Source organism: Panthera onca, chromosome D4, assembly GCF_046562875.1.
Source record: "Panthera onca isolate mPanOnc1 chromosome D4, mPanOnc1 haplotype 2, whole genome shotgun sequence".
Lineage (NCBI taxonomy): Eukaryota > Metazoa > Chordata > Mammalia > Carnivora > Felidae > Panthera > Panthera onca.
The window spans coordinates 33,143,910-33,720,625 of NC_138351.1; the positions used below are offsets into that span (position 1 = coordinate 33,143,910).

General features: G+C 38.6%; 1 protein-coding gene, 2 long non-coding RNA genes and 3 pseudogenes across 26 annotated transcripts; 2 read left to right on the forward strand and 4 right to left on the reverse strand.

Annotated features, from left to right (window-relative positions):
- The first annotated feature begins 7,539 nt into the window (after positions 1-7,539).
- KDM4C (lysine demethylase 4C) lies at positions 7,540-442,942 on the forward strand. Of its 22 annotated transcripts, XM_078436862.2 has the most exons (27): positions 7,542-8,041; positions 14,415-14,480; positions 32,409-32,508; positions 46,967-47,128; positions 54,720-54,895; positions 62,613-62,727; positions 94,158-94,351; positions 120,462-120,511; positions 135,516-135,619; positions 139,362-139,499; positions 246,405-246,598; positions 249,334-249,572; positions 252,214-252,527; positions 262,348-262,456; positions 288,118-288,299; positions 289,956-290,169; positions 292,013-292,089; positions 293,490-293,538; positions 299,536-299,594; positions 315,787-315,842; positions 318,327-318,435; positions 377,750-377,935; positions 398,495-398,545; positions 400,775-400,945; positions 433,398-433,517; positions 437,414-437,506; positions 441,867-442,942. In XM_078436862.2, the coding sequence occupies exons 4-27, from the start codon at positions 46,985-46,987 to the stop codon at positions 442,041-442,043; spliced, it is 3,321 nt and encodes a 1,106-aa protein (XP_078292988.1). In that variant the 5' UTR covers positions 7,542-8,041; positions 14,415-14,480; positions 32,409-32,508; positions 46,967-46,984; the 3' UTR covers positions 442,044-442,942. The 22 variants fall into 22 exon arrangements, with proteins under 22 accessions (XP_078292987.1, XP_078292985.1, XP_078292986.1 ...); XM_078436848.2 differs by lacking the exons at positions 293,490-293,538; positions 299,536-299,594 and having other exon boundaries at positions 7,544-8,041; positions 32,409-32,523; XM_078436842.2 differs by lacking the exons at positions 293,490-293,538; positions 299,536-299,594 and having other exon boundaries at positions 7,544-8,041.
- Positions 55,683-57,256, reverse strand: LOC132663835 (prolyl hydroxylase EGLN2 pseudogene; annotated as a pseudogene).
- On the reverse strand, positions 66,011-136,740 carry LOC132663491 (uncharacterized). Of its 3 annotated transcripts, none has more exons than XR_013551768.1 (5): positions 136,667-136,740; positions 124,903-125,026; positions 105,381-105,482; positions 91,797-91,914; positions 66,011-66,098 (listed from the first exon to the last, which is right to left on the reverse strand). It is a non-coding gene; the product is annotated as an uncharacterized LOC132663491 (long non-coding RNA). The 3 variants fall into 3 exon arrangements; XR_013551769.1 differs by having other exon boundaries at positions 136,657-136,730; XR_013551770.1 differs by lacking the exons at positions 124,903-125,026; positions 136,667-136,740 and adding an exon at positions 121,560-121,644.
- Positions 173,047-180,389, forward strand: LOC145713023 (uncharacterized). Its single transcript, XR_014135946.1, has 2 exons — positions 173,047-178,173; positions 178,429-180,389. It is a non-coding gene; the product is annotated as an uncharacterized LOC145713023 (long non-coding RNA).
- Positions 227,008-227,619, reverse strand: LOC132663490 (large ribosomal subunit protein eL34 pseudogene; annotated as a pseudogene).
- On the reverse strand, positions 373,408-373,524 carry LOC132663930 (5S ribosomal RNA; annotated as a pseudogene).
- Positions 442,943-576,716: the final 133,774 nt, after the last annotated feature.

The following is a 576,716-nucleotide window of genomic DNA, read 5'->3' on the forward strand; positions in this document are numbered from 1 at the left end:
AAACAGTGAAAAAGTAATTTAAAGCCAGTGGAAAAAAAACACTTGTTAGGGTGTAAACTAAGAAGAAAATATAAAGACATCTGTAGAAAAGCTTTTTAAGTTCATAGAAAAATAATGAGTAAGAATTCAGTAAACCTTTTAAAGGTAAGATAGCTCTTAAGGAAGCTATAAACCATTGAAGAGAAAGTTATATGCAGGCTCTGTCTTGCTACAGGAAGAGGAAGTTGGATGGAGCAAAACATAAAGCTCAGGAAAAACTGAAAATACATCAGAAGTCTCCAATCAGAGTAAAGAATCTCTTGATTATAAAAGTTATGATGCTAGAGTTTTCAATAATTTTCTTGTGCAGTTTGATTCTGAAACTGAGGGAAAAAGTAATAGGGATGAAATTGTATTTTCTGAATTAGACAATGGAGAGCTGGGGAATCACCAAGGTGAGAAAGTGAAAGAGAAGACAGCTCTATCAGTTATCTATTGCTGCATAACAACCCCAAAACTTAGTGGTTTAAAGCATTGGTGATTTATTTACTTATTTATTTCATGATTCTCTGGGTTAGCTGATAGTTTATCTGCTGGTGTTGCCTGTATTCAGCCAGAAGGTGACTGGGCTGAAAGACCAAGGTAGCCTCACTCATGTTTGGTAATTGGTGCTAGCTGTCCATTGGGAACCTTAGTTCTTTTACATGTGACCTCCTATTCTCTAGTAAGCTAAGCTGGCTTCCTTATATGATGGTCTCAGGGTAGCATCATAAGAAGATGAAAACAGAAGCTGCAGTGTCCTTTAAGACCCAGCCTTGGAAGTCACATAACATCACTCCTGCACATTCTGTTGATTAAAGCAAGTCACAAGATCAGCCCAGTTTCAAAGGTTGGGGAAATAGACAACCTTTTGATGGGAGGAAGAGTAAAGTCACATTGTATAGGAACATGGGAGGAATTTGTGGTCATATTTTGTATTTCATCACAACATGGAATGGATATGACAAAGGCCCAAGCTACATTAGCATTAGTTCAAGGAGAGAAACCATTTATGACTTTAGCTGACCGATGTCGATCACTCATGATTGAAAGAAAACGTAAGGAAGGTGGAACAGGATACTCGTTCATTGTAGTCATTTCGAGACCCCTAGAAAATGTATTACAAAGCTGAGAAGTGAACTCATTAATCAGGCAGAATATGTTACTGGAAGAATGTGAGCAGAAAAGAAAGATTAGGAGTAGTCAGGTACAGAGAAAGGGAAATAGAAATAAACTGTAGAATATGAAAATACATAGCAACATTTTATTCTGCACAAGGATGCCCATGATAATTGGATACTTGTTTGTGATACAAAGAGCTGTTACTGGAGAGATGAAGCAAACCACCTTTCTGAGACAGAAATTGATAAAGGAACAAGTGAAAAGAAGTTGGTAATACTCTGAAAATCAAGGATTGTTAAAGCAACTTCAAGAAGACATTTTGAGGTCTCTTTCCAACTAATACATTAATTTCGTTTCTAAAATGTCAAGTGCTTTGTTTCCTATTGTAATCAGAGACTACAAAAATAGCAATACCAGAGCTCATGTCTCCCTCGGTGAAGGGATCTCTTAAGCTCATTGCCCAAGGGCAGAGGGGTATATTGCCCCTTGATGATGAAGGATATCCTGTGAAATTATAGGGGCTCTATGACCATTAATGGAAGAGATGTGCTTAGACTGGAACCCTGATGCAGTATTAATCAGTAGCCAAAACAATTCCTCCCCATCCACCACAATGGATAGCTTAGTTGACTCTGGTACAAATTCCAACCCTTCTCAGATATGCCCATCACAAACCACCAGCTGGGCTTATACCTCCTCCTGGTCAGGTTGGACCACCTTTCCCACTTCAGGAACATTAAAACTTTCCTTCTAGCCCCTATTCATGGAAGGCTGACACCGCAGGCCTAAGATAAAACATACCTGGTCTCTACCTGAAATAATGGCCTTGTTCTATAGTTATTAAATCTGTAAACACTGATCTCCACCTTTTATCTTTAGCAATATGCTTTTGATACTTACAAAGAATACTGCTCTAAATATGTATTTTGATGCATATATACATGTATTTCTGTTGAGTATATACCCAGGAGAGAAATTACTAGGTCACAGAGTATGTATATATTCAATTTTAGCAGGTAATGCCAGTTCTCCAAAGTGGTGTTAAGTACTTAAAAGATATATGACCATATAAACAAAAGCGGCCTGTCTTTCATTTAAGATTAACTTGGAGACCCCAAAGCAATTTTTTATGGGAAATAAGAATTAAACTTTGAAAAAGTGAAACAAGGTATACGTATGCATCAAAAAAAACATTAGAATTTTTTTGATTATGATTGGGATGAAGTCACAATAATTTCTCCACCAAATAAACCCTTTCCTCTCTATAATTCCCATGAGAATACTATTTCCTAGCATATTTCAATAATAGCTGAATGACATAATTAATAGTTCTTCTCTACAGATCGATTTAGTGCACTGGAATCTATTTGTTCAATACAGTGGAAATTATATGGTGTTTAATGGTTAGATATGTAATAAGATACACTTATTACTCCAGATAATTTTGTTCTGGGGCTTTAGTATATCTCCCCAGTAAACTCTCTGGTCTACAGACTAACGCAGTTAGTTAACACACAGTTGGCATTATCATCTGCTGTCATCAATGGACCTGCTGCCTTCTTTACTATCTGAAATGATTTCAGCAAACTGATGTGAGAAAATATTTACAAAATCATCCCCTTTATATTTTAAAAATTTTAATATATTCTTTGCCTGCAACTAAAAAGGGTTAGAAATATTAGTATGTTTATAATATGGCTGGAAAAGCCAAAAAATAACTTATGCTAATAAAATTATTACAATGGATTCTGAGTTATTGACAACCCTGATTTAAAAAAAAAAAAAAAAAAAAAGGAAGGGGCACCTGAATAGCTCAGTCAGTTAAGCATCTGACTCTTAGTTGTGGCTCAGGTCATGATCTTTCAGTTCCTGAGACTGAGCCCCATTCAGGGCTCTGTGCTGTGAAGAGGCAGAGCCTGCTTGGGATTTTCTTCTTCTCTCTGCCCCTCCACCAGTCATGCTCGCATTCTTTCTCTCTCAAAATAAACTTAAAAATAAATAAGTACAAAAAGGAAAATATCCATGTAAAAGAAACAGAGTTAAAGAGAGGGAAAAAAGTCTTTCAGTTACTGAAATTCTTTTTTTTTTCCAGTTGCTTAAAATCATAAGTGTTGATAGAATTAAAAGGAAAAAGGAGCTCAGTTCCCCATCTACTTGTTTTTGCCTTCAAGTTTTCCTCTTTTCTAATACAACAAAAATTGTTACAGGAAAGGAAGGGGAAGGTTGAGAAGTTTTACCTTTTAATTTATCAAGCTAAAACAACCTGGGTGGTCCATTTGTCAAAAGGTAAGAAAGGGGATATAAAACATAAACAAAAATTAACACAGTAAATGTTGAAAAGTCTTTTAAATGTCACACATATAAAAGTGCACACATCATAAGTATATAGCTTGATGAACTACCACAATTATTGTCATCTGGGTCAAAAATTGAGCATAACCAGCATCCTAGAGGATCCCAGTTGCTTTGCCCCCTTTCTCTTTCTCAAATGCAGCCATTATTTTGACTTTTAACACCATAGAATAGTTTTATCTATATTTAAATGTTACATAAATGAAATCATACAGCACATATGATTTTGTGTCTATCTTCTTTCACTTAACACTATATTTGTGAGATTTAGTCATTCTTTTTTAAAATTTTTTATTTATGCTTATTTTTGAAAGAGAGAGAGAGAGAGAGAGTGAGTGTGAGCAGGGAGGGACAGAGAGAGAGGGAGACACAGAATCTGAAGCAAGATCCAGGCTCTGAGCTGTCAGCACAGAGCCCGACATGGGGCTTGAATTCACAGACTGCAAGATGATGACCTGAGCTGAAGTCTGATGCCCAACCGACTGAGCCACCCAGGAGCCCCTTAGCCGTTCTTTAAAAAAAAAAAAAAAATTAATTAATGTTTATTTTTGAAGGAGAGAGAGACAGAGCATGAGCAGGTGAGGGGCAGAGAGAGAGAGGGAGACACAGAATCCGAATCAGGCTCCAGGCTCTAGGCTCTGAGCCGTCAGCACAGAGCCCGATGCGGGCTTGAACCCACGAACTGTGAGATCATGACCTGAGCCAAAGTCAGATGCTTAACCGACTGAGCCACCCAGGAGCCCCTAGCCATTCTTTTTTTTTTTTTTTTTTTTTAATAAATATTTTATTTATTTAAGTAATCTCTACACCCAAAATGAAGCTCGAACTCACAGCCCAAGATCAAGTCACATGCTCCACCGACTGAGCCAGCCAGGCGTCCCTAGATTTAGTCGTTCTATTTTAGATTGTGGTAATTCATTTCTTTTCATTGTTGTTTAGTTTTCCATTGTAAAAATATAGAAACATTTATATCTTTATTCTACCATTGATGGCTATTTGGATTGTTTCCAATTTGGGACTTCGTAAGTATAAATTTTCTCCTACATGTCTCTGGTTTATATGTATCTGTATTTCTATTGGTGTGTATGTCTATCCACATCATCACTGATGTTTGTTGCTGTCTTGTTTTTTTTAGCCATTTTTTTGTGGTGTATTGGTATTTCATTGTGGCTTGACTGTGCGCTCCATGAAAGCAAGGCCACATCTGTCCTGTTCATAGTGGTGTCACTATCCAATATTGTTTATAAAACATAGTAAATACTAAGTGGTAATAATAAATAATAATAAAAATGAGGATTGATCGAAACAATTACACTCAGAGCTTGCAACTTTAGCTTATTATTTATTTTTATTTGTTAAAATGAATAGTTTTTACATTGTGTTATGATTTGGATGTCATAAATCATTTCCAATGTTTTCCTTAATGTGAAAAACAAACTACCTCACTGTTCCCTTGACACCCTGCCCTCCCAAACACACATACATGCAAATTTAAGGCAATAGCCCAGTGAGAAGTAGAAGCCCTAAGGAAAATATGGCATATCTCCCCTTTAATTTTATTCAAATATTTTGATAGGAAAGTTAAATAATTTAACTGCTAAGTAATTTTAAGTATTTTTCTTACATTGAAACAAACACATATATAATGGTATTCAAATTGATTGAATATTGTACTTACATAGGAGTCCTGCATCACCTCAAAGTCTATCCGTATACCCTTAGCCACCATACTCTTCTTAGCCATTGTGACTCCTTTAGTGGAAAAGACTGAAAAGCTTTGATATGATGGGGAATTAACGATGTGTTTCAATTGTATGGGATCATGATTCAATTTTTATTTTAGGATAATTTTGGCTTGCACTACAGAAGATGAGTTGGAGGGGAAAGGGGGATGAAGAAGCACTGGAGGAAGAGATAGCATTAGGAAAATATTGAAACACATTATATTATAATAATTCATTATATTATAATAATCCAGGTAAGAGATAAGTTGACCTAAACTTCAGAGCACTTGACACAGAGAAGAACAGGTACCAAGATTTCTTGTATTAGGTATTCACTTTTATATTCACAATGACCCTTTAAAACATCATTTAAATGTCTAATTATTGGTTAAGGTTTGTACTATGCCTGCATAAATAACATACATATTTGATAGGATAAATAGAAATGTTAATGAGCACTGCTATTATTTAATTCCTTATATTTGCAAAAGTGTAGTGGACTTCAATATATTCAAAATTAGCTATTATTTAGTTGTGTTTCAATTTGCTGCCTTATACCTAAAGAAATTTACAACAGCTGTCTGTGAGGTGATCTATGTAAGTTATAAACATAACAAACAAGCTTCAAGGGAAATCTTTGTATCCATTGTGGAATTCTAGCTTATTGCAGTTGGAAGTTTTAATTGGACCTAAGTAAATTAATCTACTATAGGGCTAAAATGTTAACTATCCTTGTAATTCACAATATACAGGTGTTTGATATACTAGGGACTCAACACTGCCATGAATCCATTTGATTTTTCCTTCAATTTCCCAAACTGTAAAGTCCTTAATAAATTCACAGTGCTTTCCAGCTTTCGAAGTGTTTTGGCATTTTACATTATCTTCCTTGATATTCAAAAATGCTTGGAAAATTCAACAAGGCTGGTATGTCACCCCAATTTTTCAGTTTAAAAAAAGCTCTGAGACTTGATTTAATGTGTTCCACAAATGTTATTTGTGTAACATCATGCACCTGCATACTGTAAAGGGACTGGAATTCAGATTTCTGGACTTTCCTAAGGACTCTGGTTTTTAGTAGCTGTTTGACAAATTTCTTAAGCTCTATACTCCAGTTTTCATATCTAAAATAAGGAGATAATATTACCTAGTCATTGAATTATTATCAGGGTACATTTAGTAAATATTTGTTAAGCACTTAAAAGCAGTGTCAAGTTCACAGTAAGCTCTAAATAAATGTTGGATTATATATTTATTGTTTCAGCATATCCAACTGACTTGTAAGGAGAGTTGGTATCCTCAAAGTACACACATTTGGAAAATTTCCAGTTAAGTGTATAATGTTAGGCAGGTTCAGACGTGTATATGGGTAATAGAGCATAAACTTTGTTTCTAATTTAATAACTAAAGAAATGTGGTGGCCCATTAATCCCATTAGCCTTGTTTAATTAACCACATTTCATCTGACCTCGATATGCTCTTCCCAGAGAGAAAAGACTTCAAGGGTGTAGTGACTTTTTATTTTAAAAAGCAGAAATCAGTAGATTGTAATAGAAACAGTATATTAGCCCAAGTGTGCTCAGTAGTGTAAAGATCCACCCAATCTTTCTTAGCTGAGAGGACGTTACGGGAAATGCTACAAGGGACCCAGCTGGGTACTCTGCAGGAAGTTAAAAAAAAATTGTTGAGTTTTGCAAAACATCTGGTGTCAGCCATCTGTCTTTGGTAGTACAGAGGCTTAAGGTCTGTGTGGTTCCGTCTGACACCTTGGAAGGCGGAGTTACAGCGCAGAAGTAACAAATAGTACCAAGCTAATTTAAGTAGGTTCTCAGGGGTCCGGAGACACTTGCACTTCCTGTTACTACAATTCAGGCCAAACTGCTGTCAACCCCTAGCTTGAGAGATTCCCCCAGACTGGATTCCTACTGTGGCCACCCTCAAGTCTCCTCAGCTCCAGCGCACACCTGGGCGGGGGCGGGCTGTGCTCCACCTAGGTGCTTGGAATATGGGACAGTTTCGCTCTCCGAGGCAAACAACACACTCTCTTGCTGAGAATTACTCGTTAAAGGGTTGGCAGGTGGACCCCCTGGCCCACTCGGGATCTCCCATTATTTTCTGGAGGCTCAGGTGCCCGGGTCCGTAAGACGCTGTCATTGCCACCCAGCCGCGAACCCAGACATCCTAGCCAGGCTCCGCGGGGCATTCTGAGGCCCCACCCATGGCAACGCCACTCTGACGTCCGCGCGCCGGAGGCCGCCATAGGCCCGCGTCGCGGCCCAGGACGACGTGTGGCGCGTGTACTCCATCAGTTCCAGCCCTGAGGGAACCCCGTAGGCACTTCCGGGCAAGGTTCTGTGCACCTGTTCCTTCCTTCTGGTTAAGTGTGTTCCTCTGTGGGAAAAAGTGGACATGCCCCTCCGGAGAGAACACGATGTGTGATAGCTAGCAAGCCTAGATTAAGAACAGCTCGAGACCTAATCCCAAAGCAAGAAGGCGCCGGGCATCTTTAAGCTGTTTGGAAGTTCACGTGACCCAATAAGTGCCGGGCCCCAGTGGTCACGTGACAGCGCGCGCGCCCTCGCGCAGGGAGAGCCGGCAGGCGCCGTGCGCGCGCCTTCGCCGCTGCCTCCCTTCTCCTCGACGGGAGGGTGAGGAGCTGCGGAGCGATCTGGCAACTGGGGTCCGGTGCGCGTGCGCAGCGAACAGCTGTCACCCAGTGCGGAACAAGTCTTCCAAATTTCCCAAATCTCCCTCGGCCGGAGGCCACCTTCTTCCTCCTCATCTTCCTCCTTGGGGTTGTATCTCCGTCCCCACCCGCGCGCCAGGTAACCGCTTTTCCCGAGTCCGGACGATGGGGATGATGGGGGAAGGGGCCAGGGCTGTCTCCTCGGCACTGCCCCTCTCTGCGCCGGGCCGCTGGGGGTGCCGGCGGCCGGGGCAGCGGAGACGCCGGGCAGCAGACGCTCGGTCCCCGGCCGCCGCGGCTGTCATGTCGGGGAGTGGCCAGCCATGGTCGCAGCGGAGGAAGGCGGGAGCCAGTGACAGTCCGCTCCGGCCCTCTCGGGGGTTCGGTCCCTGCGCTCGCCGTTCTCCTGGGGGCTGGAGTGCAGGTCGCGCTCCTTGGGGCAGAGGAGCGCGCGGGTGGTCCAGGGGTGCTGACTCCTTTCCATTCCCCTCCCAGCCTGGTCTGCGGCGGACTCCTGGGAGGCACGGCCTGCTGCACCCTCGGTGCCATCTCTTCTCTGGGACTGTCACGACCCAGGGGGTGAAGGCGGGGGCTCCTCTCCAGAACACCTCACCGCAGGCAGGCAGCCTCTCTCCCGGGTTCGTCCTCAGTCCCCGTGCTGTCCTTTTGATTTTTCCCTCAAGGGGCCATTTCTTCCCGCAGTACCTGAAGCCACGATGTGGTGTAGACAGTGGGTGCTTAATAAATGATTTGGATCATTTCGCGTGGAATGCCAGGCACGCAAGACGTGGCATAGGGTGGGGATGTGGAGGAGGGAGGCAAGCAAGCTGTGGCTCCGGGTTCGAGCTTCGCTTTTTCCTCCAGGCTTAACCCAGTGGAACCTGCAGGGCTCATTTCAGATGCTTTCCGGGTAAACTCGGACCGGGTCTTCCCCTAAGCTGCACGGTGCAGGTCTGCACGGGCTGGCTTTGGTGGTGGGCGATGCCCAGGAGGGGTTTTATTTGGTTTCTGCTCCAGCAGAAGAGAGGGCAAACTTTTTTTTTAGCACATGGTAAATTACACCACAAGGTGATTTATCAAGCCCTGCTTCGGAAATGTAGGTTAGAAGTTGGCGTTGGTTCACTTTTATTTTGGTGAAAGTTTCTGTTAGGCTCAGTTCCACCTAGTTCGGACCAAATTTTGCTCTATTACACCCACTTGATTTTGCAGTAATTTTCATTTTTAATTTTAGGAAATTCGGCTTCGCTGTTTCTATGGTAACAGTAACTAATACTATAATTTCGAAGTGTTGTGGTTGAAAATTAGTGGCTTTAATTCTTGAAGGTCCATTTTTGCTTTGAAGCACTTGGTTCTTCTTTACGATCATTACTCAAATTCTGCCTTGCTGGTCTCCTCCCAACCCCCCATGCTTTGTTTTGGAATGTATTACACGGCTGTTCCGGTTTTTTAGGCCCCTCTTTCTCCCAATTTAAGACGTTATGAAAAGTTTGCACATAATCTTTACAACACTCCACGAACTTGTAGTAAAATCCAATTTAAATCGGAGACTTGTTTCGTTTAATTAGCAGATTTTAATCGGTTGCTTTTCTAAAGTTAAAAATATATGTTTTAAACCTTTTTGTAGGTGTACAAATGCTTTTAAAAATGCCTAACCTTTCTATAAGAATGAAGATTTTAAGAAACTGAACAGGTACATAATTTTTAAAAAGTCAGTTAGATGTAAACTTCAAATTAAGAATAAAAATCTGGTATTTTGAATTCTCTTCTTGACACCTTCTGAATCATCCAGAGGTAGGTTAGGTGCATAACTAATCTTGGGGTAGTCTGTGAATTCTTCCTTTTCTTTCTTTTTCTCATTATCTTGTCATTCTCTCTTGACTGGCTTTTCCTGTTAGAATGTTAGGGCTTTGAGAACAGGTTCTATGTTTTTTTCCCTTTGCTGTATTTGTGGCAATTTACCGTGATATGTGGGGTGCTAAAAATATCCTTTCTCTTTTTAAATAATTAAGATGTAATTCATATACCATAGAATCCACATATTTAAAGTATACAGTCCAGTGGTACTACTATCACCGCAATTAATGTGAGAACATTTTTAAATTTTTTGTTTGTTTGAGAGAGAGAGAGAGAGAGAGAGAGAGAGAATGCAAATGGAGGGGGGAGAGGAGAGGAGGGAGAGAGAATCTTAAGCAAGCTCCATGCATAGTGGCAGTGCAGAGCCTGATGTGGGGCTCAATCCCACGACCCTGGAATCATGACCTGAGTTGAAATCAAGAGTCAGAGGCTCAACCAACTGAGCCACCCAGGGGCACCAATGTGAGAGCATTTTTTATCACCTCAGAAAGAAACCCTGTTCCTATTAGCAGTTGTCCTTTTCTTTCCAGCTCCCATCCTCTCTAGCCTGAGGCAATGACTAATCTGCTTTCTGTCTCAATAGATTTGCCTATTCTGGACCTTTCATATAAATATAATCATATAATATATGGGTTTTTGTGACTGGATTCTTTGAGTTAGCATAACATTTTCAAGGTTCATCTGTCGTGTAGCATCTGTCAGTACTTTATTCCTTTTTATGGCTGACTTATATTACATTGTATGATATATTACTTTTTGTTTATCAGTTGATGTGTTGTTTCTAGTTTTTGGCTATTATGAACAGTGTGCTATGAACATTCGTGAACTGGTTTTAGTATGGATGTATGTTTTCTTTAATCTTGGATATAGACCTAGTACTGGAATTTCTGGGTTCAACATTTTCTCTTGAGTGAATGGATGAATGAAGGAGTGATAGTGTTGAGAGATACTCTCTCCAGGCCTTTGAGGGGCCTACTCTACTTCACTACCAAGTCCACTTCTAGAGAGGCCAGAAGTCTTTGTGTGGGGCTTTGTCCTGAGGATACTGGTGTGTTTTACTTGTCTGGATGTTTTTAAGATCATCCCTTTATGTTAGCCTGGTTTTCCTTCATACAGCTAATGATTATTCCCTTGATACTAATTTATTTGTTATATACTTGTTAGAGATATGGTGATAAAACAGGTATATTCCATATTGTCATTACACTCAGTTGCTAATGCAGGTCTTTCAGTTTTTTAAGATTTATATTTTTTTGTTAATATGAATATTTAATGCTCCTCTGCCCACCTCCATTTCTAATATGAATTTCTTGGTAGTTGTGCAAGAGTTAAAGTCACTTTTTTCCTTATTTGCTACCAGTGTAGAAGGTTGTGTGGAACCTAAAATACAAATTTAAAATATTGGATCACTGTCTTTTTATTCCCTGCACACCCCCAAAGATTCTCCTGTTTCTCGACCCTCTATACCCTTTGGGGGAGAAGATGCTGATCACAGAAGTCTGCACTTGCAGGGTCTAACCCTTTCCCCACCTAAGCAGTTGCAACAATCCAATCCTCCTTTTCCCAAGGATCAAGTCCTCTCAGCTCTCTCAGTAAGGCTCTGCCCAGCCAGTCTCCTCCTTCCACCCAACTTTCTCCCCAGTGCCCTGCTGACATTCTTTTTTTTTTTTTTTTTTTTTTTTTTAATTTTTAATGTTTATTTAACATATCTCTCTACATCTCTCTACATATTGAGAGATATATAGAGAGAGAGCAGGGGAGGGACAGCGAGAGGGAGGCACAGAATCCAAACCAGGCTCCAGACTCTGAGCTGTCAGCACAGAGGCCAATGTGGGGCTCAAACTCGCAAACCACGAGATCATGACGTGAGCCAAAGTCAGACGCTTAAGGGACTGAGCCGCCCAGGCGTCTTCCTGCTCACATTCTTGTTCCCTCTGCCTGGACTGCTACCCTGACCTGTGCATCTTTATCTGGTTAATTCCATTTCACCCTTCAGGTAGCTCAGCTCAGTTGTTGCTTCTTCAAGTTAGTCTTCCCTCAATACTGTACACTAGCCATAGCAGCATTCTGTAATCTCCTTCATAGTCTTAAACAATTATATCATTAGTTGTGGATCACTATTTACTCTCTACCCCCATGTATGCACAGAAAAAGTTCTGTACAAAATGTTGAAAGTGGTTAGTTACTTCTGGGTGATGGGCTTATGGGTTATTTTTCTCTTTTGTTTCTGTGTGCATTTTCTGAATTTTCTCCCATGTATCGGTATAACTTTTGTTAACAGGGGGAAAAAATCATCAGTAATTGCTTTTTATTTTCATAAATTTTCTTCTAACTTTTGTTTGTTTTAATAACCTAGATGAGATTTTACTATAGCTTTAAACATCAAACTTTTATTACATTTTGATTCTTTTTCATATCTAGGGGTAATAGGGAATGGTGAGCATATTTTACCATTGGTTGTCTAGGGATAGAATTTCTGGTATTGAAATTTAGCTGATTCTTAGCGAACAGAATCTAGTTCTGATACTATTAGGGTATGATAGAATAAATAACTCCTTTCCCTTTTTTCCCCGAGAAATATCCTTGCTATACATTTGTATGTTTCATAGTACAGAGTTTTTCCTTGCACAATTGCTTATTTGGGCTATTTGTCGTATTTTTGCTGGGTAGTTTATTCTGCCTAGTGGTGGGTATATATTTCTTCATTAGATATTTTAACACCTGCTGTGTGTCGTGCTGCTATGTTAGATGTGGAGCATACAACAAGTGAATATAATAGACAAGTGATTCCCTACCATTTCCTGGAAGAGGATTATTTTGCGTCTGAATGTTTAGTTACATTGTTGCTCTATATTTGTAGATACACAGTGGGTTCAGCTACTGTGGCATTTGTGAATTGTTGCTCCTTAGAATCTTTTAAGATTTATTTTAGATTTTTGGAGGGTTTGTATTACACATTATTGTGGGTAAATATTTAAGGAGCAGAATGGTATTATCATCAAAAACCCTTTGGATGATGACTTCTTTTTTTTTTTATATTTCCATTCAGTTCTAGTTTTTAAATTTTTTTAAAAATGTTTTTATTTATTTTTGAGACAGAGAGAGACAGAGCATGAGCAAGGGAGGGGCAGAGAGAGAGGGAGACACAGAATCTGAAGATGGCTCCAGGCTCTGAGCTGTCAGCACAGAGCCCGACACAGAGCTCGCACTCAAGGACTGTGAGATCATGACCTGAGCTGAAGTCGGACGCTAAACTGACTGAGCCCCCCAGGCGTCCCCCAGTTCTAGTTTTTAATTTGACATCTCTACTTGTTAACTGTAACCAGCTGAACCAGGATCTTCCCTCTCAGCTCTGCCTCTCTGGGTTTCTCATGCATCTTATCACTGCTCACTTAGGAAACCTACGAGTTATCCCAGGTATTTCATAGTTTCTCAGCCCTCATCACATCACCAAACCTTGTCACTTCTGCTTCCTAAATAGGTTAGATCAGTCTTCCAGTCTCTACTTGGCAGCATCTCAGTAGCCACTCTAGCCTCCTTCCTATTTCTGCACCACTAATGATCTTTTCAAATGCAAATTGAATCATTCTCATTGCTCTCAGGAGACTTAAAATTCCTGCATTGTCTCCCCCTATCCTAAGCAACCCCCAAACCTTATCTAGATGTTTTTAGTTTTCCTATCTGCCCTTTGGCTTTTCTTTTTCACAAACTGTGCAGGCCTTTGCCAAACTGCTGATTTCTGCCACACTTTCTTCCTACGTTCTTTTTGGTACATCTTTCCAGTCTCTTCTTGAATGTACTTCCTCAGAGAATCCTGACCCGGCTCCCCCACCTCTTCCTCAACCTGAATCAGCTTTCCTAATGATAATCTATCTTAATTCCCTAAATGTTTCCTTCCATAAGACTTAAGCATACAGCAATGGACACAATAGATAAGTGATTCCCTAACATTTCCTGAAAAAGGATTATTTTGAGTGTGAATGTTTAGTTACACTGTTGCTCTATATTTATGTGGTTATTTGATGGTTTCTAAACTGTAAGAATTGTGCAAGGGCAGGGACCCAAATATTTTTATCACTTGTGTCATACCAGCACACCATTGTCTCAGCACCTGTATAATATAGTTACTGAAACATTTGTTGTACAAATTAATTACTTCTGCATATATGAAAAATTTAGGAAATTAAAACTAGGGCACACAGTAGGAAATAATTTTACCCATCCTGACCCAACACACATACACCCCCCCCCCCCACACACACAAAACTGAAACAAAAATTTCACAAAACAATACTTTGCCACCTTTGATATTTTCTGTTTTGTTCTATATCACATATTATGAAAATATTGATATAGCCCTCCAATTGGGTAGGACTGCAGGCTGCTGTCTGAATAATACAGTTCTAAGGCTCTACAAGGAGCCTCATTTACATTAGCCCCTCCCTCTTTTTTGAAACACAATTACTATTTTCTAATTCTTGTCTGATGGCAAGTGCAGGTGCATATAGCTTTACATACCGTTGTCCCATCCTCCATCCTTACTATTAAAAGAAATCACTATTGCTAGTTCTACTTAGAAGTTCTGGCCTGACCTCAAAGGAGTGTTGCTTAAAGCCAGGTTGAGAAAAATCTAAATCTGACTCTACCTTATCCTCTAGGTTTCTCTGGGCCACAAATAGACAGTACTCTTCTCTCTACTTGGCTGAGCTCATTGCAGGTGTGTGGTAAGTCACTGAATTTTAAGGCTCGTCACTTTCATTCTCTCAGTTTGTTAAAAACTAAACAAAACTCTGAAAATGATAACAAGGGGATCAAGGCAAACAAGTATTTGTGAAAATATGAATTAAAGAGCTGGCTTAGTAAGGATGTCGTGTTCAGTGGATCATTAGAGCTGATCACCAGAGCTGTGTTTCTCATTTATTCACTTTACCAGGACCTCTGCAAAGAAGGCTTGGTGCTATATTGCCCCCATCAATGAAATATTGATCTCTCATCTATTTTGCTAACCAAATAATAGAAATAACCTAAGTGTTTATCCCAAGGTTATTTTAACTGCACACTGTGATGTGATACTTGTAACTTGGATGAATATTTTAAGATGTTAGAATTATTCCAAACCTATGTTTATTAATTTTTAATTAAAAATTTTTAAAAATTTATTTTGAGAGAGAGAGAGAGGGAGAGAGACATACAGTATGAGTGGGGGAAGGGAAAAGAGAGGGAGAGGGAGAGAGAGAGGGAGAGAGAGAGAGAGAGAGAGAAAATCCTAAGCAGGCTCTGCCTTATTAGAGCAGAGCCTTACTTGGGGCTCGAATTTACAAACCATGAGATCATGACCTGAGCTGAAATCAAGAGTCAGACACTCAACTGACTGAACTACTTGGGTGCCCCCAAACCTATGTTTAATGAAAAAAGGCATTATTCAAAATTGTATACATTACATGAGCCCAGTTATGTTTAAATGTGTTTATAAATGTGTATATGTTAGAAAAAATATGCTGAAATGCTAATTTGGTGGTGAGATTACTGGTAATTTTGATTTTCCTTCCTAAAATGTTTTTAGAATGAACATTGTTGCATTTATAATCAGAAAGACTCAGTTGAGAGACAGATTTCCTGAACATGAATTTAGGTATTTACAAATAAGAAAAATAAAACCTTTATTAAATGGTGGATAGAGCCCAGGTTTCTAGTGGCTGTGTTTTGGGGACCTTTGTCCAAGTGGGACGTACATTCTACCTTCATGATATGTAGTCTTGCACAGCAATCTGTGTTTCTTCTCCTAGTCTGTGTTTTTTTTCCTTTCTTGCTTACATTATTAAAGCTTACCTTGTTCATCTTTTTTGCTGTAATAGGATTCTGTCTCTTCCGGTCCTACTCATACATGTTGATAATGAATGTTTCACTGATGGTTGCCCATAGCATGATAATATGGAAAGTCCTAATATCCCTTATTAAATCCTGCTGTGTGGCATGACTTAAAGGGATGGAGAGGATTTGGATGAATTATGTATATGCAGGTTATATCTTTTTTCTGTTAAATTTGTCCAGTTATAGTGAGAATTAATAAACAAAATTGAAGGAAACATACAGTGACAGTTTAGTTGTGTAATCAGTACACATCAGTACATTTTTCCAAACCTGTGTCTGAAATTGTTTACTTCTTTAGCACTCAAGCCTTAGTAGTTTATCCATTTGAAAATATATTTGATAACTATACAAAATAGATATACTAAATATTATTGATTTATTGTTTTCTAGAGGAGGAATTGGAAACTTGAATTTAGAGAGAAATACCAAAGTAAGAGCAGTTGGCTAGAAAGATAGTACCTTGTGTGTGTGTGTGTGTGTGAGAGCACTTTTAGGGGATTTCATAATTCTGTTCTCATTTTTAGTGTGGCATGTTCAGAAATCTGAACTTTCCCAGTTCATCTAGAGCATGTCAGGCATTAGTTGCCTAATGTCCTCAGTGTCACCTCCTGATCAGACTCATAAGAAGAACTATAACCTGGATCCAAAACATGCTTGTCTGCTCTTCATGGCTCTTTCTGGGAAGTCTTGCTTTTTGGGAAAGCACATCGTTTGGTGACAGGCAGATCCCAGCAGATGGACATGGGTTGTGTTGAAGAGTAGTTTAAACAATGTATTTTTTTAACTGCTGGGCTTCTCTGACCCTCTAGAGTACTCAACTTTCTCATCAGAGCATTCTTCATGCAGTAACATTTCCTCCTTTTGAATGAGGTTAAAGAAGAAGTCAAATTCTTCACTTTGGCTCTGTCTTTATCTTCATCTTCTAACTAGTTTTTCACCAGACATTTGTTGAAATTCTGGTCCTAAGGATATTTTCTCTGATTCAACATCAGGCTTGTTCCTTCTTTTCTGTTTTGAGAATCTATCAGATACTTAGAAAGATCACTGGTGTCCCTATGTGGGTAAAACTGAAGGTGCAGGTGTTTTGTTTTGCAGTCTGCTTATCTCACTCATTTTGTTTTTATCTGTTTAACTCTCAAAAGGAACTATCACCTGAAATTTGGACACTTTACTGAGAATTCTGAATTTTCAGGGCAGCTTTCATTAGGTGGAATTTGGGCCCGCAATAGGGAAATTCATTCCTTTTTGATAATTTAACTTAGTAAAAATCATTATAATATATTTTATATATATATATACACACACACATATATATACATACATATACATATATGTGTATATATACGTGTATGTATATATACATACACGTATATATGTGTATGTATATATATATGTGTATATATATACACATACGTATATATACACATACATATACATATATGTGTATATATACGTGTATGTATATATATACACATATATGTATATGTATGTATATGTATGTGTATATATATAAAATACATATTATTTTATTTTATTTTTTTTTTTTTAAAATTTTTTTTTTTTTTAACATTTATTTATTTTTGAGACAAAGAGAGACAGAGCATGAACGGGGGAGGGGCAGAGAGAGAGGGAGACAGAATCGGAAGCAGGCTCCAGGCTCCGAGCCATCAGCCCAGAGCCTGACGCGGGGCTCGAACTCACGGACCGCGAGATCGTGACCTGAGCTGAAGTCGGACGCTTAACCGACTGAGCCACCCAGGCGCCCCAATACATATTATTTTAAATAGACAATGCAAAGTATTCAACAAGGTGTAACATTCAGAAGATATAAATGGGTAAAAAGTACATACTCTCACTTTTGCCATCAGACAGCCAGTTTCCTCTTTTTGGTTAAACACTTTTTAAAAAATTTTTTTTAAAGTTTATTTATTTATTTTGATAGAGAAAATGCGAGTGGAAGAGAGGCAGAGAGAAAGGAGAGAGTGAGACTCCCTGGCAGGCTCCACACCGATACGTTGGGGCAGGGGGGCAACTCAGGAACCATGAGATCATGACCTGAGCTGAAGTCAGAAACTTAACCGACTGAGCCACCCAGGTGCCCCAGTTAACCACTGTTAAAGGATTTCTTTTAGGGCTTTCCAGAGATATTCCATACAGCCTATATAAGATATTTTGTAAAGCATATATATGTATATATACACATTTTTTTTACACATTTATGTATCGTAGTATCTGTACTTGCTGTTCTGAATATTTTTTCATTTACCACTATAACTTGAATGTGGTTTTTAAAATATGAGTACATGTAGAAATCCCTCTTTTTAAAATGATTGCACAGTATTACCTAGTATGCATGTACCATAATTTATTTAACCGGTGCAATATTGACAGTGATTTAGGTTGGTTCTATTTCTGTATAGCGATCTATTTATATATCATCATTACTTCAATGTTTTAATTGTTGTAGCTTTATAACATGTTTCCAGAACTTTTCAGGCTATTCTTATTTATTTTCCCTCATTATTTTTAATTTAAAATTAATATGTCAAACTCCAAAAACCTATTGATAGTTTTATTGGGAATGTCTTTAGATGAACTTTAGATGGACTAACAGAGAAATATCTTTCAGATGTTGACTTTTCCTGCCCAGCATATGGTATGCCTTTCCATTTAAGTGTTTAAGTCCTTAGAAAGGACATTTAAAAAAATATCTTTACACAGATCTTGCATATTTTCTTAAATTTTGTTCTCTTTTATTTTATTTTAAAAATAATTTTTTTAGAAAAGTTGCAATTATTGTACAAAGAACTTTTATTTCCTTGAAAAATTTGCCTCATGTCCCATCGCTCCTCAGTACTTCAGTGTATATATTTCCTAAAACAGGCAGATCCACATAAACACAATATTTCCATCAAAATCAAAAAGCTACCATTGACATATTACTTTCAACGAATCTTTAGTCCTTTATATATCACCATTTGTAATAGTAATGTTCTTTGTAGTGAAAGTATCCAGTCCAAAATGATGCATTGCATTTTCTTGTTTTCAGGTCCTTTAAACATCCCTTCACTCTCAAATATAGTCATTAGTCTTTCCTTGATTTTCATAATATTGACACCTTTGAAGATTACAGGCCAGTTATTTTATAGTCTCCTTTAATTTTTGTTTTCTGATGTTTCCTTGTGATTAGATTCTTGAGGCATGTTTGGCAGGAATGTCACAGAGGTGGAACTGTATTCTTTTCATTACATCTTATCAGGTGGCATACAATCTCATTTTGTTCTGTTACTGGTAGTATTCACTCTGATTGCTTAAGATCTATGCTAGAGTCCTTCTATGTTTTGCTAAAGTTTTTTTGTTTTGTTTTAAAAAACTGTACAAATATCTCCTTATTAAGCTTTCAATTTATTTATTTTTATCTATTAGGATTTATGGTTTCCTATGCTATTCAATGAGTTATAATCTGTTAATATTGTTATTTATATTGCTGCTTACATTGTCATAAGTTTCGCCCATGGGAATCCTTTATGTGAGATTCTGTGTCCTTTTGACATGTCCCATCATTCTTTGAGCATCCCCTCCCTTTTGGGCACAGTGAGATATGCAGGCTTATCTTGAACTTTTCCTGCCCCAAATATTTAGAAGCAAAGATCTAGATGGTTATTGATATTGGGTGTTGCTCCTGTGCCCTTTCAGCGAACAGAGCTAGAGAATATGTGTTTGTTTAGACATACATTTATATGTATTTATCCATACACACACATGCACACAAAAATTATATAACAGATGTACTACTATTGAAGCATTCTTCAATAGTAGAATTATTATAATATATATAATAATATATATTATATATTATTATATTTGTAGTCATGATATTATATTTTTAGTCATGATATATTATTATATATAATATGATATATTATAATTATAAATATATTATTTAGTCATGATATATATTATAATAGTCACATATTATTTTAATGTGCTCTTGGATTTTGCTTCCTCAGTTTTTAAAAGAATTTTCATTGATACTCTTACATAGAATTGTTCTGAAGTTTTTTGGGCCGTATGTCAAATTTTTTTTACCCATTTAGGCTTGATTCTTAAAGAATTTTAAAACATTTTCTTTTCTTTCTAGGGCTCAGGAATAGCTTAAATAACATTGGATTACGTTTCTTAAAAATTGAGCATAATTCTGTGAAAACGTCTGGGCTTGGTACTGCAAGTTTATTCTTTTTTTAAATTAAAGTCTTTTTAGACATTTTCTTTAAACGTTCATTTGTTTTTGAGAGACAGAGAGAGACAGAACATGAGTGGAGAAGGGGCAGAGAGAGAAGGAGACACAGGATCTGAAGCAGGCTGTGGGCTGTCAGCACAGAGCCCTACACAGGGCTTGAATTTACGAACCACGAGATCATGACCTGAGCCGAAGTCAGAGGCTTAACTGACTAGCCAGCCAGTTGCCCCACTGCAAGCTTATTCTTAATTTAGTGGGCTTTTGGCTTATTTTTTTTGTGGTAGCTGAGGAGTCTAGCAAAGAGGTCAGTTATACTTGGCAATACTAAACGTGTAGTCAGTTCATTGCACGTATTTGCTGTCTGACTTTAGGAGAGTGATTTCCATTGCTGAGCCTTAGTTTCATCATCTCTCAAATGTAATAATCACAGCTGGCTAGAACACTTTTAAGAATGAAAATGAAGTACTGTATGTTATAGCACAGTAGAGAACCAAGCAAATGCAAGGTTTTTGTTTTTGTTTTTAGATTAATTTTATTTTTTAAAATTTATTTAAATTCAAATTAGTTATCATACAGTATAGTATTGTTTACAGGTATAGAACCCAGTGATTCATCACTTACGTGTAACGCCCGGTGCTCATTCCAACAAGTGCCATGTAGCCTATCTCCCACCCACCACCCCTCCAGCAACCCTCAGTTTTTTCTCTGTATTTAAGACTCTCTTATGGTTTGCCTCCCTCTCTGTTTTTATCTTATTTTTCCTTCCTTCTCTTAAGATTCATTTTAATAAGATTTCACTATTCAAAGAGTTGTCGATGAAGATAGTCCTGGGTGACTTGGTTGGCAGAGCATCCAACTCCTGGTTTTGGCTCAGGTCATAATCCCAGAGTTGTGGGATGGAGCCCCACCTCAGGCTCCATGCTGAGCCTGGAGCCTGCTTGGGATTCTCTCTCTCTCTCTCTCTCTCTCTCTTTCTCTCTCTCTCTCTCTCTCTCTCTCCCTTTGCCCCTTCCCTGCTTACTCTCTCTCTCTCAAAATAAAATAAAATAAAATAAAAATTCAAAAAGAATAAGTCAAGGAGAAGCATTGGGTAACAGATTATGATTTTCCTTTATGCTTTTATGATTATATTTGTGATTATTATAGTTTTGTTAAATATTTGAGATTTTGAGGAAAGTTAAACTCATCTAAATAGACACTGAAAATACTTTCATGTGTTTAGATGTGTTTGCATGTAAAAGAATTCCTGTATTGGTATTAAGATTAAGAGAATATATGATCAGCAAATACCTGTGCTAGGTATAGCATTGCATACAGGATGAGAATATAGTAAACCCTTTTTCTGTAAGCTTGGTTTTTTTGGAGAGGTAGTTGCTGAAAAATGTGCAAATTGTTGTGGTTCTTTAAAATAGTGTTCTTTGTATTCATTAATAATGAAACAAGTAAGAAGTGTCAGATTATTGTGTCTGATGTTTTCCAATCCTTTTTGCTCCCCTGCTCAGTATAGTTGATACCATGTATGGCTTATGTGATTGTGAATCTTTAGAAATAATTTCAGAGTTTGCATATAAAATTGCATTTAGATGTTTTATGTTTGAAACAAATAATGAGTGATTTACCTGGCCTCTCATGAGTTCTTCTGATAGGCCTAAATGGTTTAGGTAATCTCAGATGTATATGCAAAATGGGCTTTACTGTAGAGCCAGTGGTAGTGATATGGGTTCTACCCCAGACATTGATTGGGTCTGCGCCAGGCCAGGAATTGCATAGTTGGTGCAGTTCAGAAATCAGCTGAGGGGCTGGCCAGCAAGCTTGCCTCAGGGTGCTGGGCTGTGCGGTGGGCAACACAAGGCCAGTAGTTGCCCAGGTACTGCTGCAGGTGTCTTGGGTCTGGGCATTGGGACCTGGGAGACTCAGGTAGGTCTTGCCTGTGCCAGGAAGTGTTCCCTCCTTTGCAGGTCTTGGACGGAGACAATCCAAGCCCTCCAAGCCCTGCAAGATTCTTAGAACTCACAATTATGTGCAGTGCAAGTTTTGCAAACTTGAAATTGCTTTATTTCCTTTAGCTGTTTTGTGTGTCCTTATCAACCTTCTGCATAATAATAGGGATTTAGAAAGCCAATCAGATTTCTAAATTCACAGTCATAGGGGAACAGCCCTTTTTTGCTATTCATGCAGAAATGGTAGTTAGCATTGACTGCATAATTTTTTGGTACTGTCTGTACCCATATTTTACTATAATTTTGTGATTTTCCTAAACTTGGAATTAACAGAGAATGAGTTTTTTTTTTTTTTTAACTCAAATTTTAGAAAACTTTAGAATTTCTCTTTTTAAGCCCTTTTCGTAAAGGTCATGAATCTCAATCAGATACAAATTTGAATGTTTTAAAAATGATTTCTACCTTCTTCATAACTTTTAAAGCATTTTTTGTTCCATGCTTAGATGTTTTATTGATATACAGGCTAAAGATTATGTTTGGCTTTAAATTTAAAATAGTAGGTTTAGAAGGAGAGTTCAGTGGTAAAGAAAATATTGGTCATTTTTCCTTAGTATTTTCTATTCTTAAAAAAAAAACTTAATGCCAAGATGATGCTTTCTCTGCCTTTTGATCATTGTCTATCAGGTAATTTACTGTTAAATGTAATATCCATATTACTTTAGAATATCTTTTACTTTCCTCAACAGGATTTAGCATTGTGTCTGCATTTATACTGAGTTTTTTTTCTTTTCTTTGACCGTATTCTCTGTACTTTGACACATTGAATTGTAAGATCTGACATTTTCCTGCATTGCAATATGAGAAATTGCTTTTATGAAACACGATAAGCTACTTTCTAGATAAACAGATTTATTATTTAGAATCACTGCTATTTGTAAACTTTCTTTTCCTCTGCCATTAATGATTCATTTATGTCAAAATTTCCTCTCAGATCAAAAGTATTGGTAGGATACATAGTTCATATAGCTAGGAAAGATTTTTATCCTAGTGTACAAATGATTTTCTACACAAATTATCTTTTTTTTAAAGTTTATTTATTTATTTTCAGAGAGAGAGAGAGAGAGAGAGCGCACACACAAGCAGGAGGGGTACAGAGAGAAGGAGAGACAGAATCCCAAGCAGGCTCCATGCCATCAGTGCCGAACTTTATGTGGGGCTTGAACTCACCAACTGTGAGATCGAGACCTGAGCCAAGATTGAGAGTTGTATGCTTAACTGACTGTGCCACCCAGGTGCTCCTACTCAAATGATCTTTTAGTGTTAAAATCATTGTTGATGTTGTAGTTGATGATTATTTAAAAGTTAGTTATTTTACCAAAAGAGCCACACTTTATTAATCTGTAAATTTAAAGGTATTTATAGTTATATTGTTGGTTGTATAGCAGAGTAGACTAAGAGAAGGAAACCCAAGCAATTTATTGCCACTTTAAGAGCTTGAATACAAACACACAAACACAGAGCCTAATTACAGACTTTTCAATTAAAATAATGTCACAAAATACAGTTAGAAAACAGCTTAAAGCTGTTGAGGTCTTTACTGGCCATGCAGGTCTGTCTTACTTTTGGTACATTTAATGTACAAAAATATGGAATTGCCAAAATTAAAAGCTGGGAGTGATTGTTTGGTATTACAAAAAGATTGTTTATATTAAATAATGATTTTAGCATAGAAGTTTATTAAAAACATTTTTTTTTGGTTTAATTTAAAGTATCTTTTTCAATTTTCTAAGTATTTTCAGAAGTATATCATTTCTGTTGTTTCATAAATGTAAAAAAGGTTTTCTGTAATGCATGAGGCATGCAAAAGACAGGGGACAGTCCTATGAATGTATCCAGATATTATGTGATGCTCTTGTATCCCATCTTTTTTCCTTCAGCAACCTTGTCCTGATTTTTGTGTTTAGTATTCCCTTGCTTTATCAATTTTTTTCAATTAAAAAATATTTTTATTTTATTGTTATTATTATTTTTAAGTAAACTCTATCCCTAATGTGGAGCTCTAACTCTTATGACATGAAGAGCAAGAGTTGCATGCTCTACTGACTGAGCCAGCCAGGTGACCCAGTATTCCCTTGCTTTAAAAAAATGGATTTATTTTGGGGCGCCTGGGTGGCGCAGTCGGTTAAGCGTCCGACTTCAGCCAGGTCACGATCTCGCGGTCTGTGAGTTCGAGCCCCGCGTCGGGCTCTGGGCTGATGGCTCAGAGCCTGGAGCCTGTTTCCGATTCTGTGTCTCCCTCTCTCTCTGCCCCTCCCCCGTTCATGCTCTGTCTCTCTCTGTCCCAAAAATAAATAAAAAACGTTGAAAAAAATTAAAAAAAAAATGGATTTATTTTATATGCATTTAATTAAGAACAGATTAAATTTTATTTTTTAGGTTTGTAAAAATAGACATATGGTTTGAGTAGCCTAAGACTTTCTGTGGTTCATACGTATTGTTGAGAGTAGCTTTGGTTTGTTAATTTTCACTGCTGTATAATATTCCATTGGTTGAATATACTCTTATCTATTGATCTTCTGTAAATGAACATTTTAGTTGCTTTCAATTTTTAGCTATTACAAAAATGCTGTTGTGAACATTATTGTACAATGTCTATCATTGAACATACGCTGTAGTTTCTTTAGGCCCCAGAGCAGGGTTTTGAACCTCTGCACAGTTGACGTTTAGGGTTGGATAATTCTTCGTTGTGGGTGCTTTCTTATGCATTGTATGTTAAGCAGCATCTCTGGCCTATGCCCACTAGACGCCAATAACACTCCTCCAGTTGTGACAAACAAAAATAACCGCAGACATTGTTAGTTTCCCCAAGGGGACAAAAATCACCCCTGGTTGGGAACCATTGTTGCCTTTGACTGATGAACAATTTAAACTTATCTTAAAAGTTTCACACATATGGGGATTTAAAATTTATCTTTTAATTTATAATTTAAGAAACTCCTCGGTTTTGGTAAGTATTTGTGCCACAAAAATAAAAGCTCTTACTATTGGGTCCCTCGGTAAACTTTAGAAGTATATGGGAGCCCTGAGACTAAAAAGTTTGAGAATGTTGATCTAGGCTTCCAATTCCTCACTTACAGAATAGGGTTAATAATAATACTTCTCTTGTTAGGGCTGTTGGGAAGATTAAATGAGTTACTATTTTCTATGTTAGTGTGTTATTGTGTGCTCCCTATCTCCTGTAGAAGGACAGCTCACCTTTTTTTGACCCAGATGCTATTTATTTTAAAGGCCCATCTCAACCCCACCTCTTCACTGTGCCTTTTACCACAGTGCCCATCTGTGGTCTTTTCTTTTCTCTAGGAACTCGTATAGCATTTATGTTTGTACCCTGAATTTGACTCAGAAGTACATACTGTCTTGTATTGTCGACTTTGCTAGGATTCCTTAGCCTTCTGGATTTTCAGTTTCTGACAAAGGGAAGGAATTCTGGTCAATTGTCCAATCTTTTATTACTATTGTTGTTTTCCTTCTGAGTTTGGTTAAGCTAGGTGTCGATTATCCTGGGAGGAATTCTTTTTACTTTTAGATTCTGTACGCAGAGCTAGATGGAAGCATATTTTAAGCACCCCAGACTCCCTTTCTACCTCCCTGTCCATTTAATCCCCTACAGCAAAATCTCAGCAATATCTATAATTATCTTTTCAAAGCTATGTGACCTTGAGTAAGTTTGTTATCTTTTTGATTGATAATTAATTGTAAACTGTTGCTCTGCCATTACGTGATACAAAGATTCTTCCTTCTGCTTTGGCTTGGACATACCTCTTTTGGGATTGTCTCAGAATGACTTTGTGGTCTCTTCTGTTATCTTTTCTGTAGTGAGTGTAGCTCTTTCAGTAGTCAATGCCTGTGTTTTGCACTTTCGAGATGGCTCTCTTATCTTAAGAAAGTTATTTTTTTCTTCCTTCTTATTGCCTCCAGGTCCTTGAAGTTAAATAGTTTTATCAGGCAACTTCTTTGATTAATCTTTGTATTTAGCTGTAGAAACAGAGCTGTAATTTGACGGAATGAATGATTTAGGAGGGATAGGCAGTAAAATCTGAAAATCTATGTGCTTTGGAAGAAAATGATGGGACTAGTTATCTTACATGTCATGCTTTGAAGTTAGAGTGATTTGCAATCGGAAGCCATTTTTACTGAGAGAAAGATTCATTAAGAATGTTACATTTGGAAGATTTATCTATTTAAGTAGAGGATGGGGGTATTGTAGAGTTAAAAGCTTGGAAATCAGGAAGGTGTTGGTTAAATAAGGACTTGAGCTTGAGTAAGTTACTTGATCTTTGTTAATGTAAATAATTAGTTCCTTCCATCCCTCTATCCTTTGTCCCTTCCTGTCTCTTACATACAACATTGTGGCCATGAAAGTGTTAGAGATCATATAGTTTATTGGTTTCCAGACTTCTGGATTTGAAAAAATAAGTTGGATTGACATAGGCTTGCCAACTTTTAATTTCCTTTCCTTTTTTTTTTTTTTTTTTTTTGGGTCAACCTTTTTCTAAAAAAAAAAAAAAAGTATCAAAGAAAACTTACTATCTATTCCTACTGTCCAAAAAATATCAACAAAGTAGAAAGCATTCTTTGAGAATAAAACTGGAACTTTATGAAAAATTAGAGCACTTTCATTCTTATTTTTCAGAGGACTGGTGGAACCACTGCTCACCAGTTGTAGGAACATTGAATTTGTTCAATTTCCCAAGTTTAAGGGTTACTGAGACTTAACATTAACAAAGATGAGGTGCTTAGGTGAGGTCACTGTGCTATTGATGGAGGCACAGTTCAGCAGCTCACTTCTGTGGCTGTGATCAAATCCAGTAACTCTTATTTTTTGGGGTCATGTGTGATATATTTTTGAGAGTGATAGGAGCTGTGGATTCTTACCTTGGATAAAAAACAATGGATAGGAATAGCATGAGGACCGGAAATACTACTTTATTATACATGAGGCCATGAAAAACTTAGGCAAATACATTTGCATGGACAGTTTTCCAGAGAAGTATAAATTCTGAAACAGATTCAAGAAGGAGTAGAAATATTATGGCAGATGGTAGCTACACTTATTGTGGTAAACATTTCATAATGTATATATTATTGTTGAATCAATATTTTGTACATCTGAAGTGAATCTAATATTGGGTATCAACTCTACTTCAATAAAACACACACACACACACACACACACACACACACACACACATTAAAACACACACAAAACAAGAAGTAGTAGAAACATACCATTTAAGAGAATTGATTCTGTAGTTATAAGTCTTACTGCAAAGAAAATGCCAGGTTCAGATGGTTTTTCAGGCTAGTTCCACAAAGTATTCAAATAATACTTAATTCTAACCCTAACAAAGTCAAAGTTTGTCTCTTTTAGGAACACTGCCTGCCTCATTTTTTCAGGCTGATACATCCTAATGTCAGCATTAGGCAAGGATAGTGTGAATAAGGAAAATTATAAGCTAGCCTCACTTAGGAAGACAGAATATGAAACCTTAAATATTATATTAGTACAGATAATTGTAGTGTGATATGGCATCAGGTGTATTCTAGTAATATAGGTTAGTTCAACATTAGAATCATATATATTTTTTAAAGTTTATTTATTTTGAGAGAGAAAGCATGAGTGGGGGAGGGGCGGGGGGCGGGGGGAGAGAATCCCAAGCAGTTTCTACACTGTCAGAATTGAGCCCAGTGTGGAGCTCAAAACCATTGACCATAAGATCATGACCTGAGCTGAAGTCAGACGCTTAGCCAATTGAGCCACCCAGGTGCCCCAACTTTAGAATCATATTTAATTGCAATAATAGATAAAAGAAAATCCATTGTAACAGGTACAGAAAAAGCATTTGATAAAATTTAACATCTATTTGTGATTTGAAAGCAAAACAAGGGGCGCCTGGGTGGCGCAGTCGGTTAAGCGTCCGACTTCAGCCAGGTCACGATCTCGCGGTCCGTGAGTTCGAGCCCCGCGTCGGGCTCTGGGCTGATGGCTCAGAGCCTGGAGCCTGTTTCCGATTCTGTGTCTCCCTCTCTCTGCCCCTCCCCCGTTCATGCTCTGTCTGTCTCTCTCTGTCCCAAAAATAAATAAAAAACGTTGAAAAAAAAATTAAAAAAAAAAAAAAGAAAGCAAAACAAAAACAACAAAAAATCTCCTGGAGAAGGGAATAGAGTAGAACTTTTCTAACCTGTTAAAGGGTACTTATACATAGTAAGAATTTTGAAGACTAAAAGTTAGAAGCATTCCCTGTATATATACATACATATATATACATACATATATATACACACACACACACACATATATATATAACTTTATTTTTTATTTTTTAAAATTTACATCCAAATTAGTTAGCATATAGTGCAACAATGATTTCAGGAGTAGATTCCTTAGTTCTCCTTACCCATTTAGCCCATCCCCCCTCCCACAACCCCTCCAGTAACCCTCAGTTTGTTCTCTGTATTTATGGGTCTCTTCTGTTTTGTCCCCCTCCCTGTTTTTATATTACTTTTGTTTTCCTTCCCTTATGTTCATCTGTTTTGTCTCTTAAAGTCCTCATATGAGTGAAGTCATATGATTTTTGTCATTCTCTGACTGACTAATTTCATTTAGCGTAATACCCTCCAGTTTCATCCATTTAGTTGCAAATGGCAAGATTTCATTCTTTTTGATTGCTGAGTAATACTCCATTGTATATATATACCACATTTTCCTTATCCATTCATCTGTTGGTGGACATTTGGGCTCTTTGAATACTTTGGCTATTGTTGATAGTGCTGCTATAAACATGGGGGTGCATGTGTCCCTTCAAAACAGCACACCTGTATCCTGTGGATAAATGCCTAGTAGTGCAATTGCTGGGTTGTAGGGTAGTTCTATTTTTAATTTTTAAGGAACCTCCATACTGTTTTCCAGAGTGGCTGCACCAGCTTGCATTCCCACCAGCAGTGCAAAAGAGATCCTCTTTCTCCACATCCTTGTCAACATCTGTTGTTGCCTGAGTTGTTAATGTTAGCCATTCTGACAGGTGTAAGGTATCTCATTGTGGTTTTGATTTGTATTTCCCTGATGATGAGTGATGTTGAGCATTTTTTCATGTGTCGGTTGACCATCTGGATATCTTCCTTGGAGAAGTGTCTATTCATGTCTTTTGCCCATTTCTTCACTGGATTATTTGTTTTTGGGTGTTGAGTTTGATAAGTTCTTTATAGATTTTGGATACTAACCCTTTATCTGATATGTCATTTGCAAATATATTCTCTCATTCCTTTGGTTGCCTTTTAGTTTTGCTGATTGTTCCCTTCACTGTGCAGGAGCTTTTTATTTTGATGAGGTCCCAGTAGTTCATTTTTGCTTTTATTTCCCTTGCCTCCAGAGACGTGTTGAGTAAGAAGTTGCTGTGGCCCAGATCAAAGAGGTTTTTGCCTACTTTCTCCTCGAGGATTTTGATGGCTTCCTGTCTTACATTGAGGTCTTTCATCCATTTTGAGTTTATTTTTGTGTATGGCATAAGAAAGTGGTCCAGGTTCATTTTTCTGCATGTTGCTGTCCAGTTTTCCCAGCAACACTTGCTGAAGAGACTGTCTTTATTCCATTGGATATTCTTTCCTGCTTTGTCAAAGATTATTTGGCCATACATTTGTGGGTCCATTTCTGGGTTCTCTATTGTGTTCCGTTGATCTGAGTGTCTGTTCTTGTGCCAGTACCATACTGTCTTAATGATTATAGCTTTGTAGTATAGCTTGAAGTCTGGGATTATGATGCCTCCTGCTTTGGTTTTCTTTTTCAAGATCGCTTTGGCTATTCAGGGTCTCTTCTGGTTCCATGCAAATTTTAGAATTATTTGTTCTAGCTCTGTGAAGAATGCTGTGTTACTTTGATAGGGATTGCATTGAATATGTAGATTGCTTTGGGTAGTGTTGACATTTTAACAATATTTTTCTTCCTATCCAGGAGCATGGAATCTTTTTCCATTTTCTTGTGTCTTCTTCAATGTCTTTCATAAGCTTTCTATAGTCTTCAGTGTATAGATTTCTCACTTCTTTGGTTAGATTTATTCCTAGGTATTTTATGGTTTTTTGTGCAACTGTAAATGGGATCGATTCCTTGATTTCTCTTTCTGTTGCTTCATTGTTGGTGTATAGGAATGCAACTGATTTCTGTGCATTGATTTTATATCCTGCAACTTTGCTGAATTCATGAATCAATTCTAGAAGTTTTTTGGTGGAATCTTTTGGGTTTTCCATATAGAATATCATGTCATCTGGAAAGAGTGAAAGTTTGACATCCTCCTGGCTGATTTGGATGCCTTTTATTTCTTTGTGTTGTCTGATTGCAGAGGCTAGAAGCATTCCCTGTATATTAAGACATTCCCGTCATTACTTCTCTTTAGCACTAGGGTGTCCTAGACAGGTCAGTAAAGGAGAAAGAGAAATAAAAAGAATAAGTTTTATTAAGGAAACAACAAAAACACTATTCTCAGATAATTTTCACATGATAGACAAATTAGTGGAAATGAGATGACTAGGGTAGCTGGATATGAGATCAATTTAAAAATTAATGACATATTATATGCCAGCAACAAAACGAAAAATTCTTAGCTTAAAAAATATACCAAGATGAAAAATGTTCTATTTATTTATTTATTTATTTATTTATTTAACATATATTCATTTTTGAGAGACAGAACGTGAGCAGGGGAGGGGCAGAGACAGAGGGAGACACAGAATCTGAAGCAGGCTCCAGGCTCTGAACTGTTAGCACAGAATCTGACACGGGGCCCGAACTTACAAACTGTGAGATCATGACCTGAGCTGAAGTTGGATGCTTAACTGACTGGGCCACCCAGAAAATGTTCAATTTAAAACAAATACATGTTCTATTTAAATGTTAAAACAAAATGACTGAATGCTTAAAAAATTAAAGACAAAGAAAGGCTCTGGAAATATCCCACATTAAAGAATACTAAAGAGACATGACAGCTACATGCATTTTCTAATCCTAGATGGAATTCCCTACTAGAGGGAAAAAAAGGTGTCAAGTATCTTATTTGGTCACTTCACAAAATTGGAACACAGAAATTGGATTCAAGTATTGTATCTATGTTAAACTTACTGGAGCTGAAAACTTTATCTATGTAAGACCCCTATTCTTAGGAAATGTACTCTAAAGTTTTTAGGGGTAAAGGACCATGATGTATGCAACTTAGTCTTAAATGGTTCAGAAAAAAAAATTGTGTGTGGGTGATATATTAATGGAAGAAGAGAGATGAGAACACACATTGATAAAGCAGCAAATAGGGTAAAATATTATTGGATGAATCTGGCTTCAGATCATCTGGCTGCAGTATATGCAGGCTTTTTCTTTTATTCTATTCCAGCAATTTTTCTGTAAGTTTGAAGTTCTTCTAAGGAAAAAGTTAAAAAAAAAAAGTAATAATAGCAGTAAGTATAAGAATAAACCCACAAAGTTTTGTGTTTTTCTTTAATTCACATTAGACGCCTTCATTGATTTAACTTTCTTCTAAAGCATGAATGGAGGCTTGGCAGTGTGGAAGAAATAAGGGAAATAGCTATCCTTAACCATGTGGAAAGACTTTTGACAATTATTGACCTTCCATTATTATAAGACACAGAATGGTTCTTTCCCAAGGTATTGAGTAGTTTTTGTTTTGGTTAAAGATGCCTATTATATAAAAAAAGATACATACATCAATTATTTTATTTCTACTTAAAACTTGTACAATAATTTGCCTATCTTTTGTTGTAAAGCAAAGCCATTTCTCTGAAAGAAGTTTGAAGTCCTGCATTTCCTCTTTTGCATAAACCACACCCAATACAGCATCTACCGCTTTCAGTTTCTATTTTTTCAAAGCAGAGTGAGTGAAACATTTGAAGTAATATGAGCTGGAATCGTAGATTTTACAAATCCTTCTACCCCCTAACCTTTTACTGTTGCAATTCCCACACTTCATTTGATATCCCCCTTCCCTTTTTAAAAAATCATCTCATCTTTACTGGATCACTCCAAAAGATTCAACTTAAATCTTATAGAAACATAACATTGTTGTATTCACACTTCATCTATTTACATAATATTTAATTATGTCAGATAATTAGCACAAGTGGCATAAACTGGATTGGAAATAAACACTTGATTGCTAAGCATGCAGTTCAACTGGTACTTAGACATAATAAACATACTCAAGTTTGTACTGTGTGGTGTTTTTCAGAGATAATATATAGTGTGTATCCTTTATCTGGTAAATCTGTTAAATAGAAGGTTATTGAGAGCTTCTACTATAGTAGGCCACTAACAGTAAGTACCTGTAGGTGGCTGGTTAGTTTGTTTAGTGGCTCAATTGATAATTTGTACTCAATATTACAGAATGAATTTTGAGTCATTCAAGTTAATTTCATTAAGATATACCAAGGAACTGATTGTTAGAAAGGATTACTAATAAAAGGCAAGTAGATATGAAGAAAACATTTATTTGATTTACATCTGGTATTTTTTCTTTCTTTCTTTCTTTCTTTTTTTTTTAAAGTAGGCTCTATGCCCAGCGTGGAACCCAATGTGGGGCTTGAACGCATGACCCTGAGATCAAGACCTGAGCTGAGATCAAGAGTTGGATGCCCGTACATCTGGTATTTGTATACCAGGTTTCTTTTCCATTCATCATTGTTATCAGCTTGTATTTGATAATTTTATCAGTCATGATTTAGTGACAGATTATGGCTACTGCCCTGGTTAACTTAAGCAGAAATGGATTTGATACTGGAGCTGTTGAAGTTTGGAGAGCAGGCACTGGATGTATCCCAGAACACTACTGGAGGTGCTGCGAACGGATCTGCCATTTCTGCCACAAATAGAAAACTGAAGAATCAGGGTCTGGGATCATAGCACCATGGCTGAAATCTGGGGTGCAGGAGGTTGCTGCTGCATTTGTTTGTTCCATGAACATGCTGTCTTAGTTGTCATCCAGAGATCAGTAATAGTGCCAGGACTGTTCTTAAGAGCTAAATTACCTGTGCTAGTTCTGTTCCAGTAAGAAGAAAACCTTGTGGTCTCCAATTCGTTCCACACTCTGTCCAGTTCTGAATTCAAGCCTCTTCATATTGGAAGAATTTAAAGCATATGTGGAATGCCTTTTGCAATGTAGATTTCAGCTCTTCCGACTACTCAGTCTCTTGCAGATGCAAACTCTTTGAGTGTTTACCCTATGACTTCCATTATGCCTACGATGTCTGAGGCTTGGTTTCTTTCCTTCTCCCCCCCCCCCCCCCCCCCCCCCCCCCCGCAAATCTCTCTCTGGGGCTATGTGGATTCTCTCTATTCTACTTCTTTCTGCTAATGTCCTTCCTTTGGTCATTCTCTGTTTATGCAAAAGGAAGAAAAATGGCTGTCCCAGCCCTTCATGGCTTCCTCTGTTCCCCAATTCTGAGTTCCTAGGGCAGTAATGGAGCTCGTGCAGGTCAATTGCAGTATGCAGTATTTGGCTGCCTGGGCTCACTGCCATGAGTGGGAGAAATTCTTGAGGGAAGGAGGGAAGATGGCTTCCAGGGCTGAGGGGTGGAGGCTTTTTCTGAATGGTCTCATTCAAAGGGCTAAGATATAATTGATTCTCATGATTTTTGGTAGTTATGTTATATAAAGTCACTGAGAATACTGAATTACTGAATACTGAGGGGAAATACGGGGTTAGATTTCTGTGAGGCTTTGATCACACATTTTTGTCAACTGAGCTATTTATCAATCACCTTGTTTTATGTGTATTTCTGGTTTTTTTTTTTAATGTTTATTTTTTTGAGAGAGGAGGGAGAGTATGAGCTGGGGAGGGGCAGAGAGAGAGTGAGAGAGAGAATTCCAAGCAGGCTTCGCACTGCCAGTACAGAGCCCGACACAAGGCTCAAACCCACCAACTGTGAGATCATGACCTGAGGGGAAATCACTTGAGCCACCCAGGCACCCCTGTATATTTCTGTTTTAAAGGCACCTTATTTAATATATAATTGTTGATTCACTAACATTGAACCCATGCCAGCAGCACTATAACTTATGCCTGAAGTTACATAACCTAGTATGTTTGTCATAGGGCACATTATAGCTTTCTTGCACTTAGGAACTTATGCTTGGGGACTGTTTTAAGCAGCTAAATCACCAATAAGAAACAGAAAAAATGCAAATACCACTGGCACTAAAGAGAGTGCAAAAATATATTTGTTTACAGTTTGAGGACTGAAACAAGAGGGAGCATGTCCTTGTTTGACCTCTGCTGAAGGGATGTGCATATTGGCTGATTCAAATATTTCAATACTGCGAATGTTTATGAATGGCCATGCAGGTGCCACAAGTATTGGTTTGGGGGTTACAGATAAATTTTAGCAAGTAGGTGAATTTGCAAATACTGAAACCAGGAATAATGAGGGATGGCTGTGTATATATGGAGTGAGGGTGAGAAGAACATTAAAAATGACCGTTAGTTTGTGGGGAGTGTTGCCAGGAAAGGCTTCATAATGGAGTCTACGTGTGAGATGACCCTGACCTGTAGTATTACAGACACTTGTGTGCATGTTCCCTCATGCACTTGTAAGCTCTGAGGATTGTGCTGGTCAGTGCTGGCTGAAAAAGGCAGAGCAGGACCATGGATGGATTGAATGAACTAGGATTGGGACTGTGGGGTAGAGAAGCAGATTTTAGAGGAAGGATTCCTTTTTATTCCTAGTAACTTTTGGATTAAGTTTTATCTCTGTTGAGTTTGAGAATCATCTAAAAATGGCTCTGCCTACTAGGCATTTAGATTTGCTGGACTTGGATTTAGGGGAGAGAGGTCCTTGTTGCATATTTCTGAGGCATTGGTAAGGACAGTTGGATGACAGTGTCTGTCTGTGACTGATGGAAAGGGAAGACAACCACAGAAAGAACCTTGTGGTATACCAGTTGTGAAAGATTTGGCTCTGGAGGAGTGCAGAAAGGAGTTCAGGGTGGAGGGTGGAGTTAACCATGAGAGAGTGAATGGAGGATGGTATATGTCCTCCCCATCTGCAGTAGCTGTACCAGGGGAGGACTTATTCAGTTTTAAAGGCTACAAAGAGACTGGGAAGAGGACTAAAGACAGCATGTAGCCTATAGCAATTAGAAAGTCATGGGGGCACCTGGGTGGCTCAGTCGGTTAAGTGACCGACTTCGGCTCAGGTCATGATCTCACAGTTCGTGAGTTCAAGCCCTGCATCAGGCTCTGTGCTGGCTGGCAGCTCAGAGCCTGGAGCCTGCTTCTGATTCTGTGTCTCCCTCTTTCTCTGCCCCTCCCCTGCTCATGCTTTGTCTCTCTCTGCCTCAAAAATAAATAAAAACATTAAAAAAATTTATAAATAAAAAAAAAAAAGTCACTGGCAACCTTACCCAGAGTGATTTCAATGCATTGGTGGGTGGAGATGTCAGATTGCAGCAGGACTGATGATTGAATAGATGGAGTGGACAACATGAATGTAGGCTATTCTCTGTTGGGTTTTGTCTGTGAGGGGTTGTAGAGCAAAGGCTATAGCTGGGGTCTTTCTGGGAGGGGGATGGTGTATAGAGAACCTTTAAAAATTATGTGGGAGAGATTTGAGCATGTGTATAGGCATTGGGGAAGAAGGTAATAGAAGGGATTTAATTTGAAAAGGTTTTTTTTTTTGTAAATTTTTTTTTTAACATTTTTATTTATTTTTGAGAGACAGAGAGACAAAGCGTGAGGGGGGGTGGGGCGCAGAGAGAGAGGGAGACACAGAATCAGAAGCAGGCTCCAGGCTCTGAGCTATCAGCACAGAGCCTGACGTGGGGCTTGAACCCACCAACTGTGAGATCATGACCTGAGCTGAAGTTGGACACTTAACTGACTGAGCCACCCAGGCACCCCATTTTTTTTTAAGCCAACATCTGTGTCATTACTGTGTAGCCTGACAATGTGCTAGATTCTTACATTTAACTTCGAACTGAGTACCCATTACAATGCTGTAGGGAGGAGTGGTATTAATGAGGAAATAGAGGTCTAGCTTAAGAAACTTTCCAGAGGTCATGTGGTCATTAAGTGGGGGAGGCAGGAGGGATAAGAATCCAGTTCTGGGGTTGCCTGACTGGCTCAGTCTGTAGAGCATGCAACTCTCAATCTCAGGGTCATGAGTTCAAGCCCCACATTGGGAATGGTGCCTACTTTAAAAAAAAAAAAAAAAAAAAAAAAAAAGAATCCAGTTCTGTCTGGCTCTGTCTGGCTCTGTCTGCCTTCACCTGGCTGCCTCTTAAGTGAAATAGTCACAATTTGAAAGAAATATACAAGGTGATTTACTTCAACATCCATTGTAATAGTAATTAAAAAAAATATCATTCTGTTTGGTTGAGATTACCAGTGTGATGTCAATTTAGTTTAAGTGCTGGAAAGCCGAGTAACTGTCACTGGCTGCTACAGTAATCTTTTGTTTAGTCTAGTGCTTCAACCTAAGGATTTGGGCACAGACTAATTAATCAACATGGTTGTGGCCATTGTACTGTTAGAGATGAATGGAAACTTTATCCCAAGGGAAAAAGATAATGGGATTTCTAACAATTAGGTGGTGGTTGTGTTGTGCAAGCTGTGACTGAATAGAATCTATCTTTCCCCAACCCTCATCTCCCATTTTCTAATAGTTGCCTATTTAGTAGAATCTGACTATTGATAAAGGAACTCTGACATTCTGCCATTGAACTTTACAAGTATAAAATAATAGGTTAGGCAGTTAGAAAAAGTCTGAGTATTGAATCTAAAAGGTTCAATGTTCTAATTTATGCCTTTTAAATGAGGATATTCTCAGGTTTATAAGAATGTAGATATGCATATGCATACATATTAAACATATTAAAGACCCTTTATTCTAGTTGTGTTACTGCTCTTTTGTAATACTATTATTTAAAAAAAATTTTTTTTAATGTTTATTTATTTTTGAGAGAGAGAGAGAGACAGAATGTGAGCAGGGGAGGAGCAGAGAGAGAGGGAATCCTAAACAAGCTCCAGGCTCTGAGCTGTCAGCACAGAGCCCGACGCGGGGCTTGAACTCACAAACCATGAGATCATGACCTGAGCCGAAGCCGGGCGCTCAACTGACTGAGCCACCCAGGCGCCCCTATAATACTATTTTTTTATTTTGAGTAAGCTCTATGCCCAGCATGTGGCTTGAACTCATGAACGTGAGATAAAGAGTTGCATGCTCTACTGACTGAGCTAGCAAGGCATCCATTGTGTTATTGTTCTTTTAATCTAATTTTTTTTCTCCCTTGTTACATTATTGTGCTTTTCTGTGCAAATATCTGGTGGCTGGTTGTTGGTGCATACATATAGTTTTTATCCATATATGTAATGCTCTTTTTATTCTCTAACAGTCTTACTTTTCATTGGAATAGCCATATAAGTGATGGTGTATCCTTCTCAGTGTATCTTATCAGGAGGCACATGATATCTAATTTTCTTAGTAGTGATTTAGTTTTGAAGTGGTAATGTACTCTCATTAGTCTTTGATAGCTTGCTTGCTTTCTGGAACAACATGTTTTAGTCACATATTATACATTTCTTGTCCCAGACCTGGAACTAGCCTTTTCTTCAAATATCCCTGGTTCTTTTTATTGAAATATAATATTTAGAGACCATAATTTGTGTGCAGTAATTTTTATTACTGTTTTGTCATTGTTTTTATGCCTTTTTCAGTGGGCAGTATTAGAAGATAAACATTTTAAGAGAAAAAAATCTTGAGTTCATATTGCTATTTCAAATTCTAATGAAAGACTCACTTTTTATGTAATCAAAGGATTTTATATTGGTATCTCTTGATCCTGAGATCAAAACCTGAGCTGAGATCAAGAGTCAGACACTTAACCACTGAGCTACCCAGGGACCCCTATAATGAAAATCTTGATTCCTAATGACGTTAGCATTATTGCTTACTTGCTGTATCTTATAGTGTACTTGTAATAGTTAAAAAAGACCTAACACTAATATTACTACTAAAAAATCTAACAAAGAAATGTAATTTATATACATTTAAAAAATCATCCTATATCCTAAAATATATCCTGTTAGAATCTACAGCCTAAATACTGTGATTCGAAGTTACGTAAGCAATTCTTTTCCTTGTTTGTTCATGTCACTGACTTATTATACAGTTAATTTGTTTTTCAGGTGTTAGGCCTGGCTTTTTTTTTTCTTTTTAATTTTGTTTTTAATTTTGTATATCATATACGTGATTGCTGAGTTAAAAGGGCTATACTCATAAAAGTTTTGCTTCCTTACCTGTCTCTTCTTTTCACTATAGGTAACCATTTTTGTGGGTTGGATCTTGCTTCCTATACAAAAAGTAGAATATTATAAACTCTGTTCTGCACGTTGCTTTTTTAATTTAACAGTGTAATTTGGAAATCACCCCAGATCTGTACTTAGAGATCCTTCTCATTCTTTTATGTTGCCTATACTCTGTTGTTGGAAGTACCACACTGATCCAACCAGACCCCTATTGGTGGACACTTAGGGAAGTGTAAGAGATACAAGAACGAAAACCAAGAAATGACTTGTGTCATTAATATCTGACTCAGTGCATTTGAAAAATTGATGCAAGACTGAAGTGGACACATAAATTAGATATTATATAAGATTTAGTGCTGGGAAGAAGTTTGGGGTTTGCAACTAGAATCAATTACACTGTGGGCATTTCATGGAAAGAAAATTGCTTCTCCTGACCCACTCACTGAAGTCTAGACCTCGTTGTAGTCTGACCCAGGAAAGGAATGTTATGTGGGGTGGAGCCAAGAGTGAATACTTGGCAATTTTGCTGGTTTCAACACCTCTTCTGTATACTTAATTCTGAGAAGATGACACCCTGAGTGCTCCAGTATCTGTTAATCTTGCCAGATCTTTGGTGAACAGGAGAAGGAGAAGCACTGCTCAGTTCGCCCAGGAGGATGATTTCTGCCTGTTTCCATCCACCAAGAGTATAAAGAGTGGTACAGTCAGAATTGTGAGTTGGCCAGTATAGACTGTTGGAAAGAATCTACATGTTTACTTGGATCACTTCTCTTCAGGAACCTTCTCCTGGGACTCATCCTAGATTCTGTGCAATAAAAGAAACTTTTGCACAGATTTATCTGTTGCCTTGACTCTTCTTTCCCAGAACTGTCTCCCTGAGTCCAACTTCCCATTCTTACTTCTGATCTCTGTAGGCTGGTAGAGCAAGGTGGACTGCTGATTTGAATGGGACCAAGAAGATTAAAGAAGAGCCCCCTGGGTCTCTGGGAGAGGATTGAGGTCTGGCTTAGGCAAAAAATGATTAATAGACTGAGGATTTTCTTTGCTGTCTTGCTCTCTAACTTAGGGCTCCAGGCCTGTGAGGTCCTGGGATGATAGAAAAGGGAAGAATTTAAAGCCCGATGTCCCTGTTGTGTTTCAGTTCCTAGATAGGCAGTGCTAGTGGCTAATGTGGCATTTTCAGGGTGGTCTGCCAGTTTTCTACCCAACTGAGAAAGACGAAGGAGTCAGGTGGAAGGTCAGAGTATTATAGGCTTTACTATTGGTGAAACTGGGTTGCAGAATGTGGTAGGCTACTATGTTCCCATCAATATGACCCCTGATGCCTGCGTTAGTCTGCTAGGGCTGCCATAACAAATTACCACAGACTTGGATGGCTTAAAACAAGAGAAATTTATTCTCTCACAGTTCTGCAGGCTAGAAGGCCAAAATCAAAGTGTCAGTAGGGCCATGCTTTCTGTAAAGGATTTGGGGAAGAATCTGTTCTGTGCCTTTGTCTTAGCATCTTATATTTGCTGGCATTTCTTGGTTTGTAGCTGCATGACTCCAGGCTGCCTCCCTCTTCACATGGTATTCTTCCCTCTTTGTCCAGCCCTTCTCCTCTTATACAGACACCAGTCATATTGGACTAGGGTCCGCCCTCATGAAGCATGACCTCATCTTAACTTGATTACATCTGCAAAACCCCTGTTTTCAAATAAAGTCACATTCACATGTATTAGGGGTTAGGTTTTAACACATCTTTTGTGGGGACATAATTCAACTCATAACAATGCCTGACTGAGGCACTCTGCAAGTAGAAGCTTACTTGGCTCACTGTGAGGCCCAAAGTGGGTGAGCTTCAGTGTTGCAATAGAAATGCCAGACTTCCAGGGTGCCTGGGTGGTTCAATTGATTAAGCATCTCACTCTTGATTTCAGCTCAGGTCATGATCTCAGGGTCATGAGATTGAGCCCTGTGTCGGGGCCACGCCCCAGCGTGGAGCCTGCTTGGGATTCTTTCTCTTCCTCTCTCTCTCTCTCTCTGCCCCTCCCCAGCTTGCATGCTCGCAGGCTCTCTCTCTCTCTCTCTCTCTCTCTCTCTCTCTCAAAATAAATAAATAAACATTTTTTGAAAAAAAAAAAAAAAAAAAAAAAAAAGAGATGCGAGATTTCCAGCTGCCTCTGGTGGACTTAGCACTTGGGAACTGAAGTAGAGTAGAGTAGTCACACCTGTTCCTTCTGGACCTTGACTGCTCAGTTTCTTTTAAAATCTCACTGTAGGGAGGGAGGAATGAGGGCTGGCAAGGATGCCTCCAGTGTTCGGGCGAGTGCACATGAAGAAGCATAGGGGAGTGTTCTCTTCTAATATCACATGACTGATAATTGTGCCTTAGTTCATTTTCTTTTTAGCTTAATAAATTATCTGCTTAAATGGTGAGTGCTTTATCTCTTAGGATTGCAGTAGATCCTTAAGTGTTCTCTTCGGAGGCAGTTAGCAGTGCAGACCAGTTCTGTGGGAAGGCATTGTCTAAGAAAATAATACCCCTAAGATGAGAACCATCCGTTTTTATGTTTTTCATAGAACTTGCTTAAATAAGAGAACAGAAGTTGGAAATACAGGTGTACACAGGAAAGCAATATAGGATATAGATTTACATTTAGCAGGAAAGTATCAGCCCCAGTTTCTTTTTTTTATTGCCAAATAAAGATACATGATTAAAATAAGAAGAATAGATGTTTGTCCTTCATGATAAGGTAAAATTTTTCAGAAAAGAAGCTTGGGAGAATTACAGAAGTATGAATTAGTGTTAGGCTTTTCTTCACTTAATAAAAAAGATCTTTAGCTCATTAAGAAAAAATTCTTAGGGTATTTACCAGAAATATGACTATTTGGTTTTGGTGGTTTATAAAAACATTGAAGGCTAGCTCTGTAGAAGCAAAACAACAAAGTTGTCATCACAGAATTGCTGTTACTCACTTTGGGGATTCAGTCTCTAAAGAGGGGGAACGTTGAAAAAATGATCATTGTATCACCTTCAGCTGAAAATCATAGGTATATTCTTCCCGAAATATAACAGTCTTTTTCTGACTAAGAATCATTATTGCAAGAGCATTTTAAACCTACTTTTCTGCATGATTCAGAGAAGTAAAAGTAAAGGAGAAAGAAGGGTGGCTGGGAATTTGTGCAGCATGATTAAATTTGGTAGTGATAAATGTGGATTAGGAAAAACTCAAGGAACAGAAAACTTATAAGTTACCTTTTAAGGGTAAAGAATGTAAGGAAGCAACCCAAAAATGAAATGAAAATGGTTATTTACGCCCCCAAAATGATCAGTATCACTAGTATTCAAAACAAAAACAAACAAACAAACAAAAAAACCAGGAAACTTGGGGCACCTGTATGTTCATTTGGTTAAGATCTGACTCTTGATCTCTGCTCAGGTCACGATCTCATGGTTTGTGGGATCAAGCCCCACATCGGGCTTTGTGCTGATAGCGTAAAGCCTGCTTGGGATTCTCTCTTTCTCTCTCTCTGCCCCTTCTCTGCTCTCTTGCCTCTCCCCCCCACAAATAAAGAAACTTAAAAATAAAAAAGCTTAACAATAGACTTTTTTGCCTCTCATTTTGGCAAAGATTAGGGTGGTGGGATTAATGTTAAATTTTTAGATACTTTAGTATATTTCAAATTTCATGATGATCATATATTAACTTTATAGATTGAAAAAGGTCTGAAATATAAGCTAACCAGGTCTTTAGTATATGTACCTGATTTGTAGGTATAACTAGTTTTGTGTAGTCAAGGAATAGTGACACCAGGAGGAGGCAAAGTATGTTTCAAAGGCCAGGTAGCAAACTGGGCAGAGATTTAATTCTGATTGCTACTAATTCTCTGCATATATTAATAGTTCTCTGGCTTCAGTTTCTTATCAGAACCATTGTTCTGTATTTTAGGCCAAAAATCTTGACTTGTCTGTTTCTCTCACTTCTATCAGGAAATTCTGTTCCGAATATATCTGTAATCTGATCACTTCTCACTTCTCACTGCTGGTCAAAGTCACCATTTTATTTTGCCTGGATTGGTGTATATTGCCTCTGTGCTTCCAATCTTGTCTTTGCTTGGTACAGCAGCCAGAATGATGAGCCTGCTCACTGCTCTGCTTAAAATCCTCCAGGAGAGTTACCTTAGAAAGCCGTGTCATCTCCTTGAAATACCTGTTAGAGTAGCAAGAATGGGAATGTACAAGAAGGGGAAGAGCCCCAGATTATTTCCCCCAAACTCTCTCTTCTCCTCATCTTCGCTGTCACCATTCTCTTTTTCTTATGAGTTCTAGTCACGCTCACATCCTTGCTATTCCTTGAAGAGCCCAAGAGGCTCCTTGCTCTTACTTAGTTCAAAATGCTTTTCTTTCAGATATCTGCATGATTTATTCCCTCTCTCAGGCACCTGAAATGTCTTCCCTCACCTACCCTGTATAACATAGCTACTCCCTGGTTTTTTCTACAGAGGGCTTATGACTTATTTATTGTCTATTTCACTCCATTCCTTGTTAGGGTTTCTCTTCATCCTTCCTGAATGCCTGCTCAGCAGTTAGGCCTTCAGTAACTGTTGAGTGACTGGCTAGATTTCTCATTTCTTCCCTAGTGGCTTTTTCCTCTGCTGGAGAGCTATGCATGCCACCCTTGTTCTTTGGCGAGGGAAAAAGTAAGGCTCTCTTCCAGGTACCAAATATTTCTACAAAGGTAATCTGGGAGCTTCTTCCCCCTTTTCACTGCTCAGATTTTTGTGTTCTATTATTCTTTACCAGTCAAGCAAATGAGTTTGTTTTCTAAGTAACTTTCCTGTGTGTGAGATCAATGCTTTCCTTTTTCCTGCATTTGGTATCATTTTATGTATATACTTTAGCATTTTGTCATTTATTTCTTCATTCGGTTGGCATGTAGTTATTATAGCAGATGTTACAAACCAGGCTGGATCCCAGACTGGAAGTTAAGGCTTAAAGAGACAGAGAGTCTGATTTTCCTTTGAGGGGTTTAGAGTTTCAGTGTATGGTCAGAAGTGTCAGCCGTTGGGACAGGCAACTGCTATAAGGAATGCAGAGAGGGAGGTCAAAGCAAACAGGATGGTTCACTTAGGCCTACTTGAGAAGGATTGAGAATCTTGCCAGGTAAGGAGGTAGGTAAAGGCTACTGTGATGGTAGGGAATGGTTTGGGCAAAGGCATGGAGAGTTCTGGTTTGTTGAGAGAAGCACAAATCGGTGCAAGTTGTTGGAGCTTAAAGTATAATGCAGGCTGTGGTGAGGGACAAGACCCTGATAGTTATGTAAAGGCTGAATCTAGGCGCTTCTAAAGGATTATGTGTATCCTGTATAGAGGTTAGACTTCCATCCTGCAGCCCATGGATTTGGACATGTGTATCACATATGAAGGGGGATAGGCGAGGAGGTGGCCTGGAAGGTTTTTTCTTTTGCATGCCTCGTCCCTGAGGCAAGGAGAATATTTTCTGTCATGTATTAATATATCTATATCCATGCAGATTATTTTCTCCTTTATATTAAGTTAATAGTGGGTGGCAGGGTTTAATTTTGATTCTCCTCACATGTACTTTTTGAGATAGATGCTTATTTAAACCTTTCCTGAATGATGATCACATCTTTATCTGTAGCCCTGATCTGTTTTAACCTCTTATTATCCCATAGCATGTTTTCATCTTTAATTTTTTTTAAATTTTTTAATGTTTATTTATTTTGATAGAGAGACAGAGAGCGAGCAGGGGAGGGACACAGAGAGGGGAAGACACAGACTCCGAAGCAGGCTCCAGGCTCTGAGCTGTCAGCACAGAGCCCGACACAGGGCTCAAACTCACGAACTGTGAGATCATGACCTGAGCCGAAGTCGGACGCTCAACCGACTGAGCCACCCAAGCGCCCCAGCATGTTTTCATCTTTATCTATTCCATCCTGTCCCAGTTTTTCTTTTTGTCAGGCAAATTAAAATTATTAAAAAAAAAAAAAAAAAGGAAAGCTTTGTTCTGAGAGTATTTGTGGTTTGGATTGTCAGATGCCAGACACTGTTACTGCATCTGGAAGTGGGATGGGGCAGGACTCCTTTCTAGGGCAGGCAGGCCAGTGCTTCTTACTCAGTTTTGCACTCCATGTGTATTAGGTGATTAGTAAATGTTGAGGGAATCATCCTGACTATTGTCAGCATAATTAAGTTCATATTTTTATAGCACAGTCTGCTACCTACTTTTTTACTTTGACATCCTGTAAACTTTCCTCTTTTCTTTTTTCTTTTCTTTTCTTTCCACTTTGCTTTGCTTTGCTTTTCTAATTTACATCCAAGTTAGTTAGCCTATAGTGCAACAATGATTTCAGGGGTAGATTCCTTAATGCCCCTTACCCATTTAGTCCATCCCCCCACCTCTCCAGTAATCCTTTGTTTGTTCTCCATATTTAAGAGTCTCTTATGTTTTGTCCCTTTCCCTGTTTTTATATTATTTTTGCTTCCCTTCCCTTATGTTCATCTGTTTTGTCTCTTAAAGTCCTCATATGAGTGAAGTCATATGATATTTGTCTTTCTCTGACTAATTTCGCTTAGCATAATACCCTCTAGTTCCATCCACGTGGTTGCAAATGGCAAGATTTCATTCTTTTTGATTGCCAAATAATACTCTGTTGTGTGTGTGTGTATATATACACACATATATATACCGCATCTTCTTTATCCATTCATCCATGGATGGGCATTTAGGCTCTTTCCATACATTGGCTATGGTTGATAGTGATGCTATAAACATTGGGGTGCATGTGTCCCTTTGAAACAGCAACCCTGTGTCCCTTGGATAAATACCTAGTAGTGCAAATACTGGGTTGTAGGGTAGTTCTATTTTTTGTTTTTTGGGGAATCTCCATACTGTTTTCTGGAGTGGCTGCACCAGTTTGCATTCCTACCAGCAGTGCTGCACCAGTTTGAATTCCCACCAGCACTGCAAAAGAGAGGATTCTCCGCATCCTCGCCAACATCTGTTGTTGCCTGAGTTGTTAATGTTAAACATTCTGACAGGTGTGAGTAGTATCTCATTGTGATTTTGATTTGTATTTCCCTGATGATGAGTGATGTTGAGCATTTTTTCATGTGTCTGTTTGCCATCTGGGTGTCTTCTTTGGTTAAGTGTCTATTCATGTCTTTTGCCCAGTTCTTCACTGGGTTATTTGTTTTTTGGGTTTTGAGTCTGATAAGTTCTTTATAGATTTTTGATACTAACCCTTTATCTGATATGCCATTTGTGAATATCTTCTCCCATTCTGTCAGTTGCCTTTTAGTTTTACTGATTGTTTCCTTTGCTGTGCAGAAACTTTTTATTCTTTTTTTTAAATTTTTTTAACGTTTATCTATTTTTTGAGACAGAGAGAGACAGAGCATGAACAGGGGAGGGGCAGAGAGAGAGGGAGACACAGAATCTGAAACAGGCTTCAGGCTCTGAGCTGTCAGCACAGAGCCCGACACGGGGCTCGAACTCACAGACTGTGAGATCATGACCTGAGCCGAAGTCGGACGCTTAACCGACCAAGCCACCCAGGCGCCCCAGAAACTTTTTATTCTGATGAGGTCCCAATAGTTCATTTTTGCTTTTATTTCCCTGGCTTCTGGAGACGTGTTGAGTAAGAAGTTGCTGCGGCCAAGATCAAAGAGGTTTTTGCCTGCTTTCTCCTTGATGATTTTGATGGCTTCCTGTCTTACATTGAGGTCTTTCATCCACTTTGAGTTTATTTTTGTGTATGGTGTAAGAAAGTGGTCCAGGTTCATTCTTCTGCATGTCACTGTCCAGTTTTCCCAGCACCACTTGCTGAAGAGACTGTCTTTATTCCATTGGATATTCTTTCCTGCTTTGTCAAAGATTATTTGGCCATACATTTGTGGGTCCATTTCTGGGTTCTATATTGTGTTCTGTTGATCTGAGTGTCTGTTTTTGTGCCAGAACCATACTGTCTTGTGGATTACAGCTTTGTAATACAGCTTGAAGTCCATCCTATAATCTTTTCTAAGCTCCTGACAGACTAAACTCTCTCTGTCCTTACAGTACTTCCAGGTATTTTCACTGCTTGGAATACTCTTTCTCTTGTCTGGCAAACCTTACACCTTCTAATAAGTCTTAACTGTGTTCCTTTCTGGGGAAGTCATCTCTGAGTAATTTAGGTGGAGTTAGTTACTCCTGTCAGCGTACAGTTTTGTGTTGAGGTTTGTTCTGCCTCTAGACAGTGAGTTTGGATGGTGAAGACAAACCTTATCCATTTCTCTGTCTCCAGTACTTTAGTCTGGTGCTTGGTAGTTTTGCTGAATGGGTAGTTTGTAAATTGTTCTAGGAAAGATTATGACAAGTGGAAGTATACCTAAAGTCAAGTCTGTGCTGGGGATGTTGAACATTGTCCATTCACTACTCAACCTAGACTAGGCCTTTATGCAGGTGCATGTATGACAGAGTGTTTCAGAACTGGTATATAGAAACAACACCTTTTGTAAACTTGTGAAGTTAGAAAATTTGTTCTTACTAGGAAGGATTTTGAGTAGGCAAGTAATACAATCAGGTCAGTGACTGAATCACAGAAATAGGAAGTTGGGAGGAGGAAGATTAGAGGCTGGCTTTTCCCCCAGGAGTCCAGGGAGAGATAAGGAAGTCTCCTCAATGATGTGGTAGAGGGAATGGTAAATAAAGGGGAAGAGTTCCTCCTGGGAATGCTTATATGCTTTTTGGGAGAAATGACCGCCAACCTTAAGCACACAATAATTCAGTGCTGATGACTGCATCATCTCCTCTGCAGAGACTGCCCTAAACCATCATGGAGGTGGCTGAGGTAGAGAGTCCTCTGAACCCCAGCTGTAAGATCATGACCTTCAGACCCTCCATGGAGGAGTTCCGGGAGTTCAACAAATACCTCGCGTACATGGAGTCTAAAGGAGCCCATCGAGCGGGTCTTGCAAAGGTGATTATCCTCAGATCCTTTAAGCCAAAAACAATCACTTGGCCTTTCATTTATGCTCTTAGTTTTCATGATATGGGAGACTGTTTATTCCAAAGGAAGATATTTGCAAATTTTTTTCTTGATAACCATGCAGGGCATTTGATTTCTTCACAGAATAATTATCTTATTTTTCAGTTAACTATTTATGCTAGGTTATGTTCTAGGGATTTTTTTAATTTTAATTTAAAATTTTTTTTTATTTAAACAAAACAAAACAAGAATGGCTCCTAGAAACCAAAGATATCCATGTGCGGGGCTCCAGAGGGGTGAGAACTATTCCTTCAACCCTAGGTGACCACTAATCTACTTTCTTTCTCTGTAGATTTGCCTGTTTTCATTTCTTTTCAATTACTTGCTTAGCAAGTGTGGAGAGTGCTTGCTACATACCAGGCCTGATGCCAGGTGCTGGGGGGGGTATGATGGGATAGAACAGACCATGTTTCTGCCCCCGTTGAGCGTATATTGTAGTGGTAGCCTCTTTGGGTGGTGAACTAAGGACATTTAAGCAGAGACCCAGAAGATATAAAGAAACCAAGATGTGGGGACACAAAGAATAGCAGGTCCAGAGGCCTGGAGGCTGACCTGAGCTTCAAGTGTGAGAGGAAGGTGGTCTGTGGAATTGGGGCTCAATGAGCAGGGGAAGAGGTTGGTAAGTAAGGTGAGGGCCCTTGAAGGGACCAGATCATACTGGGCTTGCCTGGCCTTAGTAAGGATTGGGGGTTTATTCTAAGTGCAATGGGAAGCATTGGTGGGCTTAAAGCAGAGGAGTGGAGGACATGGTGGCTATTTGTATGTTTGTTGTTTTTGTGTCATTATTTTGAAAATGTCACAATGGCTCCTGCATGAAGAATGGATGTGAGGAGACAGAGTGGATACAGGGACTCCTGCCAAGGGTAGTTGTGATATACTGAGGGTCACAGAAAGCACTGAGGAATGCATTGCAGGTTTGTACCCATACACCCAAAGTTAGAACTCTGTTTTTCTTAATGTTTATTTTTGAGAGAGACAGAGACAGAACATGAGAATGGTCAGGGCAGAAAGAGATGAAGTCACAGAATCTGAAGCAGGCTTCAGGCTCTGAGCTGTCAGCACAGAGCCTGATGTGGGGTTTGAACTCAAAAGCTGTGAGACCATGACCTGAGCCGAGGTCGGACACTCAACCAACTGAGCTACCCAGGTGCCCCCCCACCAAAGTTAGAATTTTGAAAGAGAGATCGTCTGTATAATTCATCCTTTGATCTCAACCTAAGATGGATTTTCTGTCCTTTCTATAATGGAAATATATTTCAATCAGAAAGCTTCCCTCATAAGAGGCTGGGGGTGAGGGAGGGAAAAATTTTACCTCAGAAGAGTATATTTTATTGCACTTACTTCATTTTATTATTCTAAATGTTAAACTTGTGATCTGGGTTTCTGTAGATTTGTCGGCATCACCTCATAAGTTCCTGAGCCCTGTCAGAGCCTGCTCAACTGTATCTGGGTTATGGGTTCTCCTTGGAATCCCCATCTCTGAGGGGAGGTCCAGTAACATTAAGAGCAGATATCCAAGGAGAGAACTTCCAGAACTGCAGGGGTTGGTGTTCAAGTCCTCCTGCATCTGGATGCTCCTGCTTGTGCTGGCATCTATCCCCTGAGGTCTGTCAGTTTGTTATGTATCGTTCAAGTCCCTCCTGAAAAGGTTTAAAATTTGGTGATATGAAGTAGAATGAAGGTTTATTAGAGGTGGGTGAGAGATAGAAAAGGAAGCTAAAGATAAAACAAAGAAAAGTAAAGAGGTTTATAATGAATTTCTCAGGTGAGGAATCCTTACTTTAACCTATTTATTGAGTTAGCTCTTAAAGAACTCCTTTATGGAACCTCAACACCGGATTATCTTTGAAGAGAAAAATAATTCTTGAGTTGAAGAGAATGTCATTTCAGAATCATTTGACACATATAATTTTGATCATAAACTAGTAGTGGGTTAGCAAGGATTTGGGCTTTATTTAGGTGGAGGGAAATTGGGGGTGACAGGTTGTCCCCTTCTCTGGGCTTTGAATGCAGCCCTTTGTCCTGTTTTTCTTGCTTTTTGTTTCTTGAAAACATAGATCTTACTGTGTTCCACTGAGATTAGTGAGTGTCCTGTGGTAGGGTGGCACATTTAGTAACACTAGGCGGGGAAGTAGCACACACACACCCTCACAAGGGAGTTGCAGGCTCACAGGGTACACTTTTGCTGCTGTTGGCATTATGAATGGCAATTAGTTTCTGAATGTTGAACAAAACACACCTGAGTCTAGACATTTTTTTTTTTTGAGGGAGAGAGAATCCCAGAAGGGGCAGAGAGAGAGAGAAGCACGGCTCACCCAAAGCAGGGCTTGAGCTCACCAGAAGCCAGGCTCGTGCTCACCTAAAGGGGGGCTTGAGCTCACCCAATGTGGAACTTGAAGTCATGAACTGTGACATCATGACCTGAACTGAAGTCAGATGCTTAACTACTGAGGCATCCAGGCGCCCCTAGACACTTTTTTTTTTTTTTTTTTTTAGTGAGATTTATTGACAAAGTTGGAGAAATTCATTTATTCAATCTTGTGATAATTTTCTTTTACTTATACTAGGAATACAATGAACTGGTTTTTTTTTTTTTTTGGATTTTTTTTGTGGATTTTTTGGCCATTTGTGTTATCTTTTACATGAAGTCACATAAAGTCAGTTTCACCTACTTACCATTTTTTTTTTTTTTTCTGGAAGTTGCAGCAATAGCAAACATGTAAAACTTCACCAAATCAAATTGTAAAAATCAAAACTATATTAATGCTGCTAGTTTGCTTTGAGGTCAAGTCCTGGAGACAGAACCACTTATGAGATTCTTTGTTAATGCACAATTTAATGAATTGCTCTTAAAATATGATTTGGAGAAAATGGTTCAGTAGTTCCAATAGTAGTGACTTTGGCCTTAGATTTTTCTTTAATCAACATTTTTTAGATTTATACTTTGGATTTAATTTTTATTTCCATAGTGAGAGATTTGACACCCTGACTTCTATGTAAAAGGTGGTGGTCAAGTTGGGAAAGTAAAGAATGTCAGTCTCTTTAAATTAAATGTAAAACTTACATTGTTTTTGTGGAGAAGGATTATGATGAACCTTTAATTACATATGAAATGGATAAAATTATTCCACAACAGTAATCTGGACATAGACTACCCTGGGCTATAGGTTATGCACATTACATAATTTTGTGTCCTTAAAGTGTGAAGAAAGATTGTAAGATGCACTGTTCTTCCCCTTCCTGCTTCTTCCTCAGTAGGTAAATGGTGATAATAGCAATTTATTTCAACGTAAGTAGTACAAATATAGATTTCAGTTAGAAAATTACTATTGGATATCCAGTCCAGGCTGGGATTGGGGAAATGGTGAAATAAAATAACATGTATGTATTCGTTTTGATAGAATAATCAAGAAGGTAAACTTTAGGAGGAATAGTTTTTTCCTTCAGTTAGACTGATTGTAAAAGTTTAACTTTGAAATGTTTTAAAACCCTAAGTATGTTGTGCTTCCATTTCCTGTGTAAGAGAATCTGATGTGTTGATACTTAAAATTATAGTCCAAAAGTAAGATTTTTGTTATAGACCTGAACTTACAAATTTTTAAAGTTCTGTCTGAACATTTTTATCAAAAGTAAGTGTGAACACATACATGAAATATTTAGAAAGATAATGTTTAATGTTCTAAATTAAAATTCTCTAAATTTAGAAAATTGCTACAAAACTTTTTTTTCACAAGACAGGAAAATACTAAGCTCTAAATATAATATTAATTTTGATTGTAGATGTATTTATTTCTAAACAAGAGCCTGAATCAATCCATGTTTATTTGTTTGAATTACTTGCACTTATTTCTGATGAAAAAGTTAGCATTTATAACCTTTTTCCCTTTCAGTATATTATGAAGACAATTTAATGTATTTATCCATATCCATTTGGTACGATTATCCATATTCTTTTAAAGTATTGAGTATGGGGGTACCTGGGTAACTCAGTCGAATAAGCGTCTGACTCTTGATTTTGGCTCAGGTCATGATCACACGATTCATGAGTTCAAGCCCTACATTGGGTTCTGCGCCGACAGTGTAGCTCCTGCTTGGGATTCTCTCTCTCTCTCCTTCTCTCTCTACTCCTCCCCTGCTGTGTCTCTCTCTCTCAAAAAGAAATAAAAAAAAAAGTGAGAATAGAGACAATCATATTATATGCTATTGAAAACATATACTCAAGGGGCGCCTGGGTGGCTCAGTTGGTTTAGTGTCTGACTTGTGTCAACAGTTCAGAGCCTGGAGCCTCCTTCAGATTCTGTGTCTCTCTCTTTCTCTGCCTCTCCACTCTCTGCCTGCTCCACTCTGTCTCTACCTCTCAAAAAGAAATAAACATTAAAAAAAATAACAACACATACCCAATACTTTATTTTTCAATGTTTATTTATTTTTGAGAGAGAAAGTGCATGTACATGCATGTGTGCAAGGAAGGGGCACAGAGAGAGGGAGACAGAGAATTCCAAGCAGGCTCCGCACGGTCACGGTCAGTGCTGAGCCTGACATGGGACTTGAACTCATGAACTGTAAGATTGTGACCTGAGCTGAAACCAAGAGTCAAATGGTTAACCCACTGAGCCACCTGGGCATCCCTCTATTCTCACTTTAAACTAACATACCTTGGATGCAATAAAATGTGAAATATCTCTGTATTGCTGATGAAAATTAAATTAACTTTAGATTCGACAGTGCCCTGTTGATTTTTTTTTTTTTTTTGGTAGTAAATACTGTGTTTTATCAGCTGTGTAACATTGGACAAATCACTCATTCTTCTGTCCCCGTTTTCTCATTTCATGAAGCTTGACCTAGAGTTTTCACAAAAGCTACTTGCAGGAACACTGTAGATCTGAATATGAAAGACAAAACCTTAAAACACTTATAGTATAACATAGAATGCCTTCATGCTCCAGAGTAGGAAATTTTTTTTTTTAAACCAAAGGTCAAAGCAGCAAAATGAACAAATTGGATTTTGTTAAGATTAAGAACTTAATGTTTATCAAAATATACTCTTAAGGTTGGAGGGCAAGTTATAGAGTAAGAGAAGATACTTGATATATACACACATATACATATAGATATTTGCAAATGTATATATACATGATCCAAGAATAACCAGACTATATAAAGAATTCCTATACATTAAGAAGAAAAAGACCAACAGTGTAGTAGTAAGATGGTTAAGAGTTGAGTAAGCACTTTATAAAAGGGGATATTCATAGGGAATATATAAAGAGATTTCTTTAATAATTAAGAAAATGCAAATAAGGTCCACAATTGACTACCATTATAGAAATTATGAGAAAGACTAAAATTTAAATGATCGGCAATATAAAGTGATGATGAAGATGTGAAGCAACAGGAATGCTCCATACACTGCTGGTGGGAGTTATTGGTAATAACTGTTAAATTTGATCTATACATATCCTATGTCCCAATAATTTCACTGTTAGGAGTGTCTGTGTATACGAGTTTATTTTAGAGAACTGTGTGCTCATATGCAGCAGAAGATGCATGCAATATTATTAATAGCTGTGTTCTTTGCAAAAGCCAATAAACAGAAAAAAACAAGTGACAACTAAATGGTCATCCATTTATGGATAAATATTTGTATGAAGGAATATTGAGTAGGAATGAAAATCAATGAACTTCAGCTATGTAGGTCATAATATGTGTTTTTTTTTTTAATAAAGTTAATTTATTTATTTTTAGAGACAGTGAGTGAGCTTGCACAAGAGCAGGGGAGGGGCAGATAGACAGGATAGAGAGGGAGAGAGAGAATCCCAAGCAGTCTCCATGCTGACAGTGTAGAAGCAGATGCGGGGCTCAAACTCATGAACCATAATCATAGGCCATCATATTTGACCCCTAACAAAAATATTGAGTGAAATAGAAAAGATAAACCTCAAAGAAGATATGTATATATGGATGATTATATTTCCGTACATTTAAAAAAAAAAAAAAAAAAAAACGGTGCTGGGATGCATACCCAGGCATAAAACTATAAACTCCAGCAAGGAAATGAATATCATAAATGCTATGTGAGTGGTTACCTTTTGGGCAAGAAAGGGATGTGTTTGATGGGCAGTTGGAGGTACTCTGGTGTTTGCTTTATAATAATTCACAGTTATATATTTGTGATTGTGCATTTTATTAACGTGTGCTATGTTTTGCGGTTAATTTTTTAAAGTTTATCTTAAAAATTAAAACAATTTCTAAAGGTGAATAAATTCCAGCTATAAATCATGACTTTATAACTTTGTCCCTTCTAATTTTAATCACATGAACATATGTTTTTGGTCTTATTGTTAATGATCTTTTCATTGTTTTTTTAAAAATTTTTTTAAAAGACAATTTTTAAAAAAAATTATTTATTTATTTTAGAGAGAGAGAAAGCGAGAGTGTGAGTGAGGCAGAGGGGCAGAGGGAGAGAGAGGGAGAATCTTAAGCAGGTTCCATGCTCAGCGTGGAGCCTGACGCAGGGCTCAATCCCATAACCCTGAAATCATGACCTGAGCTGAAATCGAGAGATGGATGCTCAACCAACTGATCCACCCAGGTGCCCCTAATCTTTTCATTGTTAATAACCAAGTGTTTAAATAGTGTTGGAAAAGAGTGGTGTGCTGAACAACCTCATACAGGAACATAAAAGTTGATAATGCACGTCTCTTTCTAACTTTGTGTTCAGTTATGTCATGTTGGTAAGCTCAAATTAGCCGTGGTGGGAATAATTACATCATGGAAATAAGCAAGAGCTACAAACCAGGGTTTTCTCTACCTTCCTGGAAACTGATTGTTAAACATTTACTAACACACCAACCACTATGCTGTTTGCTGTATTGTGTGAGAGGTATTTAAAGAGAATAATACTGACTAAACAAATGTTTACTTATTTTTTATCATATTAATATAGGCATTATTTGAACTTCAAGTTATTTTGCTTCTATGTATCTCTTCATTTTACCTTTAAAATTGAGAGGTTAAGGGGCGCCTGGGTGGCGCAGTCGGTTGAGCGTCCGACTTCAGCCAGGTCACGATCTCGCGGTCTGTGAGTTCGAGCCCCGCGTCAGGCTCTGGGCTGATGGCTCAGAGCCTGGAGCCTGTTTCCGATTCTGTGTCTCCCTCTCTCTCTGCCCCTCCCCCGTTCATGCTCTGTCTCTCTCTGTCCCAACAATAAAATAATAAAAAACATTGAAAAAAAAAAATATTTAAAAAAAAAAAATTGAGAGGTTAATAGTATCAACTAAAAAATAAGTTGATAAAAGTATAGTTGATATAAAAGTACTATTTGGTATAGTGCACAATAAGTTTTGCTATTTCTAAAAAATCATATCAGTAAGGTGAATATTTAAGAGAATGCAAGTATTTCCCTTCATCTGCATCCTCATTGTTCTTTTACGCATTTGTTATAGAAATGCTGAGAAATTCTTTGTTTGTATTCCTTTGGAATATTTTCCAGATAATATTTTATTTATTATTTTATTTTTAGGTGATTCCTCCTCGGGAATGGAAGCCAAGGCAGTGCTATGATGACATTGATAATTTGCTTATTCCAGCACCGATTCAGCAGATGGTCACAGGGCAGTCGGGACTGTTCACTCAATACAACATCCAGAAAAAAGCCATGACAGTGAAAGAGTTCAGGCAGCTGGCTAACAGTGGCAAGTGAGTGCATGCAGTTTGCTGTTTTTATTTTTTTCAGAGATATACATGAACATGGGAGGAAACCAAATAGAGGAGCTTGGGATGAAAAGCAGTGGTTTTCTGCATATCTTCTTTCAGTTTTCATTTAACTGTTCCTGTTTTCTCTTCGTCAGGTGGTTGCCTGATTACATTTAGTTTACTCCTGAGGAAGTTGTTTCTCATTTTATCATCTTATTCATAATATCTATAAATGGTTTTTTCTATATTTTAGTTGCCCTGAGATTTTGATTCTACACATTATTCATATTTGTTAGGCAAATTTTCTTCTTTGTGTCAGAGTGCTTAAATCTTTTTTTTTTTCCTTTTTTTTGGCAACTCTGAGGTAAACTTTTATTTCTTTCTTGGCTGACAGGACTTTTCACACCCATGCTCCTCCCAGCACCTTTTTCCTGTCCACACAGTGGCAGCGTATTCCAAAAGGTACCATAGCCATGTGGTTGGGGAGTCACTTCACATTCCAGGCTTTTGGAGTTGGGGGCTTGGGAATACTGTCCACCCCCAACAAATTTTTACCAGCAAGAGGCCATGATATCCCCAGCCCCCAAACCTGTATCCTGGTGGGAGGTGGCAATGCCTCCTTAGCTCTTCACACCTTAGAGAAGCAGGACCATAGAGGGTAAGCCACAGGCCCCCCAGCTCCAGTAGCTCCCAACACTGGCCCCTGCCCAGGTCACAATCCCAGCCCCATTACCAGGCAGCAGAAGTCTTTCCTTCTCCTTTGGCTTCAGTGTCAGATGAGCCCTCCACACTAGGCAAGACAGAGGCAAAGCTGGAAGTAGCAGCAGTGGCAGAAAAGGAAGCAGGCACTGAGATTGGTGGGTTTCTGGGCCAACAGCATGGGGCCAAAGGCTTTCCCAAAGTCAGGGCAAGCTGTCTGTTCATGCAGCTCTGAGGATGGCCAGTATGTGGGTGTAGTTGGCTATGACACAGGTGTTTGGACACAATTCTGCCCAGATGCTAGCCGATGGCATACCAGTGATGGCATACCTGGTATCATAGGCTGGTTTCACCTCATGGGGGTTCCGCTGATCAGACCTTCTGATATTGGTTACCACAGTCCAGCTCTCAGGGAAGAATTGCAGTAGCCTGCCATGCACCTTTATGTCCCAGTTCTGATTCAGGTAATAGATAACAGGTGATGCAGTGCCCACTGCCATGTGGATTGTCAGCATGCTTCATGTTCCCCAGCCTATTGACTGAATAACATACCACCATGGCCTTGATTGTGCCTGTGGATGACATAGCCACCTAGCACCCAACATAGGGACAGATTATAGCATCCATGTGGGCCATGAGGACCCCAGTGCTTTGACAGCTAGGCTCATGGCCTTCTGTTCAGGCAGTCTGGTCCCTGCAGAAGCTGCATGGTGAAATAGCCCATTGGCTCACTAGCTGCCCATCATGCTGGTGCCCACTCTATTTTAGGGCCTCTGCCTCAGCCAGCACATGGCCATCCAGTGCTGCCCCCAGGAAGTTCTCCTTGATACAGATGCTGCAGGATACAGTATAGTCCGGGGCCAGGTACTTGGGCATGATGGGTAGTCCCTCCTCCCACACTGTGAGCCCCACACTGGTCTCCCCATTGCCACTGCTGCAGCCCATGCTGCCCGTCCCTATGGCCTCTGCTTCCTGGTTCTCCTGTCTACCCCAAGGGCTACTTGCTGCTGCCCATTTCCCTTTGGGGACCTCAAGCAGGGCTCCCTGGGCCACCAGTTGCTAGTACTCCTTGGTGATCTGTGCTGCAGTGCCCTTACTCTACAGAGGCTGCAGCTCACCACCATCCTGCCTGCTGAAGCTCTCCCTCAGGGGGCTGACTGTGGTGGAAGTGGCTGTGGCCCTGGGAGTCCCACTCCTCACCAAGGCCTGATCAGATGCTCCTGATTGGTGGTGGGAGGGTAGCAGGGGACAGGGCAGGTAACTCTTCACACCAATCTTGGCCCAGCCAGGATCCAAGGGCTGAGACACAGAACCTGGGAGAGCCTCACTTAGGGACTGTGGCTGGCATGGGTTGGGTTGTCCATGACAGCAGTGTCTTCATCCCCCCGATATGAAGGACACGGCCCAGGCTCATGGTGCCACCCTCCTCTAACTCGGCCTCCTCCACTTGATGCAGCTGGGGACAGGGTGGCTGAGCCTGGTGTGAGGCAGGGTGAGGCAGGGAAGGCAGCAGAGACTCTTCTTGTGCCTTGTGGTCACTTGTAGGTCACCAAGTCCTCTGCTGCCCTTAGGGCCTGGGAAAGGACCCATCAGGGTGGTGAGCATTTTTCTCTGCTCTCTGCACTGTTGGTTGTACCTGCTACCCAGTGCCATACACCACGCCATACCCCTGACAGTGTTTAAGTCTCAGATGATAAATTATATGTTTAGAAGATGAGTAATTTAAAAAGAAAACCCTTGAATGACTTAGAGGGCCACCATTATTGTATTAGCATTATTGTAATTATACCTATTGCTGTGTGGCAAATTACCCCAAATCTTATAGCTTAAATCAATAAACATTTATTTAATATTTTAGTTTCTGAAGGTTAGGAATCTGGGAGTGGCGTGGCTGGGTGACTGTGGCTCAGGGCCTCTCATGAGGTTACAGTCAAGATGTTAGGAGGGTGGGGCTGTTATCATCTGAAAGATTGACTGTGACTGAAAGATCCTATTTTAAGATTGCTCCACTTACATGGCTATTGGCTAGAGTCCTGAGTTCTTTGCCACATGGACTGCTCTTCATGTTGTGGTAGCTGGCTTCTTCCAGAGCCGGTGATCCAAGAGAGTAACCAAGATGGAAGCCACAGTATCTTTTCATGATCTGTTTCTTGACTATCCCTTCTGTGTTATTTTGTTTCTTACAAGCCAGTTGCAAAGTGAATCCAATAGTTAAGGGGAGGAGAATTAAGCTCCACTTCTTGAAAGGAGGAGTATTAAAGAATTTATGAACATATTTAGAAACCACTACAGTTATTAAGTTACCTTTTTAAAATTTTTAAAATATGTTTATTTATTTTTGAGAGACAGAGAGAGACAGCGTGAGTGGGGTGGGGCAGAGAGAGAGGGAGACACAGAATCCGAAGCAGGCTCCAAGCTGTCAGCACAGAGCGTGACCCAAGGCTTGAACCCACGAACTGTGAGATCATGACCTTGCAGAAGTTGGATGCTCAGCTGACTGAGCCACCCAGGTGCCCCTAAATTACCTTTTTAAAAAAAGTTTCTGTTATGGTAGTTAAGACCCTAGATCAAAACATTAATTTGAAAAAAAGAATTAGAACCCCAAACCAACCAACTAATCAGCCAGTCAAAAAACATTGCCTAAATTCTCTGGATAGGTGTGTGTGAAATTATGCTCTTTGGATGAATTTAGTTTATATCCTTTTAAAAGAAATTTATATTTGACATAGTAAGCACTTTATGGTACTTGAAGAATCTTAATTCTATGTATAATTTTTTTTAAATGTTTATTTGTGAGAGAGATACAGACAGAGTGTGAGTGGGGGAGCGGCAGAGAGAGAGGGAGACACAAAATCTGAAGCAGGCTCCAGGCTCTGAGCTGTCAGCACAGAGCCCGATGTGGGGCTCAAACTCATGAACCGTGAGATCATGACCTGAGCCGAAGTCAGACGCTCAACCGACTGAGCCACCCAGGCACCCTTTAATTGTGTGTATAAAGTTTCTATGGAGCATTGTAGTTATTTCAAAGGAATTGAAATTTTTATATTTAATGTGAGTCCCTTCTTTTAAATTAAAAAAAAAAAACCTGTTTATTTATTATCGAGAGACAGAGAGACAGAGCATGAGCAGGGGAGGGGCAGAGAGAGGAGGAGACACAGAATCCGAAGCAGGCTCCAAGCTCCAAGCTGTCAGCACAGAGTCCGACACAGGGCTCAAACTGAAAAACTGTGAGATCATGACCCGAGCCGAAGTTGGACGCTCAACCGACTGAACCACCTAAGTGCCCTGCTTCTTTTAAATTTTTGATAAGCATTAGTAAAGCCTCATTGTTTCAGATCTCATTAATTGAGATGTGAAACTTTTATCACTGACTGGACTAGTTTGTATTCAAACTCTTTTAAGAACTCTTTTAACAACTTACTAGTGCAATGCTATTGAAACAAGATTGTGGAAGAAAATTTACCCAAGTTTTTATAAGTATGAATGTTTTACTGTGTTCTGTTATTTATCTTCTAGCACCCATTTCCAGAGTCATTTTTAAAGTGTTAATTAAATAGGTTCATTTAGTGGAACATCTGCTTGGCTACTTTGATATTTTAGGAGACAATTTTTTTTTTTTTTTTACATATATTTATTTTTGAGAAACAGAGTGAGACAAAGCGTGAGCAGGGAGGGGCAGAGGGAGAAGGAAACACAGAATCTGAAGCAGGCTCCAGGCTCTGAGCAAGTGGTCAGCACAGAGCCTGATGTGGGACTCGAACCCACGAACTGTGAGATCGTGATCTGAGCCAAAGTCGGTCGCTCAGCCGACTGAGCCACCCAGGCACCCCAGGAGACAATTTGTACTTGAAAGTAATCAGACTATACTTACTAGGAAATGTTTGTTAATACCTTTAGTAATCATTTATAATCACCACACGAAAAGCTCAAAGTGCCATGGAGTTTCAAAGGAAAATAAGACTTCTGTGGTTGTTAATCAGGATAGGAATGATTTCATTTTGTAGTGCTGTTGAGATGGATTTTGAAGATGGTCAGAAATGTTTTCATTAGTTACAAAAGTAACACATTCTTATTTGAAAATTCAAACATTTTAGAAACACAGAATTTTAACACCCAGAGACAATAGTTGTTAATAATACATGGTAATTCAAAATATTGATGAGAAAAGAGACTGGAAGACCTTTTTTTCTTGTCATAGAGAAACTTTGATCATCATCTGTAGCCCATGTGATTACCTGAGCATGGTATTAGTTTTCTATTTAGAGGGAATTTAATTTACTGGGCACTTACTTTGTTTATATATCTGTTCAATTTTTGCGCAGATGGCTTGTTTGTAGATTGTTCCTGAAGATAGCCATTCAGGTGATGTTGTTTGTTTTGTGTACCACTTTATACTCAATACCTGGTACAGTATCTGGGATATAGTAGGTCCTATTTCAGTATATGTTGATTGAATGATTAGTGCCATGAAAGCCAAAATATACTTGAGGTGGTGTCAATTATTGGACAGATTGTTGTGATTTTCTTAATAACAGAATGTACATTTCTTGACTTTCTGAAGTTTAAAAATGATTTTTAAAAATAATTGGCTCTTTTTTTAGTTGTGAAATATATTATAAGTTGCATGAAAGGTTATTCGATGTTAAAGTTTATTTTTTAGTTGGATTAATTTTGTTATAATTGCTACAATGTTAAAATACTTTTGAGAATTCTCTTTTTATATTTCATCTGCCAATTCCATGTGGAAATTTATTTCAAATGGCAATGAAATGGGTTTCTAAGCCTCAATCCAAGGCTCTTGCTTGTTCACTTACAGCTGTACTAGTGTCAAATGGTGTTCATTGTGGTTGTAGGATGGTCCTGAGGTGGGGTTAATTTTCATGGGAGGCAGGAGGCATCCTCCTGGTTTTTCTGTTCATCTGGTTTCCTTCATTCAGTACATGTCCTTGTATAATGTGCTTGGTATAAACAGTAGACAGGATAACATGCTCATTTGGTTGACAACACAACTTAATCCAACGAAAATCTAGAAACCTCCAACATAGCACTACTATAATAAAACTTTATGGAGGTAAGTAATATGCTCTCTTGTATCACTTACATTACTGATCTATACTTTCTTCTAGGAGTGGAGCTATGTGCTTTACATAATTATGTGATAGCATGCTCACAGTAATTCAATTGAAATTATCCTGTTTTATAGAGGAATAACTGAGGTCTGGAGAAATTCAGTCCTCTGCCCAGGGTTACATGGCTTATATATGGCAAAGCCTGGATTCAAAGCTCTAGGCAGGCTTGTTCTGGAGACCTATCTCTTAACAATTGTAATATAGTGAATAAAAGGTTCTAGAGAAAAGGAATGGTTGGATTGCTTTTGAGCAAATTGACACTGGATTTGTGGGACAGCTGTGATTGTTTGGCAGTCCATTAGGGATGAAATCTGTAGCCAACTGAGTGAACTGGTCACTTTTTTTCAAGTTTAGAATCATTGTTTGTTTCAGATATTCATAGATCTTAGAATTCAACCTCAGTAGCCAATACTGAACCATATCTTTCCTTTTTAAAGTTATAGGTTGTTAAAAATTGATCATGATTGAGTAGTAAATAGTGTGATAGATTCTTTAGGTCATCTTATAGTGAAAGGTAATTTAGGACTTCTGTATCCAAAGTCCAACAAATTTCTCTGTAAATCGAAATAAACAGTATCTCTGTTACCTTTTTTATCGCTTGAGTCTGAACTCTGGTTAGCTTGCTTAGCTTGTGCCTAGAATTCATGTTACTACTGGAACCTACTAACTGAAGTGGTGAAATACAGTGGAGTTAATGATGCTTTCATGCCCATCCCTTTTATTTTTGGCTGTCCTGTTGAAATTCTAATGATTTGAGTAAATCAGAAAATTATTCTGTATTTCAAATACAGTTGTTAAATTGTTTGGTATTCTTGCTTATTGCTTAGATAACCAGTTTGGGGTCCCAGTATAGTGTATATTGATTTTGCTTGTTCTACAGTTATTCATTCTAAAATGTTCAGTAGGCTTTATTGGGATTGCTCCTGCTGCTAAACACTCTTTTTACTGCTAAACAAACTGTTTCATTACCTTCTTCATTTGATTTCTCTTTTTAGATGTAGAAATAATGGTATTTTGTGTGTGTGTGTTTGTGTGTGTGTATATTAATATAAGATTATTTGTTCACAATCCAAATAGGACAGAGAAGCAAGTGCCTTTCTGTAATTCCAGTGTGAAAGATAAACATTAATATTAATAATATGGTATATATTTTCTTTTTGACCATTTGAGTACAGTTATAGATATTTTTTTACATAAATATTATCATAGTATTCTGTAACCTGCTTATTAATTCACTGTGGAGAAATATTAATGTCAATGCATAGGAAAATCTACCTTATTTTGTATTCTGTATTTTATTTAAGCCCTTTTATTTAACTAATCCTGTAAAATTTAGTATAGTATAATTGGTTAAAGATTTTAGAAAATATTTTGAAAGATAAATTAATGAGTTTTTAACTGTTCTCCTTATATATTTGGTACTTTTATGAGAATATTCTCCTTACTAGTCAAAAATATAAAGATATTATAAAGAGTTATTTAGGAATCTTAAGAGTATTCAGAGATCTATGATAAATACATTGGTATATTTACTTACTAGATTTGACAACATGAGTTGTTGCAGTGTTTTCATTTTGATAAGATTTGTTTAGAAAGTGATTTAAGAAGGGGTGCCTGGGTGGCTTAGTCTGTTGAGTGTCTGACTTCGGCTCAGGTCATGATCTCGTGGTTCACGAGTTTGAGCCCTGCGTCGGGCTCTGTGCTGACAGCTCAGATCCTGGAGCCTGCTTCAGATTCTTTGTTTCCCTGTCTCTCTTCCCCTCCACTGCTCGTGTTCTCTCTTTAAATAAAACATTAAAAAAAATTAAAAAGTAAAATGATTTGAGACATATGGGTGGAGAAAATCTTATAATTGTCATATGGTTTGTGCTCTTTTAATTTACCTTTTGCAGATACTGTACTCCAAGATACTTGGATTATGAAGATTTGGAGCGCAAGTATTGGAAGAACTTAACTTTCGTAGCACCCATCTATGGCGCAGACATTAATGGAAGCATATATGATGAGGTATATTTATAGTGTAATGGATTTTGTAAAGGACACATTTCCTATTTTTGTTACCATTTTAGATACATGAGAAGTAGTCATTTGTTATGCTTTGTGTGATCCATAATTCCTCATAGGACAAGAAGAAATAAAGACACATCAGGATTTCTGCTGCTGGTATTTGTCAGATTGAAACCACCTACTGGTACAAATATCTGAAATTGTTCAACAGTAATATATTATGTGGTTATCTGGCTGATCTTTAAATTACACTAAAATTTTTTTAAGCAAAACACCTTTTAAAAATATTTGGAAAACAGGAAATATAATCCATTCATAATACCACCTTAAGGCTAAAACAGTATTTTAATATGTATTCTTCTAGTAGTTTTCCCCTAGTCATTTAAAAAAGTTATATTTGAATAGGTTTATTCTCCTTTTTTTTCCCACAAATTGTGAGAATTTTTCTCTTTTTTAAAAAGTACATATTATTATAGGCTTTCCAGTATTATTTATGTGGCCATAACATGCTTGAAATAAACCAGTCCTTTTTGCCTCCTGGTAATACATGTAAATGCTGTTTTTTTGTTTTGTTTTGTTTTTTGTTTTCTTTTTATTTTGAGAAATGTCTTAACTACTGAAAGGTTGGAGTAGTGCAATGAACACTTGGATACTCTTCATTTAGATTCACCAGTTGTTAATATTTGCCTCATTTCCTTTGTTTCTCTGTTGCTCTGCCATTGTCTCCCTTTGTCTCTTTCTTTGTCTCTCTGCTATAACATTTGAAAGTAAGTTGCAGACATTTTGATAGTTCAACTTTAATTATTTCAGCATGTGTTTTAATATCATCTAATATACAGATCACATTCATGAGATCCTAATTTTGCCAATAATATTTGTAAACTGGGTTTCCTCCAATCTAAAGGATCCAGTCAAGAATTTCTCTTTATAATTAGTGATTTATAGAGTGATACTTAGAGGCTAGATAACTATCCTGTATCCCAGCAGCCTTTCACCCAGTGAATTTACATCCATTGATAATCTTTGCCCGAATCAGTTATTATAATATTTTTAAACTTTTTGTATTTTGAAACATAAAATAAGGTAGAAAGTGCACAAAACAGAAACTTAAAGCTTCATGAATTATTGCAAGGTGAACATCTGTGTATCATCACTGACATCAAGGAATATATTTACTAGCATACTAGAGTTCCCCTACACATCCCCTTCACTCGTCGTATGTTTTATCCAAAGATAATCACTATTCTGACTTTATGGCAGTCACTTCTTTCTTTTCTTTAAGAATATAGTTCATTATATTCTGTTTCTGAATTTTATATAACCAGAATCATTCAGTGTATATTCTTTTTGTCTAGCTTCTTTCATACCTTATAAACATTTCTAAATTTTTTACATTCATTTTCTTTGCTCTGTAATATTCTATTGTATGAATATGCCTCAGTGTATTTATTGTTGTGCCACCAAGGGTCATGTTGGTTGTTTTAGTTTTTGCTTTTATGAACAAAACTTTCATGGATGTTCTGCACATGTTTCCCTGAGCATGGAATGGTGTGTTTATATTGGGTGTATGCCTCGTAGTGGTTATAGGGTATGTACATAGTTAGCTTCAGAAGAAAACTCTTTTCCAGTTTGCACCTTCTTATAGCAGTGTTTTCAGATTCCCCATTGTTCACATCCTATCTAATATTAGGTATTGTTGGTCTTTTAAATTTAGCCATTCTGTTGGGTGTGTGTTGTAGTTGTGGTTTCAAGTTGCATTGTGATTTTTTTCCCTTATGTTCATTGACTGTTTGGATTTTCCCTTTTATTGAGGTACCTTTTTAAGACTCTTGAATATTTTAATTTTGTGTCATGCTTTTCTTACTGCTTTATAGTTCTTTATACATTCTAGATATGAAATAGTGGCACAATTTAAAATTTTCTAGATGGATCTCTAAATTGAAAGGAACATTCTCATTTCCGAATATGGACTAGACATTAGATGATACTGTGGAATTATTGTTGTCCTATTAAATATAATGATGGCATAGTGACTATATTTTTTTATTAATTAAAGATACACATTTAAACATATGCAGTTTAAATGACATGGGGTCTGGGATTTGTTTTTAAAATACTTTAGAAAATAAAATTGTTTGGATATAGTTGAAAGAAGATTGACAAAATATTGGTAATTGATGGCACTAGATGATAATACATGGCATTTTAAATATGTGTATGTTTGAAATACTAAAATAAAGTTAAAAAAAAGAGAAAACATTCCCCATTGCCCTTCTGGGTTTTCATTAATACAAGTAAATTCTGTGTTGAGAATTTGTTTATTAAGGTAGCATATCCTTATGTGGAAAAATGAAAAAATATAGGCAAATATGAAGACAAAAATAAAAATTACCTATAAGCTTACCAAACGGAAACAACCTCTTTATGATTTCCTTTGGCTTTTCATTTTATGTGAGTGTGTATATACATATGCACGTGATTGCACCTTAGTGTGCGTTTCCCCAAAGCACCAAGGAAGTTTTAACAGTTTTTGACTTTAGAAACATTTTCTAATATTGCATTTTAGAAGATCATTCAGTGAATTCTAGTTCCTGCCATGTTTAGATTGCCAAATTGTAATTTGTATTAGATTATTGCTATATATATATATTTATTTCAATTCTAGTTTATTCTTAATGATTTATTCTTCAGTGATAACAGATACATTTTTAAGCTTAACATGTTATGATTACTTATATCTGGGAAAATGAGCACCATTAACAGTTAGGCTTCCTTACAGAACATGGCACCTTGTCTTTTGTTTTTTTAATTTTTTTAATGTTTTTATTTATTTTTGAAGGAGAGAGAGACAGAGCATAAGCAGGGGAGAAGCAGAGAGAGAGGGAGACATAGAATCTGAGACATAGAATCTGTGGGGCTCGAACTCACGAACTGTGAGATCATGACCTGAGCCGAAGTCAGACGCTCAACCGACTGAGTAACCCAGGCGCTCCCATGGCACCTTGTCTTATGAAAGTAGCTTCTGTGGGATTTCCATTGGAATGAGTAAGGCAGAGTAAATACTGTTGACATTTTATATTTGAGACCTAGGGAGATATTTCCAAAGTTCCTAGGCTAGTAGAGGGGCTGCCAGGTGCTCTTACCTCCCCTATCAGTTTTAAGGAAACAATTATGTAGAGTTAATCTCTTAGTTGTAGAAATGTGTAAAACTAGGTTGTTGTCAACCACAAATTCCCCGAGCTTATGGTTTATTTTGTGCCTTCTCTGGTTTCTTCCATGTGGTATGATGGCAAGTTTTCAGGCTTCTGAGAGGAAGATTCAGCTGAGGAATCATCTGGATTCTGGACTGAGAGGTTGCATGTCTGAGTGACCTAAAATGAAATGAAATTTTGTGTAAATTATTATTATTAAAATTTAAAAAAAAATGTCTATTTATTTTTGAGACAGAGAGACACAGAGCATGAGCAGGGGAGAGGCAGAGAGAGAGGGAGACACAGAATCTGAAGCAGGCTCCAGGCTCTGAGCTGTCAGCACAGAGCCTGATGTGGGGCTCACACTTGTCAACTGAGAGATCATGACCTGAGCCAAAGTCAGATGCACAACCGACTGAGCCACCCAGGTGCCCTGTAAATTATTTTTTTCTAACCACCCTGTGGGATCATTGGCCTCTTTGTTCCTTTTTGCATATATAATTAAGAGTTAGAAGCAGTATATCTGGGGCAGTTTTCAGAATAATTAACATAAAAATGCCCTGAATTAGCTTTCCATATTTGATAGTGAAATAACATAATTGTTTATGGCACAGAAGAGGCTGATGGACTTTGGTTTCCTGTGCTTAGCAATGTGCTGCTTGTATTTGAAAACCAGTTACACATTGGCATTGCTTCAACGAACATTGACTTTAGACTTCAGATTTGAGTAACTTTAGTTATTAAAATCCAATGAACAAAATCCACTGGTTTATAAACATGACATTTTAAAGCATCCTTATCATTTCCATGTTCTGAAGTCAGGAATCTGTCATTTTGGTAGGACCTACAAGGCATAGTATTTTATGGAATTTGTGTAGGCTCTGAGGGAACATTTAGTAACTCCAAAGTTGAGTTGATATTTTCAAAGCTTTTGGAGCATACAGAAAGATGAGAGAGATGTTATAGACTGCTACTGGTAAACAAAACCAATCATGTTTATGACACCATAATTCAGACAAATGAAAAACAACTTGTTTTTGCCCCCTTGAGGTAGATGGAGAGTAACAAGAGAAAGAGTGCATTAAAGAGAGTGACAAAGAGTGAGTGTACAAATAACCCACAACTGTTAGCAGTGTTTGAAATCATCACAACGAATGTGCATTGAAAAAGCATTGTTTTGCTTTTTTCTATTGTATCCTTGAATTGTTTAACTGTTTGGCTCAATATTTAAATTATATTGAAAACTGGTTTGATATGGTTCATGGCATTATTTTGGAAGGAATTATGGTCATCAAATTGTAGTTCACTTTTCCCCCTAATGTCTAGTTGTGGCCATTTTAGGAGAATGATTGAAAAACCATAGCTTTTTTTTTTTGGTGAGTCTGGGAGTTCTTGGAGAGGGTGTGGGGAGGTGAGAGAAACAGTTTGTGTAGGGTACAGAGATGAATAAGGAGCCTTGTTTTCAAGTAATTATTCATAGGCTTAGAGGGGCAATAAAGTATAATGAGCTTGGCCATAAAAGCAAGTGTAGGGTTCCAGGGAGCCAGGAGGAGACACACTGAGAGTAAGCTTGGCACTGAAGGAACACTTGCTAGAGGAGAGAGGACATCTGAGCTTGGCCTAGATGAGTAAGTTCAAGTAAGGTAAAGGAAGCAGAAAGGAGGATGGGGCAGGAATTAGGCAAATTTGTGGGTAAGACCACACTGAATTTGGAGGCTTTTCTATGAGCTTCAGCTAGAAGAGGGTGAGACCAATCTGGAATAGTGTGATCTGTGGGGAAGGGATCTGCTCCAGGCTGGAGACAGGGCTGTAGGTATGGTCCCCGACCTGTGGTGCTATAGTGACCCCACCTGCTCAAATGTTTGTCTTGCAGCACAAGGCAAATCTTTTGGGCAAAGAGGTGCCATTTTAGTGATTATCAGTCTTGAATACAACACAGGAATTAGAGATGAGGGTGTTCATGAAGGTCTAGTTGAGAACAATCAGCCTTGATAGTAAAGGGAGAATGGCTTGGAGATCCCAGGGCATGAGTGTTGGTTCCTCTTTCAATTTTTTTTTAAAGTTTATTTTATTTTGAGTGCATGCCTGCTGGAGAGAGGCAGAGAGAGAGAGAGAGAAGGAGAGGAGAGAGAGAGGAGAGAGAGAATCTGAAGCAGGCTCTGTGCTGTCAGTGTGTAGCCTGACATGGGGCTCAATCCCAAACACCGTGACATCATGTCCTGAGCTGAAACCTAGAGTCGGATGCTTAATGACTGAGCCACCCAGGTGCCCTGGTTCCTTTTTCATTCTGCCACTTCTTTCAGAGCTTAATTTCCTTTGATACTAAGGAATCTCATTTGGTACCATGGGCAGTAGACTAGGGCAATAGTAACAGTCACATGATTTAAACAAGTTACTGTTTTTTAAATAGAAATACCAAGGCTGTTAAAGGCATATGGTGACACAGTCCAGAGCATGGCTTGACAGTCAGATTCTCTCTTTGGCTTGTCTTTATAAATAAAGTTTTACTGGAGCATAGCCTAATTCATTCATTTATGTATTATGACTTTTTTCACCATAAGGGCAGAGTTAAGTAGTTGTGACAGAGATTGTATGGCCCACAAAAGCTAAAATATTTATTGTTTGGCCCTTTGCATAAAAAATTTGGCAACCCCTAATACAGAGGCATAATTATTTACTCTTGCTCAAAACCTTTTTGAGATAGATGGGATATAAATCTACATGTTCTCAGGAGAATGTGATTCATTTACATTGACTCCACTGATACCTTGAGACAATTAAATTGAGGTATTTGGTTATGTCAAGAATTTTCTGTAATGAAAGAGGTTTTTGAGCTTAGAGGTAGAGCAACCTGTGTTCTTGGGTGGCCCTAGATGACTCCTTGGTAACAGTAACAGAAGCTTAAGAGTCCTAAGATGTGAATTTTTGTTGTCGTTATGCTTCACTAAGGACTTACTTTCTTTAAAAGTAAGTTTTATTTATTTTTATCTTATTTTTAAAAATTTATTTATTGTTTAATTTGTATCCAAGTTAGTTAGCATAACGTGCAATAATGATTTCAGGAGTAGATTCCTTAATGCCCCTTACCTTACCCATTTAGACCACCCCCTCTCCCACAATCCCTCCAGCAACCCTCAGTTTGTTCTCTATATTTAAGAGTCTTTAATGTTTTGTTCCCCTCTGTGTTTTTATATTATTTTTGCTTCCCTTCCCTTATGTTCATCTGTTTTGTATCTTAAAGTCCTCATATGAGTGAGGTCATATGATATTTGTCTTTCTCCGACTAATTTTGCTTAGCATGATACCCTCCAGTTCTATCCATGTAGTTGCAAATGGCAAGATTTCATTCTTTTTGATTGCTGAGTAATACTCCACTATATATATATATATATATAAACACCACATTTTCTTTATCTATTTATTCATCGATGGACATTTAGGCTCTTTCCATACTTTGGATATTGTCAATAGTGCTGCTATAAACATTGGGGTGCATGTGTAAAAAACAGCACACCTGTGTCCCTTTGATAAATACTTATTAGTAGGGCAATTGCTGGGTCATAGGGTAGTTCTATTTTTAATTTTTTTGAGGAACCTTCATACTGTTTTCCAGAGTGGCTGCACCAGTTTGCATTCCCAGCAGCAGCGCAAAAGAGATCCTCTTTCTCCGCATTCTTACCAACATCTGTTGTCTGAGTTGTTAATGTTAGCCATTCTGACTGGGGTGAGGTGGTATCTCATTGTGGTTTTGATTTGTATTTCCCTGATGATGAGGGATGTTGAGCATTTTTTCATGTGTCTGTTTGCCATCTGGATGTCTTCTTTGGAAAAGTGTCTATTCATGTCTTTTGCCCATTTCTTCACTGGGTTATTTGTTTTTTGGGTGTTGAGTTTGATAAATTCTTTATAGATTTTGGACACTAACCCTTTATCTGATATGTCATTTGCGAATATCTTCTCCCATTCCTTCGGTTGCCTTTTAGTTTTGCTGATTGTTTTCTTTGCTGTGCAAAAGATTTTTATTTTGATGAGGTCCTAGTAGTTCATTTTTGCTTTTGTTTCCCTTGCCTCCGGAGACGTGTTGAGTAAGAAGTTGCTGCAGCCAAGATCAAAGTGGTTTTTGCCTGCTTTCTCCTTGAGGATTTTGATGGCTTCCTGTCTTACATTTAGGTCTTTTATCCATTTTGAGTTTATTTTTTTGTGTATGGCATAAGAAAGTGGTCCAGTTTCATTTTTCTGCATGTTACTGTCCAGTTTTCCAGCACCATTATCTGAAGAAACTGTCTTTATTCCATTGGATATTCTTTCCTGCTTTGTCAAAGATTAGTTGACCATATGTTTGTGGGTCCATTTCTGGGCTCTGTGTTCTGTTCCATTGATCTGAGTGTGTGTTTTTGTGCCAAGCAAAGGAAGTTGCTAATTGTACATTTAAAAAGTTAGCCTTCTGTTAAAAGAAGCATGAGAGTTTCTTTAGGAAACACACACACACAAAAGAAATACAAAGAGGAAAGAGGAACAGGGAGAAAAAAAGTCCTGTAACTATGTGGGAATGATTCAGCTTAGCTAAGAGACATGAAGTAAACAGGTATCTGTAGGAAAGACAAACTAGAACATTTCTGAGGTAGCCAGTAGCTGTGTGTACTTCTACAGACCTTTGGAGATGGAGTACGTCCCTTTGTTCTGTATGTGAGAGCTAAGCACAAGCGTTAACATTATTTATACTAGGACAGTGAGAGTGAAACATTCAGACTTGTGTTCTGTGCTGTTTAGGATGGCATTTCTAGTAATACTTATATAGTATAATGGTGATCCTCTTAATGATGGTAATGGTTCATTAAATCAAGGTTTAAAATGAAATTCAATATGCTTTGTTTAAGCTGGCTATTATCTTTATAACTGGTAACACTAGAAGGATCTCTAAGAGTGTTGTCTGTTTTCAAAAGAGTCCTCTTTGCAAGATTTCCCTTTGTTGATTGTGACTTATAGCTCTACCTTTAAGGCTCATCCATCTCCTCCACTGCCCATGCTTTCTTCTTTGAATATCTCATATCATCACAGGTAGTGCAGTCTGCAATGACCCCTTTGAACCGATGTTGTCAGAGTATTGTACCAGCAAGGAGCTTAGCTTATCCACATCATCGCAGTTCTCACTTAAGAACAAGTTAGCCTTTGGATGCTTTGCATCCAGGTACTTTGTCCTGAAATCAACCTATGAGATGGCATTGCATTAAGATTGGTAGTTTCCTTTGTGTGTCACCATCTTTGATGATAGTTTTCTGCAGTTCACTGGAGGAAGATAGCACATCTCACTGTGAGGGGAAGCTGCTTCACCCGTGACTTACAGCTTGTGCCATCTATCACTGTTTATAAATTTCTCAGACTTGCTTTGAAATTCAGTCCCCCCCCCCCACCCCCAAATCATGTTCTCTCCCACTGCAGCTGCTTCCAGATCTCTGAAGGTGTCCACTACCCTTCCCTGTACCAGCCTGGTACCCTGTGGCCTGGTACTTAGAATGGCTCTCAGTCCACTGTACAAGGAGTTTCTCTAGTTTCTCAAATACTGTGTTGGCTTAAGCACAGTTAAGCTTTCTAGCACTGTTGTATTTACTAGATAGGGACATGTCAAGATCATGCCTTATGTGCCTCCTTCCCTCTGTATGCACCATCACTTCCAACTCTTTCTGATGTGTGGGCTTTTCTAGGTTTCTTATGCTTACTTTTTCATTGGGAATTTTTACTTTCTCAGAAGACATTTTTATTAATAAGATGGGATGATGATAGCATTGATGCTCAGTACATTTAATATGAGCACAAGGCATGATTGCCTCTCCTTTTGGGAGAACAGTTGAGATACAACTTAACTGTTATATACATTCCCTTACCTGGATTTGTATACAACCAAAATGAATCTTTTGGTGGACATTCATAGTCATTACAGAGAGTTTTTGATGTGGATAGTGCATTTTGGGTGAAAAAAATTTATAAATCTAGCAAATTTGGAAAATGAATATAGAAAATTAACGATGCGTACGTTTATGTGAATAGTTCTTCCTCAGTAGACTCTGGGTCCAGGGATGGCAGGTGTGACTTCTCATAGACTGTTCAACCCCAGCCCCCATCATAGTGTCTGCTGCAAAGAATGTACTGAAATAATTGTAGAATTGATGAGTGTATAACATTTAAAAAATAATCTGAGGACAAATCATGGAGTTTCTTTAATGTTTTTGGTTATTGCTTGAAATGTTTGAGGTTATTTTAGTAGGGGAAATGATAGGATCAGAATCATGCTTTAGGAAATGTGATCAGATAATGGTCTGTAAGATGGACTAGTCACAGCCAGAAGCTTGGAAAGTGCTTTGAAGAGCAGGAAGAGGAATAGGGTAGAGTGATCTTCCCTAGTGCATGTTTTTCTGAACAGTGAGGCAGTGGTTCTCAAACTTTTTGGTCTCAGGACCCCTTTATGCTTCTAATAATTTATTGTGGACCTCTAAGAGCTTTTCCTTATGTAGGCTATGTCTATCCTTGTTTATTTTATTAGAAATTAAAACTGAGAATATTTAAAAGCTCCTTAATTCATTAAAAATCATTATATAATAACATACATATTTTTATTAAAAAATGACCATACCTTTCTAGGCAAAAAATTAGTGAGAGGAGTGGCATTTTTTTACATTTTTTCAAATCTCTAATGTCTAGCTTAATAGAAGACCTCTGGATTTATATACTTGCTTCTGCATTTAGTCCGTGGTGATGTCATGTGGCCTGCAGAAACTCGACCTCATGTGAGAATGATAGTGTAAAGGCACATAATGTCTTGGTATAATTAAGACTGTTTTGATGCCACAGACCCTAATGGGACCTGGGTATTTCCCAGTGGTCCCCAGAAAGCACTTGAAAACTGCTCCTGTAAGATATTTTGCAAAAGATTCCTTCACTGATCTCAGTCTGCATAGACGATACAGGGATCTTGAGGCAAGGGAACAATGTTCCATTCTTGATACTGACCTTCCAGTAACTGTGTTCCTGATATATACTTCAAAGCCCTAATTACATTGAGAGACAGTGGTTCTCAAACTGGAAGATCTGGAGTTCTTTGGGGAATACCATGCCATATATTCTGTCATATAACTCAGGCAAAATTTTACAAGCAGAAAATGGACTTAGGATGTGAACTCAAGTCCTTAAGTGTCAAAATATAGAAAATATTTTAAAGAAATTATATTTCTAACTTTATCCTTAAGTATTAATTTGCTAGTCATCCGGGTATTTATTAATAGACAATTGATAGAAAATTAAAAATATTTTGAAAAATACCATGGTAAGCCTTAAGACAAAAATGCAGTGTCTTATTCTGTGTATTTCTCCTTGAGAGCTGGAGAATTTTTTCCCCTGCTATTTATGTACTGGATGGATGGATATGTGTTTGGAGTCCTCTTTCCAGTTTCTTTTGTTCATTTTCTGATGGTCTATGAGTATAAATATATAACTATTTAACATAAAAATTTCTTTTTGTTAATATAAATGTTAAGAAGGAGCTTAGCCTGGGTAGCTCTGTTCGTTAAGTGTCTGACTCATGTTTTTGGCTTAGGTCGTGATCTCACAGTTCCTTGAGTTAGAGCCCTGCATCGGGCTCTGTGCTGACAGTGCAGAGTTTGCTTGGGATTTTCTCTCTCTCCCACTGTCTCTGCCCCTCCCCCACTCATGCTGCCTCTGTCTGTCTCAAAATAAATTTAAAAACATATAAATGTTAAGGATAAAAAATGTGCAAAGCATTATGTAAGAGAAAAAAAAATTTGAAATCACTTATAATCCTGGCATTCAGAGACACTAGCTGTCAAAAATGTTTAATGTATTTCTTTCCAATGTTTTTTCTCTATTTAATTCTCTAGAACTGTATTTTTTTGTTTTTTTTGTTTTTTTTTTACAGATACGGTATCATAGTGAACATACTTGGTCCTTTCTTTTCCTCTCCCATTTTAACACATTATGAACTCTTTCCTGTGTTGATAGATACTCTTCAAAAGGGTGATTTAACATTTATTTTATCTGTCTTACTTTTATTGGTAGGTTGGTTTTCTTGGGTGGAGGAAAACATAAATCTAAGGTGAAGAGGGATGCAAACAGGCTGTGGAGGCAGGGAGGATATAACAACTCCTGGTTGCGGGTCAGTTTAGGGGTAGGCCACAGTCCACAGTGAGGTGGGCAGATTATTGCCAACCCAAGAGAGTGGCACTTTGCCACAGACACTGGCTGCCTCATTTCCTGCCTTTCCTGCACAACCTCTTTATTTATTTATTTATTTTTGGCTTCAGTTTTATTTATTTATGTATTTATTTATTTATTTTTTTAATATATGAAATTTATTGTCAAATTGGTTTCCATACAACACCCAGTGCTCATCCCAAAAGGTGCCCTCCTTAAAACCCATCACCCACCCTTCCCTCCCTCCCACCCCCCATCAACCCTCAGTTTGTTCTCAGTTTTTAACAGTCTCCTATGCTTTGGCTCTCTCCCACTCTAGCCTCTTTTTTTTTTTTTTTTCCTTCCCCTCCTTCATGGGTTTCTGTTAAGTTTCTCAGGATCCACATAAGAGTGAAACCATATGGTATCTGTCTTTCTCTGTATGGCTTATTTCACTTAGCATCACACTCTCCAGTTCCATCCACGTTGCTACAAAAGGCCATATTTCATTCTTTCTCATTGCCACGTAGTATTCCATTGTGTATATAAACCACAATTTCTTTATCCATTCATCAGTTGATGGACATTTAGGCTCTTTCCATAATTTGCTATTGTTGAGAGTGCTGCTATAAACATTGGGGTACAAGTGCCCCTATGCGTCAGTACTCCTGTATCCCTGGGGTAAATTCCTAGCAGTGCTATTGCTGGGTCATAGGGTAGGTCTATTTTTAATTTTCTGAGGAACCTCCACACTGTTTTCCAGAGTGGCTGCACCAGTTTGCATTCCCACCAACAGTGCAAGAGGGTTCCCGTTTCTCCACATCCTCTCCAGCATCTATAGACTCCTGATTTGTTCATTTTGGCCACTCTGACTGGCGTGAGGTGATATCTGAGTGTGGTTTTGATTTGTATTTCCCTGATAAGGAGCGACGTTGAACATCTTTTCATGTGCCTGTTGGCCATCCGGATGTCTTCTTTAGAGAAGTGTCTATTCATGTTTTCTGCCCATTTCTTCACTGGGTTATTTGTTTTTCAGGTGTGGAGTTTGGTGAGCTCTTTATAGATTTTGGATACTAGCCCTTTGTCCGATATGTCATTTGCAAATATCTTTTCCCATTCCGTTGGTTGCCTTTTAGTTTTCTTGGTTGTTTCCTTTGCTGTGCAGAAGCTTTTTATCTTCATAAGGTCCCAGTAGTTCATTTTTGCTTTTAATTCCCTTGCCTTTGGGGATGTGTTGAGTAAGAGATTGCTACGGCTGAGGTCAGAGAGGTCTTTTCCTGCTTTCTCTTCTAGGGTTTTGATGGTTTCCTGTCTCACATTCAGGTCCTTTATCCATTTTGAGTTTATTTTTGTGAATGGTCTAAGAAAGTGGTCTAGTTTCAACCTTCTGCATGTTGCTGTCCAGTTCTCCCAGCACCATTTGTTAAAGAGACTGTCTTTTTTCCATTGGATGTTCTTTCCTGCTTTGTCAAAGATGAGTTGGCCATACGTTTGTGGGTCTAGTTCTGGGGTTTCTATTATATTCCATTGGTCTATGTGTCTGTTTTTGTGCCAATACCATGCTGTCTTGGTGATTACAGCTTTGTAGTAGAGGCTAAAGTCAGGGATTGTGATGCCTCCTGCTTTGGTCTTCTTCTTCAAAATTACTTTGGCTATTCGGGGCCTTTTGTGGTTCCATATGAATTTTAGGATGGCTTGTTCTAGTTTCGAGAAGAATGCTGGTGCAATTTTGATTGGGATTGCATTGAATGTGTAGATAGCTTTGGGTAGTATTGACATTTTGACAATATTTATTCTTCCAATCCATGAGCAGGAATGTCTTTCCATTTCTTTATATCTTCTTCAATTACCTTCATAAGCTTTCTATAGTTTTCAGCATACAGATCTTTTACATCTTTGGGTAGATTTATTCCTAGGTATTTTATGCTTCTTGGTGCAATTGTGAATGGGATCAGTTTCTTTATTTGTCTTTCTGTTGCTTCATTGTTAGTGTATAAGAATGCAACTGATTTCTGTACATTGATTTTCTATCCTGCAACTTTGCTGAATTCATGTATCAGTTCTAGCAGACTTTTGGTGGAGTCTATCGGATTTTCCATGTATAATATCATGTCATCTGCAAAAAGTGAAAGCTTGACTTCATCTTTGCCAATTTTGATGCCTTTGATTTCCTTGTGTTGTCTGATTGCTGATGCTAGAACTTCCAACACTATATTAAACAACAGTGGTGAGAGTGGGCATCCCTATCGTGTTCCTGATCTCAGGGGGAAAGCTCTCAGTTTTTCCCCATTGAGGATGATGTTAGCTGTGGGCTTTTCATAAATGGCATTTATGATCTTTAAGTATGTTCCTTCTATCCCGACTTTCTCAAGGGTTTTTATTAAGAAAGGATGCTGGATTTTGTCAAAGGCCTTTTCTGCATCGATTGACAGGATCATATGGTTCTTCTCTTTTTTTTTTATTAATGTGATGTATCACGTTGATTGATTTGCGAATGTTGAACCAGGCCTGCATCCCAGGAATGAATCCCACTTGATCATGGTGAATAATTCTTTTTATATGCTGTTGAATTCGATTTGCTAGTATCTTATTGAGAATTTTTGCATCCATATTCATCAGGGATATTGGCCTGTAGTTCTCTTTTTTTACTGGGTCTCTGTCTGGTTTAGGAATCAAAGTAATACTGGCTTCATAGAATGAGTCTGGAAGTTTTCCTTCCCTTTCTATTTCTTGGAATAGCTTGAGAAGGATAGGTATTATCTCTGCTTTAAACGTCTGGTAGAACTCCCCTGGGAAGCCATCTGGTCCTGGACTCTTGCACAACCTCTTTAAATAGAAGGCCATGTTAAACAGTTGAGAATATTTGACCTATTTATTTATATAATCAATGCCTGCTATCCCTAGCCGTGACTTTCAGGAGAGCTCTGTCTTTGCCTTAGATTCTTCATCTGTAAAGGGAAGGATTTGAATAAACTGTTGTCTGAAGTTCCTCCCAGATTAAAAATGTTTGCTTCATATGAGCAACATTTCTTCAAGAAAGTGAACTGGATTCTTCGATAGTGAAGTTTATGAACTCTAGATTTTTTTCGTATTATAATCTTGTCAAGAGCCCCTCTATAGAAATCTTTTGTCTAAAGCATGGGAATCTTTACACTAAGATTTTAGTTGCAATGACATTTTGGCCTTATAAATTATATATGTATAATTACATAAATTATATATTATATATATATAATGGGGGAGCTTAAATACCTTTATCCACCAGATGGTGCACTTGGACAACAAATTTATCTAAGGCTGAGCATTTCCAAATGAAGTTAAACAGTTTAAACTGAGTCACGAATGGAGTTCCTTTTCATTTTGTATTTTTATCATGTCAGTATATCATTTATCTTGAAATAAGAAGTTATTTAAAGCCAGAACACTGTGTGTGTAATTTTCACATCCAAGGTAAAATGTCATTATTCCAGACATGTTTTGGTGCAAAGAGAGAACTATTGGTTTATAGGATCATGACTTTCAGATTTTAGTTCTGTCAAATAAGGCTTCTAGTTAATCAAAAGTCATTATCTGCTGGCATATTATGGCTGATCTTCAGTGAATGAAGTCTTAACCTGCATGATCCCATATTATGCCATCCAGACAGGGGAGGTGATAGTATTTCCAATTCACTAGTCATATTGCATCTAGAATGTTCCATCAGTTCTGGAAGCTTTTAGAGGGCTATTGCCAGAGCGGCATACCAGGAATTGTATAGGAACTGCCAATGAAGAGAATTAAAGCCCAGATGCAGGGTGACCTCAGAGTATATCACCACTGCCTTCAAGCGTGTTGCATGTGAGAAGGTTAGGTGAGATCACTGTAGGGAACATCAATTTTGTCTCTGGAAGAACTTTCTGAAGAATACATCTCTGCCCCAGAACAGATTGGGCTGCCACTTGAGATAAGCAGCTGTTGACCTCAGCATGTTTATGGGAAAAACTGTTTGATCTTATGTTGGAAATGATTTTGGGTCCTGAGGAGTCACGTAATCCCTGAGATTATGGTGAGGATTAAAGGTACAGAGGCCCTCAGACATATGAGCCATGGTGAGGGGTAAGGATGCTAAGGGTTGTGTGGGTACTAGATGATCAGTAGGCCCTGAGGGGCAAATATCTGTGGGAAAGTATTAGGGAAGCAGCAGTAGGAATTACTGAAGGGGCAAGAACATGAAGCCAAGAGGTGAAGAACCAGAATTTTATTACTGAATTTGACTGGTGATCATAAAATCATTGATTTTACCTGGAAGGAGTGTTGGAAATCATATGATGTAGTCAACACATTTGTAGATGAAGAACCTCAGACTGAAATGTGAGGATTCATCTAAGATGACACATACTTAGTGGCAGAACTTGGGAGGCCCTCGTTCCCATTCTCTTTCTACTACTCTACAGTGGCACCAGGAAGGAAAATTAGAACTTTGAACTGTGATGTGTACTCTGGACCTCTTCCTGTCTTGGGTTAATATCTGCCAGGGTCTTCACTGGATGTTTAGTATCTTCAGAAGCAAGCTTCTTCTGTTCCCATTGCAGCCCAGGCTTTGCCTGCAGGCTTATAAAAGTACTCTGATTAAGGCATGTCCATTTGAAGCCCCATTCTTACTTTGGCCCCACTCTTCCCCATTAAAAAAAAAAAAAAAAAGGAAGATGAAGATAGTCTAGATTTCATCTTTATTATGGCTTTTAAAGACATGGAAGTGGGTATTTTTTTTAAAGGGATTTTATAGAGTAGAAAGACTCATGTAACTCTGCTGTAAAAAAGGAACTGTTGATCCACACCTTCTGCTTCTAGAATCTGTTTTAGAAATGATCAGATATATGGGTCAATATTTATGCACCAAAATTATTTTCCAGTGTTTCTTAAAACTAGAGCAAAGAATGTAAAACGATGTGTATATTAGAAAGGAAAATAATGATACAAATTCTTATAGACATGAAGTAATATGTACAATAAAATAGATGTTAAGAAAATGTTCATAATTCAATGGTGAGTGAATAAACCAAAGTAACTGTGTATAGCTATATCCCCAAGATCTTGAAATGCCCACATTGCGTTTCCAGTATTGTGTAGAATTCCCATGATAAATCATCCAATTGACCATGGGCAGAGAGTGGCTGGTCTGGCTGAAATGGAGAGGTTGTGGAACTGCTCCCACACACCAGTTTCCTAGCCTGGATTCCTCAAAGTGAGTTACAACCTGTCAGTGGGCTTTTGGGGTCACTGGAATATAATTAGAGCCACAGATTCCAGAAGTCTGATTCTAATTATGTTTTAATTTAAAATATTTCTTTTTAGAGAAAGGTATAACTAAAATTATATAATGGTTTTCTTTTGTTTGCAGGTTTATAAGTAAGTTTGATCTCTTAAAAACTTATATTCCAAATTTTCTACAATGAGAAAATATAGTTTAATATTCAGGGAAATTTTTTTTTTTTTTTTTTTTCCCAGAGGGTTCTGTTTTTATTTTTATTTTTTTATTTTTTTATTTTTTAATATATGAAATTTACTGTCAAATTGGTTTCCATACAACACCCAGTGCTCATCCCAAAAGGTGCCCTCCTCAATACCCATCACCCACCCTGCCCTCCCTCCCACCCTGCCCTCCCTCCCACCCCCCATCAACCCTCAGTTTGTTCTCAGTTTTTAACAGTCTCTTATGCTTTGGCTCTCTCAATATTCAGGGAAATTATTGTTAGTTCCCCCATTTTCACGGAAGGAATAATGTTGAGCCTGTGTATATGATCCAGAATTTTACACTGTGAAGAATGAAAATGAGATCATTGTTCATGCCTTAGATTGTTTTTATTTATGAACAATGAAAGGGAAGCTCAATAGTTGCAGCTCTCTGCCAAGTGTTATGAGAGTGTGTTAAATCTAAAATTGCTTTAAGTGAGAAGTTACACCAAGAGAAAAATGAAGCAAGGTGGAAAAAAACAACTGGGAGAAACAGAAGAAAAAGTAGATAGAAGTCTATAGAAGAATTTGGAGAGACAGATAAAATCTTTTCTAAATTGGGATTTTCCTGGAATTATTAATAAGTATCAAGTAGTAAAGAGGGTGAAAACAGATACTAAGTACTATGTCTCTGTCATAAAAGTGTATTATACAAATGTTTTGAAATACTGTGTTACACTATAGTATAATACACTTAAAACAGTTGGATGAACAAGGGCTTGTTTAATCTAGAAAAGTATGAATACATTAGTAAAGATTGTTGTGTTTTTAATTTCCCATATGAAAAAACTAACTTACCAGGGTGTAAGTATGGGATTTTCTTGTTTTATTAAATATGGAGACAATTGATCCTCTTTAAAGGAGAACAAGGCTTCATTATGGTTCATGTCCCCTTTAGGATACTCTTCAAGGGCCATGTGTCGATGTGTAAAATAAGTTTGACAATTCTGTTTATTACATCTGTGATTTTTTTTAATAGACAGCAGATCTTTGAGTAAATCTACTAGTCCTGCTCTTAGCCTAAGCCAGTATTTACAAATCATCTTCTTGACAAGTAGTCCTTTAAAAAAATAGAAAGTAAAAAGCATACTAACTTTCCTTTCCAGTTATTGAGGGATAGAAGTAAGTTTTTACCTCCTTGATTATATAAAACTAGGTGGTTTAGAGTTGATTTTCTGGCTCATTGCTTGGCTGTGTGGCTTCAGAGTAGTTGAGCCAGAGTTGGTTAAAGTTTTCCATTCTCACTCTTGAATGGCAGCTCCTTGATTATGAGCTGTGAGATCTTAGGCAAGTTATCCAGTTTCTCTTGGCTGCAGTTTCCTCATCTATAAAATGGCACTGATAATAGATGATTTTAGTGTCTGCCTCAGGGTAAAAGATGTTACAAATGAAATACCTTGTGGCCTATTCCATAGTATATGTTGGGTAAATGTTAGCTGCTGGTGGTGGCACTATTAAAGCAAGAAAGGCAAAAATCCTGAGTCTGTAATGAGATATCCAATAGCTGATTCCAGGAGGACTGGGAAGATTCTGTTCTGCAATTGTCATTTATGCGTAAGTCCAGGCCAGCAGTTGAAACTTTCTAATCATCTGTCAAAGCCTGTCAGAACCATAAAGGATGTTTGCTTAGGGATTAATGCTTTAAAAAATACCCCCATTGTTTTTAAGATATAGACCATCATCTTGTCACCGGCCAGACAGAATTTGGTGCCATGGTGTGTGTATCAGGAGAGACCTACTTTATTGTGATTTTTTCTTTATTGTATTTTTGAATGTAACACCTGATTATGTGCAGTGTATTTAAGTTTTAAAGCACCATGATACATTGAATACCTCAAACGTACCATGCAGTCCAACAGTAGAATGTTAACAGTACTTGGCCATGGATTACTCTCTACAGCCCTTCCTTGCTACCCTACCCTATCACCCAGGGGTGGCCTGAATTTTGTGTTTGATTTTTTGCCTTTTAAAAACATAATTTTCTCACAGATGCGTGTGTGTGTGTGTGTGTGTGTGTGTGTGTGTGTAGTATAAAAAATAAATGTTACTATATATGTATATATAATATATTTACAATGTATATACAATATAGTAATGTTTATTTATTTATTTTGAGGGAAAGAGCACAAGCAGAGGAGGGGCAGAGAGAAAGGGAGAGAGAAAATCCCAAGCAGTTGCACTAATAGTGCAGAGCCTGTCATGGGGCTCGATCTCCCAAACTGAGAGATCATGATCTGAGCCAACATGAAGAGTTGGATGCTTAACTGATGCACAGGTGCCCCACAGATGCATATATATATATATATATATATATATATATATATATATATATATTTAGATCAGCACATTTATTTTTTATTTATTTTATTATATGAAATTTATTGTCAAATTAGTTTCCATACCACACCCAGTGCTCATCCCAAAAGATGCCCTCTTCAATGCCCATCACCTCCCCTCCCCTCCCTCCCACCCCCCATCAACCCTCAGTTTGTTCTCAGTTTTAAAGAGTCTCTTATGCTTTGGCTCTCTCTCCCACTCTAACCTCTTTTTTTTCTTTTTTTTCCTTCCCCTCCCCCATGGGTTTCTGTTAAGTTTCTCAGGATCCACATATGAGTGAAAACATATGGTATATGTCTTTCTCTGTATGGCTTATTTCACTTAGCATCACACTCTCCAGTTCCATCCACGTTGCTACAAAGGGCCATATTTCATTCTTTCTCATTGCCACGTAGTACTCCATTGTGTATATAAACCACAATTTCTTTATCCATTCATCAGTTGATGGACATTTAGGCTTTTTCCACAATTTGGCTATTGTTGAGAGTGCTGCTATAAACATTGGGGTACAAGTGCCCCTATGCGTCAGTACTCCTGTATCCCTGGGGTAAATTCCTAGCAGTGCTACTGCTGGGTCATAGCGTAGATCTATTTTTAATTTTTTGAGGAACCTCCACACTGTTTTCCAGAGTGGCTGCACCAGTTTGCATTCCCACCAACAGTGCAAGATGGTTCCCGTTTCTCCACATCCTCTCCAGCATCTATAGTCTCCTGATTTGTTCATTTTGGCCATTCTGACTGGCGTGAGGTGATATCTGAGTGTGGTTTTGATTTGCATTTCCCTGATGAGGAGCGATGTTGAGCATCTTTTCGTGTGCCTGTTGGCCTAGATGCATATATTTTTAAGCAATATATTCATTTGGCTTATTTTGACTTTAATATAAATAGTATCACTTTATGTAGTCTTTTTTTTTTTATTTTTTTTTTTTTATTTTTTTTTTTTAAATTTTTTTTTTAACGTTTTATTTATTTTTGAGACAGAGAGAGACAGAGCATGAGCGGGGGAGGGTCAGAGAGAGAGGGAGACACAGAATCGGAAGCAGGCTCCAGGCTCTGAGCTGTCAGCACAGAGCTCGATGCGGGGCTCGAACTCACGGACCGTGAGATCATGACCTGAGCTGAAGTCGGACGCTTAACCGACCAAGCCACCCAGGCGCCCCTTTATGTAGTCTTTGAGACATTTTTTTACCCAACAATAAGCTTCCCAGGATTATTCGTATTATTTGTGAATAATTTTCAGTGCTGTATAATATTCCATTTGGTGAATATATATTTTATTTTTTATTATCTTGCCAGGGGACATTTTCTGTTTCTTTTTTAAATAATAGATATTTCTGGGTGATACAGGTGAAGGGGATTAGAGTACACTTAACATGATGAACACTGAGTAATGTATGGAATTGTCGAATCACTATATTGTATACCTGTAACTAATATACTGCCTGTTAGCCCTACTGGAATTAAAATTTAAAAATATAAATAAATATTGCTGTTGTGAGCACATTTCTGTGCATGGTTCCTAGTGCATATGTATAAAAGTTTCCCTAAAGCAGTTACCTTGGAATGGAAGTGCTAGCTCGTGGAGTGTTCAACATTATCACATACTGTTGACCTGTTTTTCAAGAAATTTGTACCAATTTACGTTCCTCCAGCAGTGTATCATCATTTTTAAGAAAGCTTTGTTGAGGTATAATTTGTATATTACAAAATTTGCCTATTTTAAGTGTAGAATTCAATGATTTTTGTGTAACCAGCACCTTGAGTCCAGTCTTAGAGCATTTCTGTTGGCTCCAAAAGCATCCTCATGCTGACATAAATTCTCTTCAACATTTAATATTGTTCATCTTACTTATTGTCAATCTTTTTCCGATAAAATATCTCATATGGGAATTTGCATTTCTTTGAATACAAGTGACATACAATAGCTTTTCATGTCTTTGTTGGCATTTATGATTCCTCCATTGTGAAACATCCACTGCCTATTTTTCTGTTAGACTGTTTGACTTTTTCTGATTATTTGAGTTTTTTTTTAATGTATTCTGGAAAACAAAATTATGCCAGTTATATTTGTTGAATTATTTGCTTCATTTGTGACTTACTCCTTTATATTTTTGTTTCTTTTGTTTTCAGTGTCTTTTTTTTTTTTGTGTGTGTGATAATGATGAATTTAAATCCTAGCCCCTGAAGCTATCCAAGGTTATACTTTATCAAGTTCATGGGACTGTTGTACACATTAAATAAAGTGAAGTTAGGGGTGCTTCAATGGCTCAGTTTGTTGGGTGCCTGATTTTGGCTCAGGTCATGATCTTATGGTTTGTGGGTTTAAGCCCCACATCAGGCCCTGTGCTGACAGCTCAGAGCCTGGAGTCTGCTTCAGATTCTGTGTCTCCCTCTCTTCTCTGCCCCTTCCCTGCTTGTGCTCTATCTCCCAAAAATAAATAAACGTTAAAAAAATTTAAAAGAATACTAAAACAGGTCTTGCGATTTATGAATTAAAAAAAATTTATTATTAAAAAAAGTGAAGTTGCACAATACCACTTAGTATGGAACATACTTTTGAATTGTTTACACATAAGCTGAAGAATTAAAAACAAAATTAGAAGCTACTCAGTTACACTAATTGTCATTTAAGTGTTGTGCACTTAATACTTGATATAGCAGTCAGTCTAGTAAGGGATGTTAAAAGTAAGTTCATATCTTCATCCTGTTGTACCCCATGGTGAAGGTTTCTTGAGTAGGTATGTGACTAGCCAAAGGTACAGGACCAGAGGGCAAATAAAGTTCTACCACAGTTTCTGTAATTTTCACTGATTTTTTTCTTCATCAGAGAATGAGCAGCAAGAGTGAAATACTTTTTACATATATACAAGGTATGTTGTGAAAACATATTTGTTTACAAACATAAAAATACTTGGTAACTGTTTTGATAAGAAAATACAATGAATATTTTATATTACACCAAAAAATGTGTTTAGTTTTTTTGAATTCCTTATCCAGAAACACTTGAAAAGGAAGAAGACAAATTATTTATCTTTACTCTCACATGGCTGTGAAGAATTAAAAATGAAGAACATTGAAATAAGTCCAGAATAACCTCAAATATTTGGCCACATAGACTATTATAATCTTCAAAAGTAGGTGTAATAGTGAAGGCTTTATAAGCAGTTTTCAATCCATAAATACAGTAGGCATTTTGGTATTTTGGCCAATTTGGAAAATAAAAGCTGCAGCATCAGTAAAGGTCTGAGATGTCCCAGTTTTGTGGATTCAATTCAGTGTATTTATTTATTTTTTAAAAAGTTTATTTATTTAGAGAGCATGTGTGTGCAAGTTGGGGAGGGGCAGAGAGAGAGACACACACACACACAGAATCCCAAGCACGTTCTGCACTGTCAGCGCAGAGCCTGATGTGGGGCTTGAACTCACCAACCATAAGATCGTGACTTGAGCTGAAGTTGAGCTCTTAACCGACTGAGCCACCCAGGTGCCCCTCAATTCAGTGTATTTAAAGTTAATTGAAGTTGATATCAAAAATTTTAGAGATAGGTTTATTTACAGTGTCTTTTAGTGAACAAAGATTTTAATGTAATTGATTTTACATCAATTTACATGTAATGCACCGTGTGTTTAATGTCTTAAATTTTATCTTCTGGTTAACTACCTCTCTTGTTTAACTCTTTCATTGAGTTTTTAGTTTAGTAATGACGTATTTCATTTCTGGAAGTCTACCCCTTCCTCCCAGATCTGACTCGCCATTCCAAATAGTTTATTTTATGAGCTTATCTTTGTGATTCCATATTTTATTTTTTTAAATATTTCATGTTCTTTAGTGTCTCTCTGGTAATTCTAATGTCAACTACCTTTGGTGGGGGCTGGTTCTAAATGCTTTGTCAGTTGTTTTTGCTAGCTTTTTCCAGTGTTGCCTTGCTTCCCTGTGTGTATAGAGATCTTTGGTTGTATGCTTTGACTTGATCTTAATTTGTGAAAAATTTATAGATCTAAATGGAGGTTGCTTTTCTCCCAAGAGGATTGGGGTTGCTTCTGTGTGGAACCAAAGACACATTAACCTCAAACCCTTAATGGTCCACACTCAATTCAGGAGTCCAAAGCTCTCTGCAATCTTTATTTGACTGGACATTTCTCTCTTTTTCTTCTCTGCCCTCCTTCTCATATTCATAATTACCTTTTTATAAGGTGAACAGCCTGCCTTTTTTTTTATGGTACTTTTGTTGCAGAATTTTAATTTATTTGTTTCTCTTTTAAAAAATTGATTTGTTTAAATTCAAGTAAGTTAACTACAGTGTACTGTTGGTTTCAGGAGTAGATCCCAGTGATTCATCACTTACATATAACGCCCAGCGCTGTACCAACTAGTACCCTCCTTAATGTCCTTCACCCATTTAGCCTATCCACCTACACACTTCCCTTCCAGCAACCTCAGTTTGTTTTCTGTATTTAAGAGTCTCTTATAGTTTTCCTCCCTCTCTGTTTTTATTTTATTTTTCCTTCCCTTCTTCTATGTTCATCTATTCTGTTTCTTAATTTCCATATCTGAGTGAAATCATATGATACTTGTCTTTCTGTGACTGACTTATTTTGCTTAGCATAATACACTCTAGTTCCATCCACGTTGTTGCACATGGCACCAGAAATTCTTTTGGGTCACTGAGTAATATTCCATTGCACATATATGTATATATACCACATCTTCTTTAGCCATTCATCAGTCGATGGACATTTGGGCTCTTTCCATACTTTGGCTATTGTTGAAAGTGTTGCCATAAACACTGGGGTGCATGTGTCCCTTCGAAACAGCATTTTTGTGTCCTTTGGATAAGCATCTAAGTAGTGCAATTGCTGTGTTATGGGGTAGTTCTATTTTTAATTTTTTGAGGAGCCTCCATAGTGTTTTCCAGAGTGACTGCACCAGTTCGCATTCCCACCAACAGTGCCAAAGGGTTCCCCTTACTCTGCATCCTTACCAACATCTGTTGTTTCCTGTTGTTAATACTAACCATTCTGACAGGTGTGAAGTGGTATATCACTGTGGTTTTGGTTTGTGTTTCCTTGATGAGGAGTCATGTTGAGCATCTTTTCCTGTGTGTGTTAGCCATCTGGATGTCTTCTTTGGATAAGTGTATATTCATGTCTTCTGCCCATTTCTTCAGTGGGTTGTGTTTTAGTTGTTGAGTTTGTTTCGAAAGTTGTTCTACATTGGTTATTGTCTAGACTTTTATATTTATTTATTTATTTATTTATTTATTTATTTATTTATTTATTTATGTTTATTTTTGAGAGAGAGAGAGACAGAGCATGAGCAGCGGAGGGGCAGAGGGAGAGGGTGACACAGAATCCGAAGCAGGCTTCAGGCTCTGAATGGTCAGCACAGAGTCCAGTGTGGGGCTCACCTCAGCAAGTGCACTCCTTAATCCCCATCACCTATTTTGCTCATCCCCCACCAGTCTTCCCCCTGGTAACTGTCAATTTGTTCTCTATAGTTAAGGGTCGGTTTCTTGGTTTGCCTCTCTCTCTCCTTTTATTCCCCTTTCCTCGTTTATTTCTTTTTTAAAAAATTTTTAATGTTTATTTAGTTTTGAGAGAGAGAGAGAGAGACAGACAGACAGATTGTGAGCTGGGAAGGGGCAGAGAGAGGGAGACACAGGATCTGAAGCAAATTCCAGGCTCTGAGCTGTCAGCACAGAGCCTGATGTGGGGCTTGAACTCACAAGCTGCGAGATCATGACCTGAGCCAAAGTTGGATGCTCAACTGACTGAGCCACCCAGGCACCCATTTGTTTTATTTCTTAAATTCCATATATGAGTGAAATCATATGGTATTTGTCTTCTCTGCCTGACTTATTTTGCTTAGCATAATACTTTCTAGCTTCTTCCATGTCCTTGCAAATGGCACGATTTCATTCTTTTTCATGGCCAGGTAATATTCCATTATCTATCTATCTATCTATCTATCTATCTATCTATCTATACACACACACACACACACACATACATATTATATATATACATATATACATACCACGTCTTCTTTTTTTAACTTTTTAAAAAATTTTATTTATTTATTTTGAGAGAGAGAGAGAGAAAGAGAGAGAACCAGCAGGGGAGGGCAGAGAGAGAGAGACAGAGGGTCCAAAGCAGGCTCTACACTGACTGATACGGGACTTGGACTCACGAACCGTGAGATCATGACCTGAGCCAAAGTTGGATACTCAACCGACTGAGCCACCCAGTCACCCCATATATCATGTCTTCTTTATACACTCATTATACGATGGGCACTTGGGCTGTTTCCATAATTTAGCTATTATTGATAATGCTGTTATAAACATGGGGGTTCATGTATCCCTTTGAATTAGTATTTTTGTATTCTTTGGGTAAATACCTAGCAGTGTAATTGCTGGATCATAGGGTAGTTCTATTTTAACTTTTTGAGGAAAGGGGGTCTGTTTTAAAACTAGTAAGTTTAGGGGCACCTGGGTGGCTCAGTTGGTAAAGTGTCCAACCCTTGATTTAGGCTCAGGTCATGATCTCATGGTTCGTAAGGAGATTGAGTCCTGCATTGGGCTCTGCTCTGGTAGCACAGAGCCTGCTTGGGATTCTTTCTCTCCTTCTCTCTACTCCTTCCCCACTCTCTCTCCCTCTCTCTCAAACTTAAAAAAATTAAAACGAATAAGTTTAGAGATGTGAGACGTTTTTATGGAAAGGAAGAAACAAAAAGAGCTATAGTGTCACACATTGTAATTAATTTGAAAGCAGAATGAATTTCATTTGGGTGTAATTTATTTTTATTGTGTAAAGATCTGAAGGAAATCCTCAGTCTGTTTTAAAATGTGGACCATGAGCTTTCATTTTAGTTATGGAAAGGTACAATTTTCCCTCATTACTGTGTAAAATGGATTGAAGTTTGAATTCTTTAAAGCACTAACCAAGTTTTATTTTTCTTTCCCCATGTGCATTACCTTTGAAACTTCAAGGGCTTGTTAAAGCCATATAAATTAGTGGCAGTAATTTACATTAGCCTATCTCTAAGTTCCTGGTGAATTAGTGGAGATTGGTGCCTGGTCTTTTGTTAGGTGTTGGCCGGACTGTAATAGGGTCATTAAAAGGGATGGTAAAAGCCTAATGAGGAAGAGCATACTCTTTTAAAAAATGCTTAAAATTTAGTATTTTTATTTAATTAGTTTAAGTAAAAATATCTAAAAAAAAATAAAAAAAAAATTACCTCACTGTAATGTCCTATGAGAAACAGTATGTAATAATACTGAGTTATAAAAATGGGACCAGCTCCGCTATTTCTCAAGGGATTGATTACAAAGAATTATGATTCACTAGACAGACAATACATCTACTACTGAGGAGACTGACTGGACTAATTTTCAAACAAGGAGGCCTGTTAAATTACTGAGTATCTTGCTTCCAACTGTAAAATGAGGGTGTTTTGCCTCTGTTTTGCTAGCATGGGGATTATTCCAGTGCATTTTAGGTCTCTGCATTAATAAAATAATTACCAAGTACCTGTACAGTGTCAAAACTTGGCACTAGTTTTTTGGTAGATGTCAGATATAAAGAAAATGTTATTTTTCCTTTTATCAAAACTTGTTTACTAATTTTTAAAATACATTTTGCATACATTGCTTTGTTTCTTCTTAATAATTTGATGAGGGATGTTATTAGGTGTAAAAGATGTCCCCAGTTCTGCAGTTGGTAGACTTTGAGAGAGGGGATTTAAATAGGTGCTAGCTATGTCAGCTCTTGTAAAGACCAAGAGCACAACATCCAGTTATAACTCAATGACATTTCTGTGTCAGAATACCGTAATTTGATTTCTCTGTATTTTTATTTAAATTTTTTTTTTAATGTTTTTATTTATTTTTGAGAGAGAGAAACAGAGCACGAGTGGGGGAGGGGCAGAGAGAGAGGGAGACACAGAATCTGAAGCAGGCTTCAGGCTCTGAGCTGTCAGCACAGAGCCCGTTGAGGGGCTTCAACTCGTGAACCGCGAGATTATGATCTGAGCTGAAGTTGGATGCTTAACCAACTGAGCCACCCAGGTGCCCCTGTATTTTTTTTTTTTAATAACCTCATTTGAATCAGGGGCAGACCTGAAAACGTTAGAATCTTTAATAATTCTTTCAGTATTTTCTCAGTCTTATAGCTTCTAGGTGGTGATTCTTATTTTTTTAATAGTTGGGTTTTTGAATAGAATGATATTTTCCCCTTATAATTCTTACATTTCAGAAATTTTTGTTGGTCATTGTGAATCCATCTTAGAGTGGGGCATATGCCACTGAAACTCAGGAGAAAGATTGGGGGCTCATAATATTGTTTGGAAAGTAGCCCCATTGGGATAACATTGAAGGTGTTGAGGATAATGGCAGGAGATGGGGGGTAGGGAGAGAAACATGTGGTTGGATATTGACAATTTTGAGGACAGAATATAGAGTGATGGCAATGAAGATGTGGAAAGCCCTAAATGAGAGAGTACCAGGTTAATGATTTAGGACTAATTTTGGAGGACAAGGGCTTTATGGTGAATTATTTCAGAAAACATGACAGACACAGGGTAAGAAGACAAACGGAGCAGGAGAGGGCCCAGGAAGCTGACTGGATGGGGTGATTGGAGTGGAGGGAGTGGGGATCTGACAGGAAATGTCTGCCCCAGTGGAGGTCAAGTGAATGACAAATATTGCTCAAGTACCTGCAGAACATTGTGTGGAGAGCTTTTTTTGAGGGGGATGGAATCTCAGAAGAGGCATTTGTCTATGAACTTGGGCTGGTGTTCAGACTTTCTGCTAAGACTCATTAGCTGTAAGCTTTGAATAGTTGGGCAAACTCTGACCTGTTATTGTTTGTATCTAGGGTCTTTCTGAAGACTGCTTTTATAGTAAATGAGTTCTGTTACCACTCTCACAAGTAAAACAGGCTTGCATTTTAAGCCTTACTAGTGTTTGTGTCGGATGGCTGTACCCGTGGGTGGGAATAATGGGAGCTTTATATGTTTGTCTGTCCTGAATTTTAGCTCCTTGGATATTTGTTGAGGAGGCTGAGAGAAGGGGATGATATATTGTATTTTAAGATGATCAGAACTGGAAGCATAGAGTTTAGAAATGATGGCTCAGGAGTCAAATTTAGGTTTATCTTTGCCACCTACTACTAGCTAGGAGTATTAGTTTTTCCATTTGCTCATTTGGGTATAATGTTACCTATTTTACAGGATTGTTTTGAATGGGTATAGTGTGTATGTATGTGCAGTATAATGGGGTAGAGTATGGCACAACAACTTATGTAAATGACAGACTAGATGTGCTCCTTGTCTAAATCTGGACTCTTAAGTGTTTCAGCAGAGCCTGTCTTTGGTGGTGGTTAGTTCAGTCAATAGTAGAGAACACAAATTGGAGAAGGAATTTTGAAGCAATAAGATTTATTTTTAGTCTCCATTATACCAGTTACTCTTAATATTTTAATAAGCTCTTTAATTGAAATGATATGACTTTTTATTTTAGCAAAATAAATTAGGTTTCAGCATCATGGTAACCTTGGCCTTACCTAGAAGAAAGTGCTGCAAACATGTTATTTGCCCACTAATGGAAAGAACCAGTAGTGAATTTCACAGAACTTTTTTTTTTTTTTAATCACTTATCTCCTTGTTGTTTTGGAGGCTTGCCAGTAAGATATACTACAGAATAGTGGAGGTGTTCATTTCATAGGTTCTAAGAAATAATAAGTGTTATTCCCAAAGGCTTTGTGTCCTTTAGACCATTCAGTACTCTGAGTAACTCTGGGAAGTGCTGCAGCTCTCATGTTTTCTTGAAGAAAGACGGAAGCTCAGGAAATCTCAGTGATTTTTACCTTGGTCAGTGGCAGAGCTGGGGCCATAATCTGGGTCTTCTCTCAGCACGCTTTCTCTACCTTTTTCCTCTCAGACCTGCATGTCGAGGGATGTCAAGGGATTCAGCCTTAGTTATTTCTGAAAGATAATGTCAGAAATAAAGATAAGAATTCCCCAAATGTAGGAATTCCAGAGAAATAGTTTGTTTGTAAATTCGTAAGCTCATTCAGTTTAAAATGATTTCTATAATATGTTGCTCATTTATTACTTCAGATTCATTGCCTCAGTAATGACTTTCAAATAGGAATCTATTATTAGAGTGATTGGGCTGAGGTCTGATTGGACTAGAGTTAAGAGGCTGCATCACTATAAATAGAGTGAGATAAAACATTTTATAGAATTTGATTTAATTTTTATGAAGTCTCATAAATTGGAACCTAGGATTTTCTCTAAAAGGATACTAGTTTTGACCAATTTCCAAATAGCAGACTTCCCACTGTGGAGTTTTAAGCTGTAGATAGAGTGGCTACTTAGGGAAATTTGGGAATTAAATTATTTCCCTTGGGACTTTTAATTATGTTACCTGAGGCAGAGCTTCATTAACTGCTGCATCAATAATTTTGCTAACCCAAAGCTTGAGGAAGTAAGATTAGTACACTGATTAGAGAATCATCTAGAGACCAAATTAAAACAGAACAACCCTGAAAGTTTTTAGTGGATAAGGGAGATCTGTGTGGTCATTGACATAGTTATTGGAGAAGGCCTTACTGTTATACAGAAATGCATTTAATGCCCCTCTTTAATAGCATCATAAGGAGATTGAAATGGATTTACAGGCATTGCAGTTTCCTCATAATTTCATAGGAATGATCCCAATATCTTATGTTTATGTGTGGTTATGAGAAAGGCATATAGGAAAAATACATAGTTTGTAAAGATTTTAAGCAGTTGTGAGTTATAATTGAATAATTGGTAAGTTCTAATAAAACTAGAATCTTTTCCTATCTGGTATCAGTGATTCTATCCTTTTCTCTGTATCATCACCATTATTGCTATAAAACTACATTATTCCAGCAGTTTTACTAAAGTTTGGATAAGGATTTTTTTATTATTCTGTATTTAAAATTTCCCATCGACATAAGAAGTTAATATTTATGCAGCCACTCTGGAAAACAGTGTGGAGGTTCCTCAAAAAATTAAAAATAGATCTACCCTATGACCCAGCAATAGCACTGCTAGGAATTTACCCATGGGATACAGGAGTGTTGATGCATAGGGGTGCTTGTACCCCAAGGTTTATAGCAGCACTTTCTACAATAGCCAAATTATGGAAAGAGCCTAAATGTCCATCAACTGATGAATGGATAAAGAAATTGTGGTTTATATACACAATGGAGTACTACCTGGCCATGAGAAAGAATGAAATATGGCCTTTTGTAACAACGTGGATGGAACTGGAGAGTGTTATGCTAAGTGAAATAAATCATACAGAGAAAAACAGATACCATATGTTTTCACTCTTATGTGGATCCTGAGAAACTTAACAGAAGACCATGGGGGAGGGGAAGGGGAAAAAAAAGTTAGAGAGGGAGGGAGCCAAACCATAAGAGACTCTTAAAACCTGAGAATAAACTGAGGGTTGATGGGGGGTGGGAGGGAAGGGAGGGTGGGTGATGGGCATTGAGGAGGGCAGCTGTTGGGATGAGCACTGGGTGTCGTATGGAAACCAATTTGACAATAAATTTTATATAGAAAGAATAATATTTAGTTGAAGGAGCAGTAAAAGCACAATGATCTGTGGTTTAGAAGTGCTAAGAATTTTTCCCATAATTATAGTGGAATTTTTAGGAAATAATGTATCACATGCTAAAGTTGAAATGCATAGGGATGAGAGTGGGAAGGCAGAAGATATATTTTACTATTAGTATCTTGAGATGATGTCTGATGTTGAATATGACTTCTAAGCTAATGTACAAATAAATAATTTAAAAAGAAAAAACTACTCCCACCCTCAAAGAAAAGGTGTGCCAAAAATGGAAAGCACACTTCAGATCATAGTCTTTGAAGCAATGATTTTTTGCTAACAACAACTGAGGGGTGGAGCCTTAACTTATACTTCTATTTGGAGTCAGGAATTTTATTGGTATACTTTCATACTAATGTTCATATAGAACCATATTATGCTAGTAGTAATCTTGGATCTTTAATAATTGATATATACATACATATATTACCTGAATAATGATTGCTTTATTTTTCATTTCTCAGTGAATTTAAGTGTACAGTATGATAATTTTGGCACATGACAGTTTGATTAATAAATGCTATTTTTATTAGTTTATTAACATTTGATTTTTTTTTCCTCTTTCTCCTGGTTCCAGGGTGTGGATGAATGGAACATAGCTCGCCTAAATACGGTCTTGGATGTGGTTGAGGAAGAGTGCGGTATTTCTATTGAGGGTGTAAACACCCCTTATCTCTATTTTGGCATGTGGAAAACCACATTCGCGTGGCACACCGAGGATATGGACCTCTACAGCATTAATTATCTCCACTTTGGAGAGCCCAAGTCTTGGCAAGTTTCATGTTTAATATTCATTTGCTTAGGAGTTTTGAAATTTGGGTAATATGAACCTACTGAAGAGGATTTTTTCATTTTATCTGGTGAATTCAGATTTATCTGAGGTGAAATTTTTTGAGTGTAATAATTGATTATTTTCCACTCTGCCCATGGTTTTACTCAAAACCATAAAGCTAGTGGTGACTTGTGTATCTAAAGTGGCTTGCATACCATTTTGTGGGCCATGGGTTGATAGATACTGTAGTCTTGAAGAATTTGTTAGGCATTGTTACTTTTTTGAGCATTTGTTAGAAGGTATGCAGGAAATAGTTAAGAGTGAAAGTTGACCTCATGGATGTGGAGTATCTGGTAATCTTAATGATCTTCTGGTCCAGCCTTTTCTAAATAAATGACTAGTTTAGGAGAGGAGGGATGAATTCAGGAAGCCTATCATTGCTCTTTGGGTGATGGGCATGGGGAAAAGAATGTCATTGTTAATACGTGTTCTTAACTAGCAGTTTCCTGTGTTTGTGAGCCTCTTTCCTCATGTTTCTGAGCAACGACTTACAGATGTACTGCATTGTAAAATACATCATGTAGTACACACATATGTAATCGTTAGTTTGTCAGTCACCCTGGCCAATTTCATGTTTTGAACTTGTTTTTGTGGGTTTTAGTCTTAGGGGAGTTTAAGCATCAATTCTATTTTCTGTAATACATGGACATGCAGGAAAACACAGACAGAAGCATACAAAGCGTCACCTTGACCAACCCAGGGAAGATAATGTTTCTGATGGATGTGAACATGATAGGATGCTCTTCAGGTGTTCGTGTCAGCCCAGTAGCTTTCTTGCCTCCAAGTTAAAGATAATGGTCTGTTTTCAAGTTCTCCTGCTGATTAAGTATTGAGATGCAGTTATTTGGGGATAATCTCCACACCCATTTTGCCATTATTACTTGCCTTTGAGGTTTTATCATTTGGTGAGATGTGAAGTTATAAGCTTTCTCCAAAAAACTCAAATATAGCAAAAATTGCTAATGATCAAAAATGGCATTTAGTTGGAAGGCAAATTTTAGGTGGAAGAGGAAAGTTCTTAGGACATACAAGAAAAATTCAGACAGTTCTGATTTGTTGTGTTCTGATTTGTTGTTAAGGAGTCCCTTAACTCCACAACAAAAGTTAGGGGAAAGGCTGTTTAACTTTTTTTTCTTAATATGAAATTTATTATCAAATTGGTTTCCATACAACACCCAGTGCTCATCCCAACAGCTGCCCTCCTCAATGCCCATCACCCACCTTCCCTTTCCTCCCACCCCCCATCAACCCTCAGTTTATTCTCAGGTTTTAAGAGTCTCTTATGTTTTGGCTCCCTCCCTCTCTAACTTTTTGTCCCCCTTCCTCTCCCCCATGGTCTTCTGTTAAGTTTCTCAGGATCCACATAAGAGTGAAAACATATGGTATCTGTCTTTCTCTGTATGACTTACTTTACTTAGCATAACACTCTCCAGTTCCATCCACATTGCTACAAAAGGCCATATTTCATTCTTTCTCAGGGCCACGTAGTATTCCATTGTATATATAAACCAGAACTTCTTTATCCATTCATCAGTTGATGGACATTTAGGCCCTTTCCATAATTTGGCTATTGTAGAAAGTGCTGCTATAAACATTGGGGTACAAGTGCCCCTATGCATCAGTACTCCTGTATCCCTTGGGTAAATTCCTAGCAGTGCTATTGCTGGGTCATAGGGTAGATCTATTTTTAATTTTTTGAGGAACCTCCACACTGTTTTCCAGAGCGGCTGCACCAGTTTGCATTCCGGCCAACAGTGCAAGAGGGTTCCCGTTTCTCCACATCCTCTCCAGCATCTATAGTCTCCTGATTTGTTCATTTTGGCCACTCTGTCTGGCATGAGGTGGTATCTCAGTGTGGTTTTGATTTGTATTTCCCTGATGAGGAGTGACATTGAGCATCTTTTCGTGTGCCTGTTGGCCATCTGGATGTCTTCTTTAGAGAAGTGTCTATTCATGTTTTCTGCCCATTTCTTCACTGGGTTATTTGTTTTTCAGGTGTGGAGTTTGGTGAGTTCTTTATAGATTTTTGATACTAGCCCTTTGTCCGATATGTCATTTGCAAATATCTTTTCCCATTCCGTTGGTTGCCTTTTAGTTTTGTTGATCGTGTCCTTTGCAGTGCAGAAGCTTTTTATCTTCATGAGTTCCCAATAGTCCACTTTTGCTTTTAATCCCCTTGCCTTTGGAGATGTGTCAAGTAAGAAATTGCTGTGGCTGAGGTCAGAGAGATTTTTTCCTGCTTTCTCCTCTAGGGTTTTGATGGTTTCCTGTCTCACATTCAGGTCCTTTATCCATTTTGAGTTTATTTCTGTGAATGGTGTAAGAAAGTGGTCTAGTTTCATCCTTGTGTTAAAGAGATGTTTCATCCATTTGTTAAAGAGACTGTCTTTTTTCCTTTGGATATTCTTTCCTGCTTTGTCAAAGATTAGTTGGCCATACTTTTGTGGGTCCAATTCTGGAGTCTCTATTCTATACCATTGGTCTATGTGTCTGTTTTTGTGCCAATACCATGCTGTCTTGATGATTACAACTTCGTAGTAAAGGCTAAAGTCTGGGATTGTGATGACTCCCGCTTTGGTTTTCTTCTTCAATATTACTTTGGCTATTCAGGGTCTTTTGTGGTTCCATATGGATTTTAGGATTGCTTGTTCTAGCTTCGAGAAGAATGCTGCTGAAATTTTGATTGGGATTGCATTGAATGTGTAGATTGCTTTGGGTAGTATTGACATTTTAACAATATTTATTCCAATCCATGAGCACGGGATGTTTTTCCATTTCTTTGTATCTTCTTCAATTTCCTTCATAAGCTTTCTATAGTTTTCAGCATACAGATCTTTTACATCTTTGGTTAGGTTTATTCCTAGGCATTTTATGCTTCTTGGTGCAATTGTGAATGGGATCAGTTTCTTTATTTGTCTTTCTGTTGCTTCATTATTAGTGTATAAGAATGCAACTGATTTCTGTACATTGATTTTGTATCCTGTGACTTTGCTGAATTCATGTGTAAGTTCTAGCAGACTTTTTGGTGGAGTCTATCAGGTTTCCAAGTATAATATCATGTTATCTGCAAAAGTGAAAGCTTGACTTCATCTTTGCCAATTTTGATGCCTTTGCTTTCCTTTTGTTGTCTGATTGCTGATGCTAGACCTTCCAACACTGTTAAACAACAGCGGTGAGAGTGGACATCCCTGTCGTGTTTCTGATCTCAGGGGGAAAGCTCTCAGTTTTTCCCCATTGAGGATGATATTAGCTGTGGGCTTTTCATAAATGGCTTTTATGATCTTTAAGTATGTTCCTTCTATCCCGATTTTCTCGAGGGTTTTTATTAAGAAAGGATGCTGAATTTTGTCAAATGCTCTTTCTGCATCAGTTGACAAGATCATATGGTTTTTATCTTTTTTTTTATTAATGTGATGTATCACACTGATTGATTTGCAAATATTGAACCAGCCCTGCATCCCAGGAATGAATCCCACTTGATCATGGTGAATAATTCTTTTATATGCTGTTGAATTCGATTTGCTAGTATCTTATTGAGAATTTTTGCATCCATATTCATCAGGGGTATTGGCTTGTAGTTCTCTTTTTTTTTTGCTGGGTCTCTGTCTGGTTTGGGAATCAAAGTAATGCTGGCTTCATAGTATGAGTCTGGAAGTTTTCCTTCCCTTTCTATTTTTTGGAACAGCTTGAGAAGGATAGGTATTATCTCTGCTTTAAATGTCTGGTAGAATTCCCCAGGGAAGCCATCTGGTCCTGGACTCCTATTTGTTGGGAGATTTTTGATAACTGATTCAATTTCTTTGCTGGTTATGGGTCTGTTCAAATTTTCTGTTTCTTCCTGTTTGGGTTTTGAAAGTGTGTGGGTGTTTAGGAATTTGTCCATTTCTTCCAGGTTGTCCAGTTTGTTGGCATATAATTTTTCATAGTATTCCCTGATAATTGTTTGTATTTCTGAGGGATTGGTTGTAATAATTCCATTTTCATTCATGATTTTACCTATTTGGGTCCTCTCCCTTTTCTTTTTGACAAGCCTGGCTAGAGGTTTATCAATTTTGTTTATTTTTTCAAAAAACCAACTCTTGGTTTCATCGATCTGCTCTACCGGTTTTTTTAGATTCTATATTGTTTATTTCTGCTCTGAATGTTATTAATTCTCTTCTTCTGCTGGGCTTGGGGTGTCTTTTCTCTTCTGCTTCTATTTCCTTTAGGTGTGCTGTTAGATTTTGTATTTGGGATTTTTCTTGTTTCTTGAGATAGGCCTGGATTGCAATGCATTTTCCTCTCAGGACTGCCTTCGCTGCATTCCAAAGCATTTGGATTGTTGTATTTTCATTTTCATTTGTTTCCATATATTTTTAAATTTCTTCTCTAATTGTCTGGTTGACCCATTCATTCTTTAGTAGGATGTTCTTTAACCTCCATGCTTTTGGAGATTTTCCAGACTTTGTCCTGTGGTTGATTTCAAGTTTCATAGCATTGTGATCTGAAAGTGTGCATGGTGTGATACTTACGAAGGTCTGTTTTGTGACCCAGTGTGTGATATATCTTGGAGAATGTTCCATGTGCACTCGAGAAGAAAGTATATTCTGTTACTTCAGGATGCAGAGTTATAAATATATCTGTCACATCCATCTGATCCAATGTATCATTCAGGGCCCTTGTTTCTTTATTGATCCTGTGTCTAGATGATCTATCCATTGTTGTAAGTGGGGTATTAAAGTCCCCTGCAATTACCACATTCTTATCAATAAGGTTGCTTATGTTTATGATTGTTTTATATATTTGGGGACTCCGGTATTTGGCGCATAGACATTTATAATTGTTAGCTCTTCCTGATGGATAGACCCTGTAATATATAATGCCGTTCTTCATCTCTTGTTACAGCCTTTAATTTAAAGTCAGTTTGTCTGATATGAGTATGGTTACTCCAGCTTTCTTTTGACTTCCAGTAGCATGATAGATAGTTCTCCATGCCCTCACTTTCAATCTGAAGGTGTCCTCAGATCTAAAATCAGTCTCTTGTAGACAGCAAATAGATGGGTCTTGTTTTTATCCATTCTGATACCCTATGTCTTTTGGTTGGAGCATTTAGTCCATTTAAATTCAGTGTTATTATTGAAGGATATGGGTTTAGAGTCATTGAGATGTCTGTAGGTTTCATGCTTGTAGTGGTGTCTCTGGTACTTTGTGGTCCTTGCAACATTTCACTCACAGAGTCCCCCTTAGGATCTCTTGTACGGCTGGTTTAGTGGTGATGAATTCCTTCAGTTTTTGTTTGTTTGGGAAAACCTTTATCTCTCCTTCTATTCTGAATGACAGACTTGCTGGATAAAGGATTCTTGGCTGCTTATTTTTTCTGTTCCTCACATTGATGATTTGCTGCCATTCCTTTCTGGCCTGTCAAGTTTCAGTAGATAGGTCTGCTACTACTCTTATGTGTCTACCTTTGTAAGTTAGGTCCTGTTTATCCCTAGCTGCTTTCAGGATTCTCTCTTCATCCTTGTATTTTGCCAGTTTCACTATGATATGTCTTGTAGAAGATCAATTCAAGTTACGTCTCAGGGGAGTTCTCTGTGCCTCTTGGATTTCAATGCCTGTTTCCTTCCCCAGATCAGGGAAGTTCTCAGCTATGATTTGTTCAAGTACACCTTCAGCCCCTTTCTCTCTCTCTTCTTCTTCTGGAATTCCTATGATACGGATATTGTTCCGTTTGATTGCATCACTTAGTTCTCTAATTCTCCCGGATTTTTTTTTTTTATCTCTCTTTTTCTCAGCTTCCTCTTTTTCCATAATTTTATCATCTAATTCACCTATTCTCTCCTCTGCCTCTTCAGTCCATGCTATGGCTACCTCCATTTTATTTTGCTCCTCATTTATAGCATTTTTAAGTTCCTCATGACTATTTTTTAGCCCCTTGATATCTGTAGTAATAGATTCTCTGCTGTCCTCTATGCTTTTTTCAAGCCCAGCAGTTAATTTTATGACTATTATTCTAAATTCTTGTTCTGTTATATTGCTTAAATCAGTTTTGATCAATTCGCTAGCTGTTGCTACTTCCTGGAGTTTCTTTTGAGGAGAATTCTTCCGTTTTGACGTTTTGGTTAGTCCCTGCAGTAACTCCAAACTGAAGGGCAGTTCCCCTGTGCTGTCCTGAGAAACTTGTGTTGGTGGGCGGGGCCACAGTCAGACCCCAACCCACCGCTGAGGCCACAGTCAGACTGGTGTGTACCTTATCTTCCCCTCTCCCAGGGGCAGGACTCACTGTGGAGTGGTGTGCCCCCTGTCTGGGCTGCTTGCACACTGCCAGGGTTGTGGTGCTGCTTCAATAGGATCTGGCCAAGGGCGTTTTAGATGGGGTGGATCTGAAAGGTGCACAGGGGCAGGAGGGGGTGGCTTACCTAGCTTTACCATGGGTGGTACCCTGCGGGAGGGGCCCTGCAGCACTGGGAGGGAGGTAGGCCCCTTTGGAGGGATGTATCCACAGAAGTATAGCATTGGGCATTTGCACGGTGCAAGCAAGTTGGGTGACAGGAACTGGTTCCCTTTGGAATTCCGGCTGGGGGATGGGAGAGGGAAATGGCGCTTGCCAGATCCTTTGTTTCCCCGCCAAGCTCTGTGTTTCCGGGGCTCAACAACTCTCTCTCCTGGCGTCGTCTCGCCCTCCCTGCTCTCTGATAGCAGAGCTGTTGACTTTTAACATTCTAGATGTTAAGTCCCACTGGCTGTCAGAACTCACGGAATCTGGCTCCTCCGCTTTTGGAAACCAGACTTCAGGGGCTCTGCCTTGCCCTGTGGACTGCTCCTCCACTGCCCTGGCTCCCTCCCGCCAGTCCATGTAGCACACACCACCTCTCCGCCCTTCCTACACTCTTCCGTGGGACTTTTGTCTACACTTGGCTCTGGAGAGTCTGTTCTGCTAGTCTTCTGGCTGTTTTCTCGGTTATTTAGCCAGATGTGGGTGGAATCTAAGCGATCAGCAGGATGAGGTGAGCCCAGCATCCTTATACGCCACCAACTTCTCCGGTTCGTTTAACTTATTTTGAAGGTGTTTTATTTGCACATTTCATTTGATAAAGTCTTAGCATTCTGCTCTCTTAATGGAATAAATCAAAATCAAACAGTTTTAGCAGGTGGTCTAGGACCCAGAGAGGCTTTTGTGACAGAATGGTATGATGGGACTATTCATGACATAGGTGTTTCCTGAGGGCTGGTTTTGAGCACATGCTTTAGATCCTGTGGGTTTCTGTCATATTCCTTCAACACCACTGTAATGTCTCTTGGAATGTCATCCTTTAGTACTTTGGGGACTTAGCTTTGAGAGACTTGGAGAGATATTTTAAGGAATCCATAGGCATTTGGGCTGTTTCTCAACTGCATAGTTACCTCTGTGCTCTTTGTGACATTCACTTTTAGTGTGAACCAAATTAAATGAAATGGATAAATTCAATATGTTGGTAAAATCTAATGTATTGACAACTATGTACTATATATTTTCCTTAAAAATCTGAAAAGCTAGTAGCAAAACTTTTCTGGAGGTGTTTTAGAAATCAGTTAATGAGAATGCCTGGAAACAATAATTTGAGATTTTCCTATTAGAGGAGTTTAGATGATATCTCTGCTTTCTTATCAAGAAAGATGATCTCCCCACCCTGTCTGGGGAACAGGATTATATTATCTCCTAAAGATCATTTAGGGGAGAGTATTCTGATCAGGGAGAAGACTGATTCTAGAGTCTTGGGTCTTTGTGAAAGAATACCACTGTTCATGAGTGAGAATAATTATGCCCATTTTCAAAGAATTTCTTTCTGCCAGCATCTATATTTTCTGTAGTTAATTACTCTATTAGTTATTATAGACTCCATTATATGCATTAATGGTAGATTTATAATATCACTATTATCTTTAACCTTGACTATTATTTATAATGATAAAATAATAAAACACAACAGTGAGTTATGACTGCTAATCTACATTACATTTTCTAAGATAACTACTGTAGAAAAAGAATTATATAAATGACTGTAAGGCTATTTCCCGACAGATTTATGAAAGATTATATTAGTTCAGCATAAATAATTTTGAGGTAAATTCTATTATTAAAATTCATTTTAGTACTCATCATAATACATGTTAAATGAGTTTTGAATGATGGTAGAAACAGTACAAATTCATGTAAATATTGGGAGGTGGACAGTGTCTGTTGGCAGAACTTAGACTCAAGGGACAAGCAATCTGGGCTCTAGTCCTTATTCTGCTGGTAACATTTGTGGCTTTGGCCAAATAACTGTACTTCTTTGGAGCCCAGTTTACTCACCCACAAAATGACAAGGTTAATCATGATAATCTCTGATGCTCTAATTCTGTGATTTGTGATCAGAACCATGGGAATATTTCTACTTACTCTGTCTATAAAATGAGAAGATGAGGAGGTGACATCAGGTTCTCTTTGTGCATGTGTGTACATGTGCTGGTTCCCTTCAGCTGTCTTCACCTTGTTGAGTTGAATGTGGGATGGTTGCCTTTACTTTTCTCCAGGGAATGCCCACACCTGTGCTTGACATCTCTGACCTGAGCAATGTGTCTTCCTTCTTCTAGCCTTATAGCCTGTTGTTGAAGTTCAACTTCTACTACTACTAACTACTTTTACTACTTCTCCTCCTACCCCTCCTTCTACTGCTGCTTCTCCTCCCCCCTTCTACTTCCGCCCCTCCTCTTCTCCCCCTCCCTGTTTCTACCCACCCCCCTCCCCTGCTCTTCTTCCCACTTCTCTTCTTCCCGTCCCCCTTCCACCCCTCCCCCCCTCTTCCTTCTTCCTTTCTACCTGCAGGCATCAAGTTTTGGAAATGATTATTGTAAAACTGCCTAAGATTCCCTCCTTAATTCCATGTCTACACTGGTCTCTGCTGTCTTCTGCCTGTGTATCCCTTAGTTATTGCCTGAAGGCCTTCTGGACTGTGCGCTGCCCCTACCTTAGACACCTGTTTTTGTACTTTTAATGTGCTTCTGACTACCTCCTTGCCCTTTCCTGTGTCTGTCTTGAAGTTGGGGTCTGTGTCTATTTGTCTTTGAATCATCAGCACTTAACAAAGAGTCTAGCTATAGGACTGAGGCTCTGTAGTTCTTGTTTGGATTAGGAGAGTGTTAAATTGTTTTGGAACAATCTGTTTAGGGACAGATAAGGAAATATATAGAACATTTTATAAAGATTTTTTTTTTTTTTTGTTTAAAATGTAACTGTTAAGAATACGCAGTTTCCTGAGATTTCTGAGTAGCTGCAGATATGCACAGCTCCAGATGGAAGCCCTGAGACATACTTTGCTGGACACTGAATGTGGCCGATTTTGCCCACTAAGTGTTCATGAGCATGGAGCTATACTGAAGAGACTAGAGGAGGTGATGATTTATTTAAACATTTTTGGTGTAAAGGTTTAAGGGAGAAAGAATGTTTTAAATAAGCAGATAGAAAGCTGCTTTAGCAGTTAGTGGTAAAGTATTTATTTTCTTGGAATGAACATTGACTTTGGAGCCAGAAGACCTGTTTTAAAATCTCAGTCTGTCACTTACCAGCTGAATAAGTTAGGGCAAATCATGAGTTTCCTTAACTGCTGATCGGAGGCATGATTTATCCTCTGCCTCTATAGGGTTGCTAGGAGAGTTCAGGGATATACTTTGTAAAAGAGCTTTGTAAACTGTAAAGTACCATACAAATATTTTCACTTACTATTATTTCAATAACGTTATGAAAATAAATCTTTTTTTTGTCATAGTAATGACTCAAAGCCAGAACTTGGCATGATGTGTCTATATATAATACAGTAGGGGTTTCAAGGATAAATACAATATAATTCTTCCTTTCAAGTGTTATGTGTGATAATGTTAATTACTGGAGGATATAGAATTTAGATGGTACCTTGGATCCTTCTTCCGGAGACTGTCCAAACACAGTGAATATGAGACTTTCAGATTTATTCAAGTATTTTTTTAAAAGAACAAAGAAGGTGGTGTTACATTGATCTATGCATGTTTAATATATATCTTCTCCATCAAAATGTGAGCTCCTAGAGAAGGGGACCCTGTTGGTTTTGTTCACTAACACATATCCCTTGCCTGGCACAATATCTGGCATGATTGTGGCACACAGTAGGTGCTCAATATTTGTTAAATAAACAGCTTTATGGATGAATTTCTTACTGAGATTTTTTTCTTTAAACACCTAATGCAGAACATTGCTTTAGGGATTGGATAGCCTGATAATATTCAATGATACATTGAATTAGCAACCCATGGTATTAATTCCTACTTATCCACTTGGTAAGTTGAGACTCATTAATATATTCTATTTTTCAATGTTAAGACTAATTGGATAATGGTGACAGCTGTATCCTTTTTGATGGTTTGTATAAAAAAAATACTCTTGGAATTAGTTTGTTTCTGGTTTTAATTACTATTCCTAGGGAAAATTGCCCTGTAAATAGGAAAAATAGACTTGCATAAATACTTTATCTAGTATTAATGAAATTAACTGCATAAGTTATTATTATTTTTAGGCATATGGATGCATAGTTTTTTTTAAGGTATTATTAAAAAAGGTGTAAGAAATTGGAAATCTGCTTAAAAAGTATGGTGTTTATTTTGTACTTAGCTACTGATTATATTATTAGGAAGAAAAGGGTACAGTGATAAATGGTATCAAAAATTATTTGATCAAATGGCTTATAGTTTACTTAAACCTGAGCCTGACTTCCAAATAAACACTATTGTACAGGCACACATACACATGCTTGTGGTCCAAACATTGAGTCTTGTAGACGCCTGCTCAGCAGAGTTCCCTAAAAGAAGCATCTGTGAAATCTAGTGTTTGCAATTTTCAGAGCAAATCTCACTGTTTTCACTGAAGTAATGTGATGTAATGCCTTTTTACTAACTGATCCGTAAGTGTGCATTCTCATACAGGAACTCTGAACTTACATTAAGTACTCTTGGTATCCCTGGAAGACAGAGCAGGGGCTTGTAAATTCCTCCAGGATGCCTCTTATTGTTGGTACTTTCACTTAAAGTTATCATCGTCACCTATAAGAGCCAGAAAAATCCCTTCAAATGAAAAGAAATTGCTGAATCAAATCCATAACTCTTAGGGAAAAATAAGATTGTTAATGCAAATTTATTTACTTTGGAGTTCACGGAAAACAAACATTAGTGCTGTAAGTTTTGCACATTACCATGGCAAATGTTGTAGTTCAACAGTTACTTTGCCTAGCTTATCTTTTTCCCCATATTTCTTCTCTCCTTTTCAGATGGTTTTAATCTTACTGTTTAGATAGTACTTTGTAGAAAATACATACTACTTCATATTTGTTTTGCAAAAGTTATTCCTTGACTTGAGCATATAGGAAAATTGTGTGTGTGTGTGTGTGTGTGTGTGTGTGTGTGTGTGTGTGATTACATGTCTACAGGGAAGCTTGCAAATAGATTTATGTCTTACTTCTGTGATCTCAAATGTATTTGTTCTTTGTAAGCTTACTTTACAAGGAGTAGGACTTGACTAGGGTGGTGAAGTATGTTTTGTTTTTGGTGACTCCATTCCATTTAATGAAGTCCTTTTATGTGTGCCAAGAACCATGCTAATCACTTCAAGAAAGCACAGAGTTTTTCAGGGGCACCTGGATGGCTCAGTTGGGTGAGTGTACTACTTTTGATTTCAGCTCAGGTCATGATCTCATGGATTTGTGGGATTGATCCTCATGCTGGGCTCTACGCTGACAGTGTGGAGCCTACTTGGGATCCTCTCCCTTCCCCTCTCTCTCTGCCCCTCCCCTACTCGTGTGCACATGTACTCTCTCTCTCAAAATAAAATAAACTTAAAAGCACAGAGGTTTTCAGACTTATGTAAGTGAAGTTTATTTAGAAGGTCAATATATAAAACTGAAAATAAAAGAAGAGCTGACTTGGCTGAAATGTCAGGTGGGACATTTGGTGGGACACTCTCCCTCAGTAACTCCTTCCTTGAGGCACTTTCATCTGGAGACTCTGGGCCCAGGATTGGGGGGTGATGGTGGGCATGGAAAACAGTTTGGAAATCAGTCATTTGATCCTTTAGTAATAGAAAACATTATTGCTGATTGTGTTATCTGTTGAGTGTTTTGGAGAGTATTTACAAAAATTTTTTTAAATGTTTATTTATTTTTGAGGGGGCAGGGAGGGGCAGAGAGAGAGGGTGACACAGCATCCAAAGCAGGCTCCAGGCTCCAAGCTGTCAGCACGGAGCCTGACGTGGGGCTCAAACTCATGAACAGTGAGATATGACCTGAGCCAGTTGGGCGCTTAACCAACCGAGCCACCCAGGTGCCCCAGTATTTTGGAGAGTATTAAGGAGGAAAGACTTCTTTCCACATAAATGGCCTATATTTGATAGCAACTAACAATTAATAGTACCTCTTGGGGAAAAGAAAATGTTAGTAGTGGGTAGAACACACTTAGAAAATATTCAGTGGATTAAGTAATACGAAATACATTCTTTCTTGAAAATCAAGTTTTGTGCAGTTATTGTTTTTACTAAGTTTTATAAAGATTTCAGACAAAAATTAACTTGATTTTTATGATTACTCAGGATATTAACTTACATGTATATGGATACTGAACTGTATTTTGAATCCCAGATGAAAAAGAACTGCTTATATTTTTAATGTTAGTTATTCACTGAAACTTCCTTGTTAGGGCTTTTTTTTTTTTTTTTTTTTTTTTCCCTGCAGTTCCCTCATCTGTGACTATCTGCAGATGTGGCTGGTAGAGTTTCTCTTTTTCATCTAATTGTTCTGTTAGGAAATGGGCCATAAGATAGCATAAGGGTGGGCCTAAGCTCTGGCTCAGTTCCTTTGCTCAGGGGCTTTTTCTTCTGGTAGGGTTTTAACTCAAATACCTCATTCTCTAGGCCATGCTTGGAATGGGCCCATGTTAGGAAATGGGCCATAAAATAGCATAAGTGTGGGCCTAAGCTCTGGCTCAGTTTCTTTGCTCAGGGGCTTTTTTTTCTGTAGGGTCTCAGCTCAAATACCCCATTCTCTACGCCATGCTTTTAGATGCCTCGCTTTGAGTGACACCTCCTTACAAACCCCTTAATTGTAGTGCAGATTGCTCAGGGAGCCCACTCTGAAACTCAGATTTGTGTACCAGAGGTGTCTGTGATAACACCTGTGAGGGGGAGGGAAGGCAGGACCGCACAGAAAGGGAAGTGAAACTGCAGTAGAGCCATGGCAGATCCCACAGGCAGCTGGAACTGTCAGGTCCCTTCTGAATTACCCCAAACTGAAGCAAGAGGATCTGGCTTTTATATTCTTGTATGGATCACTCATTGGATACCGGCTACCACTGCCTCCTGTTCTAGAGGCCATGATGTTGGGAGAGGGAACATGACTTTGAGTGGGTGTAAGTGGAGCCTTCCTTTAGAGAATGGAATGAAGGCCTCATCTGGAAGGGAGTACCTACCACAGCATCCCTTATAGTCCTATGTTCTGTTTCTCACATTCATCTGTTTTTATGAACTGAAAATGAAGTAAGCAATCCTCTCTTTTCCACAGTTAACTAATGAGACTTTATAATTTAAAATATGAATGCTTAAAGTTTAATAAATGCACAAATATTAAAACTTGTTAACATCATCAGTAATGTGAAAATGTAATCACACATATAAAATCCATAGTTGTTCAGTCTTCTTTTTGACACAGGAGTATGCCTTGATTAAAAAGTATAGTGTAAATTAACCACTTAAGAAAGATTGAGTTTTGTGGAATATAAATAGGTATTTTACTTTTTGATTCATGAAGTTTTGTGTAACAAGAACCAAGGAAAACTTTTGTACTTGTTTAATGGTTTTGTTCTTTATATCTGCATTTTATATCTGCATTTTATATCTTTATATCTGCATTTTAAGCAACAAGTGCTGTTGTCTTTTGCTTGGTGAATACTGTAATTTTAGTTTGAGAGGTTAGTGACTTTTTTGTTTCAATTTTGAGTTTTAAGAGAGATAAAGGTATGGGGCACCTGGGTGGCTCAGTCAACTGAGCATCTGACTTCAGCTCAGGTCATGATCTCATGGTTTGTGAGTATGAGCCCCACATCTGCTGTCTGCCTGTCAATGCAAAACCCACTTTGGATCCTCTGTCCCCCTCTCTCTGCCCCTCCTCTGGTTGTGCTCTCCGCAAAATAAATGAATATTTACAAAAATGTAATAAAGGGAGAGAAGATGGCGGCGTAGGAGAATGCTGGGCTCACCGCGCATCCTGCTGATTACTTAGATTCCACCTACACCTGCCTAAATAACCCAGAAAACCACCAGAAGACTAGCAAAACGGAGTCTCCAGAGTCAAGCGCAGACGAAAGGGCCACAGAAGAGGGTAGGAAGGGCAGAGAGGTGGTGCGCGCTGCATGGACTGGCGGGAGGGAGCTGGGGCGGAGGGGCAGCCTGCTGGCCAAGAAGAGCCCCTGAGTCTGGCTGGCAAAAACAGAGGGGCCAGATGGAGTGTGTTCCGACAGCAAGCATGACTTAGCATCTGGGAGGTCATAAGTTAACAGCTCTGCTCAGAAAGTGGGAAGGCTGGAGGACAAAGGGAGGGAGAGTTGCTGAGCCCCGGGACGACAGAGCTCAGTTTGGCGGGGAACAAAGGCGCTTGCCAGTGCCATCTCTCTCGCCCATACCCCAGCCAAAATCCCAAAGGGAACCAGTTCCTGCCAGGGAACTTGCTTGCTCCGCGCAAACACCCAACGCTGTGCTTCTGCGGAGCCACCCCTCCGGCAGCGGATCTGACTCCCTCCCGCTGCCACAGGGCCCCTCCTGAAGTGGATCACCTAAGGAGAAGCGAACTAAGCCTGCCCTTCCTGCCCCCATGCACCTTGCCTACCCACCCCAGCTAATACGCCAGATCCCCAGCACCACAAGCCTGGCAGTGTGCAAGTAGCCCAGATGGGCCATGCCACCCCACAATGAATCCCACCCTTAGGAGTGGGGAAGAGAAGGCACACACCAGTCTGACTGTGGCCCCAGCAGTGGGCTGGGGGCAGACATCAGGTATGACTGCGGCCCCGCCCACCAACTCCAGTTATACACCACAGCACAGGGGAAGTGCCCTGTGGGTCCTCACCACTCCAGGGACTATCCAAAATGACCAAACGGAAGAATTCCCCTCAAAAGAATCTCCAGGAAATAACAACAGCTAATGAACTGATCAAAAAGGATTTAAATAATATAACAGAAAGTGCATTTAGAATAATAGTCATAAAATTAATTGCTGGGCTTGAAAACAGTATAGAGGACAGCAGAGAATCTATTGCTACAGAGATCAAGGGACTAAGGAACAGTCAGGAGGAGCTGAAAAATGCTTTAAACGAGATGCAAAATAAAATGGAAAGGACCACGGCTCGGATTGAAGAGGCAGAGGAGAGAATAGGTGAACTAGAAGATAAAATTATGGAAAAAGAGGAAGCTGAGAAAAAGAGAGATAAAAAAATCCAGGAGTATGAGGGGAAAATTAGAGAACTAAGTGATACACTAAAAAGAAATAATATACGCATAATTGGTATCCCAGAGGAGGGAGAGAGAGGGAAAGTTGCTGAAGGTGTACTTGAGGAAATAATAGCTGAGAACTTCCCTGAACTAGGGAAGGAAAAAGGCATTGAAATCCAAGAGGCACAGAGAACTCCCTTCAGACATAACTTGAATCGATCTTCTTCACGACATATCATAGTGAAACTGGCAAACTACAAGGATAAAGAGAAAATTCTGAAAGCAGCGAGGGATAAACGTGCCCTAACATATAAAGGGAGACTTATAAGACTCGTGACTGATCTCTCTTTTGAAACTTGGCAGGCCAGAGAGGATTGGCAGGAGATCTTCAATGTGTTGAACAGAAAAAAATATGCAGCCAAGAATCCTTTATCCAGCAAGTCTGTCATTCAGAATAGAAGGAGAGATAAAGGTCTTCCCAAACAAACAAAACTGAAGGAATTCATCACCACTGAACCAGCCCTACAAGAGATCCTAAGGGGGATCCTGTGAGACAAAGTACCAGAGACATCGCTACAAGCATAAAACATGCAGACATCACAATGACTCTAAACCTGTATCTTTCCATAATAACACTGAATGTAAATGGATTAAATGCGCCAACCAAAAGACATAGGGTATCAGAATGGATAAAAAACCAAGACCCATCTATTTGCTGTCTACAAGAGACTCATTTTAGACCTGAGGACACCTTTAGATTGAGAGTGAGGGGATGGAGAACTATTTATCATGCTACTGGAAGCCAAAAGAAAGCTGGAGTAACCATACTTATATCAGACAAACTAGACTTTAAATTAAAGGCTGTAACAAGAGATGAAGGGCATTATATAATAATTACAGGGTCTATCCATCAGGAAGAGCTAACAATTATAAATGTCTATGCGCCGAATACCGGAGCCCCCAAATATATAAAACAATTACTCATAAACATAAGCAACCTTATTGATAAGAATGTGGTAATTGCAGGGGACTTTAACACTCCACTTACAGAAATGGATAGATCATCTAGACACAGGATCAATAAAGAAACAAGGGCCCTGGATGATACATTGGATCAGATGGACTTGACAGATATATTTAGAACTCTGCATCCCAAAGCAACAGAATATACTTTCTTCTCGAGTGCACATGGAACATTCTCCAAGATAGATCATATACTGGGTCACAAAACAGCCCTTCATAAGTATTCAAGAATTGAAATTATACCATGCATACTTTCAGACCACAATGCTATGAAGCTTGAAATCAACCCCAGGAAAAAGTCTGGAAAACCTCCAAAAGCATGGAAGTTAACACCCTACTAAAGAATGAGTGGGTCAACCAGGCAATTAGAGAAGAAATTAAAAAATATATGGAAACAAACGAAAATGAAAATACAACAATCCAAACGCTTTGGGACGCAGCGAAGGCAGTCCTGAGAGGAAAATACATTGCAATCCAGGCCTATCTCAAGAAACAAGAAAAATCCCAAATACAAAATCTAACAGCACACCTAAAGGAAATAGAAGCAGAACAGCAAAGGCAGCCTAAACCCAGCAGAAGAAGAGACTTAATAACATTCAGAGCAGAAATAAACAATATAGAATCTAAAAAAACTGTAGAGCAGATCAACGAAACCAAGAGTTGGTTTTTTGAAAAAATAAACAAAATTGACAAACCTCTAGCCAGGCTTCTCAAAAAGAAAAGGGAAATGACCCAAATAGATAAAATCATGAATGAAAATGTAATTATTACAACCAATCCCTCAGAAATACAAACAATTATCAGGGAATACTATGAAAAATTATATGCCAACAAATTGGACAACCTGGACGAAATGGACAAATTCCTAAACACCCACACTCTTCCAAAACTCAATCAGGAGGAAATAGAAAGCTTGAACAGACCCATAACCAGTGAAGAAATTGAATCGGTTATCAAAAATCTCCCAACAAATAAGAGTCCAGGACCAGATGGCTTCCCAGGGGAGTTCTACCAGACGTTTAAAGCAGAGATAATACCTATCCTTCTCAAGCTATTCCAAGAAATAGAAAGGGAAGGAAAACTTCCAGACTCATTCTATGAAGCGAGTATTACTTTGATTCCTAAACCAGACAGAGACCCAGTAAAAAAAGAGAACTACAGGCCAATATCCCTGATGAATATAGATGCAAAAATTCTCAATAAGATACTAGCAAATCGAATTCAACAGCATATAAAAAGAATTATTCACCATGATCAAGTGGGATTCATTCCTGGGATGCAGGCCTGGTTCAACATTCGCAAATCAATCAACGTGATACATCACATTAATAAAAGAAAAGATAAGAACCATATGATCCTGTCAATCGATGCAGAAAAGGCCTTTGACAAAATCCAGCACCCTTTCTTAATAAAAACCCTTGAGAAAGTCAGGATAGAAGGAAAATACTTAAACATCATAAAAGCCATTTATGAAAAGCCCACAGCTAACATCATCCTCAATGGGGAAAAACTGAGAGCTTTCCCCTGAGATCAGGAACACGACAGGGATGCCCACTCTCACCACTGTTGTTTAACATAGTGTTGGAAGTTGTAGCATCAGCAATCAGACAACACAAGGAAATCAAAGGCATCAAAATTGGCAAAGATGAAGTCAAGCTTTTGCTTTTTGCAGATGACATACTATACATGGAAAATCTGATAGACTCCACCAAAAGTCTGCTAGAACTGATACATGAATTCAGCAAAGTTGCAGGATACAAAATCAATGTAGAGAAATCAGTTGCATTCTTATACACTAACAATGAAGCAACAGAAAGACAAATAAAGAAACTGATCCCATTCACAATTGCACCAGGAAGCATAAAATACCTAGGAATAAATCTACCCAAAGATGTAAAAGATCAGTATGCTGAAAACTATAGAAAGGTTATGAAGGTAATTGAAGAAGATATAAAGAAATGGAAAGACATTCCTGCTCATGGATTGGAAGAATAAATACTGTCAAAATGTCAATACTACCCAAAGCTATCTACACATTCAATGCAATCCCAATCAAAATTGCATCAGCATTCTTCTCGAAACTAGAACAAGCAATCCTAAAATCCATATGGAACCACAAAAGGCCCCGAATAGCCAAAGTAATTTTGAAGAAGACCAAAGCAGGAGGCATCACAATCCCTGACTTTAGCCTCTACTACAAAGCTGTCATCATCAAGACAGCATGGTATTGGTACAAAAAACAGACACATAGACCAATGGAATATAATAGAAACCCCAGAACTAGACCCACAAACGTATGGCCAACTCATCTTTGACAAAGCAGGAAAGAACATCCAATGGAAAAAAGACAGTCTCTTTAACAAATGGTGCTGGGAGAACTGGACAGCAACATGCAGAAGGTTGAAACTAGACCACTTTCTCACACCATTCACCAAAATAAACTCAAAATGGATAAAGGACCTGAATGTGAGACAGGAAACCATCAAAACCCTAGAGGAGAAAGCAGGAAAAGACCTCTCTGACCTCAGCCATAGCAATCTCTTACTCGACACATCCCCAAAGGCAAGGGAATTAGAAGCAAAACTGAACTACTGGGACCTTATGAAGATAAAAAGCTTTTGCACAGCAAAGGAAACAACCAACAAAACTAAAAGGCAACCAACGGAATGGGAAAAGATATTTGCAAATGACATATCGGACAAAGGGCTTGTATCCAAAATCTATAAAGAGCTCACCAAACTCCACACCTGAAAAACAAATAACCCAGTGAAGAAATGGGCAGAAAACATGAATAGACACTTGTCTAAAGAAGACATCCGGATGGCCAACAGGCACATGAAAAGATGCTCAACATTGCTCCTCATCAGGGAAATACAAATGAAAACCACACTAGATATCACCTCACGCCAGTCAGAGTGGCCAAAATGAACAAATCAGGAGACTATAGATGCTGGAGAGGATGTGGAGAAACGGGAACCCTCTTGCACTATTGGTGGGAATGCAAACTGGTGCAGCCACTCTGGAAAACAGTGTGGAGGTTCCTCAGAAAATTAAAAATAGACCTACCCTATGACCCAGCAATAGCACTGCTAGGAATTTACCCAAGGGATACAGGAGTACTGATGCACAGGGGCACTTGTACCCCAATGTTTATAACAGCACTCTCAACAATAGCAAATTATGGAAAGAGCCTAAATGTCCATCAACTGATGAATGGATAAAGAAATTGTGGTTTATATACACAATGGAGTACTACATGGCAATGAGAATGAATGAAATATGGCCTTTTGTAGCAACATGGATGGAACTGGAGAGTGTGATGCTAAGTGAAATAAGCCGTACAGAGAAAGACAGATACCATATGTTTTCACTCTTATGTGGATCCTGAAAAACTTAACCGAAACCCATGGGGGAGGGGAAGGAAAAAAAAAAAAAGAGGTTAGAGTAGGAGAGAGCCAAAACATAAGAGACTCTTAAAAACTGAGAACAAACTGAAGGTTGATGGGAGGTGGGAGGGAGGGGAGGGTTGGTGATGGTTATTGAGGAGGGCACCTTTTGGGATGAACACTGGGTGTTGTATGGAAATCAATTTGACAATAAATATCATATATTGAAAAAAAATAATATGAAAAAAATGTAATAAAGGTAGGAAGGGTAGCTGGAGAAGAATTTTGTGTGAATATTGGAACTTTGGTCTGTTAGTTGCAGGCAGAAAAATTTTTCTTCCGAAGTTGGATCACCGTCCAGTGATCGCAGTGATCATTGTGTATTTGCTTGGGGAGGGAGGTGCTCATTAGCCCCTCACACTTCCTTCAGGTGGCATCTTTGTGGTGATTGGTGAAGAAACAGGAATGAAATACAGGGCTGGAAAGCACATCTTGGGCTTTGGCATCCCATCACCCAACCCAATACAGGGGTTGGGTGTCAGCTCTGTTGTCCTTCTTGCTCAAGTAAATCCCTTTAAGCCTTGGTTTCCTCATCAGTAAAATGGAGGTGGTAGTAGTAGAATTTGCACAAGGTCTGGCATAGTATAAATGTTCAATAAACAGTAGCTGTGATGAGCTGTTATAGTATTTATTGGTCAGTTATTCTTTTCACTGAGCTTTCCACCCCTTAATAACTATAGAGAACAAGGCAGGTGCATAAGCTTATGCCAGTAAAAGCGGGGAGAGTCAGTTTAGACTCGTCTATCAGAAAACTGTCCTTGGGGATGTGAGCTTTATTCTTTTTGGGAGATGACTATAAGAGAAATTGCAAGAAGAAAAGGAAACACAAGAAGAGGAAAGGGCTACTTCACATGTAGCCTCAGTTAAGAGAGGGGAGTAAAGAACAGTGCTGTTTTAGGACTGATCTGCTTGAAGATGACACGGACCTAGAAGGGTTCTCCCTCTGCTCAGGGCTTGGTAAGACTGCCCTAGATGTTACAGAGTGGGTTGAAGCTGGGCCATCAGGAGGTGCCAGAAGCACCTGTTGGTGAGACTGGCAGAGGAACTCACACAGCTACCTATGTCAGACAGCACAGTGACAGAGATATGGGCGGGGAGGGGGGCGTAGCTGAGAACATTTCTTTCTAAGCATGTTAGTGACAGTCCCAGGGTTCCACCCCAAATTAGGGAGACTTTCAGGGAGTGATCTGAAAAGTAGGAGTTTCTCTTTGAGAAGTGCTGATAAACACTTCTAATGAACTAATGGACTGAGCATACCTTGAAAAGAAATACAGTAGGCCACTTTGTAGAGAAAACCTGAATCAGAGGAATGGATCTACTACATTGTGAAAAATACACCTTTGCCTACTGACAGTTTGAACTGTCAGCCTGATATTATTCATTCAAGATCGTGTTTATATTACACCCATCAGGATAACACTACTTTAGGTCTCTTTGAGTAAACCACCCAAAGATGTGCTTAGAGGGATTATTCTGTTTTCTTTGGTCTTCAAATTAGATTTTTAAAAAAATTCATAAAAGACTCTGGTTTTAAATAAAATATCACCCTGTAAATATCTAATTAGTGTGTTCATAGTTCATTAGTGATTCATAGTTTCTTAATATTAGCAGAATTGTTGGCAGTATTTATTATATCTGAAACAAAAACACTGTCCTGAAGGTTAGATGAGCAATTAATAATTTCAACAAACCATTATGTACTTGAGGGCATACAATGATAGGCATCTTATTTGGTGGATTTCAAAGAATACAGAGAAGGGCAAGACACATTCATATCCTTGAAGAATTAAGAATTAGCTGCATAACCAGCTAGTGGTGTAGTACATAGTAGAGTGCCTGGCTATGAACTGGGTACTCACTATACAAGGTATGTTAAAAAGGATAATTCATGTGAAAATTTCCAGGTTGTGGTAGTCATTCTGTCCCTCATAGAACTCATTGGTATCCAGTCAAAAGTGACTTACGCACACTGAACAGAAGCTAGCTCTGGAAAGTAGTAGATGATAAATACTACATGAAAAATAGAAGGGCACTGGAAGAAAGAAAAGGGGTGAGATTGCTGAGATTTATAGTGGTCAGTCAAAGCTTCAAGGAGGAGGTGGAATCAGGGCTTGGAAGGCTGGGGTTTGAAGTGGAATGGAGAGGGCTATTTGAGGTGAGGCGTGAGGTTAAAGCCCATGTGAGTGATAGAATAATTCATAGTCTAGCCTACTGAGAGCAGACTGTTGATGTTTAAAGCTAGGGCTAAACTGTGTGTGTGGGAGGTCCTTGGAATAAAGGTAAGGAGGTAAGGAATAAAGGTAATGGAGGTAAGGAATAAAGGGTCTTATGATAGTGTTTCAAAAACTCTAGCTGCCCAGGGAGATTCAGGAAGAGAGTTTAATTATTATAGTAGTCTAGTTGGGGGCAAATCAAACTTGAAATTGATGTGATGCTAAGGGAGATGGATATGAGGTTTTGGGTATAGAGTGGATAGGACTTGTGACTGGCAATGAGGGAAGAGAGATTGAAAAATCAGGAAGAGTTGACTTAGTTTGGAAGGCTAAGGGAAAATGGAGTTATGAATGCTTAGAGAGAGAATCATTTTAAAGGAGGAGGAAGTCATGAATTTGATCTTATGGGTGTTGAAACTTCTGAAGTGATAGCCTAGGAACTTTTCCAGGCCATAGAACTCCTCTCAGCCAGGTCACTCATTGTCTGTGGTAAGTCCCTCTGTGTATGGGCCCTCCAGCTTGTCTCTGTTTAGTTACAAGTTCCTCTTGCTACATAGATTTTAAACAGGGAAGGAAAGTGATATGCTCTGATTGGGCCACCTGGACTACAGAGGGCCAGGCCAGAGGCAAGGTAGCCATTTAAGAGATGAAGCAGTACTGTGTGTGATGGAGAATGATGGCCTGGGTCAAGATGGTGGCAGTGGGGCTAGACAAATAAATGCATGAGATTCATGAGACCTCTCTTGAACAGGTACAAAGTAGAACACATACGACTTGGGGATTGATTAAATAAGGGGCACATAACTATAGACAACTCCAACATTTCTGGAAAGTTGGATGGATGGGGAACTCTGGAGGAGAAGCAGATCTGTCAGGAAGATATTGGAGGATTAAACTTTGGACAAATTGTGTTTGAGGGCTGCCAAATGGATTTGTTGAATAGCTGGTTTGTTTTAGAGGTTCAGAGCCCAAGAGACGCTTGGAATGGAAATGTGTGGTTCAACACCACAAGGAAAGTTGTGAAGCCTTGAGTGAAGGTGGTTCCCTCAGGGAAAAATATAGAAGTGCTAAAACATGGAGTCCTGGAGAATGTCACTGTGAAGTTTGGCAAGAGCAGAAGGAAGAAAATCATTGGAAATGAGTTAGATCATGAAACTCAAGGGAAGTGAGTGTTTCAAGGATCTGGTCAGAAATTCAAGAGAAGACCAAGTAGGTAAGGACTAAAAAATATATCACTCTTTGTCCAAGCAGTTATATCAAGAATGATAAAAATAAGATTCAGGTTGCAATGGATTCCAGGGTTAATGGGAATGAAAAATGTGGGAGTACTTTTCTTTTTCCCATATCCTTCCTCTCCTTCATGCCTTCTATCATGCAGGAGCAGGAATATCATTCATCATTTGAGAGTGACAGAAGTCAGCAAACACTGAGCATCTGCTCAACTGGTGCTTTGTTCTAGGAGAAAGACACTGGCCTTTGCCACTAAGGTGCTTGAGAGGAGAGCAGGGAGGCACAAAGGTGAAAAAAAAAATTAAACTCTGAGTGCCATGGTGGAGGTCTGTATTCCATGTGGGTGATACAGCAAAAGAGGGAAGGGGAGGCTCTCCCTTGGGGTGACTCAGGGTGAGCTTGGAGAAAGGAGTGTTTTTGTTGACTGGACAAAACTGAGGGCTTATAAAGCTAAGAAAGAGGGGATGGAAAATAGTGGAGGTGTGAAATAGCAAGGACACTGGAAAGAGCTTCAAATGATTTGTTAAAACCAAAGAGCAGGTTTGATTGGGACATCTGAAAAGTTGTCAAGATTGCAGCAGGCCTGTGTGCCTTTCAGAGGAGTTTGGCTTCTGTCCTTCAGGTTACAGTCAGCCATTGAAGGTTCAGGGTTTTGTCATCATCAGCTGTAGTTCGCAGAGATGACTTTAGTATACTGTGGAATGTAGTTTGGAAGAATGTGGGGAGCACACCTGTAGTGGTCAGTTACATTTTAGTGGCTCAAAGGGCAAGCTGCATCAAGGAGACACACCTAGTGTCTTACGGTCATGTGTCCGATTTGAAGAATTTTTGTTACATGTGTAGTGTATGGAGAAAATCTTTTTGATGATCAGCTTCTAGAGAAGTTTCATAAATATCCTTTTAGAAGATGACTTTAGAAGAAGTGTTGGGTATGTGATTTTGTCATAGGGTTGTGTGGACCAACTGAAAGACTATGTCAGAGATATTCATTTTCCTTATATGTATGTTTATGTTTGTAATTACATTTGTTTATATGTTTTCTTTGAATAGATGATTGAACCTCAGATTAATGAGCTTTAACTTCGATACCAATTTTTCAGAAAAGGAAATCTGGATGTATATCTCCATCCATGTCTAGCCATTGTGGGCAAGCATATACTTGTTACATGTGTGCAAGCATATGTTCGTACATGCATGGGTGTGTATGATTGTTATGGGGGACATGGCCCTCTTGTCTGGTGTATGTAGATGGGTTTTTTCCCCTTTCTGGGTATATTTGGTGATACAAACTGGGGATTAAAAACTGCTAAGAAGTGGCCTGTTTATAAATAAATTGGATGATTGTCATTTAGTTTTGCTAAAATTTTATCTCCCAATTCAGTTGGAATAATTTCATTAACAACGCCTTAAGGAACAGGATGTATGGTTGAATTTTCTTTCAGAGAATTGCCTAGTTACATTGGATCCAGTTAAATTTTGCATATGTTATCAGTGGCATTAAATGCAACCAAGTGTGGTGTTAGGTAAAATGAGAAAAATTATTTTAGTAAAAAGTAACTTGTACTTCATATATGTCATATATATTGAGCTAGTAAACATAGCATATGTAGGTCTTAAGGATAACATCATTTTTACTTAAAACATGAAATAATCATTTAACTATATTTTTAATATCCTTAAATTTCCTCATTAAACTGTTTATAAGATTATTTGTGTAATAAATTTTGAGATTGTTTAAAATTTTTAGTAAGTTCACCATAGATAAGTTCAAGTATTCCACTTTTGAAAACACCAGGAACTAGAAATGAGCATTTCTATAGCAGGGTGGACATTTTTTTTCTATAATCAAGATTTTAAAAGTCACAAAATCACAAAATCAATAAACAGGTCTTTCTTATCACTGGTAATTTTTTATTTAAAATCTTTTTGAGGGGCACCTGGGTGGCTCAGTTGGTTAAGCATCCGACTTTGGCTCAGGTCATGATTTCACAGTTTGTGACTTCAAGCCCCGCATCAGGCTCTCTGCTGTCAGCTCAGAGCCTGCTTCAGATCCTCTGTCCCCCTGTCTCTCTCTGCCCTTCAAAAATAAATAAACTTAAAAAAAAACTACTTGAAAGGTATAATGTTCTTAGAAATATTTGGTGCAAATATGAATATTGCTACAATAATTTTGTGTTTTATCCTGCTGTCAATAAAAACATTTTAAAAGGTTAAAAAAAGCACAGCATCCTAGGTCTTCTTAAAAACAAAGGCCAAACTAACCAACAACAAAACATAAAACATACAACCAAAAATAGTCCTGGATTTCTGGGGTGCTGTGAGTGTTGGAAAAGAGGTTCTAGTCTTCCTGCTGTGGCTAACTGCCTCCCTTCTCCAAGTAGTTTACTGGCCTTGGGCCTTTGTTCCCTAATTTGTAAAATGTGGTTGGGATGGTGAGCTGCGGTATTGAAATAGGTTAGGTTAAGTTTATTTTTCTTCTGTCTAGTGTTCAAGGGATATGACTCTGTGATTAGTTTTCTGATTTCAGTATGTCTAAATGGAATTTGGCATTGTTGTTTTTGTTTTTGTTTTACATGACATTGTCTTAGGATACTAAGAACAGTTATAAACCTAAAATTTTTATTTATGTTTAAAATTTTAGGTATGCAATACCCCCAGAACATGGAAAACGACTTGAAAGACTAGCTCAAGGTAAACTTGCTTTCTATGTTTCTCGTCTAGACAGATTATTTGTTTTTGAGGTATTTTTACAGTGTTGTATCTAACTTGGTTAGTTTTACTCTTTTTAAGTTAATGACTTTTGAATGTTTTTCTAATAGAACAATTAAATTTTTTTTCACATTACTGTGTGAATATTTTTTCCTGTTGCATAGTCTTCATGATTATTTTAGTTGGCTGCTTAGTAGTTCATCAAGTAATTGCACTTAACTATTTTGATTATTTCCAATTTTTTCTCTTTTATATAATTTTTAATACATATATACATATATATAACTTATTTAACATTGTGCTAATAATATTTTTCCCTTTTTTATTATTAAAATTTTTAAAAAAATGTTTATGTTAGAGAGAGAGTACAAAGTGCGAGCAAAGGAGGGGCAGAGAGACAGAGAGAGGGAGACACAGAATCTGAAGCAGGCTCCAGGCTTTGAGCTATCAGCACAGAACCCAATGTGGGGCTTGAACTCATGAACCGTGAGATCATGACCTGAGCAAAAGTCAGATGCTCAACTGACTGAGCCACCCAGACACCCCTGTTTTTCCTTTTTTAAAGTTACACTCTTGAGATGAATTCCAAAGATGCTGCATATCAGGGTGCAGGTATTTTATGAGTACTTTTCATGTTGTCCTATCATTTCACCAAAGGGTTGTGTTAAATCTCTTTCTGACTCCTGATTTGGCACCCTGGGTTTGGGGTTACTCTTATGGAAGTATGAAGATGACATAAGCAGATAAGCATGAGGGTATATGCCTTCTTAGACTGTCAAGTTTTTTTTTTATGTTTATTTATTGAGAGAGAGACAGAGACAGAGACAGAGTGCAAGCAAAGGAGGGGTAGAGAGAGACACACACACACACACACAGAACCTGAAGCAGGCTCCAGGCTCTGAGCTTTCAATCACAGAAACTGATGCGGGGCTTGAACTCACAAACTGCGACATCATGAATTGAGCTGAAGTCGGACACTCAACCAACTAAGCCACCCAGTCACCCCTTAGACTGGCAAATTTAAACATACCTTAGTGGAACTTGAATTTTTATTTTATGAGGCTTTGTCCAACTTCATATGGGCCAGAATGAAGAACTCTATTAATGGTTTCATTGTGTACCCACTTGTATCACAGAAGGCGCGTTCCTCTTTTCTTTTCTGTGTTTAGGACAGAAAAAAACTTGCCATATCTGTTAATACAAGGGAGGAGAATCATATTCACCCACTGCCAACCTCCTCTGTTTTCCTTGACCAAGGAAGAAGTAGACTGGTAGTGACTTGTTTCTAGGGGAAAGTGGAGTTCCATTTGAGTGACAACTAGTCTAAGACATTCTGCTTTTATCCAGGATCGAATCCTCAGTGACCATTGTCCTTTTAGTCAGGTGCTGATCTGTTTTATTGGTGTTTTAGGTTTGCCTTTTAGTAGGAAAGGATTTTTGTTCTTGCATTATGTATGTTTTCATTTGATAATGAAATGGGGACACTGAAAAATCCCTTTCATTGACTTGACAGTTTTGAACAGAACTTGTTAATGATATCTAAAAGTTACTTTCCCCCCAAATTATAGGAGAGTATTAGAAGGAACAGTTACAGTATCACATTTGTCAGAAGCATTATTATAATTTTGGCAGGCTAATAACTATAAAGTCTTAGTGTTTTTATAATGTAATACATTGTAGTAATAATAGCAATGTAACTGTAATCTTGAACTTTGTTAGGGACTATTTTCATGAATATTAAGGTGGATGAATCCTGGTTCTGGATAATAGATTAGACATAGCTGAGAAAATGATTATCATAATCCTTAAATACACAGGCAGTGAACTTTGTGCTAAATCTGTATGCTGAGCTATCCTCTTCTCTATAATAATTATTCCACCATTTTCTGTTTGCCTCACCACCAGAGAACTTTTAAAATGGAGCCAATGTAAACTTTACAGTATAGAGTCACACACTAAAATTTCTGCTATAAATTGTCTGCGAATGCTTTGACATAAACTGTCTGAAAATGACATTCTAGGAAAGTGGGTGCCATTTGTTTAATCAGTAAGAGGTTAATAAACTTGAAGGATGAACAAGAATTTTAAATCAATCGCATGTTTGTTCAGAACTGTTTTGCAGGATTATTTTGAGAAATGACACAGGGAAAAGACCCAATAGACAGTAGAGGAATCCCATCCACTGACCAGATGCCAGCCAAATTAATTGAATTCTGCTAAATAATTAAAATGATAAAATAATGCAGTAAATGTGATGGAACATTATAGGATGTCTAGGTCAAGGCAGCACTTGATACATAAAATGAAAAGCAGCCTGGGATATTTTCCATTATCTTGTCTGCACATCATAATTATCACACTTGCCTTTTATGCATGAATGCTTTCATCTTTGGTTTCCATTGAAATCTTGATTGACTGTGGCACCTACAAATATTTTATCTGGGAGACATTAAGCCTGCATCTAATAAAGCCAGGATTTGATTTTGCCCTTCAGCTGCTTTCTCGTTTATATAGTTTTTTCCCCAATATTATGTAGATGTAAGTATAATAAAAAAAACTCAAGTGAATTGTTGCAATTCTTATACTTGTTATGTTTGCCTGTAATGCCATTACATTCTTTCTAATTTTTGGTTTGATACAACTGAATGAAAGATATAAAGGAGAATAGAGGTATAATGTTAAATCATGAATGACAGTTTTGAACATTTTCACTTTTTAGATCGTCAAAATCTCATCTATTTTAGAAATAAGACAATATCTTTGCTGTTCTATTGAGTTAAGCAACATATGGATTAAAATAAATTGGGAATGACTAAAAGTTTTTGTGAAGGACTGTAGTCCATTAGTTTTTTGTTGTGAATAAAATGCCAGCGTTAAAAAAATTGAAGATGACTTACTGTGGTCAAAATATTGGTTACTGGGAAAAGAATATGTGAGTTAGGGCTTTGTGCATCTGAGTTTGGAAGTATGAATGATCAGCAGGAATCTTGTTTCAGATGACAGTGTGGTAGAAGTGAATAAATTGATTCTTATACTTGTAGCAAGTATTTTAGTTGTGACTTATTAAAACAACATTTAGCAACAAAGAACAGAAGAGTCATTGTTATGAAGGATTAATTTGCTTTTTTTAATAGTTAGTTTTTAAAAATTTGGGGTTGTGTGTGTTTTAATGACTAGTAGCCTTAAATTTAAGCCTGTGGAGCAGAGAGCCTTAGCCTGATTGCAGAAGGGTCTTGTGGGTGGGATACAGGCAGTCTGTAGACTCTGAAATTATACTCAAAATTGGTCATTTATATGGATTTCTGGGAAGCCATCTTTAAATCCCTTCAGAGGGTTTGGCCTGAAGAGATTGTGAACCTGCTGTCAAGAGACTAGAAGAGCAGCAATAAACAACAAGTCATTTTAGTTTTATGAACAGATTCTAAATTGATCTGTTCTCATGCCTCTGTCTTGGAATTAGGAAAATATACTTTTATCAGATCTCCAAATCATAAATACATTATTCCCTTAAGCATTCATTTAGCTAATGGTCTGAAAATATCATATTAAAATGCCTCATTTTGAAAGACTAATAGATAAAAACACCCCTGTGTGTAAATAGTCAATTTTAAGGGACCCCCTAAGCCATAAAAAATGAAGTTCAGTGATATACTCTCTGCCTTCATGCCTAACTCATGCCTTAGGCATGGAGATCAATGTGTGGTATGTCAGGGTATGTTATTTTCATCTTTCTATCAGCTGAGTTACATTAAGAATGGTGCAACAGGCCCTAAACTTAATTTCCTCATAATTTGATGTCAGATATCACTGTCCATGTTTAAATATATCTGAATATTTTATACCCAGCTATGTTCCTAGAAGGATTTTAGACATTGGGAAATGATACATAACATACACCAAGCTAGCATAATTTGAATGTAGGATGGAAGACAATTTTCTAAAAAGTGACAGCAGAGAATGGGAAGGAAGAATTCAGGAAGGGAATGTCAGCTGTCAGGGAAGAGTTACTATTAACTATAGTATTAAGAGTACTATTAAGAGTACTTTGATTCTGCATGATGGAAGCTGAGCCAGGAAAATTCTGGTTAGCTTGACTATGACCTGTTTGAGCTCAAAGTACTTGGCCTGGGGAGTCCTTGATCTATGCCTGTGTGATCCATGTGTCATGTCAAGGGGACAGAAGTGGGATCTGAAACAATGTGGTCTTAGGAATGCAATAAGAAACCATATGTAATGACCTATATACTTGTTAAATTGGGTAGAAATTTGAACCCTAAATGTTCTGACAGCCAGCTTGAACTGGAAAAAACTTGACTATTACATAGTGTACTGTGTTCAGGAGATAAAATAAGGTGATTGTTTAGGAGACTCACTATCCTTCTCAAGACCATGATCAGTGTGAATATCTCCTTGTGCTCCTCTGGAGTGCTCCATGGAGTTCTGTCTCTACTAGTAGTGATGTTGGTGGGTCATGGGACACTTAAAGCAGAGTGAAGCCTGTTTTGATAGATTATGAGACCCTTAGAGGTGGGTGAACCTTGCAGTGTGATAATTTTCTACCTAATCCAAATTAAATGGTAGCAAGCACAGAGAGGTCAACTGTAGCTTAAACCTCTAAACTTGATATTTTAGGTAGGGATGTGGGTAAAAAGTACCAAGTTTTTCCCCACATACTGTAGCTCATTGGTTCTTTTCATTAATAAAGTTGTTAAGAAATTTCATGTGTAAATTTAATACATCTATCTAAAAGCACTTCTCACAGAAGTCAAATTAATTGAATCCTTCTATATCCTTTTTCTGTATTCTTTTCCTTACCATTTGTTTGTATGGTTGCTATATATTTTCAAGCCTGTTAGTCATATGAATATTGCAAAAACTATTATAAAAACTCTATCAAAGCATACTTGGGTAAATTTCAATTATATTTAAATTAAATTATCTTAAAATCTGTTGCTAATGTGGGCAAAAATTCTACATGTCTGATTTCTTCATCTTTCCTCATTCCTTTCTTCCCTTCATCCTTTCCTTCCTAATAACTAATTTAAACTTCTCCAAAGTAGTGTTCTCAAATCCATAGTAATAGTTACTAAACTTTGATTTTTAATCTTTTTCCAAGGCTCAAACTTTGGTGATTTAATAGCAACATTATGGGTTTAGTTTGTCATATGAGATTGGAATTTAGAAGGAATTCCTTTGTGGGGCGCCTGGGTGGCTCAATCGGTTTAGCGTCTGACTTCGTTTCAGGTCATGATCTCGCGGTCTGTGGGTTCAAGCCCTGCATTGGGCTCTGTGCTGACAGCTCAAAGCCTGGAGCCTGCTTCGGATTCTGTGTCTCCCTCTCTCTCTGCCCCTCCCCCGCTCATGCTCTGTCTCTCTCTCTCTGTCAAAAATAAATACACATTAAAAAAATTAAGAAAGAAAATAAAAGGAATTCCTTTGTAACAGCCAATGTGTTAGAAAATATAAACCAATGGACAGTTTGGAGAAATTTTTATCTGAAGGAAAGAATACATTTTTAGAGTAGATCTGCTCTATCTCTAAAACAATTTAAAAACATTTAATGATTATTTTGGGAGGTCAGATTAATTGAGGTATAATGTGCTTACAGCAAAAGTGACTCCCTTTAAATATACAGTTCAGTGAGTTTTGACAAATATGTACAGTGGTGTAATTACCACCATCATCAAGATACAGATCATATCCAATTCCCTGAAAAGATTCTGTTGTGCCATTTCCCAGTTAATCCTTCCCCACAGCCATTGGCAACCATTAATCTGATTTCTGTCCCTAAAAATAGAATTTTACAGTATGTAGACTCCTTTGTCTTCTTTCACTTAGAATAATGCTTCTCACATATGATCATTTTTCCATTGGATACTGGACATTGTATTCAATGGATGCAACCTGATCCTTGAGAGGACTTACGGGATTCTGCACTACCCATGCTGCACAACTCCTAGCAGTATTTTGTAAGTCTTTTTTTTTTTTAATTTTTTAATGTTCATTTATTTTTGAGAGAGAGACAGAGAACAGGTGGAGGAGTGGCAGAGAGAGAGGAAGACACAGAATCTGAAGCAGGCTCCAGGCTCTAAGCTGTCAGCGCAGAGCCCGATGCAGGTCTCGAACTCACAAACTGCGAGATCATTACCTGAGCCGAAGTCAGATGCTTTACTGACTGAGCCACCCACAGTACTTTATTAGTCTTAGCAAAGGTTATTATGGGATACTTTTTGGGCTTTAGGGCTTTGTTGGGAGCTCTGGAGTACATGCTTTTTATCATACTACATTTTTATCCTCTAACATGTTTGGGCTGAAAGAATGTTCCAAAGACCATCGTTGCTTGCTTACCACTGTAAGGTATCTTAAAAAACAAACAAAAATATTGTCTTTATTTTATTAAGGAGTTGGCAACTGGTAGGGTCCTATCTTTGTAGATAGTATAAATGAGGTATAGATCATATAAATCAAGTTGTTTAAGCAGCCTATTATAAGTTTGTATTATTGCTCTTCCCTTCTCTTGGATGCTATAACCACAAGAGTTGATTCTTCTTGAAATATATATTTAAACTGTTTTGCTCATTGGAAACTTAGTTTGTTTTTCCAAACTATTCTTCCAGTTTTTTTTTCTTTTATACCTCCAAATCAGATACCATTTCATTGGGAGTTCATTGATTTACCTGTCACAGAAACCCTAATGTGTTACTTGTGGACAGGAGTTGGTATGGGGGAAATAAGTTGTAAAATGGTTGTCCTTACCAATATCCATAGCTTGGAGTGTGAAATAAGTGATTGTCTTCTCAGTCTGGTCTTTCTAGTTGTATAGGGTTTTTACATTAGAGCTCAACTGTGAGTATTAATTTGGAATCCAGGCTGAATGTTGATGTTTAATTTTAAAACAATAGAGTTAGAGAACAATTGGAAGAATCTACAGGTGAATACAAAGTTAAAAGTGAATCCATATGGTTTAACTCAGGTTGTGCTTGACTGTTAGAATTCCTTTTTGGGGAAGAAGTTTGTTACTTGTGACTAGAACTGTTAGGTTTAGGTCAGAAGGCCCAAGAGAATGATACAATTTTTTTTAACCTTTTTTTTGACGGTTGCTTATTTGGGGCGGGGGGAGGGGGGATGAGTGGGGGAGGGGCAGAGAGAAGGGGAGATAGAGAATCCAAGCTCCACATTGTCAGTGCACAGCCTGATGCGGGACTCAAATTCACAAATTGTGAGATCATGACCTGAGCCGAAATCAAGAGTCAGATGCCCAACTGACTGAGCCACCCAGGTACCCTGGAAATGAGACAGTTTTTAAAGCTTCGTAACCATTGACTTTTCATGAAAACACCCCCAGTCAGCTCTCTAGATCTCTTGGGACTGTGATTCCCCCTTCTCAGCTAGGAGGCTGCAGAGACAGTGGAAAAGGAAGATTCATTGAACTAACATGGTGACTGGAGTCAGTATTGTTTAAACGAGTAATAGGGATAAAAAGAATGGTTAATATTTACTGAAATTTACTGTGTCAAGTATACTAACAAGTTTTTTTCTCCCTTTTTTCTTTTCTTTTCTTTTTTCTTTTCTTTCTTTCTTTCTTTCTTTCTTTCTTTTTTTACTGTTTGCTGAGTATGTCTTAAATACTTCATTTTTATTTTATTTTTATTTTTAAATTTATATCCAAGTTAGTTAGCATGTAGTGCAATAATGATTTCAGGAGTGGATTCCAGTGATGCATCCCCTATGTATAACATCCAGGGCTCAACCCAACAAGTGTTTTCTTTAATGTCCCTTACCCATTTAGCCCATCCCCCCACCCACAACCCCTGCAGCAACCCTCAGTTTGACCTCTGTATTTAAGAGTCTCTTATGTTTTGTCCCCCTCCTTGTTTTTATATTCTTCTTGCTTCCCTTCCCTTATGTTCATCTGTTTTGTATCTTAAAGACTTCATATGAGTGAAGTCATGATATTTGTCTTTGTATGACTGACTAATTTTGCTTAGTATAATACCCTCCAGTTCCATCCATGTAGTTGCAAATGGCAAGATTCATTCTTTCTGATTGCCGAGTAATATTCCGTTGTATATATATACCACATCTTCTTTATCCATTCATGTGTCTATGGACACTTGGGCTCTTTCCATACTTGGGCTATTGTTGATAGTGATGCTATAAACATTGGGGTGCATGTGCCCCTTCGAAACAGCACACCTGTATCCCTTGGATAAATACCTAGTAGTGCAATTGCTGGGTTGTAGGTTAGTTCTATTTTTAGTTTTTTGAGGAATCTCCATACTGTTTTCCAGAGTGACTGCACCAGTTTGCATTCCCACCAGCAGTGCAAAAAAGATTCTCTTTCTCTGCATCCTTGCCAACATCTGTTATTGCCTGAGTTGTTAATTTTAGCCATTCTGACTGGTGTGAGGTGGTATTTCATTGTGGTTTTTTGATTTGTATTTCCCTGATGATGAATGATGTTGAACATTTTTTTCATGTGTCTTTTAGCCATTTGGATGTCTTCTTTGAAGAAGTGTCTATTCATGTCTTTTGCCCATTTCTTCAGTGGATTATTTGTTTTTAGGTATTGAGTTTGGTAAGTTCTTTATAGATTTTTGATACTAACCCTTTATCTTATATGTCATTTGCAAATATCTTCTCCCATTCCGTCAGTTGCCTTTTAGTTTTGCTTATTGTTTCCTTTGCTGTGCAGAAGCTTTTTATTTTGATGAGGTCCTAGTAGTTCATTTTTGCTTTTGTTTCCCTTGCCTCCAGGGACGTGTTGAGTAAGAAGTTGCTGCGGCCAAGATCAAAGAGGTTTTTGCCTACTTTCTCCTCGAGGATTTTGATGGCTTCCTGTCTTACATTTAGGTCTTTCATCCATTTTGAGTTTATTTTTGTGTATAGCATAAGAAACTGGTCCAGGTTCATTTTTCTTCATGTTACTGTCCAGTTTTCCCAACATCATTAACTGAAGAAACTGTCTTTATTCCATTGGATATTCTTTCCTGCTTTGTCAAAGATTAGTTGACCATATGTTTATGGGTCCATTTCTGGGCTCTGTGTTCTGTTCCATTGATCTGAGTGTTTTTGTGCCAGTACCATACTGTCTTGATGATTACAGCTTTGTAATACATCTTGAAGTCCGGGATTGTGATGCTTCCAGCTTTGGTTTTCTTTTTCAGGATTGCTTTGGCTGTTTGGAATCTTTTCTGGTTCCATACAAATTTTAGGATTGTTTGTTCTAGCTCTGTGAAGAATGCTGCTGCTATTTTGATAGGGATTGCATTGACTATGTAGATTGCTTTGGGTAGTATTAACATTTTAACAATATTTGTTCTTCCAAAACATGAGCATGGACTATTTTTACTTTTTTTGTGTGTTCTTCAAGTTCTTTCATAAGCTTTGTATAGTTTTCATTGTGTAGATTTTTCACCTCTTTGGTTAGGTTTATTCCTAGGTATTTTATGGTTTTTGGTGCCAACAAGTTTTTTTTTTTTTTTAAATTGAAGTAAAATTCACATAACATGAAACAAACTATTAACCAATTTGAAGTGCACAATTCAGTGGCATTTAATATATTCTTTTTTTTTTTTTTTTTTTTAAAGTAGGCTCCATGCCCAATGTGGGACCTGTGCTCGCAACCCTGAGATCAAGAGTCAGATGCTCTGCTGACTGAGCCACCCAGGCACCCCTAGTATATTCTTATTGTGTAATCATCACTTCTATCAAGTTCCAAGAAAATTTCATCACCCTAAATGGAAACCCTGTATCTATTAATCAGTCGTTCTCTGTTCCCTCCCACTTCTCCCTTGCCCCTGACAGCCACTAATGTGCTTTCTCTCTAGGAATTTACATATTCAGAATATTTCAGTATACATGGAATGATACAATATGTGACGTTTTGTGTCTGCCTTCTTTCACTTATCATATTTTCCATTTTATAGTATGTATGGGCATTTAATTCTTTTTTATGGCTGAGTAATATTTCATTGTGTGAATATTAACATTTTTTGTTCATCCATTTATCAGTTGATGGACAGACACTTAGGTTGCTTCTACCTTTTGACTATAGCTAAGTTATTTGTGCATTATCCTTTTGGTTTCCCGTAATGATCCAGTGAGGACAACCATTGTAGGAAACAGTATGGAGTTTCTTCAAAACATTTTAAGATAGGGGGTGCCTGAGTGGCTCAGTCAGTTAAGCATCCGACTCTTGGTTTCGGCTCACATCATGACCTCACATTTTGCGAGTTTGAGCCCTGCATTGGGCTCTGTGCTGACAACCCAGAGTCTGCTTGGTATTTTCTCTCTCCTTCTTCCTCTTTGCTCCTCCCCTGCGCGCGCTCGCTCTCTCTCTCTCTCTCTCTCTCTCTCTCTCAAAATAAAATAAACAAACTTAAAACAATTAAATTTATAACTACTGTATGATCCAACAATTCCTCTTTTGGATATATATGAAAAGGACTCATTGTTTAGAAGAGATCTCTCCACTCTCATGTTCATTGAAACATTATTCACAGTAGCCAAGATATAGAAACAATTTAAGTGTCCATTGACATTTGAATGGATAAAGCAAATGTGTTACATGTGAAGACAATGGAATTTCAGCCGTAAGAAGGAAATTCTACCATTTGTAACAACATGGATGAATCTTGAGTTGTTACACTAAGTGAAATAAGTCAGACAGAGAAAGACAAATACTAGATGATCTCACATGTGGAATCTAAAAAAACTGAACATACAGATACTGAGAACAGATTTTAGTGGAGGTTCACAGACATGGTGGGTAAGGAAAATGAGTTAAGGTGGTCAGAAGGTACAAACTGAAAAGTTCTAAGAAGAATTAAGTTTTGGAGATGTACTGTGCAGTATGGTGGCTATAGTTAATATTGTATATGTGAAGGTTGCTAAGAGAGTAGATTTTAAAAATTTTTATCATATCGAAAAAACTGTATCATTGTCATTTATGATATATCATTTTTGATTATGATATGATAAAATTTATGACATTATAACTGTATCATTAAAATCATTTATCATTACAAAAAACTGTAACTGTATGAAGTGATGGATATTAACTAAACTTATTGTGGTAATCATTTCACAGTATATACACGAATCAAATTCTTACTCTGATACCTTGAACTTATACAATGTTACATGTCAGTTATATCTCAATAAAGCTGGAAAAAAAGAATCCAGTGAGGAAGATAATAATAGCATCCTAATTGTACAGACAGGGAAACTGAGGAGCTGAGAGATTACACGACTGTTCAAAGCTACATGAGTGTTGAAGTTGTGTTTAGAATCCATGTCTCAGTAAGACTCAGCAAGTTCTTAACAACTGCTATTCTCTCTTGTTTTGCTGGCCATGTGGACAAGGTGAGGGTGGCTTTAAATATTTCAAACAATTGGATCTTTGGTCTAAAACTTAGCTTTGCTATTTAATACCAGTGAAAAGGTGTGTGTTCATTCAGAGTGGTAAAGGAGAGAGGAAAGTTGGTGCTCAAGTAAGCTTGTGTGTCAAGCATCTGTAAGAGGGCATTGGATAAGGTTTATACAAAAATCCCATAGCATAGTTCATGTCTTGTAGTCTGTCTCTCAAATATTCTTACCAAAATATCCCTGTAGGAGAAAAGAGTAAAACCTCACTACCCCACAACACTCATGCAGATTTTGTGTCTTGCTCCCCTACCTGATATGTTTGTTTTTATGTAAGAATAAGCCAGGTGACCTAATGTGACAAAAGTAGTTGCTGCAGAAAGATGTGGCAGGTTTATTCTGTGTGTTCTACACCTGGCGTATTAGCTGGTGAAGATGGGTGTGAGGCGTGGCAGTGGGATGCTAGCTGCTGTTTCCACTACTAGATCATTGAAGGGTCAGTGTAGAAGTTTTTTCTTGTTGGAACTTCTTGATTTCCAAGATCATGAAAAGAGTGTGACTGGTAAACTAGAAAATTTTATGGAATGTTATAGTAGTGACATTAAAATATAACTTTTAGAGACCACTTCTTCCAAATAAATTATTCAAAACATCAAGAAAGCAAATACTAGAGTAGAAAAAATGCTTCTGAAAGGCATATTTTAAAGGACTTATTTGCAAAAATTTTAACACTTTTTTCTTTTCTTTGTGACTCTTGAAAAACTCAACTTGTCTTAAGTTGAATTTTTTACCCTAATGTTATCTTTTATATCAGAGGGTTTTTTTTTATGTAGGTGATTCCAAAGCATTTTTTAAACTAATTATGAAAGACAGTAGCATTTCTTCAGCCAGCATTGCTCTGAGTTTTTAAAAATACCATTTTGTATCTATAAGTATTCTGATTATATTGACTTGCTTATATGTTACATAACATACTTTTCATACACTGTGGAATAAGCTATGTACTGCTGTAGATATTTTGAGGTAAAATTCATTTTGAGTTACATGCTTTGAACATAATTTGTGTTGTTTACGAGGTGTTTTTCAGTGATGTAAAATATAATTTTGATAGCCTGTTGTAAATATAAATTCTAAACCAATTCAAGTTTTTTAATATACTGTAAATTACCTTCCTCCAGTGGTTTTCCAATTTAAATTAACTTATGACCAGTCACCACATTGTTCAGGCCCTGATTATAAATCCATATCAAAAGAAAATTAAATAGACTCCTCTTTCTTCATTGATTTTAATTTAAAACTCAATTCATTTAGGATGCACAAAGTTACAGATTCGAAAAGTTTGCTAAATCCACTTGAATTGTAATATTAAAATGTTTCCATGGGTTGTGCATTTGGGGATGACTTTGCTGTGCTTTACTGTCGGTGGTGTAAGACTCAGGACTTCATATTGTGTAGATATGGCCATTACACTAGTGTGGTATTTTCTCTTCATTCACTGAAGTCTGCATTTTTTCATTGGGTTGCTTATTTGGTATAAAGTTTTATTTTCTACTTATGTATAATAAGTATTAACCATAAACAGAGGGCTGCATCAAATGACCATATAGGGCAAAATTATTCTTTTTATTCTCATTGGTATTATAGGGAATAGTAATAGTTCTGTTGTTTCCTTTGGCATATACTTTTTAATATTTCCAACTACTTAAAAAATTCAAGTGCAGACGTTTAAGCAGTACATGCTGCCTTTTTGCAGATGGTTCCTTATAACCTAATGACTATTTCTTGGCTGGCTGATTTATTTCCTTCTGATGAGCACATACTACATGGTAGCATCAATAAAGTCTTATTTACTTTAAAAATATTCTTGTGAGATACTTCCATGAGGTTAAAATGGTTCACGGAGTTAATGAGTACTGGTAATCCTTTTGTCAGATTCGTCACATGCTTGACCTATTTGTGTGTTGAAGCACAGAGTTAGATAACTGGCATTTCCAGTGGCTTTCTCTTCATTTTGGTAGTGGAGGAGTTAAACAGCATCTTTGCTTCTTCCCGCTTTACTCATGAGCATCCCTTGTTTTCCTGGTGAGTTCTGTTTTCTGTCTGGGTTCTCTGTCTCGGATTCTTCTCTGTCTTTCCATGTGTGCCTTTCCCTTCTTGCTTTCCCACTCTCTTTGGCATGGTTGTGTTTCCTTATGACTGAGGAAGGTGAAGAGCCAGGGTCATGCATGCTCATTTTCCTCTCTAGCTTAGCATAGCTGAATTCATGAGAGTCTGCCTCAGCACTGCAGGGATGGAGTCAGTGGTAGAAAAAAACGACTCTGTTTTGGTCTGTAATATACTGTTGAGTGAAAGGGTTGCTGCATGTTAAGCTTCCTCGCGTAAGGGACTCCTCAAAACATTGCTCCCACACAGGCTGGTGGAGCAGGTGTCCAAGCATTTGACTGGTGCTGGCCAGGAAGTTGGTTCAGGAAATTGATAGCAGCTAACCTTTTTTTTTTTTTTTTTTAGTTTTAATTTAAATTCCAGTTAGTTAATATACAGTGTAATATTAGTTTCAGGTGTACAGTATTGTGATCCAACACTTTCATCCAGTGCTCCTCACAACAAGCGCCCTCCTTAATCCCCCTCATCTATTTCATGCATGTCCCCACCCACCTCCCCTCTGGTAGACATCAGTTTGTTCTCCATAGTTAAAAGTCTGTTTCTTGGTTTGCCTCTCTCTCTCTCTCTCTCTCTCTCTCTTTTTTCCCTTTGCTTTTTGTTTTCTTTCTTAGATTCCAGATATGAGTTAAATTTCCCCAAAGAACACAAAAATACCAATTTAAAGGGATCCATGCACCCCAGTGTTTATAGCAGCATTATCTACACCAGCAGTTAACTGTTTTAAATTGATCAAAAAGAAACACAGAAAGGTGGGAAACTGCTGTGTTTCTGTTCTTTGCCAGGCATTGGGACAAGTGTATCTGGAATGATCACTTCTAGGAGCCTTTTTAAAATGAGAGATTTCTTTATGAAAATGCGTATTTACCTTCCTAATCAGCTTTATTACTTTGCACATTCATCAGTTACAAGGCAGATTGAATTAAAATGTGTTCATTTAAATTTGTAAGGCTTGGGGCGCCTGAGTGGCTCAGTCAATTGAGCATCGGACTTCGGCTCAGGTCGTGATCTCCCAGTCTGTGAGTTCGAGCCCTGCGTCGGGGTCTGTGCTGACAGCTCAGAGCCTGGAGCCTGTTTCGGATTCTGTGTCTCCCTCTCGCTCTCTGCCCCTCCCCCGCTCATGCTCTGTCCTCTGTCAAAAAATAAATAAATAAACATTAAAAAAATAAAAAATAAATAAATTTTGTAAGGCTTAGTAATCTTATATGTTATGAAAATAATTTTGGGAGCTCTTTTTGTAAAGAAGGTCTACCTTTAGTGATATACATATGTATTCCTTAGTTTTTAAGAATTCTGACTCTAATTTTTAGTACCGGAGGTTTTTTTTGATGGTGGAGTTGGTCTTTATTTGCATAAAGCTGTCATTTTGTGAGAATACTAGAACGTAAGGTTTACAAAACCTGTCTGAAATTTTATCATAATTGACACGTTACTGCTTGTATTTATTATTTCCATTTAGGTTTTTTCCCAAGCAGTTCTCAAGGGTGTGATGCATTTCTTCGCCACAAGATGACACTGATATCTCCCTCAGTACTGAAGAAGTATGGTATTCCCTTTGACAAGGTATATTAGTATTACTCTTTAACATTTCATTTCGTGTGTGTAGTATTTATATTTAAGGCAAGTGTAACACAAGCTAATATATCCTTGACTTCAAATATGAATTTTAGGATGTGGGTAGGAAAATTCAGATTTATGTTTTATAACCTGGCAATTATTTGTCTAAATACTAATTTGAAGTTACTTTTATTTCAGGATACATTTACTACTGAAAATAAAATGCAGAACATTCAACAAAATGAGATGTAGCACTTATACACTGAAGTCTTTTATAACATAAAACATAACATAATTTGTATATATGTGATCAATATGTGATTATGAATAACTATATATATATGATCAATTTTTTAAAAACAATTATTATTAGAAGTTTGGTTAGAGTCAATGATTATGACACCAGTATGTTGCTTCTAAACACATTCAGACATAGTACAATGAAAATTTCATTATGGATAAAATTGCCTGATGACTTAATCAGATATTGCTTCTTTGGAGTATTTCTAAAGATTAAGTTCTGTAAGACTCAGTACATGCTAGATTCTTCTATTTTTGTGTCCATGGGTAGTTATTGGGTCAGAATTATTACAGAGCATGAGAACTTTTATGTGAAGAAGCTAAAATGAAGAAAAAAAACAAAAACAAAAAACTTTTGACCAGATAAATAAAAGCTCCCTCTCAGAGGAGGATTTAGTAATTAGCTCCTTATAGAAACATTAATAAATAGCTATACCCTCTTCATCTTCTTTTTTTCTTCATTTTTAATTTGACTTTTCTTCCTATAATCTTTGCTGTTTTTCACCTCAGAAGTTTTTCACTTGTGACTAAATCTTTACCTCTTATTAATTTCAGGCCCTTAAAGTGCATTCCACCCCCAATCCCCAGCTTTGTTCAAAGTGGAATTTTTGCAAGGACCAGGAATCATTCTCCAGCTTGAGGGGAATCCATGCTCATGCACAAAGCATCTAGCTATATTCACGCATAAGATGAGACATATTTGTCTTGTGTGACAGAGATGCTGTCACCACTGTTTTACTCACATAGTCTTACCCATGACAAAAAGCATGCTTCTGAGATGTGCACTGTGGCAGGTGTGCACAGATGTGGAGAGAGGCTGGTCTTGAACTGCAGCGCTGTCACAGTGCCCACTGTTACAGAGGGCGGGGGGTGTGTCCCTGAGATGGGCCACTGCTGCTGTGGCGCTCTGTCTCACTTGCAGATACCTCTGGGCACTGGGTTTTTTAGTCTCAGACACATCATCAGTGAGTGTTTCTTTTAGGTGGTTGGCATTAGCTTGATCAGACACTTTTATTTAAGTTGGAGTTTTAGAAGACAGAGGAGAATGAGTGAACTAGGGTCTCCCAAGGATAGAAAATCTTTTATGATTTTAGGGCTGGTGATAGATAATTGATCAAGCTGGTCTTTGGAGAAGGGATTATGTGAAGTAGTAGGATTGTGGGATTGGTTCATTTCCCCAGGATGGAGGCCTTGGAACTCATAGCTCCTTTCCAAGCTTTGGGGAGAAGGAGGCAGGTGCCCTCCACCCCTTTCTGGGCTGTGGCTTCTTAATACTCCTTGGTAAATCACCAGATGGCTCTCCTCTGCTCTCTTGAGGGTGGGACATTTTGTGGCTTCTGAAGACACCAGTGCCTCATCATCTGATTGGCAATTGCAGTTTTTCATATGAAATACTGCCACTTCCCTTTCTACATTGATGAAGGATGTGTGATAACTCTGTGCTCCTCGAGAAACATATTCTCTGATAATGGTAATGTAACGTGGGACAGAGTAGTGTAGGCTTCCAAATTAAACTTCACAAATTTATTCCTGATTCTGTCACCTGGGAAAATTATGTAATTTTTCTAAGCCTCAGTTTCTTTAGCTGGAAAATGATGATAACAATAGTACCTACTTAATAGGGCTGTTATGAGGATGAAAAGAGATGACCTCTAAGAAGGGCTTTGCATAATATATGTTATACAGAACATATTCTTTCTCCTTACTTCGACCCTCTTTTTAGGCAGTTCTTTCACATTTGGAGAAACATTATTTTCCTCCTTCTTTCAATGTATTTGCACATAATCATATATATATGTACATATATATATGAAAAAGTATTTAATAAACATAATGTATGCTTTTAGATCATGTGCACTTTTCAACTTCCTTCATTATATGGAATTGTGGTGATTGTTTAGTTTTATAATAAAAGGGACTTATTCTTTTCTGTTACTCTATTTTCTGACCTGTATATTACACCAAAGGCAGTTAATTAGCCTTATATTTTGGTAAACTGGGACTGACCTGTTTCTAGAAATTATACAGAAGCATAAAATTTAGAGTCCCATTCAATAGGAACAGGTGCTCTTTTTCAACATGGCAAGAGCAAGATTTTCTAGGTAGAGTAGAAAAAGATTGTAGGTGGCATTCAGTGGAGCAGTGAAGATAGTCTCCTTATCCCAAAGGCAGCAGCTGCACCCTCTTCCCCCATCTATGTAGGGTTATAAACAGGTGATCAGGGTGAGTTTTGTTTTATCACAAAGTACAGGGAAGTGCCTAGTTTCCAAGCACAATTATAATTAATGAAATTCAGTGAGACCAGGAAAGGAGAGAACCAGGCTGTGTTCTCATGTGGCTCAAAATGATGGAACCGGAACCATGTTGAACACTGATAGCCATTCTCTGCCTGCCAGGTGGCAACTGAGTTGCTGCTCATTGCAATAGAACACCTGCTGGGCTGTCATGGGGGAGAAGATGATGAGATAAATTTCAGGATTGTTGGGAAAGAAAATACTTTTACAACATTTTAGCATCCCTAAAATGGCAACCGAGTTGCATTGTATACAACTGTTATTTATTTATACAGTATGCCTCCTGAATGTTTACATACATGTACATACCCACATATTAATTTCTCAACATTTTAGGACTGAAAATGAACCATGGATAATAAATTTGATAGTCCATAATAGTATAGGTAAATTAAAAAAAAAACACCAAAAAATTTTGTTTTACTATTTTTCTATAGCTCATGGTGTATTTTGTGTGTTTTGGTAATTATAGAAAGCCATGTCTTTAGCCTAATAAATAGGAGTGGAATAAGTATATTTTTCATGTTGGTCTTTAATCTCTGACTGGTTTATTCAAGTTACTTTAATTATATTTGAAGATGCACTTACACATACATATTTGAATAATTCTTTGATAGAAATTTTACTATTAAATGGAACACAGTTAATTAAATGTTTTCTGAATATTATGGAAGAATAATTTGGTGAATACCACCAACTCTTTAGCAATAGAATTAATAGTAAAGCCTGTTGAGCATGCATTATTGAAGTTTTTTTTTTTAGCTCTAACAAACATCAGTCAAAATATGTCCTGTGAAATAACTCCAGTAACATGATTTTTTAAAGTATTAAAAATATGCACATTGATTGCTAATATGAACAAATTTACTTGGATAACTTAAAGACAGCTTCAAATAAAATAAAATATCTTTGATTATGGATTGAATGAGGGAATTACATTGCCAGAAGGTCACACCCTGTTTAGAAAAGTCTTTAAAGTTTCCTGAAAAACTATTGAAGGATTGGATAAAGATCTGGGGGAACTTCTTTTATACTAGATAGCTCTGATATCATGGCATTTTTTTTCTTTTTTTTAAATAGGAAATATATTTTAATTGTCTTTGCAATTTGGAAAGTCTGATAATTGAAAATATTATATGTTTTGTACCCTGCAGATCACTCAGGAGGCTGGAGAATTTATGATTACTTTTCCATATGGCTACCATGCTGGTTTTAATCATGGTTTCAACTGTGCAGAATCTACAAATTTTGCTACAGTCAGATGGATTGACTATGGGAAGGTTGCTAAATTGGTAAGTTATGCCTCAAAAATAAGGCATAAATTAAATGTGTATTCTGGTTATTGTGGTGGGAAATCTAAGATCATATGCAGCACTTTTTTTCCCTTCATTGATACTGTGTGCCTCGCACCATGGTAATTTATTTTCAGACTAGATATATTTGTTTTACATGGCATGTGTTATCATTTGTAGCTATAGTTTTCTGTTTTGAGATTTTTGTGGAGAAGTTTACTTTGAGAGGTAATTTTATGCAACTGATGTTTGCTTCCTTTCTTAAAGCCACCAATTATTTTTTTGTGAGATTTCCCAGTGGCTCCCTGTGGCTCCATGTTAGGTAAAGAGCCAAGTCTTTACCTAACTAAATATGGAATTTAGTTCCATGGCTTAGAAAACAACTACTTATAGATGAAAATGTCTGTAAAAATTATAGTAAGAGGTTGAGGGAGGGTAGTAAGAAGAAATGATTAAAACTTCCCTTAGTGCAGAAATAAATTTCTTGAAAGTAATGCAGAATATACTTTAATAAGAAATGTGTCTTTATGTTGCATTTGTACAGACTTTTGCATTTCCTGCTCAGTATATTTAATTTAGTTCACATACTGTGTATTTTCATTCACAAGAAACAACTTCCATTAAATTTAATTAATTTCCCCCTGTGGTGTTAAATAGAGGACATCTTCAAAGAGATGGTGGCTTACATTAAGTTGCTTTCTTTCCTATGGCTTTGAAGGCAAGGGTATAGGCTGGCAGAGGGCAGCTATGAATGAAACTGTGTATTTTACGGAGTGTGTAAAATTGACACAGATTTAGTGGAAAATGACATAACAGCTTATGTGGCTGTATCTTGGCCACTGCATGGTATAAGTGAGTGTTTTTCATTCCACATTGATAAAGCTTGTATGTGGAACCATTGTGAACTTAGAAATATATTCAGGGAAAAGAACACCAGGTTTGATTTACATGTGTATTTAGAAAATTACATAATATATTAAAATAAAAGTAGAGCCCTTTGGCAGCCTAGGAACCATTTGTATGGATTTATGAAAAAAGGAAAGCTCCTGCTATTAGACGACTTTTTCTGTTCTGAGTAATTTCTATTTATGAGGGGTAATTTAGAAAGGAACAGAACTGAACTACTTCTTCCCATTATGGATCCTTCATATTATAATAAACCTAATAAAAAAAATAGGAAACTCAGTGTATGTACCTTGGCCAGCTACCTGCAGTGTTTTCACAGAGAGGTAGTGCTTGGATCTACATTGAAACAGAGCCATACACCCATAGTAATAGCAAGGTATACTATTTTATGGTTTGCATTATTTTTTTTATTAACAATTTTTTTTTAACATTTATTCATTTTTGGGAGACAGAGCCGTGAGTGGGGGAGGGGCAGAGAGAGATGGAGACACAGAATCTGGAGCAGGCTTCAGGCTCCGAGCTGTTAGCACAGAGCCCAATGTGGGGCTTAAATCCACAAACCGCGAGATCATGACCTGAGCTGAAGTCGGATGCTTAACCAACTCAGCCACCCAGGTGCCCCTGTGGTTTGCAGTTTTAATCATTGACAGAGTAAGTCAGCTATCACAGCTGTTCGGTTATCAGAAAATTAGCTGGTGCTTGTTTACTCTGAGTTTCAGATCTAGTTCACGGTATTGGCCAGATTAGTTTCTCCTCAAGGCTAAAATGTCCTGGGTGGGTTTCCACATTTCTTTGTTAATGTAGAATGGGACTGGGGTGTGACCAAGTAAGAGAGGTGGGCAGTGGTCCTCTGAAATCCCAGCTGACAGAGCCTAGGATTGTGGGACTGTAAGAAGTAGTGTGCTGTGGTGGAGGAAGCAGGGATCTAAGGCCCAACTTTTCTTCTGGCTAGTCATATATCATTAGGAAAATTGTTTATTTTGTTTGTTCCTTCCTATATAAATTAGAAATACCTCTCCACCCATAGATCTGTTATGAGAGGAAGAAAACCTTGGGTATGTGGATATCCATTCATGCTGCATTGATTTGTATCATTCAATTTAGTTAAGGAATATGACTGTCTTGGTTCTGGAATTTTGCTAGGTACAAAATTGTTCAATGGCTATACTGCAGTTTTGGGTAAATAGTGCACTAGATTGCATGTGTTTGAGATGTTTTTAGGTGTTGTCTCCACCCTTATTTTGGTGAGGTGGTGCTGCTCTGAGAAATGTATTTGTTTTCTATTGCTACTGGAGCAAATTGCCATAAAAGTAGTGATTTAAAACAATACTCACTTACCATCTCTGTAGGTTGTATGTCTGATATTAGTTTCACTAAGCAAAAATCAGGGTGTTTGCAGGGCTACATTTCTAACTGGGATTCTAGTGAAGAATCCATTCCCTTGCTCAGATTGTTGGCTGAATTTGGTTCCTTACAGTTGTAGGACTGAATTCCCATTTTTTTGCTGCCTGTCAGCCAGGTCTTTGCTCCTAGAGATATCTCTCATGTCCTTCCAGGTGGTCTTCTACATTTCAGAGCAGGCAGTCCACAAAATCCCTTTTGTCATATAAGATGACATATTTACAAATTATAGGGAATAGGACATGGATGTCTTTGTTGTTGGGAGTAGGGGTGCGAAGGTGGGGGCAATATTCTGTCTACCACGGAGTTCCAATTAATAATTGACATGGTGATATATTAAGAATCTACTTTGAGTAGATGTAACTAATTTAGTTATTCTGCATAAAAACTGGAAACTAGGGGCACCTTGGGTGGCTCAGTCGGTTGAGTATCTGACCTTGATTTTGGCTCAGGTCATGACCTCATGGTTCATGAGATTGAGCCCCGGGTCTGGCTCTGTGCTAACAAGCATGGAGCCTCCTTGGGATTCTCTCTCTCCATTTCTCTCTGCCTCTCCCTCTCTCAAAATAAATAAATAAAATAAACTTAAAGAATAAATAAAATGAAGTGAAAAACAAGGTTATTTAAACAACAACAAAAAACTGGAAGCTAAATTGTAATGGATACAGTTTTGAATGTTTCACTAAAACATACTTATGCTTTCTTAAATTATACCCCTCAATTTTAATATTATCTTGGCTATTCTCAGAAAAATAAATTATCTTATATTGTAGGATGCTGTGATGGCATTTTTGTGCATATGTTGGTGTCTTTATAATTTATCTGACACATTTTTATTGATCTCCAAAGCTGTTTCTTTACACACTCTTGTATCATGTGTATGTGCATGCTGTCCATGCATGCGTGTGTAGCTTTTAGTCTCGGGAAAATTTGTGCATTAGGCAGTTAGTTTTTATGTTTTTTTTTTTTTAAGGACAAATGTATAATGGATTAATTATAAACTGCACTTAAAAGACTTGTGGCTTTGAGGGTGCCCAAAATTAATTCTTTAACAAATTTTTGCCTTAATTCTTTGCCATATCCAGTTTATTCTAAATGATAGCTATTAAGAAATAGTTATTCACAAGTGATGATGAGTTATGCTTTTTGCGGGGGACAGATAATTAAAAAAAATAATGGCATGCTTTTTCCTAGTGGAAGCACTAGGTGCAATAAGTTCTTCTTTACCTGTCACATTGGGTTCATATGGGTATGTAAAAACTCCCAACAGTGTCCCTTTGTGGGACAGAAGTTAACGTGGTGCAGAATGTGGGGTCTGTTCTGGTTATATTTTACATATTACAAACCAATATTTCTAATTTGACAACTTAGGAAAGAACTTTACAAAATCCTATATTTAATTGAAAAATACACCAAAACACTAGGTTTTGAAAAGATAACCCCAGGCTCACTGATAATTTTGGAGATATTAGTGATTTTATTCAGAAAAATCCTGTATGATACTCCAGAACAGAAGGGCTTTGCCTTTAAGAGAGCTCACCTACCTAAGAAGGGGGTTATGTAATTTTCCCCCATTTCATTGTTCAGAGGTAAGGTTTTCACCGAAGAAGAATTGAGAGGATTGTTCTAGGTTGCTACATGCCCATTTGCCTACTGGCTTAGGCAGAGTTCAGCTTCAGAGAGTGCTTGGTGAGTTCCTCCTTTGCAACAGGATTGTGCTACATGTTTGTACAAAGAAGATGGGCATGTTTTCTTTGTCTTTAGGGAGCTTTCATAAAGAACAGAAGGGCTTTTAATAAACCTCCATTTTCAAAACTGAAGTATGAGTGGAACATACCATCGTTAGTTATTTTAGGCATCTTTATCGGTTTGAACATCAGAGTGATCTAGTGTAAAATGCTACATTTTTTTCTGGTAGAGATTTAAAACTATGAAATGCTTTAGCAATTGAAAGAAAATTTTGGTGCATATTTGAGATGAATGTTTCCCATTTCTGGATCGTTCTCTCCTGTGGTTAAATGGAGTCCATGGTTACTTCTGTGTGGCAGCTGTGGTGGCACTTGTCCGCTTCCTGGCTAGGCTGGATCAAAGAGCTGGCCTGCAGGTTGTATTTCATTTTTCCGTTTGGTAGGATGAAGTGCAGTTGTTTTGATGTTAGGTTTGATGGATTTGTTTGCCACTGCATTCATTAGCTTCACATCAAAAAACTGACAGGCTGTTAAATGAAACTTTGGCTTAGATTTTCAGCTTGACTGTTTGGAGACATTTGTGAAGATATTTTGTTTTTGTGTTGCAGCAGCCTCAAGCACTGTGATTGTCTTGAAGGGAAGAAAAGTTATTTACTGTACTGATTTTCTTGAGTAAAAAAGAATCATTGTCTTGGAGACAGTCATATCTGGCCTACACCGTCAGTAGTGTATTTATGACCATGTGTGCAGTGTGAGAAACTTATCTATGGCATGGTAAATAATGTTATCTTCTTGGGAGGAAAGATAATAGTTGGTGGCTTCAAAATGATACTTCTTATTTTAAATCAATTTTATTTTAAGTGATAATCTACTAACATGATATGCCAGAAATTTGAAAAATTGCACCGCAGATCTGGGAATGTTCTCTCATGAACTTCAGGAACATTACTTCACAATATAATTTTAAAGCATTTTGACATTTGAATCCTCAAATGTTTCAGCAAGTTTAAAAAGATAGAATTTTGAAGTTGATTTCCCTTTAATCTAGAAGGGATTTTGATTATTGTCTTACATACAAGAGCTGTGATATGGCTTCATTCCATTTCATATTTCAGGTTTTTTTTATTAAGATTTTTTAAATGTTTATTTATTTTCAAGAGTCAGAGAGACAGAGCATGAGTTGGGGAGGGGCAGAGAGAGAGGGAAACACAGAACCTGAAGCAGGATCCAGGCTCTGAGCCTTTAGCACAAAGACCCATGTGGGGCTCGAACCCATGAACCGTGAGATCATGACCTGATCTGAAGTCGGATGCTTAACTGACTAAGCCACCAGGTGCCCCTATTTCAGTCCTTTTCTAAAATTAGATTTCACTCTTCTTAAATCAGGTAGAATCCTTCCAAAAAATCTTTAATCTTGGGCAGTCTTTTTTAAAACAATCAGAAATCATTTTAATGGTTAGTCCCTATGTTATATTTTATTATGCTTTAGATCACGAGATTTCTCTATTATTAGAGCACGTGAAAGAAGGAAAATGTAGACTCACAGTCCCTGCATTCTAATTTTGGCTATCTGATGTGGCATATATAATATGAACTTTGTGAGCCCAGAGATTTTCTCCATTTTTTTTTCTTTTTACCTCTATTTTGTTTCCATTTACTGGGTCTTGGTAGTGCAACATAGAGTACAAAATACCATGTAGAGAAACAGAATCATATGAAGGCATGTCCTTTGGAGCTTGTACTCTGACTGGGGAATTAGTACTTATATATCTGGAATAAGTATTAAGAAAGAAAATATTCATATTATATCCCTCATTTTATTCTGATAAAGTGTTGAATTGTGAGATTCAGAAAATCTGAGACTTCAAGTAGTATAGTAGAAAGTCAGTTGATTAGTATATATTGTGTCTGTAGGGGAGATATCTGGGACTTGAGTCCTCAGAACTAGGGAGCCCAGTTTGATTTATTACTAACTTAAATTTGCTGGATTTGGGGAGTTGAGGTATATGGTTTATGACACTGATGTTTAGTTGCTAAACTGAAATCAAGGTATTATCTGGTTTTTTTTTTTGGTTGTTGTTGTTGTTGTTGTTATTAAGTTTTAGTTTATTTTGAGAGGGAGAGAGCGCATGTGTGAGCTGGGGATGGGCAGAGAAAGAGGGAGAGAGAGAATCCCAAGCAGGCTCCATGCATAGCAAGGACCCCTTTGCGGGGCTGGATCTCATGACCAGATCATTACCTGAGCCGAATAGTATGCCTTTTTGTTTACACTGTCGAGTGCAATTTTTATGATGGGTTTATTTGTCTCTTATTATTATTATTATTTGATATTTTGACTTTTATTATACTTGAGTATGAGCAATGAATAAATGGTTAGAGTCAGATGCCTTAACTGACTGAATCACCCAGGCACCCTTGTATTATCTGTTTTTCAGGCCTTAGTTTAAGTCTTTTGATAAAATGTGGTAATTTTAAGAAAAAGCTAGTTAAAGGAGTACTTAGGAATGTTTGTTTCCTGGTGGAAGAGCTAAGTGTGAATTGGGACTTCTTAAATAAGGCATACCAATCCAAGTCATTGTTCCCTTTCCTTTGAGATACGCTTCTCTGCTGATGCAACAAGAGCAGTATGTGCAGATGCCCAATTTGAAGCTTTGGTATGGGAGTACTGCTTACTTGATCATTTGATGTGACCTCTTTGAATCAAAAGAAAGTTTTAATGGGATATCACTTAGGTCAGTGGGTATAATTAGACTTTAATCTGTGGATCCACAATCTATCCTCCCTCTGCTCTGAGCAAGGTGATAGAACACTCTTCTTTCTAACTGCTGGTCATAACTGTAGTGTAGAAATTTCCCACAAGCCCCTGGGAGCACTCTGTGTGGCAGCACCAGGGACCATATTCAGGCAGAAAGCTGAAAGTAATGAAAATATATAGCTGAATAAGTATTGGTATAAATATCAAAGGGAATAAAGAATGGGTGATGAATCCTGTGATTATTTCCTATTATTGTTCTAATAGTTCTACACCTTTGCAATTAGAAGAATCAGAGTATTAGCCAATTCAAAGAGGAAAAGTGTCCCCAGTTAGGCAGACCCTGAAAAAGTCTCATAAAGAAGCCAAGTCTTAATTTTCTCCCTTGGTTAGCCATGACTATTATTTTTAATTTACTATAATTTTATCCCCTACAAGCTATGGCCAGTAATAGTTTTTGCCTCTTTCTAAAACAAGGAAGACAAAACAAGAGTGTCTTCTGGATGATTTCCAACATGTTAGTTTACAGCACTAAATAATTCTTTGTGGCACAATATACAAAGTTTAGTGCTTATAGCTAATTCTTCCAGGCATTATTTTTTGTATTTTATTTATAGTAATCAGTTTGCATTTTTCCATGTGCTGCATTTAAATAGGGCAGTATCAATAGTTGTATGTCTTCTTGCTTATGCTGTTGAGTGCAATTTTTATGATGGCTTTATGTGTCCTTATTGTTTGATATTTTGATTTTTATTATACTTTTGAGTTGAGCAGTGAGTAAATGGTTAAGTAAGGGAAATTTCAACTTAGAGTTATAATGTCATTTAAAAATATGAAGAAATGAAATCTTAATATTGGGGAATTGTCTGTCTTGTAATCATACATATCAGTAGTTTGGGGGACAGCGGATGAAGGTTGCATAGCATGTATACATATATTTCACTATTATTGCTATTATTTTTTAATCTTTAGGAAAGTCTAGAACATCTTAAGGAAGAAAAATTTAGCATGTGTTAAGTTTAGCATGTGATAATATCAAAGTTAGTTTTATAAAATTAATTATATCTTACATCTCCTTTCAAAATACTTAATTAGAAATACAGCTGAAGCAGTTCTTAAGGTTCTGCGATCACATAGGATTGCGCTGTCTGAATCACACTCCAGGGAGGTGACACAGGGTGTGGGGGTGGTAGACCCTCTGGGGAGTAATACAGTTTGTCTTGAATCTCTCAGGCTGTGTGTGTAATTGTGCTGAGCTTCATTTTCTTCCTGTAGAAAGGAAGCATTGATATGTAGTGGTGAAGGGATACAACAAGTTCAGGGGTTAGTTGCACTGATTAGAATTCTGACTTTTCTTTTTACTGGCTGTGTGATTGGAGTCAGTATGTAACTAACTTGTACAAATCTCCCTTTTCTCATATGTGTAATGGAGATTATAGCTTCTTCATAGTTATTATGAGAAATAAATGCAAGTAAATATGTAAGGAGCCTTGAAGAGTTGTGATGAGAACTGGTAGACGTGTGCATCTTTTTTACAACATTCCAGTTTGGGGAATTGACCTTGGCTCAGTGGTGGGCCTGACTGATCTAAGGGAAATCTGTTTCTTTGTCCAGTGATGATGAGTCAGTTTAGTGGGCCAGTTCCTGGTCCAATAGAAAGGAAGATTGGGTTGGTGGAGACAGAGGAAAATGCCAACTTGCCCTCAGAGAGTGTTAGGAGGCTTGTCTCTCCAGATGGGCACAAGTAATCACTGACACCTGCAGCCTGTAGTCATAAGGGGACCAGACCTAAAGTCTATTCTTTGGACACCAGATGAGAGAGCTGAAATGCTTGTGTTGAAAATCAAAGTCTAGAAAGAGCAATCCAGTGTTTCATTTTTCATAACATTGTCAGAGATGCAGGGGTTCATTGCTCCATCTGTGTAGCACTTCCATCCCTAATAAGAGTTTTGATGGCTAATTTGAGTGCGGGTAAACAAAAAGCAACCCAGTCACACAGACCTGTGTTAGAATTCTGGTTCTGTGTAACCTGCCTCTGTGAACCACATTTTCCCTACCCATCAGAAGGGCTTTGACCCTGGCCTCATCAGCCCTGTGATGAGGATGGCGGTGTAGCTGGGATAGTCATCTAGCACTGTGTCTTTCTCACTGAAAACATTTTAAAAAAGCGATCCATAATGGGTCATTTCTAAGTCTGGGAACTCTCTGATACTAATTTGGAGAAGGCTGGTGGAGTTTAGGCCTGAGGCGTTGAGAAGTCATGGCTGTGGAGATAGTATTTGCAGAATAAGTGCTAGCAGCAGGCTGGACAGAAGGATTGCTTTATATACTTCTACTGATTTCTCACACCCATTCACTTTCACTGTCTGCCAACATGAGGGAAGTATGAAAAGAAGTGACATCACCCAGTAGTGCTTGGGGTTCTGTGGGCCAGACTGCTGAGGGGGTGGTCTCTGGAGGGGCTGTTGCTTACGTCTTCAAAACCATACTGTAGCTCTTGGGCTCCATGTGGAATTGGAAAAACCATGTGTTGTAAATCCCTGGAAATAAAACCCATCATGGGTATTAGAGATTCCTGCTAAATTTGACTATAGTCCACACATGGCTTTCATATACTCCAGGTTTTTATTTGAGTTAAGATACAAAAATAGGTAGTTTCCAGCAACTTTCTAAATTTCATAACAGATATTTTTATAAGGCCTAGTAATAATTCTAGTGATTCTTGGTCGAGTATTTCTAGTTCTTGGGAATGTATACTCTGGGTCATCCTTTAAGTATTAATTTTTAAAAAATTGGATGGTTCTGATGATTATTAAAATAGCATGAAACCTGTTTCTTTGCAGGTAAATAAAATTGAAAAATTGCTCAAACCTCTATATTATTCAAAGTAATAGTGAATGATTTCTTTTTCTTATCATATTATTAAAGAGAAAAGGAAAATTCCCATTGCTCATGAGAATGTCATTGCTAGAGTGGGCACTCTGCACTTCTGTTAGGTGGTAGTGTCATCAGTGTAAGCATTCCCAAAAAGCAGGTAGGTAGTATGTATCAATAGCCATCGACATCTCCATGCTGCTGACCCATTCTTATACTCCTAGGAAATAATCAGAAATGTATGCAAAAGTTCATTGACGAAGATGATTGTCATAGTACAATTTTTATTAGCAAAAATTAAATTAAAACTAAAATGTCTAATGACAAATGGGAATCATTGAATAAATTATGGTGTGTCCATGTACTAGAATCCTTTTAATTTTACAGAAAATTATTTGAAAGGAAATCACTATGACTGTTAACATTACTATTTAAATACTCCTTGTTAAAGTGTATAAAAATAAAAAAAATACATGTGCATATATTAAAAAAACAATTAGAGTACAGAAAAATATTTTATGACCCCTTCTAATCCCTTCCTGTGAATAACTTGCATATCCCTTCAAAAATATCAGCATATGTTTATATCTTTTTAAAAATCCACACACATTTGGTTAATATTGTGCACATTGTTTTCTAATGCCTTCCCTTTTAATGTCTTTCCTTTTAATGTATTTTTCATGTATGCCAGTAAAACATTTTTAGAGTGTAGACATTTATTAGAAATATCTTCTAGCTTGTCCCAATAGAGTATGACAGGTGGTTTGCAGTGGATTTTTTTCTGAGGGGCATCATAGAACCACAGCAGTGCATGAAAGTTCATTGCACAGATCTTGTTAACAAATCAGGACTTTGAAAATGAATGCCTTAGTTCACTGCTCTATTTCCATTCCCTCCATGCAGAGCAGACGGCAAGGTGGACCTGGTGCACTCTCACGTTTCTAGCCCTGTCTTTGTTGACGGGCCCCGCCTGCCCCACCATCTCAGTTTATTTCACCACAGTTCATATTGGAAGATAGTTAATGCCATCATTGTTTCTGTTTTTTCAAATAACAGCATTTGCAACTGTGTTCTCATATTTGAAGGATTGGATCGGTCATATAAATTTTAATAAGTTCCTTTAGAATTGCAAGTCTTTGGCCTAATAAAGAATTATCCCAGTGAATTTGGAATACATGGCAGGAAAAAGTAACTAAATGACTTTTGTCAACGATTCTGTGATAATGAAATATTTGAAATAGGAATGGCACAAAGTGGGGATAAAACCCAGCCTGGTTTGTACATATAAACGGGCAAGAATACATAGGCAACAAAGGCTACATAAAATAAGAAAATATCAACTGTAGTAATCATAAAGGATACTCTAGATTTAAAACACACACATGAAGTAAGACAATCAGGAAATTATTGCCCATTGTTGCAAGAGAGCAGATGGTGCTTAAATACCCCTTAATTTTATATCATTCTAAAAAGCAAACAACCAAAGAGCATGTACCATCTATATTTAAAAAGTCAAATGCAAACTTTTCTATTTTGGGGGTTTGCTAGAGTTGAGTTGAAGAACAAGTGCAACATTAATTTGCCACTAACGACACACATTGGAGGCTGTCTTGGAAGGGGATTGAAGGGACAGTGAAGGAAGCAATTTCTAAGAAGACAGTATTCAAACCTTCCTTAGCTCCTGTGTGAAACTCTTCTCTGTTATGTATTTTCCCCCTAAGTGGCTCTGGTAAGATACTTGATGTTGAATGTTAAAAGTTCTTAAATGTCTAGATTATGTCTCTAAAATGACATCCATTTAGATACAAGGTCATAATTTTTAGAAAATGTATTTCATGCTTAAGTATTTCACATTTGATTAGAAAGAATGTTGGAGAGGTTTTCCTGAGTTTTGATGCTTCCTACACCCCTGACCATCATAATTAATGCTGAATCCTGAGCCCTAAAACGTTTAGTTTGAGTAAGTATGACCAAGATATCTTACTAGATAAATTGCTGTTCTTAGATTTGTGCATACGTTTGCTTTATACAGTAAATGTCCATGGAGTACGTCTTAGAAGGTATTTCTGTGGTATAGTCTCTTTATGATCAATTCATTGTGTGTTTTTGCTCAATTACTATACAGATGTGTTTTCTGGTGCTATTGAGGTGAACTGTGTCTGTGACAAAGCTAAATCAGTTTGTGATTTATTCAGCCACTCAGTGCTGGATTGATAAATGTTGGTGCTGAGCACAGATTCTTGTTCAGTTCCTGTTAAACTTTACTTTTTGTTGGTACTGGAGATCTGCCAGTCAGACAGCATATGTGAAAATGAAGAAAAGGAGTTGGAAATTCAGATCTATATTACTGAAAGTATGCACTCTTTGAATTGTGCAGTGGAGAAACTAAAGTCCATACTCAATTACCAAATAACTGATGTGGTTACGTATCAAGCAAATTTGGACTGTGCAATCCACTGTGTTTTCAAAGAAACATTTTGAGGTTGGGAAGTTTATAAACTTAGAGTTTCAATGGCCACATGAAAAGTTTAGTTTTATTATTAGACTTAAATAATGTAGTTTGTGTTGATTTCATTATAAGAGAGCTTTTTCCTCCTCCCAGCCGTCCCCCCCTCCCCCCTTTATTTTCTCCATTTACCTTCTGGAACTTATTGACATACTAACAGATTGAATCCAGTGTATTTTCTTAGACTTTCTAATTACTCAGCTTTGAAGTAAATGAATGGTGTTTCTTATTTATGAAACTCCACAGGAAGAAGCCAAATAGGCACAACAATGGAAAGAATTTTTTTCAGTGGATGTCATGAGTCCAGCTCCCAGCTGCCTGTTGTCTCAGTCACTCAATAGAATCTAGGGACAAAGTGATCCTCAGTGAGTAAATTAGCAGTTCTAGGCCTTCTGCTTCAGTGGATTTCTCTGAAGCAAAGACAGAGAAAATGTTTCTCTGCCTGCCATTCCCAGATATAATAGCTATGAAACCAAACCCATGCCAAGTACAATGGTCTTGACTTGAGTCAAAAGCTGGGAAACCAAAGGGTAAGGAAACTTCAGTCTTGGGGAAATAGAAATTGGACACAGAGGGAAATGGATGTTCAACAGAAAGTCAAAGCACAACTGTAGATTATCCGTTCATGCACTAAGCTACACATTTAACAGAGGGTGATAGACTTTTGGGACTGAGCAGTTTGCAAGGGGGGAAAAGCTTATTAAAAATCAGTTTCAGTCCATAGATCTATGGTTTTACAAAACGTGTGTGGAGATGTGCAGACAGTAGAGTATGTGCTTCAGTAAATTTAACAGGAAGGAACCTGATGATAGCTAGGGTGTTTGTGGTTGTGTTGTTCATTAATAAACATTCAGAATAAATTTATAGCTAAGTGAAAGGAGGAAAAAGTTTGCCTATTTATGCCATTTGTATGTTATGGCTTAAGCCCAAAGCAGAACTAATCATTGGAGTTGTATGGATTACTGAACACAAATGAGGAAGGTTGAACTTCAAGGAAATGTGCTATTTATAGAGTTATTTGTATATTCAGTTGGGGATTCAGTGGTATAAAGGAAGTGTCGTATAAAGAGGAAAGATCACTGGGATGCTGTATGGTTGTAAGTGTGTTATTCTTAGGGTTACATGCTCACAATTTTTGTGAGCTTTCGATGGTTTTTTAATGGAGGGTGAATATTTTTAAATAGTTAAAAATGTGAATACTCAGTGTTTTTCATGAATATATAATGTGCATTTTTCCCTCTGTATAGGTTTAGCTTTCGGTTTTTAATTATTTCTCTTTGAGTCACTGAAAAGTGTTGGCAGTACATATTTTTACAAATACATTACATAATTTGGATTGTTATTGTGTACAGTTGTAGACTCATGTGAGCTTTAAAATCAAGTTGCTTCTAAATGTTAGTTTGCAGAAATAAAAACTATGCGTATGCTGCAGAGTATTTGTTTATTATGTGTGATGTGTATTTTATTTCCTGGAAACAGTATCGGATTTATGACTTAGGTCAAGGATTCTAAAACCGTTCTTGTGGCCAGTTCCACAAGGATATTTATAGTACTGCTCTCATTACACTAGTGTGAAAATATTGTTACTAGGGGTGACTAGATTTTTAGAACATCTCTACTGTATAGCTGTTAAAAACAATGGGGTAAATCTATATGTACTGATGTGACAAAGATCTTCACAATATATTATAAAGTAAAAATCAAAGTGACAAGTATATTCTATAGTGTGAAGCTATCTTTAAAAAAAACATTTTTTAAACTATCCTAAGAATATGTAAATAGAAAAAGAAATGGAAGGATACAAACGGTTAATTATGATGGCCTATAGCCAGTGGAATGAATTTGGGATTTATAATACAGGGACCCTCACCTCTTATGCACTCTACTTCTGTGTTGGTGGAATTTTTTTTTTCAAGGCTGTTTTTATGTCTTACTCTGTGCTTTTTAAAATCCAGTAAAATTATTTTTATAGTTTTCAAGAGTGTTTATATAGAGAGGTCTAAACTAATGTATAAGTATGTTTTATAGGCACAGGATAGAGATGTTCTGAAATTTATGTTCTTTAAGATATTTAGTTTGTAACCAAAATTTCATTATAGGGGAGGAGAGTAATATATGTGTCTATACATGCTCAGAATACTTTTAAAGCATTTAAAAGTTTATCCTGTGGTTACTAAGTGATCTCTGATTGAGGTAATATTCCTTATTGAATCTAAAATGTAAATAAACAGCATTGACATACATTATTCAAAAAATTGCTGAAAGAATTAAAGTGGAAATTTGCTTTGAAACTATTTGCAGATTGAATATAATGTTCTGTATTTGTTGTAGTAAAAGAGCCTGAAATTGCATATTGGCTTTTGCTAAAACATGTACAGTGTGTGTGTTTATCATTCCCATATAATCAAAACTCACTATTAGACTCTGTAAATTGTATCATGGACAGTGGTGCTTAAATATTAATGTATTTCATTACTTTTGTTCTCAAATTTGAGATTCATGGACAGTGTGTTATCATTAGCCAGCAGATGGCAGTGTCTCTGCACAAATTCTTTTCCTGCAAAGTCTTTTGACAGGAGTGGGTTGCCCTCATAGCATTTGACCTAATTTGACAAATGGAGTCATTGAAGATATTCATTGATTATAAATTTGTAACTGATATGTTTTATATGGAATAGAAGGTGGTAAAAATGAATGTAACTTAGGATAGTGAGTGATATTTGTAATATTGTTTATATTCCTCCTAGATTAGTTGTTTCTTGAAATGCTCATTTTATGTATAGGAAGTGTGTGCAGTTAGCCTAAAATATCATCAAATTGAAGTGCTTTTCCTTGTGAAATAAATGTATAATGTACCTAAGTCTATTGCAAGCTGTTCATGGATTTGGTCCCTATATGTTGTTATATAGTGTGGTTGCTGGGCAAAGGAGCAATGTGTGCTCATATACATACATAGTGCAAAAATAAAGTAAAATTTATTGGCAGAAATTTACGAGCTTATAAGTAGCAGTATGTGCAAGATCTCCCAGGTCTCATTCTTCCACAGTGAGGTGGATTTGAATGGGGTATAGCTGGGAAAGGGCTTCCATTGAAGGATCCAACCTAGATCCTGTCATGTCATTATCCTCTTATTTACAAGGAAATGGAGGCAGAACATATCCATGAGCTTCCTGGGTGAGGAGGTAGTCTTTTTAGAAATGGGAGCTTCTACTAAACATTTAGGGAGAGAGTATTCTCCTGAGTGCAGACCTGCTGAACTAGCTCTTTGCTAAGCTTTTTGGAAAGTGAAGGTAAGGAGCTTAACTGGGGACAGTAAGTGGCATTTACTTGTGAAGAAAAAAACACTTAATTTAGATTGCCTGAGCTTGAAACCTTGGTAGGCCACTTACAGGTAGTATCATTTTAGGCAAGAGATATATAAGTTGGTATAATAATACTACATTATAGGCTAGTTGTAAGCACTGAAGGAGGTAATTATTATAAGTTACTGGATTAATGACTGCTACACGGCATGCAATAAGTTTTTCTTCTCTCTCTCATGAGGTGTTGACATTTATAAATTTTAAAAGCAATTTGGGATCCCTATTATGACAAACTGTGCTGTGGCAGTACGTCAGTGCATTCCTGCATTTTGCTTCCCAGACGTGCCCTAGGAACTAGTTGTAAGCCAAGATGCCTTGTTTTGTGATGACACTTTTGGTGGGTGCAGTTCTGATATACTATCATTATTGGACAGGTACCAGTGAAACACATACCAGCCATGCTGTCAACTACTTCAGAATAAACTGTGGAGGTACCCAATGTGGGAATGCATTCTTATCATCTGGGTTCTGAGGGACTTTAAATAGGTCAAAATATTTATTCTTTGGTTTTCATTTGGGCTGAGTCCAGAGCATACTAAAGGATTCTAGTATTGGAATAAATTTTTTATTGAGTTAGTCATTTAAGAGAGATAGAAACTGTACTACTGGGAGAAAAATTCAAATGCTGAGACAGCTGTTCTAAAATATCCCTTGTTTTGTTCTTTTTTTTTTTTTAACTGACCTCCTTTGTAAAATAAAACAAGAACATGAAACATTTTGAAAATGCAAAAAGCTACTTGAAGGTGTTTGTAAGTAAAAAATGTAATTATTTAATTTGCTGTATATGTACATGCAAAGGAAAAGAGTTTGCTCTTGGTCCAACTCTAGCTTTGCATTTGTGGAAGCATGTCCTTGATTTTGTGGCTATGGCTAAAAGAGCAGATATACATATACAGGTGGGGAAGAGAGGATGGAGTGGTGCAAAGATCAACACTTGCTGTCTCTACTGTGGATCAAAAAGGCTTGAGAGTTCAATCAACACATTTCTTTACTCCTGCAGCTCATTAATCTGGCCATGTCATAACTATCTGATCTAGCATAGCACACCGATTGGCATTGGTGTATATTAGGGATAGAATTTTTATTTTACAAATTCAAGATATTCAGTAGTGGCCATGAAAAATCAGATGGATCTTTGCCACCATCACATGTTTCAAAGATTTCTTCTATTAAATGCTGTGTCCAAAATTATAGAATGCTCTTCAATTTTTTTTGCATAAAAATAAAATAATACACCTTAAATATATATAATTTTAAGTAAAAATATAAACATGTAAATAAAAATGAGGTGAAACACCTTGGGAAAATTATATAAGATGAAATAGCAATATAAATTAGAGTAGAATAAAAAGCCTTTGGAATAAAATAAATTATTTTCTGAATTATTTCAGAAAATAATAAATTAAAACACAGGGGTGCTTGGCTGGCTCAGTCAGTAGAGCATGTGACTTTTGATCTTGGGGTTGTAAGTTTGAACCCCATGTTAGGTGTAGAGACTAGTTAAAAAGAAGATCTTAAAAAAATTTAAAACTCAAAAGTATGTTTTCATTTGTATTTTTAATATAGCACTAAGTCATTTAGTGAAGAGTAGCTAAGAATGTGCTCACATTTTAAAAGCGTCAGTAGTTTAGGGTACATTTGACAGAGCGAAAGAGGGTGAAGATGGATGGCAAGAAAGGGGAAATGAGATTTCTGTCACATCAAAACAAAATTTTATATAGCAGAAATAATTCATGTAAAACATAATGAAAGACAATGTAAGATAATATTTATTTGATCCTTGGGTTGAGGAGGGTTTTTCCAAGGGGGATACCATTGGTGGATACCATGAAGGAAAAGACTGTGAGATTTGAACTGCATTTGGAAAAACTGCAAACTAAATAAACAAGTACCACTTGCATACCACTTGAGTTACATGAAAAAACAGTGGATTACTATCCTTATTAGGCTGTAGTTGTAATTAATTCCTAAATGTTACTTAATAGCAAATTAGTTGAAAACATATTTAGTCAAATATTGATATAATTTAGGGCAGAATGTAAAATTTACAAGAATATTTAAAATAAAGCTGGATATTTTAAGGAAATTTGGTACTTCTGAGATGCTGGTTGGCACTTTTCGATGTCATGAGACTATGAGTGTTTCTCTGCCATTAGGTGTGCTTTAGTGGTCAGGTTTGAGAAGCATTGCCACTTGAATATATAAAGAACTGCTGAGTCTTAATTCATTAGTAATTACAATGGCTAATATCCAATGAGTCTTTATTTTGTGTCAGGTATAAAACTTCACTTATGCTAATTCATCTAATTTTTACAACTGTTGTATAAGATAGGTAGTATTACTACCCCCATCTTACAAGGAGAAATGGGTGCAGTTGAGATTCAGTCCACATTTAAAGTAGAAAAACTGGGTAAAAGGCAATTCATCAAAGAAGAAATATAGTAAGCTAATAATCACATAATAATCACATTAAGGTCACATAACCTTAATCTAATCTTGTTAGTCATAGGAGTGCAAAAAGGTGAGTGCTGTTTCTAACCTCTCACTGGCTAAGGAGACAAATGAAAACATCCACTGTTGTTAATGCCTATGCAAATTAATACAATCTACAGGATGCCCACGCCATCATCCTTGGAAATAAATGTGTCCTGTGACCATGCAATCTACATATGGGAATTTGTCCTGTGGAAAACATGAGAAAGTTGCATGAAGGCATATTTATTTGGATAGTCCTTACAGTGTTGATTATGAAACTTGAAAAATTGGTAGTAAGTAAATGTCCAACACTCTGGGATGGTTGAATAAATTACAGGACATCCATCCATGATGTGCTGATCAGCATGAAAAATGACACAGGTGTGTAAGTATCAATATAGGCAGGCATTTATAATATACTGTCAAGGATTAAAAGCTTGTTACAAAATAGGATGTTTCCTTTTTATGTTTGAAAGTACACATGCATTCTGAATTATAGAAAGGTATTCATTAAATTTTAACATCGTCATCTTTGACAGGATTGCAGTTTTCTTTATTATTTCTCCAGCAACTGAGTATTACATGCACAGTTAAAAAATTATGTTTGTTTTTAAAAAGAACTGTCTTATTGTATCTTGCATGTAGTTATGGATTTCAGAGTACTGAATTTACTTAAAATTAAGTGTACATCTGTTGGTGAAGTGCTTTTAAAATGGAGGCAAAAAGGCAAGAGCAGTAGCTTCAGAAAATATCCAAGATGAAGAATTTGATAGATCAGGGTATACATACTTGACTAGATTTGAGGCTTTGGGTAAATTACTTGTTTTCAGCTTCAAAGAGGAGTGTAAATATCAATAATCCCTGAGTGCATATAACTGTATATAATATCTGGAGTGATGACTGTGAGCTGGTAAGTTAATGATTTTGATGTATTGCATATCCTGATTAAGAAAGTAAATAAGTCTATTAGGGAATTTTAGAATTAATAGTGTCAAATAGTTGAAAGTCATGCCCATTCTTCTCATGGTACATTTTACTTCCTACCTGTGCAGGTATGTTTAGTAATGTTAGTAGTTGTATACAGATGTTCATACTTCAAGCAAAAGCAAGGATTTGACAAATGTCCTGGATCTCTAAAATAATTTATTAGATCTTGGGTTCCTAATTAAAAAAAAAAATTGTTGTTGTTGTGGAGGTTTTTTTTTTGAGGTATTTGAAAAATGTTCATAAATATATGAAACTGCTTGACCTAGCTGGCTGCTTCTGGTCATGCATAGGCTCACAGCGGCTGAGGGAGGGAGGTGGCAGGGGCTGGACACTGTCCCTGGAGAGAGGAAACCTCAACCCAACCCAAACCCCTCTCTCCAGCTCTGAGCTTTTAAGTGCTGTGACTCTTCTTCAGTGTCTCTTCCCAGCTTTTGTTGGGGCTCTGGATCAGGTTTCTAGTGTAAAAGTCTGTGAATGAGTAAGGTGGGAACCTGGTCCTGAAATTCCGTGTCAGCTGATCCTTCTTTTTTCCAGGTTTTCCTCAGGAAATTGGGACAGGATGGGCAGGTGAAAGGTGACCTTTGAGAATAGGTTTTCTCAAGGTGCATGCAGCGTGGGGAAGGGACTGCACCGTGCTTTCCTGTGACCTGTCAGCCTTATTCCTCCTCCAACCCCACTCACTCCAACTCTTCCTTTCTTGCCATCTCTCACTTCTTTATAGCCATTTTCCAAGAATTGTGCCACTTCTTCCCCATTTGATGAACACTGTGTACTGTGAGTCTCAGCTGTGGCAGGCAGCATTCTTGACCCCTCACGTGCAGGTTAATAGGCCTCCTGTCTGTCTTCTGGGGTTGTTCTGCAGAGTACATGGGAACATTTAGTGCTTGCACTCCTTGCACTGCCCTGTGAGCTACTGTTCTCTGAGGAAGAGTTATAGGAGCCCTGGCCATCCTAGAATTCACTGCAGAAGGAACACAGATACCATAGCCAAACACAGCAGATCAAAACAGAAAAACTTTAATATATGTGAATGGAGTATGTTGAAGGTACAGAAAACCCATGTACAAGATTGGCCCCTTTTCTAGCTGAAGGGTAATAGGCTTGGGCATAAGCTTATCAGTAGACTGTAAGGAGAGATAGATTGTGTATATGTACAGCTTTGTGTGATAACTAATTTTTGTTTTGCAGTAGTCCAAAGACATTTCTCTTTAGGAGAGGAGGTGTTTCTTTCCTATTAATTTGATTCTAACCAGGATAACATGTAGTAGTACCTTCCAAACTGGTAGTTGCCCTCAGAGGTATATGTGTATATTCCCTGTGAATTATAGTAGTATTCTTACCTTTCTTTTTGTACTAATTTTGATATAGAAATAAGAAGGAAAGAATACATGTTCTCACCAACATTTCTACTATTGATGTTTCAAGAATTATGAATTCTGTTTTTGGACTTTTTTCATATGATAACTTTCTATATTATTGCAAACCAGTGGATATTTTCAGTATGTTGAGAAATTTAACAAAACAAAAATAAAAAACAAAATACTAGCTATTTCAGTCCTTCCTCTGAAAAGAAATGGAATGTGAAGGTTGAAATGCTTGAGATACAACTTTAGTTCAGTAACTGACAGTTTAACTTCTCTGTTTTCAAATAAACAAAACATCAGCACTCATACTGGGAAAAATAAATGTACAGATTTCTTAGTAGGTAATATAGTTTGATTGTATTCTTTTAAAATTAACTGCCCAAGGATATGAATTGAAAAATAAAAATTCTGGCATGAAAATGTTTCCCTAGTATTAAAATTTAAATGCAAGCAAATTGGTTTAAAACTTTAAAAACACACACACAACTGTTTAGGTATTCTTAAAGCATATTGTGAAACACACATTTATTGTAATGTAATGCAACATTTGTGGAATCTAATGAACTGTCTTAGGCTCAAGTTTGCAAAATGGATTTTTATGAAGCATATTCGTTTTTAGTCCATGCTTTGTGCTAACTGGGGAAGAATACATGTCATATTCAAAGTGCTTTCCAGTGGGATTGGTGAGAGGCAGGTAATTATTTGGCACCTCCTCATGAAGGTGTGGGTCAGTGGCCGTAACCTTCCCTTGTGGGTGGGCAGAGCTGTCTCACTTCTGAAGGTGCCCTGACAACCTGCCTGTCTGCCTGTCTGCCTTCCTTCCTGTCTTCTTTTCTTCCTTTCCTTCCTTCTTATCAGTGAAGCTAACACTTGGGGAAAATTGGGCAACTTTTACTTTATTATGATAATGTTTATAAACAGAATTGTTAAATTCCCATATGAAAATTTATACAGTTACTACTAAAAACAAATGACTGTATCTGACATGCCCTGAGGCCAGCTGATGTCCAGTTTGTGCAATATTCAATTTAACATATTACTTGTTGAATGTAGGAAAAAAAGATAGCATAATAGTTGTGTACAGGTAATAAATTAAAGGTCAGGATGCTAAGAACTCTTTTAGGAGCAACCACACTTTCTCCTTTTCTATTTGAATTTTATCCCATTGTCTTTATTTGCAGTTCAGAACCCAGTTCTTATCTTTGTTTATAACATTTCTAATTTTCCTATTCCAAGTAGGTTTGTCTAAGAAAGTGAGAAAAGAGTATATTATTCCCTGGTCCCTTGTAATAATACCCTTATGATGTGCCATATACTTTTGGTAAAATTAATGTTTATAATGAGGAATGAAGAGGTATTGGACTAATTTATGGCTGCTTTTTGACATTAAAAAAACATAAGAATTATTCAGATTTCTTTGGGTATGTTTTTGATTTTGCTAACATATTTTTCTATGTTGTAAGGATTTTTACGTATGAGAATGGGCCACAGATATGAAATTTTGGAGTTAATTTAACTTTGTTTTCAAAATTAACATTCTGAAAGTACCTAGAATGGTAGAATTATGAGGTACTTTTTAGTTTAGGAAAGTTACAAGCTTTTTTACTGCTTTTAGGATATATCGTGTTATTAATTTACTAGAATGCATCATCTTTTATTTTTTCTTGTGGCCCAAAATATGCAAGAGGCACATAATCTGTTCCTGATGTTTAGATTTTGCAAAATAAGTATTCTCTTATCCTTCTATGAGCATGTATCAGGTTATTCACATCTTCATGAGGGGTTAGGGGATTGCATAGTAAAAGGGATAGGAAAAAAAAGAAAGTGACCTTCCTCTGAAGCCATCCTGTTTAGTGTATTCTTTTAGCTACCAGCATGATGAAGGACTGGAGATGCTTGTCACTCTGAGGTTGGGGGTTAAATTCCCTTTCAATTCAAAAGAGATAGAAAATGATTGTGATAGTATAGTCATTAAGAAGTGATTGTCCTCATTGTATTTGGCATTTTTTTATGCTGTTTCATTGCCAAGATTTGATTGTTTTTAACTCTTAGGAAAACAACAGTATTTGGGGAAAAGCCATTTGTCTCTCTCAACAATAAAGAGACTTCTTGATTTTGTTTTTCTTTCTTCGACTGGTGCAGCAACTTATATACCTTCCTTGGACCTCATTGTAGCTTTAAGCATAGTAGGTATACATTGCATCAAAGATTATAGCTCTCGAAGAAAAAGGAAGGAAAGGGCCAGTTAAACATGTCCAGTTTCCATTGTAAGCTGTTGGTTAATAGAGCTAATGTTATCAGCTTGTGTTAGTGACAGGATCTATGCTAGGTGTGAGAAGCTCACAGATACTTTTTTAGCATTTGAATATGCAACAGTCTGGATTGTTTATCGCTGATTAATGCTGTAACAAAGGTACAAGGTAATATGGGAGTACTAGCTGGGGAAAGTTTAATTCCAACATGGCAAAGATCTGAAATGTTTTGTGAAAGAGCTGATATTTGAACTGGTGGAGATTGGATGGGGTTTTTCAAGTACTGGTTCATAATTTGGTGTCTGAAAGAGGGAATCAGCAGCTTGAGTAAAGTCATGGAGGCAAAACATGGTAGGATGTTTTTGACAATTGTCTCTGTGTGGTTTGAGATGTAGTACTTTTATAATGGTAGGTATAGCTAGGCTATGAAATAACTTGAATGCTATATAGAGAAATTGGGACCTTTTAATTCTGTAATGTGGAGCCATTGACTGTTTTTGAGAAGAGGTTCAATAAACCCTTTATAAAACACAGTGGTGAAAATACAACAATAGGTATGTTTACAATTTTAATGTTTTTTTCTAGTTTTTGGCTAGTTCTTTTGACCAAATAAAGTTTTTGACATTTAGTCAGGAAAGTTCCAGTTACATGCAAGGTAATTTATATATGGGAATAAAGTATGAATAAAGCCAGGTCTGGCCCATGAAGAGCCTTTAGCAGGATGTTTCATTTTATTTCTATTTTAAGAATTGAATATTGCATACTTATTAAGAAGACTGTGTCTTCCAAAATAAGAGTGCTTTTAGAAACAGACCCATAAATACAGAGAACAAACTGGTGGTTGCCCGATGAGAGGACCAGTAGGAGGATGGGCAAAATGGGTGAAGGGGAGTGGGAGACACAGGCTTCCAGGTATGGAATGAATAAGTCATGGGTATGAAAGGAACAACATAGGGAATATAGTCAATGGTATTATCATGGCTTGTATGGTGATGGATGGTCGTTACATTTGTGGCTACCATAGCGCAATATATAGAGTTGTCAAATCACCATGTTGTATATCTGAAACTAATGTAATAGCATTTGTCAACTACGCTTCAACTAAAAATAAACAAAATAAGTCTGTATTTTTAAGAAATTTTGATCATCTTTGAATATTTTCCTTTTTGGCCAAATAACTTTAAAGCAGTGTGTTTTCCTATACTTGGTGGATGGCCATATGATTGAAGATTACAGTGGAGACATCCTAGTTCCATTTATTTTTCTCTCTCATTTTTGGGATATATTACAAATGGGATATTCATGTTTCACACATTAGAGATTAGTTAGATCATCAAGCTTTTTGTTTGTTTAGTGCAAGAGGTTTAAATCATTTACTGTAATATGAACTATTTTCATTGGCTGCAGTGACTTGGAGATGTCAGAGATTAGGCATGAAGTGAAGGATTATGAATGTTCAGAGGAAGACTATGAGTATGTTCAGAAAGGCCTGGGCAAATCATTGTTGTGCAGCTCCTGCCTTGACTTCCTCTCTTCCAGTGATCTTGTCCCCGCCTGACCTCAGTCATTCTTGTGGTCTTAATATTTGCACTGTCTTCCTATTCCCAGCTTTAGGCATCTCATCCTGTGACATCCATCCCTTGTCTCTTCAGTTCATTCCTTCTACTACCCCAACTCCAGCATACCCTTGAACCCCAGCAGGCAGTGAAATCCATTGATCCTACTTTTCATGGTTGCTCATCTTCTTCATGCTCTCACTTCCTCCTCAGCAGGTTATATCCTATCATTGTCATCTTTCTCTTGGTTACACGGCATAGGTCTTCTCTCACTTTGTCATATCCCCTTCTGGTTCTGCTCATGTATCTCCCTGCTCTCCATGTTTGTCCCCTATGCAGTCAGCTGTGACTGCGGACAAGCACACAGCCATCCCAACTGCTCTTCCCAGATCCAAGACCTCAGGTTGGCATTTTACAATGCCTGGCAGTCCAGGCATATATCCTAGTTCCCCTCTTGTCTCCATCCTCATTTTCTGCTAAATGCCTTGCTTCGTATTTCAGTGAAAAAGTAGAGAGCTTCCACAGATTTCCACCAGCACTCCTACCTGCCCACTAGCATTAGGGCCAATATCCTCGATCTCCTGCTGTATTACTTTGGATAAATTGTTTATCCTTCTGTTTGAGGCCACTTGTGCACTTGACCCCAGCCCCTCTTATACCTTCAAGAACATTGCTTCAACAGTTCCTCACTCTTGTTCCTGAATTGTCAGTTTTCTCTTCACCACTGAATCATTCTCATCATCATACAAGCTGTTGTCTCTTTATCAGAAAGACTCATAATCCCTCTTCTCATCATACATTTTAACCCCTTTTCTTTGCTCCTCTTTTTAACAGTACTCTTTTTTTAAAAGTTTGTTCAAAGAGAGAGAAAGAGTGAGAGAGCAAGAGGGGGATGGGCAGAGAGAGAGGGAGGGAGAATCCCACCAACTGTGAGATCATGATCTGAGCTGAAATCAAGAGTCAGACGCTCAACTGACTGAGCCACCCAGGCACCCCAACAGGTCTCTTTAAAGGAATTATATATATTTGCTCATTCAATTTCATTTTTTCCCATTATCTCTTTAACTACTGCACTCTTTAATCCTCTCCATGTTCTAAGAACTGTTTTTGTCAAAAGCCCTTGAAGCATCTTCTTCCCTTGGTTTCTGAGGACACTGCATATTTTTGATTTCCCTCCATGTTATCCAGCTTTTTCTTCTCAGTCTCTTTTGTTGGTTTCTTCTGTCTCTGAAACATCATAACATTGGAGAACTCTAGGGCTCAGTACTTAGGTTTTTCTCTTTTGTCTATACTTGCTCCCTTAGGATTGAATTCAGCCTTATAATTAAAAAAATTTTTTTTAACGTTTATTTATTTTTGAGACAGAAAGAGACAGAGCATGAATGGGGGAGGGGCAGAGAGAGAGGGAGACACAGAATCGGAAGCAGAAGCCTTATAATTTTAAATATCATCCCTATGCTGATGATTGCTGACTACTGATTTTATACCTCTAGCCTGGACTTTCCCTCTGAACCCACACACTCCTGCCAAGTAATCAAGCTGATTACTGCACTTAGATGTCTAATAGGCTTTGCAGAATTAAATAAATCCAGTAACTGCTCTTCAGGGTTTCTACATCTCATTTAATCACAACTCTATTCCTCTAGTTGCTCAGACCCAAAACTCTGGAGTCTTTATTGATGTCTCTCTTTCTCTTTAATTTCACATCCATTATCTCCACAATTCTCCACCTTCTAAATCTATCTGAAAGTGACTACTTCTCACTACTCTCACCACTACTACTCTGGTCCAACCACTATTATCACCAATCTGCACTATCCCAGGAACTCTCAAACTCTCCCTGCTTCTGTTGATTCTTTTTTTTTTTTAATTTAATTTAATTTTTTTTTTTAATTTACATCCAAATTAGTTAGCATACAGTGCAACAATGATTTCAGGAGTAGATTCCTTAGTGCCCCTTACCCATTTAGCCCATCCCCCCTCCCACAACCCCTCCAGTAACTCTCAGTTTGTTCTCCATATTTATGAGTCTCTTCTGTTTTGCCCCCCCTCCCTGTTTTTATATTACTTTTGTTTCCCTTCCCTTATGTTCCTCTGTTTTGTCTCCTAAAGTCCTCATATGAGTGAAGTCATATGATTTTTGTCTTTTTCTCACTGACTAATTTCACTTCTGCTCCTGTCGATTCTTAATTTAGAGGCCAGAGGGATGCCTTTAAAATCTTTGTTCATATTACACACTTCTATGCTTAAAATCCCTTTTCAATGACTTCCCATCTTGCTTATATTAATATTTAAAGATATCAGGTACACAAATGCTACATGATCACTCTTCAGCCAGCATACATTGTCTCCAGACACAGACACTCCTTATCTTTCTGACTCCTCTACTACCTCTCTGCTGCTTGACCATTAAGCCCCATGCTTCTTCCCTGATGCCCCTGGATTCTAAGATTCCTTTGCTAGAAATGCCCCCATTCCACATAGCTTGTTCTTTCACTTCCTTGAAGTATTAACTCAAATGTCACATTTTCACTGAAACTTAAATTGGAATCTTCTCCACAATCCCTTTTCTCCCTTACTAGTGTTATTTTTCTCCTTATCACTTTATCATTTGACATGCCCTTTTGCTCATTTATTTATTTTTTGTGTGTCTTCCCCAACTTGAACATAAGCTCTATGGAAGTAGGATTTTTTTATCTGTCTTATTCACACCTGTATCCTCAGTACCTAACACCATAACTTGGACATAGTATGTACTTAGTAAATAGTTACTGAATGAATGATTACAGTGACAAAATAAATGGTGAATATCTTAATCTACCACAAGTTAGCCCAATCTTAGCTGAAGCTGGTAAGTTTTTGTGAATGTCCATCCAATCTCAATTTTTACTTTTTGTTTTATAACTAACATTGAATATTTCTAATTTCTGTTGCCTTCAAAGAGTGCCCTTCACCAATGTCCAGGGCATGTGGTTAGAACTATTATAGTTAGGATCATAAGTAAAATGACCATTTTGCACTATTCCCTACAATAAGTTCTATATTACATTTATCAAAGTATAGCTCTCATTTGCTATGAAAATAAGGGGTAGAATTCCTGGAAATAGTTAGCTAACATCTTCAATCAATAAGCTTTCAACATTTCCAGAAGTGAAATTTAAAAATCTTGGTCAGATCTTTTCACTGGCAGCAATCATTGAACTTCAGCCTGAAATAATAAATGGGATGCTTGGCTCTCCTTCCCAGGTTCTAGCCACTTGAACTGTGCACTAGCTACAGAAATGGATAGTATATTAGATTTATTTCCAAAGTGATATTTCTATATTAACTTAAAAGATGTCATAGGAAGATTTCTCAATAAATCCTCTTATTTCTTGTTTTATCTTATGCTTTAGATTCTCAGGTATGACTTTTCTTCTCTGCAAATCAGTCTATTTTATGGGTATTTATTTGGCAAAGCCTGTGTGATTTAATATTTTTACTCTGTACTAGGTTTGGAAAGTGTTGTCCCCTCCCCTTCTACCTGGTGACCAAGATTATAGTTACATAATAGCTCTTTCATTACCATATACAGAGCATTTGAATCAGATTCTTAAAATCTTTTAGAACTTCTTCAAAAAGTGTTGCACTGATGCTGTATCTGACTCTTCTTTCTGATGAATGTGACCAAGAGTTAGGCTAGCAGTGTGGTTCTACCTGTGGTTTTATTGAAGTGTTTTTTCCTTTGTGATGTTGGATTATTTACACTGATCTTATAGTTTATTGAGTGGTTGGTTATCTTCCAAGTGCAGTTGGAATCTCTATAGTCCCCATATACATTCACACTAATCTCTATGGTTAGAGTTTAGAGTTCAGATGTATATTGTTAGTGAATTGTATTATTGGGTTATGTGAATGAGTGAATGAGTGATTACAGTGGCTGAAGGAAGGATGCAAATTTTAACCTTCTATTGGATTCCGAGAAATGTCTTCTTGAGTTTATGTGCTAGGGAGCCATCAGGTGACTGAGCATAGTCAGAATAGCCAAACATTGTGGGCAAGTTCTGAGTCTTGTGGACTTTGGTATCTCACCCACTTGCTTATAATTAATGACCAAAGAAAAAGATGTTTATATAACCATATTGAATGGTTCTTTATCTTTGTTGTTGGTTTTTTCAAATGCTTTCTGTGTCAATGACTACAGAATCCACAATTGTCTGGTTAGGGGCAGGGAATGAAAAGGGTACCACTTTGTCTTCCCAGGCATGTCAGTTTTTATTCTATTTGTAGGAAAAATAGGAGTCCTAGAAGAAAGGGGTGCTTGTGCCTGCTCTATCCTTGCAGGTGGGGCATGCGACTCTTCCTCTGATATTTGGAAATTTCTTGGGAATTTTGGGGAACATTTCTCAGCATGTCTCCCTCAGGTGCCTTAGGCAAGACCGTGTTTCCTTCTCACCAGTCTCAGATTTGGTAATCTAGAACCCTCTTTCAGATAGCTGCTGACTTTCTCCTTTTTTTTTTTTTTTTTTGAAAAATCAAGCTATGGTTTATATTTAAATGCAAAATCACAACATATAGATGCTTGAGCTTTTGTTTGTTTTAATTCATCCTGACCAAGTGTGGGAACTAGTTTGATACACTGCATAGTGTTGATGTTGGATGGCTTGTATTTGTGCCTCCAGGTCTGTTTTGCACAGGTCTCCACCCTGCTTTCTGCCCAGGGTTGCTGGTGACAATCACCATGGACTCTGTAGCCCTCTGGCTTCTAGTTGGATGAAGGCACTGGGAGCAGGCAGGAGGGTAGGGCTGAGAGTGGGATGGGGAAGGGAGCAGAATGAGGGTGCAATCACAGCAGTTGCTTCAGGCCATCCTCCCAGGTAGTCTCCTTCTGGATTCTGGTTATTACCTTCTCAAGTATTGCATATCTAGCTTCATTGAAAACCCTGCTGTTCTCTGGCCCAGGGTACCACTCTATCTCTTCTGTTTCTTCATGCCCTGTGCAAACCTGTTCCATCCTTAATTAAGTCCTTCTCAAATGATTCTAGTGTTTACTATTTCACCTCTTTTCTCCTGGGGTCAACTTATACCATGTTGACCCAGGAAACTCTTACGGAATTTGTCAGAGGGGTTCGTATTAAACATAAAAACTGAAAATATTTTTCCTAAAAACTATTCTGTTTTTGTATCTCTAGATTCTGCTTTGCTGTTAATATGGATACAAGATAGATTGCCTACTATATCTATTTTTTTAATTAAAAATTATAGGTGGTGGAGAATTTTGTTGATCAGAGTAAGGCCTTCAGCTCACTCTAATGTGTCTGGCGCTAGTTCTTTCTCTTTAAAAACATATTTTAGTACCAAAGCTGGAATGTTGATGTTTTGTTTTAGTGAGTCTTAGGCGTCCTACTTTTGAAATTCTGAAATGAACCAGGTATATGACAATGAATATTCAAGGAAACCTGTATTCTTTTTACTATTTAACTTTCTAAACCTTTTATTGAAGGTTCAGCATTCATTTGAAACTTGCAAAGTATGGGTTATTGATCACAGAGCATTCATTGTTTCTTCTTTAAACTCTTCCATCAATGCCCAAGTTGTGCTTCACTGGGACTTGTTATGATCGTATGTAAACATTCCAGGATTGTTACTGTTGGTGGCACATCTCACATGATAGCTGTGAAAGAGCTTCTGATGGAATAATTGATATATGAACAGTATTGTAGGACTATTCATAGAATAATAAAATCTAAATCTAAATAAAAATAAAAATAAAAATGGATCAAATAAAAGAAATACAAACTTTAATAATATGGGTTTCCTTGCTTTCTTTTGTTCAGGATAAGCTCAATTCCAGAATTCTCCTTACCTGCTATAGTAGAATGATGGTTTATCATGGGCTCCTTTACTGTTTTTGGAAAAATGCTGTTATAAAACATGTTTTTAAAGACATTTTTACTTTTTCTCTCTTTTCTCCCAATTAACATGCAGATTATTTAAGTTTTTTAGTGAGATTCTAATTCAAATCTCAATTGAGAGGCAAGATTTCTCTAGTTGAGGTTCAAGTTCAAAGTCAAGTTTTGGCTTCAGTTTTGATTTTGTGGTAGCTGAAATGATGTAGTACCACATCTTGAGAAATTTAAAGTTTATATCTTATAAAAGAACATTGGGGTTTGGAAAGGCCCTGTTTTAATGTTGAGTTGCAGTCAGTCTTGGGTACTGGGATTACCAGTCTCTGAAGTGGAAGTTTGCAGATGGATCCTTAATGGACCCTGAATTCCCCTTCTCTGGATTACCAGTGTGCAGTTTCAGAGAACAGCCATTATGAAGGATCAGATCTTGTGGTTAGAGACAACTCTATTGGTAGCATGGCTTCATTTTGCTTTTACAAATGACCTTGTGATCAGCTGGCGACAGAAAAATGAAGTCCTTCTCTTTGATGGTGGCTTGCTGATAAGCCAGGTTTCTCCTCTTTGTGAGCAAACTAATCAGTGTGATGGCAAGTGGGTGTTAGGCATTGGGTCTTATAAGGAAACATTTCCCCAAGCTGTAGGCTTCATCTGGGAGAGGCATCTGTGGTGGTAGTGGCAAAATAAAACTGGCCTTGTCAGAATTTGATAGGCCACTCACGTCTTTCAGCTTCAATCTTCTCATTGTTTATATGAGAATGTCTGTAAAATGTGTTGGTATTAAAATTAAATGAGCAAATATAAGGGGGTTCATAAATATAAACAAGTATGAGATGGCATTACAGTAGGAGATGTAGAGAGAAAATCAGCAAAAGAGAGATGAAAATAAAAATGGAAGAGAGGAAAATATTAGTTGAAAGGTGGAATCTTATTTTCTGAGTGTTTGCTTTCATTTTTTGCTTTTATAGGATTTTGTAGCCAGTTTTTGCATAATCAAAATTATTTCATGAGTGGCTCATTGCAGCAGTTACAGTATGAAACTGATTATATACCTCTCAATGAGAAGCCACAGGATCTTTCCACTATTAACGCCAACCCTCCTTTATGTCTCATTTTGCACTCTAGGGTGAATAAGGCCTGGTGCTAAGAACACATGCTGAGAAAAACAAATCAAATGCCTTCAAACATTATTTATCACAGATACAGACTAGGGAAATGGATGTTTAGAATTCTAAAATAGTTGGAATATGTTCAGTAGTTTAAACATTATTAGAAGTCACATGTTGTGACTTTATTATAGGGATTTAGAATTTGTAGCTTAGCGTTATAAACCCTTTTCAGATGATCTGGTCATTCTCAGTTGTATTGGTGCCTTTAATTGTTGCTCAATTTTGTTTTCATAAACATGCCAGTAGTATTGCTACATGTAATTAAGTATATACGTGTTCATTTTCCTTAAGTGTTATTTATATAATTGATGGAAAATATATTGGGTGACTATAGTTTTTTTGGTAAAATTAATGCAGAATTTTCACCATTAGACTAAAGAGCCTAAACTCTTTAGACTTTTATACTTAATAACACTGCCATCTCGCGGTCCGTGAGTTCGAGCCCCGCGTCAGGCTCTGGGCTGATGGCTTGGAGCCTGGAACCTGTTTCCGATTCTGTGTCTCCCTCTCTCTCTGCCCCTCCCCCGTTCATGCTCTGTCTCTCTCTGTCCCAAAAATAAATAAAAAACGTTGAAAAAAAAATTAAAAAAAACCAACAACACTGCTGAACATTTTTTTAAAATTTATTTTTATTTTTACTTATTTGTTTTTTAAGAGAGCATGCATGAGCGACGGAGAGGGACAAAGGGACAGAAAGAGAGAGAGAGAGAGAGAATGAGAGAATGAGAATTCTAAGCAGGCTTCATGCTTAGCATGGAGCCAGATGCAGGGCTCAATCCCATGACCCTGGGACCATGACCCGAGCCAAAATCAAGAGTTAGATGCTCAACTGACTGAGCCACCCAGGCGCCCCACCTCTGATCATTTTTATGTAGACTGTAAGGTGATAGTGATAGAGGAATTGATGACAAATGACATTAATTAGAATATGGGATATATCAGACTTACCTCCCAAAGTAAGAAGTTTCCCTTTGAGGTGGTCATCCATCCTCTCTGTGGAGGCTTCCTGGCCCTCTCAAGGCATTCTGTTATTTTGTCTGACTACGCCACTGAAACTGGTTGAGTTATTGGCCTGTACTTTACCCAAACTCAATTTTAGCCTTTGTTTTCATCTTATTTGACTTTTCCATAGCACGTGACTGCTCTTCCCATCTTGAAAAACTACCTTGTCTTGGCTGCCACACCCTCACACTCTTGGAAGGAGTTGCTATACTTATTGTCTCTATTTCCTCACTTCACATTACTTCTTCAGCACACTTACACCGGACTTTCAGAATAGCTTTTATCAAGATCTTCTCTGGCCAGAGCCATTAGTCAGTTCCCCATCCTCATTTTATTCAACCTCTCCATCCTTGAAACATGATCTTCTTTTCTCCTCATAACACCATACTCACCTCTGTTTTCTTCCAACTCTTTGGCTATTTCTCAGGCCTCCAAATACTAGAAGGTAACAGAACTCTGCCTTTGGCCCTCTTCTTGGTCTTTAAGGTCTTTATTGATTTAGCTATTTGTCTTATCTATACTAGAATGTAAGCCTCTTGTGAGCAGGCACTGTTTTCTGTCTTGTTTGTACTTTTATCTCCGGTGCCCAGAAAAAGCTGAGATAGTAGGTGCTAGCTGATTGGCTACACTTTCCATCACTCTTCACATGATATGGATTTGAGTGTCCTAGGTCCCTATAGTTTTCCCAAGATTGTAGTCAGTAGTTCTGTGATCACTTTGAGCATTACTTTAGTATCCTGGAGTACTGTTCATATCTCACTCACTCATGTTCTGTTTCCCACTAAGGATACTACCTCTTTGTAGCAAATAGAAATTGGAGTCTTTTGCTGTGTTGCTGGTGCCTCCATCATTATCCCCCGTGATTAGTCACTTTGCCTGTTGTGGTGTTGCCTACCCATTTCTTTTCAAACATTCACCTTTTATTTTTTATTTTTATTTTTTTTAAATGTTTATTTATTTTTGACAGACAGAGACATGGCACGGGTGGGGGAGGGGCAGAGAGAGAGGGAGACACAGAATCGGAAACAGGCTCCAGGCTCTGAGCTGTCAGCAGAGCCCGACGTGGGGCTCGAACTCACAAGCTGTGAGTTTTAATTCATCCTGACCAAGTGTGGGAACTAGTTTGATACACTGCATAGTGTTGATGTTGGATGGCTTGTATTTGTGCCTCCAGGTCTGTTTTGCACAGGTCTCCACCCTGCTTTCTGCCCAGGGTTGCTGGTGACAATCACCATGGACTCTGTAGCCCTCTGGCTTCTAGTTGGATGAAGGCACTGGGAGCAGGCAGGAGGGTAGGGCTGAGAGTGGGATGGGGAAGGGAGCAGAATGAGGGTGCAATCACAGCAGTTGCTTCAGGCCATCCTCACAAGCTGTGAGATCATGACTTGAGCCGAAGTCGGACGTTCAGCAGACTGAGCCACCCAGGTGCCCCCAAACATTCACCTTTTAACTACCTTGGGGGGTGATGGTTACCCTTGGCTCTAGTCTCCCTCTTAAAATCTGTCAGATTACTCTGAGAATGCTGAGAATAATCTGAATTCCTTCATGAAAGGATTTTGAGCCAGGAATCCCAGCTGCCAGCATTCTTTAAGTCACTGTTTCCTGCGACACACATTCAGGGCCCTCTCAAGTTTGTCTGTAGCCCATTTTCCAGGCTGTTGGCCCAGCACTACCTATAACCTGTGCTTTAGCAAAAATGAGTTACCTTGTACTCCACACCTGTGCTTCTTCATCTCCCTGCTTTGCCTTGTGCAGTTACTTGAAATATGTTCTGTGTCCAAGCTCTACTTACTTCAAGGCCTTTTCAGCTGCCTCGGTTTGGTGAAGATTTATCTGCTCACCTTAAACTTGAAGTAATCTCTCTCTACTCTGAAATTCCTAGTTATCTTTGCCTTAATTATAGAGCTTAGACTTTTCTTTCTTGTGTTTGCTTATGTCTGATATCTCTTGTAGGTCATTGAAGACAAATGCTTGGCCCTTGCCTTGTGTTCAATAAATATTGAAGGAATGAAAGAGACTTGGACTCATTTAAAGAAACTAATGCCCTTTTACTATTTACTTACCTATCCTGGGTGTCAGATCTCTTTTAATTGTGTTTATTCTTCCATTTCCAAGTTAATAACAGCTAACATTTGAATGTAATGCTTTACTTTTCACAAAGCAGTGTACATGTTATCCTGTTTGACTCCCCCTCACATCCCCTCAACAGTTCAATAAGGAGATATAAGCTATAGAACAGGATAGAAATCAAGGTGCAGAGGCTGTTCCTTTAGTTAAGTGGCTACTTTGGCTATTCTGCCCCAGTCACTGGTCCCGAAACTTATCCCTTCTATTGAGTTGACTCTTCTTAGCAGCTCCATTTTATGGAGTTACCTGTTTGAAGTTACCCAGCTGGTATCTCAGTCAGATTTGCAACCCGAATTTGAGGTATGGAAGAAGGGAGAATAGCATGTGGGTGCCAAAAAAGAATATGTAAGAAATTTATCTTTACTATTTTGAAGACGTTGTAGAGGTTTTCTTTTAAATGTTTTCCTTTAGTTTTTAAGGATTAAAATAGACTTGATTTCTACAACCTCTGTCACTTCTTTCTTTTATGGCTCATAAGAGTCTCTTTTCTGAAATGTCATTAATTTTACTGGCCCCTGAAGGATGTTACTCACTCTTAATGAGTCCTGAGGGTCTTTGGGATATTAGTCTCATTTTAACTCTTCCTGGCATAATTGGATCAATGTGATGTTTTTGGCTTAATTGGTTTCAGTTTGTCAGAGGAGAAAGACATTTTCCTTGGTGCTGTGCTGTGTCTTTATCTCCCAAGACTCCTCACAGAAATAAAATTTTTCAGAGTCAGCAATTCTTGAGCTCTCCTAGAGGTGTTAGATACAGCCACTGGTGGGAAATTGTCCAGGGCAGCCAGAGGTAGGTTATTTGGGATATGTGTGTTGAATTTTCACATCCTCAAAATAACTTCTTCCCCATTCTGTCGGTATTTACAGAATTGTCTACATGAGTTGTTTCTGTAAATTTCTATATAATCTTTTTATATAGATCCTTTCATTTTTTAAAATGTTTTTATTTATTTTTGAGACAGAGAGAGACAGAACATGAGCAGGGGAGGGGCAGAGAGAGAAGGAGACACAGAATCTGAAGCAGGCTTCAGGCTCTGAGCTGTCAGCACAGAGTCCGTTGCGGGGCTTGAACTCACAGACTGTGAGATCATGACTTGAGCTGAAGTTGGATGCTTAACCGACTGAGCCACCCAGGCTCCCCTTCTTTCATTTTTTTTTTTTAAATTGCACACCTAATACAGAGAATGCCTAGAAAGTAAAGCAGCTGTTCAATTTAGTGGCATTTACTTAAAAACATTTTTTGAAGGTTCTACACAGTGCAATTCCTTTGTATGTCTCAAGCAATTAGTATTCTTTTGTTGTAAAAAGATGATATCCAGTAGTACTTTCACTTTTGTGTGCATACGAAACTTGGAGTAACTGTATAAAATGTAGAAGTTGGCTTCCACTCCTCTGCACATGCATTTTGTGGCAAGCATCTTAGAGTATTCTGATGCCTGTAATCCTCTAAATACATATTGAGATATGTACACTACTGCAGTCTTATCCTTTGCCTGTGACTACTGTCATCTTCTGTTAGAATCCTTCAGGATACCACAGGCAATTACAGTTTCCTGACATCCTGGTCTGCAGGTGTTTGATCCCCTGTAATGGGTGCAGCAGACATTGCTGGATACTTACCTTGTTTTACCATCTAGGTCACCCCCACCCTCCTCCCTGCTACCTGCAGTGTGAAACTAACATCACCTCATTATAGTAGGTTTATAGTTGCTCAAAGTGGTATATATTGAACAAAATGATTTTCATGAGAAATATAGTGGTTAACATTTAGTGATACATAACAAATAGAGCTGTGAGATTTAAAGTTAAAAAATGGTCATGGTAATTAATGTTTTACTTAGAAATACTTTTCATTAGTTAATAAATATACTTTTATGCACTCAATAAATGACCGTCAACTAAACATTCATGCTTGATAATAATTTTCTCCATATTAGTAAATATTATTCTTGAATATTAGTTTCTTGGGGCTGTGGATGCCAGTAAGCACTATCATATCTTAATTGAAGTCTTTTCTGGGAAAAATGTTTACTGCAGAGCTAATATAAGAATTATATCAGCCTATAAGAAAATAACCAATTAATTCTCTAAAGGTACTGCCAATTACAAATAAATCTTAAGTAATATTGTGGCCAGGGCCCTGGCTGGACGCTTCAGGGTAGACAGAGTTGCTTGAGAACAGAACAGGTACTTGAGGTTTAGCAGGCAAATGAGTTCCTATATGTGTAGCTATCACTAAATCACTCATGCCCTGAAGAGTACAAATACTGTGAGAGAGATTCCATCATAGTGTTTGGGGATTGAGTAAGAGGGATGAGTTGGATGCCATCAGGAAAATACTTCATGAAAGATGTTGGATTCTAACAGATATGTGGGTACACAATTGGTGGGGTCATGTCCATCAGACAAAAAGCTGCAGTCAAAGTACAGAGAAGGGAAAGTATATGATGTGACCTGTGACCATCCTGGTTCTCTGGTGCATAGACTTTGGGAAATAAGTTTTGGGAACATATTCTTATGGCCTACAATACAGGGCTTTAAGGAGGAATTTTGAAGCAATCCATAAGCCTAGGAATACCCAACTCCCCCCCTCCCCCCTCTCCCCGGCCCCTTTTAATCCCTCAGTTTGGGGCCCTCAGGAAGAAGTTTGTTGAAAAAGTGTACTTTTGGGGGGAGGAGGGGAAGATGGCAGTGGAGTAGGAGGACCCTAGGCTCACCTCATCTCACGAATACAACTAGATTACTATCAATTCATCCTAAATACCCCAGAAATTGACCTGAAGACTGGTAGAAAAAACTCTACAGCTAAAGGGAGAGAAGAGGCCACATCAAAAAGGTAAGAAGTACGTAGGTGCAATTTAGGAGAGAAATGGATTGTGCCCACCAAGGTAGGGAGGGAGCCATCATCGCAGAGAAGAGGGAGAGACGGGAGTGCATGGGGAAAATGAATCCCCATAGCAATTGGATTGGAAAGTAAGAGGAGCTGAATTTTGTGAGTTCTGGCAACCAGCACGGCTTAAATCCTGGAGTTCTAAAGGTTAGTGGGCTTGGCTCAAGTAGTACCTGGAGAGCATTGGGACTGCTTTTGGAAGGAAGGCAGGCAAACAACCTGTGGACATACAACATGGAAACAGAAATCTCAAGAGTGTGTGGGGCATATAGTGGGGAGGTTATTTGCTCTTCTTGGAGTGTGTCCCAGAGAGGCAGCATTCACAGAGACCCCTTTGGAAACAAAGGAATAAGCAGGTACCATTTCCCTTCCCCACCCCTCAGCATAAACTCAGAACTACCTAACAGGAATCAGCCTAGCTCTGACACTTGCTAAGTAACTTGTTTACACCAAGCCCTGCCTACCTAACCCCTGCTTTGGTGGAATGACCCTTCCTAGTCATGCTTGCCTCAGTCCCACTACTGCAGTTCCCTTCCCCCAGAAGTCCAGCCCAAACCCCCATCAAAACCTCGTCTTGCAAACTGGGAGGTTTGTGGAGCCTCAATTCCAGTGGTGGTGGTGATAGGTCTCATTTCACAGGCAGACCAGAGTACACCTAGTTAAAATATGACACATTCAGATTAGGGACCAAACACTGTCCACAACAGGCAGAGAGACAGAGACTCTGCAGATGACTGGCCTGAGGGACAAAATTGCAGAGCACATGCAGCACACATTAAAAACACTCCTGGAAGTGCCAGGCCCTAGGGAACAGAAGATATTACATGGCATGGCACTACAAGACATCTTCAAAAGGCCATTACCCTCAAGAACAAAAGATGTAGCTGACTTTCCTAACACACAGAAATGGGCACAGAGACTTAGACAAAATGAGACGACAGAGAAATTTGTCTCAACTGGACAAGGCCACAACCAAAGATCTAAGTGAAAGATACAAGTAATAGGCCTGATTGGGCTGCCTGGGTGGTTCAGTTGGTTGAGCATTCAACTTTGGCTCAGGTCATAATGTCCTGGTTTGTGAGTGCAAGCCCCACATTGGACTTGCTGCTGTCAGTACAGAAGACCACTTTGGATCCTCTGTACCCTCTCTCTGCCCCTCCCCTGCTGTGCTCTCTCTTTCTCAAAAATAAACATTAAAAATTAAAAATAAGTAAATTAAAAAAGTTTTTAATGTTTATTTGTGTGTGTGTGTGTGTGTGTGAGAGAGAGAGAGAGAGAGAGAGAGAGACAAAGAGACAGAGAGGGAGAGAGAGACAGAGTGTGAGCAGGGGAGGGGCAGAGATAGAGGGAGACACAGAATCTGAAGCAGGCTGCAGGCTCTGAGCTGTCAGCACAGAACCCAACATGGGACTCGAACCTGCCAACCATGAGATCATGACCTGAGCTGAAGTCGGATGCTCAATGGACTGAGCCACCCAGGCACCCGTATTTATTTATTTATTTATTTATTTTTTAAATTTTTTTTCAACGTTTTTTATTTATTTTTGGGACAGAGAGAGACAGAGCATGAACGGGGGAGGGGCAGAGAGAGAGGGAGACACAGAATCGGAAACAGGCTCCAGGCTCCGAGCCATCAGCCCAGAGCCTGACGCGGGGCTCGAACTCACGGACCGCGAGATCGTGACCTGGCTGAAGTCGGACGCTTAACCGACTGCGCCACCCAGGCGCCCCTAGGCACCCGTATTTAAAGTAATGATGGTAAGGATACACACTGGACTTGAGAAAAGAGTGGAAGACATCAGTGAGACCCTTAATACAGAGATTAAAAAAAGAACCAATTAGAGATAGAGAGCGCAAAAAATGAGATTAGAAACACACTTAGTGTAATGAACAGCAGGCGGGAAGAAACAGAGGAACAAATCACCTAGAAGACAGAGTGATGGAAAGTAATCAAGCTGAACTAAAGAGAGAAAAAAGAATTTTGCACAATGAGACTAGACTTAGGGAAATCAGTCACTCCATCAAATGTAATAACATTTGTATTATAGAAGTCCCAGAAGAAAAAAAAAAAAGAGAGAAAAGGGGCAGAAAATATATTTGAAGAAATAATAGCTGAGAACTTTCCTTACCTGGGGAAGGAAACAGATATCCAGATCCAGGAGACACAGGAAACCCACAGGAAAATCAACAAAAGCAGATCCACACTAAGACATATTGTAACTAAATGTGCAATATAGCAGTAAAGAAAATATTTTAAAAGCAGCAAGACAAAAGAAGACAGTAAGATACAAAGGAAATGCCATAAAGCTGTCAGAGGATTTTCCAGTAAAAACTTTCTAAGTCAAAATAGAGAGACATGATATATTCAAAGTGCTGAATGGGAAATATCTGCAGCCAAGAATACTCTATCCAGCAAGGCTATCATTCAGAATAGAAGGAGAGAGAGAGAGTTTCTCAAAAGCTAAAGGAGTTCATGATCACTAAACCATCCCTGCAAGAAATATTAAAGGGGACTCTTTGAGTAGAAAGGGGAGACCAAAGTGACAATATGCAGGTAGGAAACAGAATAGCACTAAAAATGAATATTTCTATGAAAAAATAAGTCAAGGAACTTACATGTAAAATAAAGTATGTAAAGTACAACAATGAATGCCTAAAACATGGGGAGGAGAAGAGAAAAGAATGGGTTCAAACTTAAATAACCATCAACTTAATATAGACTGCTATATGCAGAAGAGGTTATATACAAACCTAATGGTAACCATATATCACAAACCACTAATATGCAAAGAATAAAGAGAAAGAAATCCATATATATCAATAAAAAATCAGCAAACCATGAAAGAAAGATAAGAAAGGATCAGAGAATATCTTAAGAAATAAGCAGAAAACAAATAATAAAATGACAATAAATATATAGCTATCAATAATTACTTTGAATGTAAATGGACTAATGCTTCAGTCAAAAGACATAGGGTGACAGAATGGATAAAAAGACAAGACCCATTTATCTGCTGTCTGCATGAGACTCATTTTAGATCTAAAGACACCTGCCAGTTGAAAGTGAGGGGATGGAGAAACATCTATCACATAGATATCCAAGAAAGCTGGCGTAGCAATACTTAATATCATACAAACTAGATGTTAAAACAGACTGTAACAAGAGACAAAGAGGGACACTGTATCACAGTAAAGGGAACAATCTAACAAGAAGATAAAATAATTGTGAATATTTATGCACCTAACATGAAAATAGCCAAATACATAAAGCAGTTAATAATAAACATAAAGGAACTCATTGATAATAATACAGTAATACTAGGGGAGTTTAATACCTGATTTGAATCAGTGGACAGATCATCTAAACAGAAAGTCAACAAAGAAACAGTGGCTTTTCTGAATGTATCTGTTAAGTCCACCTGGTCCTGTGTATCTTTCAAAACAATGGCTTTGAAGTTCCATCCTAAAACAACAGAGTACACATTCTTTTTAAGTGCACATGGAACATTCTCCAGGGTAGGTCACATATTAGGCCACAAAACAAGCCTCAAAAATTCAAAATGATTGAAGTCGTACCATACATTCTTTTACCACAATGCTATGAAACTTGAAGTCAGCCACAAAAAAAAAAAAAAAAAAAAAAAAAAAAAAAAAAAAAAAAAAAAAAAAAAAAAAAAAGCCAGAAAGACCACAAACACATGGAGGTTAAATAACATGCTACTAAATATGAATGGGTCAACAAGAAAATAGAAAAGAAATTAGAAAGTATATGGAAACAGGCGAAAATGAAAACACAACAGTCCAAAACCTCAGGGATATAGCAAAAGCAGTTTTAAGAGGGAAGTTTAAAGCAATACAGGCCTATCTCAAGAAGCAAGAAAAATCTCAAACCTCACCTTACACTTAAAGGTCCTAGAACAAGAACAACAAACAAAACCCAAACCTTGCAGAAGGAAGGAAATAATAAAGATTAGAGTAGAAATAAATGATGTATATACTAAAAATACAGTAGAACAGATCAATGAAACTGGGGACCTGGTTCTTTGAAAAAATGAATAAAATCGATAAGCCTTTTGCCAGACTTATCAAGAAAAGAGAAAGGGCTCAAATAAATTCACAAATTAGAGAAGACAAATAACAACCACCACCTCAGAAATACAAACAATCATAAGAGATTATTATGAAAAAGTGTATGCCAAAAAATCTGGCAACCTAGAAGCAATCGATAAATTCCTAGAAACATATAAACTACCAAAACTGAATCAGAAAGAAATAGAAAATTTGAACAGATCCATAACCAACAAGGAAATGGAATGAGTAATCAAAAAACTCCCAACAAACAAAAGTCCTGGACCAGATGGCTTCACAGGGGAATTTTACCAAATATTTAAAGATGAGTTAATACCTATTTTACTCAAACTATTCCAAAAAATAGAAGAGGGAGGAAAACTTTCAAATTCTTTCTATGAGGCCAGCATTACCCTGATACCCAAGCCAGATAAAGACACCATGAAAAAAGAGATGTACAGGCTAATAGCTCTGATGAACATAAAATCTCCAACAAAACACTAGCAAACAGGATCCAACAATATGTAAAAAAAAAAAATCATTCACTACCATCAAGTGGGATTTATTCCTTGGTTTTAAGGGTTGCTCTGTATTCACAAATTGATCAACGTGATACATCACATCAATAAGAGAAAGGATGGGGGGGGCCTTAGTTGACCATCTGACTTCAGCTCAGGTCATGATCTCATGGTTTGTGAGTTTGAGCCTTGCATCAGGCTCTACACTGACAGTGTGGAGCCTTCTTGCGCTTCTCTCTCTCTGCCCCTCCCCCTCTCACACTGACTTGTTCTCTCTCTCTCTCTCTCTCTCTCTCTCTCTCTCTCAAAATAAATAAACTTAAGAAAATAAGAGAAAAGATAAAAACCATTTGATCATTTCAGTAGACACAGAAAAAGCAGTTGACAAAGCACAACGTCCATTCATGATAAAACCCCTCAACAAAGTAGGTTTAGAGGAAACATGCCTCAACATAATAAAGGCCATTTATGAAAAACCCACAGCTTTTCATTCTTCTTGTTCTTAATGGGGGAAAAACTGTGAGCCTTTTCTCTAATGTCAGGAACAAGACAAGGATGTCCAGTCCCACCACTTTTTTTCAACATAGTAGTGGAAGTCCTAGCCACAGCAGTCAGAGAAGAAAAATAAATAACAGGCATCCAAACCAGCAAGGAAGAAGTCAAACTTTCACTATTTGTAGATGATGTGATACTATATAGGGAAAGCCTAAAAGACTCTACCAAAAACCTCATAGAACTGATAAATTAATTCTATAGAGTTGGAGGATACAAATCAATGTACAGAAATCTGTTGCATATCCATACACCAATAACGAAGCAGCAGAAAAAGAAATTAAGAAGACAATCCCATTTACAATTACACCAATAATAATAAGATACATAGGAATAAACCTAACCAAAGATGTGAAAGACCTGTACCCTGTAAAGTATAAAGCATTGATGAAAGAAATTGAAAAGGACACAAAGAAATGGAAAGATATTTCATGCTCATGGATTGGAAGAGCAAATATTGTTAAAATGTATACTACCCAAAGCGATCTACACATTTAATACAATCTCTATAAAAATACCAACAGCATTTTTAACAGAACTAGAACAAAGAATCTTAAAATGTGTATGGAACTATGAAAGACCCTGAATAGCCAAAGCAACCTTGAAAAAGAAGAGCAAAGCTGGAGGCATCATGATTCCGACTTCAAGTTATATTACAAAGCTGTAGTAATCAAAACAATATGGTACTGGCACAAAAATAGACACAGAGATCAATGGAACCCAGAAATAAGCCCACAATTATTTGGTCAATTAATATTCAACAAAGCAGGAAAGAATATCCAGTGAGAAAAAGACAAGTCTCTTCAACAAGTGGTGTTGGGCAAACTGGACAGCAACATGCAAGAGAGTGAAACCAGACCACTTTCTTACATTATACACAAAAATAAATTCAAAATGGATTAAAGACCTATGTGTGATGATTGAATCCATTAAAATCCTAGCAGATAACACAGGCAGTAACTTTGACATCAGCTGTAGCAACTTTTTTCTAGATATGTCTCCTGAGGCAAGGGAAGCAAAAGCAAAAATAAACTATTGAGACTACATCAAAATAAAAAGTTTCTGCACAGTGAGGAGACAATCAACAAAAGTAAAAGGCAATGTACAGAGTGGGAGAAGAAATTTGCAAATGATATATCTGACAAAGAGTCAATATCCAAAATATATAAAGTACTTGTAAAACTCAGCACTCAAAAACTAAAGAATCCAGGCATGTCTGAGTGGCTCAGTCAGTTGAACATCCAACTGTTGATTTCGGCTTAGGTCATGATCTTATAGTTTGTGGGATCGAGCTGTCAGCATGGAACCCACTTGGGATTCTCTCTCTCCTTCTCTCTGCCCTTCTTCCATTTGCACTTGCATGCTCTCTCTCAAATAAATAAACAAACAGACAAAACCCACTAAAGAAATCAAGTTAAAAAATGGGCAGAAAACATGGACAGACATTTCTCCAAAGAAGATATACAGACACATGGAAGGATGCTCATCATCATTTCCCATCAGGAAAATGCAGATCATTGTAGAATGGGATGTCATCTCACAAATGTCAGAATGGCTGAAGTCAACTATATAAGAAACAACACATGTTGGGAAAGATGTGGAGAAACAGGAACGCTCATGCACTGTTGGTGGGAATGCAAACTGGTACAGTCATTGTGGAAAACAGTATGGAGGTTCCTCAAAAAGTTAAAAATAGAACTACCATCCAGCAATTGCACTAATTGGTATTTACCAAAAGAACGTAAAAACATGAATTTAAAGTGATACATGCACCCATATGTTGATAGCAGGATTATTTACAATAGCCATATTATCGAAGCAGCCCATGTGTCCGTTGATTGATAAATGGATAAAGAAGAGGGGATCTACACACACACACACACACACACACACACACACACACACACACACACAGCAATATTATTCAGCCCTAAAAAAGAATGAAATCTTGTCATTTTCAATGACATGGATGGAGCTAGAGAGTATTATGTGCAGTGAAATAAACCAGAGAAACACAAATACCATATGATCTCATTCATATGTGGAATTTAAGAACAAAACAAGTGAAGAGAAAGAAAGAGAGACAAACCAAGAAACAAACTCCTAACTCTAGAGAACAAACTGATGGTTACCAGAGGGGAGGTTGGTGTGGGAATGGGTGAACTAGGTGATGGGGATTAAGCAGTGCACCTGTTGTGATGAGCACTGGGTGATGTATGGAATTGTTGGATCAGTATATTGTACACTTGAAACTAATATAACTATATTAACTAATTGAAATTATTATAATAAATACTTAGAAAAAAGTATTCATTTGTAGCATAGAGAGTCTAGAGAGAGAGATGCTACAAAGTATACAATGGAGACAATCATAGCAGTAGTAGTGGACACTGTTCAATCCTCTCATTTAACCCTTATACCACTTACTTGAGGTAGGAGGAAATTGAAGCAAAGAGGTGAAATGTCTCCCCCTGGTTGGTGCACACCCAAAGGAACGGAGCCAAAGTGTAACCTGTTTGTGACTATTTCCATAATTCATGAGATCTGAATCATAGAATGATTTTCGTCTCTAGAAGACATTTAACAATGTTTGGGGACATTTTTGAATGTCATGAATGGGACATGCCACTGGCATTTAGTTAAAAGAGGCCATGGGTGCTGCTAAGCATCATATGATACACAGGACAGTGCTCTACATCAAAGAATTATTTGGCCCCAGAATGTGAATTGTGCATTGATGGTATTAAGTGTACTACCACACTTTGTCACCACCCTTAACCAGAATCTTATTAAGTTTTCCTCTTAGCTGAAGAGCTAATTTAAGTAAAAGACAATTTATCTTATTCTTAATTTTTTTTTTAATGTCCAGGCTGTGTAGTGAGTTCATTTACATATACCTTCAGTAGTAAAATATCAGAGTATTTTAATTCCATAAGAAATGTGTATCTCATGTACTAATGCTGTGTTTAAAAAGCTTCGGATAGACTATCAGCATAAATTGAATCAGCTTTTCTAAAGCACATTCTAGAATTCTCCTGTGGGAACAGTAGGCATTAGGATGTTAACTTTAGAAAGCCTTTAGTAGATGCTGACAGGTAATTACGTGGACATGTTCTAAATCCCTTGGTTTCTTTAATTCTGTGGGTGGTGCCGAAGGGAAAGATAAATACTAGCATTACCTATTTGAAGCCGATCCTAGTTATCTGCTGCATGCACTGCTAGGGAGGAGCATAGCTACCACTGGTTGGAATGAAACAGATTTAGGAAAGGAATGGTGTGGACCACGTTCGGGGCTGACTTTCCTCATGGAAAGAAGTGATGCTGATGAACAGTGTTCTTCTGGGAACCTGGTTCTGTAAATAACATTTAGACTAAAGTTTTATGCACAATTTTTAAAAAGAATGATGTGTTAATAAACTTTAAAAGGGGAAATACATCCCCTTCCAGTATAGTTGAACCTGATGGTAATTTAATATTTACTTAGGTATAGTTTTACTATACATGTAAGACAGTGTATAAATCTCAAGAAAAACATTTTCATCAAGAACATCAAAAAGCTTGGCAGTAAAATAAAGACAGAATGTGATGGCAAGGATTTTGGCATGTTTGTTTTTAGAATGAATGGTTCTTTGAATTATAATTTTTTCAGCTCTTCCCTATGGTAAAGCTCATTGTTAAAACCAGACTTGGATAATTTTTTCTAAAATGAAATTTCAATACTGGTATATATCCTCCTCTAATTTTTAAAGAGAACTATAATTGAATATACTGTGATACTTTTCTAAAATTTAAGATTTTATAACCAAGTTGAGGCTACTTGTTAATATTCAGGATTTTTAAAAATAATATTTTAAGTATTTGAAGTGTGCCTGTATTCCTACTTGTCCAATTTCTTATAACTACTATTTAAAATTTTTTTTTTAACATTTATTTTTTGAGAGACATAGGGAGACACAGCATGAGTGGGGAGGGCAGAGAGGGAGAGACAGAATCTGAATCAGGCTTCAGGCTCTGAGCTGTGAGCACAGAGCCTGACGTGGGGCTCGAACCCATGAACCTGAGATCATGACTTGAGCTGAAGTTGGACACTCAACCGTCTGAGCCACCCAGGCGCCCCATAGCCACTATTTTTTATTCTGAAAATCATCTAGGACTTAATCTTTATTAAAAAGTATGGTATAAAACAAAAGAGATTATAAAAGGGCCTTTAAATATTTTACATTAATAAATCTCTTTGTAGTTTATGTAATTACTTTTGCCACTGAACAGCATAACTTCTTGCAGGTAATTACTTGCTGGATAGGAAAAAAAAAGTCTTGATTCCTTCCAGTAAGGAATGTATATGCCAGACATAATGCTTAAATTTTTTGAAGATACTATGAAAGTGGATGAAAAAATAATAGTTTAAAAATGTCAGCTTCCTGTTTAATAAAACCTATTGAATTACACTAGCAGACAAGTATACTTACGTTTAAGATTTCACATATTTTAGGAACACCTAGGTAGCCCAGTTGGTTGAGCATCCAACCTTTGATTTTGGCTCAGGTCATGATCCCAGGACTGTGGGACCGAGCCCTGTGTTGGGCTCCATGCTGAATGTGGAGCCTTCTTGGGATTCTCTCTGTCTCTCTCTCTCTCTCTGTCTCTCTCTGTCTCTCTCTTTCTCTTCCTCTCTCTCTGTCTCACTTTCTTTCTCTCTCTGTCTCCCCCCCTCTACTCCTCTCCCCTGCTCTCTCTGTGTGTCTCTAAAAAAAAAAAAAGATTTCACATATTTTATTTGGGTTTAAAAATAAATTTTTATTTATTTTGGCTTTGAAATGAAAACTAGAATTACTTAGAGTTAGAAGGTGGCTCCAACACGTGGAGTTTATTCACATCCTTGAGAGAAAAGAAATAAACCTACAACCAGCAACATAAGAAAAAGATATCTTATGATTTCAAGATATCCAGGTATATGTTTGTGGGTTTTCCTTTTAAACTCCATCACTCACTAAAATGGTGTTTTTACTTAAGTTAGAAAGATTTTCCCCCCACAAAATTATGTAACTTTGTATCCATTTTTAAAACTGTATATGCTATAAAAGTTGGAGATCTGTGGGTATGTGTATACATGTGTATATATAAACAATAATACTTCACATGAATTTGATTTGCTAAGCAAATCAGTGCATAGATACATTTATCCATAGATAACAGGGCTTGAGAAAAAGACATTGCCTTTGGATATTTAATATTTTCATTTTTTATTTCAGTAAAGTCATCATCTCTTGTGATAGTCCAGATAATACTATCTAAAGATAAACTGAGGTTTTCCAGGCTGAAATTATTCAGCCTATTCTGTGACGTTTTCTTGCCTTGCTCCTGGTGCTATAGTTGACTGGTTTAGGTTGAACACTCAAACCTTCTGATGAATGAGAATGTCCCTTATCTGGACTGTTTAGAAAATGGCAGGGTCTATTCTTTGGGAGCCAGTTTGTAGACAGTCTCTATAGCGGAATGATAGTTTGGAAGATACAGAGTGAAGGCTTTGAAGTAACACCCGTTTCTGCCACTTAATCACTATGTGCCTTTGATCAGCCACTTATCTGCTCTGTGCTTTAGTTTCCTTGTCTGAGGTAATAATACCCTTTTCAGAGGTATTGTGGGAGGTACCTATGTAAGGATTTTAATACAGCGCCCAGCACAAAGGAATAAGGAAATTTTGATTAAATACCTGTTACTATTGACTTGATCTGAGGTGCAGATTCTAGACCCGGATCTTCACAGTTACTTAAAATTATTTGGCCATTTGAGGAGCCTGGGTGGCTCAGTCAGTTAGGCGTCCAACTCTTGATTTAGGCTCAGGTTGTGACGTCACTGTTGTGGGATTGAGACTCCCACATTGGGAGTGGACATGGCTTAAGATTCTCTTTCTGCCTTTCTGTGTGCTCCTTCCGGCTTGTGCTTTCTCTCTCTCTCAAAACAAACAAACAAACAAACAAACAAACAAACAAACTTCAAATTATTTGGCCATTTTGCCATGTAGACTATATGGAGATCATAGCTGTTTGTATTGGAGAGACAAAAAAAGCAGAATAATTTATTATTGTAGTCAATAGGAAAGAGTCAAATGAAAAGTTTATTGATGTTCATTATATTTACAAGACTTAATGGTGTCTTAACTACCTAGCTTTCAGGGTTTAAAAAAAGAAACTAAATAGATTTCTAGGTTTCAAAAAAGATGCATTCCAGGTTTTAAAAAAGAACCATCATTATCATCATAATCATCAATTAAAGTTACTCCTGCAAAAGCAGTAAAATCTGTAATTTCTTATCAAAAGGCTCTTGCAAACCTCTTGGTTCAAAGTACTTTTTAGGGAGATAATCTTTGTAGCTCTCACTGTAAACTTCATGTGCTTTTAGGGTTTAACATTGATCAGTAAAAGTAAAATTTAAGTGGAAGACTGTAACCCTGGTTTTGTGTTTCTAAATGTATTAAATGTTGAAATGTATTTGTTTGATTTAGAAATTCTACTTCAGCAACTGAATATTGGCTTTTTGGGGGGTGGGTGTTTGTATATGTTTGTTTTTGTTTTGGATCTCAACATGGGAGTTCAAATTCAGATGCTGTAATGAAGGAGGAGTACAAGAGCCTGAGATTTTTATGGGAGGTGAGGAAGAAAGACTCCCTAAACGCAGCAGAAAGAATGGGATCAGGATGTATAGTTTTCTAAGGAAGTTAGAACTGGCAATCTGTACATAGTTTTTCATGTTTAACTGTGTGTTTTTTATTTTTAGCTGAATTTCAGAGTTAAAGTTTGAATCTCTGAAAACAAAAAATGCAAATCAGCTTTTAAAAATAGGTGTCCACTTGGTTGGTGGGAAGGTAAATAGTGGAATGGTGCCTGAGAAATTCTCCTCTATATTGTACATAGCAGTGAAGCCCTGAGGAAGGTATTTACCTTGCCCGGTTACTTAGGGCAGTCAGGTTTTGCTTTGGGGATAATGCAAAATACTTAGTCTTCTTATTTGTAACACGATTGGCTTATTTTTTGTCACAAAAAACAATCTTCACTGTAATACTGTATATCATAGGATATTGTTCTCTCTTGTAGCAGAGCAAACAGTTCTTAACCTACTGTGCCTACATAGCTGTCCCACACTGAGATTCTTCCCCACAGAATAGTAAATTGTCTCCTGAGTCCTGGGAATGGCCCCTCCTCCTTTTTTTTCCTTCTCTGCTGCAGAATAAATGTTTTAAATTTATCATCTTAGTCAATTCTTTCAACATTTTTATAAATTGCTAACATATCTTATCTACATAAAATAGAACGTAATTACGCTAATTACATACACAAGGTATTCTCCAGAGCTTCTCCATCAAACCTCTAGCTAGAGGTTTCCATGTTTGCTTGAGTGATATGTATGTGTGTATGTATATATAATTTAATATACAGTTGGCCCTTGAGCAATATGGGGATTAGGGGTGCTGATCCCCTGAGCAGTTGAAAATCCACCTACAACTTTTGACTCCTCAAAAACTTGACTACTAATAGCCTAATGTTGAAGCATTACTGATAATACAAACTCAATTAACACATACTTTGTATGTTATATGTATACATACTGTAATCTTAAATTAAGCTAGAGAAAATGTTGTTAAGAAAATCATAAGGAAAAAAAGGAGAAAATCATAAGAAAGAGAAAATACCACATTGTATGGTTCTATATTGTATTTATTGAAAAAAATGCACACATATGTGGACCTGTGCAGTTCAAACCCATTGTTCAAGGGTCAACTTTATATTGATATATCACATACACTGAATATATATATCATATTTATATATTTGATATATAATATATATTTAATAAATATATTTATTTTATTTCATTACTTCCATGCCATAACACCCATTTTCAGAGAGTTGCTTGTGATCATCCAGAGAATACTCCAACTGGAAAAGACAGGTGATTTTTCTAAGTGAGTAAAACTCAGGTCTAAAACTTCTTCAGGAGAACAAAATGGAACGTGTCTTTTGTTCTCTTGTAAAGGAAGTTAATATTTTCTTTGCTCCTTCTATCTAAAGGTTGAAAAGATAGCTTAACAGTATCAAAGAAAGGGAAAATTGAAACCAACCATACAAAGCTGTTTTTGGAAGATATTTTAAATGAGAACAGTCTTCCAAAACTCAGCTGGTTTTTTAGTTGGCTAAGCCATCTGTTTGGTTTTTCAGCTGGTGCTGTCTTCCGTCTCCCTGATTTTTATAGCTTCCCCTTGGGAAACCAGGAACCTCCAAATCATCACAGCACTGCAGAGCCATTTGAAGAGCTGTGTGTGACTTAGAAGTTTGTCAGTCTTCTGTCATATAATTTGGAATGGTTTTACTTCTATAAAACTTGTGCATTTATAAATTTTGGGAAGAGGTCTGAGGGAAGATAGTTAAAATTGTTTTTCCTACACAAGCTTTTATTTTCCAGATATACCACTAGTAAAATGGTAGCTATTTCATTGAGGTTAATTTACTCATGTTTCATTTAATGGGAACACATAAACCTGTTACTCAAAGTAAAATTGTGTTCTGTTTTTCAGTTCTGCCATTAGTTTCTTTCATTCTTATGTCAAATTTAGTGATGATACAGTTTTATTATAAACATTCCTTAAATTTATTTATACCTCATTATATTGGGTATAGTTTTCTAGAAATAGAAAAGATATTTTTAAAGTTGATGCATAGGCATCAAAGTGTTTCTGATAAATGAGTGTTCCTTGATGTTTTAAAAGCTAATCATATTTATAAGAGTATATTTGAGTAGTATGTGACAGTCAATAAGTGACTCTTATCATCTCCTGGTGTCTCTCTCTCTCATGCACAAACACACATACAATCTCTGAGGAAGAGATTTAGGTTTTATCCTGTAGTTAGAAACCACATTTCTTGTTCCTGTCACATGTGCTCTAAACCTAGAAATAACAGTTCAACCTGCGTATCATGTGAGCTTCAAAATGTGAATAATAACTACCCATCATTGTCACTACTCTGGAGAACAAGATGAGTATAACTTTTAAAGGTCATTGTGGGAATCATGAGAGTTTGCAGTTCCTCCCCCACAAAAATAGGACCTGAATGTTAGAGGATTAATACTAATGCAAATAAATACTTGAATTTGAAAGATTTAGACTCATCCACAAAGCAGAAATATTCTTTAAAGTCATTTCACCTTTGGGGCACCTGGGTGACTCAGTCAGTTAAGCATCTGGCTTTTGCTCAGATCATGATCTCTCTCTTTGTGAATTCAAGCTCCACGCTGGGCTCTGTGCTGACAGCTCAGAGCCTGGAGTCTGCTTCAGAGTTTGTGTCTCACTCTCTCTCTGCCCCTCTCCCATTCATGCTCTGTCTCTCTCTCGAATAAACATTAAGAAAAATAAAGTTATTTCACCTTTAAGATTTTATAATTAAAATAATGGGGAAATAATAATGGGAAAAAAGTATAGCCAACATTTAAATACTTAAGGTTTCATTTCTATTATATTCAACTAGCATCTTGTTGAAAAGATAGCTTAACAGTATCAAAGAAAGGGAAAATTGAAACCAACCATACAAAGCTGTTTTTGGAAGATACTTTAAATGAGAACAGTCTTCCAAAACTCAGCTGATTTTTGGTTTTTTGATTTTTTTGATTTTTTTGATTTTTGGTTTTTTCATACTCATTTTTTCTAGGCACATAAATATTCATACATCACTAAATGTGAAACTATGCCACTTTTCTTCCCTAGAAATTAATTATTTATTGTCATTTTTGTTTCTCTTTGGCTCTCTTCATTGCATGAGCTTTATGTAATGCTTGGTCTCTTACTTGATTTTGAAACCAAAAAATATTTATCCTCTTCAGACTGATTCCCTCATGTCTCTGAGGAGAGATGTCTATTCCTTTCCAAACTGAGTCATGTATTCTCGTTGTCCTTCCCTACCCCATTTCCTTGATCTTCACCTATGGGGCTTTTTTTCAGAGAGAGAAAGAGAGTGTGAGCAGGAGAGGGGCAGATAGAAAGGGAGACAGAGGATCTGAAGCAGGTAGAGAGCCTGACCCAGGGCTCGAACTCATGAACTGTGAGATCATGACTTGAGCTGAAGTTGAATGCTTAACCCATCAAACAATGAGGTGCTTCTCACCTGTGGGTCTTACTCTTTGTCCACAAGCACATCCAGGTCAGTCTCCAAGTGATCTTTCAGCTCTGAAACCATTCCTGTACATAGCAGTATGTTTCTCTCTTCAGATGGCACATCTTATTTAATTGGATTATTGCTTTGTATATATTTGCTGTTCAGTATCCGATTTAAATTTTTGTATTTTATTTTTTATTTTGGAAAGAGAGAGAGAGAGAGCGTGAGCTGGGGAGAGTGGCAGAGGAAGAGAGAGAATCTTAAGCAGGCTGCACGCTCAGCACGGAGCCCATTGAGCGGCTCAGTCCCATAACCCCGGGATCATGACCTGAGCCAAAACCAAGAGGTAGTGGCTCAACCTACTGAGCCACCCAGGTGCCCCATGATTGAAAATTTTAATACTATATTAAAAGTTTTTTTTTTATGTTGAGTTAGTTTGATTATAGTACAATTAATTATTTTGATGTAGTGAGGATGAAAGTGCTTTTCCTTCTATTTAACAGTGACAGAAATATGTAGGACTTGATAAAAGGAACTAATCTGGTGAAGATGTGAATATAGATTTTATTCTTCCTTCTCTGATGAATGGTGTTAAAGACAGCTAAGAAAATGTGTTCCTATTTTAGACGAGACTGATGAAGAATGAAGTTACTGTATTTCTATGAATTTTATTCTAAAATATAGGTTGGGTACAATTTCCTGTTCTGTGGACAGATCCCTAAAGGAAGGTTCCTTAATCTTTTTGTTTCAAAATTAAGATGTGTAAAATTTTACTGTTTTGGTGCAGCATGGATCCAGTGTAAGATACTGGATACATTTTCTTTATTCCATTTGCAATTTCTGCTTTTTGAAATTGATTTTTTGTTATGTTCTGTCATAGTTAATTTTGCCTCTGCTTGTTTCTGTAAGATTGTCTTTCCTGCTGTCTTCCAGAATAGTTTTCTCTGCTTCCTATGACTTAATATTATATTTAAAGGATTATTTTCAAAAGCATTTATTTTTAGAAGCAAATGTACAATAGCCTAAATTATATAAAACAAATTCATTATGGGATTAATGGAACATATTCATGGAACAGTGGAACACAGAAACTTGAAAAAACTACATATATTTCATGAGACCATAATCTAATTTTGTCCCTTGGGTGTTATCAGGAAAGCAGAACATGCTTGTAGATAAGAGAAGCAAGAGAGAAGTGGAGTAAACTTGCTTTATTATCAGATGTATTACCCTCATATTTATCCTCTGGCAGCAGAGCCAGAGATGGCTCTCCACTCCTTGCCAGGGTCATTCTCAACCTGAAACCACAGCAGATTATCCAGAAGCCCAGGAATCAGTACCTAACAGTCTGCAGGCCATGACTAAGCATTTACATGCAGATAGAGGTTCACAGTGTTCTAGAAATATTTGAATTATGTGAATTGTCAATGTTAAATATCAGGATGTTTCACATAAAACTCTGGAATTACAGGTTCACTTGAACACTGGGGTGATCTGAAAACACTGCTCTCATATCCCACCCCCCCGCCACCCCCCGGCAACATTTGCCTGGAGCCAAGCAGAGGCTGTCTCCTTCAGACCATGCAAATTAGCTTTCTCCAGTTCCCGAATTCTCAGCTTGCCCTTCTCTAGTCAGACACAGAGGTACTTTGGGCACTACTGCCACCTATGCCTGCCCAGTTATTTTCTGTATGCCCTGGCCCAGTGCATTTATTCCTATTACCTGTCCAGTTCTGTGCCTATTTGAGTTTGCTGCCTTCCAATTTTGGTGCTCCTTCAATCAACTAGATAGTTAAATATAGTTAAATATATTTTTTTGACTGTTACTGTCATCTGATTCTTTGAAAGTGGATTTTCTATGTTTTGGGCATGTGATAGTAATCAGTTAGGACTAAACTAAAAAAACCTGAACAACAATTGTTGGTGAGGATATGGAGAAAAAGGAACACTTGTGCACTGTTATTGGGAATTCAGACTGGTGCAGCCACTGTGGAAAACAGTATGGAGATACCTCAAAAAATTAAAAATAGAACTACCATATGATCCAGTAATTTTGCTGCTGGGTATTTACCCAAAGATTATGAAAACGCTAATTTGAAAAGATATATGCACACCTATGTTTATAGCAGCATTATTTACAAAAGCCACATTGTGGAAACAGCCCAAGTGTTCACGGATAGATGAATGGATAATGAAGAGGTGGTATGTGTGTGTATACACACACACACACACACACACACACACACACATACATGATGGGATATTACTCAGCCATAAAAGAATGAAATCTTGCCATTTGCGATAACATGGATGGATCAAGAGAACATAACGCTAATTGAAATAAGTCAGTCAGAATGACAGCATATGATGTCATTCACATGTAGAATTTAAGAAATGAATGGACAAATCAAAAAAAAGAAACAAACCAGGAACAGATTTAACTATAGAGAACAAACTGATGGTTACCAGAGAGGTCATGGGTGGGGAGATTAAGAATATACTTATTACAGTGAGAACTGAGTATCGTTTAGAATTGTTGAATCACTGTATTGTACACCTAAAACTAATATAACACTGTATGTTAATTCTATTGGAATTAAAATATAAACAGACAAATAAATAAGTAAGCCTCTACTGAACACCTGTGTGCATAATAAAGATTTCCAAGTTCCAAGGGAATTAATAAGTGATGACAATTCTCATTATTTTTCCTTAGAATTTCTGGAAGGAGAACTCATTAGAATGAATATTAGCATGTATACATCAGAACTTGCTCTCTTTCTTCGATGCTGCTGGTGGATTTGCCTTCTTGACTTGCACACTGACCTCCTTCCTGAGCCCTCCTTGGTTGTGTTGGAGTGAGCTTGGCCATGTGGCACAATGCTGCTCTGAACCTGCATGACCCCACTTCCTTTACAGCCTAGAGTCCGGGTGACAAGGAGCCCTTTTTGAAGGGATTGTGGATATTAATTGGCAGAATAGTTATTTCAAATTTATATGCTTTCATCTCCTTTAGGATAGGTTTGACCATATTGTGTGAGGGAAAATATAATTACCTAAAAGTTTCAGGGAAATAGTAAAGTAATTGTTAAAGATGAAACTGGTTTCTTGCGATTTATCAAAAATATATCTACATTTGGTTTCCTTTCCCTTTTTTTATTATGTCTCTTTGCTGTATTTATTTTTCTCACTTTTTAGTCTTTAGATCTTTTCATTCCTCCTGTAATTGCCCCTAAAGGTAGTAGCCACAAAAACTTTTATAATCTAGGTTGTTAGGTACAGAATCTTATGGGTACTTCTTTTATATAAGACAGTACCCATTTACATTTTGTGTGTCCTGAACTTCATTGAATGTCACTGTGCCATTAATCTTCTGGTACCAAGAAGGCATAGGCTTAGCGTAAACTGTGCCCCATTGTGCTTTCTCTCAATTATGATATTTCTTTCTTTAGGGTTTGTGAACTGATACTTTTTTCTTTGTTTTAAGTCAGTGGACTTTATTGTTAATATAATTATATACTTTTGTAAATCAAGGCTTCCATCTAGTGACAGTCTACCTTTCTTTTGACAGTTTTACCCTGATATTCTATATAGTGAAATAAAAAGTTCAAGGTGAGGAACATAGAAGCATAGGGAAAAAAAATTCTAAAATACTAAGCAGTGGTTACCTCTGTGATAGAATTTTGGGATTTCTTAATCTTTTGTGGTTATTTCTATCATCCAGGTTTGAAGCAATTGAACATGATTTTCTTTATTCAGAAGAAAAGTCATAGGGGTGTTCGGGTGGCTCACTTGGTGGGGCATCCAGCTCTTGATTTCAGCTCAAGTCATGATCTCATGGTCTTGAGATGGAGCCCCACATCAGTTCTGCACTGGCATGGGGCCTGCTTAAGATTCTCTCTCCCCTTATTTCTCTGCTCCTCCCCTGCTCACACACGCACTCTCTTTCTCTCTCAAAATAAGTTATAGGCATTTTAGAGCATAAATATTGAGAAGTAAATTAGTTTTCTTTAGAAATTTGTAAACATTTTAAAGTCATCCTTATTTGAAAAAAAATAGTTTTAAATTTTATGTTCCTTTTTTAATCAAATAGGACACCATTAAAGAAGTGCACAAATAGTTACCTGCCCCGGTAAAAACACTTTGGTCTGTTACTAAAGGGTATTTTTCAGTGCATAGTGTGAAAGTACAGCATTCTGTATTAGAACCAACTGAAATGCTTATTAAAAGTGCAGATTTCTCGGCCTCATTTCAGGACTCACTCAACCAGAATCTTGAGAATACTTGAGAAATATTTGTGCTTTTTAACACATTTCCCAGATGTTTCTCATACTTGCAAAAGTTTGAGATCCACTTACTTGTGCTTGATGCCAGGAGAGTAGTTTTAAAGCCCAAACTTGATGTTTACCTGGATTCTTGATACTTTTCAGTCATACCTGCTCTAGGTATAAAATGTGATAATGTATTCTTTCAGGTTAGCATAAATTTATACATATCAGATAAAATGGCACAAGTTTTAAAGAGTAATTTTGTTGAATGGTGATGTTTAAGAAATTCTTTAAAATGAAATTAAATTACCTGCAAGCAGAGGGTGCTGTTGAATTGGTTCTGTACTCTGATTTTGCATCTTTACATTTGAATTTATGCCGGATTTAGAAGGCCTAAGAAGCAGTTAATATTGCAGTGATAGTTAAAGCCTTTAAGTGCCCAGAAGCGAGGGTATTAAACTTCCTTCTGCAAATTGATTTTCATTTGCAGGGTGTCATACATATCAGTGATAGAATGACAGCATCTTTTAATTGTTTGAAGTCATGGCTTAATAGATATGGACTTTGTCTTTTGGTGATTCTTTAGAGTTTAGCTCATGTCTTTTTTGCTTTTTTTCACCTAAATTAGGGTGTAATAAAATGTATGAAAGTTATGAAAGCATTTTGGCGCTCATTGTAATTGTGAAAATTCTGTTCATTTTTATGGGTTACTTTTGGATAAGAAGATTAAACTTTAGTATATTTCCTGTAGGTGCCCGCTAAACCAAACCACCAGGAACACACTTCTAGTCAAATAAAGTAGACCCTTTTGCCTGTTTGTAACAGAGGCAACAGCACAGCCTAGGGAATCATGTATGCTTAGTAGAGGCTTACTATTGGATCTAGGCTTGTTTAGTTGATTTGGGGGAGAGTTCAATGGAAGAGTAGTTTTGGTTTGGATTGAATGCTGGAAGAAAGTGGGGGCAATTGTATGATCTGTTATCCTAATAATTTATCTATAGGGCAAGAGGGAACAGAGTAGGCTAAAGCTGTAATTGGTAAAGAAGTAGGAGTTACTCATATTAGCTGGATCTGGGTATATTATGGTTATTGTTATAGTTTGTATAGTGTTCATTTGTCTGTGTTTAAACAACAGTTGTGCAATTATGTTTCATTTTGTCCTACTCCATCTTGATCCCTAAGTAGGTTTTTCTGATCTCTCATTCTCTGTCTGTATACACACACACAGACACACACACACACACACACACACACACACACACGCTCTCTTTTTAGTCAGCTCATTAGGTGAATAATAAAAAATCAATATATTTTTTCTTTTGTTAGAATCAGTACAACCTTCCTTTTAAATAATTAAACAAACCTTTTTTACCTGCCACTCTGGCTGTGAAAAATATATCCATAAATATTATTTTGGGCACCATAAACTCAAAGTGAATTTGGGATTACAAACAATCTAAAAGTAGCATTGGTATATTCTGTGTTGATACTCATTTACCTAAGTGTTTGTTTCTTGAACTCCTTCTGTCTCTCTCTCTCAAAAATAAATAAACATCAAACATAATAAATAAATAAATGAATAATCTAAATGACAGAGCACGAACAGGGGAGGAACAGAGAAAGAGGGAGACACAGAATCCAAAGCAGGCTCCAAGCTCTGAGCTGTTACCACAGAGCCTGATGTGGGCTTGAACTCATGAATCTTGAGATCATGACCTGAGCTGAAGTCGGATGCTTAACCGACTAAGCCACCCAGGCGTCCCTATTTTTTTATTTTTTAATGTTTGTTTATTGCAGAGAGAGAGAGAGAGAGAGAGAGAACAAGTGGGGGAGGGGCAGAGAGAGGGAGGCACAGAATCCAAAGCAGCCTCTGTGGTCTGTCAGCAAAGAGCCTAATGTGGGGCTCGTACTCATGTACCATGAGATCCTGACCTGAGCTGAAGCCAAACGCTTAACCAACTGAGCTCCCACAACCCCTCATAAATATGGAGAACAAACTGAAGGTTACTGGAGGGGTTTTGGGAGGGGGGGATGGGCTAAATGGGTAAGGAGCACTAAGGAACCTACTCCTGAAATCATTGTTGCACTATATGCTAACTAATTTGGATATAAATTAAAAAAATTAAAAAAATAAAAAGAAGAAAAACATATTTTTAGCTCTTAAAAATATTTGAAGTTACAAATATGAAAGATCATCATTACAAATTTAGTATTATAATATTTAAAATGGAAATTTAAGAATACAGTGACTTTATAAGAACATAGTCAATGTATGAAATTAAAATCTTCATAATAACAATGTCTGAGAGATATACCTTAGAAAAATAGTGTGTTAGAATAAAATGTTACTTTTATTGTCCTAAAAAATAAAAATAAAAATAAAGTAAGCATGCAGTGTAGAGACATTCAAATTCATTTACAAATAAAAGAAAAACATTTGTGTGATTTACTTAAATTTAGTACTTTGTGTGTAAACTGGGGATAAAGTTATAAAACAGTAACTAGCAATATTATTTAAATGATTTTTATGTTATACAAATATGAAAATTGACGTTTTGTCATTGTAAACATATTTAGATATTTTGTCCTCTTTATCCTTTTAGTATTAGTAGTAGTGTAGTATGATTTTATGCTATTATTTAGTTCAAATTTTAAGCAATATAAATATTGTTGAAAAAAGATATATAACTATTTTTTATAAAAGTGAACTTCAATTGGCTTAAAACATGTATTGCAAATGACAGTGTAAATTGGTCTAATATTTATGAAAGGAAATTAAAGAAATGTCTGAAAAGCTTTGGAAATGTACATACTCTATGATTGGGCATTTTACTTTAAGAATTTGAGCTAAAGATATGAGGAAATAGTTACAGATACATACAAGATTTCATTTGTAAAGATGTTCAACATAGCATTATTTAAAACAGGAAAACAAAACAATCTGACAGCATCACTGTGTCTAGCAATAGAGGACCAGTTACATAGAAGAATACTGTGCAGTTACATAGAAGAATACTGTGGAACCATTCAACAGTGTTGTTAGGTAAATACTTAGTGTTGTCATGGGATGTTGTTCAGTGTGTTGTAAGACAGACATCATGTGAAGTACTATTCCCATAAGTGCGCTTAGACAGGTGAGTGTAAGAAAAGTACCTTAAGTGTTCTTCCAAGGTGGTTATTATTTTCCTTGTGGTATCCTTTGTTACTTTTTAACATTACTCCAATGAGCCTGTTTTAATTTTGCAGGTGGGGTGGGGACCCAATACTATTTTTAAAAATTTTGCTTCCTGAGATGACTGGTACTTGCATTTTTATGTGATGTCTTTTCATAAATGGTTTGAGGCATCAGGATGAATATGATAATATGTAACAACATGTAACACATTATCTGAGCCATTTTCATGATTAATTGATACTTTTCTATTTTAGATGTTAGAAAATTTCTTGCCAGCTTTTCTCTGTGAAATAGCTGGAATTGGTAATAGATCTTTTTTGTTCATTTCAGCACATTTTATGAATGGATATTTATTATGAAAAGTATCAAGCATCTTCCTTTCACTAAGAGTTGACAGCTAGAGTGTTCTCACTTGATTGAACTGATGGCATATAATAGTCTGTTTATTTAATCACTTTAGCTTACTCAGCCATTTTGAACCACAGTGGAGTAAAGACTCTCTCTGCCTTTACTTTCTAAAGATAAAATTGAGAGATTTAAACATGATTCATTCTGCTTTGACCTATGGTTTGAATTAACTTCGCTGCTTGCATTCATTTTCAAGAGAAGCACTCAATCCTTTCAGAGTAATAATCTAATCAATCCCTTTGTTTTTCAAATTGCTGTAGAGATAGCTCTAAGCTGCCTAGACTATCAAGATTTCTTTTATTAGAGTAAAAAATATAAAATTGATTTTGATAGCTCATTTTGAAAACAATATGTATTTAAGACAGCAACATTTTGTTTCTAAGAAAAGTCTCAGTGCACGATGTTATACAAACATTTCTCCTATTCATGCTGACCTTTACTTGCTGATCAGTAGATATGATTAATAAGCTTTGAGAGCACAGAGAATTTTTAAGTGCTATTATCGAATTAGTTCTGGATGAAAGTAAATACACTGATTTTCTTAATATACCACCATCTCACCTTTCTTCTACCAATTTTCTTAACTGGGTATCGTATCAGGGGTATTTACGGGGGAGTCTGCAGACAGTATTTCTCACAGAGGCCTGCCATGCCCTTTTCTTTCTCAAGCACTACACTTCATTCTATATTTATGTTGAACTGACCAGGCAGCACCCCTTCTAAAGGAATTGTTCTTTTCTGACCTTCAATCCCTTTATTTTCTGTTGGTTATGATCCTATGTATCTTTTCAATGTCTCCTTTAAATAGCAGAAGCACCCTTCCCCATGGAGTATAGCTTTTTTTCTGAGACTCCATTTCAATTTCTTTTTAGTACTTGGTCATGTAAATACCTTTGGAGTATATTTGTTTTTATGTTCCTAGAAGAGTAGGGCTGTGCTTTCATTTATTTCTGTGCTTTCTTAGAACTCTGCAGAATTCCTGCACATCTACTGAATATAATTAAAGACTTTATGTGATAATGAATTATTCTGGTAGCTATGTTTGCCAAGTAAGATAGACAAAACACACAAGACATGATTTTTTTTATCCTTCCTTTTAGGAGTACTTAATTTGGGGTCCAAGGAGAGGCCTTAGTGATCTGTAAGCCCTATAAAATTGTATGAAAAAGTCTTACATGTGTGCACTTTTCTAGAGTTTGGGTCAATAGTTTTTTTATGAGATTGTAAACAGCAATTTTTGCAAGGTTAAGAATGTCTACTTTAAATGATTTACCATTGTAAGTAATTTTTTAAGGGTACCTAAGCCCAAAAGAAGGAGAATCAAAGCCACTAACTATTGTCAGTTCATTAAGAATCTCTTAATTGGTCGGAATTCATGTTTTAGAACCTGGAAAAGTCAGGGTTTTAGAACCTGGAAAAGGTTCATGTACGTTTTAGAACCTGGAAAAATCAAGGGGTCCTGGATGGCATAGTGGGTGAGCGTCTGCCTTCAGCTCAGATCATGACCTCAGGGTTTGTGAGTTCCAGCCCCATGTCAGGCTCTGTGCTGACAGCTTGAAGCCTGGAGCCTGTTTTGGATTCTGTGTTTACCTCTCTCTCTGTCCTTCCCCTACTTGTGTTCTCTCTCTGTCTCTCAAAAAATAAATAATAATAAAAAATACGACCTAGGAAAAATCAGAAAATTCTTTTTGAGTTCAATTTTGGGTTAAGTTGACCAGGGACAGAATATGGCAACTTGAGAATTGAAGGCTGGCTTCTGGTCCTAATTACTTTATTTTTCTTCTTTTCCTTTCTGAGAAAGAGAGAGTGCAAGTGAGCAAGGGGCAGAGAGAGAGAGAGAGAGAGTGGGAGAGAGAGAGAAGCAGGGCTCACCGGAAGCAGGGCTCGTATACACCCCAAGCAGGGCTCCAGCTCACCGGAAGTGGCGCTCGAGCTTACCCCATGTGGGACTCCAACTCATGAACCATGAGTTTGTGACCTGAACTGAAATCCGCTCTGCTTAACTGACCGAGCCACCCAGGTTCCCACTTTGCTTTCATCTCTAGTACTCAGGAGGCATTAGGGAATTTCTGTCAAAGAGTGGGAAATCTTAGTTTGCTAGTGTGAACAATCATATACTTATAGAAATTGAGTGCTAGATCATTGGGCGTCACATTCAGAAACAGGTGAGTGCCCGCAGGTTTAAAAGGCACAGTGCTGGTAACTAGATAGTGGAAGTGTCTGGATTTCTAGTATAGAGCTTATGTCTGGTTGCCTCCCTATGTTTTATCAGAAATTCATCTGTGGGGTGGGAGGAATGAACACAGAGTTTTAAGAGGATAATTTTTTGGTCAGTGATACGAGACAAGAGTAATCATTTAGTTATTTAGGTCGGATAAAGCCCAGAAAGATGAGAGGCTCAGTGACAGCTGTGTATATAAGAACATTTTTATTTTTCATCTCTGAATGGAGGCAAAGCTGTCTGCCATTTTGTTCCTTGCCCTTGGTTTGCCCTTTCTTTTTCATGGAGGGCAATGGACCATGACTCAGGTTCCACAGATTTGAGTGTAGAGGCTCCTTCTCCAAGAGCTGAGCAGGGATATCTTTGATCTGGATCCACTTATTCATTTCACCTCCCCTGTTGTTTTGCTGGAAGATTTGCATGGAATTTGTGCTATAGTCTTATCAAGTATGTCTCCTGGAAAACAAAGTGTGACCAGCTTCTAATTAATGGCACAATGGTTTCTAAAATTTACTTGAAAAAATTTCAGCTTCCTCTTTTTTGTTTTGTAAAATAGTTACAATCTTTTGGCTTCTTTCCACATTTACCTTACCAGCAGTACCAAATCAATTAACTCAATTGTGGGTAAAAATACTTCCTTTATATCAAAGTGTCTCATAATTTGATGTTTTAACTTTAATTTCCATGGCAAGTCATTAACTTCAGATGGGATACAGTGACATCTTTGTGTAATACAAAATTATTCTCAGTCTTTATGATGTGGATAAAAGAGCACATTACAGGGGTGCCTGGGTAGCTCAGTCGGTTGGGCATCCAACCTAGGCTCAGGTCATGATCTCACAGTCTGTGAGTTCAAGCCCCGCGTCGGGCTCTGTGCTGATAGCTCGGAGCCTGGAGCCTGCTTCGGATTCTGTGTCTCCCTTTCTCTGCCCGTCCCCTGTTCATGCTCTGTCTGTGTCTCAAAAATAAATAAACATTAAAAAAAAATAAAAAATAAAAAAAGCACATTATAGCCAGTTGCCTTAAGCTTGGGTTGGAAATATACCAGAGCTGCACCACCTCTGACTGTGCCTCATTTCCAGATCCTCCTCCAGTTCTTTCAAAAATGGCGATGTCGGTGCTGATAACTGCTGTGTTTTAATTTTGTGTTGGCTATCTAGTCAAAGAGTCAAATGCCACCTCACCTGTTTTTCTAAAACTTCATTTTTTCTAACTCAGGGTTTGGCAAGCCATGGTCCCTGCTATTTTTGTAAATAAAGTTGTATTGGGATATAGCTATGTGTATTAATTTATGTGTTATCTGTGGCTGTTTTTATATTACAATGGCAGACTTAAGTAGTTGTGACAAAGATCATATGGTTCACAGAGCCTGGAATATTTACTGTCTGGAATTTTTCAGGAAAAGATTGCTTGTTACTGTCTGTGAGATCTGGCTAGGATCAGGGACCTGGCATTTTCAGATATCTGCATAGCTTTATTTATTTATTTTTTATTTATTTATTTATTTTTATTTATTTATTTTTCAATATATGAAGTTTATTGTCAAATTGGTTTCCATACAACACCCAGTGCTCATCCCAAAAGGTGCCCTCCTCAATACCCATCACCCACCCTCCCCTCCCTCCCACCCCCCATCAACCCTCAGTTTGTTCTCAGTTTAGGTAGAGAACCTGCTGGCCTGCTTTGTGCTTATTGGTAGCAGAGAAATGTTACTTCCTGCCACTACAGCATGTGTAGTTATGTCCCTTCCTTTGGCCCAAGGCCTCATCGGGAGCTCTGTAGTGCTCTGTGGCAGTGGTCCTAGTACCACAGCCTTTTCCAGCATCTTCAGGCATGGCTGTAGTTTTGAGATGGTATCATAAGGGATAGACTGGTCTGAGTTGTGCTCTTCCTCACAGTGAGCCTGTGTTGCACTTTCACACTTGGTTAATATGGACAAGGGACCTACCAGCTTTCCTGACACCCTTTGTAGAAGGGCTGATTAGCATAAAGCATGACCTCTTGTTTGTGATATTTTTTCAGGCTGCAACATCTAGAGTTAGCAAAGAATGACTTTGATATAAGCTCTTTTATCTGTAATGCCCTGCAAACGCATGTGCAAATTTTCTCTGGCACACAGCTGCTTAGAAAGATAATGCTCTGCGAAATGTCACCAGTCATCACTTTTGATATTCATTTCTATCATAAATCCTTTAATATGTTTTATATAAATATTACAAACTAAATCTATCACTCATTTTCTTTACAAAATGAGTAGTTTTAAGACTGAAATCTGTGTCCTAATTTTCATGGAGATTTTTGGCACTTGCCTCTCCATTCTTCATTGAAACCTTTCTTTTGGGACCTTGTTCCTTCCAGGCAAAAAAAGCTACATTTTGGCCAATTTAGAGCTTGTGAAAACCATAATGAAGTTAGGGAAAATTTTTTTTCTCTGCAATCATGCCAGCAAGAGCGGTGGCAGCCACGTCATCAAAGAATGTTTGTGAATCATGATCCCACCACCATCATAAGAGATGAAACACAGAGACTCCTGTTTCTCAGAAGACCATTTCATTCGTCTGTACATGGAACCATGGTTCCTTCTCAGAAGTGTCTTGTATGGCAGATGATCTCTATCCTGCATGCCTCTGTGAATGAGTATTCATTCTCACAAACTTGATGTGTGGTATGATAGATGTTCGCTAATAGAGGCACAGTTTTGCTCTGTGGGAAATGGAACCAGGGTGTCCATGTTCCACCCGAGTTGTGTCAGGTGACGTCGTGGTATGTGCTCAGTTTTAGACTCAGAGAGTTCGGTTTATAAACTGGCTCCGTTCCGTATTAACTAGACAACCTTGTATAAACCACTTATCCCTTCTGAACTTCACATTCGTTTACAGTAAAATGCACACCATTGGAGTACATATGTTTATGGTTGTAATAATAAAAGCATTATCACTAGAAAGCCACAGAATCCTTGTTTGAGGGCCACAGAGGTATTGGGTGGTAAGATGCTGTGACCTCCAAGTATATTACTCATCTAAGGGAAAGAATGGAAAGAACAATTATGGACAGGCAAGCTTTAGTTGTGTTCAACTAGTCCTGATTTTGTAAACATCATCTGGGGCTTTGTTGTAGCAAAGTTACCTTTTTCTTTTTTAATTGCTTGTAGATTCTGTTTTCATTGCAGGGCAAAGAAAAGTTTTCTCCAACTGTTTCCAAAGTTGATTCGTAATTCTATCCTTTCCCTGTCAACTCCACACTTTGCCAAATGATTAACAACAATAACACAATTACAAATGACTACTGAAAGAATGTTTTCAGTAGAAATCACTTAACTATTGTGACAGTAGCTAAGGACAAATAATAACATAGCTCTGAGTAAGGTATCATTTCTTCTCTTAAATAGTTCAGTTGTAAAGTTTATGGTTTCTTTCATATGTTGCCATTATCAGAGAGGAAAAACCAGGGTCTTGTAGAAGGTATAGTAAAGTCCTAGAGGAAAGTCATAAAACCCTTCTTATGCCTCCCTTTCAAAGCATAACACCTGAAATAAATCATTTGTAGTCATTCCCACACTTTTTCTTCCCTTTTCAGAGCTATTCAAGAACTGCAACGACCAAATGACTTGGTCTGAGATAGCTCTACCCCAGATACTTTCTCTAACAGAAACAGGAGAAAAGAGCTGGAAAGCTCCCAAGCTTTCTTCCTTGCTTTACAGTTTTTTAAAAACACCTGAAGAGTCCCACCCTCCAGTCTCGGACTGCTTTTCCTCATGTGGCCACAGACAGAGGAGAGGGTGTCAGCTGCCCCTTCTCTCTTTAAAGTGTTGGCCTGTTTCATTGCATCTTTGTTATTTTCTTTTGAATTTTAGGTGATGATGTCTGTCATGGGCTCTTAAAGAATATGCCCTCTATTATTATTTCTGATTTTTTCTCTGCCTAATGAGTTTTAACATTCTGACTATGTCTTGTTTGTAGTTATTATAGCATAGCGTCACCTGATAGCACAGTCACATATTTACTCTGAACAACTGGAAAAGCCATTTCATGGGTTTTTACACTGGTCAGATTTACTGAAGAAGTGCACAGCTACTGTCATTCTCTAGATTTGTTTCAATTTATGAGTTCCTATTACAGATCATAAGACAACTCTAAGAAGTGTAAGTAACTTGTAATTTATAGCCACAGTATGTTAATTCTGTGAAATTGTAGTCTAGTTAGGCTATATGAATTATGACTACACTTGTAAGTTGTTTACACCAAACAACATGATAGAAATATATGTTTTCCTTTGAATCGTAATAAAAGGAAATGCCCGTCAACCTAATTTATCACCAGGCATGTTCATATTGAAAGCCTTTTATAGTGAAATAAAAGCCTGACCTGAAGATTATGGCTGCTGCAGACTTGACAGCAGCTGTGGCCAAGGTGTAAAATACTTCAGGGCCTCGATTGCCATAAGAAAATCTGGGGGGCTCATATGGAAAGTTGTTACATAAGGTGAATGTTCTTCGATGTAAGAATGATTCAAGTAATCCTTTCAATCGGAGGTCTGAGAGGTCATCTGGTTCAAGTTGCCATGGTCCCTGTCAGGTTAAGAACTTTCCTGTGTCACATGGTGGAACTGAAATTTTGGCCAGTGTGCCTCCCCCCCCCCCCCACCATTTTCTCTGCTTCAGGGTAGAACTACAGTTTTGACATTAATCACAGATACGTGCACTCTTTCTTTCCACAACATCTCTGAGGCAGTAGCAGGAAGAAAAGGAAGCTCTTTAAAGAGTGTCATATAGAGAACAATGGTTTAAAAATTCACACTGGGGGCGCCTGGGTGGCTCAGTTGGTTAAGCGTCCGACTTCAGCTCAGGTCACGATCTCACGGTCCGTGAGTTCGAGCCCCACGTCGGGCTCTGGGCTGATGGCTCAGAGCCTGGAGCCTGCTTCCGATTCTGTGTCTCCCTCTCTCTCTGCCCCTCCCCCGTTCATGCTCTGTCTCTCTCTGTCTCAAAAATAAATAAATGTTAAAAAAAAAAAAACTTTAAAAAAATAAAAATAAAAAAAAAATTCACACTGACATGAATTTTCATGCAGACATGCAACTGTCTGTTGCATATTTGCCCACTGCGTGCCTGGCAGTAGGGTTGAGCAGAGTGTTCCTGCCAGCAGTAGACAGTCCCTGGATGATGCAGTAGCCTGGCCTAGTGCAAGATTTCTTGACTTCAGCACTATTTGTAGTATCTTCCTGGCCTCTACCCACTAGATGCTAGTATCAGCTCCCAGTGTTGACAGCCAGAAATGTCTCCAGGCATTCTTAGGTATCCCCTGGGGGGCAAATGGCCCACAGCTGAGAACCACTGTGCTTGTGGGTGCTACTGGTGTGCGACACAGGCAAGCACACAGGGAAGTAAGTACTAAATACATCCTGTAGGATGAGCTAAGCATGAGCCACCGGGAGCACTGTGAAAGAAAATGGGGAGAGGTGGTTTTCAGAGTGGTCTCAAATTCACTGTCTTTCTCTTAGGCTGACACTGGACCACATTACAGTGTCCCTTACATAGCTCTGAGAGTTTGTAAGAGAGTCAGGTTTGTGACTTTTCAAACATTTGAAACATTTTTGTTTACTAATGGCAGTATGTAAAATTCTTTTTTTTAAAGTTAAATATTGCTAGTGCTGAATAACCACAAATATCAAAGGATGGCTTTATAGTTACTTAGAGGTAACTACATAGTACGGACCTGCCATCATTTTGCCACATATATGCAGCACTGAACAGGGGCTGATGAATTGAACATTCTGAACCAGCAGAGAAGAATCAGGTGGTTTGCTTACAAGTTTAGCACATCAGCTACTGAAGCTAATCTATCTACTTTCTATCAGAGATGGAATTGATTGTACAAACTGTCAAAAAAAGTTTATAAAATTTCTGTATGTATAGAAGGTCACATTTTGACAATTTCTCAGCAGAAAGAACATAGCATAATGCATTGGTAATTCATGAATTGTGTTTTCTTCTTATATCTTTTATAATTAAAAAAAAATATTTATTATTGAGAGACAGAGAGACACAGAGCGTGAGCAGGGGAGGGGCAGTGAGAGGAGGAGACACAGAATCTGAAGCAGGCTCCAGGCTCTGAGCTGTCAGTAGAGAGCCCAATGCAGGGCTCAAACTCACAAACTGTGAGATCATGACTTGAGCCGAAGTCGGACGTTCACCCGACTGAGCCACCCATGGGCCCCGTGTTTTCTTCTTACATCTTAAACTGAGACTTAAGTTCAAAATTATTTATAGAAGTAATCTTTGTTATCAGAATTCAAACTTGTGGGTGTAATGTGCAAAGTAAAGGTCTGTGCCCCTCTCAAAGAAAAACAAAAATAAAAACCAGCTAACCTTTTTAATGGTATTTAACATTGTTTCTTTTCTGTCATCTGTTTATTGTCATGGTTATTTTTCGATGTTATTGCTTCTCCTATGTAGATAGAAACTGCCATCACTTTAAACTTTCCCCCTTGGGAGACTAGTCCATGGTTTTTGAAGGATGTTGTCCGTGCAGTTTCTGTGCACTCCTGGACAAGTGTATGCATTAATCAAGGACCATGAAATGACTGCAGGCACTCCCAAGTTCATTTAGAAATCAGCTATTGGCTGGGTTATGTTTGCTAGCATTCACTTTGTTATGAACTTAGGTTAGAATGGTGGGGAAATGTGCAGTCATGGTGGCACACAGGACAAGCATAGGTGGCTCTATGTGTATGGTATGGGACAGAATGAAAAATTGATGGAAAAAAAGCAAGAAAAGGACTGAAGGTGATTAGGCATATATCTAAATGTCCACTACCCAGTTAACACTTGACTGAGCGTGAATCAACATCCTCAATTAGAAATCTTTACATTGTAGCACAAGGTCCCTTCCTATAGCAGTGTTTATGTAGTTAGCAGTAGCTTAAGAAAAAGTTATATCTAATGCATTTGAAGACAAGATGTAGGTAACTCTTCTAGTTTTCTAGCGTTCAGAAATAAACTGAACTTTGGCACTGAATCCATTAATGTTCAGATAAATTAAGGATAACAGATTTTCAACTTAATATGATAATCACATAATCAGGCCATATGAAGGCAACACTTTATGATTTCTTTTTTAAACAAAAGGTATGCACAATGGTCATTTTAATCAGTTTGATTTTATTAAAGGAAAAAGAGGTGCTATAAATATTTTTAGCATTTATGTTTTTATGTAGTAAATCTTTTGTTGTCAACATGATAGATTCAGTAAATAAGATGTTGATTTCTTTGTTCCACTAAGGCAAAAAAAAAAAAAAAAAAAATCAGGTTTCCCAACTACCTTGGTCTTGACATAGACTTGTTTGTTTCTCCTTCAGCAAATCCTCTGGGCATCAGGATTATAAATATGTAAAAAACAATAAGTATGAAAACTTTATTTCTTCTTAAAATCTCATGTAATATTTCAGTTACTAAAAAAACAAGAGCTCAGCATCAAGAATCAGTTATTGAGATTTTCCTTAATTCACTATTCATATGTGAGAATTCCAGAGCTAAAATGTGAAATCCTAGACCATTAAATATTTTATAGGATACTCTCAGTAGCTTTTTTTGAACATCATTTTGATAATTAATTAGTAATGAATTATAGAACTAGGCTGCCTGGGTTTGAATCTTGGCTCCACCAGGGACCTTGGCAAAGCTACTTAACCTTTCTATACATTGGTTTTCTCAGTTTTTATGTGGGACTGATAATTATACCAGCCATCTATAGTTGAATTCTTAAATGTAATGTGCTTAGAACAGTGCCCAGCATTTAGTAAGTACACCATGCAAGTGACAGAGAAATAAGTTAATAAGTGTAGACATATGCTTTCTTTTTTTTTAATATTTATTTATTTTTGAGAGACAGAGTGTGAGTGTTGGAGGGGCAGAGAGAGAGGAAACAGAATCCAAAGCAGGCTCCAGGCTCTGAGCTGTCAGCACAGAGCCCTACGCGGGACTTGAACCCATGAACTGTGAGATCATGACCTGAGCCGAAGTGGGACGCTCAACCAACTGAGCCACCCAGGTGCCCCAGACAGATTCTTTCTTTAGTGTTAATAATTTATTGTTGAAATACATCGAAGGATGCATTTTTTTGTCATTCAAGTTTTAATTCAAAAATATTTATTGACCACTTTGAGAATTGCAATGATGAGCATGATAAGCATAATCTTTGCCCTTTCACAAATAAGGCTTAGAGACTAACATTTATAAAATAACTACACAGCAAAGTACTTAATTGGAACTGTTATTTGTGCCACATATTCATGGAATTGGATTGCTTGTAGTAGGGGGAGCTAAGCTTGTCTGTATGCATTTAAGGTGAAGTCTGAAAGATGTTAGCTGGATAAAGATGCTTGGTATAGTAAGAACATGAAGATGTTTCCAGGAGGGGTAACGGTACATAGGAAGATACATGATGTCACATAAGAATAACAGTGGAGAGCAATAACAGCTTCTAAGTTGTTAGTGATGTTTTCATTGCTTTTAAATTGGTAAGATCTGTTCTTTTCCTGTAATGTGCCTTCTTGTCTGTCCTCCTACACATTCTTCCAGGGAAGCATCCCTTTTTTCACCTCTCAGTATTCCTGGCCTCCCTAAGAAGCAGTCTGTACATTCTTCTAGTTGATGGTGTTTCCATCATCCTCTTGTTTCCCTGAGATATTTCTATTCCTTTTTTTAATCTTACTTTTTCTCACCATCAGTTTTCAATTATCCCTAGGTCAGCCATTCCTCAGTCCAGAGGAGTATTTGAATGTTTGGGAAATGATTAAAAAGAAGCATCATTAAAAACTGTTGGAACTAAGATTTAGAGTTTTTTGAACACTAGGAGTATGCCTTTGTTGATATTTTATTGACTAAAGCAATCTTGTTTAGTTTTTGCTTATGACTCAAGAAATGTTCTAGTTCAGAGTTTCTTCACGTCATTGAAGACTAGCTTATTTAAGTAAACTTCTGCCTGAATTATTTTCCTAAATAATCTTTTTACAGGGGTGCTTGGGTAGCTTAGTTGGTTAAGCATCCTATTCTTGATTCCAGCTCAGGTCATGATCTTATGGTTTGTGAGATCGAGCCCCACGGGCTCTGCACTGACAGCATGGAGGCTGCTTGGGATTCTCTCTCCTCAAAATAAATAAATGAACATAAAAAATAATCTTCTTACATGTATCCACATTTTCTATCTTTTGATTTCTGTTTCTTAATGCCAAATGTTAGAAAAATGGGAATTTCTAAGAGGTTTCTTTACTGCACTTTGGGAGTTATATAATTTTAATGAGAGAATAATAAATTAGTAGGAAATAAAATAGAAAAGTTGTTCTCGGTGTGTAAGCATAGGAATCTGTGAACTTAAATTAAGGCAACTTGTAGGGAAATGCCTGAAATCACACATCCATTTCATGTACTTTAATCCAGTTATGTGTTATAGCTGAACTACAGTAAAGCGAGCATAATTGATAACTAAGTGGCATTTGTCTCCAGAAGACAAGTGTACCACTCAGGTTCCTCTAGAACCAAAAGGATGTATATACGTAGAGATTTATTATAAGGAATTGGCTCATCAGTATTACAGGCTGAAAAGTTCCAAGACCTGTAGTCAGCAAGCTGGAGACCCAACAATAGCTGATGTTTTAGTACTACTCCAGAGTTAGGAAAAACCTGATGTTCCACCTCAACAGTTAGGCAGGGGGAATCCCTTCTTACTCCTGAGAAGGGTCATCCTTTTTGTTCTATTCAGGCCTTCAGCTGTGATTGGATAGGGCCTGCCTTCCTTACAGATGGCAATCTGCTTTATTCAGTCTACTCATTCAAATGTTATTCTTATCCAGAAACATCCTCAACAGGCACACCCAAAATAATGTTGACCAAATATCTCCATGGTCCAGATGACACATAAAATTAACTGTCACAATAAGTTTGGTTTCACATTTGAAAATGAGTTCAATTCACTGTATTAACAGAATAAAAAATAAAAACCATATGATCATTTTAATAAATGCAGAAGAAACAACAGCCATTTCAGATAAAAACTCTCAGAGAGAACTTTATCAATAAAGCAAGTATAAGAAACCTACAACATAAGAAACTAAAATGGTAAAATATTACACAGTTCCAAAGATTTAGATCAAAGCAATAATTTTCATTCTCATCATTTCTACTCATGATTTTATGATGATTGTAGCCTCTGCAATAAGTCAAGAAAAAAAATAATGGGCCTAAAAAAGAAGAAAACTCTTCCTACTTATAGATGATATGATTGTTTATGAAGAATATATCTACATGTAGGTTTTGTGCTCAATGTAGATCTGGATCTTCTTCAGTAGAAGAGAAGGAAGAACCCTAAATAGACTCACTCTTATATAGCATTTAATTTTTGTCAGTAGCATCAAAGCAATCCCCTGAGGAGAAGAGTCTTCAGTATTTGGGAAAAAATGAAACTTGAACCCCACCATATAGAACTTCTTTAAAAACTTTTTTTTTTTTAACTTTAGGGGCGCCTGGGTGGCTTAGTCGGTTGAGCATCCAAATTCAGTTCAGGTCATGATCTTGTGGTCTGTGAGTTCGAGCCCTGTGTCGGGCTCTGTGCTAACAGCTCAGAGCCTGGAGCCTGTTTCTGATTCTGTGTCTCCCTTTCTTTCTGCCCCTCCCCTGCTCATGCTCTGTTTCTCTCTCTGTCAAAAATAAATAAACGTTAAAATTTTTTTTACTTTATTCATTTTTGAGAGAGAGAGAGAGACAGAGCATGAGAAGGGGAGGCACAGAGAGAGGGAGACCCAGAATCCGAAGCAGGCTCCAGGCTCCAAGCTGTCAGCACAGAGCCCGATGTGGGGCTCAAACTCACAAACCGCGAGATCATGACCGGAGCGAAAGTTAGATGCTCAGTCAACTGAGCTACCCAGGTGCCCCCAGAACTTCTAATTAAAGATGGATCCTAGATGTGAAAGAGAAAACTAAAATATAAAGTTTTTAGAAGAAAATATAGGAAATTATCTTTATAACTTGGGGATAGACAAAGGTTTCTTAAATCATAGAAAGCAATAATCATAAAAGATAAAATTGATGAGTTGTACTTTATTAAAGTTAAAAACTTCTGCTTATTAAAAGATATTAGAAAGTCCTGAATTAGGAGAAAACATTTGCAAAACATATACCTGGTAAAGGATTGGCATCTGGGATATATAAAGAACTCAACTCAACAATAAAATTACAAAAATATCTCAATAAAAAATCGTCTAAAAATTTAACAAGAATCTTCACAAAAGAAGATATATAAAATTAAAACATGTTCACATGAAGACTTGTACATTGACATACTGTTCTTAGTAGTTATGTTCATAATAGGAACTAGGCTGCAAAATTGTTGGAAGGACTAGAGAGGCTGCAAAATTTTTGGAAGGACTAGAGGACTAAAAGGGTTTGTAGGGAAGATAGTGTTACCTAGAGATCAGGGATGCCAGGGAGATCTATTGCTCCTGCATTCCCCAGCCCCTGGCCAGCTTCTGTCTCTTCTCCAGCCTGCTGCTGAAATCTCTTTTGACTTTCTTCTATCTTTGCATATCTGAAATATAAATATCAACATGAAATAGAACTTTTTTTTTGTCTCTGGACAGCTTCATGCAGGGGAGAGTCAGTAGGACTGGCATAATAGTGATTATTGGTACTCTAAATCCTGTCAGTACTCTTGTTGACAATACTGTCAATATTTTGTTAGATTTTAGGAGCACCAGTATTGATGCCAAACAGATAGAGGCTCTAGTCTTTATTCAACCACTTGCTTAAATAATGATCTTTGGCAAATTATTGATCATGTTTCCTATATTAGTAACATAGGGATATTACAATGCCTGTAAGTTAGTACTATCTTTAGATACGTGTTATTCATTTTCAGGCATTTAGTAATGTTATGTCTGTGGTTATAGGTTGCATTATTTCTGACATTTTTAAAAAATTAGTATTATATCTGAATACTAAAGTCAGATATATCTTAGGCTGTAAAGTAATGCTATTTTTTATTGGTTCTGGGACATTGGAATATGCAACTTCTTTTTTTTTTTAAATTTTTTTTTAAACGTTTTTTTTATTTATTTTTGAGACAGAGAGAGCAGAGCATGAACAGGGGAGGGTCAGAGAGAGGGAGACACAGAATCTGAAACAGGCTCCAGGCTCTGAGCTGTCAGCACAGAGCCCGACGCGGGGCTCAAACTCACGGACCGCGAGATCATGACCTGAGCCGAAGTCGGCCGCTTAACCGACTGAGCCACCCAGGCGCCCCTGGAATATGCAACTTCTATTGGCTTAGTAGTTAATTGCAATTTTGATGTTTCCTTCTTGATAATATAGAGACTGAAGTGAATGTATACAATTATAAACTGTTTTTACTGAAAGCTTTTTTGTGTTTTGTGACTGGCATTTAAAATCTTAAGTAGTTTTAACAGCCATATGAAAATCAAGTTTCCAGATTAAAAACATGAAGTTAACACATCTATTTTCCTTTAGGTCTGATATTCTACACGTGTTCATTGACCTCAGTTGTTTAGAACATATATAAAAATGGAAATTTGAAATGGTCTTCTGTTTTGGCAAATTCTTATGTGTAATGTTGTGTCACTGATTGTCTTGTTAATTTAACTTTTATATCTGTGTTTTGTTCACAGATATGTCTGTCTTACCTGATAACTCATACCATCCCATTCTGACTATGAAATCCTTTTTTTGTGAGTCAAATGCAAATGATTGTGCTTTGGTTTCAAGTATAGATATATTTCCAATAACAGACCAGAGAACTGAATTCAAAAATCTTTTTTATGCTCATAGATGATCTTTAACATTTCCTCTTTGGTAAGTTAAGTATGTAGATTCTGTCCTAAGAAGATCTTAATGGGGAAACATTCTCAAAAGTTTTATCCTTTCAACTCTTATGGGTGCAGAAAGAAAATGGGCTACCTTCTTGATATATATAACCTGGATATAGATTATATCTATTAGATATTTAATATCTATGTATATATATATGTATATATATACATATACACACACACACACATTAGTCCCTTTAATCATACTTTGTTGTTTCTGGTTCTTCTATTACAGTTGGCTTTCTTCTTAGGCAGTTGTTACCCATTTTGTAGCAAAGAAGACTTTTGGCTTTTCTAGGTTAATAAAGTGGACCAAGTCCTGAGATTCAATTCTATTCACCTAGTTTGGGTCATGTGCCCATCCCTAAACCAATCACTGTTGCTGCTGGGGTGGAATGTTTAATTGGCCAGTCTAGCATCACCTAAAAAAACATAGCCTAGGGGCGCCTGGGTGGCGCAGTCGGTTGAGCGTCCGACTTCAGCCAGGTCACGATCTCCCGGTCCGTGAGTTCGAGCCCCGCGTCGGGCTCTGGGCTGATGGCTCGGAGCCTGGAGCCTGTCTCCGATTCTGTGTCTCCCTCTCTCTCTGCCCCTCCCCCGTTCATGCTCTGTCTCTCTCTGTCCCAAAAATAAATTAAAAAAAAAAAAAAAAAAAAGTTGAAAAAAAAAAAAAACATAGCCTAATCTTGGGCGAGAATCAAGGTGTTCTTTTTAGTCAAAATATCCTAATGCAGGAAAGTCTTAGGAATGAATAACGCCATAAAACTTAATGATTTAATTCTGCCATACCAATTACAGTAAAATTTTTTGAAAGAAAAAGTAAAAAAATAAAAACCTGTCAAGTTCTGTAAAACTCTACCAATGGTGAAAGTTGAAAACTTTTTTCTCCCCACAGATCTTTGCCTTTTTTCAGTGTAGCTTCTTGTTTATGAAGTTATACCTCTTTGCTTATATTAGGCTCAAAATGTTTGTGGAATGAATTTGGCCATAGGTTGTTATTGTGGATATAATTGCAGCAGCACCGTATTAACTTGAATTGAAAATGGATGTAATTTACTATTTGATTAAAGAACTGGGCCTTCTGTCAGTTTTCTTTTCAATATACATTTCACAGAGAGGAGAAATAAAAGCCTGTGGTGGGATAGGCTTTATGATTACCTCTACTGTGAAAGGAAGGATTGCCATTTATAGTCTTGGGCTAGGGATTATATAGATCAGGTGTGGTCATTTTACAGCAAAATTCATTTCCCAAACAGAATTGGAGTAGTGGGAAGCCATTTTCAACTTATTTCCTATTTTCTTGGACAAAGTAAACCAAACCAGCAATGGGTGGGCAGACCTGGTGTGTGATAATTGTTTATTGCTATAAAAAGAATTCCTTGACCCCTACCTGGCCCTCTCAGCATACTTCAGCAACAGCTCTTGCAACACAAAGTGAGCCAAAATCAAAATGGTGAACTATTGCACTAACCCTGCCATTCCTGGTATTGTACTTTCATCTCCACTTTAATGGGATCACTTTAAGCCTGTGAAGAAACGTTTTTGCATTTTGATTTAATAGATAGCTGCTGCAGCTTGTATTTATTCACTAGTAAAGACAAAACATTCCTTTTTTTTTTTATTTGTTGGCAGTTGATGGATGGTTATAGGCAGCCACATCTGAGGAAATAAGTGAATTTCTCATTACATATATAAGCGAATAATCTTTACTCTGATTATTGTATAAGTTATGCAAATATGGGTTTTTTTTTTTTTTTTTTTGTTTTTTTTTTTTTTTTTTGGCATCAGAAATGCAGTTGAATGGAATTGTTTTAAAGTGGTCTTTACTTTCAAGGCCTGGCAGAACATGAAGCTGATATAGGCTGTATTTATGATTACTTTTTGGACTCAGTCCAATCTGGATTTAAATATATTAAGAGTACATGTGACTATGAGGAAATGTAGATCATTAAAACTGCATTTTTTATGGAGCCTGATTTTACATTTGGACTGATTAATGAGTTTCTGTGGAGTAAAAATAGAGCACATTCCACCAAACCACTTTCTAGATTTTATCAGTGGACCCATTGCCCTTGGGGTAGTGAAAGAATTCTCTTGTCCAGTTTGTTAATGGTTCATTACAGCAATGACAATTCTATATTTTATTTGAATTAATCAATTTCTTAGACAATGGACATAGAGTTGGAAATCTGACTTGTAGTTTGTAGCTACAAGTCATTTTCTGGCCAAAAATGTGCTTTTTAACATTTATGACATGTTTCTCATTAATTAAGGCAGAGTCCCCATATTTACTAATGAAATACTTTGAGGTCTTCTAATCAAAGCTTCTGCATACTGATCAGGTAATTCAATTTTTAAATAAATTTTTAAATACAACTGTGGCAAATCATTAAATAATTCAAATATAGTGAGGTCAACATTATATTTTAGTTTTACTTTTATCTTTTTTCTTATGTTACTCTCAATACTGTAGTGTTTTGGCAATCATTCAACTAATGCTTAATGGAGCATATACTCTGTGTTGGTGATGGATATACAGTGCTAAAACAGACCTGAATCTATCCCTCATAGAACATAGGTTCTAGTGTGGGAAACAGATGTTAATTAAATAAACACATAAACACATGTTGGCAAATTGTTAAGTGATCTGAAGAAGAAGAATGAGGTGCTAGGAAATGAAACCCTTTTGGTTTGAGAGAGATCAAGAGTGAGGGAGAAACTTTATGTCACTTAAGAAAGGGATCCATCTGAAAAGAAAAACACAACAAAACAACAAAACAAGAAAGGGATCCATCTATTTCTGGATATTTCTACTCCACGTGTGGGGCTTTAGTCCAGGCAGCCTCCTCCTGCTGTGCCCACTTCGAGTTGTACCCCCTACGTCTGTCCCCATATTGCTCCTCCTAAATCAGATGTAAGGAAATATATGTTTCTCACATACATATGTTTATTACAGGCAATCATACATATATATTACATATATGATTATATGTATATAAACCTGTTTTCTCCAGTTAATGGTAATGCTTTTCCATGTCATTAAATATTTTCCCATAAGTTATACAAAGACTTTTTAAAGGAATATTCTGTTGTTTTCAGAAAATGTTTTTTTCCTTCCATTTTTTAGATTTTTGATAAACAGTGCTAAGGTGAACAGTCTTAAACATAAGTGGTACATTAGTTGATAATTATTTTGTTATGGTAAGTTCCCAGTTGTTATGATACTGGTGACAGATTATTCATATTTTAAAAATTACTACCCATTTAAAAGTTTTGTTATATGTTAGCAGATTGTTGGCAGGATTTGTTTGTAATATGTCATGGATTGGATTAATGCAGCTTTATTTTTCTATTTGTGAGTCTGAAGTCAAGCAGCTAAGAGTAAGAGTCGTGGAGGTTAGTTCTGCGTGTTGGATCCTTGTTGGCCATAAGCTGATTTAAATCCCATTTTTCCCTTCTCGATTCCACAGAATAATAATAAATGTCTTCTTATAAGAATTATATGTGTTCTGCGTATATTTTCCTATTGAAGGTGTAATTTTGGCCAGGGAGAAATCGAAGAAACACTTAAAATCCATGTGTGTTTTTCTGTCCTCTCTTTGTTTTTCTTCGTGCTCATGTTGAGTATATTTACCCTTTTTCTGCATTAAATAATTTCACAAGTTAATAACAGAGAAAAGATATCAGCAGTGCCAGACACATTCTCACACTTGAGTGGAAATACAGGAATTGCCAGATAAAATGAATCTGAAAAGCTGCCTTATTTACTTATAGTGCTACTATGTGGTTTTCTAAGGAAGTGTACTGAGAAATAAATATGTGTTGTCAGTTAATTTTATAATTTAAAATATCTTATTTCCAACAATATTATTTGTTTTTCTTTTAATATTTAGTGTTAAATTTTTGACCATATTGTTCACATTAGGAAGCCTGAAATAAATTGTGTTTCTTCCAAAGGCATTAATTTTTCTGTCTAATTAGCTTTCATAAAGTTGTTTCCCATTTTAGAAGTAGTATCGGAAATTTCTTAGGTGGCAAGAGACATGTGATCAGAGTGCATTGAGTGTGGGTAGTGTTTGTGGCATGGCTGTTAAATAAATAAGGTTTTATTTTTCCTGAGACTTACATTCAAAATTCAGTATGACATATAGGATTTAAAAATATGGTAACCTAGAATTTATTTGAAAGCTGTTAGCAGGTTATTTTTGTTTCTACTAAGCAAGAGCACCCTTAATATATATTATTCAGAGCTTCTATTGTGGGGACTGTGCATACACGGCTGTTTTATTAATTTTTTTCATTTCCTCCTCCCTTTGCCCCTTTATGAAAAACAATATTTCTTCATTAATATTTTCCTACATTGATATTAGTGTTTGAACTGTGCAAAAAAGATGGAAGAAAGTTAGGGGATGCTGCCTTAATCTCCAGTTCTCTTCTCCAGAAGTGGAGAAGAGGTGAACATCTTTCATATCAGTGAGATGTTTTTGAACATGGCCAGCATTCTCTTGTGAACCCTGGAAAATGGCTGGTTCTCTGTCCAGCCCCTTGCATTACTCAACAAGTTCCTATGTACTCTGTGGTTCCTCAGTGAATGGGAAATTGAAAATCCCAGGGAGGGAGGCTGGTAAGTAGGATGAATCTCACATCAGTTGAACCTTTTTTTTCATTCACTATCCTTGCAACATCCAGTAAGTCACTTAGCATTTTTGTGGCCTAATTTCTTATCCGTGAATTGTGGTGATTGGAGGAGATGATTTACTTTCTGGGGTTCATTCCAGGTGCAGGATTAACTTCAAATTATGTCCATTTAGTCATGTAGAAAGAAATATCTGATAGACTCAAAAGTGGAAGTTAATATATCTAAGCATTATAGAGAAGGATTATATGTTGTATACTTCCATGCCATTTCTCTTGGCTCTGATACATGGTCTTACAGACTCCTATGAGCAAATATTTATAGTCATAAAACACTTAGATCCTAAGAGTCTATAGAGCACTATTTTTAATCTGATCTCGCCCAAATTTATCATCCATAAAAATGTGAAATGCAGTGCATGAATTCAGAACAAAATAACTTCAACTGTCCCTTAATGCTAAAGAGTTCAATTTCATGCTGTGTTTTACATGGCACAGCAGGAGTGGATTGTTTAATATCTGTAACTCTGAACTTCCACAGCCTTTCTATCAGATCCTCAGGTTAGTGTTGAGAAGCAGAAATTCTAAAAATAATTTCTACAGAATCTTTTGGAGACCCCTGGAGCAAGCTATTTGAATCCATTCCCCTTCTTTTGCATAGTTTTTCTTTGTCTGTTTGAACAGCAATCCCATGGGTCAGAAAGATAAAGTTTCTAGTCCCATACCTTAAATTGCTTTATAATTGCCTTACTTTATAAGGGAGACATATCTTGGCATGGTGAAGCCTAAAAATACTCAGAAGAAATTAATCTGAACCTATTAGAAGTAGAGGGAGTGGAGGAAATGTACTTTGGAAAATTGTTAGCTAGACTGGATAAACTCTGTCAACATAGTATGATATCATGCATAAAAAGCAAAAATAATGAGACCCAGACATTTGTTCTCAGCTACAATTTCAGTTTGGTTTTGTGACATAGAAAAATAATTTTGAGATGGAAAAAATATGTCCTACATTTAAATTAAAAACTAAGATGAATTCAAAATGGTTTGATTTTGGAATTTCCATAGTAGAGTGGGTAAAGAGTATGGAAATTATTTTAGGTTTGAATCGGGTAAAGGATGTATAACTTGTTAGCTGTATGACTTTGGCCAAATTAATTTAAATTCTCTGAGCCTCTGTTTCCTTATATGTTAAAAACCAGGTTATTTACTGAAAAAATATCTAATTTTTTAAAAAAGTTTATTTTGAGAGAGACAGAGAGAGAGAGAGAGAGAGAGAGAGAGAGCGCACGCATGCGAGTGGGGGAGGGGCATAGAGAGAGAGGGATAGAGAGAGAATTCTAAGCAGGCTCAGTCTGAAGGGCCTGATGCCAGGCTTGAACTCACAAACTGAGAGATCATGACCTGAGCCAAAATCAAGAATCAGAGGCTTAAGTGACTGAGCCACCCAGGCACCCCAATCTCTAAATATTTTATATATTTGATCCTCTGAGCACCTAGAATGCATTTCTTGGTAACTCAATAAATAGAGCGTATATTTTCATATTTAGAATAGAATGGAAGGGAGGCAGAAGTATCTGAAACAATTCACAATAATGATTCATTAAAATTAGAATAAGAATTTTGGTTCTGGTATCATACTTTTTTACTATGACTGTGAAATATCTTTTTGGTCTTTTTGGTTTTTATTTTTATTTTTTTATTTGAGAGAGAGATCATAAGCGTGTGAGTGGGAGGGGGGCAGAGAGAGAGAGAGAGAGAGAGAGAGAGACTCTTAAGCAGGCTCTACCTTCAGAGCAGAGCCTGACTTGAGGCTCCATATCATGATCCTGGGATCATGACCTGAGCTGACATCAAAAGTTGGATGCTTAACCCACTGAGCCACCCAGGCACCCCAAGGGAACTTTTAAATATGTCTATGAGAACAAAACATGGAGAAATTTTTTTCTGGGGGGGTATTCTGGGACCTCTCCCACCTCCTGGAGCTTTCAAGCATATTGTGCACCTTGACAAAATCATGGTTTTGTGAGTTCTGCAGATAGTCATTGGGAGTGGAGGTGGGGAAGGGGGTAGGTAGAGGAGGGGGAAAAACAAGGGATGGTTAGTTAGGCTTCCTGCAGACCTTCCTTCATTAATGGATATAAGGACAAAGGAAAGGGCCTTTGCACTCTTGTATACTGACTTCGTTGATTAATATTGATCTTAGAAATTATATTTCTTTCCCCCCCTGCTCAGTCAGTGTAAATGTAATTATATTGTTTACTTTTCATACACTACGGTGAAAGACTGTTATTTGTCTTTGACTGGTATTACTATATGAAATACAACCCAGGAAATCAAAGTGATATTCAAATATTATTTTTTACCTTAATTAGATCTAAATATTTTAAAACTCTGTTTCCTGTATTAAAATAATTATTATAAATTGTTCAGGTAATTATAATAATTTTCTCCCAAAATTACTTGTATAAGAGAGTACAGGTACAAATGAGTAATGATTGAATAAGGACACAGATGAAATAAATCAGTGTTATAATTGATATTATATATAACCAATGGGTCCATTGGGGTGTACAGTGATGGGTGTATAGTGTATTCCATATATGAAATGGCAGGAAACAGAGAATTTTTCTGTTCTACTATTAGATCAGTTTCTTGCAAAATTTTTAAGCTTTTTTTAAGCTATTTGAAGAATCGTATGGCTCTACCATCTTGGAAAATCAATTCTGTAAAATACAAGTATTTGAGTACAGACTAAAACGTAAAAAATTTCTTTGATTTATCACAACATTTTGAGTTTACTTCAGCTTTGTTTTGTTTTGTTTTATTTTGTTTTATTTATTTATTTTTTTTGCAGGGGAAAGAGGGAGACCACAATCATGGTCACATTTAAAGAGCTCAGTTGATCAAGTATATTTAAATACTTTTTGATTTTTGAACTCCTATGAGAGAGCTAGGAAAACATTTTTATATGAAGGAGACAACTTGGTTTTTCTCAGCTAATAAGCAGAACTGTAGTCAGTCAAGCTTCAGCAGGCATATACAGCAGTGTGGCTACTGCTTACTAATCATATTAAACATAGTTATATTCATTGCTCTGCCAGAATAACCAGTATGGACTTTTTAATGTCTGACTTCTTTAGCTTAGCATAATGTATGTTATATTCATTTACATTCATTACATTGAGTCTAATTTTACTTTTTTCTAATGTACACTTTCTTTTGAGACCACAAAGAAATGCTGGTCTGTTTGGAGTATGCCAAAGAGGCTGGAATTTGGTTCAGATTTGTGACTGGTAATGAAAACTTTATAAGAGAATGAATGTGTTATAGAAGCAGAATATTCTACTCATCTTTTGGAATTTATTGTGAAGAGTTTCAATATGAATAGATCTCTTTATATTTTTTACAGTTAATTAGCACATTAGATACTTTAAAAAAATGTTTATTTATATATTTTGAGAGACAGAGAGAGTATGAGTAGGGGAGAGGCAGAGAGAGAGAATCCCAAGAAGGCTCCATGCTGCCAGAGTCCGACACTCAACTGACTAAGCCACCCAGGCACCCCAGTGTTAAATACTTTTTTAGAAAAAGTTCTTAGGGACACCTGGGTGGTGCAGTTCATTAAGCATCTGACTTGATTTAGGCTCAGGTCATCGTTTCATGGTTAGCGGAATTGAGCCCCGTGTCAGGCTTCATGCTGACAGTGTGCACCTGCTTGGGATTCTCTCTCCCTCTCTCTTTCTCCCTTTCTCACTTGCATGTGTATGCACGCGCGCGCGCGCACACACACACACACACACACACACACACACACACACGCACTCTCTCTCAAAATAAGTAATAAACTTTAAAGGAAGGAAAAAGGGTTTAAATTCCAGTTCGTTAGCATGCAGTGTAATATTAGTTTCAGGTGTACAATATAGTGATTCAACACTTCCATTAAACACCTGGTGCTCATCACAAATGCACTCCTTAATCAGATTTCACCCATCCCCTCACTCACCTCCCCGCTGTTAACCATCAATTTTTTCTTTATAGTTAAGGGTGTGTGTTTTTTTGGTTTTTCTTTCTCCCCCCACTTTGTTCATTTGTTTTCTTAAATTCCACATATGAATTAAATCATATGATATTTGTCTTTCTCTGACTGACTTATTCACTTAGCATAATACTCTCTAGCTCCATCCATGTCTTTGCAAATGGCATGATTTTGTTCTTTTTGATGGCTTTTTGATATATATATATATATATATATATATATATATATATATATATGATACACACACACACACACACACACACACACACACACACACACACACACTACCTGTTCTTTATCCATTCATCCATGGACTATTGGGGCTGTTTCCATAATTTGGCTATTGTAGATGCTTCTGCTATAAACTCAAAATGGATTAAATACCTAAATGTGAGACCTGAAACCATAAAAATTCTAGAAGGGAGCACAGGTAGAGATTTCTCTGATATCAGCTGTAACATCTTTCTATATATGTCTCCTGAGGCAAGGGAAACAAAAGCAAAAATCAACTATTGGGACCTCATTAAGATAAAAACTTCTGCACAGCAAAAGAAACAATCAGCAATACTAGAAGGAAACATACAGAATGGGAGAAGATATTTGCAAATGACATATCTGATAAAGGGTTAGTATTAAAAATATATAAAGAGCTCAAATTCAATACCTAAAAAACAAATAGTCCAGTTAAGAAATGGGCAGAAGACATGAATAGACACTTTTCCAAAGAAGACATATACATGGCCAATAAACACATGAAAAGATGCTCAACATCACTGATCATCAGGGAAATGCACATTAAAAACTGCAATGAGCTATCACCCCACACTTGTCAGAATGACTAAAATCAACAATACAAGAAACAACAGGTGATGGCATGGATGTGGAGAAGGGGGAACCCTCTTGCATTCTTGGTGGGAATGCAAACTGGGGTGCAGCCACTGTGGGAACAGTATGGAGGTTCCTCAAAAAGTTAGAAATACAACTTCCCTTCAATCCAGCAATGTCAGTACTTGGTATTTACCAAAAGAATACAAAAATACTAATTCAAAGGGAAGTGTGCACCCTGAAGTTTGTAGCATATTAAATACTTCCATGCATTGTTTGTATCTGGTGAACATGTAAAGAGCAAAAGCTCCTTCAGCAATTTTTGTAGAATCTTAATAGGTTCTATACTTCTACAAATAGAACAATAGCCTTTCAATAAATGCTGGCTTCACTAACTGCATAATGCATCTGTTTCCTAAAATTGTCTTTGTTTAACATTTGTTTGTTTAATGTTTCTTAACAACTTTTTAGATGAGGGCACATTTCCGTTAAAATAATTGATTAAATTTCATAAAAATATGTAGCTTCTCCATTGGAATATATTGCTGGAAGTAATTGATCAGAAATTTTAACCTGTAAATCTGAGTTCATTTTGCGAAATATCATTCGTCATTCATAGTCAGCAATAACTAGGTGTAAATGTAGCAGAGAACATATTGGGAATCATATTAACACAGTTAACTGGTAACACAGTTAATGAGTTAACTGATAACACAGTTAATGAGTTAACTGTGTGGTAATTTCCCAAAGAGCTAGGCCTTTTTCTTCTGTAAGTTTGGGATGATGCAGGAAAGTTATTCCATTTATATTGAGTGGGTGGATGTTTAAGTAGATGTGAGCTAAAGATGGAGATTCAGGAGTATTAGTGGATTGCTAATAACGTAACTTGTTTTAATGCTAACAAATTTTCCAGCAGGTTATTATTTACATGTGTAAAGAAAGAAGAGTGTTTAGGGTTTGGTTATAACTGAGTTAAAAATGGATAAAGAATTTAAGAATAGGAAGGGATGAAAGAGTTGCAAACCTGGTAGATTGTAGATCAGCTGGTCAAAAACAGGGTAAAGAAGGACTTATTACAGCCTTGCCAATTTAATACCCACATTCTGTAGTTAAGATTTCTGTTGGTGCTCTACCCCTGGAATTGTCTAAACATATTTTTCAATGAAGTATCTGAATTTACTGAGCATTAAATTATCTGTTACAATAAAAGGTAGTTTGATAATTAGAATAAAATTACATTTCAGGTCTAGTTATTGATTTGGGCCTTAATTACTTATCACTATCAGTCACATTTTTGGTTAAGTAAGAGGTTGCTATGCTTAATGCTGAGCAATGTCTTTGTTGCTTAATGTAGGAATAAAGAATAATTTTGCCTAATTATGTTAATGATACATTCTTCTTAATTCTTACTGTCATAGCTAAAAAACATGGGTTGTTAGAAAACAATGAAATGGAAAATACCTCTGTTCTCTTTGTTCTTTATGAAATACTCTTTCAAGGGATAGCTTGTAACATGCAAACTTTTGGGCTCTCTCAAAGCGAATAACAGTGATTCCATTGAACATGTGGCATTTCTACATTTTATGTACACTCCCGTATTTTCATACCTTATATACTTGGAGATGTAAGACGTTTTTGCTGTCTGTTGGATAGGAAGTGGAGGTTACTGAATTTCTGATCTGAAATGGAAATTTTGTTGTGCCTTGGAGATAATTAACTGATAACCTTCAAGAATAATAATTTATTTTGGGGAGGGCTAGATTTTGGTATAAAAAATAAGGTGTTAAAAACTAGCTTTTCGGGCTAGTATCCAAAATCTATAAAGAGCTCACCAAACTCCACACCCGAAAAACAAATAACCCAGTGAAGAAATGGGCAGAAAACATGAATAGACACTTCTCTAAAGAAGACATCCGGATGGCCAACAGGCACATGAAAAGATGTTCAACGTCGCTCCTTATCAGGGAAATACAAATCAAAACCACACTCAGATATCACCTCACGTCAGTCAGAGTGGCCAAAATGAACAAATCAGGAGACTATAGATGCTGGAGAGGATGTGGAGAAACGGGAACCCTCTTGCACTGTTGGTGGGAATGCAAACTGGTGCAGCCACTCTGGAAAACAGTGTGGAGGTTCCTCAGAAAATTAAAAATAGACCTACCCTATGACCCAGCAATAGCACTGCTAGGAATTTACCCCAGGGATACAGGAGTACTGATGCATAGGGGCACTTATACCCCAATGTTTATAGCAGCACTCTCAACAATAGCCAAATTATGGAAAGAACCTAAATGTCCATCAACTGATGAATGGATAAAGAAATTGTGGTTTATATACACAATGGAGTACTACATGGCAATGAGAAAGAACGAAATATGGCCCTTTGTAGCAACGTGGATGGAACTGGAGAGTGTGATGCTAAGTGAAATAAGCCATACAGAGAAAGACAGATACCATATGGTTTCACTCTTATGTGGATCCTGAGAAACTTAACAGAAATCCATGGGGGAGGGGAAGGGAAAAAAAAAAAAGAGGTTAGAGTGGGAGAGAGCCAAAGCATAAGAGACTCTTAAAAAACAGAACAAACTGAGGGTTGATGGGGGGTGGGAGGGTGGGGAGGGTGGGTGATGGGTATTGAGGAGGGCACCTTTTGGGATGAGCACTGGGTGTTGTATGGAAACCAATTTGACAATAAATTTCATATATTGAAAAAAAAAACTAGCTTTTCCAATTACTGATCTGAATTTCTGAAGGAAATATAAATTAATATATTTGCTTGTGTTTTTAAAATGAATCATTTTTGTTATTTTGATTATTTTAGTCCAAAATGCTTCATTTTTTTATTTAGCTTTCTGACTCTGTGCTTGTGCCTTCAACACTTTCACAACCATTTTATGCTCATCAATAAGGAAAGCATGCTTGATCCTGTCATGAATACACTTAGCACACATGGAACCACCATATGCCCTGCTGATGTGTTTTTTCGTTCTAGACAACCTCGTAAGACTTAGGTCTCACAGCACGAACTCCTCGAAGTCAGCCTGGGTACACGCCACATATGGATTTTGGTACTTTTGCAACCTTCTTGGTATAAAGGTAAATGATTCTATACCAGGGGGTTTGGCACAGCCTAGTTTTGTTAGAGGCTGTAGTGTAGGACAGCCTACAATGGTATGTCAAATTCTGGACCATTTTGAATGCCTGTAGATGCCATCCCTGGAAGAGGAAAAAAGGACTGAGTCATTTTTATTGTGTGCAGTTTTGTTTTGTTTTGTTTTGTTTTTTTAAAGTAGGCTCCATGCTAAGTGCAAAGCCCAACGCAGGGCCTGAACTAACGACCCTGAGGTTAAGACCTGAGCCAAGTTCAAGAGTCAGATACTCAACCAACTGAACCACACAGGCACCCCTATTATTAACTTGAATTTGTAATGGATCTGAGAAAGGACATCATATTACATTTATGTAATATTCTTACTATTTTTTTTTAATTTAAATCCAAGTTAGTTAACATATAGTATAATAGTAATTTCAGGAATAGAATTTAGTGATTCATCACTTACTATAACACACAGTGCTCATCTCAACAAGTGTCCTCCTTAATGCCCTTCACCCCTTTAGCCCTTTCCCCCACCCAACACCCTACCAGCAACCTTCAGTTTGTTCTCTGTATTTACAAGTCATTTATGGTTTGTTTTCCTCTCCATTTTTATCTTAGTTTTTCTTCCCTTCCTTTATGTTCACGTTTTGTATCTTAAATTCCACATGAGTGATCATATTATATATGTCTTCCCCTGATTGACTTACTTCGCTTAGAATAATACACTCTAGTTCCATCCACAATGTGGCAGATGGCCAAGATTTCATTCTTTTTGATTGCTGAGTAATATTCCATTGTACTCCACATCTTTTTCCATTTATCAGTCAATGAACATTTGGGCTCTTTCCATACTTTGGCTATTGTTGATAGTGCTGCTATAAACATTGCGGTGCATGTGCCCTTTTGAATCAGCCCTCCTAAATCCTTTAGATAAATACCTATTAGTGCAGTTACTGGATCACTGGGTAGTTCTATTTTTAATTTTTTGAGGAACCTCCATACTGTTTTCTAGAGTGGTTGCACCAGTTTGCATTCCCACCAACAGTGTAAAAGGGTTCCTCTTAACTCTGCATCCTTGCCAACATCTGTTGTTGCCTGAGTTGTTAATTGTAGCCATTCTGGAAGGTGTGAGTAGTATCTCATTGTGGTTTTGATTTGTTTTTCCCTGATGATGAGTGATGTTGAGCATTTTTTCATGTGTCAGTTGGCCATCTGGATGTCTTCTTTGGAGAAGTGTCTATTCATGTCTTTTGCCCATTTCTTCACTGGATTATTTGTTTTTTGGGTGCTGAGTTTGATAAGTTCTTTATGGATTTTGGATACTAACCCTTTATCTGATATGTCATTTGCAAATATCTTCTCTCATTCTGTCAGTTGCCTTTTAGTTCTGCTGATTGTTTCATTTGCTGTACAGAAGCTTTTTATCTTGATGAGGTCCCAATAGTTTATTTTTGCGTTTTTTCCCTTTACTTCTGGAGACATGTCAAGTAAAAAGTTTCTGTGGCTGAGGTCAAAGAGGTTGTTGCCTGTTTTCTTCTCTAGGATTTTGATGGTTTCCTGTCTTATGTTTATGTCTTTCATCCACTTTGAGTTTATTGTGTATGGTTTAAGAAAGTGGTTTAAGAAAGGTTCATTCTTCTGCATGTCGCTGTCCAGTTTTCCCAACACCATTTTCTGAAGAGACTTTTCCCATTGGATATTATTTCCTGCTTTGTCAAAGATTAGTTGGCCATACGTTTGTGGGTTGATTTCTAGGTTATCTATTCTGTTCCATTGACCTATGTGTCTGTTCTTGTGCCAGTACCATACTGTGTTGATGATTATAGCTTTGTAATACAGCTTGAAATCTGGAATTATGATACCTCCAGCTTTGGTTTTCCTTTTCAGAATTGCTTTGGCTATTTGGGGTCTTTTCAGTTCCATACAAATTTTAGAATTGTTTGTTCTAGCTCTGTGAAGAAGCTGGTGTTATCTTGATAGGTATTGCATTGAATATGTAGATTGCTTTGGGTAGTATCGACATTTTAAGGATATTTGTTCTTCTAATCCATGAGTATGGAATGTTTTTCCACTTTTTGTGTCTTCAATTTCTTTCACAAACTTTGTATAGTTTTCATTGTAAAGCTTTTTCCTCTCTTTGGTTAGGCTTATTCCTAAATATTTTATGGTTTTTTGTACAACTGTGAATGGGATTAATTCCTTGATTTCTCTTTCTGCTGTTACTTTATTGGTGTACAGAAATGCAACAGATTTCTGTACATTGCTTTTATATCCTGTGACTTTGCTGAATTTATGTATTAGTTCTAGCAGTTTTTTGGTGGATTCTTTCGGGTTTTCCACACAGAGTATCATGTCATCTGTGAAGAGTGAAGTTTGACTTACTCCTTGCCAATTTGGATGCTTTTTATTTCTTTTTCTTGTCTGATTGCTGAGGCTAGGACTTCCAACAGTATGTTGAATAGCAGTGGTGAGAGTGGACATCCTTGTTGTGTTTCTGACCTTAGGAGGAAATCTCAGTTTTTCCCCATTGAGAATGGTATTAGTGGTGGGTCTTTCGTATATGGCCTTTGTGATCTTGAGGTGAGTTCCTTCTATCCCTATTTTCTTGAGGGTTTTCTATCAACAAACAATGTTGTATTTTGTCAAATGCTTTCTCTGCATCTATTGAGAGGATCATATGGTTCTTGTCCTTTTTTTATTGATGTGATGAATCACATTGATTGTTTTGTGGATATTGAACCTGCCCTGCATCCCAGGTATAAATCCCACTTAGTCATGGTGAATAATTTTTTAAATATATTGCTGGATCCGGTTGGGAAATGTTGAGGATTTTTGCATCCATGTTCATCATGGAAATTGGTCTATAATTCTCCTTTTTAGTGGGGTCTTTGTCTGGTTTTGGAATCAGGGTAATGCTGGCTTCATAGAAAGAGTTTGGAAGTTTTCCTTCCATTTCTATTTTTTGGAACACCTTCAAGAGAATAGGTATTAACTCTTCCTTAAAGGTTTGATAGAATTCCCCTGGAAAGCCATCTGACCCTGGACTCTTGTTTTTGGGAGATTACTAATTCGATTTCTTTACTGGTTATGGGTCCATTCAAATTTTCTATTTCTTCCTATTTCAGTTTAGGTAGTGTACATGTTTCTAGGAAGTTGTCCATTTCTTCCAGATTGCCCATTTTATTGGCCTATAATTCCTCATAATATTCTCTTATTCTTGTTTTTATTTCTGCTGTGTTGTGATCACTCCTTTTTCATTTGTGATTTTATTTATTTGGGTCCTTTCCTTTTTTTTATATATAAAACTGACTAGTGGTTAATCAATTTTGTTAATTCTTTCAAAGAACCAGCTCCTGGTTTCATTGATCTGTTCTACTGTTTTTTTGGTTTCGATTGCATTGATTTCTGCTCTGATCTTTACTATTTCCTGTCTTCTGATGGTTTGGGGTTTTATTTGCTGTTCTTTTTCCAGCTCTTTAAGGTGCAAGTTTAGGTTGTGTATCTGAGATCTTTCTTCCCTCTTTAGGAAGACCTAGATTGCTATATACTTTCCTCTTATGACTACCTTTGCTGCATCCCAGAGGTTTTTGGCTGTGATGTTATCATTTTCATTGGCTTCCATGTACTTTTTAATTTCCTCTTTAACTTCTTGGTTAGCACATTCATTTTTAGTAGGACTTTCTTTAGTTTCCAATATTTGTTGCCTTTTCAAATTTTTTCTTGTGGTTGATTTCGAGTTTCATAGCGTTGTGCTATGAAAATATGCATGGTATGATCTCGATCATTTTGTACTTGTTAAGGGCTGATTTGGGTCCCAGTATGTGGTCTGTTCTGGAGAATGTTCCATATGCACTGGAGAAGAATGTATATTCCACTGCTTTAGGATGAAATGTTCTGAATATATCTGTTAAGTCCATCTGGTCCAGTGTGTCATTCAAATCCATTGTTTCTTAGTTGATTTTCTGATTAGATGATCTGTCCATTGTTATAAGTGGGGTGTTGAAGTCCCCTACTATTATGGTATTATTATCAATGAGTTTGAGTTTCTTTATGTTTTTGGTTAACTGATGTATATATTTTGGTGCTATCACATTTGGAACATAAATGTTTACAATTGTTAGGTCTTCTTGGTGGATGCACCCCTTAATTGCGATATAATGCCCTTCTTCATCTCTTGTTAGAATCTTTATTTTAAAGTCTAGATTGTCTGATATAAGTATGGACACTCAGGTTTTCTTTTGTAGACAGTTAGTATGATAGATGGTTCTTCATTCCCTTACTTTCAATCTGAAGTTGTCTTTAGGTCTAAAGTGGGTCTCTTGTAAACAGCATATAGATGGATCTTGTTTCCTTATCCATTATGTTACCCTTTGTCTTTTGATTGGAGCATTTAGTCCATTGACATTTAGAGTGAGTACTGAGAGATATTAATTTATTACCATTTTATTGCTTGTAGAGTTGGAGTTTCTGGTGGTGACCTCTGGTCCTTTCTAGTCTTTGTTGCTTCTTGCAGGGTGGTTTAGTGGTCATGAACTCCTTTAATGTTTGTTTGTCTGGGGAACTTTTAATCTCTCTTTCTATTTGAATGACAGCTTTGCTGGATAAACAATTCTTGGCTGCATATTTTTCTGATTCAGCACATTGACTATATCCTGTCACTCCTTTCTGGCCTGCCAAGTTTCTGTGGATAGGTCTGCTGCAACTGATCTTTCCTTGTAAGTTAAGGACTTTTTTCCCTTGCTGGTTTCATGATTCTTTCCTTGCCTGAATATTTTGTGAATTTGACCATGATATGTCTTGTTGATGGTTGGTTTTTGTTGAATCTAATGGGAGTCCTTTGTGCTTCCTGGATTTTGATGTTTGTGTCTTTCCCTAGGTTAGGAAAGTTTTCTGCTATGATTTGCTCACATAACCCTTCTACCCCTTTTTCTCTCTCTTCATCTTCTGGGACTCCTATGATTCTGATGTTGTTCCTTTTTAATGAGTCACCAATTTCTCTAATTCTTAAATCGCGTTCTTTTGCCATAGTCTCCCTCTTTTTTTTTCTGCTTCATTATTCTCCATAAGTTTGTCCTCTATATCGCTGATTCTCTGCTCTGCCTCACCATCCTTGCTGTTGTGTCATCCATTTGAGATTGAAGCTCAGTTATAGCATTTTTTACTTCATCCTGACTAGTTTTTATTTCTTTTATCTGCATAGAAAGGGATCCTAATCTATTTTTGACTCCAGTTAGTATTCTTATTATCGTGATTCTAAATTCTGGTTCAGACAGCTTGCTTGTATCTGTGTTGGTTATGTCCCTGGCTGTCATTTTTTCCTGCTCTTTCTTTTGAGGTGAATTCCTTCATTTCGTCATTTTGAAGGGAGAAAATGAATTAACAAGGTAAAAAAAAAATAAAATTAAAATAATTAAAATAAACAAATTAAAAATTAAAAACAACACAGATACACACAAAAATTAAATAAATGATGCTTGATCCTAGGTGTGTTTTGATCTGGGTGTTGAAAGGGTCTTGATATATTAGAGAAAAAATGGGAAAGAAAAAAAAGGAAATTGTTTGAAAATTTGAAAAAATGAATACACTGAAATAAAATAAAATGAAATAATGTAAATAATAGAGTTTGAAAAAATTTACACAGAAGTAAAAAATATAGTAGAAAAAAATTAAAGAAAAATATTTTTAATAAAAATTGAAAATAAAAATCAATTTTTTGTCTTTCTATATTCACACAAAAAAAAAAGAAATAAAAAAGACAGGAAAAGAAATTGAATAGATGGACCAGCGAATAGACTGAAATATGATTGAAATTAGTTCATTTTCCCCTGGAAGTCAAACTATGAAGCAATTTATAGCACTAACCACTAAGCAGGTAGAGAGATTTGTGTTCCTGAAGAGTAAGGTTGGCCCAGTTGTGTGGGGCTTAGTGTAATGGCTCCATTCTCCACTAGATGGCGCTGTTTACCTTACTGGGGTGGATTGTTGTGGTGCTTTAAGTGTGTATGCACATGCGCAAGAGTGGTGAAAATGACGTCACCCAGCTACCCAGTCTCTAGTTTTGGAACTCTCTTCTCCCCGATCAGCGATTATGTACCTATCCTTTGTCTTCAGCTTCCATCCACTCCCCGGTGTTAACTGCCCGTGACCAAGCCCCAGGCAGCACCTCCTTCCTGAGTTTTATCTCAGATGCAGCTGTTTTTCCTGACCCCTTATTTCTGAGGAACTGTGGGTTTAACCCGTTATGTCCCTCTTCGGGAGGGTCTCACTGAGCAATGGTTGGGTGCAGCTGGCACATTTGTGGGACTGTGCTACTGCTGATGCCCAAAGACTGCGGCTGGGTGCCAGCCCACCCCAGAAAAAGTTCATGCAATCATGTAGCAGCAGTGTTTCAGGAATTATGGAAAATCACAACACACATCTGATTCCAGGTTTCACTCCCCAACAATCTTGTTTTGGCACCAGCGAATGTGGTTGTTCTCTCAGGTCCATGGGGCCCTTTGTCTGGGGAGGGGGCACACAATGTCTACCAGATTTCTCCCAACAGGGGAACCACCTCTTCCCATGTGGCCTGAAGACCCCTGGACTTCACTCTGTTCCTGTGGATTCACTCTTCTCACCAGAGCACTGTCATGTATCAAGCTGCAGAGATTCAGACTCTGTGCCTCCTCTGTTTATAGAATCTTAGTGGAATTTAAACCCTCTCCTTTCTCCCTTCTCCCTTTTTAGTTCAGTCCCTGTGGCTGTCTCCACTTTTCCACTTTCTCTCCAGCCGTTTTTTTTGGGGGGTGCTTTTCCCATATTCTCCCTCCCCCCATCTCTGTCCTCTCTCTGCAAGCAAAAACAGTTCCCTGTCCTCTACAACTCTCTCCCCCAGTTCACCTCTTTGTGCAGTGTACCTGCTGAGTTCTGTGGTTCAGGTTGTGCAGATTGTTGTGTTAATCCTGAAATCAGTTTTCTAGGTGTGCAGGATGGTTTAGTGTTGATCTGGCTGTATTTTATGGATGTGAAACACACACAAAAAAAACTTCCTTGCTGTTCCTCCATCTTGGCTCCTCCCCCTGTGAATAATTCTTTAAATGTATTGTTGGATCTGGTTGGCTAGTATCTTGTTGAGAATTTTTGCATCCATGTTCATCAGGGAAATTGGTCTGTAGTTCTCGTTTTTAGTGGGGTCTTTGTTTGGCTTTGGAATCAAGTAATGCTGGCCTCGTAGAATGAGTTTGGAAGTTTTCTTTCCATTTTTATTTTCTGAAACAGCTTGAAAAGAATAGCTGTTAGCTCTTCTTTAAATGTTTTGTAGTATTCCCCTGGAAAATCATGTGGCCCTGGACTCTTGTTTGTTGGAAGATTTTTCGTTGCTGATTCCATTTCTTTACTGGTTATGGGTCTGTTCAAATTTTCTATTTCTTCCTGTTTCAGTTTTGGTAGTGTATATGTTTCTAGGAATTTTTCCATGTCTTTCAGATTGCCCAGTTTGTTGGTGTATGATTGCTCATAATATTCTCTTATTATTGTTTATATCTCTGTGTTGTTGGTTGTGATGTCTTCTCTTTCATTCATAATTTTATTTATTTGTGTCCTTCCTTTTACTTTTGGATTAGTCTGGCTGGGGGTGTATCAATTTTGTTAATTCTTCCAAAGAACCAGCTCCTGGTTTCATTGATATGGTGTATTTTTTTTGTTTTTGTTTTTTATTTCAATACCATTGATTTTTGCTCTAGTCTTTATCAATTCCCTTCTTCTGCTGATTTTTGGCTTTATTTGCTGTTCTTTTTCTAGCTCTTTTAGGTGTAAGGTTAGTTTGTATATTTGAGACATTTCTTCCTTCTTTAGGAAGGCCTGGATTGCTATATACTTCCTTCTTATTATTATGACCACCTTTGCTGCCTCCCAGAGCTTTTGGGATGCCGTATATTCATTTTCATTGGCTTCCAGGTACTTTTTAATTTCCTCTTTAATTTCTTGTTTAACCCATTCGTTCCTTAGTAGGATGTTCTTTAATCTCCAAGTATTCATTGTCTTTCCAATTTTTTTCGTGTGGTTTATTTTGAGTTTCATAGCGTTGTGGTTTGAAAATATGCAAGGTATGATCTCGATCTTTTTGTTCTTGTTGAGGGCTGATTTGTGATCCAGTATGTGATCTGTTCTGGAGAATGTTCCATGTATACTTGAAAAGAATGTGTATTCTGCTGCTTTTCAATGAAATGTTCTGAATAGATCTGTTAAGTCCATCTGGTCCACTGTGTCATTTGGAGCCATTTTTTTTCTTACTGATTTTCTGCTTAGATAATCTGTCCATTGCTTTTAGTGGATGTTGAAGTCCCCTCCTATTATCGTATTGTTATCAATGAGTTTCTTCATGTTTGTGATTAATCTGTATATGTATTTGGGTGCCTTCATGTTGGGGGCATAAATATTTGCAATTATTGATCTTCCTGGTGGAAAGACCCCTTAGTTATGATATAATGCCCTTCTTCATTTCTTGTTACAGTCTTTATTTTAAAATCTAGATTGTCTGGTATAAGTATGGCTACACCAGCTTTCTTTTGACGACCATTAACATAATAAATTGTTCTCTCTCCCCTTTCTTTTTCTTTCTTTCTTTCTTTCTTTCTTTCTTTCTTTCTTTCTTTCTTTCTTTCTTTCTTTCTTAATGTTTATTTTTGGGAGAGACAGAGCATGAGCACAGAAGGGGCAGAGAGAGAGAGAGAGAGAGAGAGAGAGAGAGAGAGAGAGAATTCAAAGCAGGCTCCAAGCTCTGAGCTGTCAGCTTGTCAGCTCAAAGCCTGATGTGGGGCTTGAACTCACAGTTGTGAGATCATGACCTGGGCTGAAGTCAGATGGCTAACCAACTGAGCCACCCAGGTGTCCCTCTATCCCCTTACTTTCAATCTGCATGTGTCTTTAGGTCTAAAGTGAGTCTTGTAAGCAACATATAGATTGGTTTTGCATTTTTATATATTCTGATACCCTGTGTCTTTTGATTGGAACATTTTGTCTGTTGACATTTAGCGTGAGTACTGAAAGATATGAATTAATGTCATTGTGTTGCCTGTTGAATTGGTGTTTCTGATGTTCTCTGGTCCTTTCTACTCATTGTTGCTTTTGGTGTTTTTTGTTTTGTTTTGTCTTTTCTCCACTCAAAGGGTTCCCCTTCAAATTCCTTGCAGGGCTGGTTAAGTGGTCACAAACTCCATTAGTTTTTATTTGTGAAACTCATTATCTATTCTATTTTAAATGACAGGCTTGTTGGATAAAGAATTCTTGTCTTCATATTTTTCTGATTCAGCAGGTTGAATATATCCTGCCATTCTTTTCTGGCCTGCCAAGTTTCTGTGGATAGGTCTGCTGCGAACCTGATCCATTTTCCCTTACAGGTTAAAGACATTTTTTCCCTTGCTGCTTTCATAATTCTTTCCTTGTCTGTGTATTTTGTGAATTTGACTATGATATGCCTTGCTGATGGTTGGTTTTTGTTGAATCTAATGGGAGTTCTCTGTGCTCCATGAATTTTGATGTCTGTCCTTCCCCAGTTTAGGAAAGTTTTCTGGTATAATTTGCTCACATCAGTCTTTTGCCCCTTTATATCTTCATCTCTTATGATTTGGATGTTACTCCTTTTGAATAAGTCACTGAGTTCTCTAAAAGTATTGTTATCTTTTGCCTTTGTTCCCCCCTCCCCTTTTTTCCTGCTCGTTATTCTCCATAATTTTATCTTTAAATCGCTGATTTACTGTTCTGCTTCATCTTTCTGGCTGTCGTGGCATATATTTCAGATTGCATCTCGATTATAACATTTTTAACTTCATCCTGACTAGACTTTATTTCTTTATCTCCACAGAAAGGGATTCTATGCTCTTTTCCTTTTTAGCTAGTATTCTTATTATTGTGGTTCTAACTTCTAGTTTACACATCTTGCTTATATCTGTATTGATTAATCCCCTGGCTGTTATTTTTCCTGTTGTTTCTTGGGGTGAATTCCTTCATTTTGTCATTTTGGAGGAAGAAAAAAATAATAAAGTAAAAAATAAGAATTAAAAACAAAACAAAAAAGCAAATAAAGGAATCTAACTTCTAGGTGTGTTTTGGTCTGCTTGTTGAAAGAAGCTTGATACACTAGAGAAAAAAGGGAAAGAATAGAAAAAAGGTAAAATTTTTTTAAAAAATTCAAAAAATTTTATGTAATAAAATAGAATAAAACGAAATAAGGAAAATGAAATAGAATAAAAAAATTAAAAAATAAGTAAAAAGTAAAAGTAAATTTTTCTCTTTCTGTATCCAAGAATGAGAAAGAAAAGGAAGAAAGGAAAACAATTTAAGCACAAAAGAAGGAATGAAAAAAATTAGCAAACAGAATGAGTCCCGAATAAAGTTATATCCAGTTTGTCCTAGAACTGAAATTATGAGGCACTCTAAAGTCTTGTACAGTAAGCAGGTGGAGTGACTTGTGCTGGTCTTCAAAGGGGATGTGCTTGGAGAGTGCAGTTGGGGTGGGGCTTGGTGTAATGGCTCTGTTCTCCACTAGGTGGCTCTGCTTATTATCTTGGATCATGCATGGGAGAGGTGGAAATGACTTCATCCAGGTCCCTAGTCTCTGGCACAGGAATTTGACTCTCTCACTGATTGTCAATCAAGCACCCCTCCTTTGTCTTGGGCTTCTGTCTACTCCCCCCTCTACCCTGTCCATGTTCAAGCTGTCCACCTGCAAGGCAGCTCCTCCCTCCAGAGTTTTATCTCAGATGGGGTTGTGTTTCAGAACCCTTCGCCTTGTAGACCCCTGTGGCTTGGACCCACACCGACTCTCTGGGGGCGGGTCTTGCTGAGCAATGGCAGGTGCTGGCTTACTCCAGAAAACATTCGTGGATTGGGTAGTGGGAGAGGTTCAGAGATTATGGCAAACCACAACACACAGTGCCAGGCTTCACTGCACTCTGCTATCTTTGTCCCAGTACCAGCAAACATGGCTGCTCTCCAGGGTCGCCTGGGACCTTTTTCTGTAGGGAGGCCTTAGGGCCTCTACCAAATGTACTCCAAACAGGGGAACCACTTCTCCCCATGTGGCACATGGACCTCTCAGACCCCACTGCCTGGTCCTGGGGATTCACCCTTCTTCCTCACCAGAGCACCTCGAGGCACTGAACTCCAAAACTTCAGACTCTGTGCTACACTGTTTATAGCATACTTGTGATATTGAAACCCTCTCTTTCTTCCCATCAGTGGTTTTGGGGAACAGATTTCTTGTTCATTCCCTGTGTTTTCACTCTTTCTTTATCTTTCTCTCCAGCTACTTTTGGGGGGAGTGCTTTTCTTTCATGATTGTGGTGTGCCACACTCTCTACCTTTACCTTTCTCAGTCCTCTCTCCACAGAAATAGCTCCCTCAAATGTTACTATTCTTATTACAAAGGACAGTGTTCTTAGGTTTAGACACACTAACAACTCTGGTGTCAGCAGAAAATGACAATATGTGCTTTATTTTGACAATTCTAAATCTTTGAGACAAGAGTTGCTATTATTGCCTCCTCCCCACTCTTTGATTGTCCTAAATCAGTAAATCTGTTTCATCCTATGTATTGGGCCCTTTTCATAATTGTTGGGAAAGTAATAATTTCTTTTTTATGCTTATTTAGTTATTTTGAGAGAGAGAGCTCCCACACACAAGTGAGGAAGGAGCAGTGAGAGAGAGAGAGAGAGAGAGAGAGAGAGAGATTGAGAGAGAATATATCCCAATTGGGCTCCTCACTGTTAGCATAGAGCCCGATGCAGGACTTGATCTCATGAACCATGAGATCATGACCTGAGCTGAAATAAAGTCATATGTGTAACCGCCTGAGCCTCAGAGGCAGCCCAAGGAAAATTAATAATTTCTGGGAAAGAGAGTAATTCTCTTTAAATTTAAAATTTTCTATCTGTTCTGTATATTCTTTCTGTTCTGTATATTCTGTAGTTAACATTCATTGGAATATTGTATGTGAGAAAGAAGAGGACATTTACCTTTTTTTATGGGAAGTTACTCTTTATAATCCTGAGATTCAAGTGGATATTATCTTATGTCTCTCAAAACTACATACATGGAGGCAGCTAATAGCAAGCTGTTTTTTTTAAATTAATTAATTAAGTTTTAAATTTACATCCAAGTTAGCATATAGTGCAATAATGATTTCAGGATTAGATTCCTTAATGCCCCTTACCCATTTAGTCCATCTCCCCTACCACAACCTCTCAAGCTACCCTCTGTTTGTTTTCTATCTTTAAGAGTCCCAAGTTTTGTCCTCCTCCCTGTTTTTATATTATTTTTGCTTCCCTTCCTTTATGTTCATCTGTTTTGAATCTTAAATTCCTTATATGAGTGAAGTCATATGATATTTGTCTTTTTCTAATTTCGCTTAGCATAATAACCTCTAGTTCTGTTCATATAGTTGCAAATGCTGAGATCTTATATTGAGAAGAAACTCTCCCCTTCATTTTGGTTATAGGGGAGAAGTCACATGAATTCAACCCCCACCCCCATCTAAATCCCACCTTACAGTTTCCTACTTTTGGCATCTTGCAGGATAAGTTTATGTCATGGCATTTCCCCTCATAAATGCCGGACTTCTGGGCCTTCAGTTTTATTGATTACTTGAAAATGGAAGGCAAGGAGTTTAGATGACTGCAACATGTGTCCCAACCAGGAGCTCTATGTGCACAGCACTGGTTCCACCCATGAGAAGGACTCAGTTTTCTTATAGTATCTCTCAGTAAACCAGAAGTCCATGATTGCTTTTGATTCTTCAAAACCACTACACAGTTCTTATTGACTCCTAGGGCTATTTGTTAGACATGGTAACCTGATTCTTACTTCCTCAATTGATTCAACTTTCCCAGTAAGGCCAAATTTAATAATACTAGGAACCCCTATTTTCTTGTGGTCAGACCAGTATTAGGCTATTTTTGTAAGGTTTATCCTATTAAAATTTTTTTTTGAGAAAGGAGAGTGTGACAGGGTAAAGGCAGAGATAGAGGGAGACAGAGAATCCAAAGCAGGCTCCAGGCTCCAAGCTGTCAACAGAGAGCCCAATGAGGGATTTGAACTCATGAACTGAGAGATCATGACCTGAGCTGAAGTTGGATGCTTAACCGACTGAGCCATCCAGGTGCCCCATCCTATTTTTTTTTTTTTAAAGGCACTGATAGAACATTTATTGCAGTCTGAGTAACTGTTTTACAAGTATGAAAAGTTTAAGCAGGTGGAGTGACCTGTGCTGGTTTTCTAGGGGATATGCTTAGAGGGCACAGTTGGACGGGTTTGGTGTAACGGCTCTGTCCTCCACTAGGCAGCGCTGCTTAGCTTATTGGGGTGGATCATTGTGGTGCACAGGCACGTGTGTGGGAGAGGTGGAAATGGCTTCACACAGCTCCCTAGTCTCTGGCATGGGAACTTCATGATCTCACTGACCTGCGATCAAGCACCCCTTACAAGTACGAAAAGTTTAGTCTTTTTATCAGCCCCTTGGGTTAGTGAAAATTTTTATGCCCAGTTTTTCAGATGAGAAAACTGAGGCACAGAGAGGTTCAATAAGTTGATTAAGGTTACACAGCTACTGGTGGTGGGGTTTGAATCCAGATTTTTAAGTACCATACTATGCTGCATCATAGTGTGATCTTGTAGTTCTTCAACAAGATCATTTTCTTCTTTTTCTCATCTTCCAAGGTACTATAAACCCAAATAGAATTTTAAAGGAATAATTTAACATATTTAAAGGAATAATTTGTATAATATTTTTTATACTGTTGAGTAGATAGCAACTTTTGTTGCATTTTTGTTATTTAGAAAACTTTAATATGCATGTGTTTTCTTGTTGGTTTAATCCCTCAATTAATGTATCTTACATAAAACATGACAGCATCTTTCTGAACCCCCAGTGTATTAGTTTGTTAAGGCTACTATAACAGCCTGAGCAGATCCTATTGGCTCAATCTTCTTTACTCTGACTTTTCCCTTGGAGTGATTCTTCTTTCATTTCATTCTGTCTCTGTTCCTTTCAGTCCAGGGTAGCAACATTTTTGCTGGTATAAAAATCTCAAAAACTGTGTTGGCTCTCTGTGCAGTTCATGGCTGCCCAAGCCATCAGACAGAAAGGTCCTCCACACTTCTTTCCCGGGTAACGACATCTCTAGTCCAGGCTTCTTCTGAGATGGTTGAGTTGATCTGTAATTCACATGCTGAATCTCCTTATCAGATGTTTGTCCTAACAAACCATTGGCCTGGTCTCCAGAGCACACTTAGGTGGATAGGCTGACATGTTTGTTTTTGCTTGGCAGTTCCTTCATCATTTTGTTTCTTCCCTCTTCAATCTTACAATAAACAGCAAAAAAACAAGATCCACCTTTCATGCTTTCCTTGGAAACATCCTCAGCTACATATTCAAGCTCATCACTTACAAGCTTTACCTGCCACCCAACAGAAGAACACATTTCTGCCACTGCATAACAGAGATCAAGAGATCGCCTTTCCTCCAGCGTCCAATACTGTGTTCCTCGTTTCTTTTTCTTTTCTTTTTTTCACATTTATTTATTTTTGAGATACAGAGCACAAGTGGGGGAGGCGCAGAGAGAGGAGACATCAAATCCGAAGCAGGCTCCAGGCTCTGAGCTGTCAGCACAGAGCCCGACCCAGGGCTTGAACCCACAAACCATGAGATCATGACCTGAGTCGAAGTCGGATGCTCAACTGACTGAGCCACCCAGGTGTCCCTGTGTTCTTCGTTTCTATCTGATACCTTGCCAAAAGCAACTTTAACAAAGTTTATATGTCTAGCAACATTCTGTTCATGACTATATATGTATTGTTTATGTTGACAAAGTTTCTTTACCCTTTTCTTCTCCAAAGCCACTTCCACATTTTTTTTCGGCATTTGTTCAGCAGTAATGCTTGCCAGTACCAAAACTTTGTTATTACTTTTCTAAGGCTGTATTGTTTCTGAGGACTGCTGTAACAAAGCACCATAAACTGGATGGCTTAAAACAACAAAAATGGGTTGTCTCACAGTTATGGATGTTGGAAGTCCAAAATCAAGGTGCCAGAAGGTCTGTCCTCCCCCTGAGATCCTTCCTTGCCTCTTCCTTGTGGTGGAAGTTAATCCTTGGTGGTCTTTGCCTTGTAGATATATTACTCCAGTCTGTGCCTTCATCTTCACATGGCCTTCTTGCCTGTGTGCTGTGTCTCTTCTCATAGTGATACCAGTCCTATTGGATTAAAGGCCTATCCTACTCCAGTATGATCTTAAGTCATTACTTCTGCCATAACCCTGTTTCCAAATGGGATCACATTCTGATATACTTGGGGTGAGCACTTCAGCATACTATTTGAGGGGGTCACAATTCAACTTTTAACACCCTCATAATCATAACAACCATATCAAGTTGCTACTAGGCTTTTCTTATTTTAAGGCATTCTTTCCTTAGTTCCTTCCTAATTAGCATTTAATTTTTATAAATAGACTGAAAAGCAGAATCATTTCACACATTTTTTCCTACCTTCAAAGCCTTCCTTGTCAGACATTTGCACATGAAAGTATTTTTTTTCATAATTAATTAGCCATCCTGTGTGTCATGAAGAAAATATGTTAAAGGAATACCTCAGTTTGGGTGTGTTAAGTATTTTATCATTTATTGTGGTTATGTGAAAATTCCAATTTTAAGATTCAAACAACTAAATTAATATTTTCTGTCTTAGAAAGTTGTTGAATTTTAAAGTGTTTTCATCTTTAAGTTAGATTGTTGTTTTTAGTATAAATACTAACATGAATTTGACTTTTTGGGAGATAGGAACAAATAGTCATGACTCTGTAATAAGTCTTAGGGTACTGAAATATGGAAGAATTCAATGCATACAAGCTTCTGACAATTCTCTCTAAATTTGGACTTTGCATTTTTAGCCAGTGTGTGTGTGTGTGTGTGTGTGTGTGTGTGTATTTATATTTATATAATTTATATTTATAAAATATAAATTATATAAATTATATTTATATAATTTATATAATTATAAATATAATATATTAATATATATAATATAATATATTATATTATTATAATATATATAATATAATATAAATATAATATAATCATATAAATTATATTTATATAATTTATATTTTATAAGTATAAATTATATAAATTATATATTTATATATTTATGCTTATATATTTAAACATATGTATTTAAATATTTATTTTTAAGAGAGAGAGAGTGCGAGACATTTCATGAGCAGGGGAGGGGCAGAGAGAGAGGGAGACACAGAATCCAAAGCAGGCTCCAGGCTCCGAGCTGTCAGTACAGAGCCCGATGCGGGGCTTGAACTCACAAACTGTGAGATCATGACCTGAGCCGAAGTCAGATGCTTAACTGACTGAGCCATCCAGGTGCCCCAATATGTGTATATTCTTAAAAGAAGCAACAAGAATAGCTATTCTTATTAGTACTTTGACTTGATATCACAAATAGTTTGTTTGAAAAGTATTATCTATTACTGATTATTGCTCTTTGTACCAATATGTAATGTGCAAGTTTCTTTATTTCTAAATGGGACTGCTAATGTTATTCTTTCCTACTAATAAAGGTATGTATTAAGTTCTCTTAAATAATCTCATTTAATTTTCATTGGGGTTTAGATGAGTGTTACTATTTGTCACTAGTAACAAGAATAGATTTCTCTGTCCTGCTGAATTTTACTATTTTTGACTGTGACATTATTCCTTGCATAATTTTGGGTATTTTTTTTGCCTGTTTATTTCTAAATATTTAAATTTGGAAATAACACTTACCTGTTGTCTTTGGAGTGAGTTGAGCAATCAACTGAGGGGTAGATCTTTTTGCATGTTTGCAAAATCTAGGACTTCTGGGAGAGGGGTATGGGAAATTAAAATGAATTTAAACAGAATTCTCCTTCCCTAACGTAACTGAATAGTGTCTATATTGTTTACTCCCTTATTTTTCTTCATGAAGCAAGTATTAGTAACATTTGAAGAAAATAAGAAAGTTTCTGCTGATGAGTCTGAACTTCTATTTCTACCTTTAGTGAAAATACTGCATTTTAAACCAAAATATCCTAAAATTTCTCAGGATTTCCATTTTCCATATTTCTAACCCAAGATAATTATAGCAAAATGTTGTAGAACTTTCTCTATTCCTAACTAATAATATAAAACAGAGTTGTAGTTAAACATTACTGCATTCAGAGGAATAATTGGTACAACTTACAGTGTTTAGGATGAGTTTTTTTTTTTTTTTTTGTGGGGGGGGAGTGCAGATAGCAGAACAGTGAGCAGGAAGGCATTGTGGTAGGAACAGAGGTACTGAGTGAAGGAAACGTCTGGTGCATTTGGGCTCTCTTCAATTCCTTGTGTTGAAGAGGAGTATTTATGTTGATTTGCAATGGGAGAGAAACTTGGAAATCTCCCTGGCAGAGTCAAATCTTGCATCCCTTGAATGCCAGACTTATGAGTCTAGACTTTATTCTAACGGTAGAGGAAGTTAGATTACAGTTGAACTCAGAAATGAAAGATTACAAGATATGTGAGGGGGATTAAAGTGGTAGCTGTAAGAATGAATTGGTGCTAGGAGCTACTGCAGGCAGAGAAATGAATTAGTTTTGTTTGCTAGGGTGATTGTCTGCAAGTAAAGATGGAAGGAGTCTGGATAAGGACTTTACTCAGGAGACATTTAAAAGGAAGGTCTAATAGCAGATGATGACAGGGTGATGACAGTAGAGGAGAAGGGAGGGATTAGGAAATGCTGACTGTGAATGTAGGAGAATGGAAGAATCATGGTATCATTGATTACAGAATATTTGTTTACAGCTGAAGAAGTTATTTTAGGCAGGTTGACTGTAGGGTGTTTCCTGAACTTTCAAAGCATTGTATCTGTCAAGATTTGGACTCTAGGGGTGGCTAGTACAGGCTGGAAAATTAAGGCTTTGAAGTTAATTTGGATGGAGATGATGATTTTATCACCAAAATATTGAGAGACTTATTGTTTCAAGGCTGTTGAATCAACCAGGCTCTTGCCATGTTTGCCAGGGATTGCCAGGGCCTGTTAGTTACATCTTTGAGACTACTTCTGTACCACCATTTGAATGATATCTGCCATGTTACATGGCATCTTGGCCTAGACACAGTTTAACCTTTTGAAGTCTTTATAAGAAACTTGTTTTATAAGATAGAACTTCTGACTATGTATTCACAATAATCAACGTTCTGGTAATTTTAAAATAATATTTTCTTTGAATTTCTGCCCTTAATACTATTTGTTTTTCTTAGTTATATATTTAAAGTGATGGTGATGAGTGTCTTATGGATAGGACATAGAAGAGAAGTCATTTTTTTTGCTCTAATTATTGGTTAATTTGTGAGAGTATATTTATTAACAAACATAAATGTGATTAAAGTGTATATCAGAGAAAATTTATCTCAGTTCATTGGTTGAATTTTTCTAATCAAACATTAATTGGCTACTTTTATTCATTGGAACCTAGGTTTTCAACTTTATAGACCTTCCAGCATTCAGTATATTGATACATACTTATGATGAGAGGGTAATCGTTCTGTTGCAGGCATGCTTTCAAAAGTGTGCTCATTCCTTTTAGTTGTTCTTGATACACAGTTCCTGATGAATTCTGTACTGCATTCTCTCATCTTATTTTTTCATTTGTAAATGTGAATGTAGAGGTTGTCACCTCCATTCAGAAAAAATTGAATTTATCATTCACTGAATGTTAAAAAATGTAAAACATTACCCTCAAGTATGTAGTGAGTATTCATGTATGGTACAAAGTATGACTCGGTGTGACTTTATGTAGCCAGTAAAATGTTTAAAGCATTCCATCCCTGTTGTGTTTCAGTGCACCTGCAGGAAAGACATGGTGAAAATTTCAATGGATATTTTTGTGAGGAAATTTCAGCCAGACAGATATCAGCTTTGGAAGCAAGGAAAGGATATATACACCATTGACCATACAAGGCCTACTCCAGAATCCACACCTGAAGTAAAAGCATGGCTGCAGAGGAGGAGGAAAGTAAGAAAAGCATCCAGGAGGTAATGATTTCTTCCCACCCCATTCCACTTATACCTACTCAATAAAAATGGGTCATTGAATGTGATGTTCTCAGAAACTATTTGCTTTTTCCTGTTTATTCATCATAAATTTACTTAATATCTTACTGAAAATTTGAGGGAAAGTATAATTCGTAAGCTGTGTAATAAGTAGAATATAGGAAGTGGGGGGTATAATGTGTTTGTGAATATTCCTGACATGCTATACATGGCATATAGAACAGTCCTGGATGGCCAGGGCCATTTCTTTTTGGTGGGCATCTTGCTATTTTAAAATCCATTGAATAGGGTGTGTGTTACGTTGCTCAGGTCCTCAGGCAACTTTTATTTTCAGGCTCTTATATTTTCTTGGTTTATGTTAAACTTTTGTTCTCCAATATTACTCATTGTTTTTCTTTCAGATTGTAAAAGTAATATTTGGGCATTGGGGAATATTTGTAAAATAAGAAAAAGAATAGTGAAGGAATCCCAAATCACCCAATAACATCATAATCCAGAGATAACAAGTTTTAACATTTGGTAGATATCCTTTACATATGTGTTTGTTATATAATATTACATACTTTTCCAATATTGGGGCCATGCTCTGTTAACCCTTTGATTACCAGTTTTGTGTGTTTTTTTTTCATATAATTAAATGATTTGGTACAGCATAATATTTAGTGCCTGCATGTATTTAATCCCTTGTTTTTGGACCTGTAGCTTATTTGTAGCTTTTTTTCCCCATTAACTAAATAACAATGTAATTTTAAATCTTTGCCCACACTTCTGGTATTTATTTTGTTACTCTGACATTTATTTTCTGCTATTTTAGAATTGTAGTGGGTGGAAGAAACTTAAGAACGTGGAGTCACAATTCTGCATTTTATAAGAGATATACCTGAGGTGCAGAATTAGTAGCAAAAGTAAAACTCAGGTGTTCTTATTTTACCCTGCAGTTTACAGCAGTGATTTTCAAACTGTTGGTTTTCAAATTTATTTAGTAGGTTAGGAACAACATTTTTAAATTAGGAAGTAAAGTAGAATAAAAAGTATCATAGTTCTTCCCTGCGGTAAGGGTAAGTATTAATTCATGATGTATGAACATGTGTGTACGTGTGTGTTGTATCACTATCTAAAATATATAACTTATAATTGGCTGGTTGTACTAAAAAATGTTTGGGAAATACTGATATAGAGAGTCATTGCCAAAAAGCCTACCTGTGGGAGGAGGCAATAGTCAATCTGAGTTCAGAAAAAACACCAATAGAACATCTTGAGAATTGTTCTTTAATGGACAGAAAACACAATACTTTAGGTGAATGATCTGGTCTTCTAGTGACTAACTATAGTGGCCTTTTTGGGTTGACAGAGAACATAGATCTATGACATTGGACAGATTTGAAATGCCTTTTCGTAGGTTAAAATAATCAATGGACTTTGCTCACCCAGTTAGAAAGCCTCATGTTTAGAGGGGGTCATTGATTATGCACAGCCTTGTGGCTTGATCCTAGACTTTTCTGCTTTCCAGGAAATTTAAAACAGAGAATGATTTATTGAAATCTCAAAGAGAGATCAACCATGTTATTTTACAAGTACTATGCCATTCGTGATGTGACAATTTCCCACGTTGCCAATGCATGGGTTTTCAACAAAAATGATAGTGATGATGATGATACCAGTACCATTAAGTAGAAGTCAAAGCTAATTTATGTTGGTTATCCTTGGCTACTCCCTCTATCTCAGAACCTTGCCCACTCTGACTTCTATAGTGCATAGTGTTGTGGGGTGTGTGTGTATGTGTGTGTGTGTTTGGACATGGAAATACATGTTGCTTAGATTTTAGTTGTAATTATTCTTAAATGATAGTGTTGGAAATGTGTCTTTTTTATGAGAGAGAGCCCGTGTGTGCATGCCCTGTGAGCAGGGGAAGGGCAGAGGGAGAGAGAGAGAATCTGAAGCAGGCTCCGTGCCCAGCATGGAGTCCAACTTGGGGCTTAATATCCTGGAACTGTGAGATAATGACCTGAGCCAAAATCAAGAGTCAGATGCTTAAATGACTGAGCCACTCAAGTGCCTCAGAAATGTGTCTTATACAAAAGGTATCTACAACAAAGACATCAAGTGACTTTCTGGAAAATAATGAGAATAAGACAATTAAAATGGCATCCGCTCTGAAAACAAGAGTTAGATATAAGATGTTAAATACATATAGTTAGCCTATCTCCTGTCTTAATTCCTTTAGCTAATGATGATTTGGCATTTAATTTTAATGATTTTCATTCATACTTCAGAATTATGCAAAAATCAGGGATGTGTTCACCTTAGAATGTAAATAATCTATTCAGATTTTAACAGCAGGTTATAGAGATCGCCTCTTTTCCTTTTCCTTTCTTCATTGATTTATTTTCCCCATGTCATCATTTTTCACTTTATTTTTATTTTCAGACTTCTTTTAGTATTGTTATAAAATGTTAGCAATGACATTTTCCCAATAATATTTAATAATCAATTATTTACAATTGTTTTAATTTTCACTTTTAGTAAATTGTTATTAAAACTAAGATTTCAATTTCAAATCTAATCTACTAATTGTGAAGATTATTTTTGCATAATGATGAAAAAGCTATTAGTTTTTTCACTTCTTTCAGTAAGTGATAATAACGTTTGTATTGGTATGTGTTTTATCCTGTCCACTGCAAACATTCTGCTCTGACCACAGTGTCTCTTGTTAATAGTTTCCAGTGCACTGGTTCTTACTCTAAGAGGCTTAAGAATGAGGAGGATGAAGAAGTGTCACCTGCAGTCGATAGGGTGGAGGGCCTCACCCCTGACCAAGACCCAGAAGACCTCAAGGTCAGTGAAAAATCAGAAGAAGCAGTGAAGATGGGGAACACAGAATCTCCTTTAGAAGAAGAGGCTTCTGCTAGCAGGAAGCAGCCAGATCAGAATTCATCGGATAATGTCAAACTCTCAGGTGAGAAACGGGCTAATTATGTTCATATGTAAGTGTTGAGGTGGTTGATCTGATGCCTTAAATCTGTGCTCTAGGATTGGTATCTTACTTTTCCACATAGCTTAACCAGTAGAGCATCTAAAGCTATGGAGTAATAATGAGGAGGCCAAATGATGTTGTAAAAGTCAGGAACATCACTGCTATGTGTGATGGAGTTCTGAGGCAGAGTGCCTATTTGGTGTAATAAAAAAAAGATTCTAAAATGAAAATTTTTTTGTGGGGGTGCAACTCAGTTTACAATATAGAATACATTTTTGGAAAGCTTCTCTTAAATCACATGGAATGGTAAAAACCAATTATAGATAATTCTTTGCAGATTCTTAGCTTTCAACTTAATTTTAAGAAGAAAATGAAGATTAAGTTTTTAAAAAATAATAACAAGGGGCGCCTGGGTGGCGCAGTCGGTTAAGCGTCCGACTTCAGCCAGGTCACGATCTCGCGGTCCGTGAGTTCGAGCCCCGCGTCAGGCTCTGGGCTGATGGCTCGGAGCCTGGAGCCTGTTTCTGATTCTGTGTCTCCCTCTCTCTCTGCCCCTCCCCCGTTCATGCTCTGTCTCTCTCTGTCCCAAAAATAAAAAAAAATAAAAAACGTTGAAAAAAAAAAAAAAAAATAATAACAAAAGTCATTTTGTTTTGTGAAAGAGTAGGTATAAGCCCCCTGGCTGTTTCTCTGTACTAAAGTTATCATCTATACCTCTTAACTGCTTTGCTTTTTTCCCCTTTATAGTGTATTTCTCTGAAATTGCTGTAATGTTTTATCTATTTGATATTTGTTTGAGTTTTTATCCTTTTACTAATTGAGCTTATTTTTTTATTACTATTATTTTTTAATGTTTATTTATTTTTGAGAGAGAGAGAGAGGGAGAAGGAGAGAGACAGAGCACAAGTAGGAGAGGGGCAGAGAGAGGGGGAGACACAGAATCTGAAGCAGGCTGTCAGCACAGAGCCCAACACAGTGCTCGAACTCACGAGCTGTGAGATCATGACCTGAGCCAAAGTCAGACACTTAACCGACTGAGCCACCTAGGCACCCCACTAATTGAGCTTATCGGTAATTTCTCATACTTCTCACCCATTCTGTCTTTCAATTGTGAGACTCCCCCAAATCTAGTTACCCACCCCTGCTTCCTCCTTGTTCAAGGTACATTATCTCTTTAAATTTTTAAATTTTTATTTTTGAAAGAGATACAGAGAATCCTAAGCAGGCTCTGTGCTGTCAGTGCAGAGCCTGATGTGTAGCTCAATCCCATGACCCTGGGATCATGACCTGAGCCGAAATCAAGAGTCAGACACTCAACTGACTGAGACGCCCAGGAACCCTGTGGTACTGTTATTCTTAACTGGACTATTGCAGAAATTGCTTCCTAGTTATCCATGCTAGTTACTTCTCCATATGGCACTCATAGTGATCCTTTAAAAAAATGTAGGTGAGGTCTTGTCCCTTCTTTCTTCTTACTCTTCTTCCACTTAGAGTAAAAGAAAAAGTCCTTATCATCGTCCAAATTTGATTTTCTTCTGCTTTGCCATTTTCATTACCTTTGCCCTTTAATATATGTATTTAAACAGGTTAAATCATAGACTTTCTTGTAGTGAGTTCATACTTTATTGGAGAGGTAGACAACCATATAATTACAATCCAGTGTGGTAAGCACCACAAGAAAGAAGTCCTAGAGTGTTGCTGATATACCAAGGAAAGACTCCAAACAGATTAGAGGCTGGCCTGGCAAGGTTTCTTGGACTAGGTTATATCTGAATTAATTTGTGATGAATGGATAGAAGATTGCAAGGTGAAAAAGGTGCGGAAAGGAATAGCAAGCAGTGCAGAGAACACAGTTATGCTATACATATGGATTTTTTTAATAGTCCCTTACCATAGTCTTTAATCACACTGGATTTAATTAAGTACTTGATGGGTCCCTGGGTGGTTTAGGCCAAGGGCACCCAGGTTTATTAGTTCTGTTGCTACATGGTTCCTTGTATTTTGACCTCCAGGTTTTGAGATCTGGCAGAACACTTAAGTACAAAACGTGGCTGGATTAAGCATCAAAGCTAGTATGTGATATGTGAAATGATGCTTATGAATATTTATAAGGGAGAGAGAGGGGTAAGTAGAGATGGCAGTGGAAGAGACTTGCTCATAATGTCCTTTCCCCTTTACATGCCATCAGTGTGTGATACAAGACCTAGTGTAGGACATACTTCTTCTTTGGATCTGCACAGCCTTGCATGTGTTCTTTCCATACATCCTCTGAGCTGGAATGTTTCGTTAGTAGCAAGCAGCTCTTAGCATCATATTTCCTATTTTTAGAAAGATTTCAAGTTGCTATTGCTTTGGATAAGTATCATTATTGCACTTACTTTTGACATTGGCCTGCAGCATAACCCCTTTTTAATCTCTTATTTTGTCTGTAAGTATATTCTTTTGCCAAACTCCAAGATCTCACCTTGAGAACTATGAAGGCTCCATGGTGCTTTAGTGACATTTCCCACTCATATCTGTGAGACTTTAGAGGGGAGTTGAAAGACAGAAATTTAGGTGAGAATTACTATATAGTAATAATGCAATGTAAAATTTACTAATAGTCTTTTGTTTCACTCCTCAGGAAATAGTTGCTTAAGCACATCTATACCAGAAGAAGTACAAATTAAGGATGACCAAGCCTATGGTGTAATTCTACCTTCAAATCCCAGTGAAGCTGATGATTCCATATCTGGTGGCCATGTGACATCCAAGGAATCAGACCCACCCAAGCTTCCATGGCCAAAGTTACCTGAGTCATGCTTCTCAGTGGCAGAGAGTAACAGTGTGTTGATAGAGGGAGAAGAGAGTGATGTGGAGACCCGCAGGAGTGGCCTCGAACCTGGGGAGATCCCAGTGATCCCCAGGGGAGAGAGAAATGGCCTCGATGTCCTTGGTGTATGTGGCAATGTCTTCTTGTTTTTTTTTCTTCTTCTATATTTATTGTGTAGTGGAGTAGTTTCTGAAAGCAGCATGATGTGCATTGAAATCTTGCTTTAGGGTGGAAATAACATTTCACATTTACAGGTCTTAATCATATTTCCTTCAATGACTGGAAGGTAAGCCTTTTGTGAGCTCTGGTTCATATGGTGATAATTTAGAAGCATGGAGCTTTTGGCTATATGCTGTAGCTTAACTTTCTTTCTCTTTAACTTTTTCTAAAATTGAACTTTTTTTGGATAGATTCATATGCAATTATAAGAAATAATACAGAAAGATCTTGTGTCCCCATTTTCCCCCAAGAGTACCTTCTTGGAAAACTATAGTAGGACATCACAATGATACTGACAGGTAATGGTTCCTTTACCTGTAATATTAACCACACTGGAGATGATTCACCTGCAGGGCTATGACCTTCTCTTGCCACCTCTGGGTCCCAGGCTTCCCATAGCCTCTTTTAACTCGCTTGGTTGTGCTTTCCCTTGACTCCTCTTGGGCTCTAATTCTAGGAGCTGGCTGACCTCTCTGGTCCCACCCACTGCCAGAAACAAGCCTTTTGCCTCATGGAAAATTCAAGACCCCTCTGGATTACAAGCCACCCCATGCTACTCTTTGCTAGGGCCTCCCTGTTTTTCATATGTTCTTTTGTGTTTGTATTATATGCTTTTTTTTCCTGCATATATTTTATTTTATTTTATTTTATTTTATTTTATTTTATTTTATTTTATTTTATTTTATTTTATTTTATTTTATTTTTTATATCCATTAAGATATAGGTTCTTTTTTTTTTTCAATATATGAAATTTATTGACAAATTGGTTTCCATACAACACCCAGTGCTCATCCCAAAAGGTGCCCTCCTCAATACCCATCACCCACCCTCCCCTCCCTCCCACCCCCCATCAACCCTCAGTTTGTTCTCCGTTTTTAACAGTCTCTTATGCTTTGGCTCTCTCCTACTCTAACCTCTTTTTTTTTTTTTTTTCTTCCCCTCCCCCATGGGTTTCTGTTAAGTTTCTCAGGATCCACATAAGAGTGAAACCATATGGTATCTGTCTTTCTCTGTATGGCTTATTTCACTTAGCATCACACTCTCCAGTTCCATCCACGTTGCTACAAAAGGCCATATTTCATTCTTTCCCATTGCCACACAGTATTCCATTGTGTATATAAACCACAATTTCTTTATCCATTCATCAGTTGATGGACATTTAGGCTCTTTCCATAATTTGGCTATCGTTGAGATGCTGCTATAAACATTGGGGTACAAGTGCCCCTATGCGTCAGTACTCCTGTATCCCTGGGGTAAATTCCTAGCAGTGCTATTGCTGGGTCATAGGGTAGGTCTATTTTTAATTTTCTGAGGAACCTCCACACTGCTTTCCAGAGTGGCTGCACCAGTTTGCATTCCCACCAACAGTGCAAGAGGGTTCCCGTTTCTCCACATCCTCTCCAGCATCTATAGACTCCTGATTTGTTCATTTTGGCCACTCTGACTGGCGTGAGGTGATACCTGAGTGTGGTTTTGATTTGTATTTCCCTGATAAGGAGCGACGTTGAACATCTTTTCATGTGCCTGTTGGCCATCCGGATGTCTTCTTTAGAGAAGTTTCTATTCATGTTTTCTGCCCATTTCTTCACTGGGTTATTTGTTTTTCGGGTGTGGAGTTTGGTGAGCTCTTCATAGATTTTGGATACTAGCCCTTTGTCCTATATGTCATTTGCAAATATCTTTTCCCATTCCGTTGGTTGCCTTTTAGTTTTATTGGTTGTTTCCTTTGCTGTGCAGAAGCTTTTTATCTTCATAAGGTCCCAGTAATTCACTTTTGCTTTTAATTCCCTTGCCTTTGGGGATGTGTCGAGTAAGAGATTGCTACGGCTGAGGTCAGAGAGGTCTTTTCCTGCTTTCTCCTCTAGGGTTTTGATGGTTTCCTGTCTCACATTCAGGTCCTTTATCCATTTTGAGTTTATTTTGGTGAATGGTGTGAGAAAGTGGTCTAGTTTCAACCTTCTGCATGTTGCTGTCCAGTTCTCCCAGCACCATTTGTTAAAGAGACTGTCTTTTTTCCATTGGATGTTCTTTCCTGCTTTGTCAAAGATGAGTTGGCCATACGTTTGTGGGTCTAGTTCTGGGGTTTCTATTCTATTCCATTGGTCTATGTGTCTGTTTTTGTGCCAATACCATGCTGTCTTGATGATGACAGCTTTGTAGTAGAGGCTAAAGTCTGGGATTGTGATGCCTCCTGCTTTGGTCTTCCTCTTCAAAATTACTTTGGCTATTTGGGGCCTTTTGTGGTTCCATATGAATTTTAGGATGGCTTGTTCTAGTTTCGAGAAGAATGCTGGTGCAATTTTGATTGGGATTGCATTGAATGTGTAGATAGCTTTGGGTAGTATTGACATTTTGACAATATTTATTCTTCCAATCCATGAGCAGGGAATGTCTTTCCATTTCTTTAAATCTTCTTCAATTACCTTCATAAGCTTTCTATAGTTTTCAGCATACAGATCTTTTACATCTTTGGTTAGATTTATCCCTAGGTATTTTATGCTTCTTGGTGCAATTGTGAATGGGATCAGTTTCTTTATTTGTCTTTCTGTTGCTTCATTGTTAGTGTATAAGAATGCAACTGATTTCTGTACATTGATTTTGTATCCTGCAACTTTGCTGAATTCATGTATCAGTTCTAGCAGACTTTTGGTGGAGTCTATCGGATTTTCCATGTATAATATCATGTCATCTGCAAAAAGCGAAAGCTTGACTTCATCTTTGCCAATTTTGATGCCTTTGATTTCCTTTTGTTGTCTGATTGCTGATGCTACAACTTCCAACACTATGTTAAACAACAGTGGTGAGAGTGGGCATCCCTGTCGTGTTCCTGATCTCAGGGAAAAAGCTCTCAGTTTTTCCCCATTGAGGATGATGTTAGCTGTGGGCTTTTCATAAGTGGCTTTTATGATCTTTAAGTATGTTCCTTCTATTCCAGATTTCTCAAGGGTTTTTATTAAGAAAGGGTGCTGGATTTTGTCAAAGGCCTTTTCTGCATCGATTGACAGGATCATATGGTTCTTCTCTTTTTTTTTTATTAATGTGATGTATCTCGTTGATTGATTTGCGAATGTTGAACCAGGCCTGCATCCCAGGAATGAATCCCACTTGATCATGGAGAATAATTCTTTTTATATGCTGTTGAATTCGATTTGCTAGTATCTTATTGAGAATTTTTGCACCCATATTCATCAGGGATATTGGTCTGTAGTTCTCTTTTTTTACTGGGTCTCTGTCTGGTTTAGGAATCAAAGTAATACTGGCTTCATAGAATGAGTCTGGAAGTTTTCCTTCCCTTTCTATTTCTTGGAATAGCTTGAGAAGGGTAGGTATTATCTCTGCTTTAAACGTCTGGTAGAACTCCCCTGGGAAGCCATCTGGTCCTGGACTCTTATTTGTTGGGAGATTTTTGATGACTGATTCAATTTCTTCGCTGGTTATGGGTCTGTTCAAGCTTTCTATTTCCTCCTGATTGAGTTTTGGAAGCGTGTGGGTGTTTAGGAATTTGTCCATTTCGTCCAGGTTGTCCAATTTGTTGGCATATAATTTTTCATAGTATTCCCTGATAATTGTTTGTATCTCTGAGGGATTGGTTGTAATAATTCCATTTTCATTCATGATTTTATCTATTTGGGTCATCTCCCTTTTCTTTTTGAGAAGCCTGGCTAGAGGTTTGTCAATTTTGTTTATTTTTTCAAAAAACCAACTCTTGGTTTCGTTGATCTGCTCTACAGTTTTTTTCGATTCCATATTGTTTATTTCTGCTCTGATCTTTATTATTTATCTTCTTCTGCTGGGTTTAGGCTGCCTTTGCTGTTCTGCTTCTATTTCCTTTAGGTGTGCTGTTAGATTTTGTATTTGGGATTTTTCTTGTTTCTTGAGATAGGCCTGGATTGCAATGTGTTTTCCTCTCAGGACTGCCTTCGCTGCATCCCAAAACGTTTGGATTGTTGTATTTTCATTTTCGTTTGTTTCCATATATTTTTTAATTTCTTCTCTAATTGCCTGGTTGACCCACTCATTCTTTAGTAGGGTGTTCTTTAACTTCCATGCTTTTGGAGGTTTTCCAGACTTTTTCCTGTGGTTGATTTCAAGCTTCATAGCATTGTGGTCTGAAAGTATGCATGGTATAATTTCAATTCTTGTATACTTATGAAGGGCTGTTTTGTGACCCAGTATATGATCTATCTTGGAGAATGTTCCATGTGCACTTGCGAAGAAAGTATATTCTGTTGCTTTGGGATGCAGAGTTCTAAATATATCTGTCAAGTCCATCTGATCCAATGTATCATTCAGGGCCCTTGTTTCTTTATTGACTGTGTGTCTAGATGATCTATCCATTTCTGTAAGTGGGGTGTTAAAGTCCCCTGCAATTACCACATTCATATAAATAAGGTTGCTTATGTTTATGAGTAATTGTTTTATATATTTGGGGGCTCCGGTATTCGGCGCATAGACATTTATAATTGTTAGCTCTTCCTGATGGATAGACCCTGTAATTATTGTATAATGCCCTTCTTCATCTCTTGTTACAGCCTTTAATTTAAAGTCTAGTTTGTCTGATATAAGTATGGCTACTCCAGCTTTCTTTTGGCTTCCAGTAGCATGATAAATAGTTCTCCATCCCCTCACTCTGAATCTAAAGGTGTCCTCAGATCTAAAATGAGTCTCTTGTAGACAGCAAATAGATGGGTCTTGGTTTTTTATCCATTCTGATACCCTATGTCTTTTGGTTGGCGCATTTAATCCATTTACATTCAGTGTTATTATAGAAAGATACGGGTTTAGAGTCATTGTGATGTCTGTATGTTTTATGCTTGTAGTGATGTCTCTGGTACTTTGTCTCACAGGATCCCCCTTAGGATCTCTTGTAGGGCTGGTTTCGTGGTGACAAATTCCTTCAGTTTTTGTTTGTTTGGGAAGACCTTTATCTCTCCTTCTATTCTAAATGACAGACTTGCTGGATAAAGGATTCTCGGCTGCATATTTTTTCTGTTTAGCACACTGAAGATATCGTGCCAATCCTTTCTGGCCTGCCAAGTTTCAAAAGAGAGATCAGTCACGAGTCTTATAGGTCTCCCTTTATATGTGAGGGCACGTTTATCCCTTGCTGCTTTCAGAATTTTCTCTTTATCCTTGTATTTTGCCAGTTTCACTATGATATGTCGTGCAGAAGATCGATTCAAGTTACATCTGAAGGGAGTTCTCTGTGCCTCTTGGATTTCAATGCCTTTTTCCTTCCCCAGTTCAGGGAAGTTCTCAGCTATTATTTCTTCAAGTACCCCTTCAGCACCTTTCCCTCTCTCTTCCTCCTCTGGGATACCAATTATGCATATATTATTTCTTTTTAGTGTATCACTTAGTTCTCTAATTTTCCCCTCATACTCCTGGATTTTTTTTATCTCTCTTTCTCTCAGCTTCCTCTTTTTCCATAATTTTATCTTCTAGTTCACCTATTCTCTCCTCTGCCTCTTCAATCCGAGCCATCGTTGTTTCTATTTTGTTTTGCATTTCGTTTAAAGCGTTTTTCAGCTCCTCGTGACTGTTTCTTAGTCCCTTGATCTCTGTAGCAAGAGATTCTCTGCTGTCCTCTATACTGTTTTCAAGCCCAGCAATTAATTTTATGACTATTATTCTAAATGCACTTTCTGTTATATTATTTAAATCCTTTTTGATCAGTTCATTAGCTGTTGTTATTTCCTGGAGATTCTTCTGAGGGGAATTCTTCCCTTTGGTCATTTTGGGTAGTCCCTGGAGTGGTGAGGACCTGCAGGGCACCTTCCCTGTGCTGTGGTGTATAACTGGAGTTGGTGGGCGGGGCCGCAGTCAGACCTGATGTCTGCCCCCTGCCCACCCCTGGGGCCACAGTCAGACTGGTGTGTGCCTTCTCTTCCCCTCTCCTAGGGGCAGGATTCACTGTGGGGTGGTGTGGCCTGTCTGGGCTACTTGCACACTGCCAGGCTTGTGGTGCTGGGATCTGGTGTATTAGCTGGGGTGGGTAGGCCAGGTGCACAGGGGTAGGAGGGGCAGGCTTAGCTCGCTTCTCCTTAGGTGATCCACTTCAGGAGGGGCCCTGTGGCAGCGGGAGGGAGTCAGATCCGCTGCCGGAGGGGTGGCTCCGCAGAAGCACAGCGTTGGGTGTTTGCGCGGAGCAAGCAAGTTCCCTGGCAGGAACTGGTTCCCTTTGGGATTTTGGCTGGGGGATGGGCGAGGGAGATGGTGCTGGCACGCGCCTTTGTTCCCCACCAAACTGAGCTTTGTTGTCTGGGGTCTCAGCAACTCTCCCTCCCTTCGTCTTCCAGCCTTCCCACTTTCCGAGCAGAGCTGTTAACTTATGAACTCCCAGAGGCTAAGTCGCGCTGGCTGTCAGAACACAGTCCGTCTGGCCCTTCCGCTTTTGCCAGCCAGACTCGGGGGCTCTGCTTGGCCGGCAGGCTGCCCCTCCGCCCCGGCTCCCTCCTGCCAGTCTGTGGAGCGCGCACCGCCTCGCCGCCCTTCCTACTCTCTTCCGTGGGCCTCTCATCTGCGCTTGGCTCTCGAGACTCCGTTCTGCTAATCCTCTGGTGGTTTTCTGGGTTATTTAGGCAGGTGTAGGTGGAATCTAAGTGATCAGCAGGACGCGCCCAGTGTCCTCCTACACCGCCATCTTCCCACCTTTTTCCAGTCCTGCATATATTTTAATGTCTATGGTTTTTGTATAAACTGTTGCTTTAACCAGGAGATTATGAGTAGACCAGGCAGGTTCTGATTGTGTATAGTTATTGTCAGAATTCATTACCCTATTTTGACCTGTACACCTTGATGAGGGAATTCAAGGACACAAGTAAGAAAAGCCTCAATTGTTGGGACTGACAAATTGAACTGGTCACTGAACAGGCCCACTTCTTGATTGCTCTTGCTCATTTAAAATCACCACAGGTCTTTTCACATCTTTGAGTAACAAGGGAGTTTAGATAAGGAAATCAGCTTGGAATACTCTGTTCATAGTAGTTTTAGAATATCAAATAAAATATAGATGATTTGCTAATATGTCCCAATAACTTTACCATTTTATGCATGGTTGTTATCCTACTGAACTATTAACTATTTACCCAAAACATAAGAGGAATAGGAAAATATGGTCTAATTTATTTGAAACAGTTGCTAAGGGAAATTTGAAAATAGTATTCACATAATAATAAACAAAATTTACAACTTAATATCACTTGGGGATTAAGTGCAGCTGAGCAGATGCTGGGATTCTTTGCGGAATGGTGAATGAGTCAAATGCCTGTTTAAATTACATTTACTCACATTCTTTAAGCTGGAATGGAACTGAAAGTACCTTTTCTGTTTCCTTGTTTTCAGTGGAGTGTCACGGCCGGCACGACAAATACTGAGGTCAGGGTCCTGAGGGTAGGGGAATGCAAGAAAAAAAGAGAGAAGAGAAAGTTTGGGAACAGGAGGGTCCCCTGGGCTGATGGCCCAAGTGACGGCTTTATTGTTGCTGTACACAATCTTTTATAATATAAGACTCTTATGGATCAGGTCATTCTAAGAATAAACAGGTTTCACATGATCACTGCCAGCCAAAACATTTAGTTCTGTGTACCTTGTGAACTTTCTGAACAGGTCACAAGACCTTGTTGATAGATTGCTAGCAAAACACAGTTCCCATGTTTGTGTCTATCTGACTCGGGGTAGAAAAAGGGAGGTAGCGTTACTGCCAACACCTGCAGACCACAGGCTTCAGGAATTAACTTTCTCAGCCTTGACAAGGCTTTCGTATGCCCTTGAAAGTGGGGGAATGGGAGGGGGAACCACCGGGTTGGCTTGAGTCAACAGGGAACGTTGCTCGACCCGGTCTCAGCCTGGCGCCGGGGCCCGGCCTCCCACATGAATGGGAGGGGGAACCACTGGGTTGGCTTGAGTCAACGGGGAACATTGCTCGACCCGGTCTCAGCCTGGCACCGGGGCTCGGCCCCCCACAGTGGAGGTAATTCTATCCTTGGTGCCTTTAACCTTCATCCTTATCATTTCACTGAACAAAGACTGCTTGCATGGGAAAGCAAACACTGCTGTTGAGGCCTGGGTGACTTGGTTTGCCCCCTGTCAGCATTAGCTGTGTCGTGTTCTTTTCTCACACCGTGGTGTCAGGCAGACCTTCTAAGCAATATGGTCCCTTTTCGTTCTTGTATGGTTTTTACTGATGCTTCTTAGTATGAAGTGTAATGCTGTGTGCATGCTTGCAGCAGTCATCTTTAGTCAGTCTTCCCAAGAAATACTGAGTTATTTTTTGAACAATGTCTCTGTCCATCTCTCTGTTCATCTATAACTGGGCTTCCTGCTCTTCCTGGAATACATTGACTATGTCCCCATATGCATACTGTTCCTGTTGCCCCAAATACTCCTCCGAGGCCAGAGAACTCCCACAGTGCACTCAAGACTCTACTCAGATGTCTCCTTGTCAGAAAGGCTTTCTCTGATACCCTGTATAAAATAACTCCCTCCCATCTCTTTTCATGCCCTTTTTTTTCCTTTACTGCATATTTCTTAATAGTACCAGATAAATATATACTTTTTACTTTTTTATTGTCTGTGCCTTTCTCCTCTATAATGCACATTTCTTGAAAGCTGGGACATGGTATAATTTTTTCTGCTGTAGTTCAGCTCTTAGAACAATGTGACACATAGTGAGGACTTGATAAATATTTCTTATTAATTTTTAGCTGGTATAAACCACAGATAAATCTCATCCTATATTACTTTGACATCCTTTCTTTACTTCCATCTTTGATTAGAATGTTGCACACATTTTCTTTTAATCCATTTTGATTTCAGATATCAATGTAGTTTCTCTACTTCCAGCCACTGCGTTGTCAGCTTACAGGGACATTTCTGAGACTCATTTCTTTCCTAGTCAACTGTTGATACAAACCCTTTAGTTTCAGAGTCTTTCTCTGAACACCTCCCTCCTTCCCATCCATCCATCCATCCATCCATCCATCCATCCATCCATTTTCCTTCCGTCCTTCTTTCCTTTTGGATTGCATGGACAAGAAAGCTTGTAAGTAGGTTCTATCTGGAAGATGTCAGGGTGCATATGTCTTTTGCACATACCTTTGGGAGGAAAGTATAGTTTAGAGAGACCCAGATGAAAAATTTTACATAAAATTTAAGTGGTTTCAAGATGACAGTAATGTGCTGTATTAAAAAAAAAAAAACCTTAAAGTCTTATTTGATCCTCAGAGAAGTGGTGATTTATTTCCGAATGGAAGGAAGTATCCAGGCTCACTGTAGCATTAATGCTATATGAGTGAGGATAGAAAGCAAAATAACCTGCCATATAGTCATGTGGCTAGCGTAGAGGTAACCAAATGCCACGGTTCTGTATTGTTACAAATATGTAATCCTAAATTTTGATTAGTTTGAAAGAACTTTTGAAAACTTGATAAGTTCTGAGTTAATTGCAAGCTTGATAAGCTTACCCTATACCACAGATAGTGTTTTAATGTGCGGTGGAAGGATAGATCATTGATCTCTTGGTAAAATAACTAATAGAATGGATTCCTATTTCTTTTGACTTAAAGGCTTAAGGTTTTTAAAATAAAGGACTAATTCTCCAGGAGGTAAATAAGTATAATAATTCTTTATAATTAAATGGTCTTAAATTGTTGTGAACCATAGTTTTCCATTTAAAACAAGTCTTTAACTGTGAGTATTTCTTCTCTATTTTTGCTCTGTGACCAGAGAATAGAGGGAGAAACCAAAACTGCTAAAAGTTGGCGCCATCCACTTAGTAAGCCTCCGGCAAGGTCCCCATTGACTCTGGTGAAGCAGCAGGCAACAAGTGATGAAGGTGAGTGTGTGATGTTTCTCAGTGTTTATTCTGTGGATACTGTATGGTATTCAGCAGTCATTCTGTCTGTTTGTTGTAAGAAACTGGTCTAAAAAAATTGCTTGGTAGAGAGAAAATTTGACCAAGTTGCAAATACATACCATAAAGAGATCATAAGTAGTAAACAGTTTATAGACAAAAGGAATTTGGATTTTAAGGGTAAATACTTGCTCCACTAGTCTAGCCATGTTCCTAGTCAAAGTCTTCCCATTTTATATGATGGGATAAAATTAATCTTTTCTGACATTTGCCTTAGGATATTCTAGAGGAAGTTGGGAATCATTTCCCTAAAAGTGTCAAATCTTGGAGTCACCACACTGTTGCTTTTTTACATTGTCTTTATTTTTAACTTGAATCCTCCAAAATTATTAATATCATCTTGAGTAAGAAACTATGTGCAATACCTGTTTATCCAGTTATGCCTGGTGTGTGGTGAAACATCTTTTCTCCTTAATAGATTTTACTGACATGACTTGATGTGAACCAATTTCTATTCCTGGATGTAATATTTACTTGTTTGTTTTACCTAGTTACCCTTTTTACCTCTTTCTCTCTTTTTCTAAAAATGCCTTTTTGTTGTCTTCAGTTAAATATCAGATCACTGACTAGCTATTTCTTACTTGCAAGTGTTTCATAGCATCAGGGGGGACCTTATTTTTTCCATCTTTAAAAAGATCAATTTAAAAAGGTTTTCTATAAAAAGCCCGCCTTCAAGGTATTGTCTTTACTGGAACAAATTGTTGAGGTCATATGCCTGTGAAGATGCTGTCAACATAGTAATGTGAAACTTGGGGTCAGTCTTCTTGTTTAGTTTAAATACAGTCATTAGAGTAGACATCTGTAGCAGATTTATTTTTTTATTTTTACTTACTATCTTCTTTTATACCCCATATTTAGTTAGGAAAAAAAAGATGATCAGTGTAGGGATCAGATCATGATTGTAGCATTTTCTATAACACCAGTCGAAGGTGAAATTCTGTCTCTAGTAACAGAAGTAATGAAACATAGTTGTATTTATTTCCATATATCATCATGTTCATTTCTTCCTTCTCCTACTTTATCATACCCAGCACAATCCATTTTCCTCTTAGTGTCAAGATAAAGGACAATTCTGTATAAGGTAATTACTATGTTACTTACAATACTTGTGAATTTTAATTATCCTTCCCCATCATCGCCTATGTTTAATACAGCTTTTTGGAAGGGAATCAACTATATTAACATACAAGGAAAACTGCTTTTTCCCATGTCCTTATTTTCCCAGGTTGTTTATTTTGATGTGGGCCATCTAAATTGGCTTAGAGTTTCTACATGGAGAGCAGTTCTGATTTCAATCAGGATGGCTTACAAAATTTATAAGTGAATTGGTTTAACAAAGTTGTCTCAAGGGTTTAAGGTTAAAATGTCTTGCTGCAACATTGGTGATTGTGGCTCTTGCAGTAGCATACTCTGTATTTTAATACATTAAGGACATATTAAAAGGATCCTCTGAGGAGTTTTGAGAATTGAAAAGAAAAAAAATTGGAGAATTTTAGTGATGAATAAATACTTTTACAAGCTTCCAAACTAACAATGGGGGGAATATTCTGTGTCCTGGAGTAAATTATATTTGACCCTTGAACATCACATTTGAGTTGCATGGGTCCACCTATGAGTGAACTTTTTCCATAAATACAGTACCATAAATGTAGTAAATATAGTAATATAGTTTTTTCAGTAAATATAGTACCATAAATGTATTTTCTCTTCCCTGTGATTTTCTTAATAAAGTTTTCTTTTCTTTAGCATACTTTATTGTAAGAATATAGTATATAATACATATAATATACAAAATATGGTTGATTGTTTATCTGTGAGGCTTCTGGTCAACAGTAAGCTATTAGTAGTTAAGTTTTGGGGAAGTCCAAAGTTATATGTGGATTTTCAACTGCATGGGGGTTTGACCCCCCCAGCTCCTAAGTTGTTTGAGGGTCAACTATATTTATATCATGGGGCCCTTGAATGTTATCTTTGCCTTTTGCCTCTGTGTCTGGTACTGTTGGAAGTGAATGAGCATCGTTATCATTAGAAAATGATGAACAGTGGGATTAGTGCTCTTTGGGAGCACACAACTCCAAATCCAGCTTCTTTTAGGAATTTCCTACCCTAACTACTGGGCTTCTTTTGCATTCCTCATACACAAGTAAGTGTGTATGTGAGTCAGGAGTATAACAAGGTTAGAGCATCTGAGAAATTGTGTCTCTAAACAGCAGTCAGTATCCTCTGTTGGTAAATGAGCATTTCTCAGTTGAAGCTTGAATTTGACTCCTTAATAGAAAAGCAGCAAAGGGGAAAAATACTGATTCAGCACCTCTGGGAGTTTATGTGCAGGTAAGAGATAAGAGTCATTTCTAAGTTTGCTCTTCTCAAAAGACAGTGAAGTAGCTCTTTGATATTCAAATGACCTAAAACTATAGAGACCACTCTGGTTAGTGGCAGATCCAATAATTATAGAATCAGCAAGGATTTCCTGACTCTCAGCCTGTTCTTTCCTGGAAGATTTTCCATGCTTACCAGCAAAACACCGGTTGTTGGTGGTAGAGCAGAGAGGGGATACATAAGAAAAGAATGCCATTTAGAATATAGCATCTTTACATAAAAACTAGTATCAAATTCTTCCTTTTTTCCTCTTTCTCCTTCTCCCCCTCCTCCTTGTCCTCCTCCTCCTCCTCCTCCTCCTCCTTCTTCTAGTGGAAAAAAATTTTAGGTGTGTACTGAATTTTATTATTTATAATTGAAAAGAAATTACTAATCTCTGGTTTTATTTTAATATATATATGTCTTTACATATATATATGTACATATATACATGTATATATATGTACATATATTATATGTACATATAATATATATATATACATATATATTATATATATGTACATATGTATATATATGATATATATACATATATATATATATATATTTTTTTTTTTTTGAGAGAGATTGAGTGTGCACATGCACACATGAGTGGGAGAGGGAGAGAGAGAATCTTAGCGGGGCTTGATCTTACAACCATGAGATCATGACCTGAGCTAAAATCAAGAGGCAAACACTTAACTGACTGAGCCACCCAGGTACCCCTAATTTTCTTTCAGCTGAAATGTTTTCCATTTACATTTTTCCTTAAGTTAGGCAGCTGCACAAAGTGATCCTGAAACATGGATTAATATTGTATATTTTTTTCTGTATATTAATGTAATTAAACAAATGTTGAATTAAAATATAAACTTGAAAGAAAAGCTCTTGGGTGGGTCTCCTTTTTTTTTTTCTTTTGAAGCATTTCTTATGTGTTCCTCTCCTCCTCTTGTAATTTGTCAATATAATGGCATATTCCTATTCTCCAACTTCAGCACTTTATGGCTGAGTGCCTGTAGGGAAGGTGAGTGTGTGTGCAGCATGGGTGAACAAGGCAGGCTCTAAGAAGAATACTCTTGCTTGACCTCAGGAGTACTGAGAGTGAGGGGATGGACCCACTAGAGTTAAGCTTAGAAATCTGCCACAGTATTTCTTTTTCCTTGATTGGTGATGATGCATGCTCAAAGGCTCTCACATATTTCCCCTAATATTCCAGCTTTGATATAGGATAAGTGACTTTAAGGCCACCATGATCCAGTACTAGCTTTGCTCTCCAACTTTGTTTCTCTCGACTACCCTCCATGAAACCTCCTTCTCTTCCATTTGGACAACTTTTTTTTTCCTCCTGAATATAATCTACTGCTTTTTTATTTCCACATGCTTCCCCCAACTATTGCTTTCCCTGTGATACCCTTTTTCTTCTTGGAATCATTCTCTGCTCACCACTTACTCCTTTCCTACCTCTGCTGTCCTATTATATCTATACTTACTTGGCTTTAGAATGCCACTTGTCACCTTATATTGTGCTTCATTGTCTGTGTGTCTGTCTCCCTGCTCTCATTCCTTTAATCTTGCCTCCCCTGCCTAGTCCAAGGTTAGTTAATCACTGTGGCTTAAATCACCTCTGGATACAAGAGCAGAAAAGCCCTGGTGATCAGTAACTTTGAAATCGGCCATTAGTCAAATACTTTAATATTTAATACGTTGTCATATTAAAGGAAAATGTAAATTCCAATCCAGGAAATATTCTCTGTAAGTATATATGTATGTGAAAACATGCAGTTTTAATTAGCTGGAGAAATATATATGTCAGCTAACCCAATTTTGTATTCTGACTGTATTAGAATTTTCTTTATCACTGTGCCAAATCCTAGGATGTGCTCAAAGTTAAAATGAAGCTGACACATTGTAGACATGGCCAATGCTTTGGAGACCTGAGGGCTCCCAGAGTAATGATATTCCCATTGGGATAGTTGCTTACCTAGCACCTCAATTTGTATATGTATTTGTTGCCTTTCTTCCTAGTTTGAAGTCATTCCAGATGCAAAAATTTTTTAACTTCTCATGCTTTTGCTGATTAGGATTTTTTTTTGACATGTAAAATATTCATGTTTTATTGTTAGTAGAAAGCAAAACTATACCATCTGGGAGGAAAAGACATTTTATATGTGTATATATGTACATATATAAATATATATTTATATATACTATGTTATGTAAGCATTTTGAAAGAGATACACTAAAATGGGGTTTATTTCTTAGTGTCACGTTTTTATTTTTTCTCTGTTTTCTAATTGTTCCCCTTTACAGCATGTGTGACTTATGGCAACAGAGAAAGTACTGAACTTTCCTTTTCTTTTTATTATTATTTTTTGATTTATTCTCAAGTTATCTAACATACAGTGTATTCTTGGTTTCAGGAGTAGATTCCTGTGAATCATCACTTACATACAACACTCAGTGCTCATCCCAACAAGTGCCCTCCTCAATGCCCGTCACCCATTTTCCCCTCTCCCCTATTCCCCCCATCCACCCTCAGTTTGTTCTCTGTATTTAAGAGTCTCTTATGGTTTGCCTCCCTCTCTGTTTTTATCTTATTTTTTATTCCCTTCCCCTATTGTTAGGGTTTTCATCAGCAGACCTTTAACTGTGCTGACCTGGACTCCAGACCTTCTGCTACGCTGATATTCTGAACATGAATTTTGTCAACCCCCTGCTTGACCCCTCATGGTTCATTGTTTGTTCTCTGAAGCTCTCATCCTGCATACATACATGTGTATGTATGCATTTCTTTTACATTTACATTAGTTTCCAATGTAACTTTTCCAGCTCCTCCTACTGTTGACTTTCAAGATGTTTACTGCTTTTGTACCTAGTATGCACATAAGTCCCTTGGTGAATTGATAAGGTTAATGTTTTTAAAGTAAGTACAAACTAAGGGCAGCCCTGTAAACACAGAAGAGATGTCATGAACATGGTAGTGGCTACTGCAGTACTACTTTACACAATGATGTCCACCGTTGTTGGTGGGTATTGGAGTTGATGCACTAATGCTGCCAGTGGAGTTTTCCTGGAGGCTTTGAAAATAAAATTGAAAATTTATAAGAAAATATAAAAGATTCCTGGGGCTCCTGGGTGGCTCAGTCACTTGGGCATTTGACTCTTGATTTCGGCTCAGGTCATGATCCCTCGGTCGTGGGATTGAACCCCACATCAGGCTCTGTGCTGAGCATGGAGTGTGCTTAAGATTCTCTCTCTCTCTCTCTCTCTCTCTCTCTCTCTCTCTCTCTCCCTCCCTCCCTCCCTCCCTCCCTCCCTCTCCCTCTGTGCCTCTCCCCCACTCAGTCTCTCTGTCTCTAAAATGAAATAAAAGAAAATATATACAAGATTGTTATCAGGTGATTTTAATTTTGCCTTCTATGTTGGTTAATTTTGCATATCCAAACACATTTCTTGTAATTTGGGCAAAAAACTATTTTAAAGAGACATAGAGTGTCAAGGTGTGATGGGTTAGATTACCAAATACTCTTACAGTTACAAAAGAACCAGAAACAATTGATACAATAAAACAATGACCTTTATAACATATCAGGGACAAAATCATGGAAAGTATTTCTCCATGTCTACAGTCATGGTCACTTGGCTCCAGTTCTCTGTTAACTGTGAGATCCTCCATGCTTTGGCAGATGTGTTTACAAAGTAGTGATCATAGCAGCATCTGCCACATGGAGTTGTTTTGAGGGTTAAAAGACTACTGTAAAGCACTCAGAATAGTATTTGGCACGTAACAAATGTTTGTCGTTGTGATATGGTTATGAGGAGCAGGTGGAAGGTGATAGCTGAGCTCTCAAGAAATGAGAGAAATCTAGAGAGCATTCAGAGAATAATGACATATAGATTGGTAGGAGAGAGCTAATGCTGTGGCTATTTGGGGGAAATATGCCAGGACAAGAGTGGAAGCTTAGAAATCAGAGTTAAGACCTCATAGGATTCCTCAGACACACAAAGATGGACTCTCAAAATCCTGTACCCTTTATTAAGGGTGTACTAGGGAAAAACAGCCTGAACTGACCATAGGCACAGGCAGAGGACAAGAGGGCTTGCCACCTGGGTCTGGGCTTGAGTGGGGAAAGGTTGATAGCATAATAAGAGAAAGTCACCCTACAAATTTTTAACCATAGGACTGCCATCAAATGTATACCTCTTATTCCAAGTCAGAAATTTAAAGTAAAAGTAGGCTCTGGCTCTTCATGTTTCCAGGGCATTGAGCAGAAGCAATTGCAAAATCTTATGAACCCACTCTGAAGTGGAATCTGGTTTACTACTGGACAAAAAATAGTCTGACTAATCTCCTGGCCTCACTGTCCCTTATCACCTTTTTGACTGAGCTTGGCCTCAGTTTCTTCTTGGGTGAAACATGAGGATTGGTCACAGATGATCAGGATTTCTAACTTAGACGCTCAGGAATGGATTTTTGGCATTTCAGATACCCTGAAATGACACGTAGTGATATGTTAAACTCATCCCCAGTGGACTAAATTTTTATTTCTAACTCTTCACCTATAACTTTTTAATTTCTAGAGTACCATGTTTACCCAAGTGCAGAGGTGACCCCACCTACAAGTTTGAAAATTGACAAGATTCAGATTAAAGCCTTGCTATGGCTCTAATTTTCTCTAATCTGAACTGTCTGTATAACTCTTTATAAATCATCAATTCAGCAAGCAGAGTATGGTAATGAGCTGCTGTGCATCTCTTTGAAATTAATGACAGCTTAGACCCTGATCCCTATCTCTGTGATGTCTGCATGCCCTGAGGGTTAGATTAGGAGTGTATTTCAGGCAATGTTACAGCAATTTATTTTTTTGGACAGTGTGTCTATATTAATATCATAATTCATTTAGTAATGGATTAAATATTTAAATATAGAGATGGAAAAGATGGAAATTGCAGCTTTAATTGTAGATTATTCTTGGTGCTTGACCACTAGTTAACCCATTTAACCTAGGTTTTCAGTTATTTTTTTTTTAATTTTTTTTTTTTAACGTTTTATTTATTTTTAAGACAGAGAGAGACAGAGCATGAACAGGGGAGGGGCAGAGAGAGAGGGAGACACAGAATCGGAAGCAGGCTCTAGGCTCTGAGCCATCAGCCCAGAGCCCGACACGGGGCTCGAACTCAGGGACTGCGAGATCGTGACCCGAGCCAAAGTCGGACGTTTAACCGACTGAGCCACCCAGGCGCCCCGGTTTTCAGTTATTTTAAAGAATAAAATGTATATGTTTAAGTACTCAGGAACACAAGTCTGACAAAATTTGATTTCTTTCCCAAATGGTTTTCTCTGTTTCACACTCCTTTTATTAAAGTGCTCATGTTTATGATGCAATTGCATGCTAAATAGGTCTGAAGCACATTTTCCCATAACTAGAACTACCCACTGATTTCACTTTATTGGTGATTTTTGTTTCCTTTTGGGATTGCCTGATATTTTCTGTGGTATTTTCTGAAATTTAGCCAGTGCCCTTTAGTCATTGTCAGTACTGCTAGGGTATAAGCTGGTTCTTGGGCACTTTGCAATTGTCCCTCAAACAAAAGGATATTATTTAGAATTGGCTGTTTCACTTTACCTTTGGTAGGTCGTTGTTTTGGGGGAGAATTATGCCCTCCAGTCCCTGGTATGCTGCAACTCCCTCCTTTCTAGCAGAATTGGTATAGATTTGCCACTCTTCGTTTTATTTGTTTTATTTCAAGGATTAAGTGGATATCCTGACCAAATTTAATAGTGATGTCTTTTACTGACTCAAACTTCACAAATATTATTTAAGTATTAAGTTAGATAACAATTTTATTTTAAATTTTGAAAGCACCCTTTTGTCTCTTTGTTTTGCCAGGCGGTAATGGGTACATGACTGTTTATGTTGGACAATCTGAAACCCTGTTCTGGTCTCTCCTTGGCTGTTAATAGCCATGTGCCTTGGAGAACAAAGAAAAGTCTAAGGTTCATCATATGTTTCCTCATCTGTTTGATGAAATGGTTGGATTAGTAGTACTAAAGTTTTATTCAAACTCTAAAGTTTCATTCAAACTTGAATTCTATGAAAATATAATAGGAGAGTATCCTCTGTAGTCTCTTGCTCCATGTTAGCCTTTCATCGAAAAGCAAAATGGTGAAATATAAGAATATCCCTCATCCACAGTGTTTCCCCTCTGTAAAAAGTTCTCTGCCCATTTTAAAAAACAAATGCTGTTTTATGACTGTTGCATGTCGTGCTCCAAATGTTATTAATTTTTACATAATGATCTCTTTGTTCCATCAATTCTTATTAGCTTGAGGTAATATGACACTTTCATAATAAGCACGGTTGTATTTTTGTCTGTTTAAGCAATAAAACAGCAACTTCAGCAGATTACTAGGTAGATTGGCTTGGAATGTGTATTGATAGGTCACAGCCAATGTTTTCCTGCATTATGTGGACATAAAACATTAAATGTTGTTGGCACTCAGATTTAATGGATATTTTATCTAGCACTCGGCTGTGTAATAATAGTCGGACATTCTCTGTTTAGCTTGATTTCACTGTCAGTAAATTCCATTGGCAGCCCCAATGGCGTTGACTTTTTACTACAATATGGGGAATAAAAATCAAAAACATCTTCCTCTTGTTATGCTAGTGGCTTCATAAGGGTTTGATTGAATTAGAGGGAAAAATCCTAGTTTTTAACTTATATGGTTGCTTTCTGTATATTTTAGAAAAATCTTGGAACTTTTCTAAGCAACAGTTGGCATCAAGTCTTATGATTGGGTGTCTGTGCTGAAAGTGCTGGGATTGTAAAATGATAGTCAAGACTTTGATTCTTTTGAATTCATGTGGATATTGTTATTCTTAAAGTCTGGTAGAAACATCTGAGGGACAGCTTTTGATACTACAATTGTGTGGTTCATTCCATTCTTTAGAAAAATAAATTATTGTATTGGGTTGAAATGTGTGAAATTGCTAATACTGTATTTGATTTTTTTTAATCTGCAGAAACTGCAATTTTATACAACTTAATATATTGCTTTATATTTCCTTATGCTTGTACACGACCCACTTTCCCTGGAGACAAAGATAGACCATTGAATTATCCCATATGCTATACCATATATTCTGCATTTCTATTTCCACCTTTTGGTTGTGAAACTGACTATGAAGATCAAGAAAAACCATGAAAAGTTTGCAAAATTTACATAGATTTTAAAATTTAATTTTATCATTACTTTACTGTCTTTATTTTCTTTGTTTTGCCTCTGACTACTGAAAACTTAGTGCTGAGCTGGCAGTGTTGTGCAGGCTGATACTTGGGGACCATCGTCCTGGATTTTAAGAGGGGACTTTTCACTGCTGGGGCTCGGGGTGGGGGTTGGTTAAGTGACATGTCAAAGGCTCCTAGGGAGTGAGTAGGAAGTGGCTCACTTTATCATAATTTTAATTCTGTATATTATTGTGTGTTTTTTTTTTTTTTTTCCTTTTCTCTTTTCTGGTTCTTAGTTTCCCAGTTTAAAAAAAAATTATGAGGTAACTTTTTTTAAAAAAAATATGTATCAGAGGGATCTCTAAAGTCTATGCTGATATCCCATTGTTTTATTATTCATGTTTTGTTGGAGAAGCATTTTCAAGATTGAACCATGTAGTGATTTTTTTTGCTGTGCTAGTAAAAAGGAGTAGAAACTTAAGGAAAAAAGGTTTGCTATGATATATGAACATGTTTGAATATTACTCACATATTGCCATAGTTGCTAATGTCTTTTCTTGAGGAAACATCTTTATAATGCTTGTGAGTAAGTTAGCCAAGGATCCGGAGTAAGAATCTTCTTGGGAGAGAACACTGAGTACAACCTCAAGAGGGGCTTAGTGTGGCATGTTTGAAGAACAGCAAGTAGTATAGCTGGCAGGACCACCTGATGACTTTGGATGTGGGACGGCAGAATGAACATTTACCACCTTGTCCTCTTCTTACTTCTGTCCCTTCTCTCAAGTAGCCAGTGCACTTGTTTTCCTAGTAATTGGTGTGCTGGCAGCTCTGAATGAAGTTCTTTCTGTTTCCTTAGCAGCTGTTTGATCTGCTGTGCAATTCCCGTGTCGGTGCTTGGGTCAAAATGTCTCAGGATTCTGCTATCTTTAACACAGATGACCAGGGCTGACCTTTAGCTGAGGGGAGCTTTTTTGGCAGATAAATTGCAACATGCTAGTGGTTCTTTGCTTAGAGATCTTATTTAACCAGTTTTTTTTTTCAATATATGAAATTTATTGTCAAATTGGTTTCCTTATTTAACCAGTTTTTGAGTTTGTATTATAGATGCCATTAATGAAATGGTTTAAGAAACTGGAGATTTCTCCCAAGGGAAATTTTGAACTGTTTGAAGGCAAAAGACTTGTTTGTTTTTATTTCTAATTATCAGCATCTGTCATATTGCCTAGCACATAGTGAGATTCATGTGCTCACTCTTTTACTATCTTTGATTTGATGCTTGGAATAAGCTCCTTTTGGTATCATGTTGCCAGCTAGTTTTTCCAAAGATAGGCCAGCTTTCTTTCAGGAGTTTTCTTTTCCCCATCCCTACCACAATGTGAGAATTGACCTTGCTACTTTCTTCCTATTGAACACATTATTAGCAATTGTTATTTATAATTCTTGAAGATAGATGGTATTATCATCATTATTACTGTTGAGAAAACTGAGCTCAGAGACTTTGATTCACTTGTCCAGGACCACAGACTGGTAATTGGTAGATGACAGGCTTTAAATCCTACCTAGTTTCCAAGTTTATACTTTTTATTTTATCATATTTGCAACCCCTGATAAGAGCCCCAGTCCTGATAAGAGAAGCTGAAGTGAGCACATATAGATGTCTAAGAACCAGCCATCTCTGTTGACAGAGTAGACCATTCATAGTAGCCCTTGTTGTTGTCCATGTGTATTGTAAGAATATATACATATGTGAAATATAAGCTAACTTTCTTAAACAAGTTTAAGCAACATCGGTAATCCCAAAATTCTCTGTGAAACCTACCTCCCCAGAAGCACTATTAAGTATCAGAGTATTTTTGTGTAATAGAAATTTTGAAGGGCCATGCTTTGGAATGTTTCTGTTGTTTAAAACAGTACATTGAATGAGTTGGAAAACATCATTTTGAAATATTTTTGAGATCTCTATTAGTGTAATGTTATGCATAAAGAATAAAACTATGTCTATGCATTTAGTTTAAGAAGTGCTTTGCAACTGAAATAGAATTCTGTTTACCATTATTATGTTCATAGTTTAAGGGATTTCAGTTTTTCTTAATACATAATTTAATTTTTCCTTAATGTCAGTACTTCCCAGGAAAGCCACACCTAAAAGTCCTATAATTTTTTTCTCTTTTCTACTTTTGAACACACTTTTACAAACCTTCAAAATTCAGTGATTTATAAGATCATTGAAATACAGTTTGTATACAGATTGTTAAATAGTTTGGGTAGGAACAATAAAGTTCCCAAGTTTGAATTTCTTTGTTTTTTTTTTGAGTAGTTCACTTGTGGCCTCAACATCCTCTCCCGCACTTTCTTCCAGGACATTGAAACCATATATAATGCTTCCCAGGACTGAAATTTTGTTCAAGTACCTGAAAGATAACAGATGCTGCTGTGCTCCTCATAGCAGAGAATAGTGCTAAACCAGCCAAAACACATCACTGGAACATAACTCCAGCAGCAAAATGGTTGTGGTGATTGGTAAAGGGAAATTGTGCTATAGTAGAGTAGATGACTTTCCCCATCTGTTGGATTCCATCAGCAAGTCCTGGCAACACCCCTTCAACAATGGCCCAAGTGTTCTTCTGTTGAGAAATCCACTTACACTAGGAAGCAAAATCTGTTAAAAAAGACTGTACTGAGGAGTGAATGAATCTGACATGTATCTGTTTTTAAACTGTTTTCCCCAGTTCGTAGGAGCTACCTAATATTATTCTGACTGCAGGTTTTTTTTAACTTTAAAGATTGCATATGTTTATAATTACAAAAACTTACAAATTCCCTTTTTTATTCCAGATTTTTAAATGTATCTTTATAGAATTGACATCATTCTCTCCATATAGTTTTATATCAGTATTTTGTTTATTAATATAATATTTATATTCACTTAATATTATATATGTGTTTATATTTATTATATTTTATTAATGCTCTTTAAAAACATCATTTATAATGCTGGCATAATATGGCCATTCCATAATTTATTTATATATTTTTAAATGAACACTTTTGGGGGGATACTTTTGTAAAGGACATTAATCTTTTTTATTAATCATAAATAATAGTGATGTTTTTAACTGGGAGAATAAAGGCTTTTTTTCCTGAAAGGATAAATCTTTTTTTTTTAAATAAATGCTTATTCATTTTTGAGAGAGAGAGAGAGAGAGGAGAGAGGAGGGGCATAGAGAGAGGGGGACAGAGATGATCTAAAGTGGATTCTGCACTGACAGCAGTGAGTCCGATGCGGGGCTCGAACTCACACACTATGAGATTGTGATCTGAGCTGAAGTTGGACACTGTACTGTCTAACCTACCCAGGTGCCCCCAAAGGATAAATATTTTGATAGAAATGTTTATATAGATATTTTAAAAGTTATTTATTTATTTTGAGAGAGCTCAAGCAAGGGAGGGGTAGAGAGAGAGGGGGAGAGAGAATCCCAAGCAGGCTTTGCACTGTCAGCGTGGAGCCCGATGCAGGGCTCAAACCCATGAACCATGAGATCATGACCTGAGCCAAAACCAAGAGTTGGGTGCTTAACCAGCTGAGCCACTCAGACCCCCCAGAAATGTTTATATAGTAAGAGAGAATTGGGTACCTGTCTAGATGAGCTTTTCCTGTTTCAGTCTGTCATGTCATGTTAAAAGTTTAGTATTTAGGGCATATATTTTAGGTAATTTTCTAGATGAAAATTTTCTGGATAATATTTGCAAAGATTATGCTGCAGATCCCACAGGTTAATGCTGGAGACCTAAAAGGGAAGGAAAACCATCATTTGTTGAAGCCCCAGGCCTTACATATTAATGGCTAGCAGCTTTATGACTGGTATCTCATATAACCTTGTAATTTAGAAAATCTTGTGCTCATTTTGTAGGTGAAGAAGCAGGTTTAGAATTGTAACCAAACTTTAAGACCACATGGATTGCATGAATGAAACATTTTAAGTTATTTTAATAGAGTTGTATTGAAGCTCCACTCTTATAGTCATGTTTACCTCATATTAGTTGCATGACTAATTCTAATTATATAATTCTGATTAGTTGTATAACTAGTTCATAACTAATTGTGGTTCTAGACCACAAAGTCAGGGGTTTATTACATTTCTTACCTAATTTATTATAATGTTTAACTATATGATAATTTGCCATAGACTTAATTTTATGATCACATGAGCTAATATTTTTAAATATTATATTTTAATTTCATTCTTTAAAATAAACTTGTTTTTAGTCACATATACTTTTGTATGAAAAGCAATGTAAATTCTTTTATATAGAAAGTAACCAAAAATAAATACCTAATCAGTAAAATTAAAAGTGTGTATCTAGGGGCGCCTGGGTGGCTCCGTCGGTTAAGCATCTGGCTTTGGCTCAGGTCATGATCTCACAATTCGTGAGTTCAAGCCCCGTGTCGGGCTCTGTGCTGACAGCTCAGAGCCTGGAGCCTGCTTCACATTCTGTGTATCCCTCTCTCTCTGCCCCTTCCCTGCTCATGCTCTGTCTCTCTCTGTCTCAAAAATAAATAAACATTAAAAAAAATTTTAAAAAAGTGTGTATCTACAATAATCTCTAAGATCACTTCTCAGTGTCCCCTGCTACACCTTGGAAAGTTTTATTAATTTGAGAGAGAAGTTGCTCTCTGAATAATGGAACATAACTCCAAGTGAGTATAAAAACTGTTACAAAGATTCTATGAATATTTTAAGATTCTCAAGTGAATTGCAGCAAGCCTAACTATTTTTTTAGAACCAGAAAGTGTTTAGGATTTCCTGGGCTCCCAACTTTGTAATATGTGCTAGGATTGAGTCTCTTCCATGCAATCCCTTTCTGACTGCTGTGTAGTCATTGGGTCAACATCAGATGCACCACTGGCCCTCAACTCTATAGTTACATACTAAAAAGACACATTTCTAGCTATGCCTTTGTGACTGGATTCGATCTTTGAAAAACACCATTGTTTATGGCCCCGAGGAAAGGGCCAGTACTACAAGTATGAATATTTCTGACAGCAAATGTGTGGGTCATATTTCCCAATCCAACCATTTCTTTCACTCCCCAGACACAACTGGGTGTCCTACAATTTAGTTTCTGATGCTAACAGCTCAGAGTTAGTGCAGCCCCCACAGGTTAAGGAGTCATTGCCACAAGATGCCCCTACTTCAGATATCAATTGCAAGTTGTTACTCGTGACCAATGTACTACAAAGGCTGGGGCTTCCTACAGCTCCCTTCTCGGGTTTGATCATTTGCTGGAATGGTTCACAGAACTCAGGAAAGCACGTTATATTTACTGGTTTACAATTCAGGGACAGCCAAAAGGAAGGGATGTACAGGGCAGGGTTGGGGTGAGGAGAGTATGTACAGAACTTTCATCCCTCTCCAGGTACATCACCCTCACAGTATCTTGATGTGTTCAATCCTGAAGCTTTCTGAACCCTGTTGTTTAAGGTTTGTTTGGTTTTTAAAGTTGCAGCATAGTTAATGTACAGTGTTATTTTCATTTCAGGGATACAATATAGTGATTAAGTAATTCTGTACATTTACTCAGGGCTCATCATGATAAGTGTACTCTTAATCCCCTTCACCTATGTCACCCATCCTGCCACCCATCTCACTTCTGGCAACCATAGTTTGTCCTGTATAGTTAAGAGTTTGTTCCTTGGTTTATCTTTATTTTTCTTTGTTTTGTCTTAAATTTCATGTAAGAGTGGAATCATGTATTTATCATTCTCTGATTGACTTATTTTGTATGTGTACACACACACACACACACACACACACACACACATGCACACACACACACACACACCACAACTTCTTTATCCATTTGTCTATCCATGGACCTTTGGGCTCCTTCCCTAATTTGGCTATTGTAAATAATGCCGCAATAAACATAGGTGTGCATATATCTTTTTGAATTGGTGTTTTCATATTCTTTGGGCAAATACCAAGTAGTGGAATTACTGAATCATGTAGTAATTCTATTTTTAATGTTTTGAGAAATCTCTACACTGTTTTCCAGACTGCCTACACTAGTTTGCACCAGCAGTGCATGAGGGTTTCCCTTTCTCCATATCCTCACTAACACATGTTTCTTGTGTTTTTGATTTTAGCCTATCTGACAAGTGAGAGGTGATATCTCATTGTAGTTTTGATTTGCATTTTCCTGATAATAAGTGTAGATTTGATTTGCATTTTCCTGGTAATGAGTAATGTTGAGCATCTTTTCATGTGTCTGTTGGTCATCTGGATGTCTTCTTTGGAGAAATGTCTATTCATGTCTTCTGTCCATTTTTTTTTAGTTATATTATTTGTGTTTTGGGTGTTGAGTTTTATAAATTCTTTATATAGTTTAGATACTAATCCTTTATTGGATGTGTCATTTGCAAATATTTTTTGCATTCAGTAAGTTGTCTTTTAGTCATGTTGATTGTTTCCTTTGCCGTGCAGATGCTTTTTATTTTGATGTAGTTCCAATAGTTTATTTTTGCTTTTATTTCTCTTGCCTGGGGAGACCTATCTAGAAAAATGCTATGGCAATGTCAGAGAAATTACTGCCTGTGCTCTCTCCCAGGATTTTTATGGCTTAAGGTCACATATTTAGGAACTTAGTCCATTTTGCATTTTAGAGCTTTTGTGGAGGCTCATTTGTCCACACAATTGAATAAACCATCGTCTATTGGCAATTTAACTTAATCACCAGCCCCTGTCCCCTCCACTGAGGTAAGAGGTGCAGCTGAAGTGCCAATCCTCTAATCATGCCTTGGTCTTTCTGGTGGCCTGCTTCAATCCTGAAGCTATTTCAGGGCCCCCAGCTACCAGTCAGTCATCGTATTAGCATACAAAAGATGCTTTTATCTATTCTAAGATTCCAGGAGTCTTAGAAGCTCTGTGTCAGGAACGAGACTAAGACCAAATATTTCACCCAATGGTGCTCTTCTCACCCATACCTCTCAGGAAATTCCAAGAGTTTTAGGAACTCTCTGCCAGGAACTGGATCAAAGACCAAATATATTTCATTTTATATTACAGTATCACAGTGAGTATGATTTGAATAGCAAGCAGGGAGGATAATTTTGGAGATGCATTTAAGACACACTGATGAAGCATGAGGTGAGTTGTAAGCAGGCTGCCTATGAGGGGCTGCTTAGTGTGATTTTATGTAAGAGGCAGAAGTGTGATTACCTGTTAGTATTCAGCTATCATATATATAAATAAAGTACTGTTAATTTACCTCTTAATTCTTCTTGAGCACTATTCATGGGTACTTTGTGCATATCTATTCCCATTACCTCTCTCCAAGAGCTCTTATTTCTGCCAGAAATATTTAGAATCAGAGACAAAGTTTGGTTTCTTAAGTATATATCAGAAAAAAATTATTTTTTAAAATTTTTTAGTTTTTTATTTTTATAAGATTTTATTTTTAAGTAATCTCTATACCCAACATGAGGGCTGAACTCACGACCCTAAAATCAAGAATCATATGCTACACTGAGCCAGGCAGGTGCCCCTAATTTTTAATTTTGAGAGTTTTAATTTTAATTCCAGTTAGTTAACATACAGTGTTATGTTAGTTTCAGGTATACAATATAGTGATTCAACACTTCTGTACATTGCTGGGTGCTTGTCACAACAATTGCACTCCTTAATCCCTGTCACCTATTTCACCCATCCCTTCTGGGAACCATCAGTTTCTTCTGTATAGTTAAGAGTCTGTTTCTTGGTTTGCCTCTCCCTTTTTCTCCCCTTTGCTCCTTTGTTTTGTTTCTTAAATTCTGCATATGAGTGAAATCATATGGCACTTGTCTTTCTCTGACTTATTTCACTTAGCATAAATTCTAGCTCCATCCCTGTCATTATAAATGGCAAGATTTCATTCTTTTTTTACGGCTGAGTAGTATTTCATTTTATATATACTTTATATTTTATATACAAAATATAATTTTGTGTATATGTATGTGTGTGTATACACACACATACATATACACAAAATTTTATGAACTTCTTTACCCATTCATCAGTCGATGGACATTTGGGTTCTTTTCATAATTTTTAAAAATTTCTTTAAATCCAAGTTAGTTAACATATAGCGTAATAATGGTTTCAAGAGTAGAATTTAGTGATTCATCACTTACATATAATACCCAATGCTCGTCCCAACAAGTGCCCTCCTTAATGCCCATCACCCATTTAGTCCATCCCCATATCCAACACCCCTCCAGCAACCCTCAGTTTGTTTTCTGTATTTAAGAGTCTCTTATGGTTTGCCTCTCTCTGTTTTTGTCTTATTTTTCCTTCCTGTCCCCTATGTTCAACTGTTTTGTTTCTTAAATTACACATACAAGTGCAATTATATATTTGTCTTTCTCTGACTTATTTTGCTTAGCATAATACATTCAGATTCCGTCCATGTTTTTGCAAATGGCAAGATTTCATTCTTTTTGATTGCCAAGTAATATTCCATTGTGTATATCCAGATAGATAGATAGATAGATAGATAGATAGATAGATATACACAGATATACTACATCTTCTTTATCCATTCATCAGTCAGTGGACATTTGGGCTCTTTTCGTAATTTGGCTATTATTGATAGTGCTGCTACAAACATTGGGATGCATGTGCCCCCTTTGAATCAGCATTTTTGTATCCTTCGGATAAATACCTAGAAGTGCAATTGTTGGGTCGTAGGGTAACTGTATTTTTAATTTTTTGAGGAATCTCCATATTGTTTTCTAGAGCAACTGCACCAGTTTGCATTTCCACTAACAGTGCAAAAATGTTCCCCTTTCTCCTCATCCTTGCCAACATCTTTTGTTTCCTGAGTTGTTAATTTTAGCCATTGTGACAGGTGTGAAGTGGTATCTCATTGTGGTTTAGATTTGTATTTCTCTAATGATGAGTGATGTTGAGTATCTTTTCATGTGTCTTTTAGCCATCTAGATGTCTTCTTTGGAAAAATATAATTCAAAAATAATAAATATATAAAATATAAAAATAAAACAAATATTAAAATATTTAAAAATATAAATATATTTATATAAATATATGTATTTATATAAGTATAAATATAATAATTATCATTGATAATGTTGCCATAAGCATCAGGGTACATGTGTCTTTTGAAATAAGTTATTTTTGTATCTTTTGAGTAAATACCTGGTAGTGCAATTCCTGGATCATAGGGTAGTTCTATTTTTAACTTTTTGAGGAACACTCCTACCATTTTCCAGAGTGGCTGCACCAGTTTGGATTCCCACCAACAGTTCATGAGGGTCCCTTTTTCTATACATCTTCACCAACACCCGATGTTTATGCTGCTTTTGATTTTAGCCATTCTGACAAGTGTGAGGTGATACCTCATTGTAGTTTTGATTTGCATTTCCTTGATGGTAAGTTATGATGAACACTTTTTCATGTGTCTGTTGGCCACCTGGATATCTTTGGAGAAATGTCTGTTCATGTCTTCTGCCAATTTTTTTTTGGTTGGACTATTTATGTTTTGGGTGTTGGGTTTTATAAGTTCTTTATATATTTGGATACTAATCCTTTATCAGATATGTCATTTGCAAATATCTTTCCATACGTTGGCTATTGCACAACTTACTGTTTTTTTAGTGACATGGCAATCAAAAATTTCAGGGCAGCTATTGAAGGTGCTGCTGGTATGGCAGTAACATTTTTAACAGGTTACTTCAGTATATTTATCCAAGATAGTATGTATTTTCCCCATTTTTCCATCATAGTAGTGGTTGTTAGGGAGCTGACCATCCTTCATGGGAGGCCACCTAAGCCATTGCTTACATTTCCTTTCTCAGGACAAAGTTCCGGAGAACATGGTGTCTTGAGCTGTGTTACAACTTGCTTCTATGAATTCTGTATAAGCACTTATACAAATTTAAGGAACTGCTATGTATTTAGGCTCATGGTTTTCTTAACTGTATTTCACTCACTACAGAGTTATGGGAACATTTTTGTAAAGTGCTGTTGGCATAGAATTTGTTTTCTACTATAGCTAACAAACCTTGTAGACCTTGATGAAGGAACTGAGAGGAAAGGATGCCTTCTTCTAGTATTGACTTGTTTTCTTTTTGTTTAAGCATCACACATTGATTGGGGAAAGTGATTTATAAAATTCTTGCCTGGCTGTCAGAACAGAGTCTACACCTGTTTTTTTTGGGCTGTATTGTTGAACAGTAACTCTGTGATACTAATATTTTCAGTGTATATATATATATATATATATGTTTGTGTTTCTCGACCTTTTTGCTCTCAGGACTCCCTATGCACTTAAATTTTTGAGGATCCCAAAGAGGTTTCCTTTCATCTTGTCATGTCCTTTCCTTTTTGCCTTCCCTTCCCATGGGTTTATTCTATGTATATTTACTTGCTGGAAGTTAAAACAGGAAAAGTTTTAAATGTGTTTAACTGTATTTAACTGTATTAATTCATTTGAAAGTAGCAACAATACATTCATAAATAGTTACATTTATTTTCATAAAAAACTAACAATATCCCCAAATCATAAAAAACAAAGAAGGGAATGGTATTGTTTCACATTATTTGCACAAGTGTTTAGTATTAGATTTAATAGAAATAATTGGATTCTTATATCTGCTTCTGCATTCAGTGTGCTGCATTATGTTCTGGTTGAAGTATGTGAAGAAAGTCCAGCTTCACACAGATAGGAGATTGGATGGGGTACCATATTTCAGTAGCCTTTTCAGATAATTACGGATATTCTTCTTTGACACTACACCAAAGCTTGGCATATGTTAGTTTTTTTAAAGGTTAGTTGCATTGTGGAATCTGAAATCACGTCAATGAACTCTTTGTACTCTGTTAAGCTACAGATTCATTGGTGTGTCTTGCACTTTGAGTGATTCTTTTACAGATGCTTCATTTTGTAACAGCATCCATTGGTAAACAGTTACATAGGTCTCTTTATGTAATATTTAAAAATTACATTTGATATTATCTCCATCAATCTCATCACAAACAGCTTTAAGTATTGGGAAGCTATCAAGCTTATAGTAGTGGATACACATTTTCTAGAATTCTAATTTTGACTCATAAACTTGAATTTACCATTGTCAACAAATACTCTGAATAGTTTTTTTTTTATTAAAATGACAGTCTTTTTGTTCCCTTTCATGAAAATTCCTGCCAGACCCAAGTCTGAGTAACCATAGTTTGTCTGTTAATCATTCTTTTAAGTAAAAATGGTGTCCCGTGAAAGACACAGCTTATCCATCTTGCAATTCAATTAATTGCATATGTGCTTTTCCCCAAGACAACTATTGAACTTCATTGTGCAGCAGAAGTACTGTATGAATATATCCTATGTTTATCACAAATTTAATAAAATAGACGCCAGGGTGAGATAGACAAATAACGTCTTTGTGTTATTATGAAAGTAATTCTGACCATCCAGACCCTGTGAAATTGTCCTTTGTGTCTCTGGGAGTCCACAGACCTTACTTTGAGAACTGCTGTTAAACTATTAGCTCTTCTTTTGTTCTCGTTGGGAATACAGTAACTGCTGGTAATGTTTTCACAGATTTACCAAACTTTGATGCCCTTACGCCAAGGGATTTTTCATTTGCCTCACTCGCTCCTGAATCTACAGCAAAGTGTAGCATTCAGGATGAGACTCAGATCTGTGTACAATCTTCTGATTGTTGGTATGCTGTTATAAAAGAGGATATAATTTTTTGGGGCGCCTGGGTGGCTCAGTCGGTTAAGTGTCCGACTTCGGCTCAGGTCATGATCTCGGCTCAGGTCATGAGTTCGAGCCCCGTGTCAGGCTGTGTGCTGACAGCTCAGAGCCTGGAGCCTGCTTCCGATTCTGTGTCTCCCTTTCTCTCTGCCCCTCCCCTGCTCATGCTCTGTCTCAAAAGTAAAAATAAAAACATCAAAAAAATTTTAAAAAAGAGGATATAATTTTAGTAATAAAAACATTGGTAATTCATTAAATGCCTGCAGTGTCTATGTCTTTTTTTGTTTGATAATTTCTACCTTGCCCTTTTATTTTACAAGGATGTTGTGAGAACTAATTTGATATTTAACAACTGTAAGAATCTATTTTTATCACATCACATCTTTTAAAATACATCATGTTGTGAGGTAATTATGTACTAATGAGTACAGTGACTCATTTAGGGGTTCATTAGTCAACTATAGTTGAAGAAAGAGAGGAAGAGAGGAAATTCCTAGGCATAGTGATGCCAAATGATCGAAACGTCTCAAAGCTGCAATAAAAGAAACATTTTTCGTCATCTGTATATTGGAAGTAGAAGTATTTTTTTTAAAAAACTAAGTAGATGAAGGTGTACTAAAATGGAACCAAGAAGTGTGGAGGTTCCTCAAAAAATTAAAAATAGACCTACCCTATGACCCAGCAGTAGCACTGCTAGGAATGTACCCAAGGGATACAAGAGTACTGATGCATAGGGGCACTTGTACCCCAATGTTTATAGCAGCACTCTCAACAATAGCCAAATTATGGAAAGAGCCTAAATGTCCATCAACTGATGAATGGATAAAGAAATTATGGTTTATATATACAATGGGGTACTACATGGCAATGAGAAAGAATGAAATATGGGCCCTTTGTAACAACGTGGATGGAACTGGAGAGAGTGTGATGCTAAGTGAAATAAGCCATACAGAGAAAGACATATACCATATGTGTTCACTCTTATGTGGATCCTGAGAAACTTAACAGGAACCCATGGGGGAGGGGAAGAAAAAAAAAAGAGGTTAGAGTGGGAGAGAGCCAAAGCATAAGAGACTCTTTAAAACTGAGAACAAACTGAGGGTTGATGGGGGGTGGGAGGGAGGGGAGGGTGGGTGATGGGTATTGAGGAGGGCACCTTTTGGGATGAGCACTGGGTGTTGTATGGAAACCAATTTGACAATAAATTTCATATATTTAAAAAAAATAAAATAAAATGGAACCAGGAGCAGGAGTAGAGGCTAAAAGGGAGAGTTTTCATTTGAAGTAATGTGATGAAAGTTTTAGATATCCCAAAGGGATTCCCCACACCCAAAACCTTCTTGGTTCCCTAAGGGATTGAGATTTGTTGTTAAATGAATGTCATTAATCTATGAAAAGCAATAGCCAGCTTAGTCTGTGGTTGACCAATGCATGGGTCAAGAGTAAGCAAGAGTTCTTGGGAGATGGAGGAGAGGATGAAGAAATTTCAGCAGGACAGAATGTTTACCTTCAAAAATGTGCCAGTGATTTTGACTTTTAAAGCTAAAGTAAAATATGAATAATCATCTGATTAAATGCACTATCTTTTCCCCCTCATAAAATATTGTAGCATTTAATTGATGAACAGATCAAATGAAAATAAGATGATTAGATGGATTTTACATAATAATGTATATATTAAGTATGTCACTTTAGACTTTACAAAGAACTCCAGCACTTTAGATTTTATTTTTTTTAAATGTTTATTTATTTTGACAGAGAGAGAATGCATGTGCATTCAATCAGGGGTGGGGCAGAGAGAGAGAAAGAGAGAGAGAGAATCCCAAGCAGGTTCCGCAATGTCGGCTCAAAGCCTAACATGGAGGTCAATCCCATGAACATGAACCCTGGGGTCATGACCTGAGCCAAAATCAGGAGTTGGATGCTTAACCAACTGAGCCACCCAAGCACCCCAGCACTTCAGATTTTAAAGAGAAGTTTTACATTTACTATTTCACTTTAAAATTAAAAAGAAAAAAAAAAGCTCTTAAGTAGGTGAGAAAGGAATTCTCACTATGTGAGAATCTATTTACCCAAAGCCGTAAGCCTTTTGATCAAAGACTTTGAATTAAAAAAAAAAAAAAAATTATGTTTTATTTATTATTTTTGAAAGAGAAACACAGCGCGAGTGGGGAAGGAGCAGAGAGAGAGGGAGATACAGAATCCGAAGCAGGCTCCAGGTTCTGAGCTATCAGCACAGGGCCAGACACGGGGCTTGAACCCATGAGCTGTAAGATCATGACCTGAGCTGAAGCCAGTCACTTAACCGACTGAGCCCCAAAGGGCTTGAATTTAAAACTAGGTCTCTGGAATAACAGTTCCCTGTACTTGGTGCTGCACAGTGTTGCTGCCTTGCCACTTTTAAGTGATGGGATTACATAGTTATGTTCACTGTGTATTCTGGCCTGGAGATTATCCAAACAGAAGATAAATACTCTTTGGGCCAGAGTGCAACATCACCTTTGGGGAAGGACATCTGTAGAGCAAGATTCTCTACCAGGTCACTGTTGAGAAAGTTTGGGAAGTGTTCAATTTGAGTCAGGATGTCCTAGGTCAAGTCTTGCTCTGGGTCTTGCCCACACTATCTGGCTCCATTGTTAGGAATTGTCCTTTTCCACTACTTCTTTCTCTTTGTTAGGCTTTTAGGAGATAATAGTATTTCCTCCATCCCTAAAGATATTTTGAGAACTCTGCACATTTACTTATGACCAATCAAAGGGATAAGGGCATCATCTATCTTGTATGTTTCAACCTTTTATAATAAAGTAAGTGATATGGTAAACTTATAGTGTGTCAGGAAGAGGCAATAGCTATTCAAACCCAAAGGATTTCTTTTAGTTTAGATCCCAGTTTTAGTGTGTATGTGGGAGATATTAGCCTGTAAGTTAAGGACCTAATGGTATTTCAAATTCTTGGTCGACTTTTCACTCCCATCTTTCATTTGTCAAATCTAAGTGTTCACAGAAAGTCTTCTATTCTGTATTATAGGGAGACTGAGGTGGAAGTGATTTCTGTTTAGCATCAGATTACTTCACTGCAAACATTCTTACCTTTTGTTTTGCTTTCAAACACTGCCTGGCTGAATACTAAGCATTTTCTGTAGATGATGATGATGATACCACTACCACCATGGAAGCAGGAACATTCCCTTTCACTTCAGTTGGCATTTGATGTCTTTTGAGTTATTTTCAGCCTCATTTAGCCCATCTTATTTTTCCATCTCAGCAAATCTATTTTGACTTTTTTTTTAGAACAGGTAAGTCAACAAGGCAAGGGCTGGAGCGCACTGATTCACAGGAGCACCTGTGCTTGGGACTTGAGGACAGTGCTCCACAGTTTTGATTTGTAAGACTGTGACAGCTACTGGTGAGGAGTTTTAGAATGTGTCACAGCTGTAGATGTTAAGTACTAGATGTGCTGTGATGGCTGCCACCTGCCCTGGTATACTGTCCCCTGCTATAGACATGAGGAATTTTTTTCTCTTAACCTGTTAGGTCTTTCTGTATTTTTCTGGCCTTCTATAAAATTTGGTAAAATGGTATTTTTTGTGGAGTAGATCTCTGCCTCTTTCACATTAACAGATATATGTGCTTAAGAGACTTAACCCTCGGGGGGCATTATATTGAATAAATAAGATTTGAAAAGGAATTGTCCTTCATATTCATGTGATAGCAGTGTATTGCTTGGCATCTGATAGGTGCTCTATAAATATTGTTATGAATTCTTGAACCCAAAAATTAAATGACATTCAATTAATAAATTTTTGTTTAGCCACATACAATGTTAGGTGAAGAAATGAAAAATATTGGCAAGGCAGTTACTGGGCTAGCAAATTCCTCTGCTAGTTGGAAGGTAATCTCACAGATAAAAGCTGCTTTACCATGTGAGTTGTTAATGGTAGCAGTGGAAACAGAAGTGAAATTGAAGGAGGGGACAGTTTAGTCATTCCTGGCAGGAATGGGGAGGGTGTCAAAAGGAGACTCATTGTCGGGCCATTAGATCTGATCTAGCGCTTGAAGATGAGGAGGATGAAAAGGACATTCCTTTTGTTCTGCTTCTGTCAGAATGTATTTGAAAGATAAAATAGGTTTCCTGTCTGACATTAATATCACAGGTACTTTGGAATGTTTGCTTCTTTTATAACCAGGGTGAATTTTCCCTGGGTCCCATGCTCACAGTGTTTTCATGCCTTGATTTGTAAGAATTGCCCGAGGTTACATCGATTGAGGAGGAAGTGGAAGAAACAGAGTCTTGGGCGAAGCCTTTGGTCCACCTTTGGCAGACGAAGTCCCCAAACTTTGTGGCTGAACAGGAGTATAACGCAGCCATGGCCAGAATGGAGCCACACTGTGCCATCTGTGCTCTTCTTATGCCATACTACAAGGTAATAAGGGTTGAGGGGTCGCTGCCAAGGTGTCCTTTCACTGCTGCACTTTCTGTATGACCATAAAAACACAGATGAATCACTGTAAGGTAAGTATGCACATGAAAAGGAAGGCATTGATATGTATGTACCCACATGGCTGTTAGCAAACAGAATTTCTGAGTGCTACTTGAAAGACATTTTTCTGATAGTGCTTTATTGTTTTAATTAAATGATTGGTTTATTTGTCAGTCTTGGTTTATTTCAGTCAAGGGGAAGTTCCAACCTTTCTTTCTACCCTTTTCATCAAGAAACACAGAACTTAAAGCGCAACCATAGTAGAAGCATTGCAAAGAGAGAACTTAGCCCTACTTTCTGTTTTGTGTTTGAATATATCACTCTCAATAACATGTCACCTCTGGGCCCACATTTAAAGTGTCTCTCTTCTCCTGTGGAACACACATATGATACAGCAGGACTCAATACAAACCGAATTGTTCAGTTCACCCTCACAGCCAGCTATGCACGGTGCTGTTTTCAATGTTATTTCACATATGTAGTACTGATGGCATTTTAGTTTGCTGTGGGCCACATTCTTTAACACTGTCTTGGACAAAGTGATCTTTAGGAATCTAGTAAGGGTGGAACTTCTTGACCTATTTTAAGATATACTATACTATTAAGTGTATCGATGTGAGCATTCTGTTCTGAGTTATATTCTTAATAATTGAATCAGAAGTATTTTGTTTAAGATTGCATCTCTCTTAGAGTCCATGTAAATACTTTCTGTTCAGCCATTTCAAGGCATGAAAATGTGTGATATACCACATTTTCAGACCTTTGTAAATGGAGGAAGTAGTTTTCTCACTTATCTTTGATGTGGCCCTTGTGAGTGACACACATTGTTTTTATTTTCTGTTTAGTCATTGAATGTCTGTGTTTTCTTGGAAAAACTTAACTGTATTGACTCTGATTTCTATATCATAATCTGCCTGTGTATTTTCCCAATAATTAAAAAAATTCTCACACAAATTATAAGATATAGGGAAATTAATTAATTTAAGAACTCTGGAGATAATAGGATAGTTCATTAAGTAGAATTTCAATTAAGAATTAAATGCTTTTCATATATTTTGGTGAGAGATGACAGTTTTGTTTTGCACATATTTTCTTATTTAGTGACATTTGCCAGATCTTTCTGTCTTGATGTTTTAAAACTTTGTGGTGAGGTGAAAACCTTCAAAAATTCTCTAAAAACTGTTGCACAGATTAAAACTGAGGTCTTTGAATACACTCTTTCAAGTGTGAGCAGGTAAAATTCTTCAGTAAATTAAACCAGGTCTGTTAAACTAGTGGAAATAAAGAAGTGAATAAAAATTCATCAGAAAAATTGATGCTTTCCATGAACTACTTATGTAAGAATATAGTTTTAGCAGGTTATCGCTTTTTGTACAAGCAGATGTACAGAATGTCCTCCTGTTTCTACAGCTTTAGCTTCTGGATGGGAGCCTGAAGAGGAACATTGATAAAAAGCTAATAGTTATATCAAGGAAAGCAACAGGAAGAACAGAAGCTGGAAGTTAGTGCATGGAACCTGTTAGTGGATTTGAGTGACCAGAACAAATGATGAACTTTTTTGCATGTTAATCACTCATGTGAGAATATTATGTTTTTCAGCCAGATAGCAGCAATGAAGAAAATGATTCTAGATGGGAGACAAAATTAGACGAAGTTGTTACTCCGGGAGGAAAGACTAAGCCCCTCATTCCAGAGATGTGTTTTATTTATAGTGAAGAAAATATAGAATATTCTCCGCCTAATGCCTTTCTGGAAGAGGATGGAACAAGTCTTCTGATTTCCTGTGCAAAGTGCTGCGTACGGGTTCATGCAAGTAAATGAATCTCTCATTCATCAGTCGTTAGCTTTCAGTACTTCACATAGTCTTTTTCTCTTACCCGTTTGTCCCCTGCCAAATGTATTACATTGAACTTTGGCATTTGTAATGGTTAGATCATTCTTTCTCACATTGCTTCTGATGGAAGTATGAGTAAGTATAATAATCCCTTTTTCTACAGTTTTGTGCAGTGTCAGTGAAGAGCAGTTTTGTTTGTTTGTTGTCCAGATAATGGGGTCATTGTGGGGCTCCTTTCATACACTTGAATTTTACTTATTTTCAGATATAGTTTGTAAAAACTTGACTTTAAGCTCACATGTTGATTCATGATTATTTTTCTTTGTGACTTTTTAAAAAGAAAACAATATTTCTTTGGTGGTTTGGGGAATTATTGTTAAATTTAATAATCATAGAGCTTAATTTTTATTCTTTGTAAGAGTAAGAGATCTCTCTTGCCTTCCAGGGGAGAATAGTCATTACAATTATTTCCCCCCGGACTGAGATGGTAGGGCTCCATACCTGTCTCAGTTTGGTATTTTCACATCATGGATAAATGGAAGATAGTTTTTTTTTTTTTGTTTTTTTTTTTTTAATTAGCCTGCCTTATAAATCCTCTGAAATGTGAAAATATTCTAAATCTATTTTAAAACATTTTAATATTCCAGATCTCACGAAATTATATGTCATATTAACATACTTTTGTAGGGCTTATCTCTGTCAGTGTAGCACACAGACAAGGTAGGCATACCTTCTGTATTTACCCCTGAGAAACACCAGTCTTACATTGACTAAGTTGAAATGGTTTCCCTATCATTTATTGATTAATTGCATATTGTCAGCTTCCCCAAGAGATTTGAACATAATGTACTTAAAATATAGCAATTCTTGTACTTGTGTCAGTTTGTAACACACCCATATATATATACACACGTTCACCCTGTATTATTATAGAATATAACAGCCAATTCATCATTTCACAAAAAACTAGGATTTAGTTTTTATTCCTAAATGTACTAGTTATAGAATTTAGCCATAGTATTTCATAAACATGTGTCTGAACTAAACATTTTATAGCCTTGGTTAACTATGATAGGCTTTTCTTTGGTAATCACATTTCTGTTATTTTCTCTTTTATTTAAATGTTATGGAAATTTGATATTAAAAATTACTTCTTTAAGTCTTTTAAAACCCTTTGAAAGAAAGTCGGAATAACACATGTTTGTTGGTACTGTATAATTGCTGCTTATATTTGCATCATCAGCTATCTCCTTACACAGTTATTTTGAGTCAGACATGTAACTGAATAGACAAGTAAAATTGAAGATACCCCTTCATCACTAACCTTGAATTGTGCATCCTCTGTCCCTATCACTGAAATTAAAACTAATTAAACATTTTTGAAATGTAATTTTAAATTACATTAATTTGCAAAATATGTCAGAGTTTATTTATTGTGTTATTTTAAAACTTCTTCAGATTTTGCTTCATGAATTGCAGCTTATTTTGAAATATGTTTTGTATGAGTAAAGGACTGGACCCAACAATTTAGAAATTTACTTATTGCAAGAATTATCATCAGTATCCTTTGATAACTATTATGAGCATTTAGTAATAATTACGACCCATACTCTCATGTTTCCTGGTGCTGATCCTGTTAGTTATGAGGCATGAGAACCAAAAGTATCTTTGAGACAGCCTGGTTTATGTTTTGTTCTAAGCAGTGAGAATCAAGAATGGTATCATGGCAAGTAATTCCGATTTTATGTATTTAGTGCTAAGATGTATAATATTGCCAAAATATGAAAGACCTAATTCATGGATCCATTCTATTATATTATAGGTTGCTATGGTATCCCTTCTCACGAGATCTGTGATGGATGGCTATGTGCCCGGTGCAAAAGAAATGCATGGACAGCAGTAAGTCGCCTATTTTAATATATTCTAACCCCTCTTCTCACTCTGCCCACTGTGGACACGTTTAAATCTAGCAATAAGGTAAGGCTGTGCACATGCTTTTGTGTGTACTTCTACACTTACCCATCTTTCCAGTCTTTTCTTTTCAAATCATCCTTTCTGGTGGCTCTGTTCATCATTGAAATATTAAATAAATTTCTAGGTGTCACTTCTCTACTCAGGAGCCTACAGAGGTTGCCAGTTCATCAAAGCAAGTCTAAAATATTACTTCATTTTCTGGTGTAGCTCTATTTTGCAATTATTGAAAATGTATTCTAAGTAACAGTCAAGGTGAGGATTCTTGCTGACCCCTAATGAAACCATGCTCATATGTAACTTTTCCACTAACATGAGGTCTTTCCCCCGTTATTCATTCATGCATTCATACTTCAACAAACTTTGGAGTCTGTCCTGTGCTAAGCATTACCATGAACTTGAGACAGAATCTTTCAAAAATAAGATACCCCACTTGGGGGACATAGATTCCTTCTCATTTTAAATTGTTTTTCCTGATGAACCTGTTGAAACTTTAGCTTACATCCAAGCATTGAGTTCTGCTCACCTGTTTTTCACTTAATCTACCCTGTCACCTGTTTTTTCACTTAATTATGTGCTACCTTGATATTTCTTAAAAAATCTCTTTCAAGAACTATCAGGCATTTTTGAAAGTTAGGACCTGTTATATCTCAACATTGTACCCTCACTCTTGATCTCAGAGCAGATTATTTCAATTGTAATAGTAGCATTTGCTTTATTTCTCAGTGATCTCCAATGACAATGAATTAAATTTATTTGCAACTAGAGTTAAAAACCTCATGGACAATATAAGGAAAATGCCTTACGTGATGAAAATTTATGTCATGGTATGTATGTTTAGCTCTCAGGGTTGAAAGAGACATATGGTGACTATAAATTAAACATGTCTGAGAATGTCTTTCTGAGTGATTTTATTGCTGGCATTCACTTTAGATAGTGAGGGGAAAATGGGGGAAAGTATGGACATTCTTTATAGCCCAAATAATCTTATCTATTTGGTGTTAGAGGTACTATCTTCTATTTAAGAAGTCTTTTATTAGTGGGCCCAGAAAACATTTTAATATTTCCTTTGATGCGATCATTATGTTAACAAAAACTATGTAAGTGTAGAGTATCTTAAAATTGGCCAGAAAGTCCTGCTGTAATAAGTGTATTCAATTCTTGTTTACCACGCATGTGCTGTGTTTATTGTATGAGCCAACATAAAGCTTTGTAGCATCAGTCTGGCCAGTGATGTCCTCTCATTTACCCTGAAGTATAGGTTTAGAGATTAGAGATATTCTAACCCAGTTCACCAAGGTGTGAACAATTCTCTGTTTCATCCACAGTTACTGCTTGACTCCTGTGCTTACACACTGAGCAGTTCTGTTACCCAAGGTACTATTGTCTTTGCATGGCAGAGCCAGGGCCAGGCCTAAGCCACCCACCCTGATTTTAAGGCTGCTTCTGATAGTTTGTGCTGTTTTCCTTTAGCATGTCTTAAGAAGGAAATACTACATCAATAACTCTTTAGAACTGATTTAAAGCTTCTATTTATGTTAACCTCTCACTACCTTGGAAAATATGTCTTTTGTGTTTTAATCTTGATACCATGTAAATCTCTTTAAAATTGCAATAGAAATTGAAACTTCTTATTTTAAACAAAGTTTAGTTTTCATTCTTTTTTGAGAGAGAGTGCGCGCAAGAGAGCACTCCTGCAAGCATGCACAGGGGAGAGGCAGAGGGAGGGGGAGAGAGAGAATCTTGACCAGGCTCCATGTTCAGTGTGAAGCCTGACTTGGGCCTCAGTCTCACAATCATAAGATCATGGACCTGAGCTGAAATCAAGAGTTAGACTCTTGACTGAGTCACCTCGGTGGCCCAGAAATGGAAATTCTTGAATACAATTTTACAATGATATTTTTAGACCCACATAATATTTCTAAGTGGAAATGACCCAAATTCACAGTGAGCCAGTTGTTTTTTAAACTTACCTGTTTGAGTGAATTTTGTCTAGGAAGCTCTATTCCTACTTTTTTCTCCTTAGAAATCAGTGAATTGCAGTTTAAGCATTGCAGAGAAGTAACTGGTAATATCAATATTTTGGCTTTAACTCCCTTATTTAGTATGGCTGTGTTACAATATTAATTTTTAGCAGACACGTTAAGTATGATTCTTTGGGTTTTGTGGCTGGAATGATTGCATTTTATTTATTTATTTAGTTTATTTACGTATTTGAGATGGAGACAGCATGAGTGGGGAGGGAGCAGAGAGAGGGAGAGAGAGAGAGGGAGAGAGAGAGAGAATCCTAAGCAGGCTCTGTGCTGCCAGCACAAAGTCTGATGTGGGACTTGAACTCACGAACCCGTGAGATCATGACCTGAGCTAAAACCAAGAGTCAGACGCTTTAAGCTTTAACCGAGTGAACCACCAAGTTGCCCCTGGAATGATTGCATTTTATTTTTATTTTATGTTTTTTTTAATTTTTTTTTTTTAACGTTTATTTATTTTTGAGACAGAGAGAGACAGAGCATGAATGGGGGAGGGTCACAGAGAGAGGGAGACACAGAATCTGAAACAGGCTCCAGGCTCTGAGCTGTCAGCACAGAGCCCGACGCGGGGCTCGAACCCACGGACCGTGAGATCATGACCTGAGCCGAAGTCGGATGCTTGACCGACCGAGCCACCCAGGCGCTGATTGCATTTTTAAGTATCCTTAGACCTGACTTCTTCAGGAATCAATCTCACATTGTCAGTTTTAGGTTCCAGAGGAGACTTACAGCTCCTTTTAATGGAGGCTCCAAAGGAGCTGATGGAGATCTAACAGTGCAGGGGTGGGTCAGATGATATTTCATTGCTGGTTTGTACATCACTAACTCTCATTCCGAACTATTTTGTAGGATTTTCTTTTTAAATATACTTTGTGAATGTAAGACTTATTCATCATGGATACAAAATATTTCAATAGCATATTTTGCTTGGGATATATATTTATGCAACAAATGTGATTATTCCAGCTAATTCTGTTCCCTTTTATGATGAGTACTTTACACATCTGGAGGCTAGAAAGAACGTAGCCTGAAATACCTTATATTTATCTTTATAAGGTATATGTGAAAGTTGACTGTGGTTCTGTTTTTTAAAGATTCATTTTAAAGAGTTCCCATATGACAGATGAATGAATAAAGAAAATGTGGGGTGTGTGTGTATATATATATATATATATATATATATATATATATATATATACTGAAATTTCATATTCAGCCATATAAAAGAAGGAAATCCTGCCATTTGCAACAACATAAATGGACCTTGAGAGCATTATGCTAAGTGCAATAAGTCAGAGAAAGACAAATGCTCTCATTTATATGTGTAATCTTAAAAAAGCACACTGAACTCATAGAAATACAAAGTAGACCGGTGATTGCCAAGGGTGGGGGGCACTGGGGGCAATAGATAAAGGTGGTTAAAGGGAACAGACTTCCAGTTTATTCTGGGAATATAACATACAGTATAGTATTTATAGTTAGAAATACTGTAATGCATAGTACTACACTTGAATATTGCTAAGATCTTTAAAGTTCTTGCCACAAAACAATAAATAAATAAATAAATAAATAAATAAATAAATAAATAAATAAAACTATGTGAGGTGATGATGTGTTACCAAACCTTATTTTGGTGATCATTTCTCAATATGTAAATAAATCATCATGTTATACATTTTAAACTTACAATGTTATATGTCAATTACATTTCAATAAAGCTAGGTGGAAAAGGAGAGTATAACCATAACTGTATCATAGAGTTAAGCATTAGTAATTTAAATTTTGGAAGTAAAGGCATTGTAGGGATTATTTCATCTGTTCTGAATTAATTCACTTATTCATGAGGAAATTCTCTTAGCATTACAAGGTTTTGTCACTGTCCACTTGGGCGAGGTAACTGAGGACTTATGCAAGGCTGGGATCAGTGCTCACAGACCAGCCGTCTTTTTATTTACCAATTCTAAAGAGGAGCATTGCTCTGGCCCCATCTGTTCTGTTAGATTTTAAGTAACCAGAATCCAGAACTTTGTCTCATTTACCTCTGTAGCACCCCTCACACCTGGTGCAGTGTGGGATCATTTCTGAACAGGTGAAGCATAAAGTAAGAAGGTTGTGTTTGCAGCGATAGGGACCAGACATTTATTTGTGGCCTTTAGTGCTCTCACTGTTTCCAGAGTTTTGCTTCAGTACTCTCTGTGTTTCATTTTGCTACCTTTTCTTTATCCATTTATGTCAACTAAAACAAGAAAGAAGAAGCTGTATTGCAGCTTCAACTGAATGTATTGGTGGAAGAGATTAGTTACAAATTTTAGATTGCACCCTAACTTGGATTCTAGGATCCTGGCTCTATATCCAAATTCAAATGAGATGAAATTAGATAAAGAACCACCCCTCCACCCCAGCCCCACAAATACCTGTCTATCCTCAGATTCAGGTTGTACGTCCAATTGTTCTAATAAATAACATTGCTTTGTACCTATTTTCCTATTTCAGTACTGCTCAGGTATATAGATACAACTATCTGAGAGCTACCTTTGAGCTTATGGCTTAAAACCCAACTGTATTGGATTATTTTATTTTCAGTTCTGTTTTCAGCCTTTTTGTGACTATTTATAAAACTCATTTTGGAACAATTTTTACTCTTTTATAGTATCACTTGAGAGTACATGCTGAACATTATCAAGGTCTGTAGACTGTCAGTACTCCAATTCTATCATGTATTTCTTATTACTTGAATTCTTAATGTGAATCTAATCACTTTTGATTTAAAATGCTATAGTTTGTCTCCAATCTGTTTATTGATTTCCACTGAATAATGACTACAAGTTACTACTAATTAAAAATGCTAGTATTCTCACTATAAAAATACAGAATTTGTATTGTTTTCATTCAGGCTTTTCCCCAACCATTTTATTTTTATCCCTATACTGAAAAAAATGTTTTGAGTCTGGGTATTTCTGTGAAATACCTGAATATTCCTTTAGGGCTACACTTCTGATTTATGAAGAAAGATGTTAGTTATTTGTCTGGAATAATAACCTAACTACTATTATTCTAAAATAACCCATGTGCTTAATATTATATAGAGTAAGAACAGGATGTTCTATATTATATTTTGAAGAGTTTATAAGATAGAATTTTAAAGGATACATAAATATAAGCATGTTAAAGAGGTTAAAAAGGAGTATGGATAAGATTTTCTTTTTTTTTCATTTAAGGATAATGTAGCTGTCTGGTGGTTCTTTCTTTCTAGGAAATTTAGGCATTTCTTCAGGGGCCTTTCCGGGGGCAGGGGCTATGAAGTTTTGTTTTAGTGCCATAAATGGTGAAAACTGCATGTGAAGATTGGTAACTTATCATGGAGAATCACATCATACTCAGATTTATGACTCTGACAGATCATGAGTTGCCAGCCTTCTGTGCTTGGCAGCATTATACCTGTACTGTAGTTTTCCATCTTAAGTGTGAAAAATTTTAAATAAAGTATATATCATTTATGCTGTGTCTTATTAGGGAGCTTTTTTATGATCTTATATAATTCTTGGTGGGCAGGGTTGACTCAGTAGCTCATATACTTATAATCTAAACAAAACCTAAATTAAAGAAAGATTTTAAAACAATGTAATGAGAAGCTTCTACTAGAGATTATGTCAAAGGTCTCTTCTGACCCTAAAATCCCTTGAGTCTGTGTTGCTTTGTGTTTCCATTTTGCTTTAATTAGCTTTCCTTTAGAATTGGGAACCTTCAAGAATACTAAATTTATTGTGCACTTCTTAACCTAGTTAGAGATGCTGAGTAACAGAAATAGTATAGGAATGGGTTATTATTGGCTGGATCAGTATAGTTTTTATGAGCTAAAGGAAATTTTAAACCAGTGGCTTCAAGGCCTTCATATAACTTTATCTGCCTACTGTTTGGAATGCATGTCAGTTTGCATTATCTTCTAAGTTCTTTTTTTTTTTTTTTAATTTTAGTATATTTCACTATACTTAATTTAGGAGAATTTGCTTCAATATTTTTATTTGAAATTATAAAAAAAAGTAGCTGTATATTATATTCTTGGGTGAATATTGCCATTTTATCAAAAAAGCAGATTTTGTAATGAAAAATTTAAAAAACCCTTTAGAGGTTGGAATTTTCATTCTGTTTAATGAAATGCACAAACTTGGTAATTGCATGCATTTATTATCTATTGAAAAGCATTTATTGTACTCTGTAGAAGTTGTATATGTGTAACATAACATTCTGGGTTTTTTTCCCCCCAAAATGGTTTCAGGAAATCAAAACCCAAACATGAAAATGTGTTTTCACATTTATTCACTGTGCCCTTTATTTCTCTTATTTGCTTGTTTTTAAAAATGGAGTAACAAATAGATATGAGCAAGTTATACCTTGATGACCATTTGGAATTTGCATTTCCTTTCCTTATAAAGAATGGAATATGCAATTACAATGATTAAAGATAACATTTTGGTGTTTATTATTTTACTGCTTAACTGTAAGTAAGTGATATCAATAGATGGGTAGTGGTTGCTATTCATGCCCTCTGAACATAGCTGTTTTATTTGACTTCTGAAAGAAAATGAAGTCTTTTTTCTGCATAAATCATAGTCACAAAGTTAAAGTATGGAAATTCCTAAGGTAGTGGTATCTACAAAATTCACTCCCATGGTGTTACTTGTAGACTGAAGAATCTAAGTCATTTGTTGAAATGCATTTGTCTGAACTCCTGATCTCTGGAGTGTACCTTAGTCTGCCAACTCTTAGATCTCAGGTAAAAATGATCTACCTCTTAGAAATGGTGGCTCTTCAGACCTTTGGGAATGATGAAGTGCCTACCTGTGTACCTTTCTCTTTACTCTGCTTGATGATTGGTGGGTGGAGGAAGGTGGTTTATTAGGTAGTCTTTGGTTCCTACATTGCATTGAGACTGGGTCCTATAGATGGAGGTGTATCTATTATGAAACAATCCTAATTTAGCTATGTTGAATCTCAAGTAGTGTTTGCCCTCTCTCTAAAGTAGGAGTTCTCTTTGGGTGGATATTAGTAAAGAAAATCTGTGTATAAGGTTTCTTTTACCTTTGCCACATAACACAACCTTATTTCCCCTGTTTAGCTCCCCAGATATATAAATAATGGTATTGATAATAGATGTTAGAAATTACTAATAATTATGCTCTTAGAAGTCTTTCATTTTACAAAAAGTTTTATTTTTCAACTTTTGACCTACAAATTCAGGAAACTCTTGATTTAAATATAAACTAATATAGGCAGCATACAGTTTCCATGTAATACTGGCAGGACTAAAGAATTCTTCATCTGTCTCAAAAATCTCCTTTTACAGATAATGAACCAGGGTTTGAGAAAGTAAGTGTTTTACCCCCAGGATCACCTCACAATATGGTAAGAGAGCCTGGATTCATGGGACTACTCAAGTCTTCAGATTTCCAGGCCCAGACTCTTTTTTTCTCAGTTGTTTGTTTTTAGAGTGGGAAGAAGGCTAAGCAATTGGCCAGTTTTTGAATAATGTTTTTGAATGATTTTTGTTTGTTTACATTGAAAATTAATCCAGCACTAACTTCTAGTGTAATTACACTATAATTAGTTATCTACTTAATGTAGGATAATTAGCATTACTGGGTGGTTGACTAGAGCAGTTTCTTTACTCTTTCATATTTACTTTAGTTTCTGCCCATAGGACCTTCCCCAGAACTGGATAATCTCCTGAATCCAATTTCCCAACTGACAACAGCATTGACATTTTTCTTTTACGAAGAGCTCTGAAGTGGCTTTGTAGATCAGAGACATTGATTTTTAGATCAGATTGGCTTATGGCCTTGAGAGGTCATGGTGGCGCTGCTGCTCCCTGTGATGTGTTTTATGCTGTATTTTTTTATTCCATGAGACACTGTTAAGACCAGGTGATGGGAGGCTGTCAGCCTAAAAGGCTGACTTTGATCCTCATATACAGTAAAACTGGTAAGAAAAAAGAAAGGCTCCATTCTTGTTAAAGGCAGGGCATTTACAAGTGAGCACTGGCTATTTGTAGACAAGTGGTTGCTTCTGTAACTGCTCCTCTCCATTGAGGTGTCCCTTTAAGACACTAGGCAGAACCACACGCTCCCATTTGAGGGAATACATTCGGGTTCACAATGACCTCTTGCCTCCTGAAGAGGCAGATTATTCTAAACAGCTTCGGCCTTAACCCTTGGCTCACAAAGGCCAGGGTGATAATTATTATGTTACTTTAACCAAACAGAACAGCACATTTGAGGATATCAGTTATCCTGACAACATAACTATGATGTGGAGGCCTTCCTGTTAGGGACCTTCTTACAGGCTAAAAAGTCAAAAATCATTTTTTTCTGTACTTTCTTCTTCCTTTCAATAAACATCATTCTTCTCCCTCCCTCCACTTGGTAATGAGAGAAAGAAAGTCTACATAGCTTATTGTAAGTGGAACTATATTCATAAATAGCTTCTTGATTGAGAACAAATGCTTCATTAATCTTAAGTGCTTCAACCAGAGAGCAGAAGTAAAGTCAGGAAGAATAATGACTGACATTATGGGGAGCATAGCATACTGTACTACATACCAGGATGTGCATGCCCAGAGGTCACTGGGCTACAAGGCACATCTCCTTAGCAATGAGGAAAGGGATCCCTAGGAAGAGTGGAGGGGGGAAGAAGTGGAAGGCAGGCATTTCTCATGAATAGCAAAAATTAGTTTGGTGGCAGGATGAAGAAATCAAGTACTTTGCTATTTGTTATTGAAGGTCCTGCTGGGAAGAAAGAATAAACCAGCTGGGTTTTTATTTGAAAGCCAAAGGTTGTACAGTTTTAACAAAGATATACATTCAGCTTGAAGTACTTTGCTCAGGTTCCTGGAAATACGATTATGTAAATGCATTAAGTTTCATGGAGATGACTTCTGACCAATTTTAAATTATAGAGGTGTTTGTTGCCATTGAACATGTATCTGGCCTGCTACCAGATAGGTGTTCTGTCAATCTCAAATTAATTTTTATTTTTGGTGTAAGCAATGCTATTAGAAAGATGAATCCAGGGGGGAAAAGAATTTGAAACAGAGTATGTATGAGTTTCTATTCTTCTGTTATATTCCCTTCATACACATGGTTGTATGAGACAATGTGGTGAATGCACTCCCACTCCCAGGTTTCCTTGTCTAGATCCCTGGAACCTATGGGTGTGTTTGTCATGTTGCATAAAAAATGGAATTATGGTAGCAGATAGAATTAAGGTTGCTAATCAGCTGACCTGATGGTATCCGGGTGCACCTGGTGGAGTCACAGGGGTCCTTAACTGTGGAAGAGGCAGAAGAGGAGGTCAGAGTGAAGTGAAATGAGAGGCACTTGATGTGCTTTGCAGATGGAGGAAGGCCATGAGCCAGGGTATGCAGTCCACCCATAAAAGCTGGACACGGCAAAGAAATGCCGTTTACCCGAGAGCCTCCAGAAATGAATGACCCTGTGGACACCTTGATTCTAGCCCAGTGAGACCCATTTTGGACTTCTGACCTACTGAACTGTATAAATTTGTGTTAGTTGAAGTCATTAAGTTTGAGGTAATTTGTTATTGCAGTAATAAAGAACTAATACAGCATTCAGTAGAATTTCTAAAGAAATTCTTTCTAAAGAAAGAGTCGTTCATTTGTTTTCACTCTTCACCATTTGGCATTCCACAAGACATGTCCATTTCCAGTGTCTTCTCCCAATCTGAGGCATCTTCCTCAGACTGCCTTCTTCTGTGTTACAAGCCCACACTCTCTAGTGCCTGAAATCCAGCAATCCTTTACCTCTCTGTGACATGGGATTTAGTAATGCTCCCCGCTTTTCAGTCTCTCCCTCCCCTCTTGTCCTTAAGTATCTTTTTTGCTACTGTGTGTCCTTGCACACTTTCAGCTCTCCAGCTTGCTAACTTTGTTATTCTCCCAAGATAGAACTCAACCCTGGTAAAACCTGTTATCTATCTGCTCTGCACCTGCACCCCTGCAGCTAAATATGGCTGTGGAGAAACACCCAGCATGCAGAGTGCTTTTGCTTTTAGTTTGTAACTATTGATGTGTCCTCATGGTGCCAGTAATTCATGCTGCAGTCCCATCACACATTCCCTCTACCACTCTCTGGCTTGACTGTTTCATACCTCTGTCACCTGAAACTTCCCATCTTCTCTCCCATCCTTACTCTTACCTTGCAAACACACTTTATATTTTACTGAGCAACAAGAAGCCGTCAGTGGAGATCTCCAAGTTTCCACCTGCATCATATCTACAGTATCTCTGGTCCTACCTACACTACTCGCTCTCTTATACACATGACCATAGTTCCAATAATTCATCCCTTTCTTTCCCATACCAGCAGGGCTCCCTGTCTAGGTAATTCTCATTATCATCCAAACAAGCTGTTATTTCTCCCATTTTCAAATAAACCAAGAACCTTCTCTTGACCCTTCTTCCCCACCAGCTCCCACCCTCTCTCTCCATGTCTCTATGTATAGTAACACTCCTTAAAAGATTTGTCTTTTATTCACTCTCTCCCATTCTTCCCCGCTTCTCTCTTAAACTTATTCCAGTCACAGGCTTTGCCCACGTTTTTGTAGAAACTTCGGGTCTTTTAGTGCTATCAGTTGGCCTGCCTCCCGTTTGAAGCACTGTTTTCCTTTGGCTCCCAGGACAGTGGATACTCCTGCTTTTCTTCTTCCTTTACCAGTCACTTCTTTTCCTTCCGCAGAACTCAAAACATAGGCCTCTTTTCTCCACCAGACCGTTTGGTCATCTCATCCGTGTCATAGCTTTGATGGTTTTAAACAGCAGCTAGTCATTGATGGCCTATGTATGTCTGTGTCCACTCAGCCTCTCCCCTAGATGCAGAGCTGTATGGCCAACTTCATGACCAGTGTCTCCTCTCACATGCCTGATAGATAGCTCAAGTTCACCATGTCCCACACTGAATTCCAGATCTTCTTCTCCCACAGGCTTCTTATTTCTAGGCTTTCCAGCTGCTGAAACCAAAATCTCTAGGGTAAGTTGTGGTGCTTTTCTTCTTCTCATACCCATATTTGTCTAACAGTAAACCCTATCTTGGCTACTTTTAAAATGAATCTGGAATTCTCACCACTTCTTAATTGCCTCTGCTCGCATTACCCAGACTGATCTACTGATTACCTCTTTCCTGGATTATGGCAGTAACCTACTAACTTCTCTTTTTGTTTCTAACCTTTTTTAAAAAAGTTTTTTATTTCAATTCCAGTTAGTTTACATCCAGTATAGTATTAGTTTCATGTGTACAATATAGTGATTCAACATTTCCATACAACACCCAGTGCTCACCACTACAGGTGGCCTCCTTAATACCCACAACCTATTTCACCCATCCCTCTGGTAACCAACAATTTGTTCTTTATAGTTAAAAGTCTTTTTCTTGGTTTGTGTCCCTTTTTTTCCCCACTTTGTTAATTTGTTTCATTTCTTAAATTCCACATAGAGTGAAATCATATGGTATTTATCTTTCTCCAACTGACTTATTTCACTTAACATTTCTTACTTCTGCTCTTGAACCTTTATTGTCTGCTGTCAACACAGCTATTGGGATGACCCAATTAAAATGTAATTCAGATGATGTCCTTGCTGTACTCAAACCTTACAGTGCCTTGCCATCTCAGAATAAAGTTGTTGCCTTTTTTCATGGCCTGTGAAGCCTTGTCAGTTATTCCCGCTTTTAAATTTCTGATCACCTTTCCTATTAGAAAAGGCCAAAATTTTCTGGCATCACCTTCCCTTTGATAATTCCATGGCCTGCTCTCATAGCACTTAACATCCTCTACCATCTAAATAATGTCCTGATTTAGTTTGTCTGCTGTCCCAGCAGAAGGTAAGTTCATTGAGGGTGGGTTCTTTATCATTCACTGCTGTTGCCCAGTGCTTAGAACATGACAATTAACCAATATTTGTTGAATGAATATATGTTTTCACTTATGGTACAAAATCAATGTGGGCATTTAAATTGGAGAATTCACTTACTAGTGTGAAATTCACGAGCCTGTGGAATTTCCATTCAGAAGATACCAGCAGAAAACCAGTCATGTAATTTCCTTAATCACTTAGAATTCATGCCCATCCTGTCCTTTTGTGAGATCCCATCCTCTTCTCAGCTCTGATAAATGAGCCACATCTCCAGAAATGGTTCTTCCATGTTTTGTTGATCAGCACTTTGTAAGCTAGCTTTCTGTTAATGTGATTAATTACTCTTTGTTTTCCCAGCTCAGGCAACCCTATTTTATGGTTTTGCATTTCTGTTATGAACATGTCAGATAAATATGGGTGTAGGGAGGTACTTCAATTTTGTAGTTTTTCTATAGCATTGAAAATTGGCTTTAGTGGCACTTATAGATATGTCAGCTAAAATGAGAGCTTCTTATGAGGCAGCTTGAGAATGTTGGTATTGGCATTTCTTTAACTGATGTTTTATAGAAGAGCCATTGGAACGTGATTTCCCTCTACCACAAATAATGAACAACTGTGATAGCTGTATTATAACAATGTCCTTCTCACCATTATTGTTAATGTTGTGTCAGCACTTTGATTATAAACACTCTTTTTCATAGTTTAATAACTGAGCTATTAAGAAACCATTCCATGTAGTAAATGGGTATACTTGCTGTTCATTGCAGTGGTGATTTTTTATAAAACCAAATTTAAAAAATACTTGGTAATCCTAGAAGGGGATTTTTGTGAATGCTGTTAGGTGAGGGAAAGGGATCCAAGCAAGAGAGGTGCAGTGTTCAGTATATGATCTGAATTTGTACTTTTTCATTCAGGTTTTAGCTGCCCTGGGGTGGGGGGATAAGTATAACAGAATGGCTCTTTTGACGCTGTACTTGAGAGACAGGAATTAGAGCTGTCTTATAGATTAATCATGTTGTGACAGACATTTTAGTATTTGTTTTGTTTTAGGAGACATTGGTTCACTAGCAATATATCTAAATCTTTATAATAGTGAGTCATTTTATATTGGGTGTTGTTGTTCCTGGAAAAGGCATGCTCATTAAACATGAGATAAAACAAGGCTGGCAATGAGCCCTGAATACTGAATTTTATTTATTTATTTTGTACTCTGGGTATTTCCAGAGGTTAGACTGGAAAGAAGTTTCAATATACTGAAAGACGGTAGAAGAAATCATAGTGTTCAGTTAAAATTTTCATTTAAGTAAAAAAAAAAAAATAGGATACACCTCCACAGTTACATTAATTTTAAATTGCACATGTTTAATAGAGGAAAAAGGTTAAATTTCCTTGTCTGTGGGTTTTCTCTTTTTTTAATTATTGTGATTATTTTTTTATTTTATTTAAATCCAGGTTAGTTAACATATAGTGTAATGGTTTCAGGAGTAGAATTTAGTGATTCATCACTTACATTCAACACCCAGTGCTCATCACAACAAATGCCCTCCTTAATGCCCATCACCCACCTAGTCCAACCCCCCAACCACATCCCCTCCAGCAACCCTCAGTTTGTTCTCTGTATTTAAGAGTCTCTAATGGTTTACCTCCCTCTCTGTTTTTATCTCATTTTTCCTTCCCTTCCCATGTGTTCATCTGTTTTGTTTCTTTAATTCCACATATGAATGAAATCATATGGTATTTGTCTTTCTTTGACTAACTTTATTTAGCATAATACATTCCAGTTCTATCCACATTGTTGCAAATGACAAGATTTTATTCTTTTAGATCACTGAGTAATATTCCATTGTATATATTATATCATGTCTTTTTTTTAAATGTTTATTTATTTTTGAGAGAGAGAGAGAGAGACAGCAAGAGAGAGGGAGAGAGCACATGAGGGGTGGGGGGAGGCAGAGAGAGAGAGAGGGAGACAGAACCCAAAGCAGGCTCTGCACTATCAGCCAGAGTTGGACACCCAGGCACCCCTATACCACATCTTCTTTATTCATTCATCAGTCATGGACATTTGTGCTCTTTCCATAATTTGTCTGTTGTTGATTAGTCACGCTATAAACATTGTACCCCTTCAAATTAGCATTTTTGTATCCTTTGTATAAATAGGAGTACAACTGCTGGGTCATAGGGTAGCTCAATTTTTCATTTTTTGAGGAACCTCATTGCTGTTTTCCACAGTGGTTGCACCAGTTTGCACCAGTGCAGAAGTCTTCCCCTTTCTCCTCATCCTTGTCAACATATGTTGTTTCCTGAGTTGTTAATTTTAACCATTCTGACAGGTGTGAGTTGGTATCTCATTGTGTCTTTTGCCCATTTCCTCACTGGATTATTTGTTTTTTGGGTGTTGAGTTTGCTAAATTCTTCATAGATTTTGGATTCTAACCCTTTATCTGATGTCATGTGCAAACATCTTCTCCCATTCTGTCAGTTGTCTTTTAGTTTTGCTGATTATTTCCTTCTCTGTGCAGGAGCTTTTTATCTTGGTGAGGTCCCAATAGTTCATGTTTGCTTTTGTTTCTCTTGCCTCCAGAAACACGTGTAGAAAGAAGTAGCTATGGCTGAGGTCAGAGAAGTTGTTTCCTGTTTTCTCCTCTAGGATTTCGATTCGTTCCTGTCTTATGTTTCAAGGTCTTTCATCCATTTTGAGTTTAGTATTGTGTATGGTGTAGAAAGTGGTTCAGGTTCATTCTTCTGCATGTCGCTGTCCAGTTTTCCCAATATCATTTGCTGAAGATACTGTCCTTTTTCCATTGGATATTCTTTCCTGCTTTGTCAGATATTAGTTTGGCATATATTTGGGGGTCCGTTTCTGGGTTCTCTGTTCTGTTCCACTGATCTATGTGTCTGTTCTTGTGCCAGTACCGTACTATCTTCATGATTATAGCTTTGTAATACAGCTTGAAGTCTAGAATTGTGATGCCTCCAGCTTTGGTATTCTTTATCAAAATTGCTTTGGCTATTCAAGGTCTTTTGTGGTTCCATACAAATTTTAGGATTGTTTGTTCTAGCTCTGTGAAGAATGCTGGTGTTATTTTGATAGGGATTGCATTGAGTGTATAGATTGCTTTGGGTGGCTTTTCTTTTTTTGGTATGAGAGTACTAAACATTGTTAGGAAGGTTTCCCATTCCCAACACTCTCGAATTCTGAACTCTTTTTTAAACAAAACTACTCATACTGTTTTGTCGGTTGAGCTTTTAGATCTTTTCTATACATACATTAATGTAATGGCTTACTTCTCTTGGGGAACCCAAATGGTATCACAGTTTAATGTACCTTTATGTTTTCATTTAGTAATACATTGTGTCATTCTTAGTCACTCAATATTTATGGATTTACCAGATCTTTTTCATTGATACTTTAAATTTCAATCTTGATTCTATTCTTATTTTAAAAATCTAAGCATTACAAGTAAAATCTAAGCAATTGACAAGGCCAGTTCCTCCCAGAGGTAATTGTTTTCTCAGTTATAAACAGAAATAGATGATTGTACATTCTTCCTGCTGCACAGATATAAATGTTTATCTAAGATAGATTCTAAGAAGTTGAATTGCTGATTCATACTTCATGTGCATTTGCTGCTAGGAATTTATCCAAGGGATACAGGAGTACTGATGCATAGGGGCACCTGTACCCCAATGTTTATAGCGGCACTCTCAACAATAGCCAAATTATGGAAAGAGCCTAAATGTCCATCAACTGATGAATGGATAAAGAAATTGTGGTTTATATACACAATGGAATACTACGTGGCAATGAGAAAAAATGAAATATGGCCTTTTGTAGCAACATGGATGGAACTGGAGAGTGTGATGCTAAGTGAAATAAGCCATACAGAGAAAGACAGATACCATATGGTTTCACTCTTATGTGGATCCTGAGAAACATAACAGAAACCCATGGGGGAGGGGAAGGAAAAAAAAAAAAAAAAAGAGGTTAGAGTGGGAGAGAGCCAAAGCATTAGAGACTGTTAAAAACTGAGAACAAACTGAGGGTTGATGGGGGGTGGGAGGGAGGGCAGGGTGGGTGATGGGTATTGAGGAGGGCACCTTTTGGGATGAGCACTGGGTGTTGTATGGAAACCAATTTGACAGTAAATTTCATATATTAAAAAATAAAAAAAAAAAAAAAAAACATACTTCATGTGCATTTAAAATTTTGATTGATAATGCCAAATTCCTCTCCAAATCCACCATAAAATCTTATATACCCCCAACCCATATGTTTTCTGATGTAAAAATCTGAAGTTATATCTCATTATTTCGTTTTTCACCCTTTATTCTCGAAGTTGGGTATCTTTCTGTGTTTATTGTCAGTGAAGAGTCTTTGAATCTTTTGTCTATTTTTCAAAAGTGTGGGTTTTTACAAAATACTTTCTGGATAGCAGTCTTTGTTTTATATTGGAAATATTTTTTGTCTTATCATCCTAGGTTAATTTATTTATTAGTATGTTATTTATCCTTCAGAATGTTAAAATGTTGATATAGTCAGAATTTACTAATCTTTCCAATATGCCTTTTATCTTTTAAATGTTATATTAAGGAGTCATATTTATTCTAAATACATCAATATATTTGCCTACAATTCATTTTAATACTTTTATATGTCTGTTTTGTTTTTGAGTTTAGATTAGTAAATCAATTGTAATTTATTTTTATGATTCAGAGACGGATACTCTCTCTTTGACTCTGTCTCTCTCTCTCTCTCTCTCTCTCTCTCTCTCACACACACACACACACACACACACACACACACACACATTTCAGTATTCAGTTGAATACATTGTTGAATAGTTTGTGGTATTGATTTTTGGTTATTTAGCTCTTTGTTTTTTCTAATTTTCTGTTACTAAGAGTGATCTATTTAACATTCTTCAAGTTTTTTAACTATATTTTTTGGTTATAGAATTTTTATATTGTTTTTAAAAATCTAATTTGTCATTTATTTATAGTCTCTTACTTGCATTTCTAATACCTGCATTAAATTTTAAAACATGCTAAAGTACTTATTTTATATCTTGTGCCTATGATTATTATATATCTATCTATCTAATTCTACATTTTATTTATTCTGCTCATGGAATCATGTTTTCTTGCATGGCTTTTGAGTTTTGATTTTGAGCATATTAACCCTTAGAATTTAATATCTGGGAATTTTTTGTGACCTTTGTTATGGGTGGTGACTGAAAATCATAATTTTCACTTCAAAATTATCACAACCCACCTTCCAGTAATATCACCCTACTTTATGAACAATGTAAGAACTTTACAGTAGTGTGATTTCATTAAGCCTCTTTCCCTTTATGATCTTATCTTACATTTACCATTACATACATTAAACTCTACAACATTGTTATTTTTGTTTGAAACAGTCAAGTCTTCTTATGAAACTTACAGTCTCTGTCTCTCTCTCTTTGTATCTTTGTGTTTTGAAAATACAAAACATTTATTTATATTTACCCATGTATTTATTCTTTTTTGGTGTTCTTCGTTCTTTTGTGCCAATCCATGGTTCAGGCTGGTGTCATTTTCCTTCATTCTTTCAAATTTTTTGTCTCTATTTTTTATTTTTTTATTTTATCTTTATTTTCAAAGGATATTTCCTTGGAAATGAATTCCAGATTGCCAGCTTTTTTTTTTTTTTTTTTTTTTTTTTTTAGTATTTTATAGATATTGTTCCATTGCCACTTTTCTGGTCAGATATCAAATGTAATTCATAGAGTTTACTGAATATGTCTTTTTTCTTGTGCTTCTAAGAATATGGTCTTTATATTTGGTTATCACAATTTTGACTACTGTATATTTAGATGTGTTTTCTTTATATTTATCTCTTGGGATTTGCTGGGCATCTTGAATCTGTGGGTTCACCTTTTTTTTTTTTTTTTTTTTTACCACTTTTGGAAAGTTTTCTACCATTTTCTCTTCCAGTATTTCTTGTCATCTACTCTCTCTTTCCTCTCCTTCTCAGTCTCCACTTATACAGAAATGGAACAGGTTATTTTCCTTTAGATCTCTATTCCTCCTCCTAACTGTTATTATTCCTTCTATTTCCTATTCATGTCTTTAAAGCCATTTAAGTTTTACTCTCACAATTCCAGTCTGTTTGGAAATCTATTGAATTCAACATTATTGATGTCATTTTTTTTTATTTCTACCATTTACACTTTTTAAAAATAGTTTCTATGACTTTGCTAAAATATTTCTCTCTTCACATATGTTGTCTTTTTCATTAGCTCCTTTAGCATTTTGAACATACCAGTATGAAACTCTCCATGTGATCATTCCAGTATCTTGTTCATTTTTTGTGTCTGATTTTATTGATTCTTTCCTTTCTTGATTGTAAATCATCTTCTTGTTTTTTTAGTGTACGATGTGCTCTTCTTGATTATGTGCTGGATATTTTGTCTGTAGCAACTGATGTTAATATTATTTTCATAAAGGACATGGCCTTTTGTCTGTCAGTTTTCTACAGTAGTAGTAAGTCAGTCTGATTTGTAGGTTGAGCTGGGTTTGAGCTTTGTTTCAACTTTAGTTTGATTCAGTCTACTCTATTTTGAGATGTTTTGAGGATAGGATTGGGATTTTCCCTTCAGCATGTCTGTTCTCTCAGCACTGTGGAAACTCTAGCATCTGTTGGCTTTTCATAACTGAGTTGACAGCTTTTAGAACTATAGAAGATCTTCCCTTGCTTTAGAGCCTAGCTGCCTGGATTTGAGGTTCCTGGAGAGTTTTCTTTTCTCTCCAGTTCTACTTCTTGCATTTTGCACCTCACGAGAATTATTGATGACAGATCTATATTTTGTTCCCTGCTAAACCACTGTACCCAGATAATTCACTGGCAATGTTATGTATAAGTTGTCTAGAAGCACAATTAACTTTTCACATATGTAACCACTGTTCTTGTATTTATTGTGTGTTTGTGGAATGCTTTACATTTATTAACTCATTTAGGGAAGTAGCATTTTCCCCACCCTTTTACAGATAAGATATCTGAGGCAGGGTCATACCACTAGTAAGTGACAGAACTGATTTGAACCCTGACTGTCTGCACCTTATTAAACCTCAGGATATGGCCTGGCTCTCTAGTGTTACTGTTGTTCCTCTCAGTTAAGTTGGATTCATATAGCCCAGACTACCTGAAATGTTGTTTTTTCCTAAAATGGTATCATTTTTCAAAGGAAGGAGTGGAGATAAATTTAATGATCTTATACCAGTGAGAAGCTTTATTTTCTAGATTAATGAAACAAGTGGGAATACAAATTGTTAATTGATACATGCTACTGTAGTTCAATTTTTTATGATAGGTGTTCTTTCGAGGGTATTAGTTAAAATATGAATTCTTAGTCATTTGTAGAAATGAGGAAATGGGGACTTGATTATACCCTTTATCATTTTCTTCTTCATAATATGGTTAAGTACACATCTGTCTTCTCCCTTCCTAAACTGTGAGTTTCCTAGGGCAGGCATAGTTCCCTGTTTACTTGGGCACTCTACTTTGAAATCTCGTGCCTTGCCTTGTACTTACAGGCAGAGGATGCTGGAGAAAAAGGTCATGGGCATGTGCTCAGGAAGGCCTGAGTTTGAACCCCAGCTACTCCCTTTGCTGGTTGGAACACTATAGCTTGGGCCAAATCCAGCTCACTGCCAAGTTTTGTAAATAACATTGTTATTGGAATACAACTAGACCCATTTGTTTACATATTGCCCTCCAACGTCAGAGTTTAGTTACAACTCTGTAGTTGTGCAAAGCCTGAATTAGTAAATATCTGGCAATTTACAGAAGAAGTTTGATGGCTCCTGGATTGGATGGTTTTAGGCAAGTTACTTAATCTCTTGAATCTTAGTTTCCTCATAAATGAAGTGGGATATAAATTACCTAATAAGTTCATGTTAAGGAAGGGAGGTAAAGTATATGATGTTTCCGACATGGTATATCTGGAGTGAATTAGGCCTTTGATTACCTTTATTCTTCTAATTGAAAATACTTATTATTGATAACCAGTTTAATAAATCAGGGTCCTGAAGGACTCTATCACTCTGCATTCATTCAATCCTTTTACTGAATTAAAAGATGAGCGATACTAGAACAATTGGTATATTTGGTAGGTGTGAGCCTTTATGTAGCTCAGGTATTGTATGGATTCTTTAGAAAACTTGCACTACTTTTTAGCTAAGGATGTTAATCCTTATTAATCCCTATTAAATTTTAGAATTATCAATTTAGTTTCCTGACAATAAAGTACTATTTAGAAAAGGAAAGAAATGTTAAAAAGTGTCCATTCTGATATTGCCCTTTATTGGGTTATAAACATAGGCATTTAGGGCAAGTTCATTTACAAATGAATGAATTGACAAATTGACATGTTTGTGCTGTGACAAATCAGCTAGTTTGCACCATGTGAGTGATGGTTCACAATGACATAACTGGATACGACTTTTTTCTTTTCCTACTTATTTTTTCAAAATTGAGTGAATTAAATAGAAACCATGATATCATATATATCATGTAAATAATATAAATAACTAACTGGCCAGGAATATTTTTCTCTTTTACTAAGAAAGATGATTTTTCAGGTAAATTGTGACAAAAATAACTCCATGTCAAATCATTGTTTCTTAAGTCCATGTTAAGTTACCAAAGCCTGCAGCTTTCTTTCCTTAGTGCTCCAGTATGTGAAAATGATCTTTGCAGTTTTTTAAACCTTTGGTAATTTTCAAGATTTTCACTCTGCCCTATTTTGCCATTTTCTCATTTATTTAACAAATTCATCTGGAAGATGTACTCTTTATTGGGCATTGTAATAGAGAAAGAGTAACCTGACAGATATTTCCACAGCACTCATTGAGCTTACAGTTTAGTGAGGAGAGCAAAATGAATTCAACAAATAGTTAAAAAGAGTAATGAGTGAGAAGTAACTGGGCCAGGAAACTAGGAGAGCCTTCTTTGAGGAATCAACATTGAGGTTGAGATGTCAAGGATGTGTTCAGTGTAATTAATAAAGACATAGATAGAATAGTACAGAGCAAGGGTGGACAAGGTCTAGGCCTGACGATCCTGGCCCTTTGGAATGATGTTAAGTCCTGGGAAGCATTCAAACCCATTCTGGTTAGTTCTTCACTGACCTGGAGTGGCTGTTGCAGTAAAGTAGGTCTGCTTGAAGGGCACTGGGGGTATCAACTAATGTGGCAGCAGTGATGGTGGAGAGAGGAGGATGTGTTTGGACATGGGATCGACAGAACTCAAGTGATTAGATCTAGGATGAGAGGAAAATTATGGCTTCCAGCATGAGCTAGAAAGGTACATGGTGCCACTGATGGGAAACAGTGGCGAGTTGAGGAGACATGAGTTCATTTTTGCATGTGTGTTTGAGATGCCTGTCGAGTGTTAGCCAGACATTCCAGGAAATTAATGTTTGAGTCACTCACCAGCCTTTTGAGAGTCAAGGTAGTGGATCAGATGCCCAGCAAGTAGATGTGGATAAGAAGTAAACGGGAACTCTTACAAAAATTACAGTGTTTAAGGAGTGTGGAAGAGATGGCTGTTAAAGGAAGCACAGGATCAGCTAGAGATGGAGAAGGACAGTGAGGGGTGTGTAGGGTCATAGAAACCACAGGTAGAAATTGTCAGGTATGCTTCACATACCTGTGTTGAATGCCGCTTAGAGGTCAGGTGAACCAGGGGCTTGGAATTATCCGTTAGATTTTGTGACACAGAGGTCACTGGTAACCCCAGAAAGAACTAGTTCTATATTGTGGCGAGTGGAAGCCTTCTCAGCTTCACTTAAAATCGAGAGTCTATCTGTTCTGTTTGAGAGGACGCTTTCCTCCCAGTGTGGTGGTGTGCTGCAGTGCGTGCCCCTTTCCGGGATCCTCTTCAGGTGCTTTAAAGCACTTGCCACGCTGCTTTGCTGTATTTAACTCTGCTAATGTGTCCCTTTAGGCTTCTTCTCACTACTAGTTTCATTCATCAGAACTCTTACGCTCTTAGTGTCTGAGCTCCGCACCCTCCACAGCCCTCTTTTGCCACATTCCCACTTCAATCCTGGTATTTTTAAATATTCAATGAAAATATTTTACCTCGTGTTTTGTTTTCATTTTCGTTTTCTCTCTCTGTAGAAAGTGTGTTGAAATGCTGGAAAAATAGTAAAATCAGTAATGTTTTATGAAATTGTTTTTGAATATTTTAGATATTGAATAATTTGAACTGGTAATATTCGGACTGAACTATTACTTTTAACGTGTGTTTCATCAAAACCATTATTTCAAAGGCCTCTAGAATCTGGCTTTGTTACGGAGAAAATCCATCAAGTTATCTCCTTGAGCTGGGTTTATACTGGATTCAGATGTATATACACATGGCAGCTTTTGCTGCTCTGAACCTTTTAATAATAACCCAGGAAATTTCAAATAGATGTTTAGAGGCTTTCCAGACCCACAAACCCATTGAACATTTCTGGTTGTTTGCCTTTTTTGCTGCCTGTTAGGAGTTATACAGGTATATTGATTCTCCTGAGTTGTTTTGGTATTTCACTACTCAGAAAAATTAAAGCTATGGAGTTTGACATCCCGGTATTAATAGTAGATGAGTTAAAGGGATTTCCTGTAAATTAGGCAAAACTGTCAACATTAGTTAAAGAAGATCACCTTGGAGAACAGATAAAGAGATTTTATATATATAGTGTGGAGAGGTAAAAAACCCAAAATAACCCATAGTTATTTTTAAAAACTTATTAATTCAGTAAATTGAAAGGACATCTATTAGTGCCTGAGGTTGAAAATTTTAAAAGTTACTTAGGTATTTAATTTAAAAATTATAGGTCAGCAAAAGGCTGACCCTGGCCCTGTTTTCTCATGGACTTTTTCACAGAGTTTTAGTGAGAAATGATAAAGTTTGTATTTGTGGTAAAGGGAGTCCTCTTCAAGTGAAACAGTCTATGCCAATCTAAGATATACAAAAGTGCCCAAAATAGAAACTTAGGTGGGAGGAGACATTTCTTGGCACTTTCTTCTGAAGGGGGTGGATAGCCTGGGTTTATCAGTATGATTTTTGCAATACCGTTTGCCCACAGAAAGACCCAAATGATATTTTTGTGAAAAGAGTACCTTTTAAAAAGAGCTTTGTGCTAATCCTTATATCGAATGGAGCCTGCTAATACTCTATTCTGTAGCTATCCTGTATACACGAACGGATTCCCAGAGCACAAGAGAACTCAGTCATATGTATATTCTCTGTTCTATAATTCTAGTACATACTGTCTAGTCTGTCAAGTGCTGTGTGTCACAGCTTTCCCCCAAGGATGGCAATGAACACGATACCAGGGTAATGATGGTTCCCTCTAGGATATATCTGTTTCTGTCTGTCTGTCTGTCTGCCTGTCTGTCTATTGATCTCTAGAGAGAGAGAACATTTTTGTGTGTACCCTCACTTTTTACCCTCTCTTTTTCCCTTCCTTTCTTGAACTGCTTAGAGATAGCCATTATGAAGTTCCTGATGGCTTTAATTTCAAAATAAAAAGGTGGAATTTATGGGAATATTTACATATATAGTAATGATGTCTGTTAAATGGGTGTGATAATTGTGTGTTTTTTTTTTTTGTTTGTTTGTTTGTTTTTTTGTCCTAGGAGTGCTGTCTCTGCAATTTGAGAGGGGGTGCTCTTAAGGAAACGAAGAACAATAAGTGAGTAATGTGTTAATTGTGTTCAATTTCATTGTTTCCTTCTGCTGTCTAGAATGTTGAACCTCAGTGTGGACTGTTTGCTTTACCTCTCATTATTGGACACATTGTTCCAGAACTTTTGCTGCCCAGATCTGAAGTTGAGATTCTGTGCATGTCTTCGGAGACCATTCATTACTGAAAGCACAGCACATTCCCCTCTGCTGGACAAAGGTGGTCTTGCTTCTCTCCATGTCTCTGACACTGATGAAGGATAACCCCTCTTTTACTGATGGTGTTTTTAAAATGAAGGCAGCCCATGTCATCTAGGTATCATTGGGATCCTAGTGTTTAATATGATGAATCCTATTAGTCTAATAGAACCAATGTGCCTGAAAACAGTGAAATCTGTTGCCTTCAGATAAATAAAATCAATCATAGTCATAACATTTAAACAAAATTATTTGCTTTTAAAACCAAATTAACAAGAAAGTGTGTATACTAAAATAGAAACACAGGGAGAAAACATTAATTTTAAGATACAAAGGGGATTGGAGAACATGAAGAGAATCTTGAAAGAGTAATTAAGTGAACATAAAAGAAAGGCAATCTGGTTTTTAATGTGGTTATTGAAATATATTTTTTGCATGAGTATTATTTTCATGACCCAATTTTAGTATTGAAAGTAGGGACAAAGCATATTAAAGGTTCCTTTGGTAATAGGAATATGTAGAAATGGTAGAGGCAGGGGCACCTGGGTGGCTCAGTCAGTTAAGCGTCCGACTTCAGCTCAGGTCATGATCTCACAGTTTGTGAATTTGAGACCCATGTTGGGCTCTGTGCTGACAGCTCAGAGCCTGGAACCTGCTTTGGATTCTGTGTCTCCATATCTCTCTCTGCCCCTCCTCTGCTCAGGCTCTCTCTGTCTCTCTCTGTCTCTCTGTCTCTCTCTCTCTCTCTCTCTCTCTCTCTCTCTCTCTCTCTCTCCCAAAAATAAACAAACATTTAAAACAGTTAAAAAAAACAAAAACAAAAAGAAAACAAAAAAGTAGAGGCAGAGGTTGTAAGCTGGCATTAAAGGGTCAAATACAACCCCAAGGTATGTTTTAGTTGACTGACACACAATTTTATAAATTTGATCTAAATTTTAGAAGTTGATAGATTTTATATAAAAATCCAGATATTTATCTGTACTTGAAATATAATTGTGCATCTCTAAATGGCAATAACATGTTGGGATGAGAACCTGGCCTCAATAGGACAGATGCTCCCCAGGTTACCATCATTTACCAGTACACATATATTTGCTTACCTCCTGCCTGGCCCTGTAGGCACTAGAGTTGAGACCCCTGGTGTAATGTAATGATTGAATTAGCATTAACTATGTGCATGTGCACTTGTTTCTGATTGCTTCTAAGGAAGAGTAAAGGCATTTATCATTCCTATGTTGATAAATTTCAGTCTATTAGACTTAATATTTGCTTGATTTTAGATCTTCCTCTTTCAGTCTTAGTTAATGTGATTGGTAAGGTACTAAAAAGTGTTGCTTGGTCTAGGGTATTGAACAAATCATGCAGACTGTTAGATGATTTAGGTGGTTCCTATAAAGACAAAGGTGATAAGAACTTCTCTTCCTACCCATGGGCCAGGACAAAAGGGAATAATGTGTACTATAGAATTATAATATTTATTTAGATTTGAAAGAATGCCCTGATGGGGTGGACACTTGTCCTTTCTCCTTTGGTCTTTAAAGGCAGAATAGAGTCTGAGTGACATACTACTCTTTGACTTATAAATGGGCTGATGGATGTGGTAATTCCTTCAAGGTGTCTTTAAACCTCAAGAGTCTTTATTTTTACTTGGGGCATAACATTTATGAGAAACTAAATAGTGTTAATGGGGACATTTTTCTGGAGTAATTCAGAATTTGAGAGGAGATACTAGGATTTAAGTAGGAAGTGAGAGAACCAGCTAATTTCATTCCTCCTTATCTTGGGTTCCTTTGGTTATAGTTCGATTGAAATGAGAAACGATTTAATTAAAGACTTAGTACTAATTCTCTTAGAAAACTTTACTATTCTAATTTTCATGACACTTGTATTATGTAAAAGATTATACGCTGTATCCAATTCATACCTTTTATTAATTGAACTAATCTTTTGCCACATATTGATTTGCTTAAGTATATTAAACACCTGTTATATTTTAGTACCAAATGAAATAGCAGCCCTACATTTCAGTATTTTGCAGATCCAGTGTAGAAAAATACCATATATTGATAGGATCAAGTCTCGGTCTTCACCCCACTCTGCAGGTTGCAATTGTGGGCAGGTGTGGTACTGAATCTATCCGGAGATCACCTGATAGGTTTAAAATTCAGAGTCTGGTTTGTGATTGGTTTAGGCTTTTGGCTTTCCTTCTCTGTGAGAATTGCCACTGCCCAGTTGAAGTATGTGGTGTGCAAGCTTAGAGAACTTTTGTTTATGTTTCATGTCTCCTTTCCCATAGGTGGGCCCATGTCATGTGCGCCGTTGCGGTCCCAGAAGTTCGATTCACTAATGTCCCAGAAAGGACACAGATAGATGTAGGCAGAATACCTTTACAGAGGTTAAAATTGGTGAGTGACAAAGCTTCTTTTTAACTTCATAAATTAGTGTTAATTTCAATTTATGAATATTTCTTTTAATGTATACATTCTCAAGATAATTTTTTTTAGTTTCATTTAATATTCTACCCTTTTCTCCTAAATTTACTTATTTGTATATGTTCTTTCCATGTTATATTATAAATATGCATATAACCTTCCTCAATTCGTTTAAAATGAGGCAAAAGAATACTACTTTTTTTGGATTAGTGTGAATTTTCAAACCATAGGCTGTCTGGTGAAGTTTGTTAGTAATATACCTGAGATATCTATCTTTATTTCAATTGTTTAGTTTTCCTCTCTGGCCTGTCTTTGGTTGGTCCTGACTTAGCAAAATGTACCTAACCTGATTTCATCATTTCTTCACCAAGAGATTTGCAGAGAAATAGAAAAAGTTTTTTTATTACTAAGGAATTTTTTTCGCTTATGAATAGATACAAGTCATTTAATTTGCCAGACTCTCTGGCTGATTATCTTCTGACTGGTTTAGAAACATTCATAGAAATCTTCCTACTGGTTCTCTTTGTTAAGAATGTTTTTCACTGCAAAGATTTAGGCCTTTAATTCCTCAACATTGAAGTAATGTTGGAGTTCTGTTCAAGTGTGAGCCAAGAGAGCATTAGTTTAGGCCCTTAAATTTCATATTTAATGACGATTTTTTCTTATTTTATATTGCATGATTTAGAAAATACTGGAGTGTGTTTTACACATGGATTTAATTCCCTAGAATTTCTTCAGTACTTGTTATTTTTGACTTGAGGTCTTTCCAAGTATTTCCAGGTATTCCAAAATAGAATATTTTGGGTACGGTAGCTGTAACTTTTTACCCAACTATTAACTTGTTACTAGTCTCTTGCCCTTCAGGGAGCTGGGCATATTGTCTCTGGACCTCTGTCATGAGCACTTCGATTTTAGTCTACAGTCTTTCATTCTCAGAGAAGAGAAAGTATATATTGTTATGTTCCATTGAAGCTGCATCAAGAATTTTGCATCACTAGAAAATATGTGGTGACCTGATGATTGTCATTGGCAGGTGTAAGTGGTAGGGCCAGGATGTTCAGGATGTGGTAATGGAAATTTTGTGGATGAAATTGAAATAATGGGTCATTTAAATGGCCCTGTAAAGCTCACAGTGATATAAGAAGAGAGTAAAAAGTTCTTCAGCTCATGGACTTCCCATAGGAAAGTTTGAAATCATATATCTTGGTCAACAGTTGAAACACACACACACACACACACACACACACACACACACCCCAATGAGAAACAGTTTGCCAGAATTAGGACTATGAGGCAGGATATTTAAAGAATGTTGAGTTCATCACATGTTGAAGAATTCAATGTTTATTAGGACAAATATTAACAAAAGTCTTGTATTTTAATTTTTTTCTAATTTACAAGTGTTACATATTTGCGAAAATTCCAACACGGCATTTAACAATCATCTTTGGTTCTCTATCCTGAAAGATGACTTCTGTTACCAGTTACCCCTCATTGTTACCCCTCAGAATGAGTGGTCACTACTCTTGATGTGTTCCCTTAAGGAACTATATCCTGGCGAATCTAGTCCATGAATGCTTCCTTAATGATTTATTGTTCCTCACACCAGTCCCAAAGGGGTTTTAAGGGAACAGCAGGAAAGGACAACATGGGATCACTTCAGTGCTATTCAGGAAGTTATATTTAGAAATTTGAAATCTGAAATGGCAAAGCTTACTGTTTTCTTCTCAGTGGTATGCTTCACCTTGATTGTGTATATCACATATTCCTTATAGAATGTTTTACATCCTTAAACAATTGGTATCTTGAAAAGAGTATGTTTTGACTGAATTTAAGATCACCTAAAGTCTACTTCTGATGTCAAGGTAGAGCTGTTTATTGACATGTTTGGCTAAAAATGGCAGGCTTTTTTTCTATTTTCAATATGCATGGAGAGTTTCTTGGAGTGGTATTTATAAAAGTACTCACAGTGGTTAAGTGGGAAAATACAAGGAAGAACTTCATTTTGGGGAAAAGATCACTCAAAATGAAGTTATAGTTTGAAAGTGGGCAACAGCCAAAAGTCTGGATGACTTTTTTGTAAGAATCCTCAAGAAAGCAGCATCACTGTGGTGAATCTCCCATCACAGTGTCTGTGCACTAGTCTTTCTCACTTGGTGATCAGACTCAGCTAGGCTGGCTTGAAAAGCAAAATTCACAAATGATCACCTGTGTGTGGTATGGGATGCACCTTTCCAGGGAACGAAATGCTGTGCCCTATAGGTACAGTCAAGGGTATGCTTTCCCAATATTAATTAGTATCCTTTTAAAGTTAAGTAATCTATTGGTACATGCCAACATTAGATGTCAGTATTAATTTATTTCACCAAACAATTATTACCTTACCTTGCCAGATACCTAGCGTATATTTTTTAAAATTTTTTTTAACGTTTATTTATTTTTGAGACAGAGAGAGACAGAGCATGAATGGGGAGGGTCAGAGAGAGGGAGACACAGAATCCGAAACAGGCTCCAGGCTCTGAGCCATCAGCACAGAGCCTGATGCAGGGCTTGAACTCACGAACCACGAGATCATGACCTGAGCTGAAGTCGGCCGCTTAACTGACTGAGCCACCCAGGCGCCCCCCTAGTGTATATTTTTAAATGAGGCATCATTCCTGTATTTTGGCATCTTACAGTTCAGATGGGCTTTCTCAACTTTGGCCCTGTTGATGTTTTACACAGGATAATTTTTTGTTCTGGGTGACTGTCATGTGCTTCGTGGATTGCAGCAACCCTGACCAAACAGACCAAACCCTCCCAGATATCTTCTGGGAGGCAGTATCATTCCCATTGAGAACCAACCCACTGGTCTATAGGGAAGATATACACATAAAGATAAAATTTTAATTTTTGTCATTTTCAGGCAGAGAATATCTTGGTTGAAAGAAGTTGGAGACTGAGAGAATAGAAATTCTTAATTGTTTTCTAAAATAATTCTAGAGAACTTTTTTTGGCAAATTGTTTGAATTTATTTGTCAATAATGAAATTTGGCACATATATGTATGTTTACTACTGTATAATTATTACATAATCTAAGTGTTTTAACATTACTTGTTCTTATAAGAACTGAACAACCTTGAATAGTAATCAGGTGATGTGTATGTGTGTGTGCATGTACACACACACACAGTAATTTTGAGTATTTACGGAATAAAGAAAGGCAGGAAATTGTTACTATTTCTGGTTCTGGCTTAAAATTATCATGGCTGGAGACAATACCAAATGTCTTCTGCCTTTTTATGGCCTCTCCTTTAAAAGTTGTGGTGGTAAATTTATGCACAACTTTGTGTAAGCTGCTCCAAAGCAAGCATTGATTTCCTGATTAACATCACAGTCACACAGATGATTAAGTCCAAGTAACTAGGAGTACTTCGGAGAGCCTGTGGAATTGGAACATCCATTCGGCACTTGCCCTGTTGTCTGAGAGTTCTGATGATGGAACTTCTGGTCAGTTGAGGATTGAAAACTGAAGTGACCTATTGTAGGAAGGACAAATTGCTCATCCATGAAGCAGCTGCAGCAAGTGGGGGTTGGGGCGGGGGGGGGCTCTGAGCCTCTCCCCAGTGCCCACTAGGTGGTGCTGCTGTACAAGGTTTTCATCACATTGCCCTTAAATCACCTCCCTTAGCAAGTGCCTAATTGGAGTCCTGCCCACGTTTGTAGAGGTGTGTGTGTGTGTGTGTGTGTGTGTGTGTGAGAGAGAGAGAGAGAGAGAGAGAGAGAGAGCAAGAGACAGAGACAGAGAAAGACACAGAGAGAGGGATGGCAGCAGGTTAGCGAAAGTGCTACTGGCTGTGCATTCAAAATGCTGAATTCCAGAGGGCAGGGTTTTAGTTCAGTTTTCATTTAGCTATAAGAAAAGAGCAGCTTTCCCTTGGGGCAAGTTAGTGTTTTTCTATATAAGTAATAAGCAATGCTATTAACAGCTAGTAACTGCAAGAGGCTTAAGGAGCAGCTGCTGGCAAACAAAAGTTTAAAATGTCTTCTGAAGTGTGAAAGCTGTATATTTAAAAAATGATCATTACTATTAGTTTTTCTAGAACATGGAATAGTGGAATTTTTGCAGAGGTATTTGAATGTTTTGGTAATACTGTTGTTAGTCTTTTATTTATTCATTGGTTCAACTTGCAGCTTTTGAAATAGCTCTCTGTACAATTTTTTGTATAGGAAGTACCCCCCCCCCCACCCCCCGTAGAGGGTATAAGAAAGGATTTGTTTACTTTAGCAGATTTTCCCTCTTATTTACAATGACCATTTTCATAAAAGAGACAGCAAATGGAAAACAACTTTTCCAGTGCTCATCAGTGGATTATGTTGATCCTAAAATGGTGTGTGCTTATACGAAGAACCTTTATCTCATCCAGCCACCTTGTTTGGTAATGTCACAGGTGTGGCCTCTGCTCATCAGATAATTAAATGGACAATAATGATGATGCTAGAGTTATTTTCAAGACAATGTATTTTATTTTATGTGGTTGATAATTTTAAATACTTTAATAAAAGTCATTATTTTTTAAACTAAACAAGATTTTTGTGCAAAAATTTATTTGGCATATAGTGGTCTTTATCTAGATAGTTTTTTCTTTCCTTTCTTTCTTTAATAACATTTAGTTTTTGTGTAGAGTAATTATCTCAAGGGTTATGAAAGTAATTGCTGCCTTATCTAAAAAAAATGCCACAGGTTGCTCTCTAAAAGCACCAGGTTATCAAGCAGAGCCATCCTTTAATAGGAAAGAAATGGCTGAAAGTGACCTGAATAGGCTATAGCAAAGTTATGTCCAAAGAGAGAACCATTTATTCTCTGTCAGCCTGAGCACTCTTCTGATTATTAATGCACATTCTAGATTACTTCGTATTTTTCTAACCTCATTTTGAATGATTTCCTTTGCCTCTGCATGACTTTTCAACATGGGAAAAATTATTCTTTCGGTAAGCCCTGTCACAAACCCCTTCTTGTGTTTTCCAATACCTTCTCCACTCTCCAGTGAACATCAGAGCAAGGCACCTTGTAGGACAAATAATGAGGAAGATCCTGAGTACATTCCTACTCCCTACTTGAATGGCGTGCTCAAGGACAGCCAGTCTAGGGGTTTGTTTGAAGTCACAGATGACAGGTATGCCTGAAGACAAAAAGAAAACAATTGACCTCAGAATCTACTCAATCATTTCCTTTTCTTAATTCCTTCAGCTTTGTTTTATATATTAATATGATTGCTTGGCCATGGTCATAATTGAATCTCTCAGGAACAAAATTGTGCAAAGATGGAAATACAAGAAAAGGAAATAGAGATAAAACACATATGAAGTTAGAATTCCTTTTTTTTTTTTAATTTTTACAATCGAAAAAAATATATAGGTAAAAATTATCAGGAAGAAGAATTAAGGACAGAAATTTAGAGAGGTAAAACAATATATTCTTTATATAGTGTAATCACACAGAAGACAGCAGTATTGTCTGCTGAAATAATCTTCAGTATCATTACTGTCTTTTGGAAGCAGATCACCAAAAAATCTTTAAATCTGATTATAAAATTTAAGGGAAGAACATTTTAAGAACCTAACAAAAGGAGTAAAACAGCATGAAGTTCTGTATTTGTTACATACTTACCATGAATGTCTGTTGCATACATCGATCACTTGAAGATTAAATTAATTAAAGATCTGTGGAATTGGTATAAATAAAACAGCAAGTAGGATTTGTAGATTCTAAGAAATCTTGGAAATTTGCAGAAGACCTTAAATGCAGCCATTAGTTATTTTTTTTTTTCCTATAGGGAGAAAAGTTCTCAAATAGAAATGTAAGAATATTTATGGGACACATGGGTTGACTCAGTCAGTTAAGTGTCTGACTTCAGCTCAGGTCATGATCTCATGGTTTGTGGGTTCCAGCCCCCGCATCAGGCTCTGTGCTGACAGCTCAGAGCCTGGAGCCTACTTCAAATTCTGTGTCTCCCTCTCTCTCTGCCCCTCCCCTGCTCACGCTCTGTCTGTCTCTCTCAACAATAAATAAACATTAAAAAATTTTAATATTAAATGCATGTATCAAAGCAAATGATGTTTATGTTGATTGCCATCATTGCATAAGAACTTTCGCTGTTCTTTCACCACACATCTGTTCTTACAGAGGCATAGCACAGGGCCTTTGGCTTCTGTGTGTGTGTGTGTGTGTGTGTGTGTGTGTGTGTGTACGTTCCTACGGTTTTTACATTTGAAATACTATTTTTGCAACCAAATAGAGGGAGAAATGAATTTTGGAATAGCTAAAGTTGCCCCCAGGCCTTCAGTGACCTCCGATGTGTATTTGACGAGTGAACTGAGCACAGGCACAAGTGTTCTCTGAGTGAAGAACATTATTTTGAAAAGGAATTTACACTGCAATGATGACTGAGCTACAAGCCTTTCAGTATCTGTCTGAGACCAACTATTCTGCTTAGAAGCCTCTATACACTTTAAAATTTGTACCTGAAGGCAAATAATAGTGAACTTGAAAGCCAGAGATTATAGTTTTGAAAGGTACATCAATTCTGAAAATAGAGTGGTTTCACTGTGGTGTTCCATCTGAAGAGTTGAATCAAGGGAAAAAAAAATACATCCAGGCTTCCTATTTCTTAGAATAAAGCACTTGTTCTCTTGCTAACTGACTTGTGTTATCAGATGTATTGCATACTAAAAATAGAATTACTGAGAGAGTTGAGGTCTGCCTCATGGGCTGGAAGATCACCCTAAGTCCTGTTTAGTTAATGTTACAGCAGTGTTAGAGATCAGCTTTGCTTCCTTTCTAAAGGAATCACGGTTGTATTTGACAGAGCCTCTGTTAATGCATTTTGGAAAATGTAAAGACATATTGATTATCTTTCATCACTTTGAAGGAAAAAAAAACAGCATTATAAAGCAATCAAAAAGTGTCATTGTGTTCCACATTAACTTATGTACTGTTTTATTCACATATTCAGTTGTTTTCAAAGACAAAGAGGAATTCTAAGAGAATAATAAACATTGACCGTGACCAGAGACTTTATTGTTTAAATGCTGTTGAGGAAAAATTTGCTTTTAATAAAGTGAACTCCTGAAGGAAGAATAAGTTATACTACTAATGACATAATTGTGGTGTGATGTATAGGATCCTATGATTTAATAAATTCAGTATGAAATTTACAATATCATTAAGACTATTCTTCAGGATTTCAACAAACACTGTATCCTCAACTTTGTAAGATTTTAAAACAAGTTTAGTGTAAAAAAAGGTACATTAGTAGCTGTATAGTACTTAACTGTCACAATGATTTGCTACAGGGACTAGATCCTATTGCAAGCTGTCAAATTTGTATATTGCTGTAATACCAAACCATAAAATCTTTTGAGTAAAATGGAAAATGTCAGATAGGCATGACTACAAATAATATACTTTCTGAAGGCTGTAGACATCTATAGGAGAAGATGTGTAAATGCATGAAATGTTATCTTGTTACTATGGATTTTTCTTTATCTGCTGAAAGAAAACTCCGAGGCAAAAGGAAATTGATTGGAATCTTTAAATTTTTACTTTTGAACTCATTTTTCCTGGGGACTAATTTTTGCAACATTATTAGATAGATAAGTAGAACTTCAGATGATTCACGATTAAAACATATTGTAAGAGAGTAATCTTATTTTTTAGCTTGCATTTCTGAATTATTCAATTTTTTTGTGATCTTATCTGTGTGAATAATGATTACTGATGGATCTTTTAGTTGAGTTAGTGAGCTGGGGTCGAGGTTCCAGAGATGGGGTCCCCCCCTTCACTCCAGCATTGACTGGGCCAATGCCAACAAACACATGCCAAACCAAGGCAGCTGCTAGGTGGCTCTAAACTATCTATAGGGTTTTCCTTGGCTAACAGTGATTGATAGCAGAGAGGTTATAGTTTTGGAAAGGTATAGTCATTATTTTGAAACAGTGGATTCATTATTATTTGTTTTTCTAATATTTTAGCATAAATTAGGTTGTTTATTCTCTCAGAAGGGTGTTTTTAGAATCTACAAAAATAGGTTGTGAGATGTTTTTGTATAGAGGGTGAATTTTTCCATAACTTGTAATTAATTTAACATATCACTGTGGTATATTTTAGACATGTTCTTTTATTTTTTTTATTTTTTTTTGTATGGAACATATTTATTTATTTATTTTTTCAATATATGAAGTTTATTGTCAGATTGGTTTCCATACAACACCCAGTGCTCATCCCAAAAGGTGCCCTCCTCAATACCCATCACCCACCCTCCCCTTCCTCCCACCCCCCATCAACCCTCAGTTTGTTCTCAGTTTTTAAGAGTCTCTTATGCTTTGGCTTTCTTCAACTCTAACCTCTTTTTTTTTCCTTCCCCTCCCCCATGGGTTTCTGTTAAGTTTCTCAGGATCCACATAAGAGTGAAACCATATGGTATCTGTCTTTCTCTATATGGCTTATTTCACTTAGCATAACACTCTCCAGTTCCATCCATGTTGCTACCAAGGGCCATATTTCATTCTTTCTCATTGCCACGTAGTACTCCATTGTGTATATAAACCACAATTTCTTTATCCATTCATCAGTTGATGGACATTTAGGCTCTTTCCATAATTTGGCTATTGTTGAGAGTGCTGCTATAAACATTGGGGTACAAGCGCCCCTATAGGCCCCTATAATTTAGTGATGTCATTTTCTAACATGAGTTCATAAATACAGGTACCAGCACTGTTTTAGCCAGCCACAGTTTGGACTTCCTGATTGAAATATGAAAATGCCTTTACATTCATCTGTGTTACTGTTTGGATCATGTAATTGTACGTCTCTGTTACATTGAGATTAGGCTGTTTGTATCCAGTGTCCTCCACTTAAGCAAGCTTGCCATGCAGATTGATCTCTCTTAAACTCATCTGTAAACTGGGGTGGTTGTGAGGATGAAGTAAGAAAGTGAAGGGCCTGTAATATAGTCTCTGTGAGCTGCCATTTGGCCAATCAGGAACAGAGCAGATAAATGTTTCTAAGGAGGGAGTAGGTTCCTGGCTCTATTTTGTATGTTTGTTTATTTATCTGTTCAATAATTATTTCTTTAAGGCTTGCTTTGTGGTTAGGTGATAGATTTTATTTCATTTCTACAAATATTACAGAATAATGGAAGTTATTGAACATTAGACAAACAAATATTAGACAAGCAAAGCAGTATGAAAAGATCTTTTGTAGTAGAAATCTGGACTGCAGTGAAGGACCTTACTATATTTGGAGTATCAGGGTTGGCAATCCAGAGGTGGAGAAAAGCTTCCTGGAAGAAGCAATGCGTTAATCTGAGACCTGAAAGATGAGGAGAGCTAGCTGGAAGAGGGGTCAGTATGCTTAGTAGCCTGGAAGTGGGGGGAATTGTAAGGTCTAGTGAAATTTCAGTAGAGCTGGAGCATGGAGTATAAAGAGGGAGATTGGAGTCTTGAGGAGAGAAAGCCTCAGATGATCTGGAACTGTGCGGTCCAACATGATAGCCACTTATGGCTGTTGAACACCTAGAATGTGGTTAGTGTTACTAAAGAATTGAACTTTAAAATTTTTGTTTTTTGGGGGCACCTGGGTGGCTCAGTAGGTTGAGCATTCAACTCTTGATTTTGGTTCAGGTCATGATCCCAGGATCATGGGATTGAGCTCCGCATCAGGCTCCGTGCTTGGTATGGAGCCTACTTGGGATTCTCTCTCACCTTCCCTCCTCCTGCCCTTCTCTCTTTCTCTCTCTCTCAAATAAAATTTTTAAAAAAATTGTATTTATTCTCATTCACATGGACACACCTCCCACTGCATTCCACTGACCCTCCACAAGTTTAGGCCCAACCACAGATATGGAGCACCAGCATGCAGGGGCTGGTAATGTCTAGCCCTAAAATATGCCTCTGTTGTACAGTGCCCAACAACAGTTCTGCCTCTCTAAATGAACCCTGACTAAGATACGTCCTGAGACAGTTAATTTCCACTCCTGCTATGTAACCTGAAGCAGGTGGGCAGTGGGCTAATGTTGGCAGGAACTATATTTTCACACTCCCCTTTTATTTTAAATTTTATTTAATTTTAATAAGCTACACTTAAAAACTGATGCAGCATAAACACATGAAAGACAATTGTAGTTTTGGTAGGTATACATTTCAAACACCCTTGAAAATTTAGTATCATAGTTGAGATGTGCTGTAAGTGCAAATAAGTACACAGCATATTTAAAAGACAGTATGAAAAAAAAGAATGTGAAATGTCTCATTAATTTTCATATTGGCTACATGTCAAAATGATAATATTTTACATTTGTTGACTTAAATAAGATATATTAAAATTAATTTCACCTGATTTATTTTTTATTGTAAAATATACTTAACATAAAATTTTCAATTTAATCATTTTTAGGTGTATATTTCTGTAGCATTAAATGTATTTACATCTCATGCCCCTGTATCTTCAGAACTTTTTCATCTTTCTAAATTAAGCTTACTCATTGAACAAATAATTCTCCATTCTCTCTACCCTCACCCATTTTTTAATGTTGCTCCTGAAATATTAAAAATTGTAGTATGGCTTCTATTGTATTTCTGTGGACATTGCTATTCTAGAAGACTTTGTACTTTATTATAAACACACTGGAGAACCTTTAATTACTGTTAAGAAGTGGAGTAGCATGGTCATATTTGTATTTCAACTATTTTTTTTTAAGTTTATTTATTTATTTTGAGAGAGACAGAGTCAGTGCAAGTGGGGGAGGGGGAGAGAGAAAGAGAGAGAATCCCAAGCAGGCTCTGTGCTGGCAGCACAGAGACCAATGTGGGGCTCCAACTCACAAACCGTGAGATCATGACTTGAGCCAAAACCAAGAGTCAGACGCTTAACTGACTGAGCCACCCAAGAACCCCTGAGCACAGGGCTCCACCACTGGAAGGAACATAAGGTTCGGGGGAAGTACATTTTGCACATACTTAATCTGAGGTCCTTATAGTTCATCTCCTGTTGCTCAGGAGAGAGATGTCCCAGAATCCTCCTTGTTGTGGGTATGTAGCTATTTAACAGCTTGCTCCTAGATTGTTAGGGCTAGAGGCATGTGATGGTCAATGACTATTACTGGTCAGTAATTCAGAGGTGGTGAACAACTGGGCTTTCTCTGGATGTGCGTTTGGTTCATGATAGTAGTGTATCTGCCATTCCAAACTCTTATTTGAAGTGTAATAGTAAACACAGTGTCAGCCCTGTAAGTTGCATTTAAGTTTTTCTTAAAGCAAAGTTGAAAATGAAAACGAAATCTATGGAAGTGAAATAGTTTGGTTCATAAGAAGACAAGCAAGAAAGAATGTCTCATGTTCTCCTGAAAGATAAATGTGTCCTTCAACCAATAAAAACACAGTATACTCTGGTATGTTGTTGCCAAGATGGGTGGCCACAGTATGAAAAAGGATTTGTTGTAAGAGTCACACGGGATTCACAAATCCATGAAAAGGTATTCATTTCAGGATTGTTTTTAGTTGTAATTTTAGCCTAATTTTAGTTCAAAATCATCTTTTTACTAACAGTTTTGGAGATAAAACTGACTTTAGGGTAAAATTTTAAATTGTGAATTTTTTCCATTCAGAATATAAAATACATTCCATCTTTCTTTGGTAACAAAATATTTTCCTTTAAATAAATGGAAAAATAGTGAAATAAATTGACCACTTTTCTTTACAGGAATAGTACTTAAAGTTAATTAACACTTAACCATTTTTCCCCTAGAGTCATCTGTTGCTCCTAATTGATTTAAAATTCATTGATTTTAAAACACTTATTCTCTATAGACAAAGCAAAAAAAATATGGTAAAATCTTTTCACTAAACAGATATTTTTCAGTAAAAAGAATTGTGAGATTCTGGCAAAAGTATAATTTTCATAGACTAATGAGCTATCTGACCAGAGCCAACTGAGCTTCAGGTGTTTTTTTTTTACAGTGATAAATTGACCATGTCAAAATATGCAATCTAGTCTGGTGAAATATTTTACTATGAAAGTTTAATTCTCATTTTTTATTTATGAAAGCAGGGGAGTGTCATACTAGCTGATAATATGCTGGCCATTTGGTATGATTTATTTCAATGAGTGTCACTTGTTGATGTGTTTAGTGATTGTTGACCTATATTTAATTCTAAAACTCTAAGTGGTATGAAATGTAATAAATCAGCTGCTGTAGTTAAAAAAAAAAACCAAAACAAATCATGATCCACAGATCTATTCAGTTGTCTTTTCTTAGTTTTAATGATGTCACAGCTTTATATTTGACAGCTGTTGATTTGGGGACAATGGAAGATTAACAGATTTCTTTACAATTGTGGGAATCTGCTTAGAATAATTTCTACAAAGCATATCTTTAAAATGTAATAAAATCATCTTTTATTACATGATTTTGGAATTCCAGCTTGTCATTTTCAAGGTTTTGAGGAAAATTATGGAATAAAGAGCATTTCTTTCATTCATTTATCAATCTTTTATTCAGTAAATACTTATGGAGCTGATCTTAGCATTTGTTGCTTGATGACAAGGTGCACAAGATGGATAGGGTCACTCCTCTTTTTGGGTTTCCATTCTGGAAGAATTTAGATGTAGAACTTCTAAGGATGTGATTTCTTCTTTGGGTCATTTTGGAAGGCAGAAGGAAGGGCTGGAATAGAATGTTCATCTAAGGCATTTATTTACAGAGAGATTGAAATATGTACATCTGTTTCCTAATGTTTCCTAACAGGTATTTTTCTCACGTAGATAATTTCTTACAAATAGATAAAGTTTTAAAAAATGTACTGGGGAGCCTGGGGAGCTCAGTTGGTGAAGTGTCTGACTCTTAATATTGGCGCAGGTCATGATCTCACCATCTTGAGATCGAGCCCCGTGTTGGGCTCCACACTGAGTGTGGAACTTGCTTGGGATCCTCTCTCTCCCTTTCTCTCTGCCCTTCCCTTGCTCATGCTGTCTCTCAAATAAATAAACTTTAAAAATGTACATCTTTCAGATATGAAATTAGTTTGAGATCATTTTAGAAATAATAAACATCTTTGAAAGCATGATTTTAAGGGGCACCTGGGTGGCTCAATTGGTTAAGTGTCTGACTTTTGATTTTGGCTCAGGTCATGATTCCACAGTCGGTGAGATCAAGCCCCGCACTGACAGCATGGAGCCTGCTTGGGATTCTCTGTCACTCCTTCTCTCTCTGCCCTTCACCTGTGCTCACTCTCCCTCTCCCTGTCCTAAAAATAAATAAACATTCTTAAACAATTTAAAAAACCTGGGGCACTTGGGTGGCTCAGTCGGTTAAGCGGCTGACTTCAGGTCAGGTCATGATCTCACAGTTTGTGAGTTCAAGCCCCACATCGGACTCTGTACTGAAAGCTCGGAGCCTAGAGCCAGCTTCTGATTCTGTGTCTCCCCCTCTGTCTCTTCCCCTTCACCACTCATGCTCTCTCTCTCTCTCTCTCTCTCTCTCAAAAATAAATATTAAAAAAAAATTCTTTTTAATTTAAAAAACCATAATTTTGTTTTATTTTTTTAAGGTTTATTCATTTTTCAGAGACAGAGAGACAGAGTGTGAGTGGGGGAGGGGCAGAGAGGAAGGGAGACAAAGAATCTGAAACAGGCTCCAGGTTCTGAGCTCTCAGCACAGAGCCGGATGCGGGGCGAATTCACGGATGGTGAGATCATGACCTGAGCTGAAGTCGGACGCTTAACCGACTGAGCCACCCAGGCACCCCAAAAAACCATAATTTTAAAATAGTGGTATACTGTTACCATAAAATTTTAAATTAGTCATAGCTTACAACAAAATTAAATATGAATAAAAACATTCATAATGATGAAAAGTTATTTATAATATGTACTGTTTCAAATACCACAATGTCTCAGAGTTGTTGTTTAAACAATTGAAGAGCATTGGGTGTTGTATGGAAACCAATTTGACAATAAATTTCATATTTAAAAAAAATAAATAAAGAATTGAAGAGTTACGTTACTTCACTTATACTGCACAGTAAAAGGCATAAACTCAGTACTGCTGTAGGAATTTGCTTTAAAATTTCTCTAGGAAGAGGCCATTCAGAGGTAACTATCCTTTGGTATTACCCCTTTCTTATGTTTCTCAAAGCAATTTGTAAATATTTTTCAAATAATAATTTTAGTTGGCAGATCAACTTAGAACTAAGAAGGAGATTAATAGCCCAAATGTTTTTAGAAACAACAAAAAATTTTTTAAATACTTCTAATTCTTAAGTCCTGTTTCTCTAAAAATCCTTTTTCATAATGTGAAAATAAAGAAGTCAACAACACGAGAATCACTCCTTTTCCTGGCAGGCCCAGCAGTTAATATATGTGCATTTTCAGGCTTCTCAATTTGACAGGGGCAATCACCATTTAATTTCAAAATTCCATTTATCTTAGTGATAGCCTTAGAACTATTGAGTCTTCTTTTCCTGTCTGTGACAGCATTACTGTGTCTCTGCTCTTTGCCACATGCTGATTTGGGGATCCCTGCCCAACACCTATGGCATATAACACCACTGCCATGTACATTCTGCATAGATAAGGCATGACAGCCTTGTAACCTCAGCTTGCTGTGCATGCAGAGGGGGACAGCCCACCTGCACTGGGGAAAGCAAACAAGCAAGTGTGATGTGTTCATCCTTAATCACATTCTGTTTCTCCCAGAGACGTTTCAAGAAAATGATAGGCCACGCTCAGAGTTCAGGTTATCAGCCTGAGACACACGAGGTGCAGGGCATCTCCATAGCCAATAAGGCTAAACTGTACTATTGAACTTTGACCTGTTTATTTAATGTTAGAATTTTAATATACAGATCATGTACAGCTCTTGGTCCTTTAACTTTTAGTTTAAAAGACTTACTGTTTTAGTTATAAAAGTAATGTGTGTTTCTCTTCAAAGATTAAAAAAAACAACTAAGTGTATAAAATACACAAATAAAGTAATCTCCAGCTCCATGGCACTCCACAGAAGTGATCATGTTTCATATTGATTCTTAGCTTCTTTCTATAGAAAAAACAGCTTGGAAGGATACAGCATTTTACCACCTTGTGTTATAATTGAGTATGTGTCAGTAGCCTATTATATATATGATAGTCAAACACATGTATGTAAACCTGTTTTATAAAAATGTCAATCTTAAAGATAGTTGTGTTGTTCCTTTGGTCTGTGAACCCAGCAGTACTCCTAATATTTCACACGCCTTTGCTTATCTCACCCATTTTGAAATCTTTTAGTCTGCAGGTTTGAATTTTGTTTTTTTAATAGAATTCGATTATCTGAATTGCACTAAAGGTAGTGCTGACTGGTTCTTGTGTGACTTGGAACACATTTTTCTCATACATAAAACATTAAAAATGATTAAGTACCAGTACAGTTCACAAATGTTTAACTTTTTAAAAGAAACTTTTGATTTGTAAATGGTTACAGATTCCTAAGAAGTTGTGAAGTTAGTATGCTCTTCTGTGCTCTTCTCCCAGTGCCCTCCTCTGGTTACCACTTACCTACATATAGTACAGTATCAAAACCAGGAAATTGATATGTATGTAGAGCTCTATGTAGTTTTATCATGTTTATTGCTATAATTTTATTATAAGGAAATGTAGTTTCTTGGAAATGGTTAAAAGGAAGTCAAACAAAAATAGTAGCAATGTATTATGGCTTATAGCATATGTAAAAGTAAAAATAACTCGACACTTGGCATAAAGCCCTGTAAAATTGTGCAAAAATTTGATCTTACACTTCACCAGAGGACTAATATGGATAGCACATAAGTGCATGACAAGTTGCTTAATATCTTTATCCATTAGGTAAAGCAAGTAAAACCACAATGGGATGCCACTACCTATCTGTGAAATAGTTAAAATCAATATAACTGACAATACCAACTGGTGATGGAACTCTGTTACATTGGAAATCTCTTATATTCTGATGGGAATGCAAAATGGTACAGCCATGCTGGGAAACAGTCTGGCATATTAAATTAAACATGCAATTTACCATGTTGCCCAGCAATCTCACTCCTAGGAATTTATCTAAAAGAAATTTTATGTTCACACAAAAACCTGTAAGTGACATTTTTTTGTGGCTTTATTCATCATCACCAAAATCTGGAAACAGCCTGATGGTTTCCAACTGGCTAATGAATTAACAAACCGTGGTGTATCCATAGAATGTAATACCATTCAGTACTAAGAAGAAACAAACTGATACCATCAATGTAGATGAATCTTAAATGCAGCATGCTAGATGAAAGAAGCCTGACTGAAAGACTCCATACTATATAATTCCATTTCTATTACATTGTGGCAAAACAAAACAAAACAAAACAAAACTAAGCTAACCCCCCTCCCCAAAACTATAAGGACAGAGACTGCACAGGGGTGGAGTGTTGACTACAGAAGGACCCAAGGGAATTTTTTTGTGCTGGTGGAACTGCTGTATATGTTAATTGTGGTGGGCGTTGCATGACTGAGTTGTTTTACTGAAATTTATAGAAGTGTACACCTGAAAGGGTAAATTTTACTATAGTTAATTACACAGTAATTTTAAAATTATGTGTAAAACTTTGCAAAGGCCCATGGTGGGTGTTGATACAATGTGACTTTTGCCCAGTGTTCTGAATGTCAAAGTGAAGAAATTCAATGAGGCGCAGTAAATGGTGGGAATAACTATTACTTTTTCAAGGTAGCCAAATGCCTTGTTATCTAATTAGTGCCATGCATGAATGGATGAACGAGATACCCGCTGTCCCTACCTACTATCCAGAGAAGCTATAGCCAAGAATAAAAATTATGTGTAAAACTTTATTTTTAATATTGAGCATGTGGCTCTTGATTTTGGGATTGTAAACTCAAGCCTTATGTTGGGTGTAGAGATTACTTAAAAAAATGAAATCTTAAAAAAAATATTACTAGACTGACTATGGAAATGACTAACAAAACTAATGATAACTCAGTGGCATAAGGAGAAAGAAAATGTGAAGGGAAAGAAAAATAGAGGAAATCAAAGAATGGAGATGACAGCAGAAAAGGAAAGGTTTTGGGAAGCTTAAGAGGCAATAAAGACCATGACTGCTCACATCCCACCCCAAACTCAGTGTTTTCTTTCCTTCTTGACAACATTTGACTTTTGTGGCTGGAATCTTCTGCTCATAAGGCTTTTCACGTAGATCTCCTTCCATTCAGAAAGTTCTGATCTCAGGTAGTTATTTCCATAGTTAAAATCCTACTGCCAAAATGATTCCTAAGAAGGGTGTTAATTTTAGCTTCTACTGCTTCATCAACATAATCATTATCTCATTGAAGAGTAAATGAAATATTTGTTATGTTGGCACATTGACTGGCACTGAGTAAGTTCCAATAATTAAATGTCATGAAGTGATGGTGTTGACTCTTATTTAATAGATGAGAAATCAGAGGTTTAATGTGGTTATATAGGTAATAATTGAAGAGCTGTGCTAAACCTGGCCTCTTGACCCAAATCCCATGCTCTATGCTACTAGGCTATATTCATCATTGAGTTAGGTAGCTCCTTGAACTTTTCAAAGGCTGAAAACAAGCACTGATGTGCAGAAGTTAATTGTGTCCAATATCTTCCATGAAAATGATCATCTCAGTCAGGTATACAAACTTTTTGTTTTATTTTGTTTTGTTCTCTATGTCAGAGGACATTAGCTGTGTCCAGTACCATAAAAAGATGTCTATGTTATTTAAGTCCTTGGGAGAAATAAGTTGCAAGAGAATTGGGGAAGTATTCTTAAATTAAGTTACAAAATATTCTCACATAGTGCCATTAGCCTTGCAGGGCCCGTCAAACTCCAGTTTGCTCTTGCCTGGTGTCAGATCTGTTGGAAAGCTTTGACAAACAGTTGGTATGTCAGAGACAGAAGCCTCAGAGAGGCACATAAAGACACGTAAATCTATCATCTAAATAAACTCTACCAGTGGCAGGTGTCTCCGAATTCTAACTCACAGTGATGGGGGCACATGGGTTTTGTTAACCAGAAACAGCATTTTAACATTGACAGCTTTTAAAAAGACAGTTCTAGATAGGGATTTGCTATCTGAAAAACTGCAAACTAACCTTTCCCTCAAATGAAAATATTGTACTGGAGTTCACTTTAGAGAGAAGAGAAGGATGTCATCATTGGGTTTGATTTCCTAACGTCTGAATCTTTTAAGTATATAAGCAATTTTTATATAAGCTGTTCTTAGAACTTAGCCAGAATGAAAACTTTGGTTATAGAAAGTTATGTACAATTAAAATTTACCACTTCGTTTTTACACTTGTGAAGGGCATATTATTTCCTTTATGTTGAAAAAAAAAATGCAGATGGTTTTGAAGCATTCCAGTTACTGTATTAAATTCAACAAAAACATTTCGCCTGTCTACCCTTTGCAATGTTTATTATTTGTGAATAACTCTAAAAGGCTAGATAGATCCTTGTATTTAGTAGTTTTGCCGAGTCTTTTGTGGCTGCTGTAAAAGGTATTAGCCAGTGACCCTAGCTGACCATTCAGCCTTGACATGCAGGCATAACCTTGTTGCTTCTGTACATCAAAATGTGTGTTTTACATGGAAAGGTATGTATTCTACAGGTTTTCATGAATTTGGGGGTTTACAGAGGTCTCTGGACCTCTGACAATATCTTCTACCATATATAGTGAGTGGATGATTTCCATCCTTGAGAATGAAGGTCTCCTTTCTTTGTACTTGTGAGGCAATAAACAGAATCCCCTCTTTCTCAAGCAAAAGAAGGGATATGACACAATTTCCTCCCCAAGTGGACCCCAGTAGAAAATACCTCAGCTGTGATGGTGACATGGTATGCAGTGAGTGGACTGTCAACAAAACAATTCTGTATTCGGATATTTTGCCAGTGCCCCCCAGAACAGATCCCAGAGCTTAGTATCTCTTTGCATGTAGTAAATTAGTTGTGATTCTTTCTGTTTAGCCAGAGTTTTTACATGCTTTTTTTTTTTTTAACTTAACAAGCCTATATAGTCAATCTGATCTTATCAGAAAGGGCAAGCTAGCTGGTGGAGAGAAGAGAGACCCCTTCTCCTGGACATTTTATTTAGTTATTTTGAAAGATTTTTATTTGGAGGATAAATTAGATCTTTGGCACAATGATTTGTCTTGTTCGTATTCTTAAAATGAGTCAATCCTCGCTTATCCCCACTCATGGAAAAGAACACTAGTAGCAGAGCTTGTGGGAAAGAACTGACAGCGTGTGTGTGCCCTGCAGTGAGTGCTTTGCCCAGCCCTACCACGTGCATCACCCTTGTAGTTCTTGACAGTTCTGTATCCTCATTCTTTCTGTTCCCCCTTTGCCAGACCCTGTTGTAGACATGCTGCTGTGATGAAACAATAGTAAAAACAACAGCAAATCCCCCCAGAGCTCTTGCTTTCATGATGTTTTATGGTAGGCATTATTGCCAACTCATTTTTACTAGAAAGAGATAATTTTAAGGAAATTGAGATATATGAAAATACAGTCAAGATATACAATATGGGAAGTGGTTGACCTGGGATTAAATTGATCTGTATTAATGCTAAAGCCTTTGCTATGTACACTACTATTCATTAATGCCTAGCATATTGGGCTTTTGAAACTTATGATACATTGAATTTTTTAAGGTAGATTAGGAATCTGTACACTGAACAACAACAATAATAATGAAGGCTTACCATGAAAATGACAGTTTTAAGTAGGAAGTAGAAGGTTGCATTGGCACACCACCCCTGCCCCTACCCTATCTTATTTAAGATGCTATTTCTCATCCTAGATGGGAATAGCCAGCATAATCTCTAGAATGGGGACACAACAGCCTGAGCTCCTGCTTGAGTCATCCATGGATTTTTCCCAAGATAATATGTCACCTGTCATTCTCCCCTGAAACCTTAGGATTTTGTGCTCAGTTATTTTAAGTTTTGTTTGTTGACCTAATGTGTGGATAAGCTACTTCTTTTGACTAGTGTACTTCTCCTATCCTGGAATCTCTCTTTCCTTTTGTATCCTATTACAGCCTCAAAAATAATAAGTAGAATCAAAATCTTTCCAAGGTATATCAAGTTAATGATTTTGGTACATCCTGGGGTCACTTCCCATGGCATGGAAGCATTTTAATAGGAGTCTCAGAAGTAGAGCTCTTAATCCTGCAGCACATCATGTGCCCAGAGGCTTGTTTCCTGGGGAATACACTTTGTATCGCAGCCTGAATACTGCTTTCCTGCAGCACATCAAAGCAACTGAACATACTTTGGGTTTTGGGGAAACTATCACTCATTCATCAAAGTTCTATCTGGATAATATATGTTTTCATTTTGTTTATTTGATTATAATTGACTCACAATGTTACATTCATTTTGTATATACAATATAGTGAGTCAGCATCTCTACATGTTTTGCTACGCTTACCACAAGTGCGGCTACCATCTGTAACCATACAGTGCTATTACAATATCATTGACTGTATTCACTATGCTGTACCTTTTATCCTGTCACTAATTCATTCCATAACTAGAAGTCATATCTCCCACTCCCCTTCACCCATTTTATTATTTTTTAATTTTTTTTTATCTGCCAAGCTACTTCTTAGTATTTTATTTTTTTCAATAGATGAAGTTTATTGTCAAATTGGTTTCCATACAACACCCAGTGCTCATCCCAAAAGGTGCCCTCCTCAATACCCATCACCCACCCTCCCCTCCCTCCCACCCCCCATCAGCCCTCAGTTTGTTCTCAGTTTTTAACAGTCTCTTATGCTTTGGCTCTCTCCCACTCTAACCTCTTTCTTTTTTTCCTTCTCCTCCCCCATGGGTTTCTGTTAAGTTTCTCAGGATCCACATAAGAGTGAAAACATATGGTATCTGTCTTTCTCTGTATGGCTTATTTCACTTAGCATAACACTCTCCAGTTCCATCCATGTTGCTACAAAGGGCCATATTTCATTCTTTCCCATTGCCATGTAGTATTCCATTGTGTATATAAACCACAATTTCTTTATCCATTCATCAGTTGATGGACATTTAGGCTCTTTCCATAATTTGGCTATCGTTGAGATGCTGCTATAAACATTGGGGTACAAGTGCCCCTGTGCATCAGTACTCCTGTATCCCTTGGGTGAATTTCTAGCAGTGCTATTGCTGGGTCATAGGGTAGGTCTATTTTAAAATTTTTGAGGAACCCCCACACTGTTTTCCAGAGTGGCTGCACCAGTTTGCATTCCCACCAACAGTGCAAGAGGGTTCCCGTTTCCCCACATCCTCTACAGCATCTATAGTCTCTGGATTTGTTCATTTTGGCCACTCTGACTGGCGTGAGGTAATATCTGAGTGTGGTTTTGATTTGTGTTTCCCTGATGAGGAGCGACGTTGAGCATCTTTTCATGTGCCTGTTGGCCATCTGGATATCTTCTTTAGAGAAGTGTTTATTCATGTTTTCTGCCCATTTCTTCACTGGGTTATTTGTTTTTCGGGTGTGGAGTTTGGTGAGCTCTTTATAGATTTTGGATATTAGCCCTTTGTCCAATATGTCATTTGCAAATATCTTTTCCCATTCCGTTGGTTGCCTTTTAGTTTTGTTGGTTGTTTCCTTTGCTGTGCAGAAGCTTTTTATCTTCATAAGGTCCCAGTAATTCACTTTTGCTTTTAATTCCCTTACCTTTGGGGATGTGTCAAGTAAGAAATTGCTACGGCTGAGGTCAGGTCTTTTCCTGCTTTCTCCTCTAGGGTTTTGATGGTTTCCTGTCTCACATTCAGGTCCTTTATCCATTTTGAGTTTATTTTTGTGAATGGTGTGAGAAAGTGGTCTAGTTTCAATCATCTGCATGTTGCTGTCCGGTTCTCCCAGCACCATTTGTTAAAGAGACTGTCTTTTTTCCATTGGATGTTCTTTCCTGCTTTTCAAAGATTAGTTGGCCATACATTTGTGGGTCTAGTTCTGGGGTTTCTATTCTATTCCATTGGTCTATGTGTCTGTTTTTGTGCCAATACCATGCTGTCTTGGTGATTACAGCTTTGTAGTAGAGGCTAAAGTCTGGGATTGTGATACCTCCTGCTTTGGTCTTCTTCTTCAAAATTACTTTTGTTATTCGGGGCCTTTTGTGGTTCCATATGAATTTTAGGATTGCTTGTTCTAGCTTTGAGAAGAATGCTGGTGCAATTTTGATTGGGATTGCATTGAAAGTGTAGATAGCTTTGGGTAGTATTGACATTTTGACAATATTTATTCTTCCAATCCATGAGCACGGAGTGTTTTTCCATTTCTTTATATCTTCTTCAATTTCCTTCATAAGCTTTCTATAGTTTCAGCATACAGATCTTTTACATCTTTGGTTAGATATATCCCTAGGTATTTTATGCTTCTTGGTGCAATTGTGAATGGGATCAGTTTCTTTATTTGTCTTTCTGTTGCTTCATTATTAGTGTATAAGAATGTAACTGATTTCTGTACATTGATTTTGTATCCTGAAACTTTGCTAAATTCATGTATCAGTTCTAGAAGACTTTTGGTGGAGTCTATCGGATTTGCCATGTATAATATCATGTCATCTGCAAAAAGTGAAAGCTTAACTTCATTTTTGCCCATTTTGATGCCTTTGATTTCCTTTTGTTTTCTGATTGCTGATGCTAGAACTTCCAACACTACGTTAAACAACAACGGTGAGAGTGGACATCCCTGTCGTGTTCCTGATCTCAGGGAAAAAGCTGTCAGTTTTTCCCTATGGAGGATGATGTTAGCTGTGGGCTTTTCATAAATGGCTTTTATGATGTTTAAGTATGTTCCTTCTATCCCGACTTTCTCGAGGGTTTTTATTAAAGGATGCTGAATTTTGTCAAATGCCTTTTCTGCATCGATTGACAGGATCATATGGTTCTTATCTTTTCCTTTATTAATGTGATGTATCACGTTGATTGATTTTCGAATGTTGAACCAGCCCTGCATCCCAGGAATGAATCCCACTTGATCATGGTGAATAATTCCTTTTATATGCTGTTTAATTTGATTTGCTAGTATCTTGTTGAGAATTTTTGCATCCATATTCATCAGGGATATTGGCCTGTAGTTCTCTTTTTTTACTGGGTCTCTGTCTGGTTTAGGAATCAAAGTAATACTCGCTTCATAGAATGAGTCTGGAAGTTTTCCTTCCCTTTCTATTTCTTGGAATAGCTTGAGAAGGATAGGTATTATCTCTGCTTTAAACGTCTGGTAGAACTCCCCTGGGAAGCCATCTGGTCCTGGACTCTTATTTGTTGGGAGATTTTTGATAACCGATTCAATTTCTTCGCTGGTTATGGGTCTGTTCAAGCTTTCTATTTTCTCCTGATTGAGTTTTGGAAGTGTGTGGGTGTTTAGGAATTTGTCCATTTCTTCTGGGTTGGCCAGTTTGTTGGCACATAGTTTTTCATAGTATTCCCTGATAATTGTTTGTATCTCTGAGGGATTGGTTGTAATAATTCCATTTTCATTCATGATTTTATCTATTTGGGTCATCTCCCTTTTCTTTTTGAGAAGCCTGGCTAGAGGTTTATCAATTTTGTTTATTTTTTCAAAAAACCAACTCTTGGTTTCATTGATCTGCTCTACAGTTTTTTTCGATTCCATATTGTTTATTTCTGCTCTGATCTTTATTATTTCTCTTCTTCTGGATTTAGGCTGTCTTTGCTGTTCTGCTTCTATTTCCTTTAGGTGTGCTGTTAGATTTTGTATTTGGGATTTTTCTTGTTTCTTGAGATAGGCCTGGATTGCAATGTATTTTCCTCTCAGGACTGCCTTCGCTGCATCCCAAAGCATTTGGATTGTTGTATTTTCATTTTCGTTTGTTTCCATATATTTTTTAATTTCTTCTCTAATTGCCTGGTTGACCCACTCATTCTTTAGTAGGGTGTTCTTTAACCTGCATGCTTTTGGAGGTTTTCCAGACTTTTTCCTGTGGTTTATTTCAAGCTTCATAGCATTGTGGCCTGACAGTATGCATGGTATGATTTCAATTCTTGTATACTTATGAAGGGCTGTTTTGTGACCCAGTATATGATCTAACTTGGAGAATGTTCCATGTGCACTCGAGAAGAAAGTATATTCTGTTGCTTTGGGATGCAGAGTTCTAAACATATCTGTCAAGTCCGTCTGATCCAATGTGTCATTCAGGGCCCTTGTTTCTTTATTGACCGTGTGTCTAGATGATCTATCCATTTCTGTAAGTGGGGTGTTAAAGTCCCCTTGCAATTACCACATTCTTATCAATAAGGTTGCTTATGTTTGTGAGTAATTGTTTTATATATTTGGGGGCTCCTGTATTCGGCGCATAGACATTTATAATTGTTAGCTCTTCCTGATGGATAGACCCTGTGATTATTATATAATGCTGTTCTTCATGTCTTGTTACAGCCTTTAAGTTAAAGTCTAGTTTGCTGATATAAGTATGGCTACTCCAGCTTTCTTTTGACTTCCAGTAGCATGATAGATAGTTCTCCATCCCCTCACTCTCAATCTGAAGGTGTCCTCAGGTCTAAACCAAGTCTCTTGTAGACAGCAAATAGATGGGTCTTGTTTTTTTTATCCATTCTGATACCCTATGTCTTTTGGTTGACGCATTTAGTCCATTGACATTCAGTGTTATTATAGAAAGTTACAGGTTTAGAGTCATTGTGATGTCCATAGGTTTCATGCTTGTAGCGATGTCTCTGGTACTTTGTCTCACAGGATCCCCCTTAGGATCTCTTGTAGGGCTGGTTTAGTGGTTTAGGTTCAGTTTTTGTTTGTTTGGGAAGACCTTTATCTCTCCTTCTATTCTAAATGTCAGACTTGCTGGATAAAAGATTCTCGGCTGCATATTTTTTCTGTTCATCACATGGAAGATTTCCTGCCATTCCTTTCTGGCCTGCCAAGTTTCAGTAGAGAGATTGGTCACGAGTCTTATAGGTCTCCCTTTATATGTTAGAGCACGTTTATCCCTTGCTGCTTTCAGAATTTTCTCTTTATCCTTGTAGTTTGCCAGTTTCACTATGATATGTTGTGCAGAAGATCGATTCAAGTTACGTCTGAAGGGAGTTCTCTGTGCCCCTCGGATTTCTATGCCTTTTTCCTTCCCCAGATCAGGGAAGTTCTCAGCTATGATTTCTCTAAGTACACCTTCAGCACCTTTCCCTCTCTCTTCCTCCTCTGGAATACCAATTATGCGTAGATTATTTCTCTTTAGTGCATCACTTAGTTCCTAATTTTCCTCTCATACTCCTGGATTTTTTTTATCTCTCTTTTTCTCAGCTTCCTCTTTTTCCATAATTTTATCTTCTAGTTCACCTATTCTCTCCTCTGCCTCTTCTATCCAAGCCGTGGTCGTTTCCATTTTATTTTGCAGCTCGTTTATTGCTTTTTTTTTTTTAGCTCCTCCTGACTGTTCCTTAGTCCCTTGATCTCTGTAGCAATAGATTCTCTGCTGTCCTTTTCAAGCCCAGTGATTAATTTTATGACTATTATTCTAAATTCACTTTTTGTTATATTGTTTAAATCGTTTTTGATCAGTTCATTAGCTTTCGTTATTTCCTCGAGGTTTTTCTGAGGGAATTCTTCCATTTTGTCGTTTTGGATGGTCCCTGGAGTGGTGTGGAACTGCAGGGCACTTTCCCTGTGCTGTCTTGAATAACTTGCGTTGGTGGGCGGGGCTGCAGTCATACCTGATGTCTGCCCTCGGCCCACCTCTGGGGCCACAGTCAGACTGGTGTGTACCTTCTCTTCCCCTCTCCTAGGGGTGGGATTCACTGTGGGGTGGCCTGGCCCATCTGGGCTACTTGCACACTGCCAGGCTTGTGGTGCTGCGGATCTGGTGTTTTAGCTGGGGTGGATCGGCAAGGTGCACAGGGGCGGGAGGGGCAGGCTCAGCTCACTTATCCTTCGGTGATGAGCTTCAGGAGGGGCCCTGCAGCACCTGGAGGGAGTCAGACCCGCCCGAGGGATGGATGCTCAGAAGCACAATGTTGGGTGTTTGCGGGGTGCCAGCAAGTTCCCTGGCAGGAACTGGTTCCCTTTGGGATTTTGGCTGGGGGATGGGCGAGGGAGATGGTGCCGGTGAGCGCCTTTGTTCCCCACCACGCTGAGCTCTGTCGTCTGGGTCTCAACAACTCTCCCTCCAGTTGTTCTCCAGCCTTCCCGCTCTCTGAGCAGAGCTGTTAACTTATAACCTTCCAGATATTAAGTCCCGCTTGCTGTCAGAACACACTCTGTCCGGCTCCTCCGCTTTTGCCAGCCAGACTGGGTGTCTCTGCTTGGCCAGCGGGCTGCCCCTCCACCCTGGCTCCCTCCCGCCAGTCCATGTAGTGAGCACCGCCTCTCTGCCCTTCCTACCCTCTTCCTTGGGCCTCTCGTCTGCGCTTGGCTCCAGAGAATCCGTTCTGCTAGTCTTCTGGCGGTTTTCTGGGTTATTTAGGCAGATGTAGGTGGAATCTAAGTGATCAGCAGGACGCGGTGAGCCCAGCGTCCTCCTATGCCGCCGTCTTCTATAGCCCACTCTAGTTCTTTGGTTATTAACCCCTTATATATATCATTTGCAGATATGTTCTCTCATTCCATAGCTTGCCTTTTATTTTTATTGATGGTTTTCTTCACTGTGCAAAAGGTTTTTATTTTGACATAGTCACAATAGTTTTTTGTTTTGTTTTGTTTTTGTTTCCCTTGCCTGAGGAGACATATCTGGAAAAAAGTTGCTGCAGCCAATGTAAAAGAGGTTATTGCCTGTGTTGTCTTCTAGGATTTTTATGGTTTCAAGTCTCACATTTAAGTCTTTCATCCATTTTGAGTTTATTTTTGTGTGTAAACCACATTTTGATGAGAAAAAAGAGTTTAAGAGACATTATATGCGCAGCATTTTCCTAATTGTTGTTGTTGTTTTTAACAAGCAGGGAAAAGATTCTAAATGCCGTATTGTGGTTGCCTCTGGATGGTAGTGTATATTGGGTGATTAAAAACTAATTTTAGACATACTTTGGTGTAATTTGAAGTTTTTCTACAAGAACCCTTGTACTGCTTGTAAAATCAGAGGGAAACAGTAAAGTATAAAATTGGAGAAAATGTTATTTAAACAGTTTGGTCTTTTGTGTGACTTATTGTCTAATGACCCAATAGGAGGGGTATGTGACAAACTATAGTTGAGAGAGTGTCTATGGGTTTCCTCCTTCTTATCCCATCACTTATCATTCCATAACTGGAAGCCATATCTCCCACTCCCCTTCACCCATTTTGCACCCCCCCTCAGCAAAACATCAGTTCGTTCATGACTCTGAGTCATCTTTTTTTCCCCCCCCTTTCAATTATGGACACATTTTTTTTTTCTTAAAAATGTTCACAATTCCATATTCATCTTCTTATTAATGGTTCCTTTCAACATAGAAGTTTCCTTTCTGATATCTTTGGTAGTAATTTTCAGGGAATCCTTGTTTTACTTGTTAGCTAAGACCAAGATCAGTATTTTTAAATGATTTTCATTATCGTCTGTCATTTAAAAAGTATGTAGCTTAATTAAATTGAATATAAATTGCTTTGAGCCTTTTCTAGAGGTCCCATATCCCCCCAAATAACTTGAATTCAAAATGTACTGAAATATCTATCTTTACTTACTATGTTTTAAATATCCTGAAATTAGTCTGTTCTTATTTGTCAGGAGACCCCAGACCACCCCCAAGTTCAGTGATTCACTGGCAGGATTCACAGGACCCTGCACACAGCTGTGCTCACAGCTGTGATTACAGTGCAGGTGCAGAGAGCACAGTTAGCCAAGCAAAAAGGTACTGGGGATAAAGGCTGGAGGAAACCAGGGGCAAGCTTCCAGAGTCCTCTCCCAGCTGAGTCGCATAGCACTCCTTGATTCCCCCTGGAATGAGTTGTGACAACACGTGCAAAATGTTGCCAACCAGACAATCTTGTGAGAGAATCAGTGCCCACAGTTTTTACTGGGTACCCTCTGCCTAGCATGTACCAAAATTCCAGACTCCTGGAAGAGAAGCAAGCACTCACCATATTGTTGGGACTGTACAGTTTCGGCACAGTGAGTCATTCTTAGGGAATTGGCAGAACTCTCCTGAAATTGAGGTTGCCAGCCAACTGCCAGGGGCCAACCTTGTAAGCAGGATTTTCAGTGAATACCAATCTCAGGCCTGCTCTGTTAGCTCCTATCTACACACCATGCAATAAAAGCTAAAAATACCTATTCACACCAAAGGCAAAAATGAGTTTGCTAAAGTAAGGAATGGCCCTACTATGTGCATTAACCTCTGTGAGAGTGACTTTGGACATCTCTTTGGCTAATTTTCCACCTCTGTAAAATGCACTGGTACTTTGTACTTTAGAATTCTGTGATCCTGAATGTGTTCTAATACTTTGTATGTCAGTGATTCAAACTGGGGTCCAGGTGCATAGAGTTATGCAAAGACTGTCTTAGAGATCCAATGCAGTGATAGATCTGAGAGAATTAATTACCAGACCCTCAACTTTTGTATGTACTCTTTTCTCATATTGATCTGTATGAGAATGAATGTTGGAAGGGGCTGCTGGTTCTCTTTTCCCACTACCCATTTTGCTTTATAGAATAATTGCATTACTCTCAGATAGGTAAACAAAGAAATCCTGAATGCAAGTCTTTTTTGTGTGTGTGATTTTTTTAATGTTTATTTATTTTTGAGAGAGACAGAGAGACAGAATGCAAGCAGGGGAGGGGCAGAGACAGAGGGAGACACAGAATCTAAAGTAGGCTCCAGGCTCTGAGCTGTCAGCACAGAACCTGATGCAGAGCTCGAACCCACGAACTGTGAGATCATGACCTGAGCCAAAGTCAGACGCTTAACCGACTGAGCCACCCAGGCGCCCCCTGAATGCAAGTCTTAAGGCAGCAAAACAAAGATAGATTAGGTAATAAGTACTAAAGAGAATAGCACATTGTTTCATGTAGGCCATAAGTTTATTGCAAAAGCTGTGACCTTATCTACTAGCTACCCATTAATATCCACAGTCTTCTCTTCTTTGGTCCACAGCTGGTCCGCGTCATCCAGCCTTCCTTGCAGCTAGAAGCTCAGCCAGAGATAAGGGAGTGGAAATGATGGGTACTACTCCCAAGTCTGGCTTCTAAATCTCCCCACATGCTGTTCTCCTTACTGTCCAGATTGACACCCCAGAACCCAAATGTTGACATGGCGGCACTTTTGTCCCTGAATGACTGGAGGAGTGCTGCTCCAGCCCAGTACTGTTACATGAGCCAGAAATGAATTCCTATTATGTGTAAGTCATTATATACTTGAGGCCTATATTTTATCCTAATACACTTTTGATTAACTCTTCGAAATAGAATTCAGAAATGAGATGCTTGATAAGGGAATATGTATTAATATATGTATTTTGTTTTAAAAATGAATTCAGACTTATTCTGATAGAAACCAAATCAGTTTTGGCAGATTGGTTTGGTAATGAGGATTGCCTTTGTCTGTTGTGTTACACACACACACACACACACACACACACGTATATCAGATACTTCACATAAATTGGGTTTAATCTGTAGTCTCAAAAGTTTGACAAAAATATATTGAAAGCACACATATGATTATAACTTAGAATTCTATACTAGAAAATAATATCCTTTAATATTTTTAATCCTAAAATAAAAAAAAATAAAATTTATAAGGGTTAACTTTAACATATGCAAGGAAAGATGTAGTTTCCAAAAGTCTTTGGGGAAATGTAAGAAAAAACATTTGAAGACGACTACTGTATAAAGAGGACTGTTAGCAAATAGTTTAAATGAGTCTTTGTTGGCCTGATTAATAAATAGGCAGTTAGTTTTTCACTTGTGTAAATGAGTTAAATGTCCAGGGCAAACCTAAAGCAAACGATGGAGACTAATGCTACAGCTTGAACAACTTCTGCTGTTGTAAGTCTTCCAAATTACCCTCTTAAAATATTTGTAGATCTCATCAGGCAGGTGAATGAAAAGGTTGAGTAAGAACCTTCTTACTTCTTCCTGTAAGAAAAGTGTATGCGTAGTGGGATTACTTCACTTAGTGCTGCCAGTAAACCTGAATTTTTATTGTTCTTCTCCTTTCCTGAATCTCTTTTATGTGCCGAAGAGACACGTTGATACGGGATGGACCTCAGGATCTGGGCCAAATGTTTGTAGGGAAGAAATTGAAGAATAACTCAGTGACTAAAGTGCTAAGGGAAGGACTTAGTCTAACAGAATGCAATTTCCTAAATTTATGGTTTGGCAAGCCTGACGCCCGTAGGGTTTTAAATAACTGAAGGGAAACATTCCTACCCATGCCCCACACAATAGGCCAAATTCACTGCAAGCAAGGAGCAACAGAGGGAAACCTGAGCATGTGTTCTCCACACAGGTACGTAAAAGATCAGAGGAGATCATCCGCTTTCATAGGTGTTACTAACCCAGCGACTGATAGTGCCTCCAGGAGTACATCCCTGGCATTCATCCACTTTGAAGATGTTGGCAACCATAAATGCCAGAATCACACCTGACATTTCTGTTGAAAAACATTGAACACACCCATGGGCCCAGAGCCTGTAGGAGTAATGGGGAAATCTAGGAAGTAGAATGGCTGCTTTGCATAAAGAAATATGAAGACAGACCTCTTCATGTTGATGGAAGAAATCCTTTGGGTTTCTGGTGTCTGAAAAATAAGTGTCTAAAGCTCTGGAGATGAGTTCAGAGGGGCAGTCAGTAGAAGGTAGACCAAGGGGCTCATAAGCAATGGCACGTGTTACTTCACAAACTCAAGGGACAGGATGAATATTTTAAATTTCTTGCACTCCTTTAGAGATTGGATGGTGCAGGAACTAAAGAGCTAATTACTGGCCAAAGGACTTTTTAGGAAGGTATTTGGGTAGATTACATTTAGACATGAAGTGCCATTCTCTTGGCTTGGCCTGTCTTCCTGTGAATGGCATCATGGTGGCTCTGAGAATGAAATCACCAAAGAAATATTCCAGAAAGTTCTTTCTCTGGGGATTCTGTTCTTCCTGCAGGACAGAGACTGTAATCTGTTCGTCTTTGCATCACTAGAGCTTCAGGTGGGGCCTGAGCCCATACCCAGAAAAGGCTTAAATGATGAATGAGTGGGGGTGCCTGGGTGGCTCAGTTGGTTAAGTGTCAGTCTTCAGCTCAGGTCATGATCTCACAGTTCATGGGTTTGAGCCCTGCATCGGGCTCTGTGCTGACAACTTGAAGCCTGGAGCCTGCTTCGGATAGTCTGTCTCTGTCTCTGTCTCTCTCTCTTTCTCAAATATAAAATAAATAAATAAATAGAAAATAAATGATGAATGAGTGGACAAGTTACAAGATTTCCCTCCAACCTTGGCTGCTAGAATGGCACAGAGGGACTCAAACCAATACTCCATTAGGAATAGTGTGTGCCCACCTGTGTTTCATATCAGGATTCCTAGCAGGTGAGATTTAGGAGGAGTTAGGAGACCCAGTCAGGCATTGTCACTTATATTGTGATCAAGGTAAGACACGAGGGACAAAGGCATCCCATTTAGAGTGACTCCTCAAATGTTCATTGGATCTTCCAGAGCCTTGTAGTTTGGGTCTTCTCTGAGGTTGATGGTGAAAGGGATAGTCCTTCACATGTAACCATTTGCAGAAGCAGAGCTTTGATTGTGTCCTGCCTGTGAGTCCCAGCATGCTGCCAGAGGGCTGCAGGCAGTCCTTTTCCTGTGAGAGTCTGCTTTGCTTTTGCAGCCAGCTTTGTCTGCTGACTTGACACTTCATCTTGAGACTGCTGGGTTGTCATGCTCCACTCCAGATCTCACACTGCTTCAGAGCCACTTCCTTGAGGGCAGAACGATCTATAGGGAATAAAAAATGAAACGGGCAATTTTGTCAAGCATTTGCAGTAGCAAAACAGAGAGCTGACAATAGGGGCTTATGTCTGTTGTTCAACAGAATGAATGATCAAGTTGTATGCAATAAAAGGAAATTGTCAGATTTAGGAGAAGTGATAAAATATAGCACCAAACATTACAGGCATTTTCCTTATTTAATATTTATGTTCCTTGCCGTTGTTAGGGTTCAGTCTCAAGCAGGAATGAGACCTGCAGTTCCCTATTGTCTATTTTCATGAAGAAGTGAGCACAGTATTTAATTATTTATCAAATAAGTAGAGTTCTGTCAGTTCACCAGTGTGCAAGTATTCAACAGTTCAAGAACATTACCCCCTCCCCCCCACCATTCTGAGTCAGTGTTTTGTGCATATGTTCATATGTGTGTATATATATAAAGCACACACATGCATATAAAAATATATATATTTAGTATGTGTGAATAGATACCTTTGTGTATGTCAGGGGAAAGGAATTGGTGATGTTTACTCCAGCTATGTCTTAACTTTAGCTCAAAGTCATTAGAAATTATAGGTTAACATTTCTGTGCAAGGGGTAGAACACCAGGAGGGGTCTTCTTGTCCTGGTTCTGCTGCTGGCTATGAATCTTAATGCAAGGAACTTAATCACTAGGCATCTAATATTATTTGCTACCTGTAAAATGAGATAATCATATCTAACATCCAAAGACATAACGAATCATGAATTATCACATGTAAAGAGCCCCGGGCAAATAGAAGTTAAGTTCCATATGAGACAAAGTGGTATCATTTAAACAGTAAAATTGTTAGATTATATTCCTTCTTTATCGTCCCTTCTCTCAAAGGAAAGATAGGCGAGGTCTCTCCACTGTACCTCTATGAGAATTTTGGTCCAGGTCATTAAGGGGTTTTTCGGTTGGGATAAGGTTGAATGAGTAAAAGCACTATGTAGAGACAGGACTAAAAAGCCTTAGAGATTTATAGAAAGGATTCAACTGGTAGTCTGTGGTATAGCTGTGGCAAAGAGTTACTCAGATCATCGCCTTTAGGTCCTTGTAATCAAGTGCCTAGAGAAGACAGACTCTAAGTAACCATGAGCATTTTAGTGAAAATAATCTTAATGGAGTTAGTTGGTTGCTTCTAATGCACTGGGGAACTTAAGGAAAGAAAATAATGAGCATGGGAGCTCTTAATTTAATGTCCATGGTAATGACCTGAGTGCTACTAAACTGAAGCTTTAGGAGCCCCTGCATGGTGCCACCATCTGTGACAATGGCTTGGTTCTGATGGGGGATGTGCCCTCAGCCTTGATCCCAGATTAAAGAAGGCCCAGAACAGAGTCATAGCCAGCATTTGACATGAACAAGAAATAAACATTTTGTGTTGTTAGCCACTGAGGTTTTAGAGATTGTTTCTACTAGAGCATGAAAGATAATATAAAGTCTGTTCAATCATATGCTTTTGGAAAATGTTGCCATAGTGCCCAGTGGGCTTGTCCTATAGTAATTGTTCTAAGTGTTGGGGGCTCCTGGGTGCCTCAGTAGGTTAAGCGTCTGACTCTTGGTTTCAACTCAGGTCATGATCTCATGGTTTGTGAGTTCGAGCCCCACATCAGGCTCTGTGCTGGCCATATGGAGCCTGCTTGGGATTTCTGTCTCCCTCTCTCTCTGCCTTTCCCCAACTTGTGCTGTCTCTGTCTCTTTCAAAATAAATAAATAAACTTAAATAATGATAATAATTGTTCCAAGCATTGATTATGTCCTAATGCAGGTCTCTTTGATCATTCATAAAGCTGCTACCATAAACGAGACCCAGTGCACATTGCATGTATTATTTATTTATTTATTTATTTATTTATTTATTTATTTATTTATGACTAGGTTTATTTTGCAAACTAATTATTCTTTTTTTATGAATATAATTTATTGTCAAGTTGGCTTACATACCACACCCAGTGCTCATCCCAACAAGTGCCCTCCTTAATGCCCATCACCCATTTTCCCCTCTCCCCCACCCTGCCATCTACCCTCAGTTTGTTCTCTGTATTTAAGAGTCTCTTGTGGTTTGCCCCCCTCCCTCTATGTAACTATTTTTTTTCCCCATTCCTTTCCTTCATGGCATTCTGTTAAGTTTCTCAAGATCCACATATTAGTGAAAACATGATAATCTGTCCTTCTCTGACTTATTTCACTCAGCATAATACCTTATAGTTCCATCCATGTTGCTGCAAATGGCATGATTTCATTCTTTCTCATTGCTAAGTAGTATTCCATTGTATATATAAACCACATCTTCTTTATCCACTCATCAATTGATGGACATTTAGGCTCTCTCCATAATTTGGCTATTGTAGAAAGTGCTGCTATAAACATTGGGGTACACATGCCGTTTTGCATCAGCATTCCTGTATCCTTTGGATAAATTCCTAGTAGTACTATTGCTGGGTCATAGGGTAGTTCTATTTTTAATTTTTTGAGGAACATTCACACTGCACTGTTTTCCAAAGTGGCCGCACCAGTTTGCATTCCCACCAACAGTGCAAGAGGGTTCCTGTTTCTCCACATCCTCACCAGCATCTATAGTCTCCTAATTTGTTCATTTTAGCCACTCTGACTGGCATGAGGTGGTATCACAGTGTGGCCTTCATTTGTATTTCCCAGATGATGAGTGACATTGAGCGTCGTTTCATGTGTCTGTTGGCCATCTGGATGTCTTCTTTGGAAAAGTGTCCATTCGTGTCTTCCGCCCATTTCTTTACTAGATTATTTGTTTTTCAGGTGTGGAGTTTGGAGGTGGAGGTGTGTTCAGGTTTGGAGTTCTTTATAGATTTTGGATACTAGCCCTTTATCCTGTATGTCATTTGCAAATATCTTTTCCCATTCCGTTGGTTGCCTTTTAGTTTTGTTGATTGTTTCCTTTGCAGTGCAGAAGTGTTTTTTTGCTTTTTTTTTTTAATCTTGATGAGGTCCCAATAGTTCATTTTTCCTTGTAATTCCCTTGCCTTTGGAGATGTGTCGAGTAAGAAATTGCTGTGGCTGAGGTCAAAGAGGTTGCTACCTGCTTTCTCATGTAGGGTTTTGATGGTTTCCTGTCTCCCATTCAGGTCTTCCATACATTTTGAGTTTATTTTTGTGTAGGGTGTAAGAAAATGGTCTAGTTTCATTCTTCTGCATGTTGCTGTCCAGTTCTCCTGGACACCATTTGCTAAAGAGACTTGTCTTTTTTTCCATTGGATGCTCTCTCCTCCTTTGTCAAAGATTAGTTGGCCATACATTTATGGGTCCAATTCTGGGTTCTCTATTCCATTGGTCTATGTGTCTGTTTTTGTGCCAATACCATATTGTCTTGATGATTACAGCTTTGTAGTAGAGGCTAACGTCTGGGATTGTGATGCCTCCCACTTTGGTTTTCTTCTTCAATATTACTTTGCCTATTCAGGGTCTTTTGTGGTTCCATATAAATTTTAGGGTTGTTTGTTCTAGGTTTGGGAAGAATGCTGGTGCAATTTTGATTGGGATTGCATTGACTGTGTAGATTGCTTTGGGTAATATTGACCTTTTAACAATACTTATTCTTCCAGTTCATGAGCATGGAATGTTTTTCCATTTATTTGTGTCTTCTTAAATTTCCTTCATAAACTTTCTATAGTTTTCAGCATATAGATCTTTTACATCTTTGGTTAGGTTTATTCCTAGGTATTTTATGGTTCTTGGTGCAATTGTAAATGGGATCAGTTTCTTTATATCTCTTTCTGTTGCTTCATTATTGGTGTATAAAAATGCAACCAATTTCTGTGCATTGATTTTGTACCCTGTGACTTTGCTGAATTCATGTATCAGTTCTAGCAGTCTTTTGGTAGAGTCTTTTGGGTTTTCCATGTAGAGTATCACACTGTATGTATTTTAAATAACTCTTCCACTTACAAGCTGTGTGATCTTGGTGAAGTTTCTGAACTGCTCTGTACCTCAGTTTCTTCTTCTGTAAAGTGGAAATATTTGTGTTACCTATTTCATGGAGTTTAGAGGATTAAGTGAATAGTTTGTATAACATCCTGAAAGCAATGTCTGACATGTAGTAAATATTTATTAAATTTGTCTGTAAATATGTTCCAGGTCCTGAGAAGTTACTTATAAGGGGTTACACATAAAGGCTTATAAACATGAACAAGGACATATTAGTTCCAGTGTTCTTGAGTTCTTAGAGCTCATAGGTCTAAGTAGAGAGATATGTTAAAAAATGATTATGAAGACGTGTGATGCTGCAAGAATATCTATCAGGCAGACTAAGTTAATTTGTGGGGTCAAGAATGGATTCTCTTGAAGGAATGACATTTCAGAGCTTAAAGGTGGGTAGGTATAGCCAAGATGAAGGTAGTGATGGCAGGGGAAGAGGGGAGGGAGTTATGTAGGTAAAGGGAGTGGTACATTCAAGGACCCTGAAGGGGGTAGCAGCTAGGCACATCAGGGAACTGAAAGAAGCCAGTGGGATGGGAGCCAAGTAGAATGATGCAGGAACCCTGGAGCAGTGTGGCAGAGGAGAGCAGCATGGCCTACACGGGCATCCTGGCCGTGGTTGTGTGACCATGGGCAAATGCTCATCCTCTTCAGGCCTTAGTTTCTTCATTTCTAAGGTAAATTATCCTTTCAGTTCCAAAATTAATATTCTAGGATCTGTCTTCCCTTTTCCTTTCCTAGTTTCAAAGAGCCAATAAGTTGTTTCCAACAAACTCTAATTGTTTAGAGAGAACTAAGGAACAAATGAAAGGAAGGGAGAAATAGATTCTTTCTAGTCTGATGCTTAACCTGACTTTTATGCTGTAAGATATGGAGTCATGATGGCTGACCCTTGGGCAGCTCTGGGTCCTTGGATGACATTTAATCTTGCTTGAGGATGGCATCATGTTGAAAGCTCCTGCTAGATGCAGAAAGGCAGGCGTTAGGGTGATGGTCCCACGCCCCTCCTCTGCTCACAGGAGTGTGGACTTTTAAAAACTTTTTTCCTGTTGTTGTGTTTTTCTTCTCAGACTATATGGTGAGATAATTTTAGCATTTATAGAAAACGTTGCTCCCCACTGAGTTTCTACGTTAACCCCTCCTGAGGTGAATGGAGCATGCAGCGGAAGAATTTCGTGTTTTCCTTTTTCTTTCTTTTATTATTTTTCATTAAAAATATTCATCTCTAGTATATTTGAATACCACATCAAGCAGGAAAGTTTTAAAAATTGGTAGATATTTCTATATTTTGAAACTCCACCAGCCCTAATTGTGGATTTCAGAGTTAGGCCACACAGGATTTTGGTCTTGGGTCCTCTTATGTACAGTGATTCGTGCAACAGCAGTATCAGAACAGAATTACTCTGCTGAGTAAATATGCCTTCTGCCACAGAGGGAAATAATTATCCACATTTTGTGCTGTGTTTCCCAATGGATTCTTTATAGAAGAGTGAGGCTGGGGGAGATCGTGGAGCCAGGAGAGTCCACTTTGGGATAGGCTCCTCTAAGAGGGATATTCACACCCTTCCTTCAGTTCTAGTGCCCCCGCCCCATCTGCCACACTGTCCTTGGGAAGTAAGCACTGTACTGGACACCACCCTGTTTAGTCCTTTCTTCTGTCTGAGCTGCTATCAGTGTGCTCTCTGCCTTGGGTAACTGTAGGTGCCACCAGAAGACCCCTGCAATCATGGGCTGCAGGATCATCTTGCAAGAACCTTCAAACTGGTATACACCCCCTGAGTACCTTCATAAGGACAGGCCCATGGGTAATTCATACTTTTCCCTAAAGTTTGTCTGCCCGAGAGCAGGCCTGAAGTCTATAGGGTCTTCTGGCCTCCTGCCCTTCAGTCAGTCTCCCATTTGACTCTCCCTCATTTCTAATCTTATGGTGGGACACGGTTCCTGCCCCAAGTTGAAAGACCTCTGGCATGCTAAACAGAGGTAGGGTGCAAAATACTGGTCTTAATAAAGTTGCAAACTGAAAGTAATGACAGGGTAACATGTATTTATTTGCCACTCACATGGCTCCTTTACTTTTGACAAAACTGAAGGAGCTCCCAAAGGATATCAGCCATTAGATAGTGCTGGATGGGGGCTGGTATGCATTTGGGCATCTGACTTGGAAGGAGTTCAAAAGAATTGAGAGATATTGCTGCAACAGAACTCTTATATTTCTACCCACTTACTGATGTGAGTGCTTTTTTTTTTTAAAAGAAAAATACAATTTAAGTGACACTTGAAACTTGTCTCACTCCATCAGTGTGCAAAATAAACCCATATTTATATAAGCTAATTTAAAAGAATCTTCATTTGTTTATCTGGTTAATAGATACATTTCTCCCGGGGCTCCTGGGTGACTCAGTCATTTAAGCATCCTACTTTAGCTCAGGTCGTGATCTCACAGTTTGTGAGTTCGAGCCCTGCGTCGGGCTCTGTGCTGACAGCCTGCTTCCAGTTCTGTGTCTCCCTGCCTCTCTGCCCCTCTACTGTTCACGCTCTGTCTCTCTCTGTCTCAAAAATAAATAAACGTTTAAAAAAATTAAAAAAAAATTTAGAGCCTTGTCATAGGAAAATTAAAAACTGAAACTTCAATTAATATGCATGTTTTTGTTATGCAGAGGATTATGATAGTGGTCAATAAAAGGGCTTTGAGCATAAAAGTATCTTCAGATAAAATTCTGTGGAGGAAGTAGAATATAGATAATATAAGTTTAAAAAGAAGAAGGAATGCTATAACATCTGTGAAAGAAGCGCCTGTTCTTTCATGATTTTTTTTTTTTTTAATTTTTTTTTTTTAACGTTTATTTATTTTTGAGACAGAGAGAGACAGAGCATGAACGGGGGAGGGGCAGAGAGAGAGGGAGACACAGAATCGGAAGCAGGCTCCAGGCTCTGAGCCATCAGCCCAGAGCCCGACGCGGGGCTCGAACTCACGGACCGCGAGATCGTGACCTGGCTGAAGTCGGCCGCTTAACTGACTGCGCCACCCAGGCGCCCCTCTTTCATGATTTTTAAATGGATGGGAGGGGTAGAGATGTGTTTTTTTTTTCTAAACATCAATATTTAATACAGAAGAATTATAACTTTAAAAAAAATTAATGTTTATTTATTAAAAATTTTTTAAAATCTTTTATTTATTTTTGAGAGACAGAGAGAGACAGACCATGAATCGGGGAGGGGTAGAGAGAGTGGGAGGCACAGAATCTGAAGCAGGCTCCAGGCTCCGAGCTGTCAGCACAGAGCCTGACATGGGGCTCGAACTCATGAAACATGAGATCATGACCTGAGATGAAGTCGAACCCTTAACTGACTGAGCCACCCAAGTGCCCACACTGCTTATTTATTTTTGAGAGAGACAGAGACAGAGTGTGAGTGGGTTAGGGGCAGAGAGAGAGGGAGACAGAATCCGAAGCAGGCTCCAGGCTCTGAGATGCCAGCACAGAGCCTGACATGGGGCTTGAACTCACGAACTGAGAGATCATTACCTGAGGCAGAGTCAGATGCTTAACCAACTGAGCCACCCAGGTGCCCCAGAGGAATTATAACTTTTATAATTACTTAAAGTTATGAGAAATTTTATATGTCTACTTAAAACTGTGCGAAGGAGCATATAGATTTTCAAAATTCTATCTGTTTTTGGTTTGTGAAGGAGGCTGGTTTGGGATGCTACGGTGGTTTCCAGCTCTGGCTTGGGAGTGTATGAACAATACAGATATCTGAGCCCCTGTTCAGACTATGAATCAGAAATTCTAATTGGGGGCTGGGGTGGGACCTTATGTTTCACACAAGTCCCTGATTCTCAGTGGATCTCAGTACTAGTGTTTGGCTCTCTCGTGTACACTTGCTTGCTTTCCTCCTGGGAGGGACTCCTGAAGCAGGAGGTGACAGACCACTGCACAGGTGGTGCGGTGCCAGACACTCAGGTGGGAAGAAACCAAAAGCCAGAAGTTCCTGGGGTGTCCACCATGGAATGGGGAGCTGCAACAAAGGCCATTTTGTCCATTCACTTTAGGGGAGGTTCATTATCCATAAATGATCGCTGCATAGCTCATCCTAAGTGGCATTTTTGAGCTCCTCTTTGAGAACTTTCAGTTCCTTATTGCAATGTTTTAGCCTTATTAGGATTAATATTGACCCAAGATCTACCCAGGATCAGTCAAAAACCATTGATTTAGAAACTTTTTGAGTTTCAAAATCTGAGTCCATTGAATAATGAAAAGTAGTCAGTGATTCCTAGCCATCCTCCTAGATCTTTTGATCATAAAAAATTCCCTCAAGATATGAAATGTGGCTATTATTAGGCAGTATGAAATAGTCTGAAGGGTTTGACTTAATGGACTAAATTTGCTACACATTGCCATGGGTGCATTGTCTTTCTCTATTTTTTCTTTTATGTGAGAAATTTGTTGCCGTTTCCTGTGTCTCGACAAGATAAATGAACTAATTTAAAATATTTTCCACGCCTCATCTGTCCACTCCACAAGCTGTCGATGGGCTCGGATTGGGTGCCTGCATGCCAGCCATCCTCAGCCGGGAGTATTGTTACTATGAAGAAAGAATGTCGTTTCCATAGCAGCTTGGACCTCCTTTGCAAGTGTGCTTACACATTCTTGCAGGATTGGGTGAGAAAGTCGATATTTGGTCGAGCTTTCTAAAGCACATTTGCTTGACTTAAATGAAGTTATTACATTTCTTTTTTTTTTTTGTTTTTAATTGAAGAGGTGGGAGAAAATTTTCAAGAACCAATGAAGGGGAAAAGTTGAATGAGTTAAAAACCAAAACAGAAAGGAAGAAGAAAAATATTGGAGTTATTAAAATCTAGAATTATAAAAACTACAATTGGAAAAAGTTACTATTTGTCTTCAAAATAACGTTTCTAATTTACATATATTACGGGTTGGGTAATTTAAAAAATATCATGGAATTTCCGCATGTATATTATTTTTTACAGTCACTCGAATTCACCATAGATTCCTTCATTGCACATTTCAAGGAAAGATTATGTTCAGAACATTGCAGTGGCACACAGCTGTCAGGCATTCTCATCCTCTTTTGCATCAGCATTGAGTTCTTCACTGTATTTACTTACTGGTAGGCAGAGCAAAGAAGTGATAAGTTGGAGACCATTTTTACTGTTTCTGAGATAGTACAGACAGATTCCTTTTGGATTTTCTGAACTTTTTTTCCACTTAATAATACATTTTAATGGGTCTTTGGGGGAAGTCATAACTTTACTACACTGCTTATCACACCGGCTGCTCACATGACAATACTCTTGTGAGGTATAATATTAAAATCATCTCTGGCTAAAAGTAGATTTTGGCTTTTAGCCTAACACTGAGCAAATAACCTTTCCAGTCTAAGTTAAATGTTCCCATAAGCTCCTTAAAACCAAATTTTCCTTGTTAAAAAAAAAGTTACTGAATATAATTCCCAAAGGGTAGGGTATGGAAGCTATTTAAATTAGACTTAAAAAAAATCCTTCCTGTATTTTGCTGGCTTGGCCTTTCTTTTGCTAATATTTGGTTGGTACTTCTTTGCTAGGTTTGATGTGAGAGGTCAGAATTCTCCCCAGGAAGGTTGATGGTCCATCAGATGGGTTCACTTCCTTAGTTTGAACCGTGGCTTAAAGCAGGATGCTGAAGTCTGCCACCGAGTGATGGTGCCTTCCCTGGGAGTCGTTGCAGAATCTGTCTCAAGCCTCATCTTGTACTTGACTGTGACCCTGTTACTGCCCAGAGCTCTAAACCTCCAGCTCCCTCATAACAGAAGGCCAGGCTTTCTGTGGTTTCCCCAGTAGGTCAGCTTTAAGGTAGATGAAAATTTGATAAATGCACTTATAACCTCTTTGGAGCTTTCTGTGGGAACTTTGACAAGTACATTCTTTCTCCTAAATATTTTAACACACAGCCTTTAAAATGACATTTACCTCTTCTAGGACCATTTCTGACAGTGGCATGTGGTAGTTTTATTTTTATTTTATTTGAAAACATCATTTGGGGTTTTATAGAAAAAGAATAAAATATTTATCTCCACAGCTTGTTATCAGCAGGGAGGATAGGCATTCTTGGATGGATGGAAGGTTTATTGGTGGAAAGAGTTAAGAAGCTATTTTGTGATAAAGGATTTCTTTGCATTTTTTCCTGTAGTCAAGTAAATTGCTTGTGGGTTCTTGCTAAAAAAAAAAAAATAATAATCCCTCTGGTGCTGCTTTTAATTTGATCAGGCTTAAAATGTTTTCAGAAGGGTTAAGCTTCCTTTGCATTAGTGTCTGGTGTGATCAAATAAAGGGATGGCTTTGGAATGGACTAGATTTTTTTTATGATGCTGTTTAACGTTTTTACAGAAGGTGCAGTGTAGTGGGCCATTCAAAACAACAGCACCATTTTTACATGACTTTGGGGTGTGTGGTGTATCCCCTTTCCACCGATAGATTTGACTCATGTAAGAATTTGTTTCCTGTGATGTATATCTAATGTAACTCCAATGTCATTTAGAGGTAGTAGGCATAGCAACCCACTGACATGATTTCTCATGTATGGCTACTGATAACTAAACTTTACCTGCAAGGGGAAGAATTAATTGTATATCCTGTTCTTCTTCATTAGGTAAAAATTAGCAAGATAATATATAATCCCGTTAGGGCATAGAACCATTTTATGAACAGGTGAGCCAAGTTGTGAAAAGACCATCGAAAAGCCTAAAACTTGGTGGAAAAACCAAAAGCCTCCACTGCTTGGGGGCTCTGTTTTTAATCTGATTCTCTGCTGAGTTCATGAATATTTCAAGTGGACCTGAACAGGTGACTCTTTGTTCCCTGGGAAGAAGATGGTTTTCAGTGGAAACTTATAGTCTGTCATTTTCATGGGAATGGCTTTAACCTAATACAGAGTGGAGGTCTGAATCCACCTGAGAGAAATAGGAAAATACTGTGTGACATTTTGCCAAACTTTTCACAAGTCTAGTAGTAGAATAGACTATTTTCCACCCTAATAATGTAGATGTTGTTTTGTTTTGTTTAACTGAGAAACTTGAAATCGTTGATAGAGTTTTTCCCTTCTAGAAGAAAGTAGAAATAGATGCTGTCTGTACTATAACACAAGTCTGTGAGCCCAAATATCTAGCTTCTTATATTTTGATAAGTGATAGATGCACATAGGTAGATACATGCTTTTAGTGACCCTGCTTTAAAAATTAGTTTACTAAACGTGGCTATAGCAGAAAAAAATGTAAATACTTCAGTGTTCTGGATGCAGACCCTGAATCTGGTAAGGAAATTTCTCCCCACTCCTCCTGGTTCATAAAAATAAATCTGAAAAACGTACACTGGTGATAAAGAGTTAAACTGTAGTCATCACACTTGCCATCAAAATGGGAAGATAGGATTGAAGAATGAACATACCGGCTCACAGCTGGGAAGATTTTGGCAGGAAAAAATCACATGACATTGAGTGAGGCCAGGTCCATCAAGGAGACTTGCTACAGATTAGTTTGAGAAGAGTTGTTGATGCTTGTCTTACCATTGGGCTCTGCACAGGTTCGGCAAATGCTGCTACACTCTTTGTGAAGATTTGTTTAAAAATCACACATTTTTGTCCCTTGGTGGTACACTCCCCTGATAAACAGTGCAACTTGATTTTCTGCCCCATTTGTGTTGTATACCCAAGCACTGGTGCCTTTTGCTTTGGCACCCTGAAGAGAACTGATGTATTATCACATTCTATTTCTTTTTCCCCCCTCATCTTTTAAAGAAAATAGTAACAATGGCCGTGTTTGTAACCTTTTATGTTTAGAGGGCACTTCTGTACCCATTAATTCCTACAGTGATTCTGCCAAGTATAGCTGGAGAAACTGAGGCACAGGCACAGGGGTGCTTGCCCAGGAGTGCTCCTCCTTAGTGGAAAAGCTGGAACTCATACTCTAGGCTCTACCAGTGCCTCTAGTCTGGCAGGTAGGGGTAAGTGGTGTGAATTAGTCTGAAAATTGCTGAAATACCAGTAAGCATTATGAGCCCCAACCCTTACTTTATTACAAAAAAAATCTCGAGGCCTTGAACTCTTCTATTCCCTCAGTTGCATTAATCTTACCAGGGCCAGTGAAGAGGATTCCAAACAAAAAGGTTTTTTCTTTTTAATTTACCATTTAAAAGTACTACTTTGGCCTTGAAGTTGTAGGACTAAAACATATGTGTACATACACTTAGACCAAAGCCGTTTATACTTTACTACCTTGAAGCTTGATGGACTCTTGTTGAATGGAGAGAGCGAAGGGACTCTCTTTCTACACAAGCATACACATGACAGAAATAGAAGTGTGTGCATTCCAGGATAAACTGGATTGTCTTCATCTTTTAAAAAAGTAATGTGAATGATAGAAGACCACACTTCAGTTTTATGATTGCCAACGAGCCATAGTATAAGCAGTAAATGTCTCTTAAAGTATGAACACGTTCTTTCACACATCTGCTTGGGTAATTCACTGTTCTGTTTGGAAGGATCTCACAGAAATGGAATTTTTAAATATTGAGAAATCCATTAAGAAATAGAGGGAGAATGAAAAGCTTATTATAAGAGCCATGCCAAGGATAATTAAGATGTGGCCTAGCATCCAAAAAATACTTACTTTTAATTGAAATGAACTTTTAAAAGAAGTTAATGTTCCCACCCTTTGGCTGAAGAGTTCATTGCTGGGTTGGTCTAACATCAGTTTGAAGTTGATCAGCCAATTTTTCACAAAAGAAAAATGTTGTATACAATGTAGATAAGGCATTATCATTTTCATGAAGAAAATCAGCAATTTTGGAATTGACTTACTCCTCTGTTGCAGCTGTACACCTTTTTGTGACCTGTTCATGGCTAGTTGCAAAGACAGGGAAACAGAGGGTAGTACATGGTGCCTTTGGTTCACTGTGGGAGTAAGTTGGCTACTTCTGATCCTGAAATGATAGGAGAGGAAAAAATAGGTCTAAAGATATCATGGTTTATGCCCTATCCTTTTTTTTTTTTATATTATTGTAAAAACAATAAAGCAACAACCTTAGAGGAGAAAAAGAAAACCCAGAATTCCACTAACCTAAACATGATGTTCTTCATTGAAGTCTCTGTTCATTTGTGTGCATGGTTGTAATCACGGTGTCCGTAGTGACTGTGGACATTTTTAATAGTTCTGTGTCAGGAGTTCTTAACTCTTCTGTTCCATGGACTCCTTTGGCAGTATTTTTAGTAAAGCCTATGGATCTCTTTTCAGAAAAATGTTTTTAAGTTTTTAAAATAAAATATACAGGATTACATAGGAGACAATTATATTTAAATGCACTTATTAAAATAGTTTTAAAATTAGCTTGTGATATGGTAACACATGCTTTACTACCAAAGCATTAAATAACAAGATGTGACAAAGCCATCGTTACCTAATTTCTGAGTAATTGTGAGTATAAATATTTTGAAATTGTGGATCTGAAGGTGGAGGGGAGGGCAGGACAGGTGGGGAATTTCATGCCTGATGATCTCTATTACCTGGGTGAAGGAAGAGGCTCAGGGTTTCTAGAATGTGAGGAGTTGGGCTAGTGTTGGAGAGTGTTAAGGTTTTGGAACAGATGGGGCAGCATTGCTTAGTTCTTATTGTGTCTTAGGTACTGTACAAAACTTTTTATGTATGTCATTTCTTTTAACACTGAGAACACTCTCATGAGGGATAGTTGTTACTGTCATCTTTACTTGACCGATGTGGTAACTAAGCTTGGAGAAATTACCCACGAATAGATCATTCACTGTTCTTCAAAGGAAGTCTACCTAAATAATCCAGAAGTAATATCCCTGATTGGTAATGCAAATTCAGGGCCTCATTGGGGACAGCATTAGGATTCAGTCCTAAACCTTTGACGAGAGCCTGTTTTACTGCCTTTTGTCCACTTCTGAAACTGAGAAAGATAATTTGTCTTATCTAGAAGATAAATCCTCAAGCTCACTGGTGATTTTTCTCCTGAAGCTACTGTTGTAGAAACCTGAACAGGAAAGGCAGTAGGACGGAGGCCGCAGAAGATAGGATAGGCTCTGGATTGTTCACACCTTCAGTCAGCTCTTTGCAGGACCACAGTCGTCTCTACTGGAGAGGTTCTTCCTCTGAAAAGTCACATGGGACATATCTGCACCGCATTAACTTTATAGCTTTTCATCGCTGCTTCCTCAGGGTTGTTTGGGCATACGTTGCCAGGGCATTATAATGTAAGCGTAAATTTTCTCGATGTGGTCTAAGGCTGGCATAATCGAAGGACAAGAGGCAAAGGGTTTGGGGCAGGCCACAGACCAAGTACTTCATAAGTGACAGTCTCTAATAAGGGTCAGATGTATGCAGGGGTCTTGGGACAGCTCTGGTGCTCAAAGCAGGAAGCATGTCCCAGGACAGCAGCTTGTAGAGCCTTCAGCGAAAACTGATGAGGCTTCTGGATGTTTCCTTTTCCCAACCACCTGAATAAGAACCATTCACTGAGATAAACATATGCAGTAGGAGTGTATATAATTGTTCATTTAAACTGCTAAAAAACGCGTGTGGGAAGTTGGATATGAGAGAGGTGCTTAGAACCTGACTCACACAACCTAGTTCCCTCATTGCAGACTGACGAATGGGAAATGTTTTTACTCTTCCAACCCAGATTTCACCAATGAATGCAATAAATTTACAGAAAACAGAGATTTAAGAAACTTCAATAAATCTACAGAAAACAGAGATTTAAGAAACTATACGCGCCTCTCTAAAAAAAAAAAAAAAAACATTGAACAAAACAATACTGCAGTCTTTCATGGGATTGGATGTTTGCACTGTCTCAAAACAAATACTGCTACGGTCTCTGTCTTTGATTTATTTATTTTTTGGTCAAATATCTTTAGAACGTCAGGCTCAAGGCCAGAAATAAATAGAAAATGTTTTATGGTCCTTGATTTGATAATGCCAATAGCAAATCATATCTGATATTCATAATAAATAAAGTTTCTTTGGCCAGGGGCAGAGGGTGGGGGCTGCCCTTGGAGCAGCGGAAAGCTTTGTAAGCCAGCCTTCCAAAGTTGTGTGAAACAGGAAAATTGTTTCTTTTTAAATTTAACACTGAGAATTAAATGATTAAAATATTATCATTTCCAACCTTAATTCAGAGAGATCTAAAGAAAATGAATTTAGAAATCCTCCTAAGTTACAAGTAATTTACAAATCTGGGTTGTTTTTTATTAAATGGGTGGAGAGCACCCTCAGTAACTTTAGCAGGGCTTACTTGTACCAAAAAGAATAGAGGGTTTTAAAAAAAAAATTGAGTAAATAATTCAGTAATTTTGAGTTCAATTAAATGCTTTATTCAAGGGGAGTAAGAATTCCTGTTTGATCTCTTGTAAATAGTAATTTCAAATAATGAAATTTCCTCTAGGAAACAGGTGCTCTTTAATATTAACATAAAAAGAAATAAAAATGCAAATACAAAAGTACTTAGAGAATGTTTATTTTGTGATTTAGGAGGCTTGCTTTTCCCTCCCATCGGCTGAAAGATGTTTAGTGACACTTAATAAGTACTCGGAATAAGATTTGTTCTAAAGCTCTCTGTATGCTGTAATTGTATGCCCCCTTTGCCCTTTAAATTTGAAATAAACTTGAAATGAAGGGTGGAATCCAAACAGGCTGTTAGAGAAGTAGAAATGATAAGTGATTGATTTTTCCCAACATAGATAACATTGCCTATTTTGTGATTCAGCAAATGCTGCTATATACTATCAGTGAAGTGCCTATTTCAGCAAGAGATTGTGATGTTGCCTTTAATTTATTTGCAAATGCTGCTTTTATGTCTGGGTTTTTCTGTGCAGCCCAGGTAGTAAGTGCAGAGGGGAAGCTGTTTTATGTTGAGGGAGGATAGGAAAGAAGGGCAGGAAGCATTCAGAGGCTAGCCTGTTTCCCCCAGGACCTTCTCTTCACTTATGTGTGTTCAGGCCCCTTTCCCCCACCCCTCCCGTGACTTGCCCTTGTGTTGTACCTGTGCAGAACTAGAGTCAAAACCACATCTCTCTGACTTCCCAGTGCGGGCTTCCAAATACTATTGAAATCCTGTCTGTGTAGGGAAGGCAGAAGTGTGGTCTTTGGTCAGCATACTTCCCAGATACTTTGTAAACTGTGCCAGGTGCCTTTGGTAAGAAGATGAGTAGAATTTGTCCAACCCCTGAGAAGCAAAAGACGGACAAGCAAAGAGACATACCTGAGCAACAAGCATTCTTAGTCAAAGGTTGTTCTGATTTTCTGGATGGGCTGGTTTGGGAATTGCTTGGTTGCCTGGGTTTAAACCTAAGTCACTCAGAAAACTAATAAAATAGCAGTTCTGTTTTCCATCTAAAATAAACCAACACTACTAAACCTTCCTCAGTCTCTCATCTTGGCAAGAGAAGGTGAGGTTTGTGTCAGGTACCGTCTAAGACCTTCTGAGATCTTGCCTTTCCAGCCTTTCATCCCTTAGCTTTGCTCACACTTCAGTTAGTTTTGCCTGTTTTTCCATCTCTGAGCTTTGTTACATCTATCTAGAATGTCCTTCCTCTTTGCCATGCTACTGCACATGCACTGGCTAACACCTGCTGGTCCTTCCAAGGTGAGCACCACCTGCTTTTGCTAGCCTCCCTAGTTTTCTAAAACCCTGCTGGCAGCTTCTCTGAACCATGTGGCAAACCCTGTATCCCTGCTGCTGCAGGCTCGGTTGATGTACAGAACGTCCCCAACACTCTCCAAGGCAGTGTCTGACCTGGTAAGAAAGCACTCCACGTTGTCTCTAAACTCCAAGAAATTAGTTATAGGAAACTTCTGGCTTTGGAGAAATCCCATTTTTACTTTATTACAAGTTCTCTAGAGCCAGCCTGATGGAACTGACCTGACAGTGCCTGGACTTGGTGACTTGTGCCCTCAGTTCAGAGAGGTGCACAGGTCACTTGCCTGAGCTCTGCTGCCACATGACCTGAGCCATTCAAGCAGAATCATACCTGCTGTCTTGTCCTGTATGTGGTGTCCCTCAAATGGCTGTCATGAAGGTCATCCTGTCTTTCCCCTCAGTGAGAGAAGGATGGTAGAAGTGCTGGGGGCGGGGGAAGTGACCAACTGAGGCCACATGTTGGCCTCACCTTGGTTCTCCAGCCCTCTCTCCTTCCAAATCCAGTAGCACTTCATCTTGCTTATTGTGATGACCACTGCAAAGCTTTTGTTACAGCTATTTTTGTATGCCAGATTGAGCTCCTTAAATACACAGATTATATCTTTTTCACTTTTATATCTCCTTTCACATTTAGCAAAGTACCTTTTATATGGAAGATATTTAATAAGTATTGAAATGGCCGAAAGAATGGATTAACACATGATCTATAATAAGGAAACAATAATTCATTTAATCAGTGTGTATTTATTATACACCTGCTGTGTGCAGTCAGTGTTCTGGTGCTGGGGTTAAAAGGTGCTTCCAGGGGCGCCTGGGTGGCGTAGTCGGTTAAGCGTCCGACTTCAGCCAGGTCACGATCTCGCGGTCCGTGAGTTCGAGCCCCGCGTCGGGCTCTGGGCTGATGGCTCGGAGCCTGGAGCCTGTTTCGGATTCTGTGTCTCCCTCTCTCTCTGCCCCTCCCCCGTTCATGCTCTGTCTCTCTCTGTCCCAAAAATAAATAAAAAACGTTGAAAAAAAAATTAAAAAAAAAAAAAAAAAAAAGGTGCTTCCAGACGGATTCCTATTTGATGAGCTTCTCTGTGGTGTATCTTCTGATCTAAAATAAAAAGTGTGACTGGGCTGTTGACATAGTACTTTTCAAGAGTCATTTGTTAATTTGTCAGTTTATGTATGAACTACTATGGCCTTTCCAGTTCTAGAATTCTTCTGTGCTTCTTTAAATTTCTCAGGGTCAACAATGACTCTTTAGCCTTGTTTTGAATAAGTGCAGACTTTGATCTGATCCCTACCACCTCTGCCCATTTTTCTAGCTGTGTTTCTTGGCCTGACTGAGCTCATTCCTCTGCCCTTTCCTCTTTATCCTGCTTCTTGACTTTTTCTTAGCTTCTCATTTTTTTGCATGGTGAATCTCACTGAACAAAAAGCAATGAGATAAATGGCTTCTGATACATATCATAAATAAAGATTTAATGAAACACACTTGACATCATGAACCATATATTTTAATGCTCTGAACTTGAAGTGTAGAAATAACTTTTCGTGAGGAGGGTGGGGAGACAAAGGACTTATGAGCTGATGCATGAGTATTCAGAATTGAGTTTTACTGTACCATTTCATAGTGTCTTCTGTTTGTAACATGCTTAGATGGTTGAGGTCAGACAGTTCTGCGTGGTGTGAGTGGTGTGAGTCTGTGTAGTGCTTGGAAAAAGCATCTTTGGAGAGCAAAAGGAAAAGGGAATTAGCTACTATATCATTATCATTAGCTTGTTAGTTGTCTGATAGGGAAACACTAATTAAAAAACATTTGTGCCTGTTTGGAAATTACCTGCCTATATAAGGAAAGGAAAAACAATCACTAAATTGGAAAAACAACAATAAAATCATACTACAAATCATATTAAAAGGGGAAAAAAAGGCAATGGATGTGCTTTGAACTTCCAACTCCTTCACAGCTCATCATTTCTTGTTGCCCTTTGTGCTCAAGGAATCTAATGATACACAAAGCTTCATTGCCAGATACTTCATTAATTCCTCAATCCATTAGGAGCCTTAATGGCCTATGCCATTGGAATAAGTATGGAAATCCAGTCCCCCAAGAAAGTATAGTGCTCTATAAATCATACTCGCCCGAGGATTCTCTAAGCCCTTGACACAGAAGAATAGATGAAAAATCATTGTACTTCCTGAATTGCCTTATCCTAAGAGGCTCAGAATAATCAACATCATTTAACCCTTTAACCCTCAACCCATGGTTCTCAAAGTGTGATCCCTGGATCAGCAACATCAGCACCACTGGGAACTTGTTAGAAATGCAAATTTGGTGGCCCTAGCCAGACACACTGAAGCTCTGGGGGTGGATCCAGCAATCTGTGTTAAGCAGGTCTCCCTGTGACCTGCTCTAATGTCCCTGTGGCATAGTTCTATAATGAAGGCCTTTTTTTTTTTTTTTTTTTTACTGTTAAGGAAAAAGGTGAGCAGGTCCATAGCTTCATCCTAATCTACTTGTTTGGATTCAGTTTAATTGAGCAAACCTTCACTGAGTAGCTGTTACATCCCAAGCGTCCTCTCAAGGAAAAGGACACTTTAAAATCTCTCTAGTGTCATCTGTGCTAGCATTTTCCTGCTGTGGTTGGCCTGCCTGGAGGGCAGCCCCTCCTCAACTTTGTTCTAAAGCACCAAAAACAGTGGTCCTCTGGGCTGCCTTATTTGACTTCTCAAATCTCCTTCATTAATTGTCATCCACCAGTTGCTTCCTCATCCCTTTCCCAGAGGGACACTGACACCTCTGAGACCTGCAGGAAGAATGGCCCTGTCTTTCTGAATCTTTTCTGCTTTCAAATGTCTGATAATCTTGCCTTGCCATTCATAAGCTCCCTTCTATCCCTGTCCCTCTAGAATTACTTTTGCCTCTACCCCATCCACTGCTAGTGAGGATCTTTCCCCCAGGGGACAGACTGTTCAACCCTAATCTTTTTTTTTTAAATATATGGAATTTATTGTCAAATTGGTTTCCATACAACACCCAGTGCTCATCCCAAAAGATGCCCTCTTCAATACCCATCACCCACCCTCCTCTCCCTCCCACCCCCCATCAGCCCTCAGTTTGTTCTCAGTTTTTAAGAGTCTCTTATGCTTTGGCTCTCTCCCACTCTAACCTCTCTCTCTCTTTTGTTTTTTTCCTTCCCCTCCCCCATATGTTCCTGTTAAGTTTCTCAGGATCCACCTAAGAGTGAAAACATATGGTATCTGTCTTTCTCTGTATGGCTTATTTCACTTAGCATAACACTCTCCACTTCCATCCACGTTGCTACAAAGAGCCATATTTCATTCTTTCTCATTGCCACGTAGTACTCCATTGTGTATATAAACCACAATTTCTTTATCTGTTCATCAGTTGACAGACATTTAGGCTCTTTCCATAATTTGGCTATCGTTGAGAGTGCTGCTATAAACATTGGGGTACAAGTGCCCCTATGCATCCGTACTCCTGTATCCCTTGGGTAAATTCCTAGCAGTGCTATTGCTGGGTCATAGGGTAGGTCTATTTTAAAATTTTTGAGGAACCCCCACACTGTTTTCCAGAGTGGCTGCACCAGTTTGCATTCCCACCAACAGTGCAAGAGGGTTCCCGTTTCTCCACATCCTCTCCAGCATCTATAGTCTCCTGATTTGTTCATTTCGGCCACTCTGACTGGTGTGAGGTGATATCTGAGTGTGGTTTTGACTTGTATTTCCCTGATGAGGAGCGACGTTGAGCATCTTTTCATGTGCCTGTTGGCCATCCGGATATCTTCTTTAGACAAGTGTTTATTCATGTTTTCTGCCCATTTCTTCACTGGGTTATTTGTTTTTCGGGTGTGGAGTTTGGTGAGCTCTTTACAGATTTTGGATACTAGCCCTTTGTCCAATATGTCATTTGCAAGTATCTTTTCCCATTCCGTTGGTTGCCTTTTAGTTTTGTTGGTTGTTTCCTTTGCTGTGCAGAAGCTTTTTATCTTCATGAGGTGCCAATAGTTCATTTTTGCTTTTAATTCCCTTGCCTTTGGGGATGTGTCAAGTAAGAAATTGCTACGGCTGAGGTCAGAGAGGTCTTTTCCTGCTTTCTCCTCTAGGGTTTTGATGGTTTCCTGTCTCACATTCAGGTCCTTTATCCATTTTGAGTTTATTTTTGTGAATGGTGTGAGAAAGTGGTCTAGTTTCAACCTTCTGCATGTTGCTGTCTGGTTCTCCCAGCACCATTTGTTAAAGAGACTGTCTTTTTTCCATTGGATATTCTTTTCTGCTTTGTCAAAGATTAGTTGGCCATACGTTTGTGGGTCTAGTCCTGGGGTTTCTATTCTATTCCCTTGGTCTATGTGTCTGTTTTTGTGCCAATACCATGCTGTCTTGATGATAAACAGCTTTGTAGTAGAGACTAAAGTCTGAGATTGTGATGCCTCCTGCTTTGGTCTTCTTCAAAATTACTTTGGCTATTTGGGGCCTTTTGTGGTTCCATGTGAATTTTAGGATTGCTTGTTCTAGCTTCGAGAAGAATGCTGGTGTGTTCAACCCTGGTCTTAAGTGCGGAGCTCTATTTAGAGGAACACCTAGAACCTCTATCAACAAAGGGTAACAAGAGTAAAAAACTCTTAAATTTACCTTTCTCCTAATAGCTGTTTCCCGAGCCCAAGGCCTCATTATCCTGTGCCTCAGTTTTTCTGTGGCTTCCTAACGGTTTTTCCACCTTGATCCCTCTTGCTGCTAGAGTGGCTACTCTTAAATACTAACTCTATCATTTCTCAGCCTACTATCTTCACATATGTGCCTATGGCCAAAGCAGGGGTCAGCAAACTAAGGTGTGTGTTTATTGTTGTATATAAAGTTTTACTGGAACACAATGACACTCATCATTTGCAGATTATCCATGGCTGCTTTTGTGCTACAATGGCAGAATTGAGTGGTTGCAATTGGGACTATATACTACACAAGCCTAAAATATTTATTATCTGGCACTGTAAGAAAAAGTTTGCTACCCATGGTCTATAAAGTTTAGTCTGTTTACACATAACAAACTGGCATATTTGAGTTCAATTCTGCCAGATTACAATATGCTTTCCCTTTACTCCTGTCTGTGCTGCTTGTTTCCTTCCTTTCATGCCTTTGTTTGAATTTATTATTTTTCCTTATTCTGTTTCATTTTTCACACTATAAGTTAATTGGTACTTTCACCCTTGTCCCAAACAACTCAAGAACCTTAGAACATTTTAAATGTCACTTTTACCGTTTCTTATACACTTTAGTTGTCATCTGTTCATGTTCTCTATATTTGAAACCCAGAAGTCATTACTATTATTGTGCATAAAGTCAATATTAATTTAGACTTATCTACATATTTAGCATTTTGGTTGTTCTTCACTTCACACTTACTTCTGATCCTTGTTTATGAAAGAAAAAGGAAAAATTCCTATGTTTGCCCTCACATTTGAATGATAACTAGGCTGAATATAGACCAAATTTAATTTTCTTCCAGAAACCAAAGACATTGCTTCATTGTCTTTTAACATTCACTTTTGCAAATTAGAGATCTGATGGTAATCTTATTTTTCTCTTTTCTTTTCTGGAAGATTTTGGGATTTTCTCTTTTTATTTTGAAGTCTAATATGTGTTTAGGTGATTCTTTTTTCTTTTCTTTTGTTTTTTTTTTTTTTTGTTTTTGTTTTTGTTGTTGTTGTTGTTATTGTTTACTTGATTCTACCTGTTGGGCTTTTTTTTCAGGTCTGGAAAAACTTTCTGTTATTTTGTCTGTTTTTATTCCTCTAAATGCCTTTTGGAAAGATAATAGAATATCTGGATTTTACGAAACTGGTTAGCATTTGTGTTCTATTTTACTTATTTTGATATTTTCTTCTCTCTTCTATAGGCTCCATCTTCCAGTTGCTAATTTGGGATGTAATACAATACATCTTGATTCTTCTTTTTCATTTTCTTCTCTTTTTTTTTTTTTTTTTTTTTATCCACCCACTCAGCCCCCACCCTCCAGCCCCCAGGCGCCAACCCCCGGCCCCGCCCGCACCGCACCCCCCCTCCGTTCGGGTGCCGGAAAGGTGCAAAGCTTGGGTGTGGCTTCCAGCCGCTCAGTGCGATTTGGCTGGGTGCGGGGAGCGGGGAGCGTGCCCCTTGTGAAGTGCGGTGGGGTGTGCCGGCTGGGCGGGGTGGGGCCTGGCCAGGCCGCTTTGCTGGCCCGGGAGGGGCTGAGGGAGCAGTGGCTGGGGTGTGTTTGGCCCCAGGAGCCGCCCTCTCTGGGGAGAGAGGACAGAGGAGGGACGGGGGGCGCCGGCGGGCGCCAAAGGAGAGGTCAAGGAGGCCAAAGGCAAAAGCCTACAGCACCTGGTATTCCCAAGTGGTCTCCCATCCAAGTACTAACCAGGCCTGACCCTGCTTAGCTTCCGAGATCAGACGACATCTGGCGCGTTCAGGGTGGTATGGCCATGCCAGCGGCTGCAGCTGGGCGCCTCAAGAGCCTGCTCCACGAGTCCCAAGCCCAGCGGGTGCCGCGCTTCACCCATGCACTGGCCAGACTGCCTGCCTGTCTGCCTGCCTGCCGCCGCCCTCTGCCACGGGCCTTGATTCTTCTTTTTCTTAATGTTTATTTATTTTGAGAGAGAGAGAGCGTGAGCATGAGTAGGGGAGGGGCAGAGAGAGAGAGGGAGAGAGAATTCCAAGCAGGCTCTGTGCTGTCAGTGTGGAGCCTGACGTGGGGCTTGAACCATAAACCGTGAGATCATGACCTGAACTGAAATCAAGAGTTGGACGCTTAACCTACTGCGTCACCCAGGCACTCCATCTTGATTCTTTTTAACAATGATATTTTGAATGTCTTAGAGCTATGTAGTTGTTCATTTTTTTTTTAATTGATGGGATATATTTTGGAATCTGTATCATAATCTATACTGTACCTCTTTTAAACTCATCTGCTTTCACTTACCTGACTCCTTAGGTCAGATATTCTTCTATTTGGTAATAATCATAGCACCTCTCATTTATTTTTGTTTTCCTTCAAATGTTTCTGGTTTTTAAAATGTCTGATTGTATTTTGGTTGCACATCATGGGTGTACTTTTTCTTTTCTCAGCCCAAATGAAAATCTACTTGTCTTGTTGGTGAATGATGGGTCAGATCACAGGACTCGGATTCAGATCAGATAAGATGACCTCACCTGCTGATGATAATTGGGGCAGGATGGGCCATGGGCTGGTCTGACAGTGGGTAGCTTGTCTTTTAGGTGTTTGCTTCCACTCTTGGCACTGGCCTTACCAGAACTGTCTCCTCAGAGATATCTACTGTTTTCTGGGGATTTGCTCCCTGGGGTTAGTTACACCTTTTCTTGATAGTCAGTACTATTAGGGTTTCACTCTTTTTCCTTTATCTTTACTTAGGGGTTGAAGCTGGGAAGTTTGTAACACAGGCTGACTCTACCATCTTGATCCAATCAGCAATGTGTTTCCTGAAGGCCTTCTTCCCTGTCTTACCTCCAAGCATGACTCATTGCACAGTCATTCTGGTTCCACATAGCACTTTGTCTCTACTTCTTTCATAGTGCTTATTCCATTGTAACATTTCTTAAGAAGTATCTATTTGTCCTTGTCTTTGCCCTGCTGAATTAAATTCTGTAGCTAAGACATTGTATAGGTGTCAGATTGCCATAGACATTTCATCCAGGGTACAGAAAAACTGGTTTAGTAGTCAGCAAGTGAAAATGGGGTTTGGAAATGTAACTTAGGCTATACTGTAAGATACAGAATGGCTCCCCTACTTGGTTTTATGTATTTATCTCAAGAACCTGCTTGATGTTTAAGTCAAACTTTCCAACTCTATGAATAAACATCTTCCAAAGCATCAAATTATACTAGTCTGAAGTTAGATTGATTTTGCAAAGGATAAAGTTGTATCCTTAGAGATGTCTGCCTCTGGGGGAAAAGAGGGCCCTTCCCTTATTGGATTCCAAGGATTGAATCCTCACTGGGATTAAGTGTATTATCTCTGTTTCCTTTGCCTTTAAAAAAAAAAAACAAAAAACTTTTTATTTCTTTTTTTTTTCTTTTTTCTTTTTTTTTTTTTTTTGAGAGAGAGAGAGAGATAGAGAGCAGAGGAGGGGCAGAGAGAGAGGGAGACAGAGGATCCAAAGTAGAATCCAAAGCAGGCTCCATGCTGACAGCAGAGAGCCCAATGAAGGCTCAAAATCATGAACTGTGAGATCATGACCTGAGGTGAAGTTTGATGCTCACCTGACTGAGCCACTTAGGTGCCCCTAAAACACTTTTTGAGAGAGAGAGAAAGATTGTGTGTGCATGTGTGCAAGTGGGGGGAGGAGCAGAGGGAGGGAGAGAGAGAGTCCCAAGCAGGCTCCACATTCAGTACAGAGCCTGACATGGGGCTTGGTCCCATGACCCTGGGATTATGACCTGAACTGAAATCGAGAGTCAGATGCTCGACTGAGCCACCCATGCACTCCTCCTTCACCTTTTCTGGAAGGTCTCTGTTTAATGAGGAAGCTAATGATGGAAGAGGCTGGAGTTACCAATTCATTAATTAGCTAAATCACAATACTCTTTCCTACTCTTAAAAAATCCTATTTAATTAGGAAAATAAGAAACAGTTTCTGCTTTCATATCTGTCATTATCTGAACTTACTCAAACGCTGACATCTAGGTAGTATGATTAGGCTCTTAAAAGATTGATTATGCCTAGGGCTCCTGTTATGAATTTTTCCTGTTATATCTGCCATCACATTTCAAAAGGTTGGAATTGGCAAAAAGATTCCAAAATAACAGGGCATCTGGGTGACTCAGTTGGTTAAGTGTCCGACTTCAGCTTAGGTCATGATCTCACAGTTTGTGATTTTGAGCCCTGCATTGGGCTCTGTGCTGACAGCTCAGAGCCTGGAGCCTGCTTCGGATTCTGTGTCTCCCTGTATCGCTCTGCCTCTCCCCTCCTCTCTCTCTCTCTTTCTCTCTTTCTCTCTTTCACTCTTTCTCTGTCTCCCTCTCCCCCTTACTCTCTCAAAAATAAGTATTAAAAAAAATACTACCAAGAATTACCAAGAATGTATTGAAACTGATAACAAGAATTGCCAAGACATCAAGATATTAAATAATGCTTTTATTCAGATTGTAATGGATCTTGTTTCAGTTCTGTGTGTTTGTATGTAGTTTTTAAATCAGCTAAGCCACATTCTTAACCCCCACTTTAAAAATGCTTCATTGTATATTGAATCTAGATGTATAGGGAGATCAGATAAATGCCTGAAGTGTAGAGCCCCTATGGGGACTAGTGAGAAATAAGACTGCTCATATGGACCATAAGGGCCTTTTCTAAGGTTTCCTCTTCCATCTCATGCTGTTCCTTTTTTTCTGGAATATTTTGGAGATAAGGAGAAGCCATTGAAGGACATTTAAGCAGGGGGCTGACCTTAGATTTATGTTGTAAAGAGATCACTGGCCTCTTCCTAGGGAGGATGATTGAAGTGGAATGAAATCAAAGACTGATTAGGAGGACACTCCTATGCTGGGTACCATGAGCAGAGGCAGTGGCAGTTGATACAGATGGATAGAGAGAGATCAGAGCAAGATTAAGGTACAGAATCTGTAAGACTGAAGTTGCTGATCGGACGTGAAGGCAAAGAAGAGTGAAAAGTTAAGTGCACATTGATTCTTAAGGTCTGTGATAAAATATTACAATCCCCAAAAGACATTGAGTTTAAGTACCATTCCTGTCCCAGGAAGGAAAATGTTCCTATAAAAGAGCACACCAGCATTTGATCAGATTGCAGACCCTTTTTATCCATAGGAATGAAAAGTCAAGCTTTTAGATCATTCTGTTTCTTCTGCTTTCTAAACCTTATTCTACACCCACTGTTTCTAGTCCTTAAGTATTTACTAATTGTACATATAGTGAAGCTGTTTGATTTTTCTCATCTTTCATAACAAATATACTAATAATGTCTAGGGCCAACTGTATGTGATTTAATTTTTAGACTGTGGTAGTTTTTAGATTGCTGTTTTTATTTTCATTCTCTCTTCAGGCATAGTCAGCTATGAATACTCAACAAAATCATGCCCTTTGGGGTGATTTTCAACTTTCTTACTTTGGGAAGCATATTTTTGTGTCAGTCATGTAGGGTTCAGATGTGTATTATTAAGCACTTGAGCCCCGATTTTCCACATTGGACCATTTAACACAGTTCCTTGTAAATAGAAAAATTAGACCATCTGTGTGCTATTTTGGATATTTCTGAAGACTTCATCTAACTTAGGAGAGTAGGTACCTGTATTCCAAACCCATATTCTATCTCTTGATGTACCAAAAGTCCTGCCATGCAGGAGGTAAAAGGGAGGTAACTTAAGCATTCATGGGTGATTTATAGGAGCACCCTGGGGGCTTTTCCTCACTGTGCCTGGAGAAGCATATGTAAAAGGCTTTGGCTTTCTTAACCACAGATGTTTCAACATGTGTTTGGTAGTATGTGACCATAGCAGTGCGTTTCATTAGAAGTACATGACTTATATTTTCACAGTTGCTCTCACCACTAGGGCCCCTGGAGGGCCAGGACTTGTTGATGTAATCAGTTTTCTGCATCTCTAATAGCTATTATTCTCTGAAGTGTGGAAATAAGCTGAGTTACAGAGTTTGAATTGATATTCTTCATTTTCACCCTACAGAAATGCATCTTCTGCAGACACCGGGTCAAGAAGGTCTCTGGAGCCTGCATCCAGTGTTCCTATGGCCGTTGCCCAGCCTCCTTCCATGTCACATGTGCTCATGCTGCTGGGGTGCTGATGGAGCCTGATGATTGGCCATACGTGGTGAACATCACATGCTTTCGACATAAGGTCAACCCAAATGTGGTAAGGCCCTCCTTTCCTTCCCTGATGCCAGGACTGCATAAGAATTCCCTCCTGTCCCATGGCTAGCATGCTCTGCCCTGTAATGTTACTTATTGTTGACATGTCTAGACTGTGAGTTCCTTGAGGGCAGGGATTGTACATTATTATTTACTTGTATTTGTCCAGGACCCATCAGTGTCTGGCACATGCTAGATACAATAATTATTTATTGAGTTGAATAAGTGAATGAACAGATGAATGAATAAAATTCTTTATGCCTGTTCTGATTTTGGATCTGTATGTAGGTCTACTGAGTATGGCTGTATAGATTGTGCAATGCACATATCCAGGATGAAGGTGAGATCACTTCTGAGAAGGGAATGATGTGAAAGTACCACTTGAAAACATGCAGTGTTCAATCCATGTACCTGTACATTCTGGCCTTTGGGTTTTATTTCATCTCTTCTGGAAGAAACAAAGAGCAGTAACACAGTAAAGGGAGAATGGAGATGGTCATAAACATTTGGGTCCTTGTTGTCTGTGATGGGATCAGCTAGGTATAGCATGTGGAGGCCCTAGGAGGAATGAGGACAATTTCAGAAAAGCAGAAATGTAGAAGGGAAGTATAGAGGTCACTTTTTTTCTGTTTTTTTCTATTTCACTCAGGACTGAACCTATTTCTGGGAAAAGAGTGTTTGCAAGTAAATAGCGTGTGAATTTAACTATAAATTAGTTTACCTGTCCTTGGTAAATGGAATCTTTTGTCTGTTTTAAGTGCTTAGAAAAACTAGGACAGTGTGGAGATGGTTGATATGCCTTTGTTACTTTTCCAGTTCACTGTAATTGTTTTTTTCTGCCAACGAGGAGGCTAAAGCTTCAGCTTTGCTAACTTGCTGCCCTTTGTTATCCCTGGGAGGCTTGGCCACTGACTATTTGCAGCCTAACATGCTTGTCCTATGTCTCTAATAACCTTCTGTGAACAGACTGCCAGGGTGTCAGTATGGACTTGGGGAGTCATGACCCATACACAACAAATCTCCTGGATTTTTAATGATTCCAGCAACTTCCATTGGCATCTTGAGAGATACTTGATGTTTGCAGGTAGAGACTTTGTGCGGATGTGTGTGAATGCACAAATGTACGAAATGACACCACCGTCACCTCTATTTTAAACTTATTTTCCATGTTTTAGGTGACAAGTTGCATATTCATTCATGCTTTTTCCTTAATTTCTTGAATTAATGGGCTCTTGCTAACAATAGTATTATATATTCAGAAGAAAATACTTTTTAAAAACTTAAAAAAATGGCAGTAATAACACATTGCATTACTGTGGTGCTTTGCCATTTACAGTGTACCATCAATACCTCATTAGGTGACACATGGGAATGCATTTGAGATGTGAATCAGATCATGACCTCCAGAGTCAGAGTAGTTTGTGTTCACACTTGGATTCTGCCAGCAGCACATATGCAACCTTGTGCAAGTTTTGCCCTCTAAGCCTCAGCGTCCTTGTCTACAAATGATGGCATGCCTATGCTCACCATGTTGTTTTTAGTCCATGGCACAGAATAAACACTCAGAAAATGAAAGCCATATTATTACTTTCTCTTTTACTACTGCTGTGCTGCTGCTGGCTTTGGTGTTACAATTCTATGTGAATGAGGCCACATGAGTAGTATTATCCCTGCTTCAAGGATAAGAAACCTAAGTGCCAAAAGGTATAATTCCTTGTCCAAGTAGATTCAGTTAATGAGCAACAGGTGCTGGAATGTCAGTGCTTTTTCAGCTCATGCTCTATTATTTGTTGAATTCCCAACTCCAAACCCTGAATGGAGCTAGAGGTGTTCATCTAAAGCTTTGCTTGGGATCACACATTCTTATTCTAATATTCCAAAGCTCTGTGGTTACTGATGATTATATTGAAGTTGCTATTAAAGAGATCCAGATGTTTAATCAGGACTTCATTCCTCTTAACTGTGATGTGTGGTTCAGTCATGTTTATATTACTGTTTGTTTCATAAATGATGACCAAAAAGAACATCTACTCTCCTCTATAGATTGACTTTAAGTTTGGTACACTTTGTCAAATGTGAGTAAAATATCATATAATTTACATTAAATGAGTTTTTCCTTATGAAGATAACATTTTAGCATTTCTAAATTGCCTTGAGAAGTTCTCTGGCAGGAAGTACTGTGAATACTACATTTCCAAAATATATTTCTGGTAGCTATTACTTATCCCTTATTCTTCATTTGGACTTCAAGTATGGATTCTTCCCCAAAATGTTTGACAACTAACCAGAAGGAATTCATGGAATCTGGTAATTTGGTTCAGAGCATTGTGAATTGTCCCTGTTTATATTGAATATGCTTTAGTTTTCAAGCATACAAAAGTTCAAATTCATTCCAGTATTTCTCTTTGTGTAAATTGCGTATGCCAGGGGTTGTGCTCTCAAGAGCTGGAACCATAATGTGGCTATATTTTCCACCATACCTTGATTATTTGAGAGTAATGGACAATTGCTGAATCATAGCAGTGAAAACTGTAAATAAAATTCAGGCTAACTTGGCAGCCTAATCCAGTCATTCTACAGAACAGAGGATGCCTATTTAGTTTCAGTGAAATGAAGTATAAAGCTGCAGTTCCTTCAATAGAGTCTACATTTTTACTCATTTTAGGGTTTTTGTTTCCTTTATTTTTTTCTCCCAATTATTTGCTGTTTGAACCAAAAAGGACTGTTTTAAGGCAACTTTACTCTTCCTTTAATGCCAGAAATGTTTTAAATATAATAGTTTTTTCAATGTTATTGAGCTTTTGAGCATAAAATCACTCTAGATAAGAGTGCAAAAATCTCATCTGATTTATTATAATGAATTCTTCCATTAGAAGTAAGCACCCTTTTAATTGAAAAGGTGGTATTTGAAAAAATAGGCAGCTTACAAAGTCTTAAAGCTATGAATACATTATATAAAGTGCATAGCTAATCCCAGTTATTTTAATCTAAAGTTTAGTATATATTTTTCAGTGTTTTTGTCGAGCATACTTTTTGACTGGCACCTGCTGTCTTTCAAATGTAAGATTTCATTCGTGTGTGTGTGTGTGTGTGTGTGTGTGTGTGTGTGTGTGTGTCTGTGTCTGCACATGTGTTTCTGTTGTAGTGTTGTGGTACTTGACCACCCACCTTTGCTATGATTTAGTGTGACCTATTTTCTGGCTATATTTCAGAAGTTTCCATTGGATGTATTCCTAACCTACTTATGTAGATCTTGCACAAATGTTTGATAAGGAAAAGGAAAAACCAAAGAACACAATAAATAGTAAAATGGTTTTGAAACTGGCATCCTTGAACATATTCCTTCTCCAAAGCAAACAATGAACTACTCATAAATTATATACTTCCTGCAAAGTACAACTACCATAGGGTCTGTCTCCTTACACCTGAGTAAACTAGACAGGTGTCCAATGGAAGAGACACCTGAGTAATGGAGAGTAATGGATGTGAGAAAGATGGCATGCACAGATCTTTTTTTTTTTTTTTGAGGCAACTTACTTCAATAAACCTTCATGTTGGATTAGAATATTCCATACATGCAGTGTAGAAACACTAAAATCACTGGCACTTTATATATTAGTTCATTGCAGTGAATAAGGCCTTTTTTGTTTTTGTTTTTTGTTATTTTTCAATTTTGTATTTGGACTTAGGAGTATAATTCAATAATTCATCACTTATATACAACACCCAGTGTTTCTTGTAACAAGTGCCCTTCTTAATACCCATCACTCATTTAACCCAACCCCCACCCACCTCCCTCCATGGTTAGTTTACCTCTCTCTTTTATCCCTCCCATATATTCATCCATTTGTTTCTTAAATTCAACATATGAGTGAAACCATATAGTATTTGTCTTTCTCTGACATCTTTTGCTTAGCATAATACACTCTAGCTCCATCAACATCCTTGCAAATGACAAGATTTCATTCTTTTTGATGTCTGAGTAATATTCAATGGTGTGTGTGTGTGTGTGTGTGTGTGTGTGTGTGTGTGTGTACACATCTTCTTTATCCATTCATCAATTGATGGATAATATTTGGGCTCTCTCCATAGCTTTGGTATTGTTGATAAAGATGCTATAAACATCAGGTGCATGTACTCCTTCAAACCTGTATTTTTATACCCTTTGGGTAAATACCTAGTAGTACAATTGCTGGATCATAGGGTAGTTTATTTTTAACTTTTTAAGGAATCTCCATACTGTTCTCAAGAGTGGCTGCACCAGTTTGTATTCCCACCGTCAATACAAGAGGGTTTCCCTTTCTCTACGCCCTTGTGTAGAGAACAACACCTGTTGTTTCTTGTATTGTTAATTTTAGCTATTCTGGCAGGGGTGAAGTGGTATCTCATCATGGTTTTGATTTGTATTTTCCTGATGATGACTGATGTTGAGCATCTTTCCTGTGTGAGCCATCTGTATGTCTTCTTTGGAAAAGTCTGTTCATTCTTCTGCCCATTTCTTAACTAGATTATTTGTTTTTTGGGTGTTGAGTTTGCTATGTTCTTTATAGATTTTGGATACTAACCTTTTATCAGATATATCATTTGCAAATATCTTCTCTTATTCCATAGGCTGCCTTTTAGTTTTGTTGATTGTTTCCTTCACCGTGCAGAAGCTTTTTATTTTGATGAAGTCCCAATAGTTCATTTTTGCTTTTGTTTCCCTTGCCTCTGGCAACGTTTCTAGTAAGAAGTTCCTGTGGGCAAGGTCAAAGAGGTTGCTGCCTGTGTTCTACCGTAGGATTTTGATCTTTTCCTGTCTCAAATTTGGGTATTACATCCATTTTGAATTTATTTTTGTGTTTGGTGTAAGAAAGCGGTCCAGTTTCATTCTTTTGCATGTTGCCATCCAGTTTTCCCAGCACCATTTTTTTGCCATCCAGTGTTTCCCAACATTGTCTTTTTTCCGTTGGCTATTTCCTGCTTGTCAAAGATTAGTTGACCATATAGTTAGGGGTCAAACAAGGTATTTTTCTTCAAGTTTATTTATTTTGAGAGAGAGATAGAGAGAGTGCATGAGTGGGGCAGAGAGACAGGGAGAGAGAAAATCCCAACTAGGCTCAGCACTGTCAGTGCAGAGCCCAGTGTGGGCTCAAACTCAGGAACCATGAGATCATTACCTGAGTCAAAATCAAGAGTCGGACACTTAACCGACTGAGCCACCCAGATACCTTAGGTATCTTGTATGAGGTACACCATTCTTATCTCAATATCCTCTCCTCCTCTTGGAAAACATGACATTTGAGAAATTTGTTTCTTTCATAGTTTTCTAAGTTGTAACTATTAACATGGAGACAGACACCTATCCAAAGAAGAACTTTTATAGAGAAAACATCTTAGTGGTCAATTTTTCCCTAGTATTTTGTGTATTATTTTATTCAATATTATTTTAACTAAATTATTTTTAACTAGATTATTTAACTAGGTTTAATTAATATTTTGTCTCTTTAACTAGCATTTGGCCATCCATGGAAGCTGCTTGATATAAATTTGTTGAAATAATTCTCTAATGCTAACGACTGGGATTAGAGGAAAGAAAGAGAACTAGTATTTATTGAGCAACTTTATGTCAAGGGTGTGTTAGATATTTTGCATGTGCATCTTATTTCCAGGTTGTGTTATTGGTGTGGATAATGGAAAGTAGTGGTTATGTTGGCTTCTGTATTGGTACTTCCCGCTCTGGGAAGTTGTCTTGTCTTTTGTTATTCTGCCCTTCTAGCCATCCTTCGTGTCCTATTCTGGCATTCATCTTTGTAATAGAACTTGAGACCTTGCTCAGCACTTACGGACTTATTTTTCCCAGGCTTCATGTCTTCAGGCGAGCTCCTCAGGAAGCCTTCAGGACAACTCTTCCCTGCCATCACTATGCTTGGCTCAGGACAGGACCCACATTGCACGGGATCTGGTGATGGGCTCAGGGCAAGATGGCTCTTCTGGTTAATCTCTGCTTATGTAACTAAACTTTGGGTGGTGTCGGGTAAAGATACCTGTCAAAACTAACTTAATAAAGTCTTCTCTTGGTATGCAAAAATAGCTCTTACCTCACCAACTTGTGGAACAATGGATGATCAAAGCTCCTAAATTCTACACCCTAGAATAGTTCTTATCACAGGAGAATATTGTATAGCATATTTTACTTCCAGTATCAGTTATTGAGAAAACACGTAATGGAAAAAAAAAAAAACAAAAACAAAACAACCTTTGGGAAATCAGTTCACACTTTTATATGAATTCATTAATTACAATGAATCTTCAGTGTTTCATGTTAATTATGGATTGATAAAGACCCAACACACACTCCCACTGTAAATTTCCACTTAATTAGCCAGGGATATAGAAATGTAGCAGAAATGGTTTGACCAGAGAGGGTGGAAGTGAATGCAACCTATCATAACAAAACTTCCCTTGGCCATATTTCCCTAATGAGCATATGCAGTTGCCTGTGTGTTAGGTGCTGCCAGATCTGAAGCAAACAATATATTGCTGTACCACAGGTGTTTATATTTGGGACTCATTCAAGAAAACTAATTATCCATGCCTTTCATTTAATAAAATGCTTATAAACATGAAAACACCCTAGTTCTTACACAGAATCAAGGTCAACAAGACCACACACTCTACCAGAGGAAGAAGGTAGCCTCAGTTCCCAGATTGGTACCTAAGCAATATCTCCCCACAGTGTTCTACTGTTCTAGAAACCTATTTTCCCTGAGTCTACTCCTGACTCTGGCTTATGACTGTTAATCCAGTTAGTTCTGATATACATGCGATATACATGAAGACCAGAATTATATTTCATCATATGTTGCATTTTAACATATGGTGCCCCTTGGGCCCATGATGGGTGGTCATAGGCTTATATTTTTGTAATCAGGCAGCATTTATTTAATTCACATCAGTAAGTACTTTGCTTGGCTGTGCTTTATATTATTTGACCCTTTGAACATCATTTTGGTTCATAGCCTTTTATAGACTCAACGAGTACCAATTGACTTGTAATTTTCTTCTTGATACTTCTGTCACACTTTGACTATTTGGGGCCTCTTCAAGGTGATTTTATTTTCCTTATTTAAAACCACTTCAGGTATGTTTGAAACTGTCATTGCTTTATTTCAATAAGCAATGGCAAAATCATCTTGATTTTCATTGTTCTAAACTTGAAATCAGCAACTCATCAAGGAGCCCAGGTTCTGTTTTTTTTTAATATTTATTTCTGAGGGGGGGGAGGAGGGGCAGAGAAAGAGGGAGACACAGAATCTGAAGCAAGCTCCAGGCTCCGAGCTGTCAGCACAGAGACCAACGCAAGGCTCAAACTCAAGAACCATGAGATCATGTCCTGAGCTGAAGTCAGACGCTTAACCAACTGAGCCACCCAGTCTCAGCTTCTTTTTTATAGGTGCTCTATTAGCAACCACATTTGGAATGAAGGGTGTTTTTGTTTTTTGTTTCATGTGAGCACTGGCTACTTGGGCAACGGAGCCACATTAGTGACAGAGCAGAAAAGTAAAAATTTTTCAAATGATCAAAAATGTTTATGTTTATGTGTCCAATTTTCCTATCTTTAATAAATTTATTTTTATATTCTAATTTTAAGGCTTTATTAATACATTTTTTCTTATTACCATTAACTGGTCTTTTGATATGTCACAGCATACGTTGTCATACTACATGTGTTTGTATTATGTTGCTGATAAAAATTTTAGGGGTCTTGGTTTTCTCTTCTTTGAACCATTGGATCAAGTGTCATGGAATTGGCCTCAGTGTTTTTTAGGTGTAGAAAATCCCAACTTCAAGCATCACCTAAGCACCACTTATCTAAAAAGAAACAAACAAAAAATGCTTATCTTCTTTTAAGAAACACTAAAGCAATGAAAATACTACTAACACCATCGATACTGTCATTTTTAGGATTTTCAGAAAAATATAAGATTTTGATGTTTTGTCTAAAATTCTTTTAATTTCTCATGGGCTGTGAATGGTTTTGGGGGTAGGCCCATCTCGTCACCACTCACGTACCCAGCACCAGAGCTCCAGACTGCAACCCATGTTACTCTCTAGAGGGCAGCCTTCTGGTTTTCAGCTCCCTTTCATTATCCTTTCAGGATGGTTCCCCAAACTTGCAAACATGTTAAACTTTTTGAAGAAAGGATGGGAATGAGGTAGAAACCTCATAAATTGTGATCCCGTTCCAAGATTTTTAAATGAACTGAAGCCAAGGAAAATAAAGCCACTTTTTAAAGATTGTCGGTATTGGAGGGAAACTTTGATAACAAATTGGCCAGCCATAATGTCTGCCTCCTCTTTTTTATCTCACCACTTATGTTCTCAGCACCAGGTCATTAAGAAATATATCCAGCACAAAGGTTAGTTATAGAGAACTTCAGTTAGATTGCTCAAACTGTTCAGTTCAATATACTAGGGGCCATGGAGTGTCCTGGGAATAAAAACATATATATTTTTTTAACTTCTCAGCCCAACAGTAAACATTCCTTCTGACATGCCTCCATTCATATACCTGTTTTAAGCAGATCAAAAAATGATGACAAAATTTATTTAATACATAACATCAGTTGTGTTCTAAAGGCTTTACAAGTATTATCTCCTTAATCTTCAAAGCACCACTTGTGGTAGATACTCTTATTAATCCCTTTTTACAGATGAGGAAACTGAGGCAAAAGATGCTTAGGTTTCTGTAATTTGCTATTTATTACATAGGTAGTAAGGGGAAGAACAATCAAAACCAGGCAACCTGACTCAGTGCCCAGGCTCTTAACTACTATATTCTATTACTGTAACAAGATAGGCTAAATAAAAGTAAAGATAAAATGTTTATCTGGGAGCCCAAAGAAGGAAGCCAGTAACTCTACAAAGACAGTCAGGTAGAATTCACAGAGGAGGTTATGACTAAGAGTTTTGTCTGCTCTAAATGTGGCCTTCTAATGCCAGTGAACTTGCCTCAGCTCCAACAGGGTTGACCAATGAAATGCAGCGTTGGAATGAATCCACCTTTTCTTTTTCCTTTCCTTTTTCCCTCCTTTAGTCTGGAGCTCAGTTCTATGGCTCAGCTCGTCCATTTTTAGTTTCTCTTCCATTCTTTTAAGAAAGGGAACCAGGGACGCCTGGGTGGCTCACTCAGTCGAGCATCCGATTTTGGCTCAGGTCATGATCTCGCAGTTGACGAGTTCAAGCTCCACGTCCGGCTGTATGCTGACAGCTCAGAGCCTGGAGCCTGCTTTGGATTCTGTGTGTGTCTCTCTTTCTCTGCCCCTCCCCCACTCATGCTCTGCCTCTCTCTGTCTCAAAAATAAACATTAAAAAAAAAAGGAAGAGAAAAGAAAAGAAAGGGAATCAGAATTTAGCCAAAACTCATCTAACAATGATCTGAATGGTCTCTTCCTGTTTCCCAGACTTGGGTGGGTGTCTTTGTGTTTTGTAGGTAGTAGAATTGTTTTGGTGGATGTTGTTTTTTTCATAACATTTTGCATATTGCCAGCTCCCATTCTGTTCAGTTATGTTTGCTATGGCCAACTTTATTCTTCTCAGACTTGCTCACAATCATCTTGCGTTTATATATGGTTTTTTATTTTACATTCTACATAAGTTATTTTCCAAATGCCCTGCTGACTTTGCACTGATAATGAAAAACAGAATTCTAATCAAAGAAAAGGTCTGGAATAAAAAAACAATTGTCAATAAGGATTAAAAAAAAATACTACAATGATTCAGGCCTGAATCTGATCAATCTTCCTCAATCAAACATACAGTAAACAAAATGAATCCCTTACCCTTTCATCAATAGAAGTATTTTGTTGAGATCTCAATCCACATATCCCAGGTGATAGAAAGTTAACATCAGATTAGCCTCTGAGGAGAGGTCTTTAGCACAGACATTTTAGAATAGTTACATTTGGAATGAATCTTTCCCTTGCTCACTTTATCAGGTAAAACCAGTAAAGACATCATTTTTTCTTAATTTTGTAAACAAAATGAAGTGTATCCTACCTCAAATTTTTCTATTCTCTATTTAATACCCCACATTTAACTTCCTCCTCCTACTTCCATAGCCATTTCCATAGGAAGGGTGGGATCAGCGAGCACAGAGCTTCTCTCCCCCATGCTTTTGGTCAGGATAAAAAGGGCTTGAGCAGCACATCCCTGAGCCCTGGGCTTAATTCCATTTGGGGATCTCACTGTTCTTGGCTTCTTAGTTAGTGAAGGCAGCAAGAGCCAGGGAGTCTCACTGTGGGCCATCCTGCCTTCTACTGGGCCTGCTGTTTAGTCACTGGACCTGGCTGTGGGGAGAGGTTTCCACTGACATGCTCCCTAGAAAGCAACCTACAGTGACCTTATAGACCCCAGACCTGAGGCTCTTTTGCCTTGAATTGAGCCATCTCTAGCTTATTTGTTTTTCCTTCCCCCTTTTCCAGATCTTTCTCAAAGCCTGGCTACTTGGTAAGGGTCTTTGTACCAGTTCTGATTCAGGCACGAGCTGCAGGAATCTTCAACCCACTTCTGATGCTAACTGAAGTGTTTAAAGGGGTTTTGGATTTGTGGGAACAGAGAACAGATGCCTCCATTGCAGATTCTGGTTTTAATTAGCCAAGGATATGGAAAGTGATCAGAATGTGGAGGCCATGCAGGCACAGCAGAGGTTGAATGCCTGGGGGTGGCACTTCTCCTACACATTGCTCCCTGTTGGGGCTCTCCCCAGTTACGGCAGTGTCTGCATGGGGCTGGCTGCTGCTGGAACTGAATAAAAGTCATATTTTGTGACCATACAGTTGCTCTATATTAAGGACTTACATCTCCATTGTGGAAGATTTTACTTTTAAGAGGCTAGGCCTTTCCATTTAAGGAAATTCTTGCAAGGAGTTGGCTCTTGAATCAGATGCAGGGTCAGCAAGGCCACATCTTCATCTGGGGGCAGAAAGCAGAGTCAGGTCCCAGGTGGTTCAGAAAAATATCCCTTCTCTTAGAATAGCTTTTCCCCAGACTTTTATTTCTTTTAATTTTTTTTAATGTTTATTTTTTTTGAGAGAGAGAGACAGAATGTGAATGTGGGAGGAACAGAGAGAGGGAGACACAGAATCTGAAGCAGGCTCCAGTCTCTGAGCTGTCTTCACAGAGCCCAACGCGGGGCTCGAACCCACGAACTGTGAGATCATGACCTGAGCTGAAGTCGGGTGCTTAACTGACTGAGCCACCCAGGTGCCCTTCCAGACTTTTATTTCTGATCCTTTAATCTGGTTGGGTAAAAGAACATTATCTCAGATATATTTCCTGGAAACAACCAAATGCAGTGGAAAAATGTTAGGACATACATTGTGTGGGACACCTTATTTATTTTGCAAATAGGCAATACTTACTCCTGAGGGCCTAAAGAGCCCCTGAAATCACTTTGAAGCCATCTATGGGACTGAGGCCTCATGTGTTTTTAACATGAGTGTTCATAGTTACCCTCTATACAGCTTTGATTATTAGATCTCTTATCTGACAGCCTCGGTTATCTTTATCTCTCTCAAAATGTGTAATATGTGGCTTCACAGAAAAGAATATATTGCTGAACTTTTTATTCTGGCCTTGTAAAACTGCAAATTAATCCTGATTTTAAAAAAAAAATTAAGAAAGATCTGCATCTTGGTTCAGGTGTTTGGTTTTTACCACAAAAGCAGACTCATCAGAATCCCCAGGAGAAACTTGTCCGTGTCGTGTTTCCTCCTTGGCTCTGTTTTCCCCATCACACAGCATGCATGGAACCAGGGAGCCAGTCAGCAAGACCTAGGCTTGCACTGCAGGAAGGAGTATTTACATGACACAGTTGAAATTTGGCGACTTCAAGGACCACACATACTGAGGAAATCAAGTCTTCCTTTCCAAGGACCACTTACCTGGTTTCACTTTTTAGCATAGGTAAGGTATGTTTCCATGTAAAATGCTTGCGCACTTTTTCCACAGAATTAATGTATCTCAGTACCCAGAAAATTTTAAGCTCTTTAGCAATTTATAGTCTTTTTTAAAAAAGAAAATAATTAAGGCACGCTTTATTGTCTGATAGCTTGTGAAGAAAATTAGGTAGTGACACTAATCCCATATTTTAACATTGGTATTAGAATGAAGAACTATGGATACAGTAGAGAAATACAAATGGAATGTGTCAACAGACAGACAATAGGAAAGGGTATTTGACATTCCAACATCTTGTAAAGCACAATAGATAGGGTTTCTCAATTCTTTCATGTAGAGTACCGTAATTAGATGCCATAGTCATAATGCAACCCATAGATACCAACAAAATGCAATGAAAGTGTAGCTTTTTAAGACTATTAGCTGCAAACAATAGAAATGGCAAGTAAATAAGTTCCAACGTTTGTATCTAAGAAGTTACTTTCTAGGTCAACATAATCTGTCCACTTTTAACAAACATGATGTATAAAACCCTGGATTAACTAAAAAGCCCTTATGAGGTCTCTTTGCAGGAAGCCAGTCAGCCTGGGGACACCCCAACTTCTGTGCCCTTCCTTTCCATAAATTGTTGGTAGCCATCTTGGGGTCTGACAGTCTCACACCTGCAAATCAGCTCTTCTTTTTTTTTCCATTCTTTATCTGAAATTGGCTTTTTGTGTGTGTGTGTGTGTGAGATACCATGCATTCTGTTTATCCCACACTGTGTGTAGTGGGTCAGTGAAATTACAGAGTGTAGTATCTGAAGAAACTTAAGAAATTACTGTTTCTACATTTTTAAATAAAGCATTCTTTTAATTTTTCTTTGAGCCATTACTGAGATAACCTGGCACTCAGAAGCTTTTGCTTGTGGCAGGAAGCAATTGGAATTGAAATGCTCTTTTCTGTGGGCATCAGATACCTTAATCATTTACTTTTGGTTTTGTTTGACCCCCCTGGAGTACTAGTTAAGCCTTTTGGTTAAGTTTCCTCATATATTTTTCAGGAATAAGAAGAAAATACAAAATTTCCAACCCTTATATTCAACACCTTTTAATTGTACCTTCAAATCTGTTATTATATATCTTTATCATGTGTTTGGGGTAAAGACTGGTGTCCTTACTAGATACTGAGAAGTAATTTTTGCCAAGGCTATAGGGACCACAGAGATTACCTTCAGGTGATATTTGAGAGAACATGGGGGGGGGGGGAAGAAAGGGTTCCTGCTACAGAACCTCTCAGTTTTTTCCCATCCCTTCTGCCTCCACAGGAACCCCACATATCTTTTTCAAGCACAGTGCTTGGCACAGAGATGCACTTAAGTAAAACTAGATAGGTTGATAGATGGATGTTCATTTTCTTGATTAACAATGGAAAGATTTTAACACTGGTGCGATGGCCAGGCAAATTCTGTGCTTCTGCTGTCATGAGGGGTGGTAGAAAGCTGTTGGCTGGTTCTTCTTCCATTGTTCCTATGGCTATTTCTCCTGAAATTTCAAAGGAAACCTAAGAAGCTTGCATTTTTGAGATCTAGTGCATCCTCTCACTGTGTGTCTCTCTCTTCCCTTCCCTCCTTCCCCTCCCTCTCTCTTCCTTCTCTCTCTTCTCTCTCCTCCTTTCTCTCCCCCTCTCTCACTCATGCTCCTATAACTACTCTGTTTTTATAGAACCACAATTGCTTATGCCACCCTAATTTTATCTTCTGTTCAAGGAGACTACCTTCCTTTGTTGGGAGCAGTGTGTCATTGCAGACTAAGGTGAATAAAAGTAATATAATAATAGCTAATATTTGTATAGTGACTTTTATAGTTTACCGTGTACGTTTATATATAACTATTTATCTCATTTGGTCCTTATAATCACCACCTCCCTGGTATTATGATTGTATACATTTTACAGATGATGAAGTGGCACTTCAGAGAAGTTCACAAATCATTAAAAGATATAGAGCTTTCAAGTCATCAGAGTCACAGCATGTGTGACATTTTATTTAGACTGTGCGGTTTTGGTAGTCACTTTTCCAACTTGAGACTATAGCTTAGGTTAGTTTACATAGTGTCATTATTTACCTGGATTTCCTTCTTAGTGGCATGGAAAAACTGTATAACCATTTAATTAGTCTAATTTATTACTTTGAATTTTCTGGTAACATTTTTTTTGCATCTATTTTAGCTATTTTGAACCCATACACCAGCTGTAATTGAGATTCAAAAATCCTTATTGGCAAGAATGCCATATAGTGATACTTGCTTCTCTCTGTTGAAAATGTCCCATCTGAGGTAATTTTTTAAAGTTGTTATTACCTTATAATTGAGCCAGTGATTTTCCTGCTCCTTTCCCCTGTTATAGTTCCTCTTAAATTGTTTTTTCTTTCAAGATTACTTTGAGTATTTTAGTTTCTTTGCATTTTCATATAAGTTTTAGAATCAACTTGTTAATTTCTACACACACACACACACACACACACACAGCCTGCTGTGAATGATTGAGATTTTGTTGAACCTGTAGTTCTCTCCAGATTTTACTGTTGCTACGCTGAAGGCTGAAGAGCTCCTGAAATGTAAAAGCCCAAGGCAGAGCTTCTGGGGGCAGGCTTCCAGGGACTTGCATGTTCACTAGCAACTAATGAGTTTGGATGTGACTTAGGAGGAGTCCATGTCAAGTTCCATCTTAGCAGTGGGAGGCTTCCACACCCCTCCAGCTCCACCAGTCTAATGGATGTGAACTTTGCTCTCTGCTGTTTTTGAAGTAAGTTGTTTATTATTCAGAATAGAAAGCAGGTGGTGCCTACCTGTTGAGAGTTCCCTACATGGACAGAGTGAGCATCTAAAGATGGTTCTCCTGTCTCAGTCCTCTTCACTTCCCTACCAAACAAGATCTCTGAGGTGAGCTAATGACTCAGATGGAAAAGAATTAGTTTTTCCTCAGTATCTTCTGCAGCCTGTTAGTTATACTTCTACAGGCATTTTAAATGAACAAGACCTTAAATCTGCTGGGAAACTGGTTACCACCATTTCCCACTGTATTATGTTTGTACTTAAAAATGCACAAGAAGTGAAAGTACACGTGAACAAACAGACGTGTAGAAAATTAAATACTTGTGACATTTTTATGGGTCTGCATGTGCATTTCTGCTGTTGGAGCAATTATTTCTTCATGAAGCCCCAGGGATTTGGGTTTTTCCGGGTAGAAGATTTTTACCTAGCTCTTGTAATTTTACAAAGAAAGCTTTCATTACTACAAGGCAAATTTATGTGAGTGACTTCTACTACAGAAATTTGGTAAAAGAAGAATAGTGGGTATTAATTTACTCAGATCCCTCTAGGAATTTTTATAAAATGGTACCTTGAAAAAACACAATAATAATATCTCATGGGTTATTAAATCATAGAAATTAGGGAGAAATAATAAAGTTGAGAAGGTTACTGGAGATAAATGAAATGTGCTTTTTGGCCGGTTTGCTGGATAAGTTACTTCATTTCTTCAACTCTCCAGTGTTGCTGGCTCTATATACACTATTGCGTTTGGATTTACACCCTTTATTAACATCATTATATAGATGGAGAACCCAGTCAGGGATTTTCCCAAGATGACATCTCTGCCCATGACTCACCTTGTCAGACGGTGAGTGACCCTTCTTCCAGGCATAAACACAGCTAAGCCTTTGCCAGGTCTGATCAGAGAAGATATTGCCAAAGCATAGGAATCTTCCTTCCTTCTGCCACACAGGACTCCTTCCCCCTGAGTCCTTGTTTTAGGGGTCTTATGTGAACTAACTGCTCTCTGCTCTCAAAAACCCAATGGGGAGAAAGATATTTGAGAATGCAGTGTACATTCCAGCCTCAGTACTTAAGTTAGATTCCTGTGTCAGTTTAGGTCACACCCGTTTTAGTCTCCATAACTTTACCCTTCACAGAAATGCCTTCATTGATTTTCATTTCGCTATTGTGTTCTTTTATCTCACTATATACAAGCACAATATTATGTAAGTAATATTGTTGTGATTTTTTTATAAGGCTGTTAGAAGGTTGGCTGTTGTGCCTTTAAATATTCCAGGTGATAAACTCTTTTTTATACTTTAGTATCAAGGAAAATTTGTCTATTAAAGGATGAGGAAAGATTTACCACTGTTTTCCACTAACTCTAGCGAGAATTTAACAATTCCCGTCAGTTCTGAGGCCACGGTGGCATTAACAGTTTCTGTGACTCTGTCCACAATAGAAACCATATTACCATTGTAACAGAGATTTAAAATATTGCTTATGTTCATCACAACTTTGAAATTAGAATATCAAGTTATTAGGCCTGCCACTAGATAATAGTATTTAATACATAATTAAAGAAGCAAAGATATTATACCACAAATTTACTTCTCAATATTATTTCAGTATAATTTGTTTCTTTTGTAATCTTTTCTTGTTTTATTTTATACATTTAAAAACATTATTCTGAGTAGGTGCCCACAGGCTGACAAGGTGGTAAAGGCCAGAGGTTTGTGACACCAAACACTCCATTCTCAAATAGCCTTCCTGGCATGTGTGCAAGAGTGCCTCCTGGCTCCTTCGGACTTGGTTCAGATGTTCCCTGTAGTGAAACCTGTGAATGTCCCTTCCTGCCCTCATCTGGGCATTCTCAATACTTTGCATTTTGGTGAGCTATGTCTGTCTTCCCTACTAGCCTGTGAGCTATTTGAGAGAAGGGACTCTCTCTTTCTTGTACTTTAATCTTTAGCACCTAGCAAGGTGCCTTACTTATAACAAGCACTCAGTAACTGCTTATTTAAATGCCACTTTCTTTTTTTTTTTCTACTCCATGTCCATCCTTGCATTGCTTTTCCTCTTTGCATTGCTTGCCAACTGGTTCTTGACTCTTTGGCTCAGGATTTACTACTATAGTGTACTCATCAGGTAGGCAGTGATGATTTCTTTCATTGTGTTTTATCAACACTAGCGTTAAATTTTTTGAGTTAGCCTATTCGATGTTGGAATGCCTTTGATGAACCAGGCCAGGCATTAGAAACATCTTTTTCTCCTTATTTGGGTTGTGATCATTGATAGTTAGCCATCTTTTCTTTCAAGTGTGGCCATTTATTTAAACATCAGTAGAGTCACAGAAAAGTTAGAGAGCTATGTGATAAGGGCCTGTTTCCTTTCTAAGCCCACTCCTGAGGGCAACACAGTATCGGGGGAGAAAACACTTCAACATCCTATTATTTGTGCTGCCCCTTAGAGGTGACTTAGTATGATGGAGAGGACAGGTATAGCAATGAATAGAAAAAGATTTGTTGAGGGGTTTTGTTTTTGTTTTGATGTTGTTTTTTGTTGTTGTTGTTGTTGTTATTGATGTTTTTTAAATAGAACCCCAAACCTGAGAACAAAATCTATTCATTTTACTGAAGCATGTAAGCATGTCTTAGGAATCAGTAGTGGTTAATAAGAACAAAATAAAGGTGCCTTTTTTGTTATGTCACATTTGGCATAAATATAGGGAGATATAAAAAAGTCAGATGAAATTTTATAACTAAATTTGTGTATCATTCTACTTTACAAATCATTTCCTGAGGCCCTTCTTTCATCTTATTTAACTGAAAGATAAATGATGAGGGTAGTCTTTTCTTACTAAATAATTTGGCTTCAGCTTTTTTTGAGCATCTCAGTTAAGTAGACCTGACTATGGATTGGTTGTCATTTAAAGAACTTAGAAACTTACAAAAACTCTTATATTTTATTACATTTAGTGTTTTCAATAATTAAAGAAATATGTAATGGAAAGTACAGGGAAGTACATAAAGAGGCAAATAAACAAAATCCCCCTACCTAGAGTTATATCTGCTAGCAGGTTAGTATATTTTTTCTTACTGTTCTTTTTTCTTAGTTGTGTGTGTGTGAGACAAACCATCACAAAATGTAGTGACTTAAAACAATGATAGTTCTTCAGCTGGAAATTCTGTAGGTCACAAATTTTGGCTGACCTCAGGGGGGTGGTTCTTCTGTTCCAGGCTGATTGCCTCATTCATCTGTGGTCAGCTACAGAACAGCTTGCCTTTTCCTAGCTGGGTTCATGTCTAGCACCTGAGCTCTGGTCCATGTGATCTCTCATCTTCCAGTAGGATAACTTGAGTTTGTTCACATGACAATCTAGAGCCCCTAGAAAGAAACCTCAGAAGTGTGCAAGGCTTTTTGAGCAAAGGCTTTAAATTGGCATTCCATTACTTCAGCTGTATTCTTTTGGCTGAGGCAGGCTAAGCCACAAGGTGAGCCCAGATTTGAAGGGTGGGGAAATAATGTCCAGTCCCTGAAAGGAAGAGCTGCAAGGTCACATTGCAAAGGATGTGAAAACAGGAAGGAATGAAGATGTATGGACATTTTTGCATCTTACCACAGTGTGTCTGTGTCATGTGTACGTGGAGAAAAATGGACAGCATGTCATTATACATTATACATTTTTCATCTCCATATAGGCTTCAAATCCAAGTTACAGATTCAACTCTGTGTATACTGGGGAGTATACTGAATATACTGGGGTGGTTAAATGGTTTCTTAGCTGAGAAGTATCTCAACGGGTGTGTAGAATAGAGGAGGTGCTCAATAAATCAGAAAAGAAAGCAAAAGAAAATGTAACTTCTTTAGGCAACTGTTTGAATTCCATTGGGTCCACCCATGGTAGGTTTTATTTATACTCTGATTTCTGTCTGTGTATCTTCTTCTCCTGGTTGATGATACCAAGGCACTCACTATAGGAGAGCGCCTGCCTCTGAGCCCTCTCACTATCTCTCACTATAGTGAGATAGTAGCCTCTCACTATCTCTGAGATCTTGGAAGAGTCCCTTGACTGTGTACCTCAGTTACTTCATCTATTTAATGAAAATAACAACTACCTCACAGAGTTGTTGGGAGAATTTAATTAACTAAGGTATATGGACATGTATTGGTAACTCCACCTATATAATTGTGTCCCAGGAACTCTCTGATGCTTTCATGGAATGTCTATGACATTTCTTGCTTAACATTTTTTTCACATCCCCAGCATTTCAAACTGGCTCTAGCTTTCTTTAAAAGAAACTGTGCTTCTTTTTTCCTTAAACAACTGTTTGTTCATTTCTGCTTAGTGCATTTTGAAGGAAATTTAACTTTCTCAGCCTTAGCCTGTGTACTAATCTTTAAAATACGATAGCCATTTCTATAATCTGATAGAGCCTCCCTGTTAACATCAATAGATCCTTAGGCTTTTCTGACAGGAAATATTTTTGAGAATGTATAATCAGTTATGGGGAATTCTTGTCAATAAATTTTCTGTACAAAAATAAATCAGAAAAAAAAAAAAAAAAAAAAAGAAAAAAAAAAAAAGGGGCGCCTGGGTGGCGCAGTCGGTTAAGCGTCCGACTTCAGCCAGGTCACGATCTCGCGGTCCGTGAGTTCGAGCCCCGCGTCGGGCTCTGGGCTGATGGCTCGGAGCCTGGAGCCTGTTTCCGATTCTGTGTCTCCCTCTCTCTCTGCCCCTCCCCCGTTCATGCTCTGTCTCTCTCTCTCCCAAAAATAAATAAAAAACGTTGAAAAAAAAAAATAAATCAGAAATCCTATCACAATAGCATTATGGAAAAAATCTGTTTTCCTTACTACTCCCTACAAAATGGTCATGCTTGAAGCTCATGGAAATTTTTACTTGGGTGAAGGCTATGTATTTAATTTGTGTGCTGGCCATCTTTCCAACCAGCCAGTTTGCATAAATTTCAGGTCCTAAGTAGGAAGAAGGTGGTTGTGTGTAGAGTCAACTTTTTCTCTATCAAGTCTGTATCACTTTTATTTTCCCATGACTGGCCACTTCCACTTTCCAGACCCTGTGAATTTCACCATAAACTTTCTTTATTCCCTCCCCCTACTCATATACATGCCTATGCACTCCAAGAAAGAGGAACATCTTCCTGAAATTCCCCTTTGTTTCTCTTTTCCCTTTTCTGGACCATGAATTATTAGAATTAGTCCACTCCTATTATGAAAATGTGTCTGTAACCATCCTTACAGTTCGTTCATTTGTCTTTAAAAACTCATTCATTCACTTGTTCATTCATTCATCATTCATCCAGCAGTAACAGTGTTGTACATACTGCGGTGGGTGCTGTGGAACAAAAGACATGTAGGCCTAGCGCTGATGCATGGATTTTGCCCTGCTGTAGGAGGAACAGTCCAAGAAGGTGTCATTTGGGCAGGACTTGAAGACAGTTGGGAGTAGGGGGTGGAGGCCACCTTACACGCCTTCCCTGCTAAGGACCATATAGCTTTGTGCCCATGTTTGACAAGAGTTAGAATCAGAAGTGGATGAGGTAAAGAGCAGAACAGTGATGGGACTGGATTCAGCCACTTGTGTGAAATAAGGGTGCTGCACAGTCATACATGCCAAGTACTGAGGGACAGCAGAGAAGAGTGGCTGATTAACCTGGGCTAGGGTCTTATGTATGTTCTCCACTTAACAAAAATAAAACCAGTTAACAGTAGCTAAGAACCAATTGCCTGTGAATCTAGGTAGTTTATGTACTTTATCCTGTTTTTGTAGCAAACCTTTAATGTAAATATTATCCCTCCTACAGATGAACAAACTGAGGCTGATAAAGGTTCAAGATCCCAAGATCACACAGCTAGTAAGTAGCAGAGCTTAGAATTCAAATCCAAATCATTGTTTCCTTAGAGGGTTAATTCCAATTTTAATAAGATATGCACACAGGAACTAATATCATAGTAAAATATAGTACTTGCAATCCTGACCATGAGTGTTTTTAAGTCAGTTTGACAGAGAGATCACAACATCTACAAAAATTGTTGCCAGCATGAAGTCACTAAGGGCCACTGTGGATGGCCACACAGGCTGTCATGTCGCCCCCTACACTTAGCTGAAGCCTATATAGTCCTTAGGAGCATTTGTGGGCCCAGTTTTGGAGTTATGTAACTGCAAACTGCTTTCACTCGTGTTCGTTACTATCTACATCTAAGTCGTTCTTCTTACTTTGAGAAGTTAGATATATTTAAAGGGGTTGGGTGGAGAATGAAACAGGAAACTAGGTAATTATTTTGGTGTCTGTCACATACTTTGGCCTAGCTATTAATGATGTCTGCTTCAAGCGTAGTGCACTTAAATCACTCTAGCCTTCTTACTGTTGTCTTTTGTCAAGATGTTTACACATCTACCTAACTACATCAAAAGGCAAAGAAAATTTCCCCATCCAACCCAACAGTCACTGGGGAATGGTATCAAGGAGAAAAATACCCTTTTATTTTGTTAGGCATGTGAGAAACTAGATGGCAGAGCTCACTCTACAAGTAGGAGGCTGTAGGGACACACTTGTTGGGAGGGAGTCACCCCTCCATCCAAATCATGAGCACCTTTGTCCTCAGTGCCTTACTCCAGGCGCTTATCTTCCACCTGGCCTATTGTGATAGGCTCCCCACTCACCTTCTCCACCTATAGCCATACAGACCTAGATCATTTCTCTTCTATTCATTCCACCTCTCAGTAGCTTCCTTAGGCCCACAGGATAATGTCCTGACTCCTTACGATGGCAAAGGAACTTCCCTCCTTCCTTCTTCCCCTCATAGCCCCTGACCTATGCCCTTGACCATTTCTGCAGTCTTCTGCCTTCCCTCCTCCCCTGCCACACAAGAGCAGAATGTGGGGAGAGTGAGAGCCTCTTACTTAACAGGCGCCAAGTGCCAGCAATTAAGTGTGGAGGGAGTGTGAGAGCAGCGGTAATCGGCATATCACTACCATCATAGTAAAGATCGGATCAGGAACAACTCGTCAGTGGTGCTAAACCTGAGCGGATGTGTACAGGAACAGGATGTTTGTATGGCATTCAAGTTTCTCCCACAGATTGCTGATTAGTTGCAAAGGAAAAATAGTGATTGTAACATGGAGGAATTGGACTACAGTTTGTTTAGGATCAAAATTAACATCACCATTGAGAGGCAGACAGGCATCATGTTCTGCCAGATGTGATATCTTGAGAAGAATACAACATTATGTGTGTGGTGTTCTGGCCAGGAATGTATAACTTTAATCCAATCACGAGGAAACATCAGGTAAATGCTCTATTAAAAAAGGGAGAAGGGGAACTGTGTCCTTCAGAAGTATCACTCACGATCATAAAAGACCAAGAATGGCTGTGAAAATGTTCCAGATTAACATAGCAGAACATAGCAGTCAAATGTTCCAGATTAACAGAGGCTAAAGAGAAGCAGCAGTACCTGACTCCCCAGGACCCTGTGCTGGAGAGCAGGGGCAGGGCGGGGGTAGGGGTGGTGTTGAAGATCATTATTGGCTCAGTTGACAAAATCAGAACATAAGTTGCATCCATGTTACATTTACTAAAGTTACTAACTCTGTTGTGGTTATGTGAAGGCAAATCGCTGTGCTTAAAAAATACACAACTGACATATTTAGGAGTAAAAGGCCTGTGATGGTGTGTGTGTGTGTGTGTGTGCGTGTGTGTGTATTGATATATATGTGTGTCAGTTGTGTATTTTCTAAACATAGGAATTACATATGTAAACATTGTGTGTGTAAATACACACATATATAAAATAGAGTCAGAATATGCAAAAAAACAGAAATGGTAAAATGTTAAAAATATCAATAGGTAACAATAGGTGAATCTGGGTAAAAGGGTCAAGAGTATATGGGTGTTTTTGTACTACTCATATGCTTGTAACTTTTAAGTTTGAAATTATTCCCCAATAAAAAGTTTAAAAATTAAAAATATATATCATAACCATGTGAATTATTTTTTTCTAAATAAATATCTTTTCTTTTCTGTTCCTACCTTTTCCCTTTCTCCTGTTTCTTTTCTCTCATCTTTGTGTACCTCTTCTGTTAGAAGTCCAAGGCTGGCGAGAAGGGCATCTCTGTGGGGCAGACGGTCATCACGAAGCATCGGAACACCCGGTATTACAGCTGCAGAGTGATCGCTGTGACATCGCAGACCTTCTATGAGGTTGTGTTTGATGATGGCTCCTTCAGCAGAGACACATTCCCTGAGGATATAGTGGTGAGTAAATTCCTGGGGGATCTGCTCCCCAGTTTACTTTTTGTATAACTAAACTAGCTGAACCTTTTAGCAATCTTTCTTTCGGCTTTTGGAGTAACTCATTTCACTTAATATTCAACTCAGGTGTGCTTTTTGGCACTGACAAGAATTGTTTTCCAGGAGGTTCCTAGTGTTTTTCATTCTAAGTAGTAGCCATGTGTACTTTGACTCATCTTCCCAAATTCCTTTAAGTAAGTGAGAAGTGTATGTGGCTAGGAAACATCAAATGCAAATTCACCTATTCTTTTCTGTTACAGAGCATTAGCATATTTGAATTCCTTTACTACCTCTTTTTCTTTATGCTTAACTGGAAATATGGCTTTTATTAATCTGACCTGACAGTGACATCTGTGATCCAACAGAAACATCTGTGGATGTTTCATATTGGAATAACAAAAGTCACTTAGGAAAAAGACTGAATTTTACTGAGCTTCTTAACTGGTCTGATACAGGATGAGTAGGTGTGTGCATATGCGTGTCTGTCTGTCTTCTCCTTCCTCTGTCTCCTCAGTAAACACCTCGGGATTTAGAGGAACTCGTGAATGTGTCTCATGGGCTTTCTTTTTAATAGCATGTTTCATGAGAAGAATACTTTCCACAAAAGGTTTTTTGAAACTGAGCTCAAATCACATACTTGAGACCAGGGTTAGTCCAGTGGTCATCTTGTTATCCTTTCTATATTTAAGAGAAATGTTATTTTGGGGGAGCCGGGCCTCAATAATGTAGTTGTAACTTCTGCTTGATGCTTTGCTCTTGTTTTTACTTGGAAGGGCATTTTTTTAATGATTCTTTAATGATTATGCATTATATGTGCAATTGATAATTGAACGTTACCATAGGAGATTGCTCATTAATATTTTCAGAATCTTGGTCTCCTGGGGCAAAAGTAACATTGATTCAATTAGCTTTGTTGTGTTTACTTCTCTGTACCATTAAGAGGGGCAAATATGGGGGCGCCTGGGTGGCTCAGTCGGTTGAGCGGCCGGCTTCGGCTCGGGTCACGATCTCGCGGTCTGTGAGTTCGAGCCCCGCGTGGGGCTCTGTGCTGACAGCTCGGAGCCTGGAGCCTGTTTCCAATTCTGTGTCTCCCTCTTTCTGACCCTCCCCCGTTCATGCTCTGTCTCTCTCTGTCTAAAAAATAAATAAACGTTAAAAAAAAATTAAAAAAAAAAAAGAGGGGCAAATATGTAAACAAAGTGACCTTATTTGAAAGATTTTAAAGCAAATGAATTTAGACAAAAAAAATCCCAGGACTTGATTATACACCAAAAGGGTGAATTGTGTTTCTTTGCAGAATTCTACCTAGAGCTTCACTTTACTGCATTGCTGTTGCCATTCATAACCAGTAGCCCTTAGGTAACACATTCTCCTTGTTAGAATTAGTTATGTCTTGAAGCACTCAATCCACAGTTACTGAGTGCCTGCTGTGTGCCAACGCTGGGTGCTGGGAAAGATAATGAGAATGTGTGATTCCTGCTCAGTCTAGAGGAAGGCAGGCTGGTAAATGGGTGCTTTCTATACCATGTGAGAAATGTAATAAATGAACCAAAAGCAACTTACTACCTGTTGAGTCTGGAAGAATGAGTAAGAGACTTGACAGGGTTAGTAAGGAGCTGACACCAACATGTACCACAGGCCAGGATCACTTTAAGAATGTGTTGTGCTTGAACTGATTTCATCCTCACAACTCTACATACTGGGCACTACTATTGTTTACATTTTTCTGCTGAGGGAACTAAGGCACAAAGAGGTAAATAACTTCCCCATGGTCACACATAGCTAATAACAAGGTCACACATAGCTAATAATACCAGAAAAGGTATTCAATCTCAGAGTCTGGCTCCAGAGCCGCTGTTCCTAACCCCTGGGAAGAAAGGAGAGGAAGGGATGTGCAAGGGCAAGAAAGGCACAGAAGATGCAGGAGACGGAGGCCTTGGCCTGTCCAGGTTACATTCTCACTTCAGAATTAGCTTTCTTTTGTGCAGACTGTGACCATTGAGCTGGTAGAGTCCAGGAGACTTTGCAGGGTGGGATGGAAGATTTCTGAGTACCAATCCCCAGCCTGAGCAAGTAGTTAGGTCTTTATCCATGATAGTGTTTAATGAATCCTAAATTCCCTTTCACTTACAAAGTCTCCATATACCCAACGTGTTCTAAGCTTTCCTAAAATGTCTTTAGCTTGTAAAATGTCTGTGATCCTGGAAGTTTTTTGAAATTCTAAAAGTCTCTCCTTTTACACCTTCTGTTTCCTCTCTCTGTGAACAAAGATGATCTTAAGTATATGTGGGTGCCGTGAGAAGAACAGGATTGTTCAGGACCACCTTGGCATTTAAGTCAATGAGAATGAAGAAACAACATTCTTTACAGCTTGATTAGCTGTCACTTAGCATATTTGATAAGAATTGAGGTTGAGCAGCAGTGTGTGTGTGTGTGTGTGTGTGTGTGTGTGTGTGTGTGGTCACAACTATAGCCTTGGAGGGAGGGGCTAGCATCTGCCTCTGCCTCAGTTGGTGTGAAAAGATACTTTCTGCAGGAAGAAATCAGTTATAATCATCTGCTATTATATAATCTTTTGAGTTTTTACAAGATATGAAAAAGTATAGGGGCACCTGGGTGGCCCAGTGGGTTGAACGTCTGACTCCTGATTTTGGCTCAGGTCATGATCTCATGGTTTTTGGGTTCAAGTCCCGCATCAGGCTCTGTGTTGACAGTGCTGAGCCCACTTGGAATTCTCTCTCTCTACTCCTCCTGTGCTCTCTCTCTCTCTCAAAAATAAACTTAAAAAATGTATATTGCCCTTGTAAAAAAAATTCATAGGATTGTTCAAGACCACCTTGGTCTTCTCTCCTTCACCCTCAATACTCTACCCCACCCCATCCCATCTCTTACATTTTTGATTACTTGTTCCAGACTTCTTATATAAGTAGGAATACTTCAGTCATGTTTTATTTTCAAATATCACATACTTTCTAATAGTATCACCATTTGTTGGCTGCTGAGACCTATTTATCTTGGTGAGGAAGAGACATTCTAGCTTGACTTTTTTGGTGGCTCTGTAGGGAAGAATTTTTTTCCATTGTAATGCTGTGTTAGTCAGGGCTCTTCAGAGAAACAGCACCAGTAGGGTTTTTGTGTTTGTATTTAATATAATAAATATATTAAAAGTGTGTAATATACATATTAAAAGTGTATACATGTGTATATATATATATCTTACAAGTGTATATATATTACAAGTGCATATATATTAAAATTGTGTATGTGTGTGTATATATGTATATATATGTCATATATATATGACTTTTTAATGTTTATTTATTTATTTTGAGAGAAAGAGTGTGAAAGGGGGAGGGGCAGAGAGAGAGGGAGACAAAGGATCCGAAGCAGGCCCCTCACTGACAGCAGAGAGCCTTATGCAGGGTTTGAATCCACGAATTGTAAGATCATGACCTGAGCTGAAGTCGGATGCTTAACCAACTGAGCCACCCAGGTGCCCCTATGTGACATTTTTATAAAGAATGGGCTTCCATGATTATGGAGGCTGAGAGGTCCCAAGATCTGCAGTTGGTATGCTGGAGACCCAGGAGGGGCAATGGTTTCATTCCGGGTCCAAATCTAAAGGCCTACGAACCAGGAGAGACGGTGGTGTAGTTTTAGTTTGGAAACTTGCAGGGTTGAGAAGAGCTGATTTTCATTCCAAGTCTGAAGGCAGGAAAAGCCAAGTTCCAGCTCCAAGCCACTCAGGCAGAGGAACTCCCCCTTATTTGGGGGGAGGGTCAGCCTCTTCTGTTCAGCCCTTGATTGATTGGATGAGGCCCACCCGAACTAGGGAGGGTAGTCTGCTTTACTCAGTCTATCAGTTCAGAGATTAAAACAATCCAAAAACACTTTCACAAACTCACCCTGAATAATGTTTGACCAAATATGTGAGTACTTGGTGGCCAAGTCAAGTTGATACATAAAATTAACCAGAACCTATATTTTCCTGTGTCATTTTAGAAGACTCTTTCTTCATCTTGTCACATGAGAAGCTCTGATTCTACCTCAAGGTGTAGTTTTCTTTTCCATAAAGCAGCCACATTGTTTTGGGTGGCTTGTAGCAGTCTATAGATCCACTCCAGGAGCCACATACTTTGTCCTGGTCATCATCTAGGCTTCCAAAAGCCAAGTCATGGATTTTGTAAGGCAAATTTTTAAAATTTAAAGGATTATCAAGGATTGGTTGGGGTCTGAGTTTCTCACTAAAGTTAACGAAAGCTACATGATTAAATGCCTTTGTATGTAGTATGTCAACTAGACCAGTTTGAGATGGGGAACTTGATGTTATGTTTTAAGACATAATGTGTGTGCATAATTAAGTATATTATAAATATATTCACATATAAATTGTATTTATTCCTGTATGTGATGCTGTGTAAACATGCTCACATCGCCATTTTTTAGGCCATTAGTTGCTGCAGCTGCAGTTATCCCACTACCACGTATGATCTCCACCTACACCAGAGGTGTCTTCTGGGATAGTCCTAGGATGCCTGACACCCCAATGGGAAGTCTCATCAGGAGATAAGAAGAAGAGAGTCAGCTGTGTTTCTGTCTCCGTGTCTTATAGATGGTGGTAGAACTATTATTTGGTGGAAATTAGAGAAATTTTGTTTTCATTAGCTGATACACCTGTGGCATCTGACACTAAGGTGGAAAATGATTTTTATTCTCTTTGTACCTCTAATCCACACAATGTGCTTATCAGGGGTGAGTGCCTCTGGGAAGGCTCTTTTCATCAAGTGCAATATGACATCAGTGTCACTGGCTAGTGAAGAAGTAGCTTCTCTGAGCTGTGGGTGCTTACTACCTAGAATGGGCACAGCGCAATTCCAATTTTTTAACTGTGAAAATAGCATTGAGAATATCACATTTAATTATTCTAAGCTGTTTATTTATGTACAAAGTAGATGCAACCCCTTTTGCAGCCTAAGGCTTTAGCAAAAGTTGCATTCCTTAGTTGTAGAATCATTGATTATGAATCATTTTATAAACACAACAGAAGAGAAACTTCTAATGCAGTCTGGTCTATCCATGTTTAAAAATAAACTTACCAGGCATGAAAATGACTATGTTAGGATTATGTAGCTAGAAGGTATTTGGAGGAGTAGGGAGAAATATTCTTTGTACTACCAGGAAATTTCTTTCCATACCTAGGTACTTTATTTCCATGATAGCTGGAAAAATGTCCAAAATTTTTTCTCTCAACAATACACCTGCAGAATGTGTGTATCAGCCCAGTTAAACTCAGCATGCAATCTGTAGCCGTCAAGGAAAGTAATAAAAGATGTATTGCTACATGCCTCCGTCTGTCAGTCTGTGAAATTGCAACACACTTCCTGATGAATTTTTTTGTCTCCTCCTATTTTGATGGGAATGAAAGTTGCCCACCTGAGAGAATGCAACAAGCACAGTGATTCCAGGGCCTCCTTTTAGCTGCTGCTGCAACCTGGGCTCTTCTCGAATGTCTGTGCTGACACCAGAGTGATGGTTGCTTCCTTTCCTCTGAACTTAGAGCTCATTTCCGGAGAGGAGGACAGTGCGGTGAGGCCTGGATGGCTCTAGGACGTGCACTTAACATTCACCACTGGGTGTGAGAAGAGAAACAGGACCATTTAGAAATTTGACAGCAAGAGTCCATCACTGAAATTTCCATGAGGACTTGCTAGATTTTTCAGCCTCTGTTGAAATGTGAAAGAAGCACAGGAACTATAGTCTTCAGGATTCTAGGGACGGATCGTCATGGATTCTAAGGATGGATTGTCATGGCCTTCAGTGTTTCTGGGAGGTGTCATGCAGACTGAAGTTCTTAGGGCTAATTTTTTTCTCAGGACTAGGCAAATTGCTTCAACTTTCACACCTCAGTTTTTTCCCCACTAAGAAGGGAATAATAATTTCTACCTTTCTAGGATTACTGAAAGAACTAAGTGAGCTAATTGCCTGATACAGAGTTGGCACACAATGTAATATTTTATATTAATGTCAGTCTGTGGAACTTTTTTCCTCCCCATCTCATTTATGCTGCCCTTTTCTGGTCTTGATGAAATTTGTCTAGAAAGTATTTTAGAGGAACAGAATTCTGTCCTACTTGTTAGTTAAATGGGCACCTGTACATATGATATTTCACTGAATCAGTTTATCATTTCTACCTGCTGCATATAAAATAGTCCTAGCATCTTCAGACTTTATAATAAAGGACCTAATTCTCTACACTTACGCTTGTATTTTTCTGGGTTTTAAAGTGTTATTTCAGTGGCTTTTCATAACAAACCCTGTTCCAAAGTAAGTTCATGTTCATTTCACAGATGTGATACTTGCCAAGTCACAAAAAAGCTTTGAAAAGCTCTATCCCAGCATTCCGAGCTAGGTGGTGACACAGGTCCAGGATGTGGGTCAGCCCCTACCTTTTAGGGCTATTGCCTCCATGATTTGGGGCACCTTTTTGGAAGTCTGCTCTCCGTGACTTAGTATAGCTGTGGTAGAAGACCTTGTGCCTCCTTTGATGGATACGGTGTGGAAGCTGCTGTTCAGCATCCCCTAGGGCCCCACTTGGCAAGTGTGGGTGTAGGGGTGACTCTGAATGTTCCAGAGGCAAAAGAAAATATTTGAGGGGTGTTGATAAACTTCTTAGTTGTTCCCAGAAACATTATATGCTATGGGATCCTGGAAAGCATCTTCAAATTCTTATTGACTCCTAGATTTTGAGGTTCTCTAGATTTTCAAGTCGGGTGGAGACTTCACCCCATCCCATACCATCTAGGTTATGTTTGCTCTAGATCGATGCCCCTAACCTCCCACTTCCCTTGCCAGTCTTGGTTTTCCTAGAATCAATGGACATTTGCCAGAGAAAGCTCTGGGGACTTTTGTTGGTCTAGGATTCTTCAGGTATGGCCCAAGTGGTATTTAACTGCTTAGTAGTGGTGCCCATGGTTCTCTTTCTTGACTGTGGAGCTGAGAGTCTATGAGGTGAAAGCTTTGACCAATTCCCATTAACCTGTATTCCCTTGGGAAGCCTTTTATACTCGTAAAAGAATAACTGTTATTACTTTGATTTTAATCAACATTTGATTTAAAGTTTAAATTCAAATTCAGTTGACAAAGTTTATTTTATTTATAAATTTAATAATTTTTGCATGAAAAATAAGTGCAAACTCATTAGTTCCTTGATCATCATTTATATAATGCATAAATTTGACAGATCAAATCCTAACCATTTTAAATTTAAGTAACCAAATTTCCTTGGACATCTTTAATGTAATGGTAGATACATTTAATATATATTATTAAATTATATATATATTTAATATATTAAATATATATTATTAATATATATTATTCTTACAAATGTTGTAATTTTTCTAAGCCTCTCGTGTCCATAACGTATAAATCAGGCACTAGTTTAGTAGTTAACATTCTCTGAATTACTTCAGAAATCTTCAAAAAACAACACATAAAGCAGTTCAGTATTTACAAAATACACTACTGCACCTTTATAAACACAATTTACAATGGAGAGACTGTGTTAGAACACAGTTTAATCAATATATAGTAAATAGAATCTACAACTGAGGGGGACTATTACTCTGTTGGCTAGGAGTTTATTTAGAAAAAATGAAGAATTTCAAGGCCATTTAGAGGAATAGAGTCTAGTCGTACCTATGAAGACTAAACCCACAGTTCCTTTCACCTGTTCATAAGCTCGCTAAACTGTGCTCTTCACTGAGGCCCCAATTAGTCTTAGAAGTTTCATGAGCTGCCTCAAGTTAGCGGGGGTGGGTACTTACCAAACCCTGGGATTTTATTCACTTTTGTATAATTCTTGTGTGGCTTCTTGCATGAAAGCCTGGGGCATACTAATGGGATTCAAGCCCTTGCTTGAATTGGACTCCCTTTCTCTTTTATAAATTGTATGTATCTCACTGACTACAATTCTGCAGCCATCATATTGACAGTTTCCATTTAGCACTGGTGATCCTCTGAAGAAAAAAGTGTGTCATCACCCTGATATCTCATGTAGGAGATTGATTAGTTGCCCTGAAGGCACAATGTCAGCTACATTTTTCTTCAAATATATACTTCCCTCACTTGACAGTGTTTCTCTTATTTCCCTTTTAGTAATTATCTCAAGGTGATTGGTCTAGGAACTTATTCCCAGGAGACAGGTTGCTGGTGTTTGCTTCCCATCCTTTTTCCAAGGGAGCTTAGTCCAACAGAATCAGAATAACTACCTTGAACTTGAGAGCAATATTATTAATTTCCAGTATTTCACCATCTCTTCTCAGTGTAGAGCTTAAGCCCAAGAGTGGTGGGCACCATGAACCACATCTGCCCTGTGTTTGGGAATATTCAATTATGTCATTCATTCTTTTTGATGTGCTTGTTCAACACTGTGCTAGGCACCATGGGAGATTCAGAGGTATATAAACATAGGTGTAGGAGTGATCCTGGGTATTCTGGAGGCAAAATAAAATACCCAAGTGGGTCAAAATCAGTTGTTCCCAGGAGCACCTGGGTGGCTCAGTCGGTTAAGTGGCCGACTTCGGCTCAGGCCATGATCTCGCGGTCCGTGAGTTCGAGCCCCGCGTCGGGCTCCGTGCTGACAGCTCAGAGCCTGGAGCCTGTTTCAGATTCTGTGTCTCCCTCTCTGACCCTCCCCTGTTCATGCTCTCTCTCTGTCTCAAAAAATGAATAAACGTTAAAAAAAAAATTTAAAATTAGTTGTTCCCAGAAACATTCATGGGTGGGATTCTGGCAAGCTCCTCAATTTTCAAGTCAGGTGGCCACAAAGACATTACAGTGGCAGAGACCAGGTTGATGACGAGACACCTCTTATCTGAGAGGCCACTTCATCTTTGGGAATTCATGCCCCATCCCATTCTAGCCAATTTGTGTTAATTTTCGTCACTGATGCCCCTTACATCCCCTCACCTCCAACCAGGAGCTGATCTGAAAGATTTTACAAGAAAAATACCCTGTGAAGGTTATTGTAAGTTCAGAGATAGAAGCAATCACAGTGGGCCAGAGTGTTGAAGGAAGTTGCACCAGAAAAGAGAGAGATGAGCTGGGTTACTGACTTGTAAGAGTTCTTTGTGTATTTTAGACACAAGTCCTTTGTTGGATACTTCACATTTTTTTCTCCTAGTTTAAATAGTATTTCATGTGTGAGTAAGATTTATTTTGTTTATCCATTTGCTGGTTGATGGACATTGGATTATTTCTAATTTGGAGTTATTATGAATAATGCTGCTATGATCATTTGCTTTCAAGTCTTTGTGTAGACATGTGTTTTAATTTCTTTGGGATAAATATCTAGGAGTAAGATTATTGAGTTATATGGTAAGTGTATGTTTAGCTTTATAAGAACCTGCCAAACTGTTTTCCAAAGTGGCTGTACCATTTTGTATTCTCACCAGCAATATATGAAGCTATAGTTTCTCTACATTCTCAGCACCACTGGTGTTGTCAGTCTTTTGGATAATAACTATTCTAGAAGGTATGTAGTAGTATCTCAGTGTGATTTTTTTTTTCTTTTTTGAGAGCAAGGGCAGAGAGAGAGAGAGAGAGAGAGAGAACCCACAATCGGCAGAGAGAGAGAAAAAGAGAGAAGCGGGGTTCACCCGAAGCAGGGCTCAAGCTCGCCAGAAGTGAGGCTCGTGCTCACCGAAGGGGCACTCAAACTCACCAGAAACGGAGCTCAAACTTACAAAGCACGAGATTGTGACCTGAGCCGAAGTCAGATGCTTAACTGACTTGAGCCACCCAAGGTGCCCTCTCCGTGTGATTTTAACTTTTATTTCTTTGATGACTAATGATTTTCAGCATCTTTTTAAAAAGTGCTTATTAGGCATTCATACATCATCTTTGTTCTTGAAAGGCCTATTCAAATATTTCACTTATTTTTTTATTGCATTGTAAGAAATTAAAAAAAAATATTCGGTATGTGAATATTTTGTTAGATATGATTTACAAATATTTTCTCCTAGTTTGTGTTTTGTCTTTACATTCTTAATAGTGTCTGCAGAGAAAAAGTTATAAATTTTGGTAAAACCCAATTAATCATCAATTTGTTCTTTATGGATCATGGTTTTGGTGTCATGTCTTAAGAAATCTTTTGTCTAACTCAAGATCACAAAGATTTTCTCTCAGGGTCTATTCTAGAAATTTTTTAGTTTTAGGTTTTACATTTAGAACTGTGATCCATTTTGAGTTCATTTTTGTGCATGGTGTGAGGTCAGAGTTCAAGTTCTGCACAGTGGAAACCATGAAACCTAACTTACTGAATTGCCATAAGGATTAAATGCGAGAGAGTCTATAATCATTATGGTGCAACACCCACACATAGTAGGTGCTCAAAAACTGTGGTTCCTTTTAGCTCCTTGACTTAACTTTCTCAAAATTGTACCACAGAAGGGAAAAATCCATATTAGTTGTTTCTTTTAATATTATGAACTTCTAGAAAGCCGTGTGAACAGCTCATTTGCAGATCTTCTTAATATCAGGAATATTTTGGGAATGTATATTGTATAGGTCTCTAAAAATTTAATTTGAACTTAAGTTTTATATCTTTAAAGAAAAAGAGCAGAAAATACCAGATAAAACAGTGGTTCCTTCTGTGATGAGATCTTAAGTATGATTAAATGCACTTAGACCTGAGCAATAGTTGATATATTTAGATTAGGGTTTTAAGCAAGGGCATATTTTGTTTTTCCAAACAAAGAAAGAAGGAACGGAAGGGGGAAAATTTTTGTTAGCAATGTAATGGAAATTAATGAAGGAGTGCCTACTTAAAGATGAAATTAAACTCCAAAATTTTCCATTTTTTAATCTTTTTTTATCAATTAAAAATATATATATATATATATTTATTTAAATATGAAATTTATTGTCAAGTTGGTTTCCATACAACACTTAGTGCTCATTCCAACAGGTGCCCTTCTCAATACCCATCACCCACCCTACCCTACCCTCTACATGGAAAACCCAATAGACTCCACCAAAAGTCTGCTAGAACTGATACATGAATTCAGCAAAGTCGCAGGGTACAAAATCAATGTACAGAAATCAGTTGCATTCTTATACACTAATAATGAAGCAACAGAAAGACAAATAAAGAAACTGATTCCATTCACAATTGCACCAAGAAGCATAAAATACCTAGGAATAAACCTAACCAAAGATGTAAAAGATCTGTATGCTGAAAACTATAGAAAGCTTATGAAGGAAATTGAAGAAGATATAAAGAAATGGAAAAACATTCCGTGCTCATGGATTGGAAGAACAAATATTGTTAAAATGTCAATACTACCCAAAGCTATCTACACATTCAATGCAGTCCCAATCAAAATTGCACCAGCATTCTTCTTGAAGCTAGAACAAGCAATCCTAATATTTGTATGGAACCACAAAAGATCCCGAATAGCCAAAGTAATTTTGAAGAAGAAGACCAAAGCAGGAGCATCACAATCCCAGACTTTAGCCTCTACTACAAAGCTGTAATCATCAAGACAGCATGGTATTGACACGAAAACAGACACATAGACCAATGGAATAGAATAGAGACTCCAGAATTGGACCCACAAAAGTATGGCCAACTAATCTTTGACAAAGCAGGAAAGAATATCCAATAGAAAAAAGACAGTCTCTTTAACAAATGGTGCTGGGAGAACTGGACAGCAACATGCAGAAGGATGAAACTAGACCACTTTCTTACACCATTCACAAAAATAAACTCAAAATGGTTAAAGGACCTGAATGTGAGACAGGAAACCAAATTTTCCATTTTAATGTGAATTTGTTTGTCATAGTACTTAGCCAAGTTTGATGTTTGACATCCAAGAGGCTTTGAGCTTAAAAACAAGGACCACATCTGTTTGAATTACTATTATGTACTTTGTTCTCAGTACATGGCCTGGATTATAGTAAGATAATAAATACTCATTGAATTAAATATTAAATGATTTAATATTAATAGCCTTTCACACATTCAAGTATTAAATTTGTTATTCTAAGTAATACTTTTGACAATTAGTATGTTATCTTAAAACTCATAGTCAATGTTAAGAATTGTTTTTAAATTTGAGTCAACATTTATATTGTAATTTTTATGCCATTTCCAGGTAATATTTAGTTCTTAGAGCAGGATCCAAGCCTTCAGTGATTGGGATTCCACATATGATTTATTTGAAGAAACAAGCCTCTAGCCCTGAAAAAATTTGAATTAAAAAAAATATTTATTTTGAGAGAGGGAGAGAGTGTGCATGCATGCTTGAGCAAGCAGGAGAGGGGCAGAGGGAGAGAGGGAGAGAATCTTAAGCAGGCTTCTTGCTCTCAGCATGTAGTCCAACTCAGGGTTCCATCCCACAACCCTGGGATCATGACCTGAGCCAAAACCAAGAATCGGACACTTAACCAACACGCCACCCAGGTGCCCCAAACACTGAAAAAATTTGAAACCACTAGTTCAGATGAAGTAAATTTCATGTGCTGTGAAAAGAGGGCTAAGAGACCCATGGTGTCAATGCAGCTGCTGTTACCTGTGTCTACTGGAGAGCCAGGACTATTGGGAAATGTCTCTAGTGGTCTTAACAGGCTCCTCATGAATATTCAGCTCCAAACTGTGAATATCAGTGACATCGTTTCTAAATCTTAGAGGGCTGAATCGACTTCCGTTTAATAGAAAATATAAACATAATGAAAATTCTTCATTTCTTTTAATGAATATGTGGCCAGTTGTCACTGTTGCTTCACGTCACAGTATCAGAATGTCACCATTCATTATTGACCCTCTATTCCTCTTTAAATAAAAATGGCACACTAGCTGTTTATGATGTGAGGTTTCAAACTTTAAAATCTTTCCTTGCTCTAACTTCATTTTGGTGTCAAACCTTTATACTGACCCTGAGTGTGATATGATCATGCATGTTTTATAAATGCCTTAAATTTTCTGGAACTGACCCTTCCTGTAGCACAGTTGTAAGAACGATGTTCTGCATACAATTTCTGAAATATATAGCTAACAGTGAGAGCTTCCTGAGGCAAACAGTCAACAGGGAGATTCCTGTTTACAAGCCCTTTTACATTATCTTTCACCTCTAGCCAACCCCAGGTGCTAACACACTGGGATATAGCACATAAATTGGTGACATATCCCAGAAGATATTGAGCTCATAAATCAACAGAGTTTATGTTCCTATTTGACCATGGGGTTTAAATTATTTTGGTAGTAGAGTGAACTTAGATTATTGTTTGATAAGTATATCCAGAAGTCAGTGCTATCTATTTATTGATGAACTGACACTGCACTCATTTTATTATTTCCTTTTCATACCTTATTTGAAAGAGGTTAGCTGATTTTCATGGGTGAGAGAGAACCAGTAATAAAACTTGCCTTCTGTTTTACTAAGCAAATTTTATTTTGAAGCTAGAGTATGTGAGTAAAGGGAGAGGAGGAATGATGTAAAGAGAGACTACAGTGTGCTTTTCCTTCAGTTTCCATTCTTTCCCTCAGAGAATGTTCTCTGCTGAGAAGTAAGTAGAAAACTTGAAAGCTGTGACCTGCTATAATATTTGTTGGTTGTACGTGTTTCTGTAGATTAGCAGCCTTGCACCATCTGATTTCTTGCTTCTATAAGATAGAGGATATTATGCTTCCAGGTCTTCTATGGTTTAGATATTTTATCCAGTATCATTAAACATAAAAAATGTTTTGCTCCTTTATAATAGTACAATGTGTTAAATAATGTTTTATACCCGGTTTTTCAGATCCAAGCAGGGTTTTCCAACAGTAATTAATGCTGATGTGATCAGTGCCTGAAAAAATGCCTTCTGTAGATTAATGGCTAACAACTCAATAGAAGGGGAGGAGGATTATAACTATGCATATTTCCAGTAGTATAGTTATAACAATATATTTATAGGTGACTGTTTTTACAATATGCCTTATATTTACCCTTTTTAGCCTTTAATTAAGAATATTCTGACCTAATGATTCCTTTGTATGTGCTATCCTCTTTTTGGTGGGGAGTAAAAGATAAAGTTTAATCTTCTAAAGTGGTTTACTTGATTTATACCGTAAAAGCAGTGACTAGCACAAAACAAGTCAGGCTGTAGCTGCTGCATCCTAAGCAGCCAGGATCTGAAGCCCTGTTGAAATAGGAACTGTAAGAGAGCTATTAAGAGAACATAAACATGAGCACCATTGACATTAAGTGAGATTCCCTAATGAGGTAAGACATATCTTTTGGAAATTATCTCATCAAGCAACAAGCCTTATTCCAGGATGCTACTAGTAGGTTTTATAACTTTGCTTCCACTTCTTACTAGGTATTTTATTCCCTTCCTGGCCAAAGAATTTTTAAATGATTTGTGTATTAAATTTAATATCTTATTTAGTTATAAAATTTATTTCAATACTAGTAAAACCATTTTTTTATATTATTTATCCTGAACTCTGCCCCATGTCATTACTATGTTTCTATAGAGTTTTGTTTTGTGTTACATTTTGCTTTGTATGAAGTGGAAAGGACAAATATCTAACTGATATATATTTACAAGTGGGTCTCCTCCAGGGGCAGTCTAATGAGGATGGGGAAACCGTTGTGTTGGTGCTCAAGTCCTTTTTCTTCTCCAGGCATGAGGTGCTTATATGGATGTGGAAGGCTGATGCTCCCCCAGGAGGCCCTTCCTCTTGTAGAGAAGGAACTCCCCCAGGGGCAGGACTTTCATTAACTGCATCTGGATACCTGCATATGGTGATTTATGGATTCCCTAGTCAAGGGATATCTTACTCTTAAGTAAGTGGTAGCTTTACCATAAAAATTTGTTTACAGTGAGCACCTATTACATGCCAAACATTGTACTGGGTGAAACATGATGTATAAAATTGAAATGGTTTTTGCTCTCATCTAATTTACAATCTAGAGGGAAAGAGTGACCTACAACAGTTATGCTAATAAAAATGTACTTAAAACTGAGATGAGCCATGGGATGATAGGCATATAATCCTATAAGAGCATGTAACCAAAAATACCTTATATAGATGAGTAACCAGTATATTAGCTAGACAAAGGACAGAGGGAGAGTATCCCAAACAAAGCACACACAAGAGCTGTTGCAGGAAGGAGCATGGCCTGCTCAGGTTGCTGAAAGAGGTAAATGATGAGGCTAGAGAGGAGGAAAGGGCCAGAGTAGGCTAGGTTTGGAAGAGTATGTTATAGGGTTGGGTCTTTATTCTAAGAGCAGGGAGAAGCCATTGATGGTCTTAAGCAGAATTCAACATGAAGAGATTTGTTATGAAGTATTTTCTTTGGCTAGAGTGAAGAAGACAGATTGGAGAGTAGGCCATGGTAGATGCTGGGAGACCAGTTAGGAGAGCATTTCAGTAGATTAGGGGAGAGGTGATGTAGCTGGGACTAAGTTAGGAGCAGTGGAAGAATCTGAAAAGGACTCAGTGGTGAACTGATACTGGAGCTGAGGAAGAAAAAGAAGTCAAAGGTGATCCCCAGGGTTCTGGCTTGCTTAGCCAAATGGAAGGTCACACCTGTCAATGAGGGAATGTTGGAAGTAGCCCAGGTTTTAGGGCCAAGATTATGAGATCAGACTTGGCTATATTGGAGTTTCTTTCTTGCTTGCTTGCTTTTCCCATCTAGAGTAGTTACTGCTTTTAGGGCCATCCCAAGACCTCTGGTTTACAAAGCATCGGTTTTGGGGTTTTTGTGTTTTTATTTGCCTCAGTGTTGAAGGGATGTTGAGTGAAAAGACCTCATGCTACAGTCTGAGAACAGACATCACACATTTCAGAAATGGCATGGTCAGGCACTCCATTTTCATCTCTGAATGAACATATTGTAACACACACACATACATACACACAATTAACTTCTCTCTCACCCATTTGATAGAACAGTGGATGCTTGCTCAGTAATTCTTCAACATGACAATATAGCCACCAAAATGGATTCATATTTACCCTTTCTGGGGCTTCCATCTTGACCCACAGACATTTATTTTTTTTAACTTTACTTATTTATTTTTTTAATTAAAAAAAAATGTTTAGTTTTGAAAGAGAGCGAGCATGAGTGGGGGAGGGGCAGAGAGAAAGGGAGACAGAATCTGAAGCAGGCTCCAGGCTCTGAGCTGTCAGTACAGAGCCCAGTACAGGCCTCGGTCCCACGAACTGTGAGATCATGAGCTGAGCCAACGTTGGACGCTTAACAGACTGACCTATCCAGGCACCCCTGACACACAAACATTTAAATTTAGCCCAACTGCACATATGTAGACTTTGGCCTCACTGTACAGCTCACCCTACATTCCCTTGATCTATAGCTCTCTTGAGCACTCACCTGCTTTCTGTGCATGTTGTCTGGGAGCTCCCCCCGCTTGGATCTTTTACTTCCCTTTGCCTTTAGTTGCTGTGCCTCATCACCCCAGCGCTGCCGCACCATGAACCAGTGTAAGGATGATGCATCTGCTGTGTGCCCTGGGAAGAGCTCTTATTTTCTGAAGGAGGTGGACTGCATGGCCTTCTAGAATCTTGAACATCCCTTGTTTGGAAGATGCACCTTTCTTTTAAGGGAGAGATTCAGTGATTTACATTGGTAGACAAAATGTGTTTGATTCACAGTGATAAGAATTAGCAGCCAATATTTAACAATCACATATGCACATATAACATACCCATGGTTGTCAAAAGTTCAAGAAATACAGAAAAGTACAAGTCCCTGCAGCACCCCACATCTGAGTACTGCCCCACTTGATGCTTGTATATCTTCCCAAGATTTTTAAGATGCATATGCAAGCTTCATGGGTGTGTATGCGCATGCAGATTTTTGTTTGAGTGCACTTGGCAGAATATTGACTTGCTAAAAGCTCAAAATCGCATCCTGTTTACTATTAATATTATTGCTAATTGGTTGTTAGTGATGGATGTTAAAACCATTTGCTGAAAAGCTGTTTCCTTTTCTCTTCCTCTACTTCCATACTTGCTTTTCCACAGTATTATTTCTGGGATTTTACCTACCCCACCCCCTCTTAGTTTAACCTACAAAACCCAGGCTCAGCTGTTCTGGTGCCTGTATCACATCCACTGACCTCTCTCTTAGATGCCCACATACCTTGTAATCCCCCTCCCTGTGGCATAATTTTGGTTCACAGTTGCCAGTACTTGCAAATCTACATCAATTGAAAACTATGAGTATATGTTTCAAGGAGAGTAAGGAGAATGCTAACAAAACTTCATGTGTTTTGAGGGAGGAGAGTAAAAAAAAGACCATATCATAACTGAAATGTTAATTGACTGACTACTCAGTGTTCTTTAGGCAAGACAGATGTTAGCAAGAATCAGGCTTCAAATAAAGATTAATAACCAGTGTGAAAATAACAAAGAGGTTCCTGTTTCAAAGGTTTGTTAACTATCAGAAAAAGGGCACAACAGAATCCCCAGTGTAATGCTGAACCAGGCATTCTAGGCTTGAGTGTAATCAGTGAAGCTAAATGCCCTGCCCTTTCACTAATGTATTTTTAAGTCTTTGGATTAAAAGCTCTTGTTTGGAGAAATCTGACAATACTGTGTTATCTACATATCAGTTTCATTCTTGTCTGGGAACATAAAAACAGCAAAATTCTCCTTAATTTCACATTAAGATTATTTTGATTTGAGTCTTTTGACAACACAAAAAATCGTTTAGGGAGTTTCTGAAATTTCTGACTTCTTTTTAAGGGTAATAGTGTTGAGTAAATAGATTGGTTCATTATCCTCTCCCCAACTATCTTATTTATGTGTCTGCCATTTATGAACAGACTAGCCTCTGTGGAGATAGGCTGGTAGTAATTATGCATGTCCTGTTCTTTATAAGACAGTCTGTTATGAACATGATTGTTTAAGTTTATGCATTTGCATTAAATCTGAAAAGAAGGACATATGAATTAACAGATAGAAGCAGTGGCTTACATAGGAAATATTTATAAAATGGGGTTGCTCACATTTTATTGTTATCCTCAGGCACATTTGCAACTTTGAGGAAATTCTGGATTACTTCATTTGTACATACATATGCTTCAGGACTTGTCTGCTTCTGAATTTAATATAATACGGGCTGACATTTTTTGACAAATCATATTCTCAGAAATCCTTTCATTTGTCTTCACCCCTTCCTGTTTAAACCCCTCTGTGGAATCCTTTCCAGATGTTACTCATTTACTCCAAATCTTGCACTGCTGGGCTGTGAAATGCAAAATTAAATTAAATGATAGCCATCTCTTAGTGAGCTGTGACTCTATGCAAGTCATTTCACTGTTCAATCCTTCTCCCTTCTCTTTAAAATGGGGACATTGGCCACCGGGGATCTCTTAGGCCTCTTCTGAAAGAAAGCAAATGGATTATCCTTAATCATTTCTGATTATAAGCATTGGAATGTTCCCCTGGCCTAGCTGTCCACTCTTCTGCACACACATCTCCCTTTCGTGATTCCAGGCCTTGATGACCACCTGTATTGTAGGTGTGAAGGACTACATCCGGGACAGCTTGGGCCAGGCTGAGGGCTGGGAAGTGACTGTTGATTTGGGCACACGGCACACACTGCACCATGATGGGCAATTTGTATACTGCAGTATCATTTGGAGCCTGGAGGAAGGACCAAGCTATTCTTAGGTCTTAGCCCAGGAGTAATTAATCCTTGGCATATTTTTACACACCATGATATCTTTATGCAGTTGTTCATGTTACCACAAAAGCTTTGTAAAAAAAGCCTTTTCCACAGCAGTAGGCTGAGGCCACACAGCTGTCTCTTTCATCATTTCTATGTTTTTGCTTCACCCACTTGAGAGTTACCCAGTTGGTTAAGTTAAAACAGACCTTTTTATGTGCCCTCCAGAGAATGAGGTTGTGCTGAGGGAATAGGTTTCCTTGGGGTGTTGATGCAGAAGGATACCCCTTTCTTTGGCCATGGAGGAAGCTGACGTTATAAAGAGCTGAAGGAGCATAGCCACAGAGTGACTGAAATTAGATTAAGGGAGAAGATAACTGTCCATTTGTGCTGGATTCTTCTTTCCATTCGTTGCATATTCCATTCTCAACACTTCAGTGAGAGAGGAACAGCACTTGACAAGAGTGTTAGAAATTTAGGAACCATAGTCCTAATCCACTGTAACATCAGTGAGGCTTGGCCAGGCCCCTCAATGAGAGAATCTTAGCCAGGGAGTCTCTTGTCTAAAAGCTCTGATAACCACTGGCACAGTTCAGGGCTTCTGCATAAATAAGACAGGCTAAGGGGTAAGTGTGCAGCCTCCTCCCACCATAGCCTTTGAACCACTCACAGCCTCCTCTGACCCTCCTCTGTGACTCCCTCAAACTCTCACGCCTTGCAGGAAGTCTCCTGTATCATAGCCCTGGTGAGTGACTTCAGGTCCATTGTTGAACACTACAAGTGACAGGGAGCTCACTACCAATTTGTTGCTGTAATAATTAGAAACCACTGACTTCTTTGCATGGAGCCTAAATAGCACCCCAAGAGCCAGTCTCAGTTGACTCCCGGGGCAAAAATGAACAAGCCCATTCTCTCTTTACTCACAGCTCTTCATGTGTTTGTGGAGGACTCTCAGGTTCCTCCCGAGTCTTCTCAAATCCAAACAAAACAGTCCTCCTGCCTCATCACTTAATACATATTTGTTGGGGGGACCCTGGGTGGCTCAGTTGGTTGAGCGTCCGGCTTCGGCTCAGGTCATGATCTCACCGTTCGTGAGTTCAAGCTCCGCGTCGAGCTCTGTGCTGACAGCTCAGAGCCTGGAGCCTGCTTCGGATTCTGTGTCCCCGTCTCTCTCCATCCCACCCCGGCTTGTGCTCTCTCTCTCTCTCTCTGTCTTTCAAAAATGAATAAACATAAAAAAAATTAAAAAATACATATTTGTTGTGGGGAGCAATGAATGATCTCATAAGAAAGTGGTTTTAAGAGTGCTCTTGCTCCAGGACTCCCCTGAGGATGAAATTTTTTGGACAGTACCCCACTCCAAATGTTGCTCTCAGATGTGAGAACACTGTGCCTAAACCCAGTCTGACCATGTAAACATTACATCTCCTTGTTCTTTAGACCTAGGCATTGAACACTTACCAGTGCACCTGGGAGGAACACTAAGTGAATTATTTATGTAGCTATTAAAAATAATATTTTAAAGGATGTTTAATAAATGGAAAAATCAGTATGTACAGTATGATCCCAATCATATATAAAAATATAAATGTGTGAAGGGAAAATCCTCAAAGGAAATGCGTTGAAATGTTATCTCTAGAGAATGTAATCATAGGTGATTATGATTTCAACTTTATCACCTTCTTATAGTTTCCATATGAGCATGTTTTATTTTTATAATAAAAAAGTTATTTTTTCTTTTTAAATCTGAACCATTCACAGACCTCCTTATTTCATGATTTATTTTCTCTGGGTTTTCTCTGTCTGGACTCTTTCAGATTCTTGGGTCAAAATTTCATTTTAGTTCTTCCATCTCTTGAGGCGTCTTGAAGCTCTCTGGAATATAATAACCACATAGTGTGCTAATAATCTTTCTGGTAAAATACTTTGCACTGTAATTCTATGATGCAGGAGTTCCTACACTTAACGTTTTTATTTTTATTCTTTATTTTAATGTCTGTGTTTTCCACTGAAGAGTTGCATGAAGTAGAAAGCCACATCTGTTTTTCTCACTAGTAACCCCAGTGTTCTGAGAACACGAGAAATGCTTGAAATGTGGGTGTTGAATGAATGACTACCCCACTCATCCACTTTTTGGCCGTGTGACTGGGGCACATGATTGTGCTTCTCTACCTAGGTAGGAGATGACACCTGCTTATCGACCCTGCTGGGTTGTTTTGGATTTCAACCAGGATACCCTTGTCTGATAACCTTTTTAGTAGTTTCTTGGCTTCTCAGTGCATCTTCACAGTTTTAAACCTCAAGGATCATCTGCTCCCAAGGTTTTCTGTCCCCTTGCTATCATCCTCCAGATGTTCCCTGTTGATATGAATTAAATCCAGTCACAGTTCACTTCAAACTCACCAGCTGCCAGTCACTGTGCTGTGCGTTTCTTTCTCTTCTCCTCTCCTTCTAAATATATTTTAGCCCCAATTCACTCACCAATCCTTTAAGGTTGTGTTATTATATGCATTTGACTGATGAGGACACCAGTGTGTAAGGAGATAAAGTAGCTTGTGTCCAGTCACAGCTCTTCTTTGACCCCAGGCGGTGTGACCCCAGACCTTGGAAGCTGCACCCTGTGCCGCTTCAGTGCAGCTGCTCTGGGAAGTGGAATGTACACTGTGGAGCAGATCAAGAATCCACAGAGGCTGGCGTGGGCCTGGCACTCCTCTTCTGATCACAGAGCTCCTGTTGTGGCGCATGAGCACAGGAGAGCCTTCTCTTCTCATAATGCTTACCCTTATCTTTCCTTTCCTCATCTTTTTCCAGCTTTTGGAACTGACAGTTATTTTTAGAAATCATGATAGAGAAATTCACCTCAAGGCTGTCTTTCTCTCTTTTACAACATACATTTTTATTGACATAGTAAAATATTTGTTCCCCTCATGCATTTTAGCCTCTGCCAACAACTATATAAAGGGGGAAAGATCTGTCCTATAGATGGCAATGTTTTTTCCTTATTTGAGTATGAAGAGTTACAGTCCTGGGGTGCTGATGCATTGGTGTCTGCAGGAAAAACAAGAGGAAGATGCAGCTCTGTCTGAGGTGGGAGGAACTTGATGTGTAGCAGACAGCCATGCAAACCTGGGCAAGGAAGTTGACACCAGTTACCTTAACCCTAAACTGGAGATAATAATAAATACTAGGATTATTGTTAGAATTATTGAAATATAATATAAAGCAGTCAGTGTGGTGCCCAGCACATAATAAACACTCAAGTAGTAGTGTGACTATTTCTGGTTATTTTTGGTGGTAGCAGCCAGTTGTTTTCAGTCAGCTCATTGGTCAGAGGTGCCTAAGCATGAGATTCCCAGTAACACTTGGAAATGACACATACTCCAAACCTTTATAAAAGGAGAGGTTATTGAAAAGGAGATCTAAGAAGAAGTACCAGAGAGCTTTAAATATACAAATTCCCTTTTCAAGTGGTTTGCATTTCTGGGGCTTTTAGAAGATTTTCTGTTTGGGTTCCTGGTGTTATGGGGCATTGGCCTTGCAATCATTGGTGACATCATTTTAGAACACTCTTGAGAAGTAGAGAGAGGGGTCAGGGCAACACCTTTGTTCTCCTGACTTGGCCACACCACTCAACATAGTCAGTGGGATAGCCTGGCCAACTATAGGAGCCCCAATAAAATCAAACTGCTAATGCCAGAGCCTCCAACAGTGCATCCCCACAAAGCTCTGCTAGAGCTGCCAGCTCACTTCTCCCTCTAACATCTGTCTTTAAGGACTGCATTGCTGCTCTCACCATAGTTTCGAAAGCATTCACATACACCTAGCCAGGTGAGTGCAGGAGAGTCCTGAATGGGGGTTTTAATTAAGTCAGTTCATGTGGAGGGTGGTTTAACTCTGAGGGGAAGATAGGAAGGAATTTTGGTTAATCTCTAGCTGAAAGTCCTTGACACAGTTGGTGTCATGGGAGGGTGAGTCATGGACACAGTGTTCCCACCTCCTTGCCACTCACTACAATCACATATGGTACCTTGTATTGCAGATACTCATCTAAACATTTAAGTCCCCAACTGGACTTGAATTCCTTGGGGAAATGACTTCAAAAGGACTCTTTCTGTCTCTCTTTTCCCAGTGCTGAGTTCAGGATTAGGCACAGAGGAGACACTTATAATATGCTAGAGGGAGGGAGAAAAGGCTGGGAAGGCAGGTGGTCTCTCTCAAAGATGTGTAGCTAGTGAGTGAATGAGCCTTTCAGTGCCATTAATCCTCTCCAGTCCCAAGAATGCAGAGGACCCATTGTTGGCACTTCATAGCCACCTCCCTTAGCTGTCTCCATATCCCTCTCTCACATGCCCTTGCTATTAGATGAGCTCCCCAGTGTCACCCCTGGTTCTAGTTAATGACTTTTCTTATACTGTCTTCACTTAAAAGAACTGGAAGATAATTTCTAAAGAGACTGCCCAACTTTGTGTTTTCTGTGCCTTTTAAAGCTTTTGCTTGCCAGAATCTCACCTATTTCTAATAACATAAAGATGTGATTTCTTTTAGAAATATATTGTCTGGGGGTACCTGGGTGGATTAGTTGGTTAAGCATCCGACTTTGGCTCAGGTCATGATCTCATGGTTTGTGAGTTTGAGCCCTGCCTCAGGCTCTTTGCTGTCAGTGCAGAGCCCACTTCGGATCCTCTGTCCCCAAGTCTCTCCTGCCCTCCCCCACTGCCTCCCTGTCTCTCCTCTCTCTCTCTCTCTCTCTCTCTCTCTCTCTCTCTCTCTCTCTCCTTCTTTCAAAAATAAACATTTTTTAAAAAAGAAAAATATTTTCTGAGGTTTAATGCTGTGGTAACATTCAGAAAAATAAAACAACCTCCATCTCTGTCACATCAGTATTTTTACCAGGCATGGTATCCACTCTTGGCTTATAGCTAAAGGGAAAGTGTATGCTAAACTTGGCCCTCAGGAATTCAGCAAATAAGTGTCAGTGTTGTGTTCCCTGCAGAGAAGACGCTATGTTTTATAAGATGGGTGTGGTTAAGTGTCAGGGCATTGGCAAAGTGTGACTGCTGGGAAAGAATCTAGCTGGTTGAGGGAATAACGAGGCATTGCCCCAGCTTAACAGAGACAAACAGAACATCTTGGGGGTAGAGAAAGGGTGTTTGTGTGTGTGTTTCCCTTACAAAAGAAAAAAAAAACTATTAAAAAGGAAAGCTGGACATCAAACTTGCAGTTTTCCCTAAATAATGAGTGTCAGTGTGGAAGCAGGTTGGCCTGAAACCATTATCCTACAGGCTGCAATGACAGTGTTACATAACTAGGACAGAGCACAGATAAGTTCCTCAGTGTGAGGACATTCCAAGTTTTCTTTCAAGTATGTTAGATGTCTCTCACTGTAGAAAAGTTACATTCAGAGGAAGCAGCTTGGAATTAGTTTTTTCTTTATACGTAGAAGTGTATTCCGGAGATAATCTTGAACAGTGATTATCAATCTGGCCAACCATCATATTGTTTGGGAGAACATTTAGCTTGGACCCTACCTTAGATTGACTGAATCAGAATTTTCTGTGGTGGTTAAGATTTACTGAATGAGAGAAATGAGTCTGATGTTGAATTTTTCAAAGCTTAATGAAAGCAACTTTATTAATAGTTTATATGACTTTTTACCAACGTATTCCTATTGCAAGACTTTAAGAATATAGTCAGTAATTTGGACAAAGATTCATGAAGACAAATATACAGTGGGAAATATTACAGTGGGAAAGTGGTTAAATTAATTGAGGAATAGCCATAGTGTTGCATGTATTCAGCCAGTAAAATGGAGTTTTTAAAGGATAATTCATAACTAAGAAGATGCTTATAATGTAGTTATAGGGGATAAATAGCAAGGCACAAAATTATATATGTACACAAATGGACAAATATTATATGATTTCCCCTATAATGAGGTGCTTAGAAATAATCAAGTTCATAGAGACAGAAAGTAGAATGGAGGTTACCTGGGGCTGGGAGGAGAGGGGAGTGGGGAGTTAGTGTTTAGTGGATGTAGAGTTTCAGTTTGGGATGATGAAACATTTCTGGAGAGGATGGTGGTGATGGTTGTACTACACTGTGAAGTCCACTGAAATGTGTACTGAAAAATGATTAAAATAGTAATTTTATGTTATGTCTATTTTACCACAGTAAAAAGAAAGACCTCTTCCCTCCAAATGGTGTGGAATGATTGAAAAAACATGGCATGGACTGCAACACTGAGCTCTTCACAAAAGGCGGCTTTGTCTGCCTCTTTAGAGAGCTCAGTTGTGCTCCATGTGAAAGAAAATAAAGTTTGTAGTTATGAAAAATAATTATGTATATATAGGAGGTCCTACTTTGTAAAAATCAGAGAAGCATAGAGATTAATCCAAATGGTAACAGCATTTAATTTTTTTAAAATCTTAATTCCAGTATAGTTAGCATACAGTTATATCCATTTCAGGTATAAAATATAGAGATTAAATCCTATACATTTTTCATTTCATCATGATAAGGGTATTCTTAGTCCCCTTATTTCACCCACTCCCCACCCACCTCCCCTCTGGTAACCCATCAGTTTGTTCTCTGTAGTTAAGAGTCTGTTTTCTGGTTTGTCTTTTTATCCTTTGTTCATTTGTTTTGTTTCTTAAATTCCACATATGAATGAGATCATATGGTATTTGTCTTTCTCTGGCTTATTTTGCTTAGCATTATACTCTCTAGATCCATCCAAGTCATCTCAAATGGCAAGATTCGTTCTTTTGTATTCGTTCTTTTGTACAATATTCCATTGTATGTATATTCCATATCTTTATCCATTCATTAGTTGATGGACACTTGGGCTGGGTCCATAATTTGGCTTTTGTAGATAATGCTGCTATAAACATCAGGGTGCATGTAACCCTTTCAAATTAATGTTTACACTTTCTTTGGGTAGATACTCAGTAGTGCAATTACTAGGTCATATGGTAGTTCTATTTTTAACTTTTTGAGGAAGCGCTATACTGTTTTCCAGAGTGTTGCACTAGTTTACATTCCCACCACAGTGCATGAAGATTCCTTTTTCTCCATTTCCTTGCCAACACTTGTTTCTTGTGTTTTTGATTTTAGCCATCCTAACAGGTGGTAACAGCATTTACTTCTGGGTGATGGAAATCTGGGTTGTTTTTGTTTTTTATATCTTTTTAAAAAAAATCTGTAATTTCCCCTAATGAAATTATAGTAGATACTCAGAACAAAGAATTATTAAGAAAAATAGTATTAAAGTATTTTCTATATTTGTTATCTCTACATGAAGGGTGATATGAAATATGACTTCTATTTAACAAATAGTCCAGAATTTAATCCATCCAAATATGATGCATTCCCTTCAAAAGAGTCCACTTGAGAGCCTACCATTGATTAGGATACTTGGAGACTTACCTTTATGGCCTGGGTTGCATTCTTGTGGATATCCTTAAAGAGAGTACCTCTTCAGATTGTGGTATTTATGAAAAGTCCGGGGACAGTCACAAATGATCTAGGGCCAAGCCTTGTGATTAGGTAAGTGGTGCTGTGAATATGTTCCTTTCTTTTTTGAAAGATGGCTTTCCTCAAATTATTTGAATGAGGATTGGGTGGTCTAGGAAGCTCCCCAGTTTTATATTCCACCATTAAATGAAAGGTGTCTTTTCTAGTTTGTGAGAGGAAGGATCTGCCATCACCTAAACCAGCAGTTACTTACCATTCAGGGTTGTCAGTTGTAAGCAACAAAAAGTGACCGTAACTAATTTAAGCAATAAACGAATATAGTGGGAAGTTATTAGGAAGCCCACAGAATCTCCAGGAATGCAAAAGGACAAGGTCAGAGAATAGGTGAAAACAAAGGAGGCTGCTCAGTTGGAGCATGGACAGGACCGGGCCATGGACCTGGACACAGCCACTTCCACGTGTGTGGTCAGCCTGGCCCCCTGCTGTGCCTTTTTGGTGCGTGGGTGCTGCTGTTATGGCTGCCACTGCTGCCTTCTGAGATTGTTCTCCCCTCTGCTGCTTCCCTGCATCTCTGATCACAGATTCTACATCCTGAGCAGGTACAGCCAATTGGCCAGGCCCCTGTCCATGTCTGCTGCCAGGGAGGCTGGGTAAGGGAGTATCTGGCATTTTCCCGTGTCTATAATGGCAGGCTAGCTCTTTCTCCCACTGAGACCCTGCAAGGGAGATAGGGGTTCAGATGCCAGGCAGCCAACCAAATGATAGATAGCTAGTACAATTAGTACATGGCTATCAGTCAGTCTGTTAATCCCTGCCAGAGTCCATTAATGAGCAGGTGATTATCCCTCAAAATGCCAGCAGCTGCGGGTATCAGTTTGCTCCTGGTGACTTAAGCGTTGTCCTCAAGGGGGACTGCCAGAGGCTCCAGACTATATGGCAATTAACTACTGGGAGTTCAAGTACTCTGTCTTCATGTACTACAGCTGAACTGATAGACGGGGTTGCCTGCTCTGTGGTTTCTACATGTTAGGAGCAGAGGTGGGGTTGGGTCTGGGGGGGAGGATGGCAAAACGGGCATCATTCAAGGACAGCCACTTGCAGAGGTCCCTTCAATAGGCCCCAGTAAAAGTTCCAAGAACACAGTGATTTCAGAATTCAGGTAATCAGACTGGCGGCTCGGCTCGTCTCGTCTCGTCTCTGTAGTTGGTGGAGCAAGTGCAGGAGTCAGCCCCGACTATGGCAGGAGTGTGATATGACACCATGCTCTTGCCTGGGTTGGTGACCCATCCCAGTCCTTTCATCAGAGCCCTTTAATCATAGCCAGAAGCCTGCTCTTGACTGTGATTATGATTTCTGTCTTTAATTCTCACATCATCTATTTAGTGTTCTAGCCACAGGCTTACTGGCAGCTCCAGACACCAGTGTCTCTGTGGACGGGGCCCTGGCAGGCTTTAGGGGGGTTTACACGTCCCTGGAGGCAGTACAGCAAATGGTGAACAGCTATTTATGTCAGGTGAAGCCAGACTGCTTCTGAGGGTCCAGACAGCAACTGAAGAAAATGCATTAGTCAAAGTATTAATGCATATAATTTCCCAGCAAAGGTGTTTACTTGCTCCAGCAACACACTAAGAACTGCATTAGGAAAAGACCTCTTTAGCATTTTACATCCTTTACATCCTTTAATAGATCTCAAATTCTAGAATGCTTTAACAAAATCCCCTAGGTCACACACAGCTATGGGGGTGGGAGGCTGGAATCTTAATTTTTTTTAACGTTTATTTATTTTTGAGAAAGCATAAGCAGGGGAGCGGCAGAGAGAGAGGGAGACACAGAATCTGAAACAGGCTCCAGGCTCCAAGCTGTCAGCACAAGAGTCCGACACAGGGCTTGAACCCATGGACCACAATATCATCACCTGAACCAAAATCGGATGCTCAACCGACTGATCCATCCAGGCACCCCTGGCATCTTGATTTTTAATGTGTGCCTTGATGGTTGGGACCATACTGTAAGGAGCCATACTCCCTGTGCACAGCACAGGGAAGTGTGAGCTAGCTGAAGGTCTTTAAAAGAGGGGTCAGACCATTCACTGGGGCTCTCCACAAACTAAATCCCCTCAGTTTTAGACAGGTGATTTTATTTTTCAGACTTTTGATTTTTGACAGAAACCTTTTAAACCTTTTTTTTTCTTTAAACCTGAAATCCTATTCTGAAACCCAATCTATGAATCAAATAGAAGTTCTTTTCTGGTTGAAGTGATCATGGATTTCCCTTGCAGAGACCCTGAGGTGCTCATGCCCCAGAGCTGACAGGCCTCCAGGTGTGGTCAAGAGGCCCTCTGTCCCTGGGCATTGGTGGCTCCTCTAGTGTCTCACACGGATGGTCAGTAAACAGACACTGGATTAGTGACTCTGACAGTTCTGGAGACACCTGCTTTGGAGAGACCAGGGGAACCTCAGTGTCAAACCTTCCAGCTTCTTTTCATCAGCCTGTGTGCTTCTGCTTCCATTCCTGTTTGGATGCTTTGTACTCCATGTAGTCATAGAAGGTTTCTAGCAAACTCAAAATTTTGAGACAGCTGGTGAGTTGAAACCATTTCTCTATGGAGGAAACTAGATGTTACGGAAATAAACCTTTTTATGTTTTACTATGAGCTGCCTTAAATCCTTTTTGGAAAGTAGCTGGGGTGTAAACAGTGAATAATACTTACTAAATGAAGTTATATGCAAATCAAAATAAAACCACTTCCAGCTAACTGACCTGGCAGAGGATGAGAAGGACGCCTCCTGGTGGTGGAGGAGGGAAGGAGTTCACAGCCAATTTTATGTTGTATATTGTAGTTGGATGGTTATTTTTCTTTCTTCTTCTCCTATGAATAAAGAAAAAAAGAGTCCTGAAAGCAAGAAGATTGAGAAAGATAACTGCAATGTCTTTACTAGATTCTGTCATGGTTTTGGGGGCTGACACAGAGTAAACTTAGTGGAGGCTGAGCTGTACATTGGCTCTTTGAGGTCAGGCACTGGCAATACCAAATTGGGACTTGTGAGTAAAGGGCAAATGGACAGGTAAGACAGATAACACACTGTATCTCAGACATTTTTTTCTCAAACACCTTTTTAAAAAATAATTATTTCTCACATGGTAATGTTGCATACATTTAATTTATCAAGGTATGTTTTTATGATAAATTGCTCAAGTATCTTCATGTTTTGCTTAGACCACATTTCTGTGGCCATTGCCATACCTCAGTGATATGGTACTTAAAATTTCAGGTCAGGATTTGTTGTGAAGATTTATTTTAAAGGTTAGAAAATCTCTGACGAAGGTCAGATCTCTAAAACTAAGGACCTAAGTCTCCTGCTTGGCAGTTGTTTTTGGTAGGTGAGTAAATGGGGAGTGCATGTTCTGTATTCCACAAGGCCTTGAATTCCCTCCATTTGGATTAAATAAGGGCCCAATAAATAGAATTTATCCTGCCTGAGGAAAAGCAAAAGAGACAACGGAGTCAGGATTTGGAGACTGAAAAGATCTTCTTCATTACTAATAAAGCAGATGTTGTAGTGTGTGGTTTTATATCTGTGGGCAAACAAAGTTCCTAATACTGCATCTGAGGATCAGACAGGCCTCCTAGTGACAGGGTTTCAGGACATCACCAGCTCCTCTCTATGGAAGGAACAGAGCAGGACTTGTGTTCTCTGGCCACAGGGTGGTTCCAAAGAGAAAGAGAACGTGAGGGGGTAAAGCCACAATTACCAAGCTTTACTGGTTCACAGCCCCTGGGTATCTCAGCACAAATTTTATATATATATATATACACACACACACACACACACACACACACTATATATATATATATATATATATATATATATATATATATATAGTATATAAATATAATTTATTATCAGGTTAGCCAACATACAGTGTATACAGTGTGCACTCTTGGTTTTGGGGATAGATTCCCATGATTCATCGCTTAGATACAATACCCAGTGCTCATCCCAACAAGAGCCCTCCTCAATGCCCATCACCCATTTCCCCTTCCCCTGCTCCCCCCATCAACCTTTAGTTTATTCTTTGTATTTAAGAGTCTCTTATGACTTGCCTCCCTCTCTGTTTGAAACTATTTCCCCCCTTCCCTTCCCCCATTGTCTTCTGTTAAGTTTCTCGAGTTCCACATATGAGTGAAAACATATGATATTTTTTTCTGACTTATTTCACTTAGCATAATACCCCCCAATTCCATCCACACTGTTGCAAATGTCAAGATTTCATTCTTTCTCATTGCCAAGTAGTATTTCAGCACAATTTTTTTTACAGTGTCCACAGTTCCATGTATTAAGTGAGTTAGGTCTAAACAACTTAAGAGTAGTAGTGGTAAGCTGGGTGTCTGACGAGTGTCACTGGGTTTCCCCTGAAAATATCCCACAGAGCCCCTGTGAGTTTGCTGTGGTGCCCCAGGGCTCTATGGTGCATAGTTTGGAAAATGCCATATCCTTGAGAACTCAACAACAAAGTTCAGTCACTGCTTATTCTCTTGGAAGAGTGGATGAATGAGAGAGTGGAAAAGAAACCAGGAACATTTACCCCAATGGAGCTTCCTCCACATGGAAGAAAACTTGAAGAGAGGGAAGAAATATACTCTTGTGCCCCCTCCCCCATTCCCCACTCTGCTAGGTTTCAGCTCAGTTACCCCTGAGCTGATATCACTTCCCAGGCTAGCAGAGTGGATAGTGTCTATTTAGAAGCTGCACTTTCCAGTGTTCTTAGTACCAGGTTCATCTTTGGAAGGGAAATGGAAAGTAAGAGGATAACCCCAGGGACATAGCTAGAAAACATTTCTATAGCCTTCCCTTTCAATTCCGCATGCCCTAAGGCCAAATATTATGAAGGCCAAGGAGAAACTTATTTTTGTTTAACTAAGTTAGATGCAGACTGTCAATTCTATAGAGCTTCTGAGCACACAAGTTTCTCTTTGCCCGTAGCTTTAAATGGAAGTGAATCTGCAGTGAGGAAAATGAACAGCTGAGCCTCTCATGTGTATTCTGAATCCAACAATAAAATGTCCACTTCTTTATAATGCAAAATTTCTATTAGTAATGGAAAGGAATAGAGGGTGGATTTCTAGTCCTAAACAACTAAGTATTTCCCGTGTGCGCCTCTCATTTAAACCATAGAACCATGCCCAGTCTGCATTTATAGCTTGATTGATCAAGTGTGCATTTCAATCAGTCATATTGGCCTCATCAGTAAAATACTGGTATTAGCAAAACACAAATTGCTAAATGTGCAAAAACTTTACCAAAGAGGTCAAGTATTTAATTCATTTGTATTAAAATTTCACTCTGCCATACCCAATACATACAAATTTAAGAGTTTGCAAACTATGTCTGTGAAAACATTTTATTTGACCTGTTACCTCCCTTCCCTGCCAAAAAGCAAGCACCTTCCAGGATGGACTACTGGGTTTTTCTCTGAACCCCTGCCTTAGGAGGAAGCACTGTTGAGTCCAAGACATGAGTGAGAAGAAGATGGGTTTTGGATGGCCACCATGGATGCCTGTAGAAGAAAGAGGGCTGGTCACTTAATGGACAGCCAACAGAAGCATGACTTTCTGGGGAGGTCCAAGGGTCTTCCGAAGAGGCCTGCTAAACAGCACACAACCCTCCCAGCCTCACCTGCCATGCTGCAGATGCTTCTTGCTTTCCTTTCCCTTGTTGCTTTGTCACAGCCTGACAGCTCGGACCTCACTGTGCTCCTCCCTGGCCCCACTTCCACCTCCTTGGAGGCTCAGTTTCCTTGCCAGTAAAATGGGGATAATTAATAATCTCTGCTTACTTTGTGGACTGATTATGAGGATCGAATGAGTTGTGTGTTAGAGCATTTAGTTGACTGCAAAAATGCTATATAAATGTCAGGTGTTGTAAATCATGAGCTGGTCTATTCTTCAGCTAAAGGACTTTCCATGCATAGTTTAGTTACCCTCTGAACAGTTCTTTGTCAAGTAGCAAATGTAAATGCTGCTGTTTTTTTTCCTGCTTGGCTTATGGTGGCTCCTTTGCAACTTTATGATGTAGGCTGAATCTTTAAGTACTCCTTTGGCTCATATCTCTTCCCCTGAACACCCATGCAAGATCATAATCCATAAAACAGAGGCAATAACTCCTTTTAATTGCCAGGAGTTCATCATTTGCTAAGTTCTAAATGCAGTCACTTAGACACTTGCCTTGAAAAGCCTGTCTGTGTTTCTTCCACAGAGCCGAGACTGTGTGAAACTGGGCCCTCCTGCTGAGGGAGAAGTTGTCCAAGTCAAGTGGCCTGATGGCAAACTCTATGGAGCAAAATATCTGGGATCAAATGTTGCCCACATGTACCAGGTGAGTGCTGTCCTGTGTGAGATGTTCACTGAGAGGAAGCCAGAGGGCACATGTATATCCAGTATGCTGCTGATGAATAGGCCACATGAATTTGGAGCACCTCTTCTTTTTTAAAGGAGGCAAAGATTCAATGTCTGATGGCACAGATATTGGAGTTTTATTACCAAATTCAACACTGGGAAACTCTATTAGCATTTGATGAGTGGTTTAATTGTAAAGAATATAGGTAGGCCCCAAAGATAAGCGACTGGATGGTAGGCTGCTTTCTTGTGTTTACATCATATGGGGAGAGACTAATTGGCTGATTTATCTCACTGTATGCCAAGACAGTGATGGCTGTTCATCAGCTAGCAGCCCCTGAGTTGGTGGCTTTTGCCTGAGAGACTTACCTCCATTGGGTGTCTCAGCAAACCTAAATCAACTGTGTGTTGACACAGTTGTGGCCGTTTGTCCACTTAAACTTAATGGAGTGCTTATTTAATGAAAAGTAGAGCTATTGGTTGGATATTCTGTTAACTAGGGAACTCTGCATATTATTAAAGAGTGCAATTGCAATTAAACTGAAAATATTTTATCTCTGTCAGAAATGAGAATGAGTTAAACTCTAACAAAACAACATGGATGGCAGATGTGCGTTTGTATTCCTTCAGACTTTTTTTTTAAGTTTATTTACTTATTTTGAGAGAGACAAAGAGAGAGAGAATGATCACAGGAGGGGCAGCGAGAGAGAGGGAAGTAGAGGATCCAAAGTAGGCTGTGCATTGACAGCAGAGAGCCCAATGCTGGGCTCAAACTCACGAACCGTGAGATCTTGACCTGAGCCAAAGTCAGATGCTTAACTGAGCCACCCAGGTGGCTCTCCTTCAGACTTTAAAAAGGAACACATTTATTAGAATCCATACATTGTAGTACTTTCAGTAACACGATGGCAGAAATCAACATTCTCAAGCTAAGCAGTAGAGCAAAAACAGGAAGATTGAAGTTAAAAGAAGAAAAGAGTAAGAAGGTTCAGGCCTATTAAATTAAAAACAGCTGGAGAATGATAAGACTGCCAGTTTCAGCTTAGAATTGTTCAAAGACTGATAAGGGGCAGGGGTTTAAGTGGCAGAGTACATTATAAGACACTGAATCAGGAACTAGAGCACAATGTAATTAAAGGGGTTCAAAGAAGCTTAGGAAACCAACATTTTTTTAAGGCCTAGAAAAACCCAAGGTGAGCAGGTAGGAGAGCACATTTATGTGTATGTTGTATGTGTGTGTACTGGTGCACATGTGTGTACATGTCTGTGTCAAGGCTGTTTTCCCCTTTGTATTGGTCCATAGTGTTGAGTTGCAGATTCAGGTCATTTGTGGTAGGGTAGGTGCTGGAGTTTCTTTGCATCAGAACATCCAGAATTAGGCAAAAAACATAAGACAGACTGATAATAGTGGAGACTCCTAGAAAAGAAGCATTACTACATGATTCAAAAGAAAATAATGACATTTAATTAAACAATAAATGTAAAAGTGAAGCATCTTACATGTAGCAAAGCTCTTAGCTACATGAAAAGTATCACAGTGAGGACCCGATGAAATTCAGGCTAATTAGTAATCAGTATGTTAACTTCAGTGGAATTTATGATGGCCTATCAACATAGAATATAAGCATATTTATAGACTCCATGAAAAAGTTAAGACTAATATTAAAATTATCTCTCAAGTACAAGGAATTTAAAATTCCTCATTAAACCAAGTGCCCTTTTGAGATCATTTTGTGTTTTGTGTCTAACTGTTTAGTCTCATCATTGAATAAGCAAAGACGTTCACAAAAAAAGATACAACTAAAATACCTATTGCACAGAGCTAAATATGCTAATTGTGTGCACTTTTTTTGACCCTCACAGTAGCCCTGCAAGATAAATGTTTTTGACTCCTATTTTACAAATGAGGGTAAAAAGGTTACATGAATTTAATAATTTGTTGAAGATCACACAGCTGGTAAAGGGAAGGACCAGAGTTTACTCTAAGCTGTGTCCCAACTAGGGTGAACAACCATCCTAGCTTGTGAGGGACTGTCCCTAATTTTAGCACTAGAAGTCCTGCATCCCGGGAGACCCCTGGGTCCTGGGATGATTGGTCATCACACCATACTCCCTTTTAGTTTTATAATTGCCTTTTTCGCTTTTCAGAATTTTCAAATGATCTAAAACAGAAGAAAGGTAGGCACAAGTACTTGTAGCTGTGCTATCAAAATGTATAAATGAGATGACACCTTGGCCTAATTAAATATTAAAGAAACCACTCTGCTAAAATAAGGCCAGGAAGAAAAGCCTTCCCATCTCAGCCTTCTGGGAAGTAACAGGGAGAGCTCTCCTGTGACCGAGACCTAATTCCAACCGATTGTTTCAGCTTAGTCAAATGTGTGTAGTACATGGATAAAAAGAAAATTATATATATTATCCTAATTTTAGTATTTTTTGAAGTCCAGCAGATTTTTTTTTTATTATTAACCTAGTGCAGCTGCAAAGTTTCACTTACCTTTTAACCAGAAATACAAGCCTATTTTTATTGCTTACACCTAAAGAATTCAGACAGACAACTTAGGAAATTCAAAAATGTCGTAAGTGGTTCAAGGTTAGAACATATTAGATATTGTGCCCTGAGGGCACCTGGGTGGCTCCGTCGGTTAAGTGTCTGACTTTGGCTCAGGTCATGATCTCACGATTCATGAGTTTGAGCTCTACATTGGGCTCTTTGCTGTCAACACTCAGAGCCTGCTTCAGATCCTCTGTCCCCTTCTGTCTCTGCCCCTGCCCCACTTGCGCTCTCTGAAAGTAAATAAATATTAAAGAAAAGAGAGAGAGAGAGAGAGAGAAATGGAATAAAGGAAGGGTGCCTGGGTGGCTCAATCAGTTAAGTGTCTGCCTTGGCTCAGGTCATAATCTCGGGGCTTGTTGAGTTCAAGCCCTGCATCAGGAATTCTGTCTCTTCTCTCTCTCCTCTTTCGGCACCTACCCTGCTTGTGCTCACTCTCTCAAAATAAATAAGTAAACTTAAAAAAAAAAAGATATTGTGCTCTGATTGCTTCCCTTTTGTTGTTTGCTCCTGATAGAGCTCATGTGTGGTTTAAGACTAAACCAAGACCAATTACTTTGAATAGGGAATTTGATGAATTTCCCCCAGATGCCCTTGGTTTCTTTTAACCAGTGTCACTTACTTTTCTCTGACAAAATCTTCTAAAATGTTGAAAATACTGGTTATGCAGTTATTTGCTGCCATTTGATTTACTTGAATAAAAAGTTTTAAATTTCATTTTAGATGAAAGTTTTCACCCATTATTGTAGTTTTACATGTTATGAGGTTGAGAACCTGGGATTTTTTTGGCCAAATGGTTGAATTTTATAGAAGTGAGTTTTGAACGTTCTCTAATAACTTGAGAAATTACTTTATCCTGGAGGATTATTATACAAGAGTAAATATATCATCATTTGTCCCTCTTAGGGTGTCAGAGCCTCTTAAAGAAAAAAATGGTACTGACAGGCCCAGCTCTTAATGCCAAATTGGCCATAATTTCATATTCAAAGAAATCATTGAGAAGCAGCTGTGTTTCTTTGTTTTTGCTTTGGGGGTAGGGGGAAGGGATAAAGTTTTCATATCACATATTCCAAGACACTCATTTTCAAGAATTTTGGCCTGTTTGAAAGCATATGTTGTTAGTTTAATAAAGGGAAAGAGCTTTTCTTTGTTCTTTAGCTGTTGGCTGGTCCTCTTGTTTGTTCTGCTTGATCCTTTTTCCCTTTTTTTAGTTACTTAGAACCTTGAAAAAAAATGGTGAATGCTTCTTTGTGTATGTATGTGTATATGTGATATTGTGTGTATATGTTCTGTTGTATGCATGATACCTTATTTCTCATTAGGTTGAATTTGAAGATGGATCCCAGATAGCAATGAAGAGAGAGGACATCTACACTTTAGACGAAGAGTTACCCAAGAGAGTGAAAGCTCGTTTCGTAAGTGCTGGCAAATACCCCTTGGGGATCCGCCATGTGAATCTCTCATCCTCTCCCTCTGTTTCCCAAGCCCAGCAGGAAGCATACTTAGGCATTTGGATTGATTTCCAGAAAGCCAATGCAACTTTTCCCTTACTTATGCAAGCCTCAAATTTGGCCCCAAATGGGAAACCAGTGTAGGTTTCTTATTTTTCTTTCTAATGAAGTCAAATGATGTTAACATTTATTGGCATCCCAAAATAGTTGTTGAATATGTACTTATAATCATGTCATCAGAAGCAACATTAAAGGAAGTTTTCAATAGTTGTTTAAAAGGGACACAGTATAAGTGAGCATCTGGTTTCCTATAGCCGTATCATATACATTAACTTCTCTCCAAAAACTCATTAATATGTCAGTTCATAATTAAACCAAGCTCTCACTTTTATAACTAAAGGAATTTTAAAAAGCTCCAAAAGTAGTTGTGGGAATACTAAAGCAGTTTCTAAAAATAAAAAAAAAGAAAGAAAGAAAATGTTTTTAGTTTCAAGCTTTACACATTCCATTAAAAGACAAATAAACATGGACAAATAATCAAAACTGAAGTTGTTAAAAAATATAATTCACAATAACTTAGATTTCATTATTGTATCATAAAATATTTAGTGGACCCTGAAATGAAGTCAGTTTTACTCATTTAGAATTGCATCTACTATATCTGAAAAATGATAAATCCTGAACAGGGAAATTTGAAAGAATGGGATTTTTTTGACTAAAATGAATTTTGTTTCCAGAATAAATGACACCCTCAGTTTTCAGCACATGCTTATGATATACTTTTCTGCAGTGATAGTTACCTTAATCTGGAAAATCCTTGGATTCCTTAAGTCTTCAGTTGTATATTTAGTTCCTTTTCCTGTCAGGTGGGATTCTGGGAACAGGGTAACTGCACCACGTGTCAACTGTCTTTCTGAGCTGCATCCTTGAGAGGAAGGTCCTTCACAGCGAAATCGTCAAGAGAAGAGTGACAGTACAGCAGTGGTACCTGCCCAATGAGAAATGTGGCACATAGGGGACCCAAACACCTAAAAGTAGATTAACTGCCAGATAAACTGCAGGGAAAGAGAAAATCAAATATTCCTGTTGTAAAGACATTGGCTAAATCCTAACAAAAATCTAAAAAAGTCTGGATAGCTTGTCCAGCCCTACATCTTTAAATCTCTTAAGAACAACTTTTCCTCTTCAGGATGCTAAAGATGGCTACCTTTCATGTTGTGCTCCTGTCTTTCATCGATTCTCCCTCATCTCCCTGCCCTTCCTTGCCCCCCACTCCTTTATTTATTCATTTATTTATTTACTCACTCACTCACTCACTCACTCATTCACCTAGAGATTAAAAGATGGGGAATGGAGTAGGCAGTCCTCTGTAAGTCACTCAGGTCTTTGGTTTTCTAATGTGTGTATGATTAAGCACCAGCTAGGTCTTGTGGATTTAAAATACTATTTCTTAATCACACTAAAAGAATGCTTTTTTTGCTTTTTGTTCAGATCATAATCTCTTTGTTCCATAATAGATTTGGCTCCAATACCAGGTTGCCTTCCTACATAGCTTTATTCGAACCCAGCTCCTGAATTTCCTAAGATCCATTTCTCTGAACAGTCATACCAACATCCAACTTTTTTTTTATTCTCAGAGAATTTTTTAATTAAAAATAGAAGTCAGTGAAAAGTATATAAATCACGTATATTATCTGAATGTAAACTGTTATATCAAACAGTTGAGCCTAGTAGAAAATATCTTTAGGAGCAAAAGCTCACAGTCATTAAATCCAGTTTGCTACCTCTGTTTTTATTGAATCAAAGACTCCTCTGCTCCTGTTATAGCAAACCAGCTTTTCCTTCAGGTTAGTATATCACCCTCAGGCCCTTGGTTGGTCTATGACTGCTATTTTTTTTTTCCAGTTGGTGAAACAAATCTAATTGGAAAAGTCATTGATGGAAGATATTTTATGATTAGAGAAATCTCTTTTGTTTTTCTAAGGAGGGGGTGGGCTAGCAGCCTCACTGCTGAACAGGAGGCCTCATATTTTAATGACTTCTGCTCACCCAGACACACGCTGACTTGGGAAGAAATTTTTCAAAAGAGTCAGCAGTCCACCTCAGTGATTTTGCGGGGGTTCTTTCCCACTAACTTCAGAAACGGCCCCATTGCCTTTTATTGTCTCACAGAATAACCATGGCAACAGTGCATAATTAAGTAGAGCTGCTGGTAAATCGGTTTTATTATTGTATTTGAAAGGCTGACTTTTGCTGTTCTCGCACAATGGCAACACTTTCATAGATGTTTTATTTTCTCTTTTGATAACTTTAGCACTTACAAAAGGGAAAGATTACTCAGAGGAAGTACTTTGCCAAGAATGAATGAAACAAAAATGTTTTCTCCTAATGGCAGAGGGTGCCCAACCAACCCATAATCTTTTAGTTATTTTCTTCCCAAGTGAAACAAGGGAGTGTCTGGGGGACCCGTGCAGGTAGCCTGTTACCCTGAATAACCATCTCATGAACTGTCAGGGAACATGCCTGCTGTGCACGTAGCTCCATTTTTTAGTTTTCGAGCTTCTTTGTAACTGTTCCATTGTTTATCTCTTCTTCATGATTGACCATGTGTTTCAAGCCCTCAAAGCTGGACTCTGCCTCTGTCACCAACCAGGGGAGGTGGCCTCAGTGATAGTGAGATCCACTGTGCATTGGTATTGTCAGGAGTGATCTACCTCAGTGAAAACCAGTTGGAAATGCATTTTAGAAGGCAAAGCAGTAGGGAATTAGGAAGCAAAAATAGTCTCCTAATGTGGCCTTTACCTGAGCATAACAGAAAAAGCCCACATTCCTTCACCTAGCTAACAATTAAGCAGTGACTGAGTGCTGGGCATGTTGCTTGGTGTGGAGAACACATAAAATTCTGAACTCAGTGCCTAATATCCTCACCCTCAAGGGGTTCAAGGAATCCCCAATGGGGAGAAACTTACCTGCCCCTCATCTCTGCCACTGACCTCATTCTGTGGCATTGACTTATAAAGTCTGACAGGAACCAGAAGAGGAGCCCTTGAGTCTGCCTGTGGCAGAGAAAATAGAAAGAAAGCTTCCATGCAAAGGAAAAAGTACGTCTAATGACAGAAAAGCATGAGCCAGTGAGACATGGTCAGGAACTGCACATAATTCTATTTGACCAGAACGTGACATAGGATTATGCCAGGTTTTGTAGGTCCAGCCTAGGGATCTCAGGTGCCATCTTAAAGGCAGCAAGGCTGTTGAAAGATGATAAGCAGGGATGTCATGGGATCAGACAGTTTGTAAAGCACTTTCTTCCAGTGGTTCTATAGAACAAAGTCGGGGGGTACAGCATTTGCAGTGGTTTAGCAGAGGAAATGTGAAGGCCTGCACCAGGGAGTCAGCCAGAATAAAGAAAGGAGGGAGGGCTACAAGAAATATGTAGAAGGGATCCTGGACTTGGTGGGGGCGGGGGACATTACCAATGACTACAGTGCAGCTAGATGGATAGGATAGGTAGGCCATGTGTGCAGTATGGGAAGGACGGTAATGGGGAGGGAAGACTGAGTTCAATGTAGGGCAGCTTGATGTGAAGTGCCTCTGGGGCCAACACTCTGAGACGCCTCCTGGGCAGTTGGACATGCAGGCCTGTGCACAGGAGGGGGTCTGAACTGGAGTGAGAGGGGTGAACGTCCTTGGAGAAGAAGCAGGAATTAAAGCCATGAGTATGGGTGTGAGGGGTCAGCGAGCATATGTGGAGAGGAGAAGTGCAAAATGCCAGGAGCCTCAGAGTTGAACAGATAGTTAAGAAAGAAGAACCCCTGAGACATCAATAGTCAGAGCCAGAGGAAGAAGAGAGGCAGGAGGAAGGCCTTATCAATGTCAGATAAGTGAGCTGCCAGCAATACTTAAGTAACAGAAATAGTCAAATAAATTTAGGATGGAAAAGTGTCATAGAAAGTGGACTGGAGCAAGGACAGTTTCAGGGAAGGTGTGCAGGCAGAGGCCCAGAGGTAAATCGGAATTGGGGCGAATTAGAGATGACTGTTGACAAATTTGTCAAAAACTTGGTTGGGCATGAGCCAGAGGGGAGGTGGAGAGTGAGGGAGATTTAAATGAGAAGACTTCAATGCTGCTTATGCTGGGGCAAGGTCCCTGGGGGTGAGGCTACATGGAGGCAGGAGCCTGGCTGAAGCAGGTGGGGAGGCTCCAAAATCCTGGACATGTGGCCTGGCCTCTGCACCCCATCCCGAGTTGGCTGTATCAGATCTTTGTCCATTCTTGTCATGGTCAAATGCTGTGCCTTCTGCACTGTGATGCTGGCTCTTTCTAGTCCACAGCCTCTGATATGCGATTTGAAGACACATTTTACGGAGCAGACATAATCCAAGGGGAGAAAAAAAGACAGAGAGTGCTGAGCTCCAGGTTTAAGAACGAATATGTGGATGACCCTGTGTACCGCACATTTTTGAAGAGCTCTTTCCAGAAGAAGTGTCAGAAGAGACAGTAATCTGCATATACTGCTGTAGGCAACCAAGCAAGTTGGGCCGGAAGAAGAAAGATGAAGGGACAGCCTTGGGGCCAGCGATGTGTTTCACTGGGGTAGGTGGCGGGGGTGTTTCTGACAGTGGAAAATTAGGCTTGCCAGAGTTTGTCGCCCAAACCACAGAGTACAAGTGTTACTAATTGGACACAACAATCTGAAGTCATCCCCTAGTCCTGCTTTCACTTGTGAGCAATTGTCTTCGATGATCCCAAAGAACTTTTCTAAGTAAAAGGAAATAATAATGAATCACCCACCAAAAAAAGCCACTGCCTGAGGAGGCGGGTCCCACATGCGACCTAATTAGGCCTTTAGTCAGGAAATACATGGAGACTTTTCTCCGTAAGCCCAGCGGGTGGGAGCCTCCATACCCAGGTAGGAGGGTGATCATTTATATATTTTCCACAGTCAGGGAAGGACTCTCACTTATTTAAATGGCAGTTTTTATAAAACATTTTTAAAATACAAATGGCCTGTATGGTAATGAGATTTACCCGTGTGCTATCTGTAATTTCCCTTGTACAGAACTTTTACAATTTTTTATATCCCTATTACTTTTGATTGTGTCTGATGAGAACTGAGTTGTTGGCCTTTGTGAAATTTTTGGCTCTTGAGAAAGAATTCTTATGAACTGTATGGGAATTTTATATATTTAAAGAGGGAGATCTGGGGCGGTTATTTTTAAACACTTTTTTTTCATAATATTCTGAGTAGATATTTATAAAATATATTTCTTTCATTATGTGTTTGTAAAATTAGAGTTTAAATAAATATGCTTTGATGCATAGTTTTCAACTAATATGATTTTTCCTTTTTAAAACAGCTTGAAAATGTACTAGTGTTTAAAAATAAAGATTTCCATTTTCTCCAATTCTGTCTTCTGACTTGCTTATTTGTTTAGGTTTATTTTTTTTTAATATTTTTATTTTTGAGAGAGAGAGGAGAGAGAGCAAGAACATGTGAACACGAGCTATGGAGGGGCAGGGAGAGAGGGAGACACAGAATCCGAAGCAGGCTTCGGATTAGACACAGGGCTCTAATGTACGAGCTGTGAGATCATGACCTGAGCCAAAGTCGGATGCTTAGCTGACTGAGCTACCCAAGTGCCCCTGTTTAGGTTTAAATCAACAGAAAAACAGGTTTTCTTTAGGAGTTGGCTATGAAGACATATCAAAGTTTGTCAGGCCCTTCTTTGATCACAGACTTTTTACATAACTGGACACGTTGCCACAGATGTTTCAGGCAATGTCACTGGGCATAAAGGCTCTTCAGCCTGCCCATGGTGCCCATTAAAGTGTTTCCCTCAGCTCCTTCTAGGCCTTGAAGAACTCTGATCACCTAGAATCTGGAGTCCCTTTCATCCCAGGTTTCTTGGTCCCCAGTTCCCTTTAGAAAAGGCTGTGTGGACCCTCCAGTCCCTTGCCTCTCTTCGTAGATGAGCTGTAGAGGACAGGCAGGGAAGGGATTGCCAAGGGTCACACAGTCCTTAGTGACTGCTTCAGTTAACTGTGGCTGCAGTCATGCTGCTTAACAAACAACTGAAGCATCCCAGCCGCCTGCAGTGGGAAGCGCTTGTTTTTCTTATGGGCCTGCGGTCTAAGCTGGGTTTGGCTGGGCAGCTGTGCTGACCTCAGCTTGGGTGAGCTCACATGTCTGCTCCACATGTCTCCCATCATCCCACTGGATCCAGTGGACTAGGTCAAGTGTGTTCTTCTCATGTCAATGGCAGAGCCTGGAGAGCAGGTGAGCCCAGCTGAGTAAGCATATTTCAGTCCTCTCTGTGGTGCTGGTTAACACACTATGGGCCAAAACCCAGAGCCAAGGATTGGAGGGCATTTCAAGGTTTCATGGCAAAAATTGTGGATGTATCGTGTTACTGGGTAGAGAGTAAAGAGGTAAAACAGTAATAACAGAACCACAGTTAAATCTCAGTTCTCCAGACTGCCTGCTGGCTGAGTGCTCATTTTCCAGAGTGCTTCATGCCTGAACTCTGAGCTAGGGAAAGACCACCAGTCTTACTTTTACAGGGACTGAGCACTCCACATTCCCTACCAGTATCATCATATATTTTATCAAGTAATCAAGCTTGTGTTTTCTGTCTCCAGGTTTTGAATGAAACTGACCTGCCTTCTCCACAATATGCCAGGAAAGTAGGCCTGTGTAAAGCATTAAAAAGAATTAATCTAAATAGGATCATTCGTTCTGTACAAGTTTGCCTGTCAGCAAGATTTCTGATTGGCTGCCACAGGGAGAAAATGTGCAGAGTTCTATGTGATCTCAAATACAGCTGTTTTTTATAGGCTCACTTAACTAATGTTCCTATAACCAAGTACAGCTGTATATGGCCTTAGCAAAATGATGCCGGCCACATATGCACTCTGGCTCTTGAAAGAGACACCTTCGTTTCACGGCATTCTGCGTAAAGCCATTATTAGCTCTATGACCAGACAGATCATTAAAGCTTTTTCACTTACTGTATGACACTTCAATTGTAATTTTAATTTCTTTGTGTTACACTAACTGCATTTTTAGTGTGTATGTGTAGCATGAAATCAGTTGAAGGCTAGCTTCTGGTATTAAAAAAATTGCTAGCTGTGACAATTCTAATATAAATCTAATTGCAAGCCCTTTCTCTGGAGGTTAGAGGATTAATATAAACTGCCTGGCATATTTCACAACATTTTAGTTCCTTTATTTGTGTTTGAAATAAGAACAATGTGATTCTTGTCAGTTTACTTTTATTAAGGTGCTTTTGTTTAGTTCATCTAGAGAGAAATTGAGAAGAAGCCTCCATTAAAATACAACATGGCTTCTTGGAATACATTATAAATTGCTACTGGCTAATAGTATATGGAAACATGAAGACTCAGAATACAAAATAATTAGGAGGAATGGTTCTGCCACTTCTCCCTGAACCCATCCAGTGTGAAACAAGGCTGACATGCATATGGTACCGTAAATGACTGGGAGGTCTTATGAGTAATCATATTGGAGTGTGTATGCTGCAAAATAACATTGTGCTTTATTTTTGCCTTTAAGTAAAAGGAATCTGAAATGAAACTATCTTTATTTCAGATATTAATCAGCCTCATAAACGTAAAGCTAACTAGAGGCATGAAGTAATTATGACTGATTGGTTTCAAGACTCAATTGTACTACAGACTCTTTCTGAGAATTCAGATGTGCACTCATTGAAAGTGATACGTGGTCTTTTGCCCAGTATGTTGTGGAGACATAAACCACTGACTGGTGGGGAGAAGGACTCCCGGCCTCAGATGAGGTCTGAACTCTACAGCAAGTGGAGTCCTCCACCCTCAGAAGGTGCAGGACCTCTTGAAGAAATTGAACTTTATGAAGAGATTCTGATATTAATGATGTATTGAGTATCTATTGTGAATTCCCAGCCTTGTAGACTCATTAGTGGCATTTATTTACCTTATTTAACTTCCCCAAGAAATCACTAAAGTATCATTCCTCGCTTTCATGGAAGAAAACTAAGGCTTAGGTTAAGTAACCTCTAAATCGCTCAACTTTTGTGATGCATGAAGAAAAAAAGGATTCTAAACCTAACCCAAACAAAAGACATTAGATAAACAACTCTGAAGCTCAAAAGACAGGTTAGTACTGGAGATGTAAATGAGGAAGGCATCATTTTTATTGGTAGATGTTTAAAAATACATGAAGCCTTACCGTCTGGCAAAGGCAAAACTGTAAGGACAGAAAAAAGATCATTGCTTGCCAAGGACTAGAAGTGGGGGAGAGTACTGACAACAAAGCAGTATGAAGGAGCTTTTTTGGGGGGTAGTGGAAATATTCTTTTGCTTGGTTGTGGTGGTGGTAACAGGACTATATGTCAAAATTTATAGAATTGAACACTGAAATAGGTTGATTTTACTATATGTAAATATCACCTCAATAAACCAGTCTTAAATAAAATCTAGGTAAACAGTGGGCAAGCCACCTAGACCACATGTCCTGTGAGTAGAGGACAGGAAGTGAGACGAGATCAGAACCCTGGGATAGCTGAACAGATGGGGAGAAAAAGAGAAGTCTGTGAATGAGCACTAAAAGGGAAAACCAGGATGCTCTAATGTCCAGGACATCAAGAGAAGAAAGTGTTTCAAAAAGGAGGGGTGATCAACAGAGAGAAAATGCTGCAGAGTCCAAGTAAGATCATGTAATTGTTTATTAGGAGGCCAGTAGTGACCTTGGTGAGAGCAGTTCAAGTGATTTCAGATGAGAAATCTGTTAACGTTAAAATTGGTGTTCCCTGTGGACCAGCACCACCTCCTCATCCCCTTCCCTTCCTCCTTCCTATCCTCCCACCACCTCTCCCCCTCCTTTTCTCTCTCCTTTCAAGATTTTATTCTTTGTGTTCAGTTTTCAGAAGTTTGACAATAATGTGTCTTGGCTTTGATTTCTTTGGGTTTATTTCATTTGGGGGTTGTTTAACTTCTTGGCCTTTCACCAAATTTGGGAAATTTTTAGCCATCATTTCTTGGAATATTTTTTTTAATTGTATACCCTTTTCTTCTCACCATCTGAGGCTTCAATGATAGAAGTGTTGGGTCTTTTGTTGTTGTTACACAGGTCCCTGATGATTTTTTTTAAGTCTATTTTCTCTCTGTTCAGATTGGATAAATTCTATTGATCTACCCTCAAGCTTACTGGTTCCATCCTTTGTCATCTCCAAACTCATTGAGCTCACTGAATGAGTTTTTTATTTTGGCTATTGTATTTTTCAGCTCTATAATTCCCATTTTGTTCTCTTTTATATCTTCTATTTCTTTGCTGAAGTCTTCTATTTTTTTTTCATTTGTTTCAAGAGAGTTCATAATTATTTGTTGAAGCATTTTCCTTCCCATTTAAATCTGTGTCAGATAATTCCAATATCTAATTCATCTTGGTATTAGTATGTGCTGTTTTTTCTCATTCAAGTGATTCTCCTGCTTCTTGTTGTAATAAATGATTCAGTTGTAACCTGGACATTTTGACTATTGTGTTAGAAGACTTTGGATTACATTTAAATCTTTTTCTTATGCAGGCAGTCACCCTGTTTGGGTTTAGTGCTTGGGTCCTGGCCTACTTTTGTGGGCTGGGGTTCCAGTGACAATTTAGTTTTCTGAGCTCTCCTGAACTACTCTGTATGTGTGCTACCCAAAGGCCACTCTGCCAACCAGCATGCTATTCCACACTTCAGTTCAATTCTCAAACTTTTTGGTGAGTTAATGTCCATCAGTTTCATGTGTGAGTCAGTCAGCAAATTCTCGTGCATATTTAAAGAATTCCTTTCTTTAGCTCCCTACTGTCTAAGATCACCTCTCCATTCTCTGGTTGAAAAAGTGAGGGACACTGCTGTTGGGAAATCCCACTCAGTCCCCACTGATACATGCTGGCAGGGAGGGAAATGCTACCCAGGACTTCCAGCAGGTGGTAAGTAAGGGGCAGAGGTGAAAGTCCAGACTCCCCACTTGGACTCCACCAGTGCAATACTGAAGGTGAAATGGGAGCACCACCCTGGCTCAGTTGCTGTCACCATGTGAGGGGCAGAAATCCAAACTCCCCATTTGGTCTCTACTGACATTATACAAGCAGGGACGATTCATTATGTTTTATTGGGGTAGAGTATTGCCAAAAAGGATTTTGTCCTGCTTTGCTGCTCCTTAACTGGGTCCTTTGACTACAGGGAGCAGGTTTTAAGTGTTATTTTTTGTGTGCATTTCTTTTTTCTTTATTTCCTCCCTCCCCACCCCCCACTGTACCTGTTGGTGGTTCCAGTTTGCAGACTTCTCTAGTTTCAAGTCCAGAATATATGGGAGATAAAAAGAAAACCTAGAAAACACATTCCTGTGTAGTTCCGAAATTCTGAAGTCGCTAGGTAGTCTTCTTGCCTCTTTCAAGGTTTCATAGTCCTCTTCCTGGTAGCTTAGTGTTTAGGATTCGGCACTCTCAACATGTCACAGTCCTCTTATGATTGTTATATTATGTCCATGACTTTTAATTATACTTAGCCAGGAGGAGCAGGGAGAACTAAGTCTTCTCCACCTTATCCAGGCTGAAAAGTCCTCACTTTTTCTTAAAGATGGGAGAAAATAATTTATTGCTGATGACAAGGTCTAGAAATTGAAGATCAAAAGATAATAAGGAAAAGAGATTGAGAGCAGAGGCAGAATGATTGGCCTTACACACAAAAAGGGAGATTTCATCCATGGAGACCAAATTTTTTATTATAAAAGCAGAAAAGGAAGATTATAGAATTGTTTCAGGAAGGGGCTTTTCCAGTGGGTTTGGTGTATGCAAAAGGATGTGAGAGAATTAAAGATGCTAAAAGATAGTTTCTTCCTACCCATTAGTCTGGGTTGAAAAAGGAAGGTAGTTGATGTTAAGACAGAATTGACTGGGAAAAAATAGAGGGATGTCCCCTGACAAAGATGTCCACAGTCTAATTCCCAAAAACTGTGAATATGTTACCTTCCATGGTAAAGGGGACTTCATAGTTGCTGTTAAATATTTTGAGATGCGGAGATAATCCTGAATTATCTGAATGTTCCCAATATAATTAGAAAGGTCTGCACAAGAGGGACACAAGAGGGTCAGAGACTGAAAATGAGATGCGTGATGAAGGAAGCAGTGGGTGAAGTGATCTGCTTTGAAGACAAAGGCAGGAGCCAGAAGCCAAGGAATGCAGGTGGCTTCTAGAAGGAGGAAAAGGGAATTCCTTCTAAAAGCCTCAGTAAGGAACCAGCCCTGCTAACACCTTGGTATTAGCCCAGTGAGACTGATTTCAGACTTCTGGCCTTCAGAAAGTTAAAAAATATATACACTGTGTTGCTCTAAGCCACTAAATTTGTGTAATGTGTTGTAGGATCAACGTGAAACTAAGATAATTAAACAGCAGGGTAGGGTGGAGGGTGAAAGAAGATTTTCAAGGTCGGAGCAGGGGGCAGAGGAAGAGGAATTAGTTTATGATTTCTACAGTGGAGTGTTGGTAAGGTCCAGGGTCTGGTCATGGGAGTGGAGTGAGGCTGAAAGTCATTTTACTGAATTAACTTTTTCTTTTAACTATTTAGTGTTTTTTTAAAATTGATAATGCATATAGCATAAAATTCACTCTTTTAAAATGTACAATCCAGTGGTTTTCAGTATATTCACAAGGTTGTGCAGCCATCACCAGTACCTAATTCCAGAATTAAATACTTAGTTTTGGTTCAGCAGTATTCATTCTGTTTTCATGTATTACAGCATTTTAATGAATATTTCATAGGAAACTGAGAGGCATAAGAAGAATATTTTCATGAGAGTATATTTTTTGGGCATGAAGAGTTCTTCTGAACATGTTATTTCCCCATTTGAGAAGATGATACACTTGGCCAAATGAAGACTTACCTACTATTGATTTGGCCAGGTGTGTGAGTGTGGTGGTGATAATGGTGGGTCTTCTTAATGGAAGGCAGACTGCAAAGGGGAAAGGCACACCTTGGCCACAGAGCTTCCCTTGAAGGTCAGGCCCAGGAGACTATGGGGGAGTGTGACCCTCAGCTCCAACAGCCACCAGGAATACTGGGACACATCCCCTTTGCAGCAGCTCTTTGGAGAAAGATGAATGTCTGACCTCACACTCAATCATGGGACTCTCACACCCTACCAGTCGCCCCCTGGATCCCCCATAGAAGTCAGTTCTCTCAGTTCACTGCAACTTAGTCCCTTGCAGGATTATTATAGATGAACCAGTCATGCCTTTCCCTCCCAGGGCCCTCTCCTTTACTGGGTGGCTCTTCTTTTGCTTCCAGAAGATTTTTTTAATAACACATAAATCATTAAGTAGCAAACTTGACCCGACCTGAACTGATAGGAGGCTGTTTATGTTCTTTATGTCATTTAATGTGAATATTCAGATAGCATTATAGAATAATCATGTTGGGTATTAGATAATACGTGATATTACATATGAAATTACCTTTCCAAATACTAAAAACTCTGAACTCACACAAAATAAATGTAGCCATATGGATTTTAGATAAAGATGTGGACCTCTCATTTTACACCCGCTACTTACCCCCTGCTATATAGGGCCTTTTTCATCTCCATATTCCCTATGATCCCCTGCACACAACAGACCCTCAATAAGCTTGGTTGAATACCAGCCACTTGGTTGAATGCCACTTAGTCTTATGCTGTCACTGGGGTTGGGGACAGTTTGTTTTAGGTTCGGATACTAAATTAACATTACCAGGCTTGAGAGTCGAAGTTCTGCTGACCAGGGGAAGCTATTCTGTGGACTGAGGTTAACTGTGAACACGGCCAGAGGCTGAGATAGAAAATGGCAACACTGTGCCCTTCTGGAAAGGGACAGGTATCACCAGAGAATGGGAAGGTTCATTTGCCGAGGCTGCCTCATGCTACCTAGACAGGCTGCCCATGGCTTCTCTAACTCTAGAAAGAAGGTTCTTCCCTAGACCACAAAAAGGCAGGACATAGTCTACCTAGGTAGGGAGAAACACTTCTTGTTTGCCCTGAAACAGAGATTTGGACTCTATGGGAGGGATTGAGGCCTGCAAGGCCAAAAATGGAAATGTCTGCTTAGTCCCCAGAATGCCCTGCATCAGGGCTTTGAGACCAACCCTCTCTTGATCCCCTGTGGGTTCTCACTGTGTGACTTCAGTTTGACACAGTTATGAAGCTATTTATTTCATGCCTCTTCCCATCAAAGCCATAATGAGAAAAAAAAGGCCCCACAATAATTTCTGCATATTTTGATAACAAAGGAAATGGTTCTTGATGATGATAATAAAAACTGCTGTTCACAAATTTGCTCCCTTTGTTACCATTTATAAAAGAGACCTTGTATCACGAGCTCATTAGTAGCTGAACTTTATTGTGTCAAAGAAAATGGAGTCAAGAGAGATTATGTTTCATCTTTAATATGGCTGTTCAACAATGCCATTATCCTGAATTTCAGATTAATTTAATTGAACCTTAATGAATAAAATTGGTTGTTTTATGCAATTAGAATCCCATTTAAATGGTTTAGAAAATGAATAGGATGGGAAATGTGGTTGACTTGATTTTCCTCAAGACTGATTCTCTAGGCCTCTTTCTGCCTCTGGGTTTTCTCCCTCCACTGAATGAAAGACTAATATTTTTGTAATTTAAAAAGACTTTTGAGTTGCTAGGTTTTTTCCTCAGGCAAAACAAAATGCCTGGGACCATCAAGGAGGTGGGGGAGGGGGGCAGAGGGAATTGGCTAATGGGAACCAGTTACAGAGAGCTAAGGTAGAAACACTTTCCCAGCCCAGTGTGGCCCAACCCTTTACTCACCTGAGATCCCCTTCTGAGATGACAAAGTGGATATTGGGGAACATCTAACAAAAAAGGAGGGATGGGCTTTACAGTCAGCTCCCCTCTACCACTTAATAACCTTGTGACTTGGTGTTTGTCTCTTGACACTTGAACGTCAGTTTCTCCATCTGTACAATGGGATTTATAATGCCTATTTCCTCACAGTATGTTAAGCATTCAGTGAAAGAATGTATATAAAGTATTTGGCATATTGCCCAGCTTCAAAAGAGGAAGCGGCTGTTATTAATATTACTATTCCTTATCATCATCACCATCACCATCCTCCTCATCTTTATCTTCAATCTTGCAACCTCTCGGGACCTTACTTGATGTGCTGAAGCCAATACAACCCACCTAACTTAGGTTAGTGTGTCTGGTCAACAGTAAGATTTCCCAAGTATTATCTTAACTGGAAGAAGGATGCGAGATGAGAAAGCCAATTTACTTAGGTGGCTGGGAGGATTGGCACATATCTAAGGGAGAGCGGCAGAAGCTGGTAAGATTTGATATGGAGGAAGGGCATGGTCACATGAAATTCCTGCAGAGAGTCACAGAAAACTGCTATCAAACCCCCCAATCTGTGATGTGAGAGAATTAGGCCATCCCAATGGACCTTTTCAGCTCTAAAGAGCTTACGATTCTACAACTCCTATCGCCTTTCCTGCTTAATGGACTACATTCCAATGAGCAGCCCTTGCCAAGAAACTCTTCCGACTTGTATTAGGACTGCTGAAGCTTCCTGCTGAATGTTCCCTACCAGCATGAGTGTTGACTCAGTGCTTTGGAATGTGGCTTCCTGAGACACAGCAGAGGTGAGAAAGGACCAAGGGGATTTGGCACAGCCTTAGTAAACATAACCTTCCCTGTGCAGCAAAGCATTGACAGAGGTGAAGCAACAGAAAATCAAAGGAAAGAATTACTCTGTTCCCCTTGGTCTCATCAACCTGAAGGTTTAAATGGGTTTCAGGTTTAAACATGAAAATTTAAAAAACGGTATTTTGTTTTAAGTACAAGATGCTATTGCAATATTCCAGTCTCCTATCAAATGCTCCCCAATTATTTCTGAACATCCCCAAAGAGCATCTTGTGCTCATAAATAAATCCTTCTGGTTTCCACATGGTGACTGCTATTTTCCTTCAATATAACTTCAAGCATGTCAGCTTCCTCAGCTGTCACTGCCCTCCAGGCCGAGGGACAGGGCCTTTCTTCCGTATCCTGTTGATATTGCTGAAGCTACCCTCATGCTATGTCACCCCGTAATTGTCTGAAAATCCCTTTTTAAAATTTTTGAGCATGACCTCTAAGATCGTAGGCTTACTCTGTTTTGATCCCATTATTAATTTCTTTCTCGTGTTTGGTGTGGCAAAGACAGACAAGGGGAGGATATCCTCTCATATGAGAGGACCAATCAGATACTCCTCTGGTCTCATTCCTGAGGGAGAAACTTTAGGTGAGGTTTGGCTGTAGCGGACTCAGCTTTGTGACTTGCGATCAGAATCTGATCTGATACCACCCTAGGCCTTACATGCTTACCACGACACAGGAGAGCCCATTCAGATTCCATAGACTTTTGGGGACCTTAAGGGTGCCTGTCCGTGGAGCCACAAACTCGAACTCGACTGGCAAGCCTGGCCTAGCCACACATTCACACACACATACATACCAGAGTCTATTACATTCTCTCCCACAAAATTCTCTACCTGTGAGACCTATTAAGGCCTCTGGGGATTGATCAGGTCTCCCTTCCACCCTTTTGGGTGTGCCTGACTTCTTTGGGGCCCCGGCCTTAGCAGTTCCGATGTCTGGTCCAGGTCCTTACCTATCATGTCTCTTTGAGTCCGGTGGGAGCAATGGAGCAGGGCGGCCAGAGACAACCGAGAAGGAGACTGCTGAAATTCAGGCAGGACGTGCCTTCTCCCTTGCTATCCCTCACTCTGTCACTGCCTCGCTGTTCTCCCAAACTGGTGGCAACAATGGGCCAGTGCAGCTGGGTTTCCTGGTTAGGGAACCAAGTATGTTACAGAACCAGGCTGGAACACTGGCAGAAAAACCAAGCGGCACTCGGAGATCTTGGTAGATTGGAGATTTATTTAACACTGGTGGGCTCAGAGGAGACTGTTTCTCCAAATGTCTGAGCCCGGAATACAAGTGGGGAGGGTAATTTATAGTCATCAGCTTCCATATCTGTGGGTTTTCACACACACAGCAAAGGAAGAAGAATCTGGAGGAGGGGTCTCTAAGCTAGAGACCAGAGTCTGTTTTAGCCCCGCCATCCATATTTGGTGTACTTTACTTCTCCAAGATTACTTCAGTTTGGGTGGTTTTATTGTGGGAATAAGAGGATGCAAAACGCAGCGGTGGAGCTGGGCCCTACAAGGCTCTCGGGAGAATCCGGGCCTTATGGATATGAACATGGCTGGAATCAGGAATGTTCTTGGGACCTGTTTCGTCTGTTGGGCCCTCACCCTCTGTTCACTGCTTTTTAATTTTTTCTATCATCTGCATCTGATGATGCATTTTTCATCACTGATCGTTAATTTCTTTCTATCATGGCTTATGCTGCTGGCCTTCACCGGTTCATGTTTTTAAGCTTCTTTTCCCCAAACCACTGACTCTCCAAATGTCCAGGCCCAAATCATCAGTAGAAGTAAGTTTGCTGAGGACATGAATTTTGGTCTCTTTTGTTTATTAATATATTCATAGAACTTAAAAGACTGGCTCTACCACAATAAATGTGTAGCTTGGGGCAAGTTAGTTAGGCTCTCTGCACCTTGGGTTTTTTTTTTTAACCTTCAAAATGGGGATGCTAATAGCAGCTAACTTACAGGGCTGTTACAAGAAATTAATATTATAAAATATTAGTGTCTGGCACAGAGTACATTCAATAGAAACATTTGTTAAATAAAACTTAAAGCAGTTGGGGCACCTGGGTGGCTCAGTCAGTTAAGTATCCAACTTCAGCTCAAGTCATGATCTCATGGTTCAGGAGTTCAAGACCCACATTGGGCTCCAAGCTGATGGTGCAGAGCATGCTTGGATCTTCTGTCTCCCTCTCTGCCCCTTCCCGCTTGTGCTCTCTTTCTCCCAAAATAAATAAATAAACATTAAAAGAAAAAAAAAAAAAACCTTAAAAGCAATAAAACGTCAGGGCTCCTGGCTGGCTCAGTTGGTGAAGCATACCCCTCTTGATCTTGGGGTTATGAATTCGAGACCCACACTGGGTGTAGAGATTACTTAAAAATAAAAATCTTTAGGGGCACCTGGGTGGCTCAGTCAGTTAAGTGTCCAACTTCAGCTCAGGTCATGATCTTGCAGTTCATGAGTTCGAGCTCTGTGTCGGGCTCTCTGCTGACAGCTCAGAGCCTGGAGCCCGATTTGGATTCTGTGTCTTCCCCTCTCTCTGCCCCATCCCTCCACTCATTCTCTGTCTCTCTGTCTCTCAAAAATAAATAAAATATTAGAAAAATTTAATAAAAATCTCAAAAAAACAATAAAATGTCTACACATAGTTGGTGCTAAATAAATATTTGTTGAATTGATTAAATAAATTTCTTGAAGAATTAGATTGGCTTAATTGCCCCTTCCCTATTTGAGAACTCTTATTACAGGCTTCCTCACATTCTGCCTTCACCTCTATTGACTACTCTTGGGTTAGGTTTCCACTCTAGGCCATTTGCTGGGCTGAGAGTTTGAAGTTTTGTGTTGCCAGCAAAATGACTTATATAGAAGAAACTCCTTAAAAGACGGCCTGGAAGTTGTAGGTACTCTGGGGCATGCCTGTCTGATCTGGTGAGGACCTCACGCCATACTCAAAGTAATCCCTCTCATCCACTGGTTGAATTATTGTTTACAAATTCATGTACCAACTCCTTCCTTTGGGCAATTCTTTCCCAGAAGAGTTCTTGTCTCTCATGCTAAAATGCGTGTGCTGGCCTTTCCCATCGGCCTGCCAAATGGCTCAGGCTTCTTTTATTCTCAGTGGTAAACAAAATGCTGAGACTCTTGCTATACCACTATATTCTCTTTCTCCCTGTCCATTCTTTGAACTTCTTCAGCTCAGGGACTTTCAGGTTCTAGAAAAGAAGCCTCCTCCACTGCGCAGTAACTGTGCCTTCACACACACATACCTGCATTATGATGCCAAGATGCTCCTTTATTGACCTAAAGGGTTTTGTGTTTTATATTTTCTGGCTAGGCCACCTGAGAGCCAGGAATAACATTTCTGGGGCCTCCAACCAGATAACGAATACACAGTTTTTATTATTCTTCTCCTCTGGCTCCTAAGAGAGCTGAGTTCCACACGAGGTCCTAAGTTATCAGGCAGGATGTTTTTCAATCTAATTTTTTCAGGAAGTTGAGTTCCTGAAGTCCCACAAGCTGAAATGGAGCAGTCGGGGGAGCTGGCAATGAGTCTCCATTAAGTGAGTGGGCAGCCCAAGTAATGAGGGCAGAAGTGAGCTCTGCTGAGGGCCATGGAGAGGAGTGGAAGGGAAGAAACTATTAGCTTAAACTGTGGCAGGCCAGGATGGCTGCTGTCTAGACACCTGAATTGTTACATTCCAGTAACTGGCATTTGATTATCCCCACCTTGAGCCTGGGGGACCCCTCTAGACCACCTTCAGGACCTTTAGGGCAGTGGTTTTCAATCAAGCTACATGCCAGTGTCATCTAGGGAGCTATTTAAAAAATACAGATTCTCAGGCCACACTCCAGACTTTATAAATCATAATCTCTTGGAGTAAGGGCCCAAAAATCTTATGGTTCTTTAATCCTCCATAGATGGTCCCAACATGGACCATTATGGGCCATTCTGGGCACTATATGGAAAATGGATACAATCCTATTGGGTCATACACTATTCTGGGTGAGTTATAAAAGCAGCAACATTACCACTTGGAGAATCCATAGACTTAAGGAAAAACATTTGGCTTTGACATTTTAAGGCCTGGGTTTGAGTCTCTCTGCCACAAGCTAGACTACTCTGAATAAGTCATTCAGTCTCTGTGTTATTCCTCATTTGTAAAATAGGGATTGTAACATCTGCCTTGTCCACTTAGAGTTGTTTCAGGGACCAAAGAGGATAATTACATGAAAATTATTTAAGTAGAAAACAATAAATTCATGATATAAAATCTATAGAGTAGTGTTATTTGTGTTCTCGTGATGAATTTGTAATGAATCCTATGAAACAAATACCCCTTTGTGAATGCCTCCTCCCATTCTGCCCCATGCACAAAAAGTGCACAAGCAAGAAAAGTTTATTTAAACTCTTTACACTTTGATTATTTGGCCTACCAACAAGAAGCAATTACTAGCCAAGAAATGGAAACAACCTAATTTTCCATCAATTGTTGAATGGATAAAGACGTGCTATGAACCTACAATGGAATATTATTCAGCCATGAGAAAGAAGGAAGGAAAGTCTGTCATTTGCAACAACACGGGTGAAACTGGAGGGCATTACTGTAAGTGAAATAAACCAAACAGAGAAAGACAAATACTGCATGGTATCACGGATATGTGTGATAAATTTAAAAGAGTCAAACTCACAGAGAATAGAAAGTGGTAGCTTGTGGGTGGGGGAAATAGGAGAGGTTGGTAAAAAGGTACAAACTTTCAGCTATAAGATGAATAATGTTTGTGGGTCTAATGTACAACAGGATGACCATAGTTGATAACGTGTTAAGTCATTGAAATTTGCTAAGAGAATAGAACTTAAATGTCCTCACCAAAATAATAATAATAATAAATGAAGTGATGGATGTGTTAATTAATATGGTAAGAATCCACTCACAATATATATGTATATCAAATCACCATGATGGACATCTTAAATATCTTTTTCTTCCCTATTCTTAAGCTCAGTAAAGTCATAGTAAAATGATTTTTAATAGTATAAAAATACAAAGACATAGAAATGGGAGAGAAAAGAATATTTTAAAAAATGAAAGCTAGAAAGCCAAAGGATGGAAAAGGATTTGGTAGACTTAAGGAAGTTGATTCCTAAGCTGGCAGTGGCAGAAAGCCACAGAGTAAACCACTGAAAAACATAGAACCCTCCTGTCCCTGCAAGGCTCAGGAATTAGTGATTCCATATACATCTAAAAGTGGACACGATGATAGGGCTGAAAATAGAAAAATTGTTGAAAGATTAAGTACAAATTAAGGAACAAGGGGCACCTGGGTGGCTCAGTCAGTTTACCATCTGACTTTGGCTAAGGTCATGATCTCATAGTTCATGAATTCAAGCCCCGCGTTGGGCTCTGTGCTGACAGCTCCAAGCCTGGAGCTTGCTTCAGATTCTGCATCTCCCTTTCACTCCCTCTGCCTGTTCACGTTCTTCTCTCTCTGTCTCTCAAAAATGAATAAACATTAAAAAAAATGAAAATAATAAAAAAAGAAAACAATGCAATGAGTACCCCCAAAGACCCAAGAATTTGTGTTTCCTATTGTCTGGAAATGGAGGTGAAAAAAGAACTGGAAATAAGAGTATATTCAAAGATTATTTAAGGAGACACTTTCCAATCTCTTGCATCAGGAGGACTGCCTTTTTCTGTCCCAAGAGAAAGCTGAAGTGTGATTTCTGCAAAGTATAAGACAGAGAACTGTGGGCTGGAGAACAGCAGGTACAACTGAGAGTAAAACCACATTGGGAACAAGATTAAATGAAAGATCACAGACTGACTGGGACTCTGCCTTCTTCCCTCAGTTCTCAATGTTCTGGCAACTAAGCTTATATTCTACAGACAGGAGAGCGGAATCTAGTCTAAGAGAAAAGATTTTAAGATTCTGACAGTAGAGAATTCCCCAACAAAATGTCCCAAACATTTTACCCAACAGAAAAGCCCAGATGTGCCAATCACTTCCCTTGTGCCCTGAGCTTCTATTTGACTTGTGTGTGTGTGAGCAATCACTAAAGCATCTAATATGAAAGTCACAGACAAAACAAACAAGAAAACTCAGTTCGAGAAAATTGACTCTACTTAGAGAAACTTAAAAACAAACCCTTTAAACCCACCTACCATTAATAGCTTCAGAAAAACAACAAAAGATGCTACAGAAAAGAACATTCAAAGAACTACAAGTTCTTGAAAATTGGTATGAAGTTAAGTAAATCTCTAAAAAAAGCAATACAAAAGATAAAAGGAGAGACAGATGAAAAGATAAATAACTAGTGCTGGAATTTAAAGATACAAATAATTGGGTTTCCAGAAAGAGAAAACAGGTGAAGAAATCACTAGGGAAATAATTCAAGAAAATTTACCAAAATTTAGAGACAGAAACCTTATTTTATTTTATTTTATAATATAATTTATTGTCAAATTGGCTTACATGCCACACCCAGTGCTCATCCCAAGTGCCCTCCTCAATGCCAATCACCCACTTTCCGCTCTCCTCCACCCCCATCAGCCCTCAGTTTGTTCTCTATATTTAAAAGTCTCTTACGGTTGCCTCCCTCCCTTTCTGTAACTTTTTTTTCTCTTCCCCTCCCCCATTGTCTTCTGTTAAGTTTCTTAAGATCCACATAGGGGCGCCTGGGTGGCTCAGTCGGTTAAGTGTCCGACTTCAGCTCAGGTCACGATCTCGCGGTCCGTGAGTTCGAGCCCCGCATCGGGCTCTGGGCTGATGGCTCAGAGCCTGGAGCCTGCTTCCGATTCTGTGTCTCCCTCTCTCTCTGCCCCTCCCCCGTTCATGCTCTGCGTCTCTCTGTCTCAAAAATAAATAAACTTAAAAAAAAAATCCACATATGAGTGAAAACATATGGTATCTCTCTCTGACTGACTTATTTCACATAGCATAATACCCTCCAGTTCCATCCATGTTGCTGCAAAATGGCCATATTTCATTCTTTCTCATTGCCAAGTAGTATTCCATTGTATATATAAACCACATCTTCATTATCCATTCATCAGTTGATGGACATTTAGGCTCTTTCCATAATTTGGCTATTGTAGAAAGTGCTGCTATAAACATTGGGGTACATGTGCCCCTATGTATCAGCATTCCTGTATCCCTTGGGTAAATTCCTAGCAGTGCTATTGCTGGGTGATAGGGTAGTCCTTTTTTAAATTTTTTGAGGCATCTTTACACCACACTGTTTTCCAGAGCAGCTGCACCAGTTTGCATTCCCACCAATAGTGCAAGAGTGTTGTAGACTCTAAATCTAAAGTTCTCTTTTGGCCAGCCAAAGAGTGGGATGCAGGATTAAAGCGAGAGATGGCTAATGTCCAGGAAAAAAGAGCCCTGAATAAGGGTCCCCCTTGCCCCGTTTTTATTAGGATCAAAAGGCTTACAAACATGGCAGTGGACGTGCACATAGAGACAATGAATCTGTGAACATTAATTTGTGCAAGTGAAGGAAAGGGGGTCTTGAAGATATTCGGGGTTAGGGGTTTGGGTTGATACAAAACAAAATCCGGGTTCTGGGCAGTTGGGAGGAAGGTTGTTTACAGCAGACATGAGGTATCACTTCTGTTTATTTTAGCTAGCCTAGGGGATAAGACAGGGGAAATAACCTCAGAGTTAACAAGGCACCTTTCCTTTTGTTAATCATCTTCACTCTGAGCTGCTATACCTGCAGTGCAGCAGTCTCTAGCCCAATTTACCCGTTTACCTAATTTGGCCCTTTCTTCCTGTGAAAGGAGATTTCTGCCAGAGCACTAAATTGGGGGTGCTTCCACCCTGAATATTTAACCTTGTTTATTTCATATACCTATGTATTGGGCATCTGTGTGCCCTTATTTTTGGACCTTTGCCCCTCCCTCTCTATTCTGGGGGCTCTGTACCTCCTCTCTATTCTGGGGTGCCTTTGCACCTCCCTATTCTTGGTTGCTTTGTCTTGTTTACCCAAACTCGGGTGTGAGCATCTTATGGCTTTGTATTTCTTTATGCCTTGTTAACCCATTGGTGTAAGCCTGGGGGATTCCTAAGCTTATTCCTTACACAAGAGGGTTCCCGTCTCTCCACATCCTTGCCAGCATCTATGGTCTCTTGATTTGTTCATTTTAGCCACTCTGACCAGCATGAAGTGGTATCTCAGTGTAGCTTTCATTTGTATTTCCCAGGTAATGAGTGACATTGAACATTGTTTCATGTGTCTGTTGGCCATCTGGATGTCTTCTTTGGAAAAGTGTCTATTCATGTCTTCCGCCCATTTCTTTACTGGATTATTTGTTTTTCAGGTGTGGAGTTTGGAGGTGGAGGTGTGTTCAGGTTTGGAGTTCTTTATAGATTTTGGATACTAGCCCTTTATCCGATATGTCATTTGCAAATATCTTTTCCCATTCTGTTGGTTGCCTTTTAGTTTTGTTGATTGTTTCCTTTGCAGTGCACAAGTTTTTGTTTGTTTGTTTATCTTGATGAGGTCCCAATAGTTCATTTTTGCTTGTAATTCCCTTGCCCTTGGAGATGTGTCGAGTAAGAAATTGCTGTGGCTGAGGTCAAAGAGGTTGTTACCTGCTTTCTCATGTAGGGTTTTGATGGTTTCCTATCTCTCATTCAGGTCTTTCATACATTTTGAGTTTATTTTTGTGTAGGGTTTAAGAAAATGGTCTAGTTTCATTCTTCTGTATGTTGCTGTTCAGTTCTCCCGGCACCATCTGTTAAAGAGACTGTCTTTTTTCCATTGGATACTCTTTCTTGTTTTGTCAAAGATTGGTTGGCCATATATTTGTGGGTCCAATTCTGGGTTCTCTATTCTATTCCATTGGTCTATGTGTCTGTTTTTGTGCCAATACCATACTGTCTTGATGATTACAGCTTTGTAGTAGAGGCTAACATCTGGGATTGTGATGCCTCCCGCTTTGGTTTTCTTCTTCAATATTACTTTGCCTATTCAGGGTCTTTTGTGGTTTCATACAAATTTTAGGGTTGTTTGTTCTAGGTTTGAGAAGAATGCTGGTGCAATTTTGATTGCTATTGCATTGAATGTGTAGATTGCTTTGGGTGGTATTGACATTTTAACGTTATTTATTCTTCTAATCCATGAGCATGGAATGTTTTTCCATTTCTTTGTATCTTCTTCAATTTCCTTTATAAGCTTTCTATAGTTTTCAGCATACAGATCTTTTACATCTTTGATTAGGTTTATTCCTAGGTATTTTATGCTTCTTGGTGCAATTGTAAATGGGATCAGTTTCTTTATTTGTCTTTCCGTTGCTTCATTATTGGTGTACAAAAATGCAACCGATTTGTGTACATTGATTTTGTATCCTGCAATTTTGCTGAACTCATATATGAGTTCTAGTAGACTTTTGGCAGAATCTAATGGGTTTTCCATGTAGAGTATCATAGAGACAAATTTTAAATGGTAAAGACCAGTTGAGCTCAGTATTCAATAATGAAAAAGAGCCATACAAAAGTCCTCATTTTGGAATTTCAGAATTATAGATAAAAAAATACTAAGAGCCCTAAACAAAACAAAACAAAACAAAACTAAACTAAACAAAACTAAGAGCTCGTGTAAGCTTCCAGATTTTATATGAAGAACCGACTATTAGAATAGCATGAAGCTTCTCAGCAGCAATAATGAAATCTAGAAGACCAGAGAGTAAAGAGTCAAAATTATTTCCAACCTTGAATTCTTTATCCAGCCAAACTACCAATTTAGCTTGAAACAGTAGACATTTTCCAGATTTACAAATACCTATGTCTCATGTGCCCTTTCTCATAAAGTTACTGGAGAATGGGGCCTTCCAAAATAACAGAGTATACAAAAACAGAAAGACATGGCTTGCTAGTTATTCTTAGTTTGCTTCTTCAGTTCTATTCTTGATTCTTTTCAGTGCCCAGATTACTGATCTCTATGTACTACATTACTTGGCTTCCATTGCTAGCTTATTTTCAAGTGGGTTTACCACTAGAGATTCTGGCAGATCAGCAGGAAGAAACTGAGGTGGTAATATTTATTCCTCATGCTTCCTCTCTGCTGGTCTCAAGTTGGTCAGATGCTGTCTTCTAAGACCACGAACCCCAGTGGATGACCTCTCTACCACAGCTGCAGCTCTACCCAGGTTCAGATAAGTTTATTCACTTTGCTATTATGGATTTCTACTGCTTTTGTGTAGGAGATCTTGAGATAAACCAGTCCAGATTTGAACAGGTCAAAAGGCTCTGGGAGAAGTTTCATGAACATGAAAAGACTCTTTAATGTGCTTGAAGGTATTGAGGGGAGAGATACACAACTGGAGGTCAGATTTGGGTTGAATTAGTGTCAAGAGCATAAAAAGGAAGCAAATGTAAAACTATACAAATATTAAATTCAGGAAAGACAGAAAGCTGTGCTGGAAAGGAAAAGTAATTGTATACTATGTGGCTCAGCTACACGCTTATAAAGGCAATAACATAAATGAAATTTATACAATTAAAATCATGATAGGACTTAGAATAGAGGGAATAGAGGGGGGCAAGAAATGGTATGTTGGTTGCTGAGAGCTGATGGTAGTGGTGGTAGCCAATGAAATTTATATTCTCATCTTCCTCAGTGGCAAGTCAGTAACACCTAGAAATAAAAACTAAAGAACTAATATAATATAAATGGCAGAAATCATCTCTAAGCAGATTATCTAAACAAATACCTAAACTATTTATTAAAAGAGGTGAAAATAATTGCCTTTGGGGAAAGAGAATAGTGAGGTGGGGAATTGCTGGCTTTATTTTTATTTCTTTATTTTTAAACAAGACATTCAGACTTATTGCCTCTAAACTATGGCCAGGTGTATATTTGATAAAAATAAAACTGATTTTTCTTTAAAAAGGAAAAGCAACTAAGTTTTCAATTCTCTCTTTTTATTTCCACCTGAAATACTAGAACTCCCTAAACTCCAAAGGTGCCTTCCAGAACTCAAGACAAAAAAGGTCCCAGAGTAAGGAGTAAGGAGGTAGAGAGGATTGGAACATTTTGTGTGGGATACCATTTAACTGGGATGGCTAATGATCTGCCAGTGACAGAGAGAGGGAACAGATGGACCAGTACCCAAGGAAGCTCAAAGTTAAAATAATCAAAGAACCCAAGCAGAACAGGCTGAACCATTCTAGACATCAAGAGGTAACCCTAGAGGAAGGATCCCCGGAATTGTACAGAGGGTCAAGTTTCTTTAGCAGGGTCTCAAATCTGCTGCCAAGTTCTTGGTAGCTAAAAACCAGAACTGGGGCATGAACTGTTACATAATCTTTATGATCAGAGAGAATTATGGAAAGTTCCTCAGGGAAGACGGAAGAGCTTTTCTTAGTAAATTCTAAAGAAGTATCCTATGTGGGGCTCTTACAGGAGACATTCAGTGATGTAGGTGATGAGGCCCTCAATAGTGCTTCCACCAGAACTGTAGGGATGAGTTGCCTGTGCCTCCTTTGACAAATGCCCAGGGGAGAGAGCTTTGCAGGGGTTAATGTAGACTGGATGTGGGGCTTGATCAGAGAAGTGCCCAAAGATGTCTGGCTTTGGGGTTGACTATCAAAGACAGAAGAATACGTTTAAAAAAATATGAGAAACATGGAGACTGGTGTGAACAGCAAATGAAGAAGATATTGGGAGCAGTTTTAAAGCCAGGAAAGTAAAGCAGGAAAGTGAGAGGAGCATCCTGTGGGTGTGAGGATAGCCAAGATGTATCAAGGCTTCCAGCAGTGGAATTGATAAAAGGTTCAGATAGAAACATCTCTACTTCCCCAAGGGCTGAAATGGGAGAAGAAAAGCCATAGGTACCTTGGAACTAGTCACTGAAGGCTTTAGCCTGCTGTTGGGAATAAAGCACGTGGCCCAGGGTCTGATGACTAAGTAGGGGAGGCTTGTGTCCTATGTTCCTCCTCAGTGTATTATACTCAGAGTATTCTAAACTTGGTAGAAAATTTGTTAGACCTTTGATGTGCTTATACTCTCAAAAGGAGACTTGAGAAAATAGGGATGCCTCTGGATTCACTAACCTTACATGTGCTGTAGAAGCTAAGAGGAAGACAAGTTATGTTCCAGTTAGATTGGAGAGACATCCTGGAGGAAGTGGCTTTAGAATTTAGGGCTTGAATGATGTGGAGGATGTTGACGTTGGTGATGACATTGACAGCCAAGGACTCAGGGGCAGAATAGATAACAGTGTGGGAGTGGTCAGACTTGGCCAGGGTGTTAGTTGTTTGAAGAAAGTTGAGAGATGAAGATTGAAAGCAAGGTAAGGACTTGCCTTGGACGGTCTTGAATTCCAGGACAGAAGAGCAGAAGGCATCAGTGGCTGGTATCAGCTCTCATAGACTACGGTAGGGGTACAGATCCAAAAGCGGGGTGGTAGTGGTGGTATATGAGTGTTAGGAATGTTACTTCTCTCTCCTGTGTCCATTGCCCAAATACCATTCCTAACTTCCAGGGCAGCTGACTATAATCTCCTTAACAACTGCCAACATTACTCGAATTCATACTAGGAATCCAGGCACAATACTGGGTGCCTTACATTTCTTATCTTCAGTCAATGAAGTAGGTACTATTTTAGTATAATTTTATAACAAGTGAAGGCTGTTAAAAGTTGGGCACTTTTGTTCAAAGTCACATAGCTAGTAATGATGGAACTGGGTTCAGAACCCAGCCCCATGTGTTTTGTTCTTTAGCACTTAATGCCTTTATTTAAGTGAAGAAGCCCTTCTTTTATAGTCTTACTTAACCCAAAGATGAGGGAGGAGCAGCTGCTCAGAAGATGCTTCTTGACCCTGACTGCCAGAGTAAGATGCTAGGAAGACCAGGCTGGCTCAGGCAAGGGGGACTCCTTCCCTGGAAACAAGGTGGGGCTCAGTTGCTAAGGGCAACAGCAATCCATGTCTCCCAGCCTGTTTTTCCTGTCCTCTCCCAAGCTCAGGAGACTCAACCAGGATCCTCTGAAGTCCTACTTCTGGGGACAGGGCCCAGAAGGGCAGATGGGTGTCTGCCTGCCACTGCTAAGTCTCTGGGAAGTGCCCCTCATTCTGCTCTTGGCTTCTAGGTATCTAGTTAGAACAGGGGCTAGGCCATACTAGTGTTCTTTAACTTTGAGGGGACTGCTCTTGGAAGCTGTGACTTCTGCAAGTCTAAGTTGATGCTGGCTGAAGTTTCTGGCATGGACAAGGGTGTCTATCTGCAAAGACATTAGCTCTGAGATGTTCTGCTCTCATTTCATGGGTCAGGGTGGTCAGGAGGGGGGGATGTGGACTCCTTGTGCTAATTCCTACTCCCTCACATGGAGCCTGGCCACAGGGCCATCTTTGTCAGCCAGAGAGCAGGCAATTACACAGGCTTTCTTCCCACCTCCATCATTGTGTCTAAAATTTCATTACCAGAAACCTATATACTTTCTGCCTTTGGAGTGTCCTATTAAAATTCAGATCCCCCTGGCAAAGACTATATTTTAAGTACTTATTACCTGACTTCTCAGCTAGGAATGTTTGAGTGAGATAATTATGGGAAACCTAGAGTCAGAACTTTAGGAGGATAGGATGGAGACGGGCTGGAGGAAGTGGGTTACTAGCAAAAGTGGAAGACAGGCATTGAATGAAGGATGTCAAGATACTTAGGAATGGCTCTATATGACCATGACAGTAAGAACATGTTCTACAGTAAGGGCAGGTTCGAAATACATTCATCAAAAACATTGTTAAGCCAGGAATACATAGGGAATTCATTTACCCACCCATTCCCCCATTCATCCATTTGTCTATCCTTAAAACCTATAACAAGGGCTTACTTTGTGTCCATTATTGGGCCAGGTGTTCTAAGAGTTACTTAGGTGATTTACATACAATACCTTGCCTCTAGGATTTTCTAGTCTGGTGGGAGATGAGATAAGATATATGTAGAAATGACCTCCAAACAAAATAGTAAGTGTTAAGGCTCAGCAAAACCTCCAAGTGCTCCAGGAATTCTGAGGTGGGGCAAGCCCAGTGACACTGGGCAAAGCTTCCTGGAGGAGGACTCCTGGAGGAGTCAGGCCTTAAAGAGTATATAGGATCCCAGCACATGGAACCAAGAATGACATAAAGAAAGGAAAGGAGATAGAAAATTGCAGGGTATATTGAGGAGCTAGGAAGTAGCCTCTGTACCTTCACAGAGCTTGTGAAAGAAAGATTGGAGATAAAGCTAGAAGAGCCCTGGACTTGACTCAAAGGAGCCCTGAGGCTTTGACTCAGAGTGGACTTGGTTCCCAGGAAGGGGGTTGCTTTGCTGTTATGCCTGGGGATGCTTGGGAAGGGCTAGTGAGACTGGAAGGGACGGGGAGGGGAGGGAGGGAGAGACAGAGTCAGACAGGCCTGAGAACTCACAGCTTGTCTTGTTGCTTTGCTGAGAAATTTAGAGCAATTAGAAAAATTTAGAGCTATTTGGTTTTCTCTGCCTTCACTTTTCCATCTCTAAAACTCAGTTTCTTAAGGGAAAATATTTAACATAACTAGGCCTAAAAACAGTTTCAAAACTTCCCGGGCTAGAGGCTATGGCCTTCATGGCACTTTGCAAAATTTTTTTAGCACTTGTGAGTTCCAGAGGGACAGAAGCAGTGCCTGTTTCATGTTTCCTGTGTCCTGCCTGGCACATAATGGGCACATCCCACCGGCTGGTGGAGGCTGAGGGTGGTAGAAGTGACAAGATTAGCAGGAGACCAAGTGATTCTTTCTATCCATGTGCTACATCTTGAATATAGAGCAGATTCCCAGTCCCAGAGGAGGGACTGAACTTGGGCAGGGGCAGCTGCCTGTTGAGAACTGGCTCAGGATGACCTGTAATAAGCCTACAGTCAGGGTACTGGGGTTAAGAGCTTGGTTTGTCATCATTTCTAACAGTGAAATTAATGTCCAAAAAGAGGGGATTGATAAAATAAATTATGGAAGAGGCATGCTCTGAAATATAGTGAGTCCATGGTATTGGCCTAAGTTTATTTATGAAGTAATATCATTATAATATAGCCAATTCATCAATAGATTTTAACATAGCATGTATAGTATAAGACTATTACAAATTTCTAAACGCCTCCTCTATTACAATTAGTAAATGTCCAGTGTCTTAGCAAAGACCCCTCACTCTGTGCACAAAATTCTGTTCATTCCCCCTCTAGGGCATAAGTGCAGTCATTATATCCTCTTTCTGTCATTATCCTTCCTTCCCCTCCTCTGGATTATAACCATCACCTCAAAAATGTGCCATACTATGACTCATCCAAAATCTAAAATAAAATATGCAACCTTTTTTGACTTCCCCATCTCCTACCCATTACCTTGTCATCTCTCTGCTTCCTTTCATCACAAAACTTTTTCAAACAGTTATATTTGCCTCTACTTCCTCTCCACTCTTTCTTAAATTTACTTGGATCATGTTTTTGTTCCTACTGTTCCATCCAAACTATTCTCGTGATGTCATCAATACCAAATTTGGTTCTACTTTGTCAATCAAATGGTCAGTTTCCTCTCCTCATCTTATTTAACCTCTTAGCATACTTTGTTACTTTTCTTATTTGCCTCTGGGGATGTGAGATCCTCCTTGTTTCCCCTTAGTTCTCTGGCTATTCTTTCTTAGATGTTTTTGCTGATTCCCTTAATTATCCTTTTTTTAAAAATGTTGATTTACTTCTTTTGAGAGAGAACATGAGCTGGGGAGGGGCAAACAGAGAGGGAGAGAGAGAATCCCAAGCAGGCTCCATGTTCAGCATGGAGCCTGAATTGGGGCTTAATCTCAGGAACTGTGAGATCATTACCTGAACCGAAATCAAGAGTCCCATGCTCAACACACTGAACCACCCAGGCACCCCTTTCTTTACTTCTTAAGGTAAGTTCCCAGCTCTCTTTGTTTTTCTGTGCTCTCTGTAGGGAATCTCATTCAGGTGCATGATTTTAAACACCATCTATACACTGAAAATTCCAGAATGATATCTCCAGTTTCAATACATCTCTGCTTGCATGCTTAATAAGCATCTGAAACTTAATTCCCCAAGTGGAACTTGTGGCTTTCACCACATCATGTGCCCCTTAGTGCCAATAACTCCTAAAGCCCCTCACTTCCCATTCAGATCATCTTGACTCCTCACATTCCACAGCAATGCATCATCAAATCTTGATGGTACTATCTGGAATTTGCTCTGCCAGCAACACCTTAAAACATTTCCTGAATCTGACTCCTTCTCATCAGTACACATCTCTCATCTAGCCTATGTGACCAATATCACTGTCTTTCTAAGCCAACCTGGTTTCGCTGTTTCTGTTTTTGCTACACAGCAGCCAGACTTGTTCTTTTAAGATATCCATCCCTGCTTACAACTCTCCACGGCCTCCACTGTACAGAATAAAACCCAAAGTACTTACAATGTCCACAACGCCCTGGGATCTGGCCGCCATCACCTCTCTGACCTCTTTTCCCATCCTTGTCCCCTTATCACTACAACCTACCTGTGACAGCTTCTTTCCTATTCCTTGATCATGCCCAGAACATTCCTACTTTAGGTTTTTGGTATTTGCTATTTCCCCTGCCTGGGAAGTCCTCTTCTCTCAGATTCCTGAGATCTCTCAGATCCTGCTAAGCCTGTTCTCTCACTATCTTTTTGTGATTCTTAAATATTCCTTAATCAATGAAGTATTTTCTGACTTTTCATCCAATAAAATAATATTCCTCCTTTATGTTGCTTTATGTCTCCTGTTATAATCCATCGTGTATGATATAAGAGTTGTGCCCAGCTTCTTTGAAGATCATTCACATTAACTGCAGTGTGATTAGTTCCCCCTGGAAGTCTGCGGTGCACAACCTGCACCGTTGTATATGACATACATCTAGCACACATTATAGCATAAATTTATTTATTTATTTATTTATTTACTTATTTTAAAATTTTATTTATTTATTTTGAGAGAAAGAGAGAGCATAAGCAGGTGAAGGGCAGAGAGGAGAGACAGAATCCCAAGCAGGCTCTGCACCATCATTGCAGAGCCTGATGTGGGGCTCAGACTCATGACCGTGAGATCATGACCTGAGCCGAGACCAAGAGTCAGGCACTTAACTGAACCACCCAGGACCCCCTATTTATTTAGTTTCTGATTCCCCTTCTAGAATATAAGCTCCTCCAAAACTGGGACTTGGAGTACCCTAGCCTGTAGAACAAGACCCACAACATAGTAGATGCTCAAAAATTATTTGACTTATGAACTAATATCTGTCTATGTAGATGCAAAGGGGGAAAAAAGAAATAAAGAAATATACTAAATATTGATGGTGATTATATCTGACCAATGAAATTACATGTGATTTTTCACTGTTTTCTTTATCCTTTCCTTGGGACATATATATTTTAATAAGAATATATTATTTTTACAAAGATGCACATATTTTAGAGTCAGATAAACCTGAAGTTTAATTCTGACTCTACTCTTTACTTGTTGTGTAACCTTGGGCAAACTTATTACCATCTCTGTGTCTCTTTAAAATGGAGATACTATCTAGTTCATTGGGCTGTTGTGAGGATTAGATAAAATGTGTACATCAAAGCTTGGCACAGCAGTGTCTTAGTAAGTTGTGTTCTCTCTCCTGTTAATTATTCTTATTTTTATTATTATTCTTGAGGGGAGATCATTGAGATGTAGATAAAGGTCTCTAAGTCCTTGAGGAACAAAGTGGTCTACATTCAACTGCAGTTGTTCTTCCTGATGGTGGGTGGGTGAAAGGGAATCATTGGGCGGAACCAACACCCAAGACCTTGCAGAGTGGTGAGTGAATAAAGGAGAAGCCAGGTCAGTGCCATTCAGATGTCAGTGAAGACTCATCAATAGGGTTTTAACTTTTTTAAGGCTTCTATACCCCTATCTGTTTTCTTGTGCATTATAGCAGGAAAATGGGCTGGCAAGTGGGCAGGGAAGAGACAGAAGGGACCTTCTCCTTTATTCTTTACTGGCTTGGGAATGGAGGAAATCTGTGTGAAAGAACAATGATGCACTGGGAGCAATGGGAGCACTAGGGTCTGCTGGTGGGAAGAAACACTGCAGGGAGCTTGCAAGAAGACTAGTGTGCCTACCCTGAGACACAGGCCAGCACCAGCAAAACTCCTTGGCTTTGGTCCAGAGCCTTGGGCGGGTGGGGGGTGGGGGACACAAATTCCAATCTCATCATGCTATCTTTCAACTCAAACAGGGGAGATGACTTAGTCATAGATTTATGGTGATATTTATCTCGGTCAAAACTCATGTTCATGTCCATCACAATGATGTACTTTATTGCTCACATGCTGGCTTTCCAGAGAGACTACCCAAGACTACCCAAGAGCCAGTGGTTAAGTTGTTAACTCTGGCAACTCTTCTGGCCTGAATCCTGCTACATCCCACCGTGGAAAGCTCAGTTAAATTAATTTAGAGTGAAACATGGAGGTATTCTCCTTTTTTCTCCTTTAAAATTGGAACTGCCTGGGTAGATCAGTTGGTTCAGTGTCTGACTCTCCTTCTTGGCTCAGGTCATGATCTCATAGTTCATTGAATTTGAGTCCCCTATTGGACTCTGTGCTGATGTTGAGGAGCCCGTTGGAATTCTCTCATTCTCTCTTCCCTTCACCCACTGATATGCACACTCTCTTTTTCTCTTTCAAAATAAATAAACTTTAAAAAAATTGGAACAAGCCTTAAGCAGGAAGATCCCTCTCCCTGAGCTCTGGCCCATCCTCATTCCTGAAGGATTTCCAGAGTCATTATAACTAGAAAATATCCTAAACTCTTAAACATGAGAGAAGAAACAAGAAGGACAAAGAAGGTCATTGGACCAAACCTCTAACTAATCAAGCTACCTTAAAATCCAAAAGATATCTCTTTCCAAGCCTTGAGTCCAAAATCTCTCTCTCTAGGCTTAAGTAAAAAGTAAAAGCAGATTTGGTTCTGGTTTAACTAGAGGCACTCATAGGGATCCTGTCTTGCAGTCTTCTGAATGCTTTTCTTGATGAAAAGGAGACAGGGCAAACTTTTTCCTTCCTAGGCCTCCAAGTCAGGTTTGAGAGAAATATCTATCATGGTGTATATCACATCCTTCCATTTTTCTGGAAGAAACAGCCCTATTTGGCACCATGCCTTAACCTGGCAGTAATGCTCCATGCCAGCTACATCTGATTGGACCAGGAGTGGGGGCCTGACCCAAGGGCAGATAAAACCTTGGCTAACCAGTGGCCCATGACTTGGTGTAGTACTAGAGACTCTGACGGGAAAAAGCAAGGGCAATGAGATTTTTGCCCTCTGGAATTTGAAATGGAGAAGATCTGAGGCTGAAAGTATGCATCTCACAAGACACAAGGGGTCATTAAGCAGCTGAAAATTGTATAAACCAAAATTATGAGAAAGCAAAATGTGCAATATGGAGAAGATATATATTAAAGGTGCTGAGGCAGTTGCTGGGTCATTAGAAGAGGAGTGGACATAAGTAAATACAAACACTGTTACTCAGAATCACTTGCCCTTTGTGGAATTGTTTGTGGGTTTGATAGTTACAGTCATAACTTTGACCAACTCAATAATTGTCTTGTAGTAGAGAGACTAAAGCTAGTTTTGCCAGATCTTTCTTTTTTCTGCAGTACATATGAAAGGTGGTGTCAGTGTCCTGCCAGGGCCTCAATCTTCCAACAAACATAACTAGCACTTTCTTAGTGTTCAAAATCAATCTTGACAGTCTTGCTCTTCTCCAATCACCTCTGACCACTCATAAAGCTATGTTCCATCGAGCTCCTGTGAAGCTCACATGAAGGTGACAAGAGGGGTAGTTCCTGTTTTCCCTTTTTTGGCTCCATTAGCAGTGCATTTGGTCTACACTGAGTCAAAGCCTTACAATTAGAGAGGCACATTTTTCTCCCTTCCTGTGTTCCCATGGTCCTCCACGGGGAAGCCCTGGTGGATTCACATCCCATCAAGCACTTTTTACATTTGGTAATAGAACTCCCAGGGGTTACATGGGAAAGAATGCAATAGAGTTCACATATTCTCAGTTTTATATTGAATCTTGGTTTTTGCCTTAGCTCCTCTAGTTTTTGCCTTTAATTAGATCCACAGAATAACCCCGGAAGTTGCAACCATGTGGAGATCAAAAGGGTCATTGGAGGTCGTTTTGCTTTCCAGAAGAGTCTTAGCCCTAATTGGGAGAAAATTAAAAGATTATGGGATTCCTTCTAGTACAGAAGTATTCGGGGATACACACAAAAACAATTTAAATCTTTTAAAGGCCAAAGAAACGCGAAATTAAAAAAAAAAAAAAAAGATATTGCAGCTTGGTAGACATGGCAAATTTTGCCTGAGATGAAAGAATCAAGAAATGATCCCTGCCATAGACACATGGGAATCTGTGTAACTCATCAATGTTATGGCAAAAATTTAGTCATCATCCCATGAGGAACCTCTTCTTGTAGTTAATAAATTACAGCAAAAAAAGAATGGCAACTCCAAAAGTGCTTGGGAAGATAATCCCCAAATCATTTGGGATTATAAAACGAGCATCTTTTAGGGGCACCTGGGTGGCTCTGTTGGGCATCTGACTTCAGCTCAGGTCATGATCTCACAGCTTGTGAGTTTGAGCCCTGTGCCAGGCTCTGTGATGAAAGCTAGGAGCCTGGAGCCTGCTTCAGATTCTGTGTCTCCCTCTCTCTCTGCATCACCCCCGCTCACACTCTGTCTCTCTCTCTCCTTCAAAAATAAACATTAAAAGAAAATTTTTAAAAAATGAACATCTTTTAACTTCAGATATATAATTAAGAGTAGCATTTTTAAAGAAAACTAAATATACATTATTAATATTTTTGCATTAAGGGATCTGTGAATATTTTATCATATAAAACTTAAAGATAATTTAGCCTGTTAGAATAAAAATATGTCTGATAATTCTAATTTAATACATATACTTCAGTTAATTTATTTTCGTTTATGATTTTAAATTGAAGTTACTTTATAAATAGTATTGGAACATCTAAAAATTAAGATTTAATTTGATAGCTTTACAGGGGTTAATTACTTAGTTTTATAAGCTAAATTAGACAATTGGTGTACTTAAAAAGGCTAGAGGATATTAATGATGGTGGATCTAACACCCACATAACTTCCTCTTTCCTGAAGTCCTACTAAAACTATAGCAAACGGATTTTTTTTTTTAAACAGAAGCCCATAAGGATAGGGAGAAAAGGCAAGGAACAATGGCAATAAATTTTGGAAGCTGAAAACAGACAGATAACTGTTAATTTACTTAGCAGAAACAAGAAACCTGAATTTTGAACCTGAAATGGAGAAAGCCAAGAATATCCTGATCTAAACCACAGAACCCTCAAAAGTCTTAGAGCAGAAACCAGGGAGGAAGGTGGGGGGTAGTGGTCAAAAAAGCACTGGTTGAAAGTATTCAGAGCCCTAGCTCATCCCCCATCATAAGCCTGTTGGTGATTGCCTCTCCCCTTCCCTAGCACAATGAACATGGAGTTTCTTCTCTGAGCAGAATCAAAGAGAGGGGCTCCACACTGGAGAATAAGCCATAAGTGACAGCATGTGTGTGCCGAAGAAAGAGTAAATGAATATATGCATATGATGTGATGAGTGCTGAGACCCCCAAATCAACCCTTACCCCCAACCACCACTCTAGTCTTCCTTTCTCGTTCAGCTCCAAGAACAATTGGGAGCTAAGCCTCTCCCTAAGGCAGGAGATTGGAAGAGTATAACTCTGGGAAATCTGACCAAAGAGGAAGGATCTAGGGATTGTGGCATCAGGGATTCCTCATCAGGACCCCAACCAGATTCATCTAAGTGAAGCCCAAAGTCAACAAGCCTCCATCTAGATGCTCAGGACTTCCAATCTGCTCTTTACTTACTGTTAGACATGAGCAGACAGACAAGGTTTGCCAAACATCTGAGAAATGGCTCAAATATGAAAAACAGAGACCAAGACAAACAAGCCAGCAAGTGGGAGGGAGCAGAGACTACACAGGGATTAAAAAAAAAAAAACAAAAAAACAAAAAAAAACTTGCAAAAACATGATTGTTACAATACTCAGAAATAAGCACAGGTATTGCATCCATGAAAAAAGAACAAGGTGAGATAAAAGGAACATTCAGGGAATAAAAAAAGAGCTTTTGAAAATGAAAAACATGATAGGAATTATGAAAGAATTTAAAAGGGTTAGGAAATGAAGGTGATAATAAGCAAAATAATGGAGATAGAAAAAAAAGAGGATACAAGAAAATCAATAGGTGACCAATTTAGGACAACCAACATCCAAACAATAAAAGTTCTAGAAAGAAAGAAACAGAAAGGGGAAAAAATAGCTGAATTAATAATCAAAGAAATAACTAGGAAAATTTCCCAGATCTGTAGGATAGGAGTTTCTGGGTTAAAAGGGCTCATCAGGTTCCCAGCACGATAAATGAAAATAATGTGCATGGAGTAATGGTATTGTAGACTATCAGAATTGTAGGGATTCATAGATGCTAGAAATAAATAAATAAATTCCACAAATTAATAATTGAAATGGAATGAAGCTTTGCAACAACTATAGTAGAAACTAGAAGACAACTAAACAATGACTCAAAATTTGGAGGGAAAATAATTTCCAACTTAGATTTTTCTACTAGATTAGCCAAAATTAAATGTGAAAGAATAAAGGAGATATTTTCAGACACAAAAATATCAAAACACTTAGCTCCCAAGCACACATTCTCAGGAAGCTAGAGGAGGATGTGAGCAATCATCAGAATAAGGGAATTAGTTCACCCTATCAGAAAACAAGTGGAAATGTTGAGTTCCCATATCTGATTCTTGTTTAGGGTGAGAAAGTGGGTCACTCAGCTCTGTGTTAAAATGTTGGACATTTGAGAATGATCAGGATTTAAATAGGAAGAGAGAGGGGCACCTGGGTGTTTCAGTCGGTTAAGCATCTGACTTCAGCTCAGATCATGATCTCACAATTCGTGGGTTCGAGGCCCGCGTTGGGCTCTGTGCTGACAGCTTGCTCAGAGCCTTCAGGCCTGCTTCAGATTCTGTGTTTCATTCTCTGCCCCTCTCCCACTCACACTCTGTCTCACTCTGTCTCCCAAAAATAAATAAAAATGTCAAAAAAAAATTAAATAGGAAGAAAGAATTCTGAAGTGTTCCATTATACAAACTACAGGGATAAGAAAATTGGGGCGTATCATAGGACACAGTGGAGGGAACCTTCAGGATGGCAGTGAAGGGAGATGCTGGGAACCCCATGCAGGGAGGACGACCACTGAGACCCAAGCAGTGAGACTCTAGAGGTCGACAACTTGACACCAGCACTTCACTGGCCAGCATACCCTCTTTCTTAATCAGCTAAGCTACTGGAGGATGTGCTTCAGCAAAACAGGGATGGAGGGAGACAAGAGATCCTGTTTCTTCCAGGAAAGAAGAAGACTTGAGATTTAGGAAATGGACCTTACTCATGAGAAGACAAAGGGAATTCCTGGGATGATGGTAAAGAGAAGTCATGGGTGATAGTATATGGCAGACCTAGACTAGCCCAGGTTGAAGGAGAACAAAATTCTCTGGGAGGGAGATCCCCAAGGAGGAAAAAGGCAGTGTTATATCCTGGCATGATAAAATTTATGAAATATTATACTGAGATATTTGGGGAAATTATGAATTAGCAACAAAAACTAAGAAAATTTTATTTTTTTTAAAGTTTATTTATTCATTTGGGGGTGGGGAGGGGCAAAGAGGGAGAGGAAGAAAGAGAATCCCAAACAGGCTCCATGATTAGTGTGGAGCTTGACTTGGGGCTCTATCTCATGACTGCGAGGTCATGACCTGAGCTGATATCAAGAGTAGGACGCTTAACCAACTGAACCACCCAGGTGCTCTAAAGCAACTTTTTAAAAGGCAAGCAATTGTTAACCCCAGGAAAGCAAAAAATAAGAAATAAAACAATCATAGTGCCCTACAAAGCTCAGCTTAGAATAATGTTTACATAGACAAATAATGTAAGAGAATTGCTTCAACCAAAGATCTTGATATCGCTGTAATGAGACAGTGGTCTAGACAAGCAAAGGGGTAGGTGACATGAGAAAGTAAAATCCTCATCTGTTACTATAGGTCAGGAGAAGTGGGTCAAATTGAGCTACCCAAAATTAGCATTATGTGCATATCACTTAGAAATATGTTGAAGGGTGTATACTAAAAGAAATGGCTGAAGGGGTCAAAAGTAGCTGATCTCTGGGGGATAGGAGAGTAGGGAGACAAGGGAACCATTTTGTTGTTGTTACAAGGTTTTTTGTACTATTTCACTGTGAATTATATGCATAAGTTACTTTAACAAAAATAAAGAATAATTTAATGAAATAAAATAGAGTATATTAAATTTATAAATATTATTTAACATGATGCTTAATTAAGTTTGTAAATGGGGTCAGGTTTAACCAAGGACCCCTAAAAGTAATTGTCAGATTTTCTGGAATTATATATAAAATAATACAGTTTGTAAGTTGAACATAAAAGCCTAAGGAAGGATTAGGTTCAATTAACTTGGCTAAATTTAATATTATTTTGAAAAAGCTCAAGTAACTTCTGAATATCCTTTTCTCTGCATAAAAGTCCTTCTTGAGAACATGAAATTATCTGGTATTGTCAGATTTAAAAGCCTGTGCTGAATGGTAAAAGAGGGAGTGATGGCTGGCTCTGCTCTGGAAAAAGGAAGGAGTCATGAGCTGTGGGCTTTTCCTTAGCATCCACCATTTAGACACTGGGCAGATGGACCAATGCAGGCACCCCAGTATCTCAACTACCCAGGAAGCTGGCTTCCTCCAAGCAGTTCTGCATCAGTTGATCAGAATGGGCTATTTGATCTTGAAGCTCTGTCTGGTCATTCCTGAATCACACAATGTACTAAGCAGCCTCCTCCACAGCTCTGGGCAATTCGCAGTGGGATAGACAGTAAGGCTGACAAATTGCTTTCTCAATCCTGTTAGTGACCTTCACTGCCTCACAGTCATTAGACTCTGGGGAGATGAGCAGTAGCTGCTAATTAGGAATAGTGTGGTGGGGGTGAGCACAGCAGAGGATAAGTGAGGATCCAGAGACACGGTTCAGAGACTTTTGTCTAAAGAAGTCCAACCTGAAAGGAAGGACAAATGTTGAATTAGTCCACACTAATGGACACTCATTTGAAAAGATTACAAGAGATGTTACCACAATCAACCGCAGGAACCATTTCCCCCCCATGATTTATAGCCCTCTAGCTCTTCAGCATGTGGGACTGGGAAGACAAAATTAAATAGGCAGGATGGAGGTGCCTGGGTGGTTCAGTCAGTTGAGCATTTGACTTCGGCTCAGGTCATGATCTCACGGATCATTAGTTTGAGTCCCATGTTGGGCTTTGCACTGAAAGCACGGAGCCTGCTTCAGATTCTCTGCCTCCCTCCCTCTCTACCCTTGCCCTCCTCTTTCTCTCTCTCTCTTTAAAAAAAAATAAACATAAAAAAATTAAATAGGTAGGATGATTCAAAAATATTGTACTGAGCAGAACTTAAGAAGGACAAGATAGTAAAGATTATGGACTTTGTGGGCTGTATCAATTCTGTTGCAACTGCTCAACTCTGCCATTTTAGCACAAAAGCAGCGTTAACAGTATGTAAATGAGTGAGCATGGCTGTGTTCCAATACAACTTTATTTACAAAAATAGACTATGGGCCAGATTTGGCCCATAGACAGTACTTTGCTGGTTCCTGCATTAGATGATACTGTGAAGAGGTAGAAATGCTAAGGAATGAGTCTTCAATGATGGAATTTCAGGTTGTTTGATAATTAGAGAAGTGGGTGAGAATATCAGTCAGAATGATACCTGTTGCAACTGCTGGAGAACAATCCAAATTTGTTTTAGCCAAAAGGAATTTTTCATTTATATAATGAAAATCTAGAGATAGAACTGTTAGGAGCAGTTCTAAATGACTTTTCTATGTTCTCATCTTGGGGCTCACATTCTCCTCTGTTGAGGGCATTCTTGATCAGCTTCCCAGAGTTATAAAATGGCTGCCACCAAGCCTAGGTCCTTCTAGATTCACATCCTGTAGACAGAGCATAGAATTCCTGGCAGAAGACTTGAGATGCACTCAAATTATACTGGCTTTAAGCCAGCTACCTATTCAGTCTCGATAAATGCTAGGATGAGGCTCTTTCTTTGCTTTTCTTCTTTAAAAAGTTTCTGATTACTCTTGAGCCTTATTCTTCCATATAAACATTATAATCATCTTATCCAGCTCCATGATAAAAGTTGCTGGACTTAACTGAAACTGTATTAAATCTATAGACAAATTTGAAAAAACTCAACATCCTGACAGTATTGTCTTCATATTTATGAATGTGATATAGTTCTCTACATTCATTTAGATTTTCTTTAATATCTCTTAATAATGATTTCTAATTTTCCCTGTAGAGTTATTAGATTGGTTTTGTTAGATTTATTTCTAGATTCTTGATAGTTTTTGATATGACTATAAATGTATCTTTATTAGCTCTCTATTTCTGCATGCTCCTCCAAAATTTAGTGACTTAAAACCGCAATAAACATTTGTTATCCTCACCGTTGCATGGGTCGGGAATTTGGGGTATCTTACTGCAAACTTGGATCTCTCATGAGGTTGCAGTCAAGCTGTCAGCAAGGGCTGCTGTCACCTGAAGGTTTGACTGGAGCCAGAAGATCGCTTCCAAGGTGGCCACTCACATGGTTCGCAAGTTGGAGATGGTTGTTAATGGGAGGGCCTCAGTTTCTCTCCTATGGGGTCTTCCTACAGGCTGCATGGTACCCTCACAACATGACAGCTGGCTTCCATCAGACTGATTCAAGAGAAAGAGAAACCCAGGAGGAAGCTATGATCTTTATGATCTAACCTCAAAAATGACATAGCATTACTTTCTATTTGTTAGAAGACATTAGTCTGACCCATTTTAAGAGCGAGGGCAATTTGGTGCCACATTTTGAACCTCAGGAAGGAAACAAGCACAGTCCCTGAAGTCTGAAATCTTTTTGTTTGCTTTTTGTTGTTGTTTTTGTTGTTTGTTTGTTTGTTGGCAAAGAAACCTCTGTGCTTATACAAAAAGGGACATTTGCTTTTCCTACTCTTACGACGTGCTTCTGCGAGACACTTGGGTAAATCCTATTAGAAGAAGATACTGTTCTCACCATTGCCCCTGATGGGCTCTGAATTATAGCCACATTGAATTGACATTAAACCCATAGATGCTCCAGTCTTGCTGTTATTCCTTTGCATGTGTTTTTCTCTCTGCGTGGAACACATTTCACCTAGCGTATGCTCACTTAAGCTTTCCCTGACAGAGCCTGAATGGATCCTTCTTTATACATGCCCATCACACCCTATACTTTTACCTGCATAACACTAATTACACTAAAATGCAATGCTTCTCAAAGTCTAGTCTTTGGATAACATTAACACAACCTGGGCATTTGTTAGAAATATAGATTCTTGGGGCGCCTGGGTGGCTCAGTTGGTTAGGAGTCTGACTTAGGCTCAGGTCATGATCTCATGGTTCATGGGTTTGAGCCCTACATCGGCTCTGTGCTGACAGCTCACAGCCTGGAGCCTGCTTTGGATTCTGTGTCTCCCTCTCTCTCTGCCCTTCCCCCACTCATGCTCTGTCTCTCTAGCTCTCTCAAAAATAAATAAACAATAATAAAAAAAAGAAATGAAGATTCTCAGGCCCCACTCACACCTCCTGAATCACTCTGAGGTTGGGCCTGGAAATCTGTGCTGTAACAAGCCCTCCAGATGATTCTGGTGCTTACTCAGTTTGAGAACCACTGTTCTTTCTGATGCACTGCCTGTTTACTCTTTAGATCCCACACTGGAGGTAAGGTCCACTGGGCAGGGATGCACCTTTCCCTATTTCCTATTCACCTCTGTGTTTGGGAAGCCCACAGTAGGTCTTCCTTCAATTCTACTGGGTAGAATCTGAGAGACAAAGGTAAGAGAGAGTGAGAGAATGTGGTAAGAGAGAACTACCAAGTGTCTAACCTCCACCTTGCTGCTTTCACCTCCCACTCACCTCTAAAGTCAACCCCACTAGGGCCCCAACTTTTTGTTTGCTTCTTTGCATTGCCTGGGGATTCATTACCTTACAAAAAAAATGCCTCTCAAGAAGCCAGAGGGCCTGGCACCATGAGCTTTAGGTGGATCTTGAGAAACATAACAGAAGACCATGGGGGAGGGGAAGGAGGGAAAAAAAGTTACAGAGAGGGAGGGAGGCAAACCATAAGAGACTCTTAAGTACTGAGAACAGAGGGTTGATAGGAGGTGGGGGAGAGGGGAAAGTGGGTGATGGGCATTGAGGCGGGAACTTGTTGGGATGAGCACTGGGCATTGTATGGAAACCAATTTGACAACAAATTATATTAAAAAAAAAGTGAAGCACTCTGAGACAGACAGCTGGACTGGGGGCGGGTGGTGACTCTGTGTTAACCACAGGATTTGGCTGAACTCCAGCAAGTCTGTGTCCCTCTCTAGGGGCTTCTGACATCCTGTGGCTGGGTAGGTGCATTGTCTTCTCCATAGGAACCCATAACACAGCATAGGAAGTGTAATGAGACAGAACAGAAGCCTGATGATTGTGAACACCAAGGGTACCAGCAGGGGGATGTGAGGGTAACAACACAGTGACCACGTTGCAGCACAAAGGAATTTTAATTGTATTCAGTTTGGATTCTTCTTTCCCTTCTTCCCATCTCTACCCATCTCCACAGTTTCTCTTACTCTCCATTTCTTCTTGATGTGGTACCTATCTTATGTGGTCATTTCCAGATAGGACAATGGACCCAAGTAGAAACTTAATTTTTTTCTTTAAATAAAGCAAAACATGCATTGTACAGTTTTAGATTGTGATTGTCAGGTTTCTCCTTGTGTGTGTATGGAGGCACAACTTTTCCCCCTTCATTTTCACACTGGCATCTGTAATGATATTCCTTTCTGTCTCCCACATGAATGTAGAGATTATCACTTGTGTTTTCTAGGCTGACCTGGGTAGCCTGCAGAGAAGAAGACTTCCCTCTGTGTTTTCTTCTGAAGGAAGTGGAGATTACTGATGTCAATCACTGTGAACAGACAGTGGTGAGGTGCTTCAGAGTGGCAGAGGTTAAGGATGAAGTCTGTCGCAGGGAGCTAGACAGGAACATTTCTCTCCAGGGGACCCCAACTGAATGAGAAAAAGCCAGATCCCCATATGCCCAATTATCTAGTTCAGGGGTAAGCAAACTCTGGCCCTTGGACCGAATCCAACCCATTGTCTGTTTTTATAGATAAAGATTTATTAGAACACAGTTATACGCAATCACTTACATATTGTCTGTGGATGCTTCACCGCTACAATGACAGAGTTAAGAAGCTGTGACAGACCTTCTTTTGGCTCCTCTTGGGCCCAAAAAGGCTAAAATATTTATTATCTGGCCCCCTTTGAAGCTTGCAGTTCCCTGCTCTGGTGGAAAGTTTATTTCCCCTGTATGATCCTCAGCCCCTGGCCCTAACCTGGACCATATTTAAAGGGTCCATCCTTATTTCACCTATGCTAGTGGGCTTAAAATATTTACTTTAAACTTTAAACTTAGAAATTATTTCAAACCTACAGAAAAGTTTCAAGAATAAGAATAATACAAAGAATATCATATACCCTTTACCAGATTCACCTCTTGTTGACATTTTACACTACTTGTTTTATTATTTATACTCAATATCTCTATATACAATATATTTATATTTTATACATCACATTTATTATATATAATATTTTAAACCAACTCAGGCTAAGGTATATACATCAAAGGTACATTAGAGTAGTATACATAAGGTACATTAGAATAGTTCATATACATGTACAGACTTTCTAAGAAATTAGGATTTTCTCTTCATAACCAATTTTCAACTTTAGTTCATATCAGAACATCAGTGGATTTCCTTTGTAGCATTCTTTTTCCTCTCCAGTATAGCATTCAGGGTCAGGAATTGCATTTACTTGTTATGAACCTCAGGCTTTTGAAGTTTTATTCTGTTAAGGAATAAAGTATTTCTTTCATAGTTCATCTCCTGGAAAACTGTAGGGAAAAGGCAACATTTTCTTGGGTCCTCTAGAGCTTATATTGGGGACCACCTACAACAGCCTGGGGAAATTTTCTAAAAACAGGGGAAATGACCATGGAACAAGGTTTCTAGAAAGGCATGTTCCTACAGACACCTGCCCATCCTCTGAATGTGGCAGCAATGTCACACATTTGGAGACCATGAGAGTGTCCAAAGGACCCCCAGGGAGATGGTTTTCCAGCCAACACTCTACTCTCTGGCTGCAATGAGCTTGAGATATCCCTTTTCGTGGGGGACCCCAGCCCTAAAGAGGAAATGCATTAAACCCTTCCATCAGCTTGCAAATTTGCAACTGGGATGAATAGGACCCTAGAACCAAATGCACAGATTTGGAAGCTGCAGATCTGGGGAGGAACTGAGCCTAGTAAGCTCTTAAGGATCAGTTGATGACAAATTAAAATTAATTATATCAATTAAAGCTACTATTTAAAGCATAATTAGTGATTCTTTTAAAATAGAGATTCTTTTGTTAGCATAAATGGATCAAATAAAAATTAACTTGTACTACATGCAATGAAGTTTGATTTGGTATCTATGTAATCTCACAGAAGTGTGTGTGTGTGTGTGTGTGTGTGTGTGTGTGTGTGTATAAAACGTACCATTCATTTAATTGTTTATTCATTTTTTAAATCAATGATTTATTAAGGGTCTATTGTGTGCTAAGTGCTGGGTGGAGAAATGAATCACACGTTCCTGGGTACACTGCGAGGGGCCATTTTGCTGAATTAAAGAATTTGTATTTATCTTTCATAAAGTATTATTCTCACTGTCCCTGGCCTGGGCCGAGAGAATGCAGGCTTGAAATTTTGAGCTTTTTGCGGGTGGTTAGCGCTCTTTTGGAAACCATGATGCCTGGCAACCGTCTGCAGCAGGACTGAAAATACTGGTAGAGGGTTTAAGACTTTAACGATTCTTTCAGAACAACCAGCTTGACAATGAGTAATATGCAGTTTGATGTGAAAATTAGAAAACTGGCAGATGAACCTGCAAGAGGGAATTGGATTTCCAGAGAGACAAACGGGAGGCCATGCGGCTGAATAGAGTTCATAAGATGCAAACGCATGCAGGGGAGTCGCGATCCTTTCTCATTCCCGGCAGGCGCAGAGCAAGGCCCTATTATTTATTTATTTGCGGGTGAAAAGCGAGAGTTCCGTGGTCCTGGTATTTATTATCAGAATGGATGGATTCAATATCGAGCAATGATGTGTTCAAAATGAAAGCCACATCATTAAACGTTACAGACATTTATTAATTTCCTCCTTATTCAAATAAAACAGGCATTATCCCACCAGATGCCACGTGACTCCAGCCTTTTCTCCTCTGGCTTTAACAAAGGCTCAGTTTCTGGGAGGCAGTGTGGTCGAGAGCATATCTGGGGACAGCAGAGATATCCAGGGGAATATGATGAGGAAAGGAAAGCATCTAGATGGAGGCTTTAACAGGGAGGACTCCATCTTCTGAAAGCACGATGGGGCCTGCCAAATGACTGCTCTCTTTAGCTCCCTCATCATCTGCCCCATCAGCTTACCCATTTGCTTCCCTCTCCTTTCTCCTCTCTCTTGTTCTTCTCTCTCGCTGCACGTTACTGATCAAGGAGCAGCTTCCATTCTTGTGAACTGTGACTTCTAACCTGGGCACAGAAGTTAGTGGGATAGGTGGCAGCCTTCAGCTTGGAGTCTGTTCAGCTCCATGCCCAGAGCAACTCCATGCTAAAAAGACTGCACAGTTTTGAATGGTTATGCTCCAATCGAAAGAAACCAACTTGGGAGAAACGACATAAATTCATTATTGCTGAACTGAAACCTCTTTCTGCTCCAGGCAGAGAAGATAAATTACCACTCAAGTGATATGAAGTTATTTGAATGTTTCATTGGATCAAATGCATCATGATGTCTGGAAATCTCTTTTAAGTTGGAATTAAAGAATGGTTATCAGACCAATAATAGACACTATCATTTGCATACATTTCATCTCAAGAGACTTTTGAAGTTATGCAATACTCAAGTGGCTAATTGTTCTTCACACTCCTGGCATATCAAGTTACAGCTTAGATTAAGGAGGACACATTGGTGACTGAGATGATTGGTGGGAGCCCAGAAAGAGGCTTTTGCAAGGGGCTGGCAGGGGCACTGAGGGGCCTTTTAAAATGCTCCCAGGAGGGAGGTGAACTTGGCAAGTTTATTTAAAGCAGGTTTTCTCCATGTTTTATTTCCAAATAACTGGGTATTCAGTGATGACAAAAATGCCAGTGTTTTTTTCTCTTTGTCCCTTTTCATCAAAGACTTAAATTCCTTGAAATAGCCTCTAAAGTTGCCATTAATCCCACTCACCACTACCATTCCCCTGAATTCTTACAGGTCTCTAGTCTGAGGTTGGGTTTTGAATGGAATTAATTTTCAGTGTTTGCTTAGAATGTGTAACATCATCAGGCTGATTTTTGAAAGTCCTTCCTTCTTTCTTCATAATTCCATAAGACTTTCACGGAAGAGTACATTTTATGTACTCTGAGCCTCCAGAGCCTAGCACAGAGCCAGGCATGAAATGATGTTCCTTTCTTATTGAGTAAAAAAATGACTACCCCATTTCCCATGGTGCCACTCTTGTTATGATTCCCAATATTAGCTGCACAGTTGTAAGGTACTCTGTCCACATACAGGTGCTGGGCTGACATGAATGCTAGCCTGGTTAGGCACTTTAGCTTCAAATGAGACACGTTCCAGATTACCATCTGTAAGGTAGGCTTCCTACAAGGATACAGGCTTGTAGGTAGCAAGAGAGATCATCTTTGTCATGAGATCACCTCTGTGGCACAGTGTCACTCAACATTCTACATGTAACCCAGCACTTTTCAAGACTCTGTTAGATGACTGTGATATAACTATGTGTGGCCAGTGGATTGTGAGAGAAAGTGACATGTGTCATTTCCCAGCATAGGTAGTTGAGACCCAGTATCCTCAAATCCAACCTTTTCTGTCTCTTTCATGGGAACTTTAGAGACCTCAGTTTTAGATTATTTCATTCTAATGTGCTGAAGACTTCCTCAGCCTGGGCTTCTTTGTGAATGTCAGTTCCCACTGACTGTGTTGCAATTATAAATTTTTGTTGTGTTAAGTTGCTGAGATGGGGTTATTTGTTACTGTAGCATACATAGCAAATTCTGACAAATACAACCCCAGCAGATTTCCCCTTCCATCTCCTTAGCCAAACCTAAGTCATATGGTCACTTACAGCTGCAAGGAAACTGGGGAAAGTGGGAAGCTTAAATCAATCACAGCCTGCCCCTTGGTGGCTGTTTCACCCCAGAAAAACTTGGGGTTCAGTTACAAGGAGGAAGTGAGTTGACACTTGGTGGACACTCTGGGTGTCTGCCAAATCACCAGACACTGTTCAGGCTAAACAAAGAAGATACGAAAGCCAAATAGGCAGAGGTAGGTATCCAGGTATTTCTGTAATTCCATGCCTCAGACTTAGTGTCCCAGAAATGTCTGATGGCAAGTGGCTCCTTCTCCTGTGAGCTGTCAAGATGCCTGGTTAAGTGACTGCTAAATTGCATCCGCCTCCTACCTCCTGTCTCCCACTGCCCCAAACGCTGCCCTTGAAGTAGGGAGGGAAGTGATCCCCTCTATCCCTTTGCCAAATCTCTCAGACAGGTTATGAGGCTGAACAGATTTGTGTTTGAAAAGGGCTTTGAAGCTCTGGCCTGAAAGGTACCACAGAAGTGCAAATGCCTGCAATTCATTGCCTGCTGAATGGAACAGGAGCTGAATGGCTTTAAACTGGAATTTCAGGGCCTGTGGCTGGTGTCTGGGATTTGCACAATGGCTTTCTGAAAGCCTTTCTTCTGTATAGTCTGCTATTTGTTCTCTCAGTTCCTCACCCAAGTTAACCCTCAGTCTCTCCTCACCCTTCTCCTCCTCAGGAAGGCATTGGGCTAGAGGAGGCAAACTGCAAATTGCTCAGCTTGGCTCTGAGGTTTGTCCCTTCTTTCCCTTACCTTCTCTAGTATTCACCCTTCAGCCACTCAGGCATCTTCCCCACCTCAGGCCCCTTCCTGTTGGGAAAACTTGAACCCCTATCAGTTAGACCCTGGGATTGACCCAGTGGTGGGTGGGGGGATGCATTCTGAGGAGAGTGGCCTGACCCATCTCAACAAAAAACTGGGATGGTTGTTAAAGGTGTGCATTCCAGGCCCAGCCCAGACCTACTGATGAGGGATTTTCAGGGGTGAGTTTCATGGGTCTGCATTTTCCCAAGCACATGACTGTTTGCCAGAGAGGAGGCTCAATAAATTCTTCACGTGATGGATGACTTGTGCAACACTCACATTGTCCCAGGTCCTGTGCTGAGTATCCTCCTTATAACTTCTTATCCAATCTTTCCTAGAGCCTGGGACAGAGCTATAATTCTCAGCAGCCCTCCACTGTCTGGATGAGGAAACTTGGCCAAAGAATTTAGCCAGGATCGGGACCCAGGCTCTACACAGGCACCTTAGCATGATTAAGTTGTCTGTTTCCTCTCCCTGAGGATTAACATTTTTAAAAGGATTTCAGGACAACAACCCAGTGGAATGGATCTCCAGTGGTGATGTTTCTGGCAGCAGAACTGGTAAGAGGCTATTATCCAATGCTTCAGTGTCAGGAAGAGTTAAATCTTTTTGACAGTTCAATGGCCCCCTTTGGGTTTGCCCAAATGGCACCTGTTGTTGAAGTCAATAGAGCTTACAATTTAATTTCATCTGCCTGCAAACAATCTCTCTCATTAGGGGGTGGAATGATGATGGGATGCTCCCAGCCATGCAGTTTCACTTTCTACAGGGGCAACACATAAGTACAGTGGAATGTACTGTTTTCTGCAAGGAGCAAGGGAGAGCCCCCCTCCATCCAGACTGCTTGTAATGAGAAAGCGAGTCCCTGGGTAAGGAGGAGGAGAAAGGCAATGAGTAGGGTTAAGAAGGGGTGAGAAGGGGTCAAGCTTGCACACAGGGCTCCTAAGAGCGCTTGTCATTTCCCTTTGTGAGCTGTCACCTGTCCATGCACAGGCTAGTCATTATGCTCAACAGAATTTGAATGCTTCCATTACCCAAATGACAAGGAAGTAACTTTTCTATTAGAGATGAACCCACCACATGGGCATGAGGGATTCTTTCTGTTTTCAACTCTGAGCTAATAGGCCCCTTTAGTTCAACAATAACAATGAGGGTGATAAAGATGCCAGCAATAGCAAGGACAGTACTAGGGGCCATTTGCTTGCTACTCCATGAGGGGCACTGCATACATCTCTTTAGTTTCACAACAACTCTGAGCTAAGAATCCTGTGCCCATTTCACAGAGGAGGAAACTGAGACTGAGCTGGACGAGGTGACTGACCAATGTCACAGCCAGCAACAGACAGAAACAGGATGGGAACTCAAGTTGGTCTGACTTCAAATGTGTACTTTTTCTACCACTCTCATCACCTATCCTTCAACTATATTTCAGTGATGAGACAAAGATTGTGTGTCTCAGTTACTCTCTGGGGATCAGGGTTATATCGATGACATTGCACATTGCACCCAGAGTGTTGAGGGTGTTTAAACATCCCTTTCCCTCTCCCCAGGGAATTCCTTGGAGAAACTGGTGGGGGGGATACTGTTGGAAATTTCATTTTCTTTTATGAGTTTTCAGTGACAGAGTGTACGTGTGTGTTTGCATGTTCTGGCAATACTGGTGTCTGATGTGTGACCTGTTTTTTATTAAAGTTATAGCTTTTTCAGGGAGTTGGGGTTATTACTGGTGCTTTGGGAGAGGAGTTGTCAAAGTTGGACTCACTCTGGCATGTAGAAGGTGATTTCAAGTTCTTTGCCCGGGAGATGTATATGCTAATAAGAAAAATGCTCTTTCTTCTCTTCAAGCCAAGTTCAGAAAGATTATACTAGCTCTGTGGATTGCAAAAAGAAAATGAAAGAACAGACATGGCCTGGGAGGCAGACTTGGGAGGGAAGAAGAAAGGAAGAGAAGGTAATGAACCCAAAGAAGGCTGACAAAGGGAGGGGAGTGTCCCTCCTTACAGCTCTGTGGAGCACAGGTGGTACAGGGCAAACCAAAACAGTGAATGTTCCTTATTAAATGAATGAATTGTGGCATTGAATTCAACAGGTTATTATAGACTAAAAATAAGAGCTATGGAAAAATTCAAGTCATATATATAACTTCTCTTTCTCTAACTTTGTGTTAAACAAGAACTTTGGGATGGTACGACAGGATAAGCCCATCTCCAGAGCATGCTGTGCAGTGGATATTCATCATAATAAAGCCACTCTACATCTTTTGGACTCTCCTTTAATATTTTTATGATTTTTATCATGTAGATTTTCACCTTCCAGTAGAGGCAAGAAAAGTTGCATATCAAACCACACGTACAGTCCAAACCACATTGAATCAGGTTCCACCAGAGCAATGGACCACATAAAAGGAAGGTCATATTCAGAATCTACTTTTACAGAGAGAATGGCAGGAACTGATCCATCTTTTCAGGAGTAGTAGCAGCAGCAAAGCTCCTAACAGTAAAATCCTGTGGTCAGCACGCCACACTCAGTGCCTCCTGCTCCGTCTACTGGGTGAGCTGTGCTGCTTTGTCTACAACGCCAATGGGACTTACCTACGAGCGGCTCAGCAGTAGCATTTGGGTTCTTGTCTTGGCTCTACAGTCTCTGAGCTTGATACACTCTCTCTGAGTTTCTGGAATCTCTATGAATTTCCCAGTAGCTGTAACAATTTTCCTTTTTGTTTCAACTAGTTAGAATTGGTTCTGTTGTTTGCACTTGAATATCCTGATCTACTTGGGTAGACATTTCTGTTTCTTACTGTGTGTTAACAAATGGCACTTCTGATTTTCCTGATTCTAGCTCACTCTGATACACTGATGAGTTCCAAGTTTCTGAGTATGCAAGGCAGAGAGTGTCATGCCCTGGACCCTGGACCGTGGCTTTTACAGTGCTCTTATACTCCATCACCCTATTTAGGAAACCTTGATGGCTCACTGTCTATGGGAAAAATTCCAGACCTCAGACTCTGGTATTGAAGGCTTTTCACATTCTGGTTCTACTTTCCCACTGTGTTCCCAATACTCTTAACACCACTACCAAATTGCAATGTTTGCTTTTCCCTTTGAATTTTTTTAAAACTCTGGCCACTGATTACACTATTCTCTCTGCTTACAGGGATCTGACCTACATCTCTGTCTACCAGAATCTTACCCATCATTCAGGACTCTGTTCAGATTTAATTTCTTAAATGAAGACTTTACTAATGATTCCCTGCAGAAATACTGCCTCATCATCTAAATCTTCTCTGCACTGAGAGCATTTATTCTATCCTGACTTGTCTAAGAATTAGTTTGTCTACTTAGACATCTTCCCAACTATATTGTAGACTTGAGGAGCAGACCATGTCTTATGATTTATTTTGTTTCTTCTTGTATCACTGACATTGAATCTTGGATGTGGTAGATGCCAACATAGTCTATGCAAAAATTAATTAGTGAAATGCTCACAATAGACACACTATCTGTAAAAACAGAAAAAAAAATGTATAGTTTATTTTAGAGATATGTGGGAATTTTTCTAGAGCTTCAAGATTGGGGTGTCCTTATGGACCATCCATGGAATCACAACTCTTCAGCAGTGTGACTTATAACCTAGATACACATGCACTTACAGTGTTGGAAGAATATCATGTTCAAGACATGCTCAAGCCATGTTCAGTGCTAAATTGTGGGTGAGAGAAAAGGTTTGTCCTTCCTTTAACATGTACTCTCACATACAGACTCATTAGTAGGCAGCGTCCTTTCAGGAGGGTTGAAAGAACAGAAGTCTTAGGAGTCCAGTGTCCTGGTTTCTCTAGTCTTGTTTCTGATGCAAATTAGAGACGTGACCTTGGGCAAGTCATCTATCTTTTTTGGGACTTAGTTTCTTTGTCTAAGAATTGGGCCCTGATAATGTTTTTACCTCATTTGATAGCTGAGAGGCCAAATAAAATATGAACACCTTGGAGGCAGAAGGGAAGATGGAGATAGAGGTCAGTGGTAAGAGAGAGAGAGAGAGAGAGAGAGTAATAACAAGGAGGAGTAAATATGGGGGGATAGAGAATGGAACCAGGCACTGGCCTAGAGGCAATACAGGTGGAGGATGCCCCCTTCTATCTGAAAAACATGAGGGAGTCTTTCTGAAAGTGTTTCTCAGGGCTATTGCAGACTGCTATTTCCTTACCACACTTTCATTCTCCCCTCTTCTTTGCCTATGTTATTAGGAGGAGGCACCTTGGAAAGAGCAAGTGTTTTTTTCATGTGTTGCTTTTTTCTCAAGCCTAGGTCTGAGAGGCTAGGAAAGCACTTACATATTTCAGACATTCTGCATGCCTTGGAGAATTAGTGCTGTCCAAAGAGCAATTGTGAGCTTTCTCATAAAAAGTTACAGTTTAGAACAGAGTTTAAATAAATAACATTAGACTGGGGCATTTTTATGGCCTGTTATCACCTGTTATCTCCTAGGGGAAAGGCTTTTCCTTCTATTTTCTTTCCTTCCTCCCTTCCTTCCTCCCTTCCTTCCTCCCTTCCTTCCTTCCTTCCTTCCTTTTTAATACAGTCATGTAGTCAGTGTTGTCAAGCAGCAGAGACATTGCTAGGACTTTCTAAAGGACCTATTACAACAAGAATTTGAGTTTATCTCATGAGCCCAGGCCAGCACACCTAAGCTCACTGCTGCTGCAGCCTCCTCTTCTTCATTGTGAAGATGAATTTCATCACGCTGCTTCCCAAATGAAGAAACCTCTTAACACAGCCAGGTACAGTCTCATCCCTGTGGTCCTGCTTTAAACTAGCCAGATCCAGAACAGGGTAGGACATTTTCTCCTCATTATCACCTCATCACTCAGTTCCCCTTGTCTGAGTAGTAGGGTCAGAGAGGTGGGGCTCAAAGCTGAGTGCAGGAATGGAAGTGCTAATGAAGAGAAAGTGTTCAAACATGGACCCTGCCCTCTCATTCAGGCCCCATTGAAAATGGTAACACCATGAGATCATCTTTCTTCTTACTGCTAAGTTTGAATGAATTTTAATGTTGCTGTTTTCTGAAGTAAGTAGCATGCAGATGGCTTCAGTTCTAAGCAATAAACTGTCCCATGAAGAGGGAAGTGAATCAAATATTATGTTGGTGCAGAAGATTTTTATCTCTTTATTAATAGAAAGACATAATTTTTGTTGGAGAAATGTTTTAGAGAATGAGGAGTAGCTATCAATTTGACATTCAAACCAAGTTTCTGTTGAACAAACATCATTGGAACACCTGCTATGTGTTGAGTTTTGGGCTAGGTGTTAAGAATATGAATAAATATTTAACATTTATTAAGTGCTTTCTTTGAGATAGGACCCATGAGCTAAGAGCCTCTGTGGTGCTTTTATGCTTTGTTGACTTAGCTGAGCTGGAACTGTGGTTCTCAGGTTTCCTTCCTGGTGCAGTTTTAGTTTGTGGGTTGTGGGTTAAGGCTGAGGACAAGAGAAATTTGCATGAGGTTTGGAAGGCAGAACCGAACAGCAGCAGGTATGCTCTGGAGGTCACGCATGCCACCATGATCTGCCGCTCACTTTGCTGGCGTGGGGCGGCAGCTTGGCCTGCAGATCTTCTGGCACCTGAAGAGTCTTGTCTTTTAGTCTCCTGAGCCAGATGTTCATGCATCTTTGTGGTGAGGGAGCCATATCTTTGAGATAGAGGTGATGAAAGACACATGTGGGTTTAGTGTGTCCTGTGGGTTCATGTTTGTCCTTATGGGTTACAAGTTTTTCCCCTCTCTCCTCATTTCAAGTACAGCTATTCAGCCTGCTGGCCCTGCTGACCTATAGCAAATCTAGCCCCCTAAATATAGAGCCCACAACCCTCCACAGGCTTCTCCACCAGCTTCTTGCAGTCCCTGTGAGTGATTTTCTCTGATTCTCCACCTCTCCCCTTCTGGACTTGTACTTCACTAGCTTCTCCCACAGTTGCATAAGGTCTAATCTGTAATGTTGATCCTTTATTCCACATCATTTGTGTGACATTGATTTGGGGACTGGCAGAGGCTTTGGAGGGTCTCAAGGGGGAGGTATGAAGGACAGTCTGGAAGTTGATGTTGGGGGATAGAGGAAAGGCAACCCATAGTGTGTAGTGGTGAAAAGTTTGGCAACACTGTTGTCTGCAGTAATTTGAAAACACAAAATATACCCAATGAACTAGTGGATTTGTTTAATGAGATCCAGGAAGGATACTGAATTTGCCAACTGGGTTCTTTTAGCAGTGTACAATAAGGTAGACAAGGAACCAATAGGTTTTTCAGCAGAATTTAGAAGAAATATAGAGGACCCAAACAAAAGCTTGCAGAAGGACCTCAAAGTAAGAAATGGTCTGTCTCAGGGAAGGGAACAAACTCAGGGTAATAAAACATTTGTTTAGGGTAACAATAGAGTCAAGAGTATGACTCTAAAATCTGGTGCTAAGAACCTAGAAGTACTTAAGGGTGTGTCTTGTAGATGTTAACTGTGTGCCTCTTAAGTGTTCTTGGCTGGACAACAGAGCTTCTAAGACTCTTACAAACTTTGTCCCATAGCAGCCTGGCACAAAGTAGAAAAGATTTACCCTGGAAAAACATTTGGATGTGGCATTTGTCCAACAGAGTGGAATATAATTTGATGCATAAGAAACATATTTTTAAAAGAATCGTATTAACTTGAAATGAACAGAGATAATTCAAAATGAAAAGACACCTCTGTAAACTGGAAGCAGGAAGGAAGTAGGCTAGAAGCAGGCTGTGAAAGCTACTCAGCTGGAAATTCAAGCCATTTCTGGTGGAACAGGATGCCTCAAAGCATGGGGCTGAGAGCCCTGAGGACACAGCCAAGAGCCACCTCAGATGCCCCAATCTCTACCTGATGACTTTTTCCAAGTAACATGAAACTTGCTCAGCTCATTTAGGAGAGCCAAGGCGTGTCAGAGACTTACTGCACTCAAAGACACGTTGTAAGCAATAAGGAGCAGGGGTCAGTGGGCAAAGACTCCTACTTCCATGTTCTTTGCTAAGCATGGCTCCTCCAAGATTCCCCAGTGGGAATGAGCCACAGTTGTCAACTGTAGTAACTTATTAACCCATGTTACTAGCTTTCCTTATTTTTACTTTCCTCACTCTCACCATTATTTATGCTTCCTGCGATCATTCTCCAGATAAACCACCTGCACCTAATCCTTGTCTCAGGGCTTGCTTTTGGAGGAATCCAAATTAAGACCAGGAGGAAATGATTACCTCTGACAAATATCTGAAGTTCTATCAGAAGGGTGGTCAAGGAGTAAGAATATAGCAGACCAGCAGGATGGGTGGGGTGGGGTGGGCATTGCTGGCAGAATGGTAGTATGTGTCAATGCTACATACGTTGTGTGGAAGAGAACAACTTGCTCCTCTGGGCAAATGTAGTTGGTTAACATATAGTACATTTGTCTGAATTAGAAAAATGTGCACAGGGAGAAATGGATACGTTTTCCTCTAAGCAGATGCAGCCTATCACCAGAGATTGAGGTTGGGCTGGATTTCATCCCACTCTTGACCTTGAGTGGTGTGAGGAAATGAGCCTGAACAGGTAGGCAGAGCAGTTGTGAGATGGGCATGTGGGTTGTGCTAATTGGGGTATCATGTAAGTAAAGGAGCATGTTAAAATGTTTTAAGTAAAGGGTTGCCATCATTAGATTTGTGTGTGGGTGTGTTTTTAATTTTAATTCCAGTATAGTTAACATACAGTGTTATATTAGTTTCAGGTGGACAATATAGTGAGTTAATAATTCTACACATTATTCAGTCCTCATCAAGATAAGTGTCTTCCTTCTTGATCTCAGGATCAAGAGTTCAAGCCCTGCATTGGTCTCCATGCTGGGTGTGGAGCCTGATTAAAAACAAAACAAAAAAACAAAAATCATAAGTGTCCTCTTAATCCCTTTCACCTATTTCACCCATCCCCCACCCACCTCCCCTCTGGTAACCATCTGTTTGTTTTGTAGAGTTAAGAGTCTGTTTCTTCGTTTGTCTCTTTTTAGATTTGTGTTTTAAGAATCTTGTGTCTGCTGGGGTGCCTGGGTGGTTCAGATGGTTGAGTGTCTGACTTCGGCTCAGGTCATTATCTCATGGTTCATGAGTTCGAGCCCAGCATTGGTCTCGCTGCTGTCAGCCTGTCAGCAAGGAGCCTGGAGCCCTGTTCCCCTCTCTCTGCCCCTCTCTCTGCCCCTCCTCCACTTGCAGTCTCTCTCAAAAAAAAAAAATTAAAAGCATTTATAAATAATTTTATGTCTGCTGTGAGCAGAGGTGCTTAGGATTGGGGTCAACACTGAAGGCAATGATGATATATTGAAATAAGCATTATCTTTAGGGATGGGAAGGAATGAACATATTTTCTAGAAATGGGGAAGGTAGGGTGAATAGGCATTGATGACAGCCTGGTCAGAGGTGGGGACCTTGGGGGCAGAGGGAAATATGGAAGACATTTTGAACAAATGGCGATTACTCAAAATTCTATTTTGTTTCTATATTCTCCATTCTCCTTGAAGTTAGGTGGGGCCTGTGACTGATACTGTCTCATAGGCTATAATTAGAAGTGATATATGAAATACATATCAACCCTCTGATGATCCATGATGGACATGTAGTATAAATGAAAAATAAATATTCTGGTTAGGCCATTTTGGTTTGTCATCATGGCATAACCCAGGCTATTCTGAGTCATCAAGAGACCTCAAGGGTGATGCCTAGTTTCTCAATGGGATGCCTGGGTGGACAGGTGGGTCACAAAGGTATATGGGAATTGAGGAGTACTGTGTCAAGACAGGAGAGAAACATTTTCAGGTCCCTAATGGAGAGAATTGTCAGTAACTTTTCCAAAAATAAAAGCATCAAGACAAGAGCAACAGAAACTGGTCATTGCACTGAATTCACTGAGTACCTTCTCAGTGTCCTGTTCTGGGCTCATGTTGGAAGGGAAACGAGTGACTGAGGACACAGCCTTTGCCTCCTGGGAACTCAATCTGACTGGTGAGATGAGGCATGTACAGAAGAAAGAGTTATATATGCCAGGCAAGGAAGTGGCCCCCCACAAGAGGGAGAAACAGCCATGGCCACAGCATTCAGGAGAAAAGAACTGAGCAGAAAGCTAGGTCTAAAGATTCTCTAGTCAGAACAAAGAGGAGGGACCTACAGGGACACATTATTCCCCATAGGAACTCCAAGTCAAATATATGTGTGACTAAAGGACTCTAGAAAAGTCACAGAGAAATATAAAAGAGAGCCTAAGCCTGATCCATATTTGCCCCAGTGCAGACAATTGGAGTAAAAATGAATCCACATCACTGGCAGGACAGATTTTTCATAGAGCAATCACTTTAAAGTTCCTGTACATCATCTGTCCTATATCCCCAAAGATAGGGTCCTGGATATTCATGTGATAAATATCTTCCTGGGCTGCTGAAAGGGGTACTGCTGGGGATGCTTAGAAGGGAGAGTTACTATTTTTAATGAAACTTTTATTAGTACTTCCCATCATTAATCCTCCCCCCAACAGGATCATGTGTGTGTGCACGTGCGTGTGCACACACAAACGTACACACACACACACACATACACTCATCCCCACACCCTCCAAATCTCAGTCAGGAACACAGAGCTCTGGCCACCCAGGCACAGAGAGCAACGTCTTAAATTCTCTCACTAATGTTATGGATCACTTCATAGGAAGGCATGGAGAAGCAGATATTCCCTACAGGGACATGTTTGCTAATCGGATGTTAACGGAAGAATCTCTAGGGTTTGCAATCTATGTGCTTATTTTATTTAACGCCTGGATGTATGGCTGTATCAGTGCTAACTTTCCTCACTTGGGTTGTCTCGGAGCATCCTCCCCACTCCTGTGAACATCTGAACATCCGGCTCCCCAGTGCTATGGAGGCTATTAAATTAGCTTAGGCAGCAGGTGGGCAACTGAAGAAATTGGAAAACAACAGCTGATCTAAGTGACAGTGCACTGTGGACCTCTGTGAGGGGGATGTGAGATATAGACCCTATCATGAGAGCCCATTCAGCAAGGGACCAGCTCCCCCTCCACAGCCCCAGAAATGCCAGCTACAAACAGCCACTTACAACCAGAAAATAGTGGGGGTGCTGGGCTTCCTTAGCACCTCCTTCAGCATTGTCTCTGCTTGGAGTCATCCAGTTTCTAAAGGCTGTCTTGGGCAGCGTGTATGTGTGTTGGAGTGGGTATGGAATGATGATCCTGCCTCATATTCGTGTCAGAATCAAGGAGCCCCCATGTTACAAGAATGTGGCTGGGACAGAGTGAGGGTGGGAGAAAGGCAATCATAGAAAGAGCCAACATTTGTTGAGTATCCACCTATGTGCCTGGCACTGAGATTTACCTGCAATGTTTACATGGAATGTTTCATTTAGTTCTCTAACAACCCTATGATGGGGGTAATAGTGTACATATGCATTTTTCAGAGGCAGAGACTGAGGCACAGAGAAAAGGCAACACAGTGTTTGAACCTCAGCAATCTCGCTCCTGAGCGAGGTAGCAGGTAGCAGATGAAGAAGGGGTAGCCGCAAATAGGGAAGTGCCTTAGTGGGTAACTACAAGTAGGCAGAGATAAGCCATGCCCAAGTCCCTGGGAGAACACCAAAACAGGACCTAGACATTTCAGTGGAAGTGAGTGAAGAAAAATGTCACTGCCTTTGGGTTTTTGACTCAGAAGCATGATGTGGAGAAGAGCTAGCTGGAATCATTCCACATTCTGCAAAAATGATTCCACCCCTAAGCTCTCTGCTTACTGAAGATAGATTCCTTGCATCAGGTAGGTGGGGAAAGGAGATAATTTCCTTAGAGTCTTCAGAATGGCTGGCCTGGAATAAGATGAACCAGAACAGCAGCTGCAGCAGCACAGGAAGCAGTGGCTGGGGCCACAGAGAGCCTGGTCCAGTTACTTTCTTGTCATCATTGGCCCTTCCTGTGGGTGCCAAATTCTTGGTAATAAATACTGTAATAATAGTAAAGCTACTGTGTGTATAGCGTTTTATTAGATGCTGGGCACTGTTATAAGTGCTTTGCCATTTTAAACTACTTAATCCTGACAGTAACTTTATGAGGTAGACCTCATTTCTGCTTTACAGATGAGGAGACTGAGGCACAGGGAGGTTAAGCTATTTGCCCAGTCACCTAGTTAGAGACAGGCAGATCTGAATTGTGATTCAGATAGTCTAGCACCAGAGTCCAAGGCTTTAAGCCATCTTCAGGGGCTTGCCATTTGAGAGGTGTTGATGCTGCTGCTGAATGTGACGTCCTTGTACCCAGGAAAGAGCTATCCACAGGAGCAGAAGAGAGGAAATGTTTATTCTGCATTTAAGTCAAGGACTATAATTTTGCTGGAGCAAGGAATGACACATGAATGTGGGCTGTGGCTAGAACTTCCTTTGGTGCCAGGGGCTCCACATGTGTGAGTAATCTCTGCTTTCTGGAACAGTCTGTTTCCCTTCCTTCAAGATTCTACTTTGGTCACTGTGAGAGGAAGTAGCTCCCTTTGGGCCAAAGGGACAGCAGATATTTGGAGGAATGGCATGATTAAGTTGTAAATACACTAAATTTCTACCTAACCCAGAGCCCACAACCTCTTTTCTCTGTCCTGCTGAAGAATTTATTAGCAGAAGTCCAAGAAGCCAAATTGCCAAAAGTCCCTCTTGATCTGTGCTAGGGGAGGTACGGAGTGCAATGCTAAGGGAGAAGAGGGTCCAGTGTTGTATTGCAAGGACCGTGGTTTACCTGTACAAAGGAGTATGTGAAGCAAAGGTTCTCCTTGTGGGGAGAGAAGCAGAGGGTCAGGTTAACCCACCCAGAGTTTAGAACACTCTTATTCAAGTGGAAAGATACCATTAAAACGATATGCACAGAAACTAAGCGGAGCTAATGCTTATTGAGTGTCCCATTTATGCCAGGAACTGTGCATGTATTGTCTCATCCAATCTTCTCAATTTTCTGTGTGAGGATGGTGGTATTATATTGTTTTCATTTTACACAAAAGGAAACTGGTGCTCAGAGAGGTTAAGAAATAAACCCAAGGATGCCCAGCTAGTTAAGGGCAAAACTGGGATTTGACCTTTAGAGCCCACTAGTTGACTGTGGATGCCGAGTCATTGCACCCCACAGCTCTGTGCAGGTAAACCAGTACACCCCACTAACCTCTGCAGGGAAACCAGTGCACCCCTTGCTCTGGGCAGGTAAACCAGTATACTTCATTGATATCTATCAGAATAAGCCAGCATACTCCTATGATATTTGCAGGTAACCTGAGAGTTATTTGACATGTTTTTCTAACTGGTGGGTGGGGTTTTATAGCATAGGATATAGTCGAGAGAAACCAATGTTCACTTTGCAAAGTGAACATTACGGGGAAAGTTGGAAGCACCTGCAGGGATTTGGTTCCAGAGACTGAAGCCTAGAGAGCTGCTTCCATACCAGTCTTAAGGACTTGAAACTGTCCTTGGTGGCACTTTAAAGATGTGTTTGTCCTGAGAATAGGAGATGAGGGACATCCTGAATGTATTTAGGTCAGAGTCTAAAGGGAAAATTCCTTTTTCACTGAAAAGGGAATTACACTCTAGAGGTTGTATAATCTCCTTCCCTGAGTCCTTTAAGTAAAAGGAAAATGTCTATTAGAGAAGGATTGTGAATACTGAAGTTTGCCAAATCCAACTGAACCTCCCAGCCCTAGCCTGCAAACTGGAGGAAATACAGACTTCTGGGCTCCATGTCAGTCAGATGTGGAGGTGGGCCCAAGTATCTGGGTCATGAGTAACAGCATTATTTTGATTCACAGGAGACTGATGTCCAGTGGTGGAAGTTTTAAACCTGCCCTAAAGCTCTAATTTCCAAGTGAAGGTGGAGTTCTTCAGAGATACTTTCAGTCAACCACTCAGGAATTGTGCTAGATTAGGTTGTCTTAACCTGGATTTCACTGTTGGCTTCAATGACCCCAGGAATCCCATAAAATTGGAGGTAAAATTCTGTATGTATGTTTTTCTGGAGAGAGGGTCTTTTATATTGATCAGGTTCAGAGAGATCCATGATTAGAACAGTTTGAGAACCTCAGCACTATGTTTTGGCAAACTGCTCTGAACCCATTTGAGATCCTTACAAGAAAAGGAGGCTCATTGATTTATAGGTACATTTTCAGTTGTGTGTGTGTGAGTTTGTATGTGTATATGTATATTTGTGTGTTTGGTGCAGCACAAAAATACTACCCAGAGATACCACTCAAGGTATTCATAACACTTAGCTCAAATTACTTAATAAAAAATTATATGCAATAAAACCCCCAAACAATCCATTTAGATAATGAGCAAAAGACATGAACAGACATTTCACTGAAGAAGATATACAGATGGCAATAAGCATATGAAGAGATGCTCAAGATCATTAGCCATCAGGGAAATGCAAATTAAAACCACAGTGAGATATCACTATATGCCTATCATAATGGCTGAAATAAAAAGTAGTGACTGGTGGGGATGCATGGAAACTGGAATGTAAAACAATAGTCATTCTGGAAAACTGCTTGGAAGTTTTTAATGCAACTAAACATATAACTACCATACCACCTAGCATTTGTACTCTTGTGCATTGAACCCAGAGAAATCATAACTTACGTTCACACAAAAATCTGCACATGAATGTTAGCTGTAGCTTTATTCATGATAGCCAATAACTAGAAATTACCCAGATGTCCTTCAATAGCTGAATGGTTAAAGAAAAGGTGGTATAACTTTTCAATGGAATATTACCCAGCAATAAAGAGTGAACTATTGATACATGCAACAACTTGCACAAATTTCCAGGGAATTTTGCAATGAAAAAAGCCATTCTTAAAGATTACATACTGTATTGCTTCCATAAATATAATATTCTTGAAATGAGAAAATTATAGAAATGGATAACCAATTGGTGGCTGTCAGGGGTTAAGGAGAGTGTGAGTGCAGGAGGGAGGTAGTTTTGGCTATAAAAGGGCCCCGTGAGGCATCCTTATGCTGATGGAAATGTTTTTTATCCTGAACGTATCAAAGTCAATACCCTGGGTGTGATATTGTACTGTGATTTTGTAAGATGTTGCTGTTGAGGGGAAACTGTGTGAAGTGTAGACAGAATATCTCTGCATCATTTCTTGTAACTGTATGTGAATCAACAATTATCTCACAATAAAAACTTTTAAAGATTCTACCCACCCAGCAAGAATAAAGATTTTTCACCCCAGGAGAATTTCAAAGGATGAGCTCAGTGGTACAAAAGCAGTTCTGAAAAGAGTTGTGGCAGTGCCTGGTGCAGGGGTGACAAGACTAGGACCATGTGCAGCCTCCCAGGGACTCTTGGGAATGGCCACTCCTTGCCCAGGTCAGCTCTGTGCTGGCTAAATGGCCGGTCCCATCACCTTGGCATGGCTTTGTGTAAAAGGGAAGAATATGGTGCTGGAGGATCCCACCCACACTTTCACCTGTCTTTCAGCATCTTGGGAGTCTGGGACACTATCCCAGGATGGGCACGATTAGCTCTGAATGGACCCGTTTGAGTCACATGATCAAGTGAAATGGAAGGAACTTAGTGAGTATGAGTGTTGCATACATTCATGTTGTGTGTGCATAAAAACAACATTTCCATTGGGCCAGCAAGGTGTTGTCCAGGTGCCTTCACATGCATGATTCCATTGAACTTTCATGACAATCCCATGATTCAGGCCTTATCATTACTATTTTACAGATGAGGATATGGAGGCTTGGTAAGGTAAAGTGACTTACCTTAGGTTGCATAATGAGGGAGTAACATAGTTAGTATTGAAACCAGGTTTTTCTGGCCTTAAAGCTATGGTGCTTCCAGCTCATCATGTGCAATCTCCATGAGGAAGCAAGATAGGGAAGAAACCTAAGGACTTTTTTTTTCCTTTCTGAACCCAAGTTTTAAGCTGGTAATTTGAATGACAGTGGAATTGAAGAAAAGCTGTGTCAGGGAATCTTTCTGAACAAAAATAAAAAAGAATTGTTTTGAAGCCAAAGTCATACTGATTTCTTTGGCCTTTATCAGGACCTTTCTCTGGTTCCCCTTCATGCTGACATCTGTCTGGCACTTGGTTCCAAGTCCTAAGGACAGAGTGTATGGGATGTGCTGCGCATATGCTCTGCTGGCCTGTTACCTCTGTGCTCTCCCTGCTCCCTCTCCTGGGCTTGCCTCTGGGGCCCAAAGCCGGAGACCATTAGGTATCTAGATGCTTCTCAGCAGTGTGGGGGCAGATGGGACAGGGGTGGCTCCCTTGGAGCAGTGGCCTTCAGAGCTCCTCTACCTCACCTTTTCTCTTCTTAGTGGAGAGGGAACTTGGTAGAACAAATGAGAAAGACTAAGATGTAACAACATAGTGAGTATTTAAAAACAGAATGGCAACAATGCAGTGATTACACAACAGTAGCATGAAAAAAGTCATACCTAATAGTAAAATTACTAAAATAATGACTGGCATAAGAATAGCAGCAACTGAAAAAGTCATGTATTTACAATTTCATTTATCAAGTGTTATCACTACTCACTGTGCTAAGCATTTTGCATGGGTTATGTCTTTTAGTTCACCGAAACCCACAAGGTGGGTACTATTATTATTTACACTTTAAACAGAAAGAAATGAAGATACAGAGAGAAATTAAGTCACTTCTCAAGGTCCCACAGTACAGGAGAGCCCAGATTTCAAATCCAGGTAAGCTGACTCCAGAACCTTCTCTTAATCACACTCTGCTACAACTAAAAACGATATTGATGATGCCTGATACTGTTAAAAGCAGTTAGTTAGGTTCTAACAGAGTATAGCTGGAGGCCAGCAAAGAGGAAGTCACGGCCAGCCATCTGGAAAGTCAGAGGCCTGTCCTGCCACATTCTATAAGAATTTGGATTAAACCTGACAGGCCCAAGATGGCAGGTGCCATGACAGGAAACCCTGACCAAAAAAGAAGAAAAGGCATGAAACCCTGCATCCAAGAAATCCCTGTTCCAAGTGATGAATATACTACCCCCTAGTTAACAACTGTCAATAAAATATAGAAAACCCAAACCCCAGGGCAGGATGCTCTCTCTCAAGCTCGCCTGCTCTCACATCTAGAGGGTGTACTTTCATACTTTCGCTTCAGTAATCTTTCCTGCTTGTTGCGCTTGTAAGCTCTGTGTGTTGTGACTGTCCTTGAATTCTTTCTCCTGATGAGATTTAAGAATCTTTGGCAACATCTTTGGGAGGAGCTGAGTCGAGGCCTCAGGCCCTGGGGTCTCCCTAGATCACTTGGTAACAGTACGAGAGTATCCTCATCACTGATTGAGCAGTAGAAGCTTTGTGACCTTTCCAAGTGTTGCACGGCAGTCAGGCTTCTCAGAATTCTGACTTAGAGTGTTTTATAAACTATAGTGAACTGCTAATTTAAATTTTGAATACCAAACTCCACTCACTCAGTAGATTATGTTAAGAAGCCTTTTGATGTAGGTAAATATTGGAAGTTTCTTGAATTGAGCAGAATTCTGATATCTAAACAAATGGTTTGTATTTTTATGTGTGTGGAGCCATTAAGGAAGTCCTAGGAGCCCCAGACTGTACAGTGAGAAACATTGATATATGAGACTGAGTCAGGATTTCTGGAAAGACCATTTTCCTAGTGCCCTTTCTGAGGAAATTCCTAGGGACTGCGTAGAAGCAATCCTCCAGAAATTTTACTCCCAGCCAGAAGACTGGGAATTTTCTCAGCTTATTGAAAAAAGGCAGAGCAATTGTGTTGCTAACTGCAATGGTCAGAGGGTCCAGCCTAGACCCTAACTTAGGACTAGGTCTTATGGAATAGGTTGAGTTATACTTTGAAGCCCAAGAACCCACAAATATGCATGCCTGGACAAGGAGTGGGGGCAATGCCTCACCATTAAGTTAATCATATTTTCCCTGATACCTGGAGAGACCCCTACAGTGTATAATACTTAAATATAGATGGTCTCAGGATCTTTTAGAAGGGGTTTCAGTAATTAAACAAAATAGAAATTTCATTCAGTTTCAACATTTCCCATTTGTAATTATCCTCTTGAAGTCCCTTTGTAATTATTCTTTTTAAAAAAATACTTCTACATTAGCATATTCAATCAAAATTTTTTAATTAGATGGTTTGCTCAAATTAAAGATGAATAAGTTTCCTATGTAACCCTCCAAAAAGATTGTTTTGTGCTTCGATACACCGATGGAAAGAACACCAAAAAGCAAGGGAGGAAGATAGGATTATGCAGACACTGCCAGATAATGATGTAAATTTCATATCCATGCTTTAAGACCTTCTAGCTTTATGTCACAGGCAAACATCAAACTGGGCAGTTTATATTTTGCCAGTTGCCCCTAGCTAGGCTATTCATTGATTTGTTGAGTTCCTACAGTGTGCCAGACACTTACTAGGAGCATTGTGGAACAAAAGTAGCAAGTGTCAACAACTTTTGCGAGCTTGTGGTTTTGTGGAGAGACAGATATTCATCAAAAAAATCACTGCAAGTTTGAGTTTCAAACTGAAATTAGCATCAAAGGAAGCAAAGTAATATGGTTTCATAAGAGAGTGTGCAAAAGAGTATTGGGAGATCATTCTTAATGGCTACTTCATGTTTCTGCATGTCTTGCAACAGCCTTTGTTCTGGACTTTCTCTCTAAGAACATTTGTATAGCAAACAGTCTGAGAAGGTAGAGATAGCATCCTCGTCTGGAGCAGAGAGCAGCATTGTTTCCCGACCAATGCAGGAAAAATGTCTCCCTCTGGGCAAAGATTGGGCAGGTGTGCTAGTAGTCCCCCTTATTCTTATAAGAATCCCCCAGTCTTTTGGGGGTTCCTGTGGTGCCTGGGTGGCTGCAGTTAAGCATCTGACTTTGGCTTAGGTCATCATCTCGTGGTTTGTGAGTTCAAGGACCGTGTTGGGCTCTGAGCCCGGAGCCAGGAGCCGGGAGCCTGCTTGGAGTTCTGTGTCTCCGGCTCTCTCTGCCCCTCCCCCACTCGCATTCTGTCTCTGTCTCTCTCAAAAATAAATAAATATTTAAAAAATTTAACAAAGAGTCTCTTATGGTTTGGCTCCCTCCCTCTCTAACTTTTTTTTTCCCTTCCCCTCCCCCATGGTCTACTGTTAAGTTTCTCGGGATCCACATAAACTGAGGGTTGATGGGGGGTGGGAGAGAGGGGAAAGTGGGTGATGGGCATTGAGGAGGACACCTGTTGGGATGACCACTGGGTGTTATATGGAAACCAATTTGACAATAAAGTTCATATTAAAAAAATAATAAAAAAATAAAATAAATTTAATAAAAAGATTGGGGGATTCCTAAGATTGGGGTTCTTTACATGTGATGCAAACCCACCACATGCACAGTATCCATTGGGGCTACTCTGCATCCCCTTGCACGGGACTGTGGTTTAGGGATTAAGGGGAGCTGATTCAAATATGGGGCTCACGCTGCTTGCTGTGCATTGGGTAAAGAAGTCCTTTGTCTCTGATCTATGAATCTTGTGTCTTCTGTCAGCGTCCATGAAATGGTGGCAACCTAACTGGTTAGCATGCAAGTAGGGTCAATTCCCAGGTCTTCTACAACTCTTGGCATAAGTGGGAGTAGGACTTTTCCTTTGTCTTCCTCCTCCTCTTCTTTTCCCTCTCCTATTTTCACTTCTTCTACCTTCCCCTTATCCTTCCCCTCCTCCTTTTTAACACATACATGTCCAACATTTTTTGTGCATGTGCGTGTGAAAGGAATGAATTTTGGGGAGAGGAAAACATGGGATCGGGGAGAAGTATGGGATAGAAAAAAATACAAATGTAATTTGCTTTGATAATTGTTTTATAATCATAACAAACAAGTAGAGAGAATGCCTGTACAAAACAACATAATAAAGGTTTGAAGATGGAGGTCTTCCCTTAGCAAGACCTGAAGATTTCAGTGTCTAGCGTTTGGACCTTAGGCTGTAGTCCTTGTTTTTGGATGGATCATTGGGAGTATGGTATTCAATTTGTTGCTGCTGTGGCTTTTTCTAAGAACAAGTGAAAGTCCCCCAGGGTCTGTCAGTGGGACAGTTACATACTCTAGTGATGACATCTCTTCTTTCTCCTTCTGAGGAGACTGCTCAAACTTCCCATTTTTCTGATATGGATGGAGAAGGTCTGTCCTGGTTTCAGAAGCTTAGCCACAGAACTTTATGTCCATAACACTGGCTCACAACTTCTCACCTCTTGGTGGTTCCTTTCTCACAGGGTAGAACAGACATTTCATGTTTTCTGGGAAGCACCTGAGTATGGTGGTAAGACTCCTCTAGAGGGAACTCAGGATCATGGTGAGAGATGAAAACTAAACCAAAGCTGATCCATGGTGTTCTGCTGCTGATGGATACCTCTAGGACTTTTCTGTCAAGTCCTTCTGATGTAGAAGTATTGAACAGTCAGGGACTGGATTCAAGTCACTGATAGGATAGGCAAATCTCTTAAACCTCTCTGAGACTCAGTTTCCAATTCTATGGAGTGGACCTCTCAACAGGGACATATGCAATTAGCTTAAATGTATAATAGACATCCAATGATAGGCAACCCCAAGTTGTCACTGTTCTCAGGGATTTAGTCTCCTTACCTTTCTGTCTACCTGCTAGGTGGTTGCCATTCCCAATGTCATCTCATGGTCTAAGAGAGTTTCTGGAAATCCAGTCCTCTTCTCTGACTTTCAGGAGATAGGACAAAGGGAAAGAGCAAAAAGGTCATACCCAACCCCCACCCCCAATGGAGTCAGCTCCAAGGGAGGCTGAGAAATGTAATCTTTCACTTAGACCATAGGTACTCTGTTACTAAGTAAGGGCAGCATGGTGGGAGAAGATGGGTACTGGGTGGACTCCCAGGGTTGCCACAGGCAACAACGTGGGCCTGGTTGGGTGTAGGCAATACTGGTCAATGTGACAGAGGTGGGGAATGTTGTCCAGGCAAATGTATTTTTCCTACAGTTACTTGGCATTTTGTTTTTTTATTCTGCCAGTTAGTGGGCATAAACATATTTTGCCCCTTATAAGGGACTTTTTTGAGGCTCTTTTTGGTCCAGCGTGGGAGATAGGAGGTTTATATGGAAGACAAACAACGCAGCTGGCAGCTGGGTGCACATGATAAATTACTGCCAGGCTGTGGGTAACAGCAAACGAGCTCTGAGTAGTAATTCTCATCTCTCCTCCTCTTTTATGAACACAAGGCCACACAAAGCCCTTCACAATGACAGTTGTTTTAGCACCAAGATTCAGGGTGGCTGACTTCTGGAGAATTTCAGAATAGAATGTTATTTGCCATTTCTCTTATTTGGAAGATGCAACTGGGACAAGATATTGACGTTCTGATGGGAAATAGCAATAAGGCTCAAGATGTTTCCCACTGCCTTCTCTTTTATCCTTCATACTCAGACAATCAAGAATATTGGTGGTGTTCTTTTTCTTTCTTTTTCTTTCAAATATTCTCTGCCTTCATCCTTTCCTCTCTGGTCACATTGCTAATGGGTCTGGACCACTCCCTTTCACAACCCTACATGTATCCACTCATCTTAACTAACTTACCCGCCCTGTACAGCAAGATCTTCATTAAATATACTTTTCATTCTGGGGGCACCTGTGTGACTCAGTGGGTTGAGCATCCAACTTTGGATCAGGTCACGATCTCGGGTTTGTGAGTTTGAACCCCACATCTGGCTCTCTGCTGTCAATGCGAAGCCCTCTTTGGATCTTCTGTCTCCCACTCTCTCTGTTCCTCTGCAGCTTGTTATCTCTCTCAAAAATAAATAAAAACTTAAAAAAAAAAATATATATATATATATATGTATACTTGTATGTATATATTTTTTTCTTCTGTTCCCTACCTGGTCAGAACCCTTCTACTACTTCTTTTTACATGAAATTATCCATTTATTCATAGGCATTTGTTATGGTTACTCAGACATAGGAGTGTTAGATCTCTCTGTAAGATGGCAAGCTTTGGCTTTATGTTTTTATGTTGCTGAAAAAGATCGTTAATTTTAACATTTCTAACCCCTGCCACCAGTAGAATAATGGCCTATTTTGTCTTTTATGTGGATTATTTCATGTATTTTGTACAGCCCTATAGTTTTTCTGATGTGTGTGTGTATGTGTATGTCTTTCTTCTTGGCAGTTGGGTAGGAATGTACTCCTGTCCCATTGCTACACTCATTTCTTCATTCATTCACTTATTACTCTAACAAGCATTCTCCTCCACCCCCAGCTTTCAATTCACCAGGCATTGTGGTAGTTGCTGAATTTTTATCTGTATTACTGTTGCAGTGGCATTGCTCAAGTTGATATAGATTGCTCTTGCCCCAATTTACTTATCTAAATTCTATGACCTTTCAAAACCCAATTATAATTTAAATGCTACCAGGAGTTAACCCCCCACCTCCACTCCTCCATCACTCAAAGATTGATTCTGAATGTCTATAGGAGTGTGATGCAAATATATTAGTCACAGCTCTTTGAGTGTAAGTGACAGTAACCTAACTCAACTTACTTAAGCCAAAAGGGGTTACATAAACTCTTATAGCTAAATTGTGGGAAAGGCAAGAGCTGACCCTTGGGGTTACTTGGAGTAAGGAAGTTGAAAGCTCTCAGGGGTCTCTCTGTTTTCCTCTCTTTATTTCTTACCTTTGTTTCTTACCTCTGTCTGGCAAGCTTGTTTCTCTTTACTTCTAGAGCACACTAATGGGCCATTGAGTAATGTTGGAATATGACCTATATAAGCTTTGGATTTATACCCTATGGCTTTGTAATCAGAGAAGGAAAAGATCCCAAGGAAAGATTTTGATTGGTTGATTCTGGTGATCCCATGGCCATCTCTGTGGCCAGTTACTCTAAGAAAGGGGCATGGTATGTGGGTTAACAGAAGTAGTAGCCACTACAAAGATTATTTAAAAAAAATTGACCTAGTCTTGTTTTGCAAAAGATAAAGAGAGACTCTTGTGTTCGTTATTCTTGTTCCTTCTGTGTTAATTATCACCTGCAGCTTAATGCACAATTCCTGAGGGAGGAGATCACACCTTGTATTCTCCTGTTAGGTCAGATCTGGCTCTAATTAATGTGAGGAAGAGCTAGGATAGGATTCATTAGACCCACCCACTCCGCAGAAAGACACAGATCATAAAGGGCCACTGGGGTCTTATTTTTAGTTGAGGATCCCAGAGCTCTTGGGCCTCCAAGTCACAGAGTTTTCAAACACTGTCAACAGCAGCATGTCCCCAAGGCACCTGGAAGTTGCTGCAGATCTACTCCAGGTTAAGTTGGAATCAGTAAGTATGAATTTTAGTCCTCCTTGGTCAGAGAGACAGCCTGAGCTGTGCTCATGGCCTCGGTGAACCCAGACTCATGACAGTTGTTTTTTTTCCAGTGTTTCTGCCCAAAGGGCTCCTAAGGGGTGACTGTTCACTCAGCACCTCTCATGGGCCTTTCTTCTAGTTAGAGTCACCCAAAAGCCAATCTGCTTTAGGACAATCCATGGAACTGGTCACCAGGACTGATCAAGGTGGGTAAGGAGGGCCATTTGAGATGAGCCTCTCAGTGAGAGTTTTGTGATTGAGGCCATGAGGTATGATGGCCAAGTCTGAGAACAGACTACTGAGTTCAAGTCTTTTCTCTACAACTTATTAGCTTTGAGAGCTCTCATTGTTTATCTTTGTGGGTCCCAGTTTCTGTAAGCTGAGGATAATCGAGCATACTGTTAAAGCTGTCATAATCTTCACAGCCACTGAACAATTAGACCAATCACAGTAGACATCAGCCATAGCCCTGATGCAAGGATCTGGGACCCTCTGCTGGGATCTGGGACCAATCCTTTAGTTGCTGAATATGAAGAGTCTAAAGGGTCCTAAGTAATTGGCCCACATGACTAGAGTGGCCACAGACACATTAATGGGCTCAAGTTTTAAGTTTTTCCCACCGGTAACTATTTCAATATTTTAAGCAACCAGTACTGCTATATTTGTGGCATTGGCTAAATATTAACCCTGAGGATAGTCATTGTACTTCACAGGGCTCTTGTCAGGGCCACCAGTTACTGTTGTGCAAGCCATGCATTGCTCCACCCCAGGGGCATCATACTCCTTGGAGCCATTGTAGATGCGTGGAGTTATAATGATAATTTTCTGGCCCACCGCAGTAAAGTATCTTAAGGAAAGAATGCTGTTTTCTAATTTGCAGTATGTTGCCATATGGGTTAGTGATGGGGCTGGTTGCTGTGAAGATTAAAAGAGGTATCCCATTTCACATGCTTAGAATAGTACAGATGTGTAGAGAAACCTCAATTTAAGTTAGTTATTACTGTCTATAAATGAAGTGATACTGGCACACAGACGATGTGCAGAAAAATAGTTATTTATCATTGACTTCAAACTTGTGTTACACTATCTGAACTGCAAAATAATTTCATGTTAAAAATAAATCTGCCTTTATATTTTTTTTTCTCCAACAGTGAAAAATTTCAAACAGAAAAATTGAAAGAATTATACATTGGACATTCATATGCCCACAATCTAGAGTTAAAGTGATCTGACCTCAATACAGCTGTGTTTGAGGGATGAGGGAAATCCTGGTCCCCCTACTTCTCCATCATCTTAACTCCCTCTCCAGTCTAGATTTAAAAATGAATATTTTGCTGTATTTGTTTTGTCACATGTCTATTTACCCATCCTTCTATCTATCTATCTATCTATCTATTCAATTCAAAATGCATTTCAAAATGGATTAAATCTATATACTTCATTCTTAAACTTTGGCAGGTATATCATTAACTAGAGTTCACCATTTGTTTATGATTCTTTTTTTTTTAGGTGAAATTTAAATGCAGTGAAGTATATAAAACTTAAGTGTGTCATTTGGTAAGTTTGGACAAATTGTTGGAGGAGGTAGGTCTTTGAGATAACAGGACCTCCGGTTGAACTCTGGTTCCCAGCTGGACCTGGGAAATTACAGGCTCCTCCCCTCTCCCCTTGTCTTTGGAATATAAGCTCCACCCACTGTCTCCACAGTGGGAGCCATGAGACAGTAAGGTGGTGCTCAGGCCTCTTGTACAGTGAACATGACTGACCCTAGTTAAGGCTTATACATAAACTTTTAAGATTCTAGCAAGTGGGTGCAGAGATCTATTCATCCTGTGATGGCATAAGACAAGCCTTGTAAGTAAGTTTCCTTACTTACGCATACAAATCTGGAGTGACCTGCCTCTTTCTTTGGTCTCTCCCTGCCCTCCCTGTACAGGGGCCAGTTTGTGAGCCAACACAAATGCATACGGTTCTGTAACCCAAACCCCATTAAGAAGTGATGACTGCTGCCACAACCTCCAGAGGCTACCATTGTTCTGATTTTGTTTTTACCATAGGTTAGTTTTTCCTGCTTTAAAACTTAATATAAATGGATTGATGCAATGTTCATTCTCTTGTGTAAGACTTCTTTCACTCAGCATAATGTTTTTGAGAATCATCCATGTTGTTGAACATATTCATAGGTCTGTTCCTTTTTCTTTAGGAGTGGGATTACATTATATGAATAAAACAGTGTGTTCAGCTATTCTGTTATTGATGGACACCTGACATATGTCCAGTTTGGGGCTATTGCAAACGAAACTTCTCTGAACAATCCAGTGCAGGTCTTTTGTGGACACATGCTTTCATTTGGGGGATAAATATGTAGGAGTAAAATTACTGGGTAACAGGGTAGGTGTATACTTTGTTTTATAAACACTGCAGACCTTTCCCCAAACATGCTTCCCCAAAGCATAAAGATCCTTTTATGCTCCCACCAACATGTATGAGTGTTGTCTATGCAACTGCCCTGTATCCTTGCCACCACTGAATGTTATCAGTCTTTTTCATTTTAGTCATTCTATTGGTTGTGAACTGGAATTTTTTGTTTGTTTGTTGTTTGTTTGTTTTAAGCAGGCTCCACACCTAGTGTGGAGACCAGTGTGGAGCTTAAACTCATGACCCTGAGACCAAGACCTGAACTGAGATCAAGAGTCAGATACTTACCAACTGAGCCACTCAGGGGACCCTGGAATTGTGGTTTCAATTTTCATTTCTCTAGACTAGTAATTACCTGAGAACTTTTTCTTGTGCTAGTGTGGTAGGGTCTCCTCCCTAAGGAAAGAAACAAAACAAAACAAAAAAACCCTCAAGGTAACCTGGCTATGGGCGTACATGACAACATCCCTCATGACCTTGTAACACTTAATCAGACTGCGTGTTTGTGTGTGTTACCATATATGGGAGACAAGTAGAAAATATACAAAAAACTATGCCATGTGGCATTCAGGGCTTAGTTCTTTGGGTGTGAATCCAACTGAACAGTGTTGGCATGAATAAAGTTGCTTCCTGGAAACAAAAGCCTAGGTGTCATGACTCTGTGTGAGAATCTTGCTACACTAGTAGCCATTCATATATCTTCTTTTGGGAAGTGTCTGTTTAAATCATTTACCCATTTAAAAAATCTTATTACTTTGAACTAATTTTAGACTTACAGAAAAGTTGCAAGATCCTCTATATGTTTCATAAAGCTGCTTCTTTTACTGGTAACACCACATGAAATCATAGTGTAATTATCACAGCTGGGAAATGAATGGCACAATATTGTCAGCTACACTATTGACTTTATTCAAATATACCAGTTTCCCTACTAGTGTCCCTTTTTTGTTCCAGGTTCTTCTAGGATCCCACACTACATTTAATCTTTATTTCCTATGGCTGCTCCACTTTGAAAAATTGGCTTGCCTTTTTATTATTAAGTTCTAGATATACTTCATATATATAATTTGGATGAAGTCTAACATAATTTTTCCCTTTACGGTTGTTGCTGTGTCCTGTTTGAGAAATCTCTGCCTAGCCCTGATTTGTGAAGATATTCTCCTGTTTTCTTATAGAAATTTATAGTTTTAGCTTCTGTGTTTAGATTTATCATCTATTTCAAATTAATTTTTATGGATGGTGTGCACTAGGGGTTGAGGCTACTACATATCCCCCCCCCCCAAAAAAAAAACAAAACAAATGGATATCCAATTTTTCCAGGGCCATTTGTTAAAAAGACTTTCTTTCTGCATTGATTGTTTGGTTCTTTGGTTGGAAATCAAATGATTTTATAAGTGTCTGACACTGATCTATTTTTCTATTCACATGCCAGTACTATGCTGTCTTGATTACTGTAGCTTTGGAGTAAATCTTGAGGTTGGTTAGTGTAAATACTCAAAATTGTTCCTCCTTTCAAGATTTTCTTGGCTATTCTAGATTCTTTGCATATATTTTAGAGTCAGCTTGTTAATTTCTACAGAAAATACTGGAATTTTTACTGAGAATTGGGAAGAGATATCACCATAAAAATATTGTCTTCCAGTTCATGAACATGATACATTTTTAACATGTTTTTCTAAGTATTATAATAATTTCCACATTATTAATGTCTTTCTTCTTAGTTTCTTTCAGCAAGTTTGTAGTTTTTATGTCTTGCACATCGTTTGATACATTTGACCCTCAGTATTTTATGATTTTGAAGTAACTTAAGAAGAATTTTAAAACAGTTTATTTTCCATTTGCTTGCTACCAATATATAAAAATACAATTTATTTTTGTACATTGACCTTGAGAAATTCTGTTAGTAGTTTTTAAAATTTTTTTAATGTTTATTTTTGAGAGAGAGAGAGAGAGAGAGAGACAGCATGAGTGGGGGAAGGGCATAGAGAGGGAGACAGAATCTGAAGCAGACTCCAGGCTCTGAGCTGTCAGCACAGAGTCCAACATGGGGCTTGAACTCAAGAATCAAACCATGAGATCATAACCTGAGCTGAAGTCTGATGCTTAACCAGCTGAGCCACCCAGGTGCCCAAGTAGTTTTTTTTTTTTTTAAGTTTTATTTATTTATTTTGAGACATAGCATGAGTGGGGGAGGGGCAGAGAGAGAAGAAGAGAGAATCCCAAGCAGGCTCCAGCACAGAGCCTGAAGTGGGGCTCAAACTTATAAAACTATGAGATCATGACTGGAACCAAAACCAAGAGTCTGATGCTTAACCAACTGAGCCACACAGATACCCCTCTGTTAATAGTTCTAATACTGATTTGTACAATCCTCAGGATTTTCTAAATGTAGAATGATATCATCTGTGATTAGAGACAGTTTTACTTCATTTATTCATTAATTTTGAATTTGATCATTAATTTTGACTTTTTGATCATTATGCCTTTCTGTTTTCTTGCCTATTGTACTAGCTAGGACCTCAAATACAATACTTGAAAGAAGTAATAGAAATGCCTCCCCCCCCCCCCACACACACACACACTCCCTGGGCACCTAGGTGGCTCAGTTGGTTAAGTACTGACTTTTTGATTTCAGCTCAGGTCATGATCGCATAGTTCGTGAGATCAAACCCTGCATCAGGCTCTGTGCTGACAGAATGGAGCTTGCTTGGGATTCTCTTTCTCTTCCTCTCTCTCTGCCCCTCTCCCCCTCCTGTCCTCCCTGCCAAATAAATAAACATTTAAAAAAATGTCTTTTTCCTGATCTTACAGGTAAAGATCATTCAATACTTTATCATTGAGTATAATGATAATGATGGTTTTTTTTTTTCTTAGATGCCCTTTATTAGATTGAGATACATCCTTTCTATTCCTAATTTGCTGAGAGATTCTAGCATAATGGGCATTGACTTTTGTAAAATGCTATTTTTTGTGTGTGTCTGTTGAAATGATCAAAGAGTTTTTCTTCCTTAATCTGTTAATATGATGAATTAAATTGATTTTCCAATGTTAGACCCATCTTACATATCTGGAATAAACTCCAGTTAATCATGATATATTACCATTTTTAAATATTGCTGTATTGGAGTTATTAATATTTCATGTAAGTTTTGTGCCTACGTCTATGAGATATTATTTTGTAGTGTTTTTAGTGATTTCTTTGTCAAGCTTTATATCAAGGTTATGTAAAACTCATACATGACATGGGAAGCAATCTATTACTTTTTATTTTCTTAAAGAGCTTGTGTTAACGTTTATATTAGTTCTTCTATGAATCTTTGATAGAACTCACCAGTAAGATCATTTTGTCCTAAAGATTTCTTTGCGGGAAAGTTTTTGATAATAGATTCAATTCCTTTAATGTATATATAGCGGACTATTCATATTTCCTATTTTATTTTGCATCATTTTGGTAAGTTGTATTTCTTAAGGAATTTGTACTTCCAACTAAGTTGTAAAAAATATTTCCTTCAAATTGTTCATAATGTTCCTTTTCTTGTCCTTTTATTGTCTGTAAGGCCAGTAATGATATTCCCTTCATTTTTGAAACTGGTAATTTGTGTTTTTTCTCCTTTTCTCTTAATTGATTAACTTAGGGATTTATCATTTTTGTTATTGTTTTCCAAACAATTAAGTTTTGGCTTTTTAAATTTTTCTTTTCTTTTTTAATTTCATTTAAAACTGCTCTTATTTTTTCTCCCTTCTACTTATTTGGGTTTATTTTGCTTTTCTTTTTCAACTTCTTATGGTGGAATCTTAAGTCATTGATTTTTGTGACAGATTACATTTTCCCGAAATGGTCATAATGAAATTTTTTATTCCACCCGCTTTTCTAGAACTTTACCACACTCTATCAAGCATGAAGTTAAATTTTCCTCCCCTTGAATTTTGAGAGTTTGTGATTCACTTGTAACCAATATAATGCAACAGAAAAGGTGCTATGTGACTTTTGAGTTAGGTTATGAAAAGCAATGCAGTTTATGCCTTGTTAGCTATGAGTTTTTATACTTGGAATCCGAATTTTCATGTAAGAAGGACAATAGCCCTGAGGCCTCCATACTGTGAGAAAGCCAGGCCATGTAGAAAGGCCATGTGAAGGTGTTCCAGTGAGCAATCCTAGCTTTTGAGTGCTCCCAGACCAAGAGCCAGAGCAGTAAGTGAACAAAGTATTAAGATGATCCAGCCACTGAGTCCTTCTTAGCCTTCATGTTTTCCCACTTGATTCCTCTTCACTTTCAGATGCTGTAGTAGCCCCAAATTCAGCATCCCAAGTGGTGCATGCTGAGGACTGCCTTCCAGTCAAAGACTATAAAAAAAAAAAAACCCAAAACTTACCCAGGGCCAGTTCATTCTTCCCAGTGTCAATACCCCTCTAATTTCTGCCAGAAATTGGTGACTCTAAAGCTTTTGGGTGGTTGGTCTGAGAGATGTTACTCAAGAATTCATTATCAGAAGTGGAAACTCAACCTGTGTCTTTTGAACTTCTGAAACAGTATTATCTGCTACCTTCAAAGAGAATTAATCTGTTTAATACAAATGTTTAGTATTTGTCATATTTTTGGTACACTTATTTAAGAATTAGTTTTTTTTTTTTTTTTTTTTTTTTTTTTTTTTACCAGTCCATAGATCTTTTATTCCTTTATGCCCATTATGAATTCATGGGAAGGGGATCCAGCAACTCAGGCCTTGCTCCATCAGTTCTCACCAAGTACGCAGGCCTGTGCTTTGGTTGAACCCAAGCACCTTTCTCTTTGGCTTCCTTCTTCTTCACACACCTCAGCAAGCTATCTGGACTGTTAGAGGGCTTACTATGCTTAATACGCTCACTAATTCTCTTGGCAAGATTCTTGCCCCTAACTTGTTTGTTTACCACAATGCCAGTAGCGTCCTAGGCAACATTGTAGACTCTTCCAGTTTTGCCAGGTAACATTTGTGGAACTTCCTTTTTGAACAGAGCCCATTCTCTTGATGTGAACAGTATCAAATTTCTTATAGATTCCTGTGTATGTGGGGGAAGAAACAATGCTTTGTTTTCTAAAAGGCCTAGAGAACACACTGCAGGTGCCTCTCCTCTTTGCCTTTGTGTTGGTCATTTTGTCGAATGACTGGAAGATGGTGGTTTGGGCCAAGAGGGTGAAGTTTTTCCCAGAGAGGAGCCAGAGGAGAAATGGACCTCAACTTCAGCTGTTCTCATTCCTGAGTTCATGTTGGAGGTTCATGTGTCCTGTCCTAGATATGGCCCGGAAACCTTGCCCTCTGGGTAAATAGAATTTTAGGAGAGTAGATACAGCTCAACAAACCCAACAAAGAAAGAATAAAAAAGTGAAGACTTCTAGGAATCAACGGAAAAGGAAATCACAAACTTGCCTCTAGCAAGAGACCCTTAAAACCACAGGCTGGTGGTGGCAGGGGGTGGGGGGGGGGGGCGGCTAGGAGCAGTCAGGGAAGGCCTTGCATCTGGCCCCAGCTTCTACACCAGGACGGCTTTAATATCTGTGTTCCTGTCCCCCTCTGGGCTGCCTGGGCTGGTTTCAGCAGCATTGAGTGCTATCTGCTTTTCTGTGATGTCTTGTTTTGCTTGAATTATTTTTGGCCAGGGTAGAACACTGTGTCCATTTCTCTTCTGGGAGGTGGGAACAAAGATGGCTTTGTGGGGAACAAAAAGTGAGGCCTAGCCTCAAATGCAATTGGAGCTGATTGTTATAATTTATTAAAAGTGCAATTCTGTTCAGAACATGAAATGGAGATAATGAGTTAACAGGCACACAAATGAGTGTTGAGTCATACAAAGCTTGAAAAGGGACCCTAGATAAAAGTGGAGAAGGGGTAATGGCGCAAATAGAGGACAAAATTTTCTGATTAGAGTCGCACTGAAGCAACTCTGGAAATGAGCACCAAGAATTCAGGGTCCTCTTAGAGGGTGAGCTGCAGTGTTAAGTTGTGTGTGTGTGTGTGCGTGCGTGCATGCCTGCGCGCTTGGGGGAGGAGTGGGTGTGGAGCTGTGTAATATGGGAGAATAGGCACAGTCTAGAGATTGGGAAAAAACAGGAAATCTTCCCACTCTTACTTTCTTTTCCGTCTCTATACCACATCTCCTCCTCTTAAACTAAAAGCACAGACATAAGTTACAGTATACTGTGAGTAATCAAGCTTTGGATTCAAGCACCTTCTCCCCTTACCATCTGTGTGGCCTCAGTTTTCTGTTTTCTAAAAAGTTTTTAACGTTTATTTATTTTTGAGAGAGTACGTGCATGAGAGTGCAATGGGGGGAGGGGCAGAGAGCAAGGGAGACACAGAATCCAAAGCAGGCTCCAGGCTCTGAGTTGTCAGCATAGAGCCCGACATGGGGCTTGAACTCATAAACTGCGAGATCATGACCTGAGCTGGAGTTGGACACTTAACCGACTGAGCCACACAGGTGCCCCATGTGGCCTCAGTTTTCTAATCTGCACAATGGGAAAAAATGGTAAGCAAAGCTGGAGGATTGCTGTAATAATTGGTTGAGATGAGCTACCCCAAAGCACCTGATAGAGTGCCTAGCACTAGTAGCTGCTAGAGCTAATTGCTCCCCACTCACCTTTATCTGTTTACCAGGCAATCTCTTTAACCCCAAATTCAAGTATTGATTGGCTTGTTACAGTTCTTGCATTTCCATGTTGCACAGAATTACAGAATCATATAACCTTTGATATGGAAAGGACCATAGAGTTTAAGGGAATTGACCAACATCTTTCAACTTGTTACTGAGTTGACAAGTATTTCTATGTGCCTGTCATTGTGGTAGGAATTGGGATACAGCAGTGAAGAAAATCCTTGCCATTTGTGAAACTTACAACCTAGAAGGGGAAGAAGGCTTTCTTTAAGCAAATGTTTCATAGATAACTAATCAATCAGGACTGTGCCAAGTGGCAAGATGAAGGGAGAGCTCTGAAGGGGAGTACAGCAGGGGACTGAAGTAGATGGGGGTGTCAGGGAAGGCAGCCCAGAGAAGTGGTTTTGGGTTGAGACCTGCGAATGAGCTAGAATTAACTCCGTGAAGAAACTGGAAGGCATCCATGTAGCTGGGCAGGTGTGGGATGGCTGAGGAGGGGCTGAAAGAATTGGGTAAAGTGGGTGGTTGGGGACTATCGAGAGAAGCTGAAAAGGTGAGGTAGGTAGGAGTTAGATTACGCTGTGCAGTCATGGCCAGGGAATTGACAGTACAACACAAAAGCAAAACAGTGTAAAACATCAGTCTTCCTTTCCTTACGTCTTTTGCATGGTTCTCTTCTGCTCTCCATGGTAATCCAGAGATGTGGGATCTTGTAGGGCAAAGGCAGAGGTGATTGAGGGTTTGAAGCTAACACTTTAAAGGCATCCAGATCATGGAGTCATTTCTTTCCAAGTGGGTTAATGAAATGCCAGACATGAATCTAAGTGGTCTTGAGATGTCTTTCTACTTGGGAGCTGGCCGAAGTGGAATGTTAACAGCAAATTGTACAGCTTTTTATTTTCTTTAGAAATAATGTACTTAACCTGCTTTAGAGAGTGGTCTCAAAGAATGCTTCTTTAGAATGTCTCTACCCGGTTCACTCTTAACTGCTGGGAATCCCTCACAGAAAACCGTAAATAAGCAGCTCTGGAATTAAATTAGCTCCCAGCTATCTTAAGCAAATATCCTACAAGGGAAATTGTGTTATCTAACTGGCCAGTTGATTCTTGGCTTTTTTCAGCTTCAAGAAAGAATTTAAATGGGATTCCTATGTGTTACTCTCATTTCAAATCCTCTGGAGCAGATAAACATTATCATGAAACTGGCCAAGGATGAAATTTAAATAAGTAGTGATTGGAAAGGATGACAGTAAGAGTTTCCAACTCACAAAAACAGACAAATTAGTTTAATTAACTGAAAAATTTGGAGGACAAAGATATGGGGGGGGTTATTTATGTTGATGTGTGATGCATGCTCAATATTTTTATAAACAAACTTAGGGGAAAGGAAACACACCAATATAATTATCCCTCAAAGCTGTACCACCGAAGAGTACTTGGAGCCAAGAACATGTTTTTCTTCTTGCAAGTTACTGTCTCTTTTCTATGGAAGATGACAGAGTTCTCCTTACCAAAGCAGGTCTTCCTCTGTTGTACCATTATACTGCCAGTCTGACATTGGCTTATCTGTTGTGTGTATTGGTGTTGTGATCACAATGGCTGCTCATGTGGTTGAATCATTGCCTGAATAGAGGAAATAGAGGTTGCCTTTATGCCAGGAGTGGCTATCTTCTCCTGATGGCTGAGGGGAAAAGGAGTTTGATAGACAGCAGAGCATACTATGGAATGGTGGAAAGACATTGGCCAATAGTTAGCCAGAGAAGCTTCCAAAGCAAAGTGGATAGCTAAATTCTACTGTTTCTCCTCTTCCAACATGAAGCCACATATGCACATATGGACTCCAATTTGCTTTTCTGTTACTCTGGTTGTATAGACAAGGACTCATCCTGATATAGTAAATTAGAGGTCAGTGTGCTTTAAATCTTGAAATCTTTTGAACCCCTAATTTCAGCCTCTGAGGCTATGGTACTTAGAGTCTGCCTGGCTGGATCAACCTTCTTTCTTTTCTCCTTTCCTTTCCTTTCCTTCTTTCCTTCCTTCCTTCCTTCCTCTCTCTAGCTCCTTCCCTCCCTTCTTTTCCCCTTCCTTCCTTTCATTCATTCAACAATTACTTTTGAAAATTTACAATGTTAGAGAGACTTTTTTAAGGGTGGGGGAAATTATGGGGAGTAAGACAGACAAAGTTCTTGTTCTTTTGGTTTTCCTTCTAGGGAGAGGGAATACAAAATGGATTAGCAAGCAAATAAATAATCGCAACAACTGCAAATAGTATATAAGTGCTATGAAGAAATAACATCTAAGGTGACATGATAAAGCCTGACTCAAGGTAGGGGAGAGAGCTAATTTTGCTTGAGTGTTCAGGGACAACTTCACTGAGGGGTCCTTGAGTTGTTGTCTGAAGGACAAGAAAGAACTAACAACGTAGAGATCTGGAGAGCAAGAAGCCCAGCAGAGGAAACAGCCAGAACAAAACCCCTGATGAGAAAAAGCTTAGGGTGTTAAAAGCATAAATACAAGTGGTGGTAGAAACAAGGGCAGTAGGAAGGAAAACGTGGGTTAGATGAGATTGGAGATCATGTAAGGATTACAGTCATGGGCCTGGGGGTGAGATTTTGTTCTAGGTGCATAGGGAAGATTTTGGAGAGTTTTAAGCATGTGAATGGAATTATTAAATTTGAATTTAAAAAGTTTTGGTTTTGGTAATATACAGAGAATCATTATAGGGAGGAAAGAGTAAAAGCCAGGAAGCCAGTTCAGTGTTTTGCTCTTATATTAATTGAGATGACTGTAATGATAAGAAAGCCAATAAGAATATGATTGTAGGGACGCCTGGGTGGCTCAGTCGGTTAAGTGTCCGACTTCGGCTCAGGTCACGATCTCGCGGTCCGTGAGTTCGAGCCCCGCGTCGGGCTCTGTGCTGACTGCTCAGAGCCTGGAGCCTGTTTCAGATTCTGTGTCTCCCTCTCTCTGACCCTCCCCCGTTCATGCTCTGTCTCTCTCTGTCTCAAAAATAAATAAACATTAAAAAGAAAATTAAAAAAAAAAAAGAATATGATTGTATTATTACTATTATGAAAACAGAAACAGTTCCAGGATGGTTCTTCACCTCTCATATATCATTCAGGATCCAGGTTCTAAATGGCAGAATTTTAGCATTTTATGTTTAGCATATATACTTAGTTTTTAGGCTTCTATTCTCTTGTTTACCAGATGACTGCCTCAGTTCCAGGCATCTCATGTAGCTATACAATGTCTGGACAATGAAGGGACTGTCCCCTGGTGATATTCTTTTTATTCACAGGGATAACTCTTTCCAAAGCCCCTTCCCCCCTCAGAGATGAGGATTAGATCACATATCAAGGGAGAATAGAATTACCATAATTGTATTTAACCTTTAAACCCATTGTGGTTCACTCCTTTCCATGACCACATGGAAGGGTAAATGTCTGAACACAATCTGGATTCACCAACAGGGAAAAAGGGAGGCAACTTACAGTGTCATCCATGATTTATTTGATTACTCTGAATAATTCATGTAAATTAAAAAAAACCTTTAAAATACCCACCCCAACACCAGTCGTTGCCCATGTTACCCTATTTGTTGATAGCCGAGGAGACCTCTTGCAGTGATGCTATTCTAAATATCTTCATCACAGTTTAGGTTGAACCTTGAAAATCATGAGGAACTATAATTCATAATAGGGTTTCCTGAATTTGTCATTTATCAGCTCTTTTTTACTAATGAGCTCTTTTAGTATTCTTGCATCTAATGGGGTAATGGTGACTGGCAAGTCCAGGTGACATTGTTGCTATTTTGGTCCTTCTGAGGCAGCTATGAGATTGATTCATACCATCACCCTCCTGGCCCATGTCTTCATCCTCTTTGTCATCTTCATCTTGCTCATCAATGTGCCCATCTTTGCTTTTATATACTGGTGACCTGCTAGTTCCTTTTCTTCTGAAATCAGCTGGTGTAATTTTCTTCTGATGGCCCTTGCTCTGGATTACTTTGGTCAAGGTTATGGCTCTACAACTTCATCATGAAGCACGTGCTTCTCCTGTTGTCCACATTGCTGCTGCTGACCTTCCTGCACTACACTGTTGATACTCCCCTTAGCTGGAAGGGGGAAATTTCTTCCGAAGTTCCCAGTCAGCAGCTCTAGATTCCCTTCCAATGCCAGATTGCTACTTCTATCCTGTGGGTTATCTCATTGTCCTCATAACACAGCCAATATAGTCATTTCTTACTGAAGTTAGTCTGCATTTGATTTTTGTCATTTGTTACCAGTGTTCCTGACTAAATATACTTGCCTCATATAAATTGCATTTTAGATGGGAAGAGGAAGATAAGTATAGATAAGTAAGGCTTAAAAAGGAAGACTGACTTGTCCTATTTAATCAGCTGAGTCAGGGACAGTGTTGGGTAGAATTTTCTTGGCTGTCAGTTTAGTGTTCTTTTCACTTTCTTGAAGCCTGTGAAATTTCTTTACCTATCCAGCCTCAGTCATTATTTAAAATCATTCAAGTCAATGTCACCAAGCTCTCCCAAGAGAAGCAGGCAATGGCAAAATCCCCTCTGGTACATAACTCCTGCAACCTTAGTGTCATGTTTTATTGAGTCTCCAACAAGAAATGCCTTTTAGCTGGACACTGATTTTATGTCCAAATCAGGTAAGTAGCTACTCAAATGGAGTGATTTGAGAAGAAACAATAAGACATCTTGCTTTCCATCACTCCTAAGCAGCTGAAGTTATAATATCCCTAAAGGAAGCAAAATCCCACTGTCATCCAAGAGGAGAGAGGAAGGACTCCCCTTCTCCACCTTCCTGCCTCTCTTGTCTCATTTCCCTTTCCCTTTTGGGAAGCAGCCAGTTTCGTACCAGCTTCTCAAACTGAAATAAGCTGACCCCTGAGGTATGTGAAGAGGGATGGGAGGCGCTAAGATAAACACAGACCATCTTCCCAGAATGATACTTTCCTCACTAGGAAATTTGGACAAAAACTTATTTTAACATTTAAGAAAAAACCTCACATAAAATAATATAGTCAACATGTGAATTTTACATGAATTTGTAAGCTAAAACATGAGACTTACACTCAGAAGCTCCTTTGGGGTCTGCCTATTCACCATGATGCATGAATTACCTCATCCTAAGGGACATAAAGGGTACTTTGGTAGAAAAGTTGCAGGGTACTGATGTATTAAAAAGGGCATGGATTGTGGAGTAGTAAAATCTGGGTTCAAAATTTACTTCCACCTCTTATTAGATCTGTGTCCTTGGGAAAATAGTTATAGCTCCTGGAGCCATATTTCCTTAGCTATAGAATAAGGACAGTAACTCCCCTCACAGAGATGTGGGCTTCAAGGAAATGAGGTCTGAGGGGTGCCTGGCTCACAGGGGCCTGTTCTCAGTGGTACTTTCCCCTTCTACTTACACTCTGACCTGAAATCTGCCTCCCAGAAACCCTCTATTGGCCTTAGTTTTATCTTCTAGGGCCTCAGGACTAAGTAAATCCCATCTTTTTTCTTCCTCCAGTACAATCCTTCAGTCATATTTTAAAAAAATGTAGTAAAATATGCATAACATATAATTTATATTTTAAACATTTTAGAGTGCAAAATTCAGTGACATTTAGTACCTTCAACAATGATGTGTAGTTATCACTTCTCTCTAATTCCAGCAGTCCCCCCATTCTCCTTTTCCCCCAGGTCCTGGGAACCAGTAACCTGCTCTCTGTTGCTGTGGCTTTGCCTATTGTGGATAACATATATATGGAATCACACAATAGCTGGCCTTTTGTGTCTGGTTTCTGTTTTCCTGGAGCTCAGAGAAATGAGGAGGCTAAAGGGAGCTCAGGTGAGAGGGAGCACATTTTACCTCAGCCTGTAGCCCCAGGCCCTGCTCTGATGCCTGGCAATCAGAGGCCCGCCACGTTGCTATGGGCCACAGGCCTGGCACAGGCATCTGCACTAGTCATCTGAATGATGAGTCTGAGGCCAGGGGCACTGTCAGATCCAAGGTCGACTTGGGCAGCAGGTGCTTGGGAAGCAATCTTTCGAGCTCACCGAGTCCAGCTGGATGCCATGCGCTGTTTATCCTTATATGGCACAACAGAGGCTCGTTATAGGAGCAGCATTTGGCCAAACATTCACAGGAAAGGCAAACCAGACTGGCCCAGCCATGGCCTTTGGAAAGGCAGAAAGGCCACTCATGTGTGCAGCCAGAGAGCTGCATGGGCAATTAAATCACTCCCAAGGAAAATCTTGTTTGAGCACTAAAGGTCAGGGCCATGATTTGTCTGTGATTCTTTGTCAATACGTTTTTCTAACCAACTACCACATAAAGAGTCCATTATATGGGCTTCAGCATTGCCTGCATGCCCAGGGATGGGAACAGAAAAATCTGTGGGCAGGCCCTGTTAAACGCACCATTTAACACCACACAATTGCTCTCGGTTCTCAAGTCTGCCTTTTGTTTACTCAAGTCCTAATTCATGTGGGGGGGAAATTAGTGTAACTAGAAGTTTAGGGTCTCATAAAAGGCTTTAACTAGTTTCACAAAGATATTCACAGATGGCTGTGCAGTAAACATTGAAAATGTCCAGCGCTGGGTGAGAAGCTGGAGGAATGGAACCCCAAAATGTGTTTGTGTTTTGCTTTAACGATTCCAGGCTGGTTATAGTAAATCACTGCATTAGATGCAGAGATTTCTGCTTTTCTCCTGGGTCTTTCCCTGTCATTTCTCACAAAGGGGACCTAGAGAAACCACTGCATCAAACTCTGGCTTAGAACTTGAGAGTTGTGAGCATTTTCACAGGTTCTTTTAGGAAGCTGGTGTTGGGAAACAGCTCAAACAATCTGGGCATCTGTGGGAACAGGAATGCCTCTGAATTACAGAAGCTTGGCCATGGCAACCCCAACCCCACAGAAAGAAAGGGGAGTGCCCAGATGCTCAAGGAGCAGCTCAAGTGGAGAAGCATTTCCTCCTATGGAAACTCCAGCTCAAATCCCACCTCCTCCATGAAACCCTAAATGATTTAGTTTTGTTTTTCTCCAAGTAATGTAACACCAGGAAAGGTGTATGGCAGCTTAATGTTAGCATCAGAGACCTAGGTACCCTTTGTTCTTTCTGCTCTTCTGTTCCTTAGTATGTGATCTGTGTTTTACCTGGGGCTACATTGTTGCATTTAGTGTAAAAAAATGAAAATATGTACTTCAAATTTCTCTCTTACATGAACAAAGTTTGGAGGCCAGGAAGTCCAGTTTGGTAATTCCTTGGTGTCATCAGGGACCAGGTTCCTTCTAGATTATCACTCTGCTGTTTCCAGGGTGGGACCCTCGTCCACAGATTCTAGGTTGGCTGTCTCAGCCATCAGATTTGAGTTCCAGGCAACACAATGTGGAAAGGAAGTAGGGTACATTCTGTCCTTGTAAAGGTTAGAAAAAAAAAGAACCCAGAATTTGAATTCTGGGGAGATGACAGTGAAAGCCCATAGCTGAGATCAAGCTAAGATGAAATGGTAATTTTATTGATTTATTCTAAAAGTGTGCAGAAGAATGAGCCCACAACTTGGAGCTAGGGTTCATATCTTGCTTGGTTATGAATGTGACCTTTGGTCTCAGTTTCCTCATTTATGCAACAAAAGAGATTGACTTTCTAGAAACCAGGTCATGAAGCTGGGTTCCCTTGGATCAAGGATATGGAGATTTCAGGATGAACAAAAATGGGCTAACTAGCAGATTAAGAGTCCACTGAGAGGAATTGTCCTGAAGGAAAATGCTGGGTGGAACCTGGGAAATGGATCAGAGAAGCTGAGAGCCAACAAGGCAAGACAACTATCATGAGGGGCTGGAGATGATGGACTTCAGAGAAAATGGGAGAAATAAATTTGGAATTGAGGTAACCAGCAAAGTACCCAAGGGTTGAATGACTGTGTATGAACTAGGCCAATATAGTTGGCCTCTTTGCCCTGTCCCTCTTCTGTCTGAACTTTGTGGGTCTGGGAGAAGTTCTTGAAGGGGTGGAGTCCCTCAGGACAGGGCAAACTGGTGCTCAGGTCTCTTACATCTCTTAAACCCTAGGATTCTAAGTTGAATGAAGAGGTGATAAAAATCCTGAGGTAGCAGAAGTTGGTCTGGGAGCTGCTGCCTCCTACCTGTCTAGTCCTGCCTGATCTTGGTTGGGCCACAGACTTCACTGACTCTGGAGTAGGAGTGAGCAACACTAGTTTCAAGATATTCAAAGAAAAAAGTTCTCTGTCAGGTAGAGATACATGAGTTAGTTCAACCAAAAGGCTGTGGGGACTTTCTGAGAGTAACTATGCTCATTTGGAGCATGAGCCTTCTGTGATGTTTCTCTCTGGGTTTCAGAAAGGAAAGATTGAGAGGTAATGAGCAAAGGCATAGAAACCTTGCAGAGAAAGTTAAGTATTGGATTTTAGACTTCCATGCAGGCAAATATCTTTGCTGGGAAAGACAAATGATTTTTTATACTTCCTGAGGATACCAACAATTTTTCAGATTCTCTCAAGTAAGTGGCAGAGGTCAAGTACATGCTTCCAGATAGTTTTTTTCAGCTGTCCATGAGTTAGCATTTCAAAACTCTCCAGAAATCACTGTGCTCTTTACCCAAATTCTTTGTAAGTACTCTGCATGGAATATGCACTAATCTTGGTACTCTTTATTTGATTTGATTGATGGCCTGTGCAGTAGAGAGGCAAGAGCAAGAAGATAAAACTGAGGGCTGTATTTCCTGCAAGAAACAAGTCCAGCCTCTTGGGTAATGGGGGGAAGATGGGAAGAGAGGGTTTATGAAGGGAACACAGGTCAATGTACACTGCTGAGCTGAATTGCAGCCAGCTTGGCCAGAGGGAATTTTCTGGTATGATGAGAAAAACTGAGGGTAGTGTTGTGTTTCAGAAAAAATGAAAGAACATTTTTATTTGCTTTTCTCTTATATGTCTTTTGAGTGTAAAAAATAGAATCAGGATGTACCTTGGGAATGAAACATTTCTATATTTTCAGGTGAATTCAAATAATTTATTAGAATCTATTTACAACAGGGAAAGTCCCATTTTTTTCATGTTAGGAGAAGCTCCCTTGTTGACAAGGTAAATAGCAAATGAGTAAAAGGACCCTGAAAAAATTTTTTTGAAGGTTTGCAATAATATCCTGAAGGTTAAATCATTAAATGTTCATGATTTAAGATACACTAATTTCACCTAAATTATAGCTTAAAATATGTAGGGAAGCAATAACATAGATCTCCCCTCTTCTGCAAAGCTTAAAATAGAGTTTGAGAAGAACACAGCAACCTATGATGTTGGCAACATTTTCTTTAATGAGGAAAAGTCAGAGAGCAGTTTGAGGGATATCTTCCATGGCACATTTTCAGGTATTCCAGTATAAGTTATTTTCTTTAAGATTGTAAGGAAGATGCATGAATAAATGAGTGAATCAAAGATGATCTCTGTTTTTAAGAAGGCAAGATATATAAAGAAAAACAGAGGGATGCCTGGGTGGCTCAGTTGGTTAAGCGTCTGACTTTGGTTCAGGTCATGATCTCATGGTTTGTGAGTTTGAGCCCCTCATCTGGCTGTCTGCTGCCAGTGCAGAGCCTGCTTCAGATCTTCTGTCTCCCTCTCTCTGTCCCTCCCCCACTCACACATGCTCTCTCTCTCTCTCTCTCTCAAAAATAAATAAACATAAAAAAATAGAACACATGACTGCCTAAGATAAATGCTAAATGACAAGCTTAGGTTCTGTTCAGTGGTTCACCATCTGCCTGATAACCCTGGAATGGAAACTGGAGGTCATTTTCAACTTCCTCCTTTCCCTTGCCCCTCCACCTGTGTTCCCAATTCTTGACCTTTTTTTCATATTGATTCTCTCCCCTGGAATTCCCTTTGTCCTGCCCTTCTCACTCCTTAAGCCCAAGGTCAAATGTCAAATTCAGCATGGAGACTTCCTGATGTCCTCAGTGCAAAGTAACTTCTGGAGCCTAAACCTACTTGCAAAATTCTAGTGCTCTAGGGTGGACCATGTGGAGGCTGTCTTTTGTCTGGCCTAGATGAAGAAAGAAGCTGGAAAGGTTTTTATTTTTGTCTGTAAGATCTGGAGCTGAAGACAATTCAGTTGACCTTCCAGAAGAGGCATTTTTAATACCTTTAAATATCAGCTGTTTGATAGGAAGTATAAGTGGTGGATATGCATCTTCTCTGAAAAGTCATGGGCATCAGGAAAGCTGGGGGGAGAGACAGAGAGAGACCTGGAGAGAGAGAGACTGGGATGAGGTCTCTCCTGGGAGGGAGAAGGCCCAAACCATCCCAGTTCTCCATTTCTGTGACAGCAAAAAATGTGGCCAGAAAACATAATATTTGTATATATCAGCTGCTGTGTTTCTCATTCAGTTAACTCCTGTGACCTTTGGGTCTCTCCCATTCAGTCGGTGATTAACCTTGCTTTAGAACTACAGCAGACGAGAGCCTCAAAAAGAACAGAGAAGCATTACTTGGCTTTTTGAAAACTCCTGACAGAAATAAGAACTATGAGAGGTAGAGGTGAGAGAAAGTTTCAGAGTTTGTGTATGCCCAAAATGAGGGCCTGGGGAGATGGGCCAGCTTCATCCACCCATTGAGACTGAAGAAGTGTCTTGGGCACAAGGCACAGAGTGGTAGGGAGCTGGGTAGTTGAGTTTTGGGCAATGACTAAGGCCTTATACTTCAGTGGGCATCTTAAGACAGAGAGGATCTGTGTCCTGGTTCTCAGGAGAGTCCGTGAAGCTGTTAAGCCTCGTAGTTTTCTTGCACCATCCGGCTTGGCGTATAGTGTGTCTCTGTGCAAGGAGAACCCGAGATGTCTCACTGCCTCTCCCACAGCTGCCGGGTGGCATCTGAAAGCCCCTCTGTCCACGCTACCGTAGAGAAGGCTTTTCACCTATCTGCGAGAGGACCAGTGGGCCAGAAGAGGACTCAGATGTGGTGACCACACAGGGAGCTGTGACATCTCTGGGAATGCAGGGGCAGATAACACAGGCAGCCAGGACTAGGGATCACATACATTCATCCCAGGGGATGTGAGGTGGAGAGGTGATGGTGACTGACAATGAGATACCTCCTTCTTATCAACGGAGCTTTACAAGACTCAGTGGGACACAGAGCTCTCTGGACAAAGCCATGGAAGGAAACTGGTTTGTCTGAGCTTACCCTAAGATGAGGCTTCTGTTACCAACAGGAAGGGGGGTTGGAGATAGAAACATAAAAATAAATGTCCATTTGTTTGCTCATCTCAGTTCATGGCCAAACAAATTCCTATGTGCTATAAAAGTCTGGTAAGAGATACCATATCCTGGAGTGCTGTGAGTGTCTCATTTATTTGCACAGTGAAGTGCCCTGCCTGTTAGTACAACTGCTAATACAATGTCCTTAAACCTGATCCGCTGTTAGTTCTTTTTGGAAGTGAGCTGGGGGTGGGGTGGGAAGAAGACTGGAGCTTCCACTAGGGGCCACCAGACACCACAAAGCAGTGGATCCAGCCATCCAGTGCAAGGTTAGCCACTTCTGTAGAGTTCCTGCAAGTCACTAAAATATCCACTGAGTCCTAGCCTAAACCTGCACCCAGCCTATACTTGCACTGAAATTTTGGTGTGGGGTTAGGAAGGGCTGTGTTTTTAGAGCACTTCAGTGAAAGATTCTCCTTGAAAGGAGCAAATGCTTCATTTGTAGGAACTGTTTTTTACAAGTTATTCTCTTACAAAGAAGCTAATAACTTAAAAATCATTTGGCAGAGTCTCCAGTTTCTTCAGAGATGTGAGATGGCTGAGTTCTCGATAGGTGATTAACAACAGTGCGTTTTCACTGGTGGATATTGCATGCAACTCCTATCAGTTACCACACATTCCAGGTTTTTGGAACTTCCTGGAAGACACTTTACCTTTGCCTGTTTCTGGGACATGGAAACACTTTAAAAGCCATCTCCTCAGCACTTGGGAACCTATCCATTGGCTATCTCAGCTTTGCTTTTTAGATATGATCTCTGAGTTGTAGGTGTTAGATGCAGTGAAATGATGAACAGCTTGGAAATACTTTCCTGTCTTGCTGAAGTGAGCAGTCAGCATCCCTTTTGTGGCAGAACCTGGCCTGGCACCCTCTTCAACAGCCATCTAATGAAAGACAAATATCATATGACTTCACTCATATGAGGACTTTAAGAGACAAAACAGAGGAACATAAGGGAAGGGAAACAAAAGTAATATAAAAACAGGGAGGGGGGGCAAAACAGAAGAGACTCATAAATATGGAGAACAAACTGAGGGTTACGGGAGGGGTTGTGAGAGGGGGGATGGGCTAAATGGGTAAGGGGCACTAAGGAATCTACTCCTGAAGTCATTGTTGCACTATATGCTAACTAATTTGGATGTAAATTTAAAAAAATGAAATTAAAACAAAAACTAGGTTAAAATCCTTCAGTAGATCCCCACTGAGTCCTAAATCCTTAGTGTGGCACCTAAGGACTTAGTCTGACTTTAATTTGATGTCAGCTCTTACTTTAAATCCCTCCTCGTGGTCATGCAACACACCAGATTTTTTCACTTTTGTGCCTTTGTTTATACTGGTACCCAGAATATTGTCTCCCTTTGTCCATCTGGTGAATACCCACTTGTATTTTAACACTTAACCCCTCTCCTGAATCCTTTCTTGAACTTCTAAGAAATCCTAACTTGATAACCCTCACACCTCTGCTGTACTTGTTTTATAGCCTCTTTAGTCTTTATTGGAGGAATCTAATCATGTGCTGTCACTCCTAGATTGTAAGGACTTTGAAGGCAAGGACTATGTCCCAGCTAGCTCTGTGTTCCTAATGTCTGATGCCTAGTAGGCCCTCAGGAAATTTTTATTAAGTATATAAATCTGCCTTGATTTCTTGCAAAAATCTTGTTATGCTGCTAGTTTGACAACGGTGCTTAGAAACCCCCCCCCCCCCCCTTCCAGTTGGCTGGATATGGTTGTGTTGAGAGGAAAGATTATAGCTCAGGATTGGGGAGAACAGGGTGTTATCTGATCCTGACTTTAGGTTCAAAGGGCCACTGAATCACAAAGCATTTTGTAAAGCAAAGAATTCACCACCCAAAAACTGGGTAAAGGATTTCATTGTAGTTTATTATGTATGGTCTCTTAAAAGAGTTTATTGTCATTAGGGATTTAGCTGACTAGGATCACACCCTCATCTGAGAAGCTCCAAAGAACCTCTTTTCAAAAAAAATTTGTTTTAAATATTTACTTATTTATTTTTGAAGGAGAGAGACAGATCATGAATAGGGAAGGGGGGGGGGGAGAGAGAGAGAGAGAGAGAGAGAGAGAGAGAGAGAGAGAGAGAGAATCCAAAGCAGGCTCCAGGCTCTGAGCTGTCAGCAATGAGTTCCATGCAGGGCTCAAACCCACAAACCGTGAGGTCATGACCTGAGCCGAAGTTGGATGATTAACTGACTGAGCCATCCAGGTGCCTCTCCAAAGAAGTGCTTGAAATTAACTCCTGGAGAAGCCTTGCTTGAAGGGCAGGTTCTAAGAAAACTGTGACATAGAGGAAATCTCTTTACTCAGCAATTTTTACCCGTTTCCCCTTTGATCTCAGATGGTAACTAAGGATTCAAAGTGCCCTCTTTCCCCTATTTTTAAAAAAATATATACCAGAAATACTGTTTTAAGGATTTAAAAATTTTTTATTCAAGTATAATTAACAAGTATATGTGACATACAGTGTTACATTAATTTCAGGTATACAATATAATGATTCAATAATTCTATAGCTTTCTCAGTGCTCATCAACACAACTGTACTCTTAATCCTTTCATTTGTTTCCCCTAAGCCCCCACCCGCCTCTCTTCTGGCAACCACCAGTTTGTTCTCTATATTTAAGAGTCTATTTTTTATTTGTCTCTTTTTTTTTCTTTGCTCATTTGTTTTGTTTCTTAAATTCCACATATGAGTGAAATCATATGGTGTTTGTTTTTCTGTGACTGACATTTCATTTAGCATTGCTGCATAATATTCCATTGTGTGTGCATGTGTGTGTGTGTGTGTGTGTGTGTGTATACATACATAATGCATCTTCTTTATCCATTCATCAGTCAGTGGGTACTATGGCTGCTTCCATATCTTGTCTATTGTAAATAATGCTGCTATAAACATAGGGGTGCATGTAGCTTTTCAAATTCCCTTTCATCTCCTTTTAAAGACTACCAACTGTCTGAACACCTGTGATTATTAACATGCCTCACAATGTATTATAATCACATGTTTGTGTAGTTATATCCCTTATGAGATCTTGGGCTTCTGGAAGTCAGGAAAGTGAATTGTATTTACCTTTCTATCCTTGGGTGCTATGTAGTGCCTCAATAGTCAGTGCTTGATAAATGTTAGTTGAATGAAAGCATAATAAAAAATATACAGACTTCGTACCTCCTACTTTGATTTTGAGATTTCCTTTAACAGAGAGCACACATTTTTCTGGATCAGACAGTAATTTTTAGATTAAGTAGAAGCATACAACACTCAGCACATATTGCAAGATTGTCCTGGTTCAGTAGTGGAACTGGAAGAGTATATACCCTCAGTCTGCAGAGTACTTTATAGTTTAAAAGGCATCGTCCCCACTTTTGCTTTTATTTGACTTTTCTAAGGATGACCCTGTGACATGAATGTTTCAACAGTTTACCAGTAAGAAAACTGGTGTTCAGAGAGGTTAGTGACACCCCAGAGTTGCACAGCCAACAGTGTCCTGAGCCTGAGCTAGAACTTCACTCAAGTCCTTTTGAAGATAATTTTGGAAGATTTCAGTCAGTATTTTGAAGATAATTCAATGTTCTTTTCATTATTATACAATCTTTCCAACTTAGTTACCTCTGGACTTAGTGAGGTCTATCATGGTAATGCAATGCCAATTTTGTATACAAACTTAATTGAAATGTCTTAAAACATGAGACTAGTTTTAGTGTTTTCCATTATTCTAAGAATTATTCAGTAAATAATTGAAAAAACGTATGCCTATATATCAGACATTATGTTAATAGCACACCTACTGCAAAACAGAATCCCTTTGCTCTCTGCTGGTATGGTATATGCACAATATTCTATGTACTCTAAACTCTTCACTTAAACCCAACATAATAGCAATGGAAAAATTCAGTAAGTGAAAGTATCTGCAGCCTCTTCAATTTGTGTATTTGCTCTATCCATAGTATTAGGCAAATACAAAACTCAGTCATATCTATGCAGTGTTTAACAATAAAATGCTTGGGAAAATAGCAAACCAAATGCATGTTGTACAGTAAGTTTAGAAATTTGATTTTTTATAACCTTGGGCATTGTTAGATTCTCTACAGTGTTTCTAAATCCTTTTGCTTTATGGTGTTCATATATCTGAAAAAATAAGTATATGCAAAATTGGATATTTTCCAAGCAACGTGTCTTTCATTTGTAGTTCCTGAAGAGCTCAGCTATATGCAGTAATGTATTTATGTTTTAGAATGCTGACTATGGAATAAAGTACTATACTTAAATATACAATGCCTCTACCAACGTTCTCTAAAATATTTGGATAAATGTGATTATGATTTTTATATAATTTATTGTGTTCTGTCAAATCATACAGCTCCCACTTCATATTTTAGAAATTTGAAAACATATCTTATTTCTACCACTAGAATATGGGTCTTGAGTGTGACATCTATAACACTCAGTATTGTGTTTAGTTACCAGTAGAAGAAAGCTTTGCTAAAGGACTAAAGTGAATAGGAGTTGAATTACTTCATAGAATAAGAAGTCCAGAGGCAGGCAGCTGCTGGGGTTCATTTGGTGGCTTAATAATATCGGAGCCAATTTTGTTGCATATCTCTTGGTCTTTCCCTTATGTTTGAGGCCTCATGTTGCCTCATGGTTGCAAAAGGGCTGCACTCTCTCTAGTCATTGAGTCAACAGTAAGGGCAAGGAAGAAGAAGGAAGGGCAGCCACAATTATTTCTATTCCTTTTTTTTCTGAGAAACCTACTAGTAGACTTTTGAATTACTGTCTCTTTGGCCAGAGCCATGACTCAGCCACTCAATTGCAACAAAGTCTGGGAAGGTGGGTATCTAACTCTACTGCTTTTATGAGGCACAGAGGCAAGGCATAAGTGGTTGGGAGCAGCCGTTGGCTCAGTCAGCCAGCAGTATTTTCCAGAGTCCTTTTTCACCTCCCTGAATCTCCTATAGCCCCAACACTGTGCATATATATTTCAAATGGATAAAATCCCTTCAATATAATCCAATTTAGAAATTATTACATTGACTCTGCCCATATAGGTTTTCAAGGGAAAGGAATTAATGTAAATGCCTGTGATGTACCAGTAGACATTCCCCATGCTCTGAATTACTTACTCTTCAGAACATTTCCTGTTTGACAGATGAGAAAACTGGAGCTCATGTGGATTCAGATGCTTGAGGTTGCAGCTAATGAATTGAAAAGATTGTTTTCAAACACAGATCTGTATCCACTCTACCACCCTGGCTATTAAAAATTAAATCACTTTGATATGAAGATCATTCTAGTAGACTGGCACATTCTTGACATTCCTTATAATTGTGAAATGGATACTGTGAATGTTCTGTGATAATTTGGTTTTCATTATAGGCTGTGACATCATTAGTTAGAAGTTCTAAACTGCTGGTGTTTTTGAAAAGTATGTCTGTTTAAGCAGAGGTTATGGGGGTTTCTGAGGTGATTGAGAGGTAAGGCTTGTGCCAACCTCTGTTACATCTAGGGGTAGAGACAGCATATCACCTTGGGTTTGACTTGCTTTGTTCAAGTAAGAGTCATTTGTAGGGGGCCTCACAGCCATGCACACTGAAGGTGAGGAAACACTCCTTGCTCCAGGAGAGCACAAGGAGCTTTTGTACCTCCATTTGGACTGCCAAATGCAGAGGTGCTCAGTATGATCAGTATGCAGAGCTGATCATTGGGAAGAGTTTGCGTGAGTCCAGAAGGAAGGACTGAGAACTTAACTCCTGCTTCCTGAGAGTCACATCAAAGAAACAGATTGGTTGGTCCATTGGCAGGAGATACCAAGGGACCAAAGAGAACCCCACCAAAGGAAGTCTGAGGTAGTGAGCAGAGCGAATGAAGCATGTGGCAGATTCAGAGGGCCTCTGGTAAAGTGTCCTAATCCGGGGGACAGGAGGGAATAAATGAGTGTAGACTGGGGGCACTAGGCATCAGTGCAGCATGCAAAGCACTGACAGAACTGGTGGGACTTGTTTTCTGTGGCATCCTGAGTCTGTGGGAGGCAACAGAAGTGGACTATCAAACTCTTCAGTTCTCTGCTGGCTTGAAGTTCCATCAAGACAATTCCTCTGGAGACTGAGTGAGCCCAGGAGCTCTGGGGTGGGCTGTGGGAATCAAAGAAGGAAATCCAAATTTGCAGCTCCAAAGGGCTAATATTAGGTCTGGAGTCACGCTTAGGACAAGCAAATGACTATATTTGGGAAGTACCTAGGTTATACCATGAAGGTCAGTGACATGAAAATACTGCTAAGCTGAGGTTCTGCTGAGAAGCTAATATATTTCTACATCTTCAAGTGAAGGTAACTAATAGATTGGTATTAAATTTCTGGGTCTGAAACCTAGAGGCACAGAAGAATATTAGTGAAATCACCTCTCTAATGAGTTATTCTTGATCCTGATGTAGATAGATAAGACAGAAATGAAGATTATGGAAGAACCACTTGGGGTTCATGGTGTATGTCCACGCAGAGAATCTTCAGTGACTAAATTGATAGGAAACAAAGGATAGGAGAGCTAGTAGCAGGGATTAACAGAGCTAACTATACCTTTTGTTTTGAATAGGTAGTATGCTCACATGTCCAAATCCAAGCGTATTGAAAGTATATAATAAAAATGCCTCCAATACTATTCCCATCCACTCAGTTTTCTGCCTTAAAGGCAGCCAAGGTTATGAAGCCCTTGCATACTTCTTGAGATACATTCTATGCATATATAAGCAAGTATGTGTGTGCGTGTATGTGCGTGTAGCCACATCTTTTTATACAACTGCTTTAAATTTTTTTTTAACATTTATTTATTTTTGAGACAGAGAGAGACAGAGCATGAACGGGGGAGGGTCAGAGAGAGGGAGACACAGAATCTGAAACAGGCTCCAGGCTCTGAGCTGTCAACACAGAGCCTGACGCGGGGCTCGAACTCACGGACGGCGAGATCATGACCTGAGCCGAAGTCGGCCACTTAACCGACTGAGCCACCCAGGCGCCCCTATACAACTGCTTTTATAGCATATGCACTCTTTCGCATCTTGCTTTTTAAAAGAAAACTTGGCAATATGATTTGGAAATTATTTCCTATTAATATAGAGAAAGAGTCATCCTTTGTTTTTCTTATTTTTATAGCTGCTAACATCCCATTGCTGGATGCATGATACTTTAGCCAGTCCTCTCTTATATGGACATTTTTTATTGCTTCCTATGTGTTACAGTTATTAATATTATACGTACATCACGTGTGTGTGTGTGTGTGTGTGTGTGTATGAGAAAGAGAGAGACAGAGAAAGAGAGAGAGAGAGAGAGAGTCTAATGCTAGAATTGCTAGACAACATGTATTTCAATATGTGAAGATTTATTTACAAGGGTCTGATTATTTGTGATCTACAGCTACTAAGAAGAACAAGAGGGCTCCAAATTTGGTTATTAGGTTCAATTGAATCTAACAATCTCCACTGTAATGAACAAGAAGTTCTGGAGAGTTATGTATGTTTCCTACCTTGCCTCCATGAGACTTTTGATTTTTCTTCACAGTCTTGGGGATGGATGACATTATTTTCAGATTGTAGCAAGACATCAGCTAAGTAGATCCCTTTGGATTCTCTAAAATTGGTGCCTCTCAGTCCCCTTGTAGTCTCTGCGGGTAAAGGACATAATTAAATATTTGGTTTTAAATGTTCCTAAGCCAAAACACCCCCTTCATCTTTGTACACCTGGTCCAAGAAAGTTTAGATAGAATCAAAGAAGAGATTTTGGCAACAAAGGGGTTTGGGTTGACAGAGAAGATAATCAGGCCACTGAGGAGCTGAAATTAAGATTTGTTGTGGCAGATCTACTTGTAGATATTTGAGACTTGGCTGTAATTGAATTTTTATTGTTCAATCAGAATGCAATACATCCACTGGCCTTTTAAATTTTTAATTGAGGAGACATATTTAAAGTTTTAAATTACTAGATCTATTTTGCTTTGATTGGCCACTATATAAAACCAGACAGAGTCCATCTATAGTAGTGACATCAATCAAAGTGTGTTTTTCCATTTTATTTCCTGCCTCTACTATTAACTTGTCACTACCAACCTGTTTTTATTCTTTCACATGGTGTGTGATGGATTAAACTAGTTAGCTAGCCAGATAGATTATATAGGGTACATTAACACTTAGTGTTTTTGATGGAGCACTAAACAAAACAAAAGCCATTCCTTACAGAAGACAGTTAAGCCTGCTGCTTGCCGTGTTTTGGACTTTGTGGTTCTAACTTTCTATGAGTGGGCAGATAATAGCCATGTAATCATTTTAGTGTAGGAACATTTAATTAGTTTCTTTCATAAGAGGCTTCTATTATAGCATAATGGTCAGTTCTCTGAGTAGCCAGCATCCTTGCATCAGGCTTCCCTCCGTTCTGCCTCTGTGTCTATTTTTGGCAGAATGGCTGAGAAACTCCTGAAAGAAAACTAACTCCATAGAGTCTTTGTTTCTAAGAAAAGGGCCTCTGGGTTTCTGAGCAGGCAGCTCAAGAGGTTTACTCCAATTTTTAGTGTTTAGTTGGCCCAGGTTCCTGATGTTTTATTTTCTGGTATTTTGAGGCAGGATTGGACCAGCCTAGTGCTACTCAGATACCTGACCTGCATGGTGGGCCTGGGATCTGGCTTGTCTTTGCCTCATCAAGTGAGACAGGTGGCCCCGTGGTTGGCCCCTAGCTGATCCATCTTGCTGCTCAGGACCCATGCCAGAGCATACCTGATGCTGTTGCCCACTTGCTCTTATCTAGTTTGAACTTGTAAGTCTCCATGGAAATGCCATGAACATTCTCTCAGCATTTCCATAGGAAGGACAGAGAACATCCTTCTCTGACCATGGGCCCCTGTGGCTCAGTCATTGCTGAATTCTAACATTGTTGGTCAACTTGACCCACATTTTTAGTAATGTTCAGTGACTGGGTTCAGGGCTCAGTGGTGTTTTCTGGTTTTCTCACTTCTATGTCCATTCTAAACTCCTAGGGCAGCTGTAGAGCTTTCTGGATCCCTTGGATCTAGAAAACACTGGAGAAGGAGCTGAGGAAAAGGCTGGTTCTCTGTTTTCTTAGTATCCCTATAGATCTGGGAACTAGTCCTGCCCAGTGATCTTGTGCTGTGAATTTCCTGTTGACTCCCTCACTGTGGCAAGTGGCAGTTGCTTGGACAAAAGCTGATCTCCAGCAAACTTTCCCAGAGGCTGGCCTGGTCCCCACTGGCACACATGGTGGGATTAGAGAGTGGGAGTGGGCAGTGAGACCCAAACCTTTTCCTCCTTGCTTGCACTTGTGGGCAGAGGCTGGATCGGGTCTCTATGTCTCCTCAGAATAGGAACACAGAACTTGGCTTAGGCAGACGCACACCCATCACTCCACATTACTGCTACTTCTGCTAATAGTACTAACAAGAGTAACAACAATAACAAATGATATCTTCTGTTGGGGTGAACATGGGGCCTCTTTGCCAGGAGTTTTAAAAACACTAGCTGCCTTGGTCCTCCATCTATAACTTCACTCATAACCTCCCTGAAAGTGAAATGATAGGATCTCACATTATTGATCTCCTGTCTTGTGGAGGTACTTTACATACACAATTACTGATCTTCTCAGCATCAGGAGCCTGCCTTTACTATTCACTATACACCACGTGATGTTTTGGGTTATACACATCATTCAGTCCTCAGAATCACCCTGTATTGTAGGGGCTCTTCTCCACCCCATGGAAGCCTGTCTAAATAACCTTTTAGATCAAGGATGTCTGATTAAACGGCAACACAAGCAGCAGCAGCTGCTAATGTGTCTTGAGTACTTACAACATACCAGACACTGTTCAAAGACCTTATATATATTAATGCATTTAATCACCCCCAACAACCCTATGAGTATGTGGTAGGTATTATTGTTTATCCTCATTTTACAGATGAGGAAAATGAGGCATAAGGAGGTTAAATAACTGTTCTAAACTCACTTACTGATAAAGCTTTCTAGCAGTGCCATAAGATAGGTGTCATTATTCCTGTTTTAAATGTTAAGAATAAGAAAATCAATGATTTTTTAACAGCTGGCTGAATTTGAGCAGATTGACCCAAGAGGAAGGTAAAATTAGTTCCTCTTTCACAGCCAGAATTATTCTTTTATTCAGGCAAATGCCTTAATGAGCCTGTTTGCTGTTGAAAGCAAGGTGTAATTGAAGAAGTTTAAACAAACATGAGGTAACTGCTCTGCATAGTAAAATAAAAGGAAGTTTGTAACTGTCCTCTAGCACATTGAAATGGTTGAGAACTTAGAAGAGAAGAGGGTAGGAATGGTAGAGAGAGAGAGAAGGGGGGCTTGGTAGCATGGTAAGAGGTTAGGATCTCTCCTGAAAAAGCATAGTCAGTGAGAAATTCCCTGTGTAGGGAATGACCAGTGAATTTCTTGGAACAGGTTGTCTGAGTCAGTGTGAAGCTGTTTCTGTGTATGTCATAACTGCTCTCTGTTCAGCCTAAACCTTCAATAAAAGTTTGCTACTCACACAACCTAGTGCTGGTGTATTATAGGAGCAAAGGGAGAGGACATAGGCCAGGCTTTCTAGGCACTGACTAGCAATAAAGCAGTTTAGATGCTTGGGCCAGAGCAGGGAATAAGTTTGAGTAGAGAAGCTGGACTCCCTTGGACATAGGTGAAAGAAACGCCCAAGCTCCCTTCCCCAAATGTGCTCAAAGGAAGTGAACCATGTAAGGGCAAAAGGGAAGAGAGAACAATGAGTAACTTGTATAATAATAAATTATTTTCTAAATTGGAGGATGCGTATCCTTTAGGGATTCGGCCTCAAGTAACAGAAAGCATCATTGCAATGGAAGTAAACAAGGAAATTTCTTACTGCATGCAGCAGGAGGTCCAGAGGTAGGGTGACTTCTGGGTTGGTTGATTCATTAGCTCAACCATGTCATCAAGGATGTAATTCCTTTCCCTCTCCTCTGCTATCTCCAGGATTTGGGTCATCTCCAGGATAGTAGCAGGAGAGCTGCAGAAGCTGGCTCCCAGCCTGGGAGCATGGATTCCTGTATACTTGTTCTGCTGGACACAAGTTCTCTCAGTAGCAGACCTACCTCTCTGTCATCATCACATGGCTGCCAATTCATCCTTGTAGCCCTTTCATGATCCTTAGGTTCCCTGGTGGAACAAGGACAAACAAGAGGTGGGGAGAGGTAAAAATGTAGCCTTTTCTAGAAGAAACGACAACGACAACCCCACCCCCCAGGGTGTTTGGGGGAATAAATATACATAGTAAGCCTGAAACATCTTTTCATACCAGAGAGCAAGAAAGCCATGAAAGACTTTGGGGATTGTGTTGAAAAGATTTAGGAGCCAACTTGAAGGACTCTCACTGGCCAAAGAAGGGTGATTTGAGAATCACAAAGAATATAATTGTGAATAGATTGAAGTGCATAAGATATATTAATGTGCATGACTTCTGATTATACAAAAATACCAATTGGTCACCTTTGTGGGATGCTAGGGAACTAACCCATTATTCTGAAAATAGGCAAATAAGAGGAAAGAAGTCAATCTATAACTTGTTTTTCTTGTATTACTTGTACCTCAGAGGTACCAAGTATTTGTTAAAAGAGTTTTTCTCTATAGAAAAATTCCATTTTTTATTAACTGGATTGCAATGGAGAATATTAGATTTAAAATATCAACATTTTGGGGCGCCTGGGTGGCGCAGTCGGTTAAGCGTCCGACTTCAGCCGGGTCACGATCTCACGGTCCGTGAGTTCGAGCCCCGCGTCAGGCTCTGGGCTGATGGCTCGGAGCCTGGAGCCTGTTTCCGATTCTGTGTCTCCCTCTCTCTCTGCCCCTCCCCCGTTCATGCTCTGTCTCTCTCTGTCCCAAAAATAAATAAAAAAAAAAAAAAAAAAAAAACTTTAAAAAAAAAAAAATATCAACATTTTGATCTTTAATGAGATAATTGATCCAAGCAATTAACATCAAGGCCTGCTAAGAGCATCAGTTGAAAAGCTGATAGGGAATTTTATAATAAATGAATCAGGCTGGCAACACCTGAACTGGTTGATCAATAGTAACAGCAGGCATTATGTACCTCCTGATGGGATGCAGTAGGAAATACACAGTACCATCCAGGAAGTGTTCTTGCAAAAAATTGAACCTAAACAAAGTCAAGCCTTCCAATTTACAGGAATATATTGGGGCATAGGAATAATAAAATATACACGGACTTGTTTTGGATTCTGATTTAAATAAACCATATACTAAAAAAATATATGAGGCAATAGGAGAAATTTGAATACTAACTGAATATTTGATGATATTAAGAAATTATTAACTTTTTCAAATGTGATTATGGTATTATGGTTATGTTTTTTTAAAGTTCTGTATATTTTATAGATACATAATGAAATAGTCCCCTTTGAAATAATGTCTGGGATTTGTTTCACAATAATGCAGTGTATACGTGGGACAAGTGAGTAGATAAGCTTGGTCATGTATTGATAATTACTGAAGCTGGGTGATGGGTATATGCAGTTCATTCTAGTATTCCATTTGGCATATGTTTGATCTTTTTAAAAAGTATGTATGTATGTATGTATGTATTGAGAGAGACAGAGAGAGAGAGGGAGAGAGAGAGAAAGAGAGAGAGAGAGAGAGAGAGAGAGAGAGAATGAGAGGGGGAGGGGCAGGGACAGAGAAAGTGAATCCTAGGTAGGCTCCATGGACAGTGCCGAGCTCTATGCGGTGCTCAATCTGACCGCTGTGAGATCATGACCTGATCTGAAATCAACAGTCAGATGCTTAACCAACTGTACTGCCCAGGCATCCCTATGTTCGATCTTTCCATAATAAAATGTGGGGAAAAAAAAAAAAAAAGTCAGCTTTGGTCGACCACTTTGCATCATTGCAGTTCTGGCTTCTACTACTTTGGCTATGTCAGGGGCCTTGATGCAAAGGCTCAGGCCAAGACAAGTGATGGCTGTGTGAAAGTTGTGTGGAGGCTGCCTTGGGAGTAAGGATTGCGTACATAGAACCACGGCTTTTCAGGTCTCAGCTACATTAGTGTATTGATCTTACTGTTGCTTCCCCTCCTCCCATTTCTGCCATATTCTGGTTTGGACAGGATTCAGTGGAACAAACTGGGTAAGATGAACTGTGGAGGGTTTGTTTTTAGGAAATGTGGCATTGGCTTTTAATGGGCATACCTCTTGTTGCTGATGCTGTGATTCTGGGAGTTACCACAGACCACAAGTCAAAGAAGCTGTCCTCTTCTACTAGTGGCTAAAACTTGACATCACTTCACTGACAAACATAAAGTCTTGGATCCTGTTAAAAGGTAAAGCCTATAAAAAATGGCCGACTCTGCAACCTGTAAGTTTTCATGTTAAGTTTCCAAGAAAAAACTCATTCTCTGAGGGTTCTGCTACTCATCTGGATATGGCCCTTTTCATTGGCTCTAGTAAAACTGTTAACTCAAAGGATGGGATTTTATCAATTGCAAACTTTTTTCCATTTAACTCTTTTTATATTCAGAGTATGCTATGGTTTGAATATACTAGAATCTAAGATGGTATCTGATTTAATATAGGATTATATAATTGATGTTAATTTTTATATGTCAAATTTTCATGATATTCCAAGAATATCATCTACACTGCACTGCACATGATTTTCAGGGGCCTTGCTACTTGATCAGATCTGAGAACAGAATACTGAGGTATAACTAATTACATTTTGGTGTGAGTGAAGAATCTGGTGAGTTTGTTGGGATGCAGAATAGCTTTATTCTGGGTGAGAGCTGAATAGAAACCCTAACCCAACCCTTGTCTAGTTTAAGAATGTCCTTGACAGCACTCTTTAGGTGAAATGACCTAAGTGAAGATTAAACTCTTTTAGGAGCATCTCCAAAGCTGGGAGAGATGATGTTTAAGTGGAGTTCTAAGATCCAAGATTCCTGATTGTGATTGAACCTGCTAGGTCATGGCTGTGAGATTTATTTCTTGCTTTAAAAGATACAGCTAGTTGTAATGACACAAAAATGGAAATTAACCATCAAGCTTTCCTTTCATTCCTTCTCATCTTCATTTAAGTAGTTCAAGGTCATAGCCAAGGAATGGAGGCAATTGGTGGCTACAAAGGAAGCTTTAAGCCTGGGCGGGGGGACTTCGAATAAGTGTGAATGGAAAGCAACACATTGAATTTAATTCACATATTTACTCTGGCAAATTGGAAGGAGGGCAGAAAGTGCTTAGGCCATCTGCTAATTAACTGTGATTCTCTCAGGCCCCTCCCTTAGCTCAAGGTGGCCAGAGGTTGCCAGGGGACATCATGTTAAAATGGAGTAACTAGGTGCCTGTCAATTGTCTACAATTATGTTTGGAAGATGGCATCTGTCATTTATCACTACAAGGATGAGAGAAAACAAGTATAAAGAAATACTTTAGATCTGTGTGATTCTTCTGATTCTAGTTGGATCTAATTTTTATATTATTATCATCTTTGTAAAATCAGTTTCCTTGCTATCTTACTGCTCTAATGCACCAGAATTATGCTGTTAACCAGTCACATGTGGCTATTGAGCATGTGGCATGTGGTTAGTCCAAACTGAGATGTGAGGATTAAATAGATTTGGAAGACTAAGTGTAGAGAAAATAATATAAAATATCTCATCAATAGTTTTTTTTAACGTTAATTACACAGAGAATTGAAAATAATTTGGGTGTATTAGGTGAAATAAAGTGCTATTAAAACTTCATCTGTATATTTACTTTATTTCCAATTTTCTTTAAAAAAAATTTAATAGCCATGAGAACACTTAAAGTTACTGTGTGGTTCATACTATATTTCTATTGGACAGTGTTTTGTTAGGAAATACTTGTGACATGTCTATTTTCTGATATCTTGAGATTAATGGTGTGAATTCCAGAGCCAGATTCCTAGGTTTGAATTCTGATTCTCCACTTTGTATGTGTGGAGACTGGTTGTATTCCTCGCCAAGCCTCAATGGCCTAGTCTGTAAAATGGTGAGGTAAGAGTTGCAGCTGCCTATGAGATTACCTGAATGGGGTTGGTTCAAAGGAAGTTATGAATAATCTTCTCTACCTTCTGCTGATGCTCCTGCTCCCTTGCTCTGTCCCAGAGGAGCTAATCCCTTCTCTTGCTGAGGATCACAGACTCTATAGAAAGGGGGCATAGGCATCAGCCTTCCCAACTCCTTGACTTCTGCAGAGCAGGCAATCTTTCCCACCACTTACTCATTTACACTGCACTCGAACACCTACATGGCACTTGAGCATTTGAGGGTGGGGATCACACAATTTTCTTGTTTCACCCACAGTATTTTATATAACAGAAAACACATGCTAAATGATTATTTAAATCACCAAAAAAGGGAGAAAATGACTATCTAGGAAACACGGGCGATAGTATCAAGTTTAAGGGACACCTTTGGAAACATACAGAGATCCTATGACACATATAATGTCTTTTGTTTCTCATGGCAACCTGTAAGATTATCATATTGACTATGGAGTACCACTTTAAAGGGATATATGACAAGAATTCTCTCCTAGAAAGAAAGCCATGTTTTTTTTTATTTTTTAAATGAATAGAATGTATAATGTCTGAAAACCTTTGTTAAACATGTTTTGTTGTTCTCAAAATATGCTTGCCTGCTTGCTTTTCTCTTCCTATTAAAGGTAAAAACATGCTCCTTCATGTCTCAAATGCGCTAAGGTAGTGGTGATAGGATGCCATTCTTTAAGGTAGGAAAGACCTTGTGATTAGGTGGTCTGCCAACCCTCAATCTTTGCTCTGAGGAAACAGAGCAAACGATAAGAGACTCTTAAAAACTGAGAATAAACTGAGGGTTGATGGGGGGTCAGAGGGAGAGGAAAGTGGGTGATGGGCATTGAGGAGGGCACCTGTTGGGATGAGCACTGGGTGTTGTATGGAAACCAATTTGACAATAAATTTCATATTTAAAAAACAATAAAGTAAGACTGATTAAAAAAAAAGTGCTCTTGTGAGAATCAAACTAATAAAGTTTTAGAGACCTTCAGAGGCTTCCTGGCTCCCACCATATCAATTTCAAACTCCTTTGTCAAGCTTCCAGGACCCTCTGCTGTTGTCAAACACACCTCCTTTTTTCCATGAGTGCATTCTATTCCTTTTATTCGGCCCATCTAAAATTGCCTTCCCACTCCTCGTGTTCTGTCTGACATGTAAAGCTTCATTTAAGTTCTACCTCCTCTGTGAAGACTCATTGTTTCTTTCAGCTTTTCTTAGTATATTTAATCAGTACCCACACCTATGACTATTGCTCACTCTTGCTTCAGGTATGCAAATCAATCATATTTCCCTGCTAGAGGCCAAGTACCACCTGAAACGTTTTTACCCCTGAAGCTGAGGTATTGATGAGGATACTTGGCTCTTACTACGGGGGAGATGTTTCTGACAATGAAAACTGCACCAAATGGAGGTCCCTCAGGACATAGTGAATTCCTTGTCACTGGAGGGAATCAACTAGACACCATGTACAAATGCTTTCCTTAGGGTGTGGATTATTATTGGTGTTTTATACAGTTAAAAAAAATGTTTACTTAGAAAGAGGAAGAGAGAGAGAGCACTAGTGAGCACAGAGGAGGAGCAGAGATAGAGGGAGAGAAAGAATCCCAAGCAGGCTTCACACTGTCAGTGTAGAGCCTAACTCAGGGCTCAATCCCACAAACCATGAGACCATGATTTGAACCAAACTCAAGAGTGGATGCTTGACCAACTGAGCCACCCAGGTGTCCCTATACATTTTTGATGAATAAATGAACACATAGGGCTTTGGAAAAGAGATTCAAATATTCAGTTAAGTGGTCTGACAAAATTCTTTAAGACTGAGCTTTTGTTACTCTATAAAATGGTTGCCCACTCAAAAAGAAGCATTTGTTGTGTTATGCCCAGACTTCGTGATCCCCAAAGCCCACTAGGGAGCCGAGTCCGATGCAAAAGCAAAAGAGCCTTTATTCAAGCTAGCTCGAGCTCAATCCCCTACCTGCACCGACGCAGCAGTGAGATACCAGGGAGAGAGAGCGAGTTTCAAAAGGACAAAGGTTTTATTGGGGCCAAGGGGCAGTTGGTGAGGTAATGGCTGTGGCCTCAGCCGATTGGCTGGGCAAGGGTAGTGGCCTCGGCCGATTGGCTGGGGAAGGGTCGGAGTCCTGTTATGCAGGTCACTGGGCGTGTTTTGATCAGGAAGTTTGAACGGGTGAGCAGGAGGTTAGTCAAGGGGAGGAGGTGTGGTCTAGGTGAAGGACACAGAACAAGATGGAGTCAGTGGCGGAGGCCCGCCCTTTCAGTTGCATTCAAGGAAATCTTTTCTCACTTGAAAACAATTTCCCATTCATTTGATTTTAGCAAACTTGTGAGAAGTGTGAACCTCCCCCATTATCTAAGTGTTACATGCCAAATGTTGGCAGATGGCAAGGATGTATAGAAAGTGCATGAGAGAAGGGGGACACAAAAATAATCAGAATACATTGGTAGCCATGCTTTGGTTTCAAGACAGTGTGGAGGGTTTGGGAGAGAGGTCAGGAATACTAATGGACCGAGTAATCCATGGTTGAATTTTCCTGCTCTGGTATGGTTCTGATCTCCCCATTAGTGCTTGGGACTGTTGAACTACCTATTAAATCAGGACTCTATGCAAAAGCTGATGGTTTTACTCTTGAACAGAGAAGTTAGAATTGCAATTTGGATGAACATTTTTAGCTGAGTCATAGTTGTTATTTTGTTACTGGTGGTAGAGTCCAGAAAAACTCAGAAAATTTGAAAATATCAAATCTTGTGTCTTCAGAGGATATATATGGAATCTATTTCCCACTTTTAAAATAATGTTTTAATGGAATAGTATTTAAAAAGTCATCATACAACAGAGATTGCTTATTTTAAGGATAGACTATGTTAAAGGGTTGAGGTAAACCGTAGTACTGTTTTGCTAATGCTGTCTTGTAAACCATGACAGTATTATCAGTTCAGCAACAAAGTTATCAATCATATATTATGTGCAAATCATGCTGCTGAACACCTGTCAAAAGCTTTGGTTATGCTTCCTCTGGAAGAGGCCACCATTGAAAGACTTGGGAGGCACTGAGTGAGAAGTAGAATGACAAATTGATTAGTGTGTGTGATATGTGGTTACATTCGTTTCCTATTGCTGCATAACAAATTATCACAAACTTAGCAGATTGAAACAGCATATATTTATGATCTCACAGTTTCCATGGGTCAGGAGTCTGGGCACACCTTACTGGGTCCTTTCCTTGGGATATGGCAAGGCTGAAATAGAAGGATTAGCTGGGTTGTGTTAATTCCTAGAGCCCAGGGCCCTCTTTCAAGCTCCCTCAGGTTGTTGACAGAATACAGTTCCTTGTGGTTGTAGGATTGAAGTCCCATTCTACTGCTATCACCTGGGGTCTACTCTCAACCCCCAGAGGCCACTCAGTTCCTTGCCATGTGGTCCTTTCATAGAGCTTCTCTCTACATGCAGCTTCTGTCTTCAGGGCCAGCAGAAGAATCTGGGAATTCCTCTGTCTCTGCCTTTAAAGGGCTTACTTTATTAGGTCAGGCATATCCAACATAATTTCCCTTTTGATTAACTCAAAATGAATGGATTGGGGGCCTTAATCACATTTTAAAAATCCTTTCACTATTGCCACAGAACAAAACTTCATTGCAGAAGTAAAGTCCTATCAAATTCATTGGTCCTGCCCCCACTAAGGGGAGGGGATTATACAAGGTCACTGAATTTTGGGACCATCTTAGAATTGCACCTGTTAACACTGAGCAGTAAGAAAACAAAAACATCATTTTGTTTGTTAGAGATTAGGATGGGTCATGGGAGGGCACGTCTTTTCTAACATCCATCTCCCACACCAACTGGTGTCCTACAGTTCAATTCAATCCTGGAGTTAGCATTTAGAACTCACAGTTAAGGGCTCAGCCTCATCATACCACCTTCACTTTGGGGATCAGCTGCAAGTCCAGGGGCCCGCCTGCACTTCTGCTTGGAAAATGACAAATTTCAGGGTTCCCATGACCACCCCTTGGGTTCCGTAATTTGCTAGAATAACTCACAAAACTCAGAAAAGCACTATATATACAGTTACTGGTTTATTATAAAAAATACAAATGAACTGGAAAGTGAAGAAAGAAATGGGGTAGCAAGGTGTGGGGGAATGCAGGCACAGCACTCGATGACTTCTCCTTGTGCAGCAGCCTCCCAGAACATTGTTGGGCTCACCAAGTCCAAAACTTCTTGAACCTTGTTGTTCCAGACCTTTTATATAGGGTTTTATTATATAGGTGTAATGGACTGATTGTTTGTGTCCCTTCCAAATTCATAAACATGTAATGGTATTTGGAGATGGGCCTTTGGGATATAATTAAGGTTAGATTAGGTCATGAGGGTGGGGCCCTCATGATGGGATTAGTGGCCTTCTAAGAAGAAGAAGAGAAAGAGATTTTTCTTTCTCTCATTTTCTCTGTGTGTATACTCCAAGAAAAGGCCATGTGAGGACACAAAGAGAAGGTGGACATTTGCAAGCCAGGAAGAGGGCCTTTAGCAGGGACTGAATCATCTGGCACTGAATCAGTGGGTACCTTTGTCTTGGGTTTCTAGCCTCCAGAGCTGGGAGAAATAAATTCTGTTCATTAGGCCACCCACTCTGTGGTATGGTGTCATGGCAGCCTGAACAGGCTAAGACAGGGGGTATGATTGATTAAATTATTGCTTCCCTGATTCAACTCAGTCTCTAGCCCCTGTCTCCTCCTGGAGACTTTTTGGTGGAGTAGGGCTGAAAGTTCCAACCAAGCAACCAGGTGGTGGTTTCCTGTGGTGACCAGCCCTCATCCTGAGATTGTCTGGGCCCCTCCTTCATGAGTCATCTCATCAGCATAAACCCTGGTACAGTTAAGGAGGCTCCTTATGAGTAACAAAAGACAGTCTTATTCTTTATATATTGTTTATTCTTTATTTTACTTCAGAGGTTATTACCAATTTTGTAGATCAGAATCTTGGCAGAAAGTGTCAATTTGCCCTAACCAATTCAGGAACTTCTTAGCAATATCAAAAAACTATGTAAACTGATTCATATGTATTTATATATATATATATATATATATATATATATATATGTATAAATATATATGTGTGTGTGTGTATATATATATATATATATATATATATATATACACACACACTCAACACTAAGCTGCTATATAGTATATATAGTATACGTAATATAATATCTGTGGATTTTAACTCATTTGTTCATACAGGAAATGCTTACTCAATGTTACTAAGGGAATATCTCTTTACTTGTTTTATTCCAGATGATTTTCTCTCAGTATGTTCATGGTCCTTCCTGATCTACTATGATAGGAAAAAAATAGGATAAAATAGGCAGAGAGGGAAAGGATGAGGTCCCTGGGTGGGGAAAGACGTGTTTTGGAACAATGCTGGGAGTGTCTGACCATAGTAACACCCCTCAGGTGACTCCCCCTCAGGTTTCCTTCAGGAATTTGACAAAAGACCTGACTAAAAATAAGTAGACCATAAAACCTATGACCCACAAGGAACTGGTATGGCCATAGACCACCCCTCATACAATGGAAATGAACCAATCAAGAATGGACAACATAGCACCTAGAGTTATCCAGCCAATAAGGATAAAACCTGAGAAGAACAAGGGAAAAGGAAGGGGGAGGGGTGACCAGAACCTTACAAAACCAGGACCCTTGCCTATTTTCAGGTGGGCATTCACTTTCAAATGTCCCCTCTCTATAAAGAGAGTTTTCCTACTGTTCTTCCTTTCTAATCTTATACTCTAATAAACTTTTGCCTGTTGCTCATTTTGTGTCTACCTCTTTAGTCTTCGAAGTGGCAAGACAATGAATCCTGGGTATTGTGGTAAGAAATCCTGCAACACCTCTGACAGGGATCCATGGTAAATTGGAAGTCTCATTTGGGGACCAAGACTGATAAAGGATCTCTGGAGAATTGTCAGATTTCCTGGATGCATTTGCATTATGTTTAAGCTTTGTGGAAGCTTCTTCAGCATCTGGGTGTGTACAGGTATGGTTTGTCCTGTTCATATTTGTGTTCCTTTCCAGTGATTAGACTCAGGCACATTGCCCTCAACTGTTGCCTTGATACTTAATAAGAGCTTCTTTTCCCCCTGTTGTTGTAGTGGAGTTTTACAATCTATTTTTGCTTTGAGGACAAGAAGAGTAATCTTCATGCAGAGAAATGCTTCCAGAAGTTTTCACCATTTTTCTTCAGATATGTCCAATATTGCACTCTTAAATGTATCCCTTAACTGTAGCTGTGTGTGTCACCATTTCATTTCCACGGATGTTCATGCTATAGATATAAACTGCCTTAAATGGTTCTTCATCTGTTCCTTGGTGATTTAACACAACTTTGAACTGTCACTGTGTATAGAATGACAAGTGTCCTCTTTATCCTTGAGTGTCACCAGGCAAGTAAGCAATGCCTGTCAAAGAGAGTCAGAGATCAGAAAGGAGAGGAAGAAGAGAGAAGAAAAAGACCAAGGGAGGAAACGATGGAAGAAGGTATAGTGTGAGAGAACAGAAAAAGAAACTAGTCCACCTGATAGCAGAGGACCAAGAAAAAAAAAACCACCCCCAAATTGCCCAGATAAACTCAAAGCTACTTCAGGTGACAATAATGAAACATATTTCAAACATAGTTTTTAAAAGTAATTTAGAATTTTGAGGTATTCTCTTGTCGAAGTAGCTTATAGTGGGCCCCAAATGTGCTGAATGAAGAATGGGAACCTAAACGCAGGACCAAATGGGGCAGAGAAGTAAGGAATGAGGAGGCAGACTGTAGGTGAGCCTGGAAGAAATTCCAATGTGGCATGCAAAGTGATCAGAGTTGTTTATGGGGCAACTTGCTTCAGGTCTCCCAGTTAGGGGGGACAGAGTAGGACCTAGAAGAGGGTCTTCTGACCCTGCTGTGAAGCACAATGACCTCTGGGCCCAGACCATGAAGAAGGGCAGTACATCTGATTATGTGACTTTGACAAAATGTCAGAGAAATGAAAACAAATGGCTGAGCAGTCCCTGGAGGGATAAAGAGTTCAGTTATTAAGTTCCTCGACCAGAAACACTGCGATTCAGTCATCTAGGATGATTTTATTCCATCTTCTATTATGGGCTGCATCACATAAATCTGTGTTTTATTGCTAGAGTGAGATGCTGGAGAATTTCAAGATTACTTTTGGCACTGTCTGAGTTGGCTCACTGCTGTGCCGACAAGTGCTTGTGGAAAATTAGCAGCAATGATATTAATCACCTTTTTCCTACCCACCCCACTAGACCTTTGTTTTGTCCTACTTCCTTTGAAAACAAAATACAACTCCCCCTCCAAATCTTCTAAAATACAAGTGCCTTGAGTGGACTTAAAGAGTGTGGTGGCCAGGAAGAAGAGGGGATGGTCATACCCTGGGGCCCTGCAGGGGTGTAATGAGGAGTCAGTTGTGATGCTGTTGCTGTGTCATGTATCTCATGCCTGGAATTCTTAGGGATGTGGCTATTGGGAAAGGGAAGGGAAACAAGGAAAAATGGTACATGAGGAACATTAAAGTCTGTCCATTTTTCTTTTTTTTTTTTTTTTTTTTTTTTTAATTTTTTTCAACGTTTTTTATTTATTTTTGGGACAGAGAGAGACAGAGCATGAACGGGGGAGGGGCAGAGAGAGAGGGAGACACAGAATCGGAAACAGGCTCCAGGCTCCGAGCCATCAGCCCAGAGCCTGACGCGGGGCTCGAACTCACAGACCGCGAGATCGTGACCTGGCTGAAGTCGGACGCTTAACCGACTGCGCCACCCAGGCGCCCCTCCATTTTTCTTTTTTGAGTAGCACATTTAACTGGTGCAATACAGGAGTATAAGGGAAGTTGAGAAGTAGGAGGTGGGTTGGTGGATGGATGAGGGATTTGAACACACACAGATACACACACTTGTACACATACATGAACTTATGGGGCTATGACAAAGGTATTTTATTTGGGGGTCACCTGACTTGACAATAGATGCCCTCATTCTCTGTCCCACGATGTCAAATCCTCTCCCATCAAAAGCTGATCTCATTTCTTTCCTCTCTATTGTTGATTCCTACTCTTCTTTGCATAGTCCTGATTTTACTCCTGTTTTCTAAATTATTTCCCCAAGGTTTTTCCCTTTCTGCCTCTGCTTTTGGGCAACTGCATCTATTCATTTGGCTTTCAATGTCATCTCTCTGTTCGTGACTTTCAAATTTATATCTCAGGCTTTGCTCCTTCTCAAGCAGGAATAGGGTTTCTGTTCAGTGCCAGGTGAGATAAAGGGAGCTAAGACAAAGCATAGCTTGCCTTGCAATTGTATACCTGGGTTTGTGGAGGCAGGATGCTGAGTTATGTGTAAGGAAACTGGTGAGGGCCATCTTGGAATTCTGTGCTTAGGAAACCAGTTCAGTGAGTGAGTAGTGAGAGGTTGGGAGCCAGAATACTAGGATTCAAATCCTGACTCTGTCACGTACTTGGTGCGTGCTCCTACATCTCTGGTCCTTTATATGTGGTAGAGGAGAATAATTCAATCTCTCCCCTAGGGTCGTCATGAGGATTAAGTGAGATACTGTATTTAAAATGCTGAGCCCTGCACATAGTAAGGACTCAGTAAATCTTACCTATCCAAGTCACTTGTCATCTCTCCCAAAAGAGAGAAGAATGTCTTTTCCAAGAAGCCTATGACAGAAAGCAAAAGGCATTAATGTGGAAAGCTCTTGCTTTTGTGAAGTCAAATGCTGCACCAAGGTCTGGGGCTTTGTGACAGACAGGGCTTTATTTATTGCTCATTATGAATAGGTTGATGAGAAGTAGGTGGGTTAAAGATGAGTGAAAAGCTTTATGACTGAGTTTATCCTGTTTTCTGGGCCCAGGTCTCAGAAAGCTGATTTAACGAGGCTGGGGCTACACAGGACTGCCCTACTTAAGGCTTTTGTCAGCATTTCCTTTGTGGATTCTAAGTTCCAGGGGCTGGAAATAACTGTGTTGGAAATATTCTCTGAGGGCTTGAGTTTGGTGGAAGATCTTTATCAGGCACCAGATAATCTTGTCAAGTGTTGAAAGAGGACTAGAGAAAGAAAGAAAAAAATGTTGGAAGGGGACAATGGAGAGCAAAAGAGTGAGAAGAGGAGTGAGAGTGGAGCAACGGAAGGTGACAGAAAAGGAAAGAGAATTCTTTTTGGAGTTTCTTAGCCATACACTTTAAAATAGCTCCTCCAAGTCAGGCATTTCTCTGACATACTTGACCAGGCCCTATGCTGTTATAATAATTGGAGAGAGCTATACCAAAGAGCTTCCTGCTGCCTGTCCCTGAGATGTGTTCTCACAAGCTGAGTGTACTGTTGGTTGCCTGCCTATGTTTTGCCAACATGATTTTACCATTCTCTTTTTCCATAAAACAGAGACACCAACTTGATTTCTGGCATCTTGCAAAGTTTGGAATGGTGTTGTTGGTTCCCTGGAAAGATCTTTGATTATCTTCTTGGAGGGTGCCAAGTGGGCTCAGAGTTAAAGAAGAGACATGGGCAAGGAGCTACAAAGGAAAATAAGGCCACAGTTAGGTCTGTATGAATACTCAATAGCGGAATTCTGGAATGCTGGGTGCCCTTGGCACAAACCCCAATCCCTGTGGCAGAGTCCATGGTGATGACCTGAGAGAATCTAGGGTTAGATTCACCATGGTGGGGCAGGCGTGCACAAAAGAGATGGGACTGGCAGACTCCATCCACACAGGAAAGCAGGGGGTTCTTACCATGAGCTAAGGGAGAGTCACTGGTGATGCCCTCTCCCATTCTCCTGCTCTGAGAACTTTGGAATGGAAACTGGTAACATTCAGAGAAAAGCCACATTCTGGAGCTCCCTGTTTCCTTTAACTTTGGGTCTACTTCTCTCAGCACTGGAGGTGGTAACTGATAAGGACCATAAGCAGAAGAATGTTCACTTTTATCCCAGAAGGCTGACCTACAGCCTGCATAGTTTCAATAAGGCTCAAATAAGCATTGGCTGCTACATTCTTAAAGGTCTTATGATTGTCTGTACATCTCACCCATAGTTAATATTGAACTGAATGACAAACACCAGAAAAATCGTGCAAAAGTAGTTTTATGGGCAGAAATTCGAAGAAAACGTTTATAACCTAATACTCCTAGCACATCCCTCCCCCTTGAGCACTAAGCATATAACCACGAGCTTCATACAGCAAAACTGCAGCTCTTTATGCCCACAGGTCCTGTCCCTGTGCTATAATAAAAGTGCCTTTTTGCACCAAAAATGTCTTAAGAATTCATTCTTACCCATTTGCTTGTGGCCCCAAATCAGTAACTATGAAAGAGAAGCCTGGAAGATGGACAGCCATGTGACTACTATCCTTTTCCTTTCCAAATCCCACTAAGACAATTGTAGAGGAATAAGATAGATACAAACCCACAAGTATAGACAGCCAAGGAGACAACTGAAGATGGAATCTTCCCATAGGTTTAGGAAGCTGGAAACTGAGTGAGGAGGCCAACTCTCTTTAGTAAGGCAGGTAACATCAACTGTGCCATGTCAGTATTAACAGTATAAACAACCAGAGTCAGGAACTAGCAGGGGTTCCTAAAGAGTCATAGGTTCTAAAGGGTCAGAAAATCTGTTCCCATTTCAACTCTCCCAACCTTAAATAGTTTTGTGACTATGAGAAAGTCTATAGCTCTATGGGCCTTAGTTTCCCCAGGTATAAATTGTTGCTCAGAATTGTTGGAAGAATTAAATGGGAATTCATTCAACCCATTCACTTGACAGGTCTTATTTAAGCTTCCAATTTTTTGGCATCTACCATGCATCAGGTGCTATGCTGTGGATGTAATTAAGGAAATTGGCACTGAGTGGAAGTTAACAAATATTAGCTTCTCCTCTCAGACTGTTTCAGCTCTTTTGGTATTCAGTAGTCCCAGTCAGGGCCTCATGAATTCAGAGCATTGGTGTAGAGAAGTAGGGCTGGCTTGTTTGGGAGCAGGAGAAAGTCATCTAGATCATCATTTATGCTCTGGCTAGTCTTTCATTAAGAATGTTCTGGCATTATTTCCATCCATCAGAGCTGTCTGCATTGGTTTAACTATTCTGAACTCTGAAGCCTTCTAGCATGCAACAGCCATTTCCTCTGGGCCTGCCCAGCCCAAGCACCTCTAAGCAGGGCTCAGCTCCATCTTGGGGACACTGTTTATGGTGGCAAGAAGCCCTTTAGTGTCTGTGGCTTTTGCACTGTGGACAGCTGGAGCTGAGGTCACCTCCTTTCCCTAGAGGAGGAAGTGGTCTGATGAGGTACTCCAGGTCATGGGGTATGCTACTGTCTGCTTAGAACTTGACAGAAAGCCGCTGAGTAAGGATGACTAGCCACTTAATGGACATTAATTACTGTTTGCAGCATCCCTGTGGGTCAGAGGACAGGAGGACTCTGATGTCAGGGCTGACATGCTGTAGCTGGCAGCAGGCCAGCACTTATATTTGATTAGGGCTGTGGCTAGTTTAGCACAGCCAGAGGGACCCTGATGGGAAGTCTGAGCCTTGTCTAACTTCCAGAGGGAGAGTTCACAACTACTTTCTTCTTCGATGACATTTCCACAATGAGCTTCAGCCTTTGTTTCCTATGTCCCACACCTGGATATCCCTTGTCAACTTAAACTGGGGTCCCTAAGGTGCAGAGCCTACTTTTGGAGCTCTGCCTTCCTTGATTAAATTGGAACCAGGAGTTCTAAAGAGTGTGGGTTTATCTCAAGTCCTCATTTAGGGAATCCTTGCATTGTAGATTTACAATGCTTCTGTTTTAGAAGCAGATTAAAAACACATGAGTAATTAATGGTGTTACAAATTGGAGAAGCAAATAGCAGTCCTCTTAATGCTAACCTCTGGTTCCTGCAATAAAACAGAGATTTGTATAGGTTCCTATGTAGTGCATCATTTTAAAACATCATCTCCTAAGCACTCATTAGTTCCGTTTTAGCCTAGGTGGCATATGGAAGGTGTCGGTTGTGAATATTTATTGGGATTGAAATGGACTCTTAAGAGGTGAATGCTGAAGGGAAGCATCTTGTGATATTAATAGAGCCCATATAAGTCACCCAGAGGATGACTGATGGGCTGGCCCTTCCCTTCTCTGTAGCTGGGGAACAGTTCCTTCTGGGGGTGGTGCAGAACAATGCAGGTTATAACAGCCCTGCATCTTCTCCAGCTGTTTGGACTGAAGATACTTGAATTCAAGTGGAGGTTGGGGAAAAGTTACCCAGCAGAGAAAATAAGAGGCAGGTTTTCCCTCTCGTTTATGTTAAGAGTTTAACATGACAAAGAGAGACCTCAGCTTTGGGATTGCCCATGGGACTTGGTTGGCCTCTCTCTACATCTGTGGTAAATCCATCAAGACAAAAAGGGCTCTTGTCTCAGAACAAGTGCTTTGGAGGTGAACACAGTTGAGCCAAAGGAAAAGCTTTCAGTGTGATTTCACAAATGCATGGAAGCAGCCAAAGACACTGAAAGTGCCTTGGACTTGCTATGAAGTTTAAAAATCTTGTTCAGTGAGAATGTCTAAAGTGGTCATGAGTGCAGTTAAATAGGAACTAATACACAATCCACTATATCTATTGATAAATGTATATTTGCTCTATGTTTCAATTAAGGTATAATTTGCATACAGTAAAATCCACCCTTTTTAGTGTATAGTTCTGTAGGTTTTGACAAATGCATGTAGTCATGGAGCCCACACTCAAATAAAATATATAGTAGTCTCATCACACCCCCAAATTGTGCATCCTTTTGTAGTTAACCCCTCAGCCCCTGATGACCACTGTTGTTTTTTTTTCTGTCTATGGTTTTGCCTTCTCCAGAATATCTTTTAAATGGAATTATAGAATTCTTTATTATTCTGACTTTTTTCACTTAACATGAGAACATTCTTTCACTTAATATTGCGTATGAGATTCATCCATGTTGTTGCATGTATCAATAATTTATTTCTTTTTTATTACTAAGTATACATTCTATTTAGATGTACCACAGTTTATCCATCTCCTAGTAGGGAGTTACTTGTATTATTTCCAGTTTTTTGGCAGTTATGCAAAAAGTTACCTGTGTACCTGTTTTCAAGTGAACTGTAAGTTTTTATTTTGATTGGGCTAAATCTAGCAGTGAGACAGCTGAGTTTTGGTAAACACGTGTTTTATTTCATAGGAAACTGCCACACCCTTTTCCAAAGTGGGTGTACATTTTGTATTTCCAGTGTTTCACATCCTTGACATCACTTAATATTACAATTTTTTAACCTAACCCTTCTAAAAGGCATTTAGTGGTGTCTCATCATGGTTTTAATTTACATTTCTGTTACAATTAATGATGTTGAGCATCTTTTTACATTTTTATTTGCAATTTGTGTATATTCTTTGGTAGAGTGTTTATCTTTTACCTGATTAAAAACAAATTGTATTTTGTTAGGAAAAAATGGCATTTGGTTTTGTTTAATTTTTTTTTTTTTTTGGCTTAGGTTGAAATTTTCAAATAGTAGTCTGACTAGATAAAACCCCCATGCCCGCCCTTCGCCCCAGCTGTTAGCCACCAGAAAGACACAGATCAATGTTTAGTGTAGTTAGAGTCACATTTTCTCTAAGTCATACAGCAGGAAACTATATATGGAACATTTTTCTGGATGGCTTTGGAAATAAAAAAATAACTGCTCCCATTTTCTCTGGAGGAGCCCACTTTGTCCAGGGAATGGGGTCATTAAGCCAAGTTCCCCTCATAGGAGAAGAAACAACCATAAGATGGTTCTTTTAAGAGGGTAACTTGTTTTTCCTAGAGCTATAAGACACCAGAGGATTATAGGATTCTGGTTTTTAAAATAGCCCTTAGATTTCCTCAGGGCAAATATTGATTATTTGTGACTTGAAGTCTTAAGTCAAGAAAGACAACATGCTTCAGATGTCACTTTAAAAAATAAGTTGATACATCTATATGCTTGACATAGTTCTTTCAGATGTAAGATACAAACAGAAGCAACAGCAACCTGTACTACTTACCAGACTGAGGAAAAAATAAACATAAAATATTTTATTTTTTCCTGGAATCTATTTTCAGTGGGCTTCTTTTAGGATTTTTTTTTTCCAGCTCCCTTCTTGAGAACTACCCTCCTTCTCATGTCTTTTCTCATCTTCCATAGAGATGGGTCCGAGCAGCCATGTTCATAGTACCTAACCCCACACACCTCCTAGGCCTGAATCAATGTGATCAGAGGTAGTTATTTACTCATTCTGGGCCAACCAGGTCTTCTGTACTGTGGCTGAAGCTGACATGGTATCAGTTTGGGCAGCATGGCATTTCTTGCCATGTAGATTTGGAGTTAGGGAATCCTGCTCTGTAAAAACAAATAAAAATGAGGCTGATTCTTGGAAAGGCCAAGATTAAAGACAGAGAATGGGCACTTCTGAGATTCCTGATGGTCCAGGCCTTAGTTTCTTCCCCTTCCCTGAGTCCCTCTACACTTGGAAACCATGAGATTCTTTAATATGATTCCATTGAGTTTCCTCTTAGACTAATGGTAGCTTCAGTTATCTTCTAATATCATAATCAAGAGAGTCTCAACTGAAGTAGCATTGGATAATCTTGGCTAGGAAACCCGTCTATCTGAGCTGGCATCCTGCAAAGAATTCTGAGTCACAAGTGGCAGAAATGGTGCACTTAATAATGCTAGATAAATAACCATAATTAAAAGCAGACAGTCAAATTGAAGGCAGATTTCAGTGAAGAAATCAAATTACTCCTTTATTTTAAACTGTAGTCAGATTCCTTGGATCTTAGCTTTGGAATGGATCTTAGAGGTTTTCAGCTCATTTGTCCAAACTTTCACATAGAGCTGAAGGCCTCTCTCTGGAATTCTTCACATGGCCATCTAACCTCTAATTACATCAATTGGTTAAATTCAGGGCCTATATAGACCTAGAAAGATAAATGTTGTTTTCTGTTTTAAAATTCACATTTCTTTCCCTAGATTCTCTTCCAAATATTAAGACAGTTATTGCCTTTAATACTCTCTCTGGATTCCTCTTCCCATTGACTCCCAAGGCCATCTGTAGATAATGAAAAATTCTTGCCAGCAGGCATTCCAATTTGGATTCAGAAACACTGATCAAACTTACTTTTTGCTTTCTGCTTATGTGTTGATGACTTATGCTTCCAATGCCTTAACTCATACCTTGTGCATCATAGACCATTCATAGAAAGCTCTGTGTGCTTGGGGCAAGGACATTTTTGGCAGTATGAAAAAAAATCACCTCACATAGACTTTGCTTATAGCAATAGAGTCAGCCTCACTACCTGGAGGCTTACACAGACTACTGGTGGGAAGGAGAAAAAGAAGGCACCTGTGATGGTAACTCTGCATAATAGATGCTCAACCTATTTAGTGAACGAAGTGAATTACTGGAGACCAAGTTAAAGCTTTTCTATGTAGAGAGAATTTGTTTACACCATTTTACCCCAAACTGGAAAGAAAGTAACCTTGAAGATTGTGATTAGATTTCTCTCCCCTCACTTCAGAACAATGGCTACTGTAGGGCCTACAAGAATAGCACCGTTTTGTGTTTTGTACCTAGTTTTAAAGTGTCACACACCAGCTGGGATTGGAAGTTCTCAGAACTCCAGAGGTGTTGGGCTGTGTCAGACTGATGAATTATGTAAAACCCATTTTCCCTGAGTATTATTAATCATCCTCAAGCAAATGAAGACATGCTAATTAATTTTTGGTGGTTTTTACCCGCAAATGCCAAAGGAACTAAACCAAATTAAATCTATTCTCTTCAAGACCAGCACCCTGTTAAACACTCTATGACTTATCCAATTCAATTTGGAAGATGTGATTCTTTGGAAAGTTAGTTTGCGTGTGGTTTCAGAATCCTAAAGGCTCCTTCTTGAAAATGTAGCTCAAAGTTTCATGCATAATTCCTTGAAAAATGGATGAATAGAATTGCTATGATTTACAAGGACAGCATACAACAGACTGTATTAGATAGTTTACCTGGTGTTATCACATGGGTAGGGATTACCAAAGCCCACTGGTAGGTATTATCATTCTAACTGTACAAATAAGGAGACAGACTTAGAGACTTTATGTAAATTTTCGAAGTCAAACAAGTAGGTTAAGCTAAAATGCAAATCCAGGTCTGTCTGACCCCATAGATGATGCTTTTTTGACTGTATCATGCTTCTCTCGAGGAGACAATCCACTGTGTATGTGAACTTTTCACCAGCCAGATGCCTGTGTGCTGTACATTGTAGGCTTTGCATTGTACTTTAAGAATTAGGGCTTCCCATTTTATTTCCCTTACTAGAGAAAAGTCTTAAGGAAAAGAGTTCCAGGGTCTTTTAATGATTTTTATTAGAATAGCATCACATGTAATACCACTCCATTCTTGCTCTCAAATCTATATGTTCTCTGATGTTCCTCCAAAGCTCTTTTCCTTTGGGTGACAATTTAAATATTGTGGCTCAAATGAGAGATATTTTTCTATCCATGGCCATGAGTTTGTCATGTAAGTCATGTTTAATGTGCCCCTGAAAGCAAGTGGTCTCTGAACATCCCAGCAGGACTCTGGGAGGTCCAAGAGACAGTAACATACTGAGCACAGATGGCTTGCAAGGGATGGCTCTGGGAACCTTGGGCCTTTGCTTAGTTCAGTGTTCCTTATTCCAGGAAACAGGGTCCTGACCCATGTATCTTGGGTCTTTGGGGTGGCTTGGAGCTTCTTTTCCTTCACGCATGTTTGGGTGGTTACCAGCCCTCTTTCAAGGACTCAAAGGCACTAGAATAGCTGTTAAGGAGAGAAGCCCTTGGAGCACTTTACTGAAGATGAAGAGATTGCATAAACTGATGTATACTTTGCTACTTCTCACAATGACACGAAAGCCACCTTCACTCTTAGTTACGTCACTTGTGTTTTCCTCACCAAATTATAGAAATACTAGTGCTTTCAGTAAAGATTTCAGACTTGGGCACCTCCTCTCTTCATCATTTCAAGCAACAGATGTCCCTATTTTGTCAAAGAACTAGTGAGATATATAAGAGTATGTACTCCTGAATCTCTGTCACTAAATGTGTTATGCAAGGCAAGTCACATTCTTTATGAGCCACTTTTTTTTCTCCTGTGAAATGGGATGATTATGCCTGCCTTAGAGGGCTATTCTGAATGAAGATTAAATGTGAATGAAATTAGCTCAGAGTCTGGCATACAGAGGATGCTAAAACAATGTTTGTTTTCTTTTGCTAAAATGAAGACCATTGCTTTTTATTTCTAAGTCTCTAGAGCCCTCGCTTATCATTCTTACATACCATGAATACACACACAGCACTTTCATGTGTTTTCCAAGCAAGTATTTCAATATTATGTGGTATAGCTTGCAAATTGTGGTCAACATTAGTAACTTAAAATTTTCCTCACTTTTCTTCTGTTACCCTGTCTTCCTCCACAGTGCAGAACAAGAGAAATATGAATTAAAATGCATTGTATTTTGCTCAAGTTTTCCCCCTTATTTAGGATCTCCTTGTATGCACACGTACACATGCACATCCCCCCATCTCACATTTTATGCTCCTCCTTTCTTTTTAGATGTCCTCACTGTACATGGTTTTCACCGTTGGGAGTACTGCTGGAATCAGAATTACTGAAGTGGTGCAGTAATGCATGTGTGGTTGGCATTGTCCAACACTCACGAAAAAATGAGAAAAATGGTTCCACTTTCTCATGGGCTAGTCAAATGGGAACATGGCAGGTTGGTGGGAGAGAAGTGACAAAGGAAAAAAAAATATTTTGTTGCTTTCTCTGGAAGAAAGGAGATGGTTAGCAGTGGGTAACTCTTTTCCTGGAGACTGAATTTTCTGAGATGAATATGTCACCCATTTCAGAAAGAAAATTAAAATAAATCTCTCTGAGTTTTATTGCTCCTCATGGGGAAAGGGTACTAAACTCCCTCTCTTTTCATTAGACCATTTCCAGAAGTTTCTCTTCTTGCTGAAATAATCTCTTCTGAAGCCAGTTCTAAAATTCAAGACTTTATTCTGTTTTTTTTCCTAGCCATTATTTCATCAGTTCTACCTTCTCCTGGCTTGAAAGTATCTGGTAATGCCAGCCAGATTCTCTGTGTGAGAGTGAGGTGCGTACCTGACAACATGGGAGTGGTGGACAGCCTCCAAGATGGCCCTAATAATCACTGATTCATGATATTTATATCCTTGTGCAGTTCTCTCCCACAGAGTGCTGTGGTTGAGCTTTGTATCCAACAGAATATGCCATAATTATGGTATATCATTTCTGATATTAGACTATAAAAGATGCTTCAGCTTCCATTGGGTCACAGTCATTCTCTCTTGGATCACTTGTTCTGGGGGAGGAAGCCAGCTTCCATATTTTGAGGATACTCCAAAAGCTCTGTGGAGAAGCCAATGTGGTGAGGAATTGAGGCCTCTAGCCAACAGCCATATGAGTAAGCCTTCTTGCCACTGTATCTTTCAGCCTCGATCAAGCCTTCAGATGACTTTAGCAGCCCTTGCTGATGGCTTTATGGTAATCTCAAGAGAGACCCTGAATGAGAATCATCCAGGTAAGCCAATTCCAGATTCCTGACTCTCAGAAACTATGAGAAAATAAATGTTTATTGTTTGAAACCACTGTCAAAAACTGAGAAGGATCTGATATCTTGCCCTATGTGTAAGCTAACAAATTAGTCTACCACAGTTTTATGGACACTAGTAGAAGTCATTGGACTCATGAGTCAGAGACAAAAGGCTCTTGTAATTTATAGCAAAGCAGTCAGTGTGAGCTCATGTTTGCACTGGTTCCTTTGCTCCTAAGTTCTGTGGGAGTGAGGCAACGATAGGCAGGTGGGTTCTTCACACACAGTGGGGTTGCCTCACAGCTGAGGAATCCTCAGCTTAGGAAAACCCAGCCTTTTATAAGAGGGCTTCAAGAAAATCTGCTCAAACTTTACCCTGGAGGAATATGTTATTTTTATTATATTAGAGAGCAGACAATTCTGGCTCCTGGCCCAGGGGGATACACTGTCTCCATCATTCAAGGTTGTTTGCTATACAAATATCCTGGAAAAGATAATCTGGACCAAAAGCTGTCTGTGATTTTGCTCACAAGAAACACACAAGGCCTAATGGAGGCTAGTCTGCCAACAGCCACTGAATTTTGGAATAATTTTCTGTGCAGCAGTAGATAACTAATGCAGTGGGGATACCTGTATCTGAGCCTCACCTGTCAGAGCCACTGTACTGATGGCATGTGTGGTAGAGTTGTGTCTATTGACAGAGAATGAGTGCAGGGTCTTTCACTTTAATAATAGGTGCAGGTTTAAGGTGCTGGTTTTGGAAGGTGACAGAGAGCGAGAAGAGGAAAGAGAGATGTAGGGAATCATCAACAGATGGAATTGACTGGATTTGACATGGTTGACTTCTTTTAGAAACAAAGGGTTACCTTGGGAATAGATTTCTTAAAGGAGAGAATTCATTACTTAGCATCTTGCTCTGTTAAAAAATCTCTTTTCATCTTTACTAGTAAACTGCCTTTTTGCAAAGCATGGGCTGTGTTTTGTGTGTGTGTGTGGGGGGGGGTTACTTTTCACACTTTTCTTCTCTAGTGAAGGAAAATGAGGTGCAGTTAATGTTGAACCAATTCATAGAGAATCAAACTTAGATAATTCTTTCTGAAAGGTACAGGAAATAAATTACCTAAAAGATTCTTTTTTGTTTATTTGTTTTATTTTGTGAAAGTGAGGGATCACATAAGTTATCTTGGGCTTTCTGCCATTAGGAATTGTCTTCATTTTCCTCATGAAATTAGAGGGGACAAAGAATTGAGAATGGTTTTAATTTGAAATGATATTTAGTCATATGTTTCATTAAGTTTTAGGAATATAAAGTTTTACAAATATTAAATGACATCCTTCAAGGAGTCATTCTTAGAAACACAGAACAGTATCCAAATGTGTAAAATGAGCTTTCACTGGCCCATAAGAAAGAGGATGTAAGATACTCAATAGATAATATTACTCCAGGTTTCTCCCAGGGATCCACTGATTGGACAGGGCCAAGAGATGCTACTGGTTCTCCAATATATAATTCTATAACTAGTTGTTCAGGTTTTCATTAGGATCTCTCTATACAGGTACCCAGGGTAAGTTATACACTTTATCACTTGGAAATTTAAGAGTGTATGGTTCAATGCCAGCTCTTTAATTGAAGTCTTAGTTTCTTCATCTTTTACATGAGAACTGCAATACTTATCTCTCAATGCTGCTGTGAAGTTTAAAAATGCTAAAGTAGATAAAGGGTTATGGTTGTGTTTGGCTAATAAATGCTCAATAAACTAAGGCTAGTATTATTTAAATTAATAATTAATAACTCATTAAATTAATTAAAGATATTAAAAATGCTCCTCCATCGGTTACTTTATGTCATTTCAGATGCAGTACAGTCCTCTTAGATGACAACTGTCTCTATCACCTCCTATTACATTACAGGTGAGTTCATATTTCTCATTTGTATAGAGTTATATGATGTTAGGTTTGTGCTTCCCTTCCCTGGCACATGATAAAATCTCTCAATAAGTGTTGGCTTTTTAATACTAGGAAAATAATAAATCCCACCCACAGACCAAACTTAGCAAAGTCTGGCTATTCTCAAGGCATATTGATTTTAACTTTTTCTTAAATAGAAAGGCTGCTTACAGAAAATTTCCGTAGAGACCAGAATGCCTAATAAGCTCAACCTGTTTTGTGTTTAAAACCCACAAACCTGGTCCAACAGGAGGCTAGGACTGTGAGTTATCCTGCAGGTGTGAGGAGGAATGTAGTGCCCAGAGTCTTTGCCCTTTTGCTGAGATCTTCCCAGGGGGCCCTTAGTAGCATAGCCAGAGGCATCATCACTCACACACAATATTCACAGGGGTTGTCACAGTCTGGAGAAAATCATTTTGCATTTCTGGCAGTGAGAGCAGGCCTTCATGTCCCAGGGGCCTCACGGTGTTGGGTCTGAGACTGAGGGAGTGGCGGATGCGGTGCTGCAGCCATATTCTCTTGGTACCCACCATTCCCAAACATGCCTACTCTATGGTTTCTGCTTCAGGGACCTGCAAATATTTGCTTCAGGCTCTCTCTGGCCATGCGAGCCCTGTCAGTCCAAGTCTGGGGCAGATTGGAAGTGTGGTGGAGTTAACCCATGGGACTAAGGACTTGAGTCAATGCCAAGTTCCTTTGGCCCTCAGGTGGGAAAGCTCCAAGATGTTTTCTACACTGTCTTCCAAAGTTTCCAAAGTGAAACTTCCCAAAGTTCTCCATGCTTGGTAATACTCTATATGATTCCTTCTTTCTCCTCTTTCACTCCTCCATTCTCTTAACAGTACTTCCTAGGATCATCTCCCAGACAAACAAATCCTTGTTTCACAGGACCCCAACCCAAAGCAAAGAATCCACTCACAGACCCTCACTTCCCCCATTAGCAATTATCACACACACTGGAGGTGCTCCTTCTCCAGAATCCCCCTCCTCTCTATCTCATAGGAAGGAGGGAAAGAAAGAGGGGACTTGACATCCAAACCATCCACTATGTGGGTGGTTTCAAATCCTTCATCTCTTTTATATCTCATTTCAATGCCATGATGTAGTATTTCAGTTTTACAGATAGGGAAACTGAAGCCAGAAGATTAAGTGTTTTGACTAAAGTAATGCAGCATCTAGATGGAAAAGGTAGGACTTGATCCTAGGTTTTCTGACTTTTTGTCTAAAATGTTTCCAGTTTATTTCTGAAGCTAAAAACTGGTCAGGGAAGGAATAATGTACATTTCTGCGTTTTGTGGTATACATTTTAAAAAGTGTTTATTTATTTATTTTGAGACAGAGTGGGGAAGAAAGAGGCAGAGAGAGGGGGAAAGAGAGAATCTCAAGCAAGCTCCTTGCTCAGCGCCCATGAACCCATGAGATCATGACCTGACCCTCCATCAACTAAGCCACCCAGGCTTATACACCCCTGTGCTATACAATTTTAAAAGAAGCATAAATCATATCAGATCTCTCCAAAGTTTTCATGTAACAAGTAGAATAAAATTTAACTCCATTCTATGGCCTGTGCAGTCCTACACGATCTAACTCTTACTTAGTTTTCTGGTTTCACCTTATACCACTCTCCCTCTCATGCTGTTCTAGCCAAACTGACCTTCCCTGTGTTCCATGCAAGTACCAAGCTCAGCCTATCTTGCAGACTTGCAGTTCTTGCTGTTTCCTCAGCCTGGAATATTCTTTAGATCTTTGTAGTGCTACCTCCTTGTCAGCATTCTAGTCTTTGTGTGAGTATAACTTCCTCAGAGAAGTCCCTGACCATGTTAGCCACCTGCTTCCTGCTCCCTGTCCTGGCCTTGCTTTAGGCATTCTCCATTTTTTAAAAATTATATTTAATGCACTTACATCTTGCTTGTTTCCTTACTCTGTTGGCATGTAAGCTGATCACATTTTGTTTATTACCATTTTTCCAGGGCCTAGAACAGTGCCTGGCACATGGTTTTTGTCAATTGAATTCATAAACAAATGAAGGTGAGTCAGTAAAGAAGGAAAATTCTTAGCATGCATGAGAAAGGACCTTAAAACAAATTTTGTGAAAAACTAAGATTTATTTACCCAGCTCTTTGTAATCAGAAGAATTAATATAACTTGAAAGCAAATGCATCTTGCTGACATTTTGGAACCTGTATGCATGCATTAATACCAATCAATTTAAGTGTGTGTTTCACAGCATGCCATTCGAGTGAGAAATGTTGGAAAGGAGGAAGGTAGACAGTTTCATAGCTTCCTTTTTTCTGGCACATTTAACATCATTCCAGTAAACTGGGCTCTGGGTTTAATCAAAGATTGTTCAGGGTGTGGAGAAGGGGTATGGAGAAAAGCCTTAACAATCTTTTACATTTGGACTTCAGAAACAAAGAAGATATTATTGTGGTTAAACGGCCCATAGTTTAGGTCCTCTGAAATCTAGTTTTTTTTTTTTTTTTTTTTTGGCTTTCTTATCTCTTTTATTTTGATATTTATATTTTTGATCAATGAGTTTTTTAGGGCAAGTCAGAGGTAGAAAATGGTATGCCTGTGCTCATGTATTTGTTTTTCCTGATTATGAGATTTTTCTATATTCATTAGAAAATTTTGAAAGTAAAGAAAATGTAAAGAAGATAATAAAAATTATCTATAACTCTGTTCAACAATGACTACTAATGTTCTGATGTGCTTCATTCCAGTTGTTTTTCTAGGATTATGAGTAGCTATGTGTATTGTAGTTCTTTAACTCTAAGATACTGTTTGTTATAAAACGCAATTTGGTTTAGTCACTGTATTTCAAGACAAATAAAGATACATTTCTTTTTTACTAAAAAATTGGCAATTATATACCATTTTCTTCTTACAAAATTGAGACCAAGTTTCCTTCTTAGTCTGAATAATGTTAATTTAAAATCACTTTTGGTTAAACTCCACACCCAAAAAACAAATAATCCAGTGAAGAAATGGGCAGCAAACATGAATAGACACTTCTCTAAAGAAGACATCCAGATGGCCAACAGGCACATGAAAAGATGCCCAACACCACTCCTCATCAGGGAAATACAAATCAACACCACACTCAGATACCACCTCATGCCAGTCAGAGTGGCCAAAATGAACAAATCAGGAGACTATAGATGCTGGAGAGGATGTGGAGAAACGGGAACCCTCTCGCACTGTGGGTGGGAATGCAAACTGGTGCAGCTACTCTGGAAAACAGTGTGGAGTTCCTCAAAAAATTAAAAATAGACCTACCCTATGACCCAGCAATAGCACTGCTAGGAATTTACCCAAGGGATACAGGAGTGCTGATGCATAGGGGCACTCGTACCCCAATGTTTATAGCAGCACTTTCAACAATAGCCAAATTATGGAAAGAGCCTAAATGTTCATCAACCGATGAATGGATAAAGAAATTGTGGTTTATATACACAATGGAATACTACTTGGCAATGGGAAAGAATGAAATATGGCCCTTTGTAGCAACATGGATGGAACTGGAGAGTGTTATGCTAAGTGAAATAAGCCATACAGAGAAAGACAGATACCATATGGTTTCACTCTTATGTGGATCCTGAGAAACTTAACAGAAGACCATGGGGAGGGGAAGGGGGAAAAAAAGTTAGGGAGGGAGGCAAACCATAAGAGACTCTTAAAAACTAAGAATAAAATGAAGGTTGATGGAGGGTGGGAGGGAGAGGAAAGTGGGTGATGGGCATTGAGGAGGGCACCTGTTGGATGAGCTCTGGGTGTTGTATGGAAACCAATTTGACAATAAATTTCATATTAAAAAAACAAAAAAGAAATAAAATCACTTTTGGTCAATCATAGTTGTACAAATCATACCTATTATGTGCTGCTTCCCATTATATGTGATTCAAATGTTGACCCCATGACATCTTTATCTACAGTCTCATGTCAAAATATATTAAAAAACGATGGGATTTTATCTGCATTTCCTATTTGGTTAAACTCATAATTTTTTCTTTATTGAATTATACATCACAAATTTGTCTTGAAATTCAGCCAGAAGCTTTTACTCATTGATTTTCAGTGCCCAAATAATAGTCCTTCATAATGCATGAATCAGTCACACCAAATTCTTCCAGCTTTAAAGATTGCATGATATATTTGGTGAGACCGGGCACTCTTCCCATATGCATTGCAAGAAATGACAAGTACGTCACAATTTAATCTATTTGGCAGCTTCTAAATTCTTTCTGATATAAATTATTAAATACATCCAAATTTCTAAAAAATATCAAGCTGTGGAAAAACATGCACCATAGATCAAAGATATATGGTATATGTATAACAATATGAATGTCTTGATTTCAGCATGGTGGTTTTCAACTCTGCTGCACACTAGAATCACATGGATATTAAAAATAAATGTATGCTGGAATCACACCCTCAGGCCTTCCAGAGAGGCTCAAAGAGTAATATTTATTTAAAAAGCTACACACACACACACACACACACACACACACACACACAATGACACATCTCAGAAATTCCAAAGATTAGCCAGGATTGAGAACCATCTTTTTAATACCAGATAGGCCAGGATTACTCTTAGGGTAGGAACTGTCTTTATTTGGGAAAATACCTTGATAAGCAGCCTGGGATAGGAGGTAGGACTCAGAGAGTCCAGCTATAAAATAAACACCAGAACCTCAGCTATAAAATAGACAATTAAGTGGCTTGCATGGGAGATTAAAGAATTTATTTTATTGCTCTTGAAGGAGGAGAGGTCAAGAGCAAAGGGAAGGGGAAGAAGGATGTGCCTATGAAATGTGCAGCTGGGTGATCTAACAGGCAAATAGCCAGTGGACTGGCTAAAAATAATTTTTTAAAATGGTAATACTTAATGTTCAATTTAAAATGGTTTGCATATTGTTAAATGAACTTCTGTATCTTTCAAGTGCTTGATCCTATTATACTCTTGATTGCTTTGTGTGATTTTTTTCATCTCCCTGGGTGGAAATAGGAGCTAAGCTAAAAACTTGAACTCTGGGTTCATGCAGGACAGAACAGAGAAGGTTTCTGAGTTGAGGTGACTGCATATATCACCCTTCAGGAAATCTTCAAAGGGATTTTGCTTTCCCATAGGACATGGAATTAGTTATTAAGCCAATTTGGTTCAACATGTAAATCCAGGGAATCTGCACTTGGCATACAATTCAGTATACACAAACATGCCTCTGTATCTCTGTATTCATATTTTAAGATGAATTAGATCATACTGAGTATCCTGTATTGTATCCTGATTTCTTCACATAATGTAATGCCATAAACATTTTCTCATATCATTAATTATTCTGAGAGTTTGAATTTTAATTTGTATTCCATCTTATAATCATACTGTGATTTATTTAAACCTTACCTTAAAAGATATAGGGCAGGGTAATGTAACTTAGCTCCTGCTGCCACATGCTGTGCTAGCTATGTTGCCTGGACAAGCATTCCCACACCACTGCCCCTTACTGACACAATATTATCCTTCACAAAATGATTTGCAGCTTCAGTGGCTAAAAATTGTGTATATAATATTATCCACCACAAGAGGTTTTGTAGTTTCAAAGGCTAAAAATTGTGTAATCATTTTAAATTTACTTTTCTTTGATAATTAGTGAATTTGAATCCCACTTCACCCCCTAGTAGCATTTTACCAGTTTATTCTTCTTAGATCCATTTTTCCAGATTGAAATGTTAATTTATTCCAATGGGTATGTGTTCATGTTGCTCCTTTGACAAAGAAAAGTTATGAGTAAGCAGATCTGCTCAAAGTGATTTTGGTTTGTTGAATGAATTACATACCTACTTCTCTGAGAGCAAGTTATTTACAAGTGGGATCAAACCCACCTGAAAATATCTCGATGAAAACTCGAGCCAAGAATAAGGTGGAGAGATATTTGTGAGAAGAAAAGCAGAAAACCAGTGAGCTGCCAGTTGCTAGGAGGGTCATATTAGGATCTTATTAGGGAGTGATTTAGCATAACTGAGCATTGTCAGCTTCATATTAGTGATGAGCACAACACGGGAGGGGCTGGGTACCCAACCTGCCAGACAATCTGGCCAAGTTTTCCTGGGCTGTGTGTGGAAACCATGGAAAATGGCTTTTACTCTGTCTAATGGCTGCTTCTCAGCAGATCATTTCATTAACAACATCAGCAGAACAATTTTAATTGATGTATTTTTGAGTGGGGAGAAGGAAAGGTTTATTAAAAAGAGAAGGTTATGCTTCTTTCTTTCATTTCACTCTTTAAAGGAAAAGCAAGATGATATTTTCTGAGTGCTTTGAAAGGTCCTTTATAGAGAAGGTTTGCTGATCCCTGGCCATCCCAAAATGACTCATGTCAGGCTGCAGAATATACCTGTGACCCTCTTCCATCTCCCCATCCATGAGGCACCTATTTACCCACACCACATCTGCAGAGATGTCCTGATGAGATAGGGTCGTATTTGGTGCATCCATGAGCCTGAGAATGAGAAAAGGTTGAGAGGAAAACAGGGGAATTTACAGCTAGCTACATTTTAGGTGAGACAGAGTAATGGAAGAAGGCAATCTAAGGATGGGGAATTTATGAGATGTTAGAAGAAAAATCCTCCCTGACTTGGCTGGCCAGTTAGCTGGGGCTCTGAGCTGAATGAAGAAAAGATGGTGAATGGACTTCCAGTTCAAAACAGAGGGCTGAGGCTGAATGGGAAGCTTTTTAAAGAGGAGGTGGATGGTCCCAGAGAGACCTCGATACCGTTTGACTCTGTTAAAGATACTTGGAGAATATATATTATATTTAAAAATAGCCAAGCTGTACAGGTCAGGCTTCAGCTCAGGGGAGAGGAAAGAGAAGGGCCATGGCAGAGATCAACAGCCTTGGAAACAAATGCTTTCCTGCCAGCCAAAAAGCATGACCAGAGAATAAGAAATAAAGAGCAGCAAAAGGTAGAACTTCTGAAAGGGAAGAACTGGAAGAGAAAGGGGTATGGGTTAGCAAAGCCACAGCATCCACCAAGAAGTCTGGAGATGGGGGTGGGAGCTGTGTGCCATTGGGTTTAACAAAAATAATTTATTTTGATTTTGAAATCTTTCAAACCCACAGGAAAGACCCCTGCTCCATATTCCTTTCTGTATATACACTCTCTCTTTTGAAAATTATCCAAAAGAAGGTTGCAGCCATTACAAGTTACCCCTAAATATATCAGCATGTGCCTCCCAAGTACAGTACCAGTTTCTATGAAACCACAGACCTATTATTGCACCTGAGAAAAAACCATTAATTCAATAACATTATCATTACAGTCCATGCTCCAATTTTCCCTATTGTCCCTAAAATGTCTTTTGTAGCTGTTTCTCCTCCTCCCCTCAACCCAGGATCTAATTGAGGGTCATATATAGCATTTGGCAGTTCTGTCTTTTTAGTCTCCCCTAGTCTAGGAGAGTTCATTACCTTCCTCTGGTTTGTTGTTGTTGCTGCTTTGCCTTTGCTTGTTTCTTAAAGTCAGGCTTACTGAGGAATAATTTACATAATTATCAAAATATTTTAAAAGTTTATTCCTTGTGGCATACAGCTCTATGAGTTTTAACAGACATGTACAATTGTGTTACTACCACCACAGTCTACATAAAGAATGGTTTCATCTCCCTCCAGAATTCCTTCCGGTCCTTTGATGTCAGTCCCTTCCCTCCCCTCAGTCTCTGACAACTAGTCATCTGCTTTTTGTTCCTATCATATTGCTTTTGCCAGAACTGTGACCATCAGCGCTTGCCTTTGTAAAGATTCATTTTTTTCCTCCTTTGTAATTAATAAGTGAATTTGAGTAGGAGGTTACTTTGAATCCATGTCGATATTTTGTTCTCTAATAACCTTTATTTTTTAGTATTTTTAAATTTTTATTTAATTTTTATTTTTTTAAATCTTTTGTTAATGTTTATTTTTGAGAGAGAGAGAGAGAGGGAGGGAGAGAGAGAGAGAGAGCACAAGTGGGGTAAGAGCAGAGAGAAAGGGGAACACAGAATTTGAAACAGGCTCCAGGATCTGAGCTGTCAGCACAGAGCCCAATACAGGGCTCAAATCCATGAACCATGAGATCATGACCTGAGTCAAAGTCAGATGCTTAACTGACTGAGCCACCCAGGTGCCATATTTTTTAATTTTTAATTTTTTAATTTATTTAAGAGAGAGAGAGAAACAGAGAGAGAGAGAGAGAGAGAGAGAGAATCTTAAGCAGGTTCCATGCTTAGCACAGAGCCCCATGTGGGCTCAATCCCAGGACCCAGGGTTTATGTCATGCCCTGAGATGAAATCAAGAGTTGGATGCTCAACCAGTTGAGCCGCCCATGTGCCCTCAATAACCTTTCATTCTGTTCATGTTGTCATTTACTGATGATTTTGCCTGAGTCAATTCTTATACTGGGTTTCAGAGTGGTGGTTTTACATTTTATCATTCATTCCTCATTTTTTAGCTGGTATTCTTCCATAGAGAAGAGTTTTTCTCTCTTTTTCCCTACTTTATTTTGAATATCATGATGGACTTACATTTTTCCACATGTTTTAATTCATTACTGTCATTGTTCCTTTTTGGCTATCAAGAATGACCAGTGGCTCTCCCCCTGGGCCAGCTTCTGGGTTCACTAATTTTCAAGTATTTCCTTACTTTTTAGTATAAGATATTCCAGGATCATCTTGTGTTTTACCTGTCTCAGACCTGGAATTAGCCAGTTCTCCTAGGAGTACTGGTGACTTTTTATTAGAGAATAGTACAAGAGCTAAGCACTAATTGTGCCTCATTGCTATTGAGATTTATTTCTCCTAGCACCTTTTCAGTGTAGAGTTAGGAATTTTTTGTTGACACCTCAAATTCAAAATCAAATAGACCCCAGCCAGTTCCTATTTTATATTTGCTTCTTTTTCCCTTTCTTCAAGTAAATACCCTGGTTCCCAACATAATAATATATCTTCTAATGTTTTCTATCTTAGAAAACACAAAATGGCTTCAGAATGACAATATCATTGCACTATTAAGAATAACCCTACTAAGTAAAATTCAAGACTTTATCACATTCCCTTTGTCTTTAGGGCATATCCAAGATAATGGGCTCTTTTTTCTAGGGAGCTCATGTGAACCTCAATGCAGGCTCTATATTGTACTGAGTTTATAAACCTCATTGCAGGCTCTCGATTTTACTGAGTTTATAAAAAGGATAGGGCTAGAGGACATCCAGTCTTCTTAGATAGGTAGAGAAGGATATGTAATTTTTATAAATTATCTGTAAATGATTCATTGAATATATATATATATGTATATATATATATATATATATAGTCAATATTCTGATCAATATATGCCAATAAAGTGAATATTATAATTTGAGATATTATTTTTCCTATTAATATTTCTTGTCTTAGAGATTACTTTGATATATATGTCTATGCTTTGATGATGGTGATAGTTTCATGGGTGTATACTTATCCCCAGAGTCATGGAGTTGTATACATAAAATATGTAGAGCTTTTTATATGTCAATAATACCTAAGTTAAGTGGCTTAATAAATGTGTCTCCTATAAGTGGCAGATAGTTGTTTTTTAAATCTATTTTCCTCAATCTTTAACCTTTAAGGATTTAATTCATTTCCATTTAATGCAATTACTAATACATTTGGGCTTAAATCTATCATTTGACTATTTTTTATCTGTTCAACTGTCTCTAATGTTTTATTATGGATGTTTCTGCTGTTTTCTCTCTTCTTTGTTGTGTTGATGTAATGTCTCCTGCAATGCCTAGTGTTTCAGTTGATATCAGTCATTATGAATAAAAACTGTAGAGGTAATCTGAGGCTCCAAATGATGTTATATTTCCCCAGAGAATTACTTTTGTTTCTGGTAGCAGTTAAAATAGGGACGAATCACATTAATATAACCATGGAATGAGCTAATCCAAAGCTGCGCTTTGGTCTTATAAGGGCTATTCTTTAAATTCTTCTTCTTTTTTTAATGTTTATTTTATATTTTGAGAGAGAGACAGAGACAGAGTGTGAGCAGGGGAGGGCAGGGAGAGAGGGAGACCAGAATCCAAAGCAGGCTCCAGGCTCTGAACTGTCAGCACAGAGCCCGACACGGGGCTCGAACTCACAAGCCTTTGAGCTGTGAGATCATGACCTAAGCTGAAGCGGGCCGCTCAACAGACTGAGTTACACAGGTGCCCCATTTTTTTAAATTCTTTTTTTTAATGTTTATTTTATTTTTTGAGAGAGAGAGAGATAGAGAGCGTGAGCAGGGGAGGGCAGAGAGAGAGGGAGAGGGCTATTCTAATTTTGGTTCACCTTTACTTCAAGCATATATATCTTGGGGACCCCAAATGAAAACTTAGGGTTTACCAGGACCTCTTTCTTTTTGGTGGATCCTGAACTCCAATATTTTGCATTCTTAGCTCCTTGAAACAGCTCCACTTCTCAGCTTCTCAAATACAGCTTTCAAATCAACAAATGACTTAAAGGGAAAAATGGTGGCAAGTGTTGGACTCACCATCCTGCCAAATTTTGTCCCTGCACTTCCCTTCTTCTGAATTGATTCTGTAGTGCTCTGATAACTTAAGTTGCTAATACCCCCATGTCCAGATTTTTAGTTGGGGAGAGAGAGACAGAGACAGAGAGAGAGAGATAGATATGAAGTGTTGATCTGCAACAAACTTTGTTTTATTATGGACTAATTATCTAATTCCAGGGATGGAGTGAGAAGTGAGGTTTATTTCTTCCATATAAGTAGTTTGGCATACTTTTGGAAGTTTGGCATGATAGTACTTTCTTAGCTTTAGGTTGTCTCCATCTCATGTGATAGTGTGTACTTTTTATTTTATTTAAAAATTTTTTTAAGTTTGTTTATTTTGAGAGAGAACGCATGTGTGCGTGCATGCATGAGAATGCATGTGTATGAATGGGAGAGGGCCAGAGAGAAAGAGAGTGAGAATCCCAACGAGGCTCTACACTGTCAGTGCAGAGCCTGATGCAGGGCTCTATCCCCCAAGCCTCAAGATCATGACCTGAGCCAAAATCAAGAGTCAGATGCTTAATGAACCAAGCCACCCAGGTGTCCTTGTTTACTTCTTTCAAACTTAGACTTTTGGCCTGTGAGCAGAGGTGATGGAGGCAGAACTGGGGGTCACTACACAAGTATCTAGAGGAACCAATGGTAATTGTTTTAGCAGCAAAACCCAGTATCAAATCAGTGGTATATCAATAGGGCAAACTGGTATTAGTGCCTAGCAGTGATGGTAGTGTTTTGTTTGTTTTTGCTTTTTATGAGAACAGCCCTAGAACATACTTTGAAGTGTTATTCATGACTGCAGAGCCTCCAAATCCAAATTTTCAGCCTTGTTGGTAATTCCTTGAATGATATAAATTGTTCAAGCAAATTCCGCTTATATGCAAAGTAGGTAGGATTGGTTGTTTGCAACTAAGAATCCTGACTTGATATATGAACTTGAGAGAGAGAGACAGAGTCACATGGTATAAACATAAGGAGTTTTCATGACACTGTCTTCTGAGAACAAGAGGCAAAGGAAGGATAGGCTCCCTAGCAAGATGGGGATTTAGGTTAATGGTTTTTCATTCTCTAGACAGGAAGTGGGATATACTGACATTAAAGAAGGAATGGAGTAGTATTAACATCCCATGGGGCTTCAAGAAAACCAGGTTTTTTCCTTATGAAGCAAGGGA

Coding starts and splice junctions, on each gene's coding strand:
- KDM4C (XM_078436862.2), top strand. CDS start 46,985: ATGGAGGTGGCTGAGGTAGAGAGTCCTCTGAACCCCAGCTGTAAGATC. Junction 139,500..246,404: donor ATGGGAAGGTTGCTAAATTG/GTAAGTTATGCC, acceptor GTTGTGTTTCAG/TGCACCTGCAGGAAAGACAT. Junction 293,539..299,535: donor GAGCAGTTCTGTTACCCAAG/GTACTATTGTCT, acceptor CTCCTTTTACAG/ATAATGAACCAGGGTTTGAG.